This window comes from Prionailurus viverrinus, chromosome D4 (genome assembly GCF_022837055.1).
Source record: "Prionailurus viverrinus isolate Anna chromosome D4, UM_Priviv_1.0, whole genome shotgun sequence".
Classification (NCBI taxonomy): domain Eukaryota; kingdom Metazoa; phylum Chordata; class Mammalia; order Carnivora; family Felidae; genus Prionailurus; species Prionailurus viverrinus.
In genome coordinates this window covers 11,709,811-12,286,526 of record NC_062573.1, presented here as the reverse complement: position 1 = coordinate 12,286,526, position 576,716 = coordinate 11,709,811, and the positions used below count along the sequence as shown (strand labels likewise).

The window sequence follows — 576,716 nt, the reverse complement described above, 5'->3', positions numbered from 1 at the left end:
ACGGAAGTTTTTATTATTGTAGTTGTACTGTTGTCTTAATAAACGTAGACTGCTCTGTTCAGCTACATTTTGTGTTAACTAAGTCTGGCAAATTTGCCTGAAGATCTAACAATAAATCCTATGGTCATTTCTATGGAACTATGCAATCTGTGGCCCAAACAACTGACTTAAAAATGAATTTTTAGAACATCACCCATTTACAAGTAGAGGTAAATAGGGTTCTGAGACTGATAAAAAAAAAACTTATGAGAATAAAAAATGAATGAATGAATGAATGAATATCCCCTTCTTCCAAAGTTAGGAAAACAATTAGAATAAACAAATACCAGGAAGTTACAAGTTACAAAAAAAATTTTTAATCTGTGAAAAATTTTAACTTAAAGTAGATATATCATATACTCTCCACAGATGTCTTCTCCCTATAAATTAGATATTCAAATAATAAATAAGCCATAGACTGAAGGATCAGCAAGGCCAAGCATCGTTTTATTTTGGAAGCACATTGGTGCCAGATGAAATGGGTGGGTGACCCATCCTGTTCCTGCCATTTGCAAAGTACTAAATAAGAGCAGATTCATAGTAGACTTAAAAACATTACACACTTGGGGTGCCTGAGTGGCTCATTTGGTTAAGTGTCCGACTTCAGGTCAGGTCATGATCTCACATTTCATGAGTTAGAGCCCCGCCGTCGGGCTCTGTGCTGACAGCTCAGAGCCTGAAGCCTGCTTCAGATTCTGTGTCTCCCTCTCTCTCTCATCCTCCCCTGCTCACACTCTGTCTCTCTCTCTCAAAATTAAATAAACATTTAAAAAATTAAAAAAAAACAAAAACAAACAAAAAAAAACCATCACACCAACATATACACACTGACTGAATATACATGTGCAGTAACAACTTGGGAGCCGGTTTAGGTCAGTTTCCAAATTGGCTTATGGTCATACCCTGGTATATAACCACTCCATTTTTAGTAATACTGTAAGAAGAGAACTGTCCTAGGAATTGTGGAGAATACAAGGTGATAGGGATCTAGGAAAAACGAAATCTTGATTTCCATCTGAAATCCACATTTCTTGACAAGCTCCCTTGCAAGTCCTGATACAAAAAGGTAAACTGATATACGCCATTGGGATATTAAAAATATACTGAAGTAAAAACTGCCGAATCATCCGCTAAAGGTGAAATTATTTCCTCTTAGGGGCACAGGACAGGGATGGGAGGCTTGTGAAGGCAAGCTACTGTGGATAGTGTCTAAAAAGTGGAGGTATCTGTGGGAGTGCCTGGGTGGCTCAGTTAGTAAGCGTCAGACTCTTGATTTCGGCTGAGGTTATGATCTGAAGGTTATGAGATCGAACTCTGCATCAGGCTTTGCACTGTGTGTGAAGCCTGCTTAAGATTCTTTCTCTCCCTGTCCTTTTGACCCTACCCTGCTTGCTCACTCTCTCTCTCTCTCAAAAAAAAAAAAAAAAAAATAGAAGTATCTGACCCAAGCTTCAGGGATTTTTTTATTGATGAAAGGAGGCAGCAAGAGGAAAAGAGGAAGCAGGGAGCAAGATGAAGGGGAAAGTAGGTGGCCATTTAAGGAGGAAACAGCAGTGACAAAGGAATGAACAGGGATGTGGCTCTGGTCCTTAGGAAATGGCTGGAACATAGTGTGTTAGGAGGGAAACAAAGCATAAAAAACTGAATGTGACACTCCTTTAATGACTTTGCTCTGGTTTAGTGCTATCTGTCGTCAAATCTGTGCACCATCGGTTTCCCATCATTTTCTTTACTTCTGAAAAGGATGTAACTCTGAAGGCATTTCCCACAGATTTCTAGTTGTATGAGATGTTATACTAAAAACATAAATTTCTGTGTTCAAATAAACTTGGAAACATTGGCAGAAGTCAGGTTTAACATATTTCATTCTTACAGGACTTCTCAGAGCCTTTAGTAAGTTCATAATGATTTGTGACTGTCTTAGCAGGAGACAGAGGATGTTGTATTGCCTGAATACATTAGGCCAATTAAGACTATATTCCCAGACTGGTGTTCTGTAGAATAATTGAGAGAGTTCTGGGGTAAGAGATTAGCTTAGATTTATTTGTTCAGCAAATAGGATGTGAAGTATCTGGCATTTGGTCTGGGTAATGGAGGTAACGTGATAAACACATAACCACTGCCCTATTCTCATGCAGCTCATGTCTGGGAGGTGTAGTCTACAAGCAGGGGTATTTTAGCAGCAGGTGTGAAAAACTGGGACAGACCTTGGAGGAAGGAGGAGGTCTTATTTACTTTTACACGCCAGTGCCTGACAGATAACCTGATGTGGAATCTGATCATTGATATTCAAAAATGTTGGTGAAAAGATTGTAGAAACCAAGGGAAGCAGGGAGAAAAAGAGTTGGGGTGGGAGAGAAAATGGGATAGAAAGAGACTAGTCTGGGAGTATAACTGGAATGCAGGAAGGTGGTTGACCAATACTGAAAAATTTGAGAGTTTCTAAGCGAACTGGACTATTCCATCTGGGGAAACTGAGGGTAACAATTAAAGTAAAATATCCTGAATCACAGAGACGCTTCAAGTTGGTCTCATTATAGATATGGGCACACTCTAAACCAGAGTCAGAAAGTTTACAAAGCTAGAAGAGGTCTTAGAGTTGTTCCAGTATGAACTTCTTTCCTTGATTTATCCATACGACCTCATACACTCACTTTTTAATGTTTTTTTTTGTTTGTTTGCTTCGTTTTTTTTGTTGTTGTTTGTTTTTTTGTTTTTTGTTTTTTGTTTTTTGTTTTTTTTTTTTACATAATGAGACCTACTTAATCCATTGCACATCCCCGTCTGGAATATCAGAGCTTAATTTAACATGCAATTGCAGTAGCTCTTACCTATCAGGTACCAGTTATATCCATATCTTCTCCTCTTTGTCAAGGCATCCAGAACAGCTACAATGTCTCAAAGATTAGGTTCCCTGAGGGCTACATGTAATGCCTCAAGGAGCTCTGAACATTAATGGAAGATGCAGTGTTTACTCCCTGGCTCATTCATTAACTCATGGAGTTACCATCTGTCATGTGCCATAATCTTCACCAGAGCACTAAAGAAGATAAAGATGTAAAGATAAAATATTATATATGTATTCATTATTTTGATAATTTATTTAATATGCATCTACTGATAATAGATTATGTGCATATGCAAATTATTTTGAAAATTGGTTTTCATGAGCACTCAAACAGATGTATTATTTGTACTGCAGATAGCTTTAAATTGTTGTGGTAACTATTGGTTCACAAATCCAATCACGAAAAGGTACAAATCTAAGTGTATAAAATCTAAGTGGGTATAAACAGTAATTGTAGAGTCCTGAAGCCCTTGAAAATGCTAAGAATCACTCATTGCTGTGTATCTAGTCTCCCAACCAGATCTCTTCTATCGAATCACATTAGATACAGGATAATTACACAAAGGCATTCCCGCCATTGCAAAGGTAACTCCAACTCGTTCATTCAGCATATGTTTGGAGGGTCCCTACCAAATGCCAGGTCCTGGGCGAAGCACTAGGACACAGAGGTTGTTTCTGAGTTTCCTCCTTGAATGACTCTGTGTGAGAACCCTCTGCCAATTGCTACTGTAAGTATATTTTCTAAGTGCTCAGCATGGGCGACCCGTGTTCCAATTTTCTGATTGTGTAACCACCGTGACCAATCTCTGTGCAGAGCCATCAGGAAATAACTGCTATTCAACTTCACATTTCTTTATTGAGCTTGATGCCTTCACAATGGGAGCATTACACAAGGAAGTAAGAGATAAATTGACAACACTTAACAAAAACACATTCTTTTCAGAACAGAGCAACCTACGTGAGGAGAGAGACACGGCAAGCGTCTTACAGAATCCAGTAAAGAAGATTTAGGATGTGGATCTGACATTCTCTGACACTTCTAGCTCCTCACCACTATTGGCCAAAATGGTCTGTCAACAGCATTCTCTTGGTGGTCACAATGTAGAGAGTCTTGTATTTGGCACAGAAGATGGAAAAAGTAGAAACAAGTCCAAGATAGTTCCAGACACAACTCCAGAGGGCACCATTCACATAGACTGCAGGATAAATGACACCTCTAGAGTTGTGCAGTGCACAGTCTTTACAACTGTATAAAATGATACTGGGAACCATTCCCCACTTCCACGTGTTTGTATATTTACAGCAGGAATTAATGAGGTGAAACTACAAAGCCATGTACAAAGAAAGCATTGGTGAGAAAAAGTATCAAATTGTATAGCTGAGGCTGATTTCAACTTGTCAGGCTCAGATTTGAATCCAATCTGTGGCACAGTATTAGGAATACATGATGCAGACAGATGGAAAAATAGACCTGATTAGAAAGTGAGACTGAGATTAGAAATCTGGGTTTAAGATTTGTCAAGAAAAGTTGATAGCTGGGAAGCGTGAGATGGAGCAATTCCTCTCATTGAAATAGAACATGGAACTAGAATAGAAGTAAGGGGTGTATAGGCTTGGACCTTGGCAAACCCACAGCCTTCTCCCCTCTTAGGGAAAAGGATTGGGAGTGAAGGACCTAGAAAAGCAACCAGAAGCATATGCACTCATCCCCTGGAGAACACCATTCAGTGTCGTTGAGTGAATCACAGTGGCATATCTCAGACCACAAGGACTCTGTGGATTTGAGGATCTTTGTTTGAAAAAGTCTGGTTTGCCATATAAGGGCACAGATTGCCATTTTCAGATTCCAGCCTTCTGTTTCTCAAGATATGCCTCAAGTGCATTCATCAATTTCATCAAGGATATTTCCTGGTGATGAAGAAAACGTGAATCCCACAAAGTCCTAAGAATTCTTTTTTCTTTTTTAGACATTGATTATTTAGATAATAAAGGAGTTTAAATTATCCACTGTTTTAATATTCAGAGGGAGCTTAGACTCAAAAAAATTTCCCCATGAAATACAATAGACAGGCAGAAATTAACAGAAATTCCTTACGGTCAATAGATATTTAATCCAGCCCTGGCTGGGGTAAAATGGGGAATAAGCCTGACACAATCTTTGCCTTGTGAATTCACATTCTTATGGGAGAAACACACAAATCATAAAAATAAAGGCAATACACAAGCACACATACCAAATATGTGATACATACTGCGAACAAGGAATTAAAACAGGGATCAACGGGCTCACCATTTACATACAGTAGTAAGGGAGGCCATTCCGAGGAGATGCTATTTTAGCTGAGGCCAAAAGAGAGGGAGAGAGAGAGGGAGGGAGGGGGAGAGAGAGAGAATCACAGCCTAAGGACGAGGATAAAGAAAGAACATTTCAAGCAAAGTGAATGGTGTATCCAAAGGCTGTGAGGGTGGGGAAGCTAGACAAGCGTAAGGTGCTGGCTGAATAAGAGGAAGAGTGGATGGAACTGAAGTGAGACAATGGGTCAGAAGCCAGTTTTTCTTACCTGGTGCGGAGAATGGATGACAGGACCTGGAGATCTTGATGAGATGACTATCATAGCCATCCAGGAGCTTCTGGACTAAGATACTGGCCACCAGTGAGACAGAGACATAGGGTTGGATTCAGGGATATGTGTGGAGAGAAAATTTACAGGATTTTTTTTTTTTTTTTTTTTTTTTTTTTTTTTTGTAGATCAGTATGCAGAGCCAAAGACAGGGCAAAATCTGGGGTGTCTCCCCAGGCTCTATGTTTGAGAAATGAGGTGAATGGTGGAGTCATTTGCTGAGATGAAGAAGACATGAGAGAGAGACCTATTTCTGGAGGAAAATCCAGTTTTATTTTCAATGTGCTACATTTGAGGTATCTGTGAATGATATGGTCAAAGATAAGAACAGAAAAATTTGAAAGGGAAAAAGGAACTCTTTTCCCCCGTAAGAAAATTGTGGGGGTTGCAGGGGGCGCCTGGGTGGTTCAATCGGTGAAGCGTCCAACTCTTCATTTTGGTTCAGGTCATGATCCCAGGGTGAGCATGCAGCCTGCTATGGTTCTCTCTCTCCCTCTGCCCCTCTCTCCCCTTCTTATGCTCTCTCTCTCTCTCTCTCTCTCTCTCTCTCTCTCAGAGAGAGAAAGGGGGGAAGAAAGGAAGGGAGGAAAAGAAAGAAAATTGCTAGGACTCTGAACAAGGTGAACAGAAATGCAATCAGGTCACTTGTTGGCTTAAGCCTGTATATGGTCCCATTCTACTTCCTGGATAAGAAACTTGATTCTTAGCCTGGTATTTAAGGCTCTCTGCGGCGTGCCATCTGCTACTGCTTCTACTTCTATGTTCCAACACTGCAGACAGTCCCATTGCTTATAAAGTATTCATTTCTGAAAACACACAAGACTTCCCCCCACCCTCAGGTACATGTCATCTAAACAGTGATATTGTGAGAAAGAAGGTGAAAAAGAAAGGAAATATTGCTTTATTCTGATCCATTAATCATTGACTTATGGCCCAAGTCTGTTTGCTGAATTAGGGATAATTTTTTAAAGTAAAAAAAATGTTTTTTCTAAGCCTCTGGATTTTTTGCTTTTCAGCTCACAAGCTCACTGCACTAACTAGTTGTGAAGTGTGAAGGACTGGCTACTCGATAAGCAAATTGCTAGAATGCTAACACCTTTTCAAAGAAGTAGGACTGGTCTTAGTGTTAGTAAGGGAAATACACAGACTGTGTGTCACCAGGAAAATGGCCTCCAAAACCCACTGGCTGATTTCCCTACATTATTCAGAGCAAGTACTTGGTACTTTAAGAAGAATCAATGATGATGGAAGCACAATCTTTCTCGGTCACAGCATCCAGAAGAGACACATGTAGTACGATAGAAGAGAAGATTGGGAATGATCAGACTCAGAAAGTCAGAACATATCAACTGCTGTTGGAAATAAGCTGACAGAGACAGAATCCCTATCAGAGAATAATATGGAAGAGCTTCATGGAGGGGGGCCTGTTTGAATTGGACCTTAAAGGATGGATATGATTTAGAAAATATGGACAGAAAAGGTCATTTCAGGAGGACAGTAGAATGAAGTAGAAGATTAAGGTGTGCTTGCCAAACTGGAAATAGTTCCATGTGCATGGAAAGTATAATCCAAAGTGGGGGTAAGTATAGAAAAATAGGTTGACTCCAGACATTGAAGGTTGTTAGTTGCTTCTCTAGTATCCAATCCACCAATTTCCACATTTCTAAACCTTAAATATCTGATAGGATTAGCTCCACTTCCAGCTTGGGGGGGGGGGGGAGGGGTAAGTCCTGATTAGATTAAACCTATCAGTGTTTCCTATTCCCTTATTCAAGATGATTGGTTCAGAGATTATAGTTGGCAGGAGTAAATAAAGATACTCTTCTACTGGTTTTATGCAAGAAAACCTCTTCATTTCCAAGGTGTATCATAGGATCATGATGTCTTTTTTTACCACTGGATGTGGATAAGGAAACCTGAAGCTCTGGGAGCTACTGACAGTTATCTTGGGACCAAAGAGAAAGTGAGTTTTAAAAATAATAATAGTAAAGCTGACACTGAAAAAACAAAACTGGAAAATGAAGTCGGGGGGGGGGGGGGGGACAAAAAAATGGGTTTTAACATTTTCTTTAGAGCCAATGGGTTAAGCCTTCTATGAGAGCAGTGCTGTTTCTGGACATTTATATTGCATGAACCAATAAATCCCCTTTATGGTTTAAACCAGTTTGACTTGAGTTTGCTATTGCTTGCCATTCAAAGCATCTTGATACAGGATCCTTGGAAAGCATGTTAAGTTTTTTGTTGGCATTAGGGATCTACTGATATACATGATCCCCAAGAGTGCCATAATCTGGAAAATAACCCTTATGGTAGTGGACAATGCAAAACACCATTAAATCAAAGTAGTCCAAAACAGAGACCATGAAAGTCACCCAGCCCTTTAGGTTGAGTTAGTCTTATTCTCCACTCGTTGTTTGCCTGGTCATTTGACTTGTGTCTCTGTCTCCCAGAGGAGGAAAGGAAGTAATTCTATTTAAGTCTTTCCTTGAGAAGAGCCACCTCCCTTGGGCTTGGAGCCTGATACCATTTTTCTCTCTTCCACTGACGCCATAGATATATTCATTTCTCTTTGGGTATTTAATGTAAACCAGATAAGCCACAAACTTATAATAACTTTAGTCAATTTTGATTCTAAGGCAAGTTGAATCACTGGGGCCAGTGTTTCAAGTATAAGATACTGTGATTTCACCGATGGTGAAACTGGGGAATTGCTTCCCTAAACTTTCTTTCCAGTGTTTAGATTATGGCATGCAGTCCAGGGGTATATTATAAGTGATCCTCTTGAACCTTGTCAGAAAGTCCTCATAAATCACATTCAAGAAAATATATTTAACTTCCATATACATGTATATGAAACTTAAGAACTTAGACAAGTGGAATGAATTCTGAACTGTCAGTTTAAAGCAGTAACTTTCCTTTTCAATTTGGGATTGAAATTTGGGGTGAGAAAGCTCTAATGGAAATAGCATGTTCTTAGAGAAACCAGAGGGTCTGCCTGACTTCTGAAATACTTTATATGGAATTATACTTAATTTTGGAATTTAAAAAGCTTAGGTTATGGTCCCAGGTATTTGTGGGATTTCAATAGCTTCCAGATGCTAAGCCTTGGTCTTTTAATCTACAAAATGGGTTTAATGTTCCCATTTGGCTATGAGTATAAAAGGGAAAATATTCTTGAATAAATATAATAACACTTATAATTGACTATCCTCTTCGTATATGTTGGGCACTTTATTATAGACATCAGCAGCCATTTATTCATTTAGCTCTTAATATGTACCAGGCACTAAGAAATTATGTATATTAACATACCAACATACTTAGTAGTCACACCATTCAAATATGACAGGTGCTAGTATTTTCACCACTTTGTAGGTGAAAAAATTGAGGCACAGAAACACAGAGGATTTGCCCAAGGTCACACAGTTATAACATATGGCAAAGTAGAGGGTCAAAGGGAGACAATGTGCTGTTCCTATGTCCTATACTTTTTCTCTTCCTAGCAAGCACTGAGAGCTGGGTATTGTGAATGCCATTTTCACACGAAAACATTACAACTTGCTGAGTATATATAACCTTCTCAGGGTCATTCAGCTAATTAATAAAAGAACTTAGGTTTAAAACTTAACTCCAGTATTATTTTTATCTTTCAGCTCACATAGTATTTTCCTCGTGCACCCACTCTCTCCATTTCAAAGCTTCCCATTCCACACTTTCTTCGCATTACACTGTCAGCCTTCTCTTTTTGAGCGAGAATTGAGTGACATGCAATAGAGGTCGAATATTAGATAAATCACAGGTCACTGGATATAGCATAAGCCCCTGTTACTTTTAAGGAAGTTCTTAGAAGAATTTCATGTAAACACATGTTATTTTTGACTCATTTTGAAGTTTATGATGCTTTTGAATTTTTTTACCATATCCATGACCAAAGTAATGTCTACAGATCATAAACACATTATCATGTTCCCTTATGTAGGGAATGCTTATTGATTCCAAACCCAAATTTTAATCAGAATAAAGATGTTTGAGTTTGCACTCTTTATTATTGGTAAGGTATGCAGTCATATGTAGAATAACTGTTCTATTTTATAATCAAGTTTGGTAGAGTCTCCTGAAGTCCTTTTTCTCTAACACAGAAGGTATATAATGTTAGGATTCTGGTTTCTGACTCAATAGCTGTTACCTTGACCAACTTTCACAATCCTATTCCCATAAGTTGTTAAACAGGAAAAATGTTAAGCTATAAGACATCATGATTTGACTATACTAGCTCAAAAGAATTTGCTAGTAATATGAGACCACCAAAAATGTAAAATATAAATTAACCCATATTAAAATGAGGACAAGCTATAGAAAGTGGACACAGAATCATCAGAATTGGAAAGAATGCCATTGTGAATTTCCTCTGCATTAAGTACTCACATGAATATTGTGTTTTGTAGCTTATGACGATCTTTCAAATCTCTCCTCTCATATAATGCACACAACCACCCTGTGAAGCAAGTATTCTTTTTTAAATATCCCCCAAATTAGGATCAGAAACATGATAACATGAGTTCCACAAGGGGCTACAGTTAGTAAGTAGTGGGGCCGGATGTGATTCCAATTCTGACTCCAGAATCTAAGGGGAGAAAGGGTTAAAATCCCATGGGCTTGAATTCTGTCTGCGCTGGTCCTGGAAGCTAGTGGGCCCCCACTGAATGGTTTTGGTTTTTCTTTGTTTTTGTCCCTTTTCTTTCCTTTTAAAGTTTTCTTGGCTGCATTCATGGGAAATGACTCCAATTAAAACTTTGTGAGGCCAAGGCTGGTTAATGTATCACTGACCACAGATTCTCCAGGATGTGGCCAAACTTTATTTCTTCAATTGTTTGCCATCTACCCTCATCCTGTCCGGTGCCCCTCAGGACCTTCTATTGCCAGGGCTAAGGACTGGTATCCTTGATTGGCCTTGGCCACATACCTAGACATTGCACACCTAGTCCATGTCCCCAGATGAGGTCACTTTTGCACCCCATTTTTACATGAAGACTTAAAAAATATGAAGTCCTTTCACCTTCTCCAAAGACTCTGTGTTCTCTCCTGCCTAGATGTGAGGCTTATCTGCAGGCTCTTCCTCTTTTTCTGGCTCAGTAAAATCTTGAGTCCATAGCAGGGCAAACACTGACTCAGGCTTTGCTGTAGCATTTTCACTTTGTTTGGTGTCTTGTGCCCTGAAATTTTGGTTCTCTAAGACCCTGAGCTGTGTCTAACATATTGTACCAGTTATATTCTTTGACTCACTTAGATTATAAGTAACAAACAAAATCAAAAACTGTTCTCTTACTATCCACTGTGCATTGTGATAGGGTGTGTTTGAGAGAGGGGTTTCATGTCTGGTTCCACTCTTTAAGTAGTTCAGTTACGTATATATGCCTGCTAAACCATAACCATCTATCTAGAAAGAAGTGGAGCCCATGACTGTTTGATGCTGAAGCCAGAATTCTTTCTAACTCCTCATGGTGGTACTTAAGCTGGGATTTGAAATATGGCGCGTCAAAGTCTTCTAGTTTCTTCCCAGTATTCATTCTGCTAAATTTCTCTTTAGCCAAGACAAAAATTCTAGAGCAATACTCAGGATTTCTATTTTTGGTTCCAATGTCTATCAACTGGGCTAATATTTATTGCCCCATTCCCAGTAACACTGAGCCACATTCTTCAGCTGAACACATTACTACTCACCCATAAGATTAAATTTCCCATTTTCTTTCCTAGTGTGCAGTTAGGTGCTGTCATGCAACAAAGTCCTGGTTAAAGATATCTAAGCTGAAGTATTGTGTAGAAGGTAGTTATGGGAAATCTTCTTAAAAGAGATGCTATGTATCCTTCCTCTTTCTTCTTCCTGATTCTTGGAGCAAGGTTCTTATGGGTGCCACTGTAGCAGCCAGTTTGGTCCATGAGAAAGAGGTTCACAGTGAAAGGATGGTGGAATAGAGAGGTAAAAAGATCCTATGTCACAGACATAAATAAAACCACTATACCAAATTCAGTCATCCTCCCCACAATGTGCTTTAAAAGGAGAGCTAATCTTTTATCTTAAAGTATTGTTGTTTATTTCCCTCATATACAGCTGAAACCAATCCCAACTAATATGGATGGATATATCTTTTAGAAGGATGAATAGAGAGAGTTATTGATACTGATAGGGTAAAAGAAATTAGCACGAATAGAGGAGATCTAATGTGGCTATTGTAGATCATGTGTAGCTAACAAATTTGTTCAGAAATACAGATCCTTCCAGTGTTACCCTTTCTTTTGTTGTTGCTGTTGTTTCAAATTTCTATTTAAATTCTAGTTAGGGGTACCTGGGTGGCTCAGTTGGTTAAGTGTCCAACTTCGGCTCAGGTCATGATCTCATGGTCCGTAGGTTTAAGCCCTGCATCAGGTTCTGTGCTGACAGCTCAGAGCCTGGAGCCTGCTTCAGATTCTGTGTCTCCCTCTCTCTCTGTCCTTCCACCCCCTTGCCCTCTCTCTCTCTCTCAAAAATGAATAAACATTTAAAAAAATAAATTCTAGTTGTTAACATAGAGTGTAATAATGATTTCAGGAGTAGAATTTAGTGATTCATCACTTACACATAACACCCAGTGCTCATCATAACAAGTGCCCTCCTTAATACCAATAACCCATTTAGCCCATCCCCCAACCACCTCCCTCCATTAACCCTCAGTTTGTTCTCTGTAGTTCAGAGGGTCTCATGGTTTGCTTCCCTCTCTCTGTCTTTTTTTTTTTTTCCTTTCCATTTGTTACCTTCTATCTGCATTCAGATAACTTACATATAATATTCTCCTAGTCCTTCCAATTCTATCTGTAAAAACAAAGTCTGCGGTAAAATCCCTGCTGGGGGATTTTTGCTTGCTAGGTGTATGAGCTTATTTATTTCTCAAAGCCTTATTTCTACATCAGTGAAATGGATTATGAGTTATCAATAAATTATGGTATGCAAAGTATTTATCATAGTGCCTGGAACAGAGAAGGCACAAAGTAGTAGAAATTCCTAGAGGGTCAGACACTCTCTTCGATTCCAAGAACTTCATTTCTGGCTAGCCTTAAAGGAGCTGGCTAACTGTATCCTGCTGAGAAAATCTGTCCCCCATACTCTCACTCTACTCCCTTTCCTCTTTGGACATGTAGAGACATAAGTTCCAGTGATTTCACTAAGATTCCATTAACATTAAATGGAGTGCACATGACCCAGGAGAATTGAGACTCTGTCAGTGGAAAAACTCTAAGTGGAAAGGTTCCTGTCCATGGAGCTGTTGCTTTAGAGACCTTGTCAGTAAGAGCTTTTGTCTTAGGGGTTTGTAAATATTTATATTTTCAAACTACTATGAGAGGAACAACAGCCATTCCACATGAATGGATTACGTTAAATGTACCCAAAGTCTGTAATTCAAGCTGTCAAACGCGAGGAAATACCAGACTTAAGGCTGCCATTCCAATCTGCTCAGAATAAATAAGGACTTTGGGCAGAGCTCTTTAACACAATGGCTCACAGACATATGGAAGACGTTACTAGGGAAGATGACTGAAGAGAAGGAAAAACACAATAAATGAATTCAAGAAATACCTAGTCTTTCTTCCAGAGAGGGAAGGGATTGGGGCTTGAGGGAGAAGATTGTTGGCCTAGAAGCAGGGAAATGGGATTAACATTAAACCAAGAATGAGGGGTGGCACGTGGAGGTTTTTCCTGTTCCTAAGACATCTGTCTGTTTTTCATTTATTGTTTTGGGGGTCTGGTGATATGACACCAATATAGGAATCAAAATGTATGTCTGGACAGGCTGGATGAAGGATAGGGGATTTATTTACTGTGGAAGTTCTGCGTTAAGAGTGTGGTGGAGTTTCCTAGCCCATAGAACACAGGTGGAAGCTGTGTTTATTGAATAGAAATAACACATTTCAGGGAGAGATTGACCAGTGGGTCATATAAATTTTATTCAGGTCTACAGGCGTGTACTAGACACCTACCTTGTGCCAGACATGGGCAATGAAGCTTGAGAAACGATCTGATTAAGTGGAAAGAGCTTCAGCTTCTAGTTCTTACTGTGAGGCTCACAATCTTTGCGGAGTGAGACAAACAACTTCCCCTTTCTGAGCATCAGCTCAGAATGTCAGCCTGTTCCTTTTAATGACTAAATACCAATTAGATTATTTAGTTAAGGCATGGGGCTAAACAGGCTTGCTAATTCTCCCTGTTTCACCCTCCAGTCTACTCCCACTTGGTGCCTTTTTCTTGTGTTACCCCTACTTAGGACAGGGTATAACACCCCACTCTTTTTAATTCAGGTTTGACAAAAACAAAAAACACAAAAAAATTGTTTGTCCCGTGGGATGTAAGCAGAAGTGACATGTGTCTGAGTAGAAGCTTTGAGAGCCAGTGAAAGTTTCCCTGTATCTGTGTTTACTTTCCCTCCACCCTCATGGCCATTAGTGGTCCATTGTTGCTAATCCATTAGCCTGAGTCCTGGGGTGAAGATGATGTGAAGCCGTATTATTGCTTGTCTGTCATGGACATAGAGCATAAGTGAGAAATAAATACTCATGGTTTTAAGTCACTAGATTTGGGGGTCTTTTGTTACTGCAGCAAAATCTACCCATGCTGACTGATACAGGATAGGAGAAAACTCTAGTCTGCAAAGTGCATATCCTTACCTTAGAATGTCATAAGTCACAGTGTGCTGTATTGCACTGGTCCCTGACAGAAAAAAAAGAAAGAACAAATTCTTAATGTTCATAGTCTTTCAGTAGATTAGCTCTACCCAGTCAAGAAATGGAGGCCAACTGAGAAATTTGTTCACTCGCCAAGTGACGAAGTGTGTTATTTTAGTGAAGTCTCCTGAAAAAGGAAATATGACGACTCTTCCCCCTAATAGCACTGAAGATTTCTGAAGAGGGAAGTGATATGCTTGGATCTATTTCTTAAATATCTCTCTTGATGCACTTTAAAAGAGGAATATATTTACTCTTAAATATGACTACAGTTAGGTTGACCAAGTGGGAGGGATTAGAGTAACGAGGACAAATGAATGAGGAGCGTAGTCTTAATTAAGAGATGAAGAGAAGAGTACAGATATGAGAAATCTTTGAAAGGCAGAACTGGTAGTGGGAGTTTAGATGTGTGGAGGAAGTATAGCCAAAGATACAATGGCTGTGTCATTCATAAAGAGGAAAAATGCACAAGGGAAATCTATTTAAAACGTTAAGTAAGGCACTTAGTTTTAAATTTTCTCTTGTACTCCTACACAGAATATCAATGATCACACAGCTTTGCCCTTTGGGACCATGTTCAGACACAGACCACTGGGCATGATGCATCATTCACTTGGCCAGTTGTGGCCCTTGTAGTAAATTTATGTCAGATTTACTGGAAGACCATATTGTTTATGGTTCATGGGAGGTATTCACAGAAAATAAAAGAAGCAGAATTTTGACCACAGTTTTATACCCTGAGACAGGAGACATCTGGGAAGAATGCCAGGAGAACAACCTGTGGAAATCTACAGACATGGGTTCAAATTCCAGCTCTACCACTTTCTAGATGTTTGGTTTGGAGCAAGTTCCTTAAAACTGCTGAATTTCAGTTTTCTCACCTATAAAATGTGGTATAAGGATGTACTTCAAAGGATGTTGGGAGGATCCCAGGACTTAATCAATGTGATGTGACCAAAACATAGTAGGCATTTGACAAATGCTATTTCCTTTTCCTTTTCCTTTCCCACATACCACTTAAATGATGTGGAATGAGACTGTCTCTGAAAGACACTATTGAATGATATGCTTGTTATTGGTCAACTCACCCTTTCATTTTGGGAGTCCAAAAACAATCTTTTATGGTAAATCAAAGGGATTTTGCCATCAAAGAAAAGAAAGGGACCAAACATTTTGGTTTACTACCCAAGGAAAATAGCTTGAGCAAGAAGGACATTTTGCTTAGAGGAGAGATGACTTGGATTGGTATGTTGAGGGTGGGGGTAAAGGCAGTGGTCACCATTTCCAAATATCAGATGGTCTTCTGGGAGTGGGGGAGGGAGGATGATGTGCTTTGTGGTCCAGACAAGAGACCTCTGGCTAATAGGTCAAAGTTACCATGAGGTGTTTCTCAGTTAAATTTACTGCAGCTAATAGCCCCATAATGACTTTTTGAAGGCAGTAAATGCTCTGTTAACTGATGTGTGGAAGCTGAGGTTGGGTGAACACTGGACAATTAAGCAGTGAGTAGAGATTCCCACACTTGGTGGAAGGTCCTACTAGGTGCAATTCAAGGTAGGAAATGTGTTAGAGGGTCTGATAAATATAGGTCTCTGACTGTAATCTGGAAGAGAAACATATTCAAAGGAAATCATATCTTTCCTCTTAAGCACACAGCCAAATCTACAATCTCTGATTCTAGGACAGACTTAGTGACTCAGCCTTTCCTAAGGGTTAGTTAGTTCAGTCACAGGCTAGATATTATAAATTGTCAACTCTGTGTAATATTTATTCTGATCGCTTTATGTAGAATTATCCAGTAGGAGTTTATTTCTAAAGGTTTGACTCAATAGAGGGGCATCCTCAAGGTTACCATGAAATTAAAGGAAAGAAAAGAAAGTTAATGAATTAAGTCAAGGCATATCTAATTGAAAAGTGGAAGTGTTATACCAGAAAGGGCTTAGGGTTTGTAAAATTGGGTTCTAGCCTTAATTTGGACAATAACTAGCTGTATGATTTCTTTGATTCATTTTCCTTCTGTGAGCCTCCATAACCCCATATGTACCATAGTAATGAAATTTAGCAATTCCCGTTACTCTTGCATCAACATGCTATAGTGATGTTAATCATATAATAAATATGTACTAAATGTATACTATAAGCCAAAAACCATTTGAGAAAAATGGAGTAAGGAAAGTAACAAAACATAGACACTGCCCTGTAAGAATTCACATCTTGTAGATAAGGCAGCTAATAAACATGACACAGGATATAAAGGCTGATAGATACTGGATACTGTGGAAATAAAAGTGAGTTAACAAATGATTCTGCCTTGCAGGATTAAGGAAGCCTTCTTTAATGGGCTTGTCATAAGGTTTCTCATATCAGAATGAGGTGGAAAATCGAGATGATTCTTCAATTATGTAGATTCTTACATGTGCTTTAACTAAAACTATTTTTATTTCTTTTTGAGAGTGAGAGCATGCATATGGGGGGAGGCAGAGAGAAAGGGGAAGAGAGGATCCAAAGTGGGCTCTGCACTGACAGCGGTGAGCATAATGTGAGCTCATGGACCATGAGGTCATGACCTGAGCCGAAGTTGGCTGCTCAACTGACTTAGCAGCCCAGACACCCTCTAACTAAAACTATTTAGGTACATATGCTATAGGCCAGATAAAGGAAAGCCAGTAAATAAGAGTGAGGAAAAAAAAAAAAAGTGAGTGCCTATTACAGACCATACACTGTGCTAAGCACTTTATACACATTAAGCCACTTAGTCCTCACAGCCTATGGTAGATGGTACCACCTACATATTCATTTTATACAAAAGGAAACAGCAGCACAGTATTTAAGTTTCAGTTAAAATTATAACTCAGATACAATGGTAGTGGCTAACCATAAGGGCATGTTGAGAAAGATTCTGAAGCCATACTTGCTAACAATGGATCAAGTGACATGCTTAATTAAGAACTCATACAATAACTATGATTGAGCTCTTTACAGGTTCCAGGTGATGGGGTGCCTGGGCAGCTCAGTCGGTCAAGTGTCCAACTGTTGATTGTGGCTCAGGTCACGATCTCATGATTCGTGAGATCGAGCCCCACCTTGGGCTCTGCACTGACAGCAAGGAACCTGCTTGGGATTCTCTCCCTCTCCTTCTGTCCCTGACCCTCCCCTGCTCTCTCTCTCTCTGTCTCTCTCTCTCTCTCTCTCAAAATAAATAAATAAACATTTAAAAAAATATGTAGATTCCAGGTGTTGTTATAAATGAGTAGGAAACATTGGTGAACAAAAGTTGAGATAATTCTTGCCCTTCTGCTGTTTATATTCTAGAGGAAAATACAAGGAACAATAAATACAAATATAAAACTCTATAGCTTGTTAGACATTGAAAAGAGCTATGAAAAAACAGGACAATGTAGACAGGGTAATAAGTGGGAAGTGCAGGCTGAAAGAAGTATTGCAGGTTTCAATGTGGTAGACAACTTGGCCTTGTTGAGAAAGTGGCATTTGAGCCAAGACTTGAAGAAGGTTCAGGGTCAGCAATGGCATGGACAAGGAAATGGTGGCACATGAGGTAACAAACAGCACGTGGATGATAAAATCAATCTCCAAATTAGAGGTTTCTGTATCCCCAACATTTAAATAATAGAATTTCAGTCAAGAAAACCAAGAACTGTGATTTCAAATCTTCCTAGAACCATTCCCAATATAAGACAGATTTAAATTTTCAAGTTATGAGAATTTGAAAAATAAGTGACTCTCCCTATCTGAGCTCCAGTTTTCTCATCTGTAAAATGGGCATTGGAATATCTAACTCACCAAGTTCTTGTGATGATTTCATGAGGTGATGATTATAAAGTGCCTGACATGGAGAATGACAGAGTGGAGTGTTTTGTTTTGTTTTTTTCCCTCCCTCTTTGGAACTTTCTGGCACTAAAGGAGAAAGAAACTATTTTCCTTTGAATAACCCACCACATTGTGCAAATGTTTCTGAGAGTTTCAAGCCACCATCCCCCTGTTTAATTGCATTGTTGGAGGGGTATGTATGATCAAGTCCTTGCTCAAGTACTGACATGGCCTTGACTCACTTATACTTGAGACAACCAGGAATGTTTTTCTTCCTTCTTTCTTGGCCCAAGGACTGAAGTGATATGAATCAAATCTTATAAACCCCTTACCAATTCTCCCTTTGGGTGTGTATTTTGTGAATTTAAAGAATACATATACTATCATTGAAATGTAGAGTTTTTATAATTTTCTTTTTATGGATAAAAAAGTAATATAAAATCAATATGTAATTGAACTACATCATGGGGAGAGTAGATGAACCTGACTTGTAGGCTGGTTATAGTTCACATTCCCAAATATAAATTCAAGTCATTCAAATGTTGGGTTTTTTTTGTTTTGTTTTGTTTTGTTTTGTTTTAAGATACATCTTTGGAATTAGAAGCTCTACCTAGAGATAGTTCAGCAAACCTCACTGAAGGGCATGCAGAGTAGTGTTTATGAAATTTTGCTCTGGTTCAAATCTCATTTACAATACCTATTGTGTATTTATTGAGATCCTTTGTATTCCAGGCACTAGGTAAGGAATTTTAATATCCTATCTAATTTAAGACTTACAACAACTCTGTGAGACAGAAGTTTTATCTTTTTATGTAAGGAAACTGAGGCCTTTTATATTTTTACTATATAAGGAAACAGGCTTATTCTGGTGAAATTTTGCTTCAAGGTCAGAGAACTCCTAACCTTCAGGGTCAACAAACCCTGGATCCTCCTTACCTCTATCTTTTTTTCCAGTATACAACAGCATTCTGTATTTTTAATCAAACAGGCTTTGCGAGAGAAATTCAAAGTATAGATTTGCCATTTATATCACACAAGTCAGAAAAACCTGTTTTGGGAGAGAATTTTCAGAATGTTACATAATAATTTTAAGAGAAGGGAAAAAGCTTTCAAATATAAAAGTTATCTATCTACAGCAAGAGCTAAAACTCAAGGCATCATTCCCTGTTTCAGCATAACATCTTAAAATGACATGGTGTGAATCCCATACCAGCATTTTCTACATCTGTATCTCCTATCTATGCAGAAGTGTAGGCAGATGAGACCAGAGAAATCAAGAAGCTCATATCTGAGTGGTTTCCAGGGGCAGAGGGATAGAACAGAAAGACAGTTTTCCTGGGAGGCAAGAGGCATACATTTTGGTCCTTGATTGGCAGGTAATTTGTTTTGCAAAGATCTCAGGCAAGTTGCGTCTCTAAAACTGAATGAGTATTTTCTGCTCCCTTATGTGGGAAGCTCTTTGGGCTGACCATTGGGTATAGCTCCCCCAATTAGGTTCTTTCCTATTGTAAACACTAGAAATAAAGAGGTAAAATTGTCCTTAAACACCATCTAGTCCTGCCCCTTAATGAACAGATGAGAGACAGAGGACCACAAAAGGCCAAGCTTTGGCTTCCCAAAGCCACATATCAATTCAATGCAAAGAGGGGGCCAGGCCCAGGCCCCTGTATCCCAGTCCAGTGACCTGCACTGCCTCCTGCATGATTAAATCTGACGTCAGATTTCACAGAGAGATGATGTTTTGTTGTTTGTTCTATTATGTTAGTCCAGAGCATGCAAGTTTTTCTTCCATAATGAAAAATGATCACTCTTCTTAAAGAGTAATTGAAACGAAAAAGGCAAAGTAATCACACTGCATCTGCAGATATTGGCATTTCAGAACATTGAGTGCATAATAAAATAATCCTTAAGGAAATTAGTTATTGTCCAAGCACACTGGCTGCTTTGGCTTTTTCAAATGCACTCTCACCAATATTAATATTGTATTGAAAAATATTCAAGGTCTTCTTTCTTTGGTCTGCATTACAATGTCTGAAACGAAATGAAGCGTTTTGACACTGCAGAGTAGTTTCATTTAATAGAAGTGGAACGGCCAAAATCATAGGGGTGAGACTCCAGCCCTGCAATTTACCTGGAATTATGTATACCTCCAGACCCCAGGCTTTCTGGGAGACAAGCAGGAACACTGCATGATAAAAGGGTATGAAGTCATGTCATATCATATCAGGTTTATATAAAGAGAGAGACAAAGCCAGTGCAGAGTGGGAAATACAGTGTACCATGAAGAAGGCTTCATGTGTTTTGCCTCATTTCTTCCTCTTAACAACCCTGTGATGTAATTATGATTCTCTATTATTTTAAACTGGAGCTCACTGATATTAAGTAGAGAGTTCAAGGTCATGAGCATGCAGGTCATTAGGGTCACTAGGTTTTAGGACTCCGGGACTTTTTGAATTCAAATACTGTGCTTTATTTTGGTTGCTCACAATACTTCCAGTGATGGGGCAGGGAATGTTTATGTTGAAAAATTGAAACTGTTTTGGAGATGGTGAAGGAGGCTGCTTTTTTGTCTTTCGAAACTCAAATCACTTCACAGAGGAGAGAACAGATCTTTTTCTCCTTGAATTCTTAGAATGTGGAACAGGAAATACAGATGGGTGTAACGGAAAACGCACTTAAGAGAAGAGAGCCCATCCTAATGATAAGAGATGTATGATTTTCATTGGTCTGCCTCAGAAATCGCATACTTTTCACAATAAGTGTGATCAAGGAGTTAAGAAATGACTTCACAGAGATATAAGGAAGACTGAAGCCTTATATAGGACTGTGGACTTGGAAATCTCTAGGAAGGCATCAAACTCTACATTTCAATGATTTATCATTTGACCTGTAGCACTTCAGTTAACACAGAAGGTATGTTCAATTCCTGTAATTTTAAGTTCCTAGGTTTTGATACAAAAAAGGACAGGACCCCTATCTTTCATCATACACAAAGGAAAACTCAAAATGGATTAAAACCTTTAATGTTAAGACCTGAAATCATAAAACTCCTAGAAGAAATATGAAGAAGAAATTCCTTTTTCAGAATTATGTACTGTTGCAGAGGGGTCAACCACAGAGCTGCACATCTCTGCAGTGTCTTCAAACACTCTGAATTGCTGAGGTCTGCAAAACTAATTTGGAAACCGTCAGAATGGGAGGTCCTTTTGGCTTCCCAATCTCAAGCAGCTATCCAGCAGAGTAGGAACCAGAAAACAATATGCACTCACTCAAAGCCACCAGGTTGGAAACTCACTCGCATTAGAAGAAGGCAGGCCCCAGAGATCTGTCAAGTATGTGAAATTCCTCTGTGATGCCCTGAAGCCTCCATAAAACCACAAAATATTGGAGGTGAAAAGTCTCAGGAATAATTTGTTTTTAGCCAGGGACACTAAACGAGGACTCAAGAAAGGGAAGGAAATCGCTGAAGAAAACACAGTGATCCATTCCAAGATTAGTACTAAATCCTAAGTTCCTTGACTCATTTGGTGTTTGAGGAATTCAAGAATTTCAGCATGAGAAGGAACTTCAGAGATCACCACCTCACGAGCATTCCCCCAACAGGGTATTAGTAAGTTTCCATGGAAAGGTGGTTTTCTGATCCAGTAAGTTTATTAATCAGTGCCTACTACACTAATTCATTAGAGCCCCACAATATCCATGTTCAAAGCTCTGTGAAATCTAGCAGAGAAGACTCATTTGATTTTAATTGTTTCCCATTCCTATTTGCAGAACTATTTTCATTCTGGCCACCTGTTGGCACGCTGGGAAATACTTGGATTGTGCAGAATATAGTTTGGAAATGCTGGGTTTAACCATTCTCACTGAATACTTGGTTCCCCCACTAACAGGGCTACCATGAAAATGTCCAGCTTCCATAGACTGAGGCACGTCCCCTGATTGCCTATTTGTCCTTATCGAAGTGTAAGTTCTTTGAGTTACTATTATCATATATAATAGTCATGGGATTTTTGTTGCCACAGGCATCACTGCCACATTTTTTAACAATTTGCCACGATCGGATGTCAATCCTAACACAGGAATACCTCGTTTTATTGCACTTTGCTTTACTGCCCTTCACAGATAGTTTTTTGTTTGTTTTTTGTTTTTGTTCTTGTTTTTTTACAAATTGAAGATTTGTGACAGCCCTGGCTCGAGCAAGTCCATTGGCACCATTTTCCCCACATTTGCTCACTTTATTTCTCTGTGTCACATTTTGGTAATTCCCTCAATATCTCAAACTTTTTACATTACTATTGTATTTGTTCTGGTGATCTGTGATCAGTGATTATTACCTCAAATGACAGCATTTTCAAGCAAGAGGGTATTTTTTAATTAAGGTATGTGCAGTGTTTTGTGTGTGATATTTGCTTTATTGCAGTGGTCTGGAAACAAACTTGCAATAGCTCTGAGGTATTCAGCCCCCAGTTGCCCTGCTGCTGTCCTGGTCCCCCTCAGTACCCATCTTTTCTGTAGAAAGATGGTTACCTTGCAAAGACTTGAAAATGCTAATCATTTCTCCCCTTTTCTCATAAGCTAGAACCTCCCCCTTGTTAAGCATTGGTCGGTTCTTTTACTTCTCCTATAGCATTGGTTCCAAGTCTCCTCACAATTCTGGCCACTGAGTCCAGTTTCAATCATGAGCCGCTATGCAATTAGACAAATCTAGGTTCAATTTTTAGTTACTCCACTTGGTAGATGTATGAGATTCTTGAAAAATCCATGGTCTTTGTTCATCTTTTTTTTTTTTTACTTGTAAGAGCATTCTTTCTCCTACCTAGCTTGTAAAATCAACCCCATAAAATTATAGTGATAAATACATGAGAATACATGTTATGACCTATAACATAGCATTCAATGTATTTAGCCCAGGCATTTTCATTCCCAGAATCTCACTGATTTTGAGGCATCTATTCTGAAGCAGCATCCTTTGGGCCTATCTTGTGAACATTTGGTTAAATAAGAAAAAATAGAGGGCAATAGCAGGAGACATGATTTGCCCTTCTGTTTCTGACCACTTGTAGAGAATTGAGTTCCAGTGCTTCCTCATATGTTACCAAGTTACAGTTTGACTTTTCTCTGTCCAATCCTGCTCCCCTCACTCCTTTGCAGGTGTTCCTGGGAGCACTCCCCAGTAACCACCTGCATGCAAATCTTGAATGAGAGTCTGCTTTTCAGAGCACTCAAACTAGGACACTCAGAAATAACATGGGATTTGTGGGAGGGAGGTGAACTGAGGTCTTGCAGCTATGTCAGAAGGAACAATGAGCTAGCCAGTTTCAGGTAATAATAGCAACGTGCCCTCACTTCATATTCTCTTGAGGTGGAGAAGTCTGGAGAAAATAGGTGTTAAGTAGCCTCTGTATCACCTAGATTTAACTCAGTTTCTATTTGGACATAGAACTCTTGTCCTCTCTTTAAGGATGTTCAAATTCATAAAGTTGGGGCTAGGAAGAAGAGATAAGAATGGAGTGAAAACTAGTTGGAACATATTAGACCCATCCTATTTCCCTCTCTGGGTTTCAGTTCCTTACCAATACACTGGATCAATTAAATCAGATAATTTCTGAAGCATTGTATGGCTCTCCTCCAGTGTTCTCTTTCTTTTCCAGAACTTCATCAATTCTTCTCCTATCCTTTAAATGGGATTTGAGCCCTTTTGTGCAATTAACAATAGTTATAGTACAACTACCATGCTAATGGTAATTGTTAATCCTTTTGCTGGGTTTTGAAGGTATAATAGCGAGCTTATTGAAAAAAGTCTAGAATTTCATGAAGATTACAATCTAGGTGGTTAGACATACAATTAAATAAACAATATGGAAGGGTGGTGAATAATAGAGATTGTCCAGGATGGTACGGAAACACAGTAGAGGGGACTCAGGAACATAAAGGGGTGACAAAAGGCTTCTCATAGGAAATAGCTTTTAAACTGAGGCTTGGAAAATGAGCCACACCAACAGATAATAAAAGAGGTTCTAGACAGATAAAATGGGGACAAAACACTAGAGGCCTCAGTATACCTGACTAGTTTGAGCAACCAAATAAAGGCCACTCTTGCAAAAGTGTTCTAGTTCTGGTGGAAATTATAAAAATAAACAATGTACATCTGAAAGAAGGGTCATCTTATATTTTGTAACCTAACTTAGCCTATGCCCTTATGTGGACCAGCACACCTGCATCACCTAGAGGCTTCTGAGAAATACAAATTCTCAGGCCCACCCCAGACCCACTAAATCAGAATCTTATTGGTTGGAGGTCCAGGAATAAGTTTCAATAAGCCCTTTGGGTGATTTTTATACACACTGGAAAATGAGAATCACTGTTCTAAATCACTCCAGTAGTCAAAACTACCCTTCTGATATATCTGATTCAAATCTTGGCATTTGAGGTTATATTTACAAAGATCCAGAAAATCAAGCATCCAGTCCTGAGTATTTGGCATTCAGAAGCTTGCCTCACATCCAGAACTCCAAATACTCCTGCAAAGTCCCTAAAATTTGTGAACAAAACATGAGCTCACCAGACTCTAAAATATAGCTCTCAAGAGAGCATGATGTTTATAGGATTTGGGAATATCAATTATATGACAAAGACACTTTCCTCTCTGCAACCAGCCAACAATAGCCCTGTTTCTCCATAAATGTCACTAGTGGGGCAGGTCAGATATGATTTGGTTGGTGCTGCCATGTGAAATACCTTTTATGTGTCAGTTTTTAAACAAATGGAATAATTTAGCATCACCCTGATATCTTACATTAGCATGCTGAAATCCAGGCCACGATAAGAAAAACTGCCCTTCATTGCTAAGAGTCACGTTAGCACCTCTTTAGGGCAGTAAAGGAAAAGATAAATGATAATGGGAGAAAAAAACAATTTCCATAGTGCTTTCAGCCGTGACTAAAGCCCAGCGTATGAAGCAGAAGCTTTTATTGAGAGATCATAACAGATAATGCATCATAAACCCAACAAGCATCAAAGAGGACATATAGCATGTAAGGAGAAAAGCCCTTCCTTGGTAAGAGACTCTGTTAGTATACCTGGAAAATCCTCGAGGTAAAGGGCAAATCATCAAGCAATAATTTGGTGCATGGAATCCATAACATATAGCCAACCTTGCCTCAAATGTTATTGTTTGCTTAAGGACTGAATTAATGCTTCCATTGTGAGCTCTTCTGGGTTCATCTGACAATTAAGTACTAACAGGGGGAAAATGCAGGTTCTAGGACTTCTGAGAAGACTCCTGAAAAAGTGGGATTGTGATGTAAAGAGCTTTGGATAAGAATGTTGTTCTTAAGGAAGATCAAGAGAATTGGGTTTTTTATAACTCCCATCCCTGAACTCAGCTCCAGACTTTCTTAGGATAACTAAACCCAGTAAGATTCTGGGAACAACTAAAATGTCTCTCATGTGGCATGCTCTCCTCTCCTGAGAAGGCAATTTTGGTATTAAATAGCGAAGGTGTTTCTTTACCACACACTTGTATATCATTTATTTATTCTTATACTTGCCTGCTGGTCTTATTTTAAAGCAACTGGGTATTTGTGTTAATCTTCCCCAACCTAGAAATTTCATGATGGCACTTACCATGACATAGACATCTCAGTTTTCCTTAAAGCATCTAGCATCATGCTAAGAACATAGAGGGCCCTAATTAGTCTTATTTTATTTATGATAAATCATATTCTTGGATCACAATACATGAAAAACCATCTGGGTTCCAAAGAAAGGTGTCAAATCATCAGGTGAAGTTGGAGCTTTGACTCATGTTTACTTGGTGCATTCAGATGTGTTTGTGATGAATTAAGCTTTATCAATGGCAGGGTTTCATGGAAAGTGCAGTGGGATTCTTGGTAATGGTTATAACAGGGACAAGAAACCTGTACCTCTTCCCTCAAAAATCTACTTTCCCCCAGCCACAAATGGCACAGTGTAATACCACCTAATTGCTTTCAGAGTATGCTTTCTTGCTATATAATAACTATGTCTATGGATGCTTTAAGTGTGAATTATTTGGCGTGGTAGAGTAGAGAGAGCAACTGGAGTGCTTACCAGGGTCGTCTGGAGCCTCATCCCAGCTCTCTGCTAAGGCCTGTATGAGCTTAGTAAATTCCTTTCTCTCATTGGTCTTTGTTCTATTGATCTGTATAATAAGGTGGTAGAACTGATCTCTAAGGTCTTTCAGCTCTCAAATTTAAAGATCTCTGTCAATTTTGCAATCACCTATTTTTGGTTTTACCATTTTTACACCTAATTTCACTGTCTCCTGTAAAGCATGGGAAGCTAAGTGTTATAAATGTAGTGTGATGGATGTTTAAATTTTCCATTAATAAGACTATTCATCAAATACAGGTTGTATTAATATAGCAACTAAAATAGAACAAATGCTAATTTTAATGCCTTATAATAAAGAATGTTGATGGGCTAATGGAGAGGAAGGTACATGAATATGAAAACTCTAATGTGAGATAGAACGGCCGTGTTGTGATGAGTGTGGCATAGACAAAATGAAAGGGCTGGGGAGTTCAGAAGGAGAGTTGCTTTCACATGGTGGGAATCAGGGGTGATTGATGGAGGGGGTGGCGTTTTAATCGATGCTTGAAGGATCAGTGTTGTTTTTCATGTCGGAGATGTCCTAGAGTTATGACTGATACATAGAGTGTGATGAATATGAGAAGGGCATAAAACTGGAAATGAAGGTTAAGTCTGAATCATGAAAGTGAACCAGGGCTAGATGTAGGAGTCTGGAATTTTTTAAAATTAGTAGTGGTGAACCCAGGCTTTAACCAGAATCACCTAAGAGGACATTTAAAAAAATAACTGTGCTGCAGGCCTTTCCTCAGAAATTTATTTTTAAATTTTTAATGTTTATTTATTTTTAAAAGAGAGAGAGAGAGAGAGAGAGAGAGAGAGAGAGAGAGAGAGAGCGAGCGCATGAGCAGGGAAGGAGCAGAGAAAGAGAGATACAGAATCTGAAGCAGGCTCCAGGCTCTGAGCTGTCAGCACAGAGCCTGATGTGGGGCTCGAACTCACAAACCATGAGATCATGACCTGAGCTGAAGTCGGACACTCAATCGACTGAGCCACCCAGGCACTCCTAGATATTTATTTAATGATCTGCATTGGAGCCCAGGCATCAGTATTTTTGTTTTTAACTCCACAGATAAATGTCACATGTAGCTACAGGTGAGAATCAATCATTTAGGTTATGGTAGGGCCATGGAAGGTGGGAGGCAGGTGAAGGATAGGACTCGTAATAGTTCTATACAAGGTAACAGTCTTGTGATGAGTTGGAGAGAGATGTACCCTCTTGGCAATTGATATGTGAACCGCTTTGGAGAGAGAGAGATCTTTCGTTTTAAAAGATGTTCTTTATAGTGGAAGTCAGCCCTGCTTCCTGGCCAGGTATTATAAGGAAGGAAAGGTCTACTCTGCACAACTAAGGTGAGAAGAAGACCAGAGCGAAGACTAGCACTGTGGAGGTAGAGTCAGTATCAAGAGATACGAGTGACCTAGACAGGCTGAAGGTGAGGATGGTTTCCTTGGGACAGGAGATCCATCTAATGGGTTTCAGTGCAATGATGTTGCTACACTATAATGCTCTCTCTCAGAAACTCATAACCCTCCAGGAAAATAACTGAGAAATGAAACATGCTGACCTTTTTAGGACTTCTTATGGAAGGTCACGGAAGACTAGATAGCTGTGTTGAGAGGTTCTTATAGCGCTAATGAGCTACCGTGAACAACTAGCACAGCGTACTCTAGGCTGGAGAATTGTAGAAAGGTGACTGGTATGTCTTAGAGAAAGTTCTCAGACATGACCAAGCCATAGAATCCGTGAAGCCACTAATTACAAATGCAGAGGTCTAAGCTCAAAGTGAAACCTTATGTTAACCTCAGTTTTTGATGGTGTGTTTCAGGACTCTATACTTTTCACCAGTTCTGCAGGTGCAGTGTCAGGAGCCCTGAGTTTGGGCGAGATTTATATGGAGGATGTATAAGAAAGTTGGGGAGCTCTGGAGGCAGGGAGGTAGAGAGATGATTAGAATTGAGAAGTTCTCATAATAGTTTAAGAGAGAGCAGAAAAAGATGCTCACACAAAACAAACAAACATCGCCATGTGTCTGGGCCTGGCCAAAGACATAACAAACATCTGATTTTTTTTTTTCTCTTTTCTATTTCTGTTGTCCCCTGGGACAGATAGCTCTAGGCCTGGTGGAATTATGAATCAGAGCGTTCTGACATATGCAGCTAATAGAACATGCATTAGCTTTAAAATTAGGAGCTCTGTTCTGAGTGCCCATGATTTCATTCTTTATTCCAAGAATATTAGCCTCTCCTAATATAGAAGAGATGTGAAATTTTCATACAAATTTCACTGATTCTCTTACAATGAATCCACTACCCATTTAGTATTTTCTCTGCCAATTCTGTTCTCTCTATTCAGGAGATCACAGAAATCGTTCCCTACCAGCTTGATTTCTATATTACTGGGACTATTAACTGTAGTGTCTTTAAATTAGGAGTTCTCATTTTAGGGCGTATATGCCTCCTGAAATTAAACAAAAGTGTGTGTGTGTGTGTGTGTGTGTGTGTGTGTGAGGGAGAGAGAGAGAGAGAGAGAGAGAGAGAGAGAGAGAGAGAGAGAGAAGTCCCCTTCTCTCCAGGGAGAGAATCCATGAGATTTTCCAAGAAGGCCATAACCCGTACATTATTCAGTGCCTCTGGGATGTAAGCAAGAGCATGCTTAACTCCAAGTACTGGCTCTGACTGTCTGTCTATGTGTGTGATTTTGGATGAGGCTGTCACTCTAAGTCTTAGTTTACTTCCACACAATATGGGGATGTGAATTCAAATTTTCCAGCATATTTATTTTTTTCAAGTTTATTTATTTATTTTGAGAGAGAGAGAGAGAGAGAGAGAGAGAGAGAGAGAGCATGCACAGGCGAGGGGCAGAGAGAGGGAGGCAAAGACTCCCAAGCAGGTTCTGCACTGTCAGCACAGCGCCCATCCCAGGGCTCAATCTCAAAAACCTTGAGATCAAGACCTGAGCCAAAATCAAGAGTCGGATTCTTAAACAACTAAGCCACCCAAACAGTGTTTTAAACATGCCCAATGGAGGGGTACCTTGCTCAGGTCATGATCTCATGGTTTGTGGGTTTAAGCCCTGCATTGAGCTCTGTGCTGACAGCTCAGAGCCTGGTCTGTGTCTCCCTCTCTTTCTGCCCCTCCCCCATTCACACTCTGTGTCTTAAAAATAAATAAATGTTAAATAAATAAACAAACAAACATGCCCACTGGAAAGCCATAGGGTGCAGGGGATTCCTATACCCTGTAAGCAGTCTTATGTGTGCAGACACTGGGGCACCATACCTGGGTCCAACACACATTCCATTTGGGAGAAAATAAAACAAAAACAAAAGAAATTTATGCACATTCATGTTCTTTGTAAATGAAGTATGTGTCCTCATAAATTAAAGTAGAGTGCCCTCCAATTCATTCCCCATGAGAATAAGTGTAAGACCAGTGGCATTGGCCGTAAGGACTACTGTTTTTTGAGTGCTTACCATGCAAGTGCAGTGTTTCATTTAAGCTTTACAATCCTACTAGGTGGACATACTTACCTCCACTGCATGAATGAGGAAGAAAACCTGAGAGAGGGTGGGCAAATAAACCAAGGTCATGGTGTTTTAGCCAGGGTTAGCAATGTGGGGGAAAGAAGAGATGTTTGCATGAGGGCTGCTCTTGCTTATCTAAAAAGACAAAGGGAAGGGGAGTTGCTATTTTCCCATGTGACTCCAGAGGGTAGCAAAATCACAATAAGGGTACTTCCTTATGAGGTTGCATGTGTCCAGTCATTAGCAATATTCAAGCAACCTGTCTAGAGCATTATAGATGAGATTCCTGATTTGGATGGAGGGGTTATCCAAATAACAATTTTAGGACAATTTTAGGGGTCTCTTCCCAAAGGTGGAGCCTGTGTTTGCATGATAAAAATGGTCTATTTTCTTTTTTGTTTTCAACTTTTCTTAAACATTTTTATTTAGTTTTGAGAGACAGAGAGAGAAACCGAGCATGAGCAGGAGAGGGGCAGAGAAAGAGGGAGACACAGAATCCAAAGCAGGCTCCAGACTCTGAGCTGTCAGCACAGAGCCTGATGCAGGGCTCAAACCCATGAACCGTGAGATCATGACCTGAACCGAAGTCGGACACTTAACCAAGTGAACCACCCAAGCACCCCAAAATGGTCTATTTTCTCAGCAATATCTGTAAAATCCTCAGGGGAAGAAGTAGACTCAGACATTGGCCATTTTGACTGAAATTCAACAGTTTGTCTTAAACAAAACCATAGCCTGATTCTGTCTGTGCTCCCTCCTGAGATATGTTTGTTGCAATGCCTGCTGCTGATCTCAAATACAAATGATGCTAGGCAATGCTCTCAGACCCATTGGGTTCTGCCACTGACATTTTCACAGCTATGAAGAAACTGGCCCAGGGGCACCTGAGTGGCTCAGTTTGTGACGTCCCACTTCAGCTTAGGTCATGATCTCATGATCTCATGGGTTCGTGAGTTCAAGCCCCACATTGGGCTCCCTGCTGTTAAAGTAGAGCTTCCTTCAGATCCTCTGTCTCTGATCTCTCTGCCCCTCCCCCACTTGCACTCCCTCAAAAATAAATAAAACATTTAAAAAATAACAAAACATTAAAAAAAAAGATACTGGTCCATCAATTTGTTAACTTACAGATAGGAAAAGAACACTTTCATCAAAAGCTACCTGGGAGAATCAAATGAGATAATGTATATATAATAGTCTGGCACATAGTATGTTTTCAATACATATTAGCTGAACCCAGTTCTGTTCTGGTAGGCACAAAGCTGTGCCATCCAGATCCCTTTTAAGGAAGAGCATGCTATCCAGGTACTGGGAATGTAGTCAGCAGAGAGCCTCTAATTGCCAGCAACTCAGCATCCACCTCAGCCACAGAGAACTGCCTCACAGGCTCATACCCTGCTGGGAAAGCCTGCCTCCAGAGACTGGGATAGGGATGTAAAGCCATTTGAGCTTAATGGGGCACTCTGACAAGTTGTTCTCAGGACTGGCTGAGCCGTGGTCAGACCTGCATAGCTGTGCTTCTCCCTCAATCAATCCCACACCTCTCTCTTCCTCTCATATACATTGCTCCCTAATAAACACCTTGCATCTCAGTATCTGCTCCCCAAGAACCCATCCTCCAACAATGTTGCCCATATCCCACAAGTCCATGTGTAAATTGAAAAGCTTCTCATTTCAGCTTCCTGGAGTGTGCTACAGGAGCTCAGGTGTTTCTCTTGCCTTTAGTTTACTGGTTTATAGTGGAGGATCTTGGGCCAGACAACCTGTAGGAGTTTTCCAGTGCCATCATTGCTTCCATTCATATTCTTATCACACCCACTGGGAAGCCTCTTCTGCATCTTACTGCCTTCCCTGTGTTCCCAAAGCATCCTTCATTCACAGCGGAAAACCCATCACATTGCCATTTAGCTTTAGCCTGTCTGTTGTCCCTACTTGACAGATGCCTTTGGATCAAAGACACTGTTCTTCACCTTAAAGTCTGCAGTAGCACCTCCTTCCCAGTCTGGAGCCTTGAAGGTGTTCCAGAAATGGGTGTTCAATAAATAAAGCCATGCAGACACTCTCTGGGTAACTCTGAGTGAGGAATACGTAATGAATGGCACTTCATAACCCTCTTTTCAATTGTCCTCCCCTTTTGGTAAACCATATCCCACTTAGTGAAGGTCAGTTCATTTTCAAATGAATTGCTGCAGAACATAACATGTCCACGTAACTGGCCCAGTAAATGGAGACCTGGCAGTGTATTTCAATCACCTGTCATAGTCAGGTGGTACAAAACAATAAAACATCTTTCTTTCCCAGCCAAGCATGTCTTTGTTTTAAATGAAGTTACAATTGTTTTCTATTAATTTATTTTTGTATCCTTATAAGAAAATGAGATGAGAGGCGCCTGGGTGGCTCAGTCAGTTAAGCATCTGACTTCGGCTCAGGTCATGATCCAGCGGTTCATGGGTTTGAGCCCCACATCGGCTCTGTGCTGACAGCCTGGAGCATGGAACCTGCTTCAGATCTGTTTCTCCCTCTCTCTCTGCCCCTCTCCTGCTCATGCTCGGTCTCTCTCTCAAAAATAAGCAAACATTTAAAAAATTAAAAAAAAAAAAGAAAACAAGAAGAGATCTATCAAATCAAAAGACAAAGGTCAATGGAGTAGCTAGACAGACCAAAAAGTGGTAGAAAAATTTAGGAAGGGAAATGAAATTATATGTGTTAAATGCCTGATATATGTCAGGCATTATTCTTTTTTTTTTTAAGTTTATTTATTTATTTTGAGAGAGAGAGAGGCAGAAAGAGAGAGGGAGAGAATCCCAAGTAGGCTCCTCACTGTCAACGCAGAGCTCTACACAGGGCTAAATCCCATGAACTGTGAGATCATGACCTGAGCTGAAATCAAGAGTTGGGCAATTAACCGACTGAACCCCCCAGGTGTCCTGTGCTAGGAACTATTCCAAGCCCTTAACATATATTTAATTTAATAACTCTATTTGAAAGACAAGAAAGCTGAGGCACAGATTAGTTGGTGATTTGCCATGAGTCCTACAAGAGTGGTTACACAGGTGGAAATAGAAACTCAGGTATTTTATCTCCAATGTGCAAATAAATGGATATGCAGAACTGAGATGTATCCAGCATCAAGAATGGCCTGTGTAGATTGTCCAAAGGGCAAGAAAGGGGGTAGGAGGAGGGAGGGAGAAAAAGAGAGAGAATTACCAGTAATAGTGTAATCAAGTAATACTGATCTTACTTATTTGTACAATCTAAGAAATGAACCAAAAAAAAAAAAAATAAGCTGAATCAATTCTGTAGACCTAATAATAGTTAATAGTTAATAATAATGTATACTTGAAACTTGCTAAGAGAGTATATCTCAAATGTTCTCAGCCCCAAAAATAAAATGGCAATTATGGGAAATGATGGATATGTTAATTAGCTTGATTGTGATAACCATTTCACAATGTAAACATATATTAAAACATCACACCATGCATCTAAAATGTATATAATTTTTATATGTCTTAATAAATAAGAATTAAAAAAAATACATACTGAGTCAAAAAATACTGTCCTAAACAGGAGGACATGTATCATTGCAAAGCATATTTTCTACCCACCAAGAACTTCCAGTATATGGCTGGGGAGACAAGACATAAGTACGTAAGGAGAGAATTAGTTACCCAGGTCAATGAGCAGAAATGTTACCATCCCTGCACATGTAAGAGCTTGTTTCAAATAGAGCAGTCAAGATTGACCAGAATTAAGGCCTCTCCTCACTCCTAACTAAATTGGTGATGAATGTGAATAATGTCCTATTTCCTCAGCCTTTTTCTGATCTCTCCTTTCAGGGTCTCCCCATCTAATATATTCTCTACAGTTATCAGAGGGAGTCTCCTGAAAATACAGACCACAGCATGTCACTCTGTAGCTTAGCAGTTTAGTGGCTCCTCAGTCCCCTAAGGATCTTACTCTCGTAACCATAATGTTTTTACATATCTACTTACTAATTGCATTACTACTAATTTTCCATGAGAGAAGAGGAAAAGGATATCCAGGTTTTCTGGAATCAGCCTGATAGCCACACAGTGTGCCCCATTTCAAGAAGTTTTTGTGCACATTGCCTGAAAATTGTCCACATTTCTTCAGTTTACTTTCAAATATGAATTGCCACGCAGACATAGAATTTGCCTATAACTGTATCCAGCTGTGTACCATGAGTATTTTAAATAGAATACATAAGATATGGAAGAATCATAGAAATAAGGCTCCCTAAAAACACTATTCATTTCAAACAAAGGCCATTAGCAGAAGAAAGCCTTTGAGTTAGAAAACCAGGACACAAAATATAAGGCTGCTTTAAAGCTGGAAGCTGTTCTGGTGAAAAACCATAGAAAAGCCAATCCTATCTGTGAAGATTTTGCATATGGGTGTGTAATATAGACATAGAGGTCCGATTTCCTTTGCAGAGAAGGAATGTAGCATTGTGATGTTTCTGAAATTCTAAACCTGAACAGGGGTCAGGGGGAATCATTAGAGTCTGAACACATATGCCAAGGTATGCTTTATGAATACTAAAGCTGGAAGAATCACTTTTAAGGACGTACACAGGTTTCCCTGCTGGCCATTCTGCATCCGGCCTTTCTTAAAGGGTCTCTCTTGGAAAATAAAGTCAGTGATTTTTTTTTTTCCAATGGCCCCACAAAGCAGGAACAGATGTGACATGAGTAACCTCTACTTTGTGCATACCTTAGAGAAAAACGACACGGACTAGAGCAGGGGATCTGGCTCCATGCCAGAGACAAGGACAATTGGAGTTGAGGCCTCTAATGACATGGTTCACCTCCGCTCACTCCTTTGTGCTTGCGTGGAGTGTGCAGGTGGGGGGAAAGGGCTGTGTCTACTCATTGGAAGCATAAATGAAGTATCTGCAAAAGGTTGTCATTTCCCTTTTTTCTGTCCTCTCTTTTTCCCCTTATCAGAACCCCCATACAACTGTAGATGACTATCTCTTAATGCATGGGAGATGGGATAAAACAGATGCCCAGGGCCTGCGTGCGAGTCAGACACCTGAGTTAGAGTTTTGACACTTTAGAAAATAATTTATAAAAAACAAATTACTTACACTTTGTGCCTCCTTCTTTGTTACATATACAAGGATAGTATTCATCTACTTCACAACCTTATTTTTAAGCATTCAGTAGATCGTACATGAGGAGCACTATGCCCAACACGTAGCAAGTCTTTGATAAATATTATTTTTTACAATTATTAAGAATCCCTTCCCATTGTGTTTTATAGTTATCTGGGTCCATTTCTTATTTCTTCCCCAACAGAAAGGAAGCCTCTCAAGTGCAGAAAACATGTCAGATTCACCTTAATATTGTATGGTCTCAACTCCGTTTCAGTGGTGTGCTAGTAAATGTTCAACAACTGGCTCTCCACAAGAGGAAGCTCAGATCTGTCATGCTTGCCAATTTCTGTGGCGTGAATGCTCCCACCATGGTCGTTTTCAAGCCATTAACATGACGTCAGCTGACTTGCAAAATTCCTGAAAACTTAACAGTAGTCTCTTGTGGGGCAACACAAGCCAGCTTTGGTACACCACTGAATGCATGTACCAAAGAAATGTGAAAGAATAAACATGTGTATAAATAAATGAAGAATTAATGATTAACACAAGGGATTCTCAGTGGTAAGACAGTTATAGAACCCTACCCTTTATTTTTTCCCAGCTGGACTGAGGTATAATTGACAAATAAAGATTGCATATATTTAAGGTACAACATGATATTTTGATATACCTATACATTATGAAATTATTATCACAATTGAGCTACTTAACATATGCATCATCTCACATAGTTACATTATTTATTTATGTATTTATTTATTATTGATATGGTGAGGACCCTTAAGATCTACTCTCTTAGCATATTTTAAGTACACAATCAGTATTATTAATAGTCACCATGCTATACAGTAGATCCCCAGAATTTATTAATTGCGTCAGTGAAAGTCTTTACCTTTTGACCAATTGATCTCCATTCTCCCAACATCAAAACTCTTGGCAGCTACCAGTCTGGCTGGTAACCTACCATGTTACTAGGACTTCAATTTCATTTCAATTCCACCTATAAATAAGATCCTAAAGTATTTGTCCTTCTACGTCTTGGCTTATTAAACTTAGCATAATGTCCTCCAGCTTCATCCATATTGTCACAAATATTAGGAGTTCCTTCTCTTTATGGCTGAATGATCGTTCCATTATACGTATACTCCATTTACTTTATCCATTCATCCACCTGCAGACACTTCAGATGTTTCCATGTCTTGGCCATTGTAAATAATGCTGCGATGAACATGGGGGTAGAGATATCTTTTTACTAGTTTATTGAGTTTTGCAATAATCTTTTCTATCCTCTTGAAAGAGGTCTCTGATCAGTAGGAATATTTACTGAGGATTTCTACAGAATATTAGTCCCAAGACTAATAGTCCCAGAATATCTGTCCCAAGAAAAAGAAAATCTTGATCCAAAAACCTTGGGTACTGTCACAAGTTATATGTTTCTTATAAAAATTCATAATGCACATGGGTATATTAAAGACACCGATAAGTCTCATAATAAAGAAACCCAATTCTTTATTGTAATATAAAGAAATATGTCTTAAACATATTTGAACACTAAAACTGTTTTGGCTGGGTAACTAGCAACATCGTAAGGAATTAATGTCGCTGAAGAACACAGTGAAATAAACTGACAGAACTACTTTTTTTTAATTATAAGGAAAGGAGTAAATGTCTTCAGTGATTTTTGGAGAATATATATTTTTTTAACTGGGAACAAGTTTACATACATCTTGGATATGAATCAAAAACAAAAAAATGTATTAATAAAAATAATAGCTGCCATGTGCCAAAGGCTGCCAATGCCCAATTCTGCAAAGTGGATAAAATTACCCCATTGTACAGATGACAAAATGGAGATTCAGAAAATTTGAATTCATCAAAAATGAACTATGGGGACCTCATCAAAATAAAAACCTTCTGCACAGTGAAGGAAACAATCAGAAAAACCAAAAGGCAACCAATGGAATGGGAGAAGATATTTGCAAACAACATATCAGATAAAGGGTTAGTATCCAAAATCTATAAAGAATTTATCAAACTCAACACCCAAAAAACAAATAATCCAGTGAAGGAATGGGCAAAAGACATGAATAGACACTTCTTGAAAGAAGACATCCAGGGGCCCCTGGGTGGCTCAGTCGGTTGAGCATCCGACTTCGGCTCAGGTCATGGTCTCACGGTTCGTGGGTTCAAGCCCCGCATCAGGCTCTGTGCTGACCGCTTGCTCAGAGCCTGGAGCCTGCTTCAGATTCTGTGTCTCCTTCTCTCTCTGCCCCTCCCCCACTCATGTTTTGTGTCACTCTGTTTCTTAAAAATAAATAAATGTAAACTGTTTTAAAAAAAAAAGACATCCAGATGGCCAACTGACACATGAAAAAATGCTCAACATCACTCATCATCAGGGAAATACAAATCAAAACCACAATGAGATACCACCTCACGCCTGTCAGAATGGCTAACATTAACAACTCAGGCAACAACAGATGTTGGCGAGGATGTGGAGAAAGAGGACCTCTTGCACTGCTGGTGTGAATGGAAACTGGTGCAGCCACTCTGGAAAACAGTATGGAGGTTCCTCACAAAATTAAAACTAGAACTACCTTACGACCCAGCAATTGCACTACTAGGCATTTATCTACGGGATACAGGTGTGCTTTTTCGAAGGGACACATGCACCTCCATGTTTATAGCAGCAGTATCAACAATAGCCAAAGTATGGAAAGAGCCCAAATGTCCATCAAAGGATGGATGGATAAAGAAGATGTGGTATATATATATATATACACATATATATATATATACACATATATATATATGTGTATACACACACACACACTCACACACACACACACACACACACACACACACACACACACAAAATGGAGTATTACTCAGCAATAAAAAAGAATGAAATCTTGCCATTTGCAACTACATGGATGGAACTGGAGGGTATTATGCTGAGCGAAATTAGTCAGAGAAAGAGAAATATATGACTTCACTGACATGAGGACTTTAAGATACAAAACAGATGAACATAAGGGAAGGGAAGCAAAAATAATATAAAAACAGGGAGGGGGACAAAACATAAGAGACTCTTAAATATGGAGAACAAACTGAGGGTTGCTGGAGGGGTTGTGGGAGGGGGGATGGGCTGAATGGGTAAGGAGAATTAAGGAATCTATTCCTGAAATAATTGTTGCACTATATGCTAATTAACTTGGATGTAAATTTAAAAAAATAAATTAAAAAAAAGAAAATTTGAATTCATTTACTTACTGGAAAACTGTTGAGCAGATCAAATCCAGATCTTTCTGTCCCCAAGCTGGTGTTCTTCTACAACATCAGACATGTGATGTCATTATAAAATGATGATCATCAGTTTTCGCCCTTCACTCTTCAAAGCAATTTCAGTTACACATATATTTTTAAAGATTTTATTTTTAAGCAAACCGTACACCCGATGTGGGGCTCAAACTCACAAACCCCAAGAATAAGTAACCTTCTCCACCGACTGAGCCAGCCAGGCACCCAATTATATTTTTAAATTTACTTTCCCTTTCTCCAGTATTTCAATAACTATTCCAAATTTCTACATTTTCTCTGCCATTCCACTCACAGAAAATTATTTCACTTCCTTTTAACCAACTATATAAAAGCATTAGAAATACACATCTCAGTTGCCTACAACCTGACCTATAAATTTAGTTTTATATGACCCATCCTCACACCTTCCCTATTTATGTAAGAAAAGAAGAAGAAGAAGAAGAAGAAGAAGAAAAGAAGAGAAAAGGAAAAAAGAAAAACAAGTCTTGACATCTGTGCTACATACCCCAAGCCTTTCTTGACTTATCACACTCCTCCCTTTATCCATACCCCTATCTCATTCCCTGCTTCTTCTTTCTCACTGGATTATTCCATTTTTTAAAAATATTTATTTTGTTTCATTTTTGAGAGAGAGAGATAGACAGAGCATGAGTGGGGGAGGGGCAGAGAGTGAGAGAGACACAGAATCCGAAGCAGGCTCCAGGCTCTGAGCTGTCAGCACAGAGCCCAACGTGGGGTGCAAACTCATGAACCATGAGATCATGACCTGAGCTGAAGTCAGATGCTTAACCGACTGAGCCACCTAAGCGCCCCTGGATTATTCCATTTTTAAAATGTTTACTTCTCACACTTTAAACTAGCAATCTATAATAGTCTTTCCTCCTCTCCTTTTCATCCCTCTTTATCCTCCAATTCTCTCTTCCCTCTCCTTCTTAGCCAAGCATTTTGAAGATATTTTCTACACTAGCTGTCTACATATCCTTATTTATCAGCCATTTTTTGAACCTCTCCAATTAGGCTTTTCCTACAACTCTACTGAAACACTTTCAACAAGATCGTCAGTGACCTCCTTGTGGCTGCACATTAGAACACCTTTCAATTCTTTATTTAATTAACCATTCCTTCCTTCCTGTGTTGTTCCCTTTGCTTCACTGATAACTCACTTGACTTGCTTTCCCTCCACTTTTCTAGTAACTGTGTCTCAAAGTCCTATGGTGGCTTCTCTTCCTCTGCCTGTCCTGAGAGATGGATTCCAGGCTCATATTTCTTCTCAGTGAACATGCTTTTCTTGAGTGATTTCTACTCTCATGGATTCACCGATGGCCTCTATGCTCATATTTCTCATCTACTTGCAGTCCAGAAGAACCCATGACTTCAAAGCACATCCAACTTCCTACACGAAATTTCAACTTGAAATTTCAGGTGTCTCAAAAGCAGAACTGTTAACAGTCTCTTACTCTCAATATGCTTTACCACCCATGTTCCCTTTTGAGAGTAAATTTTACTCAGGGTTTCTGAGACAAATGAGTGAATGGATGAGTGAACAAATAACAATCCTCACCTTTTCTGTCTTTGTCTACTCTCAAACCTCATCCATCATCAAGTCATTTGAATTCATCTACCTAATGTTTTTATGATCTGCTGATTTCTCTCTAACACACCACAAGTGTGCTCTGATCCAAACTTTTCCTGTTTGGGTATCAACAGTATCCTCCCATCTGAATCCCTAACACTGACTCTTACTCCTGTACAATGATTCTGCATTCTAGAGAAAGAAATGTATTTCTAACATTAAAATCTGATTTGTTTAGTCTTCTTTTTAAAGATCCTCCCATGGTTTCACTTTGCTCTCCATCCATCCTTAACATCTAAAAGTTGTTCCGTGTAGACCCAATGTAGGCCCTCTCTAGCCAAAGTTATTCAATGTAGGCTGAAGCACTTTTATTCCCAGTCTTTTCTGCACTACATCTCCAGTAAACACATGTGCGTATGCGCACACAGGCACACACATATACACATACACATACTCTCTCACTCCAGTTATACTGACCAATTCTGACTCATCCTCCCTGTCTCATATAAAAGTCATTTCCTCAGGAAGGCCTCCCCTCCTCCAGTTCCTAAGGTTTCTTTCCCATGTATTCTCATATATCCCTGTTAGGGAATTCACAAGAATTTGTGTAAAATTGCGTGCCTCTTCTTCAGTATGCTTGAGGTCCATGTTTTTGAAAAAGCGCACGAAACCTAAAAATTCCCGTATAGAGTAGTTCCCATGAGAAATAATAGCAAAGGGTTGAGTTCCAGGATTTCTATTACATTTTGCAATTCTGGAGGTAATATGCTTATATTATCATAGTCTATAATCACATTATTTAAATAGCCTGTACTCATATAATTTGCATTATACAGATTCATATTATGTGAATGTAGGACAGAAGAATTTCAGTTAAAATTGTAATCTAGCATATGTGTTTTTATATGTTTCCTTTTGAATCACCATGAAAATGATGATAATGAAACTAAAATGTGTAAATTCATAAGGATGCAGAGAACCAGAGACAAGATGCCCTGGAAAAAGGGGCATTAACACATTTCTCAAAGATGGAAAGCAGATGAGTAAGTTGTAACTGACCTAACAGACTGGAAAATCCTGAAACCCTTTCAAAAGAAATCCTTATTAAAAAAAAAAAAAAAAAAGCTTACTTGCATCATAGAACTCCAGAAAAGCTAAAAAATTATAGATATTGGATAGCTTGAAAGGCATAGGGCTTAAAGTACTGACTGATCTAGAATCTGCACAAGAAGTTAGACCCCCAGGTGCTCTTCTATGCCCTGTGCTGTCAGGCAACTGTCCCTTCCTGACTCTGCAGCAAAGGCAAGTATTTTGTTATAAAGGGATGTAGAATGAGGGCTACTTTAAAGTACAAAGTCCAGTCAAGCAGAGGATGAAGCGAAAAGCCATTTTGAAAACAAGAAAATTAAGCAAATATTATGAACGGCAACCACATACTCCCTACCCTCTCTAGCCAAGAGATGGGGCTTCCTCTCTGGAGATCCTGAGTGGCCCAGAGGGAAAAATAAAGTAATGGCTTTTGAAGATTCCAGTGAAACAACTGAGTACTATTACATCAACATACAGAGAGGACAACCCAGTAATCCACAAAACCCACTCATGTGGCAGATTTTTCTTCTTTATTCCTAAATATAATAGATGATCGATGATTCCCAGGCATTTGAGGACAGGCTCTAACATTAAAGACAAAACCCAAAATGTAACAGTATACTCAGAGGTAAAATGTAAGTATATGTAAATGCAAAATGAATTGTTACACCCCCACTCAAGAATGCAATGTTAGGAAAAGGAATGATCTAAGAACAAAGAAAAAAAGTTATTGGAAATTAAGTTAGTCATTAGAAAAAAGTTATTAGCCTAGGTGGCTCATTCAGTTAAACTTCCAACTTTGGCTCAGGTCATGTACCTGTGGTTCATGAGCTCAAGCCCCACATTAGGCTCTGTGCTGACAGCTCAGAGCCTGGAACCTGCTTTGGATTCTATGTCTGCCTCTCTGTCTGCCATTTCCTCACTTGTGTTCTGTGTCTCTCTCAAAAATAAAAATAAACATTAAAAACCCCCATGATTTCCCCTCAAAAATATTTTCAAATTGAATTGAAAAATAATGGTGAGAAAATATCCCAGAAAGTAGAGAAAATGGATACATATATGGAAAATAGGAGAAGAAATTGTCAAAATACTAGAGGATCAATCAGAAAGTCCAGGAAATAACTAGTAGAGGTTCCAGAAAGAAAGACCACAGATAATGGAAGGGAGGAAACAGTGTGTGGGTGGGCACGTACGCATGTGTGCATGCATATGTGAAATAATTATACAAGTACAAATTAAAGTTTACCATAGTGAAAATTGTGAACATTAATGATGTTGGGAAGGTGATAAGAATTTTCAGGGAGGGGCGCCTGGGTGGCATAGTCGGTTAAGCGTCCGACTTCAGCCAGGTCACGATCTCGCGGTCCGTGAGTTTGAGCCCCGCGTCAGGCTCTGGGCTGATGGCTCAGAGCCTGGAGCCTGTTTCCGATTCTGTGTCTCCCTCTCTCTCTGCCCCTCCCCCGTTCATGCTCTGTCTCTCTCTGTCCCAAAAATAAATAAACGTTGAAAAAAAAAATTAAAAAAAAAAAAAAGAATTTTCAGGGAGCAGAAGAAAACAGTTCATGTAAAAAATATTGGATATCAAAATGCCATCACAGTTCTGATAACACAATCCCAGACACTAGAAGAAAATGGAGCAAGGTCTTAAAATTGTGAAGAATTTATAACACTTAATATTTAGATTCTTATTCAAATGTAAAAGCTAAAAGCCAAAGCAAAAGATGGGTTGAGGTATGCAACTACACTATTTTGAACCGAAATAACAAGTTGTATTGTTCTAGGGGATATTTGGAGTTTTAAAAACATCCCTGAACAAATGGATTGTTGAGGCGATTTTAAACCCAAGGGAAAGAAAATGTATACAAAGAAAGGAAATAATTATGCTGTATTTCATGGCTCAGCTCTTAAGATATTTACATAGTCTAATAATATAAACACTAAACCTTGATTTAATTTGAAATGTGATAGAACTATCTTAAGAAGTTAAGGAAAGGAAAATGTGTGTGCTTATGTGTTGGTACAAGGAATGGGCCGTGGGGCATATTGTAAGACAGCAGCCAAAACTTCATCATACACAGTTAAAAGTTCATGGATAATGTCCAGAATTAGGACTAAAAATATATATTGCATAATTTAGAAAAATGGAAGCAAGTACCCAGATAAATATTTTGAATGTGTTGAAACTGTGAGCCTCGGGGAAGTAGGACTCAGTGGTGAAGGACTGATATTTTGCTATTTTGATAAAAGTTTCATACTATTGTTTGACTTTTTAAAATATCTCCATATAAACAATGAAGCAGTGGGATGGAATGAAGAGGAAAACACTAGTAGATGTGACTCCAAGATCATGTTCTTGTCCTTGAATTGGGTCCGGAATTCAAAAGTGCTGATTATATTCTTGTGTTTATACGCACATAAAGCTTACATATACTACATGTAGGCATAAACACGCATTGAAGAAACAAGAGGCAGACTAAGAGGAAGACTTGAAAACAGGAGACCTTATCTATGTTAAATGTTGAAGTTTTAGGAGATGGGAAAATGGATTTCCCTCAGTTTCTAGACACTGTTAACTGAATACTCTGCAATAAGCTTTTTTTGTTTGATTGAAAAATAAATAATATAGTCAAGTGACAAGTGTCTATATTATGTAAGTGTCTGGTAAACCTTTCCGGGTAAATCAAGGTTTGGTGTGTTTGAACAGAGGTGCCATTGTCAGACACAATGACCGTAGAAACCACAGGTTGAGAGAATGCTGCATTTCACTGATGTCTATTCTATGGCTACAGGCTCTCGCACAGGGTAGCCTGGGGTTGCACATGCGTCTCATCTTAGAATGTGCCAATAAAAACAGTGGGACGTTTACCATAACATGGATCTAAACATCAGTTGTCTACTCTTCCCAATGGATCTCAAACTGGGCAAAATTATGTTTACTTAATGGCTACCTTCCCTGTGTGTCCGCAAGCTCGTGTCTTGTCCATTCTTGGAAACCCACTGCCATTTGCCTGGCACATAGTGGGAACTAAATAAATAGTAAGTGAATTAATGATTAAACTACAGTTCCTGTTGAGTTTTTTCTTTCCTTTCCTTTTTTTTTTTTTTTTGACTGTTGATTAACCTGAGGTTTGGGTTATTACAAATTACATAGGCTATAGTCAGCTCTTATACTTATTTATCTGCTTCCTCCTAGGATGATTGAATGGCAACAACATGAAATTCAGTGACAGAAGACCCCAGTTTAATTCCTGGTTCTGTCCTTTCCTGAATGTCATTTTGTGCAACTCTGCATAGCTCTCTGAACCTAAGTTATATCACCAGTCCAATGATTATAAGACTTTCCTCATGTTATGAGGAGGGAATGAGACAATATATGTGTATTTTATAGACTGTAGAGTAATATATAAATATCAGTTGTATCTGTGACCAGAGTCTTTCTGATAGATATTTCCCATGTATTATACCTATTTTATTTCCGTCTCTACCTATTCTTTTTCCAAATTGAATTAACAGGTGGGAAATTTAAATAAAATACTAATCTTTGTGTGTTTATATTAAGAATTATTAAAATAGAAATTGCCACATATATTTATCTCCTTAAGTCATAAAGCATCAAATATGTGAATTAATTCCGTTACCCAAAGTACTATTTGTCTTGTCATTTTTCTTAAATTTTTTTTTAACATTTGTGTATTTTTGAGGGACAGAGAGAGGCAGAGCATGAGCAGGGGAGGGGGAGAGAGAGACAGATACAGAATCTGAAGCAGGCTCTAGGCTCTGAGCTGTTAGCACAGAGCCCGATGCGGGACTCAAACTCACGAACTGCAAGACCATGACCTGAGCTGAAGTCAGATGCTCAACCGACTGAGCCACCCAGGCGCTCCTGTCCTGTCATTTTTTCTGATAAATCTACACAGAGTTCATCAGTTCTATTATATAGTCAGTCATCAAGATATAAGGAGGGGCATCTAGGTGGCTCAGTTGGCTGAATGTCCACCTTCACTCAGGTCATGATCTCACAGTTTGTGAGTTCAAGTCCCACATTTAGAGGGCTCGCTGCTGTCAGTGCAGAGCCTGCTTCAGATCCTCTGTCTCTCTCCCTCCTCCTCTCCCACTCACACTCTCTGTCTCAAAAATAAATAAACATTAAATATATATATATATATATATATATATATATAGGGAAACATTGAATCATGGTTTTTTTTTTCTGTTTTAAATTGCCGAATTTTTTGAGAAGGGCATGCTGTATGAAGTTATAAAGTTCAATTAAGTTTTTTATGGCATGATTAGGTCTCTGTCTATCAACACCTCTTTTAGATCAGTTAATGTCTTTGCAATGTAACAAAGGCTAGATCTCTCTTATTTTTAAAAGAACATTATGTGGTAGAACAAGCCAAGGTTTTGTAGAGACATACCCCAAATTCAAATCCTAACTCAACCACTTAATAATCTCCCAGAACCTCAGTTTCCTTCTGTGGAAAACAAACAAACAAACAAACAAACAAACAAACAGGCAGTTGAAAGAAATAGTACAGGAAGTGCCTGGTTGGCACTCAATGCTTGTAGTCATTGTTGTTTTAGAATCAGACTTTAGACTGGGGCACCTGGGTGGCTCAGTTGATTAAGCGACCAACTTCGGCTCAGGTCATGATCTTGCTGTTTCCAAGTTCGAGCCCTGGGTCTGGCTCTCTGCTGACAGCTCAGAGCCTGGAGCCGGCTTCAGATTCTGTACCTCCCTCTCTCCTTCTCTCTCTCTCTCTCTCTCTGCCCCTTCCCCACTCTTTCTATCTCAAAAATAAATAAACATTAAAAAAAAATTAGAATCAGACTTCAGACTTTTGAAGCTCTAATACCCAGATACCATCCTCTGCCTAGTCTGTATTTACATACTAAATTGGATGTGAGGAAAGTGGTTGGTACTAGCTGGGTTCGTATCAGAAGAAATGTGCGTTGCCTGAGTGGGTATAGAAGGAGTAACGTCTTCAGAGGAAGAGAGTGGCTAGGCTGTCTTTGTGTAGCTGTGTCACACATGATCGGAAAGCCACAGATGCCAGAACTGTGCTAAGTGTTTGACATGTGGAATGAGAACAAAAACAAAGACAGACAGCAAACCAAGAATATCTGCTTGCTATCCCTAGACCACAACTGCTGTCAAAGGAGGGGAAGCCTGGCAAATAGAAAGAGCTTTGTTCTTCTGAAAACTTGAATGGGTTTCGATATGCATGTTTGATATTAAAACCTGAGCAAAGTGACCGTGCCCTGCTTTTAGGGTGCCCAGGACTTTCCAGGATGGAGAGGGTGAATGGAAAAGAAGAGGAAAACAGAGAAGCAGGGAGCCTCCTGATGACAGAGGAGCCTGTGTATAGCCTTTCAGGGAAGCCCCCAAAATTCTCCAGTAAAATGTACCAAACTTGTGTGCTGACATGAGTGATTTTGTTGCTGCTGCTATGTAAACTGAAGGAGAAAATGGTGCCTAAATCGATGCAGTGATGGGAAGGGGTAATAATGTAGAACATCAGATCATAAGAGAAACTAAATATCTTTCAGGGACTTTGGACTTCCATAGGCCAATTTGAGAGTGTGAAGCAATTTGATGAACTTTTTTGTGTGGGGGTGGGGGTGGGGGGACTCTGAACTACCCAGAGGTTATATGTGAATCACAGTATTATTATCTATTTTCTAGACAAGCCTGGAAGATGTTTAAATGGCTTGTCCAAGGTCAACCAGCCAAGTTTGGGGCAAGGGGTTAACATTTGCATCTATGTCTATGCATCCCCAGAAATGGAGCCCTTGGTTACTATGCCTTGTTTTTTCACTAAGACCATCCTCCAGATCATCCAGTGGGGTCAGCTGGGCTGGCTAAATCAAAGCTCACGTCAGAGCTTTGGACAAAACAGATAAACAGGCCCCAATTGCATACTCTGGTGACACCGAGGAAATCTGTACTTTTAAACATTTCCCTAGATGCTTCTAGTGGGAATTTAGACTTAGAAATCTAAGACGAGCCAGTGTCTTGATATAAATGTGGGAAGCTGAGGGCCTCAGTTTGTAAGAGTCTTATACACAAACACTGAGTTTTGCTAGCATCAGGAATAGAACCTATATTTCTAGACTCAACATCCTGTGGAAAATATGCATGAACACAAACTGAGTGTCTATGCAACATGGAGCTTACAGGGTTCAAAGGAGAAAACATGGTTTAATGAAAACCGTTTCTTGGAAAGAAACTCACTAGAAAGCCTAAGAATACTTCTATCATTTTTTAAGATGCCAATTCTCTAAGGTAAGCATTAGAATCCTTATTTTGTCAGAAATAATCCCTGAGATCAAGAGAGGAAAATGATTTGACTGAGACTACAGAGCTAGTAAAATACAAACTGGACTCAAATCCAGTTCTATTACATGAAAAAGAAAGACTACACATCTGATAAACAACACTCTCCTTTTCAAAGTGCGTATGCATTACACGAGCTGCTCTTGAGGTTGTAAAAACAGGGTCATTTTGTGCGTAATAAAAAAAAAATCCTCTGGCTCTCACCGACCGACTGTTGTGCAATCTCAGTCCCTCAAGAGCCCGGTCCAGGTAATCCAAGGGTATCCAAGCACATTGCAGTATGCTCTCTTGATCAGCCTTCTTTGCCTCAGTTTGAAACTAACTGAGCAAACTGATGACCCCCTAGAGACAAAGAGGGGCTGCATATTAAGTAAAATGAAAAGCAGTCTCATGGATAAGAAAAGACCTAAGGTCAGAGGGCGGAGGACCCAGCTAGGGAAATGTATAGGGAAACCCACTTGTGATGAGGTTTACAGTTTAATGACCTTTTATACTGCAGATACTATACCAATGTCGGTATAGCAGTAATTTGTCAACTGTTGTCTAAATCTGGACATTGAGATTGCTTGCAGCCATAATAAAATGAAAACAACAACAGAATTCCCCTTCCCTGTTCCCTCTTTCCCCCTCCTTTCCTTCTTCCCTTCCATTTCCTTCAAAGACATCAGCATGTCCCCCAGCCAAGGCAGTAGAGTGGGGCTGGGGGTGAGAGGACCAAGAGGGATCTGTGCACCTGGCTGCCCAGAGGTGCTGACAAGTGTGTGCAGTGGGGTAGTGCATGAGGGCAGTGGTGTGCCCAAGGGCCAGCAGGACACAAGGAGAACAGAAGATGAAGTCGGTGTGGTTAGGAGATTGCTTATCCTAAGCAAATAAGTCAAATGATTGAGCAAATGAGTAAATATTTTGAGAATAATGAAAGCCAGTTTTCTCAATGTTGGAAACATGATTTATAAAAATAAAAAGACAAATCTGGAAATAACTCTGAGGTATTAGAATTGGAAGTTATTCCAGTTATTTGTTGCTATATGACAAGCCATCTCGAAATTGTTGCATAAAACAACCACTTTTTCTGTTTGCATATCCTATGGGTCAGGAGCCCAGGCAAGCACAGGCAACACAGACTGACTCTGCTCCATGATGCCTGGGGCCTCAGCTGGGAAGACCAGCTGGTTGGGTTGACCTGAAATCATCTGGAATCCCCAGGATAGGTGAACTTCTTACATGCTAGCTCAGGGTTCCTTTGGAAGTATTCTGGTGAAAAAGGTGGAAACTGCATAGCCTTTTCTGACCTGACCTCAAAAATCATATAACATCATTTCTGCCACATTCATCCGGTGACACATGAAACACAAGTTTACCTACCTTTAATAGAAAGGGACATAAACTTACCCACTGATGGGAGGAGTGACAACAAATTTGTGGACATTTAAAATCAGATTGTCATGAATGTGTATATATGTCTATATACATATATATAAGCATATATGTATATGTGCATACATGTATACATATATATGCATATACATCCATACATATATTTTTTTCCCTAACTCTGTCCTTTGGGAGTTTCTAGAGCAATGAACAATTTCTCTAGAACAATAGCAGTGAGAACACTGAACACCCAGACAATCTTGGCTTCTAAATATCGTCCTCCACCAAAAGGAATAGAGTCCTTGAAGAAATAGCTGATTCCAGGACCAAGAAATAGAAAGTATGAGATGAGCATGGACTACGTTGTTTTGTCATAAAATAAGGAATGTCAAACGAAGTATGTCAAAAAGACATGAGAGTCAGTTAGAAGGTGCTCCCATTGGCCAAAGATGGATCATTTAAAATGGTGGTAGTAACATCTCACAACCCCTTGAATTAATTGGGACTTTATGAGTTCACTGGTATAAACTAAAAAGCAAACAAACATATAAATAAATGGGGTGAAGGAATATTTCTTCCTTGTAGCAATATGCCAACTAATGAATGTAGAAGGAATGATGGAAACAGAAGTCACCACATGGCAATTATCATAGTTGAGGTTGACTTAGGCAGATGTTATCAATGGATGCTAAGGCAGGGGTAGATTTCTGCAAAAAACAAGATGTCAGGGTAATCTCTGAATACCTCCCGCATATTCATCAACTACAAAGTAAAAGTGGTGACTTCAGTGTGGGGAAATCGGGCAGTTAGCATTGTGACCAGGCGATCGAGGTTGTCATGACCAGTGGTTAGAACAGTCAGCATTGTGTCTCCCCATGTGAGTCACGGAGAATAAGAAAGTGTGATTTCTGTGGTATTCCTATCAAGATGGCATGGACTGCATCAGGTCCTAAGGAAACATCAGGCAGAATCTGGTTGAAGGTGTCCTACAAAATGAAAGGACTCTGCTCTTAAAAACTGTTAGGAGCATGAAGGACAGAGAAAGGCCAAGTAGATCTTACAGATTAAAGAAGAGTGAGGAGATCTACAAACTAAAAGCAATATATTCCTGAACAGATTCCTCACCCAGATAAGCGAATTAGATACTGTTGAGACCATTGGAGAAATGTGCATGGGGTATGTAGATTGGAGGGTGGTACTATGTCAGTATTGATTTTCTGCTTTGGAGGTTTGTTTGATCTGGTATGAGAGAGTGTCTGCCTGTCAGAAATACACATTGGAGAATGAAGGAGTCATGCAGGCACCTTATCTGCTGTGGCTCTCAAATGGTTCTGAAAAAGACTAAGGACAATACATGTGGGGGAGAAGAGAAAAGAGAGAGAGTAAAAGTGGGGAATCCATGTACTATGGGATGAATTATGTTCCCCCTCCTCCAAATTCATATGTTGAAGTTTTAACTCCCCGTAACCCAATAGTGAGACCCTATTTGGAGATAACTCATCTTTACAGAAGTGATCAAGTTAAAATGAGGTTATCAGTGTGGATTCAATCCATTAAAATGGGTGTCCTTATAAGAAAAGGAGATGTTAGGGCCCTGGGTGGCTCAGTCAGTTAAGCATCTGACTCTTGCTCAAGTCTTGATCTCAGTCGGGGTCGTGAGTTCAAGCCCCATGTTGGGCATGAAGCCTACTTAAAAAAAAAAAAAAGAGGGGGGGAAGAAAAGGTGCTGACACAGAGATACATGTAGAGGCAAAGTAATGAGAAGAGGCATAAGGAGAAGGCTTCCATCTATAATTCAGAGGGAGGCCCAGGGCAGATCCTTCACTCACAGCCCTCCCAAGGAACCAACCCTGCCTACACCTTGACCTCCAGCTTCAGATTTGATTTCGGTCTTTCCAGAACTGTGAGATAATAAATTTCTGTTGTTTAAATCATCCAGTCTGTGGTACCTTGTTACAGCATCCCTAGCAAACTCATACAAATTCATCCACCACATGGCAAGGATACAGAATTTCTCCACATTGTTCTTATGAGCATTCTGTAAGTTTGAAATCATTGTAAAATAAATTATTTTTAAAGTAGTGATTAATTAGCATTTCACATGGGATCATCCACTTACATTTTCACCCACCCTGTCTCCTTTCATCTTCACCACACCCCAGAGAGGTAGGTGAGGTGGGCATTAATTGATTCATGTCACTGTCCAGCAGTCTCTGTCTGAGAAGATTGCCAAAGGGTCTTTGAAGTTAACCACTGATGGGAAAAAAAAAAAAAAATGGAGCTTAAAGAGCTACACTCAGCCTCTAGCTCTGGCCGTAAGAGAAGCCAGTGGCTCAAACATGTTATCATTACGTTAATGTCAATGTAGTAACGTTATCAGAAGGAGGGAAGTGGGGGAGAAGCTCCTTTATAGAGTTACAGATTGCCCTTAACCCTGTTTCCTTAAAGAAAAGAGCTGAAGAGAGGAAAGGAGAGGAGAGAAAAAGGCAGAGGAACAGGATGTGGGGAAAGGATGGAGGAGAGAGGGGAGCAATGGTCTCTGACTGCTCTGGGTCCCCACCTGAAAGCTGATGAGCAGGCAGACGGGAGGCCAAGGGGAGCATCATCTCCTCCAGGTGGAGACGGTCCCTCCCTCCCTCCTCTCCCCTTCAGCTTGTTCATAAATTTTCCACAGTGTCACTTACGAAGTGGTATTGTTTATTGCTGTTTTCTCTTATCTACTAAAGCCTGAGGACTTCCAAGTTCTTCTGCTTACTTATGGAGGCTTGGCTAAAGACTGCACCGTGATCCTATAATGATACAGTCACGTGCAGTCACCACCATGCTGGTGGTCGTCGGTCTCAACCAGGGTCACACCCAAAGTCATCCCCCAAATCCACATGGCCCTCTGTGATCTGTCCGCCTGTCACCTCCCTCCAGCCTCCGGAGACTCCTCAAGGTCTCTCACACTCACCAAGGTGAGCTCTAGCATCAGGGCTATGTACTTGTGGGTCCCCTGCCTCAAACATGCTCTCTTCAGATGTCCAGACGGCTAGTCTTCTTACCTCCTCTGGTTTTTACTAAAAAAGTTACCTTCAGGGGTACCTGGGTGGCTGAGTCGGTTAAGCATCCAACTTCGGCTCAGGTCATGATCTCGTGGTCTTTGAGTTCGAGCCCCGTGTCGGGCTCTGTGCTGACAGCTCAGAGCCTGGAGCCTATTTCAGATTCTGTGTCTCCCTCTCTCTCTGACCCTCCCCCATTAATGCTCTGTCTCTCTCTGTCTCAAAAATAAATTAAAAAACGTTAAAAAAATTTTTAAAAAAAGTTACCTTCACAGCCAACCCTTTCTGAAAGTTAAATTCTACCTGAAAACATCCCACTCCCCTTTCCCTACTCAGTTATGGCCCTTGGAGCTTGTCACTATGTAACATACTGTGGTTTTTATCTATTTGCATTTCTTGTAAAAATCCTCTTTCTCACTGGGATATCTGTTCCACAAACCCAGAGATTTTTGTTTTATTTGCTGCTGTATCCTTAGCCCATAGAATGGTATTTGTCTCAACAAATATTTATTGAATGAATAATTAGAGTTACTTGACTGTCCTCTGTCTCAGTAACATTATCAAAAGTGGGATAATAAATATCAAATGTTGGTGAGGATGTGGAGAAAATGATCATTCATATGTTGCTAGTGAAAATCTGAAATGACACAGCCACTCTGGAAAACAGTTTGGCAGTTTCTTATTAAACTAAACATGCAATTACCATATGACCCAGCAATTGCAGCTTTGGGCATTTATCCCTGAGAATGAAAACTTATGTTCACTTAAAAAAAAAAAAACACAAAAAAAACTGTGCACGAATATCCCTAACAGCTTTATTTGTAATAGCCCCAAACTAAAAACAATCCAGATGTCCTTTAATGGGGAATGGTTAAACAAAGTATGGTACATCCATACCATGGAATATTACTCAGCAATAGAAAAAATTAACTGTTGATACAACTTGGAGGCATCTCAACATGGAAAAAAACAACAACATAGCAATCTCCAAAGGCTGCACACTGTATGATTCAATTTATATAATATTCTCAAATGCCAAAATTAAAACAGATGGCGAACTGATTACTGGTTTCCAGGGAGTAGGGTTGGAGATGGTGGTGGAGGGAGGGAGGTGGATATGTTTATCTACTTGACTGAAAGACAATATAAGGGACCCTTGTGAGGATAAAAGTGCTGTTTCTTGACTGTGGTGGTGGGTACACGAACCTACATATGAGAAGTAAACACACACACACGCACGCACACACACGCACGCACACACCACAAATGAGTACATGTAAAATTTTGGACATCTGAACAATATAGGTAGATTGTATCAATGTGATTGTGATATTGTGAGATGTTATCATCGAGGGAGATTAAGTAACTAGCATGTGAAGTCTCTTGGCATTATTTCTTACAAGTGAAAGTGAGTCTAAAATGGTCTCAAAATGAAAAGGTTGAAATGGTGTATTATTTAATTGTGAAAATGTACATTGAAGCCTCAGAATGTACATCACCTTTTCAGGGTAGTTGTAAACATTAAGTGGGCATAAATACATACACTTCTGTGTCTGTATAAAGCACTTAGAATGCTGCTCAGCATATAATAAACACTCAGTGCATTTCAGCCATTATTACTCCAAGCCTTCAGGACAGACCTGTATTCAGGTCATCTCTGATCCCCGCTATGTGTACTGTTTCTGATGCATATTACAAACACCAGTTACCGTGAGCTGAATAAATGACTTTTCTAACCCTCTTCACCAACCTTCATGGAGCATGGGTCAGTAAGAAGGGTGCCCTCTGTGGAGTCCAGAGTAACCAAGAACCCTAAAGAGGAAGACAGTAGGACTATCTAAGACTCTACCTCCCAGATGTTCCACTCTTCAAAAATTTTTTTTGACATTTTTTCATTTTTTGAGAGACAGAGAGAGCACAAGCAGGGGAGGGGTGGAGAGAGAGGGCAACACAGAATCCAAAGCAGGCTCCAGGCTGTGAGCTGTCAGCACAGAACCCGTCGCGAGGCTCCAACTCACGAGCTGCGAGATCATGACCTGAACTGAAGCCAGACGCTTAATTGATGGAGCCATCCAGGCGCTCCAAGATGTCCCACTAACTTATTGTAAAGCTTCAAAAAGCCTATTTTCTTCACTAAGTCTTATTTCCACATTTGTGGGAAGGAATTAGAATGGCATGGGCTTTTCCAACTCTTAACTATGCATGGTTCTGTGTTTTATAAGCACAGAGAACTATCCTTCCTGAAATGTGAACATTGGACCAGAAGTCCACAGGTAATTATATCTTGTCTCCAAAATTCTGACCTCCAGTTCCATTTGGGTCAGATTGACTCTTCCGTTTCTGGCCCCTATTAAAGCACAGTTATTAGCAACTGGTTTATACCATTATAGTTCTTTTAAGTATGTTGTACTCAGAGTATCTGTAGATGATAACAAGCCAAGATTTTGGAAACCTTTAGGGGATAAGAAATTGTAGAAATTTAAGCTATAATTATGGTATTAATCACTACCATTGCATTACTATCGTCCAAAGCCAAGGGGAGTTACACTTGTTAAATTTAAAAACAGTAAAGGCATGTTGTGATTTATGAAAGCACACCAAAAAAGGCCTCTGAAAAATACCAGCTTGTTTGTTTTATCTAATATTTGTAACACAACCTAATGTATTCGTGTAGTGTTTCTAAGAGGACTCCTGGGTAATTTTCCATGCCAAAAGTTAGCCAACAGCTGACAGATGTCCTTACTCAAGAAGGCCTGGTTGTACACTGCTAGGAGTATCACATGGACATTCTTGCCTGTCCTCTTGCTCTATATCAGTGCATCTGGAATGTCCAGCCACTTCAGAGTTGAAATCACTTATATTTCTCTACTAGCTTGGGATTACTTGAACATTAAATCATTGAGTATTTACTGAACACATTGTGTAAGCTTACCCTCGCAGAGACACCATGAATTGATTGCAGTGAAATATGCAAGGATCTCTATTATTAGTAAATACGATTTTTTGAGGAACTACCAAAGGCCCCCATTGTACCTATGGTAGCTCATCTAATTTAACTCTTATAACTCTATCAAACACATATTAATAATTCCAGTTTACAGAGACAGCCAAAGAAAATTTTTTTCTTCAACCCAAAGAAAATTTTTTTCTAAATCAAATAAAAATAAATGTATGGATCCTGGTACTTAAATTGTAATGACAGAGGAAAAGGAAATCAAGTAGGGCCAGCGTAATTGAAGAAGATGGGAAAATATTTTCAGTGTTGATAAACATTTGGTTGGATTCACTGGTATTGCCAGCAAAACTATCTTTTAAGAATAAGGCTGAAATAGGGGTGCCTGGGTGCCTCAGCCGGTTAAGTGTCTGACTTCAGCTCAGGTCACATGATCTTGCAGTTCATGGGTTCGAGCCCCACGTTGGGCTTTGTGCTGACAGCTCAGAGCCTGGAGTCTGTTTCAAATTCTGTCTCTCTCTCTGCCCCTCCTTGCTCCCCCTCTGTCTCTGTCTCTCTCTCTCTCTCAAAAATAAATAAAAATTTAAAAATAATAAAAATAAAAAGAATAAGGCTGGGGCACCTGGGTGGCTCAGTCAGTTAAGCATCTGACTTCAGCTCAGGTCATAATCTCATGGTTCATGAATTTGAGCCCTGTGTCAGGCTCTGTGCTGACAGCTCAGAGCCTGGGGCCTGCTTCAAATTCTGTCTCCCTCTCTCTCTACCCCTCCCCACTCCCTCTCTGTCTCTATTTCTCAAATATAAATAAACATTAAAAAAAAACCTTTAAAAAATAAGGCTGAAATAGGCATGTTTATATATATGCATATATAAAATATATTATGAATAAATTATCATAAAATAAATTTATAGAGTATGTACTTATGGAAAAAAAAATCCCAGTAATGAGATCTAGGATGCAAAGAAACAGCAAACATTTGGGCATATCCAAACAAACACCATCCGAAAACAATAATAGCATTTAATTTAAGGTTAAAAACTAAAAACCATTCAAGCTGCAACTCACATACTGGAAGACAATAACACATGTGCTGGGAAGGAGTGAGAAGAATAAAGTCCTTGTATTGTTCACCATGGGAATAAAAATATCTGTTAACTGAGGACTTTGTTCATTATGTCTGTAATTTTTAGCATAACCACTAAAGCACTAAAAAGAGGAGGTTAAATTAGAGCACATATGTTTAAATTCCCAAAACAAAGCGAACAGCAAACAACAAAATCTACCAAAACAGAAGAGTAAAATTCTCAGGCCAGAGCAAAGATGGATAAGACAAAAAGAGAGCTGGGTTATCAAGGGAAACCTAGAGAGAGGAATTTATCCTTTCAAGAGCTGTTCGAGGAAGGTCTAGCACATTGACCTGAAGATTTCCCATCGAAAAGATCCAGGACAGCAGTTACAGCAAGGCCTCCTTGCTCTCTCTAAGCTGAGGACCAGTTGTGGAGAATATATAAACAATGTTGCTCTTCCAGTTACAATTTAGGTAGTCTTAGAGATTCTACATCAGTAGTTCTCAAATGTAGGACTCCAGATTATATTTCCAAATACATTGACTCGGTAGGGGCATTTTTATCACATATCCCAAGAGATAATGAGGTGGACAGCCTGAAGACCCCAGTTAGAAAGGCACTATCCTGCATGAGAATATCACAGTGCCCTTGGCCATTCTGTTTCTCAGTACAAATTAATACCAAGGCCCTTGGTATATATCTCAATCTCTGGAGAATTTGAGGGGGGTGGGGAAGGCATTCATTTTAATAAAATACTACTCTTCACACTGCAAAAAACAGGTTCCTAAGCTTAAAAAAACAAAAACAAAAACCCACCTTGATACATTAGCAAGATAATGTCTCTAAATCTAATACCTCCTGGGAAGTGGCCCACCTGATCTATCCTGGTGAAACCCCAGCTCAAGGTTCCCGCCACTTTTCTCATTTTGGTAGTGCTGGTCAAGAAAAGAGGCCTTTCCAGTAATTCAAGACCACCTTGTTGAAACCCCCAAATCCCAATATCAGGCTCTATACGACAGTCAAACCTCAGACATTCACTGAACTAAACTCTTCTCCAGAGGGGAGTACACGTCAGGATTTATGACTTTAACGGAGACGGAAAAGTCTAACCCTCACACCCATTCCTACAAATTCCAGGATTTGCTTTTTTTTTTTTTCTCCTCTGGAAAAATTGATTTGAGTAAGATTCTTTTTTTTTTTTAAATTTTTTTTTCAACGTTTTTTATTTATTTTTGGACAGAGAGAGACAGAGCATGAACGGGGGAGGGGCAGAGAGAGAGGGAGACACAGAGTCGGAAACAGGCTCCAGGCTCCAAGCCATCAGCCCAGAGCCTGACGCAGGGCTCGAACTCAGGGACCTCGAGATCGTGACCTGGCTGAAGTCGGACGCTTAACCGACTGCGCCACCCAGGCGCCCCAATTTGAGTAAGATTCTTATACAGACTCATTTGTTCCATCCCATATTCATTTAATTTCCTATTCACTTCCCCTTCATCATCCCTATGCACCCAGGTAATCACATCAACTTCCTCTTATTTAACTACATCAGTCATTAGCTCATTCATGACTCTCAAATACTTCATCATTTACATATTTACTTATACTGTGTTTCGCTTTTCTTACTCTTTGATTCTCGGATTCATATATTTGTTCACGCTCATCCATTAATGAGCTTGCTCATTCATTTAAAATATACGCAGGGACACCTAGGTGTCCTAGGCCCAATCAATTAAGCGTCTGACTCTTGATTTTGGCTCAGGTCATGATTTTGTAGTTCCTAAGATGGAGCCCCACATTGGGCTCTGTGCTGACAGCGTGGAGCCTGCTTGGGATTCTCTCTCTCCATCTCTCTCTGCCTCTGCCTCTCCCATGCATGCCCTCTTTTTACTCTCTCTTTCAAAATAAATGATCTTTAAAAAAATAAATAAAGTACACACACGCACATGCACACAATCTTCACGCAAGGTTCTACCCTGCTAGAGCCACAGGCGGACACTGGCAATACACCCACGACTCCTCAAAGTTTTCAGTTACTTCCTTCGGCTTTCTCTTTCCCAGACCTCCACCTGTGAACACACTGCTCCTAGGACTCAGATCCCAAGGGCATACCTAGAAATAAAATTTACAGGAGCTTCTAGTTGCCAATCAGGCCAGGCTTAGAGCAAAATTCTGTTTCGTCCGAGTCAGACATCAATCAGCCTAGAAAGTTTGACCTAGCTTTCAGGCTCTGTAAAGGGAAAACATCAGAATTTTTCTTCCTATGCAGAGAAAAACCCACCTCTTCACTATTGTATGTTTCCTCCCTGGGGGTCGCCCTTACTAAGCATATACAACACTTCACTTCTGACATTTGCAGTCGCCAAATGCGTGGAGGCTTTCCCACCAAGCGATTCTCTGTGGCACCAGCTCCTGTCTTACAATTTAACTCAATTCTGACCCTGCCCACCTGGGGACAGAATCAAATGCCACAGGTTAAGAGCTCAATCCCACAAGACTGCCTCCCCCACGCTTTCACACACTTCAGCTGCCGGTCATAAGCCCTGGTTATTTCTTACCTGTACCTCTGACCTAGAGGTTCCAGCAACCCCTCCTTGGGTTTGAATAATTTGCTAGAGTGGCTCATAGAATCCAAGGGAACTCTTATGTTTCAAGTTTATTAAAGACTCTGATAAAGGATATAGATGAAGCAAGATGCAGATACATAGGGTGAGATCTGGGAGGGTTCTGGTTGCAGGAGCTTCTGTCCATGTGGAGTTGGGGTGTGTTACCCTCCCTTGTGTAGATGTGTTCGCCAACCTGGAAACTCTCTGAACCCTTCATTACATAGGCATGATCGATTATATCATTGGCTGTTGGTGATTTTTTTTTTTTATTTTTTTTAACGTTTACTTACTTTTGAAGGAGAGAGAGGCAGAGTGCTAGTGGGGGAAGGGCAGAGAAAGAGGGAGGCACAGAATCTGAAGCAGGCTCCAAGGCCCCCAAGCTATCACCACAGAGTCCAACAGCGGGGCTGGAACCCACCAGCCTCGAGATCGTGACCTGAGGTGAAGTCAGATGCTTAACAAACTGAGCCACCCAGGTGCCCCTGGCTGTTGGTGATTGTTCAATCTCCAGCCCCTCTCCCCTCCCCAGAGGTCAGGGAAAGTTCCAAACTCGAATCATGTGGTTAGTTCCCCTGGCAACCAAGCCCCACCCTTAAGTTACCTAAGGGGTTTCCAAAAGTTACTTAATTAACATAAAAAAGACACATTTAAGGCTCTTATCACAGAAAATTGCAAGGGTTTTAAGAGCTCTGTGCCAGGAATGGGGTGGAAAACCAAATACAGTATTCCCCCCTCATCCTTGGTTTGATTTTCTGGGGTTTCAGTTTCCTGCACCAACCGAGGTCTGGAGGCAGATGCCCCTCCTACTGATAAAGCCAGCATCAGAAGGTTGCAGGTATGCCCACACTTCACCACCTGCTGCATTCACCTCCCTGGTCTCGCCTGGTCGTGCAGGCGTTTTATCATCTCACATCATCACAAGAAGGGTGAGTACAGCACAATAAGATATTTTGAGAGAGACCACATTCACATAGCTTTTATTATACTATAGTGTTACAGTTAATGTATTATTAGTTGTTGTTAATCTCTTACAGTGCCTAATTTATAAACTAAGCTTTATCATAGGTGTGTCTGTATAGGCAGCAACATAGTATAAATAGGGTTTATACTATCTGTGGTTTCAGGCATTCACGCAGGTGTTGGAGGGGGTTGGAACATATTTCCCATGGATAAGTGGAGACTACTATATATATATTTCTTATTATAAATCATAATATCACAGGCTATCAGGGCTCCTGCCTATGCCTCAAATGAGTGAATCTCAACCATGACTTTGGGGGTGGCTATGTAGTCCCTGAATTCTAACATTCCGTGACCCTTCAATTGCTCTGTCATATGAAGAATGTTTACCCAAGCTCCCTTTTCCATGATTATAATGATATCATGTTATAATCCAGTACAAATGACCCCTAGCTTGGTTAAACTCAAAAGATTATACTCCAAAGTACAAAGTATTTTTCTTAAAAACCCACACAAATGGTGATGGTTGAATATTTATCTTTACTTCTAGTAATTTCTAAGATGGTAGCAACTTGGTGCTATCTATGGATGTAATCCTAGTCACCAGCATAGAGTTTGGTTTAAGGAATATATTTAACAGAAATAAGAGTGGCAGGTATTGTAATTACGTAGGTGCAAAAGGCCTGGGGGAGAAGAACGTGGCTTAAACTCTGCGTAAGAAGGGCAGGAACAATGAGGAAGTAGGAGGAAGGCTCACTAGGCAGTGCGAGAGCTCTTGTGCATACGTTGTGCATGTCTTGTTCATTTCCTGGCAAAGAAAACTGCATTTTCAATGATACATGAAACAGAAGTTCTCTGAGGTCAGGGTTGGGTCATAGCATACAGAGGACTAGGAATTGGGAAAGAGTGGGAAAATGAGGCTAGGAAGGTAAACAGAGACAAATCATGCTACCTGTGATCCATGGTAAGGCGTTTGGGCTTCATTCTCCGCAAAAGCGAGGTAAATAAATGATTTACACGTGGAAGTAAACTGGCCACAGGGATTTTGTTTCCATTTTATTTGGGGGAGATCACTTACGACCAAAGCAAACAAGATACAGACTTCTAGCTCAGGGAAGAGACTCCCTTGTTTTTTGTTTTGTTTTGTTTTTTTTTTTGGGGGGGGAGGATGTTGTCAGAGAATCAAAACAACTTAATAGGATATTTTGAGCCAGGTTTATACCTAAGAAGCACATTTCCATCGTAAGTACAAGAGCATACTCTCTTTTTCCTTTCTTCATTCTTCTGTGTCTTGGTCAGCATATCCTATCAGTTTCACCCCCTAAGTGCTTTTAAAGTACATCCCCTTTCTTCTCTTCATTCCTATTGTCATTCCCCTGGTTCAGACACCCTTCATGCCTGACCTATTGCTACCACTCTTTACTATTTTGGTCACTTCCTATATTTTTCCCACCAATCTGTCCCCCACTGGCTGTCAGAGTGAACATTCTAAATGGCTTTTTTCCTGTTTAGTTTTTTTTTTTTTTTCAATAGCTCCCCTTACTGAGAAGTTCAAGTCTAAATTCCTATAATGTGCCCAATTTTATGATGACTTCTCCGGCACAATTTCCTCCATTGTATGATTATTGCGTTTTCAAAAAGCAGATCAAGTAACCCAGTAAGACTCCCTTCCTTACAGTCTTGTGTAGGAAAAAGCCACTCACAACTTAATGCCATCTTCCTATGATGCACACACCTCATCACGCTTATTTCATTGCGTTGATAGTTATTTGAGTGTGTACTTGTCTTTATCCACTGTCTTCCTTGGAGACAGAAACTGTATTTTATTTATTTGTAAAAGCCTATGCCTGGAATACTGTCTCTTTAAATAGATGTCTCCTCTTCCCCCAATTTTTTTAATAAGCAAACAAATGAACAATGATTATATTTAAATTTTATTTTTAATTTTTTAAAATTTACATCCAAATTAGTTAGCATATAGTGCAACAATGATTTCAGGGGTAGATTCCTTAGTGCCTCTTACCCGTTTAGCCCATCCCCCCTCTCACAACCCCTTCAGTAACCCTCTGTTTGTTCTCTATATTTAAGTCTCTTCTGTTTTGTCCCCTCCCTGTTTTTATATTATTTTTGTTTCCCTTCCCTTATGTTCACCTGTTTTGTCTCCTCTTAAAGTCTTCATATGAGTGAAGTCATATGATTTTTGTCTTTCTCTAATTTCACTTAGCATAATACCCTCCAGTTCCATCCATATAGTTCCAAATGGCAAGATTTCATTCTTTTTGATTGCTGAGTAATACTCCATTGTATATATATACCCCATCTTTATCCATTCATCCATCGATTGACATTTGGGCTCTTTCCATACTTTGGCTATTGATAGTGTTGCTATAAACATGGGGGTGCATGTGTCCCTTTGAAACAGCATACCTGTGTCCCGTGAATAAGTGCCTAGTAGTGCAATTGCTGGGTCGTAACGTAGTTCTATTTTTAGTTTTTTGAGGAACCTCCATACTGTTTTCCAGAGTGGCTGCACCAGTTTGCATTCACACCAGCAGTATAAGAGATCCTGTTTCTCCATATCCTCACCAACATCTGTTGCCTGAGTTGTTAATGTTAGCCATTCTGACAGGTGTGAGGTGGTATCTCATTGTGGTTTTGATTTGTATTTCCCTGATGATGAGTGATGTTGAGCATTTTTTCACGTGTCTGTTGGCCATCTGGACGTCTTCTTTGGAGAAGTGTCTATTCATGTCTTTTGCCCATTTATTCACTGGATTATTTTTTTTGGGGGGGTGTTGAGTTTGATAAGTTCTTTATAGATTTTGGATACTAACCCTTTATCTGATATATCATTTGCAAATATCTTCTCCCGTTCCATCAGTTGCCTTTTAGTTTTGTTGATTGTTTCCTTTGCTGTGCAGAAGCTTTTTATTTTGATGTAAGAAGTTGCTGCGGGCAAGATCAAAGAGGTTTTTGCCTGCTTTCTCCTCGAGGATTTTGATGGATTCCTGTCTTACATTGAGGTCTTTCATCCATTTTGAATTTATTTTTGTGTATGGTGTAAGAAAGTGGTCCAGGTTCATTCTTCTGCATGTCACTGTCTAGTTTTCCCAGCACCACTTGAAGAGACTGTCTTTATTCCATTGGATATTCTTTCCTGCTCTCAAAGATTAGTTGGCCATACGTTTGTGGGTCCATTTCTGGGTTCTCTATTCTGTTCCATTGATATGTCTGTTCTTGTACCAGAACCATACTGTCTTGATGATTACAGCTTTGTAGTATAGCTTGAAGTCTGGGATTGTGATGCCTCCTGCTTTGGTTTTCTTTTTCAAGATCACTTTGGCTATTCAGGGTGTTTTCTGGTTCCATACAAATTTTAGGATTATTTGTTCTAGCTCTGTGAAGAATGCTGGTGTTATTTTGATAGGATTGCTTTGAATATGTAGGTTGCTTTGGGTAGTATAGACATTTTAACAATATTTGTTCTTCCTATCCAGAAGCATGAATCTTTTTCCATTTTTTTGTGTCTTCAATTTCTTTCATAAGCTTTCTATAGTTTTCAGTGTATAGATTTTTCACCTCTTTGGTTAGATTTATTCCTAGGTATTTTATGGTTTTTGGTGCAACTGTAAATGGGATCGATTTCTTGATTTCTCTTTCTGTCGCTTCATTGTTGGTAGAACAATGATTTTTTTAATGAGAGAAAAATGAATAAAAATTTTAAAAATGGGTCAGGTTCAACTAAGGAAAAAAAAAGCATGTGTTCTGGTATTTTGGAGAGAGGAACTTTTTCAGCTTCTTGGAAAGGTACAGAAGACCTTTTGCTCACTGTTCCTCATCCATTATGCTTCCCTCTATTAAAAATATAAATATGGTATGATGGCTTTAATATTGATCAACTCTAAGCATACATCTATTGATACCTAGGGAGAAATTGACTCACAGCGTTTCCAATGATGTGGTTAGAAAATGCTTTGGATTGTCACTGGGGTCAGGCCCGAAACAGCCAAGAAATCCAAATGTTTTCCCTCTATCCCGCACTCGCTTTCTGACTGAGTCTAATGGGAGCTGCTTGGGCTCATCCCAGGTAACTGCAGGTTCTCAGAAACCAGATTAGGTGGGAAAGCCTTCACAGACTGGGACTTACGACCTGATAAAATCTATGACCAGTGAATTGGAGACTCCTTCAGGTCCAGTGGAGAACATGAAAGCCAGAGAGGAAATGAGGAAACACAGCTGGAAGTACTAAGAGGATATGACACAGAGGGGTTGAAATGGTTGTGGGGATAAGCGATTTTCTAGGAGAATAACACAATTGAGAGAATCAGGAGGGAAAAGTAATTAGGGGGTGGGCTTTTAAAATTGTGTGAGTGTATGTTCTCTCTGTTGATACCTTGTGGCATTTTGGAGAATGGTATTGACTCCTAAAGGTGACTGGTCGGTGAGGACGTGGAAAGGAAATAGAAAAGAATGTTTACGCATCTGTAAGGTGTCATACTCAGTTCCACAGATAAATCTGTAGAAAGACTTGATTTTTGCCCTAAATGAGCTTTCTGATGCCGTATGAGGGAGCTACAGCTAATCTTCCATTTATAAGTAGGGAAAACTGAACTTCAAAGAAGTTAAATATCTTATATGAAGACATTCATATAGGAAGAGAGAACTAGACTTTCCAAATGTCTAACTACAAGAGGAGACCAGAGGCAGGTGTTTGCATTAATTAGTTGCTTCTCCTGTCTTCCACACAATGACTCCTCAAAACACGTTACATTTTTCCTCTCTGAAAGACATTACTAGCTGTGGTGGGGAAAGATGCAGAGAATGGCATCCATCGCTTGGGCTTAGTAGTGCTGTGGGGTGGAAACTGTTTCAATGTTGCTATTCTATGTGACTTTGAGCAAATGTCTTTTCATACCCCCAGGTGCTCTCATTCTAGTAAGAGATAGTAACTCATAACCCCCTCTATCTTTTCTTTTCTTTTCTTTTCTTTTCTTTTCTTTTCTTTTCTTTTCTTTTCTTTTCTTTTCTTTTCTATTTTATATCCAAATTAGCATATAGTGCAACAATGATTTCAGAAGTAGATTCCTTAGTGCCCCTTACCCATTTAGCCCATCCCCCCTCCCACCACCCCTCCAGTAACCCTCAGTTTGTTCTTGATATTTATGAGTCTCTTCTGTTTTGTCCCCCTCCCTGTTTTTATATTATTTTTGTTTCCCTTCCCTTATGTTCATCTGTTTTGTCTCTTAAAGTCCTCATATGAGTGAAGTCATATGATTTCTGTCTTTGACTAATTTCACTTAGCATGATACCCTCCAGTTCCATCCACATAGTTGCAAATGGCAAGATTTCATTCTTTTTGATTGCCGAGTAATACTCCATTGTATATATACATGGAGACACATCTTCTTTACCCATTCATCCATCGATGGACATTTGGGCTCTTTCCATACTTTGGCTATTGTTGATAGTGCTGCTATAAACATGGGGGTGAACCCCCCTCTATCTTTAAGGCTGTTTCAAGAATTGGGAATGTTCTCATCTTAATGTGGGATCATCATTAAAAGGAAGGTTTTTGATTTATTTTTCACTCTGTTATCATGTTGACACTCGTCTATGATCATCAGGTAATCAAAGGCTATAGAAACTTGACAGAAGTGTAGTTGATGTGACACAAATTAATAGGAACAAAAATACAGAATACTTTAGGCACTAAAGAGGACTTTTGGGTTGAATTGTATGATTAATAAATACACCCAAATGACTAAGCTCATATAAATTTGAAATCTTATCATTATGTACTGCATAGCTACAACATGTATCAAATCCAGAGTAGCAGTCAGGTCACTGTAACTATATAATAGAATAAGGAATCTTATAACTCCTTTATTGCTGTTCAATTTATTATTAGTCACTGTCTCCAATCGAGACCCTAATTTTAATTAGTTTTACCTGTGGCTAAGTATTAACATGAGACCAGTACACGCACCACTACTCCTAAAATCACATAAAAAAAATTCACTGCGGTCCTGGATACATGAACCTCATTCCTTTATTTAAGAACCTGTAGACTATGTTAATCCATCCAGTTCACAGATTAGAAATTGAAGCCCAGAGATAAAACATAAAACACTGATTTTTCCATAAAACACTAAGCACATAACCACAGGATTCAGAATTTAAACTGAGTTTGAGTGCAATAATTTTCAGCTTCACTTTGCCTATTTTCTTAGCTATAAGATTTTTTTTTATTTTTTAGCATGTTCCCATTCCCTGGAAATACTTTGTTTTATCTGAAAACTTCTAGGAAACAGTACTATATTTAGGTTTTCAAGAACACATAAATGATAATCAATTACAGAATTTTTAACAGGTAATCCAAGCTGTCTGTTAAAATCTGAACATTCACCAGAGTAGTGCCTAAGCAGTCACACTTTTGCGTCCTGGATGGATGAGGCTCGGTGTGGAATTTTATAGCAGTGGCCCTCCATATATATGAATGTAGTCAATGCATGGCTGGCACTTAAGTAGGAATCACTTTGGAGATATTCTTGTTTAGTGGCTTTCTGTCAGGGCTGACAACCAGCATGGCTTGGAGATGTCTCTCCAAGTACAAATGCTTGAGTCCCACCCATGAAGTTTCTGACTGACTAGATCTGAATGGGCTTGAGTGTATGTCCTTGGAGACTCTCACCAAATAAACTTTTTGAACAGACCTGACTGAAGAACAATCTGGGAATATACACATCCCTATTTTCCATTCTGCAAGCAGCAAAATTGAAGACCTAGAGGGGAAACCAAGAAAGCGTATTTTCAAAATTCAGAGTTTACTTTGTTGCTCAAGGAATGCCAGAATGGGAACTGTAATTATCACATGACACTTGATGTTCTGGTTGCTTAACATCATGTAGGGGTATAGAAAAAAAGCATAGGATCCTATGTGTTCCCAAACAGTGTAAATGAGATTTTAGCATATGTCTACAGATATGCATAGAGAGCCTATGTACTTTGTCCTGATGACTCTGCTATATTCTTCTCTGGTTTTTCCTCCCTGGCAAGCTAAGGGTGATACGGGGCGATAAAGAGGTCTCAGGGGGTCCTCTGGTCCAGGTGTGAGCAGGGAGCAGGTAAGAAACCAATGGGGAGCTAAAGCCTGAGAGCTGGATGACATGGCCTCCAGAAAAGAGTGACCATCCAGAGCATGACTTTCATGGGGCAAGCAGAGGCAGCCTGCCACACTAGCAGCAAGAGGTCATTCCTCATGGTCAGCAGCAGAGAAACCAGTACAATCAAGAGGTGGAATGAAGAGAACTTTCTTGGTAGAAGGAACAAAGGAGAAGGGAGTCTCTCTTCATCCATGCCAGCACTGGAAATTGCTATCAGATAATTGAGCCTACATGAATTGCACTGAGAGCCAGAGATAAATAAGAAAAAAAATCTACTTTTAAGGGATCACATTCTACTTTGATAAGTATGTGCAATGAACAGTATTAGGGGTTAATTCACAGGAGATTTTTGGCGAAGCTATTCAAGGTAGGCCATGCCTGAGTATCCTTGCAAAGGACATTTTGTGGTTTACCACACAGACATGGTGAGCACAGTGAGGGCATTCTTGGCAGAGGAAAAGCATGTGCACACTACAGAGCAGTGGAAACATGTTAAGGGAGCTACAAGCCCTTGCTTGTGCTTGAAGCTGAAGCACAGACACAACTGTTGAAAGATGGAGAGGTAGGTGACGTCTCATGAAACACCCTAAATGCCATGAGGCCGTTCCCTCTGCTTCCTGTAGACCACTGACTGGCAAGAATGTGATGTATATTGTATTTTTCCAAGAGGATAGAGCTACTTTGGGAAATAGTAAGCTCCCATGGTTGTCAGCATTCAGGGTATTTGAGCATTGAACTAGAATTTAGACTACATGGTATTAAAGATCTTTTTCCAGCTATAAGGTATTCTGTAGTATCTATTTAGGTATTGTGACCTTGTAAAACAGGCATGGCTCTTGTGAATGAAAAAGAAGAAATAGAAATAAATAGAAGAAATAGTTACAGGAATAGTGGAAGATACTGGAGTGGATAGTAAGTGCAGGTAGTGGGAGAGAAACATAGTCCAGAGCATTTTATCTTACCTGGATATTCAAAAATCTGGGAACTGTTTTCTCATCCATTCTCGCTCCTCTCTGATCCAAGATCAGATAGCCATCTAGGATGTCTCCATAGTGTGGTCTGGATGATTTTAAAAAAAATGTTTTACCCATTTATTTATTTTTGAGAGACAGAGCATGAGTGGGGGAAGGTCAGAGAGAGAAGGAGACACAGAATCTGAGCAGGCTCCAGGCTCCAAGCAAGCGTTCAGCACAGAGCCCCATGCAGGGCTTGAACCCACGAACCATGAGATCATAACCTGAGCTGAAGTTGGATACTTAACTGACTGAGCCACCCTGGTGCCCCTGGGTGATTTTAATAAAGAGACAACCAGATGATGCCATCTCTCTACCCTCAATCTTTTAATTGTTTCCTATCATTCTTACAAACTATGTTACATGGTGTTACATGGGCTGCAAACACTTTTATGATGTCTGCCCCGCCCCCCCCCAACCCCCCAGTCTTGTTGGAAACCAGATTCCTCTACATTGGAGTGTCTCAGCGTTGTCACTATTGGCATCTTGGGCTGGCTAATTCTTTGGGGGCCGTCCTGAGCATCCTAGGATATTTAGCAGTCCCTGGTCTCTGCCTACTAGCCAGTACTCACCCTCCAGTTATGTCCACAAAACATTTCTCTAGATTTCCAAATGTCCCTTAGAACTTCCTTCTCTGTGGAGAAATAGGATCTACTTACATAAATGGCTTAGAAAAAAACGGGGCAGAAAGCTGCCACCATGGGTCAAAAGTGCCCTAGGTTAGCTAGCAAGATATTGTAATGGAATCACTGGTAACTTGTTATATCACCTGTAGGAAATTACTCTCCATCTGACACCAATATACTATTGTACTTTGATCACAAACGCCACTTGCCCCCAGACCCTTTGCTTCTTACACACACAAGTTAATGATTACTGTTTGATTGCTTTCTCTGCATTCATCATGTGTGTAAGGTCTTGTTTTCTTCACATTTACTGCGTGGGTAAGACCTTGAGAGCTCAATAAATACAGAGACAAAGCCCGTGTTAAGGGCTCTTGTCTCCTCCCACACATTAGCCTGTCTCATATTCAATTCTACATCCACTCTCTTGCTGGACAAGAGAGAACTCCAGACTCCTGGTCTGTGACAGTTCTCCAGATACCATTTTTATTCAAATGAACCATGTTTCCTGCCATCATGAAACATCAGAATTCTCCACCTCATTTCTCTGAAATAATCTCTATCTCTCCACCTCCAAACATTGATGTCTAATGGTTTCTCATATCACTTTTTTCATGGAGCCTTCAGTGATCCACCAATCATAGTGCTGCAATAACAGCATTTCTTTTGGCTGTATGTTCACCACTGGGATTATTGGAATAATTCCTGACTCTTCCTCCAGCCAGTGTACTTCATAAGGACAGGGACCTGGTTTATTTTTACCCATTATTTTATCCTCAGTACCTAGACTAAAGGCTGGCATGTGAGAGAAACTCAGTAGACCCTTATTCAATGCATAAATGAAAAGTGAACAAAAATTATCGTCTTCAGGAAAATGAAATTAGATTTATAACCTAACAATTATTTGCTAAGCACTGATTTTGCATTAGGCAGTATGCTGAGTCCTGAAAGCTGAAGAATAATATACAGCTTTTTCCCTAAGAAGCATAGCCTTACAGAAGAAATCAATTTGAAGGTAGAAAGTAATGATAGAGCATTCTAAGTGATCAAGTGGAGGTCTGAACAACCTGAAGCTGGGCATATACAGAGGAAGAATTCCAAGGTCTGCCTATGAGAATGAGAAAAGATTTCACAAAGAAGGTAATTCTTGAGCTCAGACTAAAGGACTAGATAGAGGGGTGCCTGGGTGGTTGGTTGGTTAAGGATCCAACTCTTTATTTCAGCTCAGTTCATTATCTCTTGGTTTGTGGGATCGAGCCCCATGTCAGGCTTAGCACTGACAGTGAGGAGTCTGCTTGGGATTCTCTCTCCCTCTCTTTCTGTCCCTCACCCACACGCATGCATTTGTGCTCCTCTCTCAAACATTTAAAATGAATGAATGGTTAGCTAGAAATTTCCAAATGGACAAGACTGATGGAATAGAGAGGTATTGCAGCTGGTATGACAGGTAGGAAATCAGTCTTAACAATGCTGCAGGTGTGCAGCAATCCAGCCAGCTCAAAATCTCCACATATTTCTGGGAAATGAGTTGGAAGACATAAGCGGAGATCGAGCAGGAGAACTTCTGGTGCCAGGCTCAGAAATTTGGACTTTGTCCTGAAGACCATGGGAGATCACAGAAGAATGGCAAGCGATGGTGTGAGTCAGATATACGATTTCAGAATGATCACCTGAATGTTTGCCCAGTAGATACAGAAGAATACAACTTCACAATTCAGGGTCTCATTGAAAATCAAAAAAAAAAAATTTTAATTAACAACAACAGAAAACCTGAGTTGTTGTGGACCTGGCTTATAGTAACTTGTCAACAAAGAAAAGCAGAAGGCAAACCCAGTATGAGGGCAGAGACCCTCTTACCAAAGGGCTTAGTGCAATCAGAGTCTTCTCTTTTGTGAACACCCACATTTATTGTTCATGGCAAAATACATACCGGAAGACATAGGGATCGGGAGGCCAGCCTCAGGCTTCGGGGGAAAGAGATGAACATAGGCATTTTCTGGACACTGTGGCATTCTGAAACCTGATGATTGAGTGTTTGTTTTCCCATTGTCTGCATTTCTGCCTAGTCCTCCAACATGAATAATTGTCAGGGTTTTGCTAGGCCGAAGTATATTCCAGGGAAATCGGATCTGCAATTTTGCAGAATTTCACAATGCCTTGTGCAGTTCTGTGTCAAATTGTTTGTTTAAATCTAGTTTATTTTACCTTTTGGTCCTGGACGTACTATGAGCTGAAATATTTATATCACTGCCTCTTAGGAGTTGTGCATTTCCTTTGTTCTGTGAAAAAAATGTGCTGACCTGCTCTCTGTATATGAGTAATTGTTTTTATTTTAATTACTTGAGTGCCTGTGGAAGTAGATTGGAGTATGTGGCCTGTTCTCTCATTGGTCATTTCTTCTCTCCCTTTCACCCACAAAGTTCTTGCACTCATTAGCAAGTGTCCTTGGAGACCACTTGAAATTGGGATCTCCCGGCCAGATCTAGCCTTTAGAAAGGAGATGTGTGGGAATCACAAGGATCAATAAATGTACTTTGCTGCCCAATACAGAATTCCCCTTCTCCCTGCCAGGCTCCAAGACACTGGAAAGAAAGGCCCGAGTACATTCTTGTCATTGTTCAGATCTTATTTCTGAAAACAAGTCCCCCTCCCCCGCACATAAACATACACACATATTTCTTTATTACATATAGCATTTTGTTCTCAACTCACTGCCTGCTGACTTCATTCATTCAACACAATTACTGAATTTTCATGGTGGACTAAGTAAGCAAAGCAGGAACGTCTGCACTCACAGGGTCTTCAGTCGGACATAGAAAGCAGACAGTTCAGCAGTCAATACCATCATGGAGGTGGCAGAGGGAATGCCATTAGAGGTGCCATATGGTTCTGATCTCATGGAAATGATGCCAGAAGTGATGTTCAGGGCGAGGAAAGAGGTAGCTAGAGAGAGCTAGCACCAGGAAGGAACAACGTTCCAGGTTGGTGTTGCAGTGTCATTTGGTGAAGAGGTCCAACTAGAGAGGTAAGGACAGAGCTGGCATTTTCTAAAAACCTGGTTCTTACTTACAACAGCATGACGTACTTGTGTTCAGCATTAGCTCCATTTCTTGAGAGCACTTGGGCCTTGGGAAAGTTACTTAAGCTTTCTATGGCTGACTGTCATCCAGTCCGTAGGGTGGATGCAGAGGTTGAATGAGGTAGAACATGTCAACTGTTTACACACGGGCTGACACCCGGTAACTTCTTGATAAACATTAAGTCATGTTATTTGCTTTATTAGTACCATGATTATTGTCATAATTATTATTAAATATTTTTATCTCATACTCACCCTGTCCTTATTATCTTTTCTACTCTGTTTTGTTGTTGTCATCCCCTTGAGTCAGGTGATTTGGGATCAACATTTTTCTGGAAGCTACCCAACCCTGGGTCCCCTCTCTACCCATATCTTCTCCTTCCCTCTCCATCTTTGTTCTTCTTTCCCTTACCCTTTCACTCCTGTTGTTGATACTCTAACATGGTTGGGCCAAACTGGACAAAGAATAATCTAAAATAATGGAGCCCCAAGTATTATTACTTCCATGACATGGCCATGTTTTGTTTTGTTTTTTTAGTTTTTTAATTATTATTATTTTTGATTTTTTTTCATTTTTACATTTTTTTTTTAGGGAGAGAGAGAGAGAGGGAGGGAGGGAATCCTACGCAGGCTCTGTGCTGAGTGTGGAGGGCTTGATATCACAACCTGGGATCATGACCTGAGTTGAAATCAAGAGTTGGATGCTCAACCAACTGAGCCACTCAGGTGTTCTTCCATGCCAGAACCATGTTAATAACAAAGTCTATGCATAGCTTGCTTGGAATTTGTGTTAACATGTTCCACCGCTTATGACGATAAATGAATAGAGTATAAATTATGAGTAAAATAATATTTCTCACCTAGTGGTCAACATGAAGAGACTCTTCAACTCTGGTAATGTTTCTCAGTTTCTCTATATTTCCATATATACATCACCATACCTAACTTTAGGATTTATCTCCCATCTGAACTAGTGTCATATCATTGCCAATACTCTTTCTCTCTCTTTTTTATTTTGTACTTAAAAGAAAATATTGAATGTTTTTTTCAAAAGAGGGAGAGAGAGCATGTTGGGGAGAAGCAGACAGGGAGGGAGAGAGAGAATTCTTAGCAGGCTCCATGCTGTCACTGCAGAGCCTGATGTGGGACTTGATCTCATGAACCATGATATCACGACCTGAGCCAAAATCAAGAGTTGAATGCTTAACCAAGTGAGCCATCCAGGCACACCACCCCCCCTTTCCAAATTTGTCTGTTCTGGTTCCAATCCAGCTTCCACTGAGATATCAGAATGTTCTTCCTATAAGACCACTAATTACATTATATCCATGTTTGAAAACCTTCAAAGATGCCCTAATGCATCTTAGATGTTTTCTAAATAATGAGTCTATCAGGACACCTTTCTGTCTTTTTTTTTTTTTTAAACCTTTGAACACAGTATTTTTATTTTATTTAAATTCAAGTTAGTTAACATATGGTGTAATAATTATGAGAATAGAATTTAGTGATTCATTACTGTCAGGACACCTTTCATTTTAAGGAACAATAAAAAACTCCTATCACATTAAAGGTAACAAGAATATATTGCTTTACCTACCTGAAAAATCCAGAGATAATTTGAGCTTTGGCCCCACTTTGATAGGGACTTCAGTTTTGTTTCTCTATTACTTTCTTGGTTTCTTTCCAAAGGTCAGTCTTCCTCTCTAGCTGGCTTTCAGGCTGGCAAACCATTTAACGAGCAGAGGTATCATACCTTCACATTACACCATGTAGATAGATACAGAGATACATAACAAGTCAAGGACTTCTTCCAGTGACTCCATTTGGAGCTGTGGACCCACCTCTGAAGCAATCACTGAATCTGTAGAGATGTCATGAGCTGATTGTCTTAGATTTGGTGCTACCTCTGAGTTGAACCATATGGGAAAGTATATTGTTTGTTAGTTTAGAAAACCCCTGCAGGATAAGTGAAAGGGATCTTTCCAGCCAAACAACATGAATGCTTTGCGAGGCCTGTGATAGATGCCGGAAAGGAGGCAACCATGTCCCCCACCTGAGGATGTCCTCCAAGGCTTGTCATGTTCGCACTCCAACCTATGACTCCGGTTTCCCATCATTCATCTCCCTTTTTATATTACTACTGTCAGACTGAATTAACTGTGCAAAGTTCCCATTTCTGTGCTTTTGCTCCGGATTGACTTTCTGTGTGGAATCACCAAGCTCCCGCCTCTGCTCTGTCTTCCATTCTGCCCCTCTGAGTTACAGAAAATCCTTCCTGTCCTGTGAGACCCACTTCACATGCTGCCTCCTCATGAGTCCTTCCCACCTCTTCCCACCTCTTTCTTCAGCCAAAGGTGAGTGAAAAACACTGAGGTTGCAACCCTCCAATTTGGATTTGCCTTCTGGAGCTACCCCCTTACTCAGGGAATGCTTAGACTGTCCTGCTTGCTTTGTCTCTCTCTCCTCTTAGGCAGGGACCTGCTTTCTCTTTCATTTTTTGTCAAGAAAGTAACAGCTTTGTTTTGGAAGTTTTCTCTATATGCCAATGATGCCATCTCCTATTTAAATACTTAAATCACGACTGTGTTAGATTTTTGAGCTGTTTGAGCTTGGATTTTGGAAAACCTGGAGGGCTATTTATTTTGTCAAAGGAATATTTGAAGAATTATAATCTAATAACCTAGAAATTATTACTTAAGTGAATAAAAACAAATGAAGGCAACATGTGAAAGTTATGATTTTCTGTAGTCCTTACCCTGAAATATCAGTATATATTTTTCTTTCATTTGCAAGTAAGGATCATTCTGCAGAACACTTTTATTTCTGAGAAGTCATTTGTAAATCAGATGACATATTCTCCTTTACATGCATTTTAATCAGAGGTAAATTGTATGACTTTCTTTGAGTTTTTAATGGCCTCTAATACCTCAGATCCATGTCAAGTTGTTAACAAGCTGCAGATACATATTTAACCATATCTTTTAAAGGCATATTTTAATGAGGCAAAAATACTTTGGATTGTATGGGTACTAATTATTGACTTAGAACTTTTTAAAGGTCAATCTTTGGCTGTGGTGAGTTTTTGTCCGTGTTGTACACATGTATTCTGATTTCCTTTTAGGGTAAAGGCATAAATAAACATTGATATGAAGGTATGAGGAGGCAAAACTATGGTGCAAAATGTCAACTCCAATGGTGAAGTGAGACATTTAAGGAACTCGTATTATTGTCTTTTATGTCAGTTCCAAACATGAGGGATTAAAGGCTGTGAACATTTTAAATCAGGCTTTCAAAGACGTAAGAATGTATATGACTTTTAATATCTTTTTTTGTGGACTATGCTGGTTTTAGGCATTATCAATTTTACCAGCATACCTGAGAAGCAAGCAAAGTATAAAATCTGATTCATGGACGTCCTTCCAACATTGGGTTAAGAATGCAAGAACTGGATGGGGAAAAAGTACTCCATCAATGATGGAGACTGGTTGGAAGGACATAGGAATCCATTGGAACAAATTCCCAATCTAGAAATGATCTATGATGAGTCAAACAACAAATTAGAAAATTATAGCATTCAGTTAAAAACCACAAAATAAAATAAATATCCATAAGTCTACACTGATAGAATAAATGAACAAGTGAATGAATGAGTAAGTAAATGGAGTGACAAAGTCACTCTTCCTTAGAGTAGACTATATTAGTTCTATTGTTACTGTAACAACTTGTCACAAATTTAGTGGATTGGAAGGATGCAGATTTATTTTAAAATTAAAAAACAATTACAAAACTCGAGGTCAGAAGAAGGTCGTGTTGGCACAGGAGTGACCCCTTTCTAGAGGCTCTATGGGAGAATCCATTTCTTCCCTTTCCCAGCTTCTTCAGACTTCCTGTATTCCTAGGCTCATGGCTTGCCACAATGCCATCATTAAAGCCAGGGATGACCGATCTGTCTCATGCCACATCACTCTGACATTCACTCTTTTCTATCCTTCATCCCAATTTAAAAAACCTTCATGATTACGTTGGGCCACCTATATCACTCAGGACAGTCTTCTTGTTTTAAGGTCAGCTGATTAGTAACTATAATTCCATCTGCAATTCTATTTCTTCCTTACCATGAAACATTATATACTCACAGGCTCTGGGGTTTAGTATGAAACCTCTTTGGGGGAGGTCATTATTCTGTATACATTATAGAATTATACTTAATAAATGTAAAAGGAATGATGCAGATAGAAAATTACCATTTGGTGTAGAGTAATATTGCATGCATCAGTCAATACTATAGTTAGGGATGATGAGAAACAGGATATTTGAATATCTTCAAACTATCTCCCCATGATATTTACTAATTACAAATGGAGTAACTTTTCATGCATAAACATGACAGACACCATCATAATCAAATAATTAGTGAGCTATAGGACAACTTAGAATAACCGAATATGTGTATAATTGGAGTCTCCAAAGGAAATGAAAGATAACAGAAGAAAGCATCTGAAGAAATAATGACTAAAAACTATATTTGATGAAAACTATAAACCCACATATCTGGAAAGCACAACTGGCTCTCAAGCAGCAGAAACATGAAGAAAAGTATACTAGGCCTATCATGATCAAATTTCTTAAACTCATGTTAAAAAAAAAAATGTTAAGAGCTGACAGAAAAAAAAAACCACATGTGCATAAGGTCAAAGGTAAGAATGATGCTGATGAATCAGCAGGAAAAATGAAACTCTGAGCCCAACAAGGCAACATTATTAAAGTATTGCATTAAAAAAAAAAAAAAGGCCAAAATTTAATCTTGCATTTTATAACCAGCAAAAAAAAAAAAAAAAAAATTTTTTTTTTAAGAATTAAAGCAAAATGGGGGCACCTGGGTGGCTCAGTAGGTTAAGCATCTCACTCTTGATTTCAGCTCAAGTCATGATCTCCCTGTTGATGAGTTTAAGCCCCACATCAGGCTCTGTGGGGACAGTACACGACAGGAGCCTGCTTGGGACCTCTCTCTGTCTCCCTCTTTGCCCAACCCCTGCTGGTGCACGCATGTGCACACTCTCATAATAAACTTTAAAAAAGAAAGCAAAATAAAGAATTTTTTTAGACAAAAAGAAAGCTGGAAGAACTCCTATCTAGCCAACTATCTCTAGAAGGAATGATTTTAAAAAGTCCCTGGGGCATCTGGGTAGCTCAGCTGGTTAGGCATCCGACTTCAGTGCAGGTCATGATCTCACAGTTTGTGGGTTCGAGCCCCACATTGGGCTGTGTGCTGACAGTTGGGAGCCTGGACCCTGCTTGGGATTCTGTGTCTCTCTCTCCTTCTGCTCCTCCCCTGCTTGTGCTCTGTCTCTGTTTCTCAAAAATAAACATTGGAAAAGAAAAAATTTTTTTAAATCCTTGAAGCAGACAGAAAATAGTACCAGAGGAAAATTTGCCTCTAAAGAAGAAATGGCTAACATGACAAACTGTAAAACTTTCATTGGAGATTATATGTACAAATACACACACACAGAGGAGATTATATATATATATTTATCCTATTTTATTAAAGTTCATTACAAGATAATAACTGAATTTGTTTCTCATCAAGAGGGAGTAATAGGGATCATATTGACCTTACCCCACTGAAACCAAAAAGCTAACCAAATGTATGCACCAGGGGTTTTGAAGAGTTCACGTAATGGTAGACAGCGGTCCTTCAGGGGCAGGAACCAAGATGGACCCTGCAGTTGTCAGACCTCACCACCTTGAGAGAGTTTCCAGGCCTGGCAGCAGGAAAATGGAGCACAGTCTGAGCCAAAACAACTCCCTCAGCTGAAGAGCAGGAGCCGAGACTCTCAGAAGGCCAACGTGGCTAGAATCCCTGGTACAGGGTAAGAGAGGAGAGTTAGCTACACAGAGAGAACACTCTAAACATATGCCGAGGGCGCCTCTTGGGTTTTTAGTTCATTGTTGTTAAGATGTTCATTTTTCCAAAATTGATCTACAGATTCAGTGCAATCACAATGAAAACCTTAGGAAGGACATTTGTGGAAATGAACGATCTGCTTCTAAAATTCTAATGGCAGGAAGACCCAGGGTAGTCAAAAAAGAAACAAACAAAAATTTTTGAAAAAAGAATATGAAGGATAAACACTATATTAAGACCTATATTACACTGGCATGTTTTCAGAATGCAAATGTTGCTGATGCTTTGCCTCAGAGCTTGCTTTTTGTGTGTTCATGTGAGCCAGAGACGTGGAGACATCTGTTTCTCTTCAGGGCCCTCGTCAGTAGCAGTTTTCTGCCCCAAAGTTACGCTCCACATTTCCAAATGCGTATAACCTTGTTCTCCAACTGACTATCTTCAAACTGTTCTCTTTTCTTTTCTTTTATGTTACAGTGATAATATGATTCATTTGTATTTCTTTGATCATTTCTTCTCTCTTTGAATTATCACTTAAGCATATCCTCGGTTCTATACATTACCATAATTCAAATTTAGCCCAATAATGGACACCAACAGAATCTCTAAAATAATCTTGTTGGACACAAGATTAACTTAGTCCAGTTCCACAGATATTTTTTAAGCCTTACTCTAGTTTTGGCCCTAAGTTACAAACATAAATAGTCTCTCTCCACAAAAAAGGAACAGAATGACAAGAAAATGTAAATGTTAATTTTCATCGCAGTTTCTCCAGATGTATCTTCATATTGCCTTCAATTTCAGAAGGTGATTGTGAGAACTGAAAAGAAATGATGTACGAATGCATGCTCTTTTCTGGGATGGAAGCTGTGTGGTGCAGGTTAAAGAAAATGGCTTCAGAGATGACAATTCTGGGTTTCAATCTTAGCCCTACACTTCCTTACTGTGAAACTTTGCTAATCCTCTTATACATTCTTGGCTTCTACTCTTACATCTCTAAGATGAGGGTAATTAAACATCTCTCATGGGGTTGTTACGAAGGTAAGATGAAATAATCGATACGAAAAACTCCAATCCAGGGCAGGACAACCTAGTCAGTGTTCAATCCAACAAATTCCCTTTCTCTAGAATGGAACAAGAGACTGTCTGAGAGGCTGCTGATCATTAACAGAAGAGAGAAGCCTGTCAGAAGTAGAACATAACAATTTATAAATTTCTTATTTCACAACAAGCTCTAGGACATCCATCGTCCGTGGAAATAAACAAACTCTGAGTCTGGGGCCTGTTCCCAGCTGCGGAGTCCAATGCAAATGCACCTGAATGAGTAACGTGTGCTGTGGATGACTCACCAACCCCTGACTGCAGTCTGGGTCCATCTGCCGAGCAGGGCTGGCTACCCCACCCAAAAGAGGCTCACAAGGACCTCTACGGATCATCGCTCCTACGGATCGTCTCTTGGGAAGAGGGAACCCTGCTTACTCTTAGGTGTGTTAGGCAAAGCCCTTGTTCTGATTATTGAGGAGGCTGTTAAAGAAGCAGACAAGTTTCTCCATGCATCTTCCAACCTCATCAAGTTCTTAATTCCTCTTTTAAAAAAAGTAACTGATTCCAGGAAGGAGAGGCATGACTTTCCCAAGGTTTCACAGACAGACCTTGGGACACCTTTTTCTTTAAGACTCATTTGTTTAACATTTCTTTCTGACACATTTCTACTTTGTAATGTGCTGCTCAGTAAGTCATTTGAAGTCTTTTTTTCTTTTTTTTTTTTTTTTCCCTTGGGAGTTATAGGATAGGCTTGGAATGAAAAAGATGGTAAATATGCCCCAGATCCCTCCAAGACTCACCCAATATCCTCACATGCTGAGAATTTTTCTGGATTCTTGTACACATCCAGTCTGATGCTTGGTTGCTAAAACCACTTGTGGCTTTCTTGACTCCATCCACTCTGATCTTTTGAATCCTTCTTTGCAAGAATTCAGTTAGACAATGATGCTAACACATACTTTCATCCACTCCCTCAGTCTTAGCGGATAAGGCTGATCAGTTGTGGCCCTTATTCTCCCTGAGTTGGGAAGTTACCTAAAATATTGTCTTAATACAATCCTCCCAGAAGCTGACACATGTGGGAAACATTTCCAAAGCTACTCACTGTGCCATCACAAAGAGAGATGCACTTCCCTTAGACAGTGTTCTCTTTCAAAGCAAAGTCAGACACACATGCAATGTAATTTTAGGATAACGATGCCTCCAGGGCTTTGGCGTGTAGTAGGTACTCAACAATTATTTACTGAAAGAAGGACAAACAACTGAATGAATGTGGTGAGTGTTAGATCAGTTTTATCAAATAGCAATTACTCTTCTAGAATATCTCAGACATAGAAGGGACATTACTGACCAAATGGAACATCAGCAATTCAGAGAGAGAGAGAGAGAGGGAACGACTGGACAAAGTTTTTGCTTGGTGAGTGTGATGAAAGCAAGATGATACATGGAGTTCCTTTCAGTAGAAGGAAAATTAAAACATCAGACATCAAGTGGGGTGGGAATCCTACAAAATTTCTCTCTACCTACTGGCCCATAAACCCAGCATGCTTTATATGGATTTGTAATAGTGAATGACCCCTAGAAAAGTCTCTAAAATGAGTGTGTATGAGTGCACACAAACACACACACACACACACACACACACACACTTTGGATTTTGCACATCTGTTTTCTCCATAATTAAGAAAACAGTGGGAAAAGAAATTGTCTACTATGTTCTATTCCTTTTTGTAAGCCTTTGAAATATATATGTTTATTACATCATAATGTGCTTAAAGAAAAGTTTTGGCTTGTTATGGCGGTTAGTGGAATTGGCTGCTTCTCTCACATCGAGGTGAATACAGAAATGGTGTCCCAAAAAAAGAACGTGGAAGGAAATAGGATTTGTGGAAAATGCTGCTACTCTTTCTTTAATACAGTGGTACTTATTCTCATGTGTGGTCAAAAGCCAGTGACTCATCTTTATAACAAAACTCCCTAAGGAATCCCAGCTGACTCAAAGGTACACAGGAGACCTATGGGAGTAACAGTCTGGTTTTCCCATCAGCCAGCCTCTCCACAAATGGTTATACTGTTTTGTTCTGTTGTTTTTTAAATTAATTCTGCTTAGAGAATTTTATCATGGAGTTTTAAAGAAGAGAAAGGAAAGTAATTTAGGTAGAGGACCAATGATAGAAATGAACGAGCAAGTTCTCATTTGAGTAGTTCAGAATAGGGAAGGGGAAGGAGCCATTGTTCTGGAAAGAGCACTTAGCTTTGGAAAGTTGGCAGCCTGGGTTCTAGTCCAGGCTCAACTTATTCTTTTTTAGTAACTACTTCCTCTCCAAGGACCTCATTTTTTCCATCTGTAAAAATGAAGGGATTTTGTACAACCACTTTGGAACATTCTTTGGCAGTATCCCCTACAGTTGATTATAGGTATACCCTACGATCCAGCAATTCTACCTCTAAGTATATACCAACAGAAATAATTGAATGAGTGCACTAAAAGATGCTCACAGCAGAGTTCGTAGCAGCCTGACTTGTAATAATAAAAACTTGGGATATCCCAAGTGTTCGTCAACTCTAAAATGTATTATAGTCCTACAACAGAATATTACATAGCAATGAAAATGAATGTGCAAAACCATGAGTGAATTTCAGAATGTTGAGAAAATGTTCCAGGCATAAAAGATTTTATACTGTAGGATACCGCTTATGTACAGTTCAAAAATAGGCCAATTAGTTGAGAGAGAAATGGTTTGGAATTAGATCTGGATTAGAATCTTGAATTTACAAATTAATGGCTGTGGGGCTTTGGGTAAGTTGTATTACCTCTCAAAGTCTCACATTCCCCATCTGGCACATAAAACACTTATCACAAGTTCTCTCATATAAAAAAATACATGGAAAGTGGTAGTTGTTGTTATTGGTATGTTGTTCTAGGATTTAAAAGGAATTCCTAAATCTGTCGCTGTGGGTCTCTATTATGTCCACTGTCACACACATTTTGGTGGTTCTTTCTTCTGAACCTCCTCTCATCCTCCTGGCTACTCATTTTTCCCCCTGTTTTATTCCTTCATCCCAGTGTTTCTGTCCTGGTTGCTTTTGATCTTTCTGTGGCTCTCTAAGCCTCCCACTCCCCCACCCCTGGATATAATTCCTTCCAAAGCTCTTCCAAGACTAAGGAAAGTGGCTGACATTTTATCTTTATAACTCATTCTGTCAATTGATCACTCTCTTCTTTTCCACGTGCATAATTTTGGAAACCACAAGCCACACTAGTGTGTACTTGTTATAACTTCATGTGGATTGATCCCTGGGCTCAAGGCACAGATGTGTCAAAGCACAAATGTTTAATGGCATGTAAGGAAAGGTAATAGATCAATCCTAAGGCTCATTTGATATGTTCTACCTGGAGTGAAGCACTGTGAACTCTTCACTGTTCAGTCAGTAGTCAATCTGCTGTCTCAACCACCCTTTCCCATCATGGTAGCCCAAATCCCCTAAATAAGGGTTTTTTGTTTCTCGCGCTGGTCATGGGCACTGTCCTGCATTTTCCATTCAGCAGGTTTTTTTAAGTATAAATCATGCTGCATGTCTTCTTTATTGAAATCCCACCAATAAGAGCCCAATGGAACTGGAATTGGAATAAATCCTAACTCATCACTGTGACCTACTCTCCTTCTCCTCCTTTGTTGCAATGGCCTTATTTATGTTTCTCACATACATTGCACTTCTACCCAACTCAGAGACTGCACATGCCAACCCCTTTATGAGAAGAATTCTCGCTCTTAGTAATCATTCAAGTGTCACCTGTCGAGAGAGGTTTTTCTAAAGACCAACCTAAAGTAACCTTACCTTGCCCCCAAATCACTACCACATCACCTTATAACATTTTCTTTATAGCCATTTTCACTAACTTCAATTATCTGCCTTTTTTGTTGTGTTTACATGCTTATTAGTGTGAATGTGGGAGCAAGGGTGTTAATGTGGTTTATAGATAATGCCAGTGGCATTGGTGATGCAGAGAGTAGTTAGCCGATAGTGGGTTTCATTGCTCCTGTTCATGGCTTGTTCAGTAACTCCATAATCCATCAGAAGAATTAATGTTAATAATAAAAGGAACGTGGCCTCAGATAGCTTTCTCTCCTTATCTTTGATTCTGATATGGTCTCATTCACTGGCTTCTACTCACTGGGTCAAGATGTTTTTCAGGTTTGATGATTTGAGAATGAGAACTTTACAAGTTCCTCCCTCATTCTTTATAGACTTTAGTATGATCTGAGCAAATAATTATCTGAAAAGGAATAATAGTCTTATCGAATAGTCTTACGGAATATTAACGTGAGCATCAACAGCTGAGTTCCACCTGATTAATTTCTCCTTTGCGTGGTATGTCGTGGATAGATATACCATGGTATTTTGGTATTTTTTTAAATTCAGTTGGCTTTGTTTATTTGTACTCTAGTCACAAATAACCCAAGTTCTCCCAACATGGAGAGATAATTTGCTACTAACGTTATAGGAAATGCATGAAGGCACTGAGTCCCTAATAAGTGTATACACCTCCCCCCCCCCCAAATTTGAACATTTAGAAAAACTTTTCAGGGCTATTTTTATTAAATATTTATTGTGCAAACATGCTCTTAGAGACCACATATGACAATTCCTCCAGACCCTTTTCCCTTCCTTAAAAGCAAGCATGGGTTTAGAGAAGAGAAAGATTGGCATTGTTGTAGTATAAATATCTGGAAGTTTGACGTGAATTCAATTTTTGGTTCAACACATAATAGTTGTTGGACACTGACAAGTTATTTAACCTCTTTGAGCCACAATGGTCTCAGTAGTACAATAAGAGACATACCTGCTTTGCATTTTTGTTCATCTATTGGAGGATTTAAGTGAGTATTAAATCCTTGGTCATTCAATAAATGTCAGTTCTCTTCCTCAACCACAAGATGCCATAATAATAGCCTTTACTTGGAATGCAGTGCAGTGAAGGAGCTGCTGGTCTTACTGTTGCCCCTTGAGGAACACCATTGTCCAATTCTGCAGTGACTCCAGAGAATATTAATCTAAGCTGAATGAAGCCTGTGATGGAAATATGCACCCACTGAGGAGTAGAATGGATTTGCAAAAAATTATGCAAATATGGCTACATGCTTTTCTCTAGACCCAACCACAACATGAGCACAGATTAATCAATGTGGACACTGTTGGCAAATGGAGCATTTTCTGTTCTTCCTGAGCATAAGAATTTGTTTCTAATACTGGGTTTCATTTCAGCTGTACAAGTGGGATGGAGATGAGGCCCTGCTGAATTATCTCTCTTCTATTTTAAATAATTATCTCAAAAAGAATCTGAACTCTTAAGGATAGAATAAAAATGCTGAGATGAGGGAGGTCCAGGAAAAGTTTGTGAGTGCATTTTACTCCATGGTAAATACTAATAGAAATACGCATGCTGTACTACCTGTCAAAACCAGCCCCTTGGGCTACTAATAAGTTTTGTCTCTTAGATTTCAGTGAAAGCATGAGTCCTGCTCTATATGTGGGAGGGGTAAAAGACTCTTCTACAACTGTGAATTTTTTATTCATTGATGCATTTAGGGATGGAGAAGGAGGGACCATTTATATTTATATCCAAATATGTCATTATATATGTTATATCTAAATATATACCATAGGTAGGATATGAATATCATAAGTACATATGTCCTATATAATATCCAAACTATTGAGTAACCATGGAGGAGCCATTTCTATGAGCCTAAGTTCTCTCATTTGTACAATTGGAATAAATTACATGAAAGGTGCCATATAAGGGTAAAATGCTCTAAAATGTAAGAGGTTACTTTCATAACTATTTCTTGCCAAAGGCACGGTCATTTATTTGGATAAGAATTTGGATTTGTTAATTCATTTTTCCAACAAATTTTCACCGAGCGCCTATTATGTATTGAGTACGAGTCTAGGTAGTGGCATAAATTATTTTTTTAAATTTTTTAATGTTTATTTTTGAGAGAGAGTGAGAGCGAGTGAGCGCACGTGCGAGAGTGGGGCAGGGGCAGAGAGAGGGAGACACAGAATCCAAAGCAGGCTCCAGGCTCTGAGCTGTCAGCACAGAGTCCTACGTGGGGCTTGAACTCACCAACTTCAAGATCATGACCAGAGCTGAAGTCGGACACTTAACCGACTAGCCACCCAGGTGCCCCATAAATTGTTGAACAAAGACAAAAATTACTGCCTTCATGAAGCTTGTGGTTTTGCATAGAGGCACAGACAACAAATAAAGTGCATGTGTGTGTATATACATATATATATATATATATATATATGTGTATACATATATACACACACACATGCACTTTATTTGTGTGTATGTGTATATATGTGTATATGTATATAATGCGCATATATATGTGCGTATATATATATATAATTTATATAAGCACACACAAGCCACATAGTGTATATACTCTAAGTTTGATGGGAAAATATTGAACACAGTAAGACTTCCTAAGAAAGTATTTGAGTGGAGACTGAAGTGAGTCGAAACTCCTGAATACATTAAGATATGGGCTAAAAGACCAAGTGAATGTCTCTGTTGAACACATCAAATTATTTGTGTTCTTTTATTTCTCCATCTGCCTAATATTAGCACTTCTCAATTCCTTTAAGATAAGAAACTGAATGTTTAAAGTAAGCTTGATAAAATATGTAATAAATAAAGTCATAATCAGTATGGCTTAAGTAGGAGGGTAGTTTAGGTTTTTTTTAATGTTTGTTTATTTTTCATAGTGGGGGGAGGAGCAGAGAGAGGGGCACCCGAGATCCAAAGCGGACTCTGGGCTGCTAGCAGAGAGCCCAGTGGGGGGCTTGAAGTCATGAACCGTGAGATCATGACTTGAGCCAAAGTTGGACACTTCACCGACTGCACCCAGGCACCCCAAGTAGGTGGATAGCTTTTAAAGGAGAGTATACAGAACCAGGGGCTGCAAGGTCTCTATCTGTGTTCTGGTATCTCTCTGAATGGATAGCTCAGAAACCTTCGGTGAACCTGAGCTCTCTCAGTAATCTTTTTTTTTCTTTTTTCCTCCCATACTGGGAAAATACCTTAGTCTACCTACCTCAAAGGTATTTGTGAGGGTCATTTGGATATAGCATCATTGCACTCTGAAACATGTACAAGTCCCATATAAAAGCAAGATGTTTTAAGATAAATTATGCATTTTTCAGTAGACTAGAAGCATAAATAATGTTTTATTTACCTGACAAGATCTCACGTATTATATAACCAGGCTGTATCTTCTCAGTGTCTTATAATACAAGTACAGAAGCTCTTCTATTAAAGAATTTACAAATTATGCATATTCATAGGTGCTAAAGTCAGCTTCCTCAGGAACAAAAGCACAGTGTCTATGTCCACCACACCAGATAAAATGGTCACATAAAATCATGTGAGTCTCATCTATTCTTATTTTTATTAGTTTATGTCATATGTGCTGTCTGAAGTAGCATACTTTTACAAATATTTTATGGTGAAGAAAGCCAAAATACAAACATCTTTGAATATGTGTTTTAAGAGAGCTGACCAAGAAAATACTAAGATTTAGAATTAATGCTGTCTACATCTCTAGTTCTCCTGTGAAATTTTACTTTACATAGGCATTTAGCAATATTTTAGACATGTCGGGGTGCCTGGGCAGCTCAATCGGTTAAGGATCCAACTCTTGATTTCAGCTCAGGTCATGATCTCAGGATCCAAGCCCTGTGTTGGGCTCTGTGCTGGGTGTGAAGCCTGCTTGGGATTCTCTCTTTCTCTCCCTCTGTCTCTGCCCCTCCCCCACTCATACTTGCATTCTCTCTCTCTCTCTGAAAATAAATATTTAAAAGCAATATTTTGGACATGTTAATAAATGTACTCTGTACAGCTGATTACAATCCAGCCTTTTTATTTTTTTTCTTTTTTTTCAACTTTTTTTTTTAATTTATTTTTTTGGGGGACAGAGAGAGACAAAGCATGAACAGGGGAGGGGCAGAGAGAGAGGGAGACACAGAATCGGAAACAGGCTCCAGGCTCTGAGCCATCAGCCCAGAGCCTGATGCGGGGCTCGAACTCACAGACCACGAGATCGTGACCTGGCTGAAGTCGGACGCTTAACCGACTGCGCCACCCAGGCGCCCCCAATCCAGCCTTTTTAAAAAGACTCTTCTATGCTCACTTTTATGACTACCATGGAAATCATGGGCATGCACAAATAGGAAGTATTTGTAGGCGTGTGTGGTACATTGAATAATGGCTACCCCAAAATCTTCCTGTCCTAATCCTAGGAGTTCGTGAGTGTTATCCAGTAACAGGGATTTTATAGATGTGATGAGGTGAGGATGAAGAGATCATCCTATATTACTCTGGGCAAGTTCTAAATGTAACCAGGATGAACTTTATAAGTGGGAGGCAGAGGGAGATTTGACCACAAAGACACAAGGGGAGAAAGTGATGTGATGATGAATAGCCATATTTGAAGATGCTAAGCTGCTCGCTTTGAAGCTGGAGGAAGGAACCAAGAAGTAAAGCCTGGAAGAAACACTGCTCTAGCAGATGGAATGACCAAGGAAATGGATTCCCTCCCAAGGGAGTCCATCCATACTGACACCCTGGTTTTGGCCCAGTGAAACTGTGTCAGACTTCTGACCTCAAGAGCTATAGAAGAATAAATGTGTGATGTGTTAAGGCGCCAAGTTTGTGGTAGTTTGTTGTAACAGCATCAATAAGAAATTAACACAGTGTGAACCTCAAACCATTGGCAATATCCCCACAGGAGATGCAATTTATTCAGCCAATATTGAGCTAACTTCTGTTAAACGAGATTCAGACTCACTGGACCCAGAATCTTGAGAGCATCTGGTACATCTTCAGCATCTCAGATGATAGGTAATTTCTGTTCTGGAAGCAGATGAAACCAGAGTAATATCCTAACTCTACCTACCAAGAATGGTACACTTTTCAATGCATTGCTTAACATCTCTGGGCCTCAATGCTCTCATCTATAAAAGGGAACTAATAGTATCTTTATTAACAAGGTTGAGGCCAAGATGAGATGGAATAATGCATGATCAGGACTTCACATCATTTTTGGCATATATTCTGTACCAGGAACATGTTAACTGTTTATTTTATGTTTATAATAAACAGATAAATAGCTAAACTATAAGTAGGTAGATAAATAGATAATCACTCTAGGTGATATCTCTTCTATGTCAACTCTGGCCAATGGAAATATAATGTATACTACATATATCACTAAAATTTTTTTTAAGTTTATTTATTTTGAAAGAGAAAGCATGAGTCGGGGAGGAGCAGAGAGAGAGAGAGAGAGGGAGAGAGAAAATCCCAAGCAGGCTCCATGCTGTCAGCGCAGAGCCTGACAAGGAGCTCAAACTAATGAACTGTGAGATCATGACCTGTGCCGAAATCAACAGTTGGACCCTTAACCAACTGAGCCACCCAGGTCCCCCTACGTATGTCATTTTAACTTTTCTGGTAGCCACATTAGAAGTAAAAAGAAACAGGTGAAATAATTTTAAAAATATATATTATTTACCCAACATATCTAAAACAGTATTATTTCAATGTGTTTTCACATAAACAATATAAATTAAATATTTTGGATTCTTTTTAAAATTCTTTGAAATCTAGTGTGTATTTGTCCTTAAACTAACCCATCTGGTTTTCCTGGGGCTATCCAGGTTTTAGCTCTGAAAGTCCCTCATACTGGCACACCCCTTAGTCCTGAGCAACCTGAGGTCATTGACCAGGTCATCCATACAGCACATCTTGATTTGAACACTAAGTTGTCATCAGAAATAGCTGATCTCTAGATTCCATCAAATTCAGTGTGGGAAAATGAGATTCACATATTAAAATTCTTCCAAGTGTACTTGAAAGATTTTCAATGACTGAATTGAGTGTCCATTTTCACTTTCAATTCATTACAATCAAAATTAATTTAAAGTTTTAACTGCAATTCCTTAGTCTAGTAGTCCTAGCTTCTGTGGCTGGACTAATAATTTTTGCAATTTAAGTTTGTTTATTTACTTTGAGAGGAGGGGAGGGGCAGAGAGAGGGAAAGAGCTAGAGTCCCAAAAAGGCCTTGATGCAGGGCTCGATCCCACAAACCATGAGATCATGACCTGAGCCTATATCAAGAGCTGGACGCTTAGCCAACTGAGCCACCTAGGTGCCCCTGGACTAATAATTACATTGACGTAAGACAGATTAATAGAAAAAACAAATATAATCTCAAATGTATGGAGTTCATAGGAAAGTGAGACTCAAGGAAGTGACCAAAGCAGGCAGCTTTTATACCTTTTAAACAAAGAAACAATTACTTGTGAAGATTTGTCAAAGGTGTTTGGGCTTGGGGCTATCAAATTAATGGAAAAAAATAATGAAGTTTGTTTATACAGACCCGAGTTGCCTATATCTGGCAATAAGCATGTCTTCTACCCTCCAGGTACACGGAGGGAACCCTTCACATGGGGAATTTATTTCCTGCTCTCAGGGGAACAAAGAACTGTCAGAGTCCTTGTCTAGCTGTTTAAGTAATTTTAATACAAAATAATATGCCAAAATGAAATATTTGGTGACGACCTGTCCTGAACCCCATCAGTAGCTACATTTCAAATGTTCAAACAGTTGGCTACTACATTAGGCAATGCAGTTCTCTTGTTATAAAACTATACACCAAATAGTCTATGCCTTCTGGAGGTTTATTCTCCTGGGTTATTCAAGCGCTATCCCAGAACTGAGCTGGGGGATTTGTTATTGTACTATGTATATTACTGAGTATTATTACATTGTTACACAGCACCCTGCTTCAATGTGATCACTGCTTTAAAGATGTAATTTTATGCACTGCAACTTTATAAATTGGTTTAAGAAACGTTTATAAGAAGCGTTTATTTGAGAAAAATCCTTGGAAGGAATGCGGTGATCAAGGCTGAATAGCTGGAAAGTAGGAGTGAAGGTAAACTGTGGGAGAGAAGTATGAAGTAAGGCATGTGGACATCCATCCACTCTGTGCTGGAGTTACAAGGCCAAAGCCAGGGAAGAGCCAGGATACCCAAAGACCACACTAAAGAATAAAAGTCAGTCTTTTTTTCTTTCTGGCCTGACTTCACATCTCTAGGGACACCATGGGCTGAGCCTTCAGAGACCCACACTTACTCTGAATGATACCTTAATTATAACAACAATAATATAGTAACACATAGGAAAGATTGAAACAAATTCTGAAGGTTAAGAATTAAGAGAGCTCAGCCAAATGCATATGCTTTTTTTTTTTTTTTTTTTTTTTTTTTAAAGAGAAAGAGGGCACAAGTTGTGCAAGGGGAAGAAAGAGAAAGAGAGTGAGAATTCCATGAGGGGCAGGGAGAGATAGGGAGGGGAGGGAGAGAGAGAAAGAGGCATATACTTTCAAGTTAATGCAATTGAGGCTTAACAAGGTAACAGACAAGATAGAAATTGAACTCTCTGTAGAGACAGAAAGTATCCATTTATGGTTGTAGAAAGCCAGGAATTTTCAGTGCTACAAATAAATCCAGGACCCTGCAAGACTGTAGAATCCAGGCAAGAAGGAAAAAAAAATCTGGAAGTGCAAAAAAGTAGCAATAAACCTTGTATTCTGCCTTTGCTCTTGGAGAAAAACAAACAAAAATCTACTGTGAGAAATTAAAAACCTAGCATGTGCCATGCGAGTGTTGGGTCAGAATTTCTTACTCACAAGGACCAGGATCACAAGTGAGGAAAATAATGCAAGAAGCACACTAAGACCATTGCAAACCCCACTGTTTTGGCAGGAAGAAATGTAACAAACCGCTGTGGAGACACTTCCAAAATCAAAGGGACATGTGCTCTCATTGACAGAAGGGATAGAATGTGGGGGGAGGACCACCAAAGAAAATAAATACGTAATCCAAAAATACAAATTACTTGAGGAAATGATCTGCCACATGGGAGATCAACAGAAACAACAAAACAGAAAATTAATACACCCAATTACAGAATATAAGAAAGAGGATATCAAATAAAGATGTTTTAAATGATTAAAGCAACATAGAAGTAAACAAATGAACAACAAATTACCAAAAAGAGAATAATTAGAATTAGAAAAAAGACATACTATAAAGGAGAAAATGCATATAATCTTAATTTTAAAAAATATCAGGCTAAATAGTAGATTAGTTATTGCTGAGGAGAGAAGTAAAGAATTGGAAGGTAAAAAAAGTGACATTGCCCAGATTACAGCACAGAGATCAAAACAGATGTAATTTTTTTTTTTTTTAAAAAGAGGTTGAGTCATGGAGCAGAAAATTAAAGTTTCAATATCTTATGTTGGGGATTTACTATTAACCACAACAATATATGGTGCATAGAAGGCACTCTAGGGGCGCCTGGGTGGCTCAGTCGGTTAAATGTCTGACTTCAGCTCAGGTCATGATCTCACGGTTCATGAGTTCCTGCCCCGCGTCGGGCTCTGTGCTGACAGCTCCGAGTCTGGAGCCTGCTTCAGATTCTGTGTTTCCCTCTCACTCTGTCTCCCCATCCAACCCCCGCCCCGCCCCCCGCACTTGCACCCTCTCCGTGTCTCTTGAAAATAAATAAGAAATGTTAAAAAAATAATAATAAAAAAAGAAGTTACTCTAAAAATACTTGTTGGAAGAAAGAAAAGAAAAGAAAGAAAAGAAGTCCCAGAGGAAGAAGATAGGTAATACAAGACAAGGAAGTGAAGATTAAAGAGATAATAACTGTGATTTTTCAGAACTGGAGAGAGATGGGAGACATCAGTTTAAAGAAATACAGTGAGTCCTAGAAAGGAAAAATTAAAATAAGCATATACTTAGACACAACATAGTGAAAAGAATCTTAAAAGCAAACAAAGGGAAAAAAATCAAAAACAGAAATTACATGTTCAGTAGACTTCTCATCAGCCACAGAGACTAGAATGGAATAATATATTTGACATACCAAAGGATAGCAGTTTTAAGCTGATGATTCTGTAAGACCTCAATGTTACTCGAGACTGATAGTGAATTAGATAAATTTTCAGGAAAGAAGACTGTAGCATCACAAAAAGTATTGCTAAACGTGTTTGAGAGAGTAGAAAATTTTGTCAAGAGATCCACAAAGAATAATGGTGAATAAAGTAATTAGTACACATGCTAGTAACTCTTAATGGACACAAAAACATAACTACTTTGGAAAGTATTCCTAAACAGTAGCATGAAGGATTGGGGTGGCCATATGAACAAGATAAAATATTCTAGGCTCTTTGAATTGTTTGGTGGGAGTTTACCTTAGACTTTGTTGTTCTACATGCATTTCAATTGCTATTTTATTTTTTTCAAGTGTTTAAAAAATTTAAGTAATCTCTACACATTCCTCCAACTGAGCTAGGCAGGCACCCCTGCATCTCAACATTTTAAAAGTGAACACTAGAAAAGGAAATGCTGTGTGTGTATGTGTATATATATATATACATACATACACAAATGTATACCTTCAAGATTAGTAGAGGAAATAAACAAAATTTTGTGAATACAAATGAAGGCAAGAAAAGAGGAAATAAAAACAGTGTTTTAAATAGAGAACACAGAATGATAAACTTCAAAAGCCAATAATCACCATTAATATGATAAATTCATTTCACCTGATTAAAGACAGAAATCCTCTGATTGGATTTAAAAATAACAGTTAACTGTCACAGACAAGAGATTGAAGTAAAACAAAAAAAGTAGAGAAATGTCAATAATGAAAAGGTAGAATGAGTTACACAAGACACATAGAGCCAAAGGCAGCTTGAATAAGAAAATTGGTTTTACACAGAAAGAGCTTCAAGGCAAAAAAATTATTTAGGGATTAAAAAGTGCTTTAATTAACCATAAAATCATAATCTCCTAGGATAAGACTCCTGAATGTGTATGCCCTTAATACCATAACCTTAAACTATATTACATAGTAATTAATGTGATCATAAGGAGAGAATAGTATATTCATAATTATAGTGGGAGATTTTAATTTACTTAGAAACTCATCAGGATGGAGGGATTTGGGCAGGGGTTGGGGTTGATGGGTGATGTGTTTTAAGGATGGCACTTGTGATGAGCACTGGGTGTTTTATGTAAGTGATAAATCATTGGGTTCTCCTGAAATCACTATGGCACTGTATGTTAACTAACTAGAATTTAAATGAAAATTTGAAAAGAAGAAAAAGAAATTGGTCAGGAAAGAGGTAAAAGAGTAAATGAGCATATGAAATGTCCTTAAAGAATATTTCATAAACTAGGCCACATAAAATTTCAAAGAAAATTCTAAAGGCCTGACATCAAAAGATAATATTATGTGACCACACTGCGAACAAAATAGAACTTGGTAACAAAAGGGTAAACCACAGTCCCTCTCATGCATTTGAGAGACTAATACTAACTACATTGTCCGTTAAGAATGCATAATGGAAACCAGAACATTGAGATCTGAACTGCAGTGACAGCATGAATTAGTACATTTTGTGTGATATGGCTAAGGCAGTGATTGGGGTAAATTTATAGTCTTAATTAAGAAAAGGTTAGAAATAAATGAGAGAAGGAACTAGTGCAATTTCAGACAAGATAGGAGAAGCTGGAGGACATTGTGCAAAGTGCAACACGCCGGGTAAGAATACTGCACGATCTCACTCATACGTGGGATCTAAAACGGGCAAACTCATAGAAGTGGAGAATAGAGTGGTGGTTGCCAGGGGCTGGGAAGTTGAGGGAGGTGGGGAGATTTTAGTCAAACACTATAAACTTCCAGTTACAAGATTGGTAAGTTATCTGTGATAACTGATGAGCAATACTGTACTGTATCCTTGATATTTGCTAAGAGGGTGGTTCTTAACTGTTCTCACATGGTGGAAGAAGAAAATGGTAACTAGGCGTAGTGATGGATGTGTTCAATGGTTTGTGGGGACTGTTTCACAGTGTATATGTATATATCAACAGTTTAATGTTTATTTTGAGAGAGAGAGAACGAGAACGAGCAGGGGAGGGGCAGACAGACAGAGAATTCCAAGCAGGCTCTGCATTGTCAACACAGAGACTGACACGGGGCTCCATCTCACCAACTGTGAGATCATGACCTGAGCCAAAATCAAGAGTCAGAGGTTCAACTGGCTGAACCACCCAGGCGCCCCCACTCCCAAGTTGTACACTTTAAATACGAACAATTTTATTTGTCAATTATATGTTAATAAAACTGAAATGTGATGTACACTGACTTAAAAAATTAGAAGCAAAGCAAATGTAGAGGAAAAGAACAAAGCATAAGAAAAATGAAAACAAAGAAGCAATTGTAAGCTTAATCTTGAAAGGAGTAACACAATAGAAATGATGAATTCCTACCTTTATGTCCCATAACACACACAAAAAAATAACTTGAAATAGATCTAGAAAACCTAGGGGGAAATCTTCATGACCTTGAATTGAGTAGATTTCTTAGATAGGACATCAAAAATATGGTCCAGTGGTGCCTGACTGGCTCAGTTGGTAAAGCATGAGACTCTTGAACTCAGGGTTATGGGTTTCAGGCCCACGTTGGGTGTAGAGATTACTTAAAAATAAAATCTTAAAAACAAAAACAAAAACAACACAAACAACACTAAAACCCACAAGCATGGTTCACAAAAGAAAAAAAAACAATTAGACTTTATCAAAATTAAAATATTTTTATGGCAAGAGAAAACGATTATGGAAATGAAAATGCAAGTTATGCACTTGGACAGAACATTAGCAATCTTATATCTGATAAAGGACTTTAAAATATATAAATAACTTATATAACTCAAAAGGGCAATCAACTAAGTGTGCAAAACATTAGGATACACATTTTATCAAATAAGATAAACAAGTGGCCAATAAGCATAAGAGAAGATGCTCAATGCCCTTAGTGACTGGGGAGATGCAAATGGAAACCACAAGGAGATACCACTGCACATCTACTGTGACATCTGTAATCAAAGACAGACGGTATTAAGTGTCGGCAGGGATGTGGAGGAATGGGAATCTTCCTGTATTTCTGGAGATATAAAATAGTGCAGTCACTTCAGAAAACAATAAGGCAAGCTCTCCTCTGAGGTACATACCCAAAAGAAATAAAACCATTTGCCACACAAGGCTTGCATGTGAAAATTTATAATAGCATTATTTTTTGTAATCATATTTTATTTTAATTCCAGTGTAGCTTAACATACAGTACTATATTAGTTTCAGGTGTAAAATATAGTGATTCAATAATTCCATGAGTAACTCAGTGTCTGTCAAGGTAAGGTGCTCTCAATCCCCTTATGTCTCCCATCCTGCCACCCTCTGGTAACCATCTGTTCTCTATAGTTAAGAGTCTGTGTTTTGGTTTGTCTTTTCCTTTGTTCATTTGTTTTGTTTCTTAGATTCCACATATGAGTGAGATCACATGGTATTTGTCTTTCTCTTATTTCACCAAGCATTATACTCTCTAGATCCATCCATGTTGTTTCAAATGGCAAGATTTCATTCTTTATGGCTGAGTAATATTTCATTGTATATATATACCACATCTTCTTTATCCATTCATCTATTGGTGGATACTTGGACTGCTTCCATAATTTAGCTATTGTAAATAGTGCTGCAGTAAATATAGAGATGCATGTATTTTTTTCAAATTAGTATTTTTCTATTCTTTGGGTAAATACCCAGGAGTGCAATTACTGGATCATAGAGTAGTTCTGTCTTAACTTTTTGAGGAACCTCCATACTGTTTTCTGCAGTGGCTGTACCAGTTTGCCCTCCCACCAAACAGTACAAGAGGGGTCCCCTTTCTCCGCATCTTTGCCAACACTTGATGTTTCTTATGCATAATAGCATTATTAATAACAGCCCAAACATAGAAACAATGAAAATGCATATCAACTGGTGAATGGATAAACACAATGTGATATATCCATATAATGGAATATTATTCAGCAATAAAAAGGAATGGACAATTGATGCATACTACTAAATGGATCACCTTAACAATGTGTTATGTTAAAAAAAAAAGCTGGACACAAAGGATCACATAATTGTTGTTCCATTTACACAAAATGTCCATAAAAGGTAAACCTACAGAGACAGACATAAGGGATCTTCATGGAGTGATAGAAATATTCTAAATCTGTATTGCATAATAATGGTTGTGCAATTCCATAAACTTACTAATAGTCATTGATTTGTACACTTAAAAATAGGTGAATTTTATGGTATGTAAATTATATCTCAGGAAAGCTCTTGAAGTCACAAAAATGCAAACCATAAGGGGAAAGTGGACTAAGTTTGGGTTTACATTATTTGTAAGCAACGTAAATTATGTGATATTCATTAAATTTGATATAAAAATGCAAAATACTGTATATAGCTCCCAAGGACATAAAATAATATGATGGCATTTTTGAGAATTCTCAGCTCCCATGCCCCAGATCTGTAGGAGGCAGAATGGCAGAGTAGAAAAAAAAAAGACTTGAAATTACTGGCCTCAGCCATGTCATTTAGAAACTGTAGAAGTCATTGATTGCCTAAGTCTCATATTTCCCACCTGTGAAATGGCCTAAAACCATTATGGTAGTGAAGATTAAATGATGCAGTATATGAAATGAATATTTTGAAAATTGTAACAACAAAAAAAAAACCTATCATGTATAAAATAATAAATAATAATTGCTGCTGTAGTTAGGTAACTTCTACGTGCCAGGCATTTTACGTGTGTGTGTGTTGGGGGGAGGCATTTTCCATTGTGTTATCTCATTAAAGGCTCAAAGGAAAAAAAAGAAAACCTATGACATAAGTAATACTTGCATTTTACAGTGAGGATAAAGAGTTACTGCTCAACCCACGTCGGGCTCTGTGCTGACAGGTCAGAGCCTGAAGCCTGCTTTGGATTCTGTGTCTTCCCCTCTCTCTGCCCCTCCATGTTCATGCTCTGTCTCTCAATACAAAATAAAGTTAAAAAAAAAAAAAGTTACTGCTCGAGGTGATTAGATGACGTATTGCATGGATTGGGTTTAGCTGAGATTTGCTAGAATCAGAGCACCAAACTACTTTGATGCTTTACTACAGAACAGTAAGCACATTTCCCAAACTTGAGGGCTGACTCTTTCTTTTAAGTTTATTCATTTGTTGAGAGGTAGAGAGAGTGAGAGAGCGAGCAAGCCAGTGCACATGGGAGGGCAGAGAGAGGGAGAGAGAGAATCCCAAGCAGACTCCACGCCATCAGCACAGAGCATGATATGGGGCTCAAACTCACGAACCATGAGATCATGACCTTGAACTCAGATCATGACCTTGAGCCAAAATCAGGTGTGGGAGGCTCAACCAACTGAGCCACCCAGGCGACCTGAGGGCTGACTCTTAATGGAAGCCTGTCAAGAATGCATTGGTCACTTGAGGAATCCCGATTTGGGCTGGAAATGTCCATAGCAGGGTGTGGTTTTAAAGGCCCACCTTCCTATGCCTCTCCACACAATTATCCCACCAGCACATAGTACTCATCTAGAGCTCATGTTTGTCTTCCTTCCCAAACCTTCCCCCTTTTTTAAGATTTATTTTTAAGTTATCTCTTCACCCAGTGTGGGGCTTGAACTCACAACCCTGAGATCAAGAGTCCCATGCTCTACCAACTGAGCCAACCAGGCATTCCCCAAACCTGCTCTTTTAAATTCTCCTCCCCATCATTTCCTGCTGTACTCTCAGGATCCCAAATCCAGAGGTTTGGATTCATCTCCATAACTGATTCCAAAGACCTATTGAGTTGTCCTTTTAGATATTTCTTTTTTTTTTCTTTATTTTTTTTATGTTTATTTATTTTTGAGAGACAGAGTGCAAGCAGGGAGGGGCAGAGAGAGAGGTAGACACAGGATCTGAATCAGTCTCCAGGTCCTGAGCTGTCAGTACAGAGACTGACATGGGGCTCAAACCCATGAACTGTGAGATCATGACCTGAGCTGAAGTCAAATGCTTAACTGAGCCACCCAGGTGCCCCTTTATTTTAGATATCTCTAATTGCAGTTCCCTTCTTTCCCACGTCATAAAACTAATTGAAATTCTTGACTCTTCATACCCACCATCTCAAGCCACTTCCAAACTATTCTCTCCACCTGTGGTCTCTCCCTTACCTTCATCCCAGACTTTGCTGCTAGATAAATAACCCCCAGATGTCATGGCCATTGTGTCGTTTTCCTGCCTTTTGCATTTTAGGTCTGTCAAGATTAAACAGAACATTAAAGGCCACTTATTATATGCCCTTTATGAAATACCATATTGCTAATTTCTAGAATTTCATAGTTTCTGGACTCAGCCCTCTATTCACTAGGGTGGTATGGGTTGATTACCAGGTAGCTGGATCAGAGAGGGAGAGGATTTGATATCAGGAAGACCAGGCTCCTGAAGGGTGGGAAACAGGGACATCCTGCTTTTGTCCGGGTGGTTCTGTAGACAAGAAATCATTCTCGCCCTGCACCCTCCTCATCTAGGGAAGTTCTCACCTTTCAGATCTCTGCCTAATCTTCCCCCTGGACAAGTGCTCTCATAGCCTAAATCAGACTCCTCTGACACAAGTGCTTCTAGCTCTAATCTTCCTTCATAGCCCTGTGAAGCGAGTAACTGATTTCTGTATCAAACCCCACACAGTGAGGTCCAATGGGGAGACCCTGGCAATGCCACTCACCGTTTTGTCACCAGTACCTCCCATCGTCCCTGAAACACATTATGTGTTCAGTAAATATTCAGTGAATTGATGGATGGATGAATGGATGAATGGAAAGGACAGACTGATTGGATGACAACGTTGCCACGTGACTTAGGAGCTCTCAATTATTACATGCCTCCCACTACCATCCTAAGAGCTTCACAAACACTGTTTTTAGTCCTCAGAACCACCGCAAGAGGAAGCCATTGCATAGTCCCATTTTATAGCATAGAAAATGGAGACCCGTTGAGGCAAAGTGCCCTTCCCAGATGCTGGCACCATATACGAGGCATCCACATTATGGCACCACCATCAGAATTTGCATCAGGAGTGCAGATGAGCTGTCAAAAGCATTTCATCATGTAATGAAAAAAAAAAAGGCTTTCTGATAGCCACTACGATATTGCTGTGATGGGTATAACACGATGGTGTTTTTAAACTTAATGTTACTCCCTTATTTCACATTTCGAGAGATACTGGCATGTCGTCTCATAATTAGAGGGTTGTAGGTCTTCCTTTGCGCCAGAAGGTCTTGGCTTGTATCTTTATCCAAGCCTAATTGTTAGCACTCTTTTTCACTCTCAAAAGTGCCCTGCTTTAGTGACAGATTGTATGGCTACCCTGGCTAACATGCTGTAGCCACAATTAAAACCCTGGAGGCATATCAGGTACTCCTAAAATACCTGTGTGATGTGTGGTCAAGTGCGACATCTCTGCTCTCCTCCTCTTCTTTCCAGTGCATCCCTCCCTCCTCTATCTCTTTTCTTCCCCTTTTCTCCTCCCATTCTGCCATGCTTTTTTGGATTGATAGAAACCTCCTTCCTTGCTTAAATGAGCAGGTGACCTGTGGGCTTCTCAGACCTTCCTGTGTTCAGAGGCAAGCAGGGAACTTAGATGGGTTTCAGAGCAGTGTCTACATCGTGAAGAATTTGGGGTTTGTTTCATTGCATAGTCTATAAAATCCCAAATGCACTTGGCCAACTCTCTCTCCCTTTATTTTTTAAGTCCCGGGTGCAATTTAAGGAAGACTTAATCCTTGGATTTGATTCACAAAATGTGACTTTCTATCAGATATCTGAGGTCTTCTTTTAAATATATACATTAAAATTGTTTTTCAAACAGCAGAAGGTTATAGTCGATAGATTTGGTTTTAAAAAAAATAGACAAAAATTCTGACAGTCCTAAATATGGATACATATATTTGGTCCTCAGAGGTACAGCCATTTTTGTTACCTGGATTTAAGTGAATTTTATTTTTTGCCATCCTTCCTTTTCCAACTCTTTATCTTCAATTAAAAAAATAAATATAACAATACTGACAGTGAAATTGATTACATGTAACATTATTTTCGATCCATTGTTTGTGAAGATCAATGCTTTAGGAAGTCTTTTTATGGTCTTAGTGTTTCACAAAAGTTTCTAAAACTACCTTTCCAGAATTTGTGCTTTAAAGCATTTTTTTCCTGCTTAAACCTTAAAATTGCTTTTCTTCTGCATAGTCTTTTACTGATTGGCCAGGGAAGGGAAGTGTTCATGCACCTCACACTCGGATCTGATTTCTGAGGACAGTGGCAACTCGTTTTTTTATATACAATGTTTTTATTTATTTTTTAATTAAAAAATTTTTTTAACGTTTATTTTTGAGACAGAGAGAGACAGAGCATGAACGGGGGAGGGTCAGAGAGAGAGAGGGAGACACAGAATCTGAAACAGGCTCCAGGCTCTGAGCTGTCAGCACAGAGCCTGACGCGGGGCTCAAACTCACAGACCGTGAGATCATGACCTGAGCTGAAGTCGGATGCCCAACTGACTGAGCCACCCAGGCGCCCCTATTTTTTAACTTTTTAATGTTCATTTCTGAGAGACAGAGAGAGAGAATATCAGTGGGGGGAGGGAAAGAGAGAGACAGAGTCCGAAGAAGGCTCCAGGCTCTGAGCTGTCAGCACAGAACCCGACATGGGTCTCGAACCCACGAACCATGAGATCATGACCTGAGCTGAAGTCAGACCCCTAACTGAATGAGCCACCCAGGCGACCCTAAAATGTTTTTCTTTTAGAATAATTTTAGACTTACATAAAAATTTCAAAGATTGTACAGATAGCTCCTGTATATCCCTTACCCATATTCTACTGTTATTAACATTTTTCATCATTACGATACATGTCAGGACTGAGGAACTAATATTGGTATGTTACTGCTAATTAAATGCCACCCTTTATTTGTATTTCACCAGTTTTACTTAACATCCTTTTCCTGTGTCAGAATTCCAACCAGGATACTTCATCACATGTAGTTGGCAAGTTTCTTTAGATGACTCTGTCCTGTGACAATTTCTCAGACTTTCCTTATTTTTGATGACCTTGACAGTTTTGAGGAGTACAAGTCAGGCATTCTGTAAAATTCCCTCAGTGTGTGTTTGTATGATGTTTTTCTCATGTTTAAATTGGGGCTTGGGGTTTGGGGAAGGAAGACCTCCAAGATGAAGTGCCATTCTCATCACATCATATCAAGGGTATCTGCTGTCAGCATGATGGATCGCAGAGGATGTTAACTTCGATGACCTGGCCTACGTAGTGTTTGTTTGGAAAAGAATTATAGTTCGAGTAGCTCTTCCGTAGTATTCAGAGAGGCAACAGAGAAGAGGTTTGAGGTGTCTGCTCTTGAGTCAGGAACTATGAATTCTTAATCCCTGCTACTCATTTCCTGTGTCAATTCACCTTTCCTGGTCTTACCTATAATATACAGGGTTTAGGGAAAACACTAAGATGACACGGGAAAACTTCTGAGGTCTTCTTATGTCGTTTTTTAAAATTATTTTTTTTTTATTAGGGAGAGAGAGTGAGTTGGAGAGGGGCAGAGGGAGAGAATCTTAAGCAGGCTCCACACTAAGTGTAGAGCCTGATGAGGGGCTTGATCCCATGACACTGGGCTCATGACCTGAGCCAAAATCAAGAGTTGGCTGCTTAAATGACTAAGCCACCCGGGCACCCCACTTATGCCTTAAATTCTGTGTTCTCAAATTTATTTTTAGCCCACTTTATCATTCAGAGTCCCAGTAGAAAGAAGGGTAAGTAATGTGAGGAGATGATGATAAAGGAACTATTGACAAAGGTGAGGGTAGGGTGTAGGGAAACCGCAAGCTCTAGTGCAGCTCTCTAGGTCAAGTGCAGCAGGGCACCTGCGTCACATCTGGATCTGAAGAGGAGGAAGGAAAGACTGCTTCGGGGGCCGTGAGAACACATATACCCAGACAGAGTAGGGGAGGCTTCCTGGAAGGAGCTGTAGCCATCATCCTAGCACAGCCAGCCCATGACAAACCCATAGGGCAGGGAGCGGTGGAACGAGTACGCTGACTTAATCTTTCTCCTTCTCTCTCACCTTCTGAAAATGTTCGCCACTAGATGAAGCTAACCTGGGCTAGAAGGCAAACAAACCCAGAGGGATAAGACACTCTGGACACAGAGAAGGATGGAGAAGGGTAGAACATGTATCTTGGAAGGACAAAGGAGAGATACCCGGCACACCTGTATTTTGCATGCTATGAGTTATGGTGGAGCCCAGCGTGGAGCACACCCAATGTTCTTTAATACAGCTATTTCTTGATTATGTGCAGAGGTGGAAGACTGAATTCCCAGACAGCCCCATGCCAGTGCGTCGTAATGGTAATTATTGCAATCTGCTACTTTGTCTTCCATCCATTAATCACAAGCAATGGATGTGACCTCTCTTCCATGTCAAAATTAGAACTGTGTGCAGATAGTTGCAGTAGACTCTCTGGAGCTTCTTTTCCCCACCGAATAGTCCAAGTTCCTTCTTGAGTGGATGGAAAATTAGACCAGGTTACTCCAAGGAGTCACCCAAGACTAAGGTGTAGGATTCCATGGGAACACAAACCACTTCCCTAAGGTTCATGGATGTTGCTGAAATTTAACATAAAAAGATGGAGAGAGGGGCAGGGACTCTGAGGGACTGGGTCAAGAAGCAGACTTTGAATTGTCCTTATTAGGACCACACAGAAAAAAAACCCCACAAATCACAATGGCATGGGGGAAATTTGAGGCCCCCTCACAAGTGAGTTAGGAACCTCACATTACAATGGATAGGAAATGGTCCATTTCATAAAAATGACCCCATCTTAAATAAAATTCTAGAGGGAAAAAGGAATAAAAATCACTTTGTAATGTTTTACATTTGACAAAACTTTAGTATCGTGTCATTTACAAAGTTCTGGTGGTAACGTTATTCCACCCATCTCAAAGATGAGGAAAAAGAGGCTCACAGGGATTAAGTACCAGATCCAAAGTCACATTGCCCTAGCCCAGGGCCAGATGCATAGTTGACACTCAGCAAGTAAGCCTGAAGGAGAGAAGCTTAATTAGCGTTAAGTGCTGAGCTAATCTTCCAGAAAGGGCTGCCCAGCACTTTCTACCTCCTGGCACAGCCGTTGGGCACACAGAGAAGTCAGCCAGGGTTCCTTTTTCATGTTCCAGCCAAAGAGACTCATTTGGACACCTGAATGAGAATAATTTTTATATTCTCTAACGACTATCACTCATTTTCTGTAACTTAATAAATGTGATGAATACAAGAGACCTTGTGAAGCCAGATTGCATTTGCGAATGGGCTGGCGTGATGTGACGGATAGATTTGGAGCCCGAAGCGGGAAATAGAGTTGCTGAAAGCTGCAGGTGTCGGCACAAACTGAGCTTTGGAGACATTTCTCTTTCCTTGGATGGTGCTAATCTGGGCTTTTTAACTGATTAGAAAATCTAAAAAGGGCTGCGTGTTTTTTCAGTGTGTGGTATATAAGAATCAATAGCAGCAAGCTTTTCCTTCACTCTTCCCACCTTTTTCTAGCTTCTCTCTTCACTGAGGACTAACAGGTTGGAAATAAGGTCATAAGACCTAATCTGAGGGATTAGAAGACTCACCTGGAGGATATTACCTATTCTTTTGCTGGGAACTGGAGAACCTAGGAAAAGCCAGAGCACACCCACACCTTGCTTTGCAAGCTACACATTTTTAATTTTGTTGAGCACTTTAAAAAGCATTTTAGGGGCACCTGAGTGGCTCAGTCAGTTGAGCATCTGACTCTTGATCTCAGCTCAGGTCATGATCTCATCAGGGTGGTGAGTTCAAGCCCTGTATTGAGCTTTGTGCTGGGTATGAAGCCTACTTAAAAATGATAGATGGATAGATAGCATTTTAAGTATTCTAAGGAAAGAGGGACTGTGTTCTTTTAAGTACCATGCCACGTTGAATATAATGGGAAAGACCCTGGTATCTGAGACAGTCCTAGGTTTAATTTTGAATATATAGTTTAATTTTTTAAGTTTGGACAGTTTTATTTTTAACTGCTCTGTATCCTTTATGAGACGCATAAAATTTCAAAACTCACCCTATACTGCAGTGACTCTTGATCTTAGCTGCAGATCTTAGAATCTCCTGGGGAGTTTTTAAAAATCTATATGGATGCGTAAGTCAATTAAATGCCCGTGTGTGGGACCTAGGTACATGAACTGCAGCCTGGCTGTGCACCTAGGATAGAAAACTACAGCTTTAACCAATCAGAATGGAAGAATCTGTGGTTCAGGGACACAGTACGTTACACGGTTTGCACTAAACCTCTCATGGATGGGAAAGTTGAAGCTCAGGAGGTTTATAAGTTTGCCCAGAATCACACAACTAAGAGTAGAATTCAGGTCTTCTGAAATCCAGGTCAGCATATTTTCAGCAATATTATAACCTTAGTCCAAGTTGCTCATAAGCTACTCAGAGCAGAAAACAGAGCTTGGGATACTCATGCTTTAATAATAATAATAATAATAATAATAATAATAATAATAATAATAAATGCTACTAGAGGCAGCTTGGCAGGGAGGTTAGCCTCTACAGTGGCCTGCACTCTGATGACCAGCATGTCTGATTGGGCTTAGATTTCACTTGAACCAAGAGTCTCAGACCCACATGTCCACCACGTTCAGGCAGGCAACCAAGCTGGCAAAAGACAATACGGAGAGACAGGAGCCAGGATGAAACAGAGGGTCAGTCTTTTAAATTCAAATATTTAACAGATTTCAGACCAAACGAAACAAACTAGTGACCTGAACTCCCTTTTAGGGTGCTGGTTTATGAGCCTCTGCTTCAGTCCCCACCAACGTATTGCAGAACATAATACAAGATTTTAGGAAGAACTTGACAGCATGATCTGACCCAGAGTTCTGCCCTTAATCTGAAATTGCTGTATCATCTTTTCTGGAGCTAGGGAAACCAGAAGTTGGAGGTGTTGAGTACTGGTCCAAGCCTTCCAGGTGACCGAGTCAGAACAGATTCCTTGTCTTCAGACCCTGGTGACACCGCTTCCTCGCTGGGAGACTGTGGGTGAGTTATTTTCTCTTTACAGAGGCTTGGTTTTTTGTGTTTGTTTTTTTCTACTATAGCAATTAGAATAATAAAACCAATTACTTCATGATGTCGTTATAGGGATTAAGTGCAATAGTGCATGTTAAACGTTTAGCTCCGTGCTTAGTACAGAGTGACGCTTGTGACAGCTGATAACTTTTGAAATGTTGTTATGTCATGCTGCATCGCTTCCCGTCCGAAGTAATGACCGTTCAGAGTTCTTGATGCTTTCGGGGACCACGTATTTTCAGACTGGCCCTCACCTTTCCTGCAAGCTTCCTCTCTTCTCCATCAGACTGCAAATTATACTTAAGAGGTCTCCCTGTGGTGGGCTCCATAGGTGGTGAATTCTAACCTGCAGCCTGGTGTTTGGAATGAGGGTATCACAGCTTTAAGGCTGACTGCTGTGTAACTGGGGTCAGGGACCTGGTATATGGCCTCTCAGGGATAGGACCGATTCCTTTTAATAACATATCCAAAAGAAAAAAAAATGGTTATAAAAGGCTATATAAGTTATAAAAGGAAATAACTGGAATCAGAAGCTTGAAAATGTTCGGACCTCCCAGACCCTGCAAGCAACGACATACTTTTCCCATAGCCTGAGCGAGAGGAGTTTGGCCTAGAAAACTGGCTTGTCTCTGTTTTGTCTCTGGTTCCTGCGTCTTGCCCCAGCCTCCTTCCATCCGTCACTGTCCAGTAGACTGAAGGAAGGGCATGTAAGGGCGGAGTGATGGGGGCCGACACGTTTTCTGAGCCTCTGCTTGTAGCCCCCATTATGTTGTGAGAGGACAGTCTTGGTGTTTCTGAGCAGGATGATGTTTCCAAGGGCTGCAGACTCAGACTTGAAAGAAAACTTCCGTATTCTGTTCATCAGATCCTGGGAGGGAAGAGTTTCCCCTTTCCTTCCCTGGGTCATCTTCTGACTTGGCTGCCGTGTTAACAGACCATCATCACTCAGCCTTCTTGCCTTGTCGCTCTTGGTGCGCTCCTTGTTGATAACCACAAGGTGGCGCTGCAGATTTAAGTGAAGTACCGCCAGCCTCCTTCCCGCTCCCAGGTGAGGCGCTGGGATTCCACACCTGGGAATTCCAGAGGACATCTCTCCCAATCTGTTCATTTTACAGATGGTGACACCGAGGCTTGGAGACCAGGCATAACCTGCCTCGGGAATTACAGTGTTGAACATAAATCTCCTAAGTACTAATCAGGCAGGGGAATGCCTTACCCGTTGTTAGGTCCCCAGATTGTAGAATTTGGTTTTGGGTGCAGCGAAAGGTGAAATACAGGGAAGGTGTTGTTGTAAAGAATAATTTCCTCTATTAAAGCGGGTAGGAAACATGAGGATATACATGCCATGAGGACAGGGGTCGTGCCTGTTTGGTCTGCCATGTACAAGATCCTACAGTCAGTTCAGAGAGTATTATTGATACCTGGTTCCTATTCCTTCCCCTTTATGGTTTTTCCATCCTCAGACTGATTTCTAGAAGTTAATGGGGCAAAGTTACTTTCCTTTTTATCTCACATTTACTCAGTTAGCAAATGGTTATTGGGTGCAAGGTGAGACCTTGCCAGGTGCAAGGGCTGGGCTGTGCACCTTCTGGGAGCCCAGCCTTGTGATCAGTACTGTGGAGATGACAGACAACAAAGGGACACTGAGGGCACTGCCCTTGTCTCAGAAGCTTGCTGTTGACTCACTCATTGACTTGAGGAAGCTCTGGGGAATTGAGCAGGGGCATCTGGAGTGTCTGTCCCTTACCCTTTCTCTCCTCCTTGGCTCCTCCCCAGAACTCAGGGCCCAGCTTTGCTTCCAACTCTTGGGGAAGCCAAGTGGCCGCTGATGTATACTGGCAGAGTCCAGGCCCTGGATGGGCATGGTGACATCACTTTCTGCTGCCTGGGTCGGTCACTCTCAAGTCACATGAGGAAAGTCACTTTGCTTTGGGCCCCAGGTTGCTCATGTCTAAAATTCCCTCAGAGCTGAACATGCTATCGTTCTCGATCGTCTAACACCCTCCTCTCGTGAAGCTTGGTAGCAACTGAACCTTCTCCCCCACTGCTTCTGTTTGGGTTCCTTTGTACCAAAACATTGGCTGTCCACTGAGGGGTCCCTGATGACTGAGTCTGGAATGTGTATTCTTTGGAAAGCTCTGAGGTTGGACTTTAGGGAAAAAGAGATGCCATCACACTGTTCTAGAAAAATGCTCTCCCCTCAGAAGAAAAATCAGTGATTCTAAGTAGGCACAGAGGAAAAAACAACAATCATCTACCCAGATGAAGTTTTGCTGCTGTTTTGTATTTTTATGCTCGGATAAGCTGAATGACCTCACTCAGGACCCTGAACTTCTTGGAGTGATGATCAAGAGTCGATCAGACTTTCTGACTCAAAATTTAAAAATCCCTGCTGGTAAAAATCCTTGAAGTGTTGGCGAGAGGTGCTGAATGCCATCATCCATTTCCAGGGCTGTCTTCAGAATCTTTCCTTTTTGAGACTGTGCTCTAGGTTTGGTCTCCGAAGCCACAAGGGGTTTTGCTGATCAGGTCTCATGCTGCCTCATCATCCTCTCCCTCCCCATCCCCCCCATTCTCCTAGTTTAGAGCCTATTTCATTCTTTCATTGATTCCTCACATGACATAGTTTCCAGGACCTTCTCCTTCTACTCCAGCATCCAATGTCCAGCGTGGTGGCCAGAACTGCCTGGTCCCCCATGCAACACCCTGCTCCCCCCCCCCCCCCCCATGCACTAAGTAATTTCTTAGTACCCATTCCTGTGTTAGGCAGGGCAATAAGGAGTTGAAGGAGATACTGCCTGTGTCTTTGAAGAGCTCATTCTGCAAAACCAAGGTATCAAGTATTGGTAAACACAGAAAATGGAAACAAAAGGCCAGAGGCTTAAAGTCGTTTTCCATGAATGGGGCAGAAAATAACACATATAACAGAGTTCTTAGCACATCGTTTGTATTGTCACGTTTCTGAATGTTCTCATTCTGTTCCTAATATTCAGTTAAAATGGGTGTCTGCACTCATTGCCAATGAATGTCACCGATGTGAATATTAAAGGAAAATGCGTTCCCAGTGGCCAGGCTAGTCACATCCTTCCTTTAGTTTGTCTCCTTTGTGTCTGAGATGGCCGAGGACTCAGAGCAGAAATTTTGTTTCATTAATCCCTTTCGTTGGTGCAAATTGACACAGCAGAGACTCAGGGAGAGAATGGTGTCCGTGCCCAACCCAGACTAGACCAAGGTGGTGGATTCCTCTTGGAAAGGGACTCTTCTCTGCAGCAGACGCTTGTTTCTTCTTCGTGGCTGACTGCACTTATGAGATGATTAAGCTGAGGTTTGCAGCACTCTTGGAGACACGGTGTGAACGCTGTTGCCACTGCGTGGGGAATGAGCTTCACCTCTGTGTCTCTGGTGGCTGAGCCCTGCCGTGGGCTCCTCAAGACTTCAGTGGACAGGAGGAATAATTGCCCGGCTAACTCAGGGGCCCTCTGCTTTTCTGTAATTACAATAGAACCCACTGTCTACCTTACACTTGTGGAACATGCTGCCAGGTACGGGTTCTGTGCAGCATCTTGCTTCCTCCTTGTGACAGCCCCGTGAGACAGGTGCGGATGTCAGGAGGTGGAGGCCGTGAGCTTGTGAGAGATAGGTCCTCCATCTTGCCGGGAAGCCAGGACAAAGAAACAGAGGCCGAACTCAAAGCTCAGGGCCTCTGACCTCAGAGTCCTCGATGATTCCTCACTCCCCACGGCTGCCTCTTAGACACACACTTCTGTGTATGATGTGACTGTCTGCGAAACCGTAGTCACATAAATCTAGCTCATTTATTCCTCACAGCGACTGTATGGGATTGGTATGAGTGTCTCTGCTTTACAACCAAGGTGTACTGCTTTCTTTGATTTTTCTGCCCTTCGTGTTTAGGAAAACAGGACATCCATATGAAGTTGAAGGATGGAACTGTGTGTGTGTGTGTGTGTGTGTGTGTGTAAGTGTGTGTAAGTGTGTGTAAGTGTGTGTAAGCAACACGACTCCACCCCTTCCCCAAGTTCTGGAAAACACGGTAGAGCAAAATTAGAATAAGCCCAATTTCCACTGCTTCTCTTCACTCTAAGACAGTGAAAATTTCCATTCACAAAATTATTCCCAAAGCCCTGTAAAATCTAAACCGTGTAAACAAAATTTGCATTATTTTGAATGTACTTCACAGCCCATGAATAAAAACTAGAATTATGCGGTTTATAAAGATGCTAAATGTGGAAATTTAAGTTTGACTCTCTCAGTTAACTGTAATTTATGTTTATTGGCAACTTATAATTGACCAAGAGCTTTTGTATATATCTATTTAATTCTTCCAGTAATCATACAATGTAGATACTATCTCCACTTTACAGATGTGGAAACCAGGGCACAGAGATGCTCATAAATTTGCCACTGAGTGGCAGAGCTCAGTCCCACAGAATTTGGGTCTGCTTGACTCAAAATATCCTGTACAAGTTCTTGGGATTTCCATAAGGGACAGCTGCATTTTTTTCCTCTGCCTCTGGAAAACACTGCTGCCAGCAATTGTCGAGGTCTTAGCAGCCTTAGTCTGAGAAAGGTCTTACTTTATTTTATTTTATTGATTTTTTTTTTTAAGAAAGGTCTTACTTAAAATCAGGTTGCTGGAGATGGAACACAGAATGGGTGAGAAAGGGGGCCTTACTCGTTCTGTCAGCTCAACTTATAGTCACCTTCACATGTGACAACACAGGTGACAGCTTCTCTGTGATTTGACATACTAAAGCATAAACATGCCTCTCAGGTCTTGCTGCAATAGAAGGATGGTGTATATCCACCTGCCACACTGCTTAATAATCAGAACTGAGGCCATCAGAGTTACCGACTTAAGTAACATTTGCTCTTGTCAGTGGTTGGGGTGCCTGCATTTGCCAGGGGACTTCTGAGCACCTATACTTGGTCGATACCAGACCTAGGCTGGAATAAATTCTCTGAAGGAAAAGATGAAGATCACCAAAGCATTTCTCCTTACAGTTTGATAGATTTATGAGTATCATACGATTGAGGTGCCTGGGTGGCTCAGTCGGTTGAGTGTCTGACTCTTGGTTTTGGCTCAGGTCATGATCTCATAGTTTGTGAGTTTGAGTCCTGTGCTGACAGCGTGGAGCCTGCTTGGGATTCTCATTCTCTCTCCCTCTCTCTCTGCCCCTCCCCTGCTCATGCTGTCTCAAAATAAATAAACATTAAAAAAAAAAAAACCCTATGATTAGAGAGGGCCTTAACCACTTCCCATATTATCATTCCTAGAAAGGGAAGTGATCTAAGATCCCATAGAAGGTCAGTTACAAAGCTGGATCTGATCCCTAAGGGAGACCCTTCCCTTTGCAGTATTCAGTGAAGATGTACTAAATCCCCACCACCTATCTGGCATTAAGGACACAAGAAAAGTCAGTCAGTCATGGACCTGCCATCTCAGTCAAGTAGGAAACAGGGTAGTAAGTAGAATTACAATACATGCCAAAAAAGGCTATAATAATGTGGAATAATGATAGCCAACATATACTGAGTGGAATATCTAATACTTGTAATGACCCCAACAGGTGGATGTGTCCTTGTTTTAAAGATGTGAGAGGAACCAGGAACGTAGAGATCGAGTGTTTACCCAAGGTTATGTCCCATAAATAACAGAGCTAGGATGATGAGTACAACAGAAGCTTTGGGGGATCAGATGAGGAGAAATGCCTACATTATTCTAGGAGACAGATAGAAATGGTGACTGAACTGAGTTTTTAAGGAAAACGAGGACCAGCCAGGTAATGAGGCAAAAAGGACATTAGAGACCGTGAATAAACATAATAGTATTGGGTGGCAGACTGTGATAAGGTGAAGAAACTCACTGTAAACCCTAGAGCAAGGAGTAAAGGAAATAGAGTGATATGATGTAGCCAATACTGGGGGTAAAAGGTAATACTAAAAAATTAGATTCTAACATGGTAGACTCAAACTCAGCCATGTCAGTAGTTACACTAAATGTGAATGTTATAGCAAAAAAAAAAAAAAAAACAAAAAAAAAACAGAGATCATCCTATTATAAACAAAGTAAGATACAACCGGGCACTGACGATAAGCAATGTGTTTGAAGTTTAAAAACACATAAAGATGGGGATGCCTGGGTGGTTCAGTGGTTAAGCACCAGACATCTGCTCAGGTCATGATATCACCATTTCGAGTTTGAGCCTCCTGTTGGGCTCTGTGCTGGCAGCTCAGAGCCTAAAGCCTGTTTCAGATTCTGTGATCCCCTCTCTCTCTGCCCCCTCCTCTGCTTGGGCTCTGTCTGTCTCAAAAATAAATAACCATTTAAAAAATTAAAGTAAAAACACAGGCTAAAAAGTACGAAGAGTAAATGATCTAAAAGGATAAAAAAAATAGGTACATTGCAAATGATAAGGAAACTAGAGTGACTATGTTAATGTCACTCCAAATAGACATCAGAAAATTGAGTATTTCTAGAGATACAGAGGGACGTTTTGTTTTACTAAAGGCTGTCAAGTCAATTTGCCCAGAAGCTTAACCATCCTAACTGTGCACACGCATAGCAGCTGAGTTAAAAGCACATGAACAACACCTGATAGGAACAAAGAGAGAAACATACAAATCCGCGTTGCAGATTCCAACATTTCTCTTTTAGTAATTGATAGAACATGTAGACAGAAAATTAGTTCGAATGCAAGAGACCCAAACAACACTGTTAGCAAACTTACTCTAATTGGCATTTATAGAATACTCCACCCAACCGCAGAGAACACATTCTTTTCATGTGCGTATAGGCCATTCACCAAAATCAACAGTTTACAAGACAATAAAGTATCAATAAATTTTAAACGATTGTGTAAAAGAAAAAAAAACAAGGGTAGCTTTTAAATCTGTGCTCATCCTTGACATAAATTGATTATATATGCATTGTCAGTAGATTTATTAAATTAATAGTATTACAGTTTAAGCCTGTTATTCTATTAACTCACTGTGTGACTGTTGGCAAACTTCTTTGTATCCCTGGACCTTAGTTTTTCCAAACAAATATGTCTGGTGTTAACTAAACAATGCTTCCTTAAATTCTTTTCCACTCTTACTTATGAAACCAGCGCCTATCACAGTGCCTATTATATACAAGGACATTGCAATAAGTATTTGGCCGAAAAGATGTGAAATGAATTAATAAGCAATTGTCCTGATTTAAGAGCTGCTCGGTGGTCCTCTGCTGCATGTCATGTCTTACATTTCTGGCTTTAAGATGTGTCTTCTTTACAAAATGCAAGAGGGTACAGGATTAGAATTTTGTGTCCTTAAACACTTACCCCTACTCAATTAATTGTGAACTATAATGGATATGTGGATCAAGGACAGTTTTCAATTATCTGCTTATTATAGTTATAATCTGATGTATTTAGGTAAATGACAATAACATAAGCATTTGTTTGTTAGAACAGTATATAAGAAATATGCTGATTTATATGCTATACGTAGTGTTACTAATGTTAGTGGAATGTGAAGTAGCAATAATGGAATTCACGTACAAATTTCAGGTTATTAATTGATCTTGTCCCAATCCATGTAGGATATTTTATAAAGTCCATTTTGCTGTTGAGAACAAGAATTCCATACTATAGTTAAAGTATCACTAACAATGCACTGATTGTTTTTTTTTTCATTTTTTAACATTATTTATTATTGAGAGACAAAGAGACAGAGTGTGAGCAGGGGAGAAGCAGAGAGGGGAGAGATACAGAATCTGAAGCAGGCTCCAGGCTCTGAGCTGTCAGCACAGAGCCCGATGTGGGGCTTGAACTCACATGATTGTAAGATCATGACCTGAGCCGAAGTCAGATGCTTAACTGAGCCACCCAGGTGTCCCGGCACTGATTGTTTTAAGAATAATCATGCATGTGTTGTGATTTTGCAACTATTTCTGACCTAATCTTAGGGTGAAGAATATTTAATTTCATATTCTTCAAGGTGTTATCTATAAGATCATCATCACATAGGCTATAAATGCTATAAGGAAAGAGAGAAGAGGTGAATGCCAGTTTAAAAAAAGCCTGGGTTTGAAACAATGACCTAAATAAATTCACAAGAGTTTATAGATCTTTTAATATCTTTTTAAAAAAATTTAGTATTTATTTCTGAGACAGAGTGTGAGCTGGAGAGGAGCATAGATTTGAGACACAGAATCCCAAGTGGGCTCCAGGCTCTGAGCTGTCAGCACAGACAGAATTCAATGTGGGTCTCGAACTCCCCAACAGTGAGATCATGACCTAGCCAAAGTCAGATGCTCAACCGACTGAACCACCCAGGTGCCCCTAGATCTTTTAATATCTTAAAGTGCATTAGAAATATCAAAATGGTGGGGTGAGGGAGTATTATATAAAGGGCTTCCAAAACATTTCCCTGTGCTTATTAGTGTCCTGTGGCTGATGCAACAAATGACCACAAACTTTATGGTTCACAACAATAGGAAATTATTCTCTCCCAATTCCTGTAGGTAAAAGTCCAAAATCAGTGTATCACAGGGCCAGCCTTCCTATGGAATTTTGGGAAGAATCTGTTTGTTGCTTCTTGTAGCTTCTAGTAGCTGTTGCCATTCCTGGGTGTATGGCTGTGTCACTCCTACCTTGTCCCACATGACCACGTTGCCTCCTGTCCTGTGGGTGTCTGTTGAATCTCCTTTTGACTCACTCTTACAAAGGATACTTGGCACTGGATTTAGGATCCACTTACGTAATTCAGGACAAGTTTCCCTCTCAAATCCTTAGTTTAGCCACATCTTTTGTGATATCAGGTAGTGTAACGGATTCCAGAGGTTCGTAGGTAGGCAAATCCTATATTCAGCCTACTATACCATGGAAACATTTTGTGGAACTTACCTTTTCATTCACGTATATCACTCCAAAAATCTTTTTTGAGCTCTATGACTACAATATGTTAGGCATGGTTCTAGGCACTAAAAACTCAGCAACAAATTAAACTCCAGCAGAATAAACTTTAAAAAAAATTCTGCCACTGGGTTGCCTTGGTAGCTCAGTTGGTTAAGGAGCCGACTCTTGATCTCTGCTCAGGTGATCTCTGCTCACAGTTTGTGAGATTGAGCCCCGTATCAGGCTCTGTACTGACAGTGTGGAGCCTGCTTGGGATTCTCTCTCTCCCTCTCTCTCTCTGTTCCTGTTCCTCTCCTATACACTCTGTCTCTCATTCTCAAAAATAAATTAACATTAAAAAAAGACGAAACCTCTGCCACTAATCAATAAAATGTGCTTTGAAGATGCTAAAGACTCATTCACACGTTTGAAAAGGTACACCATGAATACATTTATCTCTTCTTTCATTCAGTAATTAGCATAATTTAGGAAATATTATTTGAATTCCTCATATTTATCAGGCATTAAGATACAGAAGTGGGTGAATAAGGTAAGGCCTCTGCTTTCCTGAAACTTGGATCTGCTTGGGGGGATAAAAAGCCATACCCAGAGTAATAAGAAAGTCTAGGAATATAAAGCAAGAAAATAAATTACCTGAAAAATTGAGTTGTCAGGTAGGTAGGCAAATTGAAATAATTGGAATAAAGCTCTCACGAATGAATGACAGCATAGATACAGCAAAGAATAAGATAGTAGGCTGGAAAATCAGGTCAAAGAAAATTCTTAGAAGGTGTCAGAAAGAAATTAAAAATGATGGAGGGAAAAAGCAGAATGTCAGTATCCTTATAATAGAAGTACCAGAAAAGGGTAAAAAATGGAGAGGAGGACATGTTTGAAGAAATAACAATTGCGAATGTCCCCAAATTAAAAATAAATAAATAAAAGTAGCATTTCAGATAGAAGAGTCTCAAAGTGCTAAATAATGTGGTTAACAAAATCAAACAAGACACACACAAAAAATAAATAACCAATTATAATGCATAAAATTAAAGACCAGAAAAAAGTCGATCCAATTCTGGAGAAAAAAATACACGATTTCCAAAGGAACAGGATATTAGGTCAAAGTCAACATTCTACGTGCAGCACTGGATTCAAGAGGAGAGTGAAGAAACATGTTCAAAGTGTTTTGTAAAAGCACATATCTGTCACGTTCCAGTGCAAAAGTGAAATAAGCTTAGGCATACAAAGTCTCTGAAGTTTCAATACAAAAATGCTGTGTTTTAAGACACTCTTATAGGAACTAATATAACAAGTAGATAATCACTTATCTGGGGAAAATCTTGGAATAACGTTAAGTACCTTAGTAAAAGTTCTTGTCTTAATCAGTAATAACTCTCCTGTAAATAACAGAGGAAAGAAAAGGCAAATATGTGGGAATTCAGATTAAAATTCCCTATAATACAATGAGGGACTGGAGGGGATAAGATCAAGGAAGGAGAGGATGGGCTCAAACGTTTGTCTTGATCAGAGGAAAATATACACTTTGAAAGTCTTAAGAATTGATGGGAAAATGAAAAACAAAGCAATTATAATTCGTAATAAATTGGTTTTAGGTTTCTGAGAACACTCAAAAGAACGTACAACTTTCCAATGGAATATTACTCGGAGATCAAAAAGAATGAAATCTTGCCATTTGCAAAGACATGGCTGGAACTAGAGTGTATTATGCAAAGTAGAATAAGTCAGAAAACAACAAATATCATATGACTTCACTCATATGTGGAACTTTAGATACAAAACAGATGAACATAAGGAAAGGGAAGCAAAAAAATAATATGAAAACAGAGAGGGAGGCAAACCATAAGAGATTCTTAAATACAGAGAACAAACAGTGTGGATGTGTGGGTGTGGGTGTGGGGGGGTGTTGGATGGGGGGATGGGCTAAATGGGCAAGGGGCATTAAGGAGGGCACTTGCTGGGATGAGCACTGGATGTTATATGTAAGTGATGAATCACTAAATTCTATTACTGAAATCATTATGCTATATGTTCACTAACTTGGATTTAAATTTAAATAAATAGAAAAAACAAAAAAACCCACAAAAGAACATATAACTTTCTTAAAATTTTTTTTTTAATGTTTATTTATTTTTGAGCGAGAGAGAGAGAGAGAGAGAGAGAGAGAGAGAGAGAGAGCAAGCAGGGGAGGGGCAGAGAGAGAGGGAGACACAGAATCTAAAGCAGACTCCAGGTTCTGAGCTGTCAACAGAGCCCCGCACGGGGCTCGAACTCACGAGCTTTGAGATCATGACCTGAGCCAAAGTCAGACGTTTAATGACTGAGCCACCCAGGTGCCCCAAGAACGTGTAACTTTCAACACAACAGAATAAAATTTACCCATTGAACAGTAGAAAAGGTGAAATAAGAAGAGAAAGCATGGCAAATCGCACAAAATAAATTTGCAGAAACAAATGGCATCATAAAATATAATGATACATTTGGTGTATATGTTTAAATTCATTGCTCAAAGGCCGGAAGTTTTCAGATTGTATTTCTTATGCTAAGATCTACTGATTTGTTACATTTTAGAAAAAAATTAAAATACAGGGATATAAATAGTGTACACAGAGGTATAGAAATATGCATATGATGATGTTTACTGCAGGAGGCTGAAGTAGCAATTTTCATGACAGATAAATATAATTTGACATACAACTGGCCATAAGACCAAAAGAACAGCATAGTTAGAAGAACAGTAAATCAAAAATGTACAATGTTCATGAACATGTGTGAACTTAGCTCAAAATTAATAAAGCAACACCCGCAGAAGTACAGGGAGAAATAGTGTGCTGGTAATTTGTAGGCTGAGATTTTAACACTTTCTTCTAATCAAGTAGACTTTAATTATTTAAGTTTGTTTATTTTTTTATTTTTTTTTTAATTTTTTTTTTTCAACATTTATTTATTTTTGGGACAGAGAGAGACAGAGCATGAACGGGGGAGGGGCAGAGAGAGAGGGAGACACAGAATCGGAAACAGGCTCCAGGCTCCGAGCCATCAGCCTAGAGCCTGACGCGGGGCTCGAACTCCCGGACCGCGAGATCGTGACCTGGCTGAAGTCGGACGCTTAACCGACTGCGCCACCCAGGCGCCCCAAGTTTGTTTATTTTTTGAGAGAGACTGTGCAAGTGGGGGAGGGGCAGAAAGAGAGAAGGAGAGGGAGAGAATCCCAAGCAGGTTCTGTGGAACCTGACCACAGGGTTTGATCCCACAAACCTATGAGATCATGACCTGAGCTGAAATCAAGAGTCTGATGCTTAGGCGACTGAGACACCCAGGCTCCCCAAGTAGGCCTTAAAAATAAGCAAAAATATTTTAAATGCTGCAAAAATATAATTAGTACAGGTGCAAACCAATAGATACATACAGAATCCTATACCCAACAGAGAATATGCATTTTTTTCAAGGACATTTGAAACATTCTTAAAAAAGTAACACGTGAGGGGTGCCTGGATGGCTCAGGTGGTTGAGCGTCGGACTTCGGCTCAGGTCATGATCTCACAGTTCATGAGTTTGAGTCCCCCGACAGTCTCTGTGCTGACAGCTCAGAGCCTGGAGCCTGCTTCAGATTTTGTGTCTCCCTCTTTCTCAGCCCCTCCCCTGCTCACGCTCTGTCTCTTTCTCTCAAAAATAAACATTAAAAAAATAAAAAAAAATTAATATGTGAGAGGTCACAAAGTGCTACTGAATTAAGTAGAAAAAGGGAACAAGAAGTGCAATTTTGAAAAGGGCCTCATGGAAAAAAAAAAGAAACCATTCAAACAAAGACTGAAGGAGAGAGTGAGCTATATGAAGGTCTGGAGAAGAAAGTGCAGACAGAGAGAACATAGACTCTTTTATAACCAGCTGGTTGACAGATTTTTAAAAGTCAGAAAGCGTTGCACATTGCTGGGCATGAGGGGAGAGGGGCTAGGAACCCACCTTTCTGCACTGCAGGTGAGCCCCTGAGCTGCCACAGCCATCCTACACAGCAAATCTGGTGGTATTAAGTGACATCACATACATCCGTGTCCAGGGACCCAGGAATCCTGCCCTTGGGTACCTACGCCAGAGAAAGTCATACACAGGTCAGTCAAGGCACATGAATGACAGATTTGTTCATAAAATATATGTGGTGTTAGGGAAGTAGAGCCAACTGAAATGCCTCCTACCAAAATACTGGATAAATTAAAAAGGAGAGGGTGTTTATGATAGAGTTGAGTCACAGAAGAAATGGATGCACTTAGAAAAATAAGGTTAGATATTGAAAATAGAGTATTGAATAAACAAAATAAACAGGAAATTTATAATTTTATTTATGTAAGTGAAAAATATATACATCTATAAAGTATTTTTCAGGATTGATGGTAAATCTAAGGAAACATCAAATACACTAGTGTGGATGCTTTGAGAAAGAAAGGGAAGAAGGGGGAGGGAAGGAAGAAACAATGAATGGAGCATAAAGTATAAAGTAAAAGAAAACAAGTGTGAGGCCTTGAAAAAATCAATGATAATTACCATGAAATAAAGAGTAATATTGACTCAATTAAATGCCTCATCTGAGGTTGAAAATAAAAAGAAAGCAATGCGATCCAACAAAAAAGCTGAAAATAAAATTATATAAGTAATATGTAAAGACAGAGAAACAAGAGGCGCAGTGTAAAAACTGGGAAGAAATAGGCCAGCATATTTATAGTAGTGTTGTGTGTGTGTGTGTGTGTGTGTGTGTGTGTGTGTGTGTGTACATACAAGCACACACTTCTGGTTGGTGGCATATGGATGTTTTATATGGTTTCTAGTGTTTTCTTTTTTCACATTTCCTCTACTGAGCCTCTATTCCTTTCATAATCAGAAACCAGGGAGAAAAAAATGAAACAGAAACACTTGTGCCTAAGGCATCTATAGTCCATTCTGGCATTTTGGTTTCTAATGTCATAACATATGAAAGAAACACAAAATGAATTAAAAGAGATCAAACAAACAAAAAAAATGGCTGATGAAATTATTAAACCAAATAGTCAAGGAAAAGCAAAGTTCTAAATTGTTGACATGCACCCCTCCCACGGATCTTAAAACCAGTGCACAGGCAGACCTGATTGCATCTCAAGCCTGGTTTAGCTGTTTCTGTAGCACAGAGGAAGCTCAACTTTTTCTTCTCGCTGTTTCATTGAAGAGTTAAATAAGGAGACTTTGGCTGTCTCCTAAAAGGCCTCATCGCTGAGACTAAAGTTTAAAAGGAGTATCATTACTAAGCCTGCAAAAATGGTCATGCCAATGATGAGATGGAAAAAAAAAGACATGTGGCACTTTCTAAAGAAATAATAATTTTTTAAAGGGTAATTCCCTGAAGTCAAGTCTTGAATATTTTTAACTTCCATGAGCTATTAAAAAAAATCAGACTTTTGAACCTAAATCAGGAAATGCAGTTCAGACCTCCTTGCAAATATGCCACCTTGGATCACAGAAAGATAGGCCATGGCCATCTTGGAACTCCAAGAAATTCACAAGTGTAGAGCACTTCATCCTAAGAGATGTCAATAGGCCTTTTTTAAATCAGGATGAAAGCACTTCATCCCATTTCCTCTTATGGTATCCTTTGGTACAGACAAAATCCACTAGGACTGTTCTAGGCTGAAGGCTCCAAGAAATATTTCCCAGTGATAAAAGTTCTTTTATCTCTTTATGCTAGTTTAAGAAAATGTAAAAATTTTCTCATCTCTCCAAAGCAATTTAATTCTCTTCCTCCCCCTCCTTTCTTCTTTCCCTTTTTATTTCTTCCTCCTTCTTCATCTCTTTCTTCTCTCTTTCTTCCTCTTCTTTCTCTTTTTTTCTTCTTTCTTCATCAGAAAACTAAGTGCTAAGTGAGTCAAATATATTTCAAGAGGCAGTGCTGATGGTCAACCATAGGGCATTTATGATGCCACCATTTTCATTATTTTAGCAGATATATATATTCATTGTCACCAATTGCCTGTAATTGGGTATACCATTTTCATAGATATGGCCAAGGGTGAATTCAATCTCAGGATACTCATTTTATAAATGGAGGTGGGGAGGATACTAATTGCCTATGCATCTCATATGGGATAGATGCTATGTTAAATGCTTCTAAGACTTCATAAAGTATTACCAACATCCCATGTTGATGAGGGAGCATAAGGCAGGCTGAGGGGCACAGCACAGGTAGCACATCTACCCTCCCCCAGGTCGGACATGTAAGATATTCCTTGAACACTGTAGGCTACCCCAAACCACAAAAGGCCAAACAAAACAAAACAAAAACAAAAAACAAAAAAAGTTACACTGATAAGAGTCTCCATCAGTTTACCAGAAAAAGGCAATCCCATCATGGCCTAAAGTCCAGGAACTCCCTCCTGTCTTAATGTTAATGCTTTGCTAAAGGGAAAAACAACCTTAGCTTGACAATAGCTAGGCTTCCAGTAAGTCCTTAGCATGTGAAAATCTCTTTGGAAACTCCCTCTTGACTTTATCTCCCCCAACTCCAAAAAAGGGTCACCCCCCACACTTAAGTTGCAGCTCTTCCTGCTTACAGGTCCTGTCCCCATCCTTCAATAAAATCACCTTTATGCACCAAAGACGTCTCCAAGAATCCTTTGTTAGTGGTTGGCTCTGGACCCCATGAACCCGCATCACCCCAAAACTTCACAGATGAGCAAAACTGAACCTTAGTATTACTTTTACCTGTTCACAGAGTTACAAAAAGATGGAGAAAGGAACTAAATCCAGATTCATGTCATGCCCAAACCTGTGCTATTTATACTGGTTTGTATTGCTTCCGAGAGAAGGCAGGGAGCTAAATTAAGTGGCAGGGCTTAGGTTTAAGACCCATTTATGTTGAGTATAACTGAGTTTCCACTTTAATGCCTTGATGTTTCTTTGTAATATTATTTCAGCTTACCACAGAATGATAGATTATTTTTAACATCCAGACTTTGAAATTTCCCCAATGTGTTTCTTCAGCTAGACAAGGTATAAAGCATGTTGTATTAGATGTGTGTCTTCCAAGAACTTAAACTTTATAAAATTGAAAATTCTTGTGACTCTTCATGAGAACCTACTATAAAATAATGGCTGGCAACTCTTCTCGTTGTTTTACAGAGGATAGCATTTAAGTTCAACCCAAGAAACATTTACTGAGCAGCTATTATAAGAAGGTCTTTGGAGATACATTGGAGACTAAAATTGTCTCTGGTCTCAAAAGGAGGAAATACACAAAAACAGAGAATCACATTTAATTGTATCCCATGCTAAATTAGGAACAAGCCCAGGGAGCTTAGCACAACAGAGGGGTCACAACCCCACCCTAGATGTACAGGGTGCAGGAGAGTAGTAAGGGATATTCCTTGGAGATGGTGATGGATTCTGAAATTTGAACAACAGAAAAAGTCAGCTGTATGGAAAGAAGAAAGCCCTGAGAGCTAAATTCCCAGGGGCAAGAAACTCATGGGAAATATAGAAGGTTGTGATTAGATCGATTCATCCCAAGCATAGAGGTCTTGTAAGAAGCTGATGAGAGAGAAGTTTGAAAATAGAGGTAGGTAGTTTCCATGTAGAAGGTCCTATGAGGGAGACTAAGGAACAGGACTGAATTCTCTGGGCTGGGGAAGGGTGGGGCACTGTGATGCAACTGTCATTGGGAGCCTTGTGGCAATCAAAGGACATCCTCCTTTCTTTGTTGTACAGAGGAGGAAGCTGAGTCCCAGAAAGAGAGTGACCAAGTCCTACATCTACTTTGACTCTTTCAGGTATTCACGCAGCCATTCAATAATAAAATGCCTAGAAGACTGTGAAGGATAATGCAAAAGACAGAGTCCTGCCCTCATGGGCTGACCTAGCTTTGGGTATTTTTTTCAATTAAAGTGTAATTAATATACTCATTATACTAGCTAATGTTATATTAGCTTCAGGTGTACAATATAGTGCTTCAACAATTATATACATTTCTCAGTGCTCATCAAGATAGTGTACTCTTCCTCTCCTTTATCTATTTCACCCATACTCCCACCTACCTCCCCTCTTGCAACCACCAATTTATTCTTTGTATTTAAGAGTCTGTTTTTTGTTTATCTTTTTTTTCCCTTTGTTTTCTCAAATTCCACATATGAGTGAAATTCCAGGGTATTTTTCTTTCTCTGAGACTTTTTTATTTATTAAAATTTTTTTAATGTTTATTTATTTTTGAGAGAGAGAGAGAGTGCGAGCAGGGGATGGTAGGAGAGAGGGGGAGACACAGAATCTGAAGCAGACTCCAGGCTCTGAGCTGTCAGCACAGAGCCCTACGCAGGGCTCCAACTCATGAACCATGAGATCATAACTTGAGCCAAAGTTGGATGCTTAACCAACTGAGCCACCCAGGTGCCCCTGTCTTTCTCTGAGACTCTTATTTCACTTCTAGGTCCATCCATGTTGTTGCAAATGGAAAAATTTCATTCCTTTTTATGGTTGAGTAATATTACATTGTATCCCTTGTACCACATCTTCTTTATCCAATTATCTATCAACAGACTGTTGGATTGCTTCCATATCTTCGCTATTATAAATAATTTTGTGATAAACATAGGAGTACATATATATTTTCAAATTTACCACTGGGTAATTTTAAATACCATTTAATGAGCTATTTCTATGCACCAGAAATAGTGATGAGCCATTTAAGTAAGCCATCTCTTTAGCCTCTCATCCTGTTTCCCTCTATAATCTGAATTTCTAAAAGTGGGTAACCTGTATGTCTTGTTTCATTGAGGTGTTTCCAGAGCCTAGAACTGTTCCTGTCCCTAGAAGTAGAACATAGTAGGAGCTCCATAAATATTTCTGAATAGAATAAATCACTTTATTAATTGGTCCTTTTGTTATTTCCATTTTTTTCATTAAGGTAAGAAATTCTGCTGACTTCCAATCCAATGATCTTGGCTTTAGACATGTCTGCCCTATCCACATACCCATCCACCCCACTCTCTGGGAAGCTGGAGAAACAGCCACAAATATAATCCCATTTTCAAAGAGCTTGATCTTTTTTCCCAAGGCTCTGACACAATCGCCAGATGTGCACAGAGCCAAATGTGTGTCCCAGCAGCCTCTTCTAAGGAGGGAATGGTGGGATCCCATGGCATAGCTGTGCAGGTGGTACCCATTCTATCACTGGGGAGACAGGACTTTGAGAGGTTGTTCCATGTTGGGACAGGATGTTCCTATGGGGGCAGATTCCCGGGGGATTCTGCAAGAAAGGCTACATGTGTGTCTAAGGGTGGCTACAAGACCCCACTTCCCAAGGCTGCTGGCCTGATGTGAGACTCAGATGTGTGCTCTGGCAAAGCACATGCTTCTCCACTTTAACTTTGTGCACATGCTACTATTTAAACTCTCTATAGGTTTCATCTGGGACCCAAAGTTCCTTTTACAGGATTCCAACACGCAATTGGGACCACTTCACCTCCCCTTTGTCCCTCACCCTTCTCCCTCTGCCAATTCTCCAACCCCCCACCCAGTCCTCTGAATTTTCATGGAATACTATGTTTGAAGTAATAAAAGAGCATTTGGAAAACTACAGAGTCATAGGGTCATAAAATCATGAAGAATCTAAAAAAGTCATTGAGCCTAATGTCCCACTGAATGCAGGGGAAATGATCCTTTTTTTTTTTTTTTAATTTTAATTTTTTTTTTCAACGTTTATTTATTTCTGGGACAGAGAGAGACAGAGCATGAACGGGGGAGGGGCAGAGAGAGAGGGAGACACAGAATCGGAAACAGGCTCCAGGCTCTGAGCCATCAGCCCAGAGCCCGACGCGGGGCTCGAACTCCCGGACCGCGAGATCGTGACCTGGCTGAAGTCCGACGCTCAACCGACTGCGCCACCCAGGCGCCCCGATCCTTTTAAAAAGTGTCTTAAAACCTGGAGAGTTGAAGTGATGTGAACAAAATCATTTGTTTATTAATGAAATATTTAGTTTTTATCTCAGTGACTTGAATAGGCACACTTCGGAGTCCTCAGCAGCTGGGAACAGCCTGGTTTTCTCAACCTACGGGTATCCAGGGTGATCAACGGGGTTGAGGGGATGGGGAAAGGGAGAACCTTTGGTAAACATGGATGGGAGCAGCACAGTTTTTAGTCTGTACTTGGAGCTGGCTGTTGAGTGAATAATTTACAAAGTAATGGGCAAGGCTTTGCAGATAAATGGAAAACTTCATGTAAACAAAACCATAGTGGCCCCCCTCATCCCCTTCCACCACAAAAGATTCTGAGGTTCTTTAAAGTGGCTAAGATACACAGGGCACAGGATGATTAGAATCTACTGAACTGTCCAAAGAATATGGCAGAATTTTAATTTTTGATTAGCTGAGGAATGTAAAGTGGTCTGCTTTGATGTTGTTATAGACTGTTTCTGGTTTTTGTTTGTTTTTAACTTTTCCTTAATTACTGGTGAGATGGAGCATATCTTCATAAGTTTTATGCCATTATAGGCCATTAACTTTTTCTCTTCTGAGATTATGATATTGGCTATTCACAACCTTTGCTCATTAATTGACTTATTTTTATTGATATTTTAGGTTATATATTATGGATATGAATCCTTCATTTATGGAATATTTTATAATATTTTTTAAGTCAGCTGCAGCAAGCCCATGAAAATATTATTTTCTCCAAAAGGCATGTTTTTTTGCCCTTGAAGAAGATGATGAGGGATGATAAGTAGCATTTTGATTGCAATCTCCATGAGTGAATGAGCCTGCTTATATCCACTCTTCACTGAAGGAAGCTCCCATTTGTGGTTGTAGGTAGCCCCCTCATCTCCTTTCTTTGGGAACCGCAGGTTGCTTTTGGCCACTCCAGCACTGAGCTCTTGGGAGCAAGACAGAGGGAGCTCAAACCAGAGGGTCTCTTAGTAGGAACACTAAGGAGGAGACAGCAGAACTGATATGTAAGGAAAAACTGACAAGAACACAAACCCTTGATGCTCACCCTGAAATTTATTGTTGGCAAAACACTCTTCATTGGATCTTATCTCATTGGCTCTTGTTAGTAATTACCTTAGTGTTATCTCCATTTCTTTTCTTCCTTTCTTTGAGAGAGAGAGAGAGAGAGTGAGCGAGCTGGGGAGAGGGGCAGAGGGAGAGAGAGAATCCCAAGCGGGTCCCACGCTCAGCACAGACCCTGACATGGAGCTTGATCCCACAACCCTGGGATCATGACCTGAGCCGAAACTAAGAGACACTCAACCAACTGAGTCACCCAGGTGCCCCAGTGTTATCTCCATTTCAGTGAAAGGGGAATGGAGTTTGGGAGGGGTGTCTAAGTTCACATGACTAAAAGTTAGCAGGGCTGGAGCTCAAAATTGTGATCTAGTTCTAGATCCTTATGTCTGCTATTTGAGGACCGAGGCCATGTTGTGATGAATTGTTGTATACTCTGCTTCTGCTAGGGCATCATTTTACTAACAGGGCCACCAAATGTATACTATAGCATAAATTGCTTGTCTTATAGAAACTGCATTAACTTTCCCAACCATTAAAGGGTGAGAGGATGGGAGCAATGATCAGCAAATTATAAATGAAATTCTATATAAACGAATCTGATACCCAGATGTGCATCAGTAATTATTGAAAACCATTCACACAAGAATTTCTTGCTCAACACAAACACCCGCAAATTGTCACTTTTATATTAATAGTTGCTTTCTCCCTTCATCACTAGCCAGCACTTGTATGTAAGCCATACAGAACTGTTCACTTCCCTCAAATACACATTTTGACATCTATATTTTGTTCTCTGAGTGAAGAGACTTTGGGGATACTGGCAGGGCCATTAGATGCTGAATTGTAATCCTCCCACAAAGTGTTGCCCAATTCCCAGCTCTTTGAGGCCTCTGCTGATCCTAGGCCCACCTAGAATGCTGCTCCTTAGAACCTGAATAAATCCCAGTGCTCGGCCAGTTTCCAGAATCTATTCCTGCCAGACCCTATCTTTCCACAGTAAACATCCATCCATCCATCCATCCATCCATCCATCCATCCATCCATTCCTCCATTCCTCCATTCCTACATTTTCTTCCTCCCTCCCTCCCTCCCTCTCTCCTTCTTTCCTTTTCCTTCCTTCCTTCCTTCCTTCCTTCCTTCCTTCCTTCCTTCCTTCTTTCCTTTTCCTTCCTTCCTTCCTTCCTTCCTTCCTTCCTTCCTTCCTTCCTTCTTTCCTTTTCCTTCCTTCCTTCCTTCCTTCCTTCCTTCCTTCCTTCCTTCCTTCCTGTATCCCGCATGGAATGCCACCCTTCCTTCTCATCTCTGCTTATTGAAACACCACATTAAGACTTGGACAAAATGAGAAATTAAAGCCTTTTCCAACTACTACCTCTTTCCCTTTGCATGCACAAATGGCACTCTATAATTCATTGTAGCCAGCGCACTATCGCAGCTACTTGGGAATGTCTTACCTACGCTGTGAGTCGCAGACTCCTTGAGGGAAGGGGCTGAGAGCCTTTTGTAAACTTGGACAGTGCTCATGTTAACACTCTTGCACCCTCCTCAGTGATGGTGAGTCACGGACTGTAGTTTGCTGCATATGAGAGATGCAGCTTGTGCTCAGGCCCTGAGCCATAAGTAATGACCATGAAGGCATCTTGGCACAACCTTTCTCTTCACCTCAGCAGTGGGAAACACTGATGGAAGACCATCACAGAGCACCCAGGGTCACTAGAGCACTCATTCGTGTAACAAATGTCTATGGAGCACCTTCTATGTGCCAGACACCGTGACAAGGGCTGGGATGTGAAGGTGAGGAAGGGCCCAAGGCTCATGATGCTTACTGCTAGAGGGTGGAGATAGACAATAAACCAAATAAATGAGTAAAATACCTAACATGTTGAATGCGAGAAGTGGTATACAGAAAAATAAAGTAGGGAAATGGATTCAGTAACAAGGTTAACTAGGATGGTCAGGACAGGCCTTGTTGGGCAGGAGTATTTTGAGCAAAAACCTGAGGAGGTGAGGAAGTGAGTCAGGTATATATCTAGAAAATGTTCCCTCTGCTCTGAGGAACGGCAAGTGCAAAGGCCCTGAGATGAAAGCAAGTGTGGCGTGTTTGAGGACAGGCAAGGAGGCCAGAAGCACTGCTGTAGAGAAAAGAAAGGGTTATTGAAGTCTTGGGGACGCTGATCAAAGAGAGCTTTGTAGGTCATTTGGAGGACGGGCTTCTGCTCTGCGTAAGATGGAAAATTTAAGATGTTTTTTAAGCTAAGGAGAGATGTCATCTGATTTATGTTCTAAAAGAATCGCTCAGTCTGCTCGGTGGAAAGTAGGGGGTGTACTGGCAGCAAGAGCCTGGTTAGGAACTTCCTGCAGTAATCCAGCAGGAGAAAGTGGCATCTCGGACCAGAATGAGGGCTATAGAAGGGGAAGGAAGTGAAATTGACTCTGTATCAGCTGATGGATTAGAAACAGGGGCGGGGGAGAAAAAAATGTCCAGATGAGCCCTGCAATAGCAGTTTCGAAGAGTTGTTTTCTGAGATGGGGAGTGTGCAGCAGAGATTTGTTTGTGACATGTACATGGACAGGACAAATAGTTTGGTTTAGCCATGGTAAGTTTGGGGTACTTAATGTGGAGATACTGATCAGATGGCTGTCTGAAGTCAGGGAAACAGGTCGGGCTGGAGAAATATTTTTGAGATTCATTGGCAATAGGAATCACCTCTCCTCTGCCCCGACTGTCTCCAAAAGGGAGCCTAGATGAGCAAAGGCCCAAAGACTAAAACCTGGACGTGTTCAAAGAATCTACTACAGAGAAGCTATCAAAGGAGGCTGGGAACACATAAGTAGGAAGAGCAAGAAGAGTAAGGAGACTTTTCTAGAAATAAGCAAGAAAGGTGTATCAAGGGAAAGCCATTGCAGGATAATGCCTTAACAAGCTGGCCACTGCTTGTTGTGAAAACGGGGCAGTTGCTTGGTCATTTAGGGCCTCATCAAGGAGGTTCCACGTGGAACCACTGCATCTCAGAATAGCCTGTCAAAGGTAGGATGAAAAGTGGAGAAAGGAATTCATTTACTGGCACCTTTGCAGCCTTCTGTTTTCCTTTGACAGAAGTCCTCACCATCAGCATTACTTCTGGGGTGTACCACCTAGCCCATCTGGGGGGTCCAGTGCTCCATGGATCCTAAGATAGCTGAAATTCCTATACCTCTAACTACAGTGGGCCCAGTGGACGCCATGGCCAAAGCCAGGTCCCTCCCCACCTGGGGAGAGATGAGAGCTGGGCTTAGTAACCCTAAGGTTATCCGGAGCCATCAGCAGGAAGCAAGGCAAGTGGCTGAGTTTAGGAGGTATTCAGCACCATGTAGGTAAGGAATATGTACAAACTGGGTTCATACATTTTGTGAAGGAGTAGGTAGTCTACCATTGCACTGCTGTGTCTTCCTGAGTTTCACCAAAACCAAACCCTTACTCATCTTTCGTATCCAATCCATATAACATCTTTTTCATAATGCCTTCCTAAACCATTTCAGCCTTTCTTCCTCTCTTCCTTTCCCTTAGTGCCCACACTTTTCAGTCAAGGATTTGTTTTCAGAGTCAAACATTCTGAGATTCCAGGTTTAGTTCTCCGAGCCTACCCCACAGGAGACCCTGAATAGACCATCTTTCCTTTGTCAGGTAGCAACTCAGTCATGAATAAGTCATGAAGATTCTATTTGTGTCTGGTGTCACCTGGAAAGATTTAATTTTTTCTTTCTTTTTTTTTTTTTGAGAGAGAGACAAAGAGTGCACATGCGAGTGGGGGTGGGGGTGGGGAGGGGCTGAGGGAGAGAGAAAGAATTTTAAGCAGGCTCTGTGCTTGGCACAGAGCCCAACTCGGGGCTCAATTTCATGACTGTGAGATCAAGAATCAGACGCTTAGCCAACTGAGTCACCCAGAGTCCCAAGAACTGATAAGATTTAATTGGGTTAGAACATTTGATATTTTGATAAACCATAGTGTTGTGGACATCACCGTCATTACACCCTCTTTGTTCCTTGCAATTGAGAACTTAAGGCCAAGGATCACACTTCTTTTTTCTGCACCCTGCCCCCCCCCATATTTCCAGCATAGTGATAAGCCACTTAATGAAAAATGTTGGGCCTGACCAAACTTGGAAAAGAAAAAACTACAAATCCTTTGCATCAGATCCTTTTTGGAACTCAGCTAACCATAAATAAATAAATAAACACATGAAAATAAATTACAAACTCAACTGCATGCCTTGCTCTGAACTACGTGTTTGCCGTTAAAAACCGAGCCCCCCTCGTTTAAAACTGAAATATGAAACATTGTGTTTCATTATTTTTTTCCCTTTTAAAGACAGAGCCATGGTTGCAGGAATATTTTAAAAATTTTTTTTAATGTTTATTTTTTTGAGAGAGAGAGAGACAGAGCATGAGCAGGGGAGGGGCAGAGAGAGAGGGAGACACAGAATCTGAAACAGGCTCTAGGCTCTGAGCTGTCAGCACAGAGCCCGACATGGGGCTTGAACCCTTGAACCATGAGATCATGACCTGAACCGAAGTCGGGCACTTCACCAACTGAGCCACCCAGGCGCCCCCCCCTTTTTTTTATTAAATTTTTTAAAAGGAATATTTTAATATACTACATTGCATTTCCCCTGCAGTTGTACCAATTTTGATTATACATTTCCAGAAGCTGCTGTTTGTTGTGGTTCTGTGACTACTACCTGGCCAAGGAGCTGAATGGCTTGTCTGTCCCAGCAGCTCTGGCCAGGAACCCTCAGCGGCCATATGCTCTAGGCAAGAAAAGCACCCGAGTGATTGATTGCTCACCCCGGGATCAGTGTTCTGGTGCCCTCTGGATCCCCCCCACTCAGCATCTATACCTTATGTGTGACAGCCAAGAGACCGAGGAAGATGTTGAAGCAGGCAACATGTCCAAAACAGATTTGATAAAAGACCTCATTCCTTTCCACTATGTGTGTGTGTGTGTGTGTGTGTACACGATATTTCATGGGAAATGCCACTTGAGAGACCCATGCAATCAATGTGGGACATGGGCAACCACAGGCAGTGTGCTAAAGGTCTTCACAGGCTGACTCCTGGTCTACACACTGAAAACCTTAAAAAGTAGAGACCTCTCCCAACCACAGGCTTTCCATGGTGGTACAAGAGTGGGCTCTAGAAAGCACACTGAACATACAGACTTGAATTCTAATTCCAGTTTGGCCCTCTATCCACCACTACCTGAGCTAAGTCCATTTTGCTATGTGGGGCTCAGAATTCCCGTCTATAAACTGAGGAGCCTTGACTTTCTAAGCCATTCTGGTTCTACTCTTGTGAAATACTCCATCGTTACGCTCTGTGCAGGGGAACAGAGTGTGATGGGAAATCAGCATTCAGTTTGGAGCCACACGCCCTTTTTCTCATCTACTGTATGATTTTACCCAAGCTGCCCCTTTGCTGAGCCTCAGTTTCCCCAAATATAAAATGAGGAAAGGACAGAGTAAATCTGAACTCCGTTTGGATGTCCTGGCATCCCATTTCTTTCTACCCTCTTGCTGCACAGGAAGGCTGTGGCCTATACCCCATTGGCCTCACACCAAGGAAAAAAGACACCTATGGAAGCTTCTGCCAGGCATTCATGGACACTTCCTTTGAACCTCCTTTCCCCTATTTTCTGCTTACTAGAACTTCTACTCCCGTGACAGGATTAGCTCACAGTCCTATCTGTAGGAATGGAGGGAAAAGGGCTGCCCTGAGTTGAATTAAAACCTGCATCTTCTCCTGTTTTTATTTTTGCACTGACTAGTGTAGGAGTGTTGGGTAGACAGTCGGGGCTGGAGGTGGGGTCCAGACCCTACATTTACTTTCTGATCCTTCTATTTATAAAGTGCTGTCAGCTCACATGTGCATTCTGTGCCCCCCAACCCCAATTACATTTTGGGTTCCAGCCTAAACACATTTGCCCAGGTTAGTCCCATTATCTAGAAAACCTATGTACCTGTTCCTGACATACTGCCTTCAGTAATGGATAACCATGATCATTCTGTTACAACAACAACAACAAAAGGCTATCATTTATTCTGTAAGCATTATGGGAAAAATAATGCTGTGTGATTTATACACCTATCTCATTTATTCCTCATAACTACCCTGTGGATAGGTTTTATTGCTTCCACTTTATGAGTGTGGAGGCTAAGACAGATGGAGACAAAGTGATAATGTAACTTTCACCAGCTGAAGACAGGCTTACAGTCTGATGTGTCTCAATTCTCTACCCTGCTCTGAAGCCTAGTGTCCCTTATGTTGCTGCTTACTCGTGCAGATGGATCTTGCCCTCAGTATCTTCTAAGGTGAGATTCCATGGATGGATTTCTCTGTATCTCTCAGTTTACCTGGTGCATGGTACGTACTCAAGAGACCGTGGCTTTTGTGGTCTCATTTAATCACATCAGATTGGAGAAGGAGATGTTAAGAATCTTCCCAAGGTCACACAGGTAATGTAAATGGCAGAGCTGAGATTCAAACAGAAGTCTGTAGGACTATCACTTGCATGAGGTTGTGTATTGCCACAGAGTACCTGTACAAACCCCAGGCTTTTTTTTTTTTTTTTTTTTTTCCTTTTCTAGCGTTTTGGGAAAAAAAGCATCAGGTTGTAGCATGAGGGTATGACAATCTGGGAATAGCAAGTAAAAGCAACCCCGATCCAGAGGTTTCTGGTGCTTTCTGTGACTGCGTTTTGTTAGCAAGGTTGAAGGGAGCAGTGTGCGTGGTGGTAGAATTCATTGAACTTCCACTTGAAATTCTTCTCTCTTTTAAATACATATTGATTAGAGGCCAAAGACCTCAATTCTATTCTTAGTCCAGTACTTTAATTACAGTTGATTCCTTAGTTAAAGCCCGCTGGTTCAGTTTTCTGCCATCCTCTACCCCTGCTCTCTCTTAAACTTACACATCAGACTAGTAGATTGGAATGGCTTTCTTAAAAACATTTTTTTAAATGATCTTCAAGCAAAATATATTGACAATGTCTGTCCTGTTGAAATTATGACCTCAAGGACCTAACTGAGCCATTTCCTTTGATAGGCTGCTTTCCAAAGCCAAATTTAAAGATATAGGTATATAATATTTAGAGATCTATAATAATATTAACAAAAATAATGGTAATAACCATCTTTAAGCCCTTGGTATGTGCGAGACACTATGTTAAAACAAGTACATGCATTACTTCATTAGATGTAATCAGCATTTTGTTAAGGAAGTACTATTACTATTCCTACTTTGTAGAATTTGAGTTTAGAGAAGTTAAGGATTTTGCCCAAGGTCATGCAGCTAGTGAGTGAAGGAGTCTGGAAACTTTCTGGCCCTGCAGGCTGAGTTCTTAATTATTAACATAGACTGATTCTCTTAGTGAAAAAAAAAAAAAGATCAGCATTGAGAGCCATAGATTTGGGCTTCAGAGGGGCTCCCCCAGGAGGGGAGACACCCATCATCTCAGCAGAATAAGAAGTGTGTATGTGAGTGTCTTTGATTTCTTTTTTTTTTTTTTTTTCTTTTATGGGTTAGGAAAATTTAAGTGACTTTTCCGAATGTCTTAGAACTTTGCAGCAAGAGCAGACCTCAGTGACCACCAGCAACAGGTATTAATGCCTCTTTTACTTCATTGAGTACATTTAAAAATATATATATATATATATTTTTTTTTCAACGCTTATTTATTTTTGGGACAGAGAGAGACAGAGCATGAACGGGGGTGGGGCAGAGAGAGAGGGAGACACAGAATCGGAAACAGGCTCCAGGCTCTGAGCCATCAGCCCAGAGCCTGACGCGGGGCTCGAACTCAGGGACCGTGAGATCGTGACCTGGCTGAAGTCGGACACTTAACCGACTGCGCCACCCAGGCGCCCCTAAAAATATATTTTTTAACATGTATTTATTTTTGAGAGACAGAGTGCATGCAAGTGTGGGAGGGGAAGAGAGAGAGGGAGACACAGAATCCAAAGCAAACTCCAGGCTCCGAGATGTCAGCACAGAACCCATTGTGAGGCTCATACTCACGAACCAGAACCGTAAGATCATGACCTGGGGTGAAGTCGGCCACTTAACCGGCTGAGCCACCCAGGCGCCCCTGCCCCTTTCACTTCAATATCACTTCACACTTACTCTGCAAAGCTCCTGGGGTGCCATAATATTTTGTGAGCTAGCCTATTCAGATGAGGAGCTTTGAGCACCGGAAGATTAAATGTTTTGCCTCAGGCCACAAAGTTAAAAGTAGCAGGGCCCACAACCAGATCTCTGTCTTTATGTTCTTAGGTGCAGGGCTCTTTTCTTGCAGATAAGCGAAGAGTTTGAGGGATATTTAAGTGTCTTGGCCAAAATCAGTCATTGGGTAGTGGAGTCGATACTATTGCTCGAGACACGGAGTCAAAATCAGCAAAAATGTGCTTTGGGTGGTTTATCAGAAATATGGTAACATCATTCAGTCCTTTCAAGAACTGGATGCTATCTCTACACCAAACCACAGTCTACTGTGTGCACCAAACTGCTATCAGCCAAGATCTCCATTACGAAACTGGCTTTCAAGGACTGATATTATGTAGCTCCTCTTGACATAGGGAAAGGATCCACTCGGAAATGAGATCCTAGAAGGTGTGAAAGATCTAATCTTGCATAGTTTTCTGTACAAGGGTCTGAGATCTATTCCTAAATCCCTTCAGGATGACGGAGCTGCCTTGACAGTATAAATCCAAAAAATGGGAACAACTTTGTGTAAGTACATCTACCAAAATTTTCATTCCAAATGGAACCCAGATCACAGGGGAAGAAGGTTGGCATGCAGCATTATTTACATCACAAATTATTATTACTCTTTTCTTTCCATTTTATAAATTTCACTCCAGAAACGAAACATTCAAGCTGTGGAAATATAAGAGATCAGTTTCTTACTGACTTCAATTGATAGGCTGAAACAAGATGAAGACTGAGCCCTGAGCTTTCTCATGGAAGCTCATTTGAGATGTCAGTTCCAGGCTTGTGTGTAACTTAGATTTTGTGTGCATATATGTTCTTTATTCTATCCTGGTGATTTTTTCCAGACTGAATCCACTATTGTGGTTTCTGTAAAAAAAAAAAAAAAAAAAAAAAAAAAAGTGGATAGCTGGAATAAAATACCATGGTATGTGTAGTTTGCTATTTTTTGTGGAGAGGTGGAAAGTGAAGAAGGACTTAAAATAGCTTTGGGCTACTCTATCCAAGCAGAGGCTCAGGGAAGAGGTAGGGGAGGCCCTGTATTGCGGGTTGGTACAGAGGCCAGGACAGTCAAGGTGCTTGTCTCTGTCTCAGTCTGACTCCTTGCTGTTCCTCTAATTCTATAGGCATGATTCTGCCCCAGGCCCTTTGCACTGGCTGTTATCTACACTTGACATTCTTCTAAGCTGGCTCCTACCCTTTCTTCAGCTCTCATTCAAAGGTCATTTTTCATTTTCTCAATGAAACTCACCCTGACCATCCTATTTTTTTTTTTCAACGTTTATTTATTTTTGGGACAGAGAGAGACAGAGCATGAACGGGGGAGGGGCAGAGAGAGAGGGAGGCACAGAATCGGAAACAGGCTCCAGGCTCCGAGCCATCAGCCCAGAGCCTGACGCGGGGCTCGAACTCACGGACCGCGAGATCGTGACCTGGCTGAAGTCGGACGCTTAACCAACTGCGCCACCCAGGCGCCCCTGACCATCCTATTTTAAAATGCAGCTTGATGGGGGTGCCTGGGAGGCTCTGTTGGTTGAGTGTCTGACTCTGGATTTCAGTTTAGGTCATAATCTCATGGTTCATAAGACAGGGCCTGTGTTGGGCTCTGGGGTGGTAGCATGCAGCCTGCTGGGGATTCTCTTTCTCCCTCTTTCTGCCCCTTCCCTGCTTGCATTCTCTCTCTCTCCCCCTCTCTCAAGATAAATAAACTTAAAAAAAAAAAAACAACATAACTTGAATCCTTCCTCAAAATAGCCTTGTTTTCCCCCATAGCACTTATAACTTTCTAACATATTTATGTGAATTGTTTAAGTAAATAAGTAAAATGCATTTATGTATTTAAATTATTTAAGTACAAGTAGAAACAATGTAAATACATACATAAATATCTTTCAGAAGATGCTCGTTCAGTAAGAAGTATGTGCTCCATCTACTTTGTTCACTGATGAACCAAAGCACACAGAACAGGTTTGACCCAGAGTGTAGGCTCTCAGATATTTGTTACAGAAATGATTGTTTATTTCACACTGACTCCTTCAATTACTTTTCATTTTGTTTGTAAAACCTGTCAATATATTGCCCTAAAATTGTGTTGGTTTAAAAGGCACCAATTTTGAGAGCATGCTCAGGGGGATGTAACTGTACCTGCCCCAAGTCATTTTATTTTATTTTATTTTTTTAGTATTTTTAATTCCAGTGTAGTTAGCATAAAGTGTTCTATTAATTTCAGGCGTACGATTGGTGATTCAGTATTTCCATACATTACCTATGCTCATCACAATTACACTGCTTAATCCCCATCACCTAAGTCACCAATCCCCCCACCTCCTCCCCTCCGGTAACCATTAGTTCTCTACATTTAAGAGTCTGTTTCTTGGTTTGTCTCTTTTTTCCTTTGCTTGTTTGTTTCTTAAAAATCACATATGAGTGAAATCACATGGTATTTGATTTTTTTCTGATTTCGCTCAGTATTTTATTCTCTTGTTCCATCCATGTTGTTGCAAATGTCAAGACTTCATTGTTTTCTATGGATGAATAATATTCCTGTGTGTGTGTGTGTCTGTGTGTGTATACATATATCACATCTTTATCCATTCATTTATCAATTCACACTTGGGCTGTTTCCATAATCAGGCTATTGTAGATAATGCTGCTATAAACAAACATAGGTGTGCATATCCAAGTCATTTTAATAATACAGATAATATAATTTGTCAAACCAACTAAAACACGTTTTACAAATGAAGGAATGTTAAACTGATGTTGAAGGACCTTTAAGGGAAAAGGGAGCGGAGGCAGAGTATTTTGCCTATATTCTCTCCTGGGATCCAGGCATCGTCAATCACCGTTTTACAAAGGAAAAGCTGAGGTTTGGGAAAAATTAAGTGACTTACACAGGTTACACAGATAGTAAAAAGAAGAGGTATGATTCAGATTGGTTATCCCTGAACCCAAAGCCCATGGTTAACTACAACACACACCATCTGAAACTATAAATTCTGTAAGACATGAGAGTTATAGACAACTTGTGTGTTGGACGCTGTGGTATGCCGTACGGATAACCACCGTTAGGACTGAAGGACTCCTCTCTTGAGACCGCTGATCACTGTCAGCTCTCTACATACCAGCTGTCTTCTACCCTCTGGGTCTCCTCAGCCAGGGTTGCAAGGTTAGGCCATATCCAATGACTCTTCAACGTTTATTTATTTTTTTGGGACAGAGAGAGACAGAGCATGAACGGGGGAGGGGCAGAGAGAGAGGGAGACACAGAATCGGAAACAGGCTCCAGGCTCTGAGCCATCAGCCCAGAGCCTGACACGGGGCTCAAACTCATGGACCGCGAGATCGTGACCTGGCTGAAGTCGGACGCTCAACAGACTGCGCCACCCAGGCACCCCTCCAATGACTCTTCAATGTGAGGTTCAAAGGCCTGGAGCCTTTGGCTCATGTCAAACAACTCTACAGGGCCACCCAACCTCACAGCTCCCTGTGGGATCAGCTGAGGCCTCTGTTGTGACTACATCACAGCTCAATCACTCCTGCTGCTGCCTTCTAGCACCTACACTCTCCCACAGTTGTATCTCCCATACACACATCCTAATAAACTTCTGGCATCCATATCTCCACCCCAGAGTCTGTTTCCAGGGAACCTGATCAGAGTCTGTTTATGAGGTGGTATCTTTGAGTTAAAAGATTTGCAATAATGATACCGGTACGAACTCCTACAATCCAATCTCAGACAGTAGGAGCGCTTTGGAACCCACAGCTCCACAAAAGTTGAAGCATTCAGTCTCTCTTAACCTCCAGAAGCAGGTCGGAAACAATGACTGTGATGTACAGTTTTTCCCTTGTGGGATCATCTGTTTCCTCCATTAGCTTAGTTTGAAATTTCAAACCAGTTTGATAGTCACCACAGCCAGTAAAACTGCCCCTGAAAGCACCTTCATTCAATAAGAAAAGCCCACTGTGTGCGGGCTGTTATGCTCATTACACTTGAATACACCAAAAATGCATCAAACGGCCCCCTGAAAACTCTTCCATTCAATGAGTAAGACCTATCATGTGCTGGGTGGTAGTGCATTGCTCTTTAAGAATCAAAGATGCATGCACTTAGTTCTTACCCTCAAATAGCTCGGGGTTTAGAAGGCGGTTTTCCAAATTGTGTGCCTTGGAATCTACCATAGAACTTGTTACAAGTGTCCATGATTGGTCTTAGAATGACACCCGGAATTACTCCTGCTTAATTTTTATATTCTGATAGAAGTGATCTATGAGCCACTTGTGGAGAAAATCAAATCCTGGAGGTGATATAAAACATGCATTGCTTATCTACTCTGAGTACAAGTACTGTGGTACGCTCTGTGGTAGAGAGAAACATTCTACTAGGGAGAGATAATGTTCTAATTAGTCTATATACATTTACAGAGACACTGTTGTATGTCAGATACTGTAATAGGCTCCGTGACAGCACAAAGATGAACACTTGGGGGTTCCTCTCCTCAACAAGCTTAATTACAGCTAGATAAGAGTCATTCATTTCTGCATTTATTTATTTACCTATTTATTTCATCGTTTAAGTCATCTTTTCATTCACTCAATAAATGTTTACTGAATACTAAGTGAAATGGGTTGTCAAATGACAAATAAGGAAATGTGTGATACACAGAAATGTATCATGTGATATAGGTGAAACATGCGTCTACACAGAAGTGCCAATGTCCTTCTACAGGAGGGTTGACAGGTGAGCTTCCATACACTTCTCAATATTTAAGGTTTGGTTACTTAAAATGCCTCTATGGCAAAGAACAAGCAATCCTCTTGAGGTGGTAATCAGCTTGATATAAAGATCTCTATAACGGACCATCCCAATTCCCTTTAGTTCCCAAATTGGTGGGGAGGGAGGAGAGTACTAAGAGATCCCTCTGGTTTGCCTGACTCAAACGAGCCGTTTTTGAAATTTGGACAATTTCACAATCGTCAGTGTGACTGGCCCGTGCTAGCAGTTTTTGGATTTCTAGGAAAATATCTGGTATGCGTCATGGTGAGGAAATGCTCAAACAAGGAAAAGGGGGTAAATAAAGAACCATAATCATTTAGAAAGAATTCGCCAAGAAATAGAGGTCTGTGTGGTGTAACTAAGAACTTGCACAATGCAGTTTCAGGAAATACCAGATCCATGACAGGTGGGGGTTGTGTTCTCCCCTCACCCACCCAAGGTGGCGGGAATCCATTCCAGCTCTCTTTCCCAAAGAGGCGGATGGAGCCACAGCATCCTTCTAAAATCACCGACTCCAGACATCCACTCCCAGTTAATTATAATTGGTACAGGAGATGTTATCTAGTTTCCATTGCTAGTGCAGTGGTTTGGATTGAGGAGTGTGGAGATTTGGTTTTAGGTCCAGTTCTATCAGGTTCTCTGGACATTAGTTTACTAGTCTTTTTAGTGCATTCCTTATTTATGCATCTATGTGTTTATGAAAATCAAAAAGGAGAAAATACAGGAGTCAGCCTGGTCACAAATAACAGGACTCTACTTGACTCTCCTCAACCCTGTGATCTCTCTTCCCGATGCCCCTGCCCTCCTGCAATCTAGTTTGGGGGCCATTTAGAACTTCTGTAATTTTCCTAAATGCCCTTTCACTTTGCTACTTGCATGTTGTGATAAATACTATTCCCTCTGCCTGGGCAAACGTTTCTCTACCCTCCTCACCTCAATCTCTACCTCTTACCCAGTCCCAGGCTACTTGAATATATGATTTATCACTACCACTTGAGTACATGATTTACTCCAATTCATTCTTTAACTATACTAGTCCTTCCTCTAGGAGTTCTTCTCTGGTGACATTGAGCTTAGCTTGGACTCTGCTTTTCCATAGCCCCCCTTAGTACCCTTATCCTGGCACTCACCTGTGACTTCTTTGTGAGCAAACACGATACCTCTTGATCTCCATTCTTTCTATAGTGCTTCACATGATGTCAGCATATATATAGTAGATGCTCAAAAAAATTTTTTTTTAATTTTAGAGAGAGAGCACAAGAAGGGCAGAGAGGGAGAGAGAGAGAATCCCAAGCAGGCTCCATGTGGAGTGCAGACTTGGGGCTTGATCTCATGATCCTGGGATCATGACATGAGCCCAAACCAGGAGTCAGATGCCCAACTGACTGAGCCACCCAGGTGCCCCTCAAAAAATACTTTTGAATCAGTGAATATAGCCCAAGGATTTGCTGCTGATAATGATGAGCATGATGAATGATGATTGTACTTCCTTTATTGAATACTAGTCTCTTTTCAACTGTTTTCTGCCTCATTCCATATTTATTTAATAAAATTACTTAATTATTAATTAGTTAATCAAGTAGAGAATAATTTAACAGAGACTCATAAAGAATGAGAGAGGTTTAGTTCTACGTTTACCCCATTAATATTTACCGAGCATCTTCTGTGTGACAGGAAATGGAGGAATCAAGAAGAAAATGGCACCGTCTCTTTCTCCAGAGAAATCAGTGTAGCAATGGAGATAGATGTAAAGTAATTGACTAAAGTGACCATGAAGTGGATGCGTGTCATTTGTTCATGTTAATTGAATCCCTACTACATTCCAGGCACTGTTCTAGGCTGTGAGACAGTGGGACATAACAGGTGAGCAAAGGAAAGTCCTGCCCTCAGGGAGCTTCTGTCATGGAGATAGGAAGCATGTGGGAAGAGCAGCTTCATTCTACTTGGCATGGGAGTTCAGAGATGGCTGAACATGAGGAGGTGACATTTTTGCCGATCTGAGTGGAGTGAATCAGTACTCACTCTTAAGGATGAGAGGCTACTTAGTTAATTCTGGAACATCCAATGCATGGTAGATGTGACTGGAGGAGCAGAGGTCCTGACATCAAGTAGGTGTTTGGTAAATGTGTCATTCTGCATAAATAATCCATATCCAAAAATGAGTAAAAAGCGGGCCTTCCCTTAAGGATCATGCATTCTAGCTGGGAAAAGGATGAGGTACAAGAGGTGAAGAAGAGGAGAGGCTGACAGAAGACAGAGCTGAAGTTCTGGAACTCACACATTCCTCTCTACCCACCGTCTTTTCTAACATCCACTGGCCCTCTGTCACCTCCTCCAAAAACAAATATTCTTCTTGGGAGTTCTAAGTTCTCCTGTGTATCTGTATCCTTTGCTGGGTGCTCCATCTTGGCCTCTTCCCAAATGTCTCCTGCAAATGTTTATTTTTATAAATGTTGCATATACAGGGCAGGAGATAGGGAAAGGGGTGAGCCAGAATCATTTACGAAAGCACTTTGGCTCTGGGCTCCGGAAATCATTTCCACAAGAGGCTGCCCTGGACAGAATGCACTTAATCCTCAGATCTCCTATCCCCACTTCCAAGCAGAAGCCATTGCAATTCTTATTTACAGTCAGAAGCTTCATGGGGTTCTAAGCCAAAACGTTCTTTCCTGAAAAGCTGGTGGTGGTCTCCAGCATTCCATCCTTACCTTTGACGAGAATGCTTTCTTATTCCATCCAAACAAATAACCAGACACCTACCTGGACCAGAAGGAGAATTGTGGACCTCATTTTTCCCCATCAGTGGATACTTAATGGGTGCCAACCTGTGCAGACCCTTTCCCAGTCACTGAGGGCACAAGACCTAGGATACTGCAAGGGCAGGAAGGGACGGCATTTTATCGAAGACGTGCCACGTGTTGCCGTCCTTGACACACACGATTTCCTAGAATCCTCATGAAATAGGTATTCCTAAGCCACTTTACATGCCAGGGAAGAAAGGAAGGAAGGAAGGAAAGAAGGAAGGAAGGAGATGATCAGGAAGGAAGAAGAAAAACAGAGGGTTGAGGTTCTGTAACTTGTATAATGCCCTCCCCAGCTGATGAATAGACTCTCTGCCCATTTTCCTTTCATCACCTACTATCAAGCTTTAACCTCCATCTCTCCACCAAAAAGTGTTCTCAGCAAGATCATCACTGACACTCACATGATTAAACCCAGTAGTCAATTCTCAGTCCTCATTTTGGTTTACCTATTAGCAACGTATGATTCACTTCATCAACACCTCCTCCCTGAAACCCTTTCTTCTCTTGGCTTCCGAGACGTCATACACACTCTCCTGGTTTTGCTGGCTCCTCACTGCCAAGTCTTTCTCCATCTCTTAGCAGAAGTTTTTTTTTACTTTTTCGCTCATCAACTCAATGTCTTTTCTTTTAATGTTTATTTTTGAGAGAGAGAGACCCAGACAGAGTGTGAGCCAGGGAGGGGCAGAGAGAGAGGGAGATACAGATTCTGAAGCAGGCTCCAGGCTCTGAGCTGTCAGCACAGAGCCTGATGAGGGGCTCAAACCCACAAACCACAAGATCGTGACCTGAGCTGAGGTCAGACTCTTAACCAACTGAGCCACCCAGGTGCCTTCCCCCCACCCTTTTTGTTTTCTCAATGTCTTGATATTGGAGTATATCAGAAATCAGTCCTGGGCCACTCTTTTTCTCTATCTACATTCACTCCCTGGGTGATGTGATTCCCTGTCATTGCTTCAGATATCATTGGCACACCAACAGTTCTTTCTTCCTGCCGCCATGGACCCCTTCTCTAAACCTAAGGGTGGCAGGGTACTTGGTGTCTCTTCTTGGAAGTCTCAGACTTGCCACTTCCAAAATCAATTTCCATCTTTTCCAATCCAATCTGCTCTTACGGCAGATTCCCCGATCTCATTTCCCTGCAGCACCATCTTTCCTGTTGCTCACAACAATGGCAGCAAAGAAAACCTTCTTTTTCCTCTCATACTCCACACCCAGTTGGACAAGTCTGCCCTAGATCCACCCAGTGTTTGCCATCCCCATGGTTACCGGCCTGGTACAAGCCTCCATCTTCTCTCACTCACATTGCTGCTGGTCTTCCTTTGCATTTTCCCTATAAGCCTGGCCTCAACGTGGTGGCCGGCGTGATCCTGGTAAGCCTGTCCATTCTCCCCAAAGGCCTTCCATCTCACTTCGGGTAGAAGCCAAAGGCTTTAAGACAGCAGACAGGATCTGACTCTACCTGGCCTCACATTCCTTTTCTGAACCCTTCACTCACACATCCCACCCACTCTCCCCACACACTCTGCTCCAACTGCATGAGCCTTTTTGTCGTTCTCCCCACCTGGGCTTCTGCCCCTTAGACATGTATGTGGGGCCCCCCCACATACATGCATGTGCCTCACCCCCTTCAGCTTTTGGAATGTGACCTTCTCACCGAGGATGTAGCTGTCCACTTAAAATTGCAACCCCACCCCAGCATTTTCATTTTGCCTCCCTTATTTTATTCTTCTCCTTAGCATTTATCACCATCTTATATTCTGTATATCTTATCCGTGTATTCTGTCTCGCTTTCTCCTCCCACACTAGAAAGTAAACTCCTTGAGGGTAAGGCTTTCTTCTGGTTTTCCCACTGCTATGAATTAGAAAAGTGTATATTACATATTGGAACCTTAGTTAATATTTGTTAATAAACATCATAGGAAGGGAAGGTATCAGTGAGGTTTGGCGTAGGCAAGGAAGGCTTCATGGAGGAGGAGAGAAAAATTTTGTTGAGTACTTAGCATGTGCCAAGTTCTAAGTTAAGTATATTGCATCCGTTCTCTCATTAAATCCTCCTGACTACTCCCTGAAGTAAATATTATTGTTTTTTACATTGTACAGATAGGAAAACTGCAGTGTTGGGCACCTGGGTGGCTCAGCTGGTGAAGCTTCCGACACTTGCTTTCAGCTCAGGTCATGATCTCGCGATTCATGGATTTGAGTCCCGTGCACTGTCAGTGCACAGCAGCCTGCTTGAGATGCTCTCTCTCCTTCTCTCTCTGCCCCTCCCCCATTTGTGTATATGCTCTTTCTCTCTCTCAAAATAAATTAATAAACTTAAAAAAAAGAGAAAAGTGCAGTGTCAAAAGGCTAACTTACATCTTCTCAAGATCACTCTAATGATTTGTATAGAAACCCAATGAGCCAGCTCTTTTTTCTCTCTGATTCCCAACCATGCGATACAGTTTTAGAAATCTCTTATAGGAATGGAACTCTTCTTGAATTAAGGAAAGAAATCAAAGGAAGTCACATGAAAAAAGTAAACATTTGTTTACTTTTTCAGGAACTCTTATGATTTAAACCTTATGACAATTCTATTATACTGTGTGCTGTATCCATAGGGAAGAAAAATGAATGGAGCACTCACTGCCCTCAATGAGCCCACAATCTAGCAAAGCTGACATTAAAATGAAATTGTAAGTGCTTTAATAGTGTTGTGCTTTAGGAGCAGAGAGGAGGGAGCAATTGATTTCATCAGGATAGATTCAGACAGCGAAGGCCTCAGAGAGAGGACATCTAAACTTGACCCTTCAGGTTGGGGATGACTTCACATTCAAGCCGGGGATGCAGTAGGAACAAAGGAGGGAGCCATGGCTGCGTGGACCTACTCAAAGGGAAGAGTTTAAGAGAGGAGAGAAAGGTGGATCTGAGACTTTGCCCTAAAGGCAATAGGAGACCATGGCCAGATTGAATCTGTGAAGTGGCCTGCTCAAATCTGCGCTTTATTGAGATGACTCTGACTCTCATCATGGAGCATGGATGGCAGGGGATTAACAAAAAGGGGGGCAGGATGCTGAGATAAGGGGTCTTGCAGCATCCAAGAAGAGATGATGTAGTCAATGTGGTAGCAAGAGAAGTAGGGGTGATGGATCATGATGTAGGTACACATACTTAGCGTGTTAGTTGTTCTCACCCTTGGCTGTCCTTGAAATCACCTGCGGAGCTTTAAATAATTTCTGTTACCCAAGATGTAGATCAAACCAACTAATTTAGAATTTTTGGGGATGGAGCAGGGTGTACGTAGTTGGTAACGCTCCCCAGATGATGCCATTGTGTATCCAAGTTTGAGAACCATTGGTTTTACATGTCTGGATGACTAATTGGATGTCTCCAGGAAGGAAAAAGAAGAGAAGAGAAGATTTTCCAGCCCACAGGACTTGGGGAAATTCTATTGTTTTTTATATCTTTTCTAAAGAATCAGACTGGCTACAACTGGTACTTGATGAGTAGCCTTGGGAAAATGACATACTTCTCAGCTATAAAAAAATGGTAAACTCACCTTATGAAATTATCATGAGGATTAAATGAGGTAATGTGTTTAACACCGTGTGGTGCCGGGAAAAATGGCGAAAGCACGCAACTTTTATTTTATTAATTATTTCACTCAGTTACACAAGAATGAGTCTACAGGAAAAGGAACAGTTTCCAGATGGGAGATACATATGTGGTTCCCCAGATGTGTTTAATGTCTGTGGGCTACCTAGTAGTCATTTGGAAATAATACTTTAGTGTTCAAGAGGTAGTTCAGAGCTGGAGGGGCAGATTTGGTACTGTTTGGTGCGGGCTATTGTATAAGCCACACAAAGATCCTCTCATGCAGAGATAGGTAGAGCGAGGGAGGTAGGTGACAGATGGGTATATCGGGTAGATGCAAATCTCTTAGGTCTCATTTTGCTTCTCTGTAAAGTAATAGCATGTTTCAGAGAATTTCTGGGAGAATTAAATACGATGTGGGTAAAGCACATTAACAATGTGGAATATTCGAGGCATCAGAGGACAACAAAACCAGAAGAGAAAAAGGGAGGGTATTTTCAGAAGAGTAGTTTGTCAAGGAACACAAGAGTTCCAAGTTCCAAGAGGGAAGGAGCAATTGTGTCAAATACATAAAATAAATCATTTTGAGCCACAGTGTTCTCATCGGTATAATGAGCCCTTGGATAAAAGGGGTATTTACATAAGTGTTAATTTATTGTCCTGTTCTAAATATGAGCATCCTAGCATTGAAAACAGGGGAATTGCAATCAGTTACAAGGTTCAAACACTACTTTTCAAGAGGAAACAGATACTTGCTGGCCGAAAGGCTGAAATCAGTTTCTTTCCTGGGTCCTCCTCATTGGAGGATTAACATGGGATTTGATGGGAGGTGTTTCCTTCAATATCTGGAAATGCTTTTTACATTGAGTTTTATGAGGTTCCTTCTCATAAAGTCTCTGTTTACATTGCTGCATAAATGCATATTTACTAGGGGCCAGATGATAATAATAGTGTCTAATATTACCATAATAATGAAATCAGCCACCATTTAGCGAGCATTTATTATGTGTCAAGCACTGTGCAAAGTACTTTATTTACAATGTTTTTAATGCATCCCCAGAAGAAGCAAGAGGGCAAGCATCATTATCATGTTTTACATATGGTGGATTTGAGGTTCCAAGAAGCTGAGTGACCATTCAAGATCAAACCAACAACATGGCTTAGGGTTTAAAACCAAGTCTACTTGCCTCTGAGATCTATGATTTTTAAAGCTACTCTGCTCCAGAATTTAGCCTACTGTTTTATAAACATAGTTTCCCATGTGATTAGCTGAGGCAGAAATCAACTGATTTTATCTAGGAGGCAGAAGGAGCCCTGAAAGGTGAAATGAATGTCCTAGGGTTCCATGAGTTTTTGGATGGACCCGCCATATGCTTAACCCCTCCCAGGTAACATTGTCTTATGTTCTGTCCTGTCAGATGTAACACTGGTTGAACAGGAACATGAACAGAGAATAGAGGTGCTTATGTTCCTTCCTTCTGTGGGCAGAGGATAGTTCCAGAAAAGTACAGAAAATGTCAGATCGGTGTAGTTATAATTCCTGACCCCTAAGTGATCAAAAAGAATATTGCTGTCTGTGTATTCTTTCTGCACGAATCTGGATCAGTGACACATAACAAGGGCACACCCTCTCCAGGGAAGCTTTGTCAACCCATCTACTTGCTTTTACAATTTACATTCTCTGTCCCTCCTCCACTACAAAGAAAACCTCTCCTGTATTTCAAACTGCAGAGCCCTGCCAAATACTCTGCCCTCATCAATCTCCATTCAAATGCCAGCAAAATGACCCCATGGATAAAGGCAGTGAGTTAATAAATCAGCATCCTTTTAAAGAATTTTCTTTTAACTGACACAGAAAATTGGAATGGCTACCTTAGCAAAAGAGGCAGTGATGTAATACAGCATATTGTTTAGACCCTCAGGACCTAGCCATAGTCCCAGGTTCAAATCCACACGGGGCTGTTTACTTCCTAAGTGACTTAGAGCAAGTCCCTTACCTTTTGAGAGTCCATTTACTCATTTTTATTTTTTTTAATGTTTATTTATTTTTGTTTTTTTGTTTTGTTGTTTTTTAATATGAAATTTATTGTCAAATTGGTTTCCATACAACACCGAGTGCTCATTCCAACAGGTGCCCTTCTCAATGCCCATCACCCACTTTCCCCTCCCTCCTACCCTCCATTAACCCTCAGTTTATTCACAGATTTTAGGAGTCTCCCATGGTTTGCCTCCTTCCCTCTCTGTAACTGTTCCCCCCTTACCCTCCCCCATGGTCTTCTGTTAAGTTTCTCAGGATCCACATAAGAGTGAAAACATATGGTATCTGTCTTTCTTATATGACTTACTTCACTTAGCATAACACTCTCCAGTTCCATCCACGTTGCTACAAAAGGCCACATGTCATTCTTTCTCATTGCCAAGTAGTATTCCACTGTATATATAAACCACAACTTCTTTATCCATTCATCAGTTGATGGACATTTAGGCTCTTTCCATAATTTAGCTATTATTGAAAGTGCTGCTATAAACATTGGGGTACAAGTGCCCCTATGCATCAGCACTCCTATATCCCTTGGGTAAATTCCTAGCAGTGCTATTGCTGGGTCATAGGGTAGATCTATTTTTAATTTTTTGAGGAACCTCCACACTGTTTTCCAGAGCAGCTCTACCCATTTGCATTCCCACCAATAGCACAAGAGGGTTCCCATTTCTCCACATCCTCTCCAGCATCTACAGTCTCCTGATTTGTTCATTTTAACCACTCTGACTGGCATGAGGTGATATGAGTGTGGTTTTGATTTGTATTTCCCTGATGAGGAGTGACGTTGAGTATCTTTTCATGTGCCTGTTGGCCATTCTGGATGTCTTCTTAGGAAAGTGTCTATTCATGTCTTCTGCCCATTTCTTCCCTGGATTATTTGTTTTATGGGTGTGGAGTTTGGTGAGTTCTTTATAGATTTTGGATACTAGCCCTTTGTCCAATAGGTCGTTTGCAAATATCTTCTCCCATTCCGTTGGTTGCCTTTTAGTTTTGTTGATTATTTCCTTTGCAGTGCAGAAGCTTTTTTCTTCATGAGGTCCCAACAGTTCATTTTTGCTTTTAACTCCCTTGCCTTTGGAGATGTGTCAAGTAAGAAATTTCTGTGGCTGAGGTCAGAGAGGTTTTTTCCTGCTTTCTCCTCTAGGGTTTTGATGGTTTCCTGTCTCACATTCAGGTCCTTCATCCATTTTGAGTTTATTTTTGTGAATGGTATAAGAAAGTGGTCTAGTTTCATTCTTCTGCATGTTGCTGTCCAGCAAAAACATTCTGTGCTCATGGATTGGAAGAATAAATATTGTTAAAATTTACCCAAAGCAATCTACATATTCAATGTAATCTCAATCTAAATTGCACCAGCATTCTTCTCAAAGCTAGAACAAGCAATCCTCAAATTTGCATGGAACCACAAAAAGACCCCGAATAGCCAAAGTAATATTGAAGACAAAGTCCAAAGCAGGAGGCATCACAATCCCAGACTTTAGCCTCTACTACAAAGCTGTAATCATCAAGACAGCATGGTATTGGCACAAAAACAGACACATAGACCAATGGAATAAAGACTTCAGAATTGGACACACAAATGTATGGCCAACTAATCTTTGACAAAGCAGGAAAGAATATCCAATGGAAAAAAGACAGTCTCTTTAACAAATGGTGCTGGGATAACTGTTTATTTATTTCTGAGAGAGAGAAAGAGACAGAGAGTGGGCAGGAGAAGGGCAGAGAGAGAGAGAGAGAGAGAGAGAGAGAGAGAGAGAGAGAGAGAGACAGACAGAATCTGAAGCAGGCTCCAGGCTCTGAGCTGTCAGCACAGAGCCCGATGTGGGGCTTGAATTCACAAACTGTGAGATCGATCACGACCTGAGCAGAAGTCGGTGCTTAACCAACTGAGCCACCCAGGTGCCCCGTGTTTACTCATTTTTAAAAAAGGGCTTATTGGGGCGCCTGGGTGGCGCAGTCGGTTGAGCGTCCGACTTCAGCCAGGTCACGATCTTGCGGTCCGTGAGTTCGAGCCCCGCGTCGGGCTCTGGGCTGATGGCTCAGAGCCTGGAGCCTGTTTCCGATTCTGTGTCTCCCTCTCTCTCTGCCCCTCCCCCGTTCATGCTCTGTCTCTCTCTGTCCCAAAAATAAATAAACGTTGAAAAAAAATAAAAAAAAAAAAGGGCTTATTAATTGCACCTATTTCCTATGATAGTTGGGAACACCATGGCTGAAAGGTGTGTTTTACATGTGAAGGGTCGCCCGTAAGCAAACACTTCTAGGTTCTCATCACCCCTTAGCTATCTGACTGGGACAAAGAACTAGGATTGAATAGCTCAGCAACATCTCCATTTGCTCTGGAATCTTTCTGTCCTCTGAGGATGCATGCTCTGGTTTACCCTCTGCTATACGTTGAACCAGGCAGCAAAAGCCCTGGGCATGCCCGAGAAGCATGGCTGGACAGCTCTAAGTCTGGAAGACTCCACTGCACAGTCTCAAACAGCTCATTTGGTAAGAAAGTACACATTTCCCCTTCTCTCTGCCCCACTCCTTTGTGTAACTCGGTTAAACAACTTCAAAACTTGAGAGATTTCCTAAAATCCCAACAGGGTTTAAATAAAATCCTGTGAATACAGGGATTAGCATGGTGCTCTTGGTTCTGTTTAGGAGGCATATTTTCAGGGGTACCTCCCTTCTAATGTGGACTTTGTGTGGCCTGAGAGCATTCTAATGGACACACCACCTATTATTAATAATCAAAAATTAATTATTGAAGAGTTGACCTGGTGCAAAGTTCTGTGTTTGGGGCTCTGTATAATGCAGTGGTGAAAAAGTGAATCTCATCCCCTAGGGATTTACCAGGCTGGTGGTGAGGAGAAGAAAAAAATACTCATGTTTATATAACTGGGTAGGAAAGCAAACCCACCACAAGAGTCAGATGAACTACCGTGGGAAGCTGGCACACAGCAGGTGAAATTAACTCTTTCTATTCAGTGAGGAAGTTTTTTATTATCATGAAATTACAATGAGGCCTTGAGTAAGCTCTTTCTTTTCTTTGGGCCTTGGGTTCCACATCTGAAAGTAGAAGAGAGTCCTGGAAGGACATGGCACATTAGGGTATTCCTGGGGCTGACATGCTCTAATCTCCTACTATCTCAGAATGCTGTAATGCAGGGAGGACCCTTAAAGAATTCTTGTCATGACTTGGGCACCTGGAGACATGGCAAGGAAGAGCCCTACCTCCCTGTGCCCACCTTACCTCTGCGTGATTTTATTTTATCCCAGAGAAAAGTGATTCATGTATCTTCTTGATAACATAATACTACTCACGTCCACCTGGGTGCTATCTTCACTCTGCCTTTACTCAAAACTAAAACCAGCTTCAGACAGAACAAGCTGTCTCCGTGGTCTTGGCCAGGCAAACCATAATGGGGCAATACCAAAATTTTGCTCATTTGTACATAAGCAAAGACTTCCCAAAAAAATCCCAGGGGAGCCCCACCCTGGGGTGGAGAAGTTGGCACATCCACACTTCTCACCAGGAGAGGGGGAAGAATGGGTTGGAAGGAGCAAAGACTGGTATCAAAACAGGCCAACTATTTCGTTTTATACTGCAATTGCCCAATCTAAGAAATTAGGGGATCCAGCCAATCCCCCTCCAAGCTACCTTAACTACAGAATGGAAATGAGCAACTACCACCCACACTTCCAGCCCCCATGTGGGTGGCGAAGTTAGGGTAAGAGAAGGAAAAGATAGGATGGTGATAATAGTGATTATTTATTGAGTAGTTACTATAGGTAAGAGTAGGGAAAGATACGATGGTGGTAATAGTGATGATTAATGGAGTTGTTACTATGTGCCAGGTACTGGTGTAAGTACTTTATATACCATTCCATTGAATCCTGAAAACAACACTATGAGATAGTTCCATTATTATCCTAATTTTACACACTAGGAAACTGAGACACACAGAGCTTCAGTAACTCATCCAAGGTCACACATCTAGTAAGTGGCCAAGCTGAGATTGAATCCCTGTCTGTGTCACAGCTCTGCCCTGTACTGAAGTTCTATAGAACATCTCTTCTATAAGGGCCATATGTCACAAGCCAAGTGTGCTCCATTGGATTTCAGCTTCCTTGTCTAAAAATTTGGTCTTTCCTCTCAAAAGGAAACCTTTTCTCTCTGCCTTCTTCCTTCCATTCTGCCATCATTGCCCTATTCCAAGGTATTTTTTTGCCTCTCATCTCCAACTAGATACTCTGAGACTGTTCCTTACCCATCCATCTTCCACAATGAGACACATGGGATCTTTCTCAAAGCCAGCCCTTACCTAAACTGTTCAGCGACACATCCCCTTTAACATGTAAAACAAATCTTTCTCATTCCAGTCTCCTGTAGCCCTTTAGCCTCACCCCTTGACACTTTTTAAAAATACACTTTATTCAGAGTAAGTTTATGCTGCTTCTGAGGAGTGGCAGAGTTTTCCTTTGACCTGTAACATAGCATGTGCTGCTCCTTCAGTCTGATCATGCCCCCCCGCCCCGGTCAGTGTACCTCCACCCCAGTAATTCCCCTTCATCTTCTACCTGTATATAAGTTGTCAAGGGTGTCACGTCTACAGAGTGCCTGCCAATTCTCCTAAGAGCCAGCTTACATGCTCTTCCTTTGTGCTTCCACTGCAAGCTGCACAGACTCTTGTTGCATCTGCTGTCCTGTGTCCATATTTTTTTTATTTGCTTCATCAGATTGTTTGCTCCATTAGAGCAAGAACAGCACCTTACTCATCATTATATCCTGTTCTTCGTTCTATTATAGTCGTTGAATGAAGGAAGGAAGCAGTATATAAAGGAACAGATGAAAGCAATTCAGGGTTGGAAATCATGGAAATTAGAATCCCGGTGCCATTGTATCCTTTGTGCTTGAAAGGTTCTTGGAAATTTGAAATATGGTTGACCCTTGAACAACACAGGTTCGAGCTGCATGGGTCTACTTATATGCAGATTCTTTCCAATATAGCACAGGACTGGAAATGTATTTTCTCTTCCTTATGTTTTTCTTAATAACATTTCCTGTTCTCCAGCTTAATTTATTTTAAGACTACAGTAAATAATACTTAGAACACGCAAAATATGTGTTAATCGTCTATTTATGTTATTGGTAAGGCTTTTGGTCAACAGTAGTCTATTAGTAGTTAAGTTTGGGGGAAGTCAAAAGTTACAAGTGGATTTTTGACTGCAGGGGGGGTGGTTGTCATCCTTACCCCCACATTGGTCGAGGGTCAGCTATACAAAAATGGCTAACAAAGAGTGAATTTCAGCCCATATTAAAGTCATTAACATTCCCAGTCTCCTTATTAGACATTCTTGCCTTGTGAAGACAGAAGTAGTAGTGTCTGAATGCAGTAGGACACTTAGCAGATGTGCTTTGAGCATGTCACATGTCTGTCTGAAAGTATTAGAGCTGGATGGATTAATAGTGCGTTAATAGCCCCACCATAAAATACTGTAAGTATTCTAGATAACAGAAAAGAAGCCCCTTTGCCCTTGAATGTGCTTTGATGTGAACTGAGGCAATGGGAGCATCTCAAAAGCAAGGAAGAAAAAAAAACAACTTCAAATTTTTTTTTACCAGGGAAGATGGAAATATGCAAACTCGAACTTATTAAGAATACTGCACAGTTTCAAGTATGCTGGAAACCTTCAGTAAATATTAATTGAATGTGAGTTAATTAATAAAGAGAAAGAAAACTTAATGACTCCTCTTTTTCTCCTCAGAGGTATTTAGAGAGCACTAATAGTTGCATATTACCTTCAGATAATGGAAATTTCTAGGTGTCAGCTATAGAGAGAGAGGGGAAAAGGGGTAAGAGGAGAGAAGAGAGATTAGAATCACACAAATAGGGGTTCAAATCCCAATTGTGCTGTTAAATGTGCATTCTCATGGGGGTTACTTAAATGAGCCTTAATTTGTCTGTCTATAAACTAGAAATGTTGATACTTACTGCTTAGATATTATGGGGTTTTGTAAAGATAAAATGGTTGGGTGTTTTTAACTCTTAAATTAGAATCTATATTAAAGAAATCTCTCATGTTTCCATACAAGTCATGTCAACTGTGTGCCAACATGTCAACATATTCTGACTACTCTGTCTCCTGAACTGTCTTGTTTGTCATGGAAAGCTCACTGCTCTCTTGTGCTCTTGTTCTCTCTTGCTTTCTCTCTCTCTTGCTCTCTGAATTTAATTACACTTTATTAAAAATTGTCCCTGTCTCTTTCTGCACTATGTCAGGGAAGCCATTGTTGTATGCTAACTTGAGGACAGTATTTTCACCTTTTAACTTCTCCAGGCTTCTTACAGCACCAGTCAATGATGTGAGGAATAGAATTCTACCTCTGGACTAAGGGGTTCCTCAGATTGGGGACTTTCAGTGCTAAAATTAGGAAAGTCCTAGGCAAACTGGGACAGACTGGTCACTCTACCTCCTAGCTTTGGCTCAGTTGAAAAATAGATTCAACAGGTCTATGGGGAACAAAACCCCTTTTAGAGCTTATCATATGGTAATAAAAGTACATTCTCAGGGTAAGTTAGTCCAAAAGAAGGGGGAATTCCAGACCAGATGGAAACACTGACCTTTAACACCCTAATAATGAACCCTAATAGTCCAGGAGAATAACAGGGTACATTGGAAATCAGTCTCTTCCCTGTCTCACTGATCACGGAAGAATGAGTAAGAAACAGAATGAGTAAGAGTGAGGACAAGGGTCTGGCATGTTTTCCTTTTCCAGAAGTCCCTTGGTTCAGACACAGTGGCTTTTACAAGTCCCTACCTGATAGTACATAATGCATGAGGCAGGGTGAATAGTGGGGTTGGCATGAAATTGGGAGACCAGAATACTGAATCACTGTCCTGGCACCCAGCCATGTGATCTCGAGCAAGCCATTTACTTTCTTAAAACCTTAGTCGTTGTGGGGAATTTAACATATAACCTTTTAAAAAAGAGCCTTGCAAAATACTGCATGAATGTGTTGGTTTATATTATTTAAAGCCGTAGCTCTCAATTGGAGGTAATTTTGCCCCTGCCCCTCCCCACCCTCAACCTGGGACATTTGACAACATCTAGAGGCATTTTTGTTTGTCATACTTGGTGGAGGGTGGTTCTGGTAGACCAGATGCTGCTCAACATCCTCCAATGCTCCCAGAAACCTCTTCTCAATTACCAACAAAGAATTATCTAGACCCAAATTACAGAGGTTGAGAAATCTTCATTCAAAAGTTGGTAGATACTAATTATCTTCGCTACAACTTTTCAAGGTAGTATCTGAATAAAAAATATTCAAGGGCATTTTTTTTTTAACATGACTAATCAATAATAACCATCTGTGATCAGAGTCATCTCTTAGTCTCTTTGGATGCACCCATATCAGGGGTGAAGATGTCATGATTCTTTGATTGAATGGCTTTTCAGGAGAGAGAGAGAGAGAGAGAGAGAGAGAGAGAGAGAGAGAGAGAGAGAGAGAGAGAGAGTGTGTGTGTGTGTGTGTGTGTGTGTGTGTGTGTGTGTGTGTTCTCAACATTTCCTTTGAATATCCTCTGGTTTTACCTATAAAATAACAGTTTTTGAAAGGTCATGGCAGGCCTATGAGTCTACAGAATATTTTATGCTGTGTTTCTCTCTAGGTAAGAGACACTCTCCATAACCTCTTAACAACTACCAACATCCACCAAATTTTTGCTTTTCTTTAGTTGATTCTTAGAGTACCCCTCTAAGGTAAGGAGGACAGAAAATATCATCCCCATTTAATGAGTGAAAGCCTGATATGGCAGGAGTTCCATGAAGACTTGCCTCAAGGCACAAAGTTATTAATTACTGAAGGATTTTTGAGTCTCAAAACTAGAAAATTAACAGATCTACAGCAGCTGGTATAGATCTGCATTTGCATTAAGATTCTGTGTTTGTTTTTTCAACATCTCCATTAAAACCAGCAAATGTTTGTTGGGCATCGACATTCAGTCCGAAGATAACCAAATAACACAGTTCCTGCCATCAGATTTTCAAAGACTTGTCAAACGTTTTATTTAAATATTGAGTGGCTATAATGTTAAAAATATTGTTGATTTTTAAGTTACTAGAGGAAACAGATGTTCAAGTGAATTTGCTAGGAAACTGTGTCATCACATGAAAGTTAATTAAAAAGTTAACATAAATAATTAACTCTTTTCCACATAACATATGCCGTATACTCACACATGCATATGCACAGATACGTTTTATATTCCCAGTTGGATTTTAAGCCCCTTGAAAGTAGTGACCTTTCTCATATCATGTGTAGGATGTTTCCTAGCTCATATTTGGATTCTAATTTAAAGGAAATGTGTACAAGGGTAGGGGATAGTTAATGAATATATTGAAAAGATGTCCCAGAAATCCAAGGAAGGACTACATTGATTGGTAATTCCATTTAAAATGTGTGATGAGTTACGATTTTTAAAATGTTTCCTATGATTAACGTCAGCTCCCCAAATCAATAGGACTCTTCTTTGGTGAGCTGAATGTAGGTGTTCTTATATATAAATTATCTGTCCACATGGCTTGGAGTGTAAGAAGGCAGGCCTGGATTCAAACCATACACTTCACAGTTAAGATTTATCCCTAAACCTCTTGGTACTTCTGTCCCTTGGCACGTGGGAGTTGATTCTTGCTTCACTTGTAGGACTGGATGGCTGTGAAGGTCAAATAAGAACACCTCTGTCAAAGCTGAACCATGAGTTGATTATGTAGTTTCCTAAACAGACCTAACTCTGATCTAGGTGCCAGGTAGTTAATGGTTCTCCAAGAACTGATGAACTCATCCATTGAGAACATCAACAGGGCAGAAAAGCAATTTTAAACAAGCATCTCTTTAAGAAGGAGAAGAAGGAGAAGGTTGGTGGGAACGTGGGGTGGGGGAGATTAAAAACAGATCAGGAAAGGGGAGGAACACCTCCAGTTCTTTGACCTCTCAAGATTTCCCTATCAGTCATGCCCAGACCTCACTTCCTTCCCGCTGCTTAGATTCTAGGTGCCCACTTTAAAAATTCCTTTATCAATGAAGTATTTTCATTTCCTTCACCATGGAATATTCCCTGACCTCCCTGGGAAAATTGTCCTGGATAAATGCAAAGACCTGCCTTATCCGTGTTGCCATCCGAACACTGCTGCTGAACACTGAGGGAATTAAAACCAAAAACAAACAAAACTGCCCACCACTGTGGAATGAGGCCACAACAGACTGATGGTCCCAAACCTTGCTTGAGTCCTGAACAACTGACAGCCATCTTTCATGTTTCCCACACACACCATGACTCTCAGGCTCCCACCTTTGCAGCTGTTTCATCCTCTCCGCGTGGCTCTGGAAGCTCTACCAGTCCTTTCTTGGCTTTCCACAGAGGAACCTCCCTTCTAATAGAAGCCAGCAGAGGGAAATTACTTCAAAGTTCTCCCACAAGTCTTGAAGATAAGTGGCGTCTCCATCCATCTTTCCTCTGTTCCTCCTATCACACAAAGAATGTACTTCTGTCCCTTCCTTTGTATCTAAAGATAATTCCTTTGTCAGTGCTCTGGTGAACTTCTCCAGAGCCATCCCCTCCCCATTACATGTTATCAACCCCATTCCTCTTTCTCCCATGAATCGTTCCCATCAGCACTGAACGGAGGCTGGTTCGCCCATGTTAAGAAATTGAAGTTTCTCCCAGATTTACAAACTGCAGACAAACCTAAGTCTGTGTCTCCTTGCAATGACTAACATATTTGCTTTCTTCCCTTTGCGGCCAGACTTCTATAAAGGTTGTCTACACCTGCAGTCTTCCCTTTTCCATCCTCCATTTTCAGTTCCACACATTCCCATCTGGCTTTCTTCTCTTCATTCGTTCCTCATCCCAGTGGCGCATGCCAGTGGATAATGTGCAATTCAGAAATACTGGCCAATGAATCAAACCTGCTCTACCCCACCTTTCCAACATCTTTAGCCAAGTTCATCAAAACCCTCACTGTCGCTAAATCCCATAAATGTTCCTTATTCCAGACATTCATACCATAAATGTTCCATATGTTTATTCCATACACTCCTTACATTTATTCTATAAATGTTCCTTACTCCGTATGTTTATTCACAGCATATGACACTGTTATCATCTGTTTCCTGATTTCCTCTTTTGTTTTTCTATTACAGTTTTATTCAGACATAATTCACACGCCATAAAATTCACCTTTTTAAAAACGTCCAATTCAATGGTTTTTTAGTATGCTGACAGAGTTGTGCAACACTAACTACTATGTAATTCCAGAACAATTTACATCACTTCAAAAAAAAAAAAACAACACACATATCCTGAGAGAAACCCTCATCACTCCCAGTTCATTTCCTTTACCCAGTCCCTACTTTCTGCTTTTTGTTTTTTATTTAAGCTATTCTAGGCATTTTATGTAAATAAAATTCATCAGTGAGGTCTTGGGTGACTTCCTTCTTTCACATAGGTTAATATTTTCAAGTTTCATTCACAGTGTAGCATATATCAGTACATCATTCCTTTTTATGGCTGAGTAATATTCCATCATATGGATATATCACTTTGTTTATCCATTAATCTGTTGAAGGATGTTTGGATGTTTTTTTACTTTTGATACTATAAATAGTGCTGCTATGAATATTTGCATACAAGCGTTTGTGTGGGATATATTTTCATTTTTCTTGGGTATATTCATAAGAATAGAATTGCTGAGACATATGGTAACTCTTCAAAATGCTTAACATTTTGAAAAACTGCCAGACTGATTTCCAAAGCAACTATACCGCTTAACATTCCCACCAGCAATATATGAGGGTTCCATTTTCTCTACATCTTTGTCAGGCTTCTCCTTAGGTCTTTTTAAGTTTTAGCCAAAGTAGGAGTATGGAGTGATCTATCACTGTGGTTTTGGTTCACGTTTTTCTCATGGCTGCTGATAAGCATCTTTCTGTGAGATTATTGGTCCTTTCTGTATCTTATTTGTAAATAAAAGTCTATTTAGATCGTTGGCTCATTTTTAAATCATGTTGTCTTTTTTTACTGTTGTTATAGTTGTTTTTATATTCTGGAAACGACTCCTTTATCAGAGATATAATTTGCAAATATCTCCTGTTTTCTGGGCTGCCTTTTCATTTCCTTGATATTGTCCTTGAAGCAAAATATTTTAAACTTTATAAAGTCTAGTTTATCTGTTTATTCTCATTTATGCTTTTGGTGTTATATCCATGAAAGTTTTGCCTAATTCAAAGTCATGAAATTTTAATGCTAAGTTTACTTCTAAAACTTTTGTAGTCTTATCTATAATATTCAAGTCTATGTGTCACTTTAGGTTAATTTGTCTGTGTGGCATGGTGACAGGTCCACCTTCATTCTTTTCCATGTGGATATATAGTTGCCCCTGCACCACTTGTTGAAAAGACTGTTCTGTGCTTTTTGGTTTGTGTGGGCAGTCTTAACAAATATCAACTCTAAATCTAAGGATTTCTGGACTCTCAGTTCTTTTTCATTGATCTATGGGCCTGTGCTTCTGCCAATACCACATTGTTGTAAGTTATGAAATCAGGAAATGGGAGTTTTTTAACTTTGTCCCTCTTTTTCGCTCTTTTTTTTTTTTTTTTTTGGCTATTATGAGTCCTTATATTTTCCTATGAATTTTTAGGATCAGCTTTTTTTTTTTTCAGCCAAAAAAAAAAAGGTATCTAAAATTTTGATAGAGATTACATTGAATCTGCATTTCAGTTTGGGGAATATTGCCATGTTCATAATATTAAGTCTGCCAATTCATGAACATGGGACATAGTTCTATTTTTTTTTTTTACAGGTTTTAGAATTCTTTTCAACAATGTTTTGTAGTTTCAGTATACAAGGCTTATACTTATTTTTAAAATGCGTTCCTCAAAAAAATAAATAAAATGTGTTCCTCGATATTTTATTCTCTCCGATGGTATAGTAAATAGAATTGTTTTCTTAATTTTTCTGTTTGAATTGTTCATTGCTAATGTGTAGAATACAATTGAATTTTGCATATTCATCTTATAGCCTATAATCTTGCTGAACTCATTTGTTTTAATAGTTTTTTGTGGATTACATAGGATTTTCTATGTAAGTAGTAACAATGTCATCTACAAATAGAGACAGTTTCATATAATTCCTTCTATTCTAGATGACTTTTTTTTTCTTTTCCTTTACTAAGTGTCCTGGTTAGAAGCTATAGAAAAAGTCAAATGGAAATGGTTAGAACGGGCATCATTGTCTTATTCCCAAACCTAAGATTCCAGTCTTTTACCATTAAATATGATGTTAACTGTGGCTTTTTCATAAATGCCTTCTATCAGGTTGAGAAAGTTCCCTTCTATTCGGAGTTGAGTTGTGCTATTATGAGATTGTTGGATTTTGTCAAGTCCTCTTTATATGTGTATTGAGATGAACATGTGGTTTTTGTCCTTTATTAATGTAGTATATGACATTGATTTTTAGATACTAACACAACCTTGTATTTCTGGAATATTTGAGCCAGGTCAAATAAAGACAAACCTTATGAATGGGGGTATCCCAGGGAACTGCCAGGCAGATAAAATAGTAACAATTCTCCGGGAAAGAGGCTTTTTAGATCTCTAAACTCTGTCTCTGCAGGCCGCTGGTTTCACAGCTACCATAATTGTGAGGCTGTTGGTTTTCATGGCTGCAGTTTGGGAGGAAGGAAATAGGAGTAGGGCATGTTAAAATGCCACTAAGCTGCTCACTGTTCTTACTGAGATTGAGCTGATTTTCTTCAATGAACACTCTCGGGTTATTGTAAGCTTTTGATTAATTTCTAGAATTCTGAAAAGGTTGATCTTGACAACTTTTCCAATGTCCTTGCTTTGATGGAGAAATAGATTTCCAGAAGTCCTTATACTGCCATTCTGCAGTAATCTTCCTACTAATTTCTCTTATCTCTCTGCCACTCTTATGAAATTTGAAGAAATATTCTTCTTAATATGTCTGACCTATAACTATTATTTTTGATTATTTTTAGGGTTATCTATTAGACTCTGTTTTATCATCTCCTTGGATGTCCTGATCCATTGCTCTGGCTTCAGTCAGTGTCTCAGTGCTAGCAACCCCATATTTGTAACTCCAGCCCAAACACTCCTTCTGAGCTACACACACACACACACACATACACACACACACACACTCACACACTCACACACTCACACACATACACGAGCTTCTATCAGTATCTCTAGGATGACCTACAGGCATCTCAAACCCAATTTGCTCAAAATTAAATCTATCATTAGCCTTTTCCTCCTACCTCATATCTGCCATCCCTGTGTTACCTTTCATAGTTAATGGCATTACTATGTATATAGCCAAGAAAATCAACTGCCACGCTTGATGATTTCCTTTCTTTAACCCCTACAGCAGATCAAATGATCACTTTATCTGACCATCCCATGTTCTGCTTCTTGACGATGTTACTCCTCTTTTGACTCCCTGTTGCTTATAGAATTGCATCTGAGTGCATTAGTGGTGTCCACAAAGAACTCCAGGGTTTGGATTCTGTCACCCCTCCAGCATCATCTCTCCCAATGCTCCCCATCACCTTGAGTTTTCTTTCCCATACTTAACATTATCTTTTGCACATGCTGCTCCAAGAGAAATGCCTGTGTGCTTTTATTATTCTCATTTTTTTTCTTTGCTTATGCAAAATTGGATCTGGTTACTTGCAGTTAAATGAGCCTACATAACACACTAAGTAAGCTTCATAGCACAGCTACAGCATCAGCAACCTTAATTGACCCATTATTTTTTTTTAAAAATTTTTAATGTTTATTTAATTTTGAGAGAGACAGAGACAGAATGTGAGTGGGTTAGGGACAGAGAGAGAGGGAGACACAGAATCCGAGGCAGGCTCCAGGCTCTGGGCTGTCAGCACAGAGCCCAGTGCGGGGCTCGAACTCATGAGCTGTGAGATCATGACCTGAGCCAAAGTTGGATGCTCAACCAACTGAGCCACCCAGGTGCCCTCACCCATCATTCTAATTTTACTTCTCAATGTATCTGCACTTGGCTGAACCAGGCCTATCACACCAAGCTGTGCCCATGCTTTTCCAGTCCATCTTCTTGGTATGTCCTCGACAGGTCTTACCAGCAAGCTCTCTCATTTCTCCTTATACTATGCTCAGAGGTTGGTACTACCCATCATTTTAACTCCTAAAGAAAGAGTTGCTCTCTTGCCCCTCCCCCCACATCCTCCCTGCTCTCTTCTCAAATAGAATTCTCTCTTCAAATCACTTCTGTCTGCAAGGGGATAAAATTGAGGCGTTTACTAGCCAAAATTTATAGCTAGTCTATGAAATGCTATCATCCTAGATAGCATCCTAGATAGCATCCTAGAGGCAAACTCTTTTTTGGCACTTGTATCTCTTTTGTGTCTAGGGCATGTAGATTATATTACCTCTTTGATAGTTGTGAAATGGTGTGTGTATAATGGTTATTACTTATTCTAACTCTAGAGGGACTTAGGTTCTGAGCTTCCTCTGTGTTCAAATTAACATTCACTGGGCACGAGGGCCATCTCAAGGTAACGTACCTTGGTCTTTGGGTCTGATGGTTGTGTGTTGAAACCCTGTTTCTTCTTTTTTTTTTTTTTTTTTTAAATTTTTTTTTTCAACGTTTATTTATTTTTGGGACAGAGAGAGACAGAGCATGAACGGGGGAGGGGCAGAGAGAGAGGGAGACACAGAATCGGAAACAGGCTCCAGGCTCTGAGCCATCAGCCCAGAGCCTGACGCGGGGCTCGAACTCACGGACCGCGAGATCGTGACCTGGCTGAAGTCGGACGCTTAACCGACTGCGCCACCCAGGCGCCCCTAAACCCTGTTTCTTCTTACTTGCTAGGTCCTGACCTTGAGATAGCTGTTTTACCATTCAAGCGTGGTTTCCTTTTTTTTTTTTTTTTTTTTTTTTAATTTTATTTATAGACTGGAGCAAATACAGTCCAAATTCAGGATTATTTGGTAGAGTTAACTATGTGAGTGGATGTAAAAAGCCCTAACGTGGGATCTTGTTAATGGTCGCCACTCAACAGATGGCAGCTCAGTTTCTTGTCATCATTGTGATTACCCACCTGTAACCTCTGTTACCAGATTTCAGCCCCATAATCTTTTGTTTCTTCATCCTAATCCTTTACTTCCTCTGACTGTTCCTTTTAGGTTGTGAGCATGCAGGCCGCTTGTATCTGGATCTGGCAGATCCTGAAATCTCTGCTTGGCTTTGTCAGACAAGTTCAGGCATGTACAGACATGTCCACGAGTTTCTCAGAAGGTTGACTTTGCCAAAGCCATAACACCACTCCCCCTCCCTTCCCACTGGGTCCTCTGCTTCAAGCTGTTGGACATAAGTTCGTGCTTTCGAAACGTCAGTATTTACACAGAGTCTGTGCCTCTGATTTACCCGGTGTCCAGCTGCTGATACTTATCTTGAAATTTCTAAGTGCAAGACTGCAATCAAAGCGTCAGGGTACAGAAATGAACAAATAAAGATGTTTGGGGACTGCCTGCTTTTCTCATGCGATTTGCACATTTTTCTTGGCTTGCATAATCTGAGGTGGCTGGGACCATGGGCCCCTTCATTCCTTGGCCTAGTGGTACAGCACATGGCAATCTTACAAATACAGGAGCTGGACATGCAGGAGGGACCTCACCCCTGCTAGGAAAGCGTCCACCTCTGTGCCTCCCAGACAGCGTTGACGCATTCAGACAAGCTGGACAAAGAACGTACAGTCTACATTCCCTGGCCTTTGAAGGGAAGATGTTGCAATGTACAGGCAATTGGAGTGTTTGCCTAATTCATCAAAACATTCACATTTGCTAGTAATACAATGCATCTATGATGAGAAAGACCCAGGGGGAGCTCTGTGGATTAAGGGTAAAATGGCTCATGTTTCCTAATTTCTACCATTCGGCTAAGCTTTGAAGCAGCTTTCCCTTCATTCATGAAAGTGTTATAGTGTTGTTTAAAATGCATGGGCTTTGGAACCAGATGCATCTGTGGCTCAAACTTGCTAGCTGTGGGATCTTGGGCAATATACTCTTTCTAAAGCCTCTGCTCTCATCTGGCAAGTAAGGATAGTGTAGTAAAATTAAACTCTTAGAGCTTTTATGAGTATACTTTGAGATAATGTGTAGTGCTTAGCAGGCTAACAGACACAGTAAGTGCTATAAATGGACTTTTATCAGTCACCTACTTTTTCAGTGCCTACCATGTGCCAAGCACTCTGTTGGGCACTTGGCATTTCTTGCATCTTAGTGTTGGCTGAACATTTGAGTGGGAGTCGGGGGACATGGAAAAGCATATTTTGAAAGAGGCAAAGAAAGTCTTAAATTTCACCCCAGTATCACCTCTGACCAACCTCCATGGTCTTGGGCAAGAGACCTCTCTCTACACTTCAGTTTCTTTAAAGCAGAGTAACTATTCCTATTCCAAAGAGCAAATGAAAAGATCTAATTATTATTATAATTATAATAGCTAGCATTAATACACAGCTTTTAGTTTCCTAACACCTTCTAAGCATTTTAAATTTACTGCCTTATTTAATCTTTACAACATCTCTGGGAAGAATTAGTATACAAATTTTACAAATGAAACCACCAAGGGATAGAGAAGTTCAGTGAGCTGCCCATAGCTAGCAATCAGAAACCAGTGAGTCTGGCTCCAGGGCCTGTTCTTTCAGACATCACACTTTGTGTTTGGCGGACTATAAAGCCCTGTATAAATATGGAGATTTATGATCACCCCTCTGGAAAATTCTACCTAATGAACTATATTTTGCTCTGATGATCATAGGACCCAACACTATTCTTCTTAAGGGAACTGTAGCAATTGCTCCACAGTGCATTCTTCCCCAGCATTTTATTGTGAAACTTTGTCAAACATACACAACAGTTGGAGCATTTTTACAGTCTACGTACCCATACCTACCATCTGGGTTTGACAATTACCGTCTTACTGTACTTGCCTTACCACACGTCTAGGCGTCGCCAGGCTTCCCTCCCTCTATCAATCCATCCGATTTGTGACTCATTTCAAAACGAGTTGCGGTCGTCACCACGCTACACCCAAGCACAACAGCATGCATATCATTAATTAGAATTTAATATACCTTATGATTCTTTTTTTCCAAAATGCCATCTTAGTTTCCATATCCAGGATGAAGATTTGGCAACCTCAGAAAAAAAAATTAAACTAACATAGAGCCATGGAACAGTCTACTTTTAATATCATCACTGCATTGTTACTGCTGCTGTTGATTTTCACACCTGATTTTTCAATACTAAGAGCCAGTCTGCCATTCAGCTGCTTTCTTCCCTGCTCAGACCTTCCATTTCATCCCAGACATAATGACTCCTGCTCAGTTTTTCCCACTCCCACCCTCACCGTCTTGTGCCCAAATCCAACCACAGCTTGCTTTCTGCCAGACCTCCATATATCCAGTGGCATTCCAGTGCTGCCACAGAGTTCCACGCGGTATTTAAGTATCTGTCTGACCCAGCCAATTATTACAATAACACCTTATATTTAGTTGGTGCTGGTTCATTATTTCATTCAGTAAGTATTTATCAAGAGCCTATTTAACCAGGTGACCTGGAGAGGGGGCGGCAGAGAGTGGACAGGGAGCACAGAGTAACAAAAGAATTAAACCAATCAGAGCACATTTATTGTGTGACTTCTGTGTACACAGTATTGCCATCTAGGAGTTTACAGTCAAGTTGAAGGAAGACAATAAATGCACAGGAGTCCATTGGAGGCCAGCTACGGGAAGAAGCAGGGCAAGTTCTGTGTGGCCATGTACATCTGTTTGTGTGCCTGTCTGTTCAAAGAGATACAGAATAAGGCTGCTCATAGGACTCAACTGAAGTTTCTGGAGATAAATGAAGCTGTAAATAAATATTGGCTAGACCCAGGGCCATGCACCAGGGGGGCGGGGGGGGGGTGGGTATAGAAGAGGGCTTTTTTTCAAAAAAGAAAAGGATTATATTAGTTATTAAAATGTCTTATGGAGGGATTGGATGATAGAATCAAAATATAGAACGGGTAGCAGGGATTGCTACCTGGATAGATTCTATAAAATTGTAAAGAAGGCTATGTTACAAAGTTGCAAACTTTTCTAGGACTGTCAGAGCTGAAAGTGTTGGGCAGCATGCTGTGTGTCCCAAAAGGCAAAGGGGGTGGTAACATTGTTGAATGGATTAAAAACAACAACAACAACAAAAAACCAGGAAACAGAGAGTTAAGGAGAGGGGGTGCCAATACAGTGACCAGAGGGAGATTAAACAGGAAAACCTCAACAATCATAAAGACTCCAAGAACTATCTGTAGTAAATCCAAGAAGCTGTATGGAATAAACACAAGTCAGTGTCCTGATTCTACTACCTTTGAGGTGTAAGTTTTATGAGCTCCCGTTTTCTTGGTTATAAAAGTAGAATTAAATTTACTCTCAAGGGATATCATGTGGATTAAATGGGATGCTACGTGAAACATGTTCAGCATAGCATGGTTTTCAGAGAGCTTACTTAAATTTTAGTTTCTTTTTTGCACTTCAGTCCTTTCTTATACCTGAAGGGTATAGAATTGTGGGGACTGTCACAGCACCCTGCCCTTTTCAGAAGTTTTAGAAGGACAAGTTCAGCACTGCCCTTGAGTATACATGGTATCTTTGGGTGAATTTTTTCTAACGGCATTTTTTTAGGGAAAATCCTTAAAATGGCTTTCCTTCAGCATAAGAAAGAAAGAAAGAAAAGAAAAGAAAAGAAAAGAAAAGAAAAGAAAAAGAAATCATTTCACCAGGCCCAGCCACACAGCTTGGTGAATAGAGCACAGATTGGAATTTGGCCCACACTATACTCATCTTCTCAGCCATGACAGCCCTGCCCATGTTTCCAAATAACATTACTTCAAGAGGAGAGAAGTGAGTCTACCTTGATATACCAAGAAAGAGTCAATAGGTCCCATCAAAGGAGCCATTCAGGGACTGAGAAACCTTCTCACTGGGTGGCTTTGGCATAGAAGGAAGGCATTAGAAGAATTCCAGTGCCCTCTCCACCTCTAAGATCTGGGGGCTAAAACTCCATTCTCTGGTAACCTGAAATCCCCCCCACGTCATGCTGCCATTTGTGTGTAAATAGGGTCATATTAAAGCTGATAACTCATATTTTCTTCTGCATTTTGAATTCCAATTCATAATACCTGCTCGTTAACTCTGTGAGGTCAGCAGATGCCACACATGGGTTTACGAACAAGCCTGTTCACTCCAGGTACTTCATGGTGTTACCACGCCCTTCCTTTACTTCCCCGGGCCCCCCTCTTTTATGTTGAATGGTGATGAATCCACTTGGAGAAGGGTTCTCCCTATTTCCAAGGGCACTATTGTATCAGGATGCTCTCAGAACTGGTACTTCCAGACACTCTGCATTCTCAGGCATCTTCAAAATGCTCGGGTTCGTCTGTCTTCTCCCCCAGAGTGAGGAGGAGGTTATTTATACCCATTCTGTGCCATGTTTCATCTCCTGGGCACCAAAGATGCCCTCTTTGTACTTTTGTGCCCCATAAAACCTTTGAATAAAAGCTCCTTCAACTTCAGTCCCTGGACCATGCCAGACACATCATAGGCATCCAGCTGTTCTCCCCATTCCCCTTTTCCTCTTTCTCTGCAGCCTTCCCCAGCTCCACCCCCTCCATCCAGTGCAAACTACACATATAAATAAACACATGCCCAGCCAGCTCTCCAGACATGTATGAATCCCAGTGTCAGCCTCAGTTTGGGCTCACATCGCTACGTAGTAAATCTATCATGAGTATTTGTGAAGTCCTCACAGGATAGCCAACTGAATTGAGTTCTTGAGATATATTTTAAATGGAAAAGTCAGTGGACCCTGCTGTGCAGAAGTGCAGTCAAATAAGGGCAGGTTTACTTTTCAAACATAACTTTGACACTTTTTTTTTTTTGGTTTGTTTTATAAAATAAAACAGTCTCATTTTCAACAGATTCAAAAATTCAGACAAAAAAGGAAAGAAAAATAATGACTGGAAAATCACACTATCCAGACAAATTATCTGCTGATTTGTATCATTTCAGGAATTTTCATAATTTATTTAATGAGGTCTGAAGGTCTGCAAGTACAAGTTATTTCTAACCTTCTGTCATTTTAAACTAGGAGCATTCTTATAATCCTATCTTGGAGGAGATCCCTGATCATTACCTTAGAATATATTTCTAGAAGTGAAATCAGTACCAGAGGTCCCCACAGTAGATCATTTAGCAAAGTCACAGCAGCGTCAGCTTCAAATCCCCAGTTCTAGCTCTGCTTACCAGTTCCACATGCACTGCTCTACTCCATGTTCCCTCACTCCATTGCCCTCGGCCACCTCCCCGAAGCCAGTACCCTTGTCTACCTCTCCCCTTCATCACTGCTATTGGCTTGGCAATTGGTTTCCCTATTTGTACAATGACTCGAGGGTTTTTCTTTTTTTCTTTTCCTTTCACTTAACAGAATAGGAAATCTTTTAAAAATAAAGTCACATCATATCAATCTACTCCTAGAATACTTAGAATCAAGTCCCCATCATGGCCCTTAAAGTCTTCATAATCCTGTGTGATCTAACCCCTACTACCCCTGTGTCTGGCCTCCTCTCCCTGTGGCACCCTGCCCCAGGCACATTCCAGGCTGGCTGTGCTGGCCCTCCCACTGTTCCCTCAATGAAACTAGCTCATTCCTGCCTCAGGACCTTTTCAGTGGTTTTTCCTCCTCCGGAAAACTCTCCATCCAGATCTCTAATGAGCCCCTTCTTAATTCCTTAAAAAATAGTTCATCTCTTATCACTCTCCCCACCCCACACACTTAACCCTGTCAATACCACAGCTTAAATCCCCTTATGATATTAAACAAGTACTTTTCTCTCTGCATACTGGAATTTAAGCTAAGTGAGTGGTGGTTCTAGAATATAAATTCACATAGGTCTGATTCCAGAAGTCAAGACTGTTTTCTCATAGACCAAACTGTCTTTTGAATTTTACCTACTTTGACTTTTATCATCATGAGTCCTTCATCATTGCACACTGCAAATCTAGAAAAATACCTGGATTTGTAGATGCTCAATAAATAAACATGCATGAAAGAATGAATGTATTAGTTATTCTGTTGAAGCATATGCATAATAATAAACTTTTTGATGCCTACTGACCAACTGGCCTTTGAAAAAGGATATCTTACCTCCTACTAGTGGGGAATTAAAGAAAATAGTTTTTAACCTGACCTGCCCAGATTATTTTTATGTTTATTTTCTTAATATCTCCTGAAAAAAAAATCGGAAAGAAGTGCATTAGGGGTTTCATCTGGTTAAAACCATCCCTAGAAGATGATTTAAAATAAGTGTGATACAAAACTCTCTGAAGAGTCCACAGGTTTATTTTTTTCTCATAACTGAGCTCTTTCTCTATGTATTTAACTATGTGTATAAAGGGGCAAAAAAAGATGATTAAAGTCATAGTAGGTAAAATTCAAAAGACAGTTTGGTCTATGAGAAAACAATCTTGACCTCTGGAATCAGACCTATGTGAATTTATATTCTAGAACCACCACTTACTTAGCAAAAGGGGACATTTTTTAATGCCTCACTGAGACTCAACACCCTCCTCTATAACATGGAGATAATCGTTACTTCCCTTCCTGAGTTACCGTTAGGACCCAATAAAATACCAGACAAGGTATTTTATTGAGCATATCTAGAACAGGGTCCAACGTGCTCGATAAATGAAAGCTATTTTTATCTATGTTCTTGTCATATTGGTGACTTCAGCTGTTCATTCTGAAACCTTGCAGAGAAAGGATATTGCGGGATATGAGGATTGTACTCCCATATGTTAGGATGTATTTTTGTGCAGGAAGGGGATACAGTTAAGAAAGAATTAAAGTTACAGTTTAGCAGACCCTGGTCAATAGTGGAAGTTGGCCTCACTAGCTAGCACAGTCCAGCAAATAAATCAAAACTCTTCATGAAGCAGGAGATACCTGAAATCCTCAAGAAGAGACTAAAAGGACAGTCATAAGTAATAGTGGACTCTGGATAATATGCCCCCTGAACTGTTAATGATACTTAAAACTTTCTTTATCCACACCCAACTGTTTTGCTTATCTGTGACAGAGATTTATTTATTTAAATTTTTTTAAAATTTATTTATTTATTTTGAGAGAGAGAATGAGAATGAGTGGGGTAGGGACAGAGAGAGAGGGAGAGAGAATGCCAAGCAGGCTCCACACTGTCAGCACAGAGCCCTATGTGGGGCTTGAACTCACAGATTGTAAGATTATGACCTGAGCCGAGATCAACAGTCAGATGCTTAACAGACTGGGCCACCCAGGTGCCCCCATGACAGAGATATATAAAGGAAGAATTTTCCTATGGCCTCTCAAACCATGCCTTGTAAATGGTCTCCCTCCATTGATATAGAAATTTGGCCTTGGGTATTCATGTGCAATTATGAAAGAGAATTAGCTTCAACATTCCTCCTAAATATCTCAGTAGTTGGCTGCAAATATCCAAATGCCAGTGTTCTGTGAAAGCTCTTCTTTACTAATATAATTGCAGCTCCCAAGCCCTTTGGTTGTCAGCACATTACAGTAAGAATAAAATCACTTCTTTTATTCTGGTACTCACTAAGGAATCCCAACCCATTGGCCCCCTCGTTCTTCCTCTTTTAACTGCTTCCTTCTTAAGTAGTGAAATCTGGAGTAGGAAGCTCATTGGCTTTAGACTCAAGAGAAGTAGGGGACTTACTAGTATTTGTCCAACAAACTGTACAGTTCTGTATTTTCTCCAGAATGATTTGCACGTACATCCTATACGAGAACATCACCAGAGTTTACCTACACTTCTCAGCCAAAACGTATGTTAGAAGAGAAAGAGACACCTCCAGTCCCTAGAAAACCCTTGCTTACTAAGTGCCCTTCACCATGTTCTTCTCTCTAAATCTGCAAGCATCATGATTATGACTGCAGGGCTTGAATCACACTGACCTGGGTTCAAATCCTGGCTCTGCCACTCACAACTTTTGGGATGTTGGATGATTTTCTTAACCTTTCAGAGCCTGAATTTATCCATCCTTAAAATGACTATTACTATAGTCGTTGATTCTTCATAGAACATCATAATGTTCAGTGCCTAACCCGGGACCTAGCACATTGTAAGAGCTCAGTAAATGGTTCCGTTATATAATAATTAGATTAACATGCACTAGTCCTAGAGAAGCCTATGCATATCACTTAGTGTCCTCAATTCTACAGCATTAGTCGAATCCTGGGTGCAACCTTGCTCTCCTTTCAGTCACCCCCTCCAGAAATGTTTATTCATTTAACAGAGAGTCATCAGAGTGCAATCATGAGTTAGGCACTGTCCAAGTTGCTGAAGTCACTGACCCCTAGACAGATGTTTCTTCCTTCCGTGGTTCTCTCCATTCACAGATCATCTTGGATTCTTCCCTCTCTGACACCCCTCCCCCAGCCAATAAGTTACTGAATTCAGTTGATTCTATTGCCTAAATATTTCTCTCCCTCCAGCTACTCTCTCCCTCTCCCTCTCTTTCCCTCTCTCTCCCTCTCCCTCTCCCTTCCTTTCTCTCTCCCTCACTCACACCAACCATCTCTTCTGGTTTTCTCACCTCTTGCCTGTGTCATGAGAGCATGATCTTAACCATTTTCCTGGTTCTAGCCTCACACTCCTTCCTGCTACTCTCCACAATCAGTCATGAGTGTCTTGCTCAAACACAAACCCCATCCTGCCCAGAACAAAACTCAAACTCTTTGGCATTTCATATGAGGTCTTTGATCTCCTGACTCTTTTTGACCTCCAGGTTGATTTTTGGCCCCTTTGCTACAAGGGCAGGATCTGACCACATAAAGGAACTTAAAACAACCTGAATATGCATTTTCCATTTCATTTTTTGTGCTTCCGCACCTTTGCGTAGGCAGTTTCCTCTTTTTAGAAGGCTCTTCTCCCTTGCCTACTGGGAAAAGTCACTCTTCAATATTTATTTCAAATGTCACCTCTACTGGGATCCATTCTGACAGAGTCCATCAGTTCTTCTTGGAAGCTGTCTCTATACCTTGAAACTTTTACTCTGGGTCTCTTAATGATTCATGAGTTATCAGCTCAAATGTCACCTCCTCGTGCATGGGCAGGCTTTGTTGACCACTCTGTATCCCTAAAATGAATTTCTACACCAGATCATTTCTCTACCATTTCTTCTATGACTTCCTGCTATTCACAAGTAGAGTTCATGAAGTCTTATAAACAAGCTTTTGCAAAGCAACCCCACAATTATATAATTGTCAAATAATCCACATTTTTTTCTCACACCAAAATATAGAAAAGAAAATTATGTGTTTTATTTTTCATGCAAAAAGAAAAACAAAATCTTTACCATCACAAGGAAATACTGGGGTAAGGGCAGGCTAATTATTCAAACCTTAAGACTCTCATTTTTATCCCTATGTTAAGCCAGACTGGGAAGAAGTCACATCTCTGGACCATATTCTTTGAGCCCCCTAATGAATAGTCTTTTTGGAATTGTGATTTAGCGCTATTCTCTCAGTGTTCATCCTGTCTGCTGCTATTATAAAAAACAGATGTTTGAAAAACATCTTTGGGACTCTTGATCAAAGTGCTGCTGTGAACATCTTCCAATGTATTGCTCAGTGTCTTTTGTGACAAGTTTATCTCAGAAGTAAAATCCAGGACAACATGTATATCTATCTACATTTTCTTCGACTAGATGCCAAGAGATAGATACCCATTATGTTTTGCTCTTTACTTAGGCTTCCAGGAAACTCAGTACTAATTATGGCATTCAGTTGCTCTAACTTAACCCCAGTAAGATGTTTTTTTACAGTACACTTCTATTTTCTCTCTCTGTTACTAATTCCCTTGTTCCTTTTCCAAGCTTTTCGTATGTGAGTTTTTCCACCTACTGGTTATAGGATTTGTGGCAAGGAAATGCATGCTGGTTGAAGAAGCGTGCATTTTCGAGTGAGGACACTGACTTTGAAGGCCAGCCATGTCTGTAACTAGACCTATAACTTTAATTCCATCTACCCTCAGGAGTCCCAACATAACCCTCCCTCCCAAATAATAATGGTAGCTAGGTTTGATTTCTAGGAATATTATATATTAAAAATATATGTACATAAGGGTCCCTACTGTAGTGCTTGTAGTTTAAGAGGGGATTCTTTTGCAATCATGCTTGTGCTTCCTCAAAACCTATTGGAAAGTGGAGAATAAATGCATGGACAGACAAATGATAAACAGGGAAATAACAAAGGCAACGAGATTGTCCATGCTCAGGTGTGTAAACAGAAAAGAATTTGATCTTGGATGAGTTCATGGGAAAGATCAACCCCTGGACTTTAAAGGATACACAGGATTTATGCGCATGAAGCTTAGAAAAAGAGGTACTCTGGACAGTGGGACTTCGAGGAGAAAGAGTAAAATGAGAACACCCAAAGGAGGAAGACCTCACAGCAAGTTTATCAACAGCAGCACCAAGGTACTTATTACAGTGATAAAGTAAAAAATAGGAAAATGCAGAAGGCTCCTATTTCTGCAATTGGAAGTCACTGCATCTACAATGAAAAGTTAATTTCTTGGAATATTAAAAGGGAAAATAAAGGTGATATTTGGAGCATTCCTCTCCCTACTCCAATCTTTAACAATTGAAGATGCAGAAAATGTGAAAGGAGTAGGTTTCCCAGAGCCACTCCTTGTACACTTCCCGTATCTTCAATTCACCCTTCAGAAGCCAAGAAACAAATTTATGGAACCATGGAGCAGAGGAACTAGATTGAGTGTTAGCTTCAACAAGGGCTGCGTGTCTGAAGAAGAGATGAGAGAGGTCAAAGTCTCAGAACAAGATAGGGGTGGAAGGTAGATCCAAATTCATATTCCCAGACGTCCAGTCTGCCCTGGGACTCCTGTCTATTCAGCAGGTCCTCTCCAACTGTGGGTCAGTGTGTTCCACCTGCTCCATCTGGGCACGGGAAAGGCAAGTTTGTCTAAAAGCAAAATCCTCCTGGGGCACCTAGGTGGCTCAGTAGGTTAAGTGTCCGACTTTGGCTCAGGTCATGATGTCAGGGTTCGTGAGTTCGAGCCCTGCATTGGGCTGTGTGCTGACAGCTCAGAGCCCGGAGCCTGCTTCAGATTGTGTCTCCCTCTCTGGTTGGTCTATCTGTCTGTCTGTCTCTCTCTCCCTCTCATAAATGAATGAATGAATGAATGAATGAATGAATGAATGAATGAATGAATGAATTAATTAATAAATACACACACACATACATACACATATACACGCATACACGCAAAATCCTTTTATCTTTTACCTCCATGGGTCTTAATCCATTTTAGTGCCAAAATTTATGGTGATCAATGAGGCTGAAAAGGTCTGCGTCATGTTTGGAGCACATTCCTTGCTCATTTGTATGGCTAGATCTGAATTACCAGAAGAAAGTGTGTTTTGAGAGTCTATTGTGAGACTGCCAACTGAGTGTTTGGATTTAGATGGATCACACACAACACTTTCAAATGGTTTTCGGTCCGTATCCAAACATTTGGTTTCTTATCTACACTAATTCCAAATTTTATAAAGTTGATGAAAGTTTATTGTGGATAAATTCATGCATGCCTGAAAAAGATGCAGCTGAAGTAGGTTTTCACTCATTGGGTGGGGCTGGGACATGCCTTCCAAAGGAGAATGTGTAAGTAGAATGAAGAGAAAGCTTTCTTCTCTGGCAATAGAATTTAAAACAAAAACAAAACCAAAACAAAACCAAACCTAGAAAGGATAGAAGATGATTGATTCTGGAGATGAACAATAGGTTTAATGGACAGCTGCTCTCTAGTGGAGTGTGTTGAGAATCCTGAAGCTATCCTCTTGAAGATCATGAGAAACAATCACAATAGATTAGTGATGTCTGCCACGAGCATGGAATGTATTGGTGACAGCACAAGGTCAGACATGCGCCATTTCTGATCTGACCTAATGCATTCCTTTCCTAATGTCAGAGAAGCCAGTTGTCATCTGGGTGCAGAACCTAGATTTCCAGACTTCTCATCCATAGTTTTTATCATTCTGGGTTAACTTTATATTGTTATCTTCCAGTTTGATAGAGAAGAGATTCTAACTGCCTAAAAGTTTCTCCCTATGTTTTATTCTTCAAGGCAAAAACAAAACTGTTGGTGAAATAAGGTTTCCTCCAATTCCAGAAGAAATGTCTCAGATAGGTCCTAGGTGGTGATGTGGCCTTGTTACAGAATCACAGCTCTAGCCACACTCTATGGGAAGAACTCATGGATTCCTTGTAGATGTTCTCAAGTTAGAAGGCAAACCCTAGCCTTTCTTGCCTTTCTTTAATTGATACTTGTTTGCAAAAAGAGTAAACAAGGCCCAGATTTTCCTGCATCTGGGCTCTGGGGAGCTATTTTTGCCTTGAGCCTGCCAGGTTCTATGTTATATGAAGCAGAATTGTAGAAAGAGAAGTCTTGCCTTAATGCAGGGAGGAACCAGCCAGGCCAAACATACTGGTAACACATGGGAAGAGGCTGGAGCAGGCGTGAGCAGTGTTGGACAGATGTGCTGAGGGGGGATGGTGGAGGAACACAGTCCTCCCCTCCAATTTTAAATCCCTCCAGCTGATCCCACCCAAACAGATTCTTAGTATTTCAGAGCCACAACTGGACAGAAAGCAACCCATACCTCCTGCCTTGGTCTCTCACCCTCTTTTTTGTTTTCCTTAGCAGGCTCTAAGCCAAATGGCTTTGAACTCTCCTCTACTAATTCAGAGCATATTTTAGACTTTTGGGGAAGCACACCTCCCCATAAACATGCATGTACAGAAATAAACATCTAATGCAGAAAATATAAAAAGCTGGGATTTTACTCCAATTTCTAGGATCCTCTGTGTTTTCCAAGGAAGGGGTATTGATGTCACCTGGTCCTGTATGGAAACAGGTCCTATAAGTTTAGACTATAACATTCAAACAGTAGAGGGTGAACAGCCCAGGGGAGTGCTGCGTGGATTAAACTTGACTTTCAAAGATCTGAACACTAGCCCTGACTCTGACATGCACACACCTGTGCGTTCTTGTTCTCTCTCTCTCTCTCTCTCTCTCTCTCTCTCCCTCCCTCCCTCCCTCCCTCCCTCTCTCTCTCTCTCTCCATGTTCTTGAGCAAACTGTTGTCTCTTCTGGGCCTGAGTTCCTGCTCTGTAAATTCCCTCTGCCTGCCAGCCTCCTTGACCCCCAATAGCAGTTGCTCCAACAGAACCTTGTTCTCATGTCAATTGTCCAATTGTTCTTCCTGCACTGGATCGTGATTATGTGCTCGCTCCGCTAGTATGTGGTGAAAGAATCTGGGTTTTAGAGGCAGATTTGGATTGAAATCCTGGTTCCACCCCCTCAAGTGAATGGCCTTGAGCAAGTTATTTAGGAATTTCTAATTTGTATAAAGGGAGGAAAACGTGGTGACGATCGTAACTACTTACCAAGGTTCTTTTGAAGGTTACAAATTAGAGCACATATGAAAATGTCTACCTGTGTATAATCTTGAGATTCAGTAAATCTTAGTTTCCCTCACATCCTTAAAATCTAGTCTAAGCCTGATATGTGGTGAGCATTCCAAAAATTGCTGTTGGGGAAAAAAGAGAAAGGGAGAGAGGGAGGGAGACAAAAAGGAAGGAAAGAAAGGAAGGAGGAAAGAAAGAAGGGTGAGAGAAAAGAAAAATAGGAAGGAAGAGAAACCAGGGGATGGGAAGGAAGGCAGGAAGAAAGGAAGAAAAGATGAAGGCAAGGGGAAATGGTGTTAATCATGTCCTTCTCATTAGCTTGTGAGCTCCTAAGAGGCCCTACTCATCTCTGTATCCTCAATTCCTAGTACTGACATTATCCTATCATACCTACTGACTCAATGTTGGTGGGCCAGGTTTTATTAATCTTTAAAATGGGGATACTGGTATATGCTGTGCTTTTGAAAGGGCTTCTATGAGCATCTGCTGAAGGGTTGAGTGTGAAAGTGGTTTGTAAATTGAGCAGAATGCTGATGACTGACCTACGGTCTGGCAGATGTTAAGTCACACTGCTGGTCCCAAGACCCCATCTGCATAAGCTAATAAAGTGGGGACTGAAGAGCCTACTTAGAAGAGTAGCACCCCAACTTAAGCACAGACATATGCAGACAAAGTTCATAATACTCTGTGTGTAAGGGATGAAAAGAGAGGTGAAAAATGGATTATAAAGCAGGATTGGACCAGAGGTTTTCTGAGAAAGAATGCATCATAAAAGAAAAAGGAGCTTGGGATGAGGAGGACCTGGGGAGTAAAAGTGTGGGTAGCATGGAAAGAGGTATCTAAATAAGCTCTATATCGCTTAGGGACCCAAGCTGCCCTGCTGTGAGACTTCCCCAAAGAAGGGAAGAAACAATCTCCTCCCTTTGAAGAAAGTGATGAGTTGCCACACAGGATGGGGAGCATGGTATACCAGATGAATTAAGTGGAGATGCCCACGTGGACAACTAGTGCAAAGTCCACAGTGCAGAGGCTAGAGACCATATCATAGGTCTTTATGGTAGATTCCAGTGGTTCCTGATTGGTAACCCACATCAATTAATAAACACATAAGACAACCCTTGAGGAAGCCAAAAATTACTGTAGGGGGGAAAGGAATAAAGGGTAGAGCATTAGAAGAACTAATAGGGTTTTCTGATAAGCTCCCAGGTATTGGAAGCCAGGTTTAATGTAACTATGTCTTTTCTACTCTGAAGATTCTAAAAAATGGGGGGGCGCCTGGGTGGCGCAGTCGGTTAAGCGTCCGACTTCAGCCAGGTCACGATCTCGCAGTCCGTGAGTTCGAGCCCCGCGTCAGGCTCTGGGCTGATGGCTCAGAGCCTGGAGCCTGTTTCCGATTCTGTGTCTCCCTCTCTCTCTGCCCCTCCCCCGTTCATGCTCTGTCTCTCTCTGTCCCAAAAATAAATAAACGTTAAAAAAAAAAATTAAAAAAAAAAAAAAAAGATTCTAAAAAATGGGGATATTTAGGTTACATAATGTAGCATGATATGTAAACAGGATTGCTGGGCTAGCTATTCTAAATTCAGTGCCTCTGGGTTTATATACTTCTCTGGGTATGGGAGCCATGCATAAAATTTTACATCTCAGCCAGACCAGCTATTTTCTTATTGGAGAAAAGGAGTGTAGATACAGAAAACCAAATCTTAAAATGGAATAAAAATTATGCTGGGCTGAAAGAGGATTCCTTTCCTAGGAGGGCAGTATACTCTTTATGGAACATAGATCCTAGAACATCTTTTCCACTCATAGTTGGCATTTACCCAGATCAAGAAATATATAGACTATCAATTTAGTTGTCTGGGTTGCTCCCATAACACTGCAGAGTGCTTGTTTCCCCAGCGGGGAAATAAGGGTGGAGTTTCCTCTTTTTCTCCTGCTCTTCTAGAACCAGGATGACCTCAGGAACTAGCTTTCATAAGAGAGAATGCTTTTGTAGATGTTGCTTACAGTCTGTTAAATCCAGTCACAGGGTGGGAGGGTGTCTCCTAATGGTGAGAGCATAGTCCCTGGAACACATATACCTGGACCTCAAGCAATATATGGATCACTCCAGACAGCAGATAACTTGTCTCTAAAATAATGGTGACCGTGCTATCTCAACCAAGAAGCATTAAGGATATGTGAAATTAAAAAAATCTAAAATAATTAGCAAGAGTAAGTAGTCAAAAAATTGTTAATATCAATAGTATTGTTTTCAGCATGACTATTGCCAACAGAGTTAAGATAGAAATTTGACAGCGGGCTTAAGGGATAATCCTACCCAACTGGAATCCTTCATTGAATGCCTCCATTCAATTCACTGAAATTTCTGAGCTCCTAATGTTGGCAAGGCTATTACAAGGGTTATAGAGATTATGAAGCCCCCCCTTTTTTTTTTTAATCACAGAAGCTCAAAATTCATGAGATGAGAAGACAATTAACAAAAATACCTCTGAAATAGAACAAAGAGTAATTACTCCCATTAATGTTGAGAACTATTTTGGCCTTTGAAAGGAGGGCATTATTTTACCTAATGGGAGGGTCAGGACAGACTTCATGAAACAGGGAGGTTTTCGACAGCCCCTTCAAGAAAGTGTGGAGTTCGGACAAACACAGATATGAATGGACAGACATTTGGGGGCGAGGAAGAAGGAAGAGCTTATGTGTGACTGACAACTGAAAAATTAGGCTGGACATATAGGCTAGGAGCACATGGCAGAAGGACTTAGTTAATTCCCACTTGGATAGACCATGGGGAAGCATTATGCATCTTTCTTGAGTGGATTGTACATTCTCTATGAACAGTATATTTAGTTTTGTGTCTGAATTTCTCCTGGTCTTAATATAATGGCTAGCAACTAACATTCAATAATGGTTTGAGTAGATGGCAGCTGGGTGGGTGGGTGGATGGATAAACAAAGAACAGTTATGGGAGATACGCATTCAGCTGTCTTATAGTCATCTGCTTGTTCATTTCTTCATCAGTCAGTTGGTATTTAGTAAATGTTAAATAAATTGATGTCAGAAACTGTACTGTGCAGTATTTGTGCCTTGAACTTGACCAGAATTACCGTCTCCACCATAGGTAAGCCCAGGGAAGTCTATCTTGCCCACCCTGTGGGGACATTAACTTTCTATGTAGTACACTCCATCTGTTGGAAGTCAGGGATGTTTTTCTTCCTTAGTCATCCTTGTTGAATCATTGATTTTGATAAGGAGGAGGACAGTTCTTTAAAAATATGGACCCCTCCAAAACCAATTTTTATGTTTCCCCAAGCACTGCAATTGAGGCCGCTCTGCCTGCCTATTAATACTCTAATGGAACAGCATGCCCTCTTACAGAGGGGAGATCAGACATTGTGCTGAGCTGATTAGAAGTGATGGCATGGAGCTTCTTCCTGAGAACGGAAGTCCTGTAACCTCAAATACCAAGGACTATAAATCTCAGCAATATATAATGGTAATTGGTTTGAAAGGCCTAATCGACACAGAGAACGGAAGCCAAGTTCAGAATGCTCAGGACTGGAAGCTCCAGGCCTCCGCCTGCTTCCAGAAGGAGACGTGTCATTTTCTCCCTTAGTGATGGGAAGAGCAATCAAGGATTTCAGAAGTTGAGCCTCACTAAATGCCAGACTGGAAGCCCTGCCTCACGGCACTAGTGTATGAAACTGAAGCCCACCTGTGCACATTTCCCTGGGAAGCTGGTAAAAAATGTGGATTCCTAGTTGTCACTGCAGACATAATCAGAATCTCTGCGTTTGGGCCCATTTTCACAAGTTCCTAGTTGATACTCAACGCACAGTGATTTTTGAGGACCACTGCTGCAAATACCAATCCCCACCTACCCCATGAGCTCTTCCTCAGTCCCCTGCTTCTGTGTTATAATGAAAATACTTCTGACCTTAGGTTTCGCCAACCCATGTTCAAATCTCAGATTGGCCTCCTAGTCACTGAGTGGCTTCAGGCAAGCTCTGCTTTCTTTCTCCAAACTCCATTTCCCCTCATTTATAAAGCTCTTTTAAAAGTTATTATTATTATTTTTTATTTTATGGAGAGAGAGCACAAGTGAGGTAGAAGGGGGGAGAGAGAGAGAGGGAGAGAGGGAGAGAGGGAGAGAGAGAGAGAGAGAGAGAGAGAGAGAGAATGAATTTCAAGCAGGCTCCATGCTCAGTGCAGAGCCTGACACAGGGCTCAATCCCACTACCCTGGGATAATGACCTGAGCTTAAATAAAGAGTTGGATGCCTAACTGACTGAGCCACCCAGGTGCCCCTTCCCTCATTTATAAAAGGAAGGAAACAAAATCTACCAGGCTATATTCTTAGAAGGTCCCCCAAAGTTAGTACATGAACACATTAGGGCAAATACTGTCGGGGCACCTGGGTGGCTCAGTTGGTTAAGTGTCCGACTTTGGCTCAGGTCATGATCTCTTTCTTGGTTTGTGGGACCCATGTTGGGCTCTGTGCTGACAGCTCAGGGCCTGGAGCCTGCTTCTGATTCTGTGTCTCCCTTTCTCTCTGCCCCTCCCCTGCTTGTGCTTTGACTCTCTTTCTCTCTCAAAAATAAATAAACATACTTAATTTTTTTAAAAAAAGAACCAATATTACTGGTCACGGTCATGAAATATGCATAAAATTTGAGAGTGAAAGAGTCATTTAATATTATGTATGCTTCCTTTTGAGACTAAGAACGTCAAACAGAGGCAAGCAACTGAGATATGAAGAGTATTGTAGAGACTTGACCTTGAGTTTCAATCCCATTTCTTACTAGCCACAGAAGCAGAGGCAAATCCCTTGGCCTCCCTTAAGCTTTAATTTGTCATCTGCAAAATGGACATGTAGTATCTGCCTCTGATAGTTACTGTGAGTAATAGAGATATTTATGTAACGTCCCTGGCATGTATGAATACTAATACACGAAACCCAAGACCATGCCACAATCTGGCTTGAGGTGGCCTGCTACAGCCTCTCATAGCCTCCATTAGTCACACCCCTAGTATTTAATATTGGACAACTGAAGTCTTCTCTATCACATATAATGTGTCATGCAAGCCGAGCTTCAGGCTCCTGAGCTACCTTTTTTTCAGAGAGTTGCATAAGTCCTCCTTCCCCCAAAGGAACTGTAGAGTCATCACTAATTGTAACCATTTATCATTTATCATCTATATTAATTTTGAGGAAGTTACTTGGTGTTTTCAAGCTTCACTTTCCTCTTCTGCACACTGGCCATACTCACTGTACCTCTATCAGTGAGTATAAGTAATGCTAAACGTCATAACAGATAAACTTTGAAATCCTAGCAGCATTCTTATCAAAGTAAACGATGATTGTTTACTCACATGCTAGTCAAATACAAACTAGCCGGGCTTGGGAGATTTTTAACCATGCAGGCTTTCAGGGACCCAGACTCCTTCCACTCTGTGACTTCCAAAATCACTGCAGAAAGAGAAGGGAGACCATGGAGACAGAACTGCAGAGACTCAAGTACTTAATCCAGAAGTGACACGCATCACTCCAGCTTGTGTTTCATTGACCAGAGCTCAATGCTCTTCCATTGAGATGTGTGCAAGGGGAGGCTGGAAAAAGACCCTGGCAAGCGGCCACGTCCCAGCATCAACTTTACATTATGGAAGGAGAGCACAAATCTCCATCTCAGCCACTGTTACCAGCTCATAAAGTTGCCATGAAGATTAAATGAGAAAATACACATCAAATGCTTAGCTCAGAGCCTGGTACATAGTATATAATCAATAAATGTTCAGTGAAGCCATCATTCTTAAAACCACAAGGTTAATTTCATGCTTGGTAAACACTAGTGGAACCCTCAGATGCTAAGGACTTATTGAAACACCAAATTGGCTATCATGATGATCTATTCTGTTTTTAGTCTGATTTTAATTAATTCATTCAACTCACACTTATTGCATATTCTACTAAGACTGGACACCAGCAGTGAACTAGACCCTTCCTGTCCCCCAGTGTTATGTGGAGTGGTAGAGGCTATAAACACCATGCCAATAATTGCAGAGATGGTAATTTAAACTAGGACTATGATAAGTTACAGGAGAGAGAAGTACAAAGTACTAAAAAGGGCATACCTCAAGGATCAACCTAGGCTATAGCATTCAAGAAGAGATTCTCTGAGACCTGAAGAATGAATAGAAATTGGCCAAATGAAAAAGTGGGGAATGGATTTCAGGCAGAGGGAACAGATGTGAGCTGCCTCCTCCAGATCTCACTGACTCAGTCCTGGGGATCGTTCAGCTTGGACAGCAGACCTTGTGGGATGTTCCAAAGCATCATCAGTGTAAAAACACAAATAAATAAAAGTATCCTGGTAAATTTGTCCCCAAGAAACACTAGCAACTTACAAAGAACACAACATCCAAACACTTTAGCAGCTCCATGGAACTTGGAAATGTTTTCCTCCAGCTACAAACATTCTTTTTCTTTGGAATCTTCAGTTGTGTCTTTCTGTGCATAACTTTCCTCAGCTTGACTCAAGGCACTGAATGTGTTTGAAATAGAAGTATTTCTGTGATTCGTACTGCTGTTGGCTGGATATACAGTCCAGTCCTCACCAAGTTTCTCCCACACCCCATAAATGAAGAATGTGATCTTAGGTTGAGTGCTCTTGTCACAAAAGAACAACAACAACAACATTAACACAAATAAGATGCTAGGAGGCAACTTTTGGAAGTGATAGGTTTATGGCATAGATTGTGGTAGTGGTTTCATGGGTGTATCTCTATTTCCAAACTTATCAAGTTGTATATGTTAGTTATGCACAACTTTTTGTGTGTCAAAAATAATAATTTTAAAAAGTGAACTAAGAAATGCTGAGAGAGTGTGCACATGTGATTGAAGCACACACAAAACCACCAGTATGGATGTGCACACACATGTACACACAGAGAGTTGGGGGTGTATCACTGAGGTGATAAAAAGAACTATGAAGTAGACCTAAGGATTTCAGGCCCAGGTTCTGCCATTTTCTGGCTGTGTGATCCAGACTCTGTAGCGTGGCATTCAAAGCCCCACAGTTTGGAGCCTACCAAAAATGTTCCAAAATTATTCCCTGCAAGTTCCCTCTGTTATAGCCAGACCAAGCGTTTGGGGTCCGTGGCATGTACCTCATGCATACATTAGTGTATACATGATGTGAACCTCCACTCTCTGGTGCTCTCCAAAAGTGGCCTGTCTCTGCCCTCTGCCACAGGTGTACTTCTATCAACTCCTACTCAGTCTTAACATGGATCTTCATCTCTTTCATTGAACTTTTCTTGTGCTTGTTTTTGCTTCATCCTCAGAGATCCCATTGCTATGCTTACGCTACTAGTAAGCAATTGTTGTGATATTTTCTATTTATGTGCCTTCCTTTCTCATCTATGTAAATTCCATGGCATGGACAGACTCTTTGTGTGTGTGTGTGTGTGTGTGTGTGTGTGTGTGTGTGTGTGTGTGTGTGTATTCCCAGCACCTAGTGCAGTATCTGATACATAATGGGCATGTCATGTATGTTTGTTAATCAGATGGTTTTCTATTTGTTTTTCCTCTCTGAGCCTCAGTGTTCTTACTTATGGAAATGAAAAATCATACTTGCCTTACTTAGTTCATACATCTTTTTATTAAGTGAGCAAATGCACGTACAGTGCTTAGCAAAGAACCTGTCATACAGTAAATGATAGTGGTTGATTAAGTCAATGAACATTTGAGTGCCTACCATGTCCTGGATCATGAGTGTATAAATACTTTGCCAATGATTAAACACTCTACAAATAGAGGCATTCATTCAGTAATCATAATGTGATTGTTACAATATTAAGACAAATGTGTGCATACATATCTGCTTAATTATAATAATGATGATAATATGAATTACCCTATTCATGGGATAATGGGAAGAGTAAGGAATGTGGAGTTTGCAAACACTGGGGTTCTGAACAAGATGATAGTACTTGATGCATAACCAGTTATGAATTCCAGGGTCAGTGGATTTAATACATTTTATATCATTGCAAATGTTTGCTCTACTCCCAGGGAAGATTAAAAAAAAAAATTCCTGTGTTTGGCTCAGGAGCTTGCTTCTCTCCTGGCAGTGTGCATCAGACTAAATGTCACAAGAATATTTCAGCATATGTGGGTAAATATTTACACTCATTTTAAACAGATATTCCAAATTCCTTGTTGTTTTTCAGCAGAGGCCTAAACCTGGTGGTAAAAGTCATGAATAGAACTTTTTCACTCTCACTAAGTGAGAAGGGGCTTTTCAAGGATTCTTGCCTCTAGGGTGCTCTATTTTTCTCCTTCCATTCTTTTTGGGTTGAACTGTTGGAAGGGAGAACTGGCCCTCTGCCATGGAACTCTCTACCAAGCCACTTCGAATTATTGCTCCATGGTCCCTGAGAGCCAGTTGAGATTCAGCTGTGATCACAGGGGAAAGAAAAGTATAAGGAAAGAAATATAGAAGCTATAATAAGAAGTATCTCTTGGAAAGATGCAAAATGCGTAGTATGGTGGTCTTGGGTTACTCATGGGTGGACGAGGGCTTAGACTCAGTTTTGGATTCTATGAGGAATGAGAAATCATGGCTGGAACAAATCAAAAATAGTACTTTGGAGATGTAGAGAACAAAAGGGTACATTAGTAGGGGAACACAGCTGGGTCGATAGGTTGATATTACATAAAGCTTGGGTTACAGACATTTTTGTTTGTGTTTGAGGTGCATAAAAATGCTATGTGTATGTAATCTAGCAATTTCCCTGGCTTTCTAAAACCCTTCAATAGTAGAGGCCCTTCTTTGGGAGAGAAGCACAGAGATCTCTGCTAATAGAGATTTCTGCTAATAGGCAGAGATTCAGCCTGGTCTAATGGGATTCTTTGAAGCATCATTGGTGCCATAGCTGCCCCATTTTGATGCAAGGGTTTCCAGTTTTATGACTCCATATCAATTGTTGGCTGCTCTATTTCCAAGGGGTTTAAGGCGAGGGCTCCTCCTAGGCTGTCTGAGTAAGGTAACTTACCCTTGGCCAAGGGAAATTCTCTAGCTATGAGTGCTATGAACTATCAGCAGCCAAGACTCACAACTGCTAAGGAATTGAAGGGAATCTGTGTGGGCACCAACAGCAGCTACTATATTGGGGTTGAAATCTATAGAGGGACAAGTTAGAATCATAAAGTGTGGTAAGACCAGAGACAGAAGAACTGATTCTTTCATTCTACATTTATTGAACATTCATTCTGCTAGTCATACCGCCAGGCACCAGGATATAAAGACCAGAGGGAACCATTCTGTATTGTGCATCCTAGTATAGTCAGGGCAAGAATACTGCCTTAGGATCCAACAACGGGGAGACCGGAAAGGACACAGAAAGTTCTAATCACAAAACAGAGCGTACATTATGCCCCTACTAAGTGTTTAGTATTATGGAGACAAAAAAGGTATGGTAAGTGTGGCTTCTACCTTTGGAAAGATAGCAAGTGAGAAGGACTTAATAAAATACATGGGATGATATCTCCTAAGAAGATAGTGTCTCATAAAAAGCAGGAAGATTAAGTATAGTAGAACTCAGAAGAGAGAAGGCATTGGCTGGAGGAATCATGGAAATATGAAAGCTGACTTTGGAGCTGACCCTTAAAGGATGGCAGAATAGGAGCTTATGCTAAAGGGAGAGAAGTATTCCAGACAGAGGGAATGGCTTAAGTACAGGTAAGGAGGAAAAAATATTTTCACATAAATTGTACTATGTGATTTTCTAAGAAAGAAATTTTGCTACAGTCCCAGGTAAAACAGGGAAGATGTAGGAGATGAGCCTGGAGAAGTGGGCAACATGTAGAGGACCTTTAAATCTAGGAAAATAAGGATTTGGGATTTGATCTTCAAAATGGTGGGTAGCTGTGAATGGATTCTGAAGAGCAGAAATTCACAATTACAGCATTTCAGAGGTGGGAAAGTAATTGGCAATGCATAGGGCACACACTGGGACAGGAAGAGCTAGACCAGACTAACAAATTAAACTGCTTCCTACTTCTGCATGATGTGCTGGTTTCCCGTCATGATGTTGTTAAAATAGAACACTTTAACGTAAAGAGGGAACCCTCATGTAAGCCATGGACTTTAATTAATAATAATTTACAAACATTAGTTCATCATTACAACAAATGTGCCACAGGAATGCAAGATGTTAATAACAGGGGGAATTATGGGAGGAAGGAGAGAAGGAGAAGGAGGAATATGAACTTTCTGCTCAATTTTTACATAAACTTAAAACTGCTTTTAAAAACTAATTTTAAGGGGCGCCTGGGTGGCTCAGTTGGTTAAGCGGCTGACTTCAGCTCAGGTCATGATCTCGCGGTCCGTAAGTTCGAGCCCAGTGTCGGGCTCTGTGCTGACAGCTCAGAGCCTGGAGCCTGTTTCAGATTCTGTGTCTCCCTCTCTCTGACCCTCCCCCGTTCATGCTTTGTCTCTCTCTGTCTCAAAAATAAACGTTAAAATAAAATTAAAAACAAAACAAAACTAATTTTAAGAAAATCTAAAACAAAACAAAAGAAAAAAACCAACCAGACAAGAAAAACCAACCATTTCTACCTAGACTTCATATACCTGGCCAATTCCTACTCCTTCAGACTTCCAGTTTAAGTATAGCATTTCTCTTTGTTCTTCTAATGGTCTAGAACCCTTCTCTGTGGAAGGTTTCTACTACCCTGAACTTGTCCTTGATTTCATTATTACTCTTATAAGGTTATTGATTGGACTACTCTCATTGTACTGTGATATGAATAAAAAATACGTTTTGTTGTATTAAACCACTGAGATTATGATGTTTGTTATAGCAACTAATGTTACATATCTTAACTAATAAATGTGTTCACAAAATATCATGAATTGCATGGATCAGGATTATGTTTGTCTTAATTCACCCTCAATTTTCTAATGTCTGAAAGAGCATCTGATGGGGCACCTTGGTGGCTCAGTTGGTCGCACATGTGGCTCTTGATCTCAGGTCATGATCTCATGGTTCATGGGATTGAGCCCTGCCTCGGTCTCTGTGCTGATAGCACAGAGCCTGTTTGGGATTCTTTCTCCCCCTTTTTGTCTACCCCTCCTTCACCCATGTATGGTCTCAGTCAGTCTCTCTCTCTCTCTCTCTCTCTCTCTCTCTCTCTCTCTCTCTCAAAACAAAAAACTTAAAAAAAATAAAAAACATCTGATGTATAAGAGGTACTCAATAAGAATTTACAGATTGCATGTTGCCTTGCAAATTACTTTTATCATACATATGGTTTATTGTTAAGAATATTGGCTTGAAAATAAGATAGTCCATGGTTTCAGTGTTAACTTGCCCTTCACTTTCACTTTGTGATATTGGTCAATTCGTTTTACATCTTTAAACTCTTCTTCTCCTTTGTAAATTGGGAATAAAAAATAATTCTTATGCTATAGATTGCTGTGAGAAGTATGATACTGTATGGTCTTAGCACAGGTTCCCCGGCAAACAGAGCTTGATGCAGAGATGAAGTGCTAATACTTAATTGTGGAAGATGCAATCCCAGGATAGCAAGGATGTAAGAAAGGGAAAGTGACTTATAGAAGGATGGACATAAATGCAAGGTGATGCATTGCTATGCTAGCCACTTTTTTATGACCAATCATGAAGAGACATCGTTGTCCCATAAGAGGTAGAGCCACCTGTTTATATGGGCCTTCTGTTTAGAGAAGTCAGTTTAGAGAATCCATACCTCAGAATGGTCCATTCAGAATGGACAGAGGAAGGAAATGGGATTCATACTCCTGATTCTGATTTTCAAAGCTAATACTCTATACTTCTGGACTGCTGCATCTGGCACTTTTGATAGCTGTTCAGAAATCCTGATACCCAGTCCTGTGCTGCGCATTAAATCCAAGTCTGAAACTGGCAAGGAAAATTTGAAATTCAGGAAATGCTGCTGACCCTGCACAGGCAACCAAAGCCTGACCCTCCTTGGGAAGGTGCTGGTCTACTCCAAGAGGGAGGAACCATGCAGACCCAAGCAGAGATGGTTGGTCATAGAGGCAAGCTTATGAGCCATCCCTTGGGGAGGAGCTGTGACAGTTGAAGTGGTACCAGCATTTGAGGGCCAGAAGAAAGTAGTGAGTGCTAAGAGAATCCAGTATGGTGCCGAAGATGCATTCGAGACAGCCTGCAAACAATTGGCAGGCACATAATAAACATTTACTAAATATGTTCTCATTTTCCCTTCTGTTACATGGTTAAGAACCTTATTTAAAATTATCTCATCTTGGGGCGCCTGGGTGGCTCAGTCAGGTGTCCAACTCTTCATTTAAGCTCAGGTCATGGTTCATGAGATTGAGCCCCGCATCCTGCTCTGCACTCTCTCTGCCCCTCCCCTGCACATGCATGCATGCATGCACACTCTCAAAATTAAACATACACACATTTGGTATCTGTCTTTCTCTGTGTGACTTATTTAAATTAACATAACACTCTCCAGTTCCATCCACATTGCTACAAAGGGCCATATTTCATTCTTTCTCTTTGCCACGTAGTATTCCATTGTGTATATAAACCACAATTTCTTTATCCATTCGTCAGTTGATGGACATGTAGGCTCTTTCCATAATTCGACTGAAACCAATTTGACAATAAATTTCATATTAAAAAAAATTTTAAAAAATAAAAAAATAAGATAAATACATACACAGTTAAAAATAAAATAAAATAATCAGCTCTGTGCCAGAGAAGATAGATTGAATAGGGGCAATGAGACTCTAACCAAACTTCAAAATAGAAAAATATCTTTTGATTAAAAATTGTATTGTTATGGGAACTACATGACATAATCTGTTTCTATATGCTGTATGTACATATACAGTACGTGGTATGCAACTGAGGGCTGAATAAGCACTAGATTTTGAGATATTTGTTGAGTGAATGGATAAATGAACAATGAGAGTAAATCTTTGGTAAGTCTTGAATTCTAGGATATTAGAGCTGGAAAGGATCTTAGAGATTGCTTATTCCAAATTCCTCTTTTATACAAAACAATGTCGAAGCTCACAGAGGGAAGCTGCTTTCCTGAGGTCTAACAGTTCATGGGCAGGCGTTCAAGGATTATGTATAATTGCTTCGTGCCTTACTCCAATGACTCTCTACTATTGATCAGACTTCTGTAATGCAAAAGAATCTGAGAATTCTAATAACAAGAACTATCACTTTTCTAGTACTTAGAATGTATCAAGCACTTCTCACCTGCCTGAGGTATTTACCATCCCTATTTCATACATAGGGAAAGCATGGTTCCAAGTGATGACGTACCTTGCCCAGTCACTAAAGGGTAGAAATCAAACCCAAGTCTTGTTGTTCCTGATGTTCTTACCTTCTGTCACCACATTGCTCAACTTGTAGTGCTTGATGATGAATGTCCTCTCTTGTCATTCCTACAAGATTCATGTGAAGGGAGAAGATGGGAGTCCCAGAGCATGGAACAAGAAATGGGCACAGAGGGAAAGCAAGAGGAGTGAGCTGTGGACCAGCAGAATATTTAAAACGGACATTCCCCCTCCCTCCATCTGCTGAATTTGCCTTTTTTTTTTTTTTTTTTTTTTTGCAAGAAATTCCCTTCTGGGAAAGACTCACTCAACTCCAGATACTTTTCCAAGACATTCTTAGAGCTGAGACTAGCATATCCAATTTGGCGGTGCAAAGTGTGATTTTAATTAGGTCGTTTCCCTCTGGGGGCTGGGGGCTCTGTTGGCTGAACTTCATAAAGGAGCCTGTGGGTGGGCAGTGTGCAAGGCACTCAGAGGTGAGGAGCGTTCAGGACAAGCCTCCCAGAGGGGCTTGGCTGTCGTTTGTGAAATTTCCCCTATTTCTTCTTCTTCCTAAAGTAATTGGAAATTGCTGCACCCGGGGAGAGATGTGGCCTCCCTCAGATAGGAAAGGGCTTTGGAGTTCTTGGATCGGAGCCAGCTAATATCCAGGGCATTTGTTTTTCAACCACAGGGCCCCTGTGTGGATCAGTCGCTCAATCCGGACAGGTGTCCACCTTTCTTGCTCCGTGGAATCCCTTAGGGGCCTAGTAAGACTGCTTATGCCACTCCCCAAGTGAAAAGTTCATGTTCCTCCTATTCATGAAATAATGTGGTCCCAACCTTCCCTCCTGGGGTGTGTCCAGTGATTTAAGGCTTTTGACTTCTGCACTGGAGAACGGTGCAGAGATAAATTGTTGGCTGCTGACAACGTCTCTTCCACGCTCTGGAAAGCCAGGGCAGTGCAGCTGGGTTTCTGGGTGGGCCTAGTCACCCAGGAGGGGTTGGCCAAGAGCTGCCTAGCCGATGGAAACCAAACAGCATCCAAAAAAACAGCGACGTGAAAGAGAACCCCAGAGGCATCTCCTGCAAGTCTCACCTGATGTATTATATACTTCTTTGAAAACTGGACAGTCAGTCACCTCTGGTTTCCAAAGAATCTAAGGGAACTTTCTAAAATCTAGATCCAATCACATCTTGAGTTTCTGCTTTGAAACACCCTGATGGGTCCCTGGTCCACGCAGGTTAAAGTCCTTGCCACTGCACCGAGCTTTTTGTATTTCATGGTCTTCAGATAGCTCTCGGGCTTTGGTTCCTGTTCTTACAAGCTCACCCCTATAGCTGGCACACTGCGTTATGCCCTCCAAATTTTCACCCCTAACCTTCCCTCCAGCTGCCATAATCTTTGAGGTTTCTGCCTTTCTCTGAGTGCTCTCCTACCTTCTCCTCCATCCCAAGCCCTTCCTGGACCTGCTTGGCTAAATTCTGCTCATTGTCAGCTCTCAGATTTAGAAGTTGCCTTCTCTGGAAAGCCTCCCCTAAATATCCCTCCCCCACTCATCGGCAAACCTGGAGGACCCAACTATTTCCTTCCAGAGTGACCTGTTTTGACATCTATTTTAACACTGAACATTCTCTATTATCATTGCCATTTGATTTACCCTCCCCCCCTCCCCGCCCCCATCACCATAAACTCTGTGAAACTAAAAACGAGGTTTGTGTTTTTGTTTATCATTATATTCCTGGTTGAGTGTCATGCATATTTTAGGCACTCAATAAATGTTTGTTAAATTAATAAATGAGACCCCAGAGGGCATCCTGTTAAACCTTTAATGATCTCCATCATTTCCTGGGGATTAAATACTTAAATACTTCTCTTGAAAACTAGCAGAATCAGGGGATTGGTGCAGCTTTTCACCAATAATTTACAAGCAGGTCATAAGGACTCCTGGTAGTAAACACTGAGGTTTTGTTAATTTTTTTTTTATAAACACTGAGTTTTGGTAATATTTTAAAAATTGATATGAAGGATGACAAGAACAGGTGTGGGCATCATGTGTTAGGTCTAGAGTCCTATCTGTATAATTGCTCAAAGGAATACACATGAACACATGAATTAACCTGATTGGATTCTTTTGTGTTCATGATACACAACTAAGGGCCTAGGGCATAGGAATGTTGGTAGAGAAGACCCTAGGTGTATCGAGAGTGTCACAAGATTCTACTGAGGAGGGGGCAGGTGTCCGTCTGTGTTTTTCCGAGAAGAAACTGAGTTGAGCATAGAACATGTTTTGGCAAGGGTAGGAACCAGGGGGGTGGTCACAGGGAGAATCTGGCTGAAGGGAAGCTTATTTGTAGTTGGAACAGGACAACTGTCTTCCACTCTGGGCAGCATCCTGTACTTTACGGAGCCTAGACAGACTCTGAAGGTACCAGGTAACCTCCAGGCTGCTTCCTGGCCCGATCTTCATCTGTGTTAACTAGAGGGATTGTGGCAGAACATGCCATGTTCACATGCAGATGGTTTCAGAACTAAAGACTTCAGGGAGGAATTTATAATCATCAAACAGAGTGCTGACAATTGACTTCCCAGCTCAAATGTTCACCATGACCCGAGTTCTCTCTCACTTGCTTCTTTTCATGACGTGAGTTTCACATCAGGGAGAAGAGCAGAATCGGCAACACCTTCCTTCCTTTTAGGCCCCTCTCATGGCCCCTTCCTTTAGATGTTAACAATAGTCCCTCATAAAAATAATAGGCATAACCCGTCTATTTTCTAGTGTAGTAATTCCCAAAGTGACTTCCACTGAACATCTCTTCTAAGAGATGTTAATAGATGCTGAGTAAAAAATAGTTCCAAAGCCAAAAATTGTGGGACGTGATACATAGCATGGCCCTCTCTTAGAGAATTGCATTGCACTTCAGGATATTTAAGACTTGGGTCAGTCCTTCTGAAGAGAATGATCAGATACATCCCCATTCACTAAACAATAGAACTTCTTTTTTTAAGAACAACTAATATTCTGAAAGAAACCTTTAGGGAAGCTCTAGTACCTAATCTAAAGATTGTGATTTTACACACCCTAATATATTTACCCAGTATCTTCTTTATAAAACAAATAAATAATGTGGCTATTATCACAACTTCATGTTAACTAAATAGTCATTTATTATTATAAATATTTCTCATCTGTTTTGTGTATGTATATATATCTTTTGTATATATATTAGGAACTAAATATATATTATTTAGTATGTATATTATGTATATTAAGTATATATATTATGTATATTATATATTATTTAGTATATATTTATGTATATATATTATTAGGAACTAAAAATGTAATTCCGAAGACATTTGTATAATGTCTTCTAATGAATTACATGCTAATGCTGGAGTTGTACATTGACAGGAGACAGTAATAACAATGCTCACCTTGTAAACAGTGATGTTGTTTATTGAGGTCTTACATATGGATCAGACTCTAGACTGGATACTTTTACAACTACTTTCTCATCATAGAAGTGAAGGGGTTTAGACATACCTGGTCTCATTTCTATTGCTGCTGGGAAGATGGTGGTGCTTCTCCCATATGAGATCATTGTGGATGCTTTTCCTCTGGCTAAGCAAAGCATTAGGTGGCCTCCCACCCTTCATTTAAGCAGTAACACACAAGACTGACATGCATCAGATGGGGCCTAGGGCCTGGCTGCATGGATGAATGTTCTATGGCAGTGCTCAAAGGAACAGTTCTTTGAATGTCTGAGAAGAAGCAAACTCTAACCAAGTGACTTTGGGTTCCTAAAATTAGAACCTGGATTCAAGGTATAGAAACGGACTGTGAGTTATGCATATTCTGTAATTAACATTCTGAGGAGACGTTTGTAATTCAGAGTCCAGGAAAAATGAACAAATGAATCCATGGAGTTCGGAAACAAATGAAAGCTGTTTTCTTGGGTCCAGAAGCTCCACACTGGGTGTGAGGAAACTCCCTTCTTTTTAACTGATGCAAAAGCTTTGTAAAAACACTTCAGAGCAGGAGGGCTGCCTTCAGAGCACCAGTCCTACCTCAGATGTCTACTGTGGGTCTCCGTGTAGGATGGACAGATTCAATAAGACTCCTGTGATCTACCCTCCCTTCTCCCCCTGCACCCCAGCAACCAGACTTACCATTCAAAATACAAAGATGGTCATGTCGTCCCCTTCCCAGAACCCCCAACAGCTTCTCATCACATCCCATGAATGAAACCCTACTGAAGTTATGAGGGCTGGTGTCTTTGGGCCCTTAACCTCTCCAGCCAGACCTACTATGGTGTGTGTATGCCATGAAGACATTGGTCAGCATGGTAAGCTTTTGGATTCTTCTATCAATGGGAAGTGTTTTGAAGTTTTGAGCAAGAGTCTGACATGTTTAGATATTTGATTGACTTCATTTTTCTTTCTTTTGTTCTGATCCTACTCTCGGTGATACCAGTTAAATCTATATTTCATCTCCTGTATCTTCGATAAATACCTTTTTTAAAATTTTTAATAAACTGCTTTTGGGGCGCTTGTATGGCTCAGTCGGTTAAGCATCCAACTTCAGCTCAGGTCATAATCTCGTGGTCTGTGGGTTCAAGCCCTGCATCTGGCTCTGTGCTGACGGCTCAGAGCCTGAAGCCTGCTTCTGGTTCTGTGTCTCCCTCTCTGCTCCTCCCCCACTCATGCTCTGTCTCTGTCTCTCAAAAACAAATTTAAAAATGTTAAAATTTTTTTAATTAAAAAAAATCTTAAAAACTGCTTTTAACTTCTTTACGTCACTTTTCTCAAGCCTTCTTTCCTTGGCTTCCATAGCTGTAATGTTATTTTCACCAATAGAGATGAACCTTTTTTTTTTTTTTTAAGTTTATTTCTTGAGAGAGAGAGAGAGAGAGAGAGCGAGAGAGAGAGAGAGCACGCAGAACCTGCTTGGGATTCTCTCTATCATCTCAGAACCCAACACAGGGCTTGATTTCACAAATGATGAGATCATGACCTGAGCCAAAATCAAGAGTCAGACGCTTAATCGACTGAGCCACCCAGGTGCCCCAAAAGCAGTCTTAAAAAGTAAAAAAAAAAAAAAAAAAAGGGTTTACAGAAGATAAAGGAGACAAGCCACCCAAGAGCTGCAGAGATGGGGCTTTTAATGGACTTTCAGTGATGGTCACCTCCCTCACTTTCCTTCCATTCCTGACCTTGTTGTTTGGTTCATTGATCTTATTGTTGTTGTTATTGTTCCTTGAGTCCATAAATCTTTTTTGAGCTCTTAATTCATAAACATTTGTATTTACATTTTATAAAAGCAGCAAAATATTTGATAACAAAGGCATTTCATCTGTGGGAAGATTTGGGAGGCTATTCTTCTATTGTTTCTCCTTTGTAAAATTTCTTGCCCCTTTCTTCTTGCAGATATTATTATTGTGAATTCTGTGTGGAGTTTCCTTATGTTACCATCATCACTGAATAACTTTGGTTTTTCCTTTATTGGCTTTTGTGGAAAAGTAGTGGTGGAGGGAGAGAAGTGCCTCTAGGAGCCCCTTGTAACATGCAGTTTTGCGTGTGTGTGTGTGTGTGTGTGTGTATGCACAAGTGTGTGTGTGTGTGCATCTGGAAGGCGTGAAAAATGAGAGAGATACAGTTTCTGTTTCTCTTTCTTGTTTTTGCTGAATTGTGTTGGTTCTAGAGACTAGAATGGGATCAGAGATACACTTAATTTTCCTTTTTAAAAATCAGAATGCAGCTGTGTGTCTTCAAAGATGATTCTAGCTACACTGAACAGGTTGCAGGGAGGAAAGTGATGAGCTGAGGAGCTGTAAGGAGACTGTTCTAAAAGTGCACATGGGGCGCCTGTGTGGCTCAGTCAGTTAAGCACCAACTCTTGGTTTTGGCTTAGGTCATGATCTCACGGTTCATGGGTTTCAGCGCTGTGTCAAGCTCCACACTGATAGAGCAGAGACTGCTTGAGATTCTTTCTCTCCCTCTCTCTCTGCCCCCTCCTCAAAATAAATAAACTTGAAGAAAAATGCATATAAAGTATGAAGGCTCACAGCATTGGCGATGGCGCAAAGAAATGGGAGTTAGATTGAGAAGACCTGATGATCTAGTCTGTGCTCTCTGTTGCTTGCGATCTTCTCAAAGGCTGGACATACGTTTGTCCATCTGCACAATCACAAGGACCTAAACTTGGCAGCACGTAAATAACAATTCACCGCCTGGGTGGCTCAGTTGGTTAAGCATCTGACTTCAGCATCTGACTTCATGATCTCATGGTTCAGGAGTTTGAGCCCAGTGTCAGGCTCTGAGCTTCAGCTCTGGAGCCTGCTTCGGATTCTGTGCCTCCCTCTCTTTCTGCCCTTCCCCTGTTTGTGCTCTGTCTCTCCCTCTCTCTCAAAGATAAATAAATATTTTAAAAAGATTAAAAAAGAATAACAATGCATGTTTATTGCAACCAGACAAGAGTGCATATTTTAATTAATTAAAATATTGTCCTGAATTACATATTTTTTCCTTAGAAAATTGTTCATAAACAGGAGTTTCTCCTTAGAAACTTCTCAGGTCACAGCAGCGGGGGGGGTTGATTTGTGTTAGATTTTTTTTTCTGGGGGGTTTCTGTAAACTTTTATAGCTGTTTTCTAAAAGCCCTTTAATTTGGAAGTAAACAATGTGATAAGCGATTTCATTCTTAATCGTTTCCACATTTTAAAAATGGGAATAATAGTAATAAAATACCACCACTACTACTGACAATAACTTGATGGGTTTTCTGAGGTGTGGGGGGTTCATGAGTAATGGTCAATGTGCCTTTTACAGTCCCGATTTGGTCTAAGCACTCCCTAAGGGCGCTCTCACTTACTGTTTCTCTCTTCTTTCTGGAAAGAGGATCTCAGACTTTGTTAGACTCTCATCTTAGTCTTCCCATTATAGGTTTTGCTTTTCTTTATCATAGCCCCTTACAAAGAGCTTTATAATCATTTGCTTATGTGCTTGTGCCCCATTAGACCAGAGATCATGACATTCTACCCACATATTTACCAGTACCTGAATATAATGTATCTTCAATACATTTTCAATGAATAAAATAATCAATTCCTAGTAGTAGGTCATTCCTTTCATGGCTGTGGTTGCCAATAGCCCTCCCTACCCCCTTTCTTGGACACATAAGGATTAAAGCAAGGCCACCCACAGCCTTTGATCCTTGGGTTGAACGGAGAGGTTCATCAGTAACAGAAACAACCCAAATATGCCATATTTGGAAAAGCACGTTTCTCTGACATATGGCCTTCTATGAGCAAGAGTCACAAGCTCTCCTGTTTTTGTGAGTCATACATGGCTTCGGCATCAACCAGTTGCAGAAGAAAAGGAGAAAATGGCTTTAATTCATGAAAGAATACATGCCATCAGAGAAGATACATATTTCTGAAGCAGCATACAGCATCTTCGGGTAACACAGCCAGCCTCTCTCTCTAAATGTGTGAAATAAAGCAAAATTGCATTATCATCCAGCAGCTAGAATGCCCCCCCCCCACCCCGTTCCTTTAAAAGTGTAATTTGTTACTTTAGTAAGCTCTTTATTTTTATTTGGGAAATTGAATAGTTGTAACTAACCCCATGGAATTGTGCTTTGTAAAAGCTGGCCTCCCACAAATCAATTTCCCTTCCTTTCTCTCTAGTGGTGCCATAGCTCATCTTAGCAAGACAGTTGGCGGCTGTTTTCCAAACTCCTGCAGGGCTCACAGCAGCACGTTAAGTGATGGATGGCTCGAAAGTTGATGACCGAGGATGGGGAGGGGAGCGTCACCATTTTACTGAAACTTGCAGATAGACCTATTGCCATTCCTGAAGTCTAGTGACTCTTAGATGAGAGCAGCATTTTTGTAAACTAATTTGTTTTATTTTTTATTTTAGAGAGAGCAAGAGTGCAAGTCGGGGAGAGAGGCAGAGGGAAAGAGAGAGGGAGAGAGAGAGAGAGAGAGAGAGAGAGAGAGAGAGAGAGAGAGAGAGAGAATCTTAAGCAGGCTTCATGCTCACTGTGAGCTTTAGCCTGATGAGCGGCTCAATCCCATGACCCTGGCATCATGACCCAAGCCAAAATCGAGAGTCAGATGCTCAAACAACCCAGCCACCCAGGCACCTCACTAATTCATTTTCATAACCAAACTAAATGTATTGACCCAGCTAAAATTTCAACTTGGAACTTTACCCCTTGTTTGTTATAACAAAAGAGTTGCTTGTTTTTGTGAAGGCTTCATATGCACTAGTGACTCTGTATATCATATCATTTAACTCTGATTTTAAAAGAAAAGGTTGGAGTGTGTGGATGGGGCAATTTAGCGTCGTCTAGGAAAAGTCAGAATTATTTCACTCAATTGATGATTTTATTGTATTCTTTAATTTTTAAAAATTATTAAAGCAGCCAACATATTATGTATTTTATAAAGACTGACATTTTAAAAGGAAATATGGGAAACAGTAGTGCCTTTTACAGCATGAATTATCATTCTTAGGAATGCTGCCAGGTTTTAACACTCATCTTTTTATTTTTTATTTTTTTAAGTTGACTTATTTTTTGGTTGTAAGCATTTTCTTGTGACTTCTTCCTAACCAAAGATAAGAATTTATATCTTTTGGGGCGTCTGGGTGTCTCAGTTAAGCATCTGTCTCTTGGTTTTGGCCCAGGTCATGATCTCATGGTTCCTGAGTTCCAGTCCCATATCAGGCTCTGTGCTGACAGTGCAGAGCCTGCTTGAGATTCTCTCTCTCCCTTTCTCTTGGCCTCTGCCTGCATACGCTCACGCACATGCTCTCTCCCTCTCTCAAGTAAATAAACTTAAAAAAAAAATTATATCTTTTCACACATGTCCGGTCACACACATCTTCAAATCATGACCCTCCAAGTATAATTATATCACAATAAAACCGTAAACACTCTTAACGGGTCCCTGCTATACTTCTATTGAAAATCTTACCTGTGCATGAAATTTTCTTTATTCTTTTGTCTCAAATTGCATTCATTTCCATATAGTTATGTAATTATTGTACCCAGCTGAGCTGCCAGTTGTTTACACTGTGATTACCTTTCTGTTTTTGTATCATTTTTTGCTTGCTTTTATTGGGGTTAAGAAATGTTTCCCTTTATTCCCTTTATTCCCAGATTTTAAAGTGCCTATCATTAAGTTAGCTTCTATTTTCTTCTTTTTTTTTAAAGACTTTATTTTTTATGTAATCTCTACACCCAACGTGGGGCTTGAATTCACGGCCCTGAGATCAAGAGTCACCTGCTCACTCATTGAGCCAACCAGGCACCCGTAGCCTGCATTTTCAATGGAACTGCAAAGTTTCTTTCTGAGTGAACAAAAGCAGTACTTTGTCTATCAGTTCTAGTTTCTTAAACTTGAATATGACCCTTTTGGAGTTCTCTGTTTCTGGAGCCCATGGGGCATGTTTGTGTCCCATGACATTTTATCCTTCATCTTGAGATTTTTCATCTCCAGCATCCTGGTGACTCCCTTTTCTTCTTCTCTTCTGCATTGAGTTCAAGTTTTCTTGAGTTTTTATCTTCTTTTTTTGGTTTATTTCCTCAATTTTTAGAGCCTGTCCTTTAACAGATTCTTGGGTGAAAAAATGAATAAGAGGTGAAATCTTTAGCACTATGTATGTCTAAAAATGTCTTCATGTCCAATATATTTATTGATAATTTTCATACAGAAAGTACAGAAGTACAGGTTATAAGGAGGAATATAATGGACTGTAGGGCCGGAAAGCTGAGGAGACGCCAGATAATTTAAGACCTTCTGGGCTTTCGTTAGATCTTTGAAATGTATTCTGAATGAAATAGAAAGCCATTGGACAGTATTGAGTAGCAAAATATCAAGTGTAATTTTGATTTTTTAAAGTATTCTTTTGCCATCATATAAAGACTAGACTCCAGGGAGATTAAAGCAGAAAGGCCTGTTAAACAGGATTCAAATAATCCAGGTGGAAGATGTTTGTGTCTTGAACTCAGTTTGTAAAGGAGAAGGAGGTGGTCTGATGGTATTGGTATGGTATAAACAGTGATGCCACTTGCTGATAGAAAGAACACTGGAAGAGGAATAGATTGAGAGGGCAATAAATGGATACAAATCCAGGAGATTTCTTTCAGTAAAAGTTCACTTTTACTTTTTAGTGGAGATGCTAAGTGGCAACTTGGATATCTGGATCTGGAATTTAGAAAACATGATATTTAAAGTTATGGGGCCAGATGAGATTATACAGTATAAGGGTTAGCAAACTATAGCCTGTGGGCCCAATTTTTGTAAATAAAGTTTTATTGGAACACAGCTATGCTCATTTTTTAATGTAACGTCTGTGACTACTTTCATGCTACGTGGTGGAGTTAAGCAGTTGCAAAAGATTTCATATCACCCCAAGCCTGAAAAATTCACTGTCTGGTTCTGAAGTTTGGCAACTCCTGACCTAGGGAATAAGTATAGTTAAAAAAGAAAAGAACAAATCAAGGATTATCTCTGAGGTTTCCCAACATTTAAAGACTAGGAAGATGAAGGTGATTTAGCAAAAGACAGTAAGAAGAAGTAGTCAGTGAAAAGAGGAAAACCAGGTAAGTGTGATGTCCCAGAAACCAAGCAAAGACCGTGTCTTAAGAGGAAGGATATATTCACTTACAATGAAATCTACTCTCTTGACAAGCTTTTAAGGGTACAGTACAAATGTTAACTGTAGGCACAAAGCTGGTCTAAAATAGTGAAGCCACTACAGAAAACTGTTTGGAGGTTCCTCAAAAATAGAAATACTATATGATCCTGGAATCCCACTTCTGGGTATTTATCCAGAATAAGTGACATCAGGATCTCAGAGACATATCTGCACCTCATGTCTATTGCAGCATTGTTCACAATAGGCAAGAAATGGAAACAGTCTAAATGTCCACTGATGGATTAATTAATAAAGAATATAAATAATGTTTTGAGCTTTGCTGTAATTTCAAGCAGAAAAATGGGGTGATGACTGAAAGAAAGCAGGGATTCAAAGAAGGCGGGCAGATTGGTTTTCCACGAAGCAGCAAACCAATGGCTGGAGACTGGCATGCAGAAGATTTACCAGATCATGCTTTCAGCATCAACGTCTTTAGAGGGGAGGGCAAGGCTGAACAGAGGGAGAAAAGCTGGCCCAAATGAAGTCCAACCAAAGCTTCAACCAACTCCAGGAGAGGTTTAAACCTGAGGTCATCCTTTAGAGCTGTCCCTTGGTGAAGGGAGACATCTGGCCTATTTCCATCTTCACTGATTAGTCATTGGATGGAAGCAGGAAGGGGAGACACTCTTGGTCAAAGTGTTCCTGCCTCACCAAGGTATGACACTGAGAGCTGTTGGTCAGTAGCATTCCTAGTCACTAGAAGAATAAGGCTTTCATCCCCAAAGAAGGGTCTGAATGGCACATTCTAGAATTCACTTCAGAAGGGGCTTTAAAGTATGGGACTTTTTGCCTTGGGTTGCAATCTATTATTCAGTGCCTCTCCCCCACTCTCCTTCACAGTTCCAAAAATCATGAACTTTACCTTACGACAGGACACCAGCTGGACTCTCTCTTATGCCTTATCTAAAAAGGATGGGAAGTAAAAATCTATTTTACTTGCCTGGCTTTGCTCTCCTTCTATTAAAGGATATTAACATGACCATTAGCTTTTAGTGAAAGAATTAAGGATTATTGTTTGGATCCAGAAATGCTTCCCAAAGACTGCTTTTCCTCCTCTATAAAAATCAAACATAAAAGAGATTGAGTGTAACGTGAAATCAATGGCTGGTACCTTTGGCCTTTGGAAATAGGTTTAGGCTTAAAACTAAATTAGAAAGGAAGGAATTTTCATATTGCTTAATGTCTCTTGTTAAATAGTTTCGATCATGTTCCTCTCATCCAATAAATAGCTCTTATTTATGGCCTCTTTATCACTTTGGAATCATAGGTAGAAAGAACTCATTAAGCCTCCAATCCAACAATCTCCCTAGTACAAAGACACCTGCTATAAATGATTTGGCTGGTGCTATCCATATCTGCTTACAGGCATCAAGGAGTAAGGATGTCAGCAAATGTTTTTTTTGTATGGAGTAAAAATGGTTCTCCCTATAATACCCATCCCCCAGTTCTGTTTTACATTCACAGGATAGGTATAATTTCCCTTCTGAAGGAGAACCTTTTGGAGATTGATAGGTAACTCTCTTACCTATCTACCCTTGATATTCTTTGTAATCTTCCTTCATAAAAAGTCTCCTTCATAATCTTTCAATTTAGTCAGCAAATCCATACTGAGTCACTTGCCCTAGGCCAGGCAGTGGGCTAAATTCTTGGGATAAATATGTACCCTAAATACCAGGAGACAATTTCTAGTATTCTCATTATCCCAGTTGCTCTTCCATATATTTTCTAACCTAAAATGGAGTGCTTCCTCTTGATTAAGGATTTCTTTCATGCTGCTCTTTCTTTCTCATGCCAGATTCTCTCCATAGAAAATCTTAGCTAGTAGATACCATTACTGAACACTTACCCCGTGACAGGCACTATGCCAAGCACTTTATAATCATTCTATCATTTAATAGTTACAAAAAACCTAGAGGTTTTTATAGATGAGGAAACTAACTCTTGGCAAACTTAAGCAACTTGCCCAAGGTCTTAGCTAGCAGGTGACACAGAGAAGAGTCAATCCCATATCTGTATGATGCCAGGACTTGTACCCTTAACCACAAGGCTATACTTATCTCTGTTTACCATGGCTTTAAATAGCATCCAGTGCCAGTCATCCACCAAGTGGATATCACCTCCATTGTGGTTGAATTGTGTCCCCCAAAAAGATATGTTGAAGCCTTGACCCAGGTTTCACATTCTCAGAATGTGAGATTTCCCATTTGGAAATGGGATTGTTGCAGATGTAATCAGTTAAGATGAGGTCATGCTGGAGTAGAGCAGACTTAATCCAATATGACTGTCCTTGTAAGAAGAGGGAAATTTGGACATGGATGGATAGAACATGGCCATGAGGGGAAGGAGGCAGAGATTGGAGTTATACAGCCATCAGCTGTAGAACCCCTGTGGCTACCCAGGGCTACCCAAGGCTGGAAGCCTCTAGAAGAATCATTCCTGAGAGCCTTCTGAGGACAACCCCTCCAATACCTTGCTTTCAGAATCAAGCCTTCAGAACAGTGACACAGTAAATGTCTGTTGTTCTAATCGACCCAATTTGTAGTATTTTATTATGGCAGCACTAGGAAACTAATACAGCCCTTCAGTCAGGACTCGGTGCTATGCTTCAGACTCCCCTCACCAACTGCTCCTCAATATCTTTCTGTGAGGGTCTCCTAGGCACATACCATTTGACATGTCAAACACTGACTTTACAACCTTGCCTGCCCTCTGGGCCATGCTTACCTTCCAGTGCCTCCTCTGCTCAGCACTCAGTGCCCATATTCACAGTTACTTGTACCTGAAAGACTATTTGTGTTTTGTTTTTCTTTAGATATTTATTGGGTGCCTACTAGTCACCAGATACTGGGAGAGGTGGCAGGGACAAAGAAGAGAACATTAAAGCAGGCTGTCACGTGCTGTAAGCATGGTTCTTTTCTGAGGGCTTTGCATGTATTGCCTCATTTATTCCTCACAGCAATCCCATGAGGTATGACTAGTAGCCGACCCATTGAACAGGCAAGGGAATAGGCACAGAAAACGGGAGGGACCTTTGTGAAATCACACAGGTGGCCAGTAGTTGGACCAAGATTTGGACCCAAGCAGCCTGGCTGCAGAGTCTGTGCACATAATTACTGAGTTTTTGTCTGTGTGTGTTTGTGGAGGAAACAACTCCTGCCTTCAGGGATGACACCGAATTTTAGAGGAGCTGAAACATTAAAGAAAGAATTATGTGAGTGATAGGAATAAGATATAAACTGTGATGAGTCATCTGAATGAACATGAAACAGCTGAAAGGTGAAAGGCTGGAGGCTCAGGTTTCTCCAGAGAAGAAACACTGAGGCTAAGATGTGACCAGGGAGTAACATTCCACCAGGTGAAGAGGGCAGAGAAGGGGATTTCTGGGTGCGGGAGCAACAGATATGTGGCCTACGATGGAATCAGACCAGACACCCCCCACTCCACGTCCCAGGTACAGGTGGTCACTGAGTGCTGTTGAATCCATTTCCCCACCTCTCTACTTGTCCTCTGTCACCTGTAGACAACTCTAATTGTACCCTAACTGCTCTCTCTGCACATCCACTCCCGACGCCCCTGTCAGAATGCCACACAGTTGCAGTGGTTATTATTTAAATGCAAATTTTATCAGGCTCCCTGCTGAAAGCTCTCCAGTAGGTTCTCCTTACTTTCAGATGGATTCCCAAATATTTGCCTTGGCACTATGGACACCTGAGATGTCAGTCTTTCTGGTGTCCTTTCCTCAGGTCTAATAATGGCAATCCTTACTCCCTGCCTTTGTCTTTGGGAAGCCCCTCTCTACCAAATACTTCAGGAGACTTTGGGGGCTCTGTCAATTACAGGACTTTGCTCTCTAGGTTGCAGGGGTAAGCATATGACCAAGCCCTGACTTTCATTATACCACATCTCCTTAGTCAACAGTGACCTATTTTATATAGCAGATCTCAAAACTGAGGGCCCAGAATCACCTGGCAGGCTTGTGAAAACAGATTGTTGGGCCTCAAATTTCTGATTCCATTGGCCTAGGATGAGGCCTGAAAATTTGTATTTATAAGAGTTCCAAGGTGATGCTGCTGCTGACATGGATGCTGAAGGTCAAGTATAGACCACAGGCAAGCCACAGAAGTTTGTATGTACTCAATAGAAGAGAGAAAAGTTCTGTATCTCCTTTGTAATATTGCTGGAAGTTGTTAGGAACCACCAGTGGTCAAAAACTCTCATCTCCTAACACCTGGGAAGAGTCTCTGTGGGATGAGATAATGTGGCTGAAATTAAGAGGAAAACAGACGTAAGAATTAAGGAGAGTCTGTGCAGCATGATTTTAGTCCCCGGATCTAATAATCACCAAAGCTAACGTTACTCCTGTTTTCTCTTTTAATATGATTAAATACATCCTTGATATCCATCACCACTTCCTACCCCTCATCCCTGTCCCATGTACACTCTCTTACCCAAGTGAGATTTAGGATATTTTTGCATTCACTTGCAAATTGCAGCAAATTGTCTTTGATAGAAGTGTGTGGCCTTCAACATCCTGTCTTGTCTGTTCCCAGCCTATTCTATTCTGCTTTACTCAAGTTTGGTAGCCTTTCCAATTTCCTTTACGTACCTCAGGGCCTTTGCACATCTGTGTGTTTATCCCAGAAGGCTCTCCCCCAACACTCCACACTTTCCTGCCTGCCTAACTCCTGTTCATCCCACCTTCAGATCTTCAGGAAGTCTCTCACCAAATAGGCTAGATAAACTATGTCTATGCACTCACAGAACCAGCTTTAATTACTACCTAGTAAGTAAGAATATGTGTAATTAATTATTTAATTTATGTCTTCTTCCATGAAAATTCCATAAAGGCCTAGGATTATTTTTTTTAATTTGTTTAATTCCAAATTAGTTAACATATAGTGTAATAATGGTTTCAGGAGTAGAATTTAGTGATTCGTCACTTACATATAACACCCAGTGCTCATCCCAAAAAGTGCCCTCCTTAGTACTTAGTACTTAGTAATCACTCACTTAGCCCATTCCCTCACTCACCGCCATAGGATTATATCTTATTTAGAACTGTCAGAAAGAATAAATTAGACTTCACTGAAATTAAAATTTTTGTATCTAAAAGGACACTGTCATCAGATTGAAGGACCATCCACAGATTAGGGGTAAATATTTGCAAGTCTTATATCTGGTAAGGGATTAGTATCCAAAATATAAAAATAACTCCTACAACTGAACTAAAGAATAAGCAACCCAGTTTTAAAATGAGCAAAGGACTTGAATAGACATTTGTCCAAAGAAGGTATACAAATAGCAAATAAGTACATGAAAAGATGCTTAAAATCACGAATCATTAGGGAAATGCAAATCAAACCCATAATGAGACACTACTTCATACCCTGTAAGATAGATATTATTTTTTAAAAAAGCAAAAAACAGGGGCACCCAGGTGGCTCAGTCAGTTAAGTGTCCTACTCTTGACTTCAGCTCAGGTTATGATCTCACAGTTCGTGAGTTTGGAGCCCCACATCGGGCTCTGTACTGACAGCGTGGAGGCTGTTTAGGATTATCTTCTTGCCTCTCTTTCTGCCCCTCCCGCTTCTGCTCTCTCTCTCTATCTCTCAAATAAATAAACATTAAAAACAAAAAAATCCCCAGAAAATAACAAGAATTAGTGAGGGTGTGGAGAATTCAAATGCTTGTGTACTCTTGGTAGAAATGTAAAATGGCACAGCTGCTCTGGAAAACAGTTGGACAGTTCCTCCAATAATCAGATCTACAGTTACCTCATGACTCAGCAATTCCACTCTGGGTATACACCCTAAAGAATTGAAAACAGACTCAAATAGATACATGTACATTCATGTACATAGCAACATTATTCACCATAGCCAAAAGGTAAAGCAACCCGAATGTCCGTTAACAGGTGAATGGATAGATAAATTATGGTATATACATACTACTAAACCTTAAAAAGGAAGGAATTTCTGACACATGCTACAGCATGAATGAACCTTGAAGACATGCTAAGTGAAATCAGCCATACTCAAAAAGACAATTATTATACAATTTCACTTACTAGAATGGTCAAAGTTACGGAGACAAAAAGTAGAGTGACAGTTGCTAGGGGCCAGGGAGAGTGGAAATGGGGAGTTATTATTTAATGGGTACATAGTTTCAGTTGGGGAAGGTGAAAAAGTTCTGGAGATGGATGGTGGTGATGATTACACAACAGTGAAAACATACTTCATGCCACTGAAATGTACTCTTAAAAAGGATTGCAGTAGTTAATTTTATGTTATGTATGTTTTACTACCAAAAAAAAAAAAAAAAACAACCACCCCTCAATCAGCACCACTACTATACTGCTTGGCACATAATAGGTGCTCATAAATATTGTTCAAAAGTGAATAAATAGTGAATGAATCAAAAAGTGATCAATGAATCTTTTAAAAGAAGAAAAAAGTAAATTTATAAATATTGATGCAGAAAGAAAAGCACAACCTCTTTGAAAGCCAAAAGTAGTTTACAAGACATTATGTATACTAATATAATCTTATTTTCTTAAGGAAAAAATACAGTCAAACATAAACACAGAAAAAAGTCTGGAAGTTCAATCCATTAATTGTGGTTATTTCTGGAGTAGAATTATGAGTGATGGACTTTTAGTTTCTACTTTAGGAGTTCAGTACTCCTTTAAGGTTTTAAAATAAGCACAAATTACTTCTTATATTAAGAAGCAATCGATACATATACTTTCATTTTGAAAAATAAATGCAGAGTTTGAAATGAAATGCAACACTTTCGATGTGGTCTAACCAGAGCACATTGTAGATGGCTATCACTTGCTGAGTTTGGAAGGCTGGACTTCTAATTTAAGAGGGATATATCATATGCCAGCCCCCCAACAAGTTGTTTTCTGGCCTCATGTTAATTCTGGAAAGGTTAATTACTCCCACAACTTAGCAACCCACTCTCTGGAGATTTTTCTGGACAAAGCATGGTTTTCAACGCAAAGAATGAGGAGATTGGAACTTCAAGAGACTAAGCTTAGAAGTAACCTTTTGTGGCTTGGCTATTTTAACCCTCCTTCATCCATCCCACACACTGCATACAAGTTTGTCTAACCAGGAAACCCTACCCAGGAAAATCAGGCCTCAGGTGGAAAGTGAGAGGTGGCATTAGCCTGGCAGGAAGGATGTTTTTTTTTGGTGAATCACATCCGATGGAGCCTAAGGGACAGCTGAGGCACCTCCCTGTCTTGATTTTGTCACCAGTGGTACATGAAGTTCACTCTGAAGTCATGGATGAGAATCCAGGGGCTGTTTTGGGAAAAATGACTGTGTGGAGAAAGAAGTGGATTCTTCAGTGATGCCATGGCTTTTAGTGAATGGGAAGAGACCATGGAGAGTAAGTTCCAGTGTGGTTTCTTTTTGGAGAGAACCTGACACAGGAGAAGGCATTGGATGGAAAGAGTCCTCACCCGAAAGTCAGAAACACCTGGTACCAGTTCCAGGTGCGCCATTAATTAGCTCTGGGGTTATGGGCAAATGGCTTAATCTCCTCGAACTTCTGTTTCTTCTGTGAGGAATTTGAGCCAGGGGCGTCTCTTACTGTAGCATTAACAGCTAGATTGGGCTTCATCTCCCAGATGTACCCCTGTGTCCTAGAGTTAGTCCTCCTGCCTAGCGAGGTGCACTGAGCATGTAGCCTCGTTCACTCCACGTGTAGGTGTTCACGGCAGTGCCCTTCATGCCGCCATGAATGAGATTGTATCCTACCCATCACATTGCTTTTCTGATGGCAGTAATAATTATTTGTGTTTGTATATATGGGCTACTCAGACTGTGGCTGGTTGTGAACATGGTATGTGGACATGATGGAGTATACATAGCCGTTTAGAGGTCATTCTCATCAGTTAATAGAGACACATAAAGGATAATGTGCTTGTCCAAAGTCAAAAATCTAGTAAGTATAGGGGCTGAGATGTGAACCCAGCTTGTGCATTTCTAGATCTCTAACGCTTAACGCCCATATTACACAGCCTGTCCTGAGTGAAATGTCTTAGGAGCCCCTCATTCTTTTTTCGTGTGTATCACGAATCAAAGGTAATGTAACATCAGAAAACATTTTTCAGTTGTGTTGGCATTTGCACTACTCCAGCCCTTTCTGATCAATATTCACACTCAAGCCACTTTTGAATAGTCCTTGCTTGGAGTTTGCATTTAAGAAGAATTGGCTGGAGCCACGGCACACATTTGATGTGCATTTCTGAAAGTGTGGGAGTTTTCAAAATATTCTAAATCACTTCCCTAAGGAAAGAAGACAGAGGAAATGAACAAGTCATGCTGATTAATATTTGAGAATAAACAATTATTAGAAAAACCTGCAGAGAATGTGGGCTAGGAGAATTCCTTTGTCCCCATACAGTGTTTGTCAGTCATGGGGATTTGCCTTCCTCCATATTTCCTGTGTACCCTTCGCTCAGTTTCCCTGCTGTTTCAGCCACAGGCCTAGATCGGACTTCATCACAACAACCCCTGACTGCTCTCTCCCTCTGCTAAACCAAAGTTGGTCACTCTTGATTCCTTGGCTTTGCCACTTTTTAGTTCCTGAGTTGTCCATGGTTCTTCCTTCTCTAGTGATGCTGGGGCTTGCTACTCAAGGCCTTTGTTACGTGGGCCCAGGCCATGGTCTGTAAATCATGTCCACCTATTTTTTTCCTTCACCTGTCCTTTACTCCAGCGATACGTGACTGTTGCATATTCATTGAACATGTTCTCCATTCTTTATGCTTCTGCATGTGCTTGTCCCTTTCCCTGGAATGTCCCCTCCCTTCATCCTACATTCCCGATTCTCACTTTTCCCCCAAGACCAAGACCAGTGTTAACTCTTGGATGGCCCCTTGCATTGATTCCATCTCTCCAGCCTCTGAGTCCCAGTCTGCTTGACTGGTTCCTTTTAGAATGGGAAGTTTGGGCCTATAAACACCTTAACACTTCATCTAGCTGTAGCTCCCTTGCCCACCCAGCACAGAACAACTGATACTCAACGTTGGGTGACCTGGAGAGAGGACCCAGATATTTTGACCCCTATTCCTGCATCAGGAGTATGACTCAACATTCATTTAACACATCGTTTCTGAGCACCAAAAGCTCTACTATGACCAGGATATCTGACTCAGAGTAAAAGTTCATGACTCCTAATACCCCTTAAAGCCCCGCATGATCTGAGTGCTGATCCCTGGTCTGATCCTCCCTCACTCCTATCCAGGCACTGACCTCCTTTCTGTTCCCTGAACATGTTCCCACCTCTGAGTTTTGTACTTGCTCCTACTTCTGCCCAGAATGATCTTTTGCTAAAACCAACCTGCCTCTTCATTTACCTACGTCAGGCTTTTGCTTAAATTATCTTCCCTCTATCAGGCCTTCTCTGACTACATAATGTAAGATTGCAATCACCTCCCATGCTGACTCCTCCTAACCTTTGCTTGATCTCCTTTCCTTCCTAATTGTCTATCATCCTTTGACTCATTATTTATTTTTTATATTCATATATTGTCTGATTCGGCTACTATAATATTATCTGTTCTATCCATTGCTGAACACTTCATGCCTATAATAGGAGTCATATTACTATTTGTTGAATAAATGAATGAATGCAAAGCTAAGCAAGACATACTCAGTCTTTACCCTCTGTTTCTCCCAGGCCACTGGAAGGAAATAGTTGACTTAACACCCAATCTGAGTAGTATTCTGGTAGGGAAGTAGAGGCAGCCAACTCAGACTAGGACAGCCAAGGAAAATAAGCAGTAAAATAAACACCATCCTTTCCCTGAAGAGTTACAGCTTTTCAGGGGAGTAAACAGATAAACTAACAAATAAATATCAAATAATGTGAAAGTGACCTTGCCAAAGGATAAAACAAACACACACTCTCTCTCTCTCCCTCCCTCTCTCATGCACACATCTTATCCTTCTTACCTGTCTATAAACTCTTTGAGGACTTGGTCCAAAGCTAATTCATCCTTTTACTCTTATAGCCCCACCTCTACCCCCTACCCCCGTACCATTTCCCAGGTACCTGGGGGAAGGAGCTTGTAAGAAGATGCTTGATGGATGAATGAATGGATCCTGAAACAATATGTGAGCATGTGGTCCCTCTCCCCCTTAAAGCAATATAAATGCCAGTGGTTATTTGGCTGTGAGATGATTGTATTTTCCTGTTTATCCATTTGGCTGGCACAGCAAGGCAGGGATTTCACGGTCATTCACTCACTGATATATGGCGTGATAAAAGCAGGCATCTGCCTATGAGGAGCAGTTCTCCATAAAGCTATTCTGAGAAAAACAGGTCCAGTAAGCTGAGCTCACACCCATTACTGGAGATATCTCCAAATTTATTACTGGAAGTGATATCAAGAGGAGAGTTGACATAGCCTTCTCCTGTTCAATTTCATCAATGGTGATTTGGAAGGCATGAGATCATCTAAGCCATGGGAAGCTTGTTGCCTTCATCCATCCACTGGAAGGTTAATGTAGCCTGCTGGAATCGAAGGGGGCACTGTCTTCCTTGAGATGACTCCATTGTCCTCAGATTAATAGATGAGAAAACTGGGGTCCTGAGGGGCAAGTGATTTGTATAAATTCACACAGCTACATCATAGCAGTCTGGACTTGAATCTGCCATATGATGTATATTGATCACCTAATCATTGCTTGTGTATGTCCAATGACAAAACTTAATACCCATTTGAAGCTTCTAGTTTTTATACTTATGCGACTAATAGAACCGACATTTGGTGGAAAGCAGTCTCTAACATGAGGCTAGAACCAAAGTAATAAAATCCCAGAAAAAAACCCCACAAATTAATTCAAGAGAAGATTTTGTGGCAGTATTATATATGATCAATTTGTCTTTTCATCTATTCAACATAAATTACATATCTACCAGTGGCCTACCTTAGGATACCAGGGATGCAGAGTTGAGTAACATGGCCTCTGACCGTCTGGGAAGGTGGTTTGAAAAAATGTGATTCTGAGGGTATTCATAGCCAACGTGACTAAGGAAGTTTGACTCATATGTCGATAGTGTCTATAATGACTGAGAAGTTGTGTGGAGGGAGGGGACTGTGATTCAGGCCAAGAGAGATGTCCAAGGATTGTGACTGGCTTCTCAGATGCCTAGACTGGATACTTAATTTTAAACTTCCTGAAAGTGGGCTCAAGATTACTTGGCTGGCCAAGCTGAAGCACTAGAATACAACCTCCCCCAAATCCAGGATTATACCTGATTCATTCCTAGCTTTCCAGTGACTGGTTAGACTTGACTCTTAGATGATGCTCAGGACATGGATCCTAAATTATTGAATTATATGAATTACAAAAGCACACAGAGCAGCAGAGAATTAAGGCCCAAAAATATGTGGTTTAGACTCCAAGTGTCAATAAAATGCAGACTCAAGAAATTAGTGAGGGATGGAATATCAAGAGTGGTGGGGTAAGTTTTGTGCCCATTTTTGTTTAATGATCATTCTTTTCATGTTTGTTGATTCAGAAGACATTCCTATATCCACCATATCAATGTAGCATGGAACAAACTATAAAGTTGGCAAGGGTTATTTATAACCCTCACTGTAATAAGGACAACCAACTTGTGAAAGGGTTTACCCAGAGATGTGCCTCACTGCAGTCTTACTTGTGCTTTACATCAGCATTTTGTAATTACTGGAATTCTAAGGTGTTTTAAATGTTAGCCAAAGTTAGATGATGTGGCAAGTTGTTTGCAAAGATCGTTACAACAACTCCACCTTCCTTCTATTGTCCACCTGTGTCAATGTGTCTTTGCCACTCCTGCCATGAAGAAGTGGAGTTTATTTCTCGGTCCTTTGAATCTAACCTTGACCATGTGAGTTGCTTTGGACAACAAAACATTAGCAAATGTGACAAAGGCAGAGGCTTAAAAAGGGCTTATGTATCAGAGCTCACACTCTTTTGTCTCTGTTGGAATCCCAAGACCACAATATGTAAGAACTCAAGCTCACCTGCTGGAGATGCATTCCAATTAACAGCCTGCTGACTGCCATACCTCAATGATGCCATATGAGACCCTCTACCTCTCATCAAATTGCCAGCAAACTGCCAGTCATTTTAAGTCAGTCACTTTAAGTGACCCTAAGAGAGATCGGTAGAAGAAACACCCAACAAAAACCCAGCCCAAATTTCTGATGCATATAATTGTGAGCAAATGAAATAATGCCCTAAGCTCCTAAATTTAATATTTGTCTTATAGTGAGTGATAGCTGATGCAGAGGATATTAGAGAAACATTAAACAATTAAGGTAGAGATACATCTTAGATTCCTTATGCCATCAATGTGAGTGGAAGGAGAACAAAACTAAGTAATTCCCTTGTAGTACAAATAGGAAGGGCTTATAATTTTCTAATGAAACTAAATAATCTGGGAATATTATTCCTCTGTGTTCATGGCCAGAGGAAGAAGGTGGATTCATCTGGAAGGGTGTCCCCAAGTCTGCTATTAGGAAAGCCCCATAGCAAGTTATTTATGTAGGACCATTGTAGCCAGCATCCGCTGAGACTTTCTTCCAGAGACCATGATTGTGCAGCAAGTCTTCAAATATAAGTAACCGTTGGGATGGGGTGAGAGAGAGTATCTAGAATCCATCTGGGGAACAAATTGTTTCATTATATCCATTTTTGTTAAAGCAGAGAAGATGCAAATAAGTCTGGCTTTAAGACATAATCTACATCTGGTCACAGTGGTCAGTAGAAGTTAGACTTGAACAGTGGAAGGAATGCCCCAAGGCACAGTCCCATGTCCTTGAAGAGGAAGGACAGAGAATGGAGCTGAGGGGCAAGGTTGGTGATACATAAGCTACACATGAGAAGCCTGGGGTTTGGGGACATCCTGATCTTGTGGCTTCCACAACCTTGGCCCTGAAAGATCAAGAGTCACAGGTCCAGAGCATGTACTCTCCTTTTCCACCTCTGTGCCAGGGTAATTATGGGTACAGCGCCCCACCCCATGGAGAAAGTTTGCCATGACTGTGTACAAACCTGGTGGGGTTGAAAACTCCCGCTCCCAGGCTGTGGGAAGAGTTTCCCAATTGATCAGAAGCAGCTTCCATTAGAGACCAATCCACTGTGTGTCCCACCTCTTCCCAGCCCAGAGAGACCCAATAATAGCCAATCCCAAAACAACCTAGGGGCCAGTTCCACCTCCCAGAACCTTCCTGCTCTCCCACCTTAAGAGTATACTTTTGCTTTAATAAGCTGCTTTATGCTGGCTGCCTTATTTCTGGCAGTCTTTATTCCTGTGTGGAACCCCATGTAAATCTTCTTGTGGGTAATCCAAGGATCGAGCCATCCATTCACCCAATGAAGATTCTCTCACCTATAACAGTAGAAGAGAAGAAGAAGACACCTTAAAGAAACTACATAATTCACAGTGCTAAGACACTAAAGGAGTACTAAAAGTATTAAAACAATTATATAATTATGTAACTGATATTAATATATGATATATATTTGTATGTTAGTAGGTAACTTAATTTATAATTACAGATTTTTTTCAAAATATATTTTATAACCTGACAATGGGTTTTATCCTACTGGTGGATCTATAAAATGGTACTATACAAAAGCTATTTTTAAAAATTAAATTCTTTTAAGAAATAATGTAAGTTCACATACACTTCCAGGATTTTTAAAAATTGATTATCTAAAATATCAGTAAATATTTGGAGAATAATGATGTTCTTTGTCATATCTATTTGGTATCACTGATATTTTCTGAAGGATGCTTTTTTTTCTCTCATACCATCTTTTTGTAATATTTTCACTAAATTGCTTGCAATCTTTATCAGTATTATGGTTAAGAAACTTAAAATTGTTGGCACCTTCAACTGACTTTTATCTGTAGACAAAATAATGAGAAAATACTCTCTGCAGGTACTGAGGTACCTGGGAAGAGCAGAGAAATTTCTGCTAAGTAGAGGAAATTATCAACTCTATTTTTGCATGCTAAAATGTGTAAACACTTGAGGGGTGCCTGGCTGGCTCCATCAGTGGAGTGTGTAACTCTTGATCTAGGGGTTGTGGGTTCAAGCCCCGTGTTGGGTGTAGAGGTTACTTAAAAAAAAATCTTAAAAATAATGTATGAATACTTGAGCCCAAATACCTTTTACAGATACTTTCTTTTCCCCTCAATTGAGCTAAATGGCTTTTCTACAAATATTTTTACTAGAAAAAAACATGAAATAAGTTTATCTACTTATGATGCTAAATGTCCATGCTGTAGAATTGTGCATCTTCTCAATTTCATTCCAAAGTAACGTGCATAAATAATATAAACGTATCCAGTGAACAACGGAAGTTGTTCAGGAGATTGTTGCCACAAATCTAAACCCTCCAAAATTGCATTTAACCATATCTTATGCTACTGCCACCTTCAGTCATCATGTAGCAGTTGTCTCAAGACAACCTTTAAAAATCTTTTGAAGTAGATTCAGAAACTCAGTACCTCATTTTGTTTCATTAAATATGCACTTTTGGGGCACCTGTGTGGTTGGTTGAGTGTTCCACTCTCCATGGCAGCTCAGGTCTTGATCTCCGAGTTGTATGTTCACGCCCCAAATCGGGCTCCGTGTTGGGTCCACATTGGTCATGAAGCCTACTTATAAAATATATATATATATATATATATATATATATATACACACACACACACGTACATATATACACATACATATATATATGTATATATATATATAGACACACACACTTTCATTTTTTGATTTGATTGATAATGAAAAAAATTTGTTACAAACTTTAAAATAATTACCAAGGGCACCTGGGTGGCTCAGTCTGTTAAGTGGCTGACTCTTGATTTTGGCTCAGGTCATGATCTCATGGTTTGTGAGTTTGAGCCCCCCATCAGACTCTGTGCTGACATTGCAGAGCCTGCTTGGGATATTCTCTCTCTCTCTCTCTCTCTCTCTCAAAATAAATAAACCTAAAAAAAATAGAAAGCATCATCAGACAATTAAAGCAATATGTAGCTGTCAATTGGCACCATATGATAAATAACCTCAACCTCCGTAGCAAGTGCACTTTGGACTGCTCTCAATGAAAGAACCACTCAGTCTTTATTTCCCACATGTATTTCCTGCATACCTCACCTCTTTATTTCTCATGGATCTGCCTGACCATTTCCTGCATATCCTAGCTTGTGGCAGGGGCCACGGCGTTAGGGCAGGTATACCATGTGGCCAACCGGACAGTACTGCTGGACTCTTTCCAAAACGTCTGGACACAGGAAGGATGCAGCTTTTGCTAGCCATCCCTGTCCATGTGCTGAGTCTAAAAGGAAAGTGTTCACGCTCATGTGAAATGAAAAAGGGCTACGGATGATGGTCATTAACTCTGAGTTAAAATGTACCAAGGCTGCAGTATGTCTCACACTATCTTTAATGAGACCACAGTAAAATCCAGACCACAACATGTAAAAGTGGAATAAACAGCAAAATTGAACCACAGGAAAACAGGACAATTTCTCCCAGACAGATTGAAATCTATGATCACCTTTCTTGGAGATGTTTCCTTTCTGGCAGCCATGTACAAACAAATGATATTTGACCTAAAATCCTGCTTGAAAATATTCTTACTTGATCGGCCTTGAATAGAATTAAAAGTAGTAGGAATTCAGGAACTATAAAATATTTGTATGCAATGTCAAAATCAGACTGTCTTTTATGTGCATTCTACATATGTGAAAAATATGTTGAGAAGGGAAGGGAGATTTCCCTCACATGCACAAGTGCGCTGCGGAGGAGGGCTGAAACACAGATCATTGGCTCCTTCTAGTGTTTTGTTGTTTATTGTTTCCCTGGGTGGTGGTGGAGCTATTTTAAGCTGTTTAAAGTCTTCAGTGGATGCTCCGTAGTCTTGAGGACTCAGCTTGAAACTCAAGACCCATTGTGATCTGGTCCCCATCCATTACTCTGGGCTTCTCTTCTTTGGGCCTCTCCTTTATGTTCTTTCTTCCAGCCAAGCATGATAATTTCCCTTCTCGTAGCATGTTTCATGCCTCTGTGATTTCAGCTCTTCCTAACACTTCCTTTAGCTCAAGTCTTTTATTCATCTAGGAAATATTTACTGAGTGTCTATGATAGTTCAGACTCTGTGCTTGGAGTGGTTTTGTTTTGTTTTGTTTAACCCCTATTATATTTTTTAATCATTTAGTTTTTTAATTTTAGTAAGTATACTCCTTAATTGCCATTCCCTATTTCTCTCATGCCCCCACTCTCTTGCCCTTTGGTAACCATCAGCTTATTCTCTGTAGTTAAGAGTATGTTTCTTGGTTTGCTCTTTTCCTTTGCTGATTTCTTTTGTTTCTTATGTTTCATATATGGGTGGGGTCATATGGTATTTGTCTTTCTCTGACATACTGCTTAACATTATACTCTCCAGCTCTATCCATGTTGTTGCAAATGGCAAGATTTAATTCTTTTTATGGCTAAATAATATTCCACTGTGTGCGCGCGCGCACACACACACACACACACACACACACACACACACAAACACGTACCACATCTTCCTTATCCATTAATCTATTGATGGACACTTGGACTGCTTCCATAGTTTGGCTATTGCAGATACTGCTGCAAATAAACACTGGGGTGCATGTATCTCTTTGAATTAGTGTTTTTGTATTTTGGAGGTAAATACCCAGTAGTGCAATTCCTGGATCATAAGGTAGTTCTACTTTTAATTTTTTGAGGAACCTGCATACTGTTTTTCACAGTGGCTATACCTATTTGCATTTCTACCAACAGTGCAAAAAGGTTCCCTTTATTCCACGTCCTTACCAACACTTGTGTCTTCTTGTGTTTTTAATTTTAGCTATTCTGACAGGTGTGAGGTGATAATTTCATTGTCATTTTGATTCACCTTTTCCTGATTATGAGGGATTTTGAGCATCTTTTCATGTATCTGTTAGCCATCTATATGTCTTCTTTGGAGAAATGTCTGTTCATGTCTTCTGCCCATTTTTTAAAAATTTATTTTTGAGAGAGAGAGTGTGCACAAGTGAAGGAGGAGCAGAGGGAGAGAGAGAATGCCAAGCAGGCTCCACACTGTCAGCACAGAGCCTGATGTGGAGCTTTAACTCATGAAGTGTGAGATCATGACCTGCGCCAAAATCAAGAACCAGATGCTTAACCAACTGAGCTACCCAGGTGCCCCTGCCCATTTTTAGTTGGATTATTTGTTTTTTAGGTGTTGAGTTGTTGCAGTTCTTTATATATTTTGAATACTAAACTCTTTATCAGATACATCATTTGCAAATATCTTCTCCCATTCCGTAAGTTGCCTTTTAGTTTTGTTGATTATTTCCTTTGCTGTGCAGAAACTTTTCATTTTTATATAGTCCCAATAGTTTATTTTTGCTTTTATTTCCCTTGCCTCAGGAGACATATCTAGAAAAATGTTGCTATGGCCCATGTCAGCGAGATTATTGCCTGTGCTCTCTTCAAGGATTTTTGTGATTTCAGGTCTCACATTTAAGTCTTTCATCCATTTTGAGTTTACTTTTGTGTATGCCATAAGAAAGTGGTTCAGTTTTGTTCTTTTGCATGTAGCTGTCCAGTTTTCCCAACACTATTTGTTGAAGAGATTTTTTCTCATTTTATATTCTTTCCTCCTTTTTCAAAGGTTAATTGACCATATAATTCTGGGTTCATTTCTGGGTTTTATATCCTGTTCTATTGTTCTATGTGTCTATTTTTGTGCCAGTACCATACTGTTTTGATTTTTACAGCTTTGTAATATAGCTTGAGGTCTGGAATAGTGATACCTCCAGTTCTTATTTTCTTTTTCAAGATTGCTTTTGCTTTTCAAGGTCTTTTGAGGTTCCATACAAATTTTAGGATTATTTGTTCTAGTTTTGTGAAAAATGCTGTGGTATTTTGACAGGGATTGCATGAAATGTATAGATTGCTTTGGGTAGTATAGACATTTTAACAGTATTTGTTCTTCCAACCCATGAACATAGAATATCTTTCTTTGTGTCATCTTGAATTTCTTTTATTAGTGTTTTATAGTTTGTAGAGCACAGGTCTTTCACTGCTTTAGTTAAGTTTATTCCTATTTTTTTTTTTTTTGATGCAACTGAAGATGGGTTTGTTTTCTTAATTTCACTGTCTGCTGCTTCATTGTTAGTGTATAGGAATGCAATGGATTTTTATACATTGATTTTGTACCCTGAGACTTTATAGAATTAATTTGTCAGTACTAGTCATTTTTTTGGTGGTCTTTAGGGTTTTCTATATATAGTATCATTTCATCTGCAAATAGAATTTTACTTCTTCCTTACTAATATGGATGCCTTTTATTCCTTTCGCTTGTCTGATTGCTGTGGCTAGGACTTCCAGGACTGTGTTGAATAAAAGTGGATAGGTGTGTACATACTTGTCTAGTTCCTGACCTTAGGGGAAAAGCTCTCAGTTTTTCCCCATTGAGTATGATGTTGACTGTGAGTTTTTCACACAAGGCCTTTATTATTTTGAGGTATGTTCCTTCTCAACCTACTTCTCAAAGTTTTTGTCATGACTGGATGTTGTACTTTGTCAGATGCTTTTCTGCATCTGTCAATGGTTCTTATCCTTTCTTTTATCGATGTGATGTATCATGTCAATTGTTTTGCGAATGTTGAAAGTATTGGTTTGTTTTTGATGAGTAGATAATGAATGAATGAATGAATGAATGATATACCTTTATCAATTTGAAGAATGGGTGGAAACTAGAATGAGGTGAGACATAACCTTTCAGGTAAAAGGAGTCACATGAGCAAATAGCATTAGAGACAGATCCAGAGATTCTTCCTCCTTTCCCCTTAATCTCTGGTTTATCACAGGAGAAAAGGGTAAAAACAAGAGTTGGAAAGTGGCCCTGAACTCACACCATATAATTATTCTTACATTTCAGGCAATTATACTAGATGCCTTGATAGAAAGTTAAAAAGCAGGCAGTGACGTGGTTACAAATGTCAGAATCATGCTCAGAAATACACTTCTTCAAGTACAAGCTTAAATGCTACCTTCTCCAGGAAGCTTTCCTTCACATGCAAACTCCAAAAGGTGGGATCTCTCCTTTTTTGTCCTCCACAACACTTTATAGCATTTTTCAGCATTTTTTCTTGTATTTATAATGATTTTTTGGTTCTTTTTTGTGTCCTTACAACCTTTAGCATATTGTGAGCTGAGGACAAGTTATGAGGACTCTTTCATTTATGAAGCACCTGCCAACACACTCTTCTTGTTCTATAATTTGATTAAAAAATTTAATCTATTATTTGGATGCATTTTAGCTTAACCATTTTCACTCAATTGCTTGCAAAGTGTACAACTATTATTTCTTATATGTGGGTAACACTTTCCAGTCCCTTCTTCATTGGCCTCCAGCCATATCAGTCTCCATTTGGCTCCTTGAGCGCACCAAACTCTTTTCTACTTCATGTCCTTCACAAAGATTGGTTCTTCTGCCTGAAATACCAGTGCCTATGCACATGCACCACACACACACACACACACACACACACACACACACACACCCCTTCTGTGTGGCTGGGTCTTCATCAACCTTCAAGCCTTAATCTAAATGTCAGCTTCTCAGAGTGGCCTTCCTGGACCATCCCATATTGACTTCCTTTCCCTCAGCACACTATTCCAGGACACCCCACTCTCCCCTTCAGTCCATTTCTCAGTTAGTAATGATACACTTACTTGTATGAGTGTTTATTATTTACTCCCCCAAACTATATTATAAGCCCCACAATAACACATAGGCCTATTTTATTCACTACTTTTTTTTTTTTTAATTTGGTGCTGAGCACAGTATTTGACATACAGTTAATGCTCGACATAGACGTGTGGAATGTATGAGGTTCAGAGCGCTTTTACAAAACTTGCTTCTTCTTCTGAGTCTTCCTACAATCCCAGAAGTAGGAAATGGGAGATAGAAACATTCCCGTTTTACACAGAAGGAAGCTGAGCCACAAAGAAATTATTAACACCCTGCAGTCAAGGGTGTCCTGTGAAGAAGCTGTTCTAATCTTCTGATTTGTAGCTTATTATCTACAACGCAGCTCTCTTGCTCTTTCCAAACTGGAAACAAAGTTAACAAGTGCCTTTAGCATGACTTTGACCAAGGACTTCTCAGGAGACACTCTGAGGGATCTCAAATGCCCACTCGGGCAAGCAGCCTTCAATCAGAAGCAGGCACGTGTTGCAGGCTCTGAAAGGGGAAACCTTCTCTGTGTCACAGCTGAAAGCACCACTGTGGATATTTAAAGCAAGGCCTCTTTTAAAAAATTAATGGCCTGAAAGGGGAGAGAAGAAGCTGCCTATGTAATGTGGAAAGATGACCACAGCCCTGGTCCCTCTCCAGATGATGTCATCATCCTTCTAGATAATAAATTTGCAGCAACGTGGCTGAAAGAGATGGGACACAATTTCAGTATAAGTCAAAGGAGCTGGTGGCAGCAGAATCTAAAGGAAGAAATGTTTAAAAGTCTGGCTGGCATACAGTTTTTGATTCTGTGGGTAATTAGATTATTCAGAGAGCAGAGCAGAAACCACAGTGAGTCCTGGCTCTGGGAGCCTGGATGTCCCCAGCACATCAGAACAGGCTGAGTGGCTAGTGAGCCTTTTCTGTTATGTGTCTGCTAAGCATACCCTTTGAGCTTGAAACAGGGGAAAAAAGGAGGACACTTGACTTGTTTTTTTTCTAGGAGTCAGCCACCTACTCGACCTGTCCCATAAGATATGGTCCCAGAGAAGGTTTTTTTTTTTAACGATATAGTACCTCTCTTTCTTGTTCTCCCAGGATCTGATAATAGTGACCTCTTTCTCGATTTGGTGTAGAGTTTGCCATCCCTTACCATGTTCATGTTGATCTTGGCTATTTCACATGTGCTCCGAATTACTCGAGGGTGCCTTGTTTTAAAATGTTTTCCATTTCATCTATAGTGTTTGAATGGGATTCAGCTCAGGTAAAGTGACAAAACTAGTTCCAAAGTCTTATATATAGTCTAAGGATTCTTACAGATCCTCATAGCTATAAATGTTTGATAAGGAAATGAATGAATGGATGAGTGAATGAATGGATGAGTGAATGAATGAACGGGGCTACAATAATGAGTAGGATGATTTAATTAATTTTGAAGCACATATCACCACCTTTTCATGATAACTCTGATGCTTTCCCAGTCCAAAAGATAGATTGGCAGACAGTGGGTGCACATGTTGACGATTAAATCATCTCAGCTGAGTACTTACAAAGGTCTACTGGCAAGGTCCACTTCTCTCTGTTATCATCGTCGTCCAAACTGCAGCCACTTCTCTCCTGGCCTACTTACAGTAACCTTGTGATGGTTTCCCTATAGCCATACTTCCTCCCCTCCAGTATATTTTCCATAACCTGTTTGGTGTTTAAAAATATTGGTTTTTGTTACTTTCTTACCTAAACACTATGTGATTGATTGCCCGTTGCTTCTTGGATAAGGACCAAGATTTTTCCACAAATGGCCTGCAAAGCCCTGTGTGGTCTGATGTTCACCCACCCCCCTCATCTCTCCTTAAAGATCCATGACTTTCTTTTTCACTTTCTTCAGCCACACTGCCTTTTTAATTTTCTTGAACCTGCGAGATCCCTTCCATCTCTGAGCCTTCATATTTCCCGTTCCTTCCATCTGGAATGTCTGTCTCCTCACCATATCTGGTTAATTCTAATTCATGTGTTAGGTTTCAACGTAAGTTACCGCATCACTAAAGCCTTCTCTTTACCCATGCCCTCAGTCAAAATCAGTGCTTGCACACAGACACAAATATGCATAATAGCTTTTCTCGTAATAACTTGGCATCCCCCTCCCTTTTAACAGAACATTCCCCATTTGTAACTGTGTATTCATTTATATGACTAATTGTTTAATTGATTGTAAGGTGTGGAGGGGCAGTGTTCACTTTATATGTACATTGCTTACTCCGAAGATTAGGAAGCAACACATTATCAGTAACATGTTTACTGAGTAATAGGTTTTGTGACCCTGGAAAGTCAAAGACATGAGTTGAATTCTGAGGAACTTTGGGACATCGCAGATGACACCCCAGTAACAAGCATGATGATGATGATGATGATGATGATGATAATCATCATCTCCATCTACCATTTATTGAGCCTCTTGTAGGCATCAGGCACAGAGCTAAGAGTTTTCTATACATATCTCATTTAACTTCCCCTAAAGTACTGAGACAGCTGAGGTTCAGAGAAGTGAAGTGTCTTGCTTCAGGTCATACAGCTGGAACATTCCAGAGCTTGGGGTTGAAGATTGCCCTGCCCAACTCCATAATCTGTTTCTTTTCCAGTTCACTACCCTGCCCACCCCGACCTCCACTTCTGACTATTTAGAAGTCATTTATTTCCCTGTGGCCTGGGAATAAATCAGCCACGTAGAAGACATGCTATATGGATGTAGGGCAAGCATGTGATCCTGTGCACAAAGTAGAGAAAGTCATGAAGGAGGAGCATTTCGTGGAAGAAAGGGGACACTGCTTGGAAGTTCAGGGAAGCTTTTCCCTCCCTGGCTGAGGTGTAAAAATGGAGCTCACTGATGTTTTCTTGACAGTAAAAACTGAGTTATGATGGCATATTAACACTTAGAAATATTAGAACATAAGGTGTGAGTTGTAAGGGAAAGCGAGATATCTGTCTTTTGAGGATCTTGCCAAATGGTTGGTAGAGAGTAGTTTAACTGCCATCAAACATCTGCTGACTCTCTCTCCACATCTGCAGCCTTCCCCTGCGCGCACACCCACCCCCTCAGCTTTAGGGAAGTTCTTCCTATGAAAATGGTTACGACTGGTGAGAAATTGAGTATTTAAAAAAACCAAATGACAGTCTTCCTTTTTAGTCTGTTTTTATTCTTCTGAAGCATCCTAAAAAGAACTTCATTCATTTCTTAATTTTTTTAATGTTTGAAAAATTGTACATTAATTGTGTAAATCGTAAATATGCATGACTGAATGAAGTTTACTGTACTCTTTAGAGAAAGGATTTGATTGGCAAATAAACATCTTTGATATCATTGGAAGGAATGTTTAAACACCCTCAGAGAACAAGCTATTCTTAAGCACTTTACATACCAACTGCTGATAAACTTATTACAAATCACTTCTCTTTGTTTACTGAGACATGTCCCTTGAGATACCTGTTGGCAACTTTAGGTTAAGTTCATATATCTACATCTATTTTAAGACTTTGACTAATTCAAAGCATTATAGATTCATAGCAATAGGTATGTGTTACAATTAGGAAAGTTTCAGAATGTTTCATAATGCCTTTGATTTGGAAGTCTATTTAAGGGCCACAGAATCTCAAGGTTCTTTTCTTTTTCCCTGTGTCTTTTCATACGCTCCAGTTTCTAATGCATGACTGCTTACTGTGACTGAATGATTGGATTCAGAAAAGAAGGTGTTCCGAGCAAAAAACAACATCAACCAAAAAAATGAAGTTGCATATTGGATCTTAGAGTTCAATATTTTGTGTTCTAAAAAACTGACCAGCACTTTAAAAAAGTTTTTTAGCACAGCATAGTGGTAAAATGTCTGTTATGCATGTACCACTGTGTAGGTACTGGAGAGATATAAAGTGTATCTTTTTTTTTTTTTTTCAACGTTTATTTATTTTTGGGACAGAGAGAGACAGAGCATGAACGGGGGAGGGGCAGAGAGAGAGGGAGACACAGAATCGGAAACAGCCTCCAGGCTGTGAGCCATCAGCCCAGAGCCTGACGCGGGGCTCGAACTCACGGACCGCGAGATCGTGACCTGGCTGAAGTCGGACGCTTAACCGACTGCACCACCCAGGCGCCCCTAAAGTGTGTCTTTAAATCTTTAAAAACTTACTCTTGTCAGGTAGGTGAGAGCTTTCTATGTATATTGACAGAGATCAGTGATGATTTTGCCACCCCACCTTTGGAACATTTGGCAATATCAGGAGATGTGTTTTCTTTTTTCTTTTTCTTTTTCTTTTTCTTTTTCTTTTTCTTTTTCTTTTTCTTTTTCTTTTTCTTTTTCTTTTTCTTTTCTGTCACAACTTGGGGAGGTTTATACTGCTGTCTAGCACTTAGAGGCCAGGGATGGCACTCAACATCCTGTAATTGCCAGGGTGTATGTCCCCTACAGCAAGGAGTTATTCAACTAAAAGTATGAATAGGGCCCAGATTTGGAAACCATTATACACATGTTGATAACAATTCACTAAACTATGTGATCCTTAAGGGGAGGGTTCTTAAGGTCTTCATCTGTGAATCTTCAGTACCCGGCCAAGAGTGTTGCCCATTTGACCACTTATGACATGTTTGGTCATTGTACAAATGAATGAGTCAATGGCTAAGACTGAGGCATGAGACAGAAGGACCACTAAGCAGTATTTTATTTGTTATCAAAAGACTAGAGTTGCAAGTCAAGAGTTTTTTTTTTTTTTTTTCATGTAGGTTAATTTTCAGACTGCTACTATTCCACCCCCACCCCCACCACTACTACTTGGGCCATAATAATTGCCTTTTGTTGGGAGACCACTGTTTGCCAGGCACCTTCTGTCATATGAGTCCAGAAATAAAGTCCAGATAGACAGCAATTGTCCATCTTTCCAATGAGAGTATTAAAACAAATTTGACCAGCTTGAAAATATTAATTTTACTGATGTACACTAAATAGTTAAATACCTGTTTAGTTTGTTCATTTCGTTAAATACACTTAAAATCATATATTATATGAATATTATATTAATTTAGAAATATGCCTTTTCTACACTCCTTTATTTTATGAAACAATTTTATTCAGACTTTTTACATGCATTTTTCAATATCATTTGGTCATTAGATCCTGTTTGGAAATTTCTTCCATCTAAATTTCAGATATAATAGTTTTTAAATGATTTTTCATTTTATTTTGAGTTTTATTTATTTAAGTAATCTCTATACCCAATGTGGGGCTCGAACTCATGACCTTGAGATCAAGAGTCACATGACTTTTCTGACTGAGTCAGCCAGGCACCCCAATTAACTAATATTGGGGTTTTTTAAAGTTTATTTATTTATTTTGAGAGGGAGAGAGAGAGAGAGAGAGAGAGTGAGCGAGCACACGCATGTGGGAGCAGAAATGGGGCAGAGAGAGAATCTCAAGTAGGCTCCATGCTCAGTGCAGCGCCTGATTTGGGGCTCGATCTCACAACCCTGAGATCATGACCTGAACCAAAATCAAGAGTCAGACACTCAACTGACTGAACCACCCGGGGAACCCCCAATTAATTATTTTTTTTAATTGAAGTGTATTTGACTCACAATGTTACATTAGTTTCAGGTGTACAACATAGTGATTCAACAAGCCCCTACATTATGTTTTGCTTATCACAAGTGTAGCTACCATCTGTCACTATAACCACAGTTTTACAATACCATTGACTACATTTCCTATGCTGTACCTTTTATCCCCGTGACTTACTCATTCCATAACTGGAACCTGTATCTCCCACTCCCTTTTACCCATTTAGGTATAATTTTTTTAAACCATATATAATTCTGTTCACTTTTTTCCCCTCTAAGCCAAAAGCCCTTATTCACATATGATTATGAGAGGTTATTTATTTCTTCCTATAGGTGATTACTCAAGATTTTCACAATGGAACTACTTAGTGGATTACTTTTTAGGGAGCTGTTTACAGGGCTTATTTATTTGCACGTCTTGCCATTGTAAGGACACCTTTCCTCCCACCTCATTGTCCCCACTCTCCTAGCCCCACCACCCCCACTTAACTCCAAGGTGGGGCACTTACTAAATAATTGTTATGCTGCATTGCCTTCTTTTGGTAACTGATTCTGTTAGATGACTTCTGTAGCATCTAATTCTAGAACTGATCAAGAGAGCTACAGGATAATATGTGTTTCCCAAATAAAATTTGTCATTCAAAATATAGTAATTGAGAGAAGATCATAAGCTCTCAAAATGAAAAGTGATTCTACTCGATGAGGCACAATTTAGAGAGGAAAAACCTTCCCTTGTATTGAGAAACATAGAGTGCATTTTCTCATTGAATCCTAATGGCAACTCTGTTGGCCTGGTTATTTGCATTCTAACCCTAATGAAGTTCAGTGCTGTGACCTGCAAGGCCTGGGCCATATAGCTAGTAGGAGCTTGAGCACAGTCCACATACAGGTCTCCATGCTGCAAAAACCAACCTGCCTACCATTGACAGCAACAAGTTCTCATCAGTAGAGACCAACTAGGAAGGTGTTGCAGGGGGAAGGTAAGAAGAGGAGAAGTAAAAATTCCCATGACCCTTCCTTTCCCAAGTTCAGTTTCCTTCCCCAGTGATGTCTATGTCACTTGCTGAAATGAATAATGCTTTTCTGATTTTGTACATTGGAGTTGATTCGTTTAATATTCTTAGAAGTTAGGAAAGATTCTTAAAAAAGGTTAAGATCTAAGTGCTGAATGCCATTGGTTCCTAAAATCAAAGTTAGACAAACTATTTAAGGTTTTTATTTGGAAACCAAACACACACACACACACACACACACACACACACACACACACACACACACAGAATTTTAAAACAAATCTGAAGGACTTTAATCAGGAGCTTTGGAGTAATTATTTTCCCAAATGATAAACCTATTTGATATAGCGTTCCTAAATGTGGTTTAAGTTCTAGGTGTCCTCCTCAATAAAATTCCTTAAACCACACTGCTGGTGTGAGGCTGGAGGAGATAAAATATTTGAGGCATAGAACACTAGGTCTGGTTGACAGAAAGTGTTCAATTAAAGTTAGTTCCTCTGCCTTTGTTCTGTTCTTTTCTGTTTATTTTAATGTTCATACCAATAGTGATACATGACATCACGTAGCAGAAGATGAGGCTGAAGATCTTGTAATGGCTCCAAAGAGAAAATAAATTAACATAAATATCTTTGTGACCTGCAGCATTTACACGGATGTTAGTTATCATTTAAAGAGGATCCAAAAGTCACACTTTGCAGGATTAGAAATTAGAAGTATTTCCTAAGGTCATCAGTTTTTGAGTGGCCAAGCTAAGGAAAGCTTACTTCAAGGAGATTAGTGGTGCTATGATTTTTTTTTTAATTATCAAAAAATTCAAGGTCTCAAGTGTCCAAAAACTTGATCCAATCTAGGATCTGGAATTCAATTACAGAACTTCACTATCTTTAAAACTCCAGTACACCCATTGAATTCTGGTTCCCAATTCCACGCTGCTTACACCTGAACATAGTCACCCAGCAGAAGGCAACACAGCTTCTTTTCTAAATCCCATGACAGATTGGCAAAAGTATTGAACTTTGATGAATTTCAGACCTATTTGAGGCAGTGGTAATAGAAGACAAAACAAGACCGTTGAGTTGCTAGCAAAATGTCCTCAGAAGGATACATCAGTTCCTTAAATGCAGTAAAATAAATGTTGCCATTGGTCTCTACTAATTAAGAGAACAGGATTGCTGGAAGGGATCTTAGAGATTACCTTTTCAACATAGTCATTATGCACATGGAAGAACAGAGGTCCAGCAAAGAGGAGTGATTTTCCCAAGGTTGCACAATGAATCATGTTGCATCAAGAACTCAAGAACTAGAATTCATATCTCTTTGGTGTCTAGTAACTAACTATATATAGATACGTAGATATGTATATAGCCATTCCTTAAGAAAGCACTCTTAGGGCACTCATAATTTCATTTGGACGTCTTTGTACAAAGCTCGTTATAGAGTTATGATCTGAATAGGAAGAAAGTGACATCACTTCTAGGACAGCTGCCCCTAGTAGGTAGCATCTAAGACCCTTGCCAAAGACACCTCCAATCTCCTTGGACATGCTGGTTCAGCTACTTGCTTGGCTGACATCAGCCTGACTCACAGCTTCAGAAATGGCAAGATGTGCACAGTAAGGCATGGGACAAACTCATTCCAAACTTAGGTCAAGTTTGCCAAAATCATCCCCCAACTCCTTTTGCTAATTGGAAATTGCTGTGTAGGGCCTACCTCCATTCTGCAGCTGAGCAACAAAAGTACCTCCACTGGAGACTTTACCTCCAAGAGGTGAGCTGAGATCACTTCTGGCAGTGTAGTACTCCCTGTTTATTTTTGGATTAATAAAATGAAGCTCATTGGTTGACTGCTGGGCATACCCAAATCATTTGGAAACTACATCTCTGAAAAGATGTCTTCCAAATAAATGTTAATTTGTTTCTGTCTACATTAGCTAAAAAAGAAAAAAAAAGAGGTTGATTACAGAGTCCCCCAAGCTCTGTTTTATTATTTAGTTCATCATGTAAATATGGGTGTGTGTGAACCTATGTATCTGTTTCTATGTGAAGACACTTAGTGATTATCGTTTCTTTTTCATGTATATGTTTATTCAAGAATTTAATAAATTACTATTAAGAGTATTTCACTAAGTAATGTTGTCATGAACTATTGGCTAAAATAAGCCATAGAATCATTTCTATCATTACAAGTATTTACTGAATATCTTCTGTATGGTAGACACATTTAGCACATATAGGGCATAGCACTAAATGAGATTAGAGTGTCAGCAGTGGAAGAAGATATAATCTGGTGAGAGAGGCAGTTGTGTTAAGAAACAGCATGATACAATGTGGTAAATGATAGAATAAGGGCAGAATAAAGTGGTATGTGAGCAGGGACAAGTGAGCTATTAACTCTGCTCAGGGAAAGTAGAGAAGTATTCCTAGACCAGATGGCAGCTGACCTGAGGTTTCTCACATGGTTAGGAAGAATAAAAGGGTAACAACAGGATTTTTTAGGCATAGGAAACAGATCTAACTTCCTTTCTCTGGAGGATTGAAGCTTCCTGAAAAGAAAGTCTGAGAAAGCTTGTGAGGATGCCCTCCCTGACCCATGGATAAGAGAGAACCTCTATGTCTCCAGCCCTCTTGATTTAGGCACCTCGTGCATTCAGACATTACTGTTGTAGGGGAAAAAATAGGAAGAAACCCATGTGGGTTTGAAAGGTCCTTTCCCTCTTAATCACTACTCCACAACACCCAAGCACAACCTTGGGCAGAGGCAGAGTGGGTTTCTCCAGCTCCAGCCAAAATAGAACCTTGTTCAAACCCAAGCTCTAGAAGAGAAAAATGAAAACTTTGTGTGTCTGGTATAGTCAGCTTCTCCTTTCTGAATTCAGTAGTGCTATTGGTAGATGGACCCCAAAGGACTTGAAACAATAACATAGTTTGGGGTACCCAGGAGCAGGATTTCCAGAATTAAGAAAGCTGTGGATTGAGACCTGGATTGAGATCTTAGAGGCCTTTGTTTTATTAGCAGCTCTATACTCACTGTCTGGTCTTGGGAAAATGACATTCCTTTCTCTTGGACCCACTTTTCCCTATTCAAAATGATAATCAGATGACACTTCCTTGTGTCATTCTTAAACTTAGGATCTAAGAGTCTGTTTAGACATGTTTGCAGTCTAATGGATCTCTGTAGATTTGGACCATTCCAAATATCTGTAGATTTGGAAACCCAACTATTTTCGCCAGTACGTGGTGGGACCTGTCTGTGGAAGAGATCAGTGAGCCCATTTCACAGATACTAATACCCCTCAATGACTGAGGTAGATTGCAAGATTGCATTATTTGTCTACAGTCCTTCCTTCCCTCTCTGCCTTTGCAATGCTTTTTTGGCACAGTGTTCTTCCTGGATCCAATGACATGGGGCAAGTTTTATGACTTACTTAGGAAATGGAATGTAGGCAGAAGTAATGGTGTGTCAACTTCAACCTGAGACCTTAAGAGGAATGGCAAATTGGAGCACTTGGATGGCTCAGTCAGTTAAGCATCTGACTCTTGATTTTGGCTCAGGTCATGATCTCATAGTTCATGAGTTTGAGCCCCACGTGGGTCTCCATGCTGACAGTGTGGAGCCTGCTTGGAATTCTCTCTCTCTACCCCTCCCCTGCTTGCTTTTTCTCTCTCCCTCTCAGAATAAATAAATAAACTTAAAAAAAATAGGCATGGAAAATTTATGCCAGTTTTTAAAATCTTCTTCCCTTTGCCAGGAGATCAGCATACCCCAGAAAGCCAATGCTTCTTCAGCCTATGTTTCAAAATAAAAATCTTAGAGCTGACCTGAGCCTATCCTTAAGCCCAGAGACCAGGTAAGTCTAGCATAGCCTGGTCAAATGTAATTAAGCCCAGCCAAATGATGATGTAGAGATTAATGTATACATTGCAACTGAATTGCATCAACCTATCTACCTACAAGCCTGGAATATATTTTCATTGTTTTAAGCCACAGAGACCTGGGAGTTGTTTGTCATGGAGCACCATTATTTTGGCCAAAAGCTGATTTAATGGGGTGCCTGGGGGCTCAGTTGGTGAAGCGCCTGACTTTGGCTCAGGTCATGATCTCACAGTTCATGGGTTCGAGCCCTGCATCGGGCTCTGTGCTGACAGCTCAGAGCCTGGAGCCTGCTTCAGATTCTGTGTCTCCCTCTCTCTTTGCTCCTCTCCCACTTGTGCTTGCTCGCTCGCTCTCTCTTTCTCAAAAATAAACATGAAAAAAGAATTTTTTAAAAAGATGATTTAGTGTGCTGATCCTCTTTGGATTAGATTCCATAAATCACCCTGAAGTGCTGTAGAATAGGGTACTGTATTAGTTTCCTATTGTTGCTATTACAAATTACCACAAATTTAAGAGCTTAAAAAACACACAGTTATTATCTCATAATTCTGGAGGTCAGAAGTTTGAAATAAGTCTCATTAAGCTAAAATCAATGTGTTGTAGGACTGCATTCCTTCAGGAGGCTCTAAGGAAAAATCCATTTCCTTGTCTTTTCCAGCTTCTGGAAGCTGCCCACATGCTTGGCTCATGGTCCCCTTCTTCTGTCTTCAAGGACACCAATGTCCTTGTCATACTGCCATCTCTAGGATTTTCTCTCTTTTCCTGCCTCCATCTTCAAGTTATAGGAACCCTTATGATTAATATAATCACAGTAGGCTCATCCAGATAATTCAGGATAATCTTCTACTCTCAAGGCCAGCTGATTAGCAACCTTAATTCCATCTAAAGCATCGATTGCTATTTGTCATAGAACCTAATTTATACACAAGTTCCAGGAATTAGGAGGTGAACATTTTTGCAGGGCATCATTCTGCTTAACACAAGAGCCAGGGCTAATGATGACCTCCTGGGAAGAGTTAGAGTGAAAGAAGCATTTGTCATGGTGTTCCTGCTGATTCTTTCAGACCCATCCTATAAGTCAAAACAAACCAAAGACTGGGTATAACAAGTATTGTTGGTGGTCTACATTATATACCTTCAGCCTTTGTCTTACCTGAGTGTAGCTGTGATGAGTAGTTGTATGCATTTTTCTCTTAACCTGCCTCCACGATGTACCACCGGTTTCTCCACATTTCTTCCTTATGGTCTTTTCTGAAACTATACAAGTCTGCTCAGCTCCTGCAGAGGCACAGCCTTCACCAGTTGGGTGGATGCTGATGAATAAGTGCCGAGCTCTCTGAGAAGATATGGATGGAGGCTCATATTGCATGGTTCCTTGAAGGGTCTCCAGAAGACCACAGTAATCATCAGATCAAGAACCCACCATTGGCTAGCTTTTCCTTAGTCCCTGTCTTTCTTTCTCCACTGTCTTTCCTACTTCGTGGATCATCTCCTAAATAAACTGCCTAATACCCAGATCTAACGCCCAGTCTTTGGAGGAAACCAAGCTAAGTTTCAACATTGGATGTCGACTCAATAACCATGTCTCAAAGTTGAAAGAACTCTAAACAAACATCCATTCCAGCTTGGGTAGAGATGTCTAGTCCAGATCTTGTGATTTAGGAACGTGCTCTCAACCACAATAGCTCTTACTACGGGGTGTCCAGTCTGTGATCATGCACTGCCAGGGGTGGGGAAACCACTGTCTCCTGAGGCAAACCATCCTAATATAGGATTGCTATCAATGAAAATTTGATTCCTTGAGAAATGCTCTCATTACTTCTGGTTTAACTTTTGAATCTTTCCATAATAGCATATATTCTTTCTTATAAAAACTCAGAGACTTAGAGACCAAAAAACAATTCAAAGTAAAACTTTCCTTCTTTATATTAAGCCCCAGGACCTTCAATCATACTGCACAAACTCAAAAGCCCTTACTATTTATGGAATCCTCTTTGCCAATATACTTAAATGTTCATAGCTAAGCTGAACATAATGTTTCATGAGCAAACACGGTGAATGGTAGAAAAAACTGGCTTCAAAATTCGACTATGTCATTTGTTAGCTCTGTGTGCATGGGGAAGTCAGGTTCACACACCCAGCTTCAGTTTCTTCATCTGTGAAATGGGAATGGGAATAGCGATACTCCCCTCAGAGGGTTGTCATGAGGAAAAGCTCTATTAACACACAAACTACTTAGAAGAAACTCTGAAATATTGTCATTGTTCAAACAAACGATTTACTTGTTTGATTTCATTTCAACCTCTAATGAAGGAATGGATCATTTTCACAGTGAACGTGGAAATACCGCCAGAATTAGAATAAATTATGTCTTCACTTTGAAATGACTAAGATATTCTATCCTATAATGATAAAGGGCATGGTGAATTATAGTGCTAAATTTCTAATGTGCCTTTAAGTTTTATTTGCTTACTGATAATTTGAAGCAGTCATATGGGACCAAATGTTGTTCCATGTCCTGACACACGGTGGTCTACAAATTCTTCTCTTCACCCATGTCCATGTAGCACTTCCCATATATAATAATAATACAGCAAATTTTCTTCAAAATCATCTCACAGAGGGGAAAATGGAAAGTTCAGAGAGGGAAAGGCACTTACTGGCTCAGTGAACTAGTGTCCAAAAGCCAGCTGAGGATCTGAGGCAGGGCAGTACTGGCCAATGGTGCAGCCAACGCAAAGGCCCTGAGGCTACTTCTTGGCCTGCTCAGGGTAGCACAAAACTGGTGTGTATGTAAGGAAGCGAGTAAGGGGGAGAGTGGTAAGAGATGAGACCAGAGAGGTAAGTAGGGATCAGATTATATGGGGCTTTTTACGATATGGGGAAAAGTTCATAGTTTATTTTTAGTAAAACGAGAAATCAGCAGAAGTTTTTGAAGGGAGGAGTAACACAACCTGCTTTCTGCTTTTCAAATCATGCAGTGTTGACAATTGACTGTGGAGAGTGGGAGTGTCCCAGGGAGACTGGTTAGAAGGTGTTCGCTGTAGTCTATGTGAAAGATGACAGTGGCTTGGACTAGCGCGGCAGTGACAACAATAGTGAGATTCAGGGCATGCTTTTCAGAGTAACGTAGGTAAGACGTGGGGTTGACCTGGACCTAGACTGTTAGGGAATGAGAGGAATCAAGAATGACTCCTACACTTTGAGCCTGAGCAATGGAGAAACAGTGCTACCCTTCACCGAACGTGCACGACTCTATGGAAGCCATGGGGAGGAGGGGCAGAGGTAGACAGCGGGACTCAGAAGTCTGGCTTTGGACGTATTGCCTGGATAGTGTCTACTAGGTATTCAAGTGGAGATGTCATTTATGTAATTGAAAGTATGAATCTGCAGATAACTGGTGAGGTCACGGTCAGAGAAAAGAAAATGCATGGTATCGAAGGCCTGTAAAGTCCATGCAACCATCCAATGGGTAGCAGGGGTACCTGCCACTGAAGTCCAGGCTCCCCAGGTGTGCAGCAGAAAGAGCAGGGAGTGTGTGAAGGATGCCAAGAAAGAGTCCCATGAAAGAAGAGAAAACTGAGGGTGGGTGGAGACCTGGACACCACCTGGAGAAAGTCTTTCAGAGAGACAGAGAGACAGAGAGAGAGAGTGGGTAACTGTGTCAAATAATGTTCATGGAACAGCTAACCTCAGGCCTGAGAGTCTGTATAGTAAATATTTAGCATATTGACGTGCCCTGTGGGAGAAAAGACCTCCTTGACTTTACTGCACCCATTTCCCACATTCCTTGGTCTTTAATATCCCTTACCATGCCCAGAATAGTCCCATTTGTGAACGATGGTCTAGGTAAAAAGAAAGGAGACTTGCCCAGCCCCCTGCCACCTCTCACTCCCCTTCCTCTTGCAAGAGTTCTGTGAAAATTGTAAAGAGCAAGATGGCACGCATCCCTGGGAATGTGTGTGGCCTTTCTGTCTGATTTCGATTAAGCAAGGCCTGGTTTCTTAGGTCTGAGAAGGCCTCACATATGAAACTAAGCCACGAGCGAAATCGAAACCGCAGCTTCCAGAGGTTTGCTTGTCACGAGCCAGGTCTGAACTCTAGCAGTGGCACCAGCTCCAGAGAACCTTACGCAGCGTGGGCAAGACCTTGCCCGGCCTCAGCGCTACCCCTCCCTTCCCAGAGTCCCAAAGTCCCACTGTTACTTAAAAAGAAGTGTCAGGAAAGATTTTTCTTTTCCAGATCGTTGGCAAATGTTTGCTCAGATCTATTTTGGGGGCATTAGCTCAACACTGCTGTCTTTTCTTCCCAAAGAATTAGAAGAACATTTCAAAAACACATTTATTTCCCTCTCTCTTTATCCCTCTGTTGCCCCCTGTACCCTTCCCTTGCTTTTCTCTTTCTGTCCTTCTTTCCTCCTTGACCTACTTGGACGCAACATGGATTTTATCTGTCATGGCCCTGGAAAAGGGCTCTTGTGACCAGGGCAGAGTGGTCTCGCTTTGCTGCAAGGCTGCCCCTCAGCTTTCTTGGTGGCCATTTACTTTGCAAACCAGAGCAGCTGCAACTGATGTAGAAACGTCTGTCCACCAAGTCAGCATCATGGACCTTTGCCCAATGCAAAGCTTGTGTTCACTGATCCACCTACTGTATGGGAGGATGGGATCTCTGTTGAAGAACAAAGGGAAGAGGGGTTGGCAAATAATGAAAATATGAGCTGCAGATTTTCCTTGCCCGTGCGGTCAGAACATTCTCACTGAACCTTTACTACCATTCTGTAAGGTTACCCCCATTTTATAGTTCAGGATACTGAGGCACAATGAGGTGAGAGCACTTGCCCAAGACCAATCAGAACAGATCTGTGAGCGCTTTCTTTCTCTATGGCCCAGGGTTTGTACTTAGGCTTACTCAATGAGTGCAAAGACAGAAATGGGAAAATAATCACTGTCTTTCAGGAGGAAGGGAAATTTATTTAAGAAAGGAAGTTTATTGGGGTGTCCGGGTGGCTCAGTTGGTTAAGTATCTGACTTTAGCTCAGGTCATGATCTCACGGTTCGTGGGTTCAAGCCCCACGTCAGGCTCTGTGCTGACAGCTCAGAGCCTGGAGCCTGTTTCAGGTTCTGTATCTCCCTCTTTCGCTGCTCCTTCCCTGCTCATGCTCTGTCTTCCTCTCTCCCTCGAAAATAAACATTAAAACAATTTTTAAAAGAAAGGCAGTTTATTTAAGAATATGAGTTAATGTTAAGTTACAATACCTATGTCATTTTGGTCAAGATAGACTTCTCAGCTGCCCTCTTATTTTCCATTTATTTTTTTACATGGCTCCTATGTGCAGGTACTATACTGGGCACTTTGTAGGATCCCTGAAAGTCAAAACCACCTTGCTATGTAATCCTTGTATATAAATAGAAAATGTATACTTTCTCCCTTTCTTCTTTCTTCCTTTTGTTAAAATTCTCTTCCAATGTCTTTCTCAGTGAGAGAATATTTTAATGACCGTGCTGGCCATGGACCCACATATCCTAAAGGAGCAATCAGCATTTACTCCCAAGTTCCTTTTCCCAGATTGCAAAAGCTTATGGCCATTCCAATTTGACACCTTAAAAAATCATCTATCCTGAGAGTGGCATGAAAAGAACCTCTCTCTTCATCTTAAAACAGCTCCAATTTTTTTCCCTGATTTTTGGGCCAGAAGTTGTCCCTAATTTGGCATCACAGGATGAACAGGAATGGAGAAGGAAGCTTTTATTTCTCCTAGCAAAATATGATCTACTCCTGTTTTGAATCACCTTCAAAAAATAGACATCGGGTCCTACAAAGTCATGTTTCATCTGCAAAATATGGGGATGTTGACGTCTTGGTGTACTGCAGTAAATATTAGCTTCTTTCGGTTGGCTTGCTTCTTAACTCCCACCAGCAGCCTCAGTACCGGGCCAGCCCATATTTTCATCCAAGGCAGCTCGCCACTGTTCCTTCTGGGGTACATGCTGAGCCTACCCAGGGAAGAGTGGATGTGGTCTCCTTGTAATCACCCCATCTCCATCTCATAAAGGATAATGCCCTGGGTGAGTATGTGGCACCCTGGTCTCCCGTGCACTTCCTTCTTGGCTTCAGGAATGAGGTAAAGGATCAGATGTGACTGTAGAATGAATCTGAAGTGGCCAAAAAAATAAAATAAACTCAACGGTCCCAAGTTTCTAATAAGTTGTTCATAGAGTATAACCATTTATCAAGACATCCATTTTGCATTCAGCTAGAGAAGAATGAAAGTCATGGGCTTGCTCCTTCCGGAGGCCAACTAATCCTTCTTTAATGGCTGGTACAAGGATTTGTTCCTGTCCCATAAGCTTTGGGTTCTGAAGGGCACTCATGTGTTCCACTGAATTATACCGGATATATCAAATTAATTCTATTAACCAGCTTATCCTCTAAATCTTTAACCAAGGCCTGATGCATATGCATTCACTGGTATAAATGACTTGAAGCAATTTCAGAGACTGCTCCTTGGAGCTGTAGCTACATTGAAAGGTGAGCCAGTCTCTGACCTTACTGCATTCCACAATGTTAAATAATCCGCTAAATGGTTACAGCCCTTTTGCAAAAAGGGGTTCTGCATTCTCCTCCTACTCCCTCCCACTCCATTGCTAGCTTGGAATTTGCCTTTAAACCAATTGCAGGACCCATGAACTATAATGGGCAAAAGCAAGAGATAGGAGAGGCATGGTCTCCACTGAAGACTGACTGTAAAGTAAATCCAAGAATGCGGTTTCTAAATCCTGCCCCTGCCCTTGCTGCACCCCACCCCCTGCCCCTCTACCTGGAATATGCTAATTTACACTGTGTTTTCCTGCCCACCCACCTTGGCGTTAGTTAAGTGCCTCTTTGTTTTCCTAGAGCATCTTGTGTTTACCTCAATCGAAACTAATTGCAACAGTAATGGTAGTAGCTAACGTTGAATTTTTACTACGTGCCAGACAATTTTCTAAGTGTTTTATAAATATCAATTTACTTAATCCTTGTTATCCCCCAATGAGGCCGGTATTACCAGGATCTCAATTTACATATGGGTAAAGGGAGGCACAGAGTGGTTCAGTAATTTGCTCAGGGTCACAAAACCAGTAGGTGGTAGAATGAGGAATAGCCCCAGGCATTGCTAGTTTTGCGCAAATACTGAACTGTTTATCTGCTGGATCCCATTTCACCCTCCTAGTACTCAGATGCAGTAGTGATGACCCATGACGTAGATGCAGCATTCTACAGATACAAAAGTAAAGTGATCAGTCTGGATCCATACACTGAGTAAGCTTAGAACCAGGATTCAAATTCAGGTCTCTCTTTTTCCAAAGCCTACCTCTCTATCACTGTGCCTTAATATACAATTTTATAGTTGCTTATTTTTTCATGATTTTTCTTTGTGCGTGGCCTCAATATGATTCATTTTTCTGTGCTGACCCCCCCCCCCCATGCCATACCTACAATGGGCCACTTTTTATAAATGCTTGCTCTGCTCACTTGAACTGAATATATTTTGAATCCTAGCACTGTAAATTTGCCTCATCGGGGGAAAGGGAACTTCAGGGAACAGGAGACCATTTATCTTAGCTTTGCCCATGTGTTTGTTCTGTTCCGCCTTTCTGGAAGTGGATGGACACGTCGAAACTTCCATCCGCCCCCCATTCCCATGAAAGTGCATGGGATGTGTGTGGTAGAATGCCACGGAGCAGTACACGACTGTGCTGCGGCCATGTGACCGATTTCTCCCCACATCTGGGGGTGGTTCATTATGTGCCCTGCCAAAATTGCACCAAATCGTCTCGGGGGACTCAAAGAGGATCATAGACTTCAGAAGAGCAAAGTTGTAGAGTCAGAATGTCCCACATTTGAGTCTGTTTTTTAGATGTCTTATTCTGGGTAAATTACTTCACCCTGCTGTGCTTTGATTGCATGTATGAAAAATGGGGATCGTACTTTATAATATTCCATGGCGATTAAACAGGAAAATACTCAATAAGTATTCGACACAATGCCAGACACCTAATAAGTTCTCATTAAGAGGTTGCAATTCCAATAATTATGCTGAGCAATCTTTGCTTCTCTCCTACTCCCCTCCTGGATACTTTCTTCACTGCTAGATGCTGAATGTGGTGCTGTATTTGCAGAATATTTTATTAGTGAGAAGGAAGAAACTATTTTCATAATAACCTTATATTTTTGGAGCCATTACTATGGGCCAGGAACTGTGCTGGGTACTTTAGATAGATTAGCACATTTAATGCCCCTGACACCTTAGGAGGTAGCCAAAGGCATTTTCCCCATTTTACAGATGGGGATATAAAGGCTTAGAGGAGCTAAGCAGTTAGTAAGTAGCAGGAATGGAATTTCTACCAAGGCATTATAACTCTGGTCCCGACCCCTTAACCAACCTGGCACGCTAACATTTCCTCCATGTAATCCTGGGTGGGGTCTCTTGTTTTTAAAATGGGTGACAACAAACAGCAAACACTTGGAAGGTCAAATTTACCCAGCTGTATGCAACATTTGGGACTTGGCTTGCCAACGTGGAAATCTGACTGTTTGCGAACCTTTACAAGTAGCGTTGTTGAGTGCCTTCACTGGCTGTCTTCTGTGTATTCTTTACAGATGATCTTCACTGAACTTTTGGGTTCTGGGAAGCAGCTGGGTGGTTTGCATAACTGCCTTTGCACTCTTCTGGCACAGATGTCAAACGTTCTTAAATTTGACACAGATAAAACTTAGTGGCTATCGATTGGACTGTTCACACAGCACTCAGGTTTTCCTTCATCATGTTTTACTACATCCCACAGTGATGTTGGTGACCTTCTAAGCTTTCTTTGTGATCTTACTGATCACGCGATTAAATGGTCTCTCAACATGTGTCAGAAGCCCAGTTTGGATGAGGCCCTTGCTACCTAGTTCTTAGAGTTTCAATCCCCAATTCCAAATAGATGCACTTCTCAGACCGTCAGCCATCATGTCTAAAATGGATGCAGGGTTTGAAAGGCTAACGAGTGGATGGGTCAGATACTGCATTACAGGAAACTGCCGGCATGCATCTTCTCATATGTTTCTCCCGCTTCCAGGAAAGCAGTATTCTGATTTTTAATAGTTCCACGTTCAGAAGTCAGTCCAACTGGAACAAGGAACACACATTCCAAAGCAGGCTTGCAACTTCTAAAAGGCGTTTGTATTTTTGCTCTACATGGCAAAATGGCTCAGCGAGGGACCGAAAGAGTTCACGAGGAAGGCACAGTTTGAAAGCAGGTGAAGGTACATTGTTGTCCCATTGATGAAATGGATGGGTTATATGCTGCTGAGATCTGGGCCACATTTAAGAGATGGTTTGGTCCGTCCATCCATAGATGACCCACGACTTGCAGCGTTGTCAAAGTCTTTCATTAATGAGGTATGCCAGTGTAGAGAAAAAACAACTGTAGCTTTAGATTTAGGAGATACAAATTGTAGTCTCCCCTAACTCCTGGTGTAACCCCAGCAAAGCCCGCCTCCTATCTGGGACTCAACTTTATCATATGTAAATTGAGAATGCAGGTCCTGAGATCCCCTTCTGTGGGGACAAGGCTTTTCTGTGTAGGCCTGCACAAAGACAGCAGGAGACCCTCACTCTCAGAGTACTTCTCGGGATGCATCTGCATAACTAGGAGGGAGGAAGAGAAGCGTGACTTTGAGCTCTGTTTTCAAGGAGAAAAACCTCACCACTCATTGGCCCAAGGGGGCAGCCGATGTTTCCAGAAGTCTGGTGTTAACTGATCTCAAATCTGAACCCTTGTGAATTATAAGGCCAATTTTCCAATCAATTCTGGCTGAAATTCAGAATGCTTGTTGGATTTAGGGGCTGGTGAGAGTCCTGAGCTGCAGAATTGCCAGAGAGAATTCCTATTGCCATGTTCTGGATCCAGAACAAGTCCTAGTAATAATAATCATATAAAAAAAAATACTGGCAGTAATGCAGAGTAAAAGTGAGAGTAATCCAATCTGGATGTGAGGAATGCTTTCAAACCCATTTTCAAATCAGCAACAGGCAGGCAGGATTCCGTTCTTGATGTATTTTTAACATCTTATAAAAAGCTTCATTTTCTACTTTATTCTTTAAAGGGTCGGGGGAGGGGGGAGGGGATGCACACTCAACAGGCATGGCAACATTTTCCTCTAACCTGGAACTAAGTCACACTGGGCTGTTTAATGCTAGTGCCCCCACCTAGAAGTTAGTGGTTTTGCATTTAATGCCATTATTTAAGGTTAGCATTTAGGAATTAGGACTCGCCCATCTCGTGTCAGTGTAGGGCTATTCAGGGGCTTCAGGAGACAGTCGAAAATTCAATAACTGTCCTTATCATCCATCCAGTAATTAAGTACCTACTGTGTACCGGGAGCAATGATGACCTCTTCATATTTTGGCAAATATGTGAAAACTGTGGCTAACAGTTCCTCTCCTGAATTGCATAATGGTTAGGTGCTCAGATTCTGGAGCCAGACAGGCTTATATTCAATCCCAGTGTAAGCAATTATTATTAGCTGAATGGATTTTCATAGATGTGATTCAACTTTTTATTTTAACTTAAAAAAAAAAACAGCATGAATTACATCACTTTAAAAAAAAAAAGGTAACACTAATAGCCAACCTTTCTGTAATACTTACTCTGGATCAAGTACTGCTCTAAAGCCTCATACTTAAACTCATTTTAATCCTCACCAAAACCCTGTGTGGTAGGTACACATGTTGTCCCCATTTTGCTGATGAGGAAATGAAGACAAAGAGAGATAAAATAATTGCCAAAATCACATAGCAGGAAACTGGTAGAGCCGGGATTCAAACTCAGGGGGTCTGAATCCACAGCCTGTGTTCTGAACCGCTAATACTCCTTCTGGTATTATTTAATATTATTATTGCTTCCTTCATAATTTCTATTTCATTAAACTAGAAACATACCGACCATACTGGTTTGTTATCTGCTTCCTTCCTTTGACAGTATGCCTTGAACTTGTTTCCAAGTTATTAAATACTTTTAGGGAACACAATTTTTTGATGTGTGCGTGGTATTCCATTGAATGTCTGAAACATAATTAACTTAGCCAAATCTCCATTGTGAAGCATTTCAGATGTTTCTAATTTTTCACTGTAATAAACAATGCTGAGATGAACATCATTGTACATGCATTCTCTGGTTATTTCCTTTGGATAAATGCCTAGAAACAAATGCACAGTCAAAAGGGTATGACGCGTTTTATGTGGATATTGGTGGGATTTTTTTGTTTGATTTTTGAGAAATTGTGGATCTCTCTAACCTCACCACATCAGGCATACTGCTGTGACAAGGGAACCATTAAAAGTCACAAAACTAGAGTTAGGACACACACATTACACATAAGCCAATATTTATTATGTATAAAACCAGTGGTCATCTGACCAGACCAGAATTCTTGCTAATCCATGGTTGGAAGATGTAGTAGCTTCTTAACCTACACATGGAGACCGCCCTACTCCAAACCCGGAGACGATCTGGTTCATAGTGTGGTAAAGCCAATAGTGCTTTATTGAGCAACTACTGCATGTCAGCAATGGGTTAGGTCCTGTACTGACCCTGTGTTGGGCGATGGGAAATAGACTTCACAGAGAGGAAACTGAAAGGTCATATGAGTCACCCAATGTCCGAGAAATAGCGAGAGGCTGTCAGCAAGGGCATCAGACCTGCCTGTCTTCACTTTGCACCTTCCATATATCACATAGTACCCCAAAAGGTCAACAATTTTATATCAGGACTCATCAGAGGAAATGTCACTGTGATCTTGGGTCCCCTGTTCCTGCATCTAGACTTCGGTTTTGGTCCTGTTTCTATGTTGTGGTTTTGTCTTGTCTGCTAACCTTCACCCCTGACTCAACCTAACCTAAAAATCTCTCTGCCTAGGTCTCTCCATATTGTCACCATCAAGTATTTTTTTTTTTTTTTGAATGGCACTGACTATTTAAAAACAAAACAAAACTTTATAAGGACAATGACTGTTCTGTTAACAAAAGGAGGCACATGGCATAAAAATAAAATTCACAGATATGTTCTCTTAAGAATCAGTTAATTCATTCTTGGGGCATCTGCGTAGCTCAGTTGGTTAAGCATCTGACTCTTGGTTTTAGCTCAGGTCATGATCTCAGCATTCTTGAGTTTGAGCTCCAGGGTGGGCTCTGTGTTGACAGTGCGGAGCCTGGGATTCTCTCTCTCCCTCTCTCTCTGTCCCTGCCCCATGCAGTCTCTCTCTCTCTCTCTCTCTCTCTCTCTCTCTCTGTCTCTGTCTCTCCCTCTCTCTCTCCCTCTCTCAAAAATAAATAACTAAATATTAAAAAAAATAGACTTGAAACTCACAAATGGGTTCATTAAAAAAAAAAGAAAAAAGAATTCCTTCTTTCACATTTACTTTCTTTCCCCTCATTCATACCTGGTCATGGAACAGCCTTCTCATGATCACCCTTATACTCCAGCTGGGATTGAGGTAGAGGCTAAATTCACTTCCATTCTGCCCTTGGTTAACTGTTTCCAAGAGGAAAATGACAAGAAAGCACCATTCCATTATGGGATAAATGCTGCATTAGAGATGTGGAGCAGACCCTCAAGAAGCACTGGGAGCCATGCTATTTCGAAGGTGAGGAGGGTCTTCCCAGAGACATGCAGATTGGTGCAGAGCACAGTGGGTTCTATAGGATTTGCGTAGTGGAAAGGATGGAGTGGCTACCAGGAAGACAGGATGGTGCAGATTGAGGGCAGCAACAATAAAGGCGCAGTATGGTGCATTTGTGAAACTCTAAGGACTCAAGAATGGCTGGGACAGGGGATAAGGGTTGCATGGTGATGCCAGGATCCTAGTCAGAGACAGAGAGGGGAATGTTTGCTCAGCAGATTGCTGTCCGTTACAGAAAAGGCCCAGACCTGGAAGAGGAACAGACACAGAAGGTCCTAGTAAGACTTAATGAAGAGAACAGTCAAGAAGCTGGGGCCTGGGGTTTGGGGACTTTACTTAAAAGGCAACAACAGTCAGCCATTTGTTCACTTATTCTCCAAGCTGTTCATGAAATAGATCATTATCAAACATCTGCTCTATGCCAGCAATTGTTCTAGATACTGGAAATACCACAGTGGATCAGGAGGCAAAGTTCCTGCTCTCGTGGAACTAGCATGCCAACAGGAGTCTGACAAACAATGAGCAAATATAAAAGCAAAGGAGTTCGTTTCAGGTAGGAACAAAGAGTGCAAAAATAGAGTAACGTAACGGCGAGTGGCTGGATGGCAAGGATGAACTGGGTTGTCTAAGTAGGCCTCTTTGAAGAAATGTCATTTGAGATGGAGCCAGAAAAATGAGAAGAGTTAGCAGTGCTAAGATACTAGAAGATTATTTCTGGCCTGGAGAACAGCAGAAGCAAGATGAACAGACTCAGCATGTTGGGGAGAGAGAGAGAAGCAAAAACCAATGAAACTGGAGGCCAGGAAATGAAAGGAGAGAGAAGACGGGGGTGAAGTTGGTGACGTCAACAAGGACCAGGTAGAATAAGGCCTTGTAGGATAGAAAGTTATTGAAAGTTCATTAATAAAGGAGTGATGTCACCCAAGCTGGGGCTTTGTCCACACACACACAGAGTCATGTACGTCCCCACAGACCATCATTCAGTTTTCGGCATTCTAACTTGCCAGCTTTACCATGGGAAAGTCATTCAACATCCTTACGCTATGCCAGGCATATAGTGGTGAAGAAAACAGACATGGTTCTTATCTCCATGGAGCCTTATCTCTCTGAACCTTGGGTTCCTGACCCCAAATGGTGGTGATAATAATTCTCATGTTGTAGATGTTATAATGATTAAACATCTAGCTCAGTGTTTCACACCTATGTATTGAGACACTTCTCCCTTTAATAATGAAAGCATCATCCATGCGGCCAGCTCCAGGCCTCCTTCTGTTTCTAGCTAGTGCTATCTTAGTTCAGCTCAGTTAAACAGGTGCCCCATTTGAAGAAATGATACATCCACACTTTGGAATTTCCAGTACCCCTTAAGATTCCAAGGGCTACTAATTGACTCCAAATCCCAGTCATGATCACCCCGATTCCTTCCTTTAAAGAAGCCACTGCAAAGTTAGAAGGATGGTGAGGATGACCAAAGGTCAGTGTGTCAGTAGATAGCCCTGTGTTGATGGCCTAAAGCAGTGGAATGCAGGTATGTTCAGGGTTCAAGTGGAAGCCGTGTCAGATGCCAGATGGAGAATCTCTTTGGCTATTAATTTTGTTTATGTACCCTCTACTTCAGTCACTGGAACCAGCATTATGCAGGGTCATGCATTTATGCTAGCTATTGGGAAAGGTTACTTATTACCAGCTCAGTGGGTGAACAGGGGCATGTCATTTCCGACGGAAACCATCTAAGGCTTTTCCTCCATTTACTTTCCCATGTTCAAGAATGTTTAGAAAAGTGAATGATTGCTGATAGATTTCAGGATTTCTTCTATTTGAGCAAACTCCAAAGGCTTTTGGAAGTTTTTCTAGCCATGCTGGCTCCAAGATTTGGAAATCTGGGATCATCAAGAAATCGCTTCTCAATCCCTACTATGTGCCAACTGTTACATGCCAGGAAGTGCTTCACAAAAATAATATGAACTAGAATTCTGCCCTCAGGTCATTTATATTCCAGTAAGCATGGCTTCCCACTGCCTGCAGGCTGAAGCTTAAACACTGGTAAGGCCCAGGAGGCCCTTGGCGGGCTGCCTTTCTCCACCTTCACACTTCGTCTGGCCAAACGAAGGCATTCTTTCCCTGGATACTTCTTGTCCTTTACAGCCACTGCAATCGTGCCTCTCTTTGAATTTGTCCCAAATGATTTCCCAGAAACAATCTGACATAGTGAAAAGAACACGAATATCAAATCCAGGCTCTCCAACTCCCTTGCTGTGTGTTCTTCAGCAGGCCACTTTCCCCCTCTGAGTCTCTATCTCTTTAGCTGCCAACTGAGTGGGTGGGGCTATATGATTTCTACTTTTTCTTCCATCACTGATACTCTAGGAGTCCAAAGTGAAGTGTAGAATGAACAGGACATCTCAAGAAACATGGCAGGATGTCTTCTCAGACCGAAAAAGAAGAAACATCTCTCTTTTGCTCACTCAGTTCTATTTTCCCAGAGTGGTAAAGATGTCAGGAGAGCTAGTCTAGCAGGAGAGCCAGTCTAGATGTCAGGAGAGCTAGTCTAATTATCTGCCTCTATTTCCTGGTGGACCTCTAATAGCACTGACTGGGGGCTCACTAAATGTTGATCCTCAGTTCTCCTGTCCTTACACCAATCCTGAGAGTGCAGATTTCTACTTCCAGATTCCACATCCATGTACGGGGGCTTACACATGACACGTGCCAGGCATATGAGGCCATGGAGTCAGCATGCAAACCAAAGTTCAGGCTCCTCCTGGGACATCCTGAAGCCTCGCTCTCCAGCCCATGTCCTGTCCCACGAGGCCTCCATGCAGAAGTAGCTGCATAAAGAGAAGAGTCTTTGCGGCTGAGTGCTGTGCCAGCACACGTTTCCACTGACTGGCTCCCCTCTCCACAGGGGGGGAGAGGCTAGCTCTGTATGTGATATAGGGAAACCACAACAAGGCAATCCCTAGAACTATAAAATCAAATTAAATCAGGGGTTCTGGCTGGGGATTTAAACATCTTAGCCGCTCTGATTTCTCTAGAGAAGCCGGGAAGCCCAGCCAACTGCCGTCATGCACTCTCCCCCCAACTCATTGCGTGTTTTTGCCCCAGGTTTTCAATCTGGTTTAAGTTGGTCATTTGGAGAGGAGAGAACTTCCTCAGGCTGGAAGAAAAGACAGCTTTGTGGCCTTGGGGAGGACTTTTGTCTGCTCTGCTAACCGTGCTGAGAAAGTTGACGTGCTGGTGGGCTGTAAGGATGAATGAGGGAAGGTGGCTCCTGTCTACGGAGCAAGGGCAGCGCCCCACACCCTTTGCATCTCTTAACTCCCATAACAGTGCTGCCAGAGTGTCTCAGCAAACTAGGTACTGTCTGCATTCCCAATTTAAAGATGAGAGAACTGAGGTTCAGAGAAAATAAATAGTCCAAGGTCATGCAGTTAGCAAAGACGGAGCCATGTGTCAGATTCTGGATTGGAAGACATGAACACTTTTCCTTTTAAACCATGTGACTGTGTCACCTCCACACACTCCCCATCCTAGAATGTGGTCTGGGTCCCTGAAGAGAAATGAAGAAAGAATAGTCTAACCTGCCTCAAAGCAGATATTAGTTTATAGCTGCCCAACATTTTTTTTTTTTTAGGAAGCGACATATAGGTTTTCAGAATGACATGGACATTCACATAAATAACAACTGCCACCCCAAATCATTCAGCAGGAGGAAGTGCACAACCAAAGCAGAATGGAAGGGGGAAGGAGGAAAGGAGAAACACAGACGTGTTATGTGTATTTTATAGTTGATAATAGGTGATCTAGCACAATAATGAAGTTTGGGGATTTGGCAGCAATCTATGAAGTTTAGAATCTCAGCCCTAACACTTCTTGTATAATCTTGGGCAGATTACCTCACCTGTCAACCTTTCTTTTTATCTTTTAAGAGAAGATAATAATATGGCTACCTAACTGGGATGTAACGAAGATTAAATAAATTACTGTCTTTTTAGATAAGATAGAGCTTAGAAGAGCACGTGACATTTAGTTAATGACATACATTCTGCTCATATTATTTTTAACAGTCTTGTTGATATGTAATTCATATACCTTACAATCCACCTGTTGAAGATGAAAATTCACTGGCTTTTAGCATGTTCACAGAGCTGTGGAATCCATCATCACAATCTGTTTTAGAACATTCTCATCATCCTAAAAAGAAACCCTGTGCCCATTAGCCGTTAGCGTCTCTTTCCCCATGATCATTAATTTCTGTCTCTGTAGATTGGCCTATTCTGGAGATTTCATTAAAAGAGAACCATACAATGCATGGTCTCTTGTGACCAGTTTCTCCCATTTACCTTAGTGGTTCAATTGTTCATGTTGTAGCCTGGATCAGTGCTTCATTCCATTTTTTATGGCTGAATAATGTTCCATTGTATTTATCCACTTGTCAGTTGATGGATATTTGAGTTGCTTCTACCTTCTGGCTACTATGAAAAATGCTGCTATGAACATTTGTGTACGAGGTTTTTTATGGTCAAATGTGTTCGTTTCTCTTGCACATATAGCTAGGAGGGAAATTTCTGTGCCCTATGGTACCTCTGCGTTATATTTCTTGAGATGTTGTTACATTGTTTTGTGAAGAAGTTGTACCTTTTTTACTTCCTTTTTAAAGTTTATTTATTTATTTTTGAGAGAGAGAGAGAGATAGAAAGCATGGGTGGGGGAAGGGCAGAGAGAGAGGGAGAGAGACAATCCCAAGCAGGCTCCAGAGTGTCAGTTCAGAGTCTGATGTGGGGCTTGACCCCATGAACCACAAGATCCTGACCTGAGCCGAGATCAAGAGTTGGAAGCTTAACCAACTGAACCACCCAGGTGCCCCAACCATTTTGTACTTACACCAGCAATGTATGCAGGCTTCAACTTACCTGCTTCCTTGTCAACACTTGTTACTGTCTATCTCTTTTATTTTAGCAATTCTAGTAGCCATGAAGTGGTAACTAATTGTAATTTGCGTTTTCCTAATTGCTAATGATTTTGAGGGCTTTTTCATGTGCTTAGTTGCTGTGTGTACATCTCCTTTGTAGAAATATCTGTTCTGATTCCTTGCACATTTTTAATTTTTTTATCTTAATTTATTTTGGAGACAGAGAGAGCAGGGGAGAGGCAGAGAGAGAGAGAGAGAGAGAGAGGATCCTAAGCAGGTCCATGCTGACAGCATAGAGCCCGACATGGGGCTCAAACTCACAAACTGCAAGATCCTGACCTGAGCCAAAATCACGAGTTGCACGCTTAACTGATTGAGCCACGCAGGTGCCCCCCTTGCCCATATTTTAAATCAGTTGCCTCTTTACTCTTGAGTTTTAAGAGAGCTCTTTATAGTCTAGATAGAAGTCTCTTATCAGATGTATTATTTGCAAATATCCATATTATCTAAGATCATGAATTGCTGAAAGAAAAGGGGTTGTTCTTCCTTTGAATCATGAGTTTTGGAGTCAGGTCTGAGTTTGAGTGCCTAAAGTCACCAATTGCCAGCTGTCTGGCCTTGAGCTGGTTACATAAATTTGCCTCTCTATGGTGGGACCACTAATCATGAAGCTTCAAATTGTGAGGATTAAGAGTTAATCTAGGCATTGCATATGTCACCATGCCAAGCATATTTTAGGCATAGAACAATTAGTATCTTTTTATTGTACAGTGTATCAGAATTCAAAGCATTTTTGTGATAATTTACTTCTCTTATTTTCAAGACACTTGGGATATCTGATAATATATTATTATTTTATAAAATAGATCACTTGCTTCAGGAGGTTAAATAATAAGCCCAAGAGAGATAGCAGTTATGTGATAGATTTGGAACTCAAACTGCTTTTTTCTGACTTGAAGTTTAACACCGTGCACAAAGGAGTTGGTAGGATGTATGTTGTTTTTGTGCATAACTGGAGAATAGACATTTCTCTGGGAATTGAAGCAGAAATCCATATAGGCAGGTTGCAAGCAATTTAATTAATGTATAATCAATCAGATCACCTCTGATCACAACAATATCTCCCACCCCAAATTCTATCTTGTAATATAACCTTGCCATTTCCTCACTAAGAGTTAGTATTCATTTCATTCCATTTATATCTGAACTGGCCCTTTGATTTGACCAATAAAGTGTGGCAAAATTGGTGCTGTGTAATCGCTGTGAAGAAGCCTAATTGGCCACATATAGCAACCCACGTGGAGGAGAACCACGGCCCTTGGCGGATAGCCAGCAGCCAACATCAACTGCCAGCCATGTGAGTGGGGCCATTTTGGACCAACCCCAGCCAATCCCAAGTGAAGCAAAAGAATCACTCAGCCAAACCAAACTCAGAATCATGATCAAATATTTGTTGTTTTAAACCACTAAGTTTTAGGATGAATCATTACATGGAAATGGATAGACGAAACAACCTGAAAATTCTCAGATAAGGAAATCATGTCAGAATATTATTTATTCACAATTTGATGTAAAGAAATACATACATTTTCTACTTAACTGTAAAGTAAGGCTTTGTTTTTCTGTATCCACTTATCAGTAGAGCCCCTTCCTGAGATGAAGGATCAAAGAGGTCTGCTACTTTATTAATGATGAAATGAAAGAAGGTTATAGATTCTTCTAACTAACCATATCTCCCAGAGAAAGCAACCACTTAAGTTAAAATTAAATTAAAAGAGGGAGGATCCATGAGGATGTTCGTACACTTTGAAAAACCCTCAACCTAGGGGACCTGGGTGGCTTAGTTTAATGTTGAATTCTTAATTTTGGCTCAGGTCATGATTCCCTGGTCCTGGGATCAAGCCCCATGTCAGGCTCCATGCTGAGCGTGGAGCCTGTTTAAGACTCATTCATTCATTCCTTCATTCTCTCTTTCCCCTCTCTCTCCCCCTCCCTCTCTGTCTCCCCGTCCCTCTCTCTCTCCCCTCCCTCTCTCTCCCCCTCCCTCCCTTTCTCCTCCTCCCCCCCCTTCTCCTGCCTTCTCCCCCATCCCTTGCTTGCTCACAGGGGCTCTCTCTCTAAAATAAAAGGAAGGAAAAAAACCCTCAAACTTTATTAGATCAAGAGGCCTAAAGAAGTTACTTTGCATGTGAATTCCTCAATTCATTTGCAAATTTACCTCCTGGAAATTCTTCCCAGCCTATAGTAGATGCCTCTTCCATCTTCCCCTCCAATCCTGGGATCACCTATACCCAACACAGCACCTACTCAATGCAGTGTGGTTCCCTGCTATTTGTTTGCTTCCTGATTAGACTGTGAGCTTTCAGAGAATAGGGACCAAGTCTTAAAAACTTCTGTATCTTTAACCTCTATCTCATTTCTTGGAACATCATAGTGTTCAAAAAATATTTGCTGAATAAATGCACAAGATTTTCAATATTCAGCAATTGAAATCCTAACAATATACCTCTGTCTCACTAACTGCTTTTCCTGGACCCAAGTTCCACTACCCATGACTACGATATACCAGTGACAGAATCCCCACTAAAACTAGGACTATTCTCATCATTTCAAAATCCCAAGGGGAAAAAATGGCTGATTATAGGTCGGGAGCAGGAAATCTACAAGATGAGCTGAAACATTGTTAGTGCCAGAAAGTAAGGAAGTGTTCAACAAGTAAGCAAACCAACAAATGCCAGAATGATGACACGATTCAAGGGTCACAGAAGCCAAATGAAAGAGCTCCCAATGGTAAAACGGGAACGATTTGAGCAACAAAAAATGAGGGGTATTGGATTATAGCCCTAGGTATAAAATAAATATCCATGGTCCATAGTGATGCAAGTAAATTATTGCTAAATCAATAAATTAGGGAGAAGAGACAAATCATCCATGAAGAGGAATTTCAAATAATTTATGTGGATTACTTGGCTCTCAAGGAGGTGGAACCTAATTCCCAGTTCTTAAATGTGCGCTATACCGAGTGACTTTTTCCCAGCGACTACAGTATGGAAAGACAGTAAGCAAAGTAACTTTAAAGTGGAGAAACCTGACAAACGGTATCTCGGCTTGATGATCAAGGTCAATATCAATAGTGATATCATGTTGATAGCATGTACCCTTAATATGATGGGATGGAAGTGCCACTTTTTGATTTTTCTGCCCCAAATACACAATCCAGTCTTATCATAAGAAAAAAATCTGACAAATGCCAATTGAGGGACATTCTCCAAATTCCTGACAAGGACTCCTTGAAGCTGTCAAGGTCATCCAAAATAAAGAGAGTATAAGAAACTGTCAAAACGGAGAAGAGTCTAAGGAGACACAATGACTAAAGATAATGCAGTATCCTGGATGAGATCCTGGAACAGAAAAAGTACATTATGTAAAATCTAAGGAAATTTAAGTAAAAGATGGACTTAAAATAACAAGTGTTGGCAAGGATATGGAGAAAAAGGAACCCTCGTACACTGGTGGTGGGAATGCAAGTTGGAGCCACTGCAGAAAATAGTATGGAGTTTCCTCAGAAAATGAAAAATTCAACTACTCGATGACCCAGCAATCCCACATCTGAGTGTTTTCCCAAAGAAAATTAAAATACTTGTCCAAAAAGATACAAGTACTCCTATATTTTGACTGCATTATCTATAACAGTCAAGATATGGAAGCAACGCAAGTGTCTATCCATACATAGATGAATGCATAAAGAAGATGATGTATATATTATACAATGGAATATTACTCAGCTATGAAAAAGAATGAAAGCTTGCCATTTGCGACATGGGTGGATCTAGAGGGTATTAATGCTAAGCGAAATAAGTCAGAGAAACACAAATGCCATATGATCTCACTCATGTGAAATTTAAGAAACAAAACAAAGAAAAAGGAGACAAAACACAGTCAAATATAAAGGACTGGTGGATACCAAAGGGGAGGTGGGGGGGGATGGGTGAAATAGGTGATGGGGTTTAAGAGTATATTTATTGTAATGAGCACTGAGAAATGTACAGAGTTGCTGAATCATTATAGTGCACACTTGAAAGTAACACTATATGTTCATTATACTTCAGTAACAAAAAAGAAAATAAATTACAAAAATGAATATTGGTTCATTTATCATAACAAATGTGCCACACCAATGTAGGACATTAATAAAAGGGTAAACTGGATGTGGGGTATATAGCCACTCTGTAGTATCTTCACATTCTGCAAACCCCAAACTGTTCTCAAATGAAAAACTAATAAAAAAATTGCAAAGAAACATGTGTATTTTAAAACCATGAGTTCCCCAATTGCAAAAAGAACCAGTATAAACTGCCATCACAGCAATGTCAATAAGTAAAGGACTCTCCAACATGCTGAAGCACTATCAGACTACATCCTGCTTCTCCTGAAGGAGACTGCAGCCGGGACTGAGCTGCAGCAGGCGAGTGTCGGAAGCAGGCATGAAATTGTCTGAAAACTTTTGCCTGCAGGCCTAGTGCAAAAGATCGTCTGAAGTCTGGAGCAAAAACAGTTTCAATCTATGTAAATATTAGGAAATTAAATTCCATATGTTGCATGCCAGCTGCTTTCAGCTGCCACAGCTGTGCGCAAACGGTGAGCAGACAGTTTGGATTGTCAAGCAGGGGAAGTGTCATTCTTTGCAAAAGGGAAGGCTGTGACTGCCAGTTGGAGGTCAAGGGGTAATGTGTACGAGTGACTTGATTCCAGCAATCTGACAAGTTAAATCACTGGACAGTTGGGAATCCCATGTGAGGCTTAAAAGTTGGAAGAACTTGTTAAGGGTGTCATAGTCTTTGGAACCAGGGATTGAAACACGTTGTTTATTCTAGAAACTCTATTAAAAATGCACATGTATGCTGAGGACAAGGATGGGAGGAAGATTTCCATTGTAATTAAATATGAATGGTCCTTGTCGGGAAAAAAAAAAGAACATCATCAAATATAAAAAGAAAAGATAATAAAGCATGCTTATTATGGATAAAATTGATTCATATGGGATAGCTTTTAAGCTTTCAACAGGTGTCCCAATCCTCTCTAATGCTTGTCCATTTGGTTTAAAATGCTTTTTAAATCTGAAGATAGCACAAAACCTGGAAGTGACTTATATCTCAGAAATGAGAGGGAGAGCATGAGCGTTTAGGGATTAGACACACGAAGTGATGTATAGGAGTTTTGGGTCTAGCCGGCTGTGAGAAGGGGATCTAGGAAAGGCAGGAACTCTCTGCCTTTCCTGCCAGTTCTCTGGCAGGAACTCTCAGAATCCAGAGGCATGATTTCTTCTCTGAACTCTTGTGCTAGATTTCTAGACACGTCTCTTGGCTGTGGAGCCTAAAACAGAGTTTAGGCATTGGCGTCTATATTCTTGAGGTTGAATCCCAGTTCTGTACCCTGTTAACTGTATGACACTCAACAAATAACTTCAGCTCTCAGGACCTTGAATTCTTCTTCTATCAAATGGGCACCAGGTCCCTCTCAGGTGATCCGTGAATGTGTCTGAAGACCTTAACAGACTGGGATGTTAATCTGAACCAACCAGGAAGGATTTTTAAAGAGTGTGGGACTCTGAATTCGATCTAAATCGTCTCAGTGGCCCAAGGTGGGCATGGATCGTGGATTAGGTGTGAATTTGTGGAATGGGGAAGTCAAAGTTACATTTCCAAAGTTAATGCCGCCCAGTTAGTCTAATAGGGTGTCCTATCATTTATGGAATCCAAACACATTTAGAGGTTGACTTTAATTCTGAACATCTCATTTCAGGAAGGATGTTGATAACCTAGAGCACCAAAGAAGACTGAAGATCATAAAAGTTCTGAAAACTGGGTTACATAGGGTATTTGCTAGAGAAGTTGTTCACCACAGTGAACAGATGACTAATGGGACATGAAGATACTGACCCTCTTCAAATATTTGGAAAATACCTGGATAGGTAACTATGAGAACCAATGAGTGGTGCTTTGAGTGACAAGTTTAAAGTCAACACAAGGAATCCTTGTTTATCTTCCCTCTTCTGAAATATCCAAAACCTCTTCCTCCACCCTCACTCTCAGCAGGTGGCCTTGCTTGATATTTCACCAAGAACATGGAGCCAACCCAGGGAAAATTTTCTCGAGCTCCCACCCTCACATCCACCAACCTCCCTATATCTCTACCAATAATCTACATTCTGACCTACTTTTAGACTCCATATTCTCAGATTTCTTAGCTAAGACCAAAATTTCTACCTCCTCAGAGGACCTTATTGTCTCCCATCCAGTCAAAGACATTCTTAGGCAATTCTCCCCTGCTTCCTTCTGCGTCATTAATTTCCCATCTCTCTAGGACTTTTTCTTTGAGCATACAAAATCATTATTCTCCCAATACTTTCATCAAAAAAAAAAGGTTGATTCTATTTTTCCTTCCATTAACTACCACACTTATCTCTTTCCCTTTAGGGAAAAATTTGAAATAGTTTGCAAATTCTTACTTCCTATTCTCTCTTGAACCATTTCAGTCAAACTTTTACCCACACGATTCCCCTGAAAACACTCTTATCAAAGTGACCTATGATTGTTGTGTTGCTAACTCCAGTGATCAATTGTCCATCTCATCTTGTGTGACTTATCAGCAGCATTTGATCTCTTTGAATACCCTGATGCTGATCTTTGAAACCTTTTATTGTCCACTAGGACCACTCCATGCACCTGGTTTCCTTCCTTCTACTCTGGCTACTCTTTAGTCTCCTTTGAAGATTCTTCCTTAATCTCTTCCATTTCTAATCATTGAATGCCTAGGAATCCAATCTGGAATGCTTTTTCTTTAGGAATACTCAGGAGTTAGGCTTGTCCCATGTCCAATTTCAGGGAACAGGCCTTTAAAATGCATCTTTATGATGCCTTCAGGACTTTACCTGCAGCCTGGTGACATAACTCCTAAACACCAGATTTCTGTAACCAGTGGTCAACCCAACATCTCCACAGAGATGTCTCATTTGACATCTAAAGTGAACTGTCCAGAACTACACCAAACCTGCCTTACTCATAATTTTCTGCACTATAAATCATGGAAATGACATCTTTTTCTTTTCTAAGGCCCCAAATACTTTTCACCTTGTGATCTCTCTCTCTCCCTGTCTCCCTCTCTCTCAAATCTATCAATCCTTCTTGTCTACCTTTAAAATATAACTGCAATTAGATCACTTCTTACCACATCCACTGTTATCCTTGGTCCAAGCTTCTATATCCTTTTACCTGAATTATTTCAATATCCATGATCTGTTTAACCTGCCTCTACTTTTACCCCCTTCAAAATGTTCTCCATATAGCAACTAAAGTAATCTTTTTACACTTGACCGATCAAGACCCTTTCTACAAAGAATAATTTAATTTTTTAATGTTTATTTATTTTTGAGAGAGAGAGCACGAGCTGTGGAGGGGCAGAAAGAGAGGGAGACAGAGAATCCAAAGCAAGCTTTGAGCTGTCAGTGCAAAGCCCAATGGGGGCTTGATTCCCCCAAGCCATGAGATCATGGCTCACCAAAGTTGGGCACTCAACCGACTAGGCCACCCAGGTGCGCCTCTACTCAGAATCATTTAAATGCAGCCACTCTGGAAAACAGTGTGGAGGTTCCTCAAAAAATTAAAAATAGATCTACCCTATGACCCAGCAATAGCACTGCTAGGAATTTACCCAAGGGATACAGGAGTGTTGATGCATAGGGGCACTTGTACCCCAATGTTTATAGCAGCACTTTCAACAATAGCCGAATTATGGAAAGAGCCTAAATGTCTATCAACTGACAAATGGATAAAGAAGATGTGGTTTATATATACAATGGAATACTACTTGGCAATGAGAAAGAATGAAATCTGGCCATGTGTAGCAATGTGGATGGAACTGGAGGGTATTACCCTAAGTAAATAAGTCAGGCATAGAAAGACAGATACCATATGATTTCAGTCATGTGTGGATCCTGATAAACTTAACAGAAGACCATGGGGGAGGGGATGGGGGAAAAAAAGTTACAGAGAGGGAGAGAGGCAAACCATAATAGACCTTACATACTGAGAACAAACTGAGGGTTGATGCGGGGTGGGGGAGAGGGGAAAGTGGGTGATGGGCATTGAGGAGGTCACCTGTTAGGATGAGCACTGGGTGTTGTATCAAAACCAATTTGACAATAAATTATATTTTATATATAATTTATATATATATGTTTTATATATATGTGTGTGTATGTATGTATATATATATATATATATATAAAATAAACATGACCACTCTCACTCAGAGAGTAAAAGCCAATGTCCAAACCATGGCCAATAGGACCCTACATGGTCTACCCATTGCCCCTTGGGGCCCATCTATTTTTATTTAATAGATGGCCCATTGCCCCTTGGGCCATCTATTTTTTCTCCCTTCTTCTTTTTCTCTCTCTGTTTTAGCCATATTATCCTCCTCAGCACATCAAGCACCCTCTCACCTTTGAATCTGTGTGTTTGTTGTCCCATCTACTTCGAATGCTTTTCCTCCGCATAGCTTCATGGCTCACTTCCCTCAGGTATTAACACAATGGCATCTTCTCAGTTTGACCCTCCCACACCTCACAATTCCTGTCCTCCTTTCCTGTTTTATTTTGTTTTCTTTAATCTTTTCTGACGTTAGCATGCCAAAATGTGTTTTACTTAGCGTGTGTTTTACTTGAGCCTTCCCCTAGAATATAAATGCCAGGTGGGTAACAATCTTTGTTGTTCACTACTATATCCCCAACACCAAGAATAGCCCCTGGCATATAATATGTATTCAATAAATATTTAATATGTAAGTGACTGGCTGGAAGGAAAGATAGATAAACCAGACTTCTTAGGAAGCTGGTAAGCTCCCTGTCATGTGGCATACATCATGGAAGCTAAAGACACATCTATAGCATTGGATAGGTTATTTCCCACTCTGTGATTTTATGAATGAGTTACAACTTAAGTGATGCCGAGTTCTGGGTGCTACTCTATGATGCTGACATAGAGGATAAAACAGTATGACCTAATGTTTACATTTTAAAATAATCAAGAAATCATGAGATGGGTATAACCCCATTTTACAGATGAGCCACTTGTGTGCCAAATGTTGCCAGTAATGTGAGACGTATCACATGGCTAGCAAGTGACAGCAAAAAGAAGTAATGGAAATAGTTTTCTGTAATAAACCATACTTCCCTCTGGCTTAAAGTCTGGATCTATGTAAAGTCTCGTGGGCAATAGTTATTATTATTATTTTTTTTTACCTCTTCTCTCATGGTTGAAATTTAAGTAAAAGAAGATTCGCTCTGTATTATTTCTGAAGGAAGTTTTCTTACATGTGCTTTATTACCTACACAAATTATTTTCAAAGTATTATTTTATTACAATGTCTCCTAAGAAAGAGAACACATGAATCTAAAAGCACCATGCTTTAAGCTACTTTATGTATGCAAGTGGGTAGACAGAGCTTTTGAAAAACATTCTGCCTTATTGCCCACAGTTAAAAGGTAAGAACGAGGTCCCATGCAGTTCCTTTTACTAAGGATTATAGATTTGATCTCAGGAAGGTGAGGTAATGAGGTCCAAGGTGGTGATGATTCAGCAGCTGAAACACAAACAGAACCTTAAAAACTCCTGAATTGGAGACCAGAGTGCACACTTTCTTCTGCGGTGACAAGGGAGTGACCTGGGGTTTGGCTCGTATAACTCTTGTCCCTTGGGACCTTGTGAAGCACACACACAGCTGCAGTTTCTGAGTAAGCTGAACCCTGGAAGGGGCAGAAAGAACAGCTAAATCCTCATGCAGGGGTTTCCTCCCCCCCCCCCCCCGACCCGCTGCCTTAGGTACAAAATATATTTTACTGATGCTTTGAAATAGAAAGATAGCCATTTTTCAGCTCCCTGGGGGGAAATCCAGCATGTTTACCATCAGGAATGGTCACATCCTGGGTGTAGCCCCCTAAGTCTTTGGGGGGATTCAGCCCAGTTATCTGGCCTCTGTTCCAGCCCTCACTTCCAGCTGGCAACATTGCTGGTCAGGCTGGACTTGTACCCCAATGGTCATTTAAGATTAAGATTAAGATTAATAGTCATTAAGATGTGTACCCAAAAAGGTCACATCTCAGGGTGCCTGGCTGGCTCAGTCGGAAGAGCATTCAACTCTTGATCTTGGGGTCATGAGTTCAAGCCCCATATGTGGTGTAGGGATTGCATAAATAAATAAAACTTTAAAAAATAAAAAAGAATCACATCTCAACCTACACCATCCATGCAGAGACACTGACTACGTCTTGCCCTGCCCCTTTTCCTTTTCCTTTATTTTCAACCCATTTGGAAAATTCTCTCTCAAAAAGGGAAACATCATGGGCTTCTGACATCATTAGGGATCAGCGTGGGGGTCATAGTGTAGGGACTGTGATGCATTTGGGAGGGACATGTATGTGAATCACTCAGCACAAGGTGAAAATATTGGTGGAAAAATGTAGCCACCCCACTCTGAAATTTATTTAAATATAGTATCCATGACCCATGTTTCCAGGGAATTTAAAACAGTGGTTTCCATTGACCACACAATCCAAATTCCAAAGAATCACATACTTAAGTGTTCTTTTATGGACTTGACACCGGAGGAGGAGGAGGAGAGATGAGGGACCAAAATAGTTCAGAGTGATATGTAAATAGTTCAGGCATGGTGTGTGTGTGTGTGTGTGTGTGTGTGTGTGTGTGTGTGTGTGTGTGTGGGTGGTGTGTGTTTGCATGTTTGCAGAAGCTTGTTGGCCTCGAGGGGAATACAAAATACTTGGGGCCTGCCAAGGTATATGGTTTCTTTTACATTACTTTATCATATTGGGAAATCTCTCTGCCTTCCCCTAGCATCCAAGATACAAAGAGCTTAAGACACAACTTTGCCAACAAAAACTACCGTTTCCAATCTCACTCCTGTGGGGCCTAGTTCAACAACACTTGTCAAAAGTAGCTTCCTGTACCCCTTGCTCACCAAATGTCCTTTATCTTTGTTGTATGCTTGGCTCACAGTTTTAGAAGTCAAGATTTTCTAACTAGTGGCTTTCTGCTAATGCTGGAGAGGAAAGGGGCCATACAACAAGGAAGGTTTCCTAATTGACTCAGAACTTACAGTTTGCACTGGTCATAAGGGCTTGGATTCTTTTGTGCTCCTTTGGAGTTCTACAAAAACCTTTCTTGGTCACTTCCAGTTTTATCTCTATCTTTTTGGATGGGGGCGATTATTACATAAGTTCCCAATTTCCTCTTTTCCCCCTCTTTGATGAACATCCTAGTATTATTTACCTTTTGTATTTACCCCTTATGTGCCATATTGGATTTATGAGATTTTTGGTTTTCTGGGTTCAACTCTTTAGAACCTATTTCTTTTTTCAAACAGATTGCATGATTTTATGCCTAGATGTTTAAGAGCAATTGAGGTAGGGATAGTATAGTTGATCTCTTTGAAAAAAGAAGTCATGCTGTCCTGATCTACAAATTCCATCCTTTACCTTTTCTCTCTTATGTTCAAGTTCATCTAGAAAAATTTATCCTTGCTTTTACTATAACTTAATTATATGTAAAGTTTTATTTATTCATTCATTTATTTATTGGGTTCTTGTTAGGAGTTTAGTTATTATTTTCTCCTCCTGATGGTCCTTCTGCCTTGAACAATTTTATCTCTCAAGACCACTATACTTAATAAATATAAATTACATCCCCCTGGTGATAACCCATATCTCTACAATAAATCAATAGGATTCTAGTCTAGAGTACTCAAATGTGACATTTTAGTTAGTCTTGGTGACATGAAGAAGAATGACTGCTTTATTCCATAGGCTTAGAATCATGAAAGTAGTTGGTAAGTCCAAAATAATCCTTAATGGCATCCAGCTTTCCCGTACGTCCACAGACAACCTCTTGCAACATTCGTGTATTCAGTTATATCATAAGAGAGTTTTAAATATCTCAATCCAAATTAAGTTCAATGAACACTTCTTTTTCAAGTCTAAGTTTCTCACTCTGCTGTTTTGTATGAGTTCCAAAACTGCATAGTCTTCTGTTTACTGGACAGCTCTAAGTTGGATTCCCACAGGAATTTCTAACTCAGGATGTCTGAGACTGAGCTCATCCTCCTCCTCCCTCTGTTCCCTATCCCATGGATTTCCTATCTCCAGGATGATCCACAAACCACTTAACCAGAAACCAGGAAGTGATTCTTAACATACCATTATCCCTTACCCCTAGTGCCCTACCATTCCCAGAATGCTAGTAAGGCTACCTCTTCAAGCTTTCTTATATCTGGTACCTCCACTGCATCTTGTGGAAGCTGTGCTTTTTCCACCATGCACTTTTATTACAATGACCTCCTAACTTGTCCCTGTACTCGCAGTTCCATCCCTTCCACTGCACATAGTAGTCAGAGTGATACTTCTCAAGCACCCGTTTGACTCTGCCACTCTCGAGCTTAAAACCCTCCACTGAGAAGTCGCTTGTTGTCCTCAAGAGAATTTCAAGTGATTCTTTTTATTATCTCTTTGATCTCGGTGCTTTCCATAATCACTCGCTACTACAAATATACTAAACCTTTTTTAATTCTTTGTACCAGGCATGCTTTTTCACTCAAAGGTATCGAAGCCTTTCTATCCACTGCTTCTTTTGCCTTGGGATACTCTCCAGGGGCAACAACTCTGTCATCCCCTTAATACCTATGTGTCAGATTCATTCATTAAAGGATCAGTAAGTCCCTCCTCCATGCCAGGTACTATGCTAGGTGCTTGAGATAACAGATCAGACACCATCTTTTTGCTTCAAGGGTCACAGTGTAGAAGAGAAATCAAAGGGGAGCATAAATAATTTTAATGGACAGTAAGATGGAAAGAAGAAGAAGGCATACAGGAAATAGTTATGGTGGATAAGGAAATTTGGCTTTCTAATGAACAAAGCCAAGAGGCACAGGGACCAGAGACTGGGTGTCAAAGGTTTTACAGGTTCGAACACAGGTTGCCCTTCCACCCAAGACAAATGAATCCTTGCTGTAGTAACAGTTGGGAACATTGATCCATGACCACAGTGTACACATTCATAGCGCAGGCTGTTGTTAAGCGGTTTTTTTGACAGTTACAAAAACAGGATATCTTGCGATTAGACCAGAAACTTGAATTTCATCTATCTCATCCCCCAACAAGTCTTTTAATCTCCTCAATAAAATTCTCTACATGTGGTCTCTCAATCTCTGCTTGAATATCTCCTATTGCGAGAATCCGGCTCTAACTTTGAAGAAACAAAATTCTGGGTTTAGAACTAAATGTATGTGTTCATACCCTGCTTCAATCATGCACTGACCAACAGAATGCAGCCACTTCAACTTACCTCTCTGTTTGTTCTTCACCTATATATTAGAAATGAACCCTGGGTTATAGGGCCACTTTCTGAAAAGTGGGGAGATCTAGCACATGAGACTTCCCAGCACTGCAACTGACACATAGTAGGTGTTCAATAAACAGTAGTTTCTTGCACTGTGTGATGCTCTCTCCTTCATAAAATACCTGTTAGGACTTCATCCTCGTGTGGCATTTCTGCTTTCATATGTGGCTAGTAGCTATAAAATTTGCCATCCTGCTTATTAAATCTAACTAACACCTCCCTAGAGATGCATAATTGAGTGATTTTGGCATGTGAAATAAAATACAGCAAATGTTATTGCTATGATTATTCAGCTGCCAGGATGTTTTACAGCGGTACTCAGATGATGGGTTACATAGGAAGCTCTGGGGTAAATAAAATGAGGTTTTGCAAACTTTTAAATGGTTCATTTAACCTTACTCTTTAGGGAGAGAGAAGAAAGCCTTCACCTTTCTCCCTCTTGAAAGAATGAATGTTAAAATACCCTGGCAAATTTTGCATTCAGCAACTCAGGAAGTATTTTTTGTTTTTATATTTGACTTTTTAAAAAATTTTTCATAAAACCTATTTCTTCTTAGCCTCTGGACTCATTCACAGAGATAAGAGAAAATAAGAATAGTGAAGTATTTTTATTGTCTTTTGCAAATCTTAACCCTTGCTAGAAGGTTAGCTTTGTAAAGATGAGAATCATATGTATCTTCCTCAGTGTTCTGTTGCCAACAACCTACCTGAACATTGCTTTGTCTAGAGTTGTTGCTTGAGAATTTTTTAAAAAATAATTCTTGTGAAACTGGCTGTTATTCTCATACTAAGTGACTACTTAATAAAGGGGCCTTCACTGTAAGAATGCTTTAGGGGCACCTGGGTGACTCAGTCAGTGAGCATCTGACTATTGGTTTCGGCTCAGATCATGTTCTCATGGTTTCGTGAGTTTGAGCCTAGCGTCAGGCTCCGTGCTGAGAGAGTGGAGCCTGCTTGGGATTCTCTTTCTCCCTCTCCCTTTGCCCCTCCCCTGCTCGTGCTGTCTGTCTCTCTCAAAGTAAATAAATAAAATTAAAAAAAAAACTTTATAAAAAAGAATGTTTCAGATGGGATAGAAGAAAGGACAAATGTCCAGACACATATGTGTATGAGACTTTTGTCACAGCATCTTGTCGAAAACAAAAATATTTAAAAAGTTAAATAAAGATTGGAATGCCCGAAACAGAAGTTTATAGTGAATCTATACAATAGTTTTCAGTCTTTGAATATGATGACACATGTAGATTCACTGATATAAGCTAATGCTGAAAATACAATTTTAATCGAGGGATGGTGTTTATAGAATGATACAGCCCAGTTTTTATTTTGAGATGGTGGGATGTACATAGTTTTATTTATTTTCCTTTGATTATTCTGTGTATAAAATTTATATTTAAAAAATCCTTTTACATGGTATTCATTTAAGAAGGTCTTTTCATCAGGAGAACGCTCTGTTTTTTAAATTTGTTACAAATGTAGTTTTGCAGTTGGCACTGTGTCACATCAATTTCCCCCATAACATTTTATTGACATGTACCTTGTTAGACTACCTTACTTGGGCAATATCACCCCAAAAACTTCTTAATATTTTGCTATTAATATTCAGTTGTATTGGGTATATTTAGCATAGTTCTCCTTGGAAAACTCTGAACACATGAGAAATATCTTGGAAAATAACATTATATCCTTAGATTGCCCTGTCAGAAAGAAAGGAAGGAAGGAAGGAAGGCAGGCAGGAAGGAAGAGGAAAAAGAAAATAAATCTGAAATTCTTTCTCTCTCCCCACCTCAAACCACCCCCATTCTTTAGGGTAGTGTTGGCATAAAATCCACGTTGTTTCTAAAAAAAAAAAAAAAGAAAGAGAATTAGACATTCTTGGGCAGAAAGAAATTATATATTATAAAAAGTTTCTTACATCTGTGTTTTCATCATCAGAAGATACAGAAAAAAATTAAGTACAAATTTTGTTTTGGGTGGCAGAAATCAAATATGACCTTTATTGTCAATGATACAAAAAAGTCAATTCTACATTGAATGCTGGGGATTGTGGGGCATACAGGGACAAATGTATCCTCATCCTTGTTTCCAGTATACTCTTCCACTGCCTCTACCCACATTCTACTCTTGGTGTGTTTTGAGTTTGACTATTTCAGATAGTTCATGTAAGTGGAGTCATTATAGCGTTTGCCCTCTGTGACTAACTTCTTTCACCCAGCATAATGACCTCCAGATTAATGTATGTTGTTGCATACAGCAGGGTTTCTTTCTTTTTTAGCACTGAACAATATTTTGTTTTACATTTTTTTATTCGTCCATCTGTTGATAAACACAAAAGTTGTTCAATGTCTTGTCTATTGTGAATAGTGCTGCAACAAATATGAGACAGCAGATCTCTCTTCAAGGTCCTGATTTCAGTTCTTTTTGATAAATACCCAGAAGTGGGATTGCTGGATCACATGGTCATTCTTTTTTTTTTAATTTTGAAGAATTGTTGTACTGTTTTCCATAGGAACTGCCCCAGTTTGCATTCCCACCAACAGCGCACAAGGCTTCCAGTTTCTCCATATCCTCACCAACACTTTTGTTACCTTTGTTTTGGTTTCCATAATAGCTGTGCTAACATGTGTGAGGTGGTATTTCATTTTGGTTTTGATTTGCAGTTCCCCGATGATGAATGATGTTGAGTGTCTTTTCATATACCTGTTGGCCATCTGTATGTCTTCTCTGCAGAAAGGTCTATTCAAGCCCTTTGCTCATTTTTAAAGTTGGGTTATTTGTTTCTTTTGCTACTGAGTTGTTAGAATATGTTACATATTTTGGATATTAACCCCTTATCAGATATGTGATTTCCAAATATTTTATTATGTTGATTGTTTCCTTGTATGCAGAAGCTTTTTAGTTTGATATAAGCCCACTTGTCTGTTTTTACTTTTTTTGCCTGTGCTTTTGGTACTGTCTGCAAGAAATCACTGCCTGAATCAGAAGCTTTTCCCCCATGTTTTCTTCTAGGATATTCATGCTTTTAGTTGATAAATGTTAACTGAATGATTTGATATCAGTTCTGTCCTTGAAACGTCACTTACGGTAGGTGTGCAATTGGGTGTTGCTAATTGACCCACACTTCTCAAGGTCATATAGGATTTAATGAGCTGCTGTCTGTAATACTGTTCTCTAAACTGTGAGAGGTTACCACAACACCATACTGAAACTAAACTGTTGGCTTTGTTGAAAATCAAGATAGCTTGGCTCAAGGATTGTGGTAATTGCTATTACTTGTTAACATTACATTCATGACAATTTTTTGATAACAAATCACTTACCAAGCTCAAGAGGCCCCCTACCACTCCCCAGTCATGTCCTATCACTCCACTCCTTTGTTTCTATTCTCCCACTTTTCACTATTTGATGTTTCTTATGTACTCTTCTGCTGCGTCTGTTTCCCTGTATTATAATGTGGCCACTGCATGAGCGGAGGCCCTGTGGACCATATTCAATGATACATCCTCAGTTCCTGAAACAGTCATGGTCACAGAGTAGGCACCTCATTTGTGATTATGGAATCCATTATCAGGTGCAGGAATAAATGGACTTGAGTTTTCAGGGCTCCAAGAAAATCTGAAGAAAGAAACTCTCATTTCTGTTTTCCAGAGAAGACTCAAAGAAGTTGAGCAACTTGCTGAGTTATAAAACTACCCTAACTCCAAATTCTATCTCTTCCCTTTCTACATGTCACAAGTAGGTCTCGTCTCTGGTGGTATATTAATCTCCTAGGGCTGCCATAACAATGAACCACAGACTAAGCCTCTTTAAAAGCAAAAAAATTATTTTCTCAACATTCTGGAGGCCACAAATCCAAGATCAGTGTGTCAACAGGTTGACTTTTTCTGTAGACCTCTCTCTGGTTTGTACATGGTCATCTTCTCCCTGTGTCTTCAGAAGGTCTTCTCTCTGTAACTCTCTGTGTCCAAATTTCTTCATGTTATATAAGGACACCAGTCATAATGGATTAGAGCCCACCCTAATGACTTCACTTTACCTTTCTTACCTCTTTAAAGACCATATCTCTTGGAGCGCCTGGGTGGCGCAGTCGGTTGAGCGTCCGACTTCAGCCAGGTCACGATCTCGCGGTCCGGGAGTTCGAGCCCCACGTCAGGCTCTGGGCTGATGGCTCAGAGCCTGGAACCTGTTTCTGATTCTGTGTCTCCCTCTCTCTCTGCCCCTCCCCCGTTCATGCTCTGTCTCTCTCTGTCCCAAAAATAAATAAACGTTGAAAAAAAAAATTAAAAAAAAAAATAAAGACCATATCTCCAAATGCATTCATATTCTGACACACTAGGAGTTAAAGCTTTAATATATGAAATTGGGAGGTGGGGCACATTTCAGTCCATAGCAGGTGGTGATTTGAAATACTTCAGTCTAGTCCTGGTCTGTCACTAATACACCTTACATGCTAATGCCTAATCAATTTGAAAGATTTTCTGAAAGAACTATCAACCACGGTTCTTGTACCTATCATCTGAAGTATCCGAGGAAGATCACCTTTTGAAAATGAAGCCAACTCTTTCCTTCTTTTGGAAATGCTTACTGATCACCTACTTTATGCCAAGCATTGTCCTGATTAAGGGTACAAGAGAATGAATAGGGAAGGCAGAGTCCTACTTTCAGGGAGTATCCAATCTAGTAGGGGAAGCAGGCAAGTCCACAGAGAAGGATGATGCAGGGTCATCTCTGCCATAACAAAAAGAAACTCGATCCTCTATTGGAGCATAGAAGGGCAGCTAACATGGACTTATGGTGAGATAAGCATTTCAAAAGGGAGTGATTCCTAAAGAGATTTGAAAGGTAAGTAGCAGGTAGGCAGGCAAGGAATAGGGGTAAGTACAGTGGACTGAATAGTGAACCCCCCCCAAAGGACATGTTCATTGGAACCTCAAAATTTGGCCATACTTAGAACAAGAGTCTTTACAGATATAAGCATCTCAAGATGAGATTATCCTGGATTAGGGTGAGCCTTAAAACCAATGACCAGTGTCCTTGTAAGAGACAGAAAAGGAGAATATAGAGACAACAGAAGGAAAGGTCAGGTGAAATCAGTGCAGGGAGATTGGAGTGATATGTCTAAAAGTTAAGAAACACCAAGAATTGCTGTCACTTACCAGAAGCTATAAGAGAGTCAGGAAAGGGTTCTCCCTAAGAGTCTCCAGAATGAACCAACCCTACCAGTAGCCTGAGTATAGACTCTTGCCTTCCTAAACAATGAGAAAAATAAATTTCTATTGTTTTCAGTAACACAATTTTATGATAACTTGTTACAGCAGCCCTGTGAAATGAATACAGTAAGTATTCTAGGTGGGGAATATCACTGAACAGTCTTAGAGGCAAGAATCTTGGTAGAGAACTATAAGTAGTCTAGAGTGACAGAGCACACTGTGGCTCAGTGGTGACAAGTGGGCCCTCACAAAATAAGTAGGGCCCAGGTCTTGATGGGAGAGTCACTTGGAATCTGTTACTTGCACGTTCGAGGGACTCAATTTCCTTTTCAATAAAATGAGATGCGTGGACTCTATAGTCTTTAAGGATGCTTTAAATTCAAATAATAGCACAAAATAAAATAAAATAAAATTGGATTTTTTTTTGCCCCAGTAAAGAGCATACCTAAAAGGCCAAAATAAGTTAAAATCTAAATTCTTACTAAGAAAATAAAACAATACCTGAGGCCTCTTGCTTTTCTCTCTCTTTCCTTCCATCCACTCTTTCAACTCTGCCCAGAACTTCATTAAACCAAGCACCAGAATGTAACAAGATGAAAGGCAGAAGGCTGCATGTGAGCAAGCTCTGGTGAAATCTGAGTTTCAGTTTTACAATGGCCCTTGGGAGCTATCTCAGTTCCCTCTCACTGATAGTCCTCTGCTGGATTGCCAAGCCATGGGGAGGAATAGAGTGCCATCACTGGCTTGAAGGAGCTCAGAGTCTAGTGGGGAAGACAAGCAGGGAAGAAAAGATTGCAACCAAAAGGCATACACATGGCACCGGGAAGCAATATAGAAGAGGCAGGAGAAATCCAAGAAAGCTTCCCAGTAGAGGGGATCCTTGAAGCTAGAAGCTGCATGGTGGCTTATGGTAGCATTCAAACAGGTGCCTTTTACACGAAGACACAGTCACAAGTAGGAAGTCAGGAGACAGAGGAAGGGGATGGACTTCTTAGGATTTCATTGGCCATTGGAGACTTTCTGACAACTTCCACTATCTGACCCGGTTCTTGGATTTCTATGAGGCATCTTCTGAGTATATTGTCCTTGTTAGTTCCCCCCATTCTCCTGTTTTTGTTCACGCAGAACTCACTGTACAACCACATAGTCTCCTTACTCAATCCCCAATTCGTCCTCCTACACTGTTAATGAGGACGCTCTTTGTTCCCAGGGACAGAAAACCAACTTGAATTAACCTATGCAAAAGGAGAGAGGTGCTTGTTTGTTTTTGTGTGATGTAACTGAGAAGGACAGTAGTTGAACTGGAAAAACTAGAAGAATGGTTTCTCCATGAACCCACTAGCAACTTTCAGGATCAAATCTTCTCAAGACAAGAAAGGGAGGTTTTTTTTCCCTCCTGGTTTCAGGTGGGGGAAAAAAATACAGCCAAGAATGCTGATTGGCTCGGCATAAGCCATGTCATCATGTTGAGTGGTGTTTCCTCTAGAGCGTGTACTATTGTGGGGAGGGAAGGTGGTGCTGGGAGAAAGGAGGAATGTTGGGTGGCCACACAAAGGAGGCCAATATAGACACAGACTCTGGGATGATTGTAGTGAGCTGGGAAAACATCCTTATTTGTGTCGCCACACTGTGCTGACTCCCGCCCACATCCAGCTTCTCTCTCCTCCCTTCTGACAATGTAGAGCTGCAAACCCTGGATACAATCTTGAACACAGACCTTGAGAGCAGTCTTGACCCTACTTACTAATCTGGAATGCTAGGAGAACAATAACTTTGGGGTACACACATCAATGTCAGAAGTCCATGCATGTTTTAGTACCTTGGGTCTTCACACAGCCTATTGCCAAGTCCCAGAAACCTTACTCAAACAGAGTCCCAACAAGCATGGAAAGCCGACTTTGTGGCCCATGGTTAGTTAAGAGAAGACAACAGAACTGTGGATGAAGAATTGGGGGTGGGAGTGGACATTGTTTGGTGGCAGGCAGGGACAAGGGAAGAGAGGAGGAAACCACTGCAAAAGTAGAACCAACAGATCCCCTTACTCAAAAAGTAAAGGACTCTGCACCCCTCAATAAGGTCCTGAAGGCATTCCTGGCCAGGAGACCTTTACTGTACCTTCAAGATGGAACATTCAGTGATGCTGAACAGATTCGCAATTATAGAAGGAACACCTGGGAAATTTTTTTCTGACCAGAGAGCAGGATCATTCCTGGCTCTGATGGTACCCCCACCTGTACAGCAAATAATGAAAGTCAGGGAGGCCTTCTCTGGAGGGCAACACAAAGTCACACTGGCCCAGATTTGAGTTCAGACCAGGTTTTTGGAGTCTGGTGGGCATGCGTAGATATTTTTAAGCTACAAGACTCACTGTCACCAAAAGAGGCAAACACCTGAACTTTTCTTCCAGTTTTCAGAAGGCACACGTCAGTGTATGGGTCTAAGTGAGGAGTATGTTCCCTTGGCCCTCAGCCCAGGCCCCTCTATGGCTGTGCCAGAGGTGGGATTGAGTGGGAGGACACAGCTCATTGTGGCAAACCTCAGCTGCCCGGCATGTCTGGCTCTGGCAACCACCAAAGGTTAAAATAATTTTAATAAAGTCCTAATGAACAGCTCAAAGCCTCAGAGTTATTCCTAGGTCAGTGGAGTTTAAGGCAAAATTCTGGGATCTGTCCATTTTGGTACAGCCATTTACTGTCATGGTTCATGGCAACCACTCACCCATGAAACATTTCCAGAGCACTAAAATTAATAGTACCATAGTGTTCACCATATGCCAAGAACTTTGCTAAGCACTTTGGAGACTTGACTTATTTAGTCCTCAAAGCAATGCTGTTGAGGGTACTCCTGTTATTATCCCTATTTTATAGATGAGCAAACTGAGACTTAGCAAAGTTAAATAACTTTCCCCCAATGACTTACAGGGTAAACGACAGTGAGTGGACTCAAGTCCAAGTCGACCCAATTCCAAGATTCCAAGCCTGTGTGTTTTAATTGCTATGTAATATGTAGTTCTTACATCTGAGTCTGGCCCAGCGTTAATTATGAGGACTCAGAGATAAATCATATTTCCATCCTCAAATTGCTCACAGACTAATAGGATAGATTAATAAGTAAATCATAATGGTATAGTAGCATATGAATAATGTCCTAAGGCCAGGCTGGAGAGACTGTGAAAATATTAGGGCAGGGCAATTAACCCAGTCTAGGGAATCAGAGAAGTTTTCTGGGGGTGGGGGGTAGTGATTCTGAGTGGGGTTTTGAAGGGTGAAGGAGAGAAGTTCACAGAAAATATAAATGGAGTGATCAAGGAATAAGGAATCAAGAATTCGGGAATTTCTAAGTAGTTCAGTAAAACATGAATTTACATTAAGCAATGGGAAGCCATTGGAGGAGCTTACTTGGGGAGATCTCAAAGCTGCACATTTGGAAGCTTACGCTGGGAACACCTTGGGCCATGGGGTGACAGTGGTGAGCAACGGGCTGGGACTTCCATTAGGAGCTGGGCAGCAGCATGGACACCATCTCTATGGGCATCCCTGGGCATACAGCCTGTATGAGAATTGATGCATGTGGCCAGTGTTTGGGTCACAACCCACCTGTTTTCCATCTGCTCATTTGCACCTTAGAGAGTCCGACTAGTCTCCTATAGGTCCCTGCAAAGTTATTCAGGCATGGAAACTGAAAAAAGTATCCTCTAGTTTGGTTTCTTTGTGGTTGCAGCTGATTAAAACCATATTTGACAGAGTGTAAGGAGGAAAATACCCCTTTATTTGAAGGCAGCGTGTCAGAAGGGAGGTGAAAGATTAGGTGCCTTGGTCTGTTCTGCGATATCCTGTGCTGATCCAGAAACTGGCCTGCTGGAATTCTTCCTAGTGCTAGGGATATAAGGAAATATCCTTGGGAGTCATGGGAAGTCTCTCCCAAAAGTCCTTTCCCACCCCTAATGGGAGAGTTAAGCTCCCTCCATCTGCCTATGAGCCAAGCCCATGTCTGTCTTCTCCTACACTCCTATGACTATGGCAGTTTCACATCCTGCTTTTTCTCTAATAGGGAAGAAATAAAGCAAATCACTGTGATTGATTTACAAGAAAAATAAAGGTTAAAGGAACTTAGTGCCTAGATGGACAAAGTCTTAAGGGGAACAGCATGAAAGTGTGCCACTCTTGGGAGATTTTGGGCAAGGAAGTACAGATGATTGGAGACAGAATTCAAAGAAAAAAGCGAGAAACAAACAGGTCTTCTCTGTCTGCAGAGGAAGGACTCTATGTACATTGATTCTCTTAGCCCTTGTAGTATTATTATGAGTTGAGTATTAACACCTTTTATGGGGGCAAAATAGACATTCAAAGGCATTAACTTATTAGTGCCCCAAATAATGCAGCTATTAAATGGTACGGGTGAGTTTAGCACTCAGGTCCATTAGACTGCCAACATCTTATTCTTGAACATACTACAGAAGCGGGGAGTCTGTATTTTTGAGGTTGGCTAGTCAGCTGTAGATAACTTGATGAGTTGGATGTCCATCCTTTTAATACTATTTTACTTGTGAAACCAGGACTTTAGTCCTTACTAGATAGTTCAACCAAATAAATTTGAAATGTCATTGAGGAATCACATCAAGAGGGGAAAAAAATCATTCTTCCCAAAGACTCTTTATTCCCAAACAATGAAAAGCATCCTAGAAATCATTAATTTCATCTTTTGGAAGAGGAGGTATGATTTGGGGTGAGGGTGGGGGAGTGTCATACTGGCCTGAGTTTGAATTATATCACTTCCCATTTTCAAGCTGGACGATCCTGATTGTGTTATATCTATTTTTTTCTCTCTCAGCTCAATGATTTCATCTATAAATGCAGGTAGTGTTTCCTGACACTAGAATTAAATGAGATAATTTTGTTAAAAAAAAAAAAAAAAGCCTGGTACAGGGCCTTACATCAGCTACTCAGTAAATGCCTGATGATTTTAAATTGTCATTGACAGGAGTAAGTGATGATTATACTGTCACAACTACTGTTATCACTATTTCCACGGCTACTATTGTTGTTGCTGCTTCTGAAGCCTTTTGCCTGTAATAAAGAAATTCCCTGATTACTTCTAATGGAAATTGAATGGCTCACTCTTTCTTTGATTTTCCCCTCCCCCACACCCATTTGGCTTTTTGCCATGGAAACAGAAGGAGACAGTCAGAGAAGAAATACACACACACACACACACACACACACACACACACACACACAAATGCTTGACAGCCAAAGTGGTAGAATACATCTGCCAAAAATCTACAACTTTACTCCAGGGGCAAACATGTGACTTTGCTCTCCCCACCAGGATGGACTTGTGCTGTCACAGCAAAAATTGATCATCTGTTTGTGGGAAATTATACACAGTTCTCTCTTGTCTGTGCTGGGGAAAGTTCAAGTCCAAATCTTGTTCACAGATTCTGGCAAAGGTTTCCTGCTTCGTATCTGCTGATTTTGTTTCCCAGCAAGTATTTACTGAGCACCTATTATGTACCAGGCATGGGGCTAGCCATGGGGAATGTCACTGAGCAAAAGTATACATGACCTCTGCCTTCTTGAACTTTATAGTCTGGGTGTGGGGAAGAGGGTAAGATTAACATGAATCTAGTGCTTATATGAAGGTGTGACCAGAGCTGGGGATGAGAAAGATAAGTAGGTCTTACGTAGTAACAGAGAGGAAAATGTCTCAGTCACAGGAAAATCATCTACACTTGGCCCTCATTGTAAGAAATGCTATACAGCAGAGAGAATAAAAGGTTGGCAAACTAAGGAGAAGGAATGTGAGTTAGAAGGAGCTTCAGGCTTTGATGCTGGACTGGGGCCCAAGCCCAACATTGTCACTTACGGTTTAACTCAATCTCTCTGAGCCTTAGGTTTCTTATCTGTTAAATGGGAATAATCCTCACAAAGGCGAAAGTAAATGGTATAGGCAAGCCTACTCTCTCTGTCTGCACAGCTCTCTACATCTCTGCTTCTTAGTTAATACCTTTACACCTATAAGGTTTAATTTTAAATGCTTATCCTTGGGAAAGTTTGCTTTGGCCTTCCCAGACTAGGCTGGACACCTCTAACCCCAAAAGCACCATGAACTTGCTTTTTCACCCATTTACTTCACTAATAATAAAATACAGTAGAGAAATGTTTAATGTATGTGGTAGTCAACCTTATGTTGGGCACCATGGGGACCAGGGACCATGTCTGCCTTGGTTATTGCTTTGCTCCCAGGTTCAGGTACATGGCTGGGCCTCAGTAAATAAGTTTGGAATGAAATAGAATAAAGCCTCTAACACACACCTGGCACAGAACAGGCCTTTGATAAATGGAACTTATACATTGTTCGATGTCATTGGTACAGAATATTTTTGCATAATGAAAATCACTGTCAATAGTAACTAAGCTTAACCCCAATTTAAGTTTATGATGATGGCTCCTGTGTTCCCTGGCACTTCCCAGCTTTTCTTCCTTCATCACCTTCTCAGAGGCAAATACTACCTGAACTTCCACCATTTTTACTGTGTTGCCCCATCTATCACTGTCCAACCTTACTCTACCAAGTAGACCCCGAGATCCCTAAATGCAGAAATGACCCTCTTTGTTCCAATTCTCCCAAGTGACTGGCTCAAGAACGTTGTGAGATGGAGTCTGAGTTACCCAAACCCACCATCAGTTAGAAACTATTATAACCCTGCCCTGGGCTAGCACTTACACTTTCCAAAATACTCCTATTCACCCTTTCACCCAATCCTCATACCCATTATGATTGAACTGAGATTCATCAATGGAAATGGAGTGCCCATATCAAATCCCACTGCAAATGATTTAAATCAGGGATCTCAAATGAAATACCCTTGGAGGCCAGGCAGGTAACTTAATGCAGTACAGTGTGTGGGAGGGGACTGGGGGACCCACACTAGAGGAAGAGCAGTTCCCATTAATTGCTAGAAGGGCAGTGCTGCCAGATGCTCCATTAAAAACAACAAAACAAAAGGAATCTAGAATTTTCTACAAATCTCACCACTTTTCAGTGTTGGCATTTGGCTCAAATTCTTTTAAAACACATCGTAGTCCAAATAAAACACAGACATGGGTCAAATTCAGCCCATGGACCACCAATTTACAAGCTATGATTTAAATTTTAGAATCTTTAAACATGTTTGCATTGCCCTTCCCAGAGGGTAGAATCTCAGAGCCTTGGATCATGAGAGTGGCTCCTAGGTGTAGTCCACTGACTAGCGAAAGGAGAATGGCTGTTGTGGGCATTTTAATGTCTTGACTTGGCAAAATTGAGAACATGTTGCACTCCACTCTTGATTTTCTTAAATTGTGCTAGTCCAGGAAATCCTGAAGTCTGGAAACTTCGGTTTAGCACAACCCTCGTGTTTTATGAGAAAAAAAAAGAAAAAGCAAAGATCCCATGGACGTTAACTATATGAGCCCCAACATCAAGGTCAGGGGTGCTCACCTCCTGTTTGAGATGTTTTTGAACATCAAGACTATCTACTTCCTGTCCCTGCCAGCAAAACTGTTACCTCCGTAAAGGCAGGAGTCCTCTCCTCCTTGCTTAGTGTTATCACACAGTAGGTGCTCTGTCAGTACTTGTAACACACGTTCTTTCCCTTCTGTGAAGTCCTGTTTCAGTGTTCAAGATCTTACTGAAAATCCACATCATCTACAAGGATTCTTAAATTCTGTCTGTTACAATTATGTTTCTCTTCCCTGAGCTCCTTAGAAGTATTTCTGCCTCTTTATTATAACCTCAGCTTTGTGCTAGAGGTACCATTGATTTATCTGTTCCCACAGAAAGATTGTGAGCCCATGGTGAGCAGAACCCATGTTTTATTCCACTCTACATCCCTCCCACTTAGACAAGCTCACAACCTTGTCCAGGGAAGGCACTTAACAAATACCTATTGAAGTGTCTTCCTTGAAGGGCCTGGCATAGTGCTGGTTATTGTGGGTGCTTAATAAGCTCTTTTGATTGCTATGCTCTTTTAGAAGCTAACACAGGGCTCAGAACATGAGAGACATTCAATGTAATTTTGTAAATGAATGAATGGGAAAAGACCCATCAGGCTAAACACAGATCCCTTTCTCGAGAAGCCCCTGGGAGTTTCCAAGGACTTCAGCATCAGTGCAAATACCCTCATTGTCAGGTCTGAAGGGGAATTTGCTGCTAGGCAGTCTCTTGATAGTTGTTAGAGACTAGACAATGAAGAGGCCTGTGGTAGAAACTTAAGAAACCACCCTTTCATGGGGACATGCAAGCTCCCATGGTGCCCTTGTGGTGATGGAGCACGTCTTCACTTGCCTTGAACTCCTGACTCCCAGCCTGAGTCTAAGGTCTTCTGTTGGCCCCACCGTCAGTCAGCAAGGACTACCATAACCAAATACCACAGACTGTGTAGATCCAGCAATAGAAAATGTATTTTCTCACAGTTCTGGAGACTGGAAGTCCAAGATCATGATTTCTGCAGGTTTAGTTTCTCCTGCAGCCTCTCTCCTTGGCTTGGAGATGGTTGCCTGCTTGCTATGTCTTCACGTGGTGGCACGTCCATCTGTGTGTTATATGTGTCCTAACTTTTTCTTACAAGAACACCAGTCGTATTGGATCTGGGCCTTATCTGTATCATCCTATAGTCAAATACTGTCACATTCTGAGATACTGGGGGTGAGGACTTCAGCCTGTGAATTGGGCAGGGAGCACATTTCAGCCCATAACAGCTCTCCAAGCACCACAGCTAACAACTGGTTCGATTTCTCTGAGATGTTTCTACCTTGAGAAATTGGCAATTATGATAAAACCACTCACAGTGTCCATGAAAAAAAGAAATAGCTATGTGAACTTTCATGCAACTTAACGGTACTTACTCCTGCAAGAGAGCAAAATCTTCTCCTGCTGCCATCCATCCCTGTACTGCAATAGCACCCTCTCTTGTATCCATTCCTTACCCACAGGAGCAGGCAAAGACAATTTACTATGTACTAGACATCTTTGGTTATGATAAATGGTGTGTGTCTGTGTGTGATGTGAACAGACAGGGAAAGAAGAGAAAGGCCCACAACCATTTATGTTGCCCATAAAGTATGGTTACAGACAGTACCTAGGTTTAAGTGCTCATAAATTCTTGTAAAAATGATTTAAATTATAACAACTCCAGAAATAACTTTAACTGTGGGATGACCAAATGTTAAATTTGCTGGTTGTCTGTGGATCCTGGCAGGTTGAAATAGACAGAACTATTTACTTGGATCATCTTTAATTTGGACAATGCTAACAATGCTAAAAAATGTAATATTTTTTTAAGTATAAGGACAGAACAGGGAACACTTTGAAATTAAAGATTTATAGCTCTATGCAGTTCAGAATATTCCAGAAATGCGCTGGTGTGTTTCTTAGAACATGTATTATTCCTTGAGCTGTTGTAATATTTCTTCAATTCTCCAATGGGCCTGCTGCATTTTGGCAGGAAGGATGGATTGGCAGAGCCGTAAAGGCAGTATGAGATAATAATAATGGCAAAGAGTGGGGGGATATTAGGTGAGTAAAGAACACTGCAGTATAATGAAGCTGGTGGAGCCAAGCAAACAACTCTCCTGCAGAGTTAAGCCTGTCACGAGAGCATCATGAGGACATGCCCTCCATATGACCAAACCATACAGACTCCCTGCCTCATGACTTTGCTTGCATATATTCTCAGTCTTTGAATTGTTGTGCTACATTCTGAGTGATTTTCTAAAATGCATTTTCTGTTTTGCCATTTCTTTCTTTAATTGTATCTAAACTTATATTTAAAACTCTCTACTGACTTTATACATTTAGATTGTGTTTATTTCTCAGACTCTTAAGTTCTCTTTTGAAAAATTATTTTGCCTTTATAATTGTCAAATATAAAATTCTATGATCAAATGATATGGTGCATAATTACGTATATATGTCTGTACATATATACCTATGTGCGTATATGAACATATATTCCCATGTAGTCTATGGGATACATGATTATGCCTTTATATACTTGTATTCAGACTGTTTTATTATCTCATGTACTTGGGGTTGTACCTCCTCTATTTGCTGTCCTTTATAGTGAGTGTTTTCAGCACATGATTTTTAATACCTCATCCTCTATGAATATTTTTTTTTTTTGTGTCCAAGGGGAGAATTCTAATGTTGTCCTCAAGGCACTTGGGTCAAACCCAGTTTTGCTCTAAATTTCCACCAATAGCTTAAAGGAGGGCAATTCATAATGCTTATTAGTTTTCCAAGGTGGAGACTAGATAGGAAGCTTAGTTAATAGATTGGACTAGAGTTGGGTCCCAGAAGATCCACTGGATCAAGTTCAACAAGATATGAGTCAACAAGAATACTTCACTCTAGCTTTGAAAATCTGTCTGCAGTTTAGAAAGTCATCAATTGTTTTTCTCCCTGCGGAATTTAGAACACATTTGCCCGGTCAGCCCTTCACCTTCCACTGGTTAGCTCCTGCTGACCTTTCAGGTCTGAGTTTCAATGCCATTTGCATCGGGCCATCTTCCCTTATCACTCTCTCCAAGACTGGAATGAATGAATGTCTTTCATTACACCCTACTACAGTGGGATCCCATGCTTTCCTCCATTGTCATGTTCATTACACTCACTGATCCTTTCTAACATTGCTATTATTTAGTAATTTCACTTCTAAGTAAATTTCTTAAGGCTTATATTTTTAAATGATTAAACAGAGCCACAGTATTGAGTGCTCACTATATACCAGAAATCTAAAGTAAGATTTTCCCATATATTTTATTTTTTATTATTCACAACAAACATATGAAGTTAGGCATTATCATCTCCACATCAAAGATGACTAGCTAAGAAAGGTCAAGTAATCTTCTTAATATGAGTCAGCTGGTAAGTGGAAGAGATAGGATCCAGATGAAGATCTGTCTTTCAGACTTGTATTCTTAATAATATCCTATATTCTTTATTCCGTATCTATACCCCCAGTACTTCTAGAGTAGGTATAAAATGCACATTTAGTGAGTAAATCCATGTGAATTCTTGGGTGCTGAAATAACAAAACTTTCCAAAGAGGAAAGAACACAGGGGAAATACAATGTTTTGGTTATATATTGCTGCATGTGAAACTACCCCCAAGCCTTAAAAAACAACTCTTCTATTATTTCTCATGATTTTGTTGAGCAGAAATTTTGCAGGGCTCAGCTGGGAAGTCCTTCTACATGTGGCATCACCTGGGGTCACTTAATGGTATTCAGGTGAAGGCTGGTCTGCAGGACAAACTGGTGGGAATTCTGGAAGATTGGGCTCTGCTAGGTTCCTCTCCCTCTCTTTGTGAAGTCTCAAGTTTTTTCTATCTGATTTCTCCTGCAGGGTAGTTAAACTTCTTACATGGAAGCTCAGAGATCCAAGAGAACATGGTAGAGTCTGACAATCATCTTCAAGGCTAGGCTTGGAACTGGTAGAGCTTTACTTCCATCTTATTCCATTGGTCAGGGCAGTCACAGACCAGTCCAGGTTCCGGGGGAGGGAAAACACACAGTGTCTCAGTGGAAGGAATGTCAAAGAATGTGTGGCCATCTTTATTTCACTAAATGGCAAGAGTGGTATTGGGAAGTCTAAAAAAAAAAAACAAAACAGTTTTGAATTAGTGGTGCTTATCTCTGAGTTAAATCAGTTAACTTATCCTCTCTCACAAAATCCATATCTTTTCTGATCCTGCCCTCATCACAGACTACAATACGCTTTACTTGAGATTGCTTGCCTAAAGCCTGGTCCCTGTTCTACACTGTTAGCTTCATGAGTGTAGGGAACATTTCCATTCTGTTTACCACTGTACACACAGCATTCAGCACAGAGATATACACCGAATGGGCACTCGAGAAATATTTGTTGGATGGATGGATGGCTGGATGGGAAGAATGTGTAGATGGTTCTTCTTCACACTGGATTAGGTGACTAGACCTCAATTCCCTATTTATCAAAAATTATCTTTGGTGTTCCTTTTAGCCCCAACATCCTATAATTCACCAGCTTAGGGATTTAAGATGACTGTAAGTAAAGCATGGGCCAATGGCATAAAAAGGTTTCTAAGAAAACTAATGGGATCTCAGGCTCTTATGAATGAGAATGCCAAGTCCAAGAGAGAGTCCATTGTACAATGTTCTGGCCTCTAACTGGAAACCACCTCTGCTTCTGACTACAGCACTTTTAGAAAGATATTAACAAATTGGAAACTACCTGGAGGTCACTATATGGTGGGTTAAAGGCCTAGATGTCATAGAGAAGTTGAAGAAACTGGGTTTGCCAAAGGGAAAAAAAAAAAAAAAACTTAAGGGCTCATCATAAATGTACTTAAAATGTTCAGGTTGCAACTTCGAGGTACAAGAAGTGGACTTGTTCTCTGTGAACCCCAGAGGATACAGTATGTTTGGTGGATCAAAGTTATATGAAAGGAAATTTCCGCCCAATAGAAATTTCTATCCAGGGAGCTGCCTGATAAATGCCATCAGGCTTGGGAAAAGTTGTGAGTTCTCTAACACCAGAAGTATTCAAGGGAAGACTCTCCATGTCTAAATATGGATGTAGAAAAAAGAATCAAAGCACAACTAATAATGGACCAGATGACCTATATCGCCAAAGTACAATGCTGGGTGGTATTTGTGGATTTGGAACCAGAGAGCTGGAGTTCTAATTGCATCTCTAACATTTTGATGTGATGTCAGGCACATGACTTTACCTCTTCAAGAAGAGGCTTGTGAGAATTAATAGAATAATCCATATAGTACCTAGCATATCAAGTGGGACATAGTAGACTTCTATGGAATAAATGGAAATACTCTTTTCATTATTTTTATAGTATTATCATATGAAGGGAAGGAGACAATATTTCCTGAAAATCTGCCTTAACCCAAACTGTGTAGATAGATGATATATATTTCTGTATATGTGTCCATATATATGTAAACTTCTTATCCTATCATGACCCTATGATGTGATTAGTTCTTAAAATTCCCCTTTTATAAATGAGGCAACTGGGACTCAGAGTAGAAACAACTCACCCAAAGTCACACACCAAATAAGTAGGTAAACATAGGTTTAAATCTGGATATTCTCACCTCAAAGTCCAATCTCTTTGAAAATTAGCTGAAACTGCCTTGTAAGTATGTTCCTTTATTCTAATGATGCCATTTTAGTTAAATGTTAAATAGGCATTTGTCTTATTTTCTCCACTTAGCCAGAACTTTGAGGGCCACGAACTATATTTGTGTGCTGTTCATACTCTATCCCTAAGTCGGTTCTGGGTCCATAAAAGTTCTCAGTATTTCTCACACGCTGTTGTTTTGCTGGGAATTTATTTCTGGAGAAAATGACTTCTTATAGTATTTATTTGGGGTTGTTGGAACCTAGACATTGAAAGCATAGAGTTTATATCCATAAATATTTTATTTCTTTGGGTGATCCTCAGCCCTTCAATCCAATCTGAGTATTGAAATGGACCCCACTCCAAGTTCATCTGTGTGTGCTTCTAATTCAAAGTGTGGGTAATTTAGGTTAATTTAAGGGACACAAGCTTGTCTATTGCTAATTGGGTGATTTGGGGCAAGTGACTTGAAAGCACTCAGACTCAGTTATCTCATTTGTAAAGTATGCATAATAGGCCCTCTCATAACTATTTGGTGAAATTCAAAAAAGAGGTAATATAGCACAGGAAAATGATGTTTAGCAAGATGCTTCATTTTTCTTCTGCAAACATAGTGTTCCAGCCCCCTTATAATGTAAGGGCATGGATGCTTAAATCCAGCAGACAGAATAAGACATTTGTGATAAAGGCCATTTCCAGCTCAGGACCTCAGAAACTTCTACTAGTTCTTCCCTAGTTACCATCTGGATATAAAATAACCTAGTGGTAGGCTCTGAGGTCCTATAGGAGGCTTGAAATGAAAAGTGCCACTCTGTGAGTAGTATGCTACTCCAGACACATTGGACTGTAGTAAGAACAGTATACACAGTGATTATTTGGGGGCTTCTTATTACAGCAACTAGTATCACTCACCCTGACTTATACAACAAATAAATGCACCTGTCACATAATAAGCACCCCATAATGGCTTATGTCCTTATCTTCCTTCTCATGTATTGAACACCACAAGTTGCCAAAACAAGGACATTTTCAAATAGCAATACCATCACTATTTATAAAGCTTTTCCTCTGTGTGCAAAAATATATATTTATTTGTGATTTATAACTCTGAAGAACTGGCAGGGAATTACTACCTTCTTTTTTCAGTTAAAGAAATTCAGAAAAATTAGGAGTAAAGGAAAACTAGTCTTTTATGAGCATTGTCTGTGGGCTTGATAGCCAAGTAAGTGCTTCATTCAAAGTGCTTCATACCTGGTAATGCAAGGTAGTCCATACTATTAAAACATTTCAGATGAGGACACTGGTTTGCATAGCTGGTAAGTGATAAAGGGAAATTTAACTTGAGCCAGCATGTCTGCATAATCTGTGCCCTTCTGAACACACGGACAGTCTAGCTTCTCAAAGGTCACACAACCAGACTTCCACTGAACGCATAGAAGACCAGAAAAGTGTTGTCACCCAGCCCACATTGCCTTCCTCTACAGCTACATGATCTGGTCTGTTGTAAGTGGTTTCCCTTCTAGTCAAAAGATAGGCATCTTTTCCAAGTGCATCTCTTCTCAGTGAAAACACTTTAGCGGTGGTTGAGTGAATCAATTGGATTTCAAATATTTAGAGTAACTGTGACTGTCCCTTTATGAAATCAAATGAACTGAAAAAAACATGCTTTTTACATCCCCCCAAATAAATGTATTTTTCACAAGGGAAAACATGGGTGCCATTTGCCATTGAGTAACATGGCAACAGATGGAACTCAGTGTGAGGCACAGAAATCCATGGGTGTTTCCTGGTGGAGAGGCTGTTTGCCAGAAGAACGGTGAATTGTGAGGCTGTCTTATAGCAATAAAATTTTTTTTTAGTTATTCAAACATAATTAATCGTCCCCAAAATATTCTTCCTTCCTTGGTGTTTTTATTCTCACCAGTGTTTGAGGAATCTCTTCCTAGGTTTGAGTCATCAAACACCTATTTTGATTTTTTTTAATGTTTTATGTTTAGATACAGACATGTCATTACCCACTGAGAGCTTAGTCATCCTTTTTTGGGGTCACATTAGTACCTCCACCCATCCCCAAGTCTAGCTTTTTAGCCTCAATTATCCTATACCCACCTTCAAATCCAGCTCATCTGGCTGCCAACTATTCTCTGTAGATGGCTTATACTAACTCATCTTTGTATCTTTGTGTTCCCCCCATCTGCTTCCCTCCCCTTCATACCCCACTAAGAAAATCCTTCCATGTTCCCACATCCAATCTCCTTTCTTAAAGAGCTTTATTTTGTGTGTTTGTTTTTCTAATAGCCCTTTACCTGTGATATTGTTGTAGAAGCTCACTTACCTTATTTCTTCCAATTGCATTAGAACTAGTTTTTCATAGTTGACATGAGAAAAAAATAAAAGCATTACTCAGATTTGCTGAAAGTCATAAGGCAAGAAAGCGGGAAACTAACACCTTTGGAGCACTTACTCTGTGCCTGGCACTATGTCATGCATTTTACAGATCTTACCGTATTGGCTGCTCATGATGACCCTATGAAATAGACTGGCATGTTCTTATTTAACAATTAAAAAACATAAAACTCAAAGAGTTTAAGGAATTTCCCCAAAATTACCCAGCCATGAAATAAATAATAGAGTGTGGGAATTGAATGAGTTCTCTTTGCCTTGAAATCCCTTATACCTCCCAGGACACCATTATATTCAACTTCCTTCACTGAGTAAACCAGGAACATAAATACTGATAAGACTGTTAAGAAAAGGAGAAAGATACATATTTAACTCTCTAAATTTTAGTATGAACCACATTGTCTAACCTTGGTTTCATAGAGATTTGATTCTAAATAGCGCCTGCATGGCATATCAATGTCTACTTGACAACTCAAGCATCCCATCAGCTTCTTCATCATCTCACCCAATTTGCACCAAAAAACCCAGGAAAAGTTGGTTAATTCCATGTCCCATAGGAGAACCGGCCCACTTCTTCTGTTATTTTGAATCTGTGTTAGATTAAACCTTAAGTAAATTCCCAACCTTCCAAACTCAAGAAGAAGAAAAAGGAGGAAGGGGAGAAAGGTAAAAAGAAGAATTGTACACTATTAGTAGTTTTCCTGTAGCTAACAGGATCCTGAAGTAGTTACCATCAAATAGAAAACAGACATTGTATGAGAAAGCATTGACCAGTAAAAATGATACAGACCCTAGAGAATAAAACTAATTTTTTTTTGAATTAGGGGTTTTCATTTCTATTTGGAAAAGATAAAGTGCTACCAGATACTACCTAGCAAGGTATTGAGTTTGTTGCTCCTGGAACTTATTAAATAAAAAATCAAGTTCTTACTAGGGCTGTTGTTAAGGTAACTCTTGCACTGGTAAACAGTTAACTTAGATGATCTAACATTATTTCAAACTTTGATGTAGATGTATGACATGGAGATGTCAACTCACATTCAAAATCTCTATGCCAGGTATTGTGCTATATGTTAAACATGCATTAACTATTCTAACACACACACACACACACACACACACACACACACACACACACACACACATTACATATCCTAACAAGCAGATATTATGGTCCCCATTTTAGATATGGAGGAAACTGAGGCTCAAGAAGTTTGGACTACTTGTCCAAAGTCATAAAACTCATGAACCCGGAGGTTGAAATTAGGTGTTTGTGGTGAATATTTCTAGACTATATTGCTTATTAACTTAACATCTCCAGAAATATATAATATTTTTCTAAGCTATACAATTTCTAAGCTGTATGCTTAACATCTCCATAAATACATACATATATATAATAAAAATTATATATAAAATAAAACTACATTAAAATATAACACAATATATATTGGCCCAAGGCCACCCAGCAACTAGATAACTAGATGATGGAGACAGAGTTTTGACCCAGGCAGTCTGATTGAAGAGCCCTAACCTATATTCACTCCACTGTGATGCTCTAAATAGAACACCCTCTGGACCCCGTTTTCCTTGTGAAATCAGGGAAGCATAACTCCAAAACAGAGAATAGAGATGACTAAGTAACGGAAAGAATACCTGAGAGTTAGTGACCTCAGCTCTTATTCTGCTTCAGAAACTAGATTTCTGCATAACTGGGGCAAGCCATTCTGTCTTGACTCTCAGTCTTATCAGTAATTTTCAAACTGCAAAGTGGGCTCCTGAGCTGTAGGGTCCCTGGAGAGGTGGGAATGGAATCAGAGGGATGAGGAGGGACTAAAATAGTACTTGGTGAGGTTCCCCCCAAAGCTTAATACCACATACTTCACATATATCTCATTTAATTTTTTCATTAGCCCAACGAAGAAGGTGTCATTTCCCCCATTTTATAGATTACATAAGCAAGGCTTATGGAAACTGAATAAGAGGATATTAAATCCAAGTCTTACTGACTCCAAAGTTAGTTGACCCACCCCACTACTCTGGAAGAGGATACTTTCTGAGGTATCAGAGGTAGAACCATTGTGAATTATGAGAACCTGGCTTCTTGACAGTGCATCAAAGTCATTTGGGGTTTACATTAACACTGCACTTCCTGGGGCCCACCACAGATCTACTCATTTGGAGTATCCTGGGTTGTGTCCCAGAGATTTTCATTTTAATGAGCTTTTTGGATAATGCTTATTAACACTGATCTTGTAAAATTACTTTGTGAAAGGAATAGTGACTGGAGAACTGGTAGTCTCTTGCTGTGTATGCAGAAGTAACCAAGATTGAGGGGGCTCGAGGAGGAGGGTAGGATATGCATGTGTGTGTGTGCGCCATGCACATATATATCTGTGTTTATATGTGTGTATAAGTATGCGGGTGGTGTATGCATGAGTGTGTGTGTGTGTGTGTGTGTGTGTGTGTGTGTGTGTGTGAGTGTGGTGCTAGAAAACACTGGGTAGAGGAGAGAAGAGAGAATCCTTTGTCTCAAGGATTTCTTTTGAGGAGTGATTCACAGGTTCACTTTACTGTCAGGTCCTCCAGGAGACTCCCTGAACCATTTTATTCAAATATCATCTATCATTATTCTCCATTACTCCTTCCTGCTTTATTTTTCTCTCTAGCCCTCACCTTACTTTACTTTTTACTTTTTTACTTTTTTACTTTTTTACTTTTTAGTGCATTGGTTTATGGTCTCTTCCCCCTTAGAATGTGAACTGCATGAGGACAGAGATTTTGTTTTGCTCATTACTGTACCTCATCATCTAAACAGGGCCTAGTGTGTTGTAGAAGCTCCATAAGCACTTGTTGAGTGGGTGAATAATAACATCAGCTTCCAAAGACACATAATTCTGTGAGTTTTTAAAATCATTTGGAGTGGCCATAAGAGAGAGGTTAGGAAAACTTCCTTCCAGATCAGTAGGAGGAAGAGGAAGATTAGAAGTCTTTGGAAGAAGTAGCCCAGTGAAAGAAACAAGAGAAGTCTCTACCACCTGGGAACCTTAACAAGTTGGTTATTCCCTCTGAAAATGAGTTTTACCGTGAATAAACACACCCACATCCTAGGGGGAGGTTTTTTTGAGGGGAGAGGGTTAAATGTAAAAATGCTATAAAGGTTCTAGCTCAGTGATAGACATGAAATAGAGATTTTGCACAAGTTCATTTTTTGAGGAGACAGCATAATGAAGTTACAAGTCTAGAGTAGAGCTCTGGAGTCATATTGCTGATCTTTTCATTCTGGCTTCCCCACTTCTTTACTGTGGAACCTTCAGAAAATGACTAAACCTCTCTGAGCCTTTGCTCCTATCTGTAAAATTTGATTAAAATGATACCCACCTTACATGCCATTGGGAAGAGTAAATGGTTATAGTCATGAGAGTGAGGCCAGGGAAGGTTTCCTGGATAAGGTATACATCAACTAACCCTCAAATGATGAATTGGACCTAGCCACGCAAAGGGCCAAGATAAAGTGTCCCAGGCAAAGACTCACACTGGGAAAGGTATGGTTAGGAAAGTGAGCAGAGACTATTTGCATAACCCAGAGTAGTTCAGTGTAGTTAAAGCATTGGATTTAAAGGAGACACTGGTAGGAGGTGAAGCTTAAGTGGTGAGAATGGGCACAAATCTGAGGGGCCTTTCTAGTAAGTCCAACCAAGGAGGGAACTTGGTCTTTATTCTAAGATGAAAGGAGTTCCAGTTAAAGGTTTTGAGGAGGAGAATGGTAGCTTTTATTTTGGAAGATCATTCTGGGAGCAATGTGGAGTTACTAAAAAGACTAAAGGCTAGAGAACAGTTAGGGAATGACGATCGTAATTTAGATAAGTGATGAGTGACGGTGACGAGAAACAAGGTAAATACACTAGGGAAAGAGAAAGATGTGGAAAGAGCCAAAAAGCATTTAGAAAATAGAATGACAGTCAGAGTGGCCAAAATGAACAAATCAGGAGACTATAGATGCTGGAGAGGATGTGGAGAAACGGGAACCCTCTTGCACTGTTGGTGGGAATGCAAACTGGTGCAGCCACTCTGGAAAACAGTGTGGAGGTTCCTCAGAAAATTAAAAATAGACCTACCCTATGACCCAGCAATAGCGCTGCTAGGAATTTACCCAAGGGATACAGGAGTACTGATGCATAGGGGCACTTGTACCCAAATGTTTATAGCAGCACTCTCAACAATAGCCAAATTGTGGAAAGAGCCTAAATATCCATCAACTGATGAATGGATAAAGAAATTGTGGTTTATATACACAATGGAGTACTACATGGCAATGAGAAAGAACGAAATATGGCCCTTTGTAGCAACGTGGATGGAACTGTGATGCTAAGTGAAATAAGCCATACAGAGAAGGACAGATACCATATGGTTTCACTCTTATGTGGATCCTGAGAAACTTAACAGAAACCCATGGGGGAGGGGAAGGAAAAAAAAAAAAAGAGGTTAGAGTGGGAGAGAGCCAAAGCATAAGAGACTCTTAAAAACTGAGAACAAACTGAGGGTTGATGGGGGGTGGGAGGGAGGGGAGGGTGGGTGATGGGTATTGAGGAGGGCACCTTTTGGGATGAGCACTGGGTGTTGTATGGAAACCAATTTGACAATAAATTACATATATTGAAAAAAAAATAAAAATAAATAAAATAAAATAAAATAAAATTAAATAAATAAATAAATAAATAAATAAATAAATAAATAAGAAAATAGAATCACAATCAAGATAGTTTGAGGATCACCTCCATAGAGCTTGCAATGTCTTTCCAGAGAACTAACAACTCAAATTTTATCAATAGGGTTTAAATTTTGGCAATAATAGTTACTTGTTGAAGAAGAAAGGTAATAAAGCTCAACATTTTTAGCATCTTTTTCATGCCTACTGAGGCTATAAGTGCACTTTATGTAATATTTACTGTAACAATATGTGGTAAAATAGGCTCCATTTTACAGGTAAGTTTGACACTCAGGTGAATTAACATACAAATTTGTAAGATATGAATGGGGGAACTGAAATTCATACTAATTTCTTGGCCTCCAAAGCCTATATATTTTTTATTAGTATCATGTTTCAAAAGACATAATAAACATCTTCAAGTTTCTAAGGTGCCAGTCATTTAACAAATATTATTAGCATCTGCTATGTGCCAGTCTTTGTGCTTGGTGTAGGTGTAGATAGTGATGAACTAGGTAAATTCCATGACTTCAGAGAGCTTTTAATTGTGTACATATATAGAAAATAGAAGGTGACTTAATATAAAATAAGAATTATGATAAATAAAAGGTGCAGATTGAGTTATAGGAAGAGCATGAATTGGGGATCTACCAAATTAAATTTGAAACACCATTCTATGTGGGGATATCTAGGATTTAGGAGTTATACATTTAGAAATAAGATGCACATCTGTGGTATTTGAGACCTTAAAAATAGATGGGTTTTCTGTTTTGAAGGGGCACATGCACCCCATTGTTTACAGCAGTGCTATCAACAATAGTCAAAGTATGGAAGCACCCAGATGTCCATTGATGGATGAATGGATAAAGAAAATGTGGTACACACACACACACACACACACACACACACACACACACACACACAATGGAGTATTACTCGGCAATCAAAAAGAAGGAAATCTTGCCATTTGCAACTATGTGGATGGAACTAGAGGGTATTATGCTAAGCAAAATTAGAGAAAGACAAATATCATACAACTTCACTCACATGAGGACTTTAAGATATAAGACAGATGAACATAAGGGAAGGGAAGCAAAAATAATATAAAAACAGGTAGGGGGACAAAACATAAGAGACTCTTAAATATGGAAAACAAACAGAGGGTTACTGGAGGGGTTGTGGAAGGGTGGATGGGCTAAATGGGTAAGGGGCATTAAGGAATCTACTCCTGAAATCATTGTTGCATTATATGCAAACTAACTTGGATGTAAATTTAAAAAAAAAAAAAAAAAGATGGGTTTGGCAAGGGCAGGGTCTAGAGCAGTATATTTCAATTTGCTCCAGAGTGTTTTTTGGAATTTTCAAAGATAAGAATAGATTAGGTAGTCTTTCCCAGAGTTTGTTCACCATAGAATCCTTTGAACAGAGAAACTCTCAGAACTAGTGTGCAAAAGAACCCACTCTGAGAAATTATTCTAGCAAAGAGAAGAAGTCTCCATTAATCAAAGCAAACTAGATTTTGTTCCAGTAACAACCAACCTGCAACTCTCCATGGTTTAAAATAACAACTGTATTTATTGCTTATCCATCATCAGTTGGCAGGGACTAATTGTTGTTGCTCAGGGAGCCAGATTGGTGGTGCAGCCACCATCTTTAATGTTGTTTATCTCTTCACCAGAGTGAGAGAAAGAGTCAGAAAAGAGGCCTCTGGTGGGTTGCAAGTGCATCCACTAAATTTCCTGGCATGGTAGAGATACGTATTACTTATATTTATAACTCACTGGCCAAGACTATTCATGTTCCACTGGATCACAAGAGAGATTGGAAGTGTGATTTTACTATGTGTGCAGAAGGCTGATCCTACCATGTGATAAAATCATTTAGTGAGCATAAGTTACATTCATTCTAAGGATCCGACCTTAAGGAATTTCTCTGCTTATGGAACAAGAGAAAAAGTCTTGAACAAAGAGATCATAAAAGAGGTGAATGAAGGATTTCAGAGTAAAGTTTAAGACACAGATTTTCCTGTGCTCTGATCATTGAAATATTCTTTCCAGACTTCTCTTTCCAATTTCTTTCTCTTTGGAAGATGGGACAAGAGTTACTGGAAATTCTGTGCTGGCCTAGGTTTGGCTATGATATTCTAATTTTTCACCATTTCCCCTCATTCCAACCTAAGTCACATTTTGTTTGGATGGATTGTTGATTCACCATGTCTGGAGTCCTCACCTGTGTCACTTTTCTTCCTGAAATCCTTCCTGTTTCCTGACATGTTTCTGGTTGGTGATCAACTTTTCCTTTCTTTCATGGCTTAAGGAGGTTAGACAAGAATCATCCCATTTGACCTTTGTGGTTTCACTCCTGGTGTTCTCTTGCTCAGACTTTGGTGCCTGCCTTCAAGGAGCCCCACCCCTTGGTGGTGAATGGCTTTTCCTCCTGTCTCCACTACTCTCAACCCTTCTCTCAAAGCCAACCACCCTGATCAATCCATAAACCAATTTTTTCACCTTACTTAAGGTAATATGACAAAGTATAACATATGCAGGATGTGAAGTCATACAGACTGCATAAAATCCTGGTTCTACCAATTCTAGCCATGTGGTCTTCAGTGAGTTACTTCTTACCTCACTCAATCTTTATTTTCCCATCTGTAAAATGGAGTCAGTGACACAAAACCTCAAAGACCAGTGGTGACAATCATAGGAGAAGATGGTAGGTAATGCATGAGTATTGTTTCCTATATCAGTTTCCTATCTTATCACCCAAAACTTAATGATTTGAAACATAAACAACTTGTTGTTGTTCCCAAGCCTTTAGATCCGCTGCAAAGTTCTGATCTGGCCAGGCTTAGGTAATCTCAGGTGTGCTCACACATGTGTTTATAGTCTACTGGTGGGTCAAGTGGGGCTGGCTAGTCTAGGACAGCCTCACTAGTTGTTTGGCAGTGAGCTAACCCTGGACTTGGGCAACAAAGGTGACTTGAGCATGTACCTTTCGACACCCAGCATGGCTGCACTTGCCTTCATGGAAGCTGACAAAGATCCAAGGGAGAAGTTACAAGTGTGCAAGGTATCTTGGGCCTAAGTTCAAAACTGGTGCAAGGTCACTTCTGCCACATTCTATTGGCAGAGTCCCCAGGCTTGCCCACATTTAAGGGTTGGTGAGATAGACTCCACCTCTTGATGGCGGAAGCTGTCAAGTAGCATTACAAAAGCTGTTGGTACAGGAACTGGTGGGACCTCAGAGCCATTTTTGCAAGCAGTCTGCCACAGTTTCTGTTTTTTCTTCTTCTCTCAAGTCTTTTCCGTCTTGCTTTAGTTCTGATCCCACAAGTTGTGAACTTCTTAAAGGCGAGGCCCATGTGTCATACATGTGTACATTCCACATTGCCTGAGCGTCGAGTGAACACTGCTATTATGACCACCATTTGTGAAATGGTGAATTTATTCCAAGCTCTGTTTTAATCATTTTTCAGTACATCATTCTGTCCTTGAAACTGTTCTCTTTATCCTTGTAACTCTCGACGGTCTTCCCATTCTCATGCACTTAGTAGGAGCCCGGCAAAAATCTATTACATGAACTTACTTTTTTTCTTCTCCAGGTTATTCTGTAGGGTTAACACCTGCTTTGTGGTTCTCGGAGATGGATTCAGAAGTGAGACAGTGAGTCAATCATTCCCATCTCTGACTTCTCCCAATACCCACTTCTGTGGCTCACCTGTCTCACCTCCAATTCACCCCACAGACTTGTTATCCTGGGTTGAATTCAGCCTTCCATGAACTCTTGTAATACTTCTCATGTCCCGCAATGCCCGTATTACTCATCTTGCTCACCCACACACCTCCTACTCCCCTCTGTTCATGTCTTTGCCCACAGTCCTCCCAGCCCTTTGCTTATGTGAGTTTATCACAGTTATTTTTCAGAGAGAGATACCATAAACCTTTATGCTTAGTCATGAAGAACAATAATAACTAGCAATGTCTTTGTAGTGCCAAGTACCTGTCCTGACACCTCATTTAATTTCTGGAACCCCCTTGATAGATACATGATACAGGCACAGTCGTTGCCATTTACAGGCATCACCACCAAGGCATGGAGAAGGGGAGCAGCTCGCTCAGAGTCACAGAATGCAATGATGTGCAAGATGGGAAGAAAACTCAGGATTTATGATTCATAGGCCAGCAATAGTTCCATCCTCTTATTCAACCTTATTTATTCTGAAGTTTCGTATATTTCTCTAGCTTTTTGGACTGTTGTCCAGCACTGCTAACTCAAAATGATCTAGAAACATCATTCAATGGACGTTGACTGTGTACCACCCACGATTACAAAATGGAAGGAATGCAAATTCTGTCCACCTAAGGGAAAGCACTGCTGTGTTGTGTATGAAAGTGCTTTGTATTTAAGCATCCCTGGTTTCCAGTTAAGTTGCTCTCCCTTGCTTGTTTTGAGATCTTGAGTAAATTCCATATACACTTTACTTTCAGTTTCTTCATCGCGTAGAAGTGGCTATTAACCTTCACACCACAGGCTAATTAGGGCAATTAAATGAGATGATGGAAATAAAGCTCTGACATATAGGAGACACTCCACAGGGCTACTGTTATTGTTGTTGTTGTTAATAAATGTGAATAAGGTAAGAATGAGTCATGTTAGTTACAATTGCTCAACCCTTCCCTGTTACGTCTTCGTCACATTTATATCTGTATTATTCATTCCATGTTTGTCAACCAGAGATATAAACCTTTTTTGTTTTATGTAACTAATTCCAGGATGACCCTTCTAGCTCATGGTAATTTGAAACATTTGACATATCTGGGTCCCTCAAGTGTCTTCGTTTTTCTTTATGCAAAAGTATATATGAGCTGGAAGGAATGGTAGCCTCAGAAAATAGTGATAATCAAAAAAATCTAGGGAGATCAAACAGTGAGTTCTTAATCTCGGGACTCCCATGGGACCCGATTTCTGAATAGTAAACATAGCAGCCTGGACTGTGCTGTTAAGAACAGTTGGTTTAAACCCTTATGATCTGAAATTCTTTGAAGTCAATTTTACATGTATTACAGCTTTCTTATATCCTGAGACATATTAAAACCCGCAAAAGTTAAAGACAAATCTAGGCAAATCATAACACTTTCCCTCTAGTGTTTCATCCCCTGCAATGTTGTAATAATAAGTGAATCCACATCTTTGTTAGATTGGTTTTGTGCTTCTTTGTTTACAAGCAGGTTTGCATTTCTTTCTTTCTCCCTAGCTATCTCAACGCCTGTGTGAGTTAAAGTTATAGCTCGTTTGTAAAACTTAGGTGAAGAAATTGGACTCAGAGGGGTAAAGTAGCATGCCCAATTTTGTGAAGTTAATGATGGGAAAACTGTCAATCATACCTCAATGAAGCGGTTCAACAACAACAACAACAACAGGGATATCTAATGCAATGTTCCCTGACACCAGTACTCTTCCACCCCAACCCAGCCACCTGTCTACCCCAGTGGCTGTGCTAGAATATGAAAAGAAGAGACCAAAGCTAGTCTAATGAAGGCATTTCCTTCCACGCTCAGCTATGCAGGAGCACTTGTAAAGTATGACTTTCTTCTTGAGGACTGGAGAATTGGAAAGAACTGAATGGAACCATAGAAGACAGATCGCTCTGTGAAGAAGCAAGGAAGGGACTGAATAATTCAGTGTAATTTAATGGGCTTTTCAGAACATGCCAGCAATCTGTTCCCATTCTCAAGTCAGATGCCACCGAGCCAGCACTCTTCCTGTCTGTCTCATCCATTTGAGCAGTCTCATTGGGGGACAAATGATGGTTCTTCCTAGAAAGTGGAGGCCACTCCTCTTAGGAGAAAGGTTGTCTTTTGAGAAGCTCATTGTAAATTCTGGAGGTTGATTTGCATGGATATTGGTGGGGCTAGTAAGATATTGGTGAATCAGTAGGATTCTTGAGGATTCCCTCTTTTTGAACAATTGTTATATACTAGAGCAGCAGAGATGTACTCGGTAGAGGTTCCTGGCCTCGTCACAGCTAGCTCACATGTGTGATACTGTGATCCCAGTTACCATTCTGGATGTCAGCTTACCATCTATAAAACAAGGATGTTGGACTCTTATCCTGAGCATCCTTTGAGGAATGATATTTTTCATGGTTGTCAGTCACTTAATAAAGTGAAGGGCTCTCATCAGGACTCATTTGGGTGAGACAGTCTGGTTGTGTCACACACCTTGGGCAGATTAACCTACTCGAGCCTCAGTTTCTTCATCTGTAAAATGAGCACAAAAGATGGATAATCTTATAGACTGTTGAAAAGGTTGAATCAGTTCTTGCGCATAAAATTCTTTGTTGCTGAGCTTAGCACCTAGCACTCAAATTTTAGCTGCCATCATTATCATTATTAGTATTGTCTTTATTCTGATTTTTATTCCCTTTTTTGCTGGCTCATGAGCCTCTGAGGCCAAAGCAAGATGTAAAGTGAAATTGGATCCCTATGGACATATTGGGCCTCCAAGAAAAATGAATACTTCACATCCTCAGGGCTATCAATTAGTAACATTTGCCATGGAAATCAACTCCCCCAAAGAAAGAGAAGTATTCAATTTCAAGCATGAGAAAAGAGAAGGAAACAAAGATTAGTCACAGCCCTGAAATGTTCCAACGCCATCCATGTCATTACCTCAGCAGCCAGGTATCCAGTGCTTCCACAGCTATTTACCATAATGGATAGTTGCTGACAAGCCTCTCAGCAGAGCTCCCACTTGCAGGTGTATAACCACAGTATTAGCCGGGACCCTATTTGAACAACATACTCTTCTCATGACTGAGTTGAAGGGCTGTTACTTTCAGGGAACAACAACTGCTTAATGTAGACACACTGGCTTTGGGCTGCTCAGATGTCTGTGCCGGATCACCCAAGAAGATGCAGGCTTCCCTTCTCTAACACACAGGGCTGGAGACAAAGTGGGAACAGAGTCAGGTCCCCTCTTGGTTGGTCTCTCTTCTTATTCTACAGTACTTTATCACCACACAGATTCAGTTTTTCACTTGTCTCATGTCCTTCTATTCAGACACTGGAGGTAGTGAACCTAGATGGTGTATCTCCTTTATGCTTTTGGTGACAAACATAAAACATACTCTATAAGAAAATTCAAGTAATAGAGAGATAGACACATGAAAATGTGAAATTCCTTACCCAGCTCTACAACCCAGCATCTGCAAGCTCATACTCTGAAGATTGTGACTGTTAATGGTATAGACACTTTTGTCTGTAAATTTATAATTATAACTTATGAGAAAAATGCATTCAAGGGAATTCATTGTATAAGGGGCATTTGTTGCGGCACCCAGGTGGCTCAGTCAGTTGTGTGTCTGAATCTTGAATTTGGCTCAGGTCATGAGTTTGAGCCCCACATCAGGCTCTGTGCTGATAGTGCAGAGCCTGCTTGGGATTCTCTCTTACTTCCTCTCCCTCTGCCCACCCCTGTCTCTCTTTCTCTCAAAATAAATAAATGAACTTAAAAAAAAATAAAGGGCATATGTTTGGGAACATGTTTGAGCTAGCAAATGAGTTCCTAGGTAAGAAAACAGGAGTTCTAGTTATGGTAAGAAGGGTTTCAGAGTAAACAAACACAAAAGTTAGGTGGTTACTCTGGAGCAGAGAAGCGGAGAGGAAAGAGCAGGAGGAAGGGGAAAGAAGTGATATGAAAGCCAGCAAGATGGCAGGAGGCCATATTTGTTTCTATACCACCCTATATGCTCAACAATAACTCTACACATCTTCAGCAATGTCAACAAAAATAAGAAAAGACTTGGATGTGAGTTAATTCTTGGAGGTGTGGGTGAAAGGACTGAGTTTGGCAGCCAACTTCAAATGAGGTATAATGGAAGCAGCATGAATACATGTAGAAACATGTATATGGAAAGAAACATAAGGTGAAAAGTCTTGAAACTTGCAGATTTCACAGGAAGCCTTTTCAGTATTAAGACTAGGTTTAGGCCAAGGATAACTAGGTTTCCATTGTTAAGGATCCTCAGCTACTGATAGACATATAAATGTATATACATGCATATGTATACTTTATTGTATATGTGTGTGTATATATGCATAAACATGTCTGTACATGCATATGTGCATATAATATTTATACACATCCTCAAAATTATATATGTTATTGTTTTGCAGCTTGCTTTTTTTTACTTACTAATATACCATGACATTGATTCATTGTATTTCAACAATATTTAGTGATTGCCTGCAATGAGCCAGTCACTATGCTACAGGCACTAGAATACAGCTGTGAAAAATCTTTCCATGTCAACTGATCTATATCATTCTTTTTAATGACCAGTTGAATTCCATAGTGGAAAGTTTTGTTTTGTTTCATTCTGTTTTGTTTTGACAACAAGTCCTCTAGTGATAGACATTCAGGTTATTTTTAGTCTTTTGACTATTTTTGCACTGCTCTGGTGTACTGGTATATTTGTGCATATGTGCAAATATTTTTGAAGGTAGCTTCCTTGAAGAGGATTGGAAGAGTCAAGGCACATGCATATTTTCAAATTAAATCTGCAAAATTCATCCCTGAAAAGCCAATGTATGAAAACTTTATTAAATCTCATATAACTAAAGACCATTGTAGAAGCAGAACCCCATCAGATCCTGTCAACTTTATTATTAAAAAAAAATTTTTTAATGTTTATTTATTATTGAGAGGCAGAGAGACATAGAGCATGAGCAGGGGAGGGGTAGAGAGAGGGGGAGACAGAGAATCTGAAGCAGGCTCCAGGCTCTGAGCTGTCAGCACAGAGCCCCACGTGGGGCTCAAACTCACAAACTGCAAGATCATGACCTGAGCCAATGTCGGTTGTTTAACCCACTGAGCCACCCAGGCACCCCAACTTTATTATTTTTTTTTTAAAGTTTATTTATTTAATTTGAGAGAGAAAGAGACAGACAGACAGAGAGGGACAGAGAGAAGGAGAGACAGAATCCCAAGCAGGCTCTGTGCCATCAGCACACAGCCTGGTGTGGGGGTCAAACTTATGAACCCATGAGATCATGACCTAAGCCAAGATCAAGAGTCAGATGCTTAATGGACTGTACCATCCAGGCACCCCCCTGTCAACTTTGCTTATAATAATGATGATGATGATGGTAATGATCGTTAACATGTTTCATATTCTTAAATGTGCCTACTATTAGGCTCTGTATCTTTCATACCTTTTGGATGTTTGCAGATTAAATAAAGGGGACTCAGGAATAAAAGTAGGGGTGCTTCGGTGGCTCAGTCAGTTAAGCACCCAATTCCTGATTTTGGCTTAGGTCATCATCTCATGGTCATAAGATCAATCCCAGTGTGGGGGGCTCTGCACTGAGCTTGGAACGTGCTTGGGATTCTCTCTTTCTCTCTCTGTCTCTCTCCCTCCCTCCTCCCTCTCTCCCTCTCTCCTCTGTCCTCTGTCCTCTTTCCTCTGTCCTCTCTCCCTCCCTTTCCCCTCCCCTCCTCATATGTGCGTTCTCTCTTAAAATAAAGGAAAAAAAAAAGAAATAAAAGAAATGAAAGTAACTTGTCCAAAGACACATGGTTAGCAAAGTGCAGAGCCAGGATTTTAGCCTTTTTCTTTCATATTCCAAAGCCCACTCGACTACTTCACCATATGCAGGATTTGCCATAACTAGTATTATGAGGTACTCCACTAGGAAAAACTGCACAGTAAATGAAAGGGTTCTATGACCAAATGACTTTGGGAAACATTTTATAGTCTATACATTTTGGAGATTCACAGTATTCATGAAATCAGTCCTCTGGGAAGATATTTAATCAAGCCAAAAAACATTTTTCAAACTTCTTTGATTGTAGAACTCTTATCTTAAAACATGTGTATTCTGAGGAAGACACTTTGAGAAATGCTGTCCTCATTGTACAGTATCTCTGTGGCTCATTAATAGAGCCTCAAGCATTTTTAAAGAGGTTTCGGTATCACCTACACTAAAAGATTGATATAGATAACATCCCTCTTTCCATCCTTTGCTAGAAGATCTGCAAAAATGGGAGCTTACTGCCTAGTGGGCCAGCCAATTCCATTTTAGGATAGCCTGTTGTTAGAAAAATTGTTTCTTAAATATTCAACCCTGTGAAAATTATTCACTGACTCTAATTTCACCCATTTACAGTTTCATGGACTATACAAAATCCCACTTTTTCCTTCAAATTTTTGGAGTCAGTAATTACATCTTAGTCCATCTGTCATCATCTTATCCCTACATTTCATGGTCCAAGTTTTCCTTTCACCTGCTCTTACCTTATCATATCCTTGCTCTCAAAAAGTGGTTCTCTCTTTGATATGCTACTATTGGTCTGTATTGGCATCAAAGTCCGATACTTAGAACTGGACCCTCCATCCCAGCTGTGGGCTGACCAGCATGAATTAGGACAGAACCAGTTTTTCCCTTGCTCCAGACATTCCATTTCTATCAATACCACCTAGGTTGGAACAATTTTATTTTGCAGCCACAGCATACCAGCCCTCTACCTGCACTTAATAACAATTCAACCTTCTAAATTGCTACTAATTTGGAAGGGGACAAGGTTGGGGATAACTGCAACTTTTGAAGAAAGCAAACATATAAGTGATTATGGCATTTTGTTCAGGACAAGCTCTGACCCCAAGGGAGCTTTGTGCTCTCTCAGGTTGAAGAGCTCTGTCTCTACTCAGAGAAGCAAATAAGTTAAGGGGTCGAGGGAGAGTGAAGCAGGAAACAATATGAAAGGTAAAGGATGAATTATAGCAATTATTTTGGCAAATTTTGAAGAGAAGACAAGCTTTATAGATCAGAAGAGTAGAATTAAAAATAACAGTAAGAATAGAGTATAACTTATTATGACAGTGCTTTAAATACATATCTTCTCTTTATTTGTTGTTGTTTGATTTGGTTTTGGTTTTATTTTATGATATGTCTTCACTTTTAAGCTTCATACATGGAGGAGAATATTACCTCTATTTTTCAAGTGCAGAAACTAAGGATTTGAGAGATTGAAGACTTGTCCAGTTCTAATCAGCTGGGAGATTATGGAGTCAAGATTTCTGCCCAGGTATAGTCAAACCTAAAGTTCTAGAAGTTTCTCTCTCCAAGGCTTTGCCCTCAGAAGCCCTACATGAATCCCAGTGGTGCTGGGATAGAGCAGCAAAGCCCGATGAGCCCGTTTCTGAGATGCGCCAGTGGGGAGGGCTGGGTGAAGAGCAGCGTACAGTGACCTGGAATAGTCATGACTAATTGCCCAGTAAATTGGCCCCCTTTGAGACCTGCCAGAAAGGAACTCTCTCAGTTCCCCAGTATGAATTAATTATGAAAACCAAAAGCCTTATAGAGAACATGTTGCAGACCTCCTGTTGGGCTGCCTTGAACTTCATTTCTGCCTTTGAAATTCTTTTATGGCTTCTTGTAATTTCCTCTGATCCTGGGGATACCTATGCTTTGGAGAAGGAACTGAACAGGGCTAGCTGGTATCCTTTTACTGTGTACAGGTTGGGCTTGGCCAACTTTTTCACCAATGATTTCGATACTATCAACACTATTAATAGATACAAGCTATTGAACAATTATTGTATGCACAGTGCTAACTTCCCTATATACAGCATCTCTTCCAATGATCAAAAATCATATTTTGAAGTATTATTTTTGTTATTTTAAACAGCTATAACAATTTAGAAAACAAAGGGGCAGGAGAAAACTTTTGGAGGTGTGGGATTTATTTAGTACCTTGACTGAAGTATTATTATCATCACCGTTTGTATCGATAGGGAAACTACAAAGGCAACTTGCCCAGAATCCCAGAGTGAATATGGAGTGGAGCCAAAATTCAAACACAGGTCTGTCTGAAACCAAAGCCTAGTTAACCCAATATTTAAACTGAAGCTTCTCAGACTTTGGAATGTGTTATAATTTCCTAGGTCTTAAACATACATCCCAGATTCTGATTTAGTGGGTCCACAGTGGGCCATGCAATCTACATTCTGACAAGCACAATCAGATAATTCTGAGCACCATATTTGCAAGGCAAGGTTTTGAGACTATAATAGAGCCCCCCTTGGTATGAATCCACCTCGCCCCAAAACATGAATACAGTGTCCTTCTAATCAGAAAACAGCTAAAAAGCTGGGGCGTGGGGGTGGGAATGGATCCATGTCTGAAGACAGGAAAGGTGAGTGAGGTTGGGATAATGAAAGAGGATGAAATGATCCATCCTGAAATCCTGACACTCAATGACTTCTAGAAGTTTAACTTACACCATGAGTTGTAAGCACAGTGGTCTTTTGCTTTGTCCACTGGCTTCCAGAGTTGAAGCATTCCCTGGACCACAAAAAACACAGCAGCTAGAAGGAAGAAAAGCAGTGAGTGGACAGGTGCTTGGTTTACACATCAGTCACCTCTCCCCTCCTACTCTGTCTACACCCGTGCATCTAACAGGAGTGAGCACAGTCATGCTCAAAAGGGGCCAGAAGATGAGCAGTTTCCTGAGGGATATGAAACGTACAACTTATGCATTGCCTGGAAATGCCATAAGAAATTAATATTTGTTACAGAAGCAGTGAGGCTGCATTAATATTTTAATGGTGAATGAATATTTAATCCAAAACTCTGGATGGAAAGCGGACAAGACAACCATGGCAGGAACAGTTACAACCTACCCAGTTGGAGATGTTAATGATTCATTGGCTCTGTCCGTAGTAATAACGCCACACAGTGTATCCATTATATAATTCCTTTGAAATGTTGGTAAGTCATCCTCAGAATCAAAATCAGACGTGTTGTTTATTCTTTGAGAGGCAGCATGCCGCATTGGATAGAGTGAGTCTTTGGAATCAGGGGAGCCTGGAATTGGGTACCAAGTCTATGGTTTACTGGCTGTTCAACTGTAAACAATTCCATTTACCTCCTTCTGCTTTGTCTTCAAGATGGGACATGCATCTACTTCATAGGGTTATTGGCTGCCTATGTTAGTCACTCAACTGATGTTTCCTTTTGGTTTCTCCTTATTTTTTATAATATGGTAAAAAAAAAATTAAAGGTGGCTAACATGTCTCTCAATTTAGCCCCACACCTATTTCTCAAAGACAATGACATTTTTATTTTCCTATCTCTCCTTGATAGTTGTACCTATAACCATTCCTACTTCAGTGGAAATTACTATAAATAGTTTGGAGAAAACTATTTATGTAATTAAAAATCCTGTCCTATCTATGGCCCTTAAAATTAAAATACATTGATGATACCTGTTTAAATACACTAAGGTGTCTCCATATGGCCCCACAGTTAATGGTCACATTTGTGATATAATTGCAACAAATCAATAAGCTTCTCCTAGCAGGGAGTTCTTTCTCCTTCAGGCCTAGAATATGGCCTACAAGTGCACGGTCTCTCTCATCTCTCCCCTGTGGTCCCACTACACTTTATCAGCTTCCTTCTTCTTCCACTTGGGACTTTCTATAGGTAAATAGTTAACACATGCAGTCTTTGGAATCCAGTAGCCCTTAAATATTAGTCTCCACTTGGGCTGTGGCTCATAGCATAATCTAGAGCAAAGCCATCAACCAACTTCCTAGGCCAGGGGTTCTTCATCTGTAAAGTTGAGGCAATAGCATTTACCTCATTGCATTACAAGCATCTATGAAATATGCATATAAAAGAAATATTTTTGGACCATTCCCATTTTTCAAATGAGGAAACTGAAATGCCAAGGTCAAGTAACTTACTCAAAGTCATTCAGTTAGGACTAAACCCATGTCTTCAATTGAAGTCTTCATGAATCCACATTATTACACTACATGTGATAAATCTCTGTAGTATGCTAAGAAGACATCTTTTTAAACGTAAGGTTGCAAGCAAGAGTTAGCAACAACACAGTACTACATAATGCGTTTTCTCTGAGAGCAAGAAGCCTCGATGGCTTTAGGTTGTGGCATTTAGATACAGCCGAGTAGCTGTGTGCCTCATGTGAGCCAGTCTGGAAACCAGCACGCTGAATATAATAGGCCAATCAAAAAAGCTAGAAAATTCATCTTACTGCATTTATTTTATATGAATTGGGGTCTTACTGATCTTAGTAGTCCTTTTCGCAAATTCACTCTGAGTAAGAAAGTATTCTTATAACTGGGTGTTTCTCCCAATCCTGATAGCTCCCTTTTCCTGACAGATGAACCCCAAGACCCTAAGTCTTGTCTTTCTATTCCTTGATACATTTAGTGATGGTATCAGGCCCTATTCCACCCTCACTTCCCTAAGAAATCCATGAGCTGAGGACAAAACAAAAACAAAATCCCAGTGACTCTACAAAGAAGCTTCTTAAACTCTTAGGTGAATTTAGCAAAGTTGCAACATACAAAGTCAACAGAAAAATCAGTCATATTTCTATATTCTAACAATGAATAATTAGAAACCCAAACTTAAAAACACAATACTATGTGGGGGGCCAGGGCGGCTTAGTCGGTTAAGCATTCGACTGCAGCTCAGGTCATGATCTCATAGTTCGTGGGTTTGAGCCCCATGTCAGGCTCTGCACTGACACCTCAGAGCCTGGAACCTGCTTCAGATTCTGTGTCTCTCTCTCTCTGTGTCCCTCCCCTGCTCGAGCTCTGTCTCTCAAAAATAAATAAACACTAAAAAAAATTAAAAACGATACTATTTATAATAGTTCTGGAAAACTTGATGTTTTCCATGTAAATCTAACAAAACATGTATGGGATCTCTAGAAGTAGCTGAAAACTACAAAACGCTTGTGGAATAAAAACTTGTAGAAATACCTTCAACAGAGAAACAGGCTATGTTCGTGGATTGGAAAACTCACCAAAGTAAAAATGTCCATTCTTCCCTAATTAATCTATAGGGTTAATGTAATTCCTATCATACCCCAGGAGGTTTTTTATAGATATAAACAAGCTGATCCTAAAATTTATATGAAAAGAACAAAGATCTAGAATTGCTAAAATTATCTTGAATAAAATGAATAAAATTGGAGAAATAATACTACCAGATTTTAAAACTTACTTTATAGTTACAGTAATCTATGCAGTGTAGCACTGGGGGAGGGACAGGCACCCAGATCAATGGAACAGAATAAAGAAAGTAGAAACAGATCTACACAAAGATGCTCGACTTATTTTGGACAAACAGGCAAGAGCAGTTCAACAGGGAAAAGATACCTTTTTCAACGAACGGTTTGGGGACAATTTGGGCATCCATAGACAAAATAAATAAATAAGTGAACTTTGAAGTAAACCTCATGTCTTACACAAGAATCAGGTCAAAATGGATCAGAGCACTAAATGTAGTGCATGCAACCACAAAACTCTTTTTTTGTTGTTTATTTTTGAGAGAGAGACAAGGGGAAGGGAGGGGAAGGGACGAGAGGGGAGGAGAGGAGAGGAGAGGGTGCAAGCAGGGGAGGGGAAGAGAGAGAGATACACACAGAATATGAAGCAGGCTTCAGGGTCTGAGCTGTCAGCACAGAGGTCCATGAGGGGCTCAAACCCATCAACTACGAGATCATGACCAGAGCTGAAGTTGGACACCCAACTGACTGAGCCACCCAGGTGTGCTGCAACCACAAAACTCTTAAAAGAACACATAGGAGGGGTGCCTGGGTGGCTCAGTCGGTTGAGCGCCTGACTTCGGCTCAGGTCATGATCTCACGGTTCGTGAGTTCGAGCCCCGCGTGGGGCTCTGTGCTGACAGCTCAGAGCCTGGAGCCTGCTTCAGATTCTGGGTCTCCCTCTCTCTCTGCTCCTTCTCCGCTCATGCTCTGTCTCTCTCTGTCTCTCAAAAGTGAATAAACATTAAAAAAATATTTTAAAAAAAAGAACACATAGGAGAAGATCTTTGTAATGCTTACATCATGTTTGTCAGGTGAACAATTCTTAAGTGTGGTTCCAAAAGCACAATCCATAAGAGGAAAAAAAATAAATGAGACTTCATAATAACTTAAAAGGTGTGCTTTGTTAAAGACACTGTTAAGAAAAGTAAGAGGCAAACCATAGACTAGTAGAAAAGATTTGTAAATCACCTATCAGGCAAAGAATACCCAGAATATATAAAGAATAGTCTAGATGGAACAGTAAGAAATCAAGCAGTCCTCTTAGAAAAGGACTAAAGACTTACACAGTCATTTCACCAACTAGGACACATAGAAGCCAAATAAAGCACATGAGAAGATGCTCAGCACAGTTTTCCATTAGGGAAATGCAAATTAAAAACACAGTAAGATGCCTCTGCACACTTATTAAAATGGGTCCAAAGTCTGGTAGTACCAAATGCTGGTGAGGATGTGAAGCAAGATGACATCTCCCGCATCATTGGTAAGAATCTAGAATGTTAAGTCCTGCTGGAAAACAGCTTCGCAGTTTCTTATAAAGTTAAGTATAAACTTACCTTATGACCCAGGAATGGCCCTAGAGAGATGTCTCCAAATGACCCCAAAGCTTGCATATGAATGTTCATGGCACCTTTGCAATTTCACACCAGAAACAAGCCAGATGCCCTTCAACAGCATGGATAAACAAGCAGTCCTACATCTACACAATGAAACACTATTCAGCAATGAGAAGGCACAGCCTATTGATACAGCCAGCAACTTGGATAGCTCTTCAAGGCATTAGGCTGAATTAAAAAACAAAACAAAACAAAACAAAACCATTAAATACTATATACTATGTGATTCCACTTGTAGACCATTCTCCAAGTGACACAGTTATACTGACAGACAACAGGTCAGTGGTTGCTGGGTCAGTGTGGGGGGAGCATGTGAGACTAAGAGGTAGAATCAGGGAGTTTTGGGGGTGACAGAGCAGTTTTGTATCTTGATTGTGATAGTGTTACTACAAATTTATACATATGATAAAATTTCATAGAACTATATACCCCCCCTCACTCCAAAATACATATAAAACCTGATGCAATGTGAATAAGGCCAGTAGTTTGGGAGTTCTGTGCCAATGTCAATTCCCTGGTTATTTTCACGTACTATAGTTATGTAACACGTTATCATTGAGAGAAGCTGCATGAATGGTATATTGGAACTCTGCACTATTTTTGGAACTCCGAAAATATGAGAATTAAAAGAAATTGAATATCCTACTCATTGTCGTTGTAACTCCAGTTGATTTTTCTTACTTGCCCATGCCCGTGGGACCATAAGCTACTACTGTCTTCTGAATATCTCAGCCGTCTTCTGACTCTTTGCCCAACTGTCATAGAGAAGTTTTATGACAACAATGAAAACACGCTACTTTGGATGAAAATTCACTAGTAGTTAACCTAAGAGCAAGAGCAGTGCTTTGAACCAACAGTGGATCCTCTCCTTTGGCAAATCTCCACTGAATGTCTGTGCCTAATGCCACAGTATGTGTACAGAGGAGAGTGAAAGTAGACAGGAGGGTTATCCAGACAAAGAACCAAGAAAGTAGGATAAGATAGAGCACAGATTACCATAATACAATGCAGAAAGTCACTTTTGGCCAGGAGAAGAATATATTGCAAAACAGGGACAAACTTAACAAAGCAACTTTCAATTCATATGTTGGGATTCTTCGTAAAATTTCACTAGGAAAAAAAAATGTGTCCACTGATAAAGAACAGGAACAAAATAAAAGGGGGCCCAAACCCACTATGATGTCAATGCACTACAACCAAACTTTTTCCTGGAAGAATGCATGACGTATATGTGAGAGAGAGGGCATGATGGATGGCTGCAGGATAGAGAAAAAGCCAAGAACCTGTGTTCAGCAGTAAGAGTCTGCAGTTCTGTTTAAAAGTTTCTGCTTTGTCAAGGAGGGGAAGCAACCATATGATTCCCTGCTAGAGGCTGTACAAAATTCCTTACATATCTAGTTTCATTTACTCCCCACAAAAACCCTAGGAGGTAGGAATTGTGTGAGCAACAACAGAAGTGACCTCCACTTGTTTTAAGCAACAGACCATTGTTGGGTGGCAGACACAGGGGCCTCTGTGTCTCCACCTATGGTGGAGATGCAGATTCTACTCCTAGACATCTCTGCCTCACCTGAGAATCCCTTCCCTCATATTTTCATATCCGAACCACTCACTCAACCTCCAAACTCCAAGTCAGGGGCATCTGATCAACCATTTCCAGGTTAGGCCTTCCAAACCAGGATACCTAATAGGATACATATCCCCACCCCCGCATTGGCTGTACTACTTCCCTTCAAGGCTAACAGTGAAGTATACAAGTTGGGAACAAATCCATATCCATGGCAGACTGAATGGCAATTATATATTGCAGGTATTATCATGCTAGTTTGATGAATGAAAATATCAAGGCTCAGAGAAGTATGAAAATTATCCTAATATTGCATAACTAGTTTTTTTAAACCACTTTATTGTGGTATGATATGTAAAAAATTGTACATATTTAACATATGCAACTCAATGAGTTTGGGAATTAAGTATTCATCCATGAAACCATCACCACCATCAAACTCATACACCATAAGCATCACCTCCCAAAGATTCCTCCTGCTCCTATGATGACGATGATGAGGAGGAGGAGGAGGAGGAGGAAGAGGAGGAGGAGGAGGAGGATTATTCCTGGTAAGAACATTTAACATAAAGCCTACCTTCTTAGAAATTTTAAGTATTCAATACAGTATTGTTAGCTAGAGGCACTTTGCTGACTAGTACATCTCCAGAACTTATTTCTTGCATAAGTGAATTTTTGTACCCTTTGACCATCACTTTCCCTTTCCCCCCTCCTCCCAGCCTCTGGCAAACACCATTCTCCTCTCCTCTCCTATGAATGTGGCTCTTTTAGATTCCACGTATTAGTGAGAGCATACAGATATATCTTTCTGTGTTTGGCTTGTTTTGCAAAGCATAATGTCCTCCAAGTTCATCCATGTTGTCACAAATGGCAAGATCTCCTTCTCTTTTAAGGCTGAGTAATACTCCATTTTATGTATATACCACATCTTTATTTATCTCTCATGGACACTTGGATTGCTTCCACATTTTGGCTATTGTAAACAATGCTGTAGTGAATGTGAGTGTGCAGATACCTGTTTGGGTCCCTGCTTGCAATTATTTGGGTTACATACGCAGCAGTACAATTACTGAATCATATGGTAATTCTATTTTTAATATTTTAAGGAATCACCATACTGTTTTCCATAATGACTGCACCATTTTTATATTTCCACCAACAGTGCCCAAGGGGTCTAATTTCTCCACTTCCTCAACACTTGTTATTTCCTGTTTTGTTTTTTTTTTTTTTTTATAGTAGCCATCCTAATGAGTGTAAGATGGTTTCCCTACAAACCAGTTAGTTTGTAGGGAATTTTTGGTGCATGTTCAACACTGGCTGCCAGAGTTTCACAGTGGTAATTGGATTAATTGGTTTCCTTCCCTTTCTTATCATACTTTCCCTCTTCTCTATTGTTTCCTTGGCTTGCCTTCCAAATAAACCACTTACACTCAAACTCTTACCTCAGGATCTGCTTCTGAGCGATCTTGAACCAAGACACATGCTTGAAATTATTACTTGTCCTGTACAGTATTTGTTGACAACACCTACCTTGCTCAGTTATGTTAGACCAAGCCTCTTCTCAATCTTAGTTTTACAAAATATTACCTGTCCAAACAAGCATTATGGGGATAGAAATATCCTAAAGACTAATTTGCAGACTCGGGGCACCTGGGTAGTCTTGGTCAGTTGAACGTTTGACTCTTGACTTGGGCTTAAGCCATGATCTCTCTGTTGTGAGATCAAGGCTCATGTCAGACTTTGCACTGAACATGGAGCCTGCTTGAGATTCTCTCAGTCTTTCTTTCTCTCAACAACTCTCCAAGGCCAGTTTTTTTTTCAGTGTTGTTATAGACATCCACATAGCCTTATCAATCAGGACTTTATCAATGGCATCAGATCATGACTGCAGATTTAAAAATTTTTTTATATTCATCAAATCAATGAACATATTAAATCATTTCTAGGAAAAAAATACACACACACACACATATATATATACACACGCACATATATATACATATATGTGTGTGTGTGTGTGTGTATATATATATATATATATATACACACACACACACACACACACATACATACATACATACATACTGTACTGTGTTCCAGTACAGTTTGATTAAACATTAAACATAAACCAACAAACATTTAGATTTGCATAGTCCTGAAACTTTATAAACCATAGATCTAGGTCAAGCCCTCATCAAACTCATAATTTCCCTCCACAGCATCTTGACATGTGTGCTTAAGCATGATGAGTTAAAGAAAGCTTCTACCTCCTAGGAAAGTCTGCTCTATTTCAGGACATTTCTGATTGCCATGAAGATTCATGGTTTTCCCTTATTGGGCTGAAATCTGCCTCCCTACAATTTCTACTCTTCCATCTAAGAGAGATGAGCCTCTAGATCTTGTTGGAGTTACCCAGTACTCTCACACAAGCAGAAAGAACCCTTGCAAGCATCGGAATTCCTGTATCTTTAGCACCCAGTAAAGACAGGGTCCCCCTTCTTCTCCACTGGCTGGCAGCAAGCTTTCCCTCTCCAGCCCATCTGTAACATATAGGAAAGTGATGGCAAAGATATGGATTTTGCCAAACTTAATCAGAGCCTTAAGTGGATCAACAAGGGCAAGGGTAGGAGGAGAGTTAGGGGTACAAAGAAGGGGTGGGCAACTTTCCAGCCACACAACATATGGCAATAGTTTCACTAAAAGCTCAAAACAGTATTTATTTCATGCAGTGACATTGCCTCAAGAAGCACACAGGCCAAATTTCTAATGCATGAACCCTAAATCCATTGTTTCAGATCTCCTCCTCTTCCTCTGATTTCCCTCCCTCCCCAACTCAGTGCTAATCCCTCCTCCTTATTTTTTGAAGACTCCCTCTTCTCCTTGAAAGCTGGGGCAGTATGAATGGAATGTTTTGATTTACTACAACCCCCCTGAATTCTACTTTCCCAAATCAATTAATTTCCTCACATTCTGACAACTGAAGGGTAGGAGCAAAGGCTGAGGGAAGCAATGGTTAGGTAGTGAGAGGTTAGGGTATAGCAGGGGGTGAGGTGAGTGGGAGATTGAGCTCCCTGGAGGGGGTTAGCCAGGGGAAGATAAATTACCCCTGTGCTTGGTGTTGAGAGAAAAGGACTGGGGGAGAGCTTGGGATCTGAGATGAGCACAGGGGGCAGGAGGATTGGCTGTCAATCAGAAAGCTTGAAAAAAATAGAAGAAAAAGGCAATTTCCTTCCAAGAAGAGAGAGAACTGGGGGATTAGAAGGCCTCCTATACCTCCAGTTCTGGGTTGCCTGGGGCCATCATTAGGCTCTGGTGCCTTCGTATTTACTCCTGCAGCTGTGTCTCCATCTTAGGTGGGCAGTGGTATTTCTCTAGTACAAATATTCAAAATTCTTGTGGGAATGGAAAGAGGAGACTTTTCATTTCCATCTTTGTTTCTTTCTCTTTTAACCTCTTGTTTTTCTTCTTTCCTTCCCTTCCACCCCTTCTCCCAGCCTCTCTCCCTCTTTCCTTCTTTCCCTTCCTCTTCCCTCCCTTCCTCTCTTCCTGGCTTCCTCCCTTCTTCCTCCCTCCTTGCTTTTTTCATTCTCTTTCTTGATCACCCAGCCATTCATTCTTCCAAAATGTACTAAAGAACTCTACTGTGTGAGCCTCTATGTTAATTATGATAAGAAAAACCAGACTTCTAAGATAGGATGCAGTTCAATTGAAGAGACATTGACTCATCGAGCTTTGTGTGAGATGCTGGACATACTGGCTTTACAAAGAGGAACACAGCACTGCCTGTGACCTCAAGTAATGCATTGCTATGTAGAGAGAGACAGACATATCATTACTCATATGTCTGTTCATTGAATCCCTATGTGAAGTGCTGGAACTATTGACTATTTTTGAATCTGTAGCATGTGGGACCAGGCCTGGCCTCTGACTGCAATAAATATTCAATGATGAAAGCAACTACATTTATTAGAATACCTGTAATGTGTCAGATATTTTGCGTGTTTTGCTATTAATCCTTTCTCCAACCTCACAACAAAGTTATGGTCATTCCCATTTTACAGGTGAGAAACAGAAATAGAATTAGACAATTTGCCAATGTTAAACACCACTTAGAGGTAAAATTGTCTATATACGTCTGCCCAATGTTAATGCAGAGTATTTATTCTTCCATGCTACTTTTTTGCAAAAATAGATGACTGTAACACCATAGGTATTTCAAGTTGATGAGATTAAAACCTTTGTAATTTAAGAAAGAAATCCTATCTAATTGGTAGAAAATCTATGTTGTAACATATTTTGCAATGCATGAACCAATATAAATAAATAGGTAAATAAAGCTGGCATATTCCATGTTGTACCAACCTGAGGTCTCCATAGCACGAATGTTCAAATTTTGTTCCAAACGCCGACCTGCATGATTGTAGGGCCTCAGCACCATCCAGCTGAAGTCTCTTTCCAATTATTTTTGGTATCAACATACTCCCAGTAGTAACTTAACTCTTGTCCTTCTATCCTGGTCTCTTTGTTGGTGTCTTCTGCAAAAAAAATCACCTGGGACAGTTGTTCACCACTAACATGGTACTCGGGACCCTGAAGAGAATAATGTGCTTCTGCTGAGAATGATTCATCCCAGGGTCCTTGAAAACACACTACCAAAGATTTATGTGCTGCTCCTACCAAATGCCCGAAGTGTATCATCAAGGAGGCTCTGCTCATGGAGTAACTGACTCATCACATGCTTCCACCACCATTTCAACAATGAGTAGAGAGCTCCTTGAGTTGCCAAACCCTGCTCCTTTTCCTACAGTATACATTGCATCAGAGCTAAGCTGTGTTCCAGTCAGAAATGGGGAGAATGCTCCACTCCTCAACCCTGCATGACTCTATCATCTGAGCTTGAGGAAAGTTTGCTTATATGTACTAGCTTGCCTGTAAAAGCTTTCACTCTTCCCTGAATCCATTTCCTTTGACAGTAAGCCCACTGACTCTGGGCATGGGCCATGTGACTGACTTTGTCCAATGAGATAATAGCAAATAATGTATGCAGAAGCTTGGAAAAATACTCGCAAGAGCATGCCTGGACCAGACTACTGGAGGATAAGACTTGTGAAGCAGAGGTAGTTGGCCCAGCTAAGACTATTGTAGATTTTCTGACATTCAAGTGATCACCCAAGTCCCAAGAAGACCAGGAGAACTGCCTGATCACGATCAGTTCAGTTCGGCAGAACTGCCCCATCAACTCACAGACTTATGAAAAATAGCATATCACTGCCTAAAACCGCTACTTGTGGGGAGGAGTTGTTATATACCTTTAGGTAACTGATGTATTTATTGTAAGTCTCACAAATGATCTCATGAATACAGATTATTTGGCTTTTGCCACCAGCATTTCTTTTCAAAGGGCGGGACCCATCTGAGAAAGAAGCATGATTCTCTACTTTCCATTCCCTGTATCCCTCCCTCCCCCACCACCTTCTCCCCCAGAGCTCTGCTTACAAACCTAATCTGTGGTGCTATCAAGAAGCAGATGACCTCTTAAACAACGATTCTTCTCTTCTTAACTCTTCCTCCTTCTTCCTATTCCTTTTCTGCATTTACCAGGGTGCCAACCTGCTCGCTTCTCCTTAAGTAAGAGACAAAGCTAAACACAAGGCTCTTTTATAAATTAACACATACAAATAGATGTCTTTGGGTTTACCAAGTCTATTGCTTTATTAGTCATACATAGACAAGTCTAAATTCCCTTTAGACTAAGCCAAGATCTCACTGTAGAGAAAAGAAATATATGTAAATATGATTGATATATACTAGAATGTCACACATACACAGATGTGACTTGTATGAATTACATAGCAAGATTAAATCAATAAGAATAAGCAAAAGAGATTGTGAAGAGTAAAGTCAGAAGATTGCATTATGCGATAATTCATTGTTACTGCTAAGAGGAGCCGTTATTACTATTTTGGCCTCTATCATACATCAGCATCACACATAAAATCTCTTAATTATAGCAGATTAAATTAGCAGGACATAGATTAACAATGTTTTTGTGCCTGAATCCTGCCTTATGATTTTTCCAAGGACACATGAAAAGTTTTGACCTTCCAGGAACCCATTTCTGGTTGCAGGTAGTGGACCAGCCCAGCTTTGCTAGGTCATCATGGTGGCATCAGAGTAAATCAGTCCTGCGCTTGCTGGTATATTTCTAGGAAGCTCTTTCTTATCTTCCTGACGCCTACAGACAGGCCCCTTTTCCTTTGATCTGTACTTTTATTTTACCCATTACAACCCTCAACATCAAAAACAGCATATCTTCTTTCTGCCAGCCAAAAAAAACAGGTCTCTGCACTTCATGAGCAATACGTTGCTTGTGAAATACTTGACAAGGACCAGCTTTGAACATGTAAGTGCAGTAAAAGGAGCAGTGGGTTAGGTAGGAGCCAAGAGATACAACAAAAGTTGTAGTCACAGCTTTGCTCCCAGTTTACTTGATGAACTTGGACTCCAGGCTGGATTTTAGTCTTCTTGTCTCTTCTCTTAAATGAAGAGTTGTATCAAATCCTCTTTAGTACTCTAGCTTTAAAAACTATAAGGATTGATGGGGCGCCTGGGTGGCTCAGTCGGCTGAGTGTCTGACTCTGGCTCAGGTCATGATCTTGCGGTTTGTGAGTTCGAGCCCCGCATTGGGCTCTGTGCTGACAGCTCAGAGCCTGGAGCCTGCTTTGGATTCTGGGTCTCCCTCTTTCTCTGCCCTTCCCCTGCTCATGCTCTGTCTCTCCCTCTCTCTCAAAAATAAATAAACATAAAAACTATAAGGATTAATCCTGACGTTCTCAAATTGTGATGCATGACTTGAAGCTATACAGCTCGAGAGATTGGATCTTGGTTGGATTCCATCACTGGACTCCAACACACCATGTTGTTTTGCCTGGACCCCTGCAGTAGATTCCTATTTGGTCTTCCTTTTTCCTTTCTTGTGTTACTATAATTCAGTACCCAGATAGAAGCTGGAGTGAAATCTACGAACATTTAAATCATGTCCCTTCCTTATAAGTGTTCCAATTATTTTCCACTAAGCTTAGAATAGAATTCACACATCTATAAGGCATGGCCTGGTCTTTGCCTACATAATCTCCCACTACCCTCCATACTACCAGCAAGGAAACAGGAACTTTAGTCCACAAGGAATTGAATTTTTCCAGCAACTTGAATGAGACTGGAAACGAACTCTCACCCAGGATAGCCAAAATGGATCACAGCACTGCTAACACCTGGATTTCATCATTGTGAGACCTTAAGCAGAGCCCACTGGACTTCTTCTGAGATCTTGCTGAGCCAAAGTGGACTTCTGACCTACAAAATGTGAGACAACGCATTGTGTTTTTTGAAGACACTAAGGGAGTAATAATTTTTTATAGTGGCATTACAAAACTAATACAATAAGTGACAGAGCTCCATCTGGGAAGACTCCATGCAAACAGCTATCCACAGTCTTCTTCCATTTCTTATGTCTGGTTTTCCTCTTTTAGAATTCTTTATCCTTCTCTCAAGTAACTCAAATACCAAGATTAAAATTGCTCTAAGCTTCTGCGAGAAGACTTACCTGATGGTACTGAGCTGCCATTACACATAGAGACATCAAAGTCAGGCTGTAGATGTGTCATGCTAACTTCCCCTGGAGTGGGATTTCAAGAGGGACCCACTCCTGGTACCATACTTGAAGATGGTAAGGACAGAGTGAAGCAAGTCCAATATGGAAAAGGGTCTCAAAATGATGAAATAAAAGGAACTGGGTGTGTGTGGGGGGGGGGGGGAGGGGGTGGAGCTAGAGAGAAGGGAGCTCAGGGGAGACAGATGTGTGCAGGGTTCTCAGAAGGTGAGGATACAGACATCTTCTGGTGCGAGGGAAGAGAAATTAAATTGATGGGTATATATTCTAGACAGGGTAGTGCTCAGGAGAGAAAAAACACCAGCAACCCATGAAAGGTGTTCAGGACTGCCTTAGCAAGCTCTTACCCTGAGGATGTTGTGTTAGGGGAGCTCAGCCAAATTGGCAGAAACCAGAGAACTTCAGAAACTCTAGTTCGACATTCTCATTTCATCAGTGAGGAAACCAAAGCTCAGAGAGCAAGACTTGTTACTTGCTTTAGTCTTTTGCCACTCTGAAATTCTGTTTAAATCATTCCTGCTCTATGGAATTAGGAAAGGCCCATGGGAAAGACTCATCAGGAATTATAATACCTTTCTTGTCCCCTTTATCTCTACTGCAGATTCTGGCTCATGGTACCTTTACAGGGATCTACTGCTGCCCTTTTGCTGAAAGAAAAACATTCTGGGAATTTCAGTCCTTGTCTGACTTCTCAAATGGAAATCCTTCAGATTTCAGTATTTCTGAGACTTGTATTTCCTTTTGTACTATGTCTTGAAAAGAGATTTCTTCAGCAAAATAAGTGTTCAATCAAGATGTCCAAATTCCGCTTTACCTGCTGAGACGTTCAAACTTTCACTCATTCATCCATTTGAAAAACATTAGTTCCTTCCATGCTAAATACAAGTGTTGTAGACATGAGATAAAATCCCCACACCCTGGGAGCTCATAGGGAAATGACACGGGAAGCGACCACTATGCCATACGATATCGTAAGTGCTGGAGTGAGGGGCTCTTGAAGGTGAGGGGGAAGGGAACAGAAAGTTCAGAGCCTGAGGCATCAAGGATCAGGCATGTTCCCAGTACAGTTTGATTGTTATGCAGGGAGCTTGGGGATGGACAAGGTGACAGCAGATGAGGCTGGGAAGTTTCATGGAGACCATGCATGCCATGTTAAGGAACTAGTATTTTGTCCTGAAACTCATCTGTATTTGAGGGTTTATTTACTATATTTTTAAGTGTATTTGTTTTTGAGAGAGAGAGAGAGAGAGAGTAGAGGAGGGGAAGAGAGGAGGGTAAGAGAATCCCAAGAAGGCTCCACACTGCTGGCACAGAGCTCCATGTGGGGCTCAAACTCACAAACTGTGAGATTGTGACCTGAGCTGAGGTGAAGAGTCTGACATGTAACTGACTGAGCCACCGAGGTACCCCTAGAGAGTCTATTTAAAGGAGAGAGAGGACATGGTGATATTTTGTTTTTAGAAAAAGGCTTCTGATACAATGGAAAATACCAATTTCCCATAGTCTCCTTAGCAATATCTAATTTTGTGTTGGGCTAAAAATTATTCTCCTCATTACAGTATGTTCCGTGGGTTCCTCTTTGGGCTACATAAGGTAAGCTGTTAATCCTTGCTTTCAAAGAATGTATGTCAGTGGTGATTAAAAAATATTTTTAGGGGTACCTGGGTGGCTCAGTCAGTTGAACGTCTGACTTCGGCTCGGGTCATGATCTTGTGGTTTGTGAGTGCGAACCCCGCGCTGGGCTCGGTGCTGATGGCTTGGAGCCTGGAGCCTGCTTCGGATTCTGTGTCTCCCTCTCTCTCTTCCCTTCCCACACTTGCACTCTGTGTGTGTATCTCTCTCTCCATCTCAAAAATAAATGTTTAAAAAATATATTTTTATAATATTCGCACATCTGTATTCATAGAAGTAACCAAACACTAGAAGCAACCCAAGTATCCATCAACAGGTGAATGGATTAACAAAATGTGATATACAGATACAATGGAATATTATTCAGCTTTTAAAAAGGAAATTCTGATACATGGTGCAACCTTTCATGAACCCTGAGGATATTATGCTAAGTGAAGTGGGTCATTCACAAAAGGACAAATATGGTATAATTCCGTTCATATGAGGTACCTAGAGTCATTAGATCCACGGAGATAGAAAGGAGAAAAGGTGGTTGCTAGAGGCTGGGAGAGGGAGAAATGGAGAGCTACTGTTTAATAGATACCGAGTTGTAGTTGGGGAAGATAAAAAAGTTCTAAAGACGGTTGGTGCTGATGGTTGTGCAACAGTGGGAATGTACTTGATGCCGGAGAATGGTACACTTAAAAGCAGTTAAAATGGTAAAATTTGTGTTATGCATATTTTACCATATTAAAAACCAATTGAAGTAAAAGGCAAAATTCAAAACAGGTCCGACAGAGCCTGAGGGTAGCATTCCATGCCATCCAGCTGTTGATGGTACAGTTGCCGCCTTCATTCCATCTTTCTCTGGATTCCTTCTTAGATAGATGCATGCCTTCCCTTAAATGTGATAGACTCATCCACTCCTGGCCTGTGCAAAGCGGAGACCAGTTCTACCACTCATCAAACTCAAAATGACAAGGGGGTTTATGAGATCATTTCATACACCCCACGTCTTTATTTGTACCAGGAGACAAACTCGGGCCAACTCTTGTCCATTTTCTTCTGCTGAATCAGGGAAATTGCGTCTCTCATATGGTGTATGATCACACTATTAGAGCCTCAGGTAGTGAGACAGTCTGCCAGAAGTCTCTCTGTCTCTTGACTTTTCTCCCATATTTGGCATGTGACCAGGAGCTCAGTTATTTTCAAAGAAAAGGGGGGAGGGAACACTTGTGAGCTGAGCCAGCCCAGAGATCTAGTTTGACAAGTCTTAGAAACCACAGAGAATGATTGCTGCAGAGTAGGACCGCAGAAACCTAGTGCTGAGTGCCCACATGAACCCCCTGAAAAAATGGGAGTTGTTGTCAGAAACAAATGTAATGAAGAATGAGAGAGAGTTAGAGAAGGCCCAAGTGCCACAGAAAGAACACTGAACTGGAGCTACACGACCTAGGGTCAAGTCCTTCTCTTTGACCTTGGGCATTTCTCTTCACCTCTCTGCGCCACAGAAGCTTTATGTGTAAAATAAACACATTACTCTCCAGAGTTATAATGCATAGGAAACAGCATGGCAAAATACAAAGGGTAGATATGGTGTAGGCACCTCCGGATGTTACTTCCCTTCCTTTGGACATGCTATCAAGAGATGGTCCAGTTCTACAGTATATATGGGTCTCTCCTCCACATACGTCTCAGCATCTCTCCTGCAAAAGATGACACCAAGCATTCTTCCCCGTGCATGTCGCCATCTTGTTAAATGCTTACTGTGTGTTGGGTGTTATACTGGCTACATGTCTTAGATCTCATGCTAGCCTTTGCTTCCAATTCCTGAATTGCTTTTGAGACTTTCCTCTGACTTCTCCTTTCAAGTCAGCCTTGTCTTGCAAGTTTCAGACCATACTTTGGGAGAAGAATTGTTGCTAGAATCCTAACCAGAGTTTTGTGGTACCAAATGATGTTCTCAGGTTGTACAGAGCTTGTCCTTTCCTTATCCACTTCAATGGGCTTGTGTTCCAACTCTTCCCGCTACTTGCTACTCTGTTATCTGGTAAGAGGATCATGTAGAATGGGGAATAGTCAGGGCCTTGAAAGTCAGACAAAAATGATCATTTAATTTCCCCGTATGATTCCAACTCCTCCTTGGAGATTTCTGTAAGGGATTATCTTTTCTTTTAAGTTTATTTATTTTGGGAGGGATAAAGAATGTAGGCAGGGGCAGAGATAAAGGGAGAGAGACAATTCCAAGCAGTCTCCACACTGTCAGTGCAGAGCCCAGCGTGGGGCTCGATCTTACAAACCATGAGATCATGGCCTGAGATGATATCAAGAATCGGACATTTAACCAACTGAGCCACCCCAACGCACCCAGAGGTGGTGAATTTAAATGTCCATCCAGGCCAGGAAGGAAAAACGAATGAGTGACACCAGTCAGGAAAGTGACCCAGTGAGGCCAGGCTCCATCTAAAGGGAAGTTTCTACTGAGGTCCCAAGATTGATGCGCTCTGTGATCAAAGAAGGCTCTCATACATCCAGATTTTGATGTATTAGCAATTAATTTTGTTAAAAAATATTAATCTTGGCACTGACTGTTAGTGTCTTTAAAAATACTGTGTAGGCCAAACATAGCATGTTGGCACAGCCCCTGGGCTACCAATTTGTTATTTCAATCTTTATCCAAACCGATCATTTTATAAATGTTAGGAAATAAATGTGAATGGCCCAAAGTTGTACCAAATCTTTGTTGCAGAACAGGAATGGGAACTCAGATTTGAGGCTGAGCCAGATCTTTCCACACTCCCAGGGCCCTGATGGTCCCTTCACCCCATTTGGGAAGAAGGGTGAAAGGAAGAAGAAAGAGAGAGAGAGAGAGAGAGAGTCACATTTAGAATAGAGCAGCAAAATAGTCACCGTGGTAGAAAATGTGATCGCTTTCTCAAAACGTCATCAACTCAACACATTTTTGCTGAACAAATGCCATCTGCTGACCCCATATGAAGCCCTGGGGACTCTGTGAGGAAAAGGCAGGAGAGGTTCTCACCTTGCAGACGTCGCTCTTTAAAGAGAAAGAAATTTAAGTGTTCAGGCAGTCATAAAATGTTGTGAGAAGAGCCGAAATTGGAGCGTGTGCAGATTTGTGAGAACATGGGGGTTGGGGGTGACTCTAAGGCAGCCTGGTGGTCACAAGCCTGAGGAAGGGAGTTCCAAAGGAGCATCATGGATTGATGGATGACAGGATAGCATTCCCTGGAGTATGCAACCCCAATCACACAGTCCCCAGGAGAAGAGGAAAGTTATCATTCAACCATCCTGATGGGTGGCATTTTAATACATTCCACCTTTGACTATTAGGAAGGGTCACATCTTCCCAGTTTATTTCCAGCCTTCCTGTCATTACATGCATTGGATAAACTGAAAGCCCATTTGTTGGGGATGGTGTTGGGGGATCTCAATCTCCAAGTGGCACTCAAAAAGCTGTTATAGTCAACAGCTTTTTGGAAGCACAGACTTTGGAACCAAACTCTTGGTGTGTGATTCCTAACTCTGCTACTTACCAGTTTTGTGTTCTTCAGCAAACTACTTAAGTGCTCTGTGCTTTGCTTTTCTTGTTATAAAATGGGAATCATAATGGTACCTACTTATAGTGTTAATGAGAATTAAATTGTAAAATCTAAAAAAAACACTTAGCACAGTGCCTGGCACCTGGTAAGCATTTAATATACTCACTAATGTAGCTATTAGGGGGGTGGGATTCATTGATCGTTAAAGCCTTAGATTTCACTTCCTCCAGGAAGCCTTCTGGGATCTCCCCTGATATAAACACACACACACACACACACACACACACACACACACACACACACACACACACTGAGACCCCTTAGTTCCCTGTATTTCCCTACTGGAACATGTATCATAATGTATTCTAATGTCCTTGTCTCCACTAGACGCTAAGCAATACAAGGGCACATACCATGGCTGTCTTGTTCACCACTCACTCCCAGTATGTCTAGCATGAGAACTGGGGCTCAGAAAATGTTTAGTGATGTGCCATTCCTTTTAGGAATGGTGACAGAGATTCTGTGAGCCCCCCAGTATAACCTTTCTGGTAAACTTAGCACTGTCCCCCACCCCTGATCTAATTCCCTTCCACTGTGACCCCCCTCTGTCGGCCCAGATCTTTCTCTCTCTCCTTCTGTTTCACCCCCCATCCATTCTGGAATCCGTCCCTGCTTTATTAGGCGTGTGTTCACTTTGAAGCCGTGGCTACACATGGCCACACAAACTCTGGCATCCAGGCCTCCAATCATCCAGATCCTTGGTGACCTGACAGCAGAGCATCTGGGCAACTGACTCATCTCGGTTTTCTTTTCATCCACATGGTTTGGCACTGCTTAGGCACTGCCTGAAGGTCGGGTACTGAATCCCTGATGCCGTGACAATTTTCCTCTGGTCTCTTGAAATCATCATGGGCTTGTATACACGGGCAAGGCTTTTTTAATCAGGGACCAGCTGGTTGTGGTGGGGGATCTATTTGTCGCACCCACTATTAATTAGTAACATTTTAGAAAGCAGAACAAGCAATGGGAAAAAGGAAAGTTTATGACTGGAAGGAAGAATTGTGAGCCATGTGTACAAACTGTGGACAAAGATTGCTGGATTCACATGGCATGATAGAAGACTCGCAGGTGAAAGACACACATTTCTTCTCTTCGGCTTTAGAGAGTGAAGCCTTGATGAAAGGTTTCAGGGAGGATGGTTTCAGACCTTGTCCTTTCAACAGAAGGGACCGAATCAGGCTATATTCTCTTGTTGTTGTTTTTTAACAAACATTTATAAACACTTATGTGTTCTGGGCCAGTAGTGACAAGTCATAAAACAGAGTTCTTACAAGATTACAGTCAAATGAGGGGGAAATGACACGAAACCAGAAAGTCATGATGATACAGTGTGTAAGTGTAATGGTGCATCTGGGCACCATGGGAGCAGAGGAGGAGGGCACATTTTTGGCACTTCAGACCTGTTTCTACCACCTCCTGGTGAGGTGGTCTTGAAATTTCATAACCTACACAGCATGATGGTAGTGAACCAGGAAGGATTGAACATAGGCAACAGCATTTTGTAGACTGAAAATTGATTGATGCGTGCTAATGTCCACCCTTCAATGTGCCCAGATTCATACAGTGCAGTCTTTTAAGTGATTGAGCTCTTGGCCATTGGAAGCATGTAAGGAGGCCAGATGGCTTCCTGGATAAGGAACATTTAGAGGGAGAGACCTGTACTGGGAAATGCCTGAGGATTCTTATTTACAGTATTTAAGCCTAGTGAATTCAATTCTTACACTAGACTGTGGAGATCATGTTGAAGTCAGGAGGCTATGAGCCAAATTTTGGGCACTGAATAATAATCCAGCCACCTCTGCCAGTGAGATAGTGAGGGACATTCCTGACCCTGCCCTGGCCTTGGTTTCCTGACTAAGAACCGTAAGCCTAGGCCACCAGCAAGGACAAGGAGCAAGTTCCTCTTCCTTCTCCAGTGCCCCTTGCTCTATACTTTCTTTTTCTACAATTTTGCAACTCCTTCTCTGTCTCATCCTTCTCCTGTCATCAAGTCCCACTGATTTTACTTCCTAGGCATATTTGAATCATTCACCAGGCATTAGTTTTGTTCAGGACTCGCCATCCCTCACATCAGTCCTCTGGCTTCTGGACATGTCCCCTCACCCTCAGCATCCATCACAGTCCCTTCTTCAAACAGCAGCCAGAGTGATCTTTTAAAAAATGTGTATCTCATAATATCAGTCTCTTGTATAAAACCATTTATTGTCTCCCACTAGCGTCCAGATCAAGTCAAAGTTTGCTGAATGTCTCATAGGGGCACTACTCCAGCTTTGTGATTAACCTGCAAGTAACACTCGTTGGCCAAACCAAAGGCACCTTTCAAATTGGTTATCTCAGATAATAAGACCTTTGCACATGCTGCTTCCTCTGCCTGGAAATGCCAACGCTGCCTTTATATGATTACACTTATGGTTTGTTTTTTTGTTTTTTTGTTTTTTTTTTGTATGTGTGTGTGTGTCTTTGAAACTTTCCCTAACTTTTGCCCTCTTCACCCCTTTTCTAAGTTAGGGTTAACCATTTGTCCTGTGAGGCCCCACAATACTCCATGTGCACCCCTATCAGAGGAGTTTTAATGCTGTATTGTACTTAGTTCTTTACAAAAGTGTCTTCTTCTCCACACTTCAAAGTCTTTGAGGGAAAATACTGCATCCCAGTCTCTTGGCACACAGTATTTTTATGGAAAGAAATTGAAACTGCCTAGATCACCACTTGGTGTTAAAAAAAATCAGCAAATTTATATATTCGTCCTTATGCTCTTTCATTCTTTAAGACATTCCAGGCACTGAGTATTGAACCAGAGATGAAATCAAGCAACTTTCAAAATTTACCCTCTTTCTTCAAGTAGCTCACAATCTCCGGACAGGAGCCGGCTAATTAGACAGTATAATTAGTGTCATCATGGAGATCTGAAGAATAATCAAGTGAGGTGAGATTTTTCATTTTCCTGTGCCACCTGGGGACGTGGAAAGTATGACTATCAGAAGCCATATCATGAGCAAAACACTTCTTCGAGCAGGAGATAGTCCCATCCATGTTTCTGTGGGACCAGGGCAGACTCAGGATGAGCCACTGACCTCTAACAGAATCTCACCTCCCCCATCAAGGTTCAGATGGTGGGCATGTGGGCAGTAGCCAGTGCTTCCGTCATCTTCGGTGGAGGCTGTAAGCCAGTGGTGGTCTGTCCCACCAGGGACCCTATCACCATAAAAGAGGAGGATTCAAGGAGCATATTCAGTCTTCGATGGGTCACCATCTGGAGCTGTCAGACTTCTTTCCCCCAGGAAACAAAGGTGTTGTTTGGAGCTTATTAATCTAGAAAAATAACAACAACAAAAGTATATAATTACCTCAAAATTTTATCTGGGTGAGGTGGGACTTTCAGTAACCATGCACAACTTTTCTGAGAATGTGACCATTCCTTGAGAAAAATGGGAAGGGCATAATAGTCACCCTTCAAGGACAAGGAATACTAATGAGTGCTTTAAAAATGGCATGTTGGTCTGTGTGGTGACCTTTCTTCTGCATCGTAGGGATGTATGACGCCTTGAAGTGGAATCACATTATTTTCTGGAGTCATGGAATTCCTAACGGTGCCATTTTTATGGTTGACAGCCTGTTGGGCTTATTCATTGCCCTAATAAAGTTTTAGGCTTTAAAAGTGTTTGATTAGCATATCCCACCAAAAGGATTCAGCTGAACTAGTGCTAAGCATAGGAATCATGATAGAGGAGATTGGGCACTTCTGTAGGACTCAGGAGGTCTGGAATCTTATCCCAGGAGAGCCCAGGGTTAGTTGACATCCCCCTCTGTTCTTCCACCTCCACAATGGCGGTGGGAGCTGCTGGGCAAGGTCAGCTTCTCTCTGGTCCTGTCTTTCTTGGCATGTATGTTTCCATGCATTTTATTAACTCAGCTGCAACTTTTCCAAAAATGATACTATAGTAGAATATTATATAGAATTCTTCAGAGAAATTCCATTAGAACATCAAAATTTCTATACTGGTGAGAAAGAAATCTATAGCTCTGGGTTCTCGGGCACTTCTAAAGAAGACACTGTAATCAACCTTAGGTTTGATGTGCACTGAAGTACTTGTAATGTTCCAGAAGGTACTGACGGCCACATCAAGCAGGTCATAGAAAACATTCATTACACAACTACCATGACTGTAAGGGACCAAATCAAGTACACGAATTATACTCAGGCTGTTAATACTAATAGTAATAATTGCTATTTAGCCTTATGTTTCGAAAACTTTTCAATCTGTACATGGTACTTCTTAATGGATAAAGAGAGCAAACTTCTCAGGGCTGAGTCCTCATCTGACAGACAGTGGCTGTATGACTTCAAGGGATAATGGTTGTCATGTTTATAGCATGGTGTGTCTGGCATAAACAAGTGCTCGGTGAATGTGGGTTTAACTGTTGTCATTTCCATGAGACCTGCGAGGTAGGCAGAGGAGGAATAGTTCGAGGTGTGCCCCAAGTGGCCATTTCCCAAGTCTGCTTTGGAAAGGAGGGGAGGGAGGGACGGAATTGAATCCAGTACCGTTCCTTGCCTGTGGTTCCAAGTAGGAATTTAAAAAAAATTTCTTTTTTAATGTTTATTTACTTTTGAGAGAAAGGGAGAGAGAGACAGAGGTGTGAGTGGTGAAGGAGCAGAGAGAGGGAGACACAAAATCCAAAGCAGGCTCTAGGCTCTGAGCTGTCAGCACAGAGCCTGATGCAGGGCTCGAAGCCACAGACCTCGAGATCATGACCTGAGCTAAAGTCAAAAGCTTAACCGACTGAGCCATCCTGGTGCCTCCCCAAGTAAGCCGCGTTTCGTTCTTCGGATCTGAATCTCAGCACCAACTGCAAAGGTTCTACTGCCATCATCAAACAAATATTTAGCCTCCCTGATAACAGAAAGAAGGAAAAGAAAAAGGACAGATCTGTATGCATAGCCAAGCATGATGCCTGGGCAGGGAGTTTGGGAGCTATGGTTGTGGACAAATCAAGTCAGTATCTCAATTTCTTTCCTGATTGCCTGGTCTAGTGGACACATGTGATATGGCAGAGAGAAAATGACAGCTAGAAATGCAAAATTTATTCATTTATTTGCATCAGGTCCTAACTTCCCAGGTTGTGTTCCCTAAAACATAATTTAAAAAGAAAATGGGGAATTTAAAAAAGAAAGAGGGAGAGAGAAAGAGGGGAGGGGGGAGGGAGGAAGGGAGAAAGAAAGAAAACGTTCCAGTAAAAATAGAGAATGCCATTTCTCTTTTTCCCTCATGAAATATAGACTGAGGATGAATGAGTCCATTTGGACAGAATGGGATCCCTTGGAACAAATATCTGTGGTTGGAATTGCTCCTTTAAAAGTTGTGTAACTCTATCATTCCATGGGTTCCAAGCACTGGCAATAGGCTGGGTGTGGCGTGAGACACAGACACCTAACACAGACAGCCACGTCTCTAAGCACGTACTCTGGACCAGGCTCCCTGCCAGGGGTTTTAGTGCACTATCTCATTCAGTGCCTCACAATAACACTGTGAAGTAGGTAATTTTAAGCCTATTTACAGATGAGGAAACGGAGACCAAGAGAGAGGTGAGGTAATTTGCCCAGGGGCATGCATCTTGTAAGTGGCAGAGCCAGGAATTACACCCAAGCTTGTTTCCAAGACCTTTTCCACATCCTTACATCCTACTTGGCCAGAGAGGGCATTTACATAAGACCGCAAAGCTGGGGAGCTGCTTTTGCGGGGGTACTCCTTTGTACAGGCACTTTGGGTACGTAGGTCACATCATGTTTAGAAGCACCCTCTGTGAAGTTGAAGGAGGCTTGGTTGCTTTCATGTCTCAGGCGGTGAAACTGAGGAGCAGATCTATACTGTGATGGTCAGGTAGATAATGGTGGGGCAGCTTGTGCACTGTTGGAGGACGTTTTCCTCAGGAGTCGGCCTTGACGCTGGGGTGGTGGGGTCTGTCCTCTTCTGATGACTGATGTGGAAACATTAACAGAGAGTAGTTGGGAACAAAGTCTCTGTGGTCTGTTGGCTTTGGCTGAAACCCTCACACAACCTCCAGTGAGTCAGTTGGCCTCTCTTGGGAAGTCTCAGGCTCCCCGTCTGGAAAGTGGGACCAAGAATAGTGCTGACTTCAAATAGGTTGCAAGAAGAACAGATGAGGTGAAACTTAGCAGAACGCTAAGCACTCTAGAAATTTAGTTACTTAGTGAGCACCCGAGAAATTTCAGTTACTATATCCTCATTATTGCCACTGTGTTTTAGTGTCCAGCAGTGATTGGGACCTGCATTAGCCAGCCAAGATGGAATAGCCCACTGGTCAAGGTGCACATGAGAAACCCTAGGCTCTCTGCCTCTTCTTAGCTGTTTTAATCCTAGGACAGCCACTGCCCCGCCCCCCCAGCTTCAAACTCCTCCTTTCCAACCTGGGGCGAGTCAAGATTCTTGCCCCCTCTCCCACTTTGTACGGAGGTCCCGAATCTCAAAGGAGATCATGCAATGGAAAAACCTTTTTGCAAACTCTGAAGTAGAGTGGTCATAGAAAGAGTCTCTGTTGCTAATTCAACTTTAAGTATTTTCCTCTTCATTTTCTTTTTTAATTAAAAAAATTTTTTTAATGTATATTTTTGAGAGAGGGAGACAGAGAGCGAGCAGGGGAGAGGCAGAGAGAGAGAGAGTGAGAAGGAGACACAGAATTTGAAGCAGGCTCTAGGCTCTGAGCTGTTAGCGCAGACTCACAAGCGGGGCTCGAACCTGAGCCTAAGTTGGACACTTAACCAACTGAGACACCCAGGTGCCCTCCTTCCTCTTTTTCATATCTAAAATTTGTACATACATATGGCTCCAGTGTAAAAGTAGAAGCCACTCGGTAGACAGAGCAAAAGTCTCCTTGACTCCTTCCTGTTAGTTTGCCCTGGGCTCTCTTGATCTCTTCCCCCAGAGGTCACTCTGTGCACCATTCCAACCTGTTTCTATCACACTAGGGTTTTTTTCCCCCCAGTTATGTAATGCTTTGCCTTTCCAGCGAGATAGGTAACTGAGTGGTTGAAGACTAGGTTCAACCTAAGAACCTAGGTTGACTTGCAGTGTTATCGTATCTTAACAATGTAGCTGAATTGTTTATTCTTTCTAGGTCTCAATGTCTTCCTCTGTTAAGGGAGGACAATGATGGTACCTAACTCAGGACTTTGTTGTGAGGATTTGAATAGGTTAATGCAGCACATGCATAAACAGCACTAGCCACCTGTGATTCTCGGTGTGCGTTCACTGCTATTATTGTTAGATGGGCAAGCTCATAATACATGGGTCATAGTTGAATCCTTGGCACTTAGCTAGTGCTTGGTCCTCAATGGGAGACTGATAAACATTCTTACATTTAAAGAATTCGACATTCATTTTTATCTGGTGATGCTGCTAAGGCGTGGGGAAAGCTTGGTAGAAAGAATAGCTTGCATGGCATTCACTGTGCCCCCCCCCCCCGCACTAGCCCTTTATGCTTAATACGTATTGCCTCATTTAATCCTCAAAGAAAACATACAGAAGAGATCATACAATCTCTGCCCTCATTTTACTGGTGAGGGAACTTAAGTGCAAAAGACAGGTTAAGTCTACTGCACTCACGTGATCGTGCTGTCAGGATTCTAACCAAGCCAGTGTGGGTTCACTGAAGACATTACTTTCTCTTCAACTTTGTCTCTCTGTCCAAAGGCTTTGTGAACTGGCTTCTCCTGAGGCACTGTGTGACTTGGGCCAGTGACAATCACCCAATGGTTTCCCCACTTATCCTTCTGGGCGCACCTGAAAGGTGATTGTAATGATGTGGACATGAAGATAAGTTAGTGTTTCCTTTGAGACCATATGTGCTGGAGTAGTCCAGACAGTTTCAGAAAGGTACTGAGATGGTTCGGTGGGTTGAAACCTGGGCTAGCCAGGTCTGGCTGCTGTCCAGAGAACCACTTCTAACCTTAGAGCCCAGTTGACCTCAAGAGCAAACCCACCATTCTGACTTGTAGTGAACAGTAATGCAGATTGCATCTATAGCATTGACGAGGATCTGAGAAGAACTGATTGGGAAGGACTCCCAGGGGGGCACATCAGCCAGGGGTCTTAGCAGGATTCCCACTAGAATCGGGATGATGATAATGATCAACCTTTTAAGCTCAGATGTGAGTTAGCAAAGCGGGGTGGCATTCAGAACTGGTTAACTGCTACTAGGTGACAGACACCAGCCAATCAGAAAGAGCCTTGACCCTATAAGATATAATGGACAGTTGTCGTCGAGCACAGCTGTGCCAGGGAGGGGGTCTTTTGTCTGTCAGACCAGGGGCTGTGTGGTTTTCTGCTTCCCAATTTTTGACAGATCTTGGAAAGGAAAGGGTGAGGACTTGTCTGAGGCATCACAGGAATTGAGTGGCAAAAAAGTGAGAACAGAGCCTGGATGTTAGTACCTACAAGAGCTCTTCCCCTGTCCAGTCCATCTCATGGTCCTTACTGAACACCACAGAAACACATCCAAGTGGAAACTGATCATTTCCCAGCATGACCCTTGCCCCTTTCTCCATGGGAGCACAAAGCTCTCCACATATATTAGGGCCATTGTCTAAGGCTGTTGTTGTTGTTGTTGTTGTTGTTGTTGTTGTTGTTGTTGCTGCTGCTGCTGCTGCTGTTGTTATTATTAACTGTTTAAAATTAGTGCTTTCACATGTGGCCCAACTCAGTCAATGTCTGTCTTCTCCCAGAATTGAGTGGCATTCTCTCTCAACGTCCACTTTACTAGAGTTACCCATTGTCTTCACTGTGCAGGGCTGGCCACTGCTGGTTCTCTATATCCATGAGTTCAAGGACAGGAATGGGGCACTACACAGTAACTTTCCAGTTGTCTGGAAGGAACTTCCAGATTTCTCATTGCTGTAGTTAAGGCTAAGAATGTGGGCTCTGGAGGCAGACATACCTGGATTTCAGATGTTACAAATCCATGCAGGGTGCTAAGGCTCTTTTTTACCTCTATAAAATGGAGGTAATTACATTACTTGCCTCTTAGGGTTGTTATAAAGATGAAATGATATAATGTGTAAGCACTCACCACATATAAGCCAGCAATAAATTTCAACTATTACTGACAAAGGTAATAATTGGCAGGTAAAAGATAATAATTTAAGAGTGAAAGATAATGTTAGACATCTAGACAGACCTTGACACAATACCAGGCACATAAGTGATAATTGATAAATAACTATTGAATGAATAAATGAAATAGCATCACATGTAATAAAAGGGTCAGCATTATGGCAGAAAGAATGGTTTGGTTGTGTGACTTTGGGAGACTCCCTTTCCCTTCTGTGAGGTTTCACCTGCAAATGGAGAGCGCTAGATTTAGCAGGCCGTAAAGCACTCTCTATAGCCTCTATATACATATACACGTACATGTAAATGTACATATACATATATATGGCAGCATTTGGGTACGGCATGCACCAACATCATCCGCCATATGCTGTCTAGGTGGGGTTATGCCCACATGACATGGTAAATAGCAATCACTACAGTGCTCTGCCTGACAGTGCTAGTTGAATGGCTTCAAGAGAAGACATTAGAGAGTTTCAGCAGAGGGGGAGATTAATTCTGTTTGGAGGAGGGCATGAGTAAATTTTCCTGAAAGAACCAAGACTTTCTTCAACTGGGTTTTAAGAACTGGAAGAACTCAAGGTAAGGTAAATGAAAGAGGCAGAACATCATTCTAGATGTCACACATGCCTAGGAGCTACGGAGGTCTCATGGAGTTCACTAAATGTTCACTGAGCTCCTATTCAGCATGAACCCTACAGGGTTAACCCCATGGGGGATCTCAAAAGGCAGAACACTCAGATCTCCTCCTCGAGATGCTTAAGATCTGGCACAGAAGAGAAGACAAGGACATAAATCCAACAATATAGGAGAGGAAAGGAAGCTAAATAATCCTCTGGGAATGATTTATTTTAATGTTTAATAAAGAATAATGTTATGGAGAAGGTGACATTTGCACTAGATTGGAGAAAAGCACATAAGTTAGAGTTTTGATCTGGACATATATCTTCCAGGTAGGTGATTTGGGGGTAAATCGCTTCCTCTTTTTGAATTTGAACCTCCTTTGATTTTAAAACAGAGCAAGACCAACCTCATCAAGTTATTGTCAGACTAGGTACCCACAGGTCCATGCATGGCCTAGGCAAGGTGCTTAACGAGTCATGTTATTCTTAATTGGGGTAAGTTGAATTCATCAGAAAACATCACTGGATTTGTTTCCCATGAGAAAGAACTTCACTGAAGAGCAATTAGTTGCACGCCTTCGATCTTAGTTGATATAAAAAGTGGCCAATTGGACAGTGATTCTGCAATTTCTGGACAGAAGAGAGAGGGAAGCAATGCTCATTATGTGACTCAAGGCCTCTTCTCCCATAAACCACAAAATACATTTGCCCTGGAATTAAGTGGAATGGGTTATCAAACGCTTTATTTTCCATCAAACAAAACAGGGTAGAATGAAGAGAACGCCCACCATTGCCCGTTTCTTGCTTTCTCACAAAGCTTCCTCTTCCACAAGATTATGGAGATATTTTATTCCCATTTAAAACAATAGGAAGCTTAAAGGTAGATTAGAGGCAGGTCAGTTAAGAATGTGGACTTTGGAGTGAGATAGACTTAGGTTCAAACGTGCCATAAAAGCTAACCTACTGAGACACGTTTAAAAAAAATGCAAAATGGGGATAAGAAAAACTATAGAGATAATGGTTTTGTACATTAAATGGTATGTGTAACCACCCAAGAGAGTCTTTCATGATAAATTATAGCTAGTTATTACAATTGCTAGACTAAAAATAAAATTTATAAAATCATATTTTGGTATAAATTAAAATCACAGTTTCAGGCAGTGATCTTCCTCATCAACTAAAATTCAAAGCTTAAGAAATGCCTCGGGCACCTGAGTTGGACAAAGTGGAGATCGTTGGCACTAGTCCGAGGACAGGGTTAGATTATAGAAGCTGCTGTTTCAGCTTCCAGTCATAAGCCTGCAGGAAGACTGAGAGAGCTCCAGTTCACTTCAGTGTCACCTACTTATGGACACAAAAGCTTCAAGAAATACAAAGGAAAACACCTCGAGCCCAGCCAGAGTGGTCCGTAACCCTTTCCCCTGTACCCCCACCTCAGGAAATAGTGTGATGACTGGCTCTCTTTTTGCTGTGGCTTTGTAGAACAGGCAGTGATTAACCACAGACTTAATTTTTTTCAGACAGAGCTTGGAGATGCTAAAAACAAAAACAAAAACAAAAACAAAAACAAAAAAAAACCTCAGGACTGAAAATTAGTTTATTTTTCTAACCTGAGTTAAGAAGACAGAATGATAGAAAGCTGCCGAGCAATTTAGATACGAGCGGAGTCAAAACCTTGCTCCTAGTCCTGTGAAGAGAAAAGTTAAAACTTAGTATCTAACACATAGTAGGTGTACAATACGGACAGGTTGTTATTACTACTGGCATCATACTTGCAGTCATCAACTCTAGTCTGGATGATAAATTAATATAATCCAAGTACTGTTGGGGAGGAAGTAAGGAAGCTAATATTTATCTAGCACCCACTGACATGTACTAGCCACTGTGCAACATGATATCCATCATCTCATTTAATCTCCCAGATAACCCCGTGAAATCTATAAAAATGAAAAATGAGATTCAAAAGGTTAAGTGATTCCTCCTAACCCCTGGAGCTAGAACACAGAGTGCTAGACCCAGATTGGCTGGGCTCCCCATGTAGTCTCTGTGATTATTTAGTCTCTGTGATTCAGGTTTTGGTTCGCCCTCCCCCTCCCCCTCCTGTAAAATGGGATGGTTATTCGGCCTCCTCTGTAGGCTTGGTATGAGGATTAAATAGAATCATTCCTAGAAAAAGCATTTAAATATTGCTTGGAATGTCGTGTGCATTCAACAGAGGGTAAACTGTTGTTGGATTGTTATTTAAGGGAAGAGAAGATCTGAATCCAATTTCCTTTACTCCAAATATGCTCCATATCTATGGAATCATTCAATTGAATGGTTCTGAAGCAGCAGCTATGTGCAAAGTGCTAGGCTAAGCATCATTTGGGGAAACACAAATATGAATGTAACAGAGTCTTTGTCCCACAGGGAAAGGGGAGACCAGCAGATATGTCATTAAGTGTGGCGGATGGGTTTGGGGATGTGCCCAGCAAAATTCAACTTTGGAGGAAGTTCTGTGAGAGTCCAGAGGAGGGAGCCCTTCGGGCTGATGGGGGAGGGGTGCAGTAACAGAACTAGCTCCTGAAGATCCTTGACCTGGGAGGCTTCTAATCTTGAAAGAAAGATATAAACAGGACACGGGAGAACAATACAGGATCCTATCTCATGGAGTTACAGATTCCACCCCACAGACCATGCTTACCTAGGAATTCTGAGGTGAGTATAATCCTGGCTTGGAGTAAGAAGTAGGTGGGGCTCAGCTGGAGATGAGAGGTGACACAAACCTCGAGGGTCATACAATTTAGATCTTTAGAAAGGAAGAGAGGGTGCTCATTTACTGAGCACCTACTATGTCACACAGTCCATTGTCCTCAAGGCAGCTCTGTGATAAGGTCACTGAGACTCAGAGAAATTCAGCAACTTGCTGAAGGTCGTAGGAACCCAGGTCATAATGACTCTGAGATGTGTACTTTGAACCGCTGTTACTCATTCAAACCTTTCCAAACTTTAGGACTCCACCTAGATGTTACTCTCCTAACTTTGCATAGACCTTTACACCCTCCCTGCCAAAATCTCTTGCTTTTTGTTATTACCAAATACAATGAATAATGACGTGTATCCTTAGAGTGGAGGCACAAAAGTGTTTTTGTTCTAAAAGGTAGTTTTCTGGGTAGTTCCCAGAAACAAGGAACTCCTTGGGTGGTAGGTGGGATGGAATTGACCAAATATGGGATAATTCAATGGGAATTACTGACATGCTCCAATAATTGGGGCCTCCATTACACTTGAGATTTGTAAGTGATCTTAACTACCTTCTCCTGTGCTTTCATTTCACATAAGAGCAAACAGGTCAAAGATCCCATACCAGTCAGAATGAGAACCCGAGTCCCCTAACCCTCAGATGATTGCTCTGTGACTACAAACGACACAAAGACAGGGGACCGATCCTTGAAAGACCAAGGGATGGAGTAAAAGAAGGAGAGCAGCAGGTGATACAGTGTGTTACATATAAATAAATAAATAAGAGCATGCATAGACCAGTGGTTAGGGCGGGTCATAAACCAAGGGTTACAATTCATGCAGTCCTAGTCACTCAGTTAAAAGCAAACACATGTATACATGCACGTTTGAAAGGCAAAGCGGCTTCCAAGACAGGTGGGACAGTATAATAAATGTATGTTCAATAGTAAGACCAGCAGAAGTCTTTGCCAGTTGCCCCAGTGCACTGAGGGACTGAGATCAAAAGCTCAGGAGCTCTGAGACTTGGACCTGTCCCTTTATCTTTGCATCTGCCACACGGGAGAAGTGAAAACCTGGCCTCGCGGACTTTCATTTGCCTTTAAGAACCTGAAGGGCACTTGGCACTAGACAACAACGGTAGAGAAAATCTTTTTCAAATAGCGTTTTCACAGTTTACAAAGTATTATAACCCAGAGCGTATTTTATTCTCGAGATGAATTTGTGAGAGAGTCCCATTGTAAAGTTTGGGAAGCGGGAGGCTGGTGAACCAAAGTGGTCCACGGAGGACAGAACACTGACTTGTGGTGGAGTGATTGGGGACTCAGAATGCTCTCTCTCATGTTATGACTCTTCTTTGTGGGAAAGTTGACAAAATCCCAAACGTCTATGAATATTCAGAACTATTGTATACAATGACTTAGAAGCCCCTGGAAGAAATACAGCTTTCCAATGCCTAAGTGCCACGGTTGAAGAGAATCAGTAGTCGTGTTCCAACCTCTATGGGGAAAGAGGGGGATTTTGCAGGATGTAATTCATGTAGTTCAACACAGATCTTTTTTTTTTTCTTTTTTTTTTTATTGAATGCCAACTTCATGACTTTCATAGATGACTTGGAATTGCAGAAAGTGAACGATTTGCTTAGGCACATTCCATATCCATGGCATGGTACCCCCAAAGATCTTTTCCTTTCATCCTGGACACACATCTAATATAATGCCATTTTCCTTTTATAACTGGAGAAACCGAGTTCAAACATTCTTGGCCTAAGACCATATGGCAAGTTCTTCCCAAACCAAGAAGATCTGAATCTAGGATCTCCTGTTTTCAGAATAGTGCCGTAATCCCTGCATACCACATTCCGGCTTTTATAGAGGGGAGGTCTGAGTCATTTGCTCATTCTACAAATCTGCATACTTTTACCAACACATATTCTCCACTGCTGTTCACTCTCCCTGAAGTGTGCGAGAATGATCCCAGCTCTTCAGAAGGATCTGGAGCAGCCCTGAGGACAGGAGTGCATGGGGAGGAAAGTCCTGGTTAATGGAGCTAATTTCACCTTAGGCTCCTAGCATGCTATCCACATGCAAACCTCACACAGCATATTTTTATCACTACGTTATTTGAATATGTTGGTAATTAATAATTTGTAATTCACCACTGCTAACTCATTTTGACTTCTTAAACACTTGGAAGAAAAAAAAAAGAACTGTTTTGCCATAAGGGGGAGCTTTTGAGTTCCATAAAGAGGGGGGAAAAAAGAACAAAAATATATTACATATATGTCCCAGTTCAAAACAGATCTACAAAGCAGCAAATGGTCAGACCCTTACCTGTGACTTGAACAGTGTCAGAAACCCTGAATTTCTTAGGTTGCAACAAAGCAGGCAAATTAATTTTTTTTTCTCATTTTTAAATATAAAACCACAATAATTTCTAGCAGCCAATAGAATATTTTTAAGAGTATTCAGGAGTATTTAGAGACCTAGCTGTGCGGAGTGTAGCTTTGGAAAGGCAAATGCCTTGGAAAACGTCTTTCCTCTGGTTGTTCCTGATGATTCCGTGAGGATTTTGGAGACAACATTTGGACCAGCTGAAGCCAGCAGCATTGGGGGCTCAGGGAAGAGAGGGGACATTCACCATTGCATAACTTTAAGGAATAGGGAAGGCAAAAGAGAGGGGAAAGGAGGAAGGAAAGAGGAAAGAGAGAAAGCCAGTGGAGAGGGGGAGAAAAGGGAAGAGAGAGGAAGAGGGAGGGAGGAAGGGAGGGAGATGAGAGTGAGAGAGAGGGAGAAAGAGAGAGACAGCATTACAAAAAATTCAGAGAATCAAGTTTCAAGACCCTTTCTGTGCTACACAGAAGGATGAGGTTTACCAGCAAAGTGCAAAGGGGATCCTGAGAGAAGAGAGAGATTTTTCTCCTGCCAGGAGGGAAAAAAAAAAAAAAATAATAATAATAAGGGGGGTGGTGGGTGGGTGGTGAAGGAGGGGGGAAAAAAAGCAAGCAAAACAAAACAAAAACAGGAATGTGTGTTTTGAGCAGGAATGAGGAGAGCTGGGAGGACCGTAAGGGGGTGTGTACAGAATTTCATTAAATTGTTACTTTAAGATTGTCTTCTTAAAAAAAAAAAAAAAAAAAAAAAGGAGGGGGTGGAGAAGCGGGAACGGAGGAGGCAACCGGCGAAGTGGAGGAAGGCTGGGTAGCTCGGCCTCTCCAAACTGATTGATTAGTCATGATCCCCGCAGTTTTAACAGGGACTCATTCAATTGGGAAGGTGGAGCGCTCGGGAGCAGATTAGCATACGCTTGTTTACTCATCTTCTGAGGGCTTTTTCCCCCCTCTTTCCTTTCATTTTGTGAAGAAGGAGGGAGGGGAGGGGGGACTGGGGGGGGGAGAAGGGGGCTGTGGCTTGTGTTATAAAGGACGCAAAAAATAAATAAATTAGAGCATCTTTGGGGGGGAGGGAATTCAGCGGATCAGTGTCTTAGAGGAGCTTTTTTTTTTTTAGAAGAGAGAGAAATCATATAAAATAAAATGAAATAAAACAAGGAGGAAGGCAACCAGCTGTTAGAGGGGGGAAATAAGGCAGATAAAGGAGCGGGGAGAGAAATTAATTGCCAACCAGGAGGAGTTGGGCTGTATTTTTCAAAGGTGGGGGGAGTGGAGCACACACCTTGAGGAGGGAAGCGAGAAAGAAAAGAAAAAAGCAAGTGGAAGGGGGGGCTCGCCCAAGAAGGGTGAAGAAGCGAAGAAAGTCGAGGCGCCGAGGCTCCCAAAGCTGGCAGCTCCGGGCGGCGGTGCAGGGGCGAAGGGGGGGCGGGGGGGACCGTCGGACATGCGGCTCTGGAGTTGGGTGCTGCGCCTGGGGCTGCTGAGCGCCGCGCTGGGCTGCGGGCTGGCCGAGCGCCCCCGCCGGGCCCGGAGAGACCCGCGGGCGGGCCGCCCCCCGCGCCCCGCCGCCGGCCCGGCCACCTGCGCCACCCGGGCGGCCCGCGGCCGCCGCGCCTCGCCGCCGCCGCCGCCGCCGCCGCCGCCGGGCGGTGCCTGGGAAGCCGTGCGCGTCCCCCGGCGGCGGCAGCAGCGGGAGGCGAGGGGCGCCGCCGAGGAGCCGAGCCCGCCGAGCCGGGCGCTCTATTTCAGCGGGCGAGGCGAGCAGCTGCGCCTCCGGGCCGACCTCGAGCTGCCCCGGGACGCGTTCACGCTGCAAGTGTGGCTGCGAGCGGAGGGGGGCCAGAGGTCTCCGGCGGTGATCACAGGTAGGCGAGGGCTCCCCGGCGGGGTGCCCGGGCTCGGGTGGCGGGCCGGCTGGGGGCTTGCGGGTGTGTCTGTGCGGGAACCGCCGCGCCGGAGGCGCCAAGGCACCCGGGGTGAGCTTGGAACCTCACTTTGCCCCATCTGCGGAATGGGCGCACTCGGAAGGCTTCGCGCCTCGCCCCCCTGGGAGGAGCGCAGGGAGCGCTCCAGGAGGCCCGAGACCCGCAGTCAGTGAGGGCTGGTCCCTGGGGAGCCTGCTGCACGTACATCGTGTTCGAGATGGTCAGACGTACTGTCTCTGGGATGGAGGGGAGGATGACCCAGTTGGGATGCATGTGAAAAGAGGCTAGGGGGATCATTGGTTTGACTTTTTAATGGAGGTGACCTCTCTCTTCACTTAGCCCCGTTACCCCGAAAGCCTACAAGGACAGGGTTGTTATGATACGCAGGACTTAGAAGTCCTCAAAGTGCCCCAAAGTTGTTCTCTGCTTGATGCCTGCCTGTGAGATGCACCCCCTTCTCCCCTGCCACACACACATGCACACACACACGTCCCATGCCCTCGCCTTGAAAGCCCGCTGCTTGTCACTCCGGGCTGGGGCAAGACCTTCCTAATGCACACCCATCCAGTCTTCCCCAACTAGGCTGTGAAACGGGGCACTTTCCTCATTTGGGACTTTTACGAGCCCGTCATGAATTTGAGTTCTCCCTCCTTACCCTCCCCTTCCTTGTTCCACAGCAAAGCCCATAGTGAAACCGGACACTTTGTGAGGGCTGCAAACCTTAGAAATGCTCCAACATCCATTTTTCTCCCTCTAAATGAATCTGTGGCAATGCCTTTAATACAACTGGGGGGCGGGGGGGGGGCGGCGATGGAGGAGAGAAGGAAAGTTTTGCCTCTTCAGACTGAGACTGGGAGATTCCCTTCCTGCACAAACAATCTTGCCGTGTCCTAGGACGTCTTAAAGTGAGAGTAGGGGTTCCCCCTTCACTGCAGCCAGGAAACATGTGGAGGCGGTTCGTGATCCCACCCCCTTCCACACACACTTTCTTCGAAGGGAAAGCTGTGAGTTCTTCCGGCAGTTCTGCTGCTTTCTGTCTTGCCCGTGGACTTTCTCAAATGTGCCGACGCTGTTCTCTTTACCTGAAGCCCATTTCAAGGTACCCAAACTCTGAGGCTATTACCAAGAATCTGCCCCCAAAGCTCCCAGTTTCCCGCCCCAAACCCAGAGCAAGAAAGTGACTTTCCCCCACATCTGACGTCATCGCATGCTGTTTTTTTTTTCCCTCGGTTCCCCCCCACCCCAAGGAGAGGGAAACTGAGCTCATTCACTTTTAGCCCCCAAGGTCCTAGGCACCTAGAGGGGGTTATACTGTAGAATCGAGATAAAATGTTATTTATAATAATAACAACGATGATGGTGACAGTTCAGAGCCGTGGTATGTTTACTTCTCTTTTGGAAAGCACAGAGCCTGCTGCTTGGAGATGATAAAAAAAAAAAAAAATGAGTAGATCTGATTTTTCCTAAGCTGTACCTGTCATGCTAGTGATTTGGAATGCTTTCCCCTCCAGAGGGAAAGACCCAGGGTGACATAGGTATCATCAATGAAAAGGCAGTAAATACGTCTTAAAAAATTATATATGCATGTATGTGTATATATCTATACACACACACATATATACATAACACCTGGGATTCCACAGGAGCCTGCTTTATAAATGTCTGTAATTCAGACAAGGAGCCCCTCTTCACACGCGTTCTCTTGAGCACTCATTCACTCTTTCACACAAAGATTGTGCAGTAAAATACTTTAATTGGATGGGGGACGTTAGGTTATTATTGCTTGTATAAAATGCCTGGCCCATTTTATGTGTGGAAATAACATTCCTCTCAAAATGAAAAAAAAAAAGGAAAGAAAGAAAGAAAGAAAGAAAGAAAGGAAGAAAAGGCACTGCTGTCGTGTAGCACCAGAAAGCCAGGAGCTTTTCTCCTGAGGATTCTGGTGGATTTTTTTTTTCCTCCCCTAGTTGAGTCTGAGCCAGAATTGGCGGTGTGTAAACACCTGGCCCCGAGCCAGAAAAGACTCATTCTGCGTATCCTCCGCACCGTACAGACTGTTGGACTCAAAAGAACCTGCTTCTCCTTGAATTAAAAAGCAAACAAACAGAGGTTCTTTGCAGAAGCACTTTCTCAGCTCCTTCCTTCGTGTAAGTTCAGGCCGGGAGAGGCAGGGCCCTAGGTGGGTCGCTTGGATGCTGGTGCCAAGCCACGTCCTCCTCGCCGCGACCTCGGGTGCCCAGTGTGCTGCCTGACCTCTGCTGGCTCCCTCTGGCTGGGCGTCGCCACTTTCGTAGGAATCCCTGGTCCCCTATCTTGAGAGAGCAGGCATCTCTCAGCAGGGACCGCGCTGCTATTTCAGGCAGAGGGTTGCTGCCTTGCTGTCAGGCCAGGCTGCCTTACATCACTCTTTGCTGCAGGATTCAATTGGGTTTCGTAAAGGTCTAATTTTACGGTGCTGTTAACCGGGTCTGTCGTCTGGCAGAGGCAGGCCTTGCCGCTCCTGGTAGGCGGGCTGTGCTCCCAGATCCGCCCGGGATGCTATTTCTGCCCCGGTTCAAACTTCACTGACACCAGTTCAGACAGGCGCTCGGAGAGGCAGAGGGAAGGAGTGAAGGAGCAGCGTGCTTCTGAAGCTCAGAAAACATGCCTTTTATTTTTCCAAAAGGGAAGAAGAAAAAAATATATATATTAATAAATAAAAAGGGAAAGGCTTATGCAGACAAAAACAAAGCCAAAGTTAGAAAGTGCCCGTGTGCAGGCTTCTCCTGAGGGCCCACCAATAATGGGGAGGGGTCTTTAGAACCGAAGAATTCTTTAAGGCCACAGTGAAAAGGGGTCCGCAGGGGTTACCCCCATACATACTAGTTCTCTGTGTAACCGGATAAGGAGACAGAGATGGGAGGGAGGGGTGCTGCTGGATGACACAGCTCCTGGATGGCAGGACCTAGGTTTTAATCTCAGGCATCCGGTCTTCAGGCCTTACCCCCTGCACCGAGAGAACGTGTCTAATAAACACCATCACCTCTTCCCCCTCCCAGACCCACCACCCAGGCTCAGGCTGGCCTTTGCGCACAACAGTTTGGGCTCCCTTTCAAGTCCGGGGCTGGGGGGGCTGTCTTACACACTCCTTTGCTTTTGTCCCATACCAGGCACGATCCAGACCCCTGCCCCTCATACCCAACTGCCCCCTCTCCAAAACCCTCCAGTTGGAAAAAACGAGAAAGAAGGAGAAAAACACTCCTTTGCTTTTGTCCCATACCAGGCACAATCCAGACCCCTGCCCCTCATACCCAGCTGCCCCCTCCCGGAAACCCTCCAGTTGGAAAGAACAAGAAAGAAGGAGAAAAACAAAACAATAGACTCAATTTGCTCCATGGAGCAGAGGCCCCAAGCAGCAGTTAATCTTGTTAAAGTTTCTCCTGACGTGTTAGATAAGTGAAATGTGGACCTCACAAGTGCTGCCCTCCCCCCACCCCATCCCTTAGTGATCCAGAATTCCTGCTCTGAAGGAGAAAGGGATTTACCTGAATCCCGTCCAGCACCTCGGCTTGCCACGCTTTTTCCTTTTGTTCTAAATGTCGGACTGTTGAGTTTGCTGGCTCTTCAGAAGAGTCTTTTTTTATGTTCTCCCTTTTGCAGCCCCCATTTCCTACCACCCACCCAACCCCCCAGAAAGAGTGCCTGCCTTTTCCCAACTTTAGAATTGCTGCAACAGGCAAGGATAGGATTCAAGGGGTCCATATATTAACACGGCTCGCCCCCAGCTCTCCTAGTCGCCTCCAGGGTCTGGAATGTTGCAAAGGTTAGAAGCCAGTTATAGCAGTCAGGTTACTTAAGTGAGAATTCCCCTCTGCCCCTAACTGGCTGTGTGACCTCAGGCTTGACTCCTGTGGGCTTCAGCTCCCTCACCTACAAAGTGAGGATAGCCCACGTACCTATTCCTTAAATGAGCTCACACAGGGGAAGTGCTCCATAAGGGTCACTCTTACTACTGGGCATGATTTTCCAGAGATGTCAGTCTTAATTTTATGGGTTGAGGACATTTAAAGGCAGGAAGGAAACCAGCTCTTCCTGGGTGCCTCCAAGGGGCTGGGCACCGTGCGAGGCACTTGCCTTGTGTCTGCAAGTTTCACCCTCACAAACACCCTGGGAAGTGCACATCACCTCCTTCTCCTCCTCCTCCTTCTTCTTCTTCTTCTTCTTTTTTTTTTTTTTTTTTTTTTTTTTTTTTTTTTTTTTTTTTTGCAAATGAGGAGGAGATGGAGTCTCGGAGAGTTGAAATGACTTAGTCCACAGTCCCACAGGCCATCCTGTGGTAGGCACAGCCCAGATGCCAACTAGAGTTTTAAGCGCCTGTTTCCTCTGCAGTCTTTCTGGGGAGAGGAGAAAGGACTCACATCCCCTTCTTTAATCCTGCTGTAGAACGTTCCCATTCCTTTCTGCATTTCTGGGTGCTGATCATGCACCTACAGATTTAAGAGGATAGAGAATGCGTATAAATCTCACGTGGAACCCTGGATTTGACCTAGCAGATCTGTTTTTCCTTTCATGCCAGATTAGGCAGACTGGGCTTGGAATGTCTCTTGCCAGTTACTGGCTGTGTGATTGGAATCAAGTCGTTTCATCTCCCTATCCTTTTGTTTCCTCATCTGTAAAATGGGCAGAATGATACCAGGATAGTGCAGTGAAATAAACATGCAGGAAGTACCTGGCACGGTGTCAGCTCATATTAGGGACTCAGTCGACAGTAACAGGATCCAGTAAGTAACCACATTCCCTTTTCTGGTTTGCTAGCTTGGCCTTCAGGAAGCCGGGCCTATTTGCACTGTTAGGACATCCCCTCTTCTGTTACTGGGGAGTCTGTCTAGAGTAGACCATGTGTCCCGGGGGACAATTAAACCCCCCACCCAATCCCTTCCTTGCGTTTCCATTTCCTCTTCTTTGACCTACTTGGATGACCCCTTGGTGGTAAGAGCCAGAGGAAGTGTAGAACCACTGGACCAGTGAATAAGGAAACCAGTTAGCACTAAGGAGAGCATGCACCCTTGGGAACAGAAGGCAGACAGTGGGCATAGTGGGGTCCAGGCCACAGATCTACCGTCACATGCCTCTTGCTCCTTTCCCAGATGCCCTCAACTTCCCCTTTCCCCCAAGCAGCCATTCACATGGACAGCTGGGGGTGATGGAGGCTACATCATCCTTGCCCCTCTGCATAGAGGAAAGCAAACTTGAGGCTCAGTGGGGTGGACTTCAGGAAGGTGGGTGGTGCACGGTCAGCCCAGGCATGAACTGGAATAAGCCTCTCATTGTGCAACCAGGAAACTCAGAACCAGCGTTATACAGGGGCTGGAATTAAACCATATTCATAGACTGTGCCTTCTCAAAGGGGCCTAGGAGATCATATTGTCTAGTAGTTCACAGCCCTGACAACACTTGGAATTATTAGCCTGCAAAACATCCTGATGCCTGGGCCGCATCTCAAGGATTCCGATGCCATGGGTCTGGCCTTGGCTTGGGCACTGGTGTGTTTCAAGGCCTCGTCAGGTAATGTGGAAGGGCCGCCAGAGGGGAGATTCACTGATCCAGTAAGTTCTCTTTGCTCTGCAGGAGGGGAAACTGAGGCTCAAAGGGGAAGTAGCCTTTCCCACTTACTGAGCTGGTTAGCAGCTAAGCCTTTAGAGAAATTTATCTGTCTCAGTTCCGAGTCGCTAAACACCAGAAAGGACCCTTCTTCCTTCATTCTCAATTCCCCTGCTGACCCCAAACCCCTGGGTGCCACGGCCCTGACATCCCACGTTTCCAGAACCCTTCCTGTGTGTAAAAGTACACTCTCTCCTTCAGGTGCCGCCTCTAAAGTGTTGACATTCCTGTAGGGAGGTAACCTTGAGTTGTCTGCATTTCAAATTTTTATTTAGTATAATAATGTAATATATTTTTTAAATAATACAATAAAATAAATTAAGTCAGTTTTATTTATTTTAAATGAATCTCTCCCAAGGGGTTGGGAGGAGAGACTTGGGAAGCTTGGTTCCGAGGCGCTCTCCACTTTCCACTGGGCCAGTTGTCTGTTGTTTCAGAGAGCCCCCGTCTGACATCACTCCAAAAACAGTACTGGCTGTAGGTGTCTTGGATGAGGAAGAGAGAAGATCCCCAAGCACGCTGAGTATGAGGACCCTCTCTGCAGCCAGGTTGCATCTTGTTTCCCTAAGGCTAAGGCCAAGGGCTCAGGAACCCAGCAGGTGCCTGTTTCTACCCTTGGCTACTGCCTTTCATTTATTTCAGTGTCCCCTCATCTTTCCTCTTGCTGCACAAGGACTCTACTTCATGCCTTGATGCACTTATTGGAAATACTTAACTGAGGACTGACCTGTGTATCTTGGCCACTTGGCTCCTTTGAAGACCTGGGCTCAGGAGCTCGGAGGTCCAATAGTGGCTTGGCCTCCTCTGAGCCGTGGGCCCTAGGGCCTCCAACTCAGCCAGCAGGGCCTCAGGGGAGAGAATTTCAGGTTTGCTGACCTTCAACATCCCCATGTCATGGGGTGTCACAGAAAGCTGGTGAGACAGTGGCGGCAGAAGCTCTTGGCCAAGGTCAGAACCTGGTCCACATGTCAGCAAGAGGAGGAGGGGCCAGAAGGTGAGAGACGTGAGGGATTTGTGCCATCAAGGTCATTCCTGGGAAGGCACCTTTGTTTTTGTTATTCACATTGCAAATGATAAATAGTGATCAAGTTAGCAAATCTTTTCATACCTGTGACATCACTGGAGTTCTTTGATGTTGGAACTTCACAGATCTGCCGAATCCTATTGCTTGCTTGTTGCGTGACCTTGACAAATGCTCATTGGGCCTCAGTGTTCTCAGGGTGCATACAGAGAGGCAGGGACAGAATAGGGGCTTTCAAACTGTGCCACACAATCTTAGAGATCCCTTGGGCTGATGCTTAAGGGCAGGTTTTTGCCTCCCCCCAACTTTCCCCTTCACCTTATTCTGTACAAGCTGTGCAATTCTACAAGATTCCATTTGAAGGAATGGACAGACTCCTCAGCAACAGAGTCTGAAGGGACAGGGGATGACATTGACGAATTATTGTTAATTCTGTTAAGGTGTGATAATGGTAATGTTACTGTGTATTTTTAAAGCCCTTAGTCTGTTAGAAATGCATACTGAAGTACTAATGGGTTAAAGACCAGTATGTCTGTTTCATTTGTGTAAAATGCAGGTATAGGGGGTGTGGTAGATGACAGAAGATCAGCAGACTGATAACTATTGTGGAAAACAGGTGATAACCATGATGGGCTTCAAGATATTTTTCATCTGCCCTTCTGTGTGTGATTAAGGATTTCCATAATAGAAAGTTAAAAATACGTTACAAGTTTGAGCGCCATAGGAAGGCTTGAAGTCTTAGATCCCTGCGTATTCCGTGGGCTGAGAGGTGTCCAAACACTGAGGCGCCAGCTTGGAGAGGGTCAGGGACTCGCCCAAGGTTACACAGCAGATCAAATGAAGGTCGGGATGCAGTCCAGGCTTCGGACACTAGGAGCTCCCTCTGCCCTCCTCTCTGCACACCTGCAGAGCTTGGGTGACTGACCATCCTGGGAGAGCATGAGGAGAGGTCTAGGAGGGGCATGTTGGAGGTGCCAGTGACTTGCCCTGCTGGGCAATAAGAAACTTTTGAGTGAGGACATTCTTAGCTCTATGGAGCCATCGCACACACTGTGAAGCATTGAGCATCTTGTATCATGCCTAAGAATCCCCCCGGGATCTGCTAGTTACTGCGACAATCCAATGCACATTGTGACAATACACACGCACACACACACACACACACACACACACGCACTCCCATCTCTCACTTTTCTGGCTCCTCATTTATCTCCATCTCCAATTGCCCTGGGAACCTTCTAGAAACCTTTGGAGCTCTGGGGTAATGACCTGCATCTGCCTAATCTCAGGAGAAGTTGACACTATCAGGAAACGGGAAAGGAGCATGTGTTTACCGAGGAAGTATTTTGTGGTGGTTGATCATAGGACCCAAGAGTCAGCCAGCCTGAGTTTGACTTCCTGACTCTCCCACCTGCTTAGCCGCATGACCTTGGACAAGTTACTTAATATCTCCAAGCTTCACTTTTCCCATCTGTAAAATGCGGATAACACTGGCTTCTACTTCATGGGGTTGTTTTGAAGATTAACTGGGCCTCCATGTGGAAAATGCTTAGTAATGGAATCTAGACCATGGGTAAGCACAGTAAACGTTAACTCATGTTGGTGTTATGTGTGTCCGACCCTTGCCACCTTGCCACACATTATTTCTAACTCTCTCAATGACTCTGTGAGCTGGACAGGCTTATCTCCTTTGGCAAAGCCAGGGATTGCCTTTCTCTTCTGTACCTCTCGGGAAAGATAGATTACTGTCATCTTAACATAAAACAAAAAGTAAAGTGAAAGGCAAAAATACAAACACTTTATTGTTTCGTATTATAAAAGCAATGTGTGCTCATGGTAGAGAATCTAAGGAACGCAGATAACAACAAGGGACACTGTAAAAAATGTGTCCATCCCATGCCCAGGCATCAGCAAGTAGTTATGAGTTCTTACACATGAGTTATGTGCCAGGTACAGTTTGGGACCCTGAATACAGAGCACTCAACAGAAGAGGAAAGTAGCCTTGCATTCAGGGAGTGTATGTTTGGGGATGGGGGAAGGCAGTGGAAACAGAGTGTAAGTGAGTGAGTGTATCGCACATTTATGTGTTCATGAACAAAAATAGAGAAGAAGGTCTGGTGAATGCTGTGGGGGTCGGGTTGCAGGAGGAGTGAGATTTAAATCGGGTGGTCAGGGGAGACAGTAATGAGAGTGGCATTGGGAGGAGTCCTAAGAGCAGACCCGAGGCCATCTAGAGAAGGCCATAGTATATTAGAAAAGGAGGAAGAGTGGACTAGGAGCTGGGAGAGGTCAGTTCAGTCTTTAGCTTGCTGTGTGGCTTTGGGAAGGTCACTCTTCTTCTTGGGGCCAGTTTTCCTCATCTGTACAATGGAGCAGGGATGAATTTATCTTTGCCCTAGAGACCCTCCTAGGGTCTAGGATTAGAGATCTCCCAGGATTCCATAATCCTAATCAGGACCGACCTAAGAACAAATTGTAAAGTTGGCAACAATTCCAGTTCTTTTCTGTTTCTGGTGCATTTTCCTCCACTAGGTGGTGTCTGTGCTTGTCCCCCTCAAGGGCCCAGTGCCCACACGCTTTCTGCTTCCTCACCCCTGGCAACACTCTCAAAAAAATGACATGGTATTCCTTCTTGCTAAGGTATCATTGACTGACAACAACTTAGAACATTGCTCTTCCATAGAGATATATCCTTTCATATCTCCCCAGAAAGCTTTATGTCAAAAAGCAAAGTACTAATGGGTAGAATTGTACTCAAAGACTGACTGAAGACATTATTTAGGTAATATTGGTACTTGCCAATAGCTGGAAGCCATCTCAATCATTTTGCTAAGCATCACTGACATAAATATCCAAAGAACTCACAGAGTGACCTTTCCAGTGGTCACTTAACTTGGCTAATGGTTAAAATACTCACATTTCATAATTTCTTACTATACAAATGCCATTTCAGGCAAGTTCGTGGACACCACAGTAGACCACTGGCCTTTTAGGCTTGTTTGTCATTTTAATCAGGTTATTCTATGAAGTAAAATACCTAAACTCTGTGGTCCATGGCCATCTGTTAGCCTGTTTTCCTTCTGGGAATCCCCAGCACTGTCATCAGTGAATTACCTCTTGCTCCTTATTCCCTCCTTTCTCTCTCTTTTCCTATTCCTCACACCAAACACATTTACTTTGGCTGCTTAGATGTTTCTTAAAACAAGAAAAAACAAAACAAAAACAATTGGTTTTCAATATTATTTGCCACAGACCCAGGGTCCATGGAACCTGGCAGAGTAGGAGAGGTGACCCTGTTTCAATTTTAGAGAACCCGAGAAGGTCCCAGGTTCCAGTTCACCTGGAGGAAACAGAGGCAGAAAGTCTAGAAACCAGGAGATCACAGCTTGGCATCTGCAGATGTAATTATGGGGAGCATGTTCAGCCTTTTGCCTTCAAGAAGCCCATGGTCTAACCTGGACCTATTCCCTTTGTAATCAAGAAGTTACTCCTATAATCTGTCCCATTCCATCTTTTCTTAATTCCTTTTGCTCTATAGACATGAAATGTGGCTGGGCAGAATATGACCAAATGTGTTCATATAGGAGGGACTATTTTCCCTAATGAGATTGTAGATCTTGCAGCTACAAAGGCTGATGAGAAAATAGAAAAATATATGATAACAGGCCAATCAGGAGCAAGATGGCCTTGCTCTAAGAGATGCAAAGTACCCGGGCAGAAAACATAAGAAGTGAATACACACTGTACTCTGTTTTGTGAAATAACAATTCCATGTAATTTCCAAGAACCAAGGTGTGTGAGTCAGGACTCAGCTAAGCCATTCTTTTCATCAATGAGAAACCTAGGGTTGGTGAGGGAAATGCCTGGCCCAAATCAGTGAGCTGGGTAAGTCCTCTGTCCCCTGAGTCTTAGGCCAGACCTCCATCAGCTTGTCTCCTAACTTTGCGTTCTTTCCCGTCGGGTAATCACCGTCTCTCTGCTGATGAGCACCATTGATCTGCAGGCTTTGCTGAACTCCAGACTCATAGATCCACTGCAGATGTGAACGTGCACTTCAAACTCAGTATGTCCAAAGCTGAATCACCTTTCCTTCAGAATTCCTCGTGTTCTCATTTGATGTCACCCATTCTAGAGAGATCACCCACCGTATTCAGTCAGTCACCCATTTCTATCCTGCCTCTTAAACATTTTTAAAGCCAATCTTCCCTCTTTGTAGCTTATGCCCTCTACATCTCTTGCTTTGCCCTTTTTCCTAGTATCGTAATGCCCACCTCTCTGGGCCTCAACCCCTGCACTGTACCCGTTCAGTCTCTCCTCCAACACCCAACAGTCAGTCTTCCAGAAAATGCAAATGTGACTCTTTCACCTCTAGCTAGAGACCCTTCAGTAGCACTGCCATGATCTGCAATTCCCCCAGATACCCTAGGCTTTTTTCACATCACTTTGTTTAGTTGGTGTACTACCTGTATCCCCGTGTGCCATTTTGTAGAACACGTCAGCTTCCACAGGATTCTGCTCAAGGATCCCCTCTTCTGGGAAACCCTCCCCAACTGCTCCCCACCTCTCTTGTCCATCTGTCTCCACTATACCCTCTGCACATATATACCAAAGTGCCTGGAATTCTCACATTTAATTGTGTGCACACTGGGAGTCATCGCCACTTCTCACTGCCTAGCACAGCCTTTGGCTTATAAAGACACTATATACATTTTTGTATAATGAATGCATGACTGGATAAGAGAACCAGCTATATGCCTAATGACTCTGAGAGCCAGAGCTCAGGAACCTCAGGCATGTTGCATTACGTAACCAAAGCACATGACCTAACCCGTGCGTCACACTCAAAAACATTACACAGTGGTTAATTCCATTTCCCCTTGAGCAAAGAAGTCAGGAGGGAAAAGAAATCTGGCCTTCCAAAACAGGGGGGAGGGGGGCAGTGCATTTAAATGCCTCCTCAAATCACATTTCGTCCTCTCTAATCCAAGCCACATTTTAGCCTTGGCCTTCCCCTCTCAGCCCCTTGCCTGTTTGCAAATCATTTGTTTTGTGTGTGCACTACAGCACATAATCCCAAGCTTTGCTCTCCTCTCAGATTTCCCCCTCTCCCCCTAATCGGGTTCTTACTGGGCCTCGAGTGTCCTGGCAGTCATATCTGTTGCCTGGATTTTCATCCATTTCCCTCCGTCCTGATAGGGGGGACTTTCCATCTGCTTCCCTTGATCTTGTGAGACCTTGTGGTGACCTCAGGATCTGGAATCCTCTATCCTCTGTTTATATACCCTTGGGAGAGAGTATGCATTCTCAGCAGTAATAACAGTAATAAAAGCAGCTAGCTTATAATGAGCACTTACTATGTGCTGGCACTGTGTTCAGTGCTACACTTTGAACCTTCTGAATTAGGTTTAGGCAGTTACATGACTTGCCGAAGGCCCCAGAGCTAAAGGGTGGTGGGACTGGGGTTCAAGTGTAGGCCAGTTTAATTTTATCTTTATCCATAGGCTTAGAGCATGGCTTGGAACACAGTAATTGTCCAGTAAATTTTCCGTGTGGGGAGAAATACATGCATGAATAAATGGATGAAGAGATGAATGAATGAATGAATGAAGGAATGAATGGAAGATGGTGCCCCCAGTGGTGCAAACATTTAGCGATTGGTTATAGAATGAAAAGGGAAGGAATGGAGGGAGGGGGAGATGGAAGAAGAATCTGAATTAATATTATAAGATTTCAAAGACATTGGCTGAGAAATCTCTTTAGTATGCAAAATATATTTTATTTGCAGGTGACTTTTGAACCAAAGACCATTGGCATCCATGAGAGCATTTCTTACCTATAAGTAGTCTACTGGGAAATAGACACTTATTTCAAGGCTGCTCTCTGCCAAAAACTTTTCTGAACTCCTTGTTTGGGAATCATAGTTTAGAATCCTTCCCCCACCTATGCTCAACGGAGGTCACCCTCTGAGGAGGGGCCTGATGCATTCTGAGCCGAACTATGGGGTTCCCAGTAGAAGAATGACCCTGGTGTGGCAAGGGTGATTCATGGTGTGTTCTCACTGGAGCTGATTAAGCCCCTATAGAGACAGTACTAAGCTCTCAGGATGACTCCTTTACAGAACAGCCCCCATTGGGCTGATTAGATCTGATCCACTAAAAACAAACAAAATACCATATCTGGTTCATCCCTTTCCCGATAATGTTAGGCTCTGCTTTGTTAAATATGCTCAGAATACAGGTAGAGAAACTGAGGTCCGGGCAAGTTAATTTATTAAATTAAGCTGAGTTGATTAATATTAAGCAGCAAATCGGCAGCAAAATCAAAACTAGAACTCAAATCTCTTGACTTCCAAATCAGAGCTCATTTCACTGGATCACTTTGTTTTCCTTTGAGAGAGTGGTGGCGTGGAGGAGGGGAGGGATATGGCAGTTATATCTGTGGGTTCACATTAGTGAGCTTAATAGGAAACACCATATAGCTGTTTGGTAACTTTTCCTAAGCACTTCTTGTGTGCCAAACCTCTGTCCTAAGCATTCTGTGATGCTCAGTAGGAAATGGCAGTTTATTAGAAGTAAATCTTCCTCCCTTCCATCTCTCCATTCATCCATCCACCCACCCATCCATCTACCCATCCATCCATCTATCCATCCATTCACCCATCCATCCATCCATCCATCCATCCATCCACCCACCCACTTAATAGATGCTTATCGAGCAACCTTTAGTCTCTGTGTTTTATACATTGAACTAGGAAGTGGCGACTGAAAAGAAGCACAGGGCACAGTTCCATCCCTTGAGGAGCTCCCAGTGCTAGCAGCGGAAGCAGACTGGTAAACAGATACATGACATCATGGTAACTGCTATAACGAAGCAATTAATAGAGTCCTGGGGAAGCAGAGAGGCAGAAACACTGTGTTCTTGAACACCCGTGTTTATTACAGGGCTAGAAAGTGGTTTGAGCTTTCAGCGGCATAAGAGGCCCCTTCCACCTGGAAGGGTCAGGGACTTGTTCATGAAGTAGATGGCATGCATATGTATATGGAGTGTGTGCTCTGCCTTGCATGTGGATATATCATGCATGCCATTTTAAATGTAGAGCCATAAATCAAGTTAGAACAATAAACACTTTTTGATTCATGTCTCAGCTGAGGACATTGGCCCAGAGTAGCTTTTAGGAGCATGACACTAGGAAATGATTAGACAATTCCATCCATCACCATCCGAATCAAGTCCAGCAGCCCCTTATATCCACCCCTCATCACATTTATCACTCTGTTGTGTTTGCCTTTGTACATGTCTGCCTCTCCCCACTTGTCTCCAAGCTCCTTAGGGGCAGAGACCTCGTCTGTCTTCATCTCTGTTTGTTCCTTGCTTTAGCACAGAGCTGGCCCTGCCCATCGGTGTTCAAAAAACTTTGCTAAATAAATTGGAGATGGCTCCAAATAAGAAAGAAGACAGGGTGACTGGGAGTGGGTGCTGTGGAGGCAAGGCACTTTGAGAAATGACAACGTGGGCCCTAGTCAGGGCCAAGCAGTGAAGGCAAACATGAATGGACCAGCCATTAGATATTCCTTCAATTCTCTGAGCTGACCAGTTACCTGTGTGTGTTTTTACCACCCTTCCCTATCACTCTGCCTCCCTTTCTGTCGGCTGAGCCAGTGTACCATTCTGTTAGCTTTAAGTTCTTTCCCCCATGGTTTTCTGTAATCTTCTCCAGGCCCATCCCTGGAGAGAGCTGCTGAAGAACCAGGTGTAATTGTGTGGGATGAGCCCATGTTCCTCCAGCAACCCTCACCTGTGCCTCAGAGACCTCCCAGCAGATAGGGGAGCAGGATGATGGCAGCAGCATGTTTGCTGTGCTCAGGGCACCTTCCCAGGGCCTGGCCCATGGCAGAAGTTCAACAAATATTTGTGGGGAGATTTCTGGATGAAAAAAATGATGTGAATTTGCAACACATCTGGGCCAGTCTCTTCAGTTCAGAGATGAAGACTCAGATGTCCAGATGAGGCAAGAAAATGATCCCAAGTTCCATCCCAAATTGGAGCAGAGGAGCATCAGAGCCCAATTTTCCTGACCATTCCTTCTGTCCTGCCATATTGTATTGGGATTTGAGCTCGGCTCTCTTGAGCTTGGTCACGCAGGTTTTAGATCATTGAATCCTGAAGTTGGATAGGACCCAAACTATCCTTTTACACCTGAAAAGTCTGAAGCCCAAAGAGGGGGTGAGATTTGCCCAGGGTCCCACACCTTTGGTAGTGATAACACCCAAACTTCCAGAAAACGTCCGTGTATCTCCACATAGCCAACAAATATGGAATATGTGCCTGGAACTATTAGAGAGGTGGCATTGAGCAAGATAGAGCAGGTCCTTGCCCTCATGGACTTATATTTTTTCCTGGGAAGAGAAAGATAATAAATGAGTCAACAGTTGTAAGGACTTGTATATTAATGGCAAGGAGTGTTAAAAGTGGGTCATTAGAGAAGACTGGAGTGGAGGGACTTTGGTTTAGGTGGTCAGGCTGAGGCTTGAATGACAGATGAGAAGGAATAAACTATATGAAGACAAATGAAGAGTGTTCCAGAAGGAGAGAGAGAACATAGCTAGCATACAGAGCATGAGGCAGGGTAAGTGGAGGATGCTGAGGGAGCAGGTGTGCAAGCCCCTGGGAGACGAGTGCCCTCGGCTGAAGGTAGTACAGGTCATGGAACCTGGCTTCTAATCCAAATGAACTAGGAAGTTAATGCAGTTTCAAACAAGGAAGTTACAGGATCTGGTGATCACTCTCACTTCGATGTGGAGAATGAATGGCATGAGGCCAAGAATCTCATTTATACCATGAGCAAGGTTTACATTGATTATGGATGATAGTATTTTACTAATAACATAGTATTTTGGTTAATATCATTACCATTCATTTCCTTATGAATACCACTACCAACTAAAATACCTTAATAGCACTAACATTTTAGATCAACAGAGAAGCAGGGTTTTCTTGCACCCTCCAGGAGGACTTGAATAGTTTTGTGAACCTGAGAAATTTTCTGTAAAAATTGAAGGTGTACACATTTTTCTGGGGGGAGTTGTCATTAGTTTATTAAAGGGTTCTATGGCCCCCAAATGGTGACTTAAATGCCTAAAAGCAGGGGGCATACGAGGTCATTTCCTGAAGCCTGTACCCAGCTCTAAAATCTGAACACTCTAGGAGATCTTTGAAAATGAGAATGTTGATGTTGAGTTGTCATATCAGACTGAGGAATTGCACTTTCCTTCATCTGTACCCTTGTTGGAGTAAATAGAATTTAGGGCTATTTTTCCTCTGAGGAGAAGTTAGTTTATTCCTTAGAAATATAATCTACAACTTTGTTTATTCAAACTCTGGTCTGAGTTTCTCTGAGTTTTAAAATAGGCAAGTTCACTTCAAATGTAGCCTGAGGTGGTCCTGATCATAATTATTCACTATGGAGTTTACCCATGAATCTATGAATCCAGATTTCCATCCACCCTTCTATCCATGCATCCTTGCATCCATCCACCCATCTCCCTTCCTCCCTCCCTTGCTCCCTCCCAGTCATGCATCCATGTGTCCATCCCCATCCACCCAACCAACCATCCAGCCAGTCAGCCAGCCAGCCAGCCAGCCAGCCAGCCAGCCAGCCATCCTTCTCTTCTCTCTACCCTTCCATCAGTTCATATCTTCATCCATCTACCCCTTCATCCATGCCATCTGCCATTTGCCAGGCTGTGTGCTAGGGGTGGGGCAAGTGTTAGAAGACTCCAGTTCTTATTCTAATGCCACTCTCAGTCCTTGAAAAAAATCTCGAGACACCTCCACTGAGCCCTATGCTTCTACTAGACAACAATTTGAAAACCCCACTTTAGAAGTTGAAAACTACTTTGAAAAAATTCAGCTGCTCTGCTTGCATAGTTATATAATTATAAGTATTCCCAGTAGTGCTCCGAATCTGAGTCTAGACTACTGGAGGTTCCTTTATCAACACTAATATTTTAGATCAATAACAGCTGCCATTCTTAGGTCAGCAGGTGGTGGAAAACCAATAGAGAATGTGAAATAGAGGCAGGGATCTTTGGGAAAGGGCAAGCTTCATAAAGGGAACAGAGAAGGGAGCTGCCAGTCACTTAACTCTTGGGACTCTCTTTGCCCAGAACCCCTGAAACCCTTGTATAGTGATTCTGAGCCTTCATGCTCTGTGTGTGCCCCTGGATGCATGATGTAGCAGGAAGCCGTCGTGGCATGGGGTTGTTTCAGTTTCCGAAGCATTTTCGACATGTACCTATCATATTCCCACTCGCCTTGTAAAACAAGCATTTTCATTTAATACAGTAAGGTCTTTGTATTCTCAACAACAAACACATGGTCTAAGGCTCTCGGACACAACCTGCCTTTTTCTCCAACACCACCCCCACCCTACTCTGTCCGCCCTTACAAAGCCCAGTGTCAGCAGAAATATCTGTTTACAAACAAGGGCTCCAAGAGAACAGTATCAGTAGCTTACACAAACCTCTAAAATATGTCCCCAACTCTGTCCTTGGAATCACTGTGAACAGTGTGTGTCACTGGCAGCAGCTTTCGTGGAAGGCTTTCTGCCTTTCCATCTTTCCATCTGTCTTCATGTCTGGCTTCCTCTGTCTCCTTCCACTTATTCATTAAAACCATGAGGAGTCTGGACTGGGAGGCAGTCAGATGCTGGCCCAGGTCTTGTGGGCTATCTGGAAAACAGAGCCCAGACAGGAAGTGCTTGCAAACAGCAAGACGAACTCAGACACATCTAACCTGTAGTGTCATCTGAAGCAGAAGGCTTATTAAGTGGGTGGATCTAATAGTCACATGATAGGTCATTTTTCAGGGAGTATCAGGATTATCAGTGACTGAAGGGGCTTTCTTGCCTCTCTCTTGAACTTGAAACTACTATAGTTCCCTATTACCTATGCATAGTAAAAGGTAATAGCTAACATATTGAACACATACTATGTGGTAGGCACTATTCTGAACACTTTGCATCTATTAAGTCTTTAATCCTTAGAATGACCCTCTGAAATAGGTCCTATTGCAATCCCTGGTCTCCAGCTGAGAGAACTGAGGTACGGGAAGTTTAAATGACTTGCCCAAGGTCACACAGCAAGTAAATGGTAGAATCAGTCCTTGGAGTCCATGTTCCAGACCAGGTCTAAATTTCTTAGCCCCACATTCAGCTTCCTCCCTGAATACTGTTGCTTACCATAACTTTTCCTAGTTGCTTGTATCTCAGTTTTTCAAAGTCAGCATGGTTGATGTTTTGGAATGGATAATTGTTGGTTGCAGGATATTTAGCATTGTAGAATGTTTAGCCTTGACCCACTGGATGCAGTAGCGACCCCCACCCTCAGTTGTGATGATCAGAAATGTCTGCATAAGCATTACTAAATGCCGTGTGGGCAAACAGCAAGATATCTGCTGTTTGAGAACCATTGTCTTACATGGATTTTTTTTTTTTTTTTATTAAAGAGAATGTGTTCCTAGAACACATATCCCTACCTCCACACTTTTTCACATTTGGTTTTCTCCTTGACCTTTCAGTGTCCTTGGCCTCCTCCTTATCAGTCTGCTCTGTTCCAGACTCTTTAAGTTCCTCAGCATCTTTTACAGCCAGGGAGGAAATACTGGCCTGTCTGGGTTACTGATCTGCTTTGTTTTATGCTTTTTTGTGTGTAAAAAAAAAAAAAAAAAAAAAAAAAGCCAAAATGGTTTTGTGACCATCTCCAAACTTTCCATTTAAAATCCCCTAAATATTCCACGGCAGCATTGAGTTAAGAGCTCAATTCATTTCATGCATTTAGTGATGTTTATTGGGTCAACCATGTATCAGGTCCGAGGCTAAGCACTCAAGAGCACAAAGTCAAGGGAGTTACAAGACCTGCACCTCAAGAACTTATGTAGTAGGCTATCTGAGCAGAAGAGAAGCTTCACGATAACTCTGTACCCTCTCCCAGTTGAGTAGGTGGGGAAACCAACCCCAGAAGGTAGATAATAATTGGTCAACATCATTCAGAGACCAAACCCAATGCTGAACTAGATCATCCTCCTCCTAGTGGAACAAAACTAAAATTCTGAAGTCCCAGGGATCTCTAACTACCATTTATCATTCTAGAGCCTTAACGAGGCCCTGTGGGTTGAATCATAATTCATGATTTTATGGTATATAATAAGACAGTAGAAAATTAATATCTGAAAAGTCTGTCAGCCCTCTCTCTTCAAAAGGTTGTTTATACTCCATGCTTTCCTTTTTAAGTCTTCAGTGGTAATGACTCCAGATTGCCCCATGAGCACTGGACAGGGAGTCCTCAGACACAGACCTGTCTATTTCAGCAATGTGACCCTATTGATAAGAATACGATGAAACCCTGAGCTAATGACCTCCCGAATCCCCACCCGTGGACTCTCTTCCTCAAAACCACCAAAGATTCCCTGTTGTCTGTGGAACAGACTTCACATCTCTTGGCGTGACATTCACAGCCCTTGGCACCGTGGTCTCAGGCAGCCTTTGCAATTTCGTCTCCCTCTGCTATGCTGTGCACCCTCAATTCCACCAAAAGCAGAGGTCTTGGGGCACCTGGGTGGCCCAGTCAGTTGAGCGTCAGACTCTTGATTTTGGCTCAGGTTATGATCTCACATTCATGAGTTTGAGTCCCGCATGGGGCAGAGCCTGCTTGGGATTTTCTCTTTCTCCCTCTCTCTCTGTCCCTCCCCTGCTCATGCTTGCTCTCAAAAATAAATAAATAAACTTAAAAAAAAAAAAGCCAAGGTCTTTCCCCATGTCCAGAGCCCTCTTCCAGTGACAGCACAACACCTAGCCTTGCCTCATGTTTCCCCTTCAGCTGGGAGGTCTTTGCCCAGCCTCCCCCACCCAGACCCCATTCCTTATGCAGGGCTGTCTCTGTGTCACTCATCCAGGAAAACTTCCCTGAGCCTTTTTTTCTCATCCGAATCGAGCACTCCTTCTGCTAAATTCTCTTTGCTTGCACCTCTACTAGAGGTGGATTATATATTATGCTTTATTATACTTTATACTTTATTTGTGGATAATTAAGAACTCCTCGTCCTCACTCAGTCTGTTTTCTCCCAGCTGGGAAGCATAATTTAGAAGTTAGGAACAGGGACTCTCGAATCTGATTACCTAGGCTCAAATCCCACCTGTGTGACTTGCCAGCCAGTTACTCAGGCTTGGGCAAGTTATCTGTGCTTCTCTGAGCCTCAGTTTCCTCATCTGTAAAATGGAGATAATAATACTGCCTCCCTGCTTGGATTGTTGTGTCGCCTGCCTGCACTAATCCACCCAGCTTCCCACAGCGCCTGGCAGACAGTGAGGGCTCGGGGAACATCAGGCATCACCACTCTCCCTGCACAGAAGAGTAATTCTGGATGGCACCAGCCGTGCACAGCAGAGTGGGAATCTGCCTGTCTGGCCGCGTCCCTTTCTTATCTCATTTTGCCATCGCTCTCCCTGAAAGGCTCACCCCTGGCTGTGTGGGCCAGGATGAGGTGATGGCAGGCTCACCCGAAAGAGGAGCTTTTGTTTCCAGAGCTCAGCCCACACTGTCTGGGGTGCGTTTTTACATAACTTGCCGTGGGTCTGCGTCAGTTACGAAATTTACATCACTTGGCTCACCCACGTGGGAACCTTCTCCATCCCTCTCAGCTCTTTGGGTTAAGCTAGAGGTGCTCAGTGACCCGCCCGGTGCTATTTTGTAGATGAGGATGTCAGGTCCAGACATGGAGCCAAGGCCAACTTATCTATTAGGCACAGCCAGTGTGGTACCCGAAGTGCAAGGTACTTTTAGAGGCCAATAAAAATGGCTTGATATCTTTTAAAATCAGAAGAAAATCATCTATATAATAACATGTATTATGTAATGATGGATCCAGCCTCTTGACTGTATATATCTTTATGCCAATGCAATCATAAAATATAATTATATATATATATTTATGGAGGAAGGGAAAAGTGCCCAGAGCCCAGGAAAGTCATGATGTGACCCTGAATGAAAAGGAATTTGCCCAAGATCAATAATAGTACATTAGTGGCAAAGCAGGGCAAAAGTTCACGGCTTATGACTCCCAACTTAGAAATCTTATCCCTGCAGTTTCCACAGACTCCCTAGAAGTTATTACACTACAGTCTTCTCTTTTCAGCAATGAGAAAAGTGGACCAGAGAGGGGGTGTGATTGGCCGCATCACACAGCTTAGTTATGCCAGCACACGGCTAACTTGCACTTTCTTTACCGATTCCTTGTTGCATTTTGCATTTTACACATTGCATTGCATTCCCGTTCCTTTTTGCATTTTACACAACCACCAAACCTAGTGACCGTGGATGGAAGCCCCCATTATACAGATGGAGAAATTGAGGGCCAAGAAGTAGAAGAGGCTTACTCAGGTTGCAAAGATGCCACTCCTGCCTCCACATCAGGGCTCTTGTTCCAGTACTCTAAAGATGGCTTGAAACTTCAAAATCTCCTCAAATTGGGTTTCCTCACAAGCCGTGGGCATATTTCTTTCATTTGCTCATTTATTCACTCATTCAACAAATGTTTACTGAGTGCTTATATTCTAGGTATTCTATAGAAGGCTCTAGATGCAGAGTGGTGAACAAACGTAGTCTCTTACCCTCTCAGAGGCTCACTTTCCCCATTTGCACAAACAGAATCATACGTTTCTATTTTTCTCCCCTTATAGAGTTCTGGGAAAAGCAAATGAAATAATTAAGACTCTTTTTGTACACTTTAAAACTTCAGGAAAATTTAAGAATGCTTCCTGTATCATTATAACCAACAGAGTGTATAATCAATATAAGGAAGCGCTAAGAAACAGATGAAGAAATAAATATTCAACTAATTTTAAAATAATTGTTGCTTATATTTATTCACAGAAAGGATGAGACATTGGCTAAGCACTTGACTTTGGAGTCAGGGAGCTGGTTTCTAATCTTGTTTATGTTATTACAAGTCCACAGACCTTTGCTAAGTCAAGGAAACTGAGTCTCAGTTTCCTCATGCATAAAATGGGACCAAGAGACCTTATAGACTAGTTGTAATAATTCAACGAGATGATGCCCATAAAATTCTTGTCCTGGTACATGGCACGTCATAAATGGTGGCTCTCTTTATTTCTCAGTAGGTTTGCGTGGCTCTGAATGGCATTAGAACAAATCAGAGTAGTGATCTGAGGGATAACGTAAGGAGGCAGGCATGATAATAATAGGTATTGCTAACTGCATATTAGTAATTCCTGGTATATCCACATGGCATCAACAGAGGCACTAGCACTAGGGAAGAGCTGGTCTCTTGTGAGAGGGTACAGGCTGTGTCTGGTCATGCTCTCCACCCCGAATGTCCAGGTAGGACCTGATACAGTAGATGTCTCGTGAAGATGTGTTGGATGAATTGGTGATTGGGTGAGTAGATACATTAGGCAGGGCTTGGGGATGTTAACTTGGGGAATAAAAGAGCCAGAGATAACACAATCAAGAGACTCAGACATCTTCCCGGCTGTCCTGGGATAGAGGGCACAGATCCCTGGAGATCAGGTCCTGGCCATCTGATCCACTGGATGGCAAAAAAAAAAAAAAAAAAAAGGGAGGTGATTTGGATTCACTGAAGGAGAACACTGAGAAATGCCCAAAGGGGCAGAAGCCTTCTTCACACGGTACGGGGTTCTCTAATTCTGAATTGTGTACAGTCACTTGTCAGGATGCTGCACGGGTGATTCAAGCAGGAAGTTAGGTGTTAAATGGATGATATAATTAACTTTGAAGGAGCCTCCAGCCCTGCCTATGCACGATTCCATGAATGATGAAAGCTAAGAGCTTGAAGAATGTGGAGGGCAGGACGGAATGGTCCTTGAGAATTGTCTGGAATGTGGTATCATAGTCTCTGAGGTTTGGTGAGTGAGCGGGAAAAGCTTGTAGATCTTCATCAAAATGACCCAGAGTGCGCTCTCTTCTCCAGGGCGGCTCCAGCATCAGGACCACTTAGTCTGTCGGGGTCTGGTTTGGGTAGGGCAACTTCTAAAGGCAAGCAGACCGAAAATGCATGAATCCCCCTCTCTCCCTTCTCCTCCTTCTCCTCCACCTCTTTTATCTTCTCTGTCATTTTCTTCCTTTCCTCCGCCACTTTCTTTTTCTGAAAGTTTGTCTGCTCCAATTTCATGGACAATGTGTGAAATAGAGAGCAAGGAGCATGCCTTTCTGTTTCGGAGAATAGTGTCGAAAGGGATAACGTTTAACAGCACAGAGGAAGGGAGAAAAACTGGTCACAGTTCTGAGGAAAAGGAACAGACATTTATTCCTTTCAATAAAAAGCGTAGCCTGTGTTATGTGCTATGCAAATGAGTGTTTGCATTCTCTCACTAAATCCTCAAAATGGCACTGTGCGTTAAATACTGTTCTTATCAGTTTACAGTTGAGAAAACTATCAGGTAGGTGAAGGGATTTTGCCCAAGGCTACATAGCTAACAAGTGGCACAGCTGGGATTCCGACAGATAAGACTTCATAGTACACGTGCTTAAGCCATGTACCATGCCAGTGCCCGTGTGCCAAGTTCTGGTATGTTCATGATCTCATTACTTCCCCCTACAACTGCCAGGGGTAGATAGTATCACCCCATTTTACACACGAGAAGACTGATACTAAAAGACGTACCCTGACTTTCCCAAGTCACATAGTTATCGAATGGTAGGGCCCGCGTTAAATGTATATTTATTGCTCCGTAAAGTCCTGACCTTTCCATGTCCACACAGTCTGCTTACATATGAGCAAAGGAGGCAGACTGGAGAGTCAAGAACCAGAGGGAGACACAGGTGCACCGTGAGCCCTCAAGAGCACTTTGCCATCCCAAGCATACCCTGGAGTCTGCATATTAATAAAACTTACGGGTTTCAGGAACCCTCAAGTATACTCTTGTGAACCTTGCCTTACATCTTGATAGCCTTAAATCGTTTACAAGGAAATATGCATACATTTGTCTCCTTTCTTTCTCAAAAGAGGTCTGTGAAGTATACAGAATAAGACTTTTTAATCCCTGGAGTATACATGGGTAAGCTGGGGCTCAGAGAACTGAACTCCTCCAAGATCAGACAGCGAGTAAATAAGGTAAGCAGACTCATGGAGTGAGAGGGCTCTCAGGTAATGGTTCGCAGCAGGAAAAACAAATGCAGGTGGGGAGCAGACACAGATACTACCGTGGGCACTCTTCCTGCTGTCCCATGCCGTCTTGCAAAGGGAGGTCTGGCCCCACGTGTTCCCTTGCGTGGCCAATACATCGGGGCGTCTGAGCTAGTCCTGACCCGGTGATTTCCTTCAGAGGGCTCCTCTTGGTACCTTTGCCTCTCTTACACCAGGAGACCTGGATGTCTAGAACTCAGTGTAGTTTGGGATAAGCCTCCAGCCAGGTGTGATTTATTTCAAGCCTCCTCCTTCCACTGAGCCTACGATCAGTCCTCTGAGTCAAGGGGAGCCCTGAGGAATGAGATGCTGAGGAGCACTCCCTCAGGTCCCCAACTCGGTGACGTCCCAGCTCTCCTCTGAATGCCTGGTGCTGCTGAGTCCTCTGGGGTCATTTTGGTGGTCTTCCCCCCCGACTGAACCAAGTGCAGGGACCATGGGTATACTTAACCCAAATCTGTCTGTTTTAATCACTCTCCTCTAGACAGATAAAAGCTTTCCATAGGATTGCTCTCTCAAGCATTCCTCTGTGGCTTTAATACCAGCCATTAAATCATGGAAGGGAAAACAAAACAAAACAAAAAGGGACCGGCTCCAACCTTTAGCGTTTAACTTTTTTAGCCTCCTGAAAAAAACCCAGATTTTTGACCCAAATTCCCCCTTTCATACCCACATCCTCTCACCTCTGCTTCTGTTCCTCTGGTAGAGGATGGTCCTGAAATTGCCTTCTTTCCCCCTAGACTTCTTCCTCTGAGACTATACATCTCCCACAGTGGGAACCAAGGCAGGGATGTCTGATGGACCTGGGATCTCAGAGTCACAGGGAGTCTGAGACAGAAGGGGCCTCTGTGGCCATCTGATGTGACCCTCCTACCTCCTAGGGCAGGGTGTGAGGATGCCTAGAGAGGGGGTACTGCTTTCCCAGTGACCCACAGCAGAGCAATGGCAGACCTTGACCACAAGAACCTTGACTGTGGGCCAAGAGTTATTCCCACTGAAGGAAAGCATCTGGCTTTAGAGTTGGCCTAGTTGTGACTCCACCACTCTTTCACTGGGATCCTTGAGGGGAGATCACGTTGCTTCTTTCTACTTCAGTGTCCTTGTCTGTTAAAGGACTGTCAGGAAAGCCCACTACACGGGATCATGACAAGCAGCGAGTGGGATCTTTTTGCCTAGCAGAAGGCCTGCTACCTAGAGGCTTTCAGCAAAAGTTCCTCATCCTTCTCATTATTTGAAAATGCTGCTCTGTCACCAGCCAAAATGACCCAGGTAGAGCATCCTTCTCCTTCCATGAGAAGAAATGAGAGAAAAACAAATAAAGAAATTTTTTTTTAACGTTTATTCATTTTAGAGAGACAAAGAGAGACAGAGCCTGAGCAGGGGAGGGGCAGAGAAAGAGGGAGACACAGAATTAGAAGCGGGCTCCAGGCTCTGAGCTGTCAGCACAGAGCCCGACGTGGGGCTCAAACCCACAAACTGTGAGATCATGACCTGAGCGGAAGTCAGATGCTTAACTGACTGAGCCACCCAGGTGCCCCTGAGAGAAAAACAAATAATATAAACTTGATATAATTGTCATCCTTTGCTAATTGTCCTCTGTAGACGGTGAGAAAGTCCAGCGTTATCTGAGCTAATTTTGTGTTGACTTAAATCATGCCTGGAAAACATCCTAGGGGGGGAAAACCCCATAACGACAGCACAGCGTGGAGGCATAGCTGAGGTCTCAATCATCTGTGGGGGGAGCTGAACTTGCAATTAGAAGTCTTTAATTCCAGCTCCTCCTACCACTTAGTGCTGTGTGACCTTAGGCAGGTGACTTCACCTCTCTGAGTCTCAGGTTTCTCAGCGGTAAACAGCACTTGTTATACAAGATGGCTGTAAGCATAAGACACTTTGGCACAGAAGCAACTCCCCACGTGCTCAACACGCATGATGACCTTCAATTACGTACACTCGAGCCAAAACATGGAAGCACCCCTTCCCCGAGAGGCACGTTCCCTGTGCGCCGTGACCATACCTCCAGTCTTTGTTTCCTCCTGATACACCTTGCTCTGATCGCCCTGGGAACGGATTACATTGAGGCAATGTATCCTAACCAGAGGAGGATTCTGCAATGGGCACGAGGCAGTGGGAGATGGGATAGATTGTAGAGAAATTTTAGCGGGAGAGCTTCGGAAACTTGTAGAATGATGGCGTTCTGGTCTGCCGGGGCTCTCATAACGAAGTTTCATGGACCGGGTGGCTTAAGCACCAGAAATTTATCTTCTCACAGTTCTGGAGGCTTGGTGTCTGAGCACAAAGTGTCTACAGCATTGGTTTCTTTCGAGTCCTCTCTCCTTGGCTTACAGGTGGCCATTGTTTCCCTGTGTCTTCTCATGGTCTTCCCTCTGTGTGTGTGTCTGTGTCCCAGTTTTCTCTTCCTACAAGGACCCCAGTCATACTGGATCAGAGCCCACCCTCAGGATCCTATTTTAGCTTGATCACCTCTGTAGACACCCAACCTCCGAATAAGGTCACATTGTGAGGTACTGGGAATTAGGATGTCAACATATGAATTTGGGGGGTACATGATTCAGCCAATAACTAACAGAAAGGAAGGTGGGAGGCAGCTGATGATATGACTACAACCTTGAAAAAAAACAACACATTTTTGTATAGATCCTGGAGGCTGGAGGAGACCTGGGTCAGAAACCAACAGGTAGGGAAGCCTGCGGTAGAAATCCAGGTGCTGAAGACAAGGTCTGGAAGGCATTCTGGACATCTGAACAAGGCCCAGGCACATCTTGGGTCCCCATGAAGTGTGGTGAGCCAAGGAGAACAGATGATGCGTAGTAGTAAAGAACCATTGATCCTCAGTCAGTTGTTTAGGCAGAAGAATGACTGGAAAGCAGCCTCTTGGCCTGCAGTTCAAGTCAACTTGCTTATGTTGGTGCTGTGGGACTTAGATCTTTTCGGAGGGGTCCGTGCCTTCAAACAGCCCACTGGGCTCAGTGCAGTGACGTGATTAAGCACCTGGGCCTGGGAATTCTATAGGCCTGGATTTCAGGCTTTGGGAGAGCCTCTTCCCTCCCTGAGCCTGAGCCTCAGCTTCCTCTGGCAAGCGGGCCATGCTGAGAGTTTCATTGTGAAGGTTAAGTGAGAGAATTAATCTAGAACACACGGGACGTAGCAACTTCTAAATAAAGGAAGGGTCCTATGCTCTTGTAAAGAACACAGCAATAGGGAAATGTCCCTCCTGTTCCTTTGTGTTTAGTTTGCGATGACAAACTCTATGGAGCACCTGTAAGACACCAGGGTCTGTACAGAATGTTGGGCACTTTGAAATGAACCAAACAGACCCACAGATGGGAAACACAGACACTGGATGAGTAATTACAGAAGTGGTGAGTTTTCAGACCGGAAGGAATGTGATGGATATATGGGAGGAAGATTTGTCTGTTCCTGGAGTGGAATGGAATGGTCAGACAGAGCTGCCCTGGGACAGTGCCATTAAAGTGATCCTGAGGGGGTGACCCCCAGGTACAGAGGACTCCTGGTACAGCCCTGGCCAAGATTTTGGGAGACTTCTGCCTTTGGGCTAGCCTCTTTTACATATGCTCTTTATCTCCAGGGTGAGGCTCAGTGGGTAGGTGAGAAGAAAAAGAGACAATAAAAATAAGTAGGCAGGAGACTTCTGGGGGTGGGGGTGGGGGGTTAGAAGCCCATTTCAAAGCAAGCCTAGCTGCAGGAAGATAAGAGCACATTAGAGAGGCCAGCTGACCAGGGTTTGAGGGACCGGTGATTACTATGAGGCTCAGGGCAAGCCTCTCCCAGGTCTGGGGCTGGACTTCTCCACGTCTGTAAGAGTGCCCTAGACACCTCATGGGCTCTGCACACTTTCAGTGTCTGCTTCTATGCGTTTATAGCCTTGAGGCAGGCTTATGCTAATTAGATGTAGATTGTGTGCAGGATTGCCCCGTAGCCTTCATCTTGTCACATGGGGATGTGTCCCCTGGGATCAACTTCCAGCAGCACACAGATGGGGCCACTTCAGAAACGCCTCTCCCCGTTTCCTTCACTATGTCTCTATCTTCCTGGACAGCTGTGGGGAGGGACAAGGTGAAGGTGGGGAAGGTGCTCGCGTGTCCTTCGTAGAACAGTGTTCTGTGTCCCTCTGTGGAGATACACAGAGGACAGGGAACCTAAGTATGCAAGGACTGGGATTGACACGAGGCATCAGATTCAGATCAACACCTATTTTTGAGCTCCTTCTGCTTACAAGGAACCATTCTAGCAGTGAACAAAAGAGCTCTTAAATTGTAGGTGGGGATCATTTAATCCAAACTTCTCCTTTTTCAGAGAAGGGAAATGAGGCCCGGCAGCATAAGAGGGGGGGATGGTGTGACTTGTCATCTGGCAAGCTGAGCCTGGATCTCTGGTTCCAGATCCCTGGTTCTGGGCTGGTGAGACAGTGGTGTCTCCCTTCCAGCCCCCTGAAATGTGGCTACTGTTGATTAAATTATTTTCGTACAGAAATAAGTCCCCATCACTATTTTACTCCCCCCACCCCCCACCTTGTTGAAGTTCGGTGATTTCCTTTTGCCACTTATACTCCAGGTAAATATTTCCTTCTGAACTTCTGAAGCCACTGCTTCAAGGTTCTCAGTTCCCTCAATGTGTTTCCTCTGGGTTCCACTGAAAAGCCTCTCTGCCTTTCCTCCCAGCCTCCTGGGGCCAAGCCTCCTCTTAGTCTCCCCGCTCCATGTCCCAGAGTCTGGCCTTTCTCGCTGCTTCTCTCTTCTCTCTCAACTGCACACAGAGGTGGCTTGAGCCTGAGTCCCAAGCCCCAGGAAGGTTCTGAACGGAGGGCACCCTACAGATGTGTAAACATTTTACCTTGCTAACCCAGCTAGCTGCCTTCCAAAGGCAACAGGAAAACCAGGGACTGAGAGCCCCTGGCATAATAAAAAACCTGCAGAGAGAGAGAGAGAAAGAGAGAAAGAGAGAGGGAAAAGGGATCCTGTTTCAGATGTTAATTTTCTCATTAGAAGAATTTCCTGTTGAAGGGGGCGGGGTTAGCCAGGGGAGCAAGAGAAGGTGAGCTCAGTGGTGGGACCAGGGACACCAGAGTGGTGGCTCCGGGGAATGTGGCTCTCACTGATCCCTGTAGCAAGCGGCAACCCATAGATTGGGTAACTCACTCCAAATCCGGAGTCAGAGCTTCAGTTTTGGAGAGGTCAGTGCAGATTTTCACATTCAGCAGCCTGACAGCAGCTCAGGAGATGAGATGTGTGATTTCTAAGTCAGGTTTGTCAGTGGGTTTGAGGAGGACTTGGACGTTTTTGAGGCTTCATTCTATCAGCTCTTGATACATCAGCCAAGATGCCTTCGGGGTGCCTTCTCTCTTTGGCCCTTCTGTATTTTATTTCTAGTCGTTTCCCACATGTCATCATTGACATCGGTCCTAGACCCTCCAGTGTCTTCAAGCTGAACTCACACTGGGACAGCTACCGTGTGCCAAGGACGGCGCCTCCACCGTGTCTGTTAAGTAGGACAGCATGCTTAAAGAGGGATATCGGCAAGAGGATTACGATCTGTAGAAGGGAAGTGATTTTCCCCAGATGTATGGCTAGGAATTGCTTTCATCAGAATTACTTACTCTGAATCCAAAGATCCTGGGTTTTCTATGGTACTAAGAACACACACCTTCTTCTGATTCTCCCTGTCCGTTAGCCATGGAGACATAAATCAGTGCCTTTGATTCTGCTTGTCCTTTTTCCTTCTCCCAGTCTTTCAGGAATCCTTCTTGTGCTCCATCATGAGACACTTACTGAGTGCCTGCTGTAGGCAAGGCATGGTGCAGGGTGCTAGGCACGATATACAGATGGTCCAGCCAGAGTCCTCACTCTCCAGAAGCATCCAGTCTAGGGGGACTCCAGAACCAGAGGACAAGTGTCTAGTTGCCTAAAAGCAAAATGAGTTCAGAGGAGAGAACGGGCATTCCTTACAGGGCTATCACGGAGAGCTTCTAGGAGGAGGTGGTTTCTGTTTTAGCCATTCAGAAACCTGGAAACACAGAAGAGCAGACTTGGGCCAGGTGTGTGAGGGGGACTCCATTCAGTCCCCTCCTTTACCAGGTAGAGAACCAAGACCCAGAGGAGGTATTATTCAGTGCTTCACCCAAGGTTGCCCAGCCAATGAGATGAGAGCAGGTTGACTTTGTGAGGAGACCCCCAGCCATTGCCTGAAGGACTGTTGGACAGGAGTAGGCGGAGGGGTATAGGCAGACTTAGATGCCAGGCCCAAACTGCCATCCACATCAGCTGCTAACAGATCGACATGAGTTCTGAGGCCCCAGTGCTCACAAAGGAGTAAAGACTGTGTGGGCCTCCTCTGTTGATTTTACTGGAAGCTCTCCATGATCGTTTGATGCATGCTGATGGCAGATGCACCCTCAAAGTTATGGTGACCGCAGAAACTCACCAGCTCAAAGTAGGGACCGTCCTTCTAAATGGGCATCTTTTATTCATTCTCATCTCCCTCTCTTTCTCCTCCCACCTGGCCTCGTACATCATCCCACACTTCAAATGCATTCTTAATTAGAAAGTCCTCTTCCTCATCCAACAGCCTGTCTGTGCCAAGGACACTGGGTATATTCCAGAAGGGCTGGGGAATAGGGGTTGGTGAGTATAAAGATACTTTTTGATCCAGAGAGAATCTGCTAAGTGACTTCCTGGGGTTCCCAGAGTAAAGCTAGAGGCGTCAGCCTTGGGACTTTCCCAAACACCCAGCTTGTGGTACCCCCAGGAGGTTGGTGTGTCCCAGATCCCTGGTGGCATTGATGGGGGAGAGAGAGATGCCTGTAGAGTTAGCGCACAGGGTAGTGAATCCCAGGGTCTGGGATCCTCTTACCAGTCAGTTGACCTTAAACCCATCCATTTCCATATCTGCCTCTGTTAACATCACTACTTTAAAAGTGTTACGTGGATGAAATGAATTAACACACGTGTAGACCTTAGTACAATGCTTGACCTGTTGTAGAGGTTTGGAAGATTTTACTTAATGAAGGAGTCCCCAACATCTTTTTATGTTAAGAGAGTGCTTTTCATTTCATTCTTTTATAAATATTAGCATTAGTGTCAGAGAAAAGCAAGCTGAATTGGGTCTCAGGAAATTTGTCAGTGACTCTGTAACCTGACAAATGTCTTTCATTTTCTGGGTCTGAAGTCCCTCACCTGTCGAGTGAAGAAGTTGGAATTGTGATCTTTAAAAACCTTTCTAGCTCAGGAGCGCCTGGGTGGCTCAGTTGGCTAGGCGTCCGACTCTGGGTTTCGGCTCAGATCATGATCTCGAGGTTCATGAGTTTGAGCCCTGTATCAGGGTCTGTGCTGACGGTGCAGAGACTGGTTGGGATTCTGTCCCTCCCTCTCGCTCTGCACCTCCCATTTGCTCTCTCTCCTGGTCAAAATAGACAAATAAACTTAAAAAAAAATGTTTTTTAAAGCTTTCTTGCTCAGATATTAAGCATGCCTGCCTTTCTTTGGGGATGAGTTTCAGGGCTAACCAGGATTCCTATTAGGAGCTAAAAGCGTTAGCTTTGCAGCCCTTGACCCTTGATTCTCTGTGCCAACTTTCCTGATGGCTCACCACCGCTGGCCTTTTGATGACTGCTAATCGTTAACGTGCACTCAAAGTTATGGAGACCGTAGTAGGGGCCATCCTTCTAAATGAGCAACTTCTGTGCATTATCACCACCGCTGACTCTCCTCTCGCCTCCTGTATCATCCCACACTGAAAATACCATCTTAATCACAAAGCCCCCTTACCCATACAGCAGTCTTGCAAAATCGAAGGTGTTCAGATTTCCATTATTATGATTGTTGGTATTTTGTTTAGCTCAACTCCCCATTCTACAACAGAAACCTTTCTTGTAAGTTCCATACTCAAAACCAATACAAGTGAAACTGTTTGGGCTACAGGTTGTGGTGAGCAACCCCCAAAGCCAGCTCACCTGTCCTCTCCGTCCCTCCGGCCCTCAGTGTGCCCGAAGGGTGGTCCCAGAGCCTCCATTAGTAGCTGCTGGCTCTCGCAGAGCACAGTTTGAAAACCGCTGGTCTAGGACATCCTGATATAAGTTTTATCAGGGAGAAATAACTCACCACCACCACCTTCCATCCTTTATTTATTCATCTTTCTCTCTTCGGGCCACATAGGGCTATATGACAAATGTTCATATACCTCGCGTGACCGAGGATGGGTCGTGGGAATTCACACCGTCAGTGACCAAGGCAACAGAGACCCACGCTACTTTTTCTCCCTGAAGACAGACCGGGCCCGGCAGGGGACCACCATCCATGCGTACCGCAGCTACCTCCCAGGCCAGTGGGTACACCTAGCTGCCACCTACGACGGGCGGCTGATGAAGCTCTACGTGAATGGCGCCCAGGTGGCAACCTCCGGGGAGCAGGTGGGCGGCATATTCAGCCCGTTGACCCAGAAGTGTAAAGTGCTCATGCTGGGAGGCAGCGCTCTGAATCACAACTATCGGGGCTATATCGAGCGCTTCAGTCTGTGGAAGGTGGCCAGGACTCAGCGGGAGATACTGTCGGATATGGAAACCCGTGGCCTCCACACGCCTCTACCTCAGCTCCTCCTCCAGGAGAACTGGGACAATGTGAAGCGCGCCTGGTCCCCCATGAAGGATGGCAACATCCCCCAAGTGGAACACAGCGGTGCCCACGGCTTCCTGCTGGACACGAGTCTGGAGCCTCCGTTGTGCGGGCAGACGTTGTGTGACCACACAGAGGTCATCGCCAGCTACAACCAGCTCCCGCGATTCCGCCGGCCCAAGGTGGTGCGTTACCGCGTGGTCAACCTCTACGACGACAGCCGCGAGAACCCCACGGTGAGCCGCCAGCAGATTGACTTCCAGCACCGGCAGCTGGCCGAGGCCTTCAAGCATTACAACATCTCCTGGGAGCTGGAGGTGCTGGAGGTGAGCAACTCCTCCCTGCGCCACCGCCTCGTGCTGGCCAACTGTGACATCAGCAAGATCGGGGATGAGAACTGCGACCCCGAGTGCAACCACACGCTGACCGGCCACGACGGCGGGGACTGCCGCCACCTACGCCACCCCGCCTTCGTGAAGAAGCAGCACAACAGGGTGTGTGACATGGACTGCAACTATGAACGGTTCAACTTTGACGGCGGAGAGTGTTGTGACCCCGAGATCACCGACGTCACCAAGACTTGCTTCGACCCCGACTCTCCGCACAGGTAAGGCCTGCGGGGCAGGCGATGCCCGGCTGCCACCTGACTTGTCCCCCATTGTGTAGGTGAGGCACCTGAGGCCCCTAGGGGGTGTGGAATTTTCCAGTTCACACAGCGGTTTCATGACCGAGGCCAGCCCCTCACTCAGTTCTCATGGGAGTGCTACGCAAGGATGGCCCATCACGACGGTATTTGCTGAGCCCCCACCACGGGCTAAGAAGGAAGGCTCAACCCGGTCTTCTCAAAGGGCACAGAGTCTAAACTGGGTGATGTAGGGCCGAGTACCAGTAGCTGCCATCATGTATGTGGCACCGTGGGGTGCAGCGCGTTAGCCACGTGCGGTCGCCAGCCACACGCGACTGTTGATGGGGAAATTAGCCGAGACTAAATAAAGTTAAAATCTGTCCTGAGTCCCGTTAGCCACCTTTCAAGTACTCAGCAGCCTTGTGGGCTGGTAGCTACCGTGCTGGACAGACCAGTATGGAACACCCTTCCCAGCAGAACATTCATCCTGTCGCACCGAGCTGGCAAAGCGGGGATCAGCTTGGTTGCACGGCCCGGGTTCAGGTCTCGGCGATACTGTTTCCTCACTTTGTGGCCCCTTAGACGCTACGTCTTCCTCTGTGAAGTGGGAATAAGAACAGCACCTGCTTTGTCCGGCTGCTCTGAGGGTTGAGGGGGGCTCTCAAAGCGTTGTCCCTCTCACGGTGTCTCTCCCATTAGCTCTCGGTAAGCGTATTTGTCATGACTTGTGTAATGGAAGATGGTGCGTGCTGTGCTTAGGGAGTGCCAAGCGAGATCAAAGAGGAAAAAAAAGACTGGCTTTCAGCTTGAATATCTCTGGGAGAGCTTAGGTACAGTTTGGACAACCGAGGTTGGGTTGGGGGAGAAAGGAGGGCACAGGGCAGATGGATTTTATCTCCTGCTGAGAAGAGGGTGGGAATGGGAAGCTCGTGTCTGAGGCCTCACTCAGCGTCCACTTGCACTAGCAACCCTGGCCAGCAACCCCAAAGAAAAGCCCGAAGGGGAACCCGTGGGTGATCTGTATTCAGTAGGGGACCCGGAGGAACTAGTTCCAAGCCAGAGAGACTGTCACCCTCCACTTTCCTGATTGCCCAGATCCACGCTGAACTTTTCCATTCTGTCTAGCACACAGGACCCTGGACTTGCTGAGAGCTCCAGCACATTTGCCGACCTCTGCAGGCTTTCTGCTGACTCTTCTCTTTAGGTCTCTCTCAAAAGAGCGAGGGCCTCCCGTGCACAGACAAAATACCTACGTGCAAAGGAATGACGATACTGGCAGGAGAATGTCGTGCCTGGCAGCAGGCCAGAAAGCACGTCAGCTCAGCCTGCTGGCACCAGGCAGGCCCTCGACTCTCACCTCGGTCCACAGACATGAGCGGCCCAGGTGGGAAGAAGCCTTGATGTGTGGCTGGTTCCTTCCTGGTCACAATGTGTTCTCATCTCTGCTCTCATTTGAGCTTTGACAGAATTTGACAAAGAAGGCAAGACAGGGGTTAGTATTTGCATTTGACTGATCGGGAGATAGAGGACATTAATGGGTGAAATGACTCAGCCAAGGTCATGGGTCAGGAGAGTCATTCAGCTAAGGCACAAATGCAAGTCTCTGAGATTAAGGCAGTGTGTGCCCTACGGAGCTGGATGCCCAGGCAGAGTGGGCATGGAGGAGGGTGAAGGGCCACGAGTAGCTGGAAGTTATTCACCCAATTTTTCTTTCTCTCTTTCTTTGTTTCTTTGTTTCTTTCTGTCTTTCATTCATTCAAACCCTGTTTCTTCAGCAGGTGCCAGGAAGGTGGGTACTCTTAGCCCTGTTTTGCTGAAGGAAACCCAGGATTCAGAATGACATAGGGGTTTAGCCAAGGTTACTCAGCAAATAAATGGAGAGCTTAGATTCCAATCCAGATCTAATGACTCGAACGCTCCCACTGAAGGAGGGTATTTTTAAGCCTAAGGAACAGTAAGAGGCAGAGTTGAAGGGCAGAGGTGACAGACAGGGTAGCTTCACTAAAGCCTTGGGAAAAAACTGCTGAGTTGATTGGGTCAGGACCGAGGGCAGCTGGCCTTTGTGGCGGGTGAGCTGTCCTGGTACGGAGGGGCCGTGGGGCCCCAGGTCCCAGATACTTCATGATCAGCAGACAGAGCTGGCAGCCTCCAACGGCCTCCTCTTTTCTAAGTCACGGGACTGCCTGCCCAGAATGTCTGTGAGCAGCCGTGTGCCAACTCTGTGACCACTCACGCCACGGCCCGTTTGTTTGCTGGCTGGGAAGGTCATGTGCCCTGGGTGGGGCCCACCAGGCAATGTGTCCTCTTCTGACGGGCCGAGGCGGGGGTACACAGCATTCTGGCTGTATCAGCTCTCCTGTGTGCAGAGAGAAACCTGTGGAGGTTTGCAGAGAGATATTTGCTTTGTGACTTTAAAAAAAAGGGAGGGAGGGAAGGAGGGAGGAAGAAAGAATGAGGAAAGGAAGGAAGGCAGGAGGAAAGGAAGGAGGGAAGGAAGGAAGGCAGTGCAATATAAGGCAGGGAAGGAAGGAAGGATGCCTGCAATATAAGCAGTGAACATTTAATAGTATCTAGGTGATTTCTAATAAAGAGCTGAACTTCATTCTCTCTCTCTCTCCTCTCTCTTTTTCTTTCTTAATGAGTAAACGCAATAAAACTATTTAATACTTATCAATCTATGGTAAAGGACCAAGTTTTTTCTCCTATATGTTGCAAGCTGATCCCTTTGATATGTGCAGGAAAAAAGTGAATCAATGTAAAATGAAACCACAGGAATGTCATTGTCAGAATTCTTGAAAAGTTTCTGAATGTGTACTCTCCATTTCTGTTCCCAGTGCACCATAGACTGGTAAGCAGTACCTACTTTGAGTAGCACTGATTAAAATACACCATTCTGACAATTTAATGTAACAATTCCCTTGAGTAAAATAAGATTTTTTTTTTTTCCCCCAGTAATGCAGCTGGGCAGATCAGTGTACTCTAGGAAAGAGTACCATTTCTTGTAACACATTTAGATGCCCTTACGTCATAGTCCTTGGACCCCTTAGTCCGTGTTCTCATGGATTCACGTGCTGTGGGGGAGCAACTAATCCTAGCAGAGGGCTGCACAAGTTACCAGAATTGTGCCCAATGTCAGACCTAGAAACATGCTGACAGATCATTGGTCCACATCCCTTATCCTCCCATGGAGGGAAACTGAGAGCTCACCCTATCCATTAGTGGTCAAGCTAGGGTTAAGGTTGCTCTAGATTTCTGACTCCTGGTCATCTGCCATGGCACAGCCACCCAGCGTAGCCTTGACATCTTCGCAGCCACAGATACCTGCCCCCTCACATTGTATCCTCACTCTCTTCTCAATTATCACCCAAAGAGCTTGGGATTACGAAGTGCTTGAATGAGTGAGTTTAGAAGAGAATTAGATAATGGCCTTGGGGTTCCGTGGGCCCCTGTAGAACTATTAGAGCTACATTAGCAGCTAGTGTTCTTTATTAAGAGGCCATAATAAAAGCAGTCAATTGAAGATGTGCACAGAGAGAGGGGCTGGACAGTGAGTGGCCAGGATATAACTTCAAATGGTAATATCATAACCGTTTGAAGATGGTTGGCCTGGATGAGAAAATTCTCACAGGGCCATGACTCTAGGGCCATGTGGCATGAACCTCATGTCCCCAGAGGCCTGTCCTGTGGGAAAGGGAGCAGAATTGCTCTGTATGGTTTCTAAGCCCTGGCCAGGACCAGAGTGGGAGGCAGCTTGGAGCTGAGTAACAGATGATGTCCTCCCCCCTCAGAATGGTCCTCCCAGGGGAGGGCCCTGTCACCTGAGGCACACACAGTGAGGATTATGACAGTGCTGTAGAAAGTAGCCTTGTTGGTCTTGAGGTGGAGTATGGCACAGCCCGACTTTTTGCTGATATCTTTCTCCAAATCGTGTTATGGAACCACGTGGTTGTAGACATTTATCGGGTATGAGCACCTCTGTCAGGCTCTCTGTTGTTCACTGGGGATGCTTCAGTGAGTGGGGCACATTCCTCCCCATTGAGGGGCTTCCACTTTGCTGGGGGGTCATATTCAAACATAAGAAATTCTGATCCATGACAACAACACACAGTGGGACAGGAGTTCTGCGAGGCAGAGATCTGCTCTGACTAGGGAAACAAGGCAGGGGTGGCTAGTGGAGGCATGATTTGGGGGGCATCTGGGGCCAGGCAGCACGTTCAGAGGTAGAGATGCAGCCTGCGTAGGTCAGGTCCTGGCAGGAAACAGGTGACACATTCAGACAGAACAATTAAGGAAAGTTGAAGGAGGGGGTAATTTGAAGGAGAGGCTATTTATAACAGGGTAGGCAGGGTTTAGGACAATCTCCAAGGCCAGGGTCAGCAACAGAGCAGGGAGCCATTTCTATCCTTGGCCTGGAGGAGCAAGAAGAGAGAGTAGTTTTGGAACATAAGAGAGGGGATGTGTGTGGAAGACTCCTGGGCAGCTGCAGTGACTCTCCATAAAGAGGGGTAGCCAGCCTACTGTGGCCCCCAGGCAAGAAGGGAGCCAGGAGAGTAACTTCTCCGTTGACATTCTCTTCTGCCTTCTAGTCTTCTGCTAGTGCTTCCCACTAGGGACTGAAACTAGAAGTCACAGAGCAAAGGAACCCATAGAGGCACCCCAAAGAAGCCAACCTCCAAGGGCACAGAGCAGGGAGGAGAGGGATGGGCAGTGGATGTGGAGGAGCAAACAGCATTCCCAGAACACAGAGAAAGTCCATGCAGAGGGGAAAAGACAAGCAAGAGGACAGGATGGGAGGAAGGGCTTGGAGAATAAGGAGTCATCGGTATAACTGGGACCCAGACCATAAGCAGAATAGGGTCTGCTTTATCTCATGACAAACTCTAATATCAGGCTAAATCCTTCCTTCCTGCCTCCTCTCTTTCTTCATCCCCTCCCCTCCCCTCCCCCCCACTCCTCTCCCCTCCCCTCCCTACCCTTTCCCTCTCCTCTCTACCCCTCTCCCCCTTCCCTTCCCTTCCCTTCCCTTCCCTTCCCTTCCCTTCCCTTCCCTCCCCTCCCCTCCCCTCCCCTCCCCTCCCCTTCCCTTCCTTTCCCTTCCTTCCCTCCCTCATTTTTTTTCTTCTTTTCCTCTCCCAGTAAATATTTGTCTAATGCTCCCTCTGTGCCAGCCCAGTCCCTGCCTTTGGACCTCACCATCTAGTGGAAAAGACAGACAAGAAAGCATGCCATTGTAATCATGGGTGTGAACGAAGGATCCCCAGTGTCAGCCAGGAAGAGCAGTCTGTGTGAGCAGTAAAAATTTTTCTATTAGACCAACCATTTAGAAAAAGACATTCCATTGAACTTGGCCATTCTCTACAGTAGTGGAGACGAGCCAGGGAGGCAGAACTTCATCTGCAGCCATTAGAGATGTCTCCTAACAAGTTAGAATGCACTTCACATGCCTTCTTATAGCTAAACTGGAAAACCTGGATACTAAGGGAAACCCCTAGTATCAGGAACCCCAGGGGCAATTGACACTTTGGGCTGCATGCACCCCACCGGGAGAGTATATTGCCACAAGCCTGCTGAGTTTCTATTTGGACCCTGTAAACTGCAAGCTATATAGCACAGTTAGGTGAACTTGACCTTTGTGAATATCGATTCATATGCAATAGGACAAATAGAAAAAGACTTCCCTTGCACACTGTTGGCTCATAGGGAAACATTTTTGTTGCCTCCCCCTTATTGTTATTTTTAATGGAACAAGGGCATTCCCCTGGGGCCATGTTATTTTTTTTGGATATGAGCTGACATTGCTAGAAATCTTTGGAATGGACTGTAGTAAGCCTTGAGGCAGGCTCTTCAACCCCTCTGCTGGCACTATAGTTCTCACTGTCTTCCCCCACCCCTTGTCAGAGACCGTTAAATGATTTGCCCTCATATGTTGGGGTCTCTTACCTCTTTTCTGGGATGATCTCATGGAACATACACTTCCTTCTCCCAGGTTCTCCCCAAATCTGGAAAAGTTGCATGGAATCAGAGATTCTCTGAGCTAAAAGGAGCAGTGGTAAGGTTCAGCCCTCTCTTGCTATAGATGAGGAGGCCAAGCTCCCAGGTGGGGCCAGCACTGACCCAGGTCTCCCAGTGAAAGTGAGGCCAACCTGAGAGCAAGATCCAGGGTCTCATCTCTTTATCCCAGGGCATTTCCACCCTCCTACATTACCATGATATCTTAGAAGCTGGGGATTCAAAACTTGGAAAAGTTCTCTTTAGCATGGTCATGTTCATACCCGTCATCCGTATTTTGCTAAGATGCTTTAATATCGAGGGCACTGCAGTAATGCCCTAGAGATCCAATGTGTAATCTGTGTCCTGAAGGTGCTTATATTCTGTGGTTTTATGACATTTTGTTACAGTCATTCAAGAGATGGCAAGAAGGTGGATGATTAATTTACCAGCGAACCACACAGACGATAAGGCTTGCATGAACTCTGAGAAAAGGCAGGATCCCTGTGGTTTGGAGAAGTTAGAAAAGGTTTTCTGGTAGAGGAGGTCTACAAACAGACCTCTAGAATTAACAGACTTTGTAATGACAGAAAAGAACAAAGAGATTGAGGTGGGAAGGTGATGGGAAGATTTAAGGAAGAGGTAACTCTACTTGGAATTTCATGCAGTTCAATGTCATGATTTGTTCTTCCGGCCCTAGAGCTCTAAGAATCAGACTAATGTAGAATGAAAATAGCATTCCAGGGAAATAGATTCTAGCCCTGGCCCAGCAGTGTCTTAGCTATGCAATCTTGGGCAAGTCTCATAATCTCCTTGAGCCTCTGTTTCCACATCTATGGAAAGGGAATGATAATAATATCTGACCGCCTGGATCATGTGATTGCCTTGAGGGTCACATAAAATAATATCCAAGCAAGAGTTCTGGGAAGAGTTAACCAGCACGCGGATGAAAGAGGGCTTTGTTATTTGTTCAGTAACTTTGTTCATTCTTTTCCAGTAATCGTGTAAGAGAAATTGCTTGGAATTTTATAATCAGAATATCAGCGTTTATTTAATGTGACTAATATTCATTAAAGCAATAACAGGAGTCAGGCCTGGTATGGTGGAAAAGTGATATGTGTTGGAGACTGACCAGGGTTTGTATCCTGGTTCCACTCTTCATTAACTGTCTGACCTTGGCTCGTTTCTCAATAAGAGTTGCTGGTTTCTCATCTGTGAAAATTGGGTGAGAACAGCACTCCAACAGGGCATCAAGAAACTTACATGGAGTCATCTGTATGAAATGCCTGGTAGATTGTGTGGCACACAGTAGGTGCAAAAAATTCCCTCCCTTCTCATGTGCACACACAGACTCCTCTTCGCATTGTTTGATGGAGACTGACTTTCCACAGGCTCATAAAAAAAGGCCTGGATGAAACTGCTGGATGCACATTGAGGGCATTTACACAGATTACTTTCATTCTTAAAATACTAATTTTTTTTTTTTTTTAGTACTGGCCACAGAATTGGTATTTTTAAATAAAGACCATGTAACATACCAAACTTCTTGAGCTTGCACACTAATTTATTTTTGAAACAACCCAAATGTCTCACCATGTTAGAGGATATGTTTCCACATGGAATGACCCCAGGCATTGTTGGGATTGGTTACAATGGGTGATGTACCCCTTTGATTGAGGTTCCAAGAGTTTTTGACCATCTCCAGCCCACATGCCTGCTTGGGTGTAGATGCAGGAACATGCACACACATTCAGGCCACGTGGACACATATGGTCCCATTCTCTCAGCTTTGGTCCAAGTTCCCTTCATGCTTTTCATCTAAGCAAAGTCTGCCTTTACTCACGTCCCATCTGTGACTCTGTGCACAGGTGAATTTGGTCTTTGAGAGCAGGAGAGAGGGGCAAATGGAGTGAAGAGAACTGCTTGTGACCCCTCCACAGGATGTTAAGAAGGAACTCAGGGGGCACCTGGGTGGCTCAGTTTGTTAAGAATCTGACTCTTGATTTTGGCTCAGGGCATGATCTCATGGTTAGTGTGTTTGAGCCCCATGTTAGGCTCTTTGCTGACAGAGCAGAGCCTGCTTGGAATTCTTTCTCTCTCCCTCTGTCTCTTCCCCTCCCCATGTTCCATCTCTCTCTCAAAATAAATAAAGTAAACATTAAAAAAATTTTTAAAAAGAAGAAGAAGGGGCTCAAAACAGGGACCAGTGAGTAGCTGTGTGGGGTCAGTATAGCCTCGCAAATAAATAAGAATATGAGTTTTGGAGACTGAGCATACTTGAAATCAAGCCACTTAACGTCTCTGTGACCTTGAACAAGTCTCTAGCTTTTATCAAAGCCTCAGATACCTCCTCTGTAAAGTCGGTGATGAAAGTACCACAGTCTATGGCATTGAGTGGTTCAGAGGATTCAGTGACATGATATAGGGGTCAACCCTTACAACAGCACCTGCCACTTACTGAGCACTCAAAATAACAGTGGTGGTTGTTTGGGGGATTTTCCATCTCTGGAGAATCTTCTGACCTTCCTACACACATATTCCCTAATTCCCAGCCCCCTCTGGATCCTGAGTCTTTCCTTTGGGCTGGAGTGGGGGTCCAACACAAACTAATCCCACTCTTCTACCAAAGGCCCTTTTACTTTGGCTCCTGTAGGTTCCATATTTAATAGATTTTCTTTACTCCAAAAACCCTGCACATATTAAATGATAACGTATTCCTTGTCCCAGGCAGCACACCGCAGTAAGTTTAGGCATCTCCAGCGTAAAGCAGAGGCACATCTGGGATTCCAGGATGGGACTCACTCTGTGGTTCTCGCACATGCTAGGGAAGGAGCTGGAAGTCAAGAGGGCTCCCCTAAGGCGCTCAGGACCTCACCAAGCCACATAAGACGCAGCACTAGGTGTCGGCTGGCCCCCTGCTCTTACCACAGCAGGACCTCTGTCAAGTTTACAGGTGAAAGTTGGAGATGCTTTTGTGTCACCCCTTTTCCTAGTTGTGTATTTCCATTTCCAGCTCCCTGGACAGACAGCAGCGCTTGATAACCTCTTGAGGGCCCCAGTGGGAGGCAGCTGGGGTTTTTCCACCCTGGGTGTCCATCCACTGGTGACACTGACCACTCATGACAGCCTCTGCTTGGCCAGACGTCCTTCCACAGGGGGAAACAAAGTGGTGGGGGTGTGAGAGAGGGTGGAATGGACAGACACCAGGACATTTTGCTTTAGTGAAACGCATTTCCTTAATTGACCACAGCTCGGCTTGTACCTGCAAGCTCACAGCTGGCCGATTTTCTACCTTCCCGAAAGAGGACTTCCACACCCCCACTCTTGTTTTCTGGAAACACAAAACTAGTGTGTGTACAGCCGTGCCTTTTGCTCACAGTTTGTTTACCCAAGTCCAACAGGCTCCCGTTTTCCTGTTTTGTTTTGTTTTGTTTTGTTATGTTTTAAGAGGCATGTTTTCTTGTGTCCTTTCCTCTGTGCCTGTCTTTCTTTCTTTCTTTCTTTCTTTCTTTCTTTCTTTCTTTCTTTCTTTCTCTCTCTCTCTCTCTCTCTCTTTCTTTCTTTCTTTTTTTCTTTCTTTCTTTCTTTCTCTTTTCCATGTGCTAAGTTGTTTTGGTGATCTGGTGGTGAAGGGCAGAGGGTAAGGAGAATATTGTCTCCATTTCAGGTGTCTGGTGTAGGTGATTCTAGCCCTTTTTGAGTTCAGACAGACAGCACACCTCTTAGCCTTGAGCCTGAATCCTGACTCCCAAACTATTTTTGTGGCCACGGAGGACAACAGTGAGTGTCTAGGATGCCACACAAGTATGGACTATCTCAGGATCTTACAGAGTGTGGAAGAGAGACATGAGAGAGAGAGAGAGGTCTTTCCCACAAGGGTTCATGGTAGAAAAACACAGTTTGCCCTGTGGGTTGGCAAAACGGGAGGAAGGAAGTGACTAGATATTTCCAGTAACTTCTTTGCCAGCATAGAGTAAGTCACTTCTTTTATTTTACATTTTTCTTCTGTAAAATGGGAGGATTTGGGTAGGATTTTTCTAAGATCTTTTCCTTTCATACATTTTCAAATCAGACATTGTAATCCAATTCCGAGGCCTGTGGGGACTGGAGCTGTACTATAATTCAGGAGCTTGGTATCAGGAAGGTATGAGCAAGGCCATGAGTTGACACTGGGGACAGTCCCTGCCTTCAAAGTATTTACTGGCCCCTCTGACCAATTGAGTCCAATGTGTTCAGCATAGCAATGAAGGAAGTTTTCCTCTCTGACAAGTTAAAAGAACGTGACTCCCATTATCCAAGTCCCTGTGACAGCCTGATGGTGGCACCCTACCTAGGGCAGTCTGCATGTCTGCCATTTTATTTTCCCTTAGGCCCTGAATGTGGCATCCTCTTTCCAAAAATCCATTTGAATTTAATTCTACTTTTGATAGCCTGACATACAATGTCATGGTCTTCATTATTTCACATACTTAAAATTTTTGATTTTCACATGACCCTCTGACCCGTTGAGAGACCCACATTTGGGGATGCTACTAGACTTGTTCAAGCCATCCAGAGAGATCTACGTCTACTGTAATGACTGTGTAGTTGTGTCTTTAGATGATTCTGCTATTTGCTATTAGGAGATTTGTATGGGGCTGCAGTTCAAACTAAAATCTAGAAGTTGCCATATTGACACGTGTCAGTGATGATATTGTAATTCTTGCTCTAGCCTTCCCAAACATCATATCGTTCAGTCAGTCGTCACATAAGTTATACGGCTTACGAGACTCCACATTACAGCCAAACTACATAGTCTACTGAACTATCACCTGTATCCAGAACATGGTGGCTGCCCCAACTTATGAAAAAGAGGTGATTTTGCTTTATTTAATTGGGCGTCAAGTGGAAGACAGACCACAGGGCTTCTGGGGAGCTGTGTGTATTCTGCTTAATGTGGTCAGTTCTATTATTTATCAGTTGTGGTTTTGATCCTCCAAGAAGAAAGGGAGGTTGCAGGAAGAGCTAGCTTGTGGGCCCTAGAACTGCACGCTTGTGTTTTGAAAACAGTAGTTTGACGTGGTACTTTTGAACACACCATCACACATCAATTGTTATTTCTCCTTACTTGTCAGGGTATATTCTTCATGCTTATTGGCTTTCTGAAAATAAGTAAACTCTGAGAATATGGGACTATCAAAGCAGAAATTCAGAACCCCAAGGAAAGACCTCAGTGAAGTAACTATTCCTTTAACAATGTGTGTGTGTGTGTGTGTGTGTGTGTGTGTGTGTGTGTGTGTACGCGCACGTGCACATGTATGTGTGTGTGCCTGTGATGTGCAAGGCACAGTGCTAGGTGCTGGAGGTATAGCAATGATTATTTCACAAGATAGGTGTGATTCTTCCCTCATGGAATTTCCTGCAGGTAGGTATGTAGCTAGTTGGATAAATGCTTTAAAGAGGAGTCCGAGGTCTGGGGGTGCTCAGAGGATGGATACTTGACTCATCAGGGGTCAGAGACCCTTCTAGGCTGAGTCCTGAAGAATGAGTCATGCTAGCCAAGGGAGTGTAGCTGAGCTTGCCAGGATCCAGGCGTCCTGACTCTTTGTCTTCTGCCCCAGCAGTCTCTAAAAGCCATTTTATAAAAAGGCTAGTGAGAAAAAAAAAAAAAGGAGCTGAGTAGATTCTGGTGGAAAGGTATTCATTTTTCGGCACACCTGGGTCGCTCAGTAGGTCGAGCGACCGACTCTTGATTTTGGCTCAGGTCATGATCTCATGGTTCTTGAGATCAAGCCCCTCTTTGGGCTCTGCACTGGTGTCATGGAACCTGCTTGGGATTCTCTCTCCCTCTCTCTCTGCCCCTCCCCTGCTCATGCTCTCTCTCTCTCTTTGTCTCAAAATAAACAAAAATGAAAAAAATAAAATTATATATATATGTTATATATATATGATATATATGTTATATATATGATATATATATATGTTATATATGATATATATATGTTATATATATGATATATATATATATGTTATATATATAAATTTATATATAAACCCAGTGATGTCTTATCCACCTTCAGCTTGGAAATTGTCATTGCTCTTTGCTTCTCTCCTGTTCAGTACCCTCTCTATGCTAACACATATCATAAGAGAAGGTAAGACACTAATAATGAGGGATGTGGTCTGCAGTATCTAACACATGACCAGTCAGAGCTCACCTCCCACACCTGTGACCAGGTGGAGAGACCTTGGAAAAACGGCATCACCTCACCGAGTCTTGGTTTCTTCCCCCTATAAACTGGGGATACTCATACTTGTATAGCACATTGGGTTTTATTGTAAGGCTTCAAAGAGATAATTTTGAAAAATGCTGCAACAGTGCCAGTGAGTAGTAAACTCCCCCAAATGGTAGGTCGTATTAGTATCGTCACATTATGTTGTGCTCATCTGATTATTTGTCTCACTTCCTTCATAAAACTGCTAACTCTTTCATAGTGAAAAATGTTTCTCTTTCATATTTGTATGCCGAGTTTCTAGCTTAAGGCATGGTTATAATAGAATCTCTGTAAGTATTAGTGGACAAAAGAGGAACAGAAGGAATGAGTGATTTGCAGAGAGGAGGGAAAAAAGGAAAATGAAGGCAGGCAGGGAGGGAAGGGGAGGAGGTTATGAAAGAATGATCGATTTTTCAATTGCTCTTTGATTGGTGCTGTTACATTTTTCTTAGATTGTGTGTCAGGCTTCTTTACAAGAGCTATTATTTTGGAAACCAATCATTCAGGATTCCGAGAATTTAATAAACTCTCCAAGCACTTTTTTTTTTCCCTGTGCCTCCTCTTACAGACAAGAGAGGCAGATTTAGACATTTCTGACAATAAAACTAAGCAAGAGAATAAAGTCCAGATCATTAGGACCCTTGGGATCAAAACATAGAATCCAGGTTTCAGAACTGGCCACAACTTGGAGAACGCTTGTTAATTGCAACAAGGCTATGGATGCAATAAACATTCTGAGGTTTATCTTGCTTTAATGACTTGTCTTGAGTGGCTTTGATCTTTATATTTGATAATCATTTTCAAATGGTCTAGTGTGTTCTGAAATTGGAGTAGTGGTTCAGGGACTTGAGATCCTCCTCGGGAATGACAGGCTACAATCAGCATTTGCAAATAGGCAGTGCTATAGGACTTGCTCTGTGAGTTGTAGAAACAGGTCAACCACCTGTGGAGGAGACAAACACCCTGGTCCAGTGATGAGAGCAGGTTCTCTGATGAGAAAAATACTGTGAACATTCAGAGCTAAGGCCAGTTTCCTACAGCTGCATGAGCAAGCTAAAAAGAGAGTCATGTCTCTTGGGCGCCTCTCATGAGGTAGACATAGTTCTAGGCACTTTCTCATGTGTTACCTCCTTGAATTTTTATACTCCTGTCTAGCTTGAATTTTATAATCCCCATTTTACAGGTGAGGAAATTGAGGTTCAGAGAGATCAAGTCACTTCATTAAGGTCACAGGGACACTTCTTGGCAGAAGAGGTAAGATGTGAACCCTAGAATGTCTCTCTCTCTCTCTCTCAAGATGAGGCTTTTTCCCCCAAAAAAGTTGTAAAGCCAGTAATTACAACAATGAAGTATTTCTTGGTGTGGTAATGCCAGAAGAAAATCGTGAATGCAACAATGTGTATCATGAACTTTAATGTACTTGTACCCGATTTTCACATCGTTGAATGAAAAATAGACCTCAGTCCAGAACAGTTCTGTCTAGAACTGTATTTAAGAATATTTAATTATGAAAGTAAGTAGCAGTGATTCTCACTACATAATACAGTCCTTCCTATAAACTATAAGTAGAGTAAGGTTCTGAGGCACTCCATTTAAATGTTATGTTGTCATATTTAAAAATTCCTTTAAAAAGAGATGTGCTTGTTTCTATGGTACTCTCCTGCCTTTTCCTTCAACCTGAAAAAACTGTCACCAGCCTCTAGCTTACAGGGGGCATACTCACAGCCAGGTGCATCTCAGACAAATCCTCCCGAAGCTGAGAGCATCAGCAGTTGGCCAGTACCACTCCCATGACCTGGCTACACCTATCAGGAGCCCAGGGAACAGAATGGGGGCAGGACACTTCTCAAAAATCTCCTCACCTAGCACTTCGACAGTGGGGAAGTCAGTTGGCTTTAAGTGGGAATAGAAACAAACCCTGGTCAGTCTCGATCTGGGCTCACTGTGAGAGGTACTTCTGACCAACCATCTTTAGAATGGGAGAGCCAGTGTATTCTGTTTCTAGAGCTGGAAAAACCCAAGCTTTCCATAATTTCACTGAAGGGATCTGTTATTGTTGTTCTGCATTTTGAATATACTTCCCTTTTGCTTCCCTTTCAGTAAAACAGGCCCTGACAACCCTCTCATTGAGATTATTACAGAGTTGTACCATCTCAGGCCAGTGCATTTAGGAAATATGTTATTGGCACTCACCAGCGAGTGAGATGCATAAAGAAAATATTCTAATGACAGTTGAGTTGAGAGAGCTTTGATCTCCCTCCAGAATTGCTCTCATGGCTTTGAAATGCAGTTCTGGCAGAGGGGTAAAGTCTGGGCGCCTTGGCACTCTGAGCTGGGCCCCCCCTGAAACTGACATTCCAGGGGACCCACAACCTCTAGAGCAGGATCCAGGGGTATGGGCTGTGCAGGAAGCAAAGAGACACCAAGTCACCTCTCTAGAGAGGCAGCTTGGGGTGAGGGTCTGAGTTAGGAAGGGCTTTCCAATTTAGCCCAACACTTCTCAAACTCTGTTGGTTGTGATGCTAATTTGATTGTTGGCAGAGGTAGAGGTTAGGGTGGGGAGAAAGGATTATGGTCACACATGTTCCGGAACACTCATACACTATCTGCTCTGCTCCCATTTGGTGTATTAAAGGCTCTGATAATTCTTGCCATTAAAAAAACATACGTGTTGGACATTGTTTAACACAGCATGTCCTAAACCCATTTGAATCAAAAAACTTCCTTTAAATATGCATCTGCTTCTTGCAGATTTAGCCCTCTTTAGGCTGTGATTTGGAAAACACCGATCGAATTCATAACCTTGCCCAACAGATAGGGATTCTGAGCTGCAGACCAGGTAGCAGAGTGTAGTGAGAGAGGCCAGAAACTCAAGCAATACAGGTTGTGTCTAGGGGTGCTCAGCTGAGGGGGAGCCCAGGGCTGCAGCCCCTCCCACACTTGACTCTCTAAGCCACACACCCTCACAGGGAACTGTGTCCACCTGAATGAAGAGGTGATGCTACTAATTTGTGAACATGTGCTGCTACTCATAGGCTAGTGAACAGAAGTTTATTGTCAGGGCCTTCTGTGTCCCTTCTTCAATACCTCGGGCAAATCACTTCACTTCCCTGAGCCTGGACTTCCTCGTCTTGTGTTGAAATTCTGCAGTTAAGAGAGTGGTGCTCAATCACTGCTAATCCATGATTGTCTGTCTCTCTCTTTTGCTCACTTGCTTGCTCATTCACTCATTCAAGTTTTAGGGAGCACAGAGAATTATAAAGACTTGGCCCCCACCTGCTTGAATCTCATAGTCTGATGGAGAAGACAGGTGCTCACAGAGAAGGTAACATAAAGCGGGGTGACAAGTACTAGAACCAGAAGGGGGAGGCTGTCAGGAGGGAGAAGTCATTTTGTAGCTAGAGGTGATCATTTTGGTGCTGCTCATAATTAACATGGTAAGAACAAAAATGTAATGAACATAGACTATGCTAATCAACGAGTGCCAGCTACATGTCAGGCACTGAGTGAGGCACTTCCTCTGTGTGACCTCTAGACCCACCACCCCAGCCCGAGAGGTGGCTGTCATCATCCCATTTTACAGGTGATGGTGATCAGGAGTGGATGTACGCTGGACCTTGCAGGAAGATTTTAAATGTCAGAGATTAAGGAAGAAAGGTTTTGAGGTAGAGGAGGAAAACAAATGGACACGCATAGGAGTGGGCATAGCTGGGGAAACCCAGCAGTTCTAGGAGCGGGGAGACTATGAGAACTTGAGGTTGAGGTTGCTGAAAGAAGAAGAAGGTTGGATGGTGGGGATGAGACTCTGGAAGCCGAGACTCAGGGAACCATCCAGAGGCAGACTGTCAGTTTAGGTTTTTTGTTGTTGTTGTTGTTGTTGCCAGGAGGAGAAAATAGGAGACCAGGACCTAGAGGGGGGGTGTTTGCCCAGGCTGTGCTGAGCTCTCCCATTTAAACCTGTTGGTATGCTCAATGACATGCAGAGAGGTGAAGCAACTTGCCCATGGCCGTAGGTCTGTCCATCTAACCCTGAGTAGTACTGGCATGTAAATTAATAAACACACCAAGATTTGGATTTATATGGATTTTTTATGGGTCATGGGCAATGATTTTTTTTTAATGCATTTGACCAATTTGCAAGGTAGACATAGGGCCAAGCGTTCCACAGTTGCAAAACAGAAAGCCAAGTGGCCTTGCACAAGTCCTTTTCCTTCCCCTCTTCACCCAACTCCCCAGACTCTATTGGCCCCTCTCCATTTGACCTGCTCTGCTTTTCCCTCCATTCCCTGACAGGAGGGATTAGGGTAGGGGAAGAGAAGGAAATACCCACATGGACTCCTATCCCCTGAGGTTTTCCCTTGATGATCCAGCTTGGCTCTGCATTTGTGGGAATACCTCAGCCAGCAGGAGGAAGGCTCTTAGCCACAGAGCTGTTTTCCTTTGGGTGAATCCCCCCAAAAGAGATGGAGAGGAGAGAGGCTGGGGCCAGGGAGCCAAGGCCCTGGATGGCTGCCATAGAGTCTTCCTCTTGGGGGAAATGGAGGCTTCTCAAAGTGTGAAAAAAAAAACACACCTCATGTACAAGCAAGGGAGAGGCTCCAACATCCCACATCTCTGCCTTGGGCCAGGACTAATACCACCCCCAGAAAAGATAGGCTTCTGTAATTACAACTGAATAAACAACCAATTAAAATATCTCCCCTGCCCCACCTTACCCCATCTCTTCCCCTCTTGAAGCCTTCCCAGCCCAGAGCAGCAGGGCAAAGAGGTGGCTTTGTCTAATAACATCTGTGTCCTCTGCCTGAGAGAATGCTTGATGGAAATGGACAAATCAATTAGAAAATAATAAATAATGTGGAATGGGCTGATCCAAGAAAATCTCAGCTTCTCTTTTGTTTTCACTCGCCCACACATTGTTTCCCTTTTCACCGTGGCCCCAAGTGAGCCTGGAAATGAGGGTGAGCTCGTGGGAAGAATTGGACACTTTGAGATTTGTGCTTGGCTTCATCACTATTTATGTGATCTCTGAACCCCTGTCCCTTCATCTCTAAGATGGGGGTAAATAATAGAAATAGCTAAACGTTTATTGAGGTTTTCTACATGCCAGGTATTGTTCTAAGTCTTTTATGCTTTTCCTTTATGACTGCCTCTGAGCAACTCAACGAAGGTAGGTGTTTTGTGTATACAGAAGCTGGGGCAAAAAATAATGAAGTAAATTGCCCAGCGTGATCCAAACATCAGATCCATCAGTGGAAGGGCTGGATTCAAACCCAGGACTCTGGCTTGAGAACAAGTCATCATACCCACTGGGCTGCATGGCTTTGAATACTGCAGACATGGAATAGAAGGTGTTGTCTAGCATAGGGGCTGGTGGACAGCAAGTGCTTAATAAATGTTGGTTTTCTCTTTCCTCTTTCTTTCTCTGGTCACAGAATAGACTGACTGAAACTCCTTAGAAGGCTTCCAGTCTAAGAAGGTGAAGGTAGGATTTTCAGGAAGAGAAGGCATGGAAGCAATATTTCAGGTCAATATCTAAGCATATGGCTATCCTGGAGACTGGTCAAATCAACCCAGACATACCTATGACCTCTCCTGCTCCTGTCTGTTCACCTTATTTTGAAAAGCCAGAAAAAATTATGGTCACATGATCACTGGGCTCTTGGTGATGTGGGGGAGCAGAGGGCTCTCTAGGTCTCAGATATGTCTATTCTCATTGGAGTAGAGGAATGGGTTTGTGACCCATAGCAATGCTCTGTGAAGCACTAAGATAGCTGCTGCTAATCCAGTGTATTAGCAAAGAAATAGGCCTTCTAGGAAGGGAACTGGGGCCTAAGTATTTTAGCTTTTTTCTTTCCCAGTGTAAATTGAACCCCATCAACATCAACTGAGTGCTGACCCGTGGCGAGCCCCATGCTGAGAACGGGGTAAACAAAAATGGATAAGGCATGTTCCCCACCCCAGGGAGCCACAGATGGTGGTGGATATAGACAGGTGGAGTGATGATTTGGAATAGTGTGAATGTGTGTACTTATAGGAGGTGGATGAGTGCAGAGATGGCAAAGGAGGAGGTGTGATGGGAATCAAAGAAGACTTCCTTGAGGAGGGGCACCAGAATGGGCTTTGGCTGTGTTTATCAGGGGACGAGATGGGGAACCGAGTCCCTGACAGAAAGAACAAACAACTCAAGTGAAGGCATCATGGATGATGCATCATGGTGGGTGCCCCCAACCCACATTGGGAAATTCGAAAGAGGGAGCAGAGAGAGGTGAGGCTATAGAAGGAGGCAGTATCTTGGAGGCTATGCTGGGGATCTTGGGCTTACTCTTGCACATACAGGAGGCTCTTCTATGACTCCAGGAGGGGAAAAGAGAGGGAACTGTCGTAAAAGTATTCTACCAGCCAGGATTTTGGCCAACCTGTCAAGGACAGATAGCATTATGAAAAAGGTAAACACTTTCAACTCGCTCTGCAACCTTAGCAAGCTCTGAAGGTTCTTTATGTCTCTTTTCCCTCCTCTGGAATATGGGCATAATGATACTACCTACCTCAGTCTTATTAAGAAGATGAAAGGAGATAATCCATGTAAAGTCTGACCACATAGAAGAGCCCATCAAACACTAAATATCATTATTCATAGACTTTATCTCACCTCCTACATCAAGCTGCCTGCTTGTTTATGTATATTTTTATTCAGTGATTCATTGGTTCATTTCCAGCCTTACTCAAGAAATGATTATCAGCTGCTCATAAGGATACATGACAGCAGACATAAAATGGGGGCTGAAAGACTCAGGAGAAAGCAGCAAGATGCCTCTGTTGATTTAGAAAATGATCCATTGAGTAATGTGCCTGTGGCTGATGGAAAGCATTAGTGTCTCTGTGGTGATAGGAGAGCCAGACTGTATGAAGGAGGCGTTCTTATTTATTGAGCATCTAGGACATGCCAGCCTCTTTTCAAAGACCACCTCTTCCGCTCGCCAACATGTGTTCATTGTATGTATTAAAGAGCTAATGATGATAATGGGGAGTTAGTTCACTTTCCTGTTGTGCCAGTCTACAATGGCAGCCATTCCAAATGTAATACCCCTAAGTCCATTTTACAGACTAACAAATAAAGGCATACAGAATGTAGAATCATCTGGTGGGGGGGTGGGGGCGGGCAGCATGATGCCCGGTGACAAGAGCATAAGTTTCCAGGGTAGACAGAATTGGCCTTGAAACCCATTTCTGTAACTTTGGGCAACCTGTGTAATCACATTTGGACCATGTGTTCCTTATCTTGAAAAGGAAGCAATAACACCTCTTTGCAAGGTTGGTGTGCAGATAAAAGCAGGCCTCCTAGTATAGTCCGTGTTTGCCAAATAAATGGTTTGACGTTCATAGTGAATGAGTGAAATAGAAAAGAAGCCAAGACTAGAATACATGTTGCCTTTTCCATGGTCTGTGTCTTTGATTTACATCCACATTTATGTGGTCCTATCACCAGTCAAGATAGCAGAGCCCCAAAGAGCGAAGATAGAGATTTTAGGTAAATCTTGTTTCTAAAGTGAACTCTGCTATTTATAAGCTGAGCAAACTTCTCAAATCTCTTAAACTCACAAGGACTTAATTTTCTCAGCTGTAAAATGGGATCATCTCACTTACCTTATAACATCGTTGGGGGGAAGTCACAGAGGTAATGTTTATCAAGTGTTTAACGAAGTGCCTGGCACATAGTAGCTCTTAATTACTTGGGGAATAGCTGTTATTTGAAGAGTACCTTTTTTGGATGGTGATGACAGCTAAGGTTCTTTTTCTATTACAGAGCATACTTGGATGTTAATGAACTGAAGAACATTCTTAGACTGGATGGATCAACACACCTTAATATCTTCTTTGCAAACTCCTCGGAGGAGGAATTGGCAGGAGTAGCAACTTGGCCATGGGACAAGGAGGCCCTAATGCACTTAGGTGAGAATTAGAAACTTCTTCAGGAGGAAATTGGATTAGCGCAGGACTAAATTTAGTGGCAATGATAATGATGATGATGAGCATGACTAGGATGATGGTGGTGGTGGTAATGATGACGAGTAATCTATTAATCGCTTTCTAGAATACCGAACTCTCTAGCATTTCTTATCTCATTTCAACTGCCGAGCATTGCTCTGAAGAAAATAACATGGTACTATTAGCCCTGTTTTACCAATGGGGAAACTTAGATCCACAGAAGGAATAGGGCTTATCCAAGGTCACACGCAAGTCCACGGCAGAGCCACATTTGGAATTCAAGTTTCCAACTCTGTCCTTTGATTGCTTTCTTTACACACCCCTTACCTCTTAGTGCATACAAATATCCTCTCAGCCTGGTAATCACTTTGTGCTGACACAACTAAGTCATGAGTTGGCTTGAGAGATACCAAAGAGACCAAAGAAAGTGAGTTATTCCTCTATGTTCCACTAACACTACCAGGAACCCTTCTTACACTCAAAGTGTGCTGTGTGTGAACACAGACCAATTACCGAAAGTCAGAAAAGACCCTGGTTTCTGAATCAGGCCCTATAAGCAAACATTGTAGTTCTTTAATTTTGATTGTTTCATGCTGCCTTCTAGTACATGTCTATATGTACACATGCATTTTTTTAACTTACGCATCTTTGAAATCACAGCATAGATAGAATTTTATGTTCTCTTTTTTTTTTTTTTTACTTAATGTTATGCTCCCTACATGTTTCCACATGGTAGCATTCTTCCTAATCACTTCCACTCCATCCTTTTTTCACTTAACATCACAAGACAAAAGCATCCTTCCAGGTAATTTCCGTCTCTCTAAAGGAGACGTTTTTCATGACCACATAATATTCCATTGAGTTTACTCAGCCATTTTCCCCTTGATTCAATGATCCCATTCTTTGCAGCCCCGGATAATGATGCCTCCCTCAGCGAGCGTCTTCATCTGGGAAAGTTAGGGCTCAGCAGAGTGACCATGATGGGTGTTCTCTGAGGCCCTGACTACTGTCCCAGTAATACGCCCAGAGTCTAGTCTCCGCTTTCAATCTGCAGAATCTTGAAAATGAGGGAGTGTGCAGCTTCACATGATGAAGACTTCAAACTTTACACTTAGTTCCCTCTAGACTGCTCTTATTCCCCACTTACTTTTAAGGGAATGAAACCTATCCTGTGTGTGTGTGTGTGTGTGTGTGTGTGTGTGTGTGTGTGTGCATGCACTCATGCACGTGCATGCATGTATGGAAGTGTGCTGTTGCATAAAGAGAGATAGAGACAAAGATAAATATGTATTGGTTCCCATCTGGGGGGATTTTAGCCCCTAGGAGATATCTGGCCATGTCCAGATATTTTTGGCTGTTACAAATGGGGGGATGCTACTGGCATCTAGTGGGTAGAGGACAGCGATGCTGCGAAATGTATAGATTTAGCCAGAAAGAATTAACCAGTCCAAAATGTCAGTCATGCTGAGGCAGAGGAACCCTGAGCTAGATGATGATTGGGTGGAATAGACAGGGAGACAGGCAGACAGAGGCTGGGCAGAAAAGAGTGTGTAGCTTAGGCACACTTCAGGGTAGATGATCCGTTTCCATCGCGTGCCTCATATGATGTATGGGAATCCTGCTGGCCCAGAGCAATACACATGGTTGTTCTCAGCTATGATCCCACTTGGCAGTATGGCCTTAGGCAAGTCTCTTTCCTTCCCCAAGTCCCAGTTTGCTCAGATTTTAAATGAACGGGTTAGACTAGATGGTCTCCAGGGACAGTTCTCGGCGCTGAAATGCCGTCCTATTGGAAAAGCAGCTGAAAGTCTCTTCATCAGTGTCTTAGAGGGGTTGAACAGCAGGCTTCTAAGTTAGAGAAAAATACTCCTGATGATTCTGTGAATTTCAGAGGCTGGCTCAGGACCAGAAATACAGAAGGCTATAAATCCATAGCATGTTATAGTATTTCAGGATGATGTCAGGCTCAAGCTATTTCACCTTTTAAGAGAGGCAGTGAAACAGGACTCGAGCTCTGTGCTGTCGCTCTGAAAAGGGGTGAGTCGGGAGGGGATGAGGTAAAACAAACAGAGCTGGCCCGGACATTAAGTCTGCAATCCTGTCACTATCCCTAGAAATACCTGTGGGGTCCTAGACCTTTCCACCCACCTGCCCAGTACCTCAAAGTTGAAGCTTCATGGGGAGACAGAGAACCATGGGCACTGTTGCAGCTGTTTATTTTAGAGCTCGCCAGAGATGCAAAGTCACTTTTCCAAGATCACACAGCAGGGTCAAGTGGAATGGAGGTTGCCTCTCCTGTCAGGCTAACTGTCCCCATCCCCCTAACCTGTCTTCTTCCTGTCCGAGAAATGCTGGCCAGAAGCGATTTCTCTGCACCAGACCCGACCAAACCCAACTTATTAGAACCATACATATATTTTACCATCTTTTCCTGCTGTGATGCCATGATCCCTGGAAAAAGGCTTGGGTGGGAAGGGGATTATGTTTCATATTATGATTGACAGGAAATAATTGAGAGAGATTTCCTGTCTCAATTTCTCTTCCTCCCTGCCTCTCTGCTTGCCCCTTCTCACACACGCGTATGTGTGCACACACCCCCACACACCCTCTCATACATCTTTATCTTTGTGCTAGAAGGCTCTGAGCAGTTCAGAATTAATAGACTCTGTGAGCCCCATGACTGAGCAAGCTCGCCCTCCCGGCAGTTCAATCCAAGAGAAAACTCCCCCCACACCTGCCAGTTCAAATCAAGGCCCTGCCCCATCACCATTCTTTTATAAGACACCGCTCTGCACTTAAAATCGCTACTTGCAGAATGTTAAGACCTGAATTTTAACCTCCTCTTAAACACAGTTGGATTTTAAAGTTTAAATATCTCCCTACCAGCCTATATGTGTTTCTCCAGTGCCTAAACTGAACATGAAACATGCTATACATTGATTCTGCTGCAATCTGTTCCATCAATCTCCCCAAGCTAAGCCAGACTCAATCTTCTAAGACACGTGGGGTAGACAACTGCTTCTCAAACTAGAACACACAGACCAGTCGTCTGGCGCCCTTGTTAGAATACAGATTCTGATTCTCTAGGTCTGGAGTGAGAGGCCCCAGATTCTGTATTTTAAGTCACCTTTCAAGTGATGATCATGCTGCTTATTCTCAAGACACTCTGAGAGTAACGAGTAATTAGTGTAAGGTATCCACCTAATGTGCAGTGTTATGCTAGCTGCTTATGTGTGCTTAGTTAGACCTCAGAAAACTTCTGTAGTTGGCTTAGCATTCAGCGAAGATTCAACCGCCATTTAATGAGATACGATATTCCAGGCTGTGTGATTGGCATTAGCTGTAGAACTCATTAAGGGGCCTGGCTCTGGAAGCTAAGGATCTTGAGTTCAAATCCCGACTTGAAACCTTACTGACTCCTGATCATGAGCCAGTGACTTAACCTGTCTAGGAAATCAGTGCACTCCTATAGGGGTTGTGAGTTGGTTAAGTGCTATTAGATGCATGAAACACTGAGCACGGGGCCTGAGGACACATGATAAATGTTCAAGAAACATTGGCTATAATGATACTGTCATAATGATGAGCCCAACATGATGCCGGCCATCCTGAGTGCTTATTCTCATAGAGCACCAGAGATGAAGTGGGATTCAGAGATGGTAATCAGTTTGCTCAACGTCACACTGTTGGTGAAGAGCCCAGAACTGGGACCAAGGTATCTGATCATGAGGGCTTCAATTGGACAAGAGTGTGCAGAATGTTTGTAAACCACAGCATGCCTTACTGTTGAAGGACAAGGTAGCAGCAGAAACATCTACCAGCCCAGAAATCAAAGTCCTCAAATGCCAATCATGCCCCTTCTTTTAAGTTTGAGAGCACCTTGGTTAAGTTGTCTTACTTCTTTAGGCATTGGTGTTTTCATCTGAAAAAATAAAGGGATTGCACAGAATGACTCTTGGGACTCCTTCCTACCTAAGCAATGATTCATTTCACAAGTCATAACGGTACTCAGGGCAGTGGAGTCACAGGGTGGAGAAGCCTGTGGTTACTTTGGGCAGCACCCCATTTATCCACGATTGATTGGGGGATTTCTGCACCAGGAAGCAGGGTACCCCGTTTGCTTAATGCTCTGGTTTTCCCCTTGCAGGTGGCATTGTCTTGAACCCGTCTTTCTATGGCATTCCTGGGCATACCCACACCATGATCCATGAGATTGGGCACAGCCTGGGTCTCTACCACATCTTCCGAGGCATCTCAGAGATCCAGTCTTGCAGTGATCCCTGCATGGAAACGGAGCCCTCCTTTGAGACTGGTGACCTCTGCAGTGACACCAACCCGGCCCCCAAACACAAGTTCTGCGGTGACCCGGGGCCAGGGAATGACACCTGTGGCTTCCATAGCTTCTTCAACACCCCTTACAACAACTTCATGAGCTATGCAGGTAGGGACCCCTGCTTTGCAGGGAGCACATGGCCGGGTGTCACACACGGTTCAGGTCCTGGCTCAGAGGAGCCTGGGCAAGGTCTTCCTTTACTAAGACTTCTTCATCCCAACAGTCTGTCATCCTAGACAATCAGGATAATAGTCCTTGTGTGAGACCTCAGGGGTACTTGGAGGCTGTTGTATCTGAAGACTCCTCAGAAGGGCACACTTTAGGAGGCTGACTGGGGCCCAACATCAGGAAACCTGGGTAGATTCTAGCTTTGCCTCTGGATCACCTGATGCCTTTGGGTCTATCACATCCCCTCTCTGGGTCTCACTTCGCTCAAGAAAATGGAATCTTTGGATCGAAGGAACGTTGGAGAAGTTTCCTCCTAATTTTGCAGCTATATTTTTCTAAGCTGGTGCTTACTGCAGCTTTTTCCTTTTCTTCCTTTTTTTTCTTTTACTGCAACTTTTTCTTAAACATAAATCTCTCATACCCTCTTTTACTATTTTACTACAAAAAAATAGAATGCTTTTGGTTTTGCAAATTGCATGAGATGGGGACATTCTTTTCCTAATTCCATATATCCTGTCAAAACTCTTTTCTTATACCATCAGTAATAGTGCTAAAGACTCATTCTTTGGGTTCAAGGATGTCCTGTACTTCTTTTAGAATAATATATCAAGGCCACTTCTAGCCCTTAGAACATTTTTGGAAAATTAAAACAAGGCTATCTCAGCCTTCACTGCTGGCCTCTTAGACCAAGAACCGTAGGGCCCAATCCACAAATTGCACATGGTAGCCCAGCATTGAATTTTATTATAAGATTAAATTTAAGTGTCTTTTGCCCCTATGAAAATAAGTGAGTTCTGTGAAGGCAGATATTATCTCCAATGCCTCATGGTATTCCCAGCACCTAGCACAGAGACTGGTGCTTAATAAATGTTTGTTAAGAAGAAAGGGAGGGAAGAAAATGAATAAATTCTCATAAAGGTATGCAAAAGTGATTCTTATCAATAACAAAATTTCTGCTTGTATAAAAGTTTGTGGTTCATAGAGGACATTAATACACACTATCTCATTTAACTGGCAACAAAACTGTAGGGTAGAAACTATCTCCATTTTACAGATGGCAGTACTGTAGCTCACCAAAGTCCTTTGCCCCAGGTCACGCATCTGACCCCAAGCATTTTCTTCTCTTCTGCTCTTGTGCAGCTCTTCAGAAGAGACCTAGAGATGGGTGCATAGGAAGCAGAACAGCCAGGCTGGTTTTCATATTCTCTTCCACAGAGGTGGGGGTGCAGGAGCTATCAGGCATGACTCTGGGGAGCTCTAGATGGGACTTCATCTCTCTTTGAACCAGGAAAGCTCCCTGTCAACTGTTTCCCATTTCTTCCGGGGTTTTGCCTCAGATTGTGTTGGAAGAGAGGATATTGCTGCTGAAACCCAGTGAATTTGATGATCCCCAGTGGGTCTTTCTGCCTTCCTGTTTGGGCTGATGACTTCTGGGGGCCTCTTCAGTTTAAGGCTCATGTCGTTCAAACCTGAGATCTGTGGAAGTGTCGACCACCCAACCTTAGCACCATAAAGGGGTCTTTAGGTTTAGGTCTTTAAAAAAGACCACAATGCTGGGTATTGCCTCAAAAGCAGATTCCCACTAGGCTCCCTTTCCCAGCCAAGCCAACATCCCACATCCGGTGCCCTGTCCTTTCACGCAGCCCTACTTACGTTCCATTTCTGTAGCACCTTTCCTTGGCCAGCTCGATGCACATGGAAAATAAACAATAACATGAATTTGGAAGTTTGCCGGACTGTTAGGGGCCTCAGAGCTGCCACTAGCTACTAGACCCCCATAAACTAAATCTTTTTTTTGTTGTTGTTCCCCTTCGTACAGATCTAAAGGGTGATTGATTTACTGTTGTTTTTTTAAAGGAACCCCTCAGCTCAGTGACCCATTAACAGCAGAACTAATTCACTGAGCTACGATAACAAACTTACACCCGCAAAAGCATATTCAAGGCGACCACGAGCTTTGAAATGTTTGTTTTCCTTAGGATCTCTGATAGATGAGGTGACAAAAGCAGTTGGATGAAATTCAAAATGCAGAACAGGATCGGGTTCTCATGGCCAGGGAGAGCTGTGCACAGAGGCTGCGCAGTCCTGGCCAGAGGGTGGGGACCCTGCTGGGTCAACTGCTTGGGGTTCCTTCCTTCCTGGGCACTTCTTCCTCAGGCCTGGTCACTGGTTGAGCAAAGAGTCTCGTGCAGTGCTGTCCACTAGAACTTTCTGTAAAGATGGACATGTCCTATGTCCATGCTGTCCAGTATGGTAGCCACTAGCCTGATGTGGCTCATGAGCCCTTGAAATATGGCTAGCGAGACTGAGGAACTGAATTGTTAGCCTTCAGTAGTCTTAATTAATTGGAATTGAAATAATCCCAAAGGCTGGTGGCTGCTGTATTGGTCATCACAGTTCTACAATAATTATTTATTTAAAAAAATTTTTTGAAATTTATTTATTTATGCTGAGAGAGAGACAATACATGCAGGGGAGGGGCAGAGAGAGAATCCCAAGCAGGTTCTGCACCGCCAGCACAGAGCCCGATACAGGGCTCAAACCCACGAAGCCATAAGATCATGACCTGAGCCAAAACCAACAGGTGGACACTTAGCCAACTGAGCCACCCAGGCACTTCAATACGTCTGCATTAATTATTGACTGCCTATGACGATACACCACACACTGTGAAGCACTTCATAGGCTTGTCTTATAGAATCCTCAAAATAACCCAATGAGGTGAGTGCTATTCTTACTGAACCTATTTTACAGATCAGAAAGTGTGGGTTTCATGTAGCCTAAGGAACTTACCAGGGTCACACAGCAAAAAGAAGGTAAGCCTTTCTCACTGTGGAGCCTGTGCTTATAATCATTCATCATCTGGCTCTGTTTCTGATGCTAAGGGAGATAGAGGGGGTCCCAAGTACTCAGTTCAAGCAAACACCAGGCAGGTTGATCGGGGCAAGCTTAGTTGAGCACCAGGCGAGTACCGTCACCTTGAGCTGTTGGATAAGCCCTGAGCAGGTAGAAAAGCAGAAGCCTAGACTCTACTTTCTGAAGATGATGGGCCATAGGAGGCCCCCCCCCCAAGAGCACCGTCCAGTCAGGTCTTCCTCAAAAGTGAAGAAAACAGGCCTTCTCCAGCCTACAGGAACAAGTGTATTGTTACCCTCATTCTGCATGTTGGGTCCTTTCAATACAAATGGATGCTTCAACCCTGCGCTCCCAGCTCTCAGGAATAGATCCTACAGAAATAAATTCATTGACTTCTTTGAAGATGTAATCATAAGAATGTTCTTAGCAATATTCATTGTCCAAGTATCAATTAAGTATTTACTACCAGCCAGGCTTGAAGAAAAATGCTTATGTGTGTGAAAAATTAGAAACTGTTTGCAAGTCCGATGAGAATGGATTGTTGTAATAAATCGTGAGGCCTCTGTATGATAGAACATTATGTGGTCACTAATGATAGTGTAGTAGATGAAGAAGAGGGGTAAATAGAAGCAGAGTAACCTGGTGCAGAGCACCAAGTTTGGGGGTGCAGGCACTGAACTTGAATCCTCCCTGCATTAGCCTTTGACCCTAGGCAGTGACTTCTCCTCCGAGCTTCACTTACTTCCTGGATAGCATAAAGGATAATCACACCTCCCTTTTGTGATAGTAGGTGTAATCATGCAGGTAAAGGATTTAGAACTGTCCTTGGTACCATAACTAGTTCTTCCTAAGTGATATTAGTGGGTTTATTTGTTAGCTATTTAATGTGAAAATGGTCAGGGAACCTCGTACAGTGCACGTGTGTGTGTGTGTATGAATATATGTATGTATATAAATGTATGCGTATATATGATGTAAATATATGATAATGAGAATTATAGATATTTATATGCATATACATACACACACATATACTCCTATGTACTAAGTATTAATTGTATTATCTCTAGGTAATGAGTTTAGGGTTATATTTATTTCTTCATAACTATTTTTGGCACATTCCACATATTTTACAGTGAATATAATCATTTATTATCACTATCATTATTTAATAAAAACCAAAAAGTCAGGGATTCTTACAAGGGACAGCTATAGTTATCCATATACTAGACATGAATTAGCTTATTAAATGCCCTCATTAGCTTTAGGAGGCAGGTAGTATCACTATTCCCTATGGTTACAATGGGTACAAACGAGGCTGGCAGGGGCCAGCATTTTGCTCGGGGTTCCACAGCACATGGCAGCCCTGGGTCCATGACCTAACCTCCCGTGCTCTGCAGTCTCCATGCTGCCAGAGGGGAACATGTTCTGGAGAACAAAGTTCAGTTACCAAAGTCAGGGCAATGCACCGGCAGCATGGGGATGAGATCCCCAGAGTCCTCTCGGCTTAGGGATAAGATGGGCTGGCTGGTCCTGGAGATCACGTGTCGGGAGGGGAAGCATGTGGAGGCAGGAAGCCAAGAGGGACTGACTCTAGACATGAGCTAATTGAGACAGAGCATTGTGATAAACGGAAACCCTTTGGACCTCCCCCAAGATTCTGATAGCACCTAAGTCTCTAAGCAGTGTACCCTGGGACAGACGTTTGCTGACTTCTACTTTCAAGTTCACATGCATTTCTGTTTTCCTGCTAAGTTCTGTCATCTATCTCTTTTTCATACTCTTTTTTATTGAGAAACATGCAAATGGCTAATTTTTAAATCATTGATGGAAAACACACTCTTTTGGGAGAAAAGGAAGAAACGCACAAATAAGAGTGTCTGGAAGAAAAAAATGCTGGTTTTTTTCTTCCATTCATCTTGATAAATGCTTTATGTCCTCCAGCTCACTGGGTCCCCACAGCAGCACTGTGGAGTGGGGTCAATTTAAATGTCCCCAATTTATACATGAGGGACCTGAGTTTTAGAGTTACTTCTCTCTTTTGGAAGTAACTTATTAGTATACTACTCAGTGCCTGTGCCTTAACATACATAGACATTCCCCTATTAATAGCCAGATGTGTTATTTCTGATATTTTTACCATTATAAATGATGCTTCAGAAAATATCCTCGTACCTAAATTTTCCATATGTTTTTTCATGAATATATGTCTATTGAATTCCTGAATGTGATATTGCTACATCAAAGAGAATGAATATTTTAAATTCTGGGATTTTTCCTGCTTCTGGTTTTCTAACGCACACACATGTGCTGTTCGCAATCATGAGGCAGTGAGGATTTACTGAGCATTTATCATGGTTCTTTGTGTTCTACTCTCCTTACCCTTTAACCGAATTTGGAGATGAATGCTCTTGCTAGCACCATCATCCCCATTTACAGATAGGAAAACTGAGGCACTGAGTCGTGAATTCACTTGCCCATTTGACTCCAGATCCTTCATGTATTGGTCTAACTCTTTAACCATACTTTCTTAGTCCCTTCTCCTGACTCTAACCTATTAAGTGGCTTTTCCAAGTGCACTTTTTGCATTAAGAAGGGCAAAGCTCACAGCAACAAAGAAAAACGTACCCAATGATCTGGCCCTTCTTAGATTGAGACATTTGGACTCTATTCTCCAGGCAATGGGGAGCCATAGAATGTTTGTTATCCAAGGAATTAGATGGCTACGTCAGGGCTCAAGGGAGATGTATGTGGCTAAAGATACTTGCTAAGGGACACCAGGCTCTACTGCTTCTTCCAAACATATGAAGGAGTCCCCAGGATGCTGGAGAAGAGACAGACTGTCAGAAGTCACTCAGGAGATCAGAGGCAGCTTCTGTGTATAACCTCCTTGTTCTCCTGTCTCTTCCCCAAGCTGGATTCTCAAGGTCCTATCCAACTGCCTAGCACCTGCCCAAAGTTATTTTCTGTTTGTTTGATAAGGGGGAAGTCAGTTTATGTTGTAGGATTCCCAGTGGCGGGTTTATTTTAAGATCTGGCGAGCCCCATGCTTCTCTGTCTGGGGCCCAGCTGCAGAAACCCTGACCTGGCCGACACCTCTGGGAAGTGGTGTTTTTGGAAACCAAGCGAAAACAGTGCCTTGTTCTGCCCCTGAGGCAGTTGAATAAAGCTGTTGGAAGGGTAGACAGGAGGCAGGCTTCTTCCTTGAGAGGCGAGTCTTGGATACTATTCAGTCCACATGGTCGAAAAGAGAGTAGGGCTGAAGGTCATTTGATCTAAAGACATTTAAGAGATTGTATTCCAGTCAGCTCAGACTCAGGCTCACATCCTATTTATCAATCACCTGCAGGATACTGTTCCCACACAGGGTCTCATTTATGCTCAGACATCCTTCTATTGATTCGAAACATGGTCTTAGCATCAAGACTGCCTGGGTTTGAGTCTTGGATCTATCCCTAACATTGTGATCTTAAATAAAGCTGCATGACCTCTCTCAACCTCTATTCCCTTCTCTGTAAAATGGAGAAAATCATAGTATTTACTCCCCAAATCATGGGAGTGTTAAATGTGTCCAAGGCCCAGTGCACCATGCCTGGCTTATACTAAGCACACAGCAAATGTCCCAGTGACAGTGCTGTCCTCATTCCCAGGACGGACATGAGCCTGATAGTTCCTAGGGCTGCCTGCCTCTGGCTGTGCTCACTGCAAAGGACACCATGTCCCTGGGTCCTGTAGCTCTCTACAGTCCTGACCTTTCTTTCTCCATCTGAGCCATCCAGTCTGGTTGACCTCAAGTACCTCCTTCTTCGGAAGCCTCCCTGGAACACTGCCCTTCCCCAACGTGCTGTCTCTTGTTCATCAGTGGTCAGCATTGCAGTCGTCAACAGTCTTCTGATCACCTTGACTCATACAACAAACTGGCCTTCACTCTGTAGCTAGACTGGTCCCTCCTCTGGGGCAGGAACATTTTAAGTTTCATCTTCCCGTGGCCCTTGGGACAGAGAAGAGAATATGGGATAGATGCTCAGAAGGTTTGTGAAGGACAGTATCACTGCATCCATGGATAGTGGAATGGATGAATGAATGTATGGGTGAATAGAAGGGAGTGAGTGAGTGAATCAACAAGGAAATGAATGAATGAATGAATGAATGAATGGGAGATACTGGGTGAGTAGTGAGGCAGAGGCAGAATAAAGAAATACATCGCTTACTGACCAGGGATTTGAGGGCCCATGGAAAGCAATTTACTGGTCCCTTGTCCTTAGCTGTGACCTCTGGGCTGCTCAGTCCCATCCACCCTCCCCTTCCTCCCGTTCCCTCTCACCTGCCTCCAGAGGTGATGACTGCACTCATTTGTGCACAGACCATTAACTCTTAAGCACTGAAAGAGGCCAGCTCTGTGTTGGCAAGGACTGGGGTGCTGGCTGGCTGTTCCCTGGGAAACGTCATAACTCTCATGCCCTCCCATGCAGCCAGGTTTTTATCTCTCCCTCTGCCCGCTCGCAGATGACGACTGTACGGACTCCTTCACGCCCAATCAAGTTGCCAGAATGCACTGTTACCTGGACCTGGTGTACCAGAGCTGGCAGCCCTCCAGGAAGCCGGCGCCTGTAGCCCTGGCCCCCCAGATCGTGGGCCACACGACCGACTCCGTGACGCTGGAGTGGTTTCCGCCCATCGATGGCCACTTCTTTGAAAGGTGAGTGTGGCCTGTGAAGCGGTGATCCCTCTCTCTCCTGCCAAGAAGGGACTTCAGAAGGGAAGCAGTCTTGGAGAGGAGTTGTGCTGTTTTCTCTGTCCTTGCTCTCTTGTTCATCTGGAGCCCCTGGCAGTTCAGCCACTAAACAGTGACTGGTCCAGATAGGCATGTTGTAGATTTGGGGGTCAGGGGATACATGAATGATTGCTAATCAAAATTAATAAGTAATGATGCATGCTTTCAATGAATGAATGTTTAGCTTTATTTTATTCTGAAATACCTGGAAACTCTATCCTCTGGGATGGAGGTCCTGATCTCTTCTCCATGCATTCAGGATTTGAAATTGCCCCTGGTTAATGGGTAATTGTAATATATGTATAATATATATTAAATATCAAGGTGTATATGTGTATATATACATATTCATATCATACATGAATATACATGCAAATATATATATATAATATATGTATAATACATATAATTAGAATCTTTGTGCACAGTATTTCTTTGTAGAATTGAAGGTAGAATTTTTAGAAGACCAGGAATGATAAACCAAGGCACAGGAGTTCTGCTCCCCCATCTGCCACTTATTAGCTGTACTGACTTGGGCAAGTTACTTTCCCTTGCAGAGTGGTCTTCTACCTCAGAAACGTGTGTCTTACGATGCCTCAGTAGTCTGCAGGCATGAACCTGAATCCAGGGGTCTCTTGTGATGCCTTTCAGCATTGAGACCCTCTGAGGAGCTCAGGCTTTAAGGAAAACAGATTCTAAAGAGTCGGGAAAATAGATTAAGATGTTGACATCTACCCTTGCCTTTAATTTAGGGCTTATTAGTGTCTTAACCTCTATCCCAGCCCTTCTTGGGAGTGTTTTATCTAATACTGATGATATACCATTGATGATGGCAAAAATAAAAGCCAGCTAATGATTAACAAATAATTCTCTGAGGTTGTGGCTGTTGCCATTCATTAAGTGCTTACTCTGGGAAAGATTCTGCATTAAAAGCTTTGTTTGCAGAGTCTCATTTACTCTTTCTAGTAACTCTATGAAGGGGGAATCATTTTACTCATTTGCTGGGTAAGGCAGGAATTGGAGCTGAAAGAGGCTGGGAGATTTGACCAAGAGCCCATAGAAGTTGGTGGGAGCTGGGCTCTGACTCACATTTTGCAGCGTCTTGTCTCTGGCCCCTGTGTGTTTTCATTAAGTCCGTCTAAAATTTGAATTATGAAGGGGGTGTTACCCCTACCCTCAAAAGAGCCACAGAAGGTGGTAAGGAGCTCTCGTGTGTGTGTGTGTGTGTGTGTGTGTGTGTGTGTGTGTGTGTGTGTGTAAATACATATTAGTTCATGGTGCCACATTAAATTGGGGCTCTGGGGCACCTGGGTGGCTCAGTTGGTTGAGTGTCCAATTCTTGATCTCAACCCAGGTCTTGATCTCAGGGTCGTGAGTTCAAGCCCTGCATTGGGCTTCTCACCAGGCGTGGAGCCTTCTTAAAAAAAATGGGATCTCTAATTTTCTACAGTACCATCAGTCCCTGAATCTAGAACCTTTGTCTGGCAGCTGGGTGCATGTGTTCATAGGGGAAGGAAATGTAATCCCTGGGCCCTCTATAAAAACCCCCTTCCCCTGCCCCCAGCCGCCCTCACTGGGAGCTCAGAGCTGGGTTTGGGAAACCTCATGTGACACTTCAGAGCAGGCTCTCCAGCAGCCTGTAGATTTATTTATTTTTTCTGTGGCGATGAGAAGTATCAGACTTTTGGTCAAGCCTTGGCCTCAATTCCACTTAAAAATGGAAGTTTTGTAAATGAAGCTTCCTGTGTATGTATTTAATTTATATTTCATAAAGCAGTTATTGTCCATTAAATAAATACCATCTGATTGTTGGAAACCTATTGGAGGGTTAATTGTTGTGTAATGAGATAGGTCTCTATTACATGGTACCCTCAGCTCCAATCAATATGTTTTTAATAACCTATAGTCAGTTGGTACTTGAGGCTTGTACAATAGCTATTCTGTTCAGTCTAAGATTTCATAACGGAGTTATCATATGTTAAATTAAAACTGACATTTTAGAAACATGTCTAATTAGGGTTAACAGCTACGTAGACGATAGGCTATGACTAAAGGAAGTTGGTCCACCAGTTCAATAAATTGTTATAAAGAAATGGAGCTATCACTCCCACATACACTCAGTTTGCACTCATGTGCATTGGCCTGGTGCAGAGCATACAAGCTCTACTGACAAATTGTCTGCACTCCGCTCCCCGCTCCACCACTCTTGGTCTATGGGGCCTTTGGCAAGCCATCTCACCTTATTCTCTCTGACCCTCTGAATCTTCTTCCATAATTGTGCCCACTTCAGCTGGATTTTGTGGGGAATTCAACAAACATGTGACATCTGTGGTATGCCTAGCACACCCTCTATGTTCAAGAAATATTAGTTCCCATCTCATACGAAGTTTCCCAGAGCTGTTTAGCTACTTGAAAATTCTCTTTCCCTGCAAAATCTCTGGTGTTTTCCACTACATCCATCAATGCCAACCTCTCGCCCCTGGCCATCCCTACGTCCTCCTGCTGTTCCTCACATCTGTGGTCTAAGAGAATACAAGGGTTTTCCTTAAAAAAACATATTCAGATCCTCCCACAGCCTGTGTCCTCACACATGGGCAACTGAATAAATAATTCAAGGCCACCCCTGGCTTTTCTAACTCCTTTATTTTTATCTGTCTTGCAAACATGTGTTGATGGAATGGTTTCAGTTATCTGAACAATTGGTGGTGGGGTATTAGAAAGAATTCTGGACTGAGAAGCAAGAGACCTGGGTCTCAAGTCTTTGCAATCTCATTCATTTCCTCTTCCTCTTCAGCCTCAGTCTTCTGATCTGTAAGCCAAAGGGCATCTAGCCTTTTGCAACCAAGGTTCCTATTGCAAATCTCAGAACACAGAAAATGACTTGAGTAACTATTTTCTCAATTCTCCTTAGAATGGTATATAATGAGTACCATTCTAGATGCATAGGAGAGAAGTAAACTCATCATACACAGTGGACATCTTAAAGAAGCACTGTTCAATGGTACTTCTGCAGTAATGGAAATATTCTCTATCTGTACCATCCAATATGGTAGCCATTAGCCAACTGGCTATGAAGCACTTGAAATGTGACAAGTGTGGAACTGAATTTATTTAAATTTATTTAATTTATAATTTATTAAATTTATTTAATGTTAATTAACTTACATTCAAAGACCCACATGTGACTGCTGGCTGCCATATTAGCACAGACTTGAGCATTAAGCTTTGATTCTCATGGAACCTAGGTGAGAAAGATGATCTCTTCCAGTGTTAACATCCTGTACGTCTGTGATTTCAGAGTGTGTGTGTATGTGTGTGTGTGTGTGTGTGTGTGTGTGTGTGTGTGTGTGTAGATACAGGTGCAAATAAAAATCAAATAAATGCCAGAGGTAAAAAAAAAAATACTATATACTCCCTTGATGTATAGATACTTCCTGATTTTGGTAAAGCCTTTACAAGCTATAACCTTGGCATGAGTGCATTGTACTTATGATCTTCTATTTCCTAATCTGTAAAATGGGAACATGACCCACTGCCCAGAATCACACCATTGCTTTTTAGTTGCTGACTTAGCCTTTACTTTTGTCCTTCTTTCCTCAATCCATGTTTCATTTAGCATTCAGAGCAATCTTTTTAAAATGTAAATTATATCATGTTGCTCCATGACTTGGAGTGGCTCCAGTGGCTTACAACCCTCTAGTGGCTTCCCATTTCTTTTATGTATGATCACCATGTGGTCTACAGGACTTCCCATGATCTAATCCTTGCCTATCTGTCCAACTGCCTCTCTTACCACTCTTTCCTTCATTCGTGACTCCTGTCATTCACACTTCCTTTGGGATCCCTATACACCCAGCCCTTTTTTTCCTGCTTAGGTCCTTTATGTTCCTGCGACTGCCCCTGGAATACTTTATATCCACCCTTTATGTCATCCTTCAGCTCTCACCATAGATGGCATTCCCTCACTAAGGCCTTTCATGACTGTTCCAATTTTAATTAGCCCAGTACACCTCTCCCACTGGTATTCTTGCATACATCATACATTTCCTTTGCTTCTAGAACTTAATGAGCCTGTTATTTTATATCTGTCTACTTGTTTATGGACTATCCACCAGGCTGCAAGCTCTATGAGGTATAGGTAGCACATCTAATTTCCTCACCCTTCGATGGTCAATGTCTGGTACTTGTACAGTGCTAACAGCTAGAGGCTGTTCAATGACTACCCATTGAATGAACAGATGAAAAAATGAATGAATACATGAACCAATGATTGAATATGATGAAAGGTACTTTGTAGGGCTCTGTGCAAACAAGGCACATTTACTGTCAGGTGGATGATGGTTTAGTCACTCATCAAAGTATTTATTGGAAACTGAGGATGTGTCAGGAACTCTGTGAAGTACAGGGCACTCACTCTATGAGTGTCATCTGAAGCATGACATATAAAGAAATAGAAAGAAAGGTTCCATGTCCATTAAGGTCAGTGTGGTTCCTAATTCCATCCCAGAACCTTTATAATCTCATTGTCATCATAGAGCCAGTCATGTGACTCTGAGCTGCTATGCATGGTTTGTGGTCATTGTAATGGAACTCAGCCTTCCAGAGTAGGAACTCTCTCTCCACTCCTCATTCCCTGTCTACAAGTATATTTGTATAATTATTGTGATTGCCAGTCCAGGAGTAACTTCTAGATATTCAAAATATATAGAAAATTCAGAAAACCAGAAGGAATAAAAATGGGGATCATCCTATACTTGTTCCACCACCCAGACATTGCTGCCAATGTTTTGTAATATTGAAGTTATTTGAACAGTACTGAGATGCTGCTATAAATTCAGTTTTGAATACAACTTTTTCACTTAACATTATAGCATTCCATAAAATTTCAGGGAACATTTTTGTAATGACTTCTTACCATTTTATTGACCATGTTAATCTTAGGCTATTTCATCATTCTCCTACCACTGGATATCAATGTGCTTGCAAAATTTCTACCTATGTATGATTTTATATTTACAGTGATAAAGCTGAGGATGCAAATTCTGCAATTTGAGGGTCTAGACTAGGTTAGTCATGAGTCTTAGCAACATGTCTGAGTTACTGGTGTTCATCCATTCATCTATCCACCTACCCATCTATCCACCCATCCACCATCCATCTATCCACCATCCATCCATCCATCCATCCACCCACCCACCTACCCATCCACTCACCAATGCACCCAGCCAGTATCTACCCATCCACCATCCATCCATCTACCCACGCACCCACCCATTCACCCATCCACCCATCCACATATGTTGACCACCATATAAGCAGATAAGCAGGAGAATGATCTGTTAAGATATAGGTTTGGGGATGAGTTCCCTGGTAGCTGTGTGGAAGAGGAATGGGGAACACCAGTAGACAGATGCTTACAAGTATACTCTTTCTCACCATGTGATCCCAAGGGCTATAGAGCTTCTCTGTGAAGGGAAAGCCCTAAGGCTCCTCCACTGTATCTTTCAGGTAGTCAAGGGATAAAGATTCTTCTAGGAATGATGAAAGAGGTATTGGCAGGACCATTGCATTTTGAGAAATAATGGGCTGATCCCTCTCCCCTCCTGGCAGCTGCCTCCTAAACAGATGCCAAGTCTGGAGAACAAGCAAGATCCCAGAGGCTATTGTGGCTAAGGGGAGATTGAATCCAGATACATGAGACACTAGATAGTAGAGGAAGCCACTATAATATTCCACTTCTAGGGCTGTTCCCTTCAAGAGATTGGCTTGCCCCTTGGAAAGCTGCTAAAAGGAATTTGATACCATGGTAAAGAAACTGCTTTTCACTGTTAAAGGTGATTCATCCATCCACACAGTGTCAGGGCTGGAAGGTTCTATAGGCACCATCTGGTTCACCCAACTCATTTTTGAATGAAGGAACTAGATCATGCCTTCTTTCTATTTCATACCTAGGACCCAGGATGGTGTCTGGCACATGGGAGGTACCTGATAAGCACTGTTAAAAGAATAAAATTTGAGGTTAAATGGGACTAAAGATTTTTTCACAAGCACACATCAAGTCCTCAGTGGAGCCTTGAATGTCTGATGAAACTAAGATTACTACAGGTAGTAAGTAGTTGGCCTGTTGATTCTGTACTGCTTGAAATTAAAGAAGTGTATCTATCGTTATGACAGAAACCACATAGGCCTAAATAAGATCTTTGCTGAACACTGGGGAGGAATTTCACTTATGCTCATATTCTGGAATCTTTGGCGAGGATAAGGAGGATAGGGTAATGTGGAATTGTTGTGTCTTCTGCCCTGGATCAGGAGCTCATTCAACCGTTCCTAAGTCAGTGCATTTCCCTTCTTTCCTTGGCCTCCTAGAGAATTGGGATCAGCATGTGAACTTTGTCTCGAAGGGAGAATCCTGGTGCAGTATGCCATTAATGCCTCCTCCCCGATGCCCTGTGGCCCATCAGGACACTGGAGTCCTCGGGAAGCAGAAGGTAAGGCCACCTGGAAGCTCATTTACAGGTTAGGGGTACAAAGAACAACTCTTTACATACTATCTCATTTGATCTTTATGGAATCTTCAAGGCCAAGTTTTTAAATTTTATTTTATTATTTATTTACTTATTTATTTTTATAATTTTATTCTTTTATTAATTTTATTTTTTAAAATTTTATTTTTGTCTTTTCCCCCAAGTGTTTTTGAGACATTATTGACATCTAACATCACATTGTACAAAGTGATGATTTGATACATGTATCATCGTGAAGTAATTACCACAGTAAGATTAGTTTACACATCCATCATCTCATACTTTTTTGTTTTTTGTGGTAAGAACATATAAGATCTACTCTCTAGGCAATTTTCAAGTGTATGATACAGTATCATTAACTAGAGTCCCCATGTTGTATATTAAAACTCCAGAATTTATCCATCGTACAACTAGAAGTTTGCACCCTTCGGCCAAGATCAAGGCCAATACTCATGCGTCGATTCAACACATAGTCTTTGAACTCTTCACTGTGTTAGGTATGACATCCCACTTTAAATTTGAGGAAACCAAGGTGCTGAGATATTGAACAAGTGCCTGAGGCCACACACCTGATAAAGACACAGCTTGTATGTGTGTTTATACACACCTCCTGACCCCGACAGCCTGTTGGTTCAAGATCACCTTAGAATCAGCACACATACCTGGGTGGGGGGGCAGGGGTTGGTCAAGGTTTCAGTAGTCTTTATCTTCTTTGGTTGTTTCTGAGAATCCCCAGGGCATCCACATATACACCACAGCTATCCCTCTCAATGTTTTCTGCCATGTACCCTCCTTTTTGGGATCCATTTATCAGCAAGACACTTGAGGGAATCACCTCGTGATTGCCACTGTTGTGGGCTCTCCCCATGACCAGACCCTCCCCGTCTGGGGGTCTCCCAGACCTCCCTAGGGCTAACAGTCTCTGTGCTGTCTTCTAGTCCTGCACACTGCCAGATCTACTGGGTTTTCTACAGAAATTAAGAGAGTGCCTTTTACCCAATTCTTTGTTCCATGGTCACTTGGCTTTGCAGCAGCCACTTGGAACTTAACAGAATCTCATGGAAAGTTGCCTACTCAGTTTCCTTTTGCAATGTCCCCTTCTTTAGGGCTCAGATCTAGTGTCTGAAGCCAGGCTGGCAGAGACCCCGTGTTCTCCCTTACCCTCAGAGACTTCCGCTTAGAACTCCGCCCCCCCCCCCCCCCCCGACCGCCCGGTCCCTCTTGCTTCTGTGCAGGGCAGCTCATGTCCATGGTCCCTGGGTGGGGACCACAGTCCATCAGAGGGAGCAGAATCTGATTCCTCACTGAGGTTCAGTGAGAACTCCCCTCTTTTCCTTTATATTTTTAGAAAGGAGGTTGGAAAGAAAAAGCCAGAGAATAAAGCAAGGGAGAGGGATCAGAGAGGAAAGTGAAGGAGAAAAATGACAGCACTGTACTTTGTTATCTTCTAAAGTAGCTTAAAATAAAAATGAGAGCTGAACTTGGGAACTCTAAACAAATCCATCTGGAATGTAAAGCAAGAGGGATGTCTGGGAGAAGCCCTCAGTTCAGCCTCACAGAATCACGGGCTGTCAGACTTGGAAGGGGTGGCTAGGTCATCCAGCCCCAGTTCCCACCCAGTGCAGGAATCCCCCTCCTGCCCTCCCTTACTGAGGCTCTCCTAGCACCAGCTCATACATTCCTTGGCCTTCCATTTGTTAGAAAGTTCTTCCTGAAATCCACAGTCGTGACTTTTCCATGCCAGCAGAGCCCACTTTGGGTTTTCCTGGAAGAAAATGCATGTCTCTTCCAGCTGACAACACATTGTGTGCGCACAGAATGAACAAGTCTCACCTGTGACCACTGTAGGAACTGTGTGCCTGGCACTGTGCTGGGTGCATGGCTCAAGGCGGAGCTGGCCATCTAACAGGGGTGCTGGATGGTAACCATCCGGTGCAGTGAGGCCCATGCTGATCGAAGCACAGAGTGCTGGGGGGAGCAGTGAGCAGCTGGCCTCATGTAGAACTGAGACTAAGGCCACCCAGGAAATGTCACCACACCAGTGAGCAAGGCACATTTGACAACATGAAAGAAACTGGGTATGTTTAGAACAGTGGTTTTTTGAGTCTGATCTAGAGGATTATGGCATTCCTAGAGACTTTATAGGGTATCCTCAAAGACCAAAATTATTTTCATAATGATGCTATGATACTGATTACCATTTCCACTCCCAGTCTCTCGTGAGAATGGAGCTTTCCTGTCCTGCATGGAATGCGATGTTATTACTGCTCCAATAGCTAATAGAGCACATGCGTATGTGTTCTTGTGTTCTAAAGTTTCTCAGTTTTCGTTGATAGTATGGCAACTACTAGTAGATGTAACCCTCATAAACAGAAGGTCTTCAGTAATGCTCTGAGAGATTAAGAGGGTTTGGAGCATGAAGAGTAAGGTGTGGAGTCGGGGAAGGTTGGACTGAGTGTTCTATAATGACTGGATAACAATGGGTTTTTACTGAGGGCAGCAAGGAGGCACCACGTGCCTTGGCAGGAGTCTGTTGCATGGTGAGATGTACATGTTGTCAAGATTGCGTGGGTTGCTCTGTGGTGAAGAGCCTGAGGAGTGTGTGCTGGGGGAAAGGGAGCAGTGGCTGTTGCAGGAATCTGGAATAGGGATGGTGGTGGCCAGGGTGTGGTCCGTGGCAGTGAGAAATGGAGAGAAGTCAATGGAATTGAGAGATATTTAGGAGGTATAATCAGCAAGACTCTCCACTGAGACTTCTCTGGCTAAAACATCTTGGTTTGTTCTACCAGTTGCATGAATGAAATAATTTTCAGACATCTCCCCACACCTCCATCCAACCCAACTGTCAATTGGTTAAGTCTGTTCCTGGTTTGCTGTTGACCTTCTTAAAGCACGATATGTAGAGCAGAGTTCAACTGGAAGTGCTGAGCCCCCTCGTTCCCTGAGCTGACTCAGGCATGCAAGGAAACCCAGCAGCCTTGGGTTTTCCTTCAGAATATGTAAATTTAGTGCATGCAGGCCAGGAAAAGACACTGTTCTTTTTTTAGAGCATCCTATTACAGTCTGTGTGATCCTTTTGGCTCAGACCCTTTTAATATCCTTGAAGAAATAAACTTTTCCATGAGCCAAACTCTGCAATTTATTTCTCAACTCATTTTCATCCTATTTATCTTTGCATGTTTAAGTTTTTAGACTTCCCAAACTAACATAAAACTCTCAAATCCATGAGCAATGCCAGACAGATCTTTGGGGTGGGGGGATAAAGAGGACTGGACCTTGGTCTGAGCCCCAACATTAATGTGCTCTGTGCCCTTGAATGAGTCACTTAGCTTCTCTGAAGATAGCATCTCATGCACAGAATAAACGTTCTCTCTAGCTCTAATATTCCACAGAGCTGTAACTTCTTTATTTTAACTCCATATTAATAAGATAGAATATTTACCATTTAACAAATATTTATTGCACATCTGTGGTGTTCCATTAACTCTGTTCCATGAACTTCAGGTAAATACAGTCACAGAAATTCTTGCCTTTGGCCACAGAAGGTGATTGGACTCAGAAGAAACCCTGTTTTCCTATATCTTGAGCAAAAACTGTATTTCAGAGTTGAGTGTTTCTTGAGGTATTTAATACCATGGACACTTGTCACCCAGGACTGAGATAGTTAGGCCTCATCAACTCACATCTCTGGTAAGATCACATGTCCAAGCATGTAACACCTCGCAAATGTTGGGTTTTCCGTGAGACTGACACATGGCACTAGCTGTTTTCATTTTTTCTTATCTGTGTGAGTCCTTTCCCCCATTTTTCTGCCCATAATATTTCAGGTGTGCTGAAGTATTCATCTGGAAAAACTTGGCACTAAGTTTTTATAACTATATTTGTGTCAACAGCTGCAGGGTATATACACAAAGATATATAATAGATGTCTGTATGGATCTTCATAAATGTACATTTAAATCAGCATAAGTATATATAAATAAATTTCACACGTACGTAGCCTCATTTCTAGTGCACAGCTTGTATCAACATGTACCTTTTCATGTAATCACCGTATATACAAAAGGGTAGGTATTAATAATGAAGTAACAGTACTTTCATGCTTTTCTTTCTTCCCCCTTCCTTCTTACTTTTTTCCTCCTTCCTTCCTTCCTTTCTCCTCCCTTCCCCCTTTTCTCTGCCCTTTTCCCTGCCTCACAGTCACTCCCAGTCAACTTTCTAGCCTTGTTCATTTTTTCCCTCTTAGGCACTTTGGGTTGGTCCTCATCTCTTTTTAGGGTCCCTTGTCCAAGCCACAGGTGTGATTGTCTGTGTTAGTACAATCATTTCTCACCTGGTTTCACTAGACTGGAAGCTCCATGGGGGCAGAGGCCATGTGTATAGAAACCTGTTTTCCCAGGGACTAGCCTAGCACTGGGCACAGACCAGGCAGTCAGTAATTATTCTTTGGACGGACAGATGGATGGATGGATGGATGGAGGATGGATGGACAGGCGGACAGATAGATGGACAAATACATAGATGGATAGATAGTATCTGTGATTCTAAAAAGTGGTTTTGCTAAAAGGTAATTTTCACTTGTTTGCTTACAATTTTTCACTAGCCCCTCCATCCTTCTCAGTATAAAGTGCAGTTTCCTTAAAGTGCCATACAAGACTCTCCAGAACCTGGGTTATGTTTAGCTTGCTGGCCTCACCACTTGCTACTCTCCCTTGCACTCACAACCATAGTCATCTTTGTTCCTGTTCACTCTCAGCTGTTCTCTTTGCTTAGACTACCTCTTCCTCCCAAGCTTTTCCCCGTTCCTTCCTCCTTATGTTTCATAACAGAGCTAATCTATTTGTGACATCTAGTAAGTATACCATCCCATTTTGAGTTTTACAGCACCCCTGTGAGGTAGGTATCATCAGAGTAGGGGACACAATGAGCTTATAGTTCAGCCCAGCTTCCATTGCTTCAAAGTTTGGCATGCTGCCTGGATGAACAGTATCACATAATATTCTGCTCCCCATCAGGGAGTGACTTAACCATCTGAGTCTCAGTTCCCTCTTCTGGAAAATGAGTTTCTTAAGACCTGTGCCATAGACTTATTGCAAAAATGAGGCATGTAACATGTTTGGCATGGCACCGAACTCAGGATGGTCAGTTCGTGGAGCCTGGCATGGTTCAAGGGTTGCTGCATTGGTGATGGCTGGACTCTGTAATCCTGAGGCTCTTTTTGACATGTAAAAGTTTGTCTCTGATGACAGTACAAGCACAAGCTTTGCTAAGATCTCCATTCCTCTTTACCTACTTGAGTGTAAGGTCCAGGCTCACCTTACTGTCCTTTGAAAAGCATTTGGTCCCTCTGTTGATTAACAAGAAATCAGGGAGAAGGCAGGGGACAGACACATTTGTCATCTTTGCTCTGTTGTGGCTCCCATCACTGATAGCCATTTTCTCCAAGGAAGGAGAAAGATTGTTGCATCCTTTTCCAGTTCCAAGAGAAAGTGCGAGGAGGAGGTGGAATGTTCACCTGGCACTCACCATAACGCAATGGGCTTCTGCATTCCACAAAGTGCTCGCTGCTTTTTTAACTCCATATTAGCAAGATAGAAGATTCTTCATTTAACAAATATTTATTGAATATCCACTATAATCACTGTCTATGGACCAGGTACTATATTAAATAAAGGCTACCTGTCATTGAGTGAAACAGAGATATGAGAGACAAAAATGATAACTGTCTTACAGGATCTTGGTGACAAACAGATGAATACATTAATGGCTAGGGAATGTGCTCCATATACATTAAAATGTTGCCCTCAGGAAAGCTCAGTGAATAAATGATAATGTATGTGCCAACAACTCATAAAGCTAAGACAATCAGGGACTCCATCGGGTTAGAGAGTTGACACGAAGAAAAGCTTCAGCCTCGCTAGGGAGTCTTATTTGTGCCTTTGACTTAAATCACTGGTCACTTCTAGCCAGCATTTGCTGAAATGGATGAACCTTGCCTAGGAATGGTGGAGTAGTTATATCCATTTATTCCTGCTCTGATGTGTTATATCTAAAAAGTCTTTTGAATTCTTCTCAACCGCCCCCTCCCCCCCCCCCCCCCCGCCGCCCACTTTCTTTTCTTTTTCTCTTCTCCATCTCCACTTGATGTCTTCTCTCTTCTCCCTTGGCTGGGCAGAGGCATGGAGATTGGAGGCATTTTTATAGCCTTCACTGGAATAGCTTTTCTACCCAAAATGGTTTTCTAGTTTTCACATTGCAATTCCTGTGATGCTGTAACACTACCACAAAGCCATTTCCAGCAAAGATTGCCTTTTTCCTTTTGATTTAGAAATACCCAGCATCCCACTTGCCACCAAAAGATGGAAAAAAAAATGTGGCTAATAGGACAACTTGACATCCTGCGTCCTACCCTCACCAGTGATGTGTATCTCTTGTTAGATTGCCTTAAACAAATTAGAGCTGATCATTACAGAGTCCTGATTACTTTTCTCAGCAGTGCAAAGGAGAGCTCTCTGAGGGTCTAGGACTACATGATCTCATCAGAGAAAAATCAGAAGTCACTGCAGGCTGAGATCAGTCGGGATGAGGCATTGTCTCCCTGGGGAAAGAGTAGAAGAATCCCTCCTTCCTTCTCCCCCCTCCCCTGCCTCACCCAACCCTCCCCTTTCCTGAGTCAGACTGGACAGAGCTCTGAGAAGCTCAGTGGTATGGAATGACCTCATGTGGTAAAGAGGAGGAGGAGAGATAAGATGGCTCCAGGGCTGCCTTCCAGTTCTGTCATTCATGGTTCTACACAGTTTCCCTCCCAGAATCCTCAATCCAATGGGAGGAACTATCTGCACTCATCTCTTCTTTGCTGGAGGTTTCTGGTTCTTCTGTCATTTGAAGCAGGTTGTACTGAAAGCAGTACTATAAGGATTCTAGTTTATTTTTGTGGCCTCTGCATGCAGTAGGGAGAATAAAGAGTATGAACTTCAAGATGAGACAAAACTGGGTTCCAATGCTGACTGACCTTCACATCAAGCTGTGAGACTTTGATCAGTCCACTCCACATTTCTGAGCCTTAGTTGCCTCACCTCTGAGATGAGTCTCTGCAAGAAATAAGCAAGTTCAGGCGATGTTTAGCAAATGTGTGTTAAGCAAATGTGTGTCCCTTCCTTCTTTCCATCTGGGGCAGCAAAGCCTGCAAGTAGGGAATGAAGAAAGAAAGTTTGGGCATTGACTCAATAGTAAGACACTTACTTGAATGTAGTTGTGAGCAAATGTTTTGTGATTTATCCAAGATCTGTATTGCAAGGGTGGAGATGGGCTGGATGCTGTGCATACAACTGATTCACCAAAACACTGAGAATCTTCCCTCTCTTTTCACCTCTGTCTGAGCTCTAGTCAGACCAGTCTCTCCTACTGTGTACAGGAAGCTCCAAGGACCAGACTGAAGGGCTTTCAGGAACTCATACCCTCATCTCTTCTCCATAGGTCATCCAGATGTTGAACAGCCCTGTAAGTCCAGTGTCCGCACCTGGAGCCCAAATTCAGCTGTCAACCCACACACAGTCCCTCCAGCCTGCCCTGAGCCACAGGGCTGCTACCTTGAACTGGAATTTCGCTACCCTTTGGTCCCTGAGTCTTTAACCATATGGGTAACCTTTGTCTCCACTGACTGGGACTCTAGTGGGGCTGTCAATGACATCAAACTATTGACTGTCAGTGGGAAGAACATCTCCCTGGGCCCTCAGAACGTCTTCTGCGATGTCCCATTGACCATCAAACTCCGGGATGTGGGTGAGGAGGTGTACGGCATCCAGATCTACACATTGGATGAGCACCTGGAGATTGATGCGGCCATGTTGACCTCCATTCCTGACAGCCCGCTCTGCCTAGAGTGTAAGCCCCTGCAGTACAAGGTGGTCCGGGACCCTCCTCTCCAGGTGGATGTGGCCTCCCTTCTACACCTCAATAGAAGATTCATGGACACGTAAGTGCACTCTCTGGATAAGGAGGTGGTCTTGTGGGTGGGCAAATGTAAGGAGTGTCAGAAAGGCCTGTCTTGGAAAAACATTCATCACAGACAGATTCACTTCTAGGGATTCATAACCTGGCAGTGGGTGTGGAATGGTCTTAATAAGGCAGAGTTGATATGGTGAGAATGGCAAAGCACAAGTAACCAGGAGGTCTGGAATTTGGGGAGAGCTCTAACATAACTCTAAGATTCCCAGACCTCTCTTGGTTTTCCGAACAATTAAATGAAGGAGGCTGTATAAGATTAGCAATGAGTAAGTCAGGTATTACTCATGAAATTGGAAGAATGGAAGTTTGCTAATGATTTCCTTTTTATATTTAATTGAAGATTCATGCATTTGGATTGCTTTTTCAGTGAATGAGAAGGGCGTGAAGCTAAGTAGCAGGTTGCCTGGGAATTGAGCATGGTTCTGTGTATTTGCATGGGAATGTTCTTGGAAGGTGAACATCACCTGCCACAGTCCTTGTTTTGTTTCCTTTTCCAAAGTGGAAGAGAGGTTCAAACCCATTTGATCCTTAAGAGCCCTTGCAGCTCTAGGTCTCCAAGATCCTTTTGGGATGCTCACGGCTTTTATGCAAGATAGTGCTCATCCTTAATATTCATTTCTCAAGCTACCTTTTCCTCCAACATCGTCAGGTTTTATGTTTTCTGAGAGGCCACCTTACAGTGGCCTCATTAGTGCTTTGCCTGTGTGCCAGACAATGGGCTGAGATCTTTGCATCTTCTACTCGTTTATTTCATCCTCTCCACAAACCAGCCCAGTTACCCTTCTTGTTTTACAAAGAAGGGTGCAACAGATTCAAGACGTGAAGTCACTTGTCCAAGGTCACATAGTTAGAAAGTGGTAAGGTCAGGTTCTGTCCTGATTCCTAAGCCAGTGCCTTTGACCAGTGTTCGCTTAAAGATGTGATTCCAACTTCTGCTTTAATCCAACAAATGAGGGTGCTTTCACCACCTAACTTGGGTACTGAGAAATCTACGAAGTTAATCACCACACTTTTGTTGAATATCTGCTGTAAGTGCAAAGGACATTGGTAGGGAACACTTTGAGTACTGGAAAGAGCAATAGCTCGGAAGTCAGATGCCTTGGTTTAGCCCCAGCCGGTCCACTTACTAATTTTAGATTAGCCCGTCAGTCTCTTTGAGCCTCACTTCCCTCTTCTGTGTGATGACAGTGCTCATGTCAGTGGTTTCTATGGGCCTTTTTGTGGCACTTTCTTTGGTTCTAAGATGATAGAAGACACAATCTCTGCTCTGTCTACTTGAAAATATTTACTGAGCCAATCATTAATAGAAACCGAGTTCTGGAGGAAACTTAATCTTTTTAAGAGACAGAACCACTTTCAAATACTTTTCCAGCACTCCCTTTTACATACCAGCAATTAACGTGCACATCACAAGCAGACCCTTGCCCATTCATTGACTCAGAGATGAAGAAAGAACATCTGTTCAGGAACTCAGAGGCAGCACTTGGTTTGTGTTTGAGAATGTACTTAAAATTTAAAGGATCATCTTGCCTTGAAAATATTCCATAACTCTGTCTCTTTCATCTTCTTGCTTGTCTAGAGTGGTAAAATTCTATAAATATGCATCCACTTAAAATTTCTTTATAAAACAATGGAGAAAATAGATGCCTTACACCCTCAGTTTAAATCCAGCTTTTTTTTTTTTTTTTTTTTTTTTTTTTTTTTTTTTTTTGCCTGGAGTTGTGTGCCTGTGAGAGCTGACTTGAGTTGATAAATGTGGAATGGTGGAAATCCATCTGAACAAGTGAGAGTCCCCTGAGTTCCATTCCCAGATAGTCATTGATTTGCTCTAGGATCTTAGGCTAATCACTTACCCTTTCTGGGGCTTCAGAAGCCTTAATTTACAAGGAGGAAGACGTACTAGGCTGGGGGTTCTCAAAGTCAAGTGCACGTTATGGAAACTTGGGGCACTTTAAAATCACTTGTGTTTCGCCAGCATGCCCTCTCCACCCCTATCTCCCACCCTCCACCAATGCCCCAGGCACTTATTTAATTGGTAAGGAGGATAAAGCCTGGCCATCAAGTCTTTTAAAATATTACCAGATGATTATAATGTGTAGTCACATTTAAGAACCACTGCACTAAAACAGGTTCTCCTGCCCCAGACCAGGAGCAACAACAACGCCTGAGAACTTAGGACAAGTCCTTAGATCTCAGCCTAGACAACTTGATCAGAAACTTGCCTACAGGGTCTTCCCAAATTACTCTAAGACTGGCTACATTTATTTTATTTTTTTTTAATGTTTTTAATTTATTTTTGAAAGAGACAGGGTGCAAGCTGGGGAGGGGCAGAGAGAAAGGGAGACATAGAATCTGAAGCAGGCTTCAGTCTCTGAGATGTCAGCATAGAACCTGATATAGGGCTCAAACTCATGAGCCGTGTGATTGTGACCTGAGCCAAAGTCAGATGCTTAACTGACTGAGCCACCCAGGTGCCCCGTGGTTACATACAGTTTAATAGCCACTGCTCAAAGTGATCTATAAGGCTCTGGGATTTCCAAGGTTTTGTTCCCAATACTCACTCAATTTATGAATATGTGTTGAGAACATTCTGTGGGCCAGAGTGTTCACTGGGATCTGGGTATGTCAGGAATGACCCGGCGCCTTTCCTATAGACACTCACACTTCAGTGCTGAAGACCTTAACTACATGACAAAAAATGAACAGTCTTGTACCACTTTACTTCCAGAACCACCACTAGTCGGACCCACACTTTTATGTGCCATTTGTTCTTTCATTCACCAGCAAATCTTTCTTAGGCTATGTGTCAGACACATGGCTAGACTGAGGCCTACATTGACTTCCTCTGTGTCTTTCTTGCATCCCATTGAATTTATTGGAGACCTAGACTGGACTACACTACATTCCTGACCTGAATGTTCTCTGAGACTCTAAAACAAGTAAAACATCATTCCAAGTCAACTTACCATTTCAACTCCTTTATCTTTTGGTAATTCGAGTTCTGAACTCCAACACAAATACCTCTTTGTGTGTGTGTGTGTGTGTGTGTGTGTGTGTGTGTGCGCGCGCGCGCGCACGCATGTGTGCGTGTGGTATGTTTTGCTGCTTTCACATTTTTTCCATATCAAATAAATTGGCTCTTATACAAGTTCTATATAAAGACTGTTTTGGAGAAAAAGAAGAGAGAGAGAAAAAAATGCTTTCTTTTTCTTTCCTGACTCAACCCATTACATGATTCCCTTTGACCTTTGTCTTCATTTTTTTCTCTCAGCAGAAATATTTATTCTTTCTGTTATCTGTACTAGAGATAGTTTCCCAAGGTATGACATTGATGAAGGGAGAGGCTTCTGTGCTTACCCAGTGGGCATTTCTAGGATACTGATTACTTTTGGCCAGAATGAAGAAGAAATGTGGACTGTCTCCCTTACATGAAAACCCCCCTATTGGATGAGAAGTGACACTGATGGAGGGAAAGGGGAACAGCATTGACTCTGCTACTAACTCACCATATGTTATTAAGACATGTTGTATCACGTCTCTTGGCTTCAGTTTCCCCCTTTGTAAAATGAAGGGCCAACACATTAAACTCTTGGCTGTGAGTAGACGTTGTTCTTAGGTGACAGGTGATTCATTCACTTTTTTGTAGTAAAAGGGAGTTAGCAGAGACTATGAGAATCAGTACCCAGAGGGGTCCTCACTGAGTCCCTAGGATACCCTACTGAAATGTGTAGTGTGCAGACAATAATAATGGTGATGATAAAAATAACAACAACAATGGCAACCATTTGCTGGATATTCTCTCTGCTTTAAGTGCTTTACAAATACGTATGAGGAGGTAAAGCTCAGAGAAAAAGCTGAAGCTCAGAAAAGTGATTTATCCAATGTAATATAGCTGGTAATGGCAGAGTCAGGTTTAAAACCCACTTCTAATTCCAAATAACACCTTGTCAACCACAACACCACACCATCTCAGGTAATAATGCAAAGGCAGAATTCTGGAGCTCAGACATGCATCCAAGCTGGCTGAAGTTTGAGATACAGCAAGTGGAAGGCAGACTACAACTCACGGGCCACTTGACCTCAGTCAGTTACTGTGACCCACTCTTGGAGTCCAGAAGCACAAGTCACATGGCCAATTTCTTTAGGCACCTATCTGAGAAGAAAGAGCAGGGGAGCTTCTCTTTCTCAACTTGACTGCCAAGTGCTCCTGCACTGGCCACCATGCTCCTTGGGTCTCCATGGAGTCTTTAGATTTCTCTAAGTAAAGACTCTGGATAAAACTAAGCTAACTTACTTGCTTACTTTCCTTCCTTCCTTCCTTCCTTCCTTCCTTCCTTCCTTCTTCTTCTTCCTTTTTTTTTTTTTTTTTTTTCCTTTGGCTTAGAGAAAGTGAGGTATAAAGCAAACCATAAACAATGAATGGACAGGCATGGAGTCTGAGCTCAGGGTGGTCACACTGTGGGAAGAAAGAGAGTTAGGGAAGCAGTGTCACTGCAGTATACAATGCCCTAAAGGCAGAAACAGAGACAAAGAGTCAGCGGCTTCTAACCCAAACTTGGAAGAATTGAGGTGCAATTAAGGAAAATAAACCTCCTGAGGACTGGAATTTTCGCCTGTGTGTCTGCTAGTGCATTCTAAGTGCCTAGAACGATTCCTGGCACAAAGGAGATAGTGAATATTTTTGAATGGCTCTTGAATGAAGAATGGGAAAGAGTTTGGCGGTTGAAGAGAAATGGAGAAGCTGTAATTTACTAAGTACCTACTATGTGTCAAGAATTTACTGAATGTGTTACTTAAGTAATCTCATTTGATTGAATCTATACAGCAGCCCCACAAAGTAGGTGGTCTTATCCCAGATTATGGATGAGGACCTGAGGTCAGTCTTTACACAGCTATCCAGCCACCTACCTGGGGTTGTATGTAAATCTATCAACTCCAAAGCTAAGTGCTCTTAGTCATTCATTCTCTGGTTGAACATATATGTTTGTACCCCTCGCTTAGGACTTTTAATTTACAACTAGAAATATTCTTAAAAGTCACCTTTCCCAATTGGCTTATGTATGTATCCCAGTTAATTATTCCATTGATTCTTCTCTCTCGTTCAGACCTGTTAACCTGCCAACACAATATCTGTTTTGCCTCACCTTCTTGCCATTCTCAATATAATTCTTGGGGAAAACAAACATAAGGAAAGGAGATATTTACATGATCTGGGTGGAGTTTCTTGTGAATATGAGTCCAAATTTTACAAATTGGATCCCACATCTCTTCCTCTGGACTCTATGTGCTCAGAACCCCATCAATCCGCTCAAAAACTGTAGTTTATCTATCAGTCCCTTCACTCAGCAAATATTTTTTGATTTCCACCATGAATCCATCTATTTTCTAAGCACTAGGGATGTAGTGGTGAAGAGAGCAGGAAAGATCCTTGTTCTCATTAATTCCTACGATGTAGCTGGGAGACACAAACCAGAAATAATTGCATAATACCGCAGTTGGGTAGCATTTAGTGATTTTAGAGAAGTGGTAAGGGAAGGCCTCCGATGGGGTGATATTTGAACAGAGACCAAAAGTGTCTCCTGTTTGGAACATAGGTGTTGTATAACAGGATCTTTGGTCCTTGATCACTGTTTGGCTTGCCTTATATTTAACTGTGCTTGTGTCTTTGTTTCTTTTTTTTTCCTTCTTCTCTCACTTGGTTCAGATTCTTAAGTACAAAATTTAACATGCTAGTGTGTGACAGCATCAGAGCTTCATGAATGGTGTTGAATGAATGAGTGAAGAACGAGTCAGCAGTAACACAAAGTGGAACCTCTGGAAAGATGCCTCTTGCCTAAAGATCTTAGCCATAACATTGACATGTGATGCCATATTAATCCTCAGAGGATTGAGGAAGTTTAGACCAAATCAGGGTCAACTGAAGACACAGGTGGCTCTCTCATGCTGTTTTTATGGCTCTCAAGCTGACTCACCACCTCATTGTTTTTTTAGTCCCATTTCTTTTCCTGGCTCTTTCTGTATGTCCCCGACTCATCCATTCTTTGTTCTTGTATGTGTTCATTTGTTAATTCATTCATCGACCAAATCATGCAAATCAAATACTTGTTGTTTAGCAAGTATTTACTAAGTGTCTGTGCTATGCCATATACTGTGCTAGAACTGGGAATAGAGCCCTGATTCCTGACCTCATGAGCACATTGTTTATTTTAATGTTTATTTATTTATTTTTGAGAGAGAGAGAGAGAGAGAGAGAGAGAGAGAGAGCAGGAAAGGGGCAGAGAGAGGGAGAGAGAGAATCCCAAGCAGGCTCTACACTCTCAGTGCAGAGCCTGACATGGGTCTCAATCTCATAAACTGTGGGATCATGACCTGAGCCAAAATTAAGAATTAGGCACTTAGCTGACTGAGCCACACAGGTGCCCCATGAGCACACAGTTTGAAGGAGCTGAACAGGCAATGATTCAGGTGTTTTTCCTGCAGCATGGAAAGCACTCTAGTGTGAAGAGCCTAGGGAGGCTGTGGGAAAACATAGGAAGGGTATCTACCCCAGCTTGAGGTAGTTAAGGAAGGTTTCTCAGAAGAGGTGATGTCTAAGCTAAGACCCTGAAGATGATAAAGAATTGATCATTTAAGAGGTTTGTCCTAGTATGGATGCTTGAAACCAGTTGGGTACTTAGCAAACATTGATAAAAGAATGGATGGATGGATGGATGGATGGATGGATGGATGGATTAATTAACCAACATGCTATACTATATACTTCATCATAGACCAAAAGTGGACTTTTCTGGTGGGGGGGAGGGGAATGTAGTAATCTGGGCTATCTATCCACTTTGGTTCTAAAATCTATTTTATTTCTTTTAAGTACTATACAGTACTCCATAGTGGGAGTGTGCTACAGGTTATTTCACCATACCCCTAATGCTGAGCATTTATATTATTTCACACATTTTTCCTATTACAAACAAATGCTGCAGTCAGTACTCTTACTGTACTTACAGTACTCTGTATTGTACTCTTACAGAACTCTTACAGGAACCTCCTTGTAGGTACATGTGAACATTTCTCTAGAGTTGATATTGAGAGATGGAATTGCTGGGTCATAAGCTGTAGGTCGTTTTCATTTTAATGGGTACATTCTGTGGCATTCTGAAAGGGCGAACTAGCTCACATCCCACCAGCAGCATGTGGCAGGACCTGCTGTCCCACACTGTCACTACTACTTGACAAAATGAAAGTTTTTTGTCTTGGCCCATTTGATGGATGAAAACGTGGTTTCTCATTGATGTTTTTGCGATTGAGCATCTTGAGGGAGCCTCGTTTCAAGTATTTACTGGGTATCTACACTTTCTCTTCTGTGATTTGTCTATTAATGTCTTTAATTTATGTCTGGTGGTTAATCTGTTCATATCTCAGTTTTCCCATCTGCTAAACTGGGATTTTAATGCCAGTGCCCCTGCTTATTCAGCAATGTTATTAGAATCTAGGATGAAACAGTCAAGAGAGAACTAGCATTTATGAAGAAGTTATTCTTAGTGATTCTTAGTGTAATCACTTGTATGTTGACATATTTTTCGATTTAGTATGATTCCTGGATGGGAACCATGTCACATTCTGAAGATACAGTAGACTAGAAAAACCAACCCAATCTCTGCCCCCAGCAGAGCCTAAATTTAGATGGTGTTAACCACCATCACATATGCAGGTAGCATCTACTACAGGTAGCACTAACATCATACCAGTAACTACCATGTGGTGAATAGTTCAAATATGCTCAATATTTTTATAAGTCTACCAATGAGGTATAGGTGTCAGTATGCCTTATTTTTAGATGAGGAAGCTGAGACTCAAAGAGATAAAGTCATTTATTTATGTAAGATCTCATCATTAATAGATGCTAGAGTCCAGTTTTACATCTCCTTGCCTGATCCCAGGGCATTCCCGCAAATTACTGAGCATAATCATTGCTGTAACAGGCAGCACATAAGGTGGCATCTTGATGGATGGAGAGAAAAGGTATTTGAACTAGCTTTTCTTGTTTCCAAGGAGCAACAGAATAAATACACCAAAGAGAACAAATATTTTCCTTTGTGTTTTGAACATGTAAGTAGATGAGGAGGAGGAGACTTGATGAAGTGCATTTCCAGTAGCATGTTGCTGAAATGCCTGCTCCAGGTCGGACCTCTTCCTGAGTGGGTGCTTCTCTGTGCTGCCTACCTGACATGGTCTTACCTGCATTCTGATGTCCTGCCTGCCAGGACTGATGAGAAGCATCAGGAGTAAGAGCTATTTCTTCAAGCCCAGAATAAATACCTCTGCTCCTAGCCCAGGCTAGCAGATTATATAGTCAACACAATTGTACTCTATTTCTAGAAGTTGGGCATCATCTACCTATGACTCCCTCATGTCAGTCTTAGGCCAAGTACCTCTCAGAATGAAATACGGGTTCTGAGAACATTAAGGTAAGCAAAAGGGTTTAGCAAAATCAACAGATCTCCAGGGCCAGCAGCAGCCATAGAAGTGCTTACTGTCTCCAAATACCTTCATGATTTTGAAAGTGTGAAGGGTCCCTGTTTGGTGCTAACACATGACTTATCTAAATTTCAATGGGTCTGTCTGATGCACTACTGAATTTTAAAGTGTGTTGTTAAGGTGTTTTCTCTACAGATGTTAAATAAGATCCATAGAGGTTAAATGATGGACAGAAGGCTCTACTAATAAATTATTTCCTTCCTTTCTTCCTTCCTTCCTTCCTTCCTTCCTTCCTCCCTCCCTTCCTTCCTTCCTTCCTTCCTTCCTTCCTTGTGTCCTTCCCTGTGTCCTTCTTTCCTTCCTTGTGTCCTTCCGTCCGTCAGTCAGTCAGTCCATAATAAGTACCTATTGTAGGTCAGTCTCCATGTGGGCTGGGCTAAATAATAGCCCAAGTAAAAATATAATTACAAGCTGAAGATTATTATTTTGACAGGTCATAAGAGAATATAATTCCTCCTTAAATTAAGGCGGGGGGGATATATAGAAACATAACTGTAGAGGTAAGCAGGGGCAAACATTATGGAGTTTGGATTTATTTGTTTGGATTTATTTATTTATTTGTGTTTTTATAAAATTCCTCTGGGTACTGGATGAAGAAAGAATTAGGGGAAAATGAGAAAGTCCATCCAGGAGTTATTACTAAAGTCTGAACAAGAAATTATGATTATTTGCCTAGAAGAGTAGATGGATTGGAGGTATGTTTTAAAGGTAGAATCAACCATATTTGGTGATATATTGGATGCAAAGGTTTTAAGGAGTTACCCAATTACTTTCAAGTTTCAGGTATGAGTATTTGGAATGAGGGAAATGTTATTTCTGGAAATAAAATAATATGTTTTTTAAATTTTATTTATTTAAATTCAAGTTAGTTAACATACAGTGTAGTATTGGTTTCAGGAGTAAAAAAACAGTGATTCATCACTTACATATGACACCCAGTGCTCATCCCAACAAGTGCCCTCTTCAATGCCCATCACCCATTTAGCTCATTCCCCCACCCACCACCCCTCCAACAACCCTCTGTTTGTTCTCTGTATTTAAGAGTCTCTTATGGTTTGCCTCCCTCTCTGTTTTTATCTTATTTTACCTTCCTTTCTCCTATGTTCATCTGTTGTGTTTCATAAATTCCACATATGAAGGAAATCATATGATGTCTGTCTTTCTCTGCCTGACTTATTTTGCTTAGCATAATATATTCTAGTTCCATCCACGTTGTTGCAAATGGCAAGAGTTCATTCTTGCCAAGTAATATTCCATTGTATGTATGTATGTAGATATATATATTCCACATCTTCTTTATCAGAGAAATATAAATCAAAAGAATAGATTTTAATTTAGTATGTTATTAGAGGGTGGGGTAGGGCAAGAGGCCCTTTGGAAAACAATGAGTTAGTGAAATCAGGTTGTAATGAGTGTCTTGATATCACTTACTTCTTTGTTCTCTCGCTGTTTGCCCTTGGGGTAGGTAGGATGGACTGGACTTTAGTTGTGCTTCTCCAATTCCTGATTTTTAAGCAAACAAATACATGAATAGGAAAGAGAAGGAAAATAACAGCCATCAGAGTAATTACAGATGTGGAAAGAATGGAGGAATTTATCTCACACTGGACGTTGGCAGGAAGAGTGGACAGAATCCATTCAGTCTGTGCTCAGATATGATGAGAATCCTTCAGGCAGGTCTTAGTGGGTTTATGTTGTGTCTGTGCAAACAGGAACCTCAGACATTATTTTAGAGAGTCTGAATTCAAAATTAAGAGACCTGATTCCCGGACCAACACATGGCTGATTTGCTGTGTGACCCTGACCAGATCCTTTCAGTGGTTTGAGTCTCAGCTGTTTCCCCTGGAAAAAGCGGGTGATGTCCATGCAGTCTCATGAGGGGTGTCCTAAAAAAAAAACAATGAGATAATGATCTTGCAAGAACACAATGCAATCTTGGGGAACCATAAAGATTTAAATGTTCATGATTCTTTCTATTGTTTGGTTTTCATTAGGCTTGTTCTTGGCCAGGGTCAGTCTGGAGAGTATGTGTGAAAGGCAAAAACAGACATGCACAGACACATACATGAATCAATTTCCCATGAAACTCTCATCAGAGTTGCTAAGGTTCATTGTCAGATTAGAAGATGGGAAAGAAAAATTGCACTTAATCTCTGTAACTAAGCTAAAGAAAAAAAAAAAGAAGAAGAAGGAAAAAACAAAACAAAACAAAACACCAAAGTGCTGACCCTTGAATTGGAGACCAGGATTCCAGTATTGATTTCCTAAAACTTGCTCCGACCCTGATCCGTGACTCCCCATCTAGGGACCACAGTCTCCCTTCTGTAAAATGAAGACATAGGTATAAACCTTCAAAGGACATTTCTAGCTCTGACAGTCTGTTTGGACCCTCCTTGAAGTCTCATCTGCACTGAGTGCATCTAATGCTGTAAGGGGGGGATGGGGCAGGTTGCATGGCCCGTTAGCCACAGGTCTGGACTGTGAGCTCAGAGACTGGCCGGTTCTATAGAAAGCCTTCTAGACATGCTGGGGCTCTCAGAACTCCTTGTTAACATCCTGTCTCTCTCTTAGAGCCTACCAAGCTCTTTCCTTGGGACTGTTTCAGAATGTATCAGTGTGGTTCTCCTGGTCAGTGGCATTTTGTCTAGACAGTGAGACCCTAGAGGTGGGGACTAGCAGTACTTGCCACATTAGCCTAAGCTTTTGGTGCCAGGCCAGGCACCAAGTAGATGGCCAATGTAGGTAAATAAATGCATGTAGGCATGCATGCATGAAGAAACCCTGTGACATAACAATAAAGCCAGAAATTCGTGATGATGCAGATGATATATGGTATGAGGCCTCTCTTTTAATTTCCAAGATGGATTAGTTACCAGAGAATCAGAAAGACCAAAGAGAATCTTATAGCATGGTCCCTTCTCTTGGGGCTTCAGTTTCCTCATCCTTAAAGTAAAGGTATTGGGCCAGATGATGTAAGTAAGTCTTCCTTTCATTCAACAGGTGTTTATTCAGCACTGTCTTTATAACAGGCCATGTCCTAGGCAGTGGGGATAAATAAACCAGTCAATAAGGGAGTCCTAGCCCTCTAGAAACTTCATCTAATTAGTAGAAGAAGTGGACAGATAAACAAGGCTAACAAAATAGTGAGGAAGGTGTTATGGTAAAAGAAGCATGTAGGTAGGAGCTCCCCACTTGGCTTAAAGGCTCAGTGAGAAGCTCTGGGAGAAGGGTAGGACCTAAGCCAAGGCCAGGGTATTTAGTCAGGGATGGGAGTTAACACTACTTTCTCCTGGCAGAATGGGGTGAGGGGGGTGGAATTTAAGGAAGACCAGATGAGCAAAGAGGTCAGAGAGGTTGAGAGAAGCCAGTAACGATGGTTCTAGAGTACTGTACTGGAGGGGCTGGGCTTCATCCTGAGGGTAGGTAGTAAGGAGCCACAAAGTGTTAGGTAAGAGGATCCTGATCAGATTTAGTTTCAGGATCGTTCTTTGGTCATAAGTGGCTTTCTGGTAAATGTAGGGGTGGGGACACAGATTGGACACAGTCAGGTAAGTAAGGCACTGTTCGTTGTCAGAACTGAAGCAGGAGATGAGGTGGGGGTGGTGAGAACTGGACGCACTGAGCTAAGGGGATGGACGTACTTGGCAGAAGGAGGAAGCAGGCGTGTGGGTTATGGCAGACACCTAGGGTACTGGCATCACGGAAACAGAACGCGGAGGTAGAGGCATATGTAGGTCGGGACGAGAGGCAGAACAGTTTGAAAGTGCCTTCCAGTTGCCAGCTATGAATCAGTGGCGGGCACACAGCTAGAGTTCACTTTGAACCGTAAAATTTCTTCCCTGTGTAGAGACTCAGGAGCAAGTGAGGTGAGCCTGTGCATGTGCACATGCACGTGCGTGCGTGTGTGTGTGTGTGTGTGTGTTCATGCATGTGAACACACGAGTGTGTGTGCACATGTGCATGCACGTAGGAGTGTGTGCATGTGTATGTGCATGTGTGTGTGGTGAGATGGGCAGACAGGACCTGTGAGCCCACCTGTTTTCATCATCCACTGATTCTCAAAATGTAGTCCAGTGTTCTGCAAAGGACCCCCGGGGGGTCAGGGGGTTAATCTTCCGTAGCACTAATGCCTATAACGTTACAAGGCATGGGCTTTGTTTTCTGCCCAGGATTAATCATTCACTCATGGGCTTTAATACAAGCCAGAGGCCACCTCCCTGTGCCTCATGCAAAGCAGTGCCCCGCCTTCCATGCTAACGCCGGCTCTCACATTCTTGTTGTCAGAGTGGGAAGTAGGGTTTTTTGCCCCAGCTTCAACGTACTATGAACTGAAACATTTGGAAACTTCCATCCAAGGATGTTAGTCAAAAATACCAGAACAGTTGAACTCTGCCATTAATTTTCTGTATGACTTGGGGCGATTCATTCCCCTTCTCTGGACTCTCATATCCGTCCCACGATTAGAAACTTGGAATAAGTAGTATCTGAAGGCATGCAGCTCTGTTTCTACATTTTTGTGTTTCCTTCCTGAGCTCCACTCCTTGTCTACAGCTCTGTCTCCGGATTTTTAAGCAGAGAGCATTCTCAAGTGCTCACGCCCCCTCCCATCTAGGAATTAGACCCAAAAGCTCTCAGACCTGGAAGGAGCATTGAAGCACTGACACTTGACCACTGAGAGAATTAAGGCCAGAGAGAGGAGGTCACTTGTTCAGAGGCACACAGCCCTGTGATGGCAGTACAGGGAATCGAGCCAAGGGCTCCTGACTCCCAGTCCAGGTGGTCCTTCCCGCACATAACAGAGTGCTGGAGTTTGGCCAAACCGTGGGGCTCAAATTTGAGCCAGGCTCTCTGTGATCACGGAGAAGTCTCCGATGATGCTTGGAATGAAGTCATAGAGAGCCGACATCGGTCACGTCATGGCAGCTGGCGCTGGTGAGGGGGGTGGTATAGGAAATGAGAGAACACATTTGGCCAAGCGCAGGGTCCACGTGACCCTCCAGGCGCCCTCATTTCAAAACAAACTCAACCTTTTAGGTTCAAGTTCTCCCTCTTGTCAGAAACGTGACTTCCTGCTTCTAAGACGCAAGGCTTACAAAAGGGCTTAGAAGGCTTCGTGGACATCAAATAGCTCTTACAAAATAGCGTTTTGATGAGTTAAGTGTAAATGAATCAGAAACATAAGGATTACATTTTCCCCAAGTGCACATGGGTTTCAAAATTTGAGGGGAAATGTAGTCTGCTGACTGCACGCCGGCTTTCACCGAACCCAAAGCATTCATGGGGTGGGCGGGCTGGGGGGAGAGAAGAAAGAGAAGCCCAGCCCCCAAAGGGTTTTAGATGTGGTGCCAGACTCGAAAATGCTGCTGGGCTTGCCCTCTGCCAGTAATAAAATTGCTGGCCACCCAGAGAGGCCACAGGGAGGAGAAAGGACATTGCTTTCCCTACTGGCCCCTGGTCTCAACAACTGTGTTCAGTTAGTGCCCCTCAATCACCAGCTGTCACTGGGTCCCTCCGCTCGACTCCCTGGCCCCTACTTGGCCTCGATTTTCACACTGTGCCGCATGCCTTGTTTACCTCCAACCGTAGCTGGTGTTTTGGCTCCCAGAGGCCTAGGCGACCGGTCAACTTGTCACAATCCCCAGCTCTGTAATCAAGAGACCTGTCCATCACCAGCAGGGGTGTTTGGGGAAGCCGTCACACATCGCCTTTGGTTGCATTCAGGAAAAACAAGAGTCCCTTGTAGATCTTTCCTCTCCCCTTTCTTTAATGCTATCCAGGTGTGGTGTTTTCCCCAAACTGGCAAATGTCTTCCCTTCCGATCTGTGCCTGACACAGACAGCCAGCTAAACCTCAGCACTGCCGTTACCTTATCCCAGAATTTGAAGCTCTGAATCTTTTATAATTTCCACATTGTCCCTCCATTCTTTCCCTTGTATTTTATGTCATTGCACCAAGAAAAGTAGAAAATCATTTCAATTGGTGGTAAAAGATGATTAAAACAAAATAACAAAGGCCTTGGCTGAAAACTGTTAGTTTTATTAAATTTGCTACTGTGTTTTAAATTGGTACCAGGGCAGATCTTTAGACAATTCTATCAAAGGCTGCTGGAATTAATCTGTTGTATATATACATTTGCTCCTTCCCGAGCTGTGGACAGAGTGGGGGCAGCGTAGCAAGCATGAAAAGAATAAGCTTTGTGTTACCTGTGTGAGGGGGACAGACCAGAACCCCACTGGGAGGGATCGGGAAGCCCAGTGGACCGCAGACCCCTGCCATCACATTCTCATTAGTTTCATCCAGACTATGGTTTGGAGCTCATACTGGTCACCAGGAGGAATAAGTGATGGATATTGTCTTGGTAACAAGGCAAAAGTCAGAAGTCTCCCTAAGCCTTTTGCATCCTTCCAGCCACTATTTGGTTCCCCTCTGTATTGGTGGCTCTTCGAACTCTACCTTAGATTATACCCATCCTGTACTTGATTTATCTTTCCTTTGGGCCTTTGAACTCTTTGAAACCGATGATGGTATCTTCATCTTTGGGATGAGTCCTACCAGAAACTCCATACATGCTTTCTTTTTTTCTCCTACCCTCCCTTCCTTCCTTCCCCCTCTCTCTTTCCTTTTTTCCTTCCTTCTTCCTTCCTTCCTCCCTTCTTCCCTTCCTCCCTCCCCCCTCTGTCTCTTCCTTTATTCCTTCCTTCCTTCCTTCCTTCCTTCTCCCTCGCTCCCTCCCTCCCTCTTCCTTCTTTCCTTCGTTTCCTTCCTTCCTCTCTCTCCTTCCTCTCTCTCCTTCCTCATCTCTGTCTCTCTCTCCTTTCTTGCTTCCTTCCTCCCTCTCTCCTTCCTTCCTTCCTTCTTTCCTTCCTTCCTTCCATAGCAGAAGAAAAGTGAAGTCCAGAGAGGAAAACCAATTCATCCAAAATCACAACCAAAGTTAATGGAAGAACTATGGTCATTTTTCCTGACATGTAGGATGGGGGCATCCACAGTGATGCCAGACTCTGCCTTTCGAGCTGTTTTTTCCCCAAGGACATGTGGTGTTCTCCATCCCAAATCCTTAATGACCACCCTCTCCTGGTATAAAATAAGACCAAAGTGGCACTCAGCCTAGAACAAAAGTAAAGTGTTCTCTTAAGAATTCAGGGTGATACCCAGACAACATTGGAATTAAAGAATATGTTATTATGTGGCACAAAACTGAGTGTATATAACCTTAATGTATGCATGTTAAGAAAGAAACTCTTTAGAGAGGACTACACACAGCTCCAGAGGTATTTAGTGAGGAAAAATATTTTGTTGTAAGTTTCATTTCTCTTTAAACAAAATAGGACATGGCACCTAGCGTGGGGCCAAAACTTGATAGGTACTCATCTGCTCCTGCATCATTCTTTCCATGGGGGATATTTGGTCTCCCTACCAACCACATAACCCTTTACACCTTTTCCCTTAAATCAGTTATCTACACTGCTATCAAAATGGTCTTCCATGGAACAAATACGATTTTTTTATTATATGTAATTTACTGTCAAATTGGTTTCGATACAACACCCAGTGCTCATCCCAACAGGTGCCCTCCTCAATGCCCATCACCCACCTTCCCCTCCCTCCCACCCCCCATCAACCCTCAGTTTGTTCTCAGTATTTAAGAATCTCTTACAGTTTGCCCCCTTCCCTCTCTGTAACTTTTTTCCCCCCTTCCCCTCCCCTCTGGTCTTCTGTTAAGTTTCTCAGGATCCATATATGAGTGAAAACATATGGTGTCTGTCTTTCTGTGCCTGACTTATTTCACTTAGCATAACACTCTCCAGTTCCATCCATGTTGCTACAAAAGGCCATATTTCATTCTTTCTCATTGCCAAGTAGTATTCCATTGTATGTATAAACCACATCTTCTTTATCCATTCGTCAGTTGATGGACATTTAGGCTCTTTCCACAATTTGGCTATGGTTGAGAGTGCTGCTATAAACATTTGGGTACAAGTGCCCCTATGCATCAGTACTCCTGTATCCCTTGGGTAAATTCCTAGCAGTGCTATTGGTGGGTCATAGGGTAGATGCTATTTTTAATTTTGGAGGGAACCTCCACACTGTTTTCCAGAGCAGCTGCACCAGTTTGCATTCCCACCAACAGTGCAAGAGGGTTCCTGGAAACAAATATGATTATATCATTTGCCTAGAAGGCCATTGTTCTCCTTTTCCTGACCTGGTTCCTCCTTCCCTTTCTCCAGTCAAGCCAGTAAACCTCCCTTGGGAAGTCTTCTCAGGCTGTCTCCTCTTCAGCCTGGGTCAGATGTCACTCTGTGCTCCCACAGCCCCTACACTTTTTAGGCTGTGTCAAAGCCATCCATTGACTTTTTTCCCCCCAAAGCTTATGAGCATCCTAAAGGCAGGGCCCTAGTTTATTGACCTTTGAATCCCAGACCCACAAGAAGCTGGGAGTACTCAATGAATGCTCTTTGCACAAATAAATGGACGAATAAATGAAATGATATAAATATAGTAAGACCTTGGATTGCGAGTAACTTGTTCTGCAAGTGTTCTTCAAGACGAGCAAACATTTCTAATAAATGTTAACTTGATAAATGAGCGATGTCTTGCAATATGAGTAGTATGTGACACCAAACATCACATAATCAGAACTGAGCCAATGGTTCCTGAAATTTGCTTTGATATAAAAGTGCTTTGGATTGCAAACATGTTTCCAGGACAAAATATGCTCACAAAAACCAAGGTTTTACTGTATATTTATCCAGAATTTGAAAAGGTGGTCAAAGCCATAAATGTAATTATCTAGTGTAGAGCTCACTAGCTCGATTTAGTTCTCCTAAACCCCTTTTTTGTAAACAGCAAAGATGAATCAGTGAAGATAGATTTGGATCTTACATTCACGGAACATATTATGTGTGCGCATTTATATGTACAAAGATACGGGAAGGGATGCTGACCAGAATGTTCTTGGTAGCCTGCCTCAAGGTGGTGATGGAATTTGAGAAGATTTGCCTTGGTTTTTAATTCTTTCTTATAGAGCTCTAATTTGTTAAAAGAAACGTGAGTGTTCTTTATGGTTAGGAAAAGATAAAGCAATTATGATAATATGCTGTCACTTCTCAATTAAGAAAAAAAGGTCAGCTCTTACCCTAAAGATATGTTAGAACTGAAGCTAGTTTCCTCTACAAGTCTACAGAGGAAATAAAATGTAATCCAGTCTGCGTTGCAGCTTCCTAGAAGGCTTTAGGACTATGAACAGGAGTTTGTCTTATCTTCAGATACTTTCAGTCTTCTGTACTTGGATTGGGTATTAATGTCTTGCTTACTACCATGAGCTTATCTCAGGAGTCCACTCAATGTCATGGAAAGGTCAGAAGTTCTAGAGTCTAACAGCATGGTTTAAATTCTGCTTTACAATTGTTATCTCCCTGACCTGGGGCAGGTCACTACATTATGCTGGGCCTCAACTGAACAATGCAAATAAATGCCTTCTACCTTTCAAGTTTATATTAGGAATAGGATGAAGAAATTTGGTGAAGGAGCTAATCTAAAGGTGTTTCTAATACAAAGCATCCATCTGGACATTCTAGATGAAAATGTAACCGATACAAGTATCATCCTTTAGTATGGGCGACTGAAAAGCAGGAAAGCAGGAAAATTGTGTGGCCAAGGCAAGAGATAAGATGAAATTGAGAATTAGACAGGTGAGCCCCAACGCTGATGTTTTACCACCATAATTGGGATAAGGGACGATCATCAATTTTGGCAACTGAGTAGGTTGAGTATTCTTGCTTATCATAGCAGAAGAGATTGGGCCCTGCAGCTCTTCAAGGTGAGGAATTGTACCTAAGGCCTTCAGGACACAGTGGTGACCCCTGAAAGTCTACATGCATGGTGAAAAGGTGTACTAGGCGAAACTATATATGCATATGGCCTAAACCTCACAAAGATTGAGGTTTGAATTTATACTGCACACCGTTGTCTGGAAATGCCTGACCTGGGAAACTACTGAGGAAGGAAAAAAAAAAAAAAAAGAGGGAGAGGAAGAGAGAGAAGGGAAAGGGTTCTGGGTTAGTGATGTTCCAGGGGTACCTAGAAGTGAACTTGAAATCATTCTAGGAGGATATAGATTTGACACAGGAGACATGTGATTCCCACAGATTAAAACCTAATGAATGTGAGTTCCTGTGTCAAAATTTAAAACATAAAAAAAGTAAACAAGACACCCAGAGAAGGGGCAACAGTCCACACCAAGGTTTTTGTTGAAGTTTGATCTTGGTGACAAGCATGCATATTCATTAATATATTAGAGTAAACGAGAAAAAGAAATATAATTGGAAAATACAGTCTGCAAAGATTAGATGAACTGAGAAGGGGAGAGAGCAGAAATAAAGAAATCCAACAAATACAAATGAAGGCAAGAAAGAGGGGAAACAAATATGTAAAAAAAAAAAGGAATGATCATTAAAAAGCCCAAACAAGATGTGAAAAATAAATCTGATACAATAGTCCTTCTACTAATCGGATTAAAGTCACCTCTGAAGGTTCTCAGGTTGGACTTAACTAAAGATAAGTTCACTGAAAGGTGAAAGGTAAAGGAATGGAAAATATTTGCCAGGCAAATACTAAGCAAAACTAATTAATATTCATCAGATAAAGGAAACATCGAGGCAAAAAATCTTACTAAGATATAGAGGTCACCATATAAATGATGAAAGGAAATTATGTAACGATTTTGAGCTGAAATATACCAAATAACATGACCTGAAAATGTATAAATAAAAAATGACTTACGTAAAAGAGAGATGAATCTGTGATATTATGATATTTTAACACACCTTTCTTAATAATTAATAGATCAAGCAAGCTAAAATAATGATCTAGAAGACTTTGAACAACACAAAATAATGTTTCATCTGATAAAAGTGTGTAGAACCTTGCTACTGAATTAAATTATATACATATTTTTTTTCTGGGATATGTAGAACATACTTTTTCAATTTACCATGTCATAGGCCAGAAAACAACAAATCAAAAGAATCAGTGTCACATAAAACATTATCTCCATGATACAATACGTACATATATACACACATGAATAAATACATAAATAAATAGATAATTAAATGACAAAGGTAAAACTTTTTGGTAATTTAAATATATGACCAAGAAGCCAAAGACTTGTGTAAGATATTAGCATACAGAATTCAGCAATATATTAAAACCTCTGCCTTCACACACACATGCACGTTGTACATAGGCATGATTATCCCAGAATAAGAAGAGACTCTAATGTTAGATGATCTCTGAATTCCAGTAATTCACAATAGTAGCATATGAGATGATGTTTCTAAAACAAGGTTGTCTTACTAGATGCAGAATTTAAGTCTCTTGTTAAAATCAGGCCCCTTTATGATCAAAACAAGACAAAGCAAATGAAACAGTGTTATCTGGGAATAGAAAGGTACATCCTTAATCTCCTAAAGGATATATACTGAAATACAGTAGGCATAACTAACAAAACAGTCTATGAGGACATCTAAATATAATATCAATTTGTAAAACTGAGTTATTTTATTAGTCTCCAAATATGAGAATACAAATACAGATATGCAGGTACATGTGTGTATATGTGTGTGAGTAGATGGATCGATAGGTAGATAGATACATAGATTAAAGCTACCATTTACTATAGTGCTGACATCTAGAAATGCTCAAAGTTAGGTATATATTCCTAATAAAATGTCATCACAATTTTTATGAAGAAAGCTTTAAAACTTTACTGAAACCATAAAAGGAGACCTATATAAATAAAAAGATGAAGTGTGTGTATAAATGGGAGGATACAATACCATAAAGATGTCTTTCCCCCTCAAATACGTCTATAAATTCAATGAAATTGGAATCAAAATCCCAACAGGCATTTTAAAAAATGAAACTTTGAATTCACGTGGAAGATCTCAGGGGTCTTTTGAAGGGGAAAACCAAAGTATAGAATGGACTTGTAGCATAAATCAAGACTTTTATAAAACTCTGGATATTAAGACAAAGTGCTATTGATAAGGTGATAGGAAAAAATAGGCCAATGAAACAAGATTACCCAGAAACAAACTTATCTAAGTACAGAATGATATATGGCAGATGTGGTATTGCAGTTCAGTAGCAAAAGGATTATTACATATATAATGCTGGGCCAGTGGCTCATCCGTATTTGAGGGGAAAACAATCATTATCACACACCACTTGAAAACCTATATTGTTCGTGATTAAAGCCATACATGTGAAAATAAAAACCTTAAAACTATTCAAAAGAAATAGAGGTGACTATGCTATGACCTTGGCAGAAAGAAACAATTATTCACCAAGATATAAAAAGGACAAATCGTGAAGAAGATGATTTAAAAATTCTGCTCAACAAAGCAGCATAAACAGAAAAAAAGGAAGAGGAGTCACAGACCTAGAAATAGTATTTGCAGTACCTTTAATTATAAAGGATTAGTACGCAGTGTACGTAAATATACTTACATGGCAATAGAGAAAAAGAAAAAAAAGAACACAATTAAAACAGGCAAAAGTGATGAACAAGCAAGTAACATGGATGGAAACCTATGTGGTCAACAAACACATGAAATTATACTCAGCCTTGTTAGTAATCAGGGAAAGGCAAAATGCAGCAGTAATTAAATGATATTTTAATATCCATCAGATTGGCAAAAAATGTTTGGCAGAATCAAGTGCTGACACAGACCTGGAGCATTTGGAAGTCTGTTGTAGGCAACAGACTTAATTGGTATAACCATTTGGGAGAATAATTTGGCAGTATCTACAAAGTTGAAGATGCAATCGATTACCTTCATCCTAGAGATCCTACTTTAGATACATTTCTTTCAGAAAACTTTTGTTCTGTGTGCAAAGGAAAATGGACCCAATGTTTAAAGTCACATTATTGGAAATAGCAAACAAAAAGGATTAATGGTGGCAATAATAATAGAAACCACCTAGATGTCCATCAAGAAAAGAATGGTCAAATGAAGTGTGGTATATTCATACAATATAATATTTACATCAATGAAAATAATGAGCTAGAGCTGCATGTATCCATGTGTATAATTTTATGTATCAGTGTGTACGATTTCAAAAAATAATGCTAGACACAAAAAAAGTCAGCTTCATATTGATAAATAGGGTATTAAAACACTTATGAAATTTAAAATACGCAAAACAATGCATATGTATGAAAACATTCATGATAGAGAAATGGGATACAGGTGGAGCACAGAGGTGGGTTGAAAGCAAATACACAAAATAGTATATTTTATTTCTTTTTACAACAAAAATAAGAGATGAAGGGAATATGGCGAAGTGTTATAATTTGACAAAGCTGGGTAGTGAGCCTAGGGACTTTTATTTTATAGTGTTCTCTATACTTTTCTATCTAACTGATATATTTTCTCGTTGAGACAGTAATAATGGTATGTATAAAGTTCCTTGGTACATCATCTCAGGCTCAGAAAGTGTTTTCCTTCTCTTCCCATTCTTGGCTGGTAGTTGGTATGCAAAGTGCTTGAGTATTACCCTCTGATCCTTGGCCCAGGGCAGAACTGGAATACTTGGGCTCTTCCTCAGCCAGATGCATCCTAGGTGGTGCCCCCCCACCATGTCGTCCAGCTCAGACAATCTGGTGGTAGGTCTTGAACTATACCCATTCTCAGTGCACAGTTCTAACTGCTGAGGCGGCTTCTAGCTGGTGGAAAAGCTCATGACAGAAAAATACAAAACTACATTTCTCATTAAATTAGGAATATGCATTGCAAAGTTGATTGTCTTTCTCCCGAGATTTCCATTTCATAGATGAAGAGACAGAGACAGTTCAGAGACAGGAAATGGCTTGTGGTAGTGGTAGTGTTTAAGGGAATGTTTGTATTTCTCCTAAGCCCTACAACTTTCAAAGTGGTCTTTGTATGTGGACTCTACTTGGTTCAGAACTAGGTCTTTGAACTTTTCTGCGGTATTTTCTCTGTTCATAACAGCTTCCACTTCCAGAAAGTGCTGTCTTGGGATGGAGTTAGATAGACCTGGCTCAAGTCTCTGTCCCAAAAGCAATGTCACTGTGGGCAGTAGGTCAACCTTCCTAAATACGACTTTCAACAACTGAAAAGGGAGATAATAATAATTATTCAAGAAAATGTTGTTTGGATTAAATGAGATGATTCATAGAAAATACTAAGCATCATGACAAGTATATGATAAACAGGCAACAAACGGAAATGACAGTCTCTGTTATTATTGCAGAGGAAGGAGTTTCAAAGAAGCATGACACAGTTTGGAGAGACAGACTGTGATCAGTGAACGCTATAAGATGGAAACAATAGGGGTCGATAAAGAGTAATCAAGAGGCTTTAGAGCTTTTCCTGGGAGCAGCAAAATGGGATATATGCATAGTGCAGTGAGGCTCTCGATCCCTCTTTTCTGCTGATGCACTTTTATATTTCTCATTCATTTTTGCGTGGGTATGGGGCAAGAGTCCTATATCCTGATTAGAAGGTAGAAAAACAGACCTGAAGAAGTGAAGTGACGTGCCTGTAGATTTCAGATGGGTTTTCGTGGACCAGTCACGTGTGATATAAACTACACATCAACAGTTTAAGAAGTACACATTTTTGCCGAAAGCTAGGTCAGATGGTGCTTAGCCTCCTTATGGATATTTATGTCCATATTAATATTTTCAAGATCATGATTTCATAATCTGGCAATAGTCTATAGACTATATGGCAATAGTGTATAACTAAATTCTACTCTAAGATTGGGACCTCAAGGTACTTGACCGGCTCATTTGGTAGAACATGTGACTCTTGACCTAGAACTTACAGTTTCGAGCCCCATGTTGAATGCAGAGATCAATTAAAAATAAAATCTTTAAAGGGGAGCCTGGGTGGCTAAGTCAGTTGGGCGTCCAACTTCGGCTCAGGTCACGATCTCGCAGTTGGTGAGTTCGAGCCCCGTGTTGGGCTCTGTACTGACAGCTCAGAACCTGGAGCCTGCTTTGGATTCTGTGACTCCTCCTCTCTCTGCCCCTCCCATGCTCATTCTCTGTCCTGCTCTCTCAATAATAAATAAACAAAAAAAATTTTAATAAAATCCTAAAAAAAATAAAAATGGAATAAAAATTAAAAGATTGGACTCCCGATCTGATCCACATTACCATCAATATGACATTTCTGAGGAGGATACTGAAATATCATACCAATTAGAAATGCCACTGTTTTCTTTTATAATTGCCAGAAAGGCGAACCGAAGGCTGATACGTCATTTGAGAGGTTTGTGAAAGAACGATGGCTAAATGTTAATTTTTTTTTCAAAAGAAGTCATACTAAGGGTGCACAAAACAACACCTCAAAAGTAGCCAAGCAATCTCATCCCATTTCAAGACTGCAATTTACATTTATTAGCTGGACTGATGAAATTAATCTGAGATGCAATTTGAAGAATTGACCATTAACTGCTAATGAGGTTTAGCTTTTAAAAAAAGTAAGTAAATGACACTGAGAATTCTGTGAAATAAATCAGAAGTGATGCAATTAATCACGTTTCAGAGAAAGTGGTAACATTTTAGTTCCAAGCAAAGAGTAACTAGGGAGTTTTGGCTTGGCGGTGTGAGGCCCCTCGCTGCTCTAAATGAGATTTTGAACCGAAGAGTGGCTTTGGATCTCATAATATTCTGATGGTGTTGGCAGTTCTGGAAAAGGGAGATACCACAGAATGGTTCAGGCATCAAGGTTGAGATGTTGGCCGCAGCAGGGATGCAGAAGGAATCACTCGGAAGCTTCTGGGCTGGGGAACAGGGACAGAGGCTAGAGTCTGATGGATGTGGGAGGCCCAGGATGAGGAGTTTAAGTGACAGGGTAAGACCAGGTGGTATCAGGAGCAGCTAAAGGGAACAACTTGACATCAATGTCCCACTTTTAGACCAAGCACGAAATGGGTCCTAACCTCCAGCAAAGGCTTCAGAGGTCACTAGCTTGTCCTTCCATAAGAATTCTATTCTACCTGGGGGCGCCTGGGTGGCTCAGTTGGTTAAGCATCCAACTTCGGCTCATGTCATGATCTCACGGTCCGTGTAAGCCCCGCATCGGGCTCTGTGCTGACAGCTCAGAGGCTGGAGCCTGCTTCAGATTCTGTGTCTCCCCCTCTCTCTGCCCCTCCTATGCCCATGCTCTGTCTCTCTCTGTCTCTCAATAATAAATAAACATTAAAAAAAAAAAAAAGAATTCTTTTCTACCTAGATTCTTGAGAAAAGAGCCCTCAGCATTAATTTTGACTTCAACATGGAGGAAATGTAGTTTTATCACAAGGATTCTTCAGTGGGAAAACATAATCTTTTAATAGCAGCAGCACTGCTCTCCTTTCCCTGCCTTTTCACCAAAGTCGTGACTTGGGCTTCTCTTTTCCTATCTGGAAACTTGGGATAACAACCCCTCCTTCCAAGAGCTGCTGTCAGGCTTCTGGGAGGTAATGGTACATGGGCTGTGCACACACAGTTGGAAGGAGGAGGCTTATCAAGGTCTCCCTACCAATCAGATGTGTTCTGTGTGATGCTAGTGGGTAAGAAGGAGGTGTGAGCGGAAGTTATAGGGAGACCGATTTTGCCCCGGCATAAGACAAACCTTCTGGAATCCAGAATTTTCAGAAGTTGAAATAGCCACGTGGAGGGAGAGCAAGCTGCAGGCACTGAGGGTGTTGTAGCCACATGATGTGGCAGAAAAGAGACTTTCCACTTAGCTGTGGCACGTGCAATTTGTGGGTTTACCTAACCAAGGTTACATGTAGCTATCTGTCACTCCATCCCTTCTACTGAAGAGAGCATAGCATAACTCCAGTGAATGAGAATATTGATACTTAAGCATTAATAGTGATGGGTTAAAATTTGTTAACCATCAGAGGCTGGGCACATATATGCTTTATATATGTTTTCACATTCAATCTGTAAGAAAATGCCATGAGGTCAGGTTCATGACTAATTTAGAACAGGCTCAGGGCGGTGAAGCAACCTGCCTGTGACTTCTGAGCTCGTAAGTGACGAAGCCAGGATAGAGACACGTGTTTGCTTGCCTCAGACTTGTGTTTATTGAGAAGGAGGAGGAGGAATAGGGGAGCAACGAGGGCAACGTAGGGGGGAGGTGGAAAACATGCACAAATATTAGCAGAGTACCTTAAATATTACCAGCCATAAGTCATTTGTGACACCCACTACAAGGAAAAACACAACGTAGAGATGTACTTCTCACACCCTCCTGCTTTCCACAGAAGAGCTCCATCTAGTTCAGACAGTGACCATATGCCCCAGTGGCCTGAGATGTAGCCTGAAGAAAATTTCCTTTTTTATTTCATAACACGGCCACATTTGTTTAATATAAAACATGCCTCCATATTTTAGAGGAAGATGAATATACAGTAGAATGCATGGCTTCCTTATCTTGTGTCTCCATGTATCACCTGGGAAGACCCCGCTCTCCCCTTCCCCCAAGGAAAGCCACTCTCCCCGACACCACGATATTCAATTTTAGAAGTACCACCAGAAAAAGTGTACATTTGTTGATCTAGAGGTGGCTAAAATACCTAAAAAGCTTTTTTTAAAAAGAAAAAAAGAAAGCCTGTTTCACCAAATCAGCATTCCAGAAGTTTACAAGGCAACAGTTAATTCATATATTCATACATATAATAGCTCAAGATTTGTATGCATTTTACCACCTAGCTTTCATTAACAGAACGCTAATGGAATCCCCAGGGACTTCTAGTCTACCCTCAATAGTGCTTTTTGCTCTAGCACTGCCAAAACAAAGTCTCTTTTGGGTAACAAGTCCAACATTCTCAGGAAGGCTATATTCCTCACCAGAGTCCTCTAGTGCTCATAAACTCATACTCATCGTTGTGTTGAGATTTGGGAGACACTGTCTGTCCATTGCCTCTGCACCTGTTATCTTATTGGCCTTATCCAAACAGCCCCAGCCCTAACAGCAGCTGAAACAACAGATGGGCAGGAGAACTTGAGATTTTTTGACATCATCCTTTTGTTTATGAAATCCCACCCCCCCCCCCCAACTCTGGAATCTGATAGGAATTCTCTTCATTATCATTTTGTGGGATTTTTTTCCCCCCATGACACTTTTTTATTCTTACAAAGTAAATAATTAATCCGAGGGTGGGGGGAGATAAAAAGAGGAATAACATTGCCCTTTGAAAATGGTCAACAAGGAAATGGGGGTGGTGATTTTGTCACGTGGAATTGACATAAATGTATCTTTGCCTTGGAGGATAATTGCCAGTAGCCAGGTTTGGTGGCAGGATGAATTCAAGCAGGGAGCTGAGACGGGCTAATGAAGGGGAGGGTGGAAATCTGGTGATAAGGTTGAGTGTGAGGAAGTCGGAACACGCACTGCCCTGGGAGGTCTGAAGAGCAGAGGGGAGATGCAGGCTAGGCAAACTGAGAATCTGGCAGGCGCCAGTGCCTGGAATTACAGTTTCAGGACAGAATCCCCATTGCAAGGGATGAGATTATTAAAACAGGCCTAACCTAGGGATTATGGAGGCAGAATGCAGGGTATTATTTAGTAGCATATGATTGTAAGCAAGTTGATTAACCTCTCTATGCCTCGGATTTATCATCTGTAAAATAAACATGAAAATACTCATACACACGTAGGGTTGTTTTGATCTCAAATGAGAAAATACACAGCACGTGTGTAGCCCCAAGCCTGACAGTCAGTTAATGGATGCTGCTATGGTTGCTCCTTTAGTCTAGAGTGAGACACATGGAGAGGAGCAGGAGGTGGGGAGAAGGACAACCAGTGGATGTGCAGTGTAAGGAAGGGGCTTACTGACACGTAATGGGGTTTTGTTGAGTTCCTGAAATAAGGGGGAAAGAGCGGACTGTGCCCACAGAATCTGGCATGGTTCTTTCCCCACTCTGTCTGCTTATCCCATTTAGTTTCTCTCCCAGACACCCTCATGTTGGGCCACATACCATCCGACTCTTACCCACCAGGGTTATTGTGAAGGTTAAATTAAAGATCAAAAAGTATCTAGTAATATTCAGTCATGTGTCAATTGATGCTAGTTATTATTGCTGTTCGTTCTGGTGTGGTCTGTCATGCGTAGGCGAGTGTCTTAACCATAGCAGATGATAAAAATGATTGGATGACTTAATGTATGTGTGCTTTCAAAAGTAAGCAGGACTGATAGAATATCCTCAAGGGGATCAATTTTGTCTGCCCCCAGAATTGTGTCTGTGTAGCTGATCATCTCCATTAACAGTCGTCTTTGTTTTCCAGGGATCTCAGTCTTGGCAGTGTGTACAAATACTGGGTCATCACCATTTCGGGAAGTGAAGAGAGTGAGCCATCACCTGCTGCTGTATACATCCACGGGAGTGGGTATTGTGGCGACGGCATTATCCAGAAGTAAGTAGATTTCATTAATGAAAGGGGAGGGAGTGATGTTAACCAGGCCGCGAGATGGTCAGGGTGCTACATAGAAGAGCTTATGAGATACTCTACGATGTGTGAGCTGTGAGTTTCCAGCAATGCCCAGCAGCCTGTCTGTCTGCAAGTAGCTTGCTGGCCTCAAAAGAAAAGCAGTGATTCTTCTTGGAACACATCTGTTTCTCGAGTATGTAATATAGAACATGATTCTGACAGGGCTACTGTCATGTACTTACTACAGTATGCTCTTACTTACGGTTGTTTTATGTTGACTCTAAGGGTTCTGTTTGTCTTTTCCATCCCAGCCCACATTCAGGTAACAGGACGCTGTGCATCCAGGTCAAAACACTTTTATATTCTTTGCTGGCTACTGTTTCAAGTTGTTAAAACCTGTGTATTTATTTGTTATTTCTGTTGTAGCGTGTTATAGTAACAATTTACAAAATGGATCATAGGCTCATCAAAATAACAAAATATCCTAACTTGCTATAATGCTGAAACCACATGTAGTAAACAGCACTCCAGGGTGAATATTGAACATGAACATAAATAAGTGCAGGGGGGCAAAGGAATCAGAAAGTGTAAAGACTCCACATGAGCAGCCAAAAAGGGAAAGTGTGAGTAGAAAATAGAAAGCTGCATGTCTACACCATGGATTTTATTGGGTCATCAGTCCATTTATCCCCTTGTCCACAGGGTGAGGTATTGCACAACTGTGAAATAGGGGCAAGAAACCATCAAGAGTCTTGCATTGTTTAAAAATTTTTTCGAAAAAAAATAAAATAAACCTCCTCTTAAGAGTTTTTTCCTCCAAAATTAGCACAAAAATGTTTTCTGGCACAACATCGAATAGTTTTTTCCCTAGAGGTGAAAAAGGGACCAGAAATCATTCGCAGTTAAGTTTCTTATTGCTAACTTTGTGTTCCTTATTGCTAACATGGTTGCAAGTTGTACTAATGCTAAGAGACTTTTAAAATCGACGGCAGGTTTAATGATAAACGTCACACATGGAGAGGACAAACAAGCTATTGGCGAAATCCCATCATTAAATGGCGCTGTTGGGTGTCACATAATATCTGTGCAATGTGGCATTGCAGTGACTGTTTCTGTAGGGGGAGGGGCGCCGTAAAGAGAATTTGTTTCACAGTTGGATGAAACCGCTGATATGCAGACCATGAATCATAGGTGTGGTACATATATGAAAGAAAAGTGCTAGATGACTCCTTCTTTCAGTTCATCATTGACTCTGGTGCTGGAGGGGAAGAGCAATTTAATTTGGTACCGATGATCGTGTGGCATGTAATGTAAATTGGAAACCTGCTTTGGGATGAAAGGACCGGCCAGGCTAGCAAGGATAACACAGTTGTGCAAGTACAGCATTTGCACATGAATACCCATCCACACAGACATCAGTTACTGGCCAGCAGTTTGCTTTCTAGTCATGACTTCCATTGAAGGAAATATTGAATGTTGCATATATGATCAGATGACGGCCAGCATGTTACATCTTTTCAACGTGCTGTGCAGAAAGAATGTCGAAGTTTCAACTACCCCCACAGACTGAAGTATATGGGCTATGACAAGAAAGGTACTAATTCCAGTTTTGGGAATGAAAAAATGATGCTTTCTTTTAATATAGACACTGGCAAGGCCAGTAATGATTATTTGCACAATTTCAAGTGAATTGCTGAAATGACATATCTCAGGGATATATATCCATGTCTTAAATGTCCTGCAGCTATAATTACGAAGCATGAATTATCAAGGTTTTAATATTAAGGAGACAATATAAGGATTTTTAAGTGTTGAATTATGGTACAAATCACCTGATGGCCAAGAATTTGACTCATGAAGCATAGAAGATAAAGCTCCTCATTGGTCAGAGAATGAAACTCCTGATGTGTTGTCCTGTGCACTTAAAATCCCATCCAAATGCAACAACTAAACATGAAGATACAGTTTCCAGTGCTTAATGTAATGCAACTGGGGAAAGGGAAGCCTTTCACTGTTCTCTCCCACATTAAGACATCAACTTCTGGCTCTTGACACAGCTGTTCTGATGGAGTACTGAGCGACTGAACAAGGCAGTCTCCAGGGAAAGTGCCCCATCATTGTGGGTCTAAGACTGAGCTGCGCATCCAGAATATCCAGGAAACACTTGCGGTCATTGCTGACAACCCGTAATTGCGATTTGGGATTTTCTAATTTAGCACAAAGAATAAAAAAAGAAACTCACCAGATGTAGAACCTGACCTATAACTCAGTCTGTTCATTTTGGAGCCAGATAGAGATGTATTGGTAAAATACTGCAAACAATATCATTCTTCTTGCTGATCTAAAACTATTATTATTATTATTATTATTATTATTATTATTATTACTATAATTATTATTAATATAAGTAGTATTTTTAATAAAGTTTTTTTAGTACTTTTACCTAGAATTGGTATCCTACACAGACATCAAATATTTTCTAAGTTACCTACAGGTACCAAATATTTGTTGACATGCTTTGGAGAAAACCAAATGCAGTTGATGGATAGTTCCCTGGGCAAAAACAAACAAATAAAAACTTTGAGGAAAAGGAGGAATATCATCTCAGCTAATTGGATTTTTCATGGGATGATACATGTGAATTTACTATGTATATTTGAGGGAATTTGCAAAGTTATTCAGATAGACTAAACACTTCATGAGGCCCCTAATGGATGAAAGCATTGGATGAATATAATGATAATACTCATAAATCTTTTTTGAGCCTCCGCTATGCACAAGCATTGTGCTACCCTATTATCTCCATGTGAAACCACATGAACAGCATCCATATAAAATAGGTTCTATTACCATACTTTACAAAAGAGATAACTCATGTACAAAGATTCTAGTGACTTTCTCAACCTGACATACCCGGGAAAGAGCAGAACCTAGATGTGAACCCAGAGCCCATGTTCTCATTGGGATTCACCATTGCCTCACCTTGTGACCAGCAACCCTACAAAACTAACAAGTAAAGGAGTAGCTACATGCTCTCTGTTGTACCCCAGGCACTGTGCCTGGCATTGCGGGGCTAGGATGACAAAGGCTGTCGCTTCCTTTGACATTTGAAAGCCCAATGTAGGGGGGCTGTCAGGTAAATGGGCAGAGGTGGTCAGTTTGACAAGTGCTATCATAGATGGAGCCTGGTGGCTTTGGACACAGAGAAGACCGCCATCCACTCCAGCTTGGGAGGTCAAAGGAGGTTTCTCAGAAACTCTATCTAATGATAGATCTATCATGCCTAGAAGATATTTGTGGTAACACCAATGTTTTGCTTAAACCAAGAGAACATACTGTTTGGGTGGTGAGGGAAGGCGGGTTAGATGTGTTCTTTGTGGCTTTGGGAAACCAGCCCAAGTTTAAAAAAAAAAAACAAAAAAAAAAAAACCTCTCCCTAGATAACCCATAAGATAGCTAAGAAACACAAGGGATTCACTGGCAGTGATTGGGAATATGGGCCCAGCTTGGAATACGGAATTCCCTTCTCCCTGGCTCCTAGGTTTGCAGACAGGGGAGAACTTGAGTGCCTCCTCAGTGATTAGTGTGATGGCCCAGCCATCCTAAGGATTGATTGCAAGGCACCATCCTGCTACTCCAACACCTCCTAAAAGCAACAAACATTTCCCAGTGTTAATTGCCCCGGTGAAAGGAAAAGTCTGAGGCCTCTCCCATGCTGTGACAAGTCCCAGCTGGTCTCTGGGGAGGGAGGGACAGCTGCCACACACTCTGCAGAGACCTCCCAGGACTAAGAGGGAATGGGATCCGTGATTCCCCAAGCATCTACTGTATGTCATGCACCATGCCAACCATGTTAAGTTACATTCTGTCCTTGTGCTGGCTCTAAGGAGCAAGTCTAATGATCTCCATTTGAACCTGTGGGAAAACAGAGACTCAGCATCTGGAAGAGCACTGCCCAGTGGATTTTTCTGCAATGATGGAAACATATTCTGTGCTGTCCAGTCCAGGAGCCACTAGCTCTCGAGTACAGCTCTCGAGGACTTGAAACGTGGCTATGGCGACTGAGGAATGGAATTTTAACTTTTTTTGTAGTCTTAATTGATTTAAATGGTCAAGTAGAGATTAGGTGGCTTATCTGTGATCACATGGCCGGTTTGGAACAAGGGGATCTAACACCAAGTTTTCTGTTTCTCAATGGATGGGGATTTTCCAGGTAGTGGCAATCCATTCAGTCCTTCAGCTCTTACTCTTCCTTCCAATTCAGAAAGCATTGCTCATTTTCTGTTCATCCCAACCTCTGCAGAATCACTCTTAGGTGATAGAAAGTATTCCAGAAAACCCCACAAAACACCAAAAAAAAACAAGAGGAGGCACTTCTGTTTCCCAATAGTATAGTTTCAAGGCCCTTGGAGTTCCTGATGCCATGAAACGACATACCCAATGGAGGGAGCAATACTTCCTGGTGAAAGGAAGACCAGACTCAAGCATGTGACTGGGAAAAAAAAAAATTTTATTTTTAAGTTCATTGGGGGAGGAATGTGGGGGGGGGGGGTAAGTTAAGTCATAGTGAAGAATAGGGCTGATATTTCAGAAGCTCAGAAATTTCTTTCAAATCCACCATTTCAAAATGGCAGCAAGATCTTCCAGACACAGAGGAGCAAGTTCTGTTCATTTATTCATTCATCCATTCATCCATTTCTTTCTCCCATCTGACTTAAATAACAAGATCTCAGAGAATGAGTTTGAGGCAGGAACTCTGCTTTGTCATGGGAAGTCCAAAGTTAGGCCAATGTAGTAGGATCTTACAAATTTATATCTTTACACGTCTCATTTTGAAGATGGAGAAATGGAGACTCCAACAGGGCAAGGGATTTGGCCTGAGGCCTCTTGGGATGTTCATGGCCTGGGAGGGGCTCTTCCAGGCCCAGCTGTGGTTCTGAAGCGGCTCTGACAGATTTCTCTTCTGTACCTGGTCTGCAGAAGCCAAGGTGAAGAATGTGATGATATGAATAAGCTCAATGGGGATGGCTGCTCCCTTTTCTGCCGAAAGGAGGACTCCTTCAATTGCATTGGTAAGTCTTCGTCATTTCTTTGGGCTTAGCTGGAGAAGGGGACCGTGCAGAATAGCCACTTCAATAACAGCAGTACTTATGACTAATGGTGATTTACTCCTTCGTATTACAAATATTTGCTGAGTGCCTCCTGTGGGCCAGACCTTGTTTTAGACACTGGGGAATACATCAATGGGAAGCAAACAAAAATGGGCACTTGCACCTGCCCTCATGGAGCTCATGTTCCCATTGGATGACAGCAATGGCTGCTGGTAACTCTTTTTCAGTCTAGCTTCACCTCATAGCCCTTCTTCTTGCCAGCTCTCCAGGATGGTTATGAGTATAGATTTTTATTAAGGCTTTTTATTCTCATGTTAGAGATGAGAAAAATCAAAAGCCAGAGAAGTGATAAAACTTGTCCAGCATCACACGAGTTAGAAGTGATAGAAGACAGAACAGACAGAGCCAGGGCTTGAACCTGATTCTGCCTGATTCTTAAGCACATGCTCAGCTTAGTTTGCTGCACAAAGCCCAGCCAAGATCCAGGAACCACTGCGGTCCCCTCTGCACACTCAGAACCTCGAGGAATAGCAGACCAGCCTGTGTTTAGAAAGCAAACGTCCTTTTCCCACCTTCACTGAGTCAGATGGGAAATTTGTTTTCCTCTGGCTTCTCTAGGAGTCTGGCTGTTCTTGTTGTTACAGCCCCACTTGGGAGGCCCCGGCCAGCCCGGGGCTGGTAAACAGTCAGGGGTTGGGGGGCAGGGATGGAATTTTGAGCTGGCTCAGATGAGATCATACTTCCTTTAAGATGCAAATCGATACCTGAAGATCAAAGGTCCCCCGGCTAATCCCCTGGGCTGGAGGTGAAAACTAATCACAATTCATTTGCAAGTACAAAAGACAGAGGTGCTCTATCTGAAGCGGGAAGGGGCAGCTACTGAGGGGATGAAAACATTGGTGGGAAGATTTCTCACTGAAAGGCAATTTTCTAGGAAGACTAAAGGGAAGGAAATGTCATCGGGTCCTCACATTTGCAGTGCATTACAGGGACGCATTTAGACTTGACTTCTCCCTAGAGATTGTGAGCGAGCACTGTGAGCTCTTCACCATATATCGTTCACCCTTATTCCATTCTCAACACACATTGATTGAGCACCTGCTGTCTCCCTGGCACCAGGTAGGGGCTCAGCAACACAGTAAGAGGTGTCCCACAGCTTGCTGTGGATGGAAGCCAAGGAAGACATGGAGGAAGGAAAAACGGGAGGAGAATTTCCAGGCAGGACCTTGGGTTTCTAAATGACAGAAGGTTGTTTTCTGTCGATCTGGATATGGTCCATGGTAAAAACGTGATGTCAGCATAGTGGTATGGTGGAAGGAGCCTGGGCTGAAAATTAAGAAAACCCAAAGTCCTCACTGTGCTGAGAATTTGCTGCCTAACACTGGCCAAGTTGCTTCTCTAGTCTGGGCCTCAGTTTATCTCCTGTAAACTTGAAAGGATTGAGGTAGGTGGTCTCTAAGGGCCTTACCTGCCCATGACTTGTGTGATTTCCAAGGTGTGTGACTATTTCCCATCCCTATGAGCTATTTGCCTTTGTCGCTATCTTTGCAACACCCAGCATCACTCTCCAGTCATGCTGGGAAATATCTTCCTATGTTACTCGCACAAAGGTGGCATGTAACTTAAATGCTTCTGGAAGGAAGGCAGGATGTGGTGTGAGGGTTAGATATGGTATCCTAAAAGAGATGCTTGGGTGGCCCTGACACCCACGTTGTAGGTTGTTTCAGCACTGTGTGGCAATAAACAAAAACAAGAAAGCCTCCTTCAGGTGCATCGTCCATGGAAGGGGTCTGTGAGCTACAGTCCATGGGCCAAAACTGGCCTACTGCCTATATTTGTAAGTAAAGTCTTACTGGAACATGGCATGCTCATTACTTTATGTATTGTCTATGGCTACTTTCCAGCTACAAATTATTGAGCAGTTGCAGCAGATATCCTATGGCCCAAAGAGCCTACAATATTTACTCGTCTGGCCTTTTACAGACCTTTGCTGACCCCTGGCTCATGGATTTGAGGTCTTTGATACTCTTGGTTATTGGAGTGTGGTGCAGAGAGGAGGTGAAAACCGGGCCATGGTTTGCCATATCTAAGAAAAAGAACTGAATTTTAAGTCGACAGGTGGGGCCTGGGAGACTCTTAGAAATAGCACTGGACAGTTTGAGTCCAGTCTTTGGGTGCCTAACCCCCTCGGGCCCAACTTTCCCACCTATACATTAGCCAGAATGACTGTTTTGGACTAGATCACTGATTTTATGTTAACTGGGATGTTTAAGAGGAAAGAGATGAGGGTGAGGGAGGTACCAAGAAGGTGAGACTTGGACCCTCATAGATAAAGGTTGATGTGCTGTTGGTGTCTACTAGGTTCTGAGTCTTGTGCTGGTGATGATGATCTTCAGTGAACATCTATTATATACCAAGCACATTTCAAACCCTTATTTTCATAACAATCCTTTTCGTTTTGCTTTTACGAAAGAGGAAGCCCAAGCATACACAGGTGAACTAAGGATATGCAGTTCAATGGTAGAATCAGGACTCAACCCCAGAGAGTCTGATCCCAGACTATGGTGAGCTACCTGGAAAAAAAAAAAAAGTAGCTCTTGGTCTTGTAGGGTTTTCAGGGTAAATGAGGAACACACTGCTGTAGAATAGTTCCTAGAGTGAATTAACGAACTGGAATACAAAATTGTCAGTGGTGTGGATAGTGACTCTTAGTTACCTGGTATATTCAGTATGGTTTGTGTTAGAGGAGGGACCTCACCTACACCCTCACCCTCACCCATTAGAATTCCATCATAGAGACTCAATGAGACACAGGACATTCCAGGAATTAGGGAGTGTATCCAGAGATCCCAACTCCCAAGAACTTCATTCCAAGGAGAAGCTCCATGCCTTTGAGTCTAGAAAAACATCTTCCCTTAAGAATAGCTGAAGAATAGACAGTGAATCTTTGGCTCTCACCAGATCCAACTTATGTGAGTCAGAGAAATGGCAGTGCAGTGTGGGAGGCTTTGCTGAGGTGGACTGGTTTCATCATTATATTGGTCAAGGCAGTGGCCAAGCAAACAGGCCTGAGTGAGACTCACTTGGGCTCTCATACCATGGCTTAGACATGGGACCTTAGCTAAACGTCAGTGTTCTCATCTAGAAAATGGTAAAAGTCATGGGACTCCACTGTGGAAGATGTTTATCAATAATTTGGGATACTTGTTATCTGGATCTCCTTAGATTTAGGAAATAACTCTCCTTGATATAATAATAATGAGGCAGAGCCAGGGCCCTCTATAAAAGTTGAAAATCCCAAAGTCTCTTTCCCCCAGTCCCCTCTGTAGCTTGAGGGTGGGCATAAGCCCTACACTTCCCCTTGGTCAGACACACCAGTGTAAGACATTGAATCAGAAGCTAGTGGTAGTAAGACATGGAGACATCACAGAAGCCATTTTGATAAGGATGGCTATAACTCGTATGTTTCCAAAGTACCAGTGACAGCACGTAGCATTAGCACCACAGTGACTCTGTTCTGATGTTTTCACAAGGCCAGTCCTGGGACCTAATCTTGAGCTTAGAATTGGGCTTCAGAGCATGCAAGCCTGGCTCTCCAGCCCTCCCAGAGAGTGTTCTAGAACTATCCAATATTCTCTGAATAGATTTTGTTTGCCTGTTTCGCTTAAGTTAGCCAACGTTGGTTTCTGTTGATTGTCACTTAGAATCCTGACTGCAAATTGTTGTCATAAGATACTGTGAAGTTTAACCCCATTCCTAGCAAGTTGGATGTGTTGGATGCATGTTACTGTGACTTATCTCAGTGTGTGCTTGGGGGGGAGGGGAGGACTATCAACAACCACCATTTATGGGCACCCACTAGGTGGTATGCCCTGGGTCATGCACCTTTCTTTAGTGTGAACCAATGGGAGAACTCTTACATCCAGATGAGAGATCTAAGAGCTATTATGATCTCTTAACCTGCTCAAGGTACCAGGGCTCATAGAGGTGTGACCCCATGTCAGATTGAGTAGGCAGCCTCCACGTTTTCTTCTCTACCACACTGCCCACCCCATCTGAATGAATGACTTCCTTCTCCCTTCCTTTCTTTCTTCCCTCCCTCCTGTCCTTCTTCCTTACTTTCTTTTCTTCTTTATTATTATTGTTGTTATTATTATTTTTTTTTATTTTTGTCACCAACCATTTAACAGGGCCAGTGATTTCCCTGGGTTTGGTAACACCAGTGTGAGGGTGGGTGACAGATTTATGGTGGCATTTCCCATTCACTTTTCAGAAGCCCACACATCCGGAAGTATTCCCAAGGTACCAGTGTGTTATTATGCAACACCCTGAGACTTCCCTTTCCCGCCCCAGTGCCCTCATCCCCAGGCACATAATACGCTGCTTGTTAAAAGGAACACCACCCACAAGACCTCTTAGGCAATGCAGGCTACATCCCCAGCAATGTGGAAATTATCTTGTCCTCCCCTCCCCCCCTTCTTAAAAACATAACACACACCAGGCCTGAGGCTTCAGTTAAAAAATGTGGTATCGGTAAAATGATAACTCCCCACCCCCAAACAGGCACCGGCTGGAGGCATTGTTCAGCAGCTCCAGGAACACTGTTCCTAAAGCACTGAGTCGTAAACTACAGGCAGGCTGCTGATAAAAGCTGAAGGAGGGGAAGGTGATGGTCAAATTAGACAAACTGTGAAGCATCCCCAAGAGGGGCTCCCCTTAGCGACCCGTCTCAAGCCAGTGCTGGAAGTGAGCTACCTTCTGAGATGAGGTACACTCCCTTACAGGAGATGCCATTGTGGGAGGGTTCCTCCTGCTCCGTTTTGATTTACCTTTTGATTTACCGTTGGATTTACCACCCTGCATCCTTCAGGATGCCTGGGCTCACGGATCAGCTTAGATGTAAGGGCCTGGGCCGCAGCTCAGGATCCCAGAGCCTCGGTTTCCCCCTCTGTGACACGAGAGGGATCAAGCTGCGGGCTATTGGGCTTCTTTCCCTGCTTGGCACTGAGGCATCCTCAATGTGTCAGGCATCTATTTAAAGCCTCTGAGGCAGGGCGCCTGGGTTGCTCAGTCGGTAGAGCATCAGACTTCAGCTCAGGTCACGATCTCATGGTTCGAGGGTTCAAGCCCTGCGTCCGGCTCTGTGCCGACAGCTCGGAGCCTGGAGTCTGCTTTGGATTCTGTGTCTCCCTCTGTCTCTCTGTCCCTCCTGCACTCATGCTCTCTCTCTCTATCTTTCTGTCTGTCTCTGTCTCTCAAAAATAAATAAACGTTAATAAATAATAATAACAAAATAAAGCCTCCAAGGCTTCAAATCCTGCTTGAGGCTGATATACAGTTAGGAAAACAAAGCAAATGGCCCCCCATGTTGTCATTCCCTGACATACACACATGCCTTGTGTATCTCTTTTTGTCAATTCTTCATAATTCCTTTCTCCCCACCATTCCCTGCCGTTAGCATGACGTTGTCTCTGGTCCCTGACATAGCGTCTCCAGCCCTGTCCCAGGGCCAGTAACTCAATTATCTGTGAGGCAGCTGAGGGGGAGGAGGGGAGGTCAATCCTCCTACCCACCAGTCCCTGGGAAGGGCGGGGGTCACAGAGCCTTGTGGCCCCTCTGTCAGGCTGCCCTGGCCTGCTCTGAGCCAAGGCGAGAAAGGAAAACAAGAAGATGAATCGCCATGTCTTCTTGGTGGATGTTCTGATGAGACTTTATAACAACAGTGACTAAAAAGAAAAACAGCATCTGGTTGGGGGGGGGAGTAGGAATGGAAGGGGGAGGGAGAATGGGCTCTGCTGGGAGTTGCATTTATTATTATTTTTCTTTCTAACAAAGTGAAATCATAAGACGATCTACCTCTCACCTTACAAAAAAATGAAAATCAGAAAAACAAAATAAACCTTCTCCTGGATGCGTGTATGACTTCAGACTTCCCTCTGTGGGAAACATAGTAGCTTTCACCGAAATACCTTCCTGAAATAAAGCATCCTGTCCCTGGACTTGAAGACAGGCCATCACAAGAAGAGAAGAGAAATATTAGCAGTAGTTGCAGTGCTGGTGGGGAAGGTGGTGACCGTCAGCTAGGCTGGGTGGCATGCTTGGTGCTGGCATAATAACACATGACACAGTGATAGGTAAGAACAGAGATGCTGGGGGCGTCTGGGTGACTCAGTTGGTTGAGCACCCGACTCTTGATTTCAGCTCAGGTCATGATCCCAGGGTCATGGGATCGACTGAGCCCTGCGTCAGGCTCTGTGATGAGCTCGGAGCCTGCTGAAGATCCTTTCTCTCTTCCTCTGCTCCTCTTCCCTGCTCGCTCGCTCTCTCTCTCTCCCTCTCTCTCAAAATTCTTTAATGTTTATTTATGTTTGAGAGAGAGAGAGAGAGAGAGAGAGAGAAGAAGAAGAAGAAGAAGAAGCAGCAGCAGCAGCAGCAGCAGCAGCAGCAGCGAGAGACAGACACAGAATCCAAAGCAGGCTCCAGGCTCTGAGCTGTCAGCACAGAGCCCGATGTGGGCCTTGAACTCACGAGCTGTGAGATCATGACCTGAGCTGAAGTAGGACGCTTAACTGACTGAGCCACCCAGGGGCCTTCTCTCTCTCTCAAATTAAAACACAAAACAACACAAAACAAACCCAACATTGATTATGGGTGACAAGCCTGGCCCAGGCACTTGTAACCCAGGCCTCAGTTTTCTCAGCAGTAAAATGGGTTAGTAGTAGATCCTACCTCTTAACAGTTACTGCAAGGATGACACAAAGTTATACATGTAAAGTGTGTTTTAAAGCAGTGACACCTGGTGAGTGTTACATGTGCATTTGCTGCTACTGTATTATTACTGTTATTAATACCAAAAATTCAGAAGTTGTATCAATCCACCCAGGAATCTTGTAAGATAAATAATGTTATTAGCCCAGTTTCCTAGAGGACATCATCTGAGATTCAGAGAGGTTAAGTAACTTGTCCAAAATCCCACAGCTAGAAATAGCAGAAGTGTGGTTCACAGTCCCTGGGCAGCATCTACACACTGAACCGTGAAGTTGCTTCATTTAGTAGGCACCCAGCTGTACCAGCTTCTGTGTTAAGAATGTGTTTTTCAAATGACTTCATATTTCCCCAGCAAGTCTTCTGCACAGACTAATATTGCCCATTCTGCTGATGAGGAGACTGAGGTGCTGAGACTTTCAGTGGCTTGTCCTAAGTCATACAGCCAGGGAGATCAGAAAAAGTGACTTCAAGACCCCATCTACCTGCCTCTAAAGACCATGTCCAGTATCCAGATGAACTCCCCCAAACCAGCAGACAGCTTCTATTTTCCACTCTTTCTGTTTTGGTGCCCTTGGCTCACAGCAGGAATGAAAGTGAACGCATAGGTCCTTCTGTTCTTTTCTCATGAGTCATGAAAGCTACAACTTTCAGTTATTATCACCCTATAAACATTCCACTGCGTAAACCATGCCCCCAACATAGGGCCCTCCTGTGTTTCGGGCTGTATTTTCATTTTTAACAGCTCACCCTCCATTGACAGTAGCCACATTGTTTTTTAGCTTAGGAGGACTTTTGACACTTAATCCTGTTGTCATGGCAATCTGGTAGTGACAAGAGGTGCCTGAGTTCAAACGTCTCTCTGTTGTAATTACTACCTGGGTCATCCTGGGCTCCTCCCATCCTCTCTCAGAGTCTCCGTGTCCTCTCTGGAAAACGGGCATAATTATAACCCCACAGTTCTGTTTAGAGGAAGATGGGCATAATGTCTGTAGGGTGTTTAGCACAATGCATGGCAGTTAGCGGATGTTCCACGATGTCAGTGAATGCCACTTCCCCTTCCTCACTCCCATGTCAGTTGTGACGGATACAAAGGCCTCCAGTCCATCCCGGGCAAAAGTGGTCCTGAGCCTGATCTGCCGGAAAAATGCGGAGGTCCCTTGTACAAAGTGATCGAACCCCCTTGATCTCAGCTTCCCCAGCTATCAGGTGATGGGGTGAGCTAGATGAGCTCCCAGGGCCCTTTCAACTCTGACTTCCAGAATTTAAATCCCAGATCATTATTGTTTTTAAACTGTGCATTTTAAAAGAAATGAGGGCTTGGGGAGGAGAAAGGAATTCCTTTAACCCACAGGGTCAAAGGGGGTCACTGAGGGGACAAAGGAGCAGGAAAGGGAGGCGATGGGGCGGAAGGCTGCCGAGAGGGGCAGGACCGAAGATCTGAAGTCCTCAACCGGGAGGTCTGATGGATGCATTCAAACACCCCGAGTCGAGTCAGCACCGGTTAGGATCAAGCTTGCCATCCAGCCTCAGACCTCAGCTTGCCACCTCCTTCGGAAACCCGGGAGGCCTACTCCACAGAGAGGCCAGGCTGGAATGAAAAGAAACAGGAGGCTGTGACGCCAGAAGGGAGGAATTCTAGCCCTCAGCCCAGGTCGGCTTCCTGGCTCGCAGGGAGGGGTCAGGCTCAGAAGGACTTGGAGCTTGCCTGAATTTGAGGAATCAAGACCACACTTTGATGTGTGCCTTTGAAAGGCAGCCTGACTCCAAGGCAGGTGAATCTGGGTAGCCAAGAACAAGGGCTTCTTTATGGCATTTAAAGTGACCAGAGACCAGCCTGCACGTACGTGCGCCTTGCTGCGCATCAGTGCGGTTGTGACCGAGGTAGCTGGGGAGACAGAGAGGCCTGGGGGGCCAGGTGTCAGGGAATTTTCCTAGCTGCTGGCTCCCTGCTCTTTCTTGGGGACCATGTTGTGTTGGAAGAGACATTTAATATTCATGAGCTGTGATCTCCACTTGAAGGGAGTGCCCTGGGGGAAATTGAAATATTAAGCAAGTGAGGGATATAGACCTAATTGTATCCTCCTTTTCTTTTTGGACAGAGAAATAATGTGCCTAAAATAAAATGATGGATGGGCAGCCGGGATTGTGTGAAAAGCCCGGTGTTGCAGCCTGCAGAATAAAACAGCTAACATAGGCAGTCAGAACCAGGCAGAAGATGGGGCCAGCTGGCTGCTGGGTCACTTTGTGTCATTCATTCGCACGTTTCTTGATGCCTGCTGTGTGCCCAGCCCGGTGCTAGCTGCAGGAAGACAAGGAAGCAGTGGCAAGGCAGGCCAGGGAAACGACCCGAAGAAGTATCTGAATGTGATTGTTGAAAATGCCAGTCGGTGGATGTACTTTGAGGTGTGTAAGTGGAGGGCCTCCTTTGCACTGAGGAGTCAGGGACGGCTTCCTTGAGGACACCTACATTTAAGCTTGGACCAGAAGGTCAAAGAACCGGACAAATAAAGGAGATGTGGAGCAGGGTGACGGGGTAAGGAGTGTAAGAAGCTCAGACTATCAAATCCTCAAGGCAGGAGACAGCTTGAGAGGGTGCCACAGAAAGGCAGCACAGCCAGAAGGCAGTGAAGGAGGGGATGAGGCTGATACCTCGCGAGCTCCGATCCTTGAGGTCCCTGTAGACCTCAGTGGGGCTGCTGCCCCTGGTGTGATGTTCTGTGCCAAGCCCTGTGCGAGGCACCAGAGGCTTGCGTGTCTATGCATGTTTGGACTGGTCAGGGGTCAGCCAACCTCTGCCCTTGGCCAGACTCCCATCTGCTGCCCGTTTATGGGTACATGCAGTTTCATCGAAACCCATTTATGTTCCTTGGTGTAGGTGTTTGCCAATACAAAGACAGAGTTGAGCAGCTCCAGCAGAGACCTTGTAGGGCCCACGGAGCCACACTATTTCCTGTCTGGCCCTGTACAGAAAAAGTTGCCAACCAACCACTGGCATAGATGGGTGACTGTACAGGTGGGTAAGAAAACAGCCATTTAGGGAGATCAAGGAGCGTGAGAGATGAAGAGATGAAGGTATGGCCTTATCCATCTTGCTCTTGGGCCTGTAGAAGTGTAGCTGTCATTGTCTTGACTCCCCCCAACATTTTCCCAATACACATCGGGCTCCCTTGCCCTTCATGGACGAAGTTATCCTGTCCAGCCCTGTGCCCCCAGCACTCAGCTGGAGCCGGTCACTAACTGACTCTGTGGCAGAAAAGAGTGGCCAGTGGAGCCCAAACTGCTCACCGCCTAAAGGCGGACAGAGTCATGGATCCTCCCGGGGCTGCGCAAGGGAGTAGTGTATTGATATTTATGGAGAACCTACTACGTGGTCTCATTTCAAACCCATGGCAGCCCCTGGCAACCAGGCATTATTATCACCACTTTCCAGATGACACAACAGAGCCCCCAACTGTTTAAGTGACTTTTGAGAAAGTGGCCCTCATTCAATGAGTATTTATTGAGCTGGAAAACCACCATGCGGGGAAACAAACATTCGGGAGTACTGCATCCCACACAGCACAGGGCACGTGGCCTCCCGTCTTGATTTCCACGAGGCTGCAGGAAGGCAGGGACCATTACTCCCCCTTTACACAAGGAGAAATTGAGGCTCAGGGAGATGAAGTGACCTGTCCAAAGCAGGTGGTTATTAAACAGCAAAGCTGGGATTTGAACCAACATCCACCCAGCTCCACAAGGAAGGGAGTTGGTGGCCTCCTCCCATACACCAGACTTTCAGAACAAGTAGGAGTGGTAAGATATGTTTGTATAATTCCAGTCTTCTTCTATTTCATCATCCCAGACAATAGACATTACAGCAGAAATAGCTCATGATTAATTTGATTAATTTCATTAATTGAATGCTTTTTCTCTATTAACTCCTTTGATTAATTGCATTGACCCTATGTGGTAGTTTTAATATGATGGTAAGATGTCTGGATAAGAAAAAAGCACAGAGATGTTAAGTAATTTACTCAAGGCTTCCAGTAAGGGATTCCCGCCCTGGAAGTCTGGCTCTTAAGCCCGCAGGCTGAACGATTAATTTACACTACCTCTCGATCATTAAGGTTATCTAATAAAATGTGTCCTCTCAAGAGATGAACAGGCTGCCTGCAAACAGATAATGAGAAGGGGAAACAATGTGCAGAGGAAAGGAGTCTTCACTTAACAAAAGGATCCCAGGGTCTCTTTAAGAAACACTGTCTGAAGTGTTTGTTTACAGATCATTAAATACTTAACAGAGGGAGAAACTAAAAGAGACTTTCTCTTGGCTGCTACTGATTAAGTACCAAGAAGAACTGAAGATAAGGCAAAGCTGAGATGATGATAATTTTTAAGGGATTGGGTTTTCAATTTCCATTTGCCAAACAGAAAGATAAAATGTTCCACGCCCCTTGTCTACAGCCCTGTTCACCAGGGCTGAAGTTGGCTTTTCTCCCTCCAAGGCACAGCCACAGGGTCATGCAAAGACAGCTGGGAGCAAATGTGACCAGCCTCACCCTAGTTTTTGTCTCTATTAAGCGCCTGCTCCATGCAAAGCTCTATGTTAGGTAGGCTGCAGATAGGAGGGACAAGTGGCAGCAGAAATTCTTGATTGGAGGACCTCAGAAGACTTTGTCATTAAGGATGTGTGGTGGGAGGTGAACGCAGGAGGAATTGCAAAGCCCTGGACTGGGAGGTGGGGGTGGGGGTGAGTCTGGCCACTTCCTGGGCACCTGGGCTCAGTTAGAGCAGGTGTAGAGCTCTGCTGCTACAAAGGTCCAGAATGAGGTTTCTTTTGGTGGGGGGCGGGGGGTACCGTGAGTAGACTGGTTCCAAAGAAAGCTTTGGGGAAGTCACAAGATGAGTGGGTGTCTGAGTGTGATCCTGCATCAAGGAGCAGTTTCTGGGCAGAAGCGTGACGCGCTCCGGAGCGGTGTTGTAAGATCAGTCTCCCCTCGCTGGGATGCTCTTCAAGGGCCCACGAAGTACTTCTCTTGGCAAAGTGATCTGAAGAGAAATCAGAGTGATTTTTGGCTTTCACCACCAGTCAGAAACCCAGCCCACATCATCCATAAGCTTGAACTATACTTTCAACTGCCTTTGGCAGGGCTGGTACAAGTCCTGGCTGGAGCTGGTCCATGAGTTCAGGAGTCCAGAACTACGCATATAACTTGAGTTCAGCCTCATTACCCACAAGAGGGCCACACAAGCATCTTAAACCCCTCCACTTCCCCATTTGTCTTTGTGCCTTTTGCCAAGAAAACTCCTGAATGGAGAGAGAGAGAGACAAAGACTCACACACACACACACACACACACACACACACACACACATGGGGGGGGGGGGAGAGAGAGAGAAGCCAATTGATCTGGCCCAAAAGAGGGAAGGAGGGAGGGAGGGAGAGAGAGAGAGAGAGAGGCGCCAATTGATCCGAAGAGAGAGAGAGAGAGAGAGAAAGAGAGAAGCCAATTGACCTGACCTGAAAGAGAGGGGAGCGGGGAGAGAGAGGGGAACAAAGAGACACCAATTGACCTGATCCAAAAGCACAGGGGACCACTTCTCTGCTCTGGGCTAAGTCCACCAAATATCTTTTTCCTGTTCTTTACTTCACAGGGTAGCTATTTCATTTCTTTATGAATTTACTCATCACCGATCTGTTGAGCGCCCCTTACATTTGAGGTCCATACTAGGCACTAGAGATGGCCAAACCTGCTGCGCTTGGGATGGTTGGTTCCTGTCCTTCAGAAAGTGTTCAGTAAATATCGATTATTATTGCTATTGATAATCTAGTTCTTACAAGTAGCAAATGCCCTGTCCCTGAAAGGAATCAAGCAGAAACTTAAGAATCTTTACTCAGAAAAGCCGTGAGTGGGATTCTATTAAATATCTTGATTGCACAGACATATTTCAGTGTGTTTCTCCCTTAATTTATCTGGCTGTTTCTTGAAATTTTGAAACTTCCAGGACCTCTGAAGTATACCCTTTTCCAGTTTTTCCTAACCCCTCTGGCCATCCCTACACAGACCTTTCTGCCCACCCCTTGAACTATTAGAGCTCTCCAAAGTCCCAGAAGGAGCTTTTCTGGTGCTACCCTCTCTCCCCAAGCTCATCATTCAACAACAAAGACCCCCAAATCTCCATCTTCAGTCTGGGCTTTTCTCTTGACCTGCGCATGGACTTGTATACCTGGTTGCTCTAATGGGATGTCCCAAAGGCACTCAAACTCAACCCATCTGATAGCAAGCGGACAGATTTCCTCCCCAGAGTGGCTGCAGCTCCTGTTTTTCTCAATCTCCACTGGTGGTGCCACTGGCAAACCAGACATTTAAGCTAGAAGCTTAGGAAACATCCTTAGCTCTTCCCTCTCAGTCATTCCCCACATCCAGACAATCGCCATCCCACCCATTTTACTTTGAAAACAAACCCCTTCCCAAGTTAGTCCGTCCTCCCTGAGTTTGTTGCTCTGCCTGAGTCCCTTGCTCTACCTGAGTCCCCTCCAGTTCCTGCCCAGACTTTTGCCAAGAGAACACGAACGGGTCGCAGGATCCCCCTCTAGGCTTGCCCTTGCCCACCCTCTCCCATGTAGTGAGAGCAAGCTTCCTAAAAGGCACACATTTTGCCACTCTACATCTGAAGTACCAGGTGGCTCCCCATTGCCCTGGAGATGAATCTAAATCCCTTCTTGTGGCTTTCAAGGTCTGAACCGGGCATTTACGCTTCATGTTCCAACATCTTTTGTGCTTTACCTACTAGGCTGTTTCCAGCTTCCATCCATGTGCTTACAGAGGGCCTCTTCCTGGAATGTATCCCCACCCCCAGTCCTAGGACCTCTCAGAGATTCAGCCCCCGCCCCTTACCTCCCAAGGGAAGCCCTGGGGGCTGTGTGCTTGGTGTTGGGAGTCCCTCCCCTGTGCTCCCACAGCATCTTGTACCCCAGGACAAAATGCTGTGCAGCTCTTACCACACACTGAGCTCCGGGAGCATGAGATCCTGCGTCATTCATCGGACTCCCCAGAATTCAGTCCCAGACCTGGCAAATAATTGGCGGCTCAGTAAATACAGAATAAATGAGTGAAGGAAGGATGTGTTTCTTAAGAACAGTTTTATTTTTCAGGCAGCAAAGTGTGGTAGTGCGTTGTTGGTCTTCAGAGGCAGGCAAACCCCAGGGTGAATCACAGGCTTTTTTTCTGCATTCTCGGGGGCCTCTCTGGCAGGATGTCTTTCCTGTGGTGGTTTTGTGCCCAGGCTCTGGAGCTGAGTGGCTAGTGTTCAAGTCCCACTTCTGCCACAAAAGGGGAATGGGAGCTACTTTAGTTTCCTCATCTATAAAAGGACCACATTACAGTATTGACACGCCACAGAGCTGCAAAGCACTATACAAATGTTAACCAGAATGTTCTTTGGAGCCCCATTTTACCTCAGTATAAAGGAGAGAGGAGCTCAGTGGTAACCCTCCTTCTCTGTCTCCATGCTGGCCATGGCCTTACCTCTTTGACAAGGTCCAAACATTTTAGAACCTTAGCAGAAGGGATGGGCAGGTCCAGGGGCTTTGGTGGGCACTTAGGTTCCCCCCACAGGACGGTCAGATAACCCCAAACTGAGCTCCTTTTCAAAGCTCAGGCCCCATCTCTGCCAGCTTCCTTTTCGGAAGGGAGCCTAATTCACCAGTAGCTGGAAAGGACTGCAGGTAGGCCACCCCCCAGGCAGCGAATTCAAAAGGAAGTGGATAGCTGTGTAAATAGCGGCTTTAAGGGGGCATTTAAGCCAGTGTTCTTTGTTAAGGAAATTGATGGCTTTGTAAGCTTGGCCTCTGAAGGCTGTACTTGAGTTGAAGGCTCCCCATCTGTCCTCGTAAATTCCCTAATGGACTGTGGGCCCGGAGGCTGGGCCCTGTGTGTTCAATCACCTGCCAACGAAAGTCGGATTCCACTTTAAAAAAATTAAAAAGGTTTAACCAAAACGTAAGTGATTGAGCCCGTGCAGTTTAACCGGCACAGAATAGCAGAGACGGATTGCTTCCTTTAGGGAAAGGGAGACTTCCTGGTCCTTCACGGAATCTTTTTTTTTTTTTTTTCATGCTGGATGCCACGCCAGGTGCCTTCCATACAGCTTCTAGGTTCATCCTCCTAACATCTGGGAAAATACTCGTTATTACACGGATTAGCCCAAGAGGAAACCGGGACGCAGAGGTGAAGTGTGCTGTTCATGGACACCCAGCTCCTTAAGTATAGTGCAGGGGCGTGACCACAGCTCTGTCAGACCCCTGGGCCTCCAATAACACAGAATGGCAGGGCATCTCGGACAGAATCAGATTCGCTTGTCTCTTTAGATCCCTCTCAGTGTCCACTTCCACACATAAGACGTGAACTGGGCAGTATGGGTGGACGGAGGGGCATGGATTGTGGAATCCAACTAGTCAGGATTGGATTCTTGCTTCTACAGCATGTGAAACCTTATGTGAAGCTAATGACTTACCCTCTTGATGCATGAATTTCCTTGTCTGTTAAATGGGGATAATAGCAACACCAGACAAACCCATAGGGCTCTTCTAGGATTAAATGACATTACATATTGGAAAACATTTAACATAGTGCCTGGCACTTACCAAGTCATCTGATTATTCATTTGGCAAATACACTTACTACCTGGTAGCTAAAATTTTAATTAGAGAGGTAGAGGATGCCCTGGGAAGACATAGAGAGGGGCAGGCGACCCCCACCACCCCCACCCCCCGCCTGGAGTGGAGTGCCAGATTTTGCAGAGGAGTGAGTGGTCACATAATGGCTAAAGATGAGTGGAGACTAGACAGAGGCAAAGCAGTGCTGGAAATTGGGGGGAATGTGGTCCATTCTGGAAGCAGCCACTTTGAGCCTGTCTGAGCTGAGACTGGGGTACACTAGAGAAGAAAGAGAAGGCTGCAGAAGCAGGCAGGGGCCAGATTATGCCTTGTCAATGATCATCAAACCTCCGTCGGAAAATGTTGACTGAATACCAGTGTCTTCTGAGGCAGCCAATTTCACTTTCAGACCAGCTGCAGTTTGTTAGAGGAATTTTATGCCGTGTACCCCCTGAGACTTCTCTTCTTGAAGTTAAACATCTTCATACATAGGAATATTGCTCAGTGATGGTACCTGCCTTGGGTCCCATTCTCTGACAGTATGTAGGGTCCTCAGTGGCTCCAAACTGGTCTGCCCAGTCATCTGGGAACCACAGGGAGCTTCTCTGAGCTCTGTTCTGGAATCTACAGCCAGTTATGCAGTCTGCAATTACATGTCTTATTTGGGCAATCCCCTTCTCCAGTTAGTAGAAATTGATGTCGGAGCGACCACTACTCCTTAGAATGTTTTCTGTGCATGAGTAATTATGCTGACCCTTATCATTTCTGATTTAAAAAAAAAAACAACAAAACAAAACAGGTTTTGATGGATATTTTTAAATGTTCCGGGTGAAAATTTGGGACCAATTTCCCCTGCCCCTCCTTCCTTCTTCCCTTCCCTTCCCTTCCCTTCCTTCCTTCCCTCCCCTCTTTTTATCCTTATTGGGAGAAGAGAGAGGCGTATATATACATTACTGTAACAACAAAATGCAGTTCAACAATACGAATCAAAGAGCATACAGATTCAAATTAACATAAAATCCTCTTTCAAGGGCAGAAGAGGAGCCCACCCATCATGTAAGGTAAAGAAAACTTACCCGAGTACGTTTCTGCCCCTTGAGTTGGCTTTTGCCCTTTAGAGCAGTGTGGCGCATCTCACCAACTTGGAGGTGGAGGCCTCTGTGGCTTGAATGGCTCATCTTTTGGACTTATCTGAACCATATGGCAGGAGGATGGTCTTCGAAGCGGGCCAAACCAATCAGGACTCTGGTGGGAGGGATCCATTTTGACACTCCAATTTCTTACATGGGAACCCCACCAAGAACCCAGCATACTGCGGTCACCTTAGTCACGATCAGCTGTGCCAGACTGGGGTGACTGGCTTGGTTTTCATGTGGTGCCCTGATTCATCCTCAATTCCTTGGCTACCGTTATTTAACATAGCATCCACTTGCCCAGAAGTCTCTCTTCTCTGGAAACGTGAGGATGCCCTAAGATTGGTAAGCTGTTTATTTTACGGACTTGAAGGATACGTGTGTGTGCCCATACTGACTTTTGTTTGGGTGCGTTGTTTTCTCTTTATACACACCTATTTCTCACAGACCAGTTTCTTTTTGAAATCACAGCTCCCCAGTATTTATATAATGAGCCTTAATTAGCCAACCCAAACCCTTCGCCTATAGCAATTAACTGTACAGCATTCAGTGAGTCACTTAACCTTTCTGATTCTTAGTTGCCACATTTGCAAAAGGAGGCACGTGGACTAGATCATTTCTAGAGATCCTTGTGGTACTACACAGTCATGTGTTCAGCAGTATTAACTGATCGTCTTCTGTGCCCTGGAATTGGAAATGTAGTCTCGGGCAAAACAGCCTATGTTTCTGCTCCCAAAGAGCTGCCATTCTATTTAGAGAGAATGCAGTAACCAAGTAAACTTTTTTTTTTAATGTGCATTTATTTATTTATTTTGAGGGCAGGGGAGAGAGAATGCTCACATGCAGGCAGGGTGGGGGCAGAGAGAGGAGAGAGAGAATCCCAAGCAGGCTACACACCGTCAGTACAGAGCACAACATGGGGCTTGATCTGACAACCGTGAGATCGTGACCTGAACTGGAGTCAAGAGTCGGAGGCCTGACCGAGCCACCCAGGCTCTCCAAGTAAACTTTTGAAGCAACGAATGCTCTGTGGAAAGTGAAATTGAATAGTGGGATAGCCTGCAGACCCTGGAGCAGAGGCAGCATGGTTAGAAAAGGCCTCACAGAGCAGGTGACATGAAGCTAAGGCTAAGACAGTGAGTCGAGAAAGCCACCTGATGATTTGGGAGATGAGCTCCAAATTGTATCTGTGTTAAGAAAATGTGAAAACAATCACGTGTCTGAGTATTTGTCATAATATCTGATCATTACAACCACTTTCTAAAATGGGTAGGAATGGACCCCTGGGTGGCTCAGTCAGTTAAGCATCTGACTTCAGCTCAGGTCATCGTCTGGCAGTTCACGAGTTTGAGTCCCGCATCATTGCTCTCTGTTGTCAACTTGGAGCCTGCTTCAGGTCCTTTGTGCCCCTCTCCCACCTTTACTCTGTCTCTCTCTCTCTCTCTCTCTCTCTCAAAAATAAATGGACATTAAAGATACTAATTGGCACAAAGATACTTATTGACACAAAGACCAAAACCCAGAATGATGATTCTGTGTTACTGGTACCGAAGAGTAAGTTAGTGACAGAGGTGAGCTTCAAATTTTGATTTCCTGTTCTGTTTGCTGTAGTCCTGTCCTGTTTCTCAGAGTGGTTTCAACTGTACCATTCTCTGTTTTCATTTTGCTAACATTTCCCCATCTTCAGACTGCAAACCTGGTTTAATGATTAAAGGGGGGAAATCAAGAACTAAATACTTGATTAGAATGACTCAGTTGAGGGGGATCATAAAGCTACTTGATGTAACTCTCTTACTAGGTCGAAGCGAAATCGCAGCCCAGAGAGGGAAATGAGAGAGCATCTCTTCTAGACTCACATTCTCTTGATCAAGCTGATGATTTTGAGAAAGGGTCCCATTCTTGTTTGTTTGTTTCTCTCTCTTTCTTTCTTTCTTTCTTTCTTTCTTTCTTTCTTTCTTTCCTACTTTTTCACTTATTTATTTTTGGTGTGGGGTGATAAGATCACATAACAACCACTGACACTTTGTTACCATCATCACCCTTTTGTATCACTTTTGTCCATTCTCTGCATATGAATGCTTCGGATTGCTTTTCTCCATTTATTATTAGCTTATGTTATCCAAAACAAATTTCATTCTGTTATTTCCTGCTCATACTTTTAAAGGCCTTTGCGTCCTAGGGTATCACTCTCCCTCCTGACTGTGCTTAGAATGCCTGACTATTTTGTGGCCACTACATAATTCATTGTGGGACTGAATTTTACTTCCTCTCCCATATTATGAAATAGCATTGGAACCCAAAAGACACCCGGCTGAAAATCTTTCAGGGCTTTGAGCATCCTGCTCTATTGAATGCCTTCTCACTTATTAGGATCACTATCTTTGTTTACGATCTCTTTAGGCCATTCAAATAACTATAGCAAATTCAAGGTGATGTAAATGTATCTTCAAGTTCCAATTCATAAGACCATCACATCTCTTTATTAAATTTCAGCCCAGTATGCACCACCTTTTCCATCCAGATGTTCCATTTCTTTGCAAATTCAGTTAAGAAAGAAAATAAAATAATATTTAGGACAGATGGTGAGGCAGAATGTCTCATGGGGGAAAAAATATTATGGGCTGCTTTAGATGGAATTGGATTTTTTTCCTCCCAATGTGTGCTTGGATTTATAATATGATCTCATTCTAATTAATATTTTCATAAAAATCTTTCTTTAGTATAATCTACTGAAGCAGATTCAAGTCAGGTTTGAGGTCCCTTCAATACAATCAGTAACAGAGATTCTAAAACTCCAAAAAGACTCATCATTTACCGAGCATCTGCTATTAGAATGGCATTGTTCTAAGAATTAGAGATGTAAATAGAAGTAACACTGGATGCAGCTCAGAAATGTCTCACAGTCCAAGAGCTGTACATATTCACTCATTCATTCACTCATTCATTTTTTCTCAAATGTTAGTTACATAATAGAGTGAGGCAGTTTTCCTGGTCCTAAAGAAAGATGTGCATGTTGAAGTGTGCTTCCATGAAACCTATGTCACATGGGGCAGGTGGTGAAGAAACAATAATAAATCAAATTTGTTTTTAGATCGTGAATAATAGTATGAAGGAAATAAAGCAAGATGGTATGTATGCTCTAATGGGGATGGAGGAATGAGATGTGGCAGTGATGGAACAAAAGTGGAGCTTTTTGGAGTATCCCGAGATGAAAGAGTGTACAGGATGTGCTCAGGGACTTTATGTGGGGTTGGAGGGTGGGCTGAAAAAATGGGAGAGATGACTCAGTTTTGGTCTGGCCACTGTTGGGCAATGTTGTCATTTACCAGGATGGGCAAGAAAAGCATGTGGGGAGAAACCATTACTTCTGTTTTAGACATTATGATTTCGTGATGCCTTTAAATAGATTTTTTGAAGTTTATTTTAGAGAAAGAGAGAGTGAGTGGAAGAGAGGGGCAGAGGGAGAGAAACAGAATCCCAAGCAGGCTCCCTGCTCAGCATGCAGCCCGACATGGAGCTTGATCCCACAACCCTGGGATCATAGCCTGGGCTGAAATCAAGAGTCAGATGCTCAACCATCTGAACCATGCAGATGTCCTTAAATAGATACTTAGAGATGTCATTGTAGGCAGTTAAGACTCAGAGAAGAGGTCATTTCTAAAGAAATATTTGAGTCATTGGCACATAGATGTTCTAACGTTTTTGTTGAAGAATTAGAAGTGAAGGACACAATGTGGATAGATAAGAAAGGGGGCCCAAGACCTGACCCAGACACCTGCCAGAGATTTAGGGAAGCAGAAAGCAGTAAATGAACCTATGTGGAATGAGCTGAGAGCCAGAAGAAAATGGGATGGCACGTGCCATGGAGTCCATGAGGGAGTGCTTCAGGAAGAAAGGGCGGGGGTACTTCTTTATATGCTTCAAGGGAATCTAGCAAGATGAGATTTTGATGTTACGGTTTTAGCTACCTTGAGGTCAGTGGTGATCACCATTGACAGGATTGATTCTGGTGAAGCTGTGAGTACAGAAGTGAGATTGGAGAGAACTGAAGAGTGAATTGTAGGCAAGAAGTGGGCAGTTTAAGTCCCGATAACTCTCAATAAAGTCTACTGTGAGTCATGGAAAGAGAACTGTGAAGTACAAGACATAGTGGTATGGAGACGTGGAATGAAAAGAGGATTTTTTTTTATTTTTGTATTTTTTAATTAACATTTTTATATAGGCCATATCCCATTTTGCTGGTTTAGAAGGCGAGAATAGTGATGTAGGAAAGAAAGGGGGTTGGTTCATCTGGACACATTGCAATACCAAAGTGTGACAGATGAGGCTTCATGGAGCTAAAGATGTCAGAGTCAAGTCTTGATGGAAGACTCAGGCAGAAACTAGCCTTTCAGGCTAAAGACGAAAGGACAGAAGCTCTGAGCTGTGAATTCTGGGAAGAAACTGTGCATTTGAGGGTGGAAGTATAGTTGGGAATGAGAACTGACAGGAAAATTGGAGGTACCCTATGAAAGGATTTGAGTGCTAGGTAGGGAAGTTCAACTTTTGCAGAAGTCAACTAAGTATTTCAAGCATGGTCCTAGATGAATTACTCATTGATTAATCACTTTAGATTCATCACTCCTAGGAAATGGGGAAGACCCAAGCCAGTCATGAGAGGGTTGTAAGGGCCAAGTGGACGGAGGACCAAGCTGTCCCCTGCAGGATGCTCCCCGTGATAGGTCTGGGTGTGGAACATGTATGCTAATGTGAGACTACATCCAGACTTGACTTTCTTTTCCTAGTGCTTTCCACTTGCTAGATGATGCCTGGTTGTCACAGTGAAACACAGGAAGGAATTTCTGGCCCACTTTGGTGTATGGCCAAGCCATGGAGGAACCCAAAACCAACTTAAGCTCCTCAGATTCAGTAGACCTAACCAGCATCTTAAATTTGTTAGTGGATGCATGGTTCTTTAGAGGCTGTTCACCATCCTGTCATCTGCACTCTGGACAAGCTGATCTGGTTGAGGAGGTTAAGAACAAACCCCAGTTTGAATAAAATTAAATGAGGTCAGTAATGTGGGTTTGACATGAAGCCTTTGAAACACAGGCAATGTAAAGTGCAGCTATTTCTGTTCCAGAGGAGACACATGCCAACATTGCCACCCCTACCTCCCCACCAAGCTTCCCCTTTGTAAACCTTCAGGGGTTAAGTTCTCCAGTTTTGCATTCCAAGAAGCTATTATTTGGACACAAAGATTGTGCATTTTTTGGTCCTTTGTTGTTGTTTGGATGAATTGTTATGTGGCATGCAGCTTGTTGTGGTTGGACCCATCCCTAAACAAACAGCTGATTTTAAAAGCATTATTTTTTTTCTGGTATTTAAAAAATACAAAAAATAGTAATCATTGAACTAAAAGAATGTTCTAATGCCAATCACTGTTCCTTCAGCTGGAAATAGAAGCAGATACTAATTTCTCAGAAGCTGACCCATCTTCATAAACAAGAAGGTTACAAACACAGGTAAATCCAACCTTTGGAAGGTAGCCGTTCTCAGGAGAGTGTGCATTCAAATTATTTGCTACTTCCTGAGTTTTATTACTTATTACATCTCCTATTACTCAAAATTGTCATCTCCCCATCTGAAGAGAGTTTTTCCCCTCAATGGGTCAGAGACTTGGTAACCCCAGTAGCTTCTCAGACTACAGACAGTTAGCCCATACTAGGGATATTGCGAAGAGTGAAATCAGAGATTCCCAAAAGGAATATTGAAACTTAGTTAAGGGTGACAAAGTATTTTGTTACTAGAATTATATACTGAAAACCCAGTCTGATAAATTGGCATGGGGCAATAGAAAAGGCATTGTATTCAAGAACCAGTGTTCTAGTCTTGTCTCTACTAGAGGTGTTCTCTAAAGGCAAATCACTTCAATTCTGTAAACCTCAGCTTTGCCATATATGAAATGAAATAATTGCTTTCAGCTCCAAGATCATCATCATTGTCATAGGCCATTTACTGATCACCTGTTATGTCCTGAGTGTTTCATCTACATTTACCACTAGGCTGTAAGTCCCATGGGGTGAAGGTCATGGATGATTTATTTACTACTCTGTACCTACAGTTTATCACAGTACCTAGCACATAGAAGCAATTAAGCAAAAATTTTTGATGATTATACAATTGCATGTATTATTAAGTGATGTGGGCATGATAGTAAATATTCAATCCTTCAGTCGTTATTCATGAAGAAAACAAGGTCTAGAAATTCTAAGTAATTTCCCCAAAGTCCATAAATAATAAATGGCACACCTGCCAAACAAAATCAGGTCTTACACTTCACTGCCTCTAGAAGTGTGAAAATCACAGGTTTTCCTGCTCAGAAAAATCTTCAAAGCCTCCCTATTTCTAAACAGTAAAATTTAAATTCCTCAACATGGCATTGCAATTCTTCTTTAGTCTGGCCTCAGATCAGCTTTTCAGTTCATCAGTTCTAGGACGCATCATTCTCCTTTAGCTCTAACCTTTACAGGTTCCTCATAGACACATATATTGATTGAGGCTCATCCATTGTTCATACTTTCCCTTTCAAATGCCCAAATTCTTTTCTTCCTCCAAGATGCTGCCCCAAACCATCTTCTTGGCAAGCCTTTCCCTGTTTTCCCAAATAGTATTGATTCCACCCACAAGGGAGGAGCCCAGTCTGATTCATTGTTGTATCCATAGTACAAGCCCAGACACAGAACAGATACTGAGTAAATAAATATTGGTTACGTGAATTGGTTCTCTTCTGCAGTTCTCATTGAAAAGTTAGAAGCTATCTTAGCTGGGGATAATAACAGCCCACACTCCTAAATCTCCAGAAAGTTTTGATGCCTCTTATTTGTTACCCATTCATTGTTGAAATAATTGCAAAAAGATTACTGGATTCTTAGTCCCAGTGGGACATTATGGATATGTTTGCAAGACAACTACTGTGTGTGGTGGGGGGGGGGTTGTTTTAGAATAACTGCAGTCAATCCCAAAGTTTGAAGACATTTGATAGTGAAGCTAATAAACTTTTAGACAAAAATATGTCATTAAACTGAAGGAAGATAACTCTGATGAAATCTGGTTTGCAGTACTCTCATGGTATGGCCAGTAGTCACATCACACAAGAGTATGCTTAGTTTAGAACATGCATAAACTGGTAATAATGTATTTAATTATGAGGCATTCATTAGTTTTCATCTGTCATTCATCTGCTCATATATTCCTCAGCCATTTGTCGGGTACCCCCTTCACTCTAGGTACTATGCTATGAGTTGGGAATACAGATATGAGAGTCAGCAATTTTGTACCCAGAGATACTCCCTGCCTGCTGGGACAGGGCTGAAAGAAGGTCTTGTTCATAAACAGATTGACAAAAGCTGGATGGGGGCAGAGTGGAATCTGGGAATTGTAAGAGGGAGCACAGAGGAAGGTCCTCTAATCCAGCCAGGATGGGAGTCTGTGGAAGAGAAGGGAGGATGGACCCACCATGTTGGAGGAGACACTTTTAGTCACATCTGAAGAACTGGCAGGAATTAGTAAAGGAAAAATGAGAACTACATCCCAGGCAGAGGAAAGAACACTTGTGAGAGCATGGCAGAATGATGGGAAGTGGGCTGGTTTAGAAAACTGCAGGACAGATCAGTTGTGGAGGGTCTTGTATGCCAAGCTAAAGAAAAGGATCTCCTCCATAAACAGAGGGATCTGTCAAAGCATTATATGTGAATCATGGTATGGGCAGATATGTATTTGGGGTAGACTAATGATAGCCCAAATCTGCTAAATTATCCCACTCTCCTGAAGAATACACATTATCTCTGGTCTTGTTTGAAGAACACAGTGGCTTACGTTCATTTTTTCAGTGGCCAATAGCTTGTGACTGTCTGGTCTTCAAGATTCTTGATGTGAGGTCTAGTGGAAATCATCCTAAGATCTTGTACTCAGCTGACATGAGCGATTTTAAAAGTCCATTCTCCCTTTTCCAGTAATGGACTCTCTAGCTATTTCTTTTCTTCATTCACCCCAAGAATTCTAGTGGTGTTGCTAATTCACAATGCGTCTAATCAAGCTAAGTTAATTAGTGTCCCCCAGTTGGGTTGAAGTAGTTCCACTGTAAGTAAATATATTCAAGATTACCTGGTAATCATGGACAGATTTAGAGGCTTCAATCCAGGGTTTCTGGCTTTAAGGACAAGAACACTTGACAATAGCCTAAAACCCAGCCTTTGCTTACATGCCAAGGTAAACTCATCTCATTTTCCTAAGACTTGGCTTCCACACTTTTAACCAGGGGCGGTAATCTCTGACTATCTCAAATAGTGTCCTTCAGACAAGCCTCAGGAATGCAGAAGCATGGCATTTCATCCTGATGCTCCAGACAGATGGGAATTGAAAATTAAGCCAATGAGAAGTGGCATCCTCTGTGTCTGTCCACTTACAGAGAGTCCATCTGCCTCGGGCTCCTGGGGCTGACCGCATTTCTTCCAAAAGGAAAAAAAAAGTATCTAGCAAAGAAAAGCTCGACTGGGGATGACAGACTTGGCAATGCCTGCCCCCCCCCCCATAAAGTCCACTAGCTGGATAGAGCAGGTTTCTAAATGTGCCACTGCATGAAAAGGGGTGGGTCTGAGACAAGGAGGTCTCTTATGTCAGGGGAACTTGGGGTGATGTAGAGAAATCAGACTGTCCAGTGCAATCCTACTGTAAGCCAGTCACAGCTGCCATCTAATCTCTTTCTCTCTACCCTCAGACCCTGCCCAAAGAAGCTTCTCAAAGGGTAAAGAGTCTAAACTATGCTGGACCAGGAGTATGTGCATTGGAAGTGCTGAATTTCATTCATTCATTTGTTCATTCATTCATTCAACAATTATTTGAGAGTCTAGTCAGCTTTCACATTACTCCATCCAGGGGATGCATTATTATCAATGACACCTATCTACTACATGGAAGGCAGGTGGCAGGGTGGTCGTTTGACCTTGGTATTGACTACAACCTGCTCAGCTACCAGCATAAAGTGTTCAAAAAGTACCAAGTAAATTTGTGTAATGAAAACAGGAAGGCCAGTTTTGTTTTATCGTGTTGTTGTTGCTGTCTTTGTTTTTCCTGGCCACACATTTTTATTCCATTCCTCGCTCTGTTCTCCACGGTGCTTGGGGCATGGGAGTAGAGCGGGAGAGAAAATTCCCCAGATGTAGACTGGCAGATGTAGCTGAAGGCCCCCGGGACTCTAGTGGCAAGAGAAAATGAATAGCAGAGTCCAAGGATGTTATTTCAAAAAGTGGCTCATAGTAGCTATGTCAGCAGAACCTTGGGGGAGAAACCAGGCATATTTATTCTCTCTCTTTCTCTCTTTCTTTGACTCACTCACTCGCTTTTTCTCACTCCTCCCACTACCTCCTATCTCTCTTTTAACTGTCCCTGTCTGCCTGCTTGGCTGTCTACCTATCTATCGTCTATCACATACCTAACTACCTTGCGACTTATTTACCTTCTGTGCCTACCCTCACCTCTCCACCATTCCCTGGTTCTTCTGAGTCCAAGCAGACAGAAATATTGAGGTCTCAAACATAATCAGGAAGAAGTTAGCCTTCATGAGAACTCAGCTGTAGCCCCCATTGCTGCCACTCTAAGGTCTTTTTGCTGAGGAAGTGAATGAAGTCATGTTAGAGAATAGATCTTATATGATATTATAATCTTACCCTACCTGTCTTCAGTCAAGCAACCCCACAATCTTCTCCTCAGAAGGAGGTGCTTTCATTATTCTGTGGAGACAGCATGGGGTGTGGGGCACATTTCTCTGCTGGGTATAAAAGGGCCAGGCTCTTACTTCTAACTCTTCGACCATGCCCCTCTGTGATCTGGAAGCAGACTCCTTACCACCTATGGCTCTCAGTTTCCCATTAGCAAAATGAGTGAAGATGCTGACGTTGTACCCGTCATCTCATGAGATCAGTGCAACAACACTGGGTAAACATCATTGTCCCCGTTATTTTTTGGATGAGAAAATGAAGTTCAGAGAGGCTAGGTTACTTTATTTAAGTCCTATTTGTCTGATGCCAAATCCTGTGCTTTTTATAATTCCCTTTATTGAGTTTTGAAAGAGTAAAGTCTGGATTAATGGCTGGTCACTCTCAGATTGGGTCTAAGTTTTACTATATGTAAGTTGGCCACGTTCACCAAGAGGTTGGAGCTCCTGAGAAGTGCTGAGTCTGTATTCTCTCCATGCTTGCCTGCCAGGCATGCTACTGGTCACTGGAGTCCTCCGCTGGCTCAAGCTCATCCTTAAATAATTGAATTATAATGAATTGATTTATTCTGGCTCTTTTGATAGTATTTTGCTATGTAAACTGTTTGCTGAAATAAACAAGGGATTTTGGAGCTTGGAAGGGGCTCAACATTCTGCTGCCCCTGAATTCACGGACTCCTTTTGCTGATAGCATCCTAGAAATCCAAGTTTTAATTCTACTTGACCCTAGCTTTTCCTATTTGGGGGGAATGCTGGACGAAGTGTTTTAAGTGAGTACTAGGTGATTCCATTCAGCCAGCTATAAATAAACTGACCCACCCCTTAAAAGAACATTTTTTCTCTTGACTGTTAGTTTACAATGTACAAAGCATGTTTACGTCCACTTCCTATGAGAGTCCTGTGGCTATCCTGAGAGTTATCTTGGCTGGGACGATCATTTCTATCTTTTTGTTTTAATTGAAGTATAATTAACATACAATGTTATTTTAGTTTCAGGGGCACAACATATCAATTCAACAATTGTGTATATTGCTCAATGCTAACCATGATAAATGTAGTGGCCATCTGTCACCATACAACATTATTACAGTATTTAGGACAATTGTTTCTATATTACAGATAGGAAGCCAGAGGCTGAAGAGTGAAGCTAATTGTACAAAGTTCTCCAGCTGATATGAGGGGTAAAAGTCAATTCCTGATTGGAAATGGGGCTCCAGTCCATTATTTTGGAGTAAATAGGGGAAGGATGTCCTAGATCAAGCAGTATCCTTAGGGTGACCATATGCTCCGATTTGGCCAGGACAATATTCAGATTTTCCTAGGAAATGTGCCTATTGCCTGGACATCCCTGTCAGTCTCAAAGTATACTTGTTGGGATGATAATTATAAGTTCACCCGGAGACATGACATAGGGATTGGATTTCAAGAAGCTCAGTCTTTCAAAGGAGCTGTAGCATGTACATATAATGACACAGATAAGTGTTAAGGTAGGGATCTTTATAAAATAGGGACCTACACAGAAAGGGGTATTTAGTTTTGCCTAGAGGTATTGGGAAAATAGCACAGACTACCTGACATTTGAGTTATTAAAGGATGGGCAGGGGGGTCTCCTTCAGAAGGCTGCATTCTGATTTCTCCTTGTATTGGTCCTGTGCTGAAATACCAAGCAATGCGTATAGGTCCTGCCTACTCAGAAAGCACCTGCCAGCTCTGTACGCTTCCATGATCTTTGTCCTTGTGGCAGAGAGTCACTGTAGCCAGCTGCAGCTTTAAGTTGTCCCAAGCAGAAATCTTTGCTGTGATTTGAATTACATGGGAGCTTGAGAACTCACTTGGCCTTGAACTTGAACTCCTACAGTATCCAACAAGCCCTGAGGAGCCTAGAGCAGTAGACAGCAAGGGTTCCTGGGGTCCCAGCACTCTAACCCCCTTATGTGATTTGAGCCCAGAGGGGAAAAGGGATTTGTCTTAAGTAACAGAAAAGTTTAGTTACAGAGCTGGGACTGAAGCCAGTCCCTCTAGTGTATCACTTCACTCCTTATATGAAACCTAAATTCTCTTTGGAGTTCAGTAAAACCTCAGTTTGCCACTGTGAAGTTCTGTGGTGTCAGATAACGTACCCAGAACCTGGAAAGTGAAAGCTGGAATTTGACACCAGGATCTGGCATTAACACACCGTGTGACTTTGGGCAGTTTTTAAAGACACGTGGATCTCAGTGTCCAGTTAACCTGCTAGACTAAAGTAATTAAAATAATAGTGCCTTTCTCACAAGGTTGCTGTGGGGCTCACTTGGGGTAATGAAGGTCGAAGTGTTTGTGAGTGTGTGTGTGTGTGTGTGTGTGTGTGTGTGTGTGTGTGTGTGTGTTAAAATGTATATAATACAAGATCTACCCTCTAAATTTGTAAGCATACCTACACTTAATATAACCATAGGCACAATGTTAGCTGTAAGTGCAAAGTTATACATCGTCTCGTATAACTGCAACTTTATACTCATCAGACAGTAACTCTCAACCCTCAACCATTTCTCTCTCCCCCCAGCCCCTGGCAACCACCATTTTATTCTGTCTTTCTATAAGTTTCATTACGTTATATCCTCATTTAAGTGGAATCATACAGTATTTGTCCTTCTGCGACTGGTTTATTTCACTTAGTATAACATCCTTCAGGTTCGTCCATGTTGTCACAAATGGCAGAACCTCCTTCATTTTTAAGGGCAAATAATATTCCCTCATGACTACTGATGATGGGCTTTACAGTGCTGAAGATTCTGCTGATCTGACCCCACAGCTGCAGATGACAGCTGAGACCAGAGAACGAATATCCATTTGTTCTCTCCCTTCTCTGTCCATCTCCTACAGATGAACCCAGTCGGTGCTATTTCCATGATGGTGATGGAGTATGTGAGGAGTTTGAACAGAAAACTAGCATCAAGGACTGTGGGGTCTACACACCACAGGGGTTCCTCGATCAGTGGGCGTCCAATGCTTCAGTATCACATCAGGACCAGCAGTGCCCAGGCTGGGTCATCATCGGCCAGCCAGCAGCCTCCCAGGTAAGGTCCTAGCCGCGTGTGCTATTTCTTGCAGACATTCCGTGTCTCTGCTCTGCCCCTCCGGGCTGCCTTTCTCAAACGTTGTGTCACTGGAGGTGACCACCTGACCATCTTGCTAACCAAATGTAATCCCAAGGCCTCACGAGTGCAATTTGTCAGGGATGAGACATGGGATGGTTAAGTGCAGGGAACATCACAGTAGGGTAAAGCCTGTCGTCCTATTTCCCTACATTTTATAATTCATATTTGGTTAAAGAATTCCATTTTAGATATGTCAGTGGAATTCAATTCAGCAAGACCAAATTTGGGGAGGAGTCCTACTTTTTTGGGGGTGGTCCCAAGTTGTGCTCTCCTTGAGGACTCACCTGTGAATTAACTCTATCACAATTTGCTGTGTGGCCTTAGACCAGTCTCCCGCTTCTCTGGGCCCCATTCCCCCCTTTATTTGTCTGTTTGCTTGTTTGTTTGTTTGTTTTTTAAATGTTTATTTTTTGAGAGAGAGACAGCATGAGCAGGGGAGGGGCGGGGGAGAGGGACCACAATCCAAAGCGGGCTCTGTGCTGACAACAGCAAGCCCAATGCGGGGCTCAAACTCATGAAGTGTGAGACCATGACCTGAACTGAAGGCAGGCACCCCTCCCGCCATCTTTAAATTAGAGGATAGTTGAGCTTGATGATCTCCAAGGGCTTCCCTGTTCTAAAAAGCTGTGATTCAGTCCTTAGTCCCCTAATGCACTATTTATGTTCCAGGGTTCTTTCTCCAGGGGACTGCCAGTTTAGTTGAGGGAGCAAGAGGTTGGGGCCACCAGTGCTTGTGTGATTCTAGGGATGGCTGTGCTGTCCCCAGAGCCCCCTTTCCAATTATCCTGCTGAGCAAGCACCTGCCTTCTTCCGAGACTCCCATTTCCCCGAGACACGACTCAGTGCTTCCAACTGCCAGGCCGGGTGGCCATCTCAGAGGCCAGCCTGCCTCCTGGCCTTGCAGATGAGCTATTACTCCTACCATTCTTCTTTTATATGGCTTCCTTGACTCGGGGGTGTGGGTAGTAGGCCTGATTTCTAGATGAACCAGACATTTGACCTTCTTCTGGGACCCAGTGAAAATCACTGGATGAGGTACAGGATAAGTACACTTCATTTACAAGTTGCAGTGTTTATTTGGCCATCTTTTCATTCATCTGTTTGCTTGTGTTTCTGTGCATTAGATTATTTATTCATCTGCATTTGTTTCTGACTGCCCTGAGGAGAGTCGAAAGAAATCCTGCATGGTGACAGCCTGGTGAATGAATGACTCAAAGAATGAATGAATGACTGAATGAATGGATGGATGGATGGATGGATGGATGGATGTCTAGGGTTTATCTAGTGCCACCTCTGTACTTGCTGAATTCCTCTTTCGTTGCACCTGTCACCTTGAACCAGAATTACCTGTGTGCATGTCTGGCTCCCCCTAGGCTGTTCGTTCTTTGAGAACAGCTTTGAGTTATATTCATTTTCATCCTCTCATCTTTGAGCACAGGATGTGTTTAATTGGCTATAGTTACACGCACACATGTGTGAGCATGGATGTGCACGTGGGCGCACACACACACACACACACACACACACACACACACACACACACACACCTTGCTGCATGCAAATGAGTACCACAAAGAGAAAATGCCCAAGAATCCCCTCTCTGGGACATGGAAGGTCCTGCTTGGGGACAACAGGGCTGGCCAGCAATAGAGCCAGGAATTCCCAATTCAACACTTGCATCCAGTTCTAGAAATGTTTAAAAAACATCATTCAAACAAGGGAATTGACGCATTTGGAATCGCACATGAGCAAGAGCGGAGGTAGCAGCTGTGCTTCAGAACCAACTGAACGTTCTTGCTGCGAAAGTGAGAAAAAGGAGAGAAAGAATGGTCCAGCCCCAGCATTTGAAAGGAGACTTCGATGGGCAATTATTTCAGCCTTGTAAGGAGGGGCTGTCAAGAATTATGGTTGATTATCTCTTCCTAAACAAAAATCCAATTTTGAAAAATCATTATAAATACTAGCTCTTCGATCTACAAAGAGGAGATGAGGAAACAAAATCATCCTATTGAATTATTCATTGTAACCAATTTTATTTTAATGAAATCGACTAGGTTCCATTACTCTGGGCTTGGACATAATCTTTGTTACAAGGAGACTTCAGCTGTAACTAAATTTGCCATAATGAGATCAGCTCACTGGAGAATACGGGGTCAGGGGAGGGGATGTGTCGCACAGGCTGGGTGCAGGGCCAGGCAGGCAGCCTGGAGGGCGTCAGAACAAAAGTCTTCTGAATTTCCCAACTAGAAGCAAATGCCTAGAAGTCGCTCGTACCCGGCCCCTGTCCTGCACACATATGCACATGCACACACACACCTATGCAGAGCCTTGGTGATTCTGCGTAAGGCTCTCCCTGGGGTATAAAGTAGCTCCCTCTGACAACAGAAAAGAGGGGAAATATAACCATGGCCTTCATTACCCTGTGCAGTGATTAGAGGAGGCTGGTAGTTAATTTTCACCCTGTCAGGGCTTCCAGTGAAGAGGTTGATGGCTTGAGAGAAGGAGAGAAGGCAGTTCCAGAGAGATTCTTAAGGTCCACCAGGTGCCCCTCACCTCCCCCCAGTACACTTATACTTTCTCCTCTTTCTTCTTCCTCTTTCTTTTTCTGTTTCTCTACACACACACACACACACACACACACACGCATGCACGCACACATGACATTCCCTTGTAGGAGCTGGGTCTAGAGAGTGACTACTGGAACAGATAAAGGGAGGGGGGGGAGGGGGCAGTGGCCGTTGAGGTCCACCAGCCACTGCATTGGACCCTCCACAGCCAGTCCCCTATCTTGGAGGCACTGAGAGGTTGAGTGGCTTCCCCAGAGCCACACAGCCTAGACGTAGAGAATGTAAGGTTAGGATCTCATTGAAGCCGGCAGTAAGATTGGGAATATGCAGTCACATCCCAAAGTTGGAGGTCAGTGGATACCTAGAAAATCCCCCTGAGGAAACAAGCAGAAAGAAAGCCAGGCAGATCCCATTGTTGGCATCACAGTGCAAACACCACGAAGTTCTTAGATTCTCCCCTAACAGACTCCTGAGCACTGTCCTTACTTTCAGTTTTGTAAAAGCCCTTTGCTTCTAATAATTTCCAGTCTCTCATGTCCACTCTCCTCCAGCAAGATCCCCCAATTTCGTTAGGGCTAAGCTACTCCAGCCCGAACCTTGAGTCTCATAGCCAGACATGATCAGAGGCATCAGAACTTCCAGATGCGCAGATTGGGCTGAATACCCTGTAATAAGAGACATTCTTTAGATATTTTGGTCATGCACCTTCCTGGCCCCATTGGAATTCAAGAAGTCCCTGAGACAGAACAAAAATGGAAATGGACCGAAAGAATCAAGTTCTCTCTCTTCGGGGAACCTCAGAAATGGTTTGGGTTAAGTGCTTGCAGAAGTTTCGTCTTGTCCTAATTTTGTCTCCATGTTTTGCATTGCTCTGGTGCTTTTACACCATAGGCTGCCAAGATGAGGTGTAGATACCCCTTCATCCTGCTCCCCCCGCCCCATCCCCAGCACTTCTTACCACAGTCCATTTCCTCCTATCTAGACAGGCACACCTCCCTCCTTCTGCAAGGGCCTAAGGAGGAAATGGAAATAGTATCTGGACTGTTCAGTGCTCCCCAGGGATTACAGACCTTGAGTCAACCAACCAATTTATTTGGTTAATCCTTTGAGGGTAAAACTTAGACTAAGCATTTCCAGGGCAGTAGTTTTAGGGCCAAAATAAAGAAAACCTTTCTAAGAATGAGAATTATCCACAGGGGGATGGAGTGCCTTGTGATATAGTAGGCTTGCCATCGTAAGGCATTCAGACTGAGCTGGTGATTGAATGGGACATCCCTGCCTTGTAAGGCAGGTGAGACCCTAGACATCCCTCCTTCCTTTGTAATCCGTTCTCTGTCCACCCCATCAACCCATCATTGGGTATGTCAGTCCTTTGCCACTGTACCTTAGGTTGTTATCACCAGCCTCTGGGCATGTCCATAACACTTTGGACCTTCCATTAAAATATAAATCATAATTTGTCATGTGTTACAATAATTTGTGTATTCATTTATTCATAGACTCATGCAGAAGCACGTTTGAATCGTACACTGAGAAACATGAGTAGGTAAAGAGCATAGAGGTTAATGGGGTGAAGTGGAAATCATGTGGCTGTGGCTTTGCCCTCTTTGCCCCTCTTCTGACTTTTGGGAACCTTGAGCAGATGACTCCTCTGGGAGCTTCAGTTTCCTCTTCTGGAAAGAGGGAATGACAGCATCTACCTGGCAGATGTTAAGAGAGCAAATGCGGAGAAAACACCTAGCGGTGGATTTTTGTGTGTTTGTTTGTGTTTTTACACTCATTGGGTAGTGCAAATGTTAATGGTCTTGTACATATTAGGCTTCTCCTCCACACCCTCACTTAGAGACCACGTTGGCCCCCACAGTACAGAAGCTCAGTCAACATTTAGTTGAGTTAGAATAGCTGTGTTGGTGAATGTTTCCTGTGTCCTCAGGACCACACCAGACATTTTAAGAGAAATCCCAAAGAAGTGCTACCCTCAAAGAGCTCACAGTTTCATCAGTGGGGTATGTCCTACTAGAAACAGCAGCGAGAGACCCAAGAGTGGGATTCAGAGGGAGTTTCTCTGAGGAAGAAACCACAGTGCTATCAGCTTTCTCAGCCAGCCGAGAGACAGCCACATGTAGGGATGGGAGAAGTCCTTTGCCCACTTTCCGAAGGTCTTGGACAAATTATAAAAATAATACTTATCAAATTGATCCAGCTTCTGCATCAAATTCCTTGAATCCTACTGAAACTGAAAAATAGGAATCACTGTTTTCACTTTATAGATTCAGACAGTAAGGCTCAGAAGGTTGAGTGAGCAGCTTTGGGGCTCACTCTTGTAAGGGGCAGAACCAGGGGGCTGGCCACTGTGTTCAAAATAGGAGCTCAGGTGCAGGACGAGGCAGCTCCCACCTGCTTTTGTTAGTGACACTGGAGAAGAAGCTAGGAGAAACTGTGTCTTTTGCATCTTTTCATAGGTAGTAAGCATCCAAGGAACACCAAGAAAGTGGGAACTGCTACACCAGTACCCCAAATATCACCCCGCTGTTTCCGCCGTGCTGTGTAGATCTCCACCCGTAGGCACCCGTTCTTTTAGGTTCAGCATTGCCCTCTCCAAAAAGTCATTTAAATTACGTATGTGGAAATATGGGAGAACTATAGGACACGTTTTAAGTTGGCAACCCCAAAGTGTGAAAAAACCATTTTACAGATCAGTGCCTAATTATTTCTGGGTTATAGGAGAAAAAAGCACAAAGGAGAAAATTGTGGATGGAAGAGGTACCTTGGCTCAATTTACAGGTTTGTCACAAGCCATGTGCTGTACACAGAAAGCCCTGAGATGTCAGTAAGAGAATCACAAAATGTGTGCATTCTGCCAGGTCTGAGCCAGCAAGTAGAGGCCATTTCTCTGTGTCTTCCTCCTCCTTGCATCCAGAGGAAGAAATCAGATGCCCAGCTGGTTCTCTGGACACAAGGGAGAGAAATCTCCACAAGCACTCACGACACAGTGTAGGGAGTGCGGAGGGTCAGGGGAGGGAGGTGGAGACAGACATCCAAAAAAAAAAAAGTCAATAAGAAATAAAGGGGAAGTTGAGAGATGAGCTTATGGGGTGTGTAGGGGCATCCTTCAGATGCTTGAAATTTAGACTTCATCCTAAGTGCAGAGGGGAGCTCTTTAGAGATTAAAAGCAGGGGGCTAACGGAATCGGATGTCCATTTGAGGAAGAGGAGAGGCGTCTATTGAACACCTCCTGTAATGCAGACCCTGCCCTGGGGGTTTAAAGCACGTTATAAAACTGAGGGGTTTCACTTCTCTCTAAATGAAGAGACTGAGTCTCAGGGAGATGAACCACCTCACTGATGGCACTCTTCTTTCTGCCTTTTCTTACGCCACACTGCTGGTATGTCATTGAAACAGCCTCCCTGGGAAATTTTGCATGGGCAAGCAATTCTCCAGTGCTTTTCAGATGATATGATTTGCAAAGGACAGAGAGAAATCTTGGACTCAACGCTCAGTGTTGAGGTCACTTCTAACAGCTTTCCTTTTCTTGCACATACTTCACCAAAGTGTGCATCTCTTCTCACTGGTGAGAACATCTGCCCATGGTGGAAGAAGGAACACAGGCAGAAGGAACACACTGAAATGTCCGAGAAGATTCCAAGCAGTTCTCCCAAATACCCACGGGATGTGCTTTCTCCTGGTGGTTTATGAATAATTTTTCAAGAGCACATGTGTGAGTCATCTAAGGAGACAGAACACAAAGTCCCATGGCCTGTTATAGCCTGTCTCGTGGATGTAGGGCACCAAAATCCCTTCAGGGGAATAAGAAACAGCGCCTGCATCAGAAAGGAGTGCCTGAGCTGGTTGCTCTGACTGCCTGGGATTTATCATGGAAACCTCAGCTTGGGAGGGACTTTAAATCTACAGAATTATTCAGGGTCCCAACAAAGGAGTCCACCACCAGACCCTCCTCCCAGCCCTCCCTTCTCTCCTCCTTCCTTCACCCATTCACTCTGTCGGTCTTTATTCAAACTTATGAAATACCAGCTGTCCTGTTGACCCTGAAAAACTTGGAATGATAAGCTTTTTCTTCAAAAAGATGAAAATTGGAATCAGGTCCACCTGGTTTCGAGCTCTGGGGCCACCACTTACCAACCCTGTCACTTTGGGCAAACCATTTCTTTCTGCTCCTACCCAACTTCCTATCCATAAAATAGCAGCAGTAATCCCTACCTGGCAGGTGTTTGTCAAGGATGAAACACTTGATTCAGAAATGTGGTTTTTCCTTCTAATAGCAACTGAAAGATTTTCTAATGAAATGCTTCTTTCTGCCTATGAAGGTTTAGCAATTGACGGATCCAGTTAGAAACAACTGAGTTTTATCATTGTTATTTATTTATTTATTTATTTATTTATTTATTTATTTATTTATTTATTTATTTATTTTAAGGGCATACTCTTTCAGGCACAAACAGAGAGAGACTTTGAGAGTCTACTGGCCCTCATTTAATGAAGTTTTGACTTTGCTTAAACAGCTTCCCTAAACCTCTCCGTCTCCTGTGTGTTATGAAATGATTCTGTTCTTTGGATTGGATATCAGTATAATCTTACTGTGCACCTACTATGTCCAAAGGATCATTTTCAGCCATGGGTTGAGGTTGAGACAAATCATTGAACCCCTAGCCTTTAAGTAGCATGCAGTGTCCAGTAAGGACGGGACAAGGATGCCGAAATTGGGAAGGGCAGAAGTTGGCAGAGTGCTGTGGTACATAGACGATTGGAGTTGGCGTTGGCCTTAGAGGCCTTGGCAGGCACCAGACACGTTCTGACTGACCAGGAAGGTGCCACGTGGACCGGGGTCGGGGAGGTGCCTGGTTTCAGGAGTGAGTCTTCATTTCTTGCTTGCCTCCTGACTTGAAGCCCAGGAACAAGAACGGCTTTGTGGTTTGGGGCTGCTTCCACTGGTTCTCCGCGGAGAGCAGCCTCAGGCCTGCCAACCCACCCCACGGCCCCTCTAGGAAGATTCCTTTGTCTTCGGTCCAAGCCTGACCCACTCACATCTCATGGTCAGTCTCCACGTCCTCTTTCCCTGCTCTCAGACTCAGGACCAGACTCCTTCCTTCCAGCCCTGTTACCCATTCAGGTTCCCTTAAGACCCCTCTCCATTCTCGTTTTTCCTTTTCTTTCTTTCTTCTTTTCCTTTTCTTTCTCTCTCTCTCTCTCTCTCTATTTTTTAATTGTTTTTGTTTTAAGTGGGGGCACTGGTGGTTAGCCAGCACAGCCTTTGCTGTGTAATTTAGTTTCATGTTCTGTACCCAAGAAACATGTAAAAAATGTAAACAGCGTTCTCTCTCCGGGGCTGCAGTGCACTTAGGAAGCAATAGCCAGTCAAGCTTGCTGAGCCCGCTGCTCCGGCGGTATTGAATTCTGTCCCCAAAACCACATGTGCTCATTTCTCTATGTCTGAAAGTAAACTTTCTCAAGCCAGGCCCAAAGGATGGGGTTCCAAGGGGAGTTGAGGTTTGGCCATGCACAGGCTTTTGTTTTTGTTTGTGTGTGTGTGTGTTTGTTTGTGTTTGTTTTTCAAGCCCCCTATTCCCACCCCCTCCCACCAAGTAGCCTGGATGTGTTAGCTACAGACCCAGACCAAAAAGGGCTTTCCGCTCTCTCTTCCACCCCAGCCGTGGGTTTCTTAAAACTCCCCTCATTTTTCAGCCAGATCCAAGTCCCAGGAGGTCCTGGATACATTTGTGCATGTTCAGTTTTCCAGGGAGGGATGGGCTCCATCAGGCATATGAGAGGTGCCCCTGCTGAGCAGTAAGCTTCCATGCCAGGGTGGTCCCACAGAGACTTCTGGGCTTCTGCCCACCGTGGACCCATATGTGCAGCTGGTGGAGGGGCATGCTTGGCTGGTGTCTGCATTTCTCTCCATACTGGGATGTAGCACAGTTTGGGGAGAGATCTGGTCTGCTGGCACAATGCTGCTTTCAGGAATGTGGACGCTGCCTGAGATGCCCAGCCCAGGTCTGCAGTGCTATGTGGGAACAAGGTTCTCTCCGTGGAGAACCAGGGAAAGAGTATCAATTCAGTGCAGTTCAAGGAAGCAGAGAGACTGGGATGCATTGGAGGAACTATGGGCATGAGCCTTATGTCAGAGAAGGCAGAGCTGTTAGGAGCCCAGTTTCCAGAGCAACTTTCCAATAGACCTTCCAGTGTTCTATGTCTGCACTGCTCGTGAAACCAAGGAACCGTTCGTTTTAATTAATTTCAATTTAAATAGCTACATGGAGATAGTGGGCTTCTGATTGGACAGAGCTGATCTGGAGCATATTACATCCCGGAGCTGCCACTTACAGTCAGGTCTCAGAGGAGTTACTCGGCCTTGTCATCTGTAAAATGGAGAAGGCCAGTGGTAATGATGAGGATTCCACAAAAGAGCACACATGGAGCCCTTGGGGCAGTGCTTGACGAATGGTAACTGCTACCTAAATTCATTCAGCTCAGTCATCGCATTTAAATCCTCATAACCAAGCTGTGTAGTAGGAGCTGTGTTCCCATTTCATAGATGCAAAATCAGAGGTTAACAGAGGGACCTCTGCTCCATGTGGTGGAAAAAGGAGTCAATCCAATTCTTTGAGGGTCTGTACCAACTGTCCCAATAATTTTTTTTTATTTCGTTTGAGAGATAGAGAGCAAGTGGGGGAGGGGCAGAGAATGAGGGAGAGACAGAATCCCAAGCAGGCTCCACACTGCCAGCACAGAGCCTGATGCAGGGCTTAAACTCACGAACCACGAGATCACAACCTGAGCCAAAATCAGCAGTTGGACGCTTAACCGACTGAGCCACCCAGGCGCCCCATTTCCCAATAAATTAAACACACACACACACACACACACACACACACACACACACACACACACAGTATTTCTCTCTATTCCAGAGTGAGATATGACATATTAATCTTTTTGTGAAACAATGTCTTAAATCTTTTAAGTGTGCATATATCCTCACTGGAGGAATTTTGCCCTTGGGGTACAATTTCCAGAATTCACAATAAATATCGGTCTCCATGATCTCTCACCTGCCAAGATTTCTGTATTGTTCCCTGTGGTCTCTAAAATCCAAAGGCCAAACTAGGCAGGGTCTAGCATGACTTTTGCCAGCCCTTCCACACAGCTCCCTGGCTGACAGGTGCACTCCCGGCAGAATGGGCGACCTGCAATCCTCAGATGGGTCTTGGGGTTTCCATTTCTCCTGTCTGCAAGATCCATCATGCACCTGTCCACCTCTTGGAGGCTTAGCTATCTATCCTTCAAGGTCTAGCTGAAATGGCACCTCTTCCATATGGTCACCCACCCAGGTGCAGCCTTCATTCTTCTGGAACCATCCGATGACCCGGAGCACAAGCTGCCTTGTAGTTTGCATTTCCTGTGTCCACAGCTTTTCATAGCACATGCCCTGTGAGTGGCTAAGGGTTTGGGCTCTGTCGTATAATGTGTAGGTATTTCCAATGCGTACCACAGGGTTTGCTGCCCGGAGAGCAATCCTAGGGTGCTGATGGGTTCACTGCTGAACAATGCTGTTGGAAAGAGTGTCTGCTGAGTGATGTCTCCTTTAGATTGGCTTAAATGTCCAAAGCAGCATATGTAAGTGATTCCCTTGTGTGGCCAGGATACAGTCCCCTGATAAATGCAATAGGGACCATAGTAAGCAGGGCTTTCTTAAGTCTCCTGCTTTGTCTCCTCCTCTGCAGATGGGACACATGCTACCATGTGAGTAGGGGGAAGGGGCTTTGAAAGCCCACCTTGGACCCCGCCTGAACTTCTCTCTGCTGCTCTGGGCCTCCATGACCCCCCTCTGTGCCCCCATTCCTCCAGAATGTTAGCCACAGAAGCACAGGGTTTACGTTGTTGTTTCCAAGATGAAAAAGAAGGCCTGGCACATAGTAGGCATGTGGTAAATATTAATGACTGAACCTGTACTTTGTTTTGTTAACAGCTTTGTGCAGAAAGTAGAAAACAGCTTCTGGAAGCTGGGCCACAGTAAAGGCCCTTTTGCCCCTTACTATTCTGGGAGAGATTAGGGTCTCAGTGAGGTCCCTGTGACTAGATTCCTACAGTGGTTGATGGAGACATAAGGCGCTGTCTTCTATCTTCTAGAGGTCTCCCAGTGAGAGGCCCAGCCAAGGAGAGTATGAAAGAGGAAGAGCTAGAAGGGTGGGAGGAAGGACAGGTGGAGAGAGGCGGGAGAGAGAGAGAGGAGGTGGGGAAGATTAAGGGAGGGAGGAAAAGCAGTGCTTAAACAATAATAAATGACAGTAAAGGGGTAACATGATGGCAATGACAGTAGTTGACCACAGTGACAGGAGCCGTATGGATAGCAGGCTAGCAGGGTGTTTTCTCCAGGGGCTCTACCCAGAGTCCCTCGCTGTTCTAGCACATTTACACCTGCCCCACCCTGCCCCCGTGAGGCGGCCCCTAACTCACTGGTTTACAGGGGAGTAAATTGAGACTCCCAGAGTAACTTATCCGAGGTTCTGCAGCTGGCCCAGGGATGGGGCAGGGAAAACTAGAATTGGAACCCAAGCCTGTCTTCCTCTACAGCCAAGAAGAAAGAGGTAGGTGGGGATGAGGTAGAGAAATGTTAATTCTGTTCCTAGCATGTAGGGCAGTGTCTGAACACTTGCATGTGTAAGAGTATTTCTCAGCCTGGTCACAGCCCTCCTGAGTAGGAAGCAGCATCTCATTTTGCAGCAGAGAAGTTTAGCCCTCCCCAAAGGGTTCAAGCTCATGCTGTCAGGAAATGGCAGAAGCTGAGATTCCAGCCCACATTCTCTTGACATTAAGATGTGTGTGACTTCCGCCGCTCAGTGGAAGGTGCAGGGAAGTGGCAGGTGTAGGCATGGTCAGAGAGTTCACACTGTGGGTTCCAGATCCTGCTGCTGTTGTTGGCCAGGGAGCACATCTCAGAACAGCTGCTTCAACACCCTCCTTCTGTGCAGATGTGTGCTGCCTTGGCCAAGGGCGCCACTGGGGGAAAGCATCACTCTGGACAGTCTCTGTCCCTCAGAGGAATGTGCTCATGGGGTGGTGAACACGTAAGTCAGCAGTGTCCATTGGGCATTTGGCGGGCCAAGTCCCCAGTTTGTATGTCACAATCACTAGCGCTACCTCTGATATCTGGAGAGGTGGGATCAGAGAGCAATGTCACCTTTGTCCTTAAGAATGAGAGCCCATGTGTTTGCTCGAAGGTCAGCAGGACACTGCTAAAAGCATGACAATCCCTGGCCTCTTGTTCCTAGCATAAGTCAGTGCCCTGCATCCTTCGGGGCCCCTTTCTAGGAGAAATCAAGCTCAGGGCAGCCCGGGCAAGCACACTGCCTACTCTTCAAAAGCAAAGAGAAGGGAGCCAATCATTCTGTGGTTTCTGGCCCCTGCTCACCAAGGTTTCAGGAAGGGATCGGGGAACCCTGAGGGCTACAGTGAGTACCCATGGACGGTGCACTCTGTGGGGCCATCTTGGCATCAAGTGGGGTTCTCTGCAGGTCATGTGACTCGGGCTTCATCATGGACATAACTTGGAACATACAGATCTTAATTAGGAAAGCTGGAGAAGAGGAGGAATGGACGGGGAGTGCAGAGGAAAAACAGAAAAGAACCTGGAAACTCCTACTTTTATGAACTTGAGAAAGGCTTGTTCTTTCAGTACCCAGATGTTTTTAAGTGAAAAATCACTCCTCTGACCTTTCTTGAATAGGCCAGTGTGGTCAAGACTGCCATTAACCACTGTTCAACTATTCCTAACCAAGGGTTTCGGTGACCAGGCACTGAGCTTGGATGTGGTCAGCGCTTTCCTGGTTAACCCATGAACATCTCAGGGCTCCCAGGGAAGGGCTAAGAAAAGGTCTACGAGATGCCTGTGACACACTGCTTTGGTTTGAGTGGCTCTGAGCTGAATGGTGGAGACTTCCGTGTTTTAGGACTTTGCTCCAGAGTTGGCTGTGTTTTCTAATTCCACTCTAGACCCAGTAGAGAGGGCAATTTAAGGTGGAAGCTAACCAGATTTGTGTTCTCCATCTTTGGTGTGTGATTCTCCACAGGTGGTTTGGGGATGCTGGATTTAGAGCAGACGGCATTCCCTGGCTCTGTTCTAGAGGCCCCGTATCTCAGTATTCTGGGCTAGAACTGGGAGTGTTTCAGGGATCAGTGGAATTCTCTAGAATGGGCAGTACCTCTGGGCTCTGAAATAAAGATGGGGATGCTTCAGGATTCATATCTGGAGTTAGCAGTGCCTCGGGATTTTCACCTTATGCCGGCAGTATCTCTGCGTTCCGATTTAGCACTTGGGTTGAAGCTAACGGTTCCCTCTTGATCTGATCCACAGTCTATGCTGCTTTTATGTATCCTTATCTAGAATTCATGACGTTGTATGAATTCCTTTAGGTACAAATGCTTTTAAAAAAGAGAGATTTGAAAACGCCAAAGGATAGCAATGTGTTTGTTTGTTTGTTTGTTTGTTTGTTTTAAGGCAGTATGCTCAGAACTGTGTTTGCAGCAGGATCCATATCTCTAACTTTGTCCTTCATGCCTCTGCTGTGTCATCATCTGGGAAACTGGGTTTGTCATGGCTTAGCTGTGGCCCCATTTTTCCCCTTCTGTCGCCTTTTCTTCTCCAGCCTCTGCTCTCCAGAGCCCACGTGACGTTAAAATTTTGCTTTTTAGACCTGGTGCTCAGGCACAGATTGCCGAGGCAACTTTTTCTTCCATGCCTCTCCCTCAACCTGTGCATACCTCAAACACAGAACCAACCACGCTGTTCTCTGAGTATTTTCCTGTAGAATCGTTTACCTTGACCCTCCCGCATGGGTCTGGGAGCTGTTTGCAAGAAGGATCTTACCTTTATTGCTTTTTCCTCTGGGATCCATTTTCACCAAGTAGACCATGGGGAATAAGGAAGCTGCACATATGTAAGTGCTATGTAAATGAATGAATGAATGAATGAATGAATGAATGAATGAGAGACAACAAAAAAAATTGTACGTTTGGCTGGAAAAAAATCTTGAGTCTACCCAAAGAAAACTGAGATCTCTGGGAGCCCCCAAACTCCTACCTCTCACCCCTGAAGAATCTCAGGAAGGTCCCACAACCCACTCTCCCAACCCTGTCAGCATCTTACTGTTGGAGGAGGCCCATGTGCCATGAAGTCACCCACGGACCATCTGGCTGGGGATCCCGTGTTCCTCCTCTGCGACGGGAGATTACGTAAGCTGGACAGCAGCCTCCAGATGTTAGCAGTTTCTGCTCATTTTTTTCCCTCCCTTCTCGACAACAATAATAATAATTAAAACAAACATAGGCCTCATCCCCTACCCACACCCCTGAAATTACAAACAGGTGGGCCCAGATGCCCTTCCCCTCCAAAGGCCTCTTGGTCCTTAAGCCCAGCCACTGACCCTCAGAAAGGCCTGCCCTGCACTGAGCCGGACAGCCAGGCCAGCTGCCCTGGGGCTTGGGCCACAGGCCTCAGAAAGGGGACGTGGCCATGTCATGAGAAGTCCCTGTGCTGGGCTTTCTCTCTCCCCAGCTCCCACCCCCAAAGCCTTGGCCTCCAAGTTAAATGGATGTATTTTGGAAGACTAGGTGGCTTAAGAGATTAGTAATGAGATCCCAAGTCTTTCACTGCTGGGTCAGGAGTTCAGAGGCGGGCCCGGGTGACTGGTGAATGGCATAATTACGGAGCCGGGAGCAGGCCTATGGAGGGCCCCGTGTGAAATGAGCCTAGCCAGGGCTTTAAAGGGAGGTGCTGTCAGCAGCACAAAAGCCGACCGCCACATCCGACACTAATCACTCTCCCTTGTTAGAGGATTTACTAGCTGGAGAAGCCCGAGCCCCTGCCCGGTGCCTCCTCAAAACGGGCGTCTGGGTTGGGCACAGCCCCACGCCTGGCCCTCCTGTATGTCAGGTGGGGAGATGCCGTTGACCTCTTGGGGTTGCACTATGAGAAGTCACACTTCATACTATAGGAACTGGTGACCAGTGCCGTTTTTTTTCAGAGCTGCCACTGCTGTGCTGGTATTTTCTCCCTCACCCTTGGCCTTAGTTTACCCATCTGAAAATGGGTACGTGTGAATCTCCCTTCCACTGTGACACAGACTGGAGCTAACGGAGGTAGAAGCAGCTGGGGCATCGTCATCACCGCCTGGGGATCACCGTTCACACACTGTGGCCCTCAGTGTCCTCACTTATATCATAGGACAGAGACTTGGAGTAACATGGGCAGGCAGGCGCCAGACCCGGAGCTCACCAGCCACAACAGGTGTGGCTTCGGCAGGCTCTGTATCTGTAGAGAGTAAGTGGGGGTGGTGACACCGGCCTCCCAAGAATGTGAGGAGATGCCCTCGAAGCACAGGTGCTGGTTTAAACTTGGCCTTGCCACCTCTTCTGGATGCTCTTTCTCAGGTCTCTTGAGTAAACTTTTCCCTTAGAAGAAGGTTGGGACATCCAATTTCTGTCCCCAAGAGCCATAGAATTGACCGTGAACCATTTCTACTGTAACAAAGGTAAGTTTCCCCACCTGTAAAAGTGTTCAGGTGCTCCAGAACAGGGATGCCTTCCATGAGTTTCTTTGCTCTGTTCCCCTCGTAAGCCTGGCTTCTTCTCCATGGTCATTTTGATCAGGCCCAGAATTTGTACCCTAAACCCCAGGATTCTAGATGCTTGGGGGAGATGCAGGCCAGAGGATATTAGATCCCTGAGGAGGGTGAAATACCTAATGTGTTAGGAATAGACCTCTGGGGCACTGAGGTGCTAATCACCCCAGAGCTGAGCCCCAAGGCTGGAGGGCATCAAACACCAAATTATCTTATCTGGAAGTGTCTCCTGGGTGGAGGCCCCGAGGTCTGCTGCTATTTCCAGAGCTCTGGGTGGGAGGAAGGAGGCATCTCTCCACTCTGCACACCCGCCTTGTATGCAGGAAATGCTTCTTTGCTTGATTATCTGTCCATGCCAAATAATAAATCTCAAAATTGAAAGAAAGGCAGTTCACTCCCTCCCTCCCCTCTATCTCTTTAAGGCAGGCATCAAAGAGGGAAGCTGCTCTGGGGCCTGGGGAAAGTGATAATTGTTTCTAATGGTTGGTAAAGGAAAGCCTGGCTTTCTTCCTTTCTCTCTTTCTCTCTCTCTGCCTGTCTGTCTGTCTGTCTCTATTTCTGTCTCTTTTTTTTTTCAGTGTATTAAATGTATAAAAAGGAGGTCAAGAGGAGGGGATTGAAGGTGTGTGTGTGTGTGTGTGTGTGTGCGCTAACCCTTAGTTGCCCATAAAGTTCTCTGTTCAGGACAGTGGGGGGAGTCAGTTTGGAATAAGGGGCATAGGGAGGAGGTCAGGATGGATGTAGAAGTGAGAAGAATCCAGGGGGGATGTGGGTGGAGAACTACAGTGCTGTGCAGCCAGTGGAAGTGGCCCTGAACCTCCAATCTGGACGTTTGGCTTTCCAGTGTCCATATATGCATTAATTCTGATAAGGCATGTGAAACACCTGTTAGAATGCCTGATACAGGTTTTCTCCACTACCCGAAAGCAGGGTGCTCGCGTGACGCCTTCCGTAAGCCAAAATGGCATAAGGCAGAGAAGTAATTGCCATTCATTTATATGAAAAAAAACATTTGAGTGTTCCCAGACCCCCAAAATAATCTCTCTTAGGCTTTCCTGATACCTTAGGACACATCTTGCTAATGGATGCACAAAATACATGGAGATAAAGCGCAGATGCTCAGCGGTACGGGTCAGAGCTCTGGTGGCTGAGGCTGAGATGCCCAGTGTAATGGGTGGGGTGGCCCTTGCTGCTTGGGGTCTGCATTGCCTCTGTAAGACTCGCTGCAAAACCAACACGAATGCTGTTTTTGCTTTCCACCTTTTTTTTTTGTACAAACAAAAATCCTCTTTGGATTTCTTTTAGGTGGCAAAAACAGGTACTAATTCAGGACTTTCGTGAAAGCAAAGTGGTGCAGTGGACTTTTGGAAAAACAGGGGATATACTTGTATGTAGTGAAGGATCAATAACATTGTTACGGTTGGCAGTTGATTTTTTGAGGCAACTAGTCTTTGCTTAGTGCTTAGTTTAGGCCTTTCACTGCTCTTCATGCTGAAGATGTAGTAAGCAAGTGCCCATTCTTGCCCTCAGTGAGCTAACAACCAAGTTCAAAGATTGCAAACAGGTTCGCCTCCCGGGCCAATCCCAACCAGTTGTGAGTGGCTTGCCATAGTGTTTTTTGTGAAGGTGCATTCTGAGGTCTACACTCGGGGGAAGAGCAGACACCATTCAATTAATGGTGTCTGTCCGGAGCAAGGGGTTGGGGAACAGCAGCACTGATGCCACACGTTTGCCTCAACTGGTCTAGCAGTGTCAAGGGCCATCACACTCCCTGTTAGCCGTCAGCCTGTTTCTCATCTGAGAAGTAGAGGTAATACTCATTCCTTTCTCATAGGGTGGTTTTAAGGATTAAATAAAACCACAGAATCAAACAGGCTCTGCTGTACATGAGAGAACGTGCCTCCAATACCATTTATTATGGTTATCAGCATATTTGTTACACATCGACTGCCTGTGAGCCTGGGTGGTGGGCAGGTCTGAACTTTGGTGCCCACAAATGAATCTTAGGCCTCCTAGGACCTTCCCTGCACCACATGGTTATTACCATCTCCACACACGGGGCTTCTGGATCAAATACGTCACCCCTGAACCATGTGTATAACCTTGGAAAAGCCAAGAACTGAGATTCAGTATAGGAGGTATTCACTGAACTGTGCTCAGTGCCCTGCATTAGATACCAGTGGAGAGGAGAGCTAAATCAGGCATGAATGCTGTCCTCCAGACTCAAGAATGGAGATAGGTGGACAGACAAGAAACCGTGAAACGTATGACCAGAAGCTATTGGAGAAGTCTCCACCCGTGGGGTAAGAAGGATATGAACCTTGAGTAAGACCACTTGGCTTTGACTCCTAAGCTGTGGGGAAGTGCCCAATGCCTTCCAAACCTTGGAGTCCTTATCTCTAAAATGGGGAGAAAGATGCTTATTCCTCACAGTTATGATGCAGGCCAGGCGAGATGATGCCTAGGCAGCTCCCGTACTGTAGACTCTAAGAGTCGGTGCCCTGTCCCTCCTCAACGGGGACCCTGAGGAGGGAGAGGCATGGGCTGTAAGGGAGAGCTATGCCAGCTTTACAGAGATGGCTTTATTGCACCTGGCCCACTTGGTGTCGTGGTCCCATGGCCCGACTTGTGGCCTCCCCACCGGCTTGCTCTCCTACAATTTTCATATCAAGGAACCCAGCCCCTCTTACAGCCTTGCAGTTCTTGGGGAAATAACTTGGCATTGGATCTGCAAGCCTGAGGTTAAAATGTGGCCTAAGTAGAAATATTTGGAAACAGTGCCTGGTGTGTGTGTGTGTGTGTGTGTGTGTGTGTGTGTGTGTGCATGCGCGTGCGTGCATGCACTTGTGCATTTATGTGTATTGTTAGTGTCAGCATGCACCCATGCTCCCCCTCCCTATTTCTTTTCCTCTCTTTTTCTATGAGACCCATTCCCAGGTCCCTTTGGGTTGAAAGAGGAAATTGGAGAGGACGGGCCAGAGATTTGAAGAGCACTTCCTCCCTCCTGTGATTGACAAAAGGGCATGTAAATCTGTAAAAGCGAAATTCAATAGAAACCTCATGGCATCTCCCCTGTGTGGGAAAATACCAGAACTCCTGCTCCCCCTGTTCTCCCTCTGTCTCCCTGCCTTTGTGTACGACGTGTGTGGGTGGAAGATAAACTGGATTTAAAAAACCCTTTGAAAGCAAGACATCGTTAACTCCTCTAATTGAAAGCAGTCTTCGGCAAAGGAGGGGCTTGGAGGCGGGTGCTGGATGGACTGGCTGGTAGTGCATGGAGTGGACAAGAGCCGCCAAGTCCCGGGGCCACAGAGGCTCTGTGTCTGTCAGGCCAGGCAACCCCAGTCACCACCAGACATGCTGGCCCATCCCAGAGGAGCTTACAGCCAGTGTCTTGCCTCTCCACTGGGCTCTGTTCCCCATCCCTGTGTCAGATGTGACGGCTGGACTCAGATCTCTGAGGACACCCCCAGTACAAACATCCAATGATCTCAAAGCTTGGTGGGGGGCGGGGGGGAATAACCAGCTCTTTTGTAGCATGCATGAAAAGAAAAGAAAAGAAAACAGAAAACACATTGCTGGAATGGCTGCAATAAATGTTTATGTTACCCCTCTGGTCGTCCCAGAAATGTGGCTGTGAAATTAGCCTTCTACCTCAGAGTACCAGAGACACGGGGTCTAGGAGTTGGCTCAGGGGCCGACAGAACAAGCCCACTTCATTACAGAGTCAACACTCATTCCAGCAACATTCACTGGGAAGAGGCTGGGAGTGAAAAGCTGGCAGAATGTCAGAACTGAAAAGCCTTTTCGGGATTCATCTTACCCTGTCCTTCTGCACGTGGGAAGGATGGGTATCAGAGGAAGTAAGGAACTGGGTCACCTCGAGTAGGCAAGACTCTGGCCTGGCAACCCAGGGCTCTTGTGACCCTCATCACCTGCCTCAGGGCAGCTTTGGGCTGCTGAAGCAACTTCTATTCAGGAGAAATCCCAAGTCCATCCTCCACGACAGCCCTGAGAGATGGGCAGGTGTGCCCTTTACAACTTAGCATCTCCCATGAAGAGTGTGGGCCAAGTTTATGCCTTAGAATTGAATCCTGGTTCCATTCACAAGGTGTGTGACCTCAGGCAAAGTACAGAGCCTCGATTCCTCATTTATAAAATGGGTATAATCATAGTACCTACCTCTCAGAGTTGTCATGAGGCCTGCACACTTTAGTACACACAGAATCCTTAACAAAACACCCAGCCTAGGACAGGCACTCAGTAGCTGTTCCCGCTGCTGCTGCTGCTGTTCCTGAGGCATTACTGTGCCCTGGTGCTGGGTGATCTGCTAAGATTTCTGTGAGCATGAATAAAGCATAGTTCTCACCTTGGAAGTCTTCCGAGTTTAAAAGGAGAAGACTGGGCTCCAAACAACTATAATCCAACCTGACAAGCTCTGTAACCGAGGTATATATAAAGAACTATATGGACACAAGAGAGAGCAATTAATTCTGCCTGGGGGGTGAGCAAAGGCTTTCAGAGGAGGGGTGACATTTGAGACTGGCTTTGAAGTGTGTGTAGTATTTCACAAAATGGGCAGCTAGTGCCGTGGAGGGGGGTGGGGGTGCAGGGAGAAGTCTGGGCACAAGCATCATGGCGGCAGAGTCCAGGGCATGGGAGAGAAAGAGTCACTCGGGGAGAAGGGAGCACCACTGAGCATGTGGGTGGTGTCCCACCTGCTGTGTGGGGAGGGGAGAAAGAGAGCAGCTGGCAGTGAAGGTGGTGACATGGCTGAAACCTGCTCCCCATGGCCTTTGCCAGCTGTGTCGAGGGAGCTCTGCATCCTGTGGTCCACGGGCAGCCATGGGGGTGATCATCAGCAGGGCAAGAGGATTAGTTCTTCCCTTTGGCAAGTTAACTATGGGGACCGTGGATAAGGGAGAGCATGTGGAGCAGCTGGAGGCAAAGAGAGTGGTAACTGGTGCCTTCTCCATCAGAGGAAGGGGAGGTTTTGACCAAGACAAGCACCAGGTGTGGTGCTTTGTGATTGAGGACACAGGACACAGAATCTGAGGGATGAGAGTCTGACTTCTGGTGGTCCTACACAACTAGATATGATCTTGAAGGACTTATATACAGCTTCTGTGCCTCATTTCCTCATCAGAGAAATGGGACAATGATTCCAACCTCACAGAGGATAACTGGTATTGCGGATTAAATGATATTGGGGCCATGAGACCCTTGGTGGATGTTATTACTGTGGGTGTCCTTAAGCTCCTCGGGTACCTAGGGGTCATTCAGTACAACAACCACATTTCAGAGATGGGGAAACTGAGGGTGGGAGAGATGTCCAGCTAGTAAGTGACACAGCCAGAACAGACCCAGGTCTCCTATTTCCCATGGGTGCTGTTTGATGTAAGTGCAGACAACTATGAAGGTGATGTGGAGTCTAAGTCATCATGTTCAAGATGAGAGGTCTCACTTGAGGCCAAGGGGGAAAGGGGTCTCAATGCCCCTCAGTTCCTTCAGGTGTTAAGATGAGATTGGGGGACAGTGGCTGCTCAGCTTCCATCAAAGACCTAAGGCTGGCCTTTTCCTGGAGAAAAGAGTGGTGTGGGCTCCAGCATTCATGCCTGCTCTTTCTGCCATGAATTCTTGGGGCAGAGGGAGACATCTCACTAGAGATGGTTTTACACAAAAGACTTGGGCTTGCGAGTCTGAGCCCCATGTTGGGGTGGACAGATTACTAAAATAAATAAACTTAAAATAAATGTAGGATTGAGAGGGTACCAAATGTAGGTGAGGAAAAACCATCAGTCCTGGAAGCCAGAAAACTCTGCATTTTCATAATAATTCTGCCACTTGCTTACTATGTTATATTGTGCAAGACAACCTACTCCTTCCTTGACCACTGTGGGAGGAATAGTCTCAGTAGATAATTCTCCAATTCCTTCGAACTCTAGAAATCTGAATAAGACAGCTTATAGACGTTGCTCATTAGAGGAAGAAGGAGGGGGAAGTGTAGCCAGACATCTCCTCCTGGCTGTGGTAAAGAGCTGTCCAAAGGCAAATTGGGCATGCCTATAAATGAGAGTGAGTTCTCTGTCCCTGAAGTAATCAATAAGATGCTAGGTAATCCCTTCTCCGACCCTGAGGATACTAAGGGAGAGGACACTAAGGGGCTTGTCAGCCCAACCACATCTGCTCTTTGCCTAGCACCATTAAAATGAATTTCTCTCCCCCTGACGTTCACTGGCTCATTTGTTTATTACTGTAGTCATCCATCAATCCATTCATTCATTCTTTCAATGAATATCAGCATTTTGGCCGGTCAAAATATTATTGTGTCTCATTTTATTGTGATAAAAACAGTTAACAAGAGATCTACCTTCTTAACAAATTTTTGTGTGTACAATAACTAAGGTATTGTTGACTACAGGTACAGCAGATTTCTAGAACTTAGTCATCTGGAATACCTGAAACTTGATGTCTGCCAATTAGCAACTACCTTTTCCCCCTCCCCCAGCCCTTGGCAACCACTGTTCCACTCATTGGTTCTATGAGTTCGACTACTTTAGATACCTCATAGAAGGGGAATCATGCAGTATTTGCCCTTTTGTGACTGCCTTCTTTCTCTTAACATGATCTTCTCAAGGTTCATCTGTACTGTCAGTAATGGTAGGGTTTCCTTCCCTTTTTAAAGGCTGAGTAATAGTCCATTCTATGGATAGATCGTGTTTTGTTTATCCATTTACTGTTTGTTTCCACATCTTGGTGATTGTGGATAATGCTGCAGCATACATGGGAGTGGGGAAGGCAGAAAGGTTCCTCTTCATCCGTCTAGGGAAACCTGAAGCCTAGAGGCTGCCCTTGTTTTTAGAGTCCCCTCACGGTGTTCTACAAGGTGGAGCGATACCAGCATGGTAGGGTAAAATGTTGCTATGTGTGGCACCACCACCCCCACCCCCCCACCCCAACAGCTCTGGGTAGGGTCATCAGAAGTCCTTGTGTGTGGTATGTGTGCCAGAGTGGATAATTTGAGGGAGAAGAATGACTGGCATGAGAGGTACAGAGTGGGATGTGGGGTGGGGGGTCAGTTGGGAGAGATGGGAAGGTCACTGGAGCTGAGCCAGGGACACTGGAAATGATGAGTGAGGAGGAACTAACTCAGTTCCTGGGGCAGCTCGGAGAGCTCGAGTCCCCATGCAGTGTGAGATGTAATTCTCCTGCTTGTTCCCCCATGAACATTCAGTAAAATCTACATTGCTCAGGAATGCGTCATGAAGTTGGACTTGCTTTTGTTGGGAGATGCAAAGAAATGGGTGGATGAAAACAGAGCATCCCTATAAAACCAGTCTCCTTGGGATCACCCTTGTATCCCTAGTGACCACCCTTGTGGCCAAGGGCAAGGCTATTGTCTCACGGGGATGTGGAGCGCAGTGTGCTGCACAGTCTGAATAAGTGGGGGCCGAGTGAACAGAATTGACAAGGTCTATAAAAGCAGGAGGCTTGTGACTGTTTGCTTTACCTTTCCCCTGCAGCCTTCCCTCCCCTGCCCTTGCCTCCCCAGGAACATAGATGGTTTTAAGATCAACTGGGGCTTTGGGCAAAGGTTCAGCTGGATTTGTTTGTTCCTCCCTGATCCGCTTTGACTGTCCCTGGTCAGGATCGCAGCCAGCTTGAAACAAACACAAACTAAATAGGAAAACAGGAGAATAAAATAACATCAGTGTGTACCTCTAAAGCCCTGTCTGGTGCTGATAGAGCTGATGAGATAAGAGGAAAATGTATTTAAGCAGTAAGAGGGCTTTGTTCCTGTTGAAGACTTCCCTGACCGTGAATGTTTTAGATGCAGAGATAAGTTACCCCCCCCCCCCCCGCTGCCCCCAACTGTAGCACTCCAGAGATGTGCCCCACCACACTCTGCTGGGGACAGGCGGCTCAGAACACAAGGGGAAGGAATTCCAAAATGATACATGTCGAATTGCTGGCCTGGATTTCAAATGCCGTAGATAGTTTATGCAAAGTCTCGCACTGTTGTAAAATGTAACACAATCCACTGGCAGATCTGCCTAAGCTAGGTCCCAGTTGTTTTTGAGAAACATAAATAAACTTGAAGATGTCTTCCAGCCTGTTAAAGTGGCCATTTTGCCCATAGTCTCCTTGGTATTAGGCTTCTAGAGATTTGAATAACAGAAGCCGATGAGATGGTTGATGTTTGGCATACTCTCTCCTCTCCTTAAGATGTTTCCAATGACATTTGGGAAAGCCATACTGTATGCCCAGGACCCACTGGCTTCTTGGGGAGGGGGAGGGAAACTCTGGCAATAAACGAGTTTCAACACTCTTCAATGTTCTTAAAGCAGTAAAGATCTTTTCTTAAAGGAAACATTACAAGGCAGCTTGATACATAAGACAGAGGAGTGGAGATGCTACAAGTGGAGCAGCAGAGGGGCAGAAAGGGGGCAGATCTCACATCCTGACCCCCAGGCTGGCACCTCCAAGGAACCCTGTGAATCCACAAGTGACACCTTGAAAACCTGTGACTCAATCCAACCTTCAAATGTGTAAGATAAACCGGGGTCTCCTTAATAGAGGCCAGTATGCCACCGCACGTCACTCTCCGGGTGACTTCTCCACGATTCTCCAAACTTGATTAAATGACTTATCTTCCTCTCTTTGGGGTTTCAGGAATGAATTGATGAAGATGTTAGCAGGAAGGGAAACTGGATGAAGGATTCATTTGGACTCTGTGTGACCTTTGCAACTTTTCTGTAGATATAAAATTCCTCCAACCCAAAAACTGATTTAAAAAAACCCAAAGCATTGATGATTGCAATTGTAAATTGCAGACAGTCACACATCAAGTATTTTATCTTGACTTTGACTAGTGAATTTGATGTATGACTTTTCTACTACCTGTTTAATTCTTCTGTACTCATCTATAGGAATCTCTGGGCAATATATGGTTTTGCCTTGTGTGATTTTTTTTTAAGTTTATTTATTTTGAGAGAGACAGAGTGTGAGTGGGGTGGGGGGCGCAGAAAGAGAGGGAAAGACAGAGAATCTCAGGCAGGCTCTGCACTGGCAGCACAGAGCCCATGTGGGGCTCGAACTCACAAAAACTGTGAGATCATGATCTGAGCCAAAACCCAGAGTTGGACGCTCAACCATCTGAGCCACCCAGCTGTCCCTCGCTTTGTGTGATTTTTATAAATGGCATCATATTGTACTTGTCCATTTACACTTCGTTCCTTTTTTTTTTTTAAGTTTATTTTGAGAGAGAGAGAGAGAGAGAGAGAGAGAGAGAGAGAGAAAGGGAGGGGCAGAGAGAGGAGACAGAGAATCCCAAGCAGGCTCTGCTCTGTCAGTGCGGAGCCCCACATGGGGCTTGAACCCACAAACTGTGAGATCATGCCCTGAGCCAAAACCAAGGGTCAGTCATTTAACTGACCAAGCCACACAGCCACCCCCATTCCTTTCTTTTTATTTTAACTCAATATTATGCTTCTTGCAATCTCTCCATTGCTATCTTGAACTCAGGAGTAGGGCTTCCATTTTGAGTGGCCAGGACCCATACCAGACCTGTTGTTGAATATTTCTAGTATAATCCCTGTGTATGAATCTAATTCAGGCCTCTTAGTAGTCTTTTGCTGTATAAAAATATGTCACGTGAATATTTCTTGTTTGATGCATCACTTCCCCAACAGATAACATATAAACTATTCCCAGTCTTTTGCTACTACAGATATTGCTGGGATAGATATCCTTGATCCTTATATATAGTTTTTCTTATTCCCCTCTTTTTTGTTGTACGTGTATTATTGTTTACTATGATCGATACTATCTTTTTTTTTTTTTTTTTTCCACAGCTTCTAAGAGCCTTAGCATCTGCTAGGTCAGCCTTTTTTTGCAGATAAGTCCTCTGAGCCCTGCATGCATGGAATGACAGGCCCAAATCCACAGGGGAGTTTTGAGAGAGGAACCACATTAGAGGTCAGAGGAAAAACACAAATGTGGGATGGCCTTCTGCAAGAGGCCTGAGCCATCTCACGAACAAGTCTGTTGCCCCTACCCTTTTTCATCATAGAACTCTTCTGTTTTCTACTTTACAGTTGTGTGTGCCTACGTGATAACTATGTGCACATGTTGTCAACTGCAAGCCCCTCAGCATCTGTCTTGTCCTGGAGTGCTTGGCACGTAGCAGTTTCCCAATAAATATGACTAGAATAAATGAATGAACCAATGAATGAAATCATATTTGAATACACAAGAAACTCCTAAGTCTGAAGAATTCTACTTGTCTGTGTTTGCTTCGTGTTTTTTTAACCACCATTTGTTACATATGTCATTGAGAATGTAGGGGGAATGGCCACTGGAGGATAGGCTCATACTGTCATAGTCTTTTCTTTATTCTTAATACAGCTCTGAACACGATTTACAGATTTGTTCTAAGTTGGTTGGCTTGGTATTCAAGACTGTGAGATCCAACCCCTTGTCCTGCCTTTTCTGCCATTTTGCTCAAGCTCTAAGAACACCAGGCAACTTACCACAGCCTAAGCATTCTGGGTTTCTGCTTTCCTCCAAGCCTTTGTTCCTGCTCCCTGTATCTGCCATACCCTTCCCCTGTGTCTATTCTTTAAGACCCAACTCAAATGTCAACTCCTGCAGGATTTGTCCCCATGAGAATGTCCTTGTTGCATCTCCCACCAAACGTGTTATCTGCTATTTCCTTCACAGTGTTGAGATTCCCTGCTCTACATTAGGACGTGGGCTCCTGGAATGGATGACCCCCATCTGTGCATCCCCGTTTCTTCCTGTGGTGCTAAGAAAAAAATAGATGGATAGGAAACATGTATCAAATTGAACTTAATCCAACCTCTCAGACCCTTGAAAACATTTTTTTCTTTATCTTTTTTCAGGTGTGTCGAACCAAGGTGATAGATCTCAGTGAAGGCATTTCCCAGCATGCCTGGTACCCTTGTACCATCAGCTACCCATACTCCCAGCTGGCTCAGACCACTTTCTGGCTCCGGGTAAGCCAAAGCTTGAAGAGCCTTAGAATCTCCAGCAGTGACCACCCCCCTCCCCCAGGAAGCACCAACTCCTGTGACCCTTTCTCAAGATGGTTTGTCTACTCACTGAGGGTGTTAATTATAAGGACAAGGAACAAAACACTTAGCAGTAGGATGCTTCCTGAAATAGAATACCTTCATTGCTCATGGAGTGCCCCTAGTCATTCTTGTTTTGACAAAGATTTTGGATAAGTTTTCTATGCCTGGAACCTTCTGTTCATTGTTCAATGCCTTTTAAGATTGTCTTCTCCTCCTTGAAGTCTTAGCTGATCCCCACAGAGAGAAGTGACTGTTCTCTCCCTTCTGATCCTGTACATGTTTGGTCATCATTTGGATGGCACTTGTCACATGGTATTATATTGCTGTCTTTGGGTCCATCTTCCTGACTAGGGATTATGGTGACTTTTGGTTTGCACACTACTGACCTACTTTGAGCTTCATAGTCTGCAGAAAAGCAAGGGCTGTGTCTTACTTAGCTTTGTCTCAGAGGCTAGCATGGAGAAATGACAAATAATATACCTCTTTTGTGCTTTTAGTCTGTGCCACTTTGTTCCCATGATCTTATTGGAGCCTCACAATCATCCTGTGATACAGTTATTTACTTGATACATCACTTAGAGGTGAGGGAATTAGGGCCCAGAGAGGCAGAGCTACCACTCACGGTCACACAGCTCAGCAAGAGCAGAACCCAGATGGAACAGAGTTTCTGACCTCAGAGCCTGTGCTCTTCACTGTGAGGTTCTTTGCCCCACAATGAGTGTCCCAGTCCCTGAAATGGAAGATTCTCCTTGAAACCCCTGCCCCACGGCTGCTTCCCTACCATGTGCCTGAGCTCACGAGGGACCCTCCCATGTCTCCTGCATTTCAGGCATACTTTTCTCAGCCAATGGTTGCTGCTGCTGTCATTGTCCACCTGGTGACTGATGGGACATACTATGGGGACCAGAAGCAGGAGACCATCAGCGTCCAGCTGTTTGACACCAAAGACCAGAGCCACGATCTGGGTGAGCATGTTCTCAGGCATGTTGCCCTTGGTACCACATCTGCCCAGGGGTGGTCTGGGGGGCAGCTGAGAACTCGTTCTTCCTTCCCCTTTCCTCTTTCTTGCTTCTCTGTTTGGCATTCTGGTTGCCCTCCCAATCCAGAGAATCCTAGATCTGGCAGATATGGGCATAAGGGGCCATTGCCAAAGTCTTCCCTTCAACAGCTCCCTTTGATGAGGCACCTTTAACCTTAGGCACCCCATGTGATCCTCAAGAGACCCTGGGAAGGAGACTGAACAAAGGCCATTCCTCCAGGTGTCAGTCCCTGAGACCCAGAGATGGTCACATGGCAGCGACCAGGAAGAGTGGAGAAGCCAGGTGTTTGGAATTGTAGCCATGGCTCTTTACCCTGTAGCTGGAGGTGTCCCTTAGTGCCTGACAATGGCAGCCATGTCTCCAGCACAACCAGCCGTGCTCCCTGTAGGAGCAGGAATAAGACAAGGTCCATGTCAGGAGTGGGAAGGCAGAAGAGTCAGGTCCCACCTGCTGAGCAGCTGTGGGAGAACTGGGACCAGCACTGTCAAGTTGTCACATGCACACCCCTCTGCACACCCACGCATGCATGGTGCACGGGACACAGCCCCAGCTCCGGAGCTGACAGCCCAGGCTTGACTCCCGTCCCTCCGCTCACACAGCACAGGAAGGTGAACGCTTTTCTTGACCTCCGAGCACCTCATCTGGCATCTTACTTTCCTCTTAGGCACAGTAGGGACTACGGTGCTACTTTATCATGACAGTGAAATCACGAGATATTAAATGAGGTATTACTTAGGACTGTTGTGACTGTGCCCCACACAGGAGCTGGCACTGGGAATGTCCTCTTATCCCCTCCCACATTTCCAGTTTACCTCTGGGCAGCCTCGCCAGGTGTTTGGAATTCTAGGCTGGCCTAGAAGGTCGGGCTTCAAACCCCTGCCTGCACCGTTCTGCAGGGAGCTCATTTCAAAGACCTGTATGAAGCCAGCAGGCAAGGGGTCATTGCAAGGTCAAGCAGAAGCCAAGGGGGCAGGGAGAGTTTTTGTTTTGTTTTTATGTTTATTTATTTAGTTAGTTTTAGAGGCAAAGGGGGGACATATTAATAGGAAGGAGAAAGAAAACCCCTCTGGACTTATCCGGATGCCTGAGAAATTTCCCTAAGTGAGAAGCAAATATTTTCATAGCTGTCCTGGCATTGCTAAGGGCTCTAAGGAGTGGGGAAAGTCCAGTCCACAGAAGCTGCTTCATGTCTGAGGTTTGCACGTGTCCCTGTCCCTCCCTGTAGTGTCCCCTGTCCTCAGTATCCTGCTACCACCCCCCCCCCCCCATGGAGCGCTTGTCATTCTGAGTGACCACAGCAGGGGCCCTTCTGGATTGGGAGCTAAACATCCCAACAGAGCAGGCCTGCTGGGATGTGCCTAGAATCATCCTTGATTTTAGAGGCAGAAACTGAGTTTGAGGAGCTTGCTGGAGTCCCATCATTAGGATGTGATAGTCCCCTCAGAGGCAGGTTAAACCATGATTGGAACCAAGGTCCATTGGACACCAAAGCCAGTGTCTGCCTTTCCAACTCCATCCCAACCCATTGCCCCCTTCTCTCTTCTGGGTGTGCCCTTTCTCCCTGCCCCTCTCCCTTCCTTCTCAAAGCCTGGGGACCTGCTCCCTGTTCTAGAATGAACCGAGAGCTGAAGCAAGCTTGGGTTCAATGTAGACTTTACCCTGCTGGCTGCTCCATGTGCCCGTGGAAAACCACCTTCTGCCCTCACTTCTCAGTCTTACCTCTGCTGAATCAGTGCAGAGGTCCCTACCTCACAGGGCTGCTCCCCGGTTCCTGGATTAAACATGAGAGCAGGCTTCTTACTCTGGAAAGCGTGTTGCTGTGAATTATTTCCACCATCTTTATGGCCGATGGGGAAGGCAGCCTGAAAACTAGCAACTCAGACCATCCAGCCCTCATGCAGTGTGGGAGGGTGGTCAGGGCCAGCGATGCTAGTCTGAGAGGTGGCCATTGGGGGAGGGAGAGAGGCTGTGGGCGCTAGGTGACAAGAAAGCTTAGGGGGCAGGGAGGCAAAGGGATTGGAAAGATTTGGAACCAAGAGAAAAAGGCAGACAAAGAAACTTTCAATCAAACTCAAAATCCCCACTGGCCACCCAATGGTGCTTTTGTGCAGTGACATGAAAGGGTCTGGGGGCTTCGGGAAGGGCCCGTTGGGGAGGGCGTGACTGGCCTTGAGTAATGAGCCTGGCCCCTCGGCCCTCTGTCTCTCCTGACAGGCCTCCATGTCCTGAGCTGCAGGAACAATCCCCTGATTATCCCTGTGGTGCATGACCTCAGCCAGCCCTTCTACCACAGCCAGGCGGTACGTGTGAGCTTCAGTTCACCCCTGGTCGCCATCTCGGGGGTGGCCCTCCGCTCCTTCGACAACTTTGACCCCGTCACCCTGAGCAGCTGCCAGAGAGGGGAGACCTACAGCCCTGCCGAGCAGAGGTAAGGGACCCTGGGTCTGATCGCCCTGGGCCGTTTTGTAGCCAGAAGCAGATGGGCGCCTTCTGGAACTGCCTAGATGCGTGTGTTGCTATAAAAAGTCTGCGTGTTTCTCCCTTCTCCATCCTCTGGCCTCTGGCTGGCTCTGCCTGTGGGCCTGGGAGGCCTGCGCGTCTCCGGATTCCAGGGGTGAGGGAGGGAAGCAGGAATGGGCGGTGGAAAGACCCCCTCACCTGGCTCACGGGCCTGGCGCTGACAGTGGCCTGCTTGCATGGTGCACATCGCGTTCCCTCTCTGGGCCTCAGCATCCGCATTTGAACAAAGACAAGACAGGTGGATTAGCTCTCTTCCAGCTCTGAAATACTGGAATAGTTAGGCGGATGGAGGGAGACTGCTGTTTGCTTCATCCCAGCTTACTGTGTGTTTCAGTGATGGGGAAATCTCTCCACCTTCCCCAAACCTAGCCCTTGAGTGGTCTAGTGGTCCGATGAGAAGAGAGCATGGTGTTTTCCTGGAAAGAATATGAGCTTTGGTGATACTCTGACCTGGGCTTGAACGTTCCCCTTCTTGCCTGTGTGCCCATGACAAGTCACTTCACTTTTCTGAGTCTTCCTTTCCTATTTTGGAATAAATGGAGGATGATATCTACCCCACCGGGTGGTCATGAAGGCTGAATGGTGTGCCGTAGATGAAAGTCCTCTTGTAGACCGTTAGGCACTGTGCAAGGCTGATGTATTAATACAGAATATTTATGGCCACTTTCTGATCTGACAGTGGGGCTTCTCTGCATGAAATTCTTCTAGCTGGAAGAAGCCCTGGAGATCATCGGGTACATCTGGAGTGTCTCAAACGCCCGTGTTACCCTCTAGGATTCCAGGGCCCCGAAGGGGAAGGGTGGGTCCAGGCTCACACAGCACCTCTCACGTTTGTTTAATGAGATCCAGAAGGAGACAGTATGACAGGGGGAGTCCCAGTGGGCTCCCCCAGAGTGAGACGCTCTGAAAGGCAATCCAGTCCAGCCCTGTATACCTGGGAGCAAGGAGAGGAAAGCGGAGGGGGTGGTGGCCACTGCCTTTCCCACGCCCTTGCCACCACAGGGGACACAAAAGGTGGTTGCAAAACCCACATTGTTTTGCACCCACTGTCTCTAGCTTCTGTTGTGCAAAATCTGTCGCAATCATTCGGAGGCAAAAGAGCTCCTTAAATATCACCCACTGTTATATTTCACACTAAAAGGGCTTTTTCATCCCTGGCTCTGTAGACTATAAAAATAAGTTAATTCTCAGAACCCAGGGAAACAATGTCGATGGGAAATGCAAATCCATTAGACCTTTTCTGCAATGCTTTCCCCTCCTTAACCAGCCACCGGGACCATGGGCAAGTTGACTGAGGCCAACAACTGGCTTCTTTGAATTCTTAATTAGCAGTTCCTTTGTCCGAAGTAAACAGTTACAAGTGTTTAACCTCAGAAACAAATCAATTGTTTAATATCTGTTGAGTTCTTGGACTCGTGACTGAGAAGCACTGAGCGGGGACAAAGCGTTGCCGCATCTCTGACCGGTTGTACGACTGTGAGCCAGTCATACCATGTCTCTGGGCCTCAGTTTCCCCATCCATGGGATGATGGTGATGAATCGAATGTTCTCTGTGCTTCTTTCCAATTCAAACAGTCTGTAGTTCCCAAGAATGGGGAGGGGTGAGATGCAGGGGAAAGGAAGCAACATGTGTTTCGTTATCTTATTTCATTATTTTATTTTGTTATCACACTTGTCCTGCGAGGTATGGACAGAGAGGGTGAGTCAAGGCGGTCCAGGTAGTAGGAGGCAAAATCCTGCTTTGTGTGCCCCGAAAAGCCACCAGAGCCAAGCGCTCAACAGAGCCAAGCACGTCTAGGAGACGAGAGGACTTGTCAGGAATGCTCATGTGTGAGCGTTTCGTGACAAGAACCGCGGGACGTGAGCGAGCTGGGGCTCTGAGGGTCTCAGCAGCTCAGCCCTGAGCGCGGACCAGGCTAAGATGGGCGGAGCCCCCAGTGCCAAGGCTGGGGGTGCTGGGACACCCCCTCACCCCGCACCCGAGTGCTCTGAGGGGGCAAGAGGGGTTGGAGAAGGAGGCAGCTGCCCCTGGAGAGCTGAAGAGGCATTTACCCAAATAGCCAGGACTGCATAAATGTGCCTGAAAACAAACAAACTGAGAGGGAAGAAAAGAGAAATAAGCAACAACTGTAAAAAACCGTGGGATGTTTTTCTCCATTCTCAGAACACCAAGGTAAATAGCACCACTTTTTATAGCACACAGTTCAGCTGGCTCTAGTAGAAATGGCCCGCTGACTCTCAGCTGGTTCCCAGGTAGTGAAAGGGGCTGTTCTGGCCTCCCGGCCTCCAGCCCTCCACCCCTCCCTCATCCCCACCCCACGGATTCTCTTTCTTGCTGTCTCCCCTCCCTCTCCGCCCACTCTGCCTCCTCTCCCACCCTCTCCCTCCTCATTTTCCTTCTCTTCTCCGGAGAGCGGCATGATATCTAGCGGGCTGCCCTGGGAGAAGCATCACCACAGCAAAATCCATTCGGGCGGGGGTTCTGACCTAGATTCAAGGGTCTCCAGTCCCGGTGCAGCACTCGGAATAAATTCAGAGGCCCAAGGAAACAGGATCAGCTTTCAAATGAGAGGTCCAGTTGTGGGATTCTAGCCCAAGCCCAGCTCCACACGTAGGGGAAGCGGGGACAACAGGGGCGTGTAGTGATGGTGGTGAGTGGGTTAAGAGGCTTCTTCAGTGAGGAAAGCCACACCATGGATCGAGGCTCCTGTGTGTCTGACACACACACGTATGCTATCTATCTATCTATCCTGTGGTTCTAAACAGAAATTGAACAGTTTATTACAAAATTCAGTGAGCCATGTGCTTATACAATTAGTACTCTCTTCCTCTCCCCTTTCCCTTCCCTTCCCTTCATTTGTCCCTTCCTTCCCTCCCTCCGTCTTTCCTTCCTCCCTCCCTCCTTCCCTCCTTTCCTCCTTCCTTTCCTCTTTCCTTCCTATCTCCTTCCTCCCTCCCTCCTTCCCCCTCCCTCCCTCTTTCCTCCCCCCCTCCTTCCATCTTCCCTCCCTCCCTCCTTCCTTCCTTCCTTTCCTCTTTCCTTGCTCCCTCCTTGCTTCCCTCCCTCCTTCCCGCCTCCCTCCCTCCTTCCTTCCTTCCCTCCTTCCTTCCTACCTCCTTCCTTCCCTCTGTCCTTCCCTCCCTCCTTTTTTCCTCCCTCCCTCCCTCTTTTCCTTCCTCCCTCCTTTCTACCTTCCTCCCTCCCTCCTTTCTTCCTTCCTTCCCCCTTCCTCCTTCCCTCTTTCCTTCCTCCCTCCCTCCTTCCTTTCTTCTTTCCTCCCTCCCTCCTTTTTCCTTCCTCCCTCCCTCCTTTCTTCCTTCCTCCCTCCCTCCTTTCTTCTTTCCTCCCTCCCTTCTTTCTTCCTTCCTTTCCCCCTCCCTCCTTCCCTCTTTCCTTCCTCCCTCCCTCCTTCCTTCCCTCCTTCCTTTCCTCTTTCTTTTCTCTTTCCTTCCTTCCTTCCTTCCTTCCTTCCTTCCTTCCTTCCTTCCTTTCCTCCCTCCTTCTTTCCTTCCTTCTTCCTTCCCTCCCTCCCTCCCTCCCTTCATTCATTTGTTCCTTCCTTCCTTCCTTCCTTCCTTCCTTCCTTCCTTCTTCTACCTGAAACTCTTCCCACTCCCCCATGCCAGCCCACCCAGAGAAGGACAGTTCCGATAGAGAGCTAACTTTTAGAAAGCCAACTCTAGGAGGAAACAAATTCTTCCTGTGGCCAGATTGACTCCTTGTAGCCAGTGTGGGCTTAGACTGTGGGTGGGGTGGGGGTGAGTTGATATGCCTACAAGGATCCCCGGAGTCTGTGCACTGCCAGGAGCCCACAGGTGACTATCCATCCCATCAGATGACTCTATAGGAATTCGTGTATGAGATTTGGAGCCCAGCAAGAAGCCTCTCATGGCCAGAGACCACAGGCTCCCCCACACTGGCCAGCCCACAAGGATCAGCACCTCTCAAAATGCTTGTTGGGAGTCGCTGGTCTGGGGGACACATCTGCAGATGGAACCGCTGTGGCTGAGCATGTGTGTCTCTTGGAAGGTACCAGATGCTCCTGACTCTTCTCCCAGATGTTGTTTAATCTCCATTCCTGTCAGATGTCTACTGGCCTTCCTCTGCTTCTGTGTCATTTCAATAACTGGGATTATCAAAGTCTGTTTTTCCCCTTTCCAAAGGGCTGTGAAATTAGATACCTCTATTGTTTTGTCTCCTTAAAACTGTGGTCCCTGAAAGCTGGGAAGCCTCTAAGAGACTCTCTGGTTCTACATTCTCATGAGGTCCTGGCAAGGGAAGCGAGTTCCTCAGGCAACCCGGCCACTTAGCAGCAGAACTGGCATCAGAATCCAGTTCTCAGGCCTCCTGGGGCAAAGCAGGTTCCTCTTCATCTGAAGTTTCAAGATTCCTGCCACACGGGCCTGATGAGGCCACAAACAACGTGGATTTGCCCCCCGTTAATCCTCTTCTGTAATTAGTTGCCAACATGTAAACGTCAGGAGTGTTCATAGTAAAGACATCGGCAGATTGGAGACACGATGGGGTCGGTGCCGTGGGCCACCTGCGCCAGTAGTGACCTGCTGCTCAGCCAGCCGCCCCTCCCTCGGGCGCCCCGCACAACGCACTGCTGTCCCCACCCTGCAGGCATCCGACGGGCCTCATCACCCCTGGGCCACTGCCTCTGGCTTCTAGGATTCCAGGGTTCAAGAGCCTTTCAGTATTCCCTTCCAGTAGTCGCTGCATTCCCCGGAAGGGAAAAAGGAGCCCTATCTTCATCACTGTCTCAGTCTCCCTTCCCAGTGACCCTGCAGCGCTGGGAAGGTGCCACGAGAGTGTCTTCCATTCATTCCAGTGTGGACGTGCTGACTTTTCTGTGGTCTCCATCTGAGGTAACCCACAGTGATCTATAAACAGGGATTATTATTATCCCCCTTCCCCACGGCGTAGCTACAGGACTTGGGCCAAGAGTCAAGGGACATAGCCAGGAACAGCACCCTCAGCAGCCCTTCCAGTGCTGGTCTTTTGGATCCTGGTTGAGCAGTTTTGGATCCTGTTATGCATGACTGGGGGCCATTTCCCTGGGCAGAGGGGACAGCAGTTGGGGGTTGGCTATTGAATCACTGAACGATATACCTCTATACGAAACTTGAGTCTATAAGTAAACGTATTAAATATATATTATATATATGGAAAACATATTTACATATCTTTGTATGGGGGATGTGTGTCTCCTCTTTTACCCACCTGTGAGAATTTCATTGATAAAAGCCCCTTCCCCCATCCCTTGTATTAGCCAACTTACTCCGAGAAGTGTCTTCTTTTTTTATTATTTTTGTTGCCCATCATGGGTATTAAATCGTTCCCCCATTTTTTAAAGACTTTTTTTTAAGTTTATTTATTTATTTTTTGAGACAGAGAGAGCACAAGTGGAGGAGGGGCAGAGAGAAGGAGAGACAGAACCCCAAGCAGGCTCTGCACCATCAGTGCAGAGCCCAATGAGGGGCTTGAACCCATGAACCATGAGATCATGACTTGAGCCGAGATCAAGAGTTGGGCACTGAACAGACTGAGCCACCCAGGAGCCCCACCCGCCCCCTTTTAAAAATGAAGACAGAGGTTTTTCTTTTGTTTTCCTTGTTTTGATTTTTGTTTTTGTGTTTTAGAAATGACAGCGCCATGTCAGGGAGTTATTTGGGAGGGGTATTTGGGGTAATGTTTATCATTTTTGGACAATGTGTTCATACAACCCTTCCAGCTAATGGGAATGCAAAGAGAAGAGCAGGGGCTTAGGGGACAGGCCGGCACAACAGCACTGACATTCTGTCCATACAGAGCGCCTTTGGCCAGCCAGCTAAACTCACTGAGTCTCACTTTCCTCTTCTTGAAAATGGGAGTAATTGTACTACCTCAAGAAGTTATGGCGAGGATGCACATCAGGTGATGTAGGTAAAACACAGGGGCTCATACCTGGCACGGATTCCCTTCCCTTCCCCCTTTCTCCCTGTTTTCAAGCCTGTGAGCCAGGTATGCACAGATGTGCTGAAAAAAGCAGGGATGCCTCAGTCCCCACAGTGTTCTCTGGAGGACACTAATCCAGAAATGACACACTGGAAAAGGTTGTCAGAATTTGGAAAATGATGTGTGTCTTAGCCCCTCCTGGAAATCCACATCAAGGTTCGGAGAATTCCTGCAATTAAAAAAAAAAAAAAAAAGAAAAGAAAACTGACTTCTCATGAATCCAGTGCTCCCCTATTCTTTTGGCCATGAAACCTTTTGGTCAGATAACTCATGTACCAGGGGATATTTTCCTTCTACAGCAGAGAGAGCCAGAGAAACCATCTTCTCTTGCCAATATCATAGTTTCCAAAGCATTTCTTGTGCATGGGCCTTTCTATTATACAAACACACTGAGCTCCATCCTGTCCCGGACCTTTGCATGTGTTCTTTACTCTGCCTGGGATTCCCTCTGCTCCACACCTCTGCTTGGCTTATCCCTTCATTTCATCCAGGTCTTAGTTCTTATGTCCCCTCTTCGTGGAGGCTTCCTCCCCCTGACCCATCTGCACGTGGTGCCTTTCCCCCAACCCCCAACAGTCGTCCTCTATAATTTCCTTGTTAGTGCCCTTTCTGTGCCTGAAATAGGCTTCTTTATGACTTTTCTGGGGTGCATGTCCTTCTTCCTCAAAGACACAGGTGGCAGGAATTTTCATGTATCCCCAGGGTTTACAACCGTGTCTGGTGTGCATCGAGGCCCCCACCCAAGGTCTGTAGAATAGATGAATGAGTGGCTGACCTGTCACCCTGTTGATACTCTTGAGAGAGAAATTGCCTTCTTACTTCCATTTTACGGAGGAGAAAACTGAGGCTCTATGTACTATGTAACTTTCCAAGGTTAACGATAAGGGGCATTCCTGGATGTAGAGGCCGGATTTGCCCAGTTCCTAAGTCCTGTGCCTTTTCCACTGTAGGAAATCCATTGTTGCAGTTTATCCTTTTTCTTACGAGGAACATTAATGTGCAGAGACATGGGGGTGGGGAGCAGGTACAGGCTGCTTTTACCTTTGTGGCCCCATAGCCCGGAGCAGCCCGGAGCCCCCTGGCCGTCATCCTGGGAGCACAGAGCGAGCATGGCCGCACTGTAAGGCATAGGTCAGAAGACTAGCTCAGGAGCTGGTAGCTTACAGAGTAAATCTATTTAAATTGGAACCATGTGGCTCTTGCCCCCGGCGCTTACACACCGTGAACAGATGCATTGTTTGGTGTCAGAGCCCTTGCGTTGACTCCAGAGTTATAGTCTCTTAGAGGCCTCCACATGGCACAATGCAGGGGAGACTGTCGGGGGTGGGGGGGGGGTGGGTAGAAAGGAGGGCGGAGAATCGAATATCTCAGCAAGTGTCACTTAATCCCTCTCACGCGTTGCCTTTGGGAAGGGGGTTATGTGGGGATTGCAAAGCCCGCGTGGGTGTGGGTCTAAAGCCTCAAACGCTTCCCTTTTCCGAGTATTTTAAAAAGTGAATTTGTAATGTTTGGAGGCTGTTAGCTCATACCCCCACCCTTACCCCTTGATTCTCCCCATACTTCTGAGCAGGACATAGAGCATGGAGATGGGTAGCTATCTTCCTGTAAAACCCTCAGTGGGGTATCCTGAAATGGGGACCAAGAAAAAAAAATTGTGAATTCTTCTTAAGCTGGTTTGGCCACCACTTACTCCCTGTCTCCTAGATAAACACAGGAAAGTGAAAGCCTTGAGGCTCTGAGTGCACATCTAGACCTAGCTCTCTGTGCACACCCTGTGGCCGTCATTGGTGTGGACATAGTCAGAGAGGCAAACATTAGAGAAAACTGCCCCCTACAAGCTTTCTGTGTTCCCGGTGAACGTCTCAGCCTCCTCAAAGTGCTTAACAGCAATTGCAAGACACCCCCCCCCCACACTTGTTTCTTGCTACTAAGAAGCACCTACCATATGCAAAGCATCTTTATCGCAGTGCAGAGTACCCCAAGTATGCCAAGATGAAACAGGCATTATCTCTACCCTCAGCAAAGTTCTAGTCCAGGTGAGGGGCAAGGTTGACAACAAGGACTTTGGAGCCACACATCTGGGTGGGAAGTTACAGAAGTAACTTGATCTCACCGGTCCCCGATTTTTCCAGCTATAAAATGAATAACACTTAGCTCATAGGGGTGTTGTGAGCATGGAGTGAGCTCATGTACATAAGCAATCAGTGAATAGTCGCTAAAGTTACTGAGTGTCTGTGTAACAGTAAACATAAGGGGAAAGACCATGCAGTACAGGGATTTTATATTTCCATTTCCTTAAGGATTAGCACACATTCCAGCACATGGTGGGTACCCGGACCCCATGCTTTCAATGCATGAAGCGTGAGGCCAGTCAGAGAAAGGAGGGCAGAAGGCCTGCCAGGGATCTCCCCTGGGAACACAGGGAATACAGGGGAAATTTTCCTGTGCAAATTTACATGGAGCGCAGACTTAAGAAATGGGTGGAATTCAAATCGACAGCAAGATTAGAACAGCAGCCACACCAAGAAGCAAGGCATGATCATTGAACAGCTTTACTGACAATCCAGAAGTCACCTTACAGTTTATAAAAGACTTCTACAATCAGCACCTCAGTTGGGTCTCATGACCCTATGGGTCGGCCAAATCTGAGAGTGCTCTGAAGCTCAGAGAGGTGATGTACCTTGCCCAAAGTCACACAGCTTCTAGGTTATAGAGCATAGACTTGTTTATACCATTAGCTGCCAGTTAGGGAGTGTCTTTACGTGCCGGGAATTCTGCTCTGTGCCTTTCCTGACCTATCTGATTTCTCACCACCGCCCTCGAAAGTGAGTATTGCTACAGAATACGAAGAGTCTGCTGTTCGTCTTTGGTGCCTGGCACGTGAGAGACTCAGTGTGTACTTGCTGTGATCATGATCCCTATTTCACAGATGGAAAAACCGAGGTTCTGTGAGGTTTGAAGATGAATAACACAGACAGCTCTCTGCCACGTTTGAACACTGGCTTCTCTGTTTCCATAAACCATGCCCTGTGATACACTGTGGCCCTTGCCTCCAGAGTCTTCCTCACCAAAGCCGGCACCTCTCCCTCTCCTCTGTCTCAGCTCCCAAAAGTTTGGAGGGGGACGCCTTGAGCTTTTTACCTCCCAGCTGGCATGCAGTGATCCTGCAGGGAAACTCCCTCTGACCCTCCTGTTCCTTTCCTCCCCAGCTGTGTGCACTTCGCATGTGAGGCTGCTGACTGCCCAGAGCTGGCGGTGGAGAACGCCTCTCTCAACTGCTCCAGCAGCGACCGCTACCACGGCGCCCGGTGTACCGTGAGCTGCCGGACAGGCTACGTGCTCCAGATCCAGCGGGATGACGAGCTCATCAAGAGCCAGGTGTGTGCAGGTGCTGGGCTCAGGGTCCCCTCTCCAGCCCGGGAGAGGCCGACCGGACGGTGAGCGTGTCCCCTGCTGAATCCGCAGCGCTTCAGACAGTGCTGCCACACAGGAGATACTTTGTAAATATGTGTGGATTGAATGAGTCAACCCACCGGTCCGGAATTTCTAAGACAATGGTTCCCGTGCAAGGTAGCGTTCCACACAACCTGTATCGGAGTCTTTGTGAGGGTTACAAACCTGCAGAACCAGAGGCTGAGCATTTTGGAATGACATCCTCCCAGGCAGAGCTCTGCTTCAGTTGAGGGGGCTGCTTTGGAAAGAGGTGAGCCCTCCGACAATGAGGTGTTCGCTCATTCATGGTAATTGTAAAACAGATTGTAACACATCTGTTCGCCAGGAACCAGATGCTGTACTAGGTGCTAGAGAGAGGAAAAAAAAAAAATGTCACTAAGATAAACCTAGTTCCTTCTCTTCAGGAGCCTAGTGACTGTTGCCGGGAGCAGACAAGGAGTGAGGAATGACTTCACAGTGTGAGAAACACGGGTAAAGGCAAGTGCAGGGTGTGGTAGAAGCCCAGAGGGCCTCACCCTGGAAGAAGTGGCTTGAAAAGCACCGGATAGATAGGCACCAGGGTGTGTGGCTGGGGAGGGAGAAATCGGTGCTCTGTGCACAGGCAGAGATGGCAGATGGAAGTCTGTTGGTGAGAAACAGCATGCCGCAGACCGATTCTTTCTTTCCAGAACTCGTCCAAGCAATGAGGCTGGGGGGCGGGCAAGCAAGATCCACCAGTGTGAGGCCCTGTTAGGTTGGTCAGGAAGTTTGAGGTTTATCTTTATCGGGGCAGCAGGGAGCTGTTGAAGAAGGTGATGTGGTCAGATCATGGTTGATAAAGGTCGTCTGGCTGCCCACTCGGTGGTGGCTTGGAGTCTGGCGTTGACACTGGTCACAGGGAGAGCCCTCGAGTCATGAGAGGAGCTCATGGAAGAGGGAAGTGTGCTGCCCAAGGGGAATGGCGGTGGGTGGATCTGAGATGCGGCAGGATGTTGCTTCAACCACATGCCGCCGTGGGATCTCAGGTGGCTGTGGGGAGTGGGGTGAGGGGGCCGTGAAGCCATGAGATCTGAGGGTGCCAGGGGCTCTGTCACTAGATGCAGCCTTTCCCAGGACCCTGCCAGCGGGCGTCACATTCATGCTGAAGGCACATAGTGCACACTACTTGTCTATGAGAGACCTTTGTGTAGAGCTTCTGGGCTTGAACAGAGTCCCACGTGGGAGCCCCGGAGCCCTCAATCACTTGTCTTAGACACCTACTTCCTCGTGTCAGACACGGCAGGTCTGAACTCCTGTGGAAACAATTAGGCTGTTTTGGCAGCAAAGGACCTCTGCTCCCTTTGATGTGTGCTTAGGAGGGGAAAAATGTCCTTTGCTTTTAAGATCCCAGATCAACATTTGGCATCCTCAGTCCCCTGGGATCTGGCGGCTCCCTCCTTGAATGGCAGCCTGCGGGCTGCTGATGGCAGTCCCTCCCTTGGCTCTGGAGCTTGGCCTCACCCTTCCACCCGCGCATCCCTGCCACCTTCTGGTTTGGTTCAAATCCCTGCCGACTCTTTTCACTTGTCCCAGGCTTGTTCCTTGTTTATGTCCATCTCTCTCAACTACTGAACCATCAGATCTCAGAGCAGGGAGTGGCTCTTAGAGCAATCCTTGGGTTCAGTGCGAGCGGGCAAGCTCAGGTCAGGAGAGGGACCTGCCCATAGACTCAGCACAAAGGACTCACGTCCGGGCCTCCAGTATCCCAGGGCTATGCCCACTCTGTACCACACAGAACAAGAGGCTCCCTATTACCTCCTGCAGAGCCAAGAAAAGATACAAAGACCAAGAGCCAGTGACCCACTGTTGTGCCATATATCACAGGCTATTTCAGGAAAGAAGTCGTCAGGCTCCAAGAGGTCTGAGTCTTAAGATTCTCATCAACACAATGGGAATACTAATCCGGGAGACTTTCCAGGGAGCAGTTAAGAGTGCAGCCTTTAGTTCGAGTCCCATGTATCCTCTTTACAGCTGTGTAACTTGGAGCCAATCAATGTCTCTGAGCCTCAGTGTCTGCATCTGGAGAATGGGAACTGAGATACCAAATCCAAACAGTTGTGGGGATTGTCAAAAGTGAGCTGAAGCAGTGACCTCCTGGAGCCAGGATGAGACTCTGAGCTGTCGCTGGGGGAGAAGAGGGTCTTCCGACCTGCGGGATTCTGTCTGCATGCCCTTACCGTGCCCACCTCTGCCTTTCAGACGGGACCCAGCGTCATGGTGACCTGCACCGAGGGCAAGTGGAACAAGCAGGTGGCGTGTGAGCCAGTGGACTGTGGCGTCCCGGACCAGCATCACGTCTACGCCGCGTCCTTCTCCTGCCTTAAAGGCACCACCTTTGGTAGCACGTGCTCCTTCCAATGCCGTCACCCTGCGCAATTGAAAGGTATCGAGGGCCCTTTGGCTCTGCTTGGCCCTGCTTCCTGTGTGGGAAACCCAGAGGCTGCCTCCAGGCCCTCCCCTGGGTCTCCAACACTTTCAAGGGCTGGATGGGGTTTATCTGCTCCTCTGATTTCCCTCCACCAGTGCAGTTTATGGAAACTGCCTGGCTGTGCAGCCGAGGAGAAAGTAGAATGGGGATAAATATGACAAGTCTCACAGAAAAGAAGAGAGAGCGCAGGGATAAGGGAGGGAGGAGGAAAAAGATTCTAAGAAAGTAGCATTTGGAAGTGACGTGACTAGTTCACCGGATAGGATTAGGGCCCAGTAAGCCTAAGAGATAAGTGTTATTATTCCCATGTTATTTCCAGTGGAGGAAATCGAGCCTCAGAGAGGTTAAAGAACTTGCCTGAGGCCACACTCTCTGGGGTGGGATCCACGTTGGTGTCTGTCACCAAAGCCACAGATCATCCTTAAGAAGGGCCAGCTGGGAGAGGAGCAGGTGTGAGTGGGGAGCACTTGCTGGGATCCGGGATCTCCTGGGCAACATCGGGGTGTTGAGGCGAGTGAGGCGTAATCAGGCTTCCTGAAGAAGAGGCCACATCTTGGAAATGGAGAAGAGGCCGGCCTGGGTGACCTAGAATGTCAGGACTAGAAGGGTTCTCAGAGCTCTTGGAATAAGTGCTTATTTGGAAACATGATAAAACTGAGGTCCAGTGAGAGGAAGGAAGGAACATGTACAAAATCACAGAGCAAGCTAGTGGTATTTTCAGAACCAATGCTCTTGGCTTCCAGTCGGAATACTGGGTTTTAACATGACACATCATCTCCAAGTTATGATGCTTCAACTTACAATTCTTCAATGGTGCAAAAGGCGGCATGCATTCAGTAGAAACTGTGCTTGGAATTCTGAATTTTGATCTTCTCCTGGGTTAGGAGGATGTCGTCTGACACAGCTTGTGGTGCTGGGCATAGTACCTTGCAACTGATACCTATACAACCACTCTGTCCCCGCGCAGCCATTCTGTCTGCCGCCATCAGCATAGTATTCAAGAAATTGCATGAGGTATTGGGCATGTTATTAGAACATAGGCTTTGCGTTAGATGATTTTGCCCCACTTTGTAGGCTAATGTAAATGTTCGGAGCATGTCTAAGGTAGACCTGCTAAGCTAGGATGTTCAGTAGGCTAGGAATACAAATGTATTTTTGACTTACAATGTTTTCAATGTGTGTTGGGTTTTTAGGATGTGACCTGTCGTATGTTGAGGAAGATCTGTATACCCATTTCTCAGAGGTGGCAGGATCCTCTCCTTTGCTTATTTTATCAGAGGGAACATTGTCCCTTTATGAGACACCCAAAATGATATTTCACTCAAGCATGGGTCCTCCCTCAGATGGGTCCTGCCACGAAACATAGGTCCTACCATCATTCCACTGAGTGGGGATAAGTGAACTTCCATGGGATGCAGGGGGATTGGCATGAGGACTATGAATTCCCTTAAACTTATATGTAATGTTATGTATTCATGAGTTGCAGGCATTTTGGTGATTGGAGAGGGTCAATAGTTTCCCTAAATTTTCAGGGGGAAGCAGAGTTTCCAACGATTACTGGACATGAGTTCCTGGAGGGCAGTGGCTGTGGCTAACCCATGTTCACATCTGCTGTCAACAAGCTCAGAACCTGCACTTAATAAGACACAACAGAGTGTTTTGACTGGGTGGCTGGATAAATTGATAAAAGTAATATTGCAGGAAATGTTTAAGAAATGAATGAAAGAGCAAGCAATATCACTAAAATACCCCAAAAGAAAAACAGGAAGCACTGATGGGATGCACCCTTTGGGTCCCCTCATTTTTAACCCAACATGATTTGAGTAAAGAAGCTATAGCCATTTCATGCGAGGTATTCGAAAGACATAGGCTGGGGAGAGGTGAAGAGACAGTGGAAATTGTAAGCCCCCCACCTTTCAGGCTGTCTGAGCCCTTCCCTTGGCCTAGATGTGGCGTGTGTTAATAACTCCAGCCCAAGAAATCACACTTCTCCTCTCAATCAGGGGCCTCTGGGAAGCAGCAGTGTGCAAATTAGCATTGATTATTATAGCCCCCATTGTGGCTAATAATGGTTCTTAAAGTGATTCAGACCCTTCTGCTGTTGCTCCTCTGCTGACTATGGTAGAAGGGGGGTGACCCCGCTGTGGAGATGAGGCCCAGAGGGACCACCATTTTGATAGTTGGTGATCCCAACTTTGTTCTTCTCCGGAGAATGCAGAGAAGCATTTCTCCATGACACATCTGCGAGGGTGTGGGAGGCAGTAAGGACTGGGTGGAGGTCCAGCTACCTCTCTCTCGAGCTTGTTGATGCCCCTCTTCTCAAGTGAGGGGGTAAGGAGGTGAATGACTTTTCCCTCCATGTTTTGTTTATTTCCCTTCCCTTTCTTACTTTCATTTTTCCTTTTCTAGCAGTATAATGTAAGCAAAAAGCACACTATCATTAGAATCAGACAGACTGGGATTCCAATTCTGGCTCTGCCCCAGCTGTTGATCTTAGAAGAGCTATTTCATGACTGTGAGCCTCAATACTCTCATCTGTTAAATGAGAGTAGGAGTGTCCACATTGAAGAGTCTAGTTGAGGACTGAAAGATATGGTGTGTATAAAATTCCAGAGCCAGAGAAAGTGCTCAGTGAATACTGAGCCCCTTCCCCAAGGGGCATCCTTGTGAGAACCTGTGCCATGACCTCTTTCCCAGCCCTGACCTCTTCATCCCATGGAGGCCTTAGTCCTGGGAGCTGTGGAGACAGGTTCCATCCTCCATGTTCCTCCCAGAACCTGGGAGGTAAGTGTCATCAGACAAGCAGCCACCACCCAGGACAGGCAATTACTAGTGTAGCCCCTGGGAACTGGTATAACAAACACTTAACTTTCTATTCCCAGGGAATTTTTCTTGAATATCCCCACTTTCACTTAAATTCTGAGCCCTCTTTAAGATGTACGCAAAATATCCTGCAAACCCACAGCCTTAGAGTCACTTCTACCAAAGCACTATACTAAATGAGCATTACAAGCACAGGTAGAACCCACAAAAATGGATGAGAGGAAGTATATTCTAAAGTTCAACAACAACAACAAAACTTCAAAATCATAAATGTTTAATTAAAGAGCTAAAAATGCAACATTACTTATATCACCTCATCAACCTCAACTCAACTGTGTTGGGTGCACTTGACCGTGGAGTGGGGCTTCTGAAGTAAGCATGTCTTGGGGAGCATGGCTGGCTCATGTGGAAGAGCATGGGGCTCTTGATCTCAGGGTTGAGTTCGAGCCCTACGTTGGATGTAGAGACAACTTACATAAATAATCTTAAAAAAATATTTAAAAAAATAAAGTGAGCACGCCTTCATCCTACAAAGGTCTTTCTCAAAGGTTCACATTGTACTACTTGCTTTTATTGCCTTTTCTGTCTGTTTTGCCTATTTAACCTCAGATTGAAAACTCAGTCTACTTACTTGCTTCCAGAAGATACTCAACATCATTGAGCACTTCCTGATTTCTCAAACATTACCAAATATGGAGATGTAAGCTGAGTGGACAAAGAGAGTGGCCACATCCTATAGCGGTGAACCTTCGTACCTGCCCTCAACTCTTTTCCTCACCCCAACTATCTCCCTGCAGAGCCTGTTATGACTTCCCTCGCTGTAGGAGTTGCACATTCTCTTTTCTGTCTCAGGAGGAGACCCTTCCTTCTTTCTCAGAAGCAGATAGCCAGGCCCTGGAGGGTCCCAATGATCTCATCAGGACATCTTCCCCACAAAAAACAGGGTCACCCTTCCCCTACAAGAGAGATTCTCATACAACTCCTAAGAGAATGCTTCTTTCTCCATCTGTCACCCTGGTGTTTGGGATGGTCAGGGCCCCGGATGGACTAGGATGCCACTGGGTCCGAACCACTGCTGGGTGCTGATGGTAGACCACTACTCAGATTATGCCTGGAGACTTGAGGGTCACAGTGGAGAAGAGATTTGTCCAAGATCACACAGCTGCCTATGAGGCCACTTTTCGACATGAGCAATGCTAAGATGTAATCTGTTAAATGATTCTTCCTTTCTCACTCGTGCTCCGCTCTGAGCAGTTGCTCAGGTTTTGAGAGTCAAGCCTGTTCTTACTTGCTAAAGCCCTTTAACCTTTTCTGAAGCCTGTCCCTCAACCCAGAACCCCACTGAAGACTGGAACCTCAGAACTGGGAGAAGCCCAGAGGTTATCAAGGATAATCATTTAATTTGGCGATAGGGAAACTGAGGCCCAAAAGAGGAAGACATTACCATTAGCACTGAGGCCAGAAGGCGGGAGTCCTGACTCTAGATATGACCCTTTGCTGGGCATGCCATGCCCACCAATCTGGTGGAATTATCTACCTTGTGTCTGCCATTTGCATTCCCAAGCCTCTCCTGCATGGCAGGTGTCCAATGTTGCAGGCTCCTTTCTCTCTCTTCTTGGGAAGTTTTCCATTAGTTGTCTCTGGTGGTGACTGCATCTTAGAACAGCCTCTTTCCTTTGAGTCTAACATGCAGAATGACAAATGGGGCCCCTTGGTAAAGAAATGTGGAAGCAAAGGGCACCATTCTGGACAAGGGGGTGGAGGTTGTAAAATCTTATTGTATGACCAGTTCTTGATTTTGAGATACTCCACTCATCCAAATTCTCCTGATTCCATGACATGTTCTTTGGCTGTGCTCATGGGTAAAAGCTCTGTGGTGGGGTCAAGAGAGCACTTAGGTGGGGTGCCTGGGTGGCTTAGTTGGTCAAGCATCGACTCTTGATTTCAGCTCATAATCTTATGGTTCGTGAATTCAAGCCCCTCATTGGGTTCTCTGCTTATGGTGCAGAGCCTGCTTGGGATTCTCTCTGTCTCCCTCTCTCTGTCTCTGCCTTTTCCCCCTGTGCTCTCTCGCTCGCTCGCTCTCTCAAAACAAACAAACAAACATTTAAAAGAGAGAGAGATAGAGAGCACTTAGGAGTCAGACCTGGAGGGAGCCCCAACTCTAGATTGAGTGACTCACATTCCCTTATAGGGACTCTGTTTTCTCACCTACAAAATGGGATTGATGACAAATTGGGTTATGAGGAACATCAAGAAGATGGCCCTGATAATTCCTTCTGGGTCTGCCTGATGGACTCAATTCCAAACAGCTATTGGTATAATTCCTTTCAGACATTTAGGAGGAGAACTGGACAATTAAACAATCAAAATGTAATCTGATTCACCTCGGCTGGAGCTATGAAAGCCCAGTTTTCCTGAGCAAATGACATGCTTTCTGGGACTGCCAAGCCCAGCTCAGATTTTCTCTTTGACTCCATGGGGTCTCAGGAGCCTAGGAATGTGCTTTCCGGACTGAAATTGGCAGAGGATGGCATGTTTCTCTTGATGGCTCCATTTCTTTTGCCTCAGCTTTTCCCTCTGACTTGCTGCAGCCTCAGTGCTGGGTGAAGTTCCAGTTGGCTCTTTTTGGTAAAACGACCATCCTGAAATCCTTTATGTCCTTGTTTCCTGTCTCATCTGGCCCAGGACTTTGTACAGAGACCTCTCCTCTATACTTCCTGTCCTTTTTCCTCTTCCTCCTCTGTATCTTCTGTTAAGGTCTATTTCTTACTAGGAACAAAGAAACTGAACTTCCTCCCAGCTCCAGCAATACTAGCCTTTGGCCGATGCAGCCTCCCAGGGGCTCGTGTGTCCTTTTCCAGTCCATCTAGCTGCATTTGTGTTTTCTCAAAACAATACAGTGGCCAATATTCTTTCACATCCTAAATTGTAGAGCTGCTATGAGCTCAAAGACAGCTTTGGCTTAAGGCCAGAGAGGTTAGGTGACTTATTCAGTGTCACATGCAGATTCATAATAGTTCATGCATTTAACAAATGGATACGAAGGGCCTACTATGTGCTTGGCACTAGGCTAGGGTCTGGCACTAAAGGAATGAACAAGGTCCATTCCCTGGCTTCAGGATGCAGGCACCATGTATGACGTACTAAGAAATCAGATGTTAGGTCTCCTGGTACTTTGCAACTTGTATTCTGCCTTAGGTTAATTTCAGACTTAAAGGTGCTCCCAAAGAGATTTGGTCTTCTGGGTAATCTTTTGAATAAAATAATAAAAACAGGCACATTTCTTTGACAGTACATTTATAATTATTTTAATATTCACTAGAGATTGAAATTTCCTTAGGCACATTTGTAGGTAGGGTGAGCAAGGTTTATTTTCCTGACTTTAAAGATGAACAGATGAGGGGCACCTGGGTGGCTCAGTTAGTTAAGCATCTGTCTCTTGATCTCAGCTCACATGTCCTTTTCCAGAGATCATCATGCTCCCCCAGGAAACACAGGCAGGGAATGAGATCAGGAGGCATGGACGTGACAGAAGCATCCAGGGTCTCTTTTAGAGCCAGATACTGCTGTGGGCAACCAGAGTCCAGTCCCTTTGGGGAACTGTGAGAGACAGAGCAGAATACTCCTCAGAGGTACCGCAGCTCTGGGAACTGGCATGTTAATCCACCAGCTCCATCACTGGTTGAATGCTTCTTCCCAGCAGCACTGTGAGCTTGCCCTATGCACAGGCAGAGCATGCACACATGACCACAACCAAAGGCCTCTAGCACAGGATTACAGGTACAGTAACCATCCTTCAGAATACAGAGGTCAGGGCTAAGGGGATGAGGGCAGGACATGGATAGCATGTGTTATACCCTTTCTTCAATGCCATATAGTAGATATAGAGTAGTGGCTACGGCTGGGCATGGCAATACTGATTCTGTGTCTGCATCTCCTGGATTTTGTTTGTTGTTGGGGTGCGGGCATGTCCATGGTCCTGAACCACCAATTCCTGCTTTAGCGTGGTTCTTCTTTTGAATGTGGTACACAGCTAACTCCTATATACCCTCTCCCAGAATTTACGTTTCTGGTTTGCATTCTCTCTGTCTCTGTCTCTGTCTCTCTGTCTCTCTGTCTCTCTGTCTCTCTCTCTCTCTCTCTCTCTCTCTCTCTCTCACACACACACACACACACATTTCCTCTCTTGAATAACATTTTGCAATTTTTATGTTATCTTGCCACTAAAGGACCATGACTTTCACTTTATAATTTGCAATGCTGATACGGTATACTTTTAGGAGTACTAACACTTTTTCCACAGATATTTTATCTTTCCTGGGGAATTCAGAGAGGTCAATTCAGCTTATATCTTTTATAACTCCTCTTCCCCCTTCCCTAAAAGCTTATAGGAGCCTATAGCTTTTGCTATGCCTGTGTACCCCAAAACACTGCCCCAGTCACAAAAGCAATGTAAAAAGCCGTTTGTAGTCTCTGGTGTTCTAGAAACCTCTCTGCTTCTATGGAAGCCAAATGAATAATCTTTTACTTGATGTAGAAATCTCTATAGTTTGCATTATCACTGTTTATCAACATGCAATCCTTTGTGGAGTTCACGGACACTAGGTTGCCTCGTGTTCACCAGATGGATCACACTGACAGAAGAAGAGAAAGAAGACAATGATTGGGGTCAGGGAGCAAGGAGCCTATAGAAAGAGTACCCAGCACTGCCTATGTCCTCTTTCTTTTCCTCTTCCTCCTCTTCTTTCTCCCTCCTCCTCCTCTTCTTCTTTCTCCCTCCTCCTCCTCCTCTTCCTCTTCTTCCTCCTCCTCCTCCTCTTCCTCTCCCTCTTCTTCCTTTTCTTCTTCTTCTTCTTCTTCTTCCTCCTCCTCCTCCTCTTCCTCCTCCTCCTCCTCTTCTTCTTCCTCCTCCTCTTCTTCTTCCTCCTCCTCTTCTTCTTCCTCCTCCTCTTCTTCTTCCTCCTCCTCTTCTTCTTCCTCCTCCTCTTCATCCTCTTCCTCCTCTTCCCCCTCCTCTTCTTCCTCTTCTTCTTCTTCTTCCTCCTCCCCCTCCTCTTCTTCTTCTTCCTCCTCCCCCTCCTCCTCCCCCTCCTCCTCTTCTTCTTCCTCTTCTTTCTTCTTCCTCCTCCTCCTCTTCCTCTTCTTCCTCCTTCTTCCTCTTCCTCCTCCTCCTCTCCTTCGTCTCCCTCTTCTTCTCCCTCTTCTTCTTCTTCCTCTTCTTCTTCTTCCTCCTCCTCCTCTTCTTCCTCTTCCTCTTCTTCTTCTTCTTCTTCCTCCTCCTCCTCCTCCTCTTCTTCTTCTTCCTCCTCCTCCTCTTCCTCCTCCTCCTCCTCCTCTTCTTCTTCCTTCTCCTCTTCATCCTCTTCCTCCTCTTCCCCCTCCTCTTCTTCCTCTTCTTCTTCTTCTTCCTCCTCCCCCTCCTCCTCTTCTTCTTCTTCCTCCTCCCCCTCCTCCTCTTCTTCTTCCTCTTCTTTCTTCTTCCTCCTCCTCCTCTTCCTCTTCTTCCTCCTTCTTCCTCTTCCTCCTCCTCTCCTTCATCATCTTCTTCTTCTTCTTCTTCTTCTTCTTCTTCTTCTTCTTCTTCTTCTTCCTTTATCTGTCTCTGGAGTATCTACCACCTTCTAGTATACCAAACAGTTTACTTTTTCATATAGTTTATTCAGTTCCTCCCTATCACACTAGAATATAAGCTCCAAGAGGGCTGTGTTTGAGGAGTTTGTCCCACCATCCAGAAGAGTAGCTGGCACATAGTCAGCACTGCGTAGATGCTTGTTGGATGAATGAAGGCCTCTGTGCAATTCACATGGGCCCCTCAGATCTGCTGATGAAGGTGAGGTTAGGAGGTATGGAGTGAAGAAGCAAATAAGGAACCTGACAGTACTTTTCTGGACACTTTTCGTAAATGTTTCATTTTGTCTGAAGGAGAGTTGGGGTTTGCCTCTCTCATTTGGCTCTCAGAGAAAAGGGCTCCACTGAACACATGTAGCCAACTTTCCATGGAAAATAATAACACCTTTGTCACTAGACAAAATTGGTTCAAAGCTGCAGTTTGCCTTTTACTAACTCTGAGGACTCGGTTGGGTCAGTTCACCATCTGAGTCTCTATTTCTCATGGGCCTGCTGCGAGAATAATTGAGTAATGTGTCCATGGCACTCAGGATGTGGTGAAGGTCCATCTCACCCCATCTCTCCACCCCTCCAACCTTCACGTCCCCATAGCCTCCCACGTGCTTCCAGCCCTGCTTGTTAACACCAGCCAGTAATAACTGGGGAGACGAGCATTTCCCCTTGAGAAACCCAGGCTTCAGGTCCATCTCTAATTGTCTTGGGGGAGGTTTTTGTGCATTGACAATATATGACCTGGCAGTGAAAAGCCTAACACCTCGTGTTTTACTTTCATGTGCAACGTTCCCCATCAGGCCAGCTTCCCGGTGGCAGTCAGCACGTCTGTTGGAGCTGGCACGGCCTACAGGGGAGTGCTGCTCTCTCAGCTGCTTTGGCAAAGCTTCACTGAACACTGGGGCCTGAAAGAAATATCAAGCCTCCAGATACCACAGTGCTGTCACTTCCAGGCACGAGGGGGGCTAGGATAAGTACAGGGGCACAGGGCCCAGAGAAGAACGGCAGGCATTTTGAGGTCACATGGCACCCTGACATCAGAGCTCAGAGTAGATTCTGATAGGGGCCTCCTGTGTCAATGATCAGAAAGCAGGTACATTCATATCTAGGCTCAGATGCCCGCCTGGCAAACCAAGGAGGATGGATGGAAGAAGCATGAAGTCTCTTTCCTATGCAGTATGTGGGGTTCAGAATCAGGAGTCATTATCCTTGACTTTTCATTTACTATAGATGTGGGGTGAGTTACTTGCCAGGTTAGGTCTCCTTTTGTCACAGCTCTCTGGATCTCCTTAGGGTCTCTCAGTTGTAAATGGAAGGGTCTAGGATTCCAAGACCAAGAGCCTTCTGGCTCTTCAAGTTGGCTTAAGTCCAGGCAACCCGTAAGTTAGCTTGTCTGTCAGAGACCCATCCCCCACACCTTCCCGCCCCATCTGCTAAACCTTGCCCGCCTGTGTCCTCCAGGCAACAACAGCCTGCTGACCTGTATGGAGGATGGACTGTGGTCCTTCCCGGAGGCCCTGTGTGAGCTCATGTGCCTAGCTCCACCCCCGGTGCCCAACGCAGACCTCCAGACAGCCCGGTGCCGAGAGAACAAGCACAAGGTGGGCTCTTTCTGCAAGTACAAGTGCAAACCTGGATACCACGTGCCTGGCTCCTCCCGGAAGTCAAAGAAGTAAGTAGGGCTGGAAATACACACAAGTTCTGGGGGGCAAAGAGAGCCAGGTCTGGATATCTGATTACAAGGAAGCACTCATTTCTTTGCTAGAGGGATTAACCACTGTTCATTACATGCTACCCTGTGAGAATCTAGAGGGACATTGTTAGGAACTGCCTACTGGCTGTGTGACCTCAGGCAAGTGAGTTCACTTCTCTGGGCCTCTAGTTTTCAGCAATAATATGGGAATGATAATATCAGTTACTGCATAGGATGACTGTGAAAAATAAATGAGGATGTGTATATAAAGTGTTTGCAAGGTACCTGGCACATAGTAATTGTTCAACAAATGGTGAGTGTTAATATCATCATTGTACTAGCACCCATAAGAATCTTCTAGAAGGAAGAGAGAGGACAGGAGCTTGCAGGGCTAGAATTTTATTTTAATCCACACGCAACTGAGACACTGTCTGAAACTCTTGCTTGCCTCAAGTTCTGTGAATGAATTTTCTTCAATCCCTATGCATGCCCCCTACCAACCAAAAGGACAGGTAGGGGATCAGGAAGGGGAAAGGGAAAGGGGGGGAGGGCAGGAGTCTAGCCATCTGGTCCTTGCGACATCTCTTCTTTTATCTCTTCTTTGAAGACGAGCCTTCAAGATTCAGTGTACCCAAGATGGCAGCTGGCAGGAGGGAGCTTGTGTTCCTGTGACTTGTGACCCACCTCCGCCGAAATTCCATGGGCTCTACCAGTGCACAAATGGCTTCCAGTTCAACAGCGAGTGTAGGATCAAGTGTGAAGACAGCGATGCTGCCCAGGTAAGGCTCCTTGAACTTGAGGTCGGTGCTCCAGGCCCTCTCCTATCTGCTTACCGAAGACCGACCTGTGTCTGAAGAACAGTGTCCTCCAGTAGACTCTGAAGATGTGGCAGTGTTGTCAATGCAGACATTAAAAAACTGGATTCTAGTTATATTCTTTGGTAATGTCCCTGAGCCTTGTTGTCCTCCCTGAACACCATATTTTGGCTCAGAGACTCTTAGCTTTGTAAAATGTGTAGTGTTAGAACTTTTCCGAAGGAAAGCACGTATGGAATCCCATGACCTCAAGACATTAGTTGGTTCTGGAAGCATGAAGAGAAGGGGAACCAGGCTCAGACTAGAAGTGTAGAGTCTGGAGAACACTGGGGAAGAGAGGGAGACGAGGAGGAGATAGCAGGGTTGGGATTTTGTCTCCATCCCCTTGTGCCTGGGAGGAAGTCTGGCATTCCCACCCATTCCTGTGGGAGGAGTCTGTGACTGAAGTGCTTTTGCTGCTTCTGAGATGGGTGGGGGAATCTAGGATGGAGAAGGGGGAACAAGAGGCCAGCTCACTCCAGAGGAGCCTAAACCCACTAGCGGTTCCACTGTGATAGAACCCGTTGTTTGGTTGGTACACTGAGCCCCGTATTTCGCAGGTGTGCAAGAACCTTCAGCCAGGTGAGGCTAGGGTTAAGCTGGATGGGCCCCAGGCTTCACCTGCAACCAGCACTCACCCATCTTTATAGTTCCCCCCATGCCAGGCCCTGTCAAACCACCATCCTTAAGCCCCTCTCTCTCCTGCTCCTCACATGCAAACCAAGTCCTACCCCTTCTGCCTCCAGGACATCTCCTAAAGCTGTTCTCCCCTGTCCCCGGTGCCACCACTCTAACTCAGGCCATCGACATCTCTTTCCTGGGCCACATGCAGCCTTCTGGTCATCTCCCTGCTTTTACCCCCCTGCCTCCCTCCAGCGCATTCTCTGCGTTTCAGCCTGAGAGATTTGTTCAGCGCATAGATCTTGTCACGACGATTCCCCTGCTTAAAACCCTTCTGGAACCAGTAACCCTCATCCCCTGTGGGATAAACTCCCAGCTCCTCAGGGTGGATTCGAGGCCTCTCCATCACCAGTGAGACTGCTTTCCCTTTTACCTCTGCATTCTCAGTTAAAGAGTTTCTCTTACCTTTTCCAGCTGCCTCACTTCTAATCTTCCTTCCCAGGTCAGCTCAGGCACCCATTCCTCCAGGAACCCCTTTTACTGAAGGATGATTGGCACATGATGTTATATTAGTTGCAGGTGTACAACATCGTGATTCGACAAGTCTATATGTCACACTGTGCTCACCACACGTGTAGCTATCACCTGTCACCTTACAATGCCATCAGACTACCATAGACTACATTTCCTGTGCTGTACCTCTTATCCCTGTGACTTACTATTCAAGCCTATACCCCCTACTTCCCTTCACCTGTTCTGCCCATCCCCCCACTCTGGTGACTATCAATCCCAGGAACTCTTTCTTGAGATCCCTTCTACTGTTGGGCTCAGTGTCCCTCCTTGGGGTTCTCCAGCCCACCCACCCCCCAGCACTGGCCATACTGTGCTGCGATTCATTTCAGGTGCCCCCCTCCCCAGGCTGTGAAATGCTTGACCACCTCTTTAATCTTCCCTGAGTTTTCAGCACTTGGGACAGTGCCAGACACCTAGTAAGTGCTCAGGAAATGTCAAGCTATGAGAAAGAGCCACAGTGAACATCCAGAACCATCTCCTTATTTTCTAAATGAGAAAAACTCACGCTGGGAGAAGTCAGTCAGCTACCCAAGGTGACACAGCTGGGGTCACCTGAGCCAGAATCAGAGTCCAGGTCCTCCCAACTGCAGACAGACTGAATCCAACAGGCACCAGTTGAAAATCCTTCATAGAGTACACCCGTGGACGTCTGTGTACCCAAATCCTTCCCAGCCTTGACTGCCAGGGAAGCAGAAGCCAGTGCAGGAACAAGCAAAGGCCAGAGATTACCCCGGCCTCATGCAGGCTGATCAGCTCCCCTCTCCCTCCCTTACATAAAACTGTTGCTAACAGTTACCCAAACTGCTGAGCCAAATAATATTCTGGCCGTGGTCATGTTATCAAACTGGAACCCAGTCTGCCTGGGGCCTGCCAAGTACCTTTCATGGCCAGTTTGTATTTAAAGGAGAGGAAAATGTAAATTTATCAGACGACTCAAGCAGTTCTGTTTGGCAACCGGTGGAGAGGCTAGACGCGGAGGGGCAGGGTATTGCCTGTCGGCGCAAAGAATGAGGGGACGTGTGCCAAATGGGCTCCTAATACAATTGACGTTTCTAGTTTGTACCGAAAATGAATTTCCTCTACCCTCAGACCAGGGGCCTGAGAGCCAAATCTAGTATTCACCTCAGATCCCCTCTTGCTGCCTGTAAACACAGCAGAAACTTACGACCCAGAGCATCTTGAATTAAACAGCTTGTATAGAGTCGGAATTCTTTGCTTTCCAAACAAGTTCCAGATCCTGGCAGCAGGGACAGGGACTACTATAGGGGAGGTTCGTGTTCTCCCTCCCACTGCCACTAAAAGCACATTAACAAATAAAACCTCTGCTTCATTTATGCCTTGGGAGCCATGATGAACTCTGACTTTATCACTTTACCTGACTTTACCACTTCCTCATGGGAGGACCCGGGAAAGTTGTTTAATCCTTTAAGAGTCAGTTTTCTCATGACTCATAGTTTGTCTGGATTACATGAGATAGTAAAAGTACAGTATGCCTACGAGTACCACCCTGAAATTGTACAGTACACAACCTGTGTCACCATATATGGCAGCTCTGGGGAAGGCACAGACCACAAACACCTCCCTTTGAGGTCACTTCTAGTAGGGAGAATCCCTGATGCTCCATGTGGGCTCCTATAGAATCTGGAAACAAAGGCAATATCTTGAAAGTTATCCCTCTGTGGGAGGCAAGCCCCAGAAAGTCAGAGAGGGCGGCATCTATCACGCATGAAACCAGAATGTGGGGTGGGGAGATTGGTGTGAACCATAGGGAAGCCCAATTTCTTGCTCAAATAAACTGTAGAATATATAGGCTCTCTAGCCTAGCAATGCCCGGTAGAACTTTCTGCTATGATGAAAATAGTCCCTATCTGTGCTTTGAGATATGGCGGCCACTGGTCACATCTGGCTATGGAGTACTTGAAATATGGCTGGAGTGACTGAGTGACCAAGTTTTACACTTTATTTAATTTCAAATGGTTCAAATTTAAATGCAAACAGTCACACTAGTAGCTACCATATTGGACAGTTCAGCTCTCAAATTTATAGCGTTATTATTCCTGTGAACCATGACCGAGAACCTTGGTAATAACAGCTTTTTAAAGTGTTTCCAGGATGCCAGACAGGTGCCCCAGACTTTCACTCATTTCGACAACTCACAACAAACATTTGAAGAAGAAACATCATCCCCTTCTTCCAATGAGGAAAGAAGGCTAGGAGGCTAAGTTCTTGTCCATAGTTACAAGTGAGTGGGCGGTGTTGACGGGCCCCACAGCCCTGTTCTTCCCACTACCCCCGAACATTTCCAGGGCAGGCTAGTGCCAAAGGGCAAGAACTCCATCCCCAGACAGCTGGGGAGAAGTGCTAAGTGTCCCAACATTTAATCCAGCTCAGATGTTCCTGAGCTGTCCAAGGTGATAACTCAGGCCCAGTTTTGCAGAGAAGCACTGTGGGGAATTTGCAGGTGATTAGGGGAGGAGGGACAGAGTCTGTGGCAGATGCGTGCACAGGGCCCGCAGCAGGGGAGGGAGAGACTAAAGGTGCTTGTCGACCAAGTAATGCTCTTAACGGGGCTTTCAGTGGCTCAGGAGGAGCAAGACCGGAAGGGTGGGGGTAGAATCAGTGATGCACCCAGTTCATCACATGGGTCACAGAGGTGGCTGTGAAAGCCTTTCTGCCACTAGTGGTATGCATCTGGCTCCTGCCTTTATGGGCTCTGCTGTGGATACAGCACAGTTCTTGCATGCACAGTGCCTCTCCAAGCAGGGGCGGCTTTTAGGCTGAGCCTTGTGAAATTCTTGCCTAGGCACTCTGGGCTTCCTAGAGGAAGTTAGAAACTTCACAGGAGGTGGACAAGACCGAGGAGATCCCCCACTGCAGCCCGCTTATTTTACAGATGGGGCCACTGGAGCCAGAGAAGGGAAGGGACTTGCCTCGAGTCACACAGCAAGTCACTAGCAGAGTCAGAACTTAAAGTCTCCGATCTCCTAACCAAGGCATGACACATACCAGATTTTCTGCCCATCCTTCCTCCTACACAAAGGGCTACATGTCACCCTTGTACCTTACCTGGAAGATGCAATGTGCATATAGGGGCAACGCATTGCCTGGGGACGGAGGCAAGTAATTAATAGCAGCGGTTTATTAAGCATTTATTACTTGCTAGTCCCTGGGCTGAGTGCTCTACATGGACACTTTATTTAAGCCCCACAGCATCAGTCTGGCATTACTGCCCCAATTTGTAGATGAGGGGGCTGAGGTTCCATAAGGTAAGGTGGTTCTCTCTCTGTTATATAGCTAAGAGTGGTGGACCTGAGATTCCCGTTATTAGGTCAGCCTGCCTCCAAGGCTTTAAGCTCTTTATGTCCCATCTGTACAGCCTGGTTCTGTCCTGCTCTGAGGCTGCCATGTGTCTCTCTGCCATTATTTTGTCTATTCCCATCTCTGCTAAGGAGAAGAAATCTGATTCTCCCCATCTCCTCATCTCGCCTCCCCTACCCGCCTCTCCCCTCCATTGCAGTACAGGCACAGAGGCTTATAGTCAGGAGACCCAGCTCTGACACTGGCAATCTCCGTGACTTGGGCATGCATGCTGCCTTCCTGCTGTGGCTGCTGCCACTTCCAAGATGTTGGGGATGCTTGGGTTGATTCTGAAGTCACCCTAGATATAGCGGAACAGAGTGGCCCTGAGCCTTAGGTGACAGAGAGCCCCAGTGTGTGTTTAAGCTCTAAATGCTTCCCATAATCTAACTTACTTGGTCCTCGTGATGATTGTGTCAGGTAGTGGACCCCATGCCCATTTAGTAGCTGAGAAAATTAAGGGACATAGGTTAAGGAACTTCCCTAAATAACCATGGCTAGGAAGTTGCAGGGCTGGGATTTAAATCTCCATAGTTGGCTTGAATTTGGCTTGAGTTCATGCTCCTGACCATTACAGTGGCATTTAAAAACTCACTTTTTCACTTGCTAGCTAAACCTCAGTTTCCAAATCTGTAGCAGGGATATAATTTCTACTCTACTATGTCGTTAAAAGGATTTCGAAATGCCTGTAAAACACTCGGCACATGGTGGGTATTTGATAATATAATTATGATATGCCTTCAGCCCTTCCGGGGCCCCTGTGGCTAAAGAGACTTTGAGAGAGCCACACATGCTTTTATACAGATAGATTCACAGGCACAGAGAGGCAAAATGTTTTGCTGAGGGATGCTCAGACCTCTTGGAAGCGATTTCACTTTAGCATTCGGAATTGTGCATTCAGAACCAAGTGTACCCAGCAGGCTTCTTGCCCAGCGGTCTTTGGTTCTATCAGATTGTATCCTCAATGTCCAGTCTTCCATGGTCACAATAGACTTAACATCAAGGGTTAATTCTGAGGCTCTGTCCTAGCTGGTAGGTAAGCGCTGAGTGCACCAAGATCTAGTCCTAAAAGAGAATGTGGAAATCCAGAAAGGCTCCGGGAAGTCTGCTGTGCAGGGGACTCAGCAAAGACAAAGATGTGGAGGTGGGAAGCAAGAGGAATGTGAGACTAGAAGCAAAGACAGGTGCATAGCAAGAGATGGGGCTAGACTTGTCATCTGGGTTCCGCTCTGGAGGCCCTGGAGTGCCAGCCCACAAGTATGCCTTGTTTGGAAGTCTAAGGTGTCTTAGCAGAAGGTTGCCATCTTTTTTTTTTTTTTCTTTAAAGCATATTTAGTCAGCAGTAGAAAGTGCCCGATGAGCTGGGCAGGAGGGAGAGGGGCTGGAGACAGCAACACCAGTACCTTTATGTTCCCACCTTCTATGGTAGAGCCTTCTATAGTGGATTTCTCTATGGCGAAATTCCCTGAGCAGATTCCAGCTAGTTCTAATACGTTCTCTGCTGCAAACCGAGGTCCCCAGCCAACTCTGGCCCACGTAGTGCTGAGGTCTGCAGCCCTTCGGGGGCTGGAGGCCAAATGCATCATAGGCCCAGGCCAAGGCTCCAGGAAATTGGGGTCAATTCCCTACTCCCCCGAGGGCGCAGCAGAATCATGGGGCCTGGGGCTTGGGGCTCCGGGAGGGAGAGTCGGTTCTCTGAAGCCACATGAAGCTGCCTAAACTTTCCCTGATGTCACACACAATCTCTGGGGGTGGACTCTGTGAGTCGTCCCACAGCTGCATGCTTGGGATGGGCCACCCTTCTCCCGGGGCCACAGAGGTTCCCACTGCATTTGGAAAGACCCATGAGAGGCCCAGAGAGCCCCCCCCCCCACCGCCACCCCCTTTCTCTTCTGAATCCTGTCTCCTTGCAGCTGTTTTCTCAGACAGGGTAGCCTCAGCCTGCATCAGCTCTTTGAAAGAGCTTATTCATTTCCTTATACATGCACTCATTCATTTATTCCCTAATTCACCCATTTCTTCATTTGCTCACTTATGCATTTATTTCCTCACCCACACATTCATTTATGCTCTTGCTTATTAAACAAATTCATTCCATAACTCTCTACCGATTCGCCACATCTTTTCTTTTGTTAAACAGATAGTTCTTCTTTGTTGTTGTTTTGTTTTTGAGAGAGAGAGAGAGAGCGCACACAAGCTGCGGAGAGGGGGCAGAGGGCAGAGGGAGAGAGAGAAAATCCTAAGCAGACTCCATGCTGAGCACAGGAACCCGATGCAGGGCTTGATCCCATGACCCTGGGATCTGCCCTGAGCCAAAATCAAGAGTCAGATGCTTTACCGACTGAGCCACCCACGTGCCCCTAAACAGATAGTTCTTGAGTGAGCAAAAATATCTACTGAGTGATGAATGAATGGACCAAATTATCAGGACCTATTAGAAGTTGTGGAAAGGCCCTGAGGATGCAGGGACGGGTGGGGAACCGTCTTGGGCCTTGAGGGAGTTCATCATCTGGGTGGGAACAGATGATAAACAACAAGGCAGTGCATGGCAGAGACGTTGAGGTAGCACACTCTGCAGAGTTGGAGCAGCACTAGGACACGATAGTTTGTGCCAGACAAGGTGCTGGGGCGGGGAGGGAAACAAAGCAGCCAGAAGGCCCGTGAGTACAGAGGCATGGTGTTGTGAAATAGCTATGGTGCATTTGAGAATGCAGGTGATTTAAACCAAAATTCAAGGTTGGTGGTAGCATTGTAGGGAGCGAGAGCATGGAGAATTAGCCAAGGTTAAGGCTGTGGGGGCTCTGGAGGCCAGACACCAGAGTTTGAATGGTGGCTAAAGGACACAGGAGCCGTTGCATAGGTTTTCACATTGGTAGAGCATGATCAGCTCCTCTGGCCTCATACAGAGTTTCTCTTCTTATCAAAAGCTTGAAAGAGGGAGAGAACAGGGCACCTGGGTGGCTCAGTCAGCTAAGTATCTGACTCTTGACTTTGGCTCAGGTCATGATCTCATGGTTCGTGGCATTGAGTCCTGTGTCTGTCTCCACGCTCACTGTGTAAAGCCTGCTTGGGATTCTCTCTCTCCCTCTTGTTCTGCCTCTCTCCCATGTGCACTCTCTTTCTCTCTCTCTCTCTCTCTCTCTCTCTCTCAAAGTAAACAAATAAACACTTTTAAAAAAAGAAAGAGGGAGAGAATGTACAGTGTATTCTCAGATGGAAGGACCCCCATCCAGAAACCACTCGTGGTTCTCCATTCTCAAGGGACAGAATCCAAACTCCATAAACTGACATTGAAGCCACACTCTGCTTCTGCCCTACCAACTCCTCCTCTCTTGGATCACAGGATGAGAAACCTTGGGGAGCTGTCTGTTGCTCACTGTACTTCCTTGCATTTGCGCATGCCCTTTGGCCTTCCAGAAAAGTCTTTCCATCCCTGTTCTGCCTGTGATTCAATGCATCCTTGAAAACTCCTTTCCATATATCACTTCCTCTCCGGGGCCCTCCCTGCTTGCCCCTCACAACCAAAATTACTCTCCCCACATTGTCACGGCACTGCTACTGAGCATGGTCACACGGACATGACTGTCTCACTGTGGCAGATACTGGCTCACTTCACATTTGGACCCCACAGAGCTGGGCACAGTCTGGGCACTAAGAAATGGTCCTTGGCTTCAGGGGAAGGTCTGACATTTCCACAGAGCTGGACCTCCCATTAGAAGCCCAGACTTTGAAAGGGGGCTCAGAGAAAGGACCATGTCTGCAAGCTGCATTTGCCTACCACCTTGCAGAGGGTTGAGAAACTGTGTTGTGCCTGTTTTAAAGAGTTGATGGGAGGGCACAGATAGAAGTATCCCCACACCACCCTCTTGGTGCCATTGTTGCTGGAATGCAATGGAATGGAGCAAAAGGAAGGAAGGGAAGGCAAAAGAGAGGAAGGCAGTGTCCAGGAAGAAAAAGCTTCTCGCCTGCCAAGTTAGCATGTGGCAGAGCCCTGACATGGGGTACTTTCTCACTGGCTGAGATTAAGTAAGCTTTGCTCTGTGGCTACCTTCTCACGAACAGCCCTAGGACCCATGTTCTTCCTTGCTGTATGAGTTAGGGAGCATTTGGTCCCCTACCTTCTCAGTTATAAAAAAAAAAGATCAACACACGAAACAAATCCCTCTGACAAATCTCTGAAAGAGCTTGAAGCTAGGACATAGGAAACCTGGGAGATGGGCTCCATGGGCTCCCTGGGGGGCTTTGAGCAAGCTTCTTTCTTCACGGAGTCCTCAGTTTCCCCATCTGTAAAATGGAGATGTGAACAGTGCCTCTAGTTCAGGGTGATTGGGTTTTGTACATGGTTCAGAAACTGGTTGTGGAACACTCCTAGGGCTCTGGGAGATAAGGAGCAGTCTCCTCGTTTCTGTTGAGGGGCTTATGATGTTGAGGGTGGTCATCCCTGTTGGTCATCCTGACTGTTCTTGCGTGGTGTTCAGGGACATGGGAGCAACGTCATCCACTGCCGGAAAGATGGCACCTGGAGCGGCTCCTTCCACATCTGCCAGGAGATGCAAGGCCAGTGCTCAGCCCCAGACCAGCTCAACAGCAACCTCAAACTGCAGTGCCCGGACGGCTACGCCATCGGTACGGTGTGTGTGTGTGTGTGTGATGGTGCGAGCGGGAGGGGCAGATCCTTCTGGCAACCTGGGGCTGGTGCCTCGCTGGATGACTGGGCACCTCTACCTCATGAGGCCCTGTAAGGGGGAAACAAAGATGAGAGGGACCAGGTCCTTGCTCCCAGAAAGAGTAAAAGGCACGAATGTTAGAGAAACAGTGGTAAGTAGGGTCTTCCTGGAGTACAGAAGAGCTGACCGCAGAATCAGGAGACAGGGGGCTCTCAGAGGAAGGGACGCTTACATAGGGATTTGCAAGAGCTTGTTGGGTGGGAAATGGCATTCCAGACAGAAGAAACCATGTGGCAAAGGGAAGGAGATGTGGAAGCACCTATCACATTTGGGAAAGCAATGGTGGTCCTAGCTGCCTTTTTATCTGGAATCTGAAATTTTGCATAATACTCATCATTCATGAGTACCTACTATGGGCCAGGCCCTGCATCAAGCACTGTATAGAGGCACCATATTTTATCTGCCCAATGACCTTTGACATATGAGGAAACTGGGACTTGAAGGGATAACAGAACATGCCCTGAATCCAGAGGGCTCTTCTACTCCAAAGCCTGAGTTCTTTCCATGGCATCCCAGTTGCCTCCAACTGGAAAGATAAATAGCATTTTCAGAATATGATTTGCGTGGTGACAGGCGAGCTCACAGAGTGCTCACAGTGAGAAGAGACGACCTGGGGTTTGATGCCAGGGATTTGCCTGGTTGAAACCAGGTGCCTAGATGGATGCATTAATCACCGGCTCCGAGGCTTTCTGGGGAACTGGAGCATGCATTGAGTCTGACCTCAGCTAAGGGCGGTGATGCTGACCTCTTGGGCTGATTCCCTAATTGACCATGATGAAAAGCCCAGGGAATTGGATGTTCTTTCTCATGGCCAGTGTGATTTATGGGATAATCACCAGGGATGTCTGGAGCAGAAGGTTATCCTGCACACAGTCACTCCCAGTTACACAGAGCCAACAAGTTCTACACCCAGCACAATGGGAGCTGTCACTTCTTGTCCAGAAGCGAGGCCCGTGGTGGGAGAGGGGAGGTGTATGAGGCCCCATCACCTTTCAAAGATGGAAACACAGAGCCTGAGAGCGCATGTCAATTCTTCACCTAAATGTAGAGTAGGGATCAGCATTCCTGCATTTGGTCCAGAGAACTTGGTGAGAGTACCTCTGAGCGCATGGTTGCTCTCTCTGATGATTCTAAAGGTACTGTAAGTTTCTACAGAGGCACCAACCCAAAGGACCCTGACCAGGATGGCTGCAGAGAGGTGGCATCTTGTGGGTCTGCCAATATAGGCATTCGAGATGGTTGGGGCAACAGGTGTAGCAATGGTCAGTAACAGTGGCTGTTCCACCCTGAGGCCAATGCTTTCTTCTCTCCATCAGTCCTGATGGGTGTGCGGGGTTCTAGACACATATTTCTGTGATTGGGTCCCACCCCCAACTCAGTGTATACAAGTGAATATTCAATGATACTCAGGACTGGTATTAAGTGGCCCTGGGAGGAAATCTTTTGATTAAGTGACTTTTATTTAAAAACAAAAACAAAAACAAAAACTTATAGGGGGTCCTGGGTGGCTCAGTTGGTTAAGCATCTGACTTCAGCTCAGGTCATGATCTCATGGTCCATGGGTTTGAGCCCTGTGTCGGCTCTGTGCTGACAGATCAGAGCCTGGAGTCTACTGTGGATTCTGTGTTTCCCTCTCTCTCTGCCCTTCCCCCGGTCATGCTCTGTCTCTCCTCTTTCTCTCGCTCTCTCTCTCTCTCTCTCTCTCTCTCAAAAATAAACATTAAGAAAACTCATAAAAACAGACTTCCTGCATGTCTACATCCACTGATACGTTCAAATATATTCACACATGCAAAAATAAACACAAGCACAAATGCTTAATGACCAAACATAGACCCAAGCACATACATCATAAACTCATGCTTGGCATGTACACTTTAGCCAGATAAGTGCATCAACTTGTCACCTACACACACACACACACACACACACACACACACACACACACACAGCTACACATAGCATGTACACACCTGTGACATAATTACACACACATCACAAGCACAGACACATCTTACGCTCTGAAACATAAAGATGTGCGGAAGGCAAACATAACTCACACATGTACACAGACACATCCTGTGGCCAACCTCGGGACATACACTGCATTCCCATGCCACAACCACACATCACCTGGCTCTCTGCTTACCTAGCTAGAGGTAGGCAGAGGTGTGGCAGTACTATTCCTTTGCCCACGGAGCTTTTTTGTGATGAAGCAGAAAGGGAAAGAAGTTGGTATGACACTAGAACCTGAATGTCCCTCCCTTCCAAGTACCCATGTCCCCATTGCCATGCTGATGCCCCTTTAAGGAATATGGTGATCCAGGGTGGCTGGGGGGATATGGGGGAGCTAAAAAAAAAAAAGCAGTGTGGGACACTGAGAGATAACGATTGGGAAGGAGGGAAACCTCCAGGTCCCTGTCCTTCCCCACCTGCAAAGGCCCCCACATCAGATTCCCAGGTTGAGCCCCTCCCTGGGGAGAGCCCGCCTCACGAGGAGGGGATTTGATCAAAAGCCTTGTAATCAGGGGTGAGGGGTGTATCCCATCACAGGGGCTTAGACGCTGGGGGGCACATTCTGGCACCACCCAGAGGAGCTCGTTCTGGACCTCCCTCCCACTCAACACAGGCAGGCTTCTGTGGCAGTTAGGAGCCCTCAGAAAGTTGCTACAGGCAGGGGCCTGGTGAGATCACCCTCTGTAAGGATGCCAGTTCGGTTTCATATATCACAACACAGCAGCCTGGTCCTAAAGCCCTAGCACTGTGGGGAGGGGAGGGGAACACAGAGGAGGGAGCTGCGGAGAAGGGGAGGGCAGTGGTGGCCTCCTGTCTTGACCATATTTTCCCCCTTTTCCCCCTCTTGGGATAAGATAGCCTTTGTCTTTCCCTCAGAGGCGGCCTCTTGCTTTCGCAGAAGAGGATTTTATCATCACAGCCTCACTTCTGCCTTGCTTTCTAGAAGCTCCTTTAGAACGTGAACTCACGACAGACACAGAGCACTCAGTTTTTCCAACTGCTTAGTGACTTGTCCCCTTTTCCCATCACTCGTCTTTTTGGTACTTTTGCATCCCCTCCCCATTTCTTTTCTCTCCTCTGCCTTCCTTTCTCTTTCCTCTCTTGATCTGTATCTATCACTGGACTTGGAAGGCAGAGGGATGTGGGTTTTAATTCTTGGGCCTCTAACCACCTTCTCTGTAGCCTGAGCTCTGTGCACTGGTCTAACCTGAGACTTGGGTGTGATGACGACCCATCGCACGGGCTGGATATTCAGGAGGATGAGTGACCTATGACAACCACCTGCCTGGCCAGGAATCTGCCCCCACTTCTGGGCTCGGTGTCCCTGTGTTTAAAGAGAAGAGGTTGTAAACACTGTCCTAGACCTGCTGTCACCCCCCTCTTCGGTCCTTGTGAGTCTTCTGCACTAAAGAGGACTACAAAATGGCATTAAAAAGGGAACTGGTAGGGGCGCCTGGGTGGCGCAGTCGGTTAAGCGTCCGACTTCAGCCAGGTCACGATCTCGCGGTCCGTGAGTTCGAGCCCCGCATCGGGCTCTGGGCTGATGGCTCAGAGCCTGGAGCCTGTTTCCGATTCTGTGTCTCCCTCTCTCTCTGCCCCTCCCCCGTTCATGCTCTGTCTCTCTGTCCCAAAAATAAATAAACGTTGAAAAAAAAAAAGGGAACTGGTAGATAAACTATATATATGTGTGTGTGTGTGTGTGTGTGTGTGTGTGTGTGTGTGTGTGTGTATGTGTGTGGGGGGGGGATTTTACACATTCAGACATCACCCTTATCCACCCACCCACACACGTGGAAGGGAGCCTATAGAGTGGCTAACAGAATAGAGTTGGCTGTCTCTTGTGATTCGCTTAATATTCAAGGGTGGTCCTGGCAGTAAGCTGGAGGAATGACCTCCTTAGGGCCTTGGTCAGATTCTGACATGTCCGTGCTTTGCCCACATGGATGAGCACCATTTGAGAGTCATGGAGACATCTCATGGGATAGGCTTGATTTTCAGGAGACTCCAGAATGCGTGAGGTCAGGGCAGAGAATCAATGTACCAAATTATAGTCAAATTGGCAACCAAGCCACAGCTTGATGTCAGCTGTCTTCACCTGTGAAGTCCCTGGACCGAGGGTTTCTGTGGAGCACCACCCTGTTCCAGTTCATCACCAGTGCCTTCACCAGCTACCTGATTTATTTTGTCATTCCCTTATCCAGGTACCCAGTCTTTTATCCATGCAATCCTCCATCTGTGTACCTACTTCCTCCTTCATAAGATACCAGAATGCCTACTGATCGTTTACTCACCGTCCTATTCACTCACTCACTCAGTTCCTTGTCCATCTTTGCACTCACTTCCTGTCTCTTCCGCTCATTCCACACATACTTGCTGAGTGCCCACCATCTGCCATGCCCAGTGCCAGGCTCTGGGCATGGAATGTGGAGCACAGAGAGGGCTCAGGAGTTTACAGTCCGTCAGGGGAGAAAGCCGTTGATACAACAGTCACCAAGCCTTGACAAATGCTGGCATAGTGCCTGTCAGAGGGTCTGGCCTGTCAGGAAAGCAGGGAGGGCCTCTCGGAGCAGGAGGTACTTGGGTTGAGGTCCAAAGGGCCATAAGTAGTGCATTAGTTGAAGAAGAGTGTGAAGGGTCTTGAAGGCACAGCTCGGGAGGCATGTGTGCAAGCCTGGTGTGAGCAGAAAGCGAGGGGTTAAGAGGCTGTGCCGCATTCATGGGCTCACCATGTGCTGGGCTGATGGCTTACCAGGCACTGGGCTAGGCTCACGGATGAGTCACCCTCATCCCTGCCCATCCAGGGCATCACTGTAACTGCGGAAAGGTAGGCACAGGGAGGGGGTAAGGCCGGCACTGAGAGACTCATCATTGCTCAGCAATGATGAGAGCACACTGCCCTCACTCAGGTGCAAAAATCAGGGCAGGCTGCTCAGAGGATTTGAACTGAGCCATGAAGAACTGATGGGATTTGACCTTGAGTAGGCAGATGGGGGTGATTCAGGAGAAGGGGTGAATGGGAGCTGAGGTATAGAGGCGAGGGGTTGTTGCAGGACTCAGATGGAAAACCTAGTGCAGTCTGGCTGGCCCACCCAAAGAGTGAAGATGGTTAATGGCAGATGAGATTGACCGGACCATGGGAGCCCACGAACGCTGGACAAAGGGGATCACACTTTGTCCTGCTTGTGGGGAATCTTGTAAAGTTTTCAAACGAGGAAGGGCACGACCCAACTGGCCTCAGGGCCAACAAACATGGTGGTGGGTGCAGGCTAGATTGGAGACAAGAGAGCAGAGTCAGGGAGACCAGAGGCTGCCCTGCTGGAAGTTCCCTTCTTTCTCTGACCCTCAAGGCCAGGGTGGCCCAGTGCAGAGTGTCAGGGCCTGCCCTGTATGAGAACAGCCCGTGGACATCAGGGGACCGGGGGCTGAGCTGTGGCCTCACACTGTGCTTCCCCTCAGGGTCGGAGTGTGTCGCCTCGTGCCTGGACCACAACAGCGAGTCCATCATTCTGCCAGTGAACGTGACTGTACGTGACATCCCCCACTGGCTGAACCCCACCCGGGTGGAGGTGAGTGACAGAGCCGCCCCCCGTGGCAAGGGGAGGGCAGTGACCCTGTTGGACACTCGCTATGCCCCCAGCCCGCATCAGTCCTTGTATATATGTTGAGTCATTGACTTGTCGCACCTGTCGTGTGGGGTGGGAACCGTTCACAGTCAGTTCTCCAGGTCCCTCCGAAGGACCTTTTACTTCCTGCTCCACTGAATCCTGATGACAGCCTAGGAATAAGAGGACTGATGTCTGCAGTTTAGAGATGAGGAAACTGAGGCACCAAGAACCACACAGAAAGCAGAGTCAGCTCACAAACCCATGTATGTCTGACTGGGAAGTCTGTACTGGTAAGGATGGTGCAGTCTGGCTTCTCTAGACGAGCCCTTAGAAGGCCTTTCAACATTCCATGGCCTAGACTTCTGGGATCCTTCTCCACGCTTACCTCCTTTGGTGGAAAGCAGTTAATCTGCAATATGGGAATTAGTAACACCCACCGTTTATGAAGCACCCACTGTGTTCGCGTGCCCAGCACCCCGCACACAAGACTGCACTGAAACCTCAGAATCGCTGGATGGAGCAGGGGGCATGGCATCGCCTCCACCGCCTACTTTTGGACACTGAGCTCTCAGGAGTGCGAGGGCTCGAACCCAAGCCTGAGTCCAAGTGCAGTGCTCTTCCCACAGTGCCAAGCTGGCATGGTCCTGGCCAGAAGGCCACGTAGGCGCCTCCTCCTGGTACCCACTGCCATTGCCCAGGCCCACTTTGGGGCTGGCCACTCCCCCTCGTCGCCTGATCTATCCGAGGCCCTAGAGGCTTTGCGGGACCCCACTCTTGCCCTCCAGGGCAGCGGGGATCCTGGGCCTCAGGTAGCACCAGTTCCGGGCACTGGCTCACCCTGGAGAAGGTGAAGGAGGGAGGCAGGGCGTGCAGGACGATGTTCGGCTATGTCCCTCCCGGCCAGGCTTTCTGCCCGCGGAGCGGGGAGGCCTTGCTCTCCTGCTGCAGATCTCGCTCCGGATAGCTAGGCAGAACCCGATACCGGGTGTACGGTTTCTCAAATGAGCTGAGGGCGTGATTGCGAGGGCTTACTCAGCACTCCGCCCGTGGAGCTGGCACTGGACTGGGCCGGCCTGCCCAGCTCCCCCGTGCACCCCAGCGTTCTTCTCCTTCCTCTTTCTCACCTACGGCCCTCTGCCCCACCCCCAACTGTAGTCCCTTCCCCCTGCCCCGTCTCCGCTCTGTTTCTCTCTCGCCTCTCCCAAGACCTCTCTCGCCTTGTTCTGCCTCCCACCCACCCGTGCTCTTGCCCCTCTATCTGCCCCTGACTCTCCCGTGCATACCCGAGACAGCTCTGTCTCCCTAACCTCAAGCTCCTCATCTGTTTTCTGCCCTGAGCGTGCCTTTCCCCATCGCGAACCCAGAGTCCCCGTGTAGATTCTCACCGAATGCCCAGTGGATGCTGGTGTGCTATTACACACCCAGGGGCGCGCACAGAACCGCCAGGTCAGAATCTCAAGGAGGCTGGAGATCCAGCACAGGCCCCTGATTGTACAGATGGAGAAACTGAGCAGCAGAGAGGGAGGGGATGAGGCCAGGGTCATGAAGGATGAGAGCTGGGATCATGCCTTGCCATGCCTCCCCTCCCTCTGCCCTGCCCTGATTCCACATACCCAAAGGCAGGGGAATCACACTCCTCCACAGAGCAGACACAGGAGACCTCCCTCATGCCCCACTACCGGAGGTCTTCTCTGTCTGGGATTCAGACCAGTTTCCCCTGGCCCGGCTCCCACTCAGGCCTTTGCTCTGCCCCCTGGGTGAATTCCCACCCTTCCCACTGTGAGCCTGGGCACTAAAGAGTTCAGTTATAATTCACTGTGAAATAAATCCAGGGATTTGAAAGCCTGCAAGTCCCCCCCTTCCCCAGTTGCCCACCCGCTGCCTGCCTGCCTGCCCCAACCCCCACCCAGTTCCCTGGTCTGCCGGCCTTTATTGATGCTGGCCTACGGAGAGAGCCATAACGAGGTTCAGACCTCCACTGGTCTCCGGAGGCCTCATTATCCAGGAGGAAAAAAAAATGTGGTAGAAAAAGGGAGGAGGGTGAAGGGCAGAGATTGATGATTTCCAGGAATACGGCAGAAAAGCTGGCCTCTGCTGTGCCCTTGCCCCTTGTGTGACGAGAGCGACGTGGAAACAGAGCAGGCCCTGGGTAGCTCTGCTTTCTGAGGCCTGCCTCCCAGGGCCAGCACAAGGTAGATGGGTGGGGGCCAGGCTCTTTTACAACTCCTGTCACCTTTGTCCCCGGGTGAGGGTGTGCGAGGCCACGACTAATGGACGCCTCCTGTGAATCGGGCACTGGGTCAGCCTTTACTTACACCCGTCCCCTGACACAGTCCGTAAGGTAGGTCTTAGTGTCTCCGTTTTTCCCGGAGAATGAATGGCATCTCAGGGATGGAAGCCACTTGCCTAAGAGAAATTGAAGAGACACCCCGGCCAGTCTAATGCAGTTTTCTCCAGCTACCCGTGCCGTCTCTGTTCAATGCATAACAATGATAATAAAGGCAAAATGTTGACCGATGGCTTGCCAGGGATTGTGCTGGTAAATAGTTAACAACTGGCTGTCCACCACTGCCTCCACCTCCGCCCCCTAAAATAACCGTATAGAACTCTGACTTGTAGCATTTGCTAATGACAGTGGTGTAAAGACTTCCCCCCATGGCAGACGTCAGGTTCTCCAAGTTGCCCTTATCGCACACAATGTTGGGAAGGGATGGGCATTACCACCTCTCATGAGCCCACATGACAGGATCTATTTTAAGTACTTTACACGTATTGGCCTGTATGACAAGAACAGTACCCACTTAGATGAGTAGAATCTCAACACTGAGGGCATGTGACTAGTGCACCAGAACAGTGGCCTTTGCAAAGGGCAGGCCCACGGTCATCTTGCTTACAACGGTACTGCCCTTAGTGCTGAGTACACAGTGGGTTTCGCTAAATACTTAACGGTTGCAGGGTCAGGTGACCAAGGTTCTAGTGCAAACCCAGGCATCTTCTTGCTGTGTGTCCTTGGACAAGTCCTATCATTTCTATAAGCTGCAGTTTCCGCAACTGTGGAATGAGACATAGTCCTGGATCAAGAGTCACAAACTCAAACACCCACAGGAACCAGGCAGGCAGGATAAATGGGTGAAGCAGGCCAGGCCTATCGTTCTGTATATTAAATACCTAGTCATATTATTCATAGTAGTAGCAATGTTTTACTCTACGTATTTCAGTCAGACAGACTTAAAGAAAATATATCAAACACCCATGTACATACTATCCAACTTAAGAAATAAGAATTTTTAAATACAGCTGGAAGTTTTTCTTACTGAGATTGAACATATATGCTGACCCTTAGCAAGAGATTTGAGAAATTTGTATGTTTGCGGCCACTCCTGAAACCACTACCCAGGTCAGGGTCTGTGACTCCCCAAAGATCATCCCCTCCCCATGCCAGGCAATGGCTGCACCAATGAGATAACTTCTACTGGGGGTTTCTTATTCCTTTTTATTGAGGTATAATTGACATATAAAATTATATTAGTTTCAGGTGTACTAAAATGTTTAGTTTTACTTTCAAAAACAAGAACACTGTGTCCCTTCATTTTTTTTAAAGTTCTTTCCTTTGAAAGCCCCCACTCCCCCACCCCCACCCCCCACTTTTGGAAGCGACAGGGATATGGAATATAGGGAGAAATCTTCCTCTCCTCTAATAAATGAGATGATACAAACTCAATGACAGATGGAAATGTCTCTTGGCTCTGGTGCTGGAGAGACTGCAGGGAATGGTAGAGACAGTGGTGAACTCTGGAAAACATCCTGCTTCCCAAGGGGGCTCTCTAGCCAAGTGTGGCAATGTGGAAATGTATGCCTAGTACGGCTAGAGTTTCCACTTTTTCTTGAGAAAAAATAAGAAATCTGGAGTCTTTAAAATGTAAAATCTCTTAATTTTAAAAAAAATACTGGCAAATAATTTTGACTTCTGTTAAGCACTTTGTGTGCCAAACCGAACATTTCTGTGGGTTGTGTAGCCTGGAAGCCGTTGGCTTGCAACCTTTGGATGAGATAGACTCCCGGCCCTGGGCATCTGGAATTCTGGGTGTCACCAGCCCCAAAGGAGCACCTCAAATCTGCCCTGCACCTTGACTGGGTTACAGCAAATGTAGTTCACAACCTCAGAGGCTTGTAATTCCTCTAGGTACTTGAGACCTTGGATTTTATAGTGGCTCCTGGAAAAAAAAAAAAAAAGGATGGAAGGAGGGAGGAAAGGGAGGAGAAGAAGAAAAGGATGAAGGAACTTAAGGGAAAGAAAGGAAGTCATCGTTTATTGAAGGCATCATTTATATAGGCATGGTTTGTTAGGCAGGTCAATAAATGCCACCTCATTTTGTCTCCACCATACCCCAGTGAGATCAGTAGGGTCACCATTTTACCCATGAGGAAGCTGAGGTTCTGAGGGCTTGTCACTGCCCAATTCACATAACTAATGTGGTTCAATCAGAATTTGAACCCAGCGCTAATTCTTCTGCATTTCATCATGCAAGGCAACCACCTTCCACATTATAAATCATAATTCAACACTTGCAGACAAAGGATGCAGAATTCTGTCCTTGGAAGAGAAGGCAGCACTGTAGGAAACCCTGTCAAGAGTCCACAAGGCAGAGATAGAATGGTTCTGAGTGGACATGAAGTCCAGTCTATCTGATGTATGGATGGAGATACTGTGTGCCCTGGAGGTGAAGCCCATGGATGGAGAGATGTGTCAGGGATCCAGTGATTTCTCATTCACTCATGGACACTCCTATGCATCCACTCACTTGCTCATTGGTTCATTCACTCATTCAAAAACATTGACTATGCCCTTCTAAAGGGCAGGCAGTCCTCAAACACCAGGCATACAGGGGTGGAAAATGCCTCAACTTTTAAAGAAAGCCAGAAGCTCCAGAACTGCTAACAAAAGGCAAAAATAACTTAAATGGTAGAATTTACTCACAGTAAGGCTTGTAAATCAAGGACAGAATTAAGGAGAAAAGAGGGCTCATCCTAAAAGGTATTAGGAGAGGTATCTGATCTGAGCCTTAGGATGGGGAGGCTCTCTTAAGATGCTTTCTCACAGGTCTTCAGCACTGCCTGGGACCCATCTTCTCTGGGACTCATCTTTGAGACAGTCCTCCCCCCACCTCTCTTTGTCTCATAGCCTCTCCACCTTTCTGAACCTTGGTCTTTCCATTGGTCGAAAGAGTCAACTATTTTATACTCACAGTTTTGGGGGCTAGGACACCGTAAGTGAGAATGTAGGCTTCCAAGTATAGACCTGGAAATCAGAGAGCCGTGGGCTTCATTCCTGACTGTCATTGCCTCTGTGTATGGTTGGGAGCAAGTTGTTTAACTCCTCTGTGCTCTGTTTCCTCCTGTGTAAACCAGACTCAAAAATAGTAGCATGCTCATAGTTATGGTGAGAATTAAGTATATGAAGCCTCAAGCACAGGGAGTGTGTTGATGAGGACGAGGATAATGATGGCAGGGTAGGTGCCTGTGCTTTGCTGATGATGAGGTGACGACAGTAGTGCCGGTGGGTGCTAATGATGGCAGTGGTGATAGCACTGGTGGCCTGGGTGTTGATGCTGACGGTCACTACAGCCAGGAAGACAGGGTGCTCTATTCTTCCTAGGCACACCCACCGTTGCCCAGGTAGGAAACGAAAGCCATCTTACAAAACCTGGTCTGAAACCTGGCCTGCCTCTCACTGGCATCCAGAGGAACAAGGCTGACGTTTGCAGGGGCCCATCTGGGATCTCCCACTTTGTGGTGTAAATAGCCTAGCCTTCCCTTCAGCTCCTGCCCCTTACCCGCTTCCCAGTTCTCCTCACATACAGAGAGGTCCTGTGGTGAGACAGGTAGGGCGTGCAGCCCAAAGGAATAGTGGAAAATCCAAAAGCCTTGGAAAGATAAATAGGCTCCTGCGGATAGTATAAAAGTCCTTTCTCTGAACTCACGTCAGGTAAACCTCAACTGACAGAAACTTGTACAACCACACCACGACACTCCTACTAAACAGGGGGAGGGATGGGCATCAAATCCCTTGTGGATCCTAACCCTGCTGTTTTCTATGACTTGAGCCATTACCAAGTGCCCCTCCAAGCATCCCTGTTTTTTGGCTGGGGACAGACCCTCAGACCCAGAGATGAAAACCTGGATAAGGTGTCCCAGAGAAGGAAAGCAGGTGACTCTCCCCACTTCTGGCCCTGGGGCCAGGAAGCACAGGGCACCAAAGTAGCTGGAAGCTGGAAGAAAGGAACCCTGGACCTACTCACATTCCTTCATTTGGCCAATGTGTTTGCTGTGCTCCAGGCCTGGTCCTTGGGAGAGACAGAGATGTCTAAACCCAGGTCCTCGGTTAGCCATTCCCATACCACTTATCTCAGTGCATCATCACAACAAGCCGATGACATGATTTTCAGGACCCATTTCACAGGCAGGAGAACCAAGCCTCAGAGTGGAAATTAAAGCAAATTCAAGTTGAATTGCGTCCACATCTGACTTACCTCAAAGCCCAATGTCCTTCCCATATATCACCTTTTCTAGGTGTAATGGGAGAAGGTAGACAGGGACAGTAGGGGCAGTAGGGGACTATGCAGTAGACTTCACCTTGCATGATTGATGGTCACATCCTCAAGTTACGTTGTTTGTCCAAGACCTTAATTTAATTCTACCTACACTAAACTGGTCCTGTAAACTAAACACTGTGGTAGGCTTTATAAGGGCTCTTCTGATACTCTAGAAGAGAGGAAGCCAAGTAAAGAAAATACAGCCTATTGATAAAATCATCTCAATTTATTCATTTATAGCCATCTCGGCCATTCATTTATAGCAAAAATATTTCGTGGGCATCCTCCATGTGCCAGACGCCATGTTGCACGATCCAAGGGTGAACCAGAGATGATGTGTGGCAGAGAAGAAAGGCACCAACCCAGTCTTAGCCAGATCTCAGAGTCATGTGATTCCCTTTGTTCCAAGCTCACCAAGAAACCTAATTCCAGTTGGGTTCCCACAAAGGTCTGTCTTCATGGAGAAAAATGGGTTAGTCACATGGTTTTCTGTATTCTGGCCCATTTGACTGTTCATTTCTTAACTAAAATTAATCAACTGGCACCCATCCAGGAGAGCGAGCCCTTATCTTATAGACTTCCATGGCTGATCCCTCACACAATTACCTCTCATTGCAAATCTGAGCATTGCCTCCAGGTTATTTTTATTTCATTTTTTACAGAAATCAGTGTAATTTTGGCGTGAAATGTAAGGCATCTATGGCAGAATAGAGAAAGGAGCTTCTGGGATCATTATGTTAGCCCCATTCCTAATGTTATTTACCTTTCTAGTTTTAGCTTTCTTTTTTCACCTCCTTTAAGAATTATCCTCCTATTGGGTTTTATGTTACGAGCTTCCTTAAATAATTTCCAAAACAAGTGCTTGCTTCCAAATCCCAGTTTCTTCACTAAACAGTTATGCAGCCAGGGGGATTTATTCTCCTTATGACCCGAGATTGATGCCCACCTCACCTCATGACGAGTAATAAATAAGATAATGCATAAAGTAATTAGTACGAATGTACTCAATATATTTTAGTTGTCATTGTCGTAGTAATAATAATTATTATTAAAGGAGGCTATAAATAAATGCATATATGCATATCTATAAGCTCTGAGGGGGTTGGGGAAGGCACCACAGAGGAAGTAAGTCCTGAGCAGCAGTTTAAAAGATAACTGAAGATTCCCCAGGAGGCAAGATGGGGAAGGGCATTTCAGTGAAGGAGAACAGCCAGAACAAAGTCACAGGGGTGTGGGAGTATGGACAATGTCAGGGGATTGTGAGCGGGCCCATATGGCATGGCGGCAGGTGGAGGCAGGGAGGGTTCTCTGTGTCTCCAAGGGTTCTGAACCAGCCCACTGCTCTCAAACTGTAGTATATATCAGAACCATCTGGCAGGCTTGTTTTTAAAATGTGGAGTCCCAGGCCCTGGCCCTGGAGGTTGGGATTCATTAGATCCAAAGCAGCTCTGAAAAATCTGCCTCCTTAATGTGCTCCCACAGTGCCCCTGATGAAGATGGTCCTCAGCACATGCTTTGGGAAACCCTGCTCCACACTGCTCTCCCATCTTCCTGCTAGAGCCAGATATCCACCCTGCCTCATCCGCTTCCTCCCTCCACCCTCCCTCCACCAGCCAAGAATTTCCTGAAGGGCCTTTCTAATCGCGTCTTCATCCTCCCAGTTCTGTTTCTCTCCAGCCCCTATTCCTGCCGGGAAAATACAGAATCATGACACCTACAGCAAACACATATTATTGTGATCTTATGATTCCTGTTATTTACAAGTACCTGGGCAAATTATTCATCTAAATGCCAGGGTGAAATCAGGGCTTGGAAGATCCAAGAAGAGGTGGGGTGGTTGAATGTGAGATCACTGAAGAGATGACTTCCTTCCAGCCTCAAACCCATCTGACCACTCTCTCCCTCTCTCTGCAGAGAGTTGTCTGCACGGCTGGTCTCAAGTGGTATCCTCACCCTGCTCTGATTCATTGTGTCAAAGGCTGTGAGGTGAGTCCCTAAAAATGATCCTGCTGTTGTTATCATCATCATTATTATTGTATATTAATCATGGCTGTCATTTGCTGTACCTACTAAGTGCTGTAACTATCCTTTTTAATAGACTTCTTGGACAGAGATGAACAATCTGATTTTACAGATGGTGGAACTGAGGCACAGTTCAACAAACATACTCAAAAATACATTTAATGGATAACAGAATTGCGATTCCTAAGCCTGTATTCAACATAATACTGCATCTGTAAAAGGGAGGGAGGCCATATTGATTTTGCATCTTTAATATGCCAGGCACATTACCCAGATTATCACATTTAACCTTTACAGAACCACAGGAAGCATTTTTTTTCTTTCTAATTCCTACTTTACTGCTGACCATTACTTAAAGATCACTTCCTTTTGCTACATGTTTGTCATTCACTTATTCTTTGACCCCAGAATTAATATGGACATCTTAGACCCGACCATAGGCTGAAAGTGGAAAATCCTCTCTGACTTCGCAGTTGAACTGTTCCCTGGAGTTTGAAATGATGATCTATCTCTGTCTCAGTGACAAACCTAGGGAGGGACAGGGTACTTAGGATGTCATGTGTATTCTTAAGGGGGCACTGTCTATGGAACTAAGAGATATTTCTGTGGACCCCAAGTCCTTTGTGGTTCTTCTCAGCTGACAGTGAAAAGGAGGCTCCAAATTCCATCCAAGTGGATGAACACTTATCTGTGGTGCCCCCAGAGCCCAGTCAGGAAAACGCAGGTGAAAAGGACTATATTGTGCTTTAGAAAACTTTGTGGGTTTTTTTTTTAATTTATATATTTATTTTGAGAGAGAGAATGGGAAGGGCAGAGAGAAATGGGGAGAGAGAATCCCAAGCAGTCTCCACGCCCAGTGTGGAGCCCAACCCAGGACTGGAACTCAGGAACCACGAACCTTGAGATCATGACCTGAGCTGAAATCAAGAGTTGGCCACTTAAGTGACTGAGTCACCCAGGTGCCCCATAGAAAACTTTGTATTTGATGAAATTCTTAGAATGTCAGAGCCATAAATGCTCTTCTAGATGATCTAAACCTGACTTTTTATTTTAAAGATGAGGAAACTGGGACCTAGATAGTAGCCAAATCTAAAATTTGATGGAATGCCAAAATTGGAAGGGTTCTTAGTATGATCTAATTTAGTGTGATCTACTCAATGCTTATATGGAGTGGAAAATGAGGGTCAGAGAGGGGATGGACTGCCCAAAGTTGCACAGCATAAAAGCCACAGAACCAAAGCATGAACCTGGGTTTCCTGACTCCAGCCCAGTGCTTTTTCTCCTCCACTAGGCCACCTCCCACCCATGAAACACCTCGGAACTGCAAGTGTCACAGGACAGTCCCTGGGCCACACTTTTGTTTCTGTGTATTGGTTAGGAGCTCCCTATAGCATCTTCTCAGGGCACTTGACACTGTAGTCTTTAAGAACCTCCATTCTTCCAAGATTCAGCCAGGAATGGCAAAATCAAGGCCAAGGCCCAGGCCCTGTGGCTGTTGCTTCCTTCCATCTCTCTGGATCGGTCCAGTGCTTTGCAAAAAGGAAGCTTGGATTACCTGGGTGCTTGTTCTGCTGAGTTGGCGGTCTGGGCAGCCAGTGTGACAGCAGAATTCGATCCCTCCTTTGACTCAGCACTGGGGCCTAGGAGACCCTCACCTGTCAGGCTCTGAGCACTGCCAATGATGCTTATCGCCTTTGCCCTTGTAGGTGCTCCTCCTCTCCTTTACTCCTCAGCTTAGAGCTAATAGTTTGCCTCTTACCTGGGGCTGAAAACAATGCCTGGAAGAGATACAAATGCTGGGCCAGGAAGGAGCCATCAACCTGGAGTGTCTAGAGGTAGCCAAGACTGAGAAAGGGTTTTGAGACTCCTGAGCCCTCTACCCACCCCCCTGCCCCCACCCTATCCAAAGTGGTCATTCACTCACTCATGCGTCAGAGCTTCACTGATGCCTGTTATGTGCCCAGCACTACTCTGCATTCTGGGAACACCATGATCTTAGTCAAGTGAAAATAGTAACTATGCTCTTCCTGACTCATCTGTGGTATCTCCTTGCCCCTTGTCCATCCGTGTATCCGTTCCTGAGGTTTTACTCAGTAAACATGTAAGGAATGTATATTTGATACAGTTTTGCTCAAATTGCCACACGTTTTGCTAGAAAATCTAGGATGCAAAAATAAATGACACACATTCCCATCCATCAGGAACTCATAGTGTAGTAAAGGAGATAGACAGTTAAAGAGAGAATTCTTAAAGATGTACCAAGCGCTGTATCCAAAACAAGTACAAGAAGCTGTAGAAACACAGAATATCCGGGGGGAATTAGAGAAGGCATTTTGGAGGGATGAGGTTTGAACTAGATCCTGAAGGTTGAATTCCTCACCTGAACATGTTAGTACTAGTAGTAGCCATGAGAAATACCACCGATGGAAAAAAAAAATCTCTAGTGAAGTTTTTCACATGTTATTTGCTGTCTCTAGAAAGTCTCCCTTCTCCACACTCATCTAATTAACCCCTGCATGTCTTCGGATCCCAGCCAAAACGTCATTTCCTTAGGGACACCTTCACAGAGCTCCCTGATTAGGTTCAGTCCTCTTTAACAACATCACGTACCTTTCCTCCATAGGTCTTATCAGAGTTGAAATTGGCAATTAGATGTGTGATTATTTGATTAAAGCTTGCCTGCTCACTGAAGTGTAAGGTCTGGAGGAGTAGGAGCTCGATCTATATTGACTCACTATTATGTCTTTTTCTTTAGCATAGTGTATCACACATCGTAAGCATTCAGTAAATATGGTTAAATACAAGATGGATGCGTAGATGGGTGGACAGATGCACGGATGTGCCGCAGGAAAGGACACACAGCTAGTGATGAGACTGGAGATTTTTTCCGGGGCTAAATGATAATGATAATAATAATAATAATAACAATAATAATAATAATTAAAAGAACCAGTTTCGTTTATTTTTTCTTCTTCTTTCCTAGTGACTCCTTTACCAAACCAGTTCCTTTTATTCTAAGGAAGGTGCATTAGGTTTCCTTCCTTCCTGTATTTGATATAAGAAAGACCCTAAAGATCAGAGCCCATAGGCAGGTCTCCTAAGGCACAGAGAAGAACCAAGGGCTTATCCTTTGTTGTTTGTGCCTCTCAGCTCAAATATGAATGTGATAATGTGTTCATTATGGCAGGTGCACAGCAGAGCCACACTTGTTTTCATAGCCATGCACCTGTGCACACATACATCTGAGAACAGCTCTTGCCTGTTCTTGGTTCTGTCTTGCTAAGATGCTTTTAGACCCTAACAGGATAGTGAGGAAATGGAATCTGGCATCATGAGTTGGGGGCGCAAAGGCTCTGTGAATTTGGGGCAGAGATGCAAAAGCCAGGGATGCCACGGGGGTGGGGGTGACTCTTTGTGGAGCTCAGTTCTCCCCATAACAGTCAGGATGCAAAGGAGAGACCATTGGATCAGAGGGGTTGTGTTGAGATGCAATGGTCTTAGCCAACTGATGACACCTTTCCCATCAGTGAGTCACTGAGCATTAGAGCACCCATCCTGAACTTTAATTAGAGTGGTTTTGCTTTCAACTGCTTTCTATAGTAAAGGGTCATATGGTATTGTTTTTGATGGGGCAAGGGGTATGCTTATTGTTTTGAGAAATCAGTGGACCTAGCCTACCTCCCTATTTCATTGTGCTAGGAGTCTTGAGACCCAGTGAAGATAACCAGTTAACCAAAATCACCAAGTAACCCCTCCAGTTCACTGGGGTTTGTTAGACTAGAGCCCAGATTTTCCAAACCTGCATTTCCACTATGCCAATGCAATCTATTCAATTTCATAAACATCTCTAAGAGCCAAAGTTGTGCCCAGCGTTAAAATAGGTGATAGGGAGATAAAGATGAACTGGATGTTGCCCACATCTTCAATGAGCTCACAGTCTTACACCAGCTACATGTTCATAAACAGAAAACAGTGGCTAAGTGCTCAGATGGGGAATAAAAAAGTGTTAGGGGGTTTGCAGATACTCCTGACTTTCCTGTAAGATTTCCCTGGGTTCAGATCAGTAATGACTTAACTCTGTCATCTTTTCCTGATTTCTGTAGCACCACAGAGTTGGAGGAGCACACGGAAGAAAAGCAACAAATCAGTTATGTGCTAGATATAGGCTAGAATGGCAAAGAAAAAAATATGAAGCCAACTTAGATTTAAATCACTGCTCTGCCCTGCCAGTGTGATCTTGGCTGGGCACTTTTCTTGCTCTGAGCCTCAGAATCATCTGAAAAGAGGGAAGAGCAAAGCTTACCTCACATGTTGTTTGGAGAACAAAGACAACGAACACATAAAGCACGTGACGTTAAGTACATCTGTACTCCAGTGCTAGAGGAGAGGGAGCCCACAATCACATACGGACAACTGTGCCAAATTCCTATGAATTCTTACTTTTGATCTTTACAATTCTGGGTAGATTGCATTCAGCTTATATTTTATTATAAATCGTGTGTCTAATTACCTACTACTAGGAAAAGTAGGGGGAAGGTGCTCAAATTTTCTAATCTTTTCGTGAAGTAAAATGAGTCCTGCTTTGGAAAGATGTAAGTGATCTATCCTGTGGCTTTGCATACTCCTACAAGTGTGTCCACCAGCGTAACCATAATTTAGTCTGGGAAAACTCAGCTAGGTAAGTCTTTAAAAATGGCAGAAGCGATAACTGGTCTAAGAGGGTGTTGAGACTTGAAGCCAGGTAGGCTGTCTGCAAAGGCTTTTAAAAGGTTGAGAGATAGCTAGACAACCGCAGGGCCATTGCTCACCCACTCAGGATGCTAACAGGCCTCCTTCCCTTCTGCCTCTCTCCCCCTTTGTAGCCCTTCATGGGAGACAATTACTGTGATGCCATCAACAACCGGGCTTTCTGCAACTACGATGGTGGGGACTGCTGTGCCTCTACGGTGAAGACCAAAAAGGTAGGCCCCTGGGCACCGCCTCCTGCAGGCCTGCCCAGCTTCCCAGCCAGGATCACCCTACATGCTGGATAACCTAGTGCCTTGGTTGTGTCAGCACTTGCTCACAAGCTGTACTGTACTGTATTTTTTTTTTTATTTATTCTTTTAGGCAGTAGTTGAGCTAATGTCATGTGCTGGGCCTTGAGCTAGGTGGGAAGGTTCATGGATGATCTTTGCAGATGTGGTTCCCTACCCTCAAAGCTTAGAGCCAGGTATGGAAGCAGACAAATACAAGAGTCATCAATACTTTGGGATGAGGAGGATAGAGCACTTTGAGGCCCCAGGCCAGGGGTTGGAGAAGGCTCTACGGAGGGATCAGCATGGAAGCTGAAACTTGAGAGATAAAGAGAAGGATCAGGGAGGTGGCCAGGAAACGAATTCCTGGGGCATGTAAAATCCTAGAGAGAAGTTGCATTTTAGACTGTATGGCTAAAATCTAAGGGGAAGAGAGAAGATGGGACATTTCTACCAAGGTAAGTCATATCCTTTGATTATTCTGTAATCTCTTGTTTCTCACATCTAATTTTTATAAAATTAGCAGGGGTGGTCTTGGTTGTGATTTTCTTCCTTGGCATATTAAGATATAATAGGAGTGATTCAAGTGTTTGTAGTAAAACCTGAATATTTGACTATCACATGTATCTACCAGTCACAGAAGAGTGGACACCTCCACTTTCTTCCTGATGAGCGCTGGGGAAGAGGTGGGTCCACCAGGGCAACCCAAGTTGAGAGCACTCTTGTGATGAATATGTTCATAGGAAGCTATTTCTGTTTTTATATTCATCAATACTCTGAGCCAAAAAATCATTTGAGCTTATCTCTCTCTCTTTAAAGAAGGGAGAACTTTGTTCCTAAGACGGGTCAGTCAGTCTTAGCTGACAAGGTGTCTGTGATCATGTGGTCCAAACTTTTCATTTCATAATGGGGCACTGAGGCCCATAGAGGAGGAATGATTTGTCTATGGTGGCAGAGGGAGTGATAGACACAGAGCAAGGCTCCTGGCTTGCTAATTAAATACCTTTATATTGTACTGTCCTTAAAAGAATTAGTTCCTTTAAGAATGATGTTCTGACCCTAGAATGCACGGATAAACAGGGTAAGACCCAAGGAACACACTCAAACTCCATTTTTTGGTTGATGACTAGGGCTGCTGGGGCTCTCTGGGATCAGCCAGTCTTGTATGGGCAACATTTCAGGATGCCTGCCCTTCTTTTCTGTTTTAAACACTGAAGGTAAACACTTTCTGCCCGAATACAGTTGAATAAAATTCATTGTCTATTAATGAATTTTCTATTAATGAATTTGTTTTGTATTTATTCACTCATTTCTATTCATTAGTAGAAAGTGAATTTCATTTTTCTCCCAGGTACGAAACAATACATATTCTACTTTTTGGAAAATCCAGAAAGTAGAACACCACCATCACTGCTGATCTTACAACCCAAAACAGCCATTGCTTTCCTTCTGGAGTATTTTGTGTGTGTGTGTTTAAGTGTGTGGGTATTTGCGCCTGTGTATATGTCACTGCATTTCCAGCTTGCAATTCTTGTTTTGTTTTTACTTAGCACAGGAAATCTTACACGTAAGAATATGGTCTGACATTATTACAAATTTCCCAGCCATAGTTTTTCCTCTATTATTATTTATCACAGGGTTGTGATGTATTGTAATTTGTGTAACCATTCCCCTCTGGCTATTATTTTTAACTCTTGGGTTCAGCTTCTCACAACGATAAATAATGATGCTTGTGAATATATTTGCAGGTAAATATTTTTCTAGCTCTTATTATTCCTTCACAATTGATTTTTAGAATCGAAAGGACTAGGATAAGAGGTGCGAGCATTTATAAGGCTCTTGATACATGTTGCCAAATGAATAGCATACAATAGTGTCAATTTCACTTGTTGGAATGAGCCATTTGTGAAAGTGAATGGACAATGAAGTTTGTGTTTTAAATAGAAGTTTGTGTAGAATTATGACACATCATTCATGTGACACCATCAGCTGGAGTAAGAGCAGCTCCGATGAAAAGAATTTTCCTACCAACTATAACTTATATACAAAAACATAAAAAAAACTAATTTATTTTTATTGGGAAACTTCCTTAAATGGATTGCTGTTTCTACAGAGTGCATGGTAGGAACATGAAGTCATGAGACTGGGGTTCAGGTGCAGATTCCAAATTATTACAGTCACTTGCAAAAATATATGCATGTACACCATATGGCCACTTTGGCTCTCTGTTCCTATACTGGGTTCGGGTGCAACAATTTCAGACATCAGGGCCCTTAGGTGAGTGCTGCCTCTTTAGTGAGAGACCCAGAGTCCGTTCTTTGGCAGTTCTGCATATGCTTCATAGTCATTGCTTTTCCACCCACGTTATGTACGTAATTTTGGCCTTTTGTGTTAAAAGATCCCCTTCTTTAAACTGGTGATCCTTCTTGTCGGCCAAGTTTCCTTCGTTCAGTGAGACGCATGTTCCTTGAGCATTTGTGTGGGCCCAGCACTGTACCGGACTGTGTGCACTTTCCAGAGTCCAGATAGACTGACACCTGCCCTTGTGAAGCGCACAGTCTATTAAGGGAGCCAGGTGTTAAGCAGTGACGTATACAACCACACCTTGTAGTGCTTTTGTGCAAGGGCGGTAAAGGACAGGTGCAGGATCTTTTGGAGAGCAGCGTGAAGGTGAGAGAAAGCTGCTTTGGAGGTGACATTTACATGGAGCCCTGGAGAATGAGCAGCTCTCCTGGAGGAGGTGAGCAGTGGTGGAAGACAGGATGGAGAGGGCTGTAAGAACCATGTGGGGAGCATGGGTTACAGAGCCTGACCTTCTCTTCTGGCGCACACAGCTTTGCCGTAGTTGTTCCTTGTTCGCAGCGTTTGGTGCTTTCTTCACATTGGGGATTCCTGGAAGTCTGACTTCTGGAGGAGAAGCGTGTCTCAAATTAAACTCACACTTCCTACAATTTAAATTCCCCAATTTAACTTCTAAGTAAACTCCAGCTTCTTGAATGCATTAACACTCTCTCATACACACCCAACTCTGCTTCCTGCAGTAGACTGGGTTCTAGAGACAGCAGGTGGAGAAACAGAGGATGAAAAAGATACCCCTAAGTGAACTGTCCCCTCTGTCAGACATCCTGCCAGACACGTGTCCTCTGTGACCTTCTTTAATCCCCATGTCAGCTCTGACAGGTCACTATTACCTCTGCTGCACAGGTGAAGCAGTTTGGGCCCCAAGCACCAACAGGACTTTTGCTTGAGGTCACTTGGCCACAACTGCTGACGCCCAAATTCGAACCCAGTTCTCCCTGACTCACGAGCCCAGCTCTTGCTCCTGCATGGGGCTGAGTCCTCAGTGCGCATGAGCGTGACCATCCCAGTTCTTGTTGGAGACAATTCACCATGAACCCCGACTGCCAGGGAACCTTGGACGTGGGACTCCTCCCCTTGGCCAAGGTGAAAACAGCCTTTCCCAGCAGTGAAGACAGGGTGGGGAGTCATCGAGGCTCCCAGCCTTGCCAGCCATCCCTGACGTCCCAGACAGCAGTTTCCTCTGAGTGGAAAAAAGTCCTGGTTTCTGTCTCCAGCTTCCACAGCAGGAAGCCTCTGATGGCAGGAGAGGGGCCAGAGGCTGGCTTCATTCCTCTCATTCCCTGCCCCTTACTGGTGGCCTTGTTTCATTCCTACCTGAACTCTTGGCCCCAGCCACCCATCGTGGGGAGTTCCCTGCCCACAAGCACCCAGCCTAGCATTCAGGAACTTACTTCATGCACCTTCCTCAATTACAGTAATTCCATTAATGGTGCACATTAATGGTGCCTTGTCAGGGTTAGAGTCTCTGCATATTATCTCCCTTTGAGATACCCAATAAGATAGACTCTGTTGAAGCTCAGAGAGGGTGAACTCACTTTTACAAGGTGACACAGCCACGGGTAAGAGTCAGGATTTCCTTACTCCAAACAATCGTCATTACTATTTTTTGAGAGCTTATGATTTGCCAAGCATAGTGGTGATCGTTTTTGCACGTGTCATCTCATTTCATCACGCAGCAGCCCCATTGTAGGTGTTGTCTTGTTATGCTCATCTTGTAGACAATGCAGCTGAGGCTGAGAAGGGCCAAGGTCCCACAGCCAGCAGGTGGTAGGACTGAGATGCAAATCTCGTGAGTCTGGACTGTGAGGCATCTGCCTCTAACCCCTGTTCTGAACATCTAGAGGTAATGAGCTTGCGGCTTCCCCCCTTCCCCTGGTGGGTGGGCTTCCTTCCTAGTGCTCCTAGAGAGCTGTCCTGGGTATGAACTTAAGGCCCATGGGTAAGCAAGCATTCAGCATCTTCTCCCACATTTCCTTCTAGCCAACTCTCTACTGAACCCTCTTCCCAGTCACCAGGCCTGGGGACTCCTAGTCAGATGGCCCAGAATGTCAGTCTGCTCCCTCCATCCTTCCTCCCTTTGTCTGTCTGTCCAGACACCAGCTGTTCCCCACATCTGCCTTGTGGGGTGACCTGGGCCCAGCTGGCAGACAAGAGCAAGACTATGCAGGAAACTCCGTCTGACAGGGGTGACCGGTTTCCCATCCAGACACCTGTCTGCAGTGCAAGGCAGACAGGAAGGGGCAGGACTCAGCTTCTCAGCATGTCAGTTTATTATTTTCCTGTTTGGAGCCTTGAGGAGTCTCGAATACAGAGCAGATTTCCAGAACGGTCGCTTCAGTAATCTACCCTCATAACAAAACAAAAAAAAAATCATTTATAATTGGAATCATTCTCAGTAAGCATGTGTTGGAGCTTTAAGGGAAGAAGGGGAAACAGCCTTAACTTATTCAACATAGCAAGGCTTTGTAAGGCGTGGTGGCCTGGAACACTAGTTATGGTCATGTTTCAGACAGCTGCTAAGGGACTAATTGTGGAAGATGTCTGGGAAGTTGGGGTGGAGTCCCAGTTCTGTGACTTAGTTCTGTGACCCTGGGCAGGCCAGTCTCACCTTCGGTTTTTTATCTCTTGACATCTGGATTATATTCATGTCTAGGGCTTTTCCACATGGCTCCCTGAGGGACTTGGCTATCGAGTCAGAATCTGAGGGCTATTTGGGGCAGAGACCAGTAAAGATTAAGGAGAGATTAATCCCAGAAACTGGTCTCAGCACAGGATGGCATGCCTAACTGATGACATTAAGTATAGGGTTGCCATATTGATTTGCTAAATCTAAGTGAAAACAACGTGGTTTCTTAGGAAAGGACATTATACCCAAATGAAGCCCATTGGTATAAGGAGGCTAGTGATTCTATAATACGTGAGAAGATAATAAACATCATTAGATGGACAGCAGCCTTCTTCGCTGAGTGTTCCATGCTAAAGGGTTGGGTATTGGGTTGCAGAGTTGGTGATGTCCATCAGTGGGTCTTACATCTCTCCTTAGGAACTAGAATGGTCCTCCTAAAACAAGTCTTGTGGTATCACTCCTCTGTGCAAAGCCCTTCATAGTTCTCCCAATGGCCTATAAGGCCCAATGTGTTCTGCCTACCCCCATTACTTCTGTGGCCTCACTCCCTACTCTCAGTAGTCTCTCTCACTTGACTCTAGCCCTCTGAACTCCTCACCATCCAGCCAGGCATCCTTCTACCTACAGACTTTGTCACTGGCTCCTTCTTTGGCTGAGAACATTCTTCTCCATTCATCCAACATGACTCACTCCCTCACCTCCTCCAAGTCTTTGCTGAAGTGTCAAATTCTCAATGAGGCCCACCCTGACCACCCACCTTACACTATCCCTTACACACCCATTTGCTTTGGATTCCACTTTTTCTCTTTGTTTTAAAACCCTTATCACCTTGGCACATACTATAAAATGCATTTACTGTCTCGGAATCTGTACCCTCTTGTTGATCAAATGAACATTTCATGAGGTCAAGAATATACATCCATTTGCTCACTGATGGATCCCTGGTTCTGACGTACCCCACTGGTGAGCACCTGCTATATATGTGACATACAACGTTCTAGGCCACAAGATGGACCTAGTCCCAACCATGCTGAGTTTATTTAGAGTATATTAAGTGCCAACAGAGACAGAGCAAGTGAGGGAAGCTGACAAAGCTTCCTGGAGAAGGCAACACCAAAGGTGAGATATGAAAGGGACAGTAAATCTTAGCCAGGTTAAAGGAGTTGGGGGAGGACCAGAGACAAGGATGTGAGGGCAGTGTTTGTGGCAGAGGGCACAGTCTGTGCAAAGGCCCAGATGTAAGGGAGCATATTAAGGAAACTACATTTCCCTAAGTGTTGCTAGAGCACAGGGTGAGAGGGGATGTAAGTAGTAAGAGGTAAGAAATGAGCCTTGAATGGGCTTTTATAAACCAAGCCAGGGAATCTGAACCTTATCCACAGAGCCAAGGAGTGTTCAATGATTCTAAGCATTGAACTAGTCTAGAGGATCCTGGAAGGCTTCTTGGAAGAGGGGCTAGATGTGTTTACCTTGAAAGATTAGTAAGAGATAACAAGAAGATGACTAAAGACACTATACTAATTCCTCGTCCACCAAATCATTGGCTTCTGGAGTGTTATTATTTTCCCTGTTTGGGATGGAGCTTTGAATTCTCCATGTGGATAAATCAGACACTATTTTATTTTGTTTTTTGAGTAAACATGCATTTCATCTGTAAATGGCTTATTGAGGAACTATGTCCACAAGAACACCTAATACATGGTGTTAGTGTAGACTGATAGGAGTTGTAAGTATTAGATACTTATTTTAGTTTGATCCTATTCAGACCCAACTGTCCCTCAAAGTTCCCATTCTCATAACCATTGTCAACATACATCATCATGACCACCATCAACAGCAACATCCCCAATATCGCTACTACCGTCACCCTCATTATCACCATCATGTATTGAGCACATGTTTTATGCCCATATACCATGCTAGGTGCTTTACTTGAATTTTATACTTTATCCAAAATACTTCTAATGGACAGGCCTGTCATTGCCTCCATTTTACAGACAGAGAAACTGAAGCCCCCCAAACGAAAATAACTTGCCTAAGAGCATAAGGAATCAAACCCAAGTCTCATTCCCTTTTCTCTCCCTTCCTCTCTCTCCCTGTATCCATATGACCACTTTATCCACATTTAAACACGCCTCTGTATTCACTGACTCCTCCATGCCCTGTACCAGGCACGTATCTACCCTGCCTCCAAAGAGCTTACGGGGAGTCCTTGTACTTGCATCACACCTTGGTCTGCTTGATCTCATTACATCTGTCGACACCGTGAAGTCCCTGAGACTCAGAGTGGTGAAGTGATGTGCCCAAGCTCCCACGGTGGGCGTGTGGGCAGTCAAGGCGTTCTGGCGTTCAGCATAGGACACGTGTTGCTCCCCACACTCTCTGCTTGTGACCTCCCCATTGAGTCTGAGTCACAATCCCGCCCCTGCCTGTCTCCCAGCCTCAGAGGAGACCTGCAGCCAGGACCTTGTGATGCATCTGCCTGGGCTGTATTCCTGAATACACACACACACACAGGTGGAGGTGTTATCCTGGGCACCTCACCCCAAGGAGAAACCCCTGTCCCTGAGCACCATCTCTAGTACAGAGGAGAAAAGGAGAGACTCGTGGCCTTTGGTCATTGACCTGGGCTTGTTGACAGAATCCTAGAGTGGGTGGCCAAGCCATTTATGGGATAGCCTAGCCACACGGTGCTGGGAATCCCACATGTAAACTGGCCACCATGGCGTTTGTGCTGTGGGTGGTAGGTTTTCTTGGGAGCCCATCTGGGGGAGAAGATAGGAAGCTGCTTGGGGAATTTCCCAGGAAACCTGGGAATTGGGTTCAGAGCTGACTTTACCAGGAATGTGACCCTTTTTTCCATGTCTCAGTTTCTTTCTCTATAAAAAGGGGACCCTGACTCCTGCTCCGCCTGCCTCCTGGGGGGTCGGTGCCAAGGAGTGGTTACAAACAGGGATGCAGATCTCAGGCCAGCCTCCAGCCAAGTGACTCACCCCTGTGCATCTTCGTTTCCTCTAAGATGTAAAATGGGGATGGTAAGAATAGCTACCTTATTAGGGTTGCTGGGAGGGGTGAGTGAGATAGCGCACATTGGGTTAACTCAGCCAGGCACATACTAAGGGATAAAAGGCTATTGGCTATCAAAAGACACAGCAGCAGTCAGCCTGGCCAGGTTGTGAAGGAGGAGCCTTCTTACTCTCACCTGCTGAAAAGCTCTCAGTGTTTGGAGTGGACTTTAGAATCCTACACCGTCTAGTTACTGACTAGTAGTGAGGCCCAGGGTGAGTTTGTTTTCTTTTAAACTTTCTGAAGCCTCTATTTTCTCACCTACAGGATGGGTAGCTAATAGTGACAGCCTCACAGCATTGTGCAGTGTGGACTAGCCAGCACATTAGGAATTATCCGGCACGTGGAAGGGCCGCAGGAATTGGTAGTGTGTGTGTGTGTGTGTGTGTGTAAAGTGGTGTTCACTGCAGTGGACCCATGTCAGACCTGGGAACACCTGGGAAGTGGGTAGAGCTGACAGTCTCTACCCTTCTGTTCCCACTTGCCACGGAGGATGCTTGTGACAAGAGAGGATCCCAAGGCAGGCTCTGAACAGGCACTTTGCTAAGATGCAAGAGGAAGGATGGGAGGAGGAAACAAGAGGCTGTACGTCTGTTCTGCACTAGGGCTTCTGCGAGCTGGTTATTTTATGGACTCCTCACCAGAACCCTGCGAGGTCTTTCCAAGGACCCTTGCCTTACAGATGGGGACATGAAGTCCCCAGGGCGCCAAGGACTTGCTGGAAAAGCGGCACCTAGGTGGAGCCCACACCTGAACTTGTCTGCCTCCCAAACTCCTAGCAAGGGCTCGGTAAATGCAGCTGTATTTACAAGCATGCAGTGAAGATAAGGAGGCTCCAGATCTGCCTCCTGAGGCCAAACCTTCTAGACTTTGTTATTCTGATCGGGGTTCCTTCCCTCAGTTTCCAGACTTGTTTCTTTGGGAAAATGCCAAAACTGCCCTGGCTGACTTGGGGAGGAAAGGGAGTGGCCATGCCCTGCTCACTTCACCAGGGTGGGCACACTGGCTTAGAGAAACTAACTGGTGATGGGGCCCTGCCAGCTGGTGATATTGGACAAGCTCGTAGAACTGGGGATGGCAGAAAGGGTAACATGCAAGACAGGGTTTGTGGAGAAAGCCTAAGTTTCTACATCCTTTCTGGCCAGGGCTTTTGCCTTCTGCCTTTCTCAGATGAGGAGGATTTTCAGACAGATGGGAAGGTAGAGAGCATTAGAATCAAATCTTAATGTACAGGTAGGGAAAGTGAAGCCCAGAGAAGGGAAGCAACATGTACACACTCACATAGAGAGTGAGTGCAAGAGCAGAGGGTCCCTGCCTTGTGTTCTGGGTGCATATTCATGCATTCATTTGTTCCTCTGTTCAAGGGTCCATTGAGTGTGTGATGTATAAAGACTCAGGTCAACAACAGACATGGTCCTTGCTCAGACTGAGCTGGCATACAAGTACAGAAGCCTTTCAGAATGAGATGACGTGATATGAGATGAAGGTGACGATGCGATCTTTGGTCAGACCAATGAGGGAGGAGGTGAGACTTGAGACAAAGACCTGAAGAATGGAGGAGCAGCTGGCCAGGAAAGAGCAGTGAGGGGAGAGGAAGGTTGATGGCTAGAGACTTGCTCAGATGGTGGTTCTCTATGGAGGCTGTCGGACAGTGTCATCCCGGCCAACAGGAGGAAAGGTCACAGAAGGGGTGACCTTTCATTTAGAAGAAAATGACGCTAATGATCCACACAACCTTCTGAATTTGTGTTCTATTACAGAAAGTTTTATCTGTTCAGTAATTCCAGGTTATCTGCCAATAATTATGTTTAATTTTGTAAGGTATACAACAGTGATCTCGTACTTTGGTGTCACTTTTTCCATAAAGTTTGGATTATGGGCAAAAAAAAAGGTAGGAAAACAGTTGTAGTATTTGAGGAACCAATAAATAAATAAGCCACCAAGAGTCAGGAAGAGAAAGGGGCCAGAGGTGGTCCAAGAAGTGTGTGTGGAGATCAGATCATGCAAGGCCTTGAACTCATGGTAAGGACTTTGGGTCTTATTCTAAGAGATCTGTTCGATTTTTGCCTGTGTGAGACGCAGCGGGAAGCTCTTTCTCTTTTAGGCTTTTTCTCTCTCTCTATTTAAGAGAGAGAAATCAGATGTGAGACTCTCTCTAATGGGTCCTAGAGCCCAGTGAGAAAGAATTATAGAGAGAACTCTGCACAGGATATTAGAGGTAACCGGATCATTCTAATGTTAGCATGTGGCAAGGACAGGAGAAGAGACTAGATAAAGGAAAGGGTTGAGTTGAGGACAAAGAAGCCGCTGAAGTCAGGGAGAAGGGGACAACAGGCAGCAAAGGTGTCACCGATGGTGAAATGTGAGCTGGCGGGAAATCTGATTCAGCACAAGCATCTCCTGAGTGTGAGGCCACGTGCTGGGGTTTCTGGATGTTTATTTGTGTTTGGACTTCACAACCGTATGAAATGTGTGGTCTTTTTAAAAATCACCCTTTTATGGATATAGAATCTGAGGGTCATGGCAGTGGAGGGATTTTCCCCAGATTGCTCAGTGACTGTGAATCCAGCAAGGAGACCAGTCCAGGCCTCCTGGCTCCCATGATGGTACTCTCCCCATTTGACCTCAGCTGTTAGATTTGGACTTGGCCCCACCATCAGTTTCCCCACTTGGACTGGAGAATTTCCTCTATGTCGTTTAGAGGCTGTGGAAGGATATTCTAGATTAGAAGGCACAGCCTTCACAAAGGCATGACAACTAGGTAGTCCGTGTCCTGAACAGGGAACAGCAAGTAGTTGTAAGCAGAAAGACACTGCGTTGAAGAAGCATCTATGAGAATGCTTAGCATTCTCGTGAATGCTTATGAATTTTTTAAATGTTTATTTTCGAAAGTGAGAGAGAGGCACTAGTTGGGGAGGGGGAGAGAGAGAGGGAGACAGAGGATCCAGAGCAAGCCTGTGCTGACGGCGGAGAGCCCAACACGGGGTTCGAACTCATGAGCCATGAGACCGTGACCTGAGACAAAGTCTAACACTCAAACGACTGAGCCACCCAGGCACCCCTGAATGCTTATGAATTTAAATTGAAAAGAGAAACAGAGATGTGCTAGTCATGGGTACAATGAAAGAGAGAGAGGTGGAGAAATGAACATTCATTCATTCTATGGCTTAAGCTCTGAGAAAACAAGAATGAACAAAACAGACATGGTTCCTGCCTCACTGAGGGAGAGATGTGAGATATCTCTCAATTGATGGATCGACCCATCGATGCACTGAGCATATGCCAAGAACTGTGCTATATGTTTTTCATCAGTTCCCTTGTCCCTCATCACAACTTCAGGAGGTATATGCTTTCATTATGCCCATTTAATGAATGAATGAACTGAGGCTCAGAGAAGTTGTCACATGCTCAAGCTCACACCAGTAGATGAGAGGGCTGGGGCTTATACTTCAATCTTCCATTTTAAATCACTGCAAAATTGCAGGATGGAAAGAGGTTGAGAGGGAGGGAGGGAAGGCAGGCCAAGAGGCAGAGAGAAGAGTTAGATACACAGAATGAGTCCACAAGCCAGGAGGACAAAGATGTTCCCTGAGACTGTGTGAGCACTTGGAGACCCTGCCGAAGCAGGAGGCGAATGAGGTTATTACACCCATCTGCGCAGATGGGGGCCTCCTGGGAAAAGTTATATGCAAATACCATGATGCAATGAGGTGAAATCCTCTTGCGTTAGCCCAGGCTGGGCCTGGCTCAAGCAGGGCCTGCACTGTGCCCTTTGGGAAGACCAGTCATCTGCTGCATGGGGAAGACATTCGCGCTTTCAGTTTCTAGAAAGGAAAGCCAGATCAAGGTCCCAGAGCGTGTGAAGGGATGGAAGGGATGGAAAAGTTTTTACATTTTTTTCACAGCTTTTGTTACATGTGTATAACAATTCATGTTGTATACCTCTCAGCTTTTCTTTCTTAAAATCTGCTCCTCAACAGCCTTCAACCAAAATTTGGGATTTACAGTTATGTTACCATTTTACATTACAGTTTTTCACCCATGATTTCATTCAGCCCTTAGAGTTCACAGTGCAAGGTGGGGCTTAATGATACCAGTGCTCTAGCTGGGAACCTGAGGCTCAGAGAAAAGTAGCTTCTCCCACTTTAAATACCAGATCTGTCACTTTTTACTTTGGGCAAATGCCTGCCCCTGTCAGAGAGCCTCAGTTTCCCTGTCTGAAAAAGGGTGATTGTTTTATTACCCATCATCTTACAGAGTTGTCAAAGGATTTGATGTTTTCCTATTTAGAAAGTGCCTGACCTATAATAAATGCCCTTGAAAATGGAAGCTGCTGTTACAATGACCCGTGATGATTTTGATAAAAGTTATTGCAGGGCTAGCAAGAAACAGAGCTATGAGTTGAACTTGAGTCTGCTGCCCCTCCCCCACCAAATTCAGTCATTGCAAAACTATATCAGACCCAACCACCTGGCTCACTTCTTCTCTCTTTCTCTCTGCAGGTTACCCCATTTCCTATGTCCTGTGACCTACAAGGTGACTGTGCTTGTCGGGACCCCCAGGCCCAAGAACACAGCCGGAAAGACCTCCGGGGATACAGCCATGGCTAAGGAAGGACAAGGAGTTGACAAAGAATTCCCAGCGCCAGGACCCGCATCCCTTTGGTATTGATTTCACAGTCAGCTGCTCAACGGAATGGCCTCCCCACACCAGGGATCCTTAGCACCCAACCGGTCTGCCTTTAATTTCACCCAGGAAGGACTCATAGTAGGGGCGCATGAACCAAGTCTCGCCATGTTGAAGGATGGAATGGAATCCCATCCCAAAGTCTTAGATGGATTGCATATACAAGTGTGCTGTCCCAGAGCCTAAAATTCAAATCATTTGTCACACAGCCACGGCAAGAAACATGTTATACAGTTAGGAGTATGCACATATGTGGTTAGTACACATGCATGCATACGTACCCCAACAGACATCTGTGTGAGGGCAGTTTTGGAGACTGAGCGGAGAGAGACGGGAACAAACTCAGTCTTCCCTTTCCCAAGCTCCTAGTCAATATTGTCCTTGGGAGAAGAACAGTTGCAGAAACTGCTAAGACCAAGTGTTGTCAAGATAGCTTGTACTCTGAGGCTTGGAACATGTCAGGCATGCACTGTTGTGCAGTCCTTTGGGATTAGAAGTGAAATGGTCTCTGATCACCTACCTTCTAGGGAAGTAGAACCCAGGATGAGGTAAAGAATCCAAGGTATGCAAAGCCCCCTAATTCTTCTGCCGTGGGGGGATTTTACCCCAACTCCAGGGTTAAGGCCAAGCTGGAAATGGCATAGGGTTGCAGTGTCAAGGTATTATAACAGCCCCCTGCTTGAGGCCATAATATCCCTCCAGAACCCACCCATTCCCCAAATCTTGCCTTGGGACCACATTCGCTGCTACTTTTCCTGCTGCTCTATCCTATACATTGAGTACCCCCAAGATGGTAGGACTAGGTTAGGAAAAACCCCACACAACCAAACAGTCTGCCTTAAGAGTGACCCACATCTTCCCACAGCTCCTCACTTCTTAGCCCTTCCGCAAGAGAAAAACCCTCATTGGCCCACATGGTGAGAAGTTAAATCCCCCATGGGTGGGCTTCTCATCCTAGGAGGGAGTAGAGGGACTAGAGATACTAAAACCCTCACTGAGAGTCCAGAATGTCTGAGCCAGTGTTAGATTTTATAATCAAGTGGACCAGTGTTAAATATGCTGTTGGGGCCATCCAGAGACTGCTGGAATTGTGGGGACTCTTGAGTTATTATCCTTATCCCAGCCTTCCTGGCCCTCCAGGCTAGATCAGGCTCTGGTGCTGAGGACCTCACAGTTGCCCTGAGCAGCATTCTAGAACAGAGAATCATTTTGGATATGATCAATCTGAGCTGTGTTCTTGAGGGCCCTCAGAGGGAAGCTAAAGAGCACACAGCGTCAGTCCCCAACAACCAAACATGGTCATCATGTTCTTCACATAGTCTTCCAGCTGTCAGGACTCCCATCCACACCTGTGGTTGGTCCGCCCTTCCCTCTTACCCAGGTTCAGCCTCCAAAAGTTGAGAGGGAGGTAGTCCATTGCATGTGGAAGCCCCTACCTCATTGGGGTCCTCTTTGCCTGTTTTCCACCAGTTACTTGTCCGCTCTTTTTGAATTAATATGGGAAGAAATTAATATGGAAAGAGGTGGCGAGAATGGTCAAGCTGGACATAATTTCTAGACCTGGAACTGAGAAAATGAGGCAGTAGGAGGGTATCACATAAAGATTGCTGTAAATCATGTCATCTCAAATCTAGTGAAAGCAACCAACAAAAACAAAGTCTAGCACAGGAATGGGAAACCCCAGGCATGTGTGCTGACTCCTCATTGCTGCACCTGAGGCAGTCATTGTTAATCAGTCATCGTCCTTTCTCCTATGGGGACCAAAAATAACTTCAGGAACCTTCTTCCTGTATTACTCCTGACAGCAATTACCTGCTGACCAGGAGCACTTGAGAAGACATCTATCAGCCAATATATACATATATCAAGGTGCTTTTTGCACAGGTGCCCACAAATGATGCAGTGCTTAGATTCATGTGGCTTGTTCCGTGTTCCAAACTCTGAGACTGGGTTCCAGAATGGAGAAGCTGCCACCATGGTTAAGGACAGACTCAAATCCCTTATATTTCCTTATTACAAACTCACATCTCATTTATATTCAGATCATTTTCTATAGTTACCAGGGCCAATCATTAGCAAAACCATCCTCAAAATCGGAAGACTTGATCCCATTTTGTACTCCCTCCAGTATCTTAGGACTCTTGCCAACTTCTAAAGCCCCTCTCTTGCCCTAGCTGAGTTATCAGCATGTGTGGTCAGCTGACAAGATATAAACTGAGAAAGGTAATGGTATGGGCCCTCCCAATTGCTTTATCATGCATGGAAGTAGTGCAAAAAGTCTTGGAGACCCAAAGGCGCCATTACTAATGGTGGGGTTGCAGGAACCACAGAAAAACCTCACCAGCTTCCCTTAAATTGACCCTCGTGGTCTTTCTTCCTTCACTCTCACCCTGTCTATGCCCATACTCTCCAGCTGAGCAAAGTTTCCTAGAGGCTGACTTTGATCTTCAAACTCACAGATTGAGTTGAGCAGAGAACCACCCAGTCTCCTCCTTACCATCAATAAAACCTGTTACTCACAATGATATTAGGCAAGACAGGCTACCCCACTGATGACCAGCCTCATGCTCACGTGGGAGGCCCTTCTCAAAACTTAGAGAAAGAGACTCAGTTCTATTTGTGCGAGGCACTGATTTCCGGCTTCATTTTCTTTCTGGGAATGAACTCATGGTCTTATCCCTTTGATCATTTCCTGCTTAGGATAATGGAGTACTCACAAGGAGGCAGGTCTGAAGCACTGTTGTCTATCAGCAGCTCGGGGGCCCTAAAGCAGTTGGGGGTTCTGGGTTGAAGAAGTATTAGCCTGTTGGCAGCAAGAAAGAAAAGATGAGGAAGACAGTTCTCCAAACCCTGTTTTGAGAAGCCTTTCCAAGCCACAACCCTAACTGCATGGCCAGAGGACTTGCATTACCCCCATAGTCTGTGCCAACCATCTCTTAAGGGAAGATAGTCCTTGGGAAGTCCATTTTGGTGGCTAAATTAGGGTGTTAAGAAAGGGAGCGATCATAAATAAATAGGGCTTTGAAGATGGAGGGTATGCGCTGCTACTCTGGGCTTCAGCATGTTGAGTCACTGCCTAGACGGTTCTCTTGGCCTTTTTCCCACCTTGGCCAATGCTTAAATGCTATTTGTTGAAAATAATTCTTTCAGACAGATTTCAGCTACCTCCCTTCCAGGTTCAATTTAACTTGGTTGTAACTGTCAATTTGTTATAGGTCTTACCTGTGTTTTAAAAAGAAAAAGAAAGAACAAAAGAAAGAAAAAGGAAGGAAGGAAGAAAGGAAACCATAAATTCAAGTGAACAGTTTTGAGGTTTTATGTTTTGTGGTTGTTTTTGTTTTTTTTTTTTTCTGGAACTACTTCAAGTGGGAAAATAAAAAGAAATTGACGGTAAGAAAGCTGTACAGATAGAGATTGATAGAAGACAAAGATTAAAAGGAAATAAAATGCATGATTAAAAATAAGAATTAAAAAAAAAACCTATTTTTGTGCTTCCTAAAGGGAACTGTTTATTCTACAGACTAGTAGGTAGACACAACCATAAAAATTTTCCCTAGCAGGAGACATAAAGCGGGATCTTATAATGCTGTTATTTTCTGTACATTGTGGTAGGTCCAGGAATAAGACCTCTTCCCCCTTGATATGTAGTTGTTGTCGGGGGAGCATTTTGTCTATTTGTTTGGTGGCAATCAGTGGTAGCCGGGAGTAGGGAGGGCTGGAAATTGGTTTTACCTAATATTAAGGGGACATAGTGTGTTGTGCTTTTCACGTTATAAAATGTTTGTATTTACCAGTAGAGCACTGGGCTTTATAAAGACTGCACTTAGAATCACACTGCACGATCCACTTTCCTAAAAAAGCTGCTACATGACCAGACAGGTACTTCCCATGGTTTTTGAGAAACAAAACAAAATCAACCAAGCAATCAGCAAATGCAAAGACTAAATAGCAAATGAATAAAAGCCTATTCTTGTAACTTATTTACGTTTTGCCAAATTCCTACCAATGGTTTGATCTTTAAAAGATTTGTATAATAGCCGAGAGAGGAGTTATGTCTCTAGAGAAAGAACCTGGAATTCTTGACTCCAGGCTTCCGTTTGCTCAGTGATCTTGAACAAGTCCTCAGATAGCTTCTCCATTTGCCTCAGTTTCTCCAGCTGCAAAATGGGGATGATACTACTTACCTACCTCACAGTGGGATGGCAGGGGATGGTGAGGCCCTGAGGATTTTAAAGGGGCTGTGGCAATCTGTGAGAGACACAAAGTCCATGGGTTACTTTTTAAGAATGCACAGGCCCATTGGCCATTTAAGAAAGACAGGGAGTGCTCATGTGATAGTTCAAGGAAGAAAGCTGGAGCTCCTGGATTTTATAATCCACCTTAAGAGAGAGGCTTGTATTTGGGAATATTTCACTCCTAGGTACATTGGATTTTCTCCTCCCCTGTGCTGGCCTTTACCAGTTCTAGAATTTGATTAAAAGCCAATTACATCTTACAGTGTAAAAGTCAGTTTACTGTGGTCTAGTCAAGACTCATGGGCCATTTCCAACCTCATGGAGGAAGGGAGTCACTAAAATCTCATCTTCTTCTCAGACTTAAAATTCCACATCAAGTGTTCATTAAAAGAAGATATGGCATTCTGAGTGCTAACAACTCGGGGCTTCTCAAACTAATACACCAGCAGTCAGTGAGGAGAATTTTGAACAATTATTGAGTTGCTTTCTTGGGTCTCTATAATCAATAACCTGTCCGCAGATATCTATCTATATAAAGATATTATATATAAATATAAATTTACATATATATGCACATGTATATATAGTTGTACATATATGTGTGTATATATATACTTAAATGTAATATTTACAAAATAAAACTGTGATCTCGTCTAGAGAAAATGTATTCATATTACAAACTGCTCTTCCATATTTATGTATCATATTATACCTTTTTATTATTGTTATAATTATTATGGGTATTTCTAATTGTTATGATGTTGAAATCTGTTTGGCACCTTCTGGAAACTACCAAAAATGATTCTCCATTGAAGTGCTTAAAAATCTGTTCTCATGAGAATTCTACTGGCCTACTACTATAAAAAAAGTAAAAAAAAAAAAAAAATCTAAACACCAAAAACAAAACACAATTCCAATCCTTTTTCTGTACCTCACGCGCATAAATTTGCTGCTCCTATTTTGGGTTTTATTTTTTTTTTCCTGTTTATGTGTTTTTATGGATCTAAGTTAAGTCTTTCAGCAATATATAAAATTGTAAATAGTAAACTTTATTTATTAAGAATGTCATCTTTTTTAATTTATATTTACACAATTGTTCATCTAATTTATTTTTTCTATACGGTTTTAAATACTCAGACATATTTTGCTGTTCATGATATTTTTATCCTGTTCTCGTGGATTTGTGTTTCCATACGGTTTTCTCTGGTCTCAATTACAGGTTGGATCTCACACACAAAAAAATAATGTCGAAGACAGAATTATTTTGCCACTGTTGATTACTATACCTTAAAATTCTATATTATGAAAATATATAATAGCTTGTATGCTTCAGTATGTAGCGGTGTGGTTTCTGTGTGTTGTGGAAATCTAAAGGACTCACATATGCACACACACTCATGTGGAAGAGAACCCTAGGGTCTTGAATGAGAAGATCAGTGGTTGCGTGAGGTTGAATTCGATCTACACCCAATCTTCTACACAAATAAATTCCTGTAAACATCTGCATTTTGCATATGCAAAAACTGAAAAACATTCTTACATGTTAAAAAAAAGTTCACATTTTAGGGAACTGAAACAAATATATAAATAGAAATTTACACATATATGCACATGTTTTTATGGTTATATGACAGTTATAGCTAGCCTTTTGGATGCTATCTTCAACAATATACTTCCAGCATATTCTTTATTTTCATTTCTTTCTTCATAATTGAATGCTTAGTCATCTGGTTCATCAAATGAGCCCGCAGCTGAGGCTGATGTTTTGCTGTTTTTGATCTGCCTACTGGATCTCATTTTTCATCTTATCACCACTTAGTAGCCATGGGATCTTTGTAAAGTTATTTAATTGCTTTAAGATTTAGTTTTCCCATCTGTAAAATGGAAATAATAAAAGGACTCACCCCAGGATGTTGTTGATAGAATTAAATAAGATAAATATGTAATATTCTTAGAACTGCAGCAGACACAGATTATATTAACTCTTGTTTTGATTATTATGAGACAGGGGTGGCTCACGACAACTATTCATAATACACTCTGTGTTTTGAGATCTACTTATTGTTTTTTAAGAGAATGAAACCAAGATGCACTAAAGCATTCAAGTACTTCCACAGGCACTGCCATGGGGTAAAGTCGTTGGCCCTGTAGACTGAGCTGCTGGCAGGCAACACCACCACAAGACAAGTCAAAATATGTGTTGACCTGTTGATATTTAAAATTTTTGAATCTTCACAAAAGGGCAGTTTGGGGACATCAAGGTGAATTATATGGAAGGCTACAGGTAGGGAAGTCAAGAACTACCCACAGGTTTTCTGGACTCTTGACAAACAGAATCCATTGAAAGGAGAGAAGGCACCAAAGTCACTGCTACATTCTGCCAGATAAATTGCTATTTCCAAAGAGAGAGAATGATCACAGAGAACGTTTTGCTCAGTTCTCTTCAATTCACTGTGAAGACTGAAAGAAGATTTAAAGAACAGTTTCAAGAAAAGAGGCAAATATGTCCAAAATAGAGAAGAGAGGAAAAAGTCTTCATAGGGCTTTTGTACTCACAGGTTCTGTCTGTAGACGGGAAGTCACAGGGCAGAGATTTCTCTTGTAGACAGAAGATATTAGTTCTAGTGTCTTCTCCCCTCTTCCTCTAACCCTAATACATACATGCGCACATGCACTCACACACACATGAAGAAAATTCACTGTGTTTTAGTTGCTTAATCCGTCAGATGGGAAAATGACTCCCCTCTTCAAAACAGGCAGAGACATTCAGCATTTACATCTATTTATATTTGTCAACCAAGTTCTAGAACCTGTCTAACCAAAGTATTGGTTTTAAAGTTTAAAAAAAAAAAAAAAGATAAGGTCCACATTCTATCATGCTTTGCTGACATTGGTAAATCTATCCAGCTCTTAACCTTCAGGGCCAGAAATAACCTAGGACAAAAAGCAAAGCCTCTCTAGCCTTCAAATGAGGAGAAGCCTTCCTTCTCTCACCTCTCTAAAGGACTGTGATCTGAGGTGGTAAACAGTAATGCAGTAAGTTGGCAATGAGAAAAGGGCAGGTGGTGTGT

The 576,716-nt window shown here is 42.8% G+C and overlaps 1 protein-coding gene and 1 non-coding gene across 2 annotated transcripts; one reads left to right on the top strand and one right to left on the bottom strand.

Moving 5' to 3' along the window:
- Positions 1-96,655: 96,655 nt before the first annotated feature.
- TRNAK-CUU (transfer RNA lysine (anticodon CUU)) lies at positions 96,656-96,728 on the bottom strand. Its single transcript has one exon. It is a non-coding gene; the product is annotated as a tRNA-Lys (tRNA).
- A 235,599-nt stretch (positions 96,729-332,327) lies between these two features.
- Positions 332,328-574,977, top strand: PAPPA (pappalysin 1). Its single transcript, XM_047831114.1, has 22 exons — positions 332,328-332,754; positions 364,888-365,950; positions 386,015-386,160; positions 390,344-390,637; positions 398,060-398,252; positions 404,694-404,815; positions 412,328-412,826; positions 440,707-440,835; positions 445,831-445,922; positions 475,117-475,310; positions 501,499-501,612; positions 502,520-502,655; positions 504,945-505,158; positions 514,461-514,629; positions 516,922-517,105; positions 527,057-527,267; positions 527,896-528,067; positions 537,172-537,319; positions 542,893-543,002; positions 551,549-551,620; positions 556,519-556,617; positions 569,227-574,977. The coding sequence occupies exons 1-22, from the start codon at positions 332,334-332,336 to the stop codon at positions 569,332-569,334; spliced, it is 4,890 nt and encodes a 1,629-aa protein (XP_047687070.1). The 5' UTR covers positions 332,328-332,333; the 3' UTR covers positions 569,335-574,977.
- Positions 574,978-576,716: the final 1,739 nt, after the last annotated feature.

Excerpts from the sequence above, each read along its gene's own strand:
- PAPPA (XM_047831114.1), top strand. The coding sequence starts at position 332,334 with ATGCGGCTCTGGAGTTGGGTGCTGCGCCTGGGGCTGCTGAGCGCCGCG. Across the intron at positions 475,311-501,498 it reads GCCAGCCAGCAGCCTCCCAG|GTGTGTCGAACCAAGGTGAT; the intron begins GTAAGGTCCTAG and ends ATCTTTTTTCAG. Across the intron at positions 528,068-537,171 it reads AAGACAGCGATGCTGCCCAG|GGACATGGGAGCAACGTCAT; the intron begins GTAAGGCTCCTT and ends CGTGGTGTTCAG.